The sequence below is a fragment of the Leucopleurus acutus genome (genome assembly GCF_964270905.1).
Source record: "Leucopleurus acutus genome assembly, chromosome: 2".
Taxonomy (NCBI): Eukaryota; Metazoa; Chordata; class Mammalia; order Artiodactyla; family Delphinidae; genus Leucopleurus; species Leucopleurus acutus.
The window spans coordinates 168,370,577-168,866,168 of record NC_139143.1 but is presented as its reverse complement, the minus strand read 5'-3'; the positions used below and the strand labels follow the sequence as shown (position 1 = coordinate 168,866,168).

General features: G+C 49.9%; 9 protein-coding genes and 2 pseudogenes across 22 annotated transcripts; 5 read left to right on the top strand and 6 right to left on the bottom strand.

Moving 5' to 3' along the window:
- Window positions 1–22,371: 22,371 nt before the first annotated feature.
- LOC309974959 (methylosome protein WDR77-like) lies at window positions 22,372–485,292 on the bottom strand (annotated as a pseudogene). Its single transcript has 2 exons — window positions 484,769–485,292; window positions 22,372–23,367 (listed from the first exon to the last, which is right to left on the bottom strand). The product of its transcript is annotated as a methylosome protein WDR77-like (transcript).
- On the top strand, window positions 32,248–49,478 carry SERINC2 (serine incorporator 2). Of its 2 annotated transcripts, none has more exons than XM_082833317.1 (10): window positions 32,248–32,305; window positions 39,211–39,372; window positions 40,086–40,276; window positions 40,735–40,814; window positions 41,195–41,332; window positions 42,884–43,053; window positions 44,724–44,814; window positions 45,111–45,252; window positions 47,509–47,724; window positions 48,893–49,478. In XM_082833317.1, exons 1-10 carry the CDS (start codon window positions 32,267–32,269, stop codon window positions 49,026–49,028), a joined length of 1,365 nt encoding a protein of 454 aa, XP_082689443.1. In that variant the 5' UTR covers window positions 32,248–32,266; the 3' UTR covers window positions 49,029–49,478. The 2 variants fall into 2 exon arrangements, with proteins under 2 accessions (XP_082689443.1, XP_082689444.1); XM_082833318.1 differs by lacking the exon at window positions 32,248–32,305 and adding an exon at window positions 37,058–37,133.
- Window positions 57,087–57,692, top strand: LOC309958266 (voltage-dependent calcium channel gamma-like subunit; the record flags this gene model as incomplete). The annotated part of the gene is made up of 1 exon (XM_082834012.1): window positions 57,087–57,692. One exon carries the CDS (start codon window positions 57,087–57,089, stop codon window positions 57,690–57,692), a length of 606 nt encoding a protein of 201 aa, XP_082690138.1.
- Window positions 76,298–117,826, top strand: LOC309958265 (antizyme inhibitor 2-like; annotated as a pseudogene). The gene is made up of 9 exons: window positions 76,298–76,359; window positions 76,565–76,625; window positions 81,287–81,460; window positions 110,747–110,919; window positions 111,526–111,659; window positions 112,693–112,857; window positions 113,359–113,506; window positions 116,614–116,713; window positions 117,572–117,826. The product of its transcript is annotated as an antizyme inhibitor 2-like (transcript).
- Window positions 145,716–155,601, top strand: TINAGL1 (tubulointerstitial nephritis antigen like 1). Of its 2 annotated transcripts, XM_082832832.1 has the most exons (12): window positions 145,716–145,774; window positions 146,300–146,611; window positions 147,545–147,608; window positions 151,303–151,395; window positions 151,613–151,727; window positions 152,995–153,118; window positions 153,207–153,357; window positions 153,486–153,675; window positions 153,786–153,831; window positions 154,105–154,228; window positions 154,981–155,026; window positions 155,133–155,601. In XM_082832832.1, exons 2-12 carry the CDS (start codon window positions 146,308–146,310, stop codon window positions 155,271–155,273), a joined length of 1,398 nt encoding a protein of 465 aa, XP_082688958.1. In that variant the 5' UTR covers window positions 145,716–145,774; window positions 146,300–146,307; the 3' UTR covers window positions 155,274–155,601. The 2 variants fall into 2 exon arrangements, with proteins under 2 accessions (XP_082688958.1, XP_082688959.1); XM_082832833.1 differs by lacking the exon at window positions 146,300–146,611 and having other exon boundaries at window positions 145,725–145,774.
- Window positions 195,770–203,472, top strand: HCRTR1 (hypocretin receptor 1; the record flags this gene model as incomplete). The annotated part of the gene is made up of 7 exons (XM_082834830.1): window positions 195,770–195,968; window positions 196,148–196,326; window positions 197,504–197,747; window positions 198,144–198,259; window positions 200,126–200,352; window positions 201,466–201,587; window positions 203,282–203,472. 7 exons carry the CDS (start codon window positions 195,770–195,772, stop codon window positions 203,470–203,472), a joined length of 1,278 nt encoding a protein of 425 aa, XP_082690956.1.
- On the bottom strand, window positions 206,246–223,294 carry PEF1 (penta-EF-hand domain containing 1). 2 transcript variants are annotated; one of them, XM_082834001.1, is made up of 5 exons: window positions 223,232–223,294; window positions 214,313–214,631; window positions 209,724–209,879; window positions 209,100–209,243; window positions 206,246–207,387 (listed from the first exon to the last, which is right to left on the bottom strand). In XM_082834001.1, the coding sequence occupies exons 1-5, from the start codon at window positions 223,253–223,255 to the stop codon at window positions 207,158–207,160; spliced, it is 873 nt and encodes a 290-aa protein (XP_082690127.1). In that variant the 5' UTR covers window positions 223,256–223,294; the 3' UTR covers window positions 206,246–207,157. The 2 variants fall into 2 exon arrangements, with proteins under 2 accessions (XP_082690127.1, XP_082690126.1); XM_082834000.1 differs by lacking the exon at window positions 209,100–209,243 and having other exon boundaries at window positions 223,232–223,257.
- On the bottom strand, window positions 230,085–279,174 carry COL16A1 (collagen type XVI alpha 1 chain; the record flags this gene model as incomplete). The annotated part of the gene is made up of 70 exons (XM_082862223.1): window positions 230,085–230,416; window positions 231,148–231,225; window positions 231,405–231,581; window positions 232,336–232,402; window positions 232,766–232,954; window positions 233,830–233,874; window positions 234,454–234,489; window positions 235,994–236,083; window positions 236,441–236,491; window positions 238,529–238,582; window positions 238,995–239,048; window positions 239,366–239,410; window positions 239,617–239,661; window positions 240,323–240,376; window positions 240,584–240,655; window positions 243,045–243,107; window positions 243,462–243,497; window positions 243,787–243,840; window positions 243,951–243,995; window positions 245,520–245,573; window positions 246,128–246,181; window positions 246,756–246,809; window positions 248,537–248,581; window positions 249,455–249,499; window positions 250,274–250,360; window positions 250,441–250,482; window positions 250,568–250,684; window positions 252,799–252,831; window positions 253,055–253,108; window positions 256,730–256,783; window positions 256,916–256,963; window positions 257,145–257,204; window positions 257,906–257,932; window positions 258,024–258,077; window positions 260,181–260,249; window positions 260,798–260,851; window positions 260,937–260,972; window positions 261,279–261,320; window positions 261,538–261,591; window positions 261,699–261,821; window positions 262,138–262,245; window positions 262,471–262,506; window positions 263,287–263,418; window positions 263,717–263,761; window positions 263,884–263,919; window positions 265,754–265,798; window positions 266,162–266,272; window positions 266,348–266,383; window positions 267,054–267,164; window positions 267,668–267,703; window positions 267,845–267,889; window positions 268,510–268,548; window positions 268,727–268,822; window positions 268,907–268,951; window positions 269,307–269,369; window positions 269,743–269,778; window positions 269,875–269,919; window positions 270,021–270,062; window positions 270,332–270,394; window positions 271,492–271,518; window positions 272,512–272,547; window positions 273,095–273,121; window positions 273,422–273,475; window positions 274,284–274,409; window positions 274,589–274,669; window positions 275,288–275,554; window positions 275,865–275,988; window positions 276,865–276,982; window positions 277,090–277,164; window positions 279,102–279,174. 70 exons carry the CDS (start codon window positions 279,172–279,174, stop codon window positions 230,214–230,216), a joined length of 4,842 nt encoding a protein of 1,613 aa, XP_082718349.1. The 3' UTR covers window positions 230,085–230,213.
- Window positions 302,905–335,606, bottom strand: ADGRB2 (adhesion G protein-coupled receptor B2; the record flags this gene model as incomplete). 9 transcript variants are annotated; one of them, XM_082834220.1, is made up of 31 exons in its annotated part: window positions 302,905–303,090; window positions 303,503–303,559; window positions 303,659–303,757; window positions 304,021–304,056; window positions 306,406–307,025; window positions 307,648–307,687; window positions 308,030–308,125; window positions 308,444–308,615; window positions 310,707–310,805; window positions 311,108–311,193; window positions 311,324–311,390; window positions 311,766–311,835; window positions 312,011–312,161; window positions 312,851–312,953; window positions 313,070–313,173; window positions 313,632–313,758; window positions 314,034–314,077; window positions 314,268–314,373; window positions 314,740–315,070; window positions 315,398–315,506; window positions 315,584–315,652; window positions 315,826–316,020; window positions 316,810–316,916; window positions 317,076–317,177; window positions 317,252–317,419; window positions 317,502–317,666; window positions 318,283–318,447; window positions 319,662–319,826; window positions 320,081–320,164; window positions 331,010–331,814; window positions 335,517–335,606. In XM_082834220.1, 31 exons carry the CDS (start codon window positions 335,604–335,606, stop codon window positions 302,905–302,907), a joined length of 4,818 nt encoding a protein of 1,605 aa, XP_082690346.1. The 9 variants fall into 9 exon arrangements, with proteins under 9 accessions (XP_082690346.1, XP_082690353.1, XP_082690354.1 ...); XM_082834227.1 differs by lacking the exon at window positions 335,517–335,606 and having other exon boundaries at window positions 303,659–303,754; window positions 331,010–331,808; XM_082834228.1 differs by lacking the exons at window positions 310,707–310,805; window positions 335,517–335,606 and having other exon boundaries at window positions 303,659–303,754; window positions 331,010–331,808.
- On the bottom strand, window positions 364,651–393,797 carry SPOCD1 (SPOC domain containing 1; the record flags this gene model as incomplete). The annotated part of the gene is made up of 15 exons (XM_082832421.1): window positions 364,651–365,318; window positions 366,233–366,419; window positions 366,716–366,805; window positions 367,327–367,462; window positions 367,780–367,930; window positions 368,160–368,292; window positions 370,180–370,305; window positions 371,957–372,073; window positions 372,180–372,339; window positions 373,652–373,742; window positions 374,064–374,124; window positions 374,279–374,320; window positions 374,780–374,956; window positions 375,970–376,011; window positions 392,637–393,797. 15 exons carry the CDS (start codon window positions 393,795–393,797, stop codon window positions 364,651–364,653), a joined length of 3,342 nt encoding a protein of 1,113 aa, XP_082688547.1.
- Window positions 457,708–484,822, bottom strand: PTP4A2 (protein tyrosine phosphatase 4A2). The gene is made up of 6 exons (XM_082833323.1): window positions 484,696–484,822; window positions 468,639–469,334; window positions 466,464–466,556; window positions 462,883–463,013; window positions 461,520–461,594; window positions 457,708–460,273 (listed from the first exon to the last, which is right to left on the bottom strand). Exons 2-6 carry the CDS (start codon window positions 468,732–468,734, stop codon window positions 460,165–460,167), a joined length of 504 nt encoding a protein of 167 aa, XP_082689449.1. The 5' UTR covers window positions 468,735–469,334; window positions 484,696–484,822; the 3' UTR covers window positions 457,708–460,164.
- Window positions 485,293–495,592: the final 10,300 nt, after the last annotated feature.

Genomic DNA, 495,592 nt, shown 5'->3' with positions numbered 1-495,592 from the left:
AAAGGAAACTTTTGGGCTGATGCCCACGCCGGGAAAGCTCTGGCCGACTCTTCGCGGCGCAAGCATCTCGGTCTTCATTTTACAGGTGACGTGTCCAGGGCTCAGAGGGGGAGTGACAAGGTCGCAGGAAATAAGGCGTGAGTTGAAGTCCAGATGGCGAGCCTGGTCTAGCCGGCCCCAGACCCTGCGCTCTGCCGCCACTCCCCACTGCCCGGTGGAGGGGAGAGTCACCGCGGGCAGCGAGTGCCCTCCGCCTGCTCCGGGCAAAAGCGTGACCCTTCCCGTCGCGCCGCGCCGCGCCTGCTCCTCACGTGCTCGCCCCTGCCTACGGAATGTCTCCCGCGCTAGCCTTTCCCTCCTGCGGTCCAACTACCCCTCCACCGTGCCACTGCGCCAGGCTTTTCTGACCTCTACGCACAGCTCCGAGCGTTTGCTCCGGTCGGCCGTTCCCTCCTCACCCGCCTTCAGAAATTCTGTCCTTCCAGGCAGCTCTTCAAAGCTCAAGGACAGCTCCCCGTTCTGCCTGACTGCTGCGGCCCCCACCTGCTGCCCTTCTCTGACCTCTGCACACTGGCAGGCAACCGGCACTTTCAGAGACCGGCAGTCACCTACCTTGTTTGACACTACAGTTTCCAAAGCACTTTTAATAACAATCAGATCCACCTTGTATTGCTGTTTATTGCATGCTGAGGGCTTTCAGTGCATTGTCTTATTGAACTTTTAAAACAAAGTCCCTGAAGCAGGTGTTATTATTATCCTTTTTACAGATGAGCATAGTTGAAGCTTAGAGGAACCCATTCATTTCTTAATCCAGCAGTTATTAAAGCACTTACTTTGTGCCAGGCCCTGGGCTAGGCTCTGGAAAGACAGCCACGAACAAGACACACGCTCATGAAGGAAGACACAAAACATAATGGAGTGGTGCCCAGCTGAACTCGGGCCCGCAGAGGTCCTCACAGAGGGGCCCAGAAGGGGCCCGCCAGCTCTGCCACACGTGTATCAATACAGAGTGGTGGGCTGCCTCCCTGTACCTCTGTTTCTCCATGTGGAAGTAGAGAACATCTGCTCCCTTCCCCTAACTTTCTGGGAAGAAGGCCAGGGAGGAAGAGCCCTCTCTTTCCCAAGGTCTTGGCTCTTTTGGACAGGTCCACTTGCCAGAAGACCAAGGGGGCTTATTTCTGCCAAAGCTGCAGGACAGGCCTCAGGGCTGGGCACAGAGCCCTAATGACCTCACTGCCGGAGCAGGTACAGGGGGAGGAGGGGGATGGGATAGTTTCTAACTCAAGGGCACAACCTTTAGACACAGGGCCTCCTCCTCTCTCAAACACTGAGTGGCTGGAGAGCCAGGGACCAGAGCTCTCTCCCTACATGGTCTTTATAAAGCAGTGCTGGAGAGCTGGGGCTGGGCTAACAGCTGCTGGCAGATAGATGTGGGTTCCAGTTCTGATTCCAGTGGGTACTAGCCGTGGCTGTGGGCAGCTCACTTAAACCACTCTGAGTCTCAGTTTCATCTCGAAAATGGAGGAAATGACAATATTTACCGTATAGAGGTGTTGGGAGATCAAATGAGATAATGCATTTAAAATGCTGTACAGTGGTTAAGAATCCGCCTGCCAATGCAGGGGACACAATGTTCAAGCCCTGGTCCAGGAAGATCCCACGTGCCGCGGGGCAACTAAGCCTGTGCGCCACAACTGCTGAGCCTGCGCTCTAGAGCCTGCAAGCCACAACTACTGAGTCCGCATGCTACAGCTATTGAAGCCCCTGCACCTAGAGCCTGTGCTCCGCAACAAGAGAAGCCACCGCAATGAGAAGCCTCACACCGCGACAAAGAGAGTAGCCCCTGCTCGCCGCAACTAGAGAAAGCCCGCATGCAGCAATGAAGACCCAATGCAGCCAAAAATAAATACAATAAATAAATTAAAAAAAAATTTTTTTAATGCTGGGCAAGGTAGATTGAATAAATATTTGCTTGCTGCTGCTGCTGTTATTATCTCCATGGATAGTGCAGGGCTCCTAAGACCTGGTATCAGCTCTGCCCCTCACCTGCTGGGCCACCCAAGGCAGATTGCTTTGCTTCTCTAATCAGCTTTCTTATTTCTAAGACAGGATTAGAAACTGCTGTGGCTGTGAGGAAGTGGTATAGAGATCTTCAGGGCGGGCTGAGGGGGACGCTGCCAGAAAGTCCTTTTGCTTCCTCTCTTGGGCCCTGCCTAAGTTGAGCAGCATGGTGCTTTGAGGAACTCTAGACAACCCCCAGACCCACTATTCTCGCTGCCCTAACCCCATCTCCCCACCGCGCTCAGACCTGGCTCATCAAAGTTGATGCCTAGCCTCACCCTATCTCCTTTCCACGTGACTTTTATCCTTATCCCTTCTAGGTATTTGCAGTCTTTTCCTCATCCCTCTGATTACCTGCACCCTCCCTGCCCTTTTATGCTCACTACATTTGGGGAAAGAGGGGCAAGAGGAAGGAATGTGAGCCCTGTCCCTTTTCCTGCCCCCCTTTCTTGCCCTTGGTAGATCCAGATGTGGATTTAACATCTAGCAAGCAGCAAGACCAGTCCCTGCCAAGAACAGTATCGCCCCAGCCCTCACCCTATAGTGATGTCACTGTACTATGTTTCCACGGCAACCACAGGCTGGAAAGATAGAGGAGAGACGAGTAACCAGGAGAGAGCCAATGAGATGGGCTGGCAGCACCGGATGATCCATGGGGCCATGGGGAGGCAGGGAGAGGGAGGCCTACTCAGCATCTTCAGCTGTTCCCTGGACCTCCCTGCCATCTGGACGCCTCCACTAGGGGATGTGCTGCGGGAGCAGGGGAGGTATGAGAGATAGAGGCCAAAGAAACTGAGCTTGGAGGTCCACTGACCCAGGGGCTTGGAAACCTCCCTTTACCCCTTCAGGGGCTAAGTCTGTGGATGCTGACCCCCCTCACCCCACTCCCAATACCTGCAACTGGGAGTTTTTCTCTTTGGTTAGTTATGAGGGCGGGGCTCTCTGTCTCTGCCTGCCTGGGAAATCAAGTCTTAGACAGCCCTTCTCGCCACACCCTCCCCCCTCCCTTGGTGCATGTTCTATTCAGAAGCAGTATCTTTGGAAAGAGGCCTGGTTCTAAATCCCAAGCCGGGCTTCCCTGGTGGCCAGTGGTTAAGAATCCACCTTCCAATGCAGGGGACGCAGGTTCCATCCCTGGTTGGGGAACTAGGATCCCACATGCGGTGGGGCAACTAAGCCCATGCCCAGCAACTAGAGAGCCCGCACGCTCTGGAGCTCATGCGCCACAACTAGAGAGAAGCCCGCGTGCCTCAACGAAGATCCCGTGTGCCGCAACTGAGACCCGACACAGGCAAAACTCAATCAATCAATCAATCCCAAGCCTGCCACTTACTAGCTAGAGACCCAGAGCAAGTGCCTTCCCCCTTCTGAGTCTCCTTTCCTCCCAAATGGAGGTAGGCCATCTACTTCTCCGAGTTGTCATGAGGATTGAAAGACATAACATGTGGAAAGCCTAACACACACTAACACTCAATGAATGGTGACTCCCTTCTCCCTTCTGGGTCCCCTCCCCAGGGCAGTTGACCCAGCAGTGCCCAAGAATGAGCCAAGGCCCTTTGAGACCCTGAACCAATAGAAGAGGATCCAAATATATCTCCTCCTCACTGACGTCACTGAGTGCCTTCAGATGCTGCAGAGAAGTTTCCTCATCTCTCCCTTTCTCTTCAAATAAATTGAGCATTCCTATGCCCAGCACTGTGCTGGGCTCAGTGGAGACCCACTGAGAGAACAGGAGAGACACAGCCCTGCGCCCCCTGAGCTCACAGTGTGCGGGGATCGCAGCCACAGTGGGTGGAATGGAGTGTTCTGTCACTAGGAAATCGCTTCCTCGTTCCCCCAGAGTTCTAGATACTGTGGGTCTGAGAGAACAAATGATGGCAAAAGATAGAGGCTTACTCAACACCCGTTTGCTTCTGCGAAACGGCTGCCTGTGGCAGAATGCTCCCTGGGAGGAGAACAGTGGCTCCCCTTACAGGGAGGCGTGTGGGGTGGGGTGGGTGAGGGCAGTTCCTAGCGAAGGGCAGTCACCCCTCCTTCCCAGAAACCGGCTATGTGCCCTGTTGCTGGCGGAATCAAGCCCGAACTCTTCAGCCTTGTCTCATCTGTTTCGTTAGACCAACTTATTACTGAAATCCTGCTCCAGGAAGAGTGCCTGGCAGACAGTAGGCATGAATGAATGACTACTGAATATTGAAGGAGTGAATGAGCATATTGAATGTGCAAATGAATGAGTGAGTGAGTGAGTGAATCTATCTATACCTCCGCAGCTTTAGGGGCTCTGGAGTGAGACTCACTTGGGTTGCAGTCCTGCCCCCGTTACTTACCTCCTAGCTGTGTGACCTCAGGCAAATCATGATCTCTCTGGGTCTCCATTTCTCCATCTGAGAAAAACACAACACAGTCCCCACCCAGCCGACCTCCCAAGGACTCTGGGAAGATAAAGAAGCAGGGTGAGTTTGGGAATGCAGCACAAAGGTTAATTGTCTCTCTTCTCAGCCTACTTCCCTGGCTGCCCCCGACCCTCAGTGCAAGACCCACACCCCTTTCGCCACAGCCTCACGGCCCCCGTGCTCTGGCCCCCACCTGCCTCTCCAAGCTCTCTACGCTGCAGCCACTCTGCCCTTTTTGTGCCTTGAAGGGGTGCCGTGTTTCTCGCTTGCTGTCTGCCTAGAATATTCTTCCTTCCCCGGCCCTACTCTTTTAATTAACTCCTGTTCACTTTTCAGCTTTCAAGCTTAGCTCTCCCTTCCAACAGGAAGCCCTGAATCTCCCTGTCGTAACACTTGTCCTGTTTTCATGGGGTCCATTAGTTTCAGAGTCTGTCTTCCTATTACACAAGAAACCCTGTGAGGGCTCCCCGCTGTGCCCACAGGGCCTGGTGCAGGGCTGGGCATGGATTTGTAGAGGCGACAAATAGTCTCTCTCAGCAAAGAAAGCCACTTGTCCTCATCAGTGTTCTCTCTGTTTGAAAAGTACCCTCCCCCGCCCCTGCCCTTGTCTACTGCTCTCAACTTTCTTCCTGCCAAAGTATCCCATCTCCTGTCCTCTTTCTCATTCCATCCCTGAGGGCCGTTTTCCGGTGTAGAGTGGGGACCCAAGTACTCTCAGGGGAGAATCGCCCTCTGGGCACGTAGGTGTAGCCTGAGTCTCTTTGGGGACAGGGCGGTTCCCAGGAAATAATCAGACCAGATCCCAGACTTGGGGCTGCCCCTGGCTCCTTCCCCAAACTACTCCTCTATCAAATGAAAAATTTGCCTCTGAAAAATTACAGATGATATTGGAATTAAGTAAGGTATAATTAGAAAGGTAAACCTGTGCTTACAAAACAGCACCTCATACCACCCTGAGTTCTGGGTCACGTTCATGTGCCATGTGATCTGGCACCAGATGGTTCAATGATCACTCCCTCGAGTACACTTCATTCAGGACTAGCTTGCCTAGGACTCTGGAAAGTTTCAGGTAGCTCGGAGGCTCAATGAACCTTGTTGGTGTGGACACGTGACCGCTTGTGTATCCTTAGGTGAGGAGAGCTGGCAAACCATGGCAGGGGGCCTGGCAGGGAGCTGGTGTTGGTCTGAAGCGTCTGGGGCCAGGCGTGTTCCAGGAAGCAGACACAGAGCCAAGGCTGTCAGCCTGGCTTGGGCTCTTTTAGGGGCCTGGGATCTTGGTGTTGGCGGGTGTCAGTGGGGGGTAGCATCCCCAGGCTCTGTAGTAAACAGAGACACTAGATAGGAAAAGGAGAGAGTCATTTGCAGGAAGGACTGGGTTGGCTGGGGGACAGCCAGGACTGGAGTCCATGGTGAGAGATTTCCCCTTCTAGGCTTCAGTGGTGGCAAGACCAAGAATTAGAAGGCTGGGATCAGACAGAATCAGCAGGGATGTCGGATGAGCAAGGTTGTCTTCCCCGCAATGGGGTCGTCCAGTGCAGGGGTCAGATGAGCCCAGGGTGGCATCAGGAACCAAGGGCTGGCTCTTCATGTCACCTTCTCCATGTGATGAACCAGTGTATGAGCTGTCGGGGGCAGGGGGCTTGATATGGAAAGACCCCTGGCAGGCAGTTGAGAGAGATGATACCAGCTGTGTGAACTTGGCCAGTCCATCTCTGTTCCGGGGTTGTTGGAAGGGACACACAAGATTGTGGGTGTTGAGAATCTTTGTATGCTATAAAGTGTGGTGCAGAAAATGATTGCTAAGATCGATGCAGCCCTTACCAAGTGCCAAGTGCTGGACTTCACAGTTTTCTGTCTTTCAACTCTTATAATCCTAACAATAACCCAGTGATGCAGGTCCTACTGTCCCCACCACCCGTTTACACGTGAGAGTGAAGACTCGGACCCGGGCAGACTGGCTCTAGAGTTTGTATGGCTTAAGCACCATTCTACATTACCTTTCCCCATGACCATCTTTGCCCTGTCTTGTTCTGCGACCTTGGGCCAGCCTCTTCCCTTCAATGTCCCCAACTCCATGTTGGGGGTTGGGCCAGATGAGCTCTTTAATCCTTCAAGCTTTGGCAGTTGGTGGTTCTCGAAGGGAACTTCCAAGTGGGGAAGAGGGTGAGGTGGGGCGAGAGCGAGGAGAGGACAACTTTTTCCAGCATCTCTGCCCCAACCCAGCCCCTCCTTAGTGGGTAGATTGGCAGGCTCCCCTTTGCCCTACAATTATGGGGCCAAGGGAGCAGGTGATGCTTAGCACCAGCCTGAAATACCCACTGGTCACTGGGGGTCACTGAAATCTGAGTGCCAGGACACCCGACAACAGGCGGTCAGGGCCTAGAGGGTAGCAGGGCCACAGCCTGCTGGAGCCACACCTCTTCGTTCCTACCCACCCACCCTGGGCTCCCGTCTCCTCACTCAGGGTCAGTTTATCTGGGCACCAGGCCTGCTCTGGGCCCTGAGATAGGGCTATTTCTAGATGTTCTCCTTGTCTGCTTTGCCTGGGCCTTCAGCCAGCTCAGGTCACCCACATAGACCCCACACACACACGCACGCGCGCGCGCACACACACACACACACACACACACACACACACACACAGTGTCCTTTTCTCTCTCTCACTCACCGCCACTGACTTGGTGCCTGGCCCTGTGCAGGGTACTGACAACCAACAGATATCTCACATTTGACTCTCACTCTTTTGAGAGATGGGAGAAGTGGATGCATCTACAGATGATAATACAAAACAGCTATCACTGTCCCAGGGGGCTGTACACAGACCGTGGGAGACCAGAGGAGGGAGCTGCTCATTCTGCCAGGAGGGTCAGGGAAGGCTTCATATAGAAGATACCCTTTGGGCAGAGTCTTGAAGAACACATCTGCTGTGTGTGGGGAGAGGAATTGGGAAGGCAGAGGAAGAGGGGATAGTTAAGCAAAGATGAGATTTTCCTGCTGATTCATCTGGGAGGAGGGCAGAGGATAGAAGTGGCAAGTGATGAGATTGGGAGTATAGTTTAGGGCCAGACACGAAAAGGCCTTGTCCATCACGGAGGAGGTGGCCTTTCTTCTGAAGGAATGGGGAGCCACGGAAGGTTTGGGGCAGGGCAGCACCATGATGTGACTTGTATTAAGGGAAGAGTTTTCTGGCTCTCGTGGAGGCTGGACCGGAGACTGGTTAGGAGGCTGTGGCAGCTGTCCCAGTCTGCTCACCCACGCCTGCAGCCAGCAGGAAGGGGAAAAGGGGAGGTGACACACCTCTCCTAATGAAAGGCATGACCTGGCAGGTGCACACGTCTCCTCTCTCGGCCAGAAATTAGCCACACATCCACATGCAAGCGAGTCTGGGAAACATGGTCATTATTCTGGACTGCCCGTTGGTCTAGAAAAAGGAGAGTATGGATATCAGGGGACCAGGGGTCTCTGACACAGTGGTTACAAGCCTCTCTCTGAAATCAGACTTCCTGAGTTCAAGTCCTGCCTTACCACTTACCAGCCGTGTGGGCAGGTTACGTGCCCTCTCTGTGCCTCATTCACCTCACCTGAGGGTACAATGAGCTAACACACCAAGTGCTAGAGTGGAGCCTGGTACATAGCGACGCCCAGAACTGCCTTTGGCTTCTGAGAGTAGGGGTTGTTTTGGGGACACGTGCTGCCTGAGTCCCCTGGCAGAACTGAGGCACCCATGGGGGCTTATGTATGGCTAGGGCACCCAGGATTATTTAGCCCCTTCCCTTAAACCCCATGGTTTAGCTGAGGCAGAGAATGCTGGGAGCAGGGCATGGGGGTCCTGGGAAAAGAAAGGTCAATTTTGGAGGGAATTCGAGAATACGTGGCCCAAGGAAAAATACCCCTGGACCCAGGAGCTTCGGAGGCATCCCAGCCCAGAACCCCTTCCACTCTCAGGAGAGCAGATCTCCCAGGACCAGGAGGTGGTTAGTTTTGAGTCAGGGGCCCTTGAAGCAGGGCTCAAGGGATCAGACTCATAGCTGCTGTGTGACCCCAGGCCTCCAGCCATTATTGCCCCTCTCCTGACCTGGGTCTTCCCATTTGGACGCTGGGGATCACTTATTCCTACCTTCCTGCCGTGTGACTGTGAAGATTAGAAGTCAGTCCTGGCTCTGGAATTGGTTGCACCTGCAAGGCTGAGCACCTGGAGGGATGGGTTGCTGCGGACGACAGTGCGCCCCCTCCTGGGAAGGCGGAGCATTGCAGTTCCGTCCTGCTGTGCCACCGACCTCCCTCGTTTGGCCTGTGCTCCCTTTCCCAGGCTGTGAAACAGGGTGAGATAAGTGCTGATGTGACAGGGAGAGGAGAAGAGCCTAGAAAGATTGCGGTGGGAGGGAGGAGTGGGGAGAAGATATAGCAACTGCAGGAAAAAGGCAGAGGGGTAAGATTGAGGGCTCGTGGGCAGGGACAAGAAGCTTAGCGTGAGTGGAGAGGTGTTTAGAGTTAGCTTTGGAGGGACCCGTTCTCCCCATATTCAGGCCCAGATGTGGAGCTTGCTGAGGGCAGGCACTGTGCCTCATTCATCCTTCTGTCCCCTTCCAGGACACCGCATAGGCCCCCACCAAAAACAGGTCAGCTATCAGAGCTCATTGGTTGACTCACGCCCCACCCCAAGTCTTCGTGAAGCCCCCTTCCCTCCAACCAGACTCCGCTTCGGGGAAGATCTGAAAGGCAGCCCTGGGGGGAAAGAGGTGCCCTGGGAGACAGGAGACTGGGTCCCAGGCAAGGAGCCCTTGTTGCCTTGCTCTGTGACCTGGGACAAACCACATGCCCTCTGGGCCAGTCTTCCCATCTGAATAGCACGAGGGGGCACTGTGGTTTGAGAGCCATTGTACACCAGAGAATCCCGTCTTCACACGAATTCTTAGGCGGAAGTCCAGGAGAGGAAACAAGCAAAGGGGAGCTGCACTGCTGAAGCCAGGAAGGGGCCTGGAATCTACTTGTGTGCTCCAGGGGGCCAGCAAGGCCAGTGTGAAGAGTGCCAGGATGGACACTTGGATCTCTGGGCCTGGCAGGCCTGCCTGTTCTTTCTGCAGCCTGGGGGTGGGGGCGGGGTTGGTGGTGGGCAGATGGGTATCTAAGCAGCTTTGGCGAAGAGCAGGCAGAGCCCTCCCCCGGGTTGCCCTTCGATCACTGGGAACTGGCCCTGCCCACCCACAGTAGTTCCCTCTGGGGTCCCTGGGCTGGAGGGAGGGACCCCAGAGAGAGCCCTCAGATTCCAGGGCCTCTGGGTGCTTAACAGGGTTTGGAGTCCTGAGTAGGCGGATGAGGAGAGGGGAAATGAAGGGGGACGGCAAGATTTGGTGTCAGGAGGCTCCTGCCAGCAGGTTAAGTGGCCTGGAGCAGCCACTGCCCCTCTCTGGGTCCCAGTTTCCCTGTCTGTACAATGAGGGATGAATGCAGTGATATCTTCAAACCCTTTGTCACTTGTGACTGGAGGAAAGATGGGGGTGGGGCTGGAGATTGTGCTGTCATGCTGAGTTTCCCAAGAGAGATGGAATCCTGCTTGGAATTCAGAGGCAGTGATGGTGGGCGTGGCATCAGAGGCATGGAGGGGGTGAGGTGGGCTGGCAGGAAGACTGACCCTGAGCCTGGGCTCTGCCACTAAGTTGTTGTGTGTGTTGTCCCCTCTCAGGGCCACGCTTTCCCCATCTGTCTAAGGGGACCAGGTGCTCCCAGATCCAGGATTCAGTGACTTTCTGGAGTCAGACTGGGACAGGGGTCTGGGCAGGCCCAGGGCCACTGTTCCATTTTGCAGAGCTGGGAGTGGCTGTCATCAGCCGTGGGAACCTGAGAGTCAGGTAGGATGCAAGTGCCGAAAGGAACTTAGGGGTCATAACACCCAACAGAAGGGCAGCCAGTTGCCCAAGGTCCCAGAATGGGTTGGGGGCAGAGCCAGGCCCAGAACCAGGACTCCTGACTGCCCGTTTCCTCTTCTCCTCACAAGAAGCCCTGATTGTGAGGTACAGAAGCAATCCAGGAAGGGGGGGAGACTGACTCCTCCCTGATCCCTGGGGTCAGGGAGGACAGAGGTGACACATGTGGACATTGTGGCGCCCAGTGTTAAGCCCAGCTAGCATGGCTTCCTCTCCTCTCTCCCTGGGGCTGGTGATCTGGGAGGTTTCCATTGCCCTTCCCGACTTCCTGCAGGGCGAGGGGTGCAGTGGGGCATTGGGATTTTGCAGAGACAGAGGGGTCCTGATTGGGGGGGGAGGTGAGGCTGGGCTGGGGGGGTGCAGGGAAGAACTGAAGACAGAGGCTATTCCCCATGTCTGGGGTGGGGTCGGGTACTGCCTTGTAATTTCTGGAATTCCCGCAAAGACCAGCATTCTACTCCCAGAGGAAAGACATCCCAGGCATGTCTTTTCCCAGAGGAAAAGACATCCCAGGCATGCACAGGCTGGGACCTGGGACCCAGGACCCTTTGCTGCAGCGCTTGCACTTGTACAAACGTCTCCTGGAGCAACAAAATACAAAGAAACAAATAACAGTGTACATGCTTGCAGTTGGGGCAAATTATGAACAGCAAGATACAAAAAGACCAAAAACTCAACAGCTACTTCTGAGGTGTCAGGAGCAAAAGCAGGGCGCTGTGCGTGACCCCTGCACACAGCACCACCAAGGGGGTGGGGAGACCACCCAAGCCCCACTCTGGTCTGACCCATGAACCCCCCCCATACCCTCACCCCGCTTAAAGGACCAGCTCCTTCCCCCCCAACCCCACACCCCCCACCCCCAGGGAGCAAGGGAACCTGTTACTTGTTTTCTCTCCCACTTTTTTAAAAATTAATTAATTAATTAACTTTTGGCTGCATTGGGTGTTTGTTGCGGTGCGCGGGCTTCTCATTGCGGAGGCTTCTCTTGTTGCGGAGCATGGGCTCTAGGCGCGTGGGCTTCAGTAGTTGTGGCTTGCAGGCTCTAGAGTGCAGGCTTCAGTAGTTGTGGCTCTTTGGCTTAGTTGCTCCGCGGCATGTGGGATCTTCCCGGACCAGGGCTCAAACCTGTGTCCCCTGCGTTGGCAGGTGGATCCTTAACCACTACGCCACCAGGGATGTCCCTTTGCTCCCTCTTGCTGCAGCATGAGTCCCAATAAAGCCTTGCCTGAATTTCTCTTATCTCTGGCCTCTTATCAATTTCTATTGATGAAACAGTCCAGGAACCTGGGTCAGTAACACAACTGCATGTGACCTCACATACACACCCAGACACTTACTCACATATTCCCGCCCCTTGACTGGTGACATAATTGGTGGGGCCCAGTGCAAAGTGGGCCCCTTGTTTAAAAATTATTAAGAATTTCAAGGTGATGACAGCAAGCATTAAACCAAGAGTGAGGCCCTTGTGAGAGCAGGGAAGCTGACCGCACCCCTAGACCCACCACCACCGAGGCACACGCTCCCTTCCCTCCAGAAACACACAACTAACTACACCAGCCCCTGGCTTCCTGGAGCCTCACACCCAGCCAGAGCCCCTCTCAGCTGGGCAGGTCCAGCTGCCCCTCATCTGGGGTGCGAGATCTCTCCCTCTTACTCAACAAAACTGCCCCCTTACACACACCACCCTGCCTGCTGGCTTGGGGGTGAATGATAGAGGAGAGGGCGATGCCAATTCCTCCACCCATTATGTGTGCCAGCCTGCAGGGACGCAGCTGACAGTGAAATGCCAATAATAATATACCTAACACTTGTTGAACATTTACCATGTGCTAGGCACTTCTAACACTTTATAAATATTAACTCATTTAATCCTCACAACTTTATGAGAGGTATTGTAAGTTATCGCCACTTTACAGATAAGGAAACTGAGGCACAGAAAAGTTGAGTCACCTGTCAGATCACACAGCTAGTAAGGGAACTGGGATTTGAACCCAGGCTGTCTGCTCCAGAGAGCCTTCTCTGTCGGTTGTTGCCATGGTGCTGGACCAGGAATGTATCAGGCACTGTGGACCCACATCTCTCAGGGCCTCTTGTGAAATGAAGAAAAAAGGTGATTATGATGCAGCTTCACCTTGACTGGGATCCAGGGACAACCCCGGGAGCCCCAGGATGGTCACCAGACCGCAGAAACACAGAAGACTGTCTTTATTACAGTCTTAATATTTAGAAGATATATGAGCTAGAGACATATTCATTTTTTATCTTTTCAGAAACAAAAATGTCATATATGTAATGAAGGCATTTTCACTGACAACTGAGTACATGGTTGGATCATGGACAGTCCACATGGTGGCCCGTTATCTAGAAGACTTTCTCACGAACTGGAATGAAGGGAAACCTGCCCTGCCAGCAAGTCCTGTTCATCCAACTGGCCTCCTTTAATATCATAGACCAGACTTCCCTGGTGGTGCAGTGGTTAAGAATCTGCCTGCCAATGCAGGGGACATGGGTTCGATCCCTGGTCCGGGAAGATCCCACATGCCACGGAGCAACTAAGCCCGCGAGCCACAACTACTGATCCTGCTCTCTAGAGCCCGCAAGCCACAACTACTGAAGCCCGCATGCCACAACTAGGAGCCTGTGTGCCACAACTACCGAAGCCCACGCACCTAGAGCCTGTGCTCCACAGCAAGAGAAGACTCTGCAATGAGAAGCCCGCGCACCGCAATGAAGACCCAATGCAGCCATAAATAAATAAATAAATAAAATTTTTAAAATGTTAAAAAAAAAAAATCTTAGACCTTCGGGAGAGTCTGCCCAGTGCATGCCCACCCTCCTTCTCTCAAAGTTGCCCCTCCCCACTCGATGTGATCCTTGAGGCCCGGTCTGAATCCTTGGTCCCGCTCCACCACACCCCTGGCCATGACTGATTGGTCCAGGAATGTCTACCTGCTCCAAGCCGGCCAATCAGATCTTTTGTCTGGGGATGGTGGCTCTGCCTGTCAACCCACTGCGGCTGGTCTCTGACCTAAGAGCAGGTAAACTTGTTGACTGTAAACCAGCTGCCTTCACCTTCACTGCTGTTTACACAAAAGAAAAGAAGGAAGCTGTGTACAGGGGAAGGGAAGAATGAAGTAGTGACGAAGGGATATGTGGGGGGAGAGGGGAGCTGGCCCTCCCGCTGATGGCCACAATTGCTCTTCCTCCCCAGCATGCATCCCTAGGATAACTCCTGCTGTCATGTCAGTTAGCCTGAGAAATTGCTGTTCCTTGCAGTCCAATAACCTTATTTAAGTTTAAACTGGAAAACGGCAAAGAAAAGTACCACAAAGCCCCTGAATGTGTTGGTTTTATTGTCGTTGTTGAAAATGACAGATCCCAAAGCCACAGAGCTATCTGTGTCCTGGGAATGTCCCCAATGGAAGCACGAGGTCATCTGTCTCTTTGTTTGGAAAATGCTTCCCACAGTGGAGAGGGCTTCCCCAAGACGAAATGACACCGAGTTCCCTTACCAAGTTTATGATTAATCTCTCTATCCGAAATTTTCTTCCCTTCCTTGTCCGCTCTGACCTCAATCCTGTGCTAACTGAACACTCATCAACCAGAGACAGATGACTAAACTTGCTGCTGTCAGTAACATCATTAATGTACTAAAATTGCTACTGTAAGATATCATCATCAATGTACAAATTCAGATTGTTTCTCCAGAAACACCTGGCTTCTCCAGAAACATCTGGTTGTTAGCCAGATGAGCTTACAGACCCCCACCCCACGCCCACCCCAGCCATGGACTACCTGGCCAGATAATCGTAACCCAGAGACATCCTGACTTCTGAAACTATAACTAATGAAGAGATGTCACAGTGCCGTCACTAGGCGATGATTAATCCCAGCCTCTTTGTTCTTCCCCTTTAAAAAAAACCCCGTAACTCAGAGACCAAGTTGGGGCGGCTCTGAGGTTTATCTCCCACTCCCTTGCTTGACATCCTGCAATAAACCCTTACTTTGCTGCCAACTCCCGCTGTCAGAGTTTATTCTTCTGCACTGCTGGCACACGAGCCCTTTGCCTGGTTTCAGAAATGTGCTTTGCAAAGGACTTTATCAAACTTGGGCTGTCCAATGCTGTGCCAGCAAATATACACTATATACATATGTACATATATGTTTATTATAAATTTTACTGATAAAGTGGATGTGTAGAACACAATTTACAAATAACTGCACAATGGAGGAACTCTTGATTGTAGATTCCACATAGTCAATTGATTCTCCAGAAGGCTTTTGTTAATTTTTGCTGAACTCTTGCATGTCTAGTCAACCTATGGCTGCAATTCAATCCAAATTTGAAATGGAGTTGCAGTCCAGTCTGCTGTACTAACGCTTTTCCCCGTAAATTTATTGTCATTAAATCTGATATCTGATCTACTGTTACACTACTCACTCTCCCATAAATATATTCATTAAACGGAAACCTCTTTCAGCTTCAGCACTTTAGTTTACACTGTTAATATTTCATCCATCACTTTCTTTAACCCAGAAAGTCAACAAAACAGCAAATCAAGGCCCGATTTGTGACTTTTGCCAATTCCCACCTTGGCCGACTTCAAGTTACCAACGTGATATCACAAAGCAGAGGTGGGGAGAGGTGTGTGGAAGCACATCATTCATTATCGCCAAAGTTCTCCTATTCAGTTACAATAGATGCAGATAACCTCGAGAGAATAGAGAATAATAAAATGTAGTAAAATCAGTAGGAAGTCGTGAGTTTTGAGTATTATCTTTATTTTAATATTTCCTTTTTTAATTGAAATACAGTTGATTTACAAAGTTGTGTTAATTTCTGCTGTACAGCAAAGTGATTCAGTTATACATATATATACATTCTTTGTCATATTCTTTTCCATGATGATGTATACCAGGATATTGAATATAGTTCCCTATGCTATCCAGTAGGACCTTGTTGTTTATCCATGATTTAATATCTCTTAATTGTAAATTTATACAATTTAATTTTTAATAATGACTGTTCAACAACCTGAAATTGCAAAATTCCCCAAACTGTAGCAACTGGCTCCTGAAAGCTGGTGTGAGCCAGCTCTGGCGCACTGCTGGATTTGTCTCCATCCAAACGCACCCTATGGGACACTGTCAACAGAAGAGGCCCCGTGACTGGAGAGTCTGTGGTGAAGCCGTTTGCCGTGGGAAAGTTTGACCTGGTTTGTGCCTTGGAGCAGAGGAGGAAACTTGAAACAATGACTCTGTCAAATTCAAGGACACATCAACGCAGCCAGTTTGGCAGGGCCATTTTGATTCCTTCATATCAAAACATGAGATTTCTTTTTTTAATTACTAAGGGCTCAACAGACATCCTTGACCCTTGACCTCAGCCCCTCTCTGCCCCCCACTCTGTGTCTGAGACTCACCCCACTTATCACAGTCTGTGGATGCCTGTTTTCAACCCAGGCACCCAGAGGAGAAGCCCTTTTTGTTTGTGAGATTTTTCAGTCTCCATCACAACTTGCTTGTCCCTCTTTCCCAGGGAAAAGCGGAACTTTCACTAAGATTGCTATCTTTGCGTAGCCAATGTGACAGGAAAAATGGTTTAATTTTAGAAGAATTCAGTACCTGTTTTACTCATCCTCACCTTTCGAAACCCTACTCACATGTCACCTCCCTTCTGATATTACATTTTCCAGCATTGCTATGACGTGTCCATAATCCAATTGTACTTGTTCAGACGAGAGTGTGAATGTTTGTTTACTGATCAGTGCCCTTGACTAGGCTGTGAATTTTTCCTCAAGGGCAAGGGTTGTGTCTGTCTTGTATGCTATTGTGTGGCCAGTGGCCAGTACAGGAGCTGGCACTGAGGATTTTCTCACTAAATATGTCAAGTTAAAACACCTGAATAGGGCTTCCCTGGTGGCACAGTGGTTGAGAGTCCGCCTGCTGATGCAGGGGACACGGGTTCGTGCCCCGGTCCGGGAAGATCCCACATGCCGCGGAGCGGCTGGGCCCGTGAGCCATGGCCGCTGAGCCTGCGCGTCCGGAGCCTGTGCTCCGCAACGGGAGAGGCCACAACAGTGAGAGGCCCACGTACTGCAAAAAAACCCCAAAAAAACCACCTGAATATATATTCAATGCTATGGGGCCTCCTATAAGCCCCTATAAGCTGGGAGGTCACACTGTGGTTTGGGGGTCATTCTGGTAGGTCCCCCTTTGGGGTCTGGCTGCAACATGCAGGGCCCTCTCAGGGCCCGTGATGTCTCTGCTCTCACCACTGTCTCCATCCTTTCTCCTGTTCCAGCCTGGGGAGGGCTTTAGTCTGCTTAAGAGTTTCTCTTGCATGGGAAGCAGGAGAGTAGGAAAAGGGCAAAATATTAGGCGAACACAAACAGATCAATACATATTTCTGGAGTGGCTTTTGTGTACCAAGCACTGTTCTAGGCCCTGGGGTTGCAGCTATGAGCAAGCAGACAGTTTCTTCTCTCAAGGGGAGCTGGGGTGGGCAGACAGTGATGGTCACAAGGGCTACCCTTTATGGAGCCTTACTATGTGCCTGTGTCATCTCATTTACTCCTTCCAACAACATAATGACATGTGTTACTATTATCCCCATTTTATAGGTGAGGAAATAGAGGCACAGAGAGGTTCAGTAACTTGCACCAGCTAGTAGATAATCGGGGTAGGATTCTGAGCCAGGCAGTCTGAAAATTAAAGAAGGTCATGGGGTAGAGAAGGGCTGGCCGTGCATCCAGCTGGGGAGGACACTTCTAGCGTTCCTGAGTGAGGAGGTGGTGTTTGAGCTGAGGGCCGCCTGATGATAAGAGGCAGACATGCCTGGATCTGGGGAATGAACATTCCAGGCAGAGAGAAGTGCAAAGGCTCTGATGTGAGAATGAACTTGACTTAACAAGGGCTGGAAGGAAAGCCACTGTGGCTGGGAGGTCAGGAGTAAAGGAGAAAAAGTAGCACAGGGTGAGGGGCGAAGTAGACGGACCCAGATTGACAACGTTAAACTCCTTGGAGCAGGGAGGTTGCAGACATCTGGGCTGCTTCCCTTGCGCTGGGCAGGGCCAAGCCCTATGCCCATAAGCTCCAAGAGGTCATTATCTCCTGCCCCTGGAGGCAGCTGGGGCACCCATGCCTGGGGCCTATTCTAACCTCTCTTTGGTCCTGGGACCCTGAGGACTATCCAGCTGCCAAGGGGAAGGGGGCCAAGGGTGGGCTGGGGTGGAGGCCCTGGGGCCCAGGGAAGACATTTGCAGGAGGCAGGAGGTGCTGACCCCTGGGTCAGAGACCTGAGGTCTGTCCCAATGGTGGCAAAGGCATTTTGATTGGAGTCATTAAGATCACTCAGCCTTGATGGCCTGGACTTGAGCCAAGCTGTCCTCATTGGCTCCCCTTGACTTCCTGGACTGACCTCTCCCACCACCCAATGACACGAGAGACCCCTCTGGGGGCACTAATCGACACCCCCTCTTCTGGATTCCAGGGCTTTCTCCCTGCCCCCAGTCAGGGAAAGAGCTCCTTTTGGAGACCAGCCATTGCCTCTGCCCCCCACACGCACTTTCCCCCGCATCCTGGGGGTTCAGCTGAGGCCAGTGCAACCACATTTCCCAGGGCCTCCTGGTCCTTCCTGCCCACGGGGATTTTCACCCATGTCCCCTCTACTGGGAATGTTCTTTCAACTTCTGTTTACACTGAAAATTCCTCCTACCTTATTCCTCAAGGTATAACAGGTGAATTTCTTCCTCCCTTCCTTCCTTCCTGTGTTCCTTTCCTCCCTCCCTCCCTCCCTTCCTTCCCATCATTCATTCATTTTATTTTTTATTTTTTTAAATAAATTTATTTTTATTTATTTATTTTTGGCTGCGATGGATCTTCGTTGCTGCATGCGGGCTTTCTCTAGTTGCGGCGAGTGGGGGCTACTCTTCATTGTGGTGCGCGGGCTTCTCACTGCGGCGGTTTCTCTTGTTGCGGAGCATGGGCTCTAGGTGCACGGGCTTCAGTAGTTGCAGCACACAGGCTCAGTAGTTGTGGCTCGTGGGCTTAGTTGCTCTGCGGCATGTGGGATCTTCCCGGACGAGGGATCGAACCCGTGTCCCCTGCATTAGCAGGCAGATTCTCAACCACTGCACCACCAGGGAAGCCCTCATTCATTCATTTTATTCATACATTTTAGGCATTCATTTATTCAGCTTCCACCAGGCACTGGGGGCACAGAGGGGGTAGGACAGATTCTGAGGTCAAGGAGTGTATTAACCTGTGTGAGAGGCAGAAGGTAAACAAGCAGGACAGGTTACATACATAATGGACGGGTCCCAGTGCAGAATAAAAATGTGAGACCCGTTGTTAAAAACTCATTAAGAATTTCAAAACGGTGACAGCAGAGCATTAAACCAATCAAAGGGTGCTTCCTAACTAGGGAGCCCTTCTGCAGAGTTCTTGTCCTCAGGAAGCTGGTCCCGTGAACAAACGATTCCATCAGACATGTGGTGGCGAGCCTGGGAGTCATCCAGGGGGAGGGGATGTCCACAAATTGCCAAAAGCGGAAGGAGAGAGATGGAAGGACTCTTTTTGGAAACTGCATGTTGTCTGGACGTGAAAAGGGGCCAGAGGAGCAGGCAGGGTCCGATGTAAGGGAGTGGGTCTTTATTCTGTGGGCAGTGCAGAGCCACCCACAGTTCTAAACAAGGGTGTGATCAGATTCTTCTTCTGAAAAGATTATTCTGGGACCAAATAAGAAATACAAATAAAAATATATGAAAAATATAAATAATAATACATATAAATGATACAAAAAATAAATGTGAAAAAATTTCCACTTCACTAGTAATCAAACAAATTGAAAGTAATGTTTTTAACTTTTTTTTTTTTTTTTTTTTTGCCACGCTGTGTAGCTTGCGGGATCTTAGTTCCCCAACCGGGGATCAAACCCGTGCCCCCTGCAGTGGGAGTGCAGAGTCTTAACCACTGGACCACCAGGGAAGTCCCAAAAGTAATTTTTTTTTATTATCAAAAAGTGTTGTTTACAATATCAAAACTTTGGAAATGACTTTAACCCACATAGATCAGGCTGGTGCCCTTGTCCTCACAGCTCCCGAGAGGTCTGTTGGGGTTCTCTGGGGCACATGATTGACATGGGAGACATTTCAAGGGGGTCGACTTTATTTGATGATAAGTAATTTCAAACCTAATTTTTGTGTTCAAACAAACATGACAATCACACCACATGGCCACAATAAAAAATATAGACAATGACAAGTGTTGACAAGGATGTGAAGCAGTTGGAACTCACACCCATCGCTGATGGGAATGGAAAAGGGTGCAGCCGCTTTGGAAGGCAGTTTGGCAGTTTTCAAAATGCTCAACAGAGTTACCATATGACCCAGCAATTCAACTCCCAGGTATGTACTCAAGAGAAATAAAAACATATGTCCACACAAAAACTTGTTTATCAATGTTCATAGCAGCATTATTTGTAATAGCCCCAAAGTGGAAGCAATATAAATGTCTGTCAGCTGATGAACAAATAGAATCTTTTAAAAATGCTTTATTCGTATAATGTAATGTTTTTTGACAATAAAAGAGAATGAAGTGCTGATACATGCTATGATACGGATGAACCTTAAAAACATTATGTTAAGTGAAAGAAGACTGTTACAAAAGGCCACATAATTCCGTTATTTGAAATGTCCAGAACAGATAAATTTATAGAGACAGAAAGTAGATCAGTAGTTGTCAGGGGCTGTGGGGAGAGAGGAATGGGAAGTGACTGCTTAACGGGTACAATATTTCTTTTTGGGGTGCTGAAAATGTTCTGGAATTAGATAGTGGTGGTGATCACACAACCTTGTGATTGTTCTAAAACCCAGTGAAATGTACACTTTGAAACAAATGGATTTTATGGTATGTGGAATATATTTCAATAAAGCTGTTTTTTTTTTTTTTTTGAGAAGAAATCATGAAAATAGTCGAGCAAAGAATTAGGGTGACCAGCTGTCCCAGTTTGCCCAAGACTAAAATCAGAAAAGTCCCAGGCAAAACAGGGTAAGTTGGTCACTCTGCATAGAATGCAAACTTTACATTTATTTGAATGATCAAATGTGAGAATTTAAAGAACTTTCCTGGTTATATGAGAGGTAAAGCAAGGGGAAAGCTTAAGGAGCAATGACCTAAATGTCCAACAACAGGAGGTAGTTAAATTCATTCATTCATTCATTCATTCCCCACTAGAATGTAAGCTCCACAGGGGCAAGGGTTTTTGTCTGTTTTATTCACTGCTGTACTCTGAGGGCCTAGGACTCTGCCTGGCACACAGTCCATGAATGTTTGGTGAGGAGAGCTGTATGCTAGGTGCCAGAGGTGCATTAGTTCCTCCTGTCCTAGGGCTTAAACTGCCTCGTGGCTAGTTTAATAAGCAGACAAACAAGACACTAGTGAACAGATGAGGGAATAAGATAATTTCAGATAGTGATATATGTCATGAAGAAAATAAAGTGATCGAGTGGATTACTTTAGGCTGAGTGGTCCCAGGAGCCTTGCTAAGAAGGTGACTTCTGAGGAGGGGGACACCCACTGACAGAGCCACTCTCAATGGTGTTAAGAAAACATCTTTTTTTCCTTTTTTTTAAACAATGAATCAACTTCTTATTTCACTGACCGATACTTCTGATTCTCTATCTGATGCCGCATTTAAAATCTTCAGAGTCCCCCAAAACAGCATTCAGTCTTCTTATATCCAGAGACAGGGGCCCAGAGGCAAAAAAGCTCAGGCCCCAGGCTGTTTTCAGGTGGGACAATGGCAGACATTCCTATGCAAGCCTGTGTCAGTTTTTAACTGAAATGCCATTAAGCTCTCCATCCTGAAACTTTTTTCTATGACGTCTGTGGCAGAAATACACTCATCTCTCATATACATAACTCCATGGGGGTGTGGGGTGGGCATTACACAGGTGCCAGCCAGACTTCTTATTCAGCCAGAAACTGGACTTCTGGCTCAGTTTAATAGCAAGGAGATGAGCAAAACTGTGGTGAGTGTGCTGGCTCTCCCTCAAGGTGAGCTGGGCTGGATGTGAACAGAAGCACATGATAAAGGTGAATTAAGCTCTATAAAAAAACTAAGTTGCTCCTATCTCTATGAGCAGTCTATGAGCTGCTTCCAAGAATCCAGGGATGCCCACATCCCATATACCTCATCCAGACAAGGCCAATTCCTCACGCACAGCTACATGGGAAGCATAAAAACCTTTTGTTGGACTTCCCTGGTGGTCCAGTGGTTGAGACTCCTCACTTCCAATGCAGGGGTCGTGGGTTTGATCCCTGGACGGGGAACTAAGATCCCACATGCTGCAGGGCATGGCCAAATAACCCCCCAAAACAAAATCTCTCAAATAACGTCTTGCTTTAAAAAAAATCTTCTGTACAGCTGAACCAGTTTGCAAGGCAGAAATAGAGACACAGATGTAGAGAACAAATGTATGGACACCAAGGGGGGAATACGGGGGTGAGGTGGGGTGGAGTGGTGGTGGTAGTGGTGGTGGGATGAACTGGGAGACTGGGATTCACATATATGCACTAATATGCATAAAATAGAGAACTAATAAGAATCTGCTGTATTAAAAACATAAAATTCAAAAAAAAAGGAAAAAAACCTTTTTCTTTAAAAAAAAAATCTTTTATTAACATTGTGGGGTGGGGATTGGGTCTAGGGAAAGATGTGGGATGGCTTTTTTATTCCCCCTGCCAGCAACAGCTATGTATCTACACACACACTCAGACACACATACATATCCACGTTCAAGGAAGTTTTTCTTCCCTGACTACAGGACCCCAGAATCCAGCCTGCCCCAGGCTGAGAGACAGTGCCTATTAACTGCACAGGTCTGACGTATCAACGCACTGTATAAGGCTCCTGTGTTGTCTCACAAACTGAGAGGGCAGGGGCAAAGGGAGTGGATACTCACGGGGGGTTTGCTTTTTGTCTGAAATCCAACCTACTTGGCAACACTCTTAGGACCAGGCTCTGGGAGAGGTTCTGTGGGCACGATATGGTGGGTGACCTGACGGTCCCAGCCCACTGGGGTAAGAAGGGAGTGATTTCGCAGGGACAGAGCAGTATCTCTCACAGTCTCTGTGGGCTCAGGTTCTACACCCCTCGGCAATGCCTGAGTCCAGCACAGCAAGTGAGCCGTCTTCACTGACAGAGGCCAGGAAGAGAGCGCTGTGTGGGGAGAACACCAGCCCAGTGACACACTGAGCACAGCTGAGCTGAGGGCATAGCTTGCACTCTTTGTGCCCACAGGGGAGACAGTCCATTCTCATCACCGAAGACAAAGACTTTACTCCGCTGAGGATGCCAAGGCTGGGAGGTAGGAAGGTAGTCAGAGGCACTGCAGCCCATCTGTGATGCTGGCTTGGGGCAGTGGATATCCCACAGTGAAATTCTACTGTCCTCAGTGCATGAAAGAAACACGGAGTCCTTGTGTAGAGAGGCAGCAACACAGGTGACCTGCCCAGAGTGAGCTCGGTATGAATTCAGAATCATCTACTGAACAAGGTCCCAAACCTTGATGCAGAAGTCTTTGCTACCACCAACCGCTTGTGCGCCAGAGCTTGGGACACTGCATACACGATGTCATCGTGCTCATACTTGCAGAACTTGCTGTCAATGAGTGTCTCATTCTCATCCAGCTCCCACAATTCAACAGCACCTGAATTGGAAGCCATTAGGATACCTCTGTCCCCTACCCAAGTGAGGTCAGCCACTCCAGCCTCCGTCTGGACTCCAGCGGAGCAGAAATCTTCCTTGCGGACAGCACAATGGTCCCTGAAAAGCCAGAGGGAGCCAGTCCAGCAGAGGCCACTCAAGCTGGAAACCGTTAGCAGGAATGCCCCGATACCACACCGCCTCCAACTGATGCCCCATACAGGTGGGCGCATTTGGGGGATGGTTCCACTCCCCGCTGCCAGGGGCACAAGTTGGGGGTGGGGTTTCCTTCCAAATCTCCATGGTTCCAACTCCAACCTGGCCCCAAACTGGACGCCCGCCAGAGATTCAGCTCTGCCAACCCCCACGTGGTCCCTCCTCAGGAAAACATCTTAATGGCCAGGAAAACGTTCATGGTGAAGTGGTACCCTTATGTTCATAGCAGCAGTAGCCAAGACATGGAAACAACCTAAATGTCCATCAACAGATGAATGAATAAAGAAGATGTGGTACATCTATACAATGCAATACTACTCAGCCATAAAAAGTATGAAACAATGCCATTTGCAGCAACATGGATTCAACTAGAGATTATCATACTAAGCAAAGGAGGTCAGAAAGAGAAAGACAAATACCATATGTTATCACTTATATGTGGAATCTAAAATATGGCACAAATGAACCTATCTATGAAACAGAAACAGACTCACAGACATAGAGGACAGACTTGTGGTTGCCAAGGGGGAGGGGGGTGGGGGAGGGATGGAATGGGAGTTTGGGACTAGCAGATGCAAACTATTATATATAGAATAGATACACAACAAGGTCCTACTGTACAGCACAGGGAACTATATTCAATATCCTTTGATAAACTATAATGGAAAAGAATATGAAAAAGAATGTATATATATGTATAACTGAATCACTGCTGTACAGCAGAAATTAACACAACATTGTAAATCAACTATAATTCAATAAAATAAATTTAAAAAAAAGAATAAGATATATTAAAGCACGTTGAAGGTGGGAAGTCACGGGTGATTTCTTTTTACTTTTTTAAAGCATTCTTGTATTTCCCCAATGCCCTGCCTGACACAAAAATCTGGGGGATTGGATCCTGGGGTGAACCAGACAAATGAGGTCCCTGCTCTCATGGAACAGGTATATTTTATAACTGGGAGAAACAAAACCCAGAATAAAGGAGTAACGTTATTTTTTTAAAAGATTGAAGAAATTGCACTGGCCAAAGAGCCAGCTGGAATCTGGAGTCCAGGTTAGGAGTTGGATGCGGCAGCTGTGCAGCCCGGGGTGAGAGCGGAGCTTGCTGGGGAAGGAACAGAAAGTCAGGGAGCACCTCTCAACAGTCATCCATTGTGTGCATGGGTGTAAGTCCTTTCCCCTCTCTCAGCCTCAGTTTCCCCATCTGTTAAATAAGAGGAGACACTAGAGGTGTTTCTTGTTTTTAAAAGATTTATTTATTTATTTATTTATTTATTTATGGCTCCGTTGGGTCTTCATTGCTGCACGCGGGCTTTCTTTTTAGTTGCGATGAGCAGGGGCTACACTTCGTTGGGGGTGCGCAGGCTTCTCATTGCTGTGGCTTCTCTTGTTGCGGAGCTCTAGGCGTGCGGGCTTCTGTAGTTTCGGCAAGCAGGCTCAGTAGTTGTGGCTCGTGGGCTCTAGAGCACGAGCTCAGTAGTTGTGGCGCACGGGCTTAGTTGCTATGCGGCATGTGGGGTCTTCCTGGACCAGGGCTCAAAGCCCTGTCCCCTGCATTGAAAGGCAGACTCTTAACCACTGCACCACCAGGGAAGTCCCTCCTTCCCTTTTAAGACTGAATAATATTCCACTGTATATATATATATATATATATATATATATATATATATATATATATATATACGTTAGGTAGTTGCGAGTTTCCTTCAGCTCCAACATTGCAGGATTCTCAATTCCAAGTGGCTGTCCACCCTGGGGCTGCTTGCTGCCTGGTGGGTTGGGGACCCTGGCTTCAAGCTGACTTTCCCTCCTGCTTGTGTCACCAGGCAGCCAGGGGAGGGCCCTGGGGGATGAAAGGCTTTGGCTAAATACCTGCCGCCTTCTCTCCGGAGCTTCAGGAGCCAGGTCAGGGCCTGGCGCAGGGCAGGGGAGGGGAGTTAATGATGGCCTGTCAGAGGCTTTGTCATCCAGATGAAACTGACCCTGCTCCCGGGCCCCTGCTCCCAGGCCGGCCTGATTACAGGGAGCCCTATTCTTCCCCTCCTCGGGGCCAGGCCTGGCCTCGAAGCAGCCTCTGCACGCCCAGCTGCTCTGGAGCAGCTGCAGAGATAGGCCCGCTGAGGAATCTGGGGTAGCAGCCGCCAAAATGCACTGGGTTTGGGGCCAGAACAACAGATACAACGCATGGTGAAGCCAGCAGGCTTATGCAGTGGTTCTCATCTAGGGGTGACTAGTAATAACAGCCACTGTTGCCTGAAGTTTTAATAGGTTCGTCATTCACCCAGCACTGGACATGAATTATTTCATTTAATCTCACACAGCCCTAGGAGGTTGGTACTGTTAACCCCATTTTACAGAGGAGCAAGCTGAGGCTTGGGGAGCCTTACACAGCTGGTAAGCAGCCCAGCCTTGTTCGGTGATGAAGCCTGATCTATTATCCCCTTTTTCTGCAATTGGGTGGAAATTTCTTTGGCGAGTTCCTTGGTGGAGGGCATATGAGGGGGCTGAGTGGATGGAGAGCTATTTGCCTTCCCTGCACCAACAAAGGGCAGCAGCTCTTGTAGCTGCTCGGGGTTCTGCTTCCAAACATGTGAAAGCCACTGCTGTAGTTCACCTCATTTGTTTTACAGGTGGAGAAACCGAGGCCCTGGGAGGGACAGGGAACTGTCCAGGTTCACTCCAACAGGGTCTATGGCAGAGCTGGGACTAGAACCTGAGTCCAGCCGCCCAGCCATGCTCTGTTTTTGGTGCCCACATGGCCTGCTGGATCTTGTATGTGACCCACACAGGCAGGAGGGCACTCTGGGGCCTCACCTGCTGGGTCTGCTGGGCCTGGACCCCCACCCTTCCTTACAGAAGGAGGGAGATGCAGAGGTGGCCGGCAGTGGTGCAGAGAATAGCATGCAGGCTGGAGCTCAGTTCTGATCCTGCTGCTACCTTGCTGTGTGGCCTGGGTAGCTCTGCTCTCTCCAGACCTCAGTTTCCCCTTCTGTACAATGGGGGTTGCTGACAGTTTGGACCAACAGGCACTGGGCAGGGGAGGAAGAGTGGTTAGTCAGGAGGAGAGGAAGGGAGGAGAGGAAGGGAGTGTATGGAGAGAAAGGGAGGAGCCACGGGGCCGCAGGACACCCTGCCTTGCCCTGCTGTCCTGGGGAAACACCCCAGGTTCTGCCGCCCACACTCCACTGCTGGCTAGGGGATGCCGCTTGGCCTGAGAGTGTCCAAGCCTTGGATGAGAGAGTTCTTGGTCCCCAAGACTGCCATGGGGCCGGTGGCTTCCCTTCCTCAGCCTGAATCCTCGCCCGGAGAACGGTGCTGGCCTCGTGAGGACTTAGAGGAGGCTGAGTTCCTGGGTGGGCACTCCAACGGGCGCCAGCCTCACCCAGCCGCGTGTGCTTGCGTCCCTACAGTGCGTGTATGTGCACACGCGCGCCTCACACAGCAGGGGCTCTCACAGGCCAGGGGGGCCCAAACCAGTTCTTATTTTTGAGACTCCCAGTAATTTAAAACTGAAGACATGCCGGAACAGTCTGGCCACAACTGTGGTGTGTTTAACATACTTTTATTTAATAAATGAACATCTTTAACATGCGCCCACACACACTCACAAATCCAATGCAATTGGGAGATTCATAAGATCATTGCAGGAATTATAAATGATATGAGTTCACAGTGCTGTGTGGTCTGGTGACGGGATATAGCTTAAAACTGTATGATGAGTGTCCTGTTCTTTCCATCTTGCGCGTGATTCCCTGGGACTAGACATGCAGCCTCCTTTGAGTGTACATTGTTTTCTAACATTTTATTATGAAATATGTCAAGCATCCAGGAAGGTTGAAACAATTGTACACTGAACACCCATATCCGTATCATCTGGAATCTATGAGGAACATCGTGCAATATTTGCTTTAACTCATATCCATCCCTTTTTCCATTCTTCCATCCAAATCCATCCTTTCATCTCTCTATCCCTCCACCCGTTCATCTGCTTTTTTTTTTTTTTTTTTTTTTTTCGGTACGCGGACCTCCCACTGCTGTGGCCTCTCCCGCTGTGGAGCACAGGCTCCGGACGCACAGGCTCAGAGGCCATGGCTCACGGGCCCAGCTGCTCCGCGGCACGCGGGATCTTCCCGGACCAGGGCACGAACACGCGTCCCCTGCATCGACAGGCGGACTCTCAACCACTGCGCCACCAGGGAAGCCCCGTTCATCTGTTTTTTGATGCATTTTTGAGGCTCACGAACGTGAGGACTCAGTCAAATGACACTCTTTTCCCTCCTCCTTCTCCCTGACAGTAACAGGCCTTGCTGCACTCACACTCACACTCACACACACACCCCCACCCCATGTAAAACCCTCATCGGCACACACCTCACATGCTTCACCCATGTTCTCCAATTCATGCATGTCCTCTCCTTACACATATTGACATGAATTCACATATGCAAACATCACACATAATCACCTGTGCACACACACACATAAAGACACACACACACACACACAGTGCCCACATGTGCATTTGTGGCAGACTTTTGATATCTGTAAAAGGAGCATCCAGAGACCTAGAATCCTCAGACCTGTGACCCTCGGGTAGCCCGTGCCAGGCCCTGGTTTACTCCTCCAGCCTTCGCTTCCGGCCAGTGTCAGGGGCTCCCCTGCAGCTCCCCGCCCCACATGTCTCACCTTTTCCACTTTTCCCACAGTCTTCTCCCTCACCTCCCAGCCACATCCCACAGAGAAAACCTCCCACAAAAGTTTCTTCTGGAGTGTTAACCACCTCTGGGTACAAAGCCCACCAGACTGCCGCTCCAGGAGGGCAGGGACAGTGTTGGCTTGTTCACACCACATCCCCGGCACATGGCACCCAGCGGGCCCTGTGGTCGGTTGAAAAAGGAACAAAAGCGGCAGAGCTTTGCATCCCCTGGGCAGCCTCAGGGGCATACGCGTCACACATGCTCACCGCCATGCACACACAACACATTCTGCATGCATCCGTGCTCACATGTACATCGTGTGTGTGTCTGCGTTCATGCACACACTTGTCTGCCTGTCTCCATAGTCTCCAGATGGAGTCAATTCCAGGACCTGAGTCCTTTCCTAAAGCCTTGGTCGCCTAAGACCACTGTGAGCACATCTGCTGGAGTGTGAGGTCCAGATATGGCCCCATGACCATGCGCTCCTGAGCTTGGCCCTGTGCATCTGCATGGCAGAGGTTAAGAGTACCAGCTCTGGGCTTCCCTGGTGGCGCAGTGGTTGAGAGTCTGCCTGCCGATGCAGGGGACACAGGCTCGTGCCCCGGTCCGCGAGGATCCCACATGCCGCGGAGCGGCTGGGCCCGTGAGCCATGGTCGCTGAGCCTGCGCGTCCGGAGCCTGTGCTCCGCAATGGGAGAGGCCAAAAATAGAGTACCAACTCTGAGAATTCCCTGGTGGTCCAGTGGTTAGGACTCCACGCTTCCACTGCCGGGGCCCTGGTTCAATCCCTGGTCGGGAAACTAAGATCCCGTAAGCCGCATGGCGTGGCCAAAAAAAAAAAAAGAGTACCAGCTCTGGAGTCCGACAAAACCTGGGTTCCATCCTTGCTCTGCTTGTAATCACTTTATATGTTTCACGTATGACTTACGTGAGTGCTACTTCTTGGAGCATGTATTTCCTTATCTGTTAAATGGGAAAATAGTTCCCATCTTAAAAGCATCTTACAGGAGATGCTCTTAGCAGGGTGCCTGGTGTGTTGTAAGCACTTAAAAATGGTTGCTGTGGATATCATTATTGTTGTTACTTCAGGCCTTTGCCTCAAACTCCCATGCACCCTTTGGGAGGGAGGGCAGCCTTGGTGGGGGGCTGTGTATGGGTGGATGGTGTCTCGTGAATGCCTCTCCCCAGAAGCTCCCCCAATCCCAAGCCCTTATTATCCCACATGCATATTCATAAGGGATAGCTCCAGCCCTGCTCTGTAAATGGGTCAGAAGAAGGAAGTGGAGGTCAGGTCAGAGAGTGAGGCTCAGGGGACAGGAAGCTCAAAGCCAGAGTGCATCTGAGTCCTCACGGACAGGAGGATGGTAAGAGGGATGGGCAAGGATGGGTGGGGGATACTGGGGGCCATGGGGGAGTTTGAGCAGGGGATTGTCCCCATATTACAGATTTGAAAACTGAGGCCCAATGAGATCAGATTAGAGAACCCTTGGGCCGAGTGGCCCAAGAAGCCAGGTCCTGCTTCCTTTGGGATCTGGAGAGTTGAGCATCTGTCTGGGCTGGGTGATGGGCACAGGGGGTTGGACCAATTGACCCCTGTAGGTTTCTCTCAATGGGTGTAGTTTACATGGCATTACATGGTTGGAAGAGCTGTGGTGATCCTGAATCCCAACCCTCCACTGAGGCTCCAAGAGGACGGGTGACTTGCCAGGATCACACAGCGGCTGACAGTAATCTTGCCTTTGGAGGTGTGAGAGATAGAATGATTCTGGTCCCTTGCAAGAGATTCAAGACTGGGAGAAAAGTGGGTGGGCTTGTCAGGATACCAGGGAATGAAGCTTCTTTATCCCCCTCCTCATTTCATCTCCTCACTACTCCCGTGAGACAGCTGGAGCAATAACGATTATCTCCATTTTACAGATGAGAAGCATGAGGCTGGAAGAGGAGGAAGCACCAGGAGAAGGCTACAGAGTGAGTTGTCTGCAGGGGGTCTGCCCCTCCATGCAGGGCGATGTGGGGATGTGAGAGCCCAGCTCGCCTCCATCTTGGGCGGGGTGAGGCCAGGACAAGGCAGCACATCACCCTGCTCTGGAAAACTTCAATCTAAAAAATCAGAGGGGGCTGTTTCTCTACACTTGCAGGTATATTAATCCCTCCCTCCTTTCAGATAATTGCCTGTTTCTTAGAATGCTTTCTGGATGCTTGGAACTGCTCTGTGAGGTTAAGTAAGATAACCACTCCCGTTTCAGGGTAAGAGAGAATTGTTCTCCAGGGCGGCAGAGGGTGTGAGAGGCAGTGACAGAACAAGAGTCTCAGCGAAGTCGTGGGTGTTTTCTACTGGACCAGTTCATGGAAAGGGACGGGTTGAGGGATGGAAAATTCGGCTCTTGGGGCAGCAGTGTCAAGAGGAACTGACCCTGGGGTGGGTGGCCGTGAGAAGGGCTCACTTCAGACTGCTAGGTGGCAGATTGAGGACACTGGCCTTGTGGTAAATGTTCAGGCATTCATTCATTCAGGAAGCATCCACTGCCTTAGTGTGCCAGGCCCTGTGCTGTGCCCAGGGCAGGGGAGGGACCAGCCAGAGGTGAAGCAGACAGTCCTTGGGTGGCTCAAAGTCTCCTGAGGGTCTCCGACTAGGACTGAAGACATCATTGGACAGAAAAGAGGCTGACTGGGTATTGTCACCTCTGCTTTCAAACAGAGGCAGTGAGATGTTGGGGACAGGCCTTGGGTTCTGAGATCAGGGCCAGATTTGGTGGTCTTCTAGCTCTTTTCTGCCCTTCTGAGCTGTGTGGCTTTGAGCAGCAATAATAACTAGCACAATAGTCATAGCTGATGTTTATTCAGTGCTCAGTTTACGTCTAGCACGTCACTTTACTTCTTTGAACCTGTTTCCTCATCTGTAAAATGGAATGGAGTAGGAGTTAGTCTACTTCTCAGGGTTACTATAGGGCTTGAATGGGACCATGTAGGTGAAAGAGTTTGGTATAAGCTTGAGCTGTGTGGTAACTTTAGTTATTTGTGGGGCTGTAAAGGGGCCCCGTGCTGTAGAAACACAGGGAAGCAGGAGGATATTTATTCCTAATGGAGCCAGGTTGTGGTTTTGGGGGAAGGGTGTTTCTCTTCACCAAAAAGATATGCGATTGTGAGCAAGGCTTTGAAGGGTAGAGAGGGGGATCAAGAGAAGGACTTTCCAGGGGGAGGGTATCCTGTGTGCAAAAGTGTGGAGGAGGGAAAGTGTAGGGTATGTTTGCGGAACAGTCCTGGTACAATGAATGGCTAAGCCTGGCGCCCCATGAATCACCAAGGATGCAGTCAGGTAGGATCTTTGGCCCCGGGGCCAGCTTTGAGGCAAGCAGATTTCCTTCCCTAACATTATCCCATCTACGGCTGAGTGAGGAGCGGGCCGGAGCGTGAACCGAGAGTGATTACAGAGCCCTGCTTCTGGGTCTCTCCCACCTACCTCTAGGGGACGGTCTGGCAGGAATGTGACCCACCCACCCCTTCTGACCTCCTTAGCTGGGGGTCAGGTTCGGGCATCCCTGGAGCGATGAGCCGGGTGGCTCTGGGGAGCATGTGGCCCAAGACAGGAGTCAGTAGAGCTTAAAGAACAGGTGGATGGAGGGGAGGACAGAGGAAAGAGGGGGAGGACAGACGAAAGTGTGCGAGGCGGGGTCTTAGGAGTAACAGGCACAGGGAGCTCACACTTGGCAAGCATCTCCTATGTGTTGTACCAGCCCTTTGAGGTAGGTATCCTCACTTTACAGATGGGGAAACTGAGGCTCAGAGAGGTGAAGTGACTTGCCCATTTCTTTGTCCAGTCATTCATCATTCAACGCTTATGTATTGGGCAGAGGCTCCGTGCCAAGCGCCGAGGAGTCAGGGGTGACCATCTCTTGGCTACTGTCCCCTGCGGTGGGGGTCCGGGGGAAGTGTTGTGAGGTCGCATTGCGACCTCGTCGGCACTCGAACCCAGGTCTCACTATTTCCAAACCATCACTTTGGATACGGACACAAGCCCCGTTGCACGGCTCGCGCGTCCGCTGGAATCCCCGGTACCTCCACTTTCCCTAGGGTCCCACCTGCCGCACCTGGCCCAGGTGAGTCCCGGGAGGTCCCGAGCGCCGCCGGAAGGCGGCGAGCGGTTCCGGCAGGTAGGGCGGGGCGGGGCCGGGGCGGGGCTGAGGGCGGGGCCAGCCCGCGACGCCAGGAGCCCGACCGGATTCCGCGCCCTTCTGCCCGCGCCCAGCGCCCCGCGCCGCCGCCGACATGGGGGCCTGTCTGGGCGCCTGCTCCCTGCTCAGCTGCGTGAGTCCCGCCCTCGGCGCCCGCCCCCGCCGCCTGCCCCTTCTTCGGCCTCGCACTTTTGTCCTGTCTTCTTCCTCCAAATAGTTTCTTCTTTTTCCTTCCTCCAAACTTGTCTTTCTGGGCCCGCATCCCGCCTCCTCGCCCCTCGGGTCGCCCCTCTCACCGACTTCCCCCGCCCCCATCCCGGGCCCGCGGGCGCCGGGGACAGCTGGTGTCCGGGGATCGGGTTACCGCGGGGGCGGGGGTGGGGCGCGCTCGGGCGGGGGAGGGGGTGTCCTGGGCGGGCGCCCCTCCAGGGAACTGGGGAGACTGAGGCCCAGAGCCCGGGGCGGCTGCGGCCCCAGCTGGCTCAGCTTGGAGTCGTCCTGGCAGTGCGCCTCTGGTCTCCCTCCCGGACGCTCTCTTTGTGTGGCCTGCCGGTCCCTGTCCCTCTCTGCCGTGTGTCCTTCTCTGTTTCTCTGGCAGTCTGTCAGTTGGTCTTTCTGTCCCTACCCGTCTGCCTCAGTTTGTCCATTTGTATGTGTCTGATATCTGTCCGTTCGTTTGCCCGACTGTCTTTGTCCGTCTGAAGCCTCTCCATCTGTCATTGTCTGTCTAGACGGCTCCGTGTCTGTCCGCCGGGGTCTGTCTGCCCGTTCAGTCTGTCAGTCTCTCTGTGTCTTGTCTCTGCTTCGTTCAGTCTGGCTCAGGCTAATTCCTGGGCACTTCCCCAATGAACCCCAGACGCTTGCCCTCTGGGCCCCAGAGCCGAAGTTGGGGGAGGGGAGGAGGCCTCCTTTGCTTTTCTAAGCCGGTCTTGAGTGAGGGGTGCGGGTTACTACCGCCATCGGCCCAGCTCTGGGTGGGAAAACCCGGAAACTGAGGGAGGTTGGGGTGTGTGGGGGAGGGATTACCTGGTCGTCTGCTCGGGGACCTGGGGAGCAGCCAGCAGAGGGGAGGAGCGTCCGCCAGACCCCGGCTGGGAGGCCCCTTCTCTTTTCTCCCTTCCCAGCCCCCTCTCCCTTCCCTCTTCCCTTCATTAAATCTGAGGTTCATTCAGGCAGCCCCCTCCCCCTCTGCCCCACACAAAAGATGAGCAGAGAGGCAGGCGGGGGAGTCTGGAGGCTGCTGAAATCCCAGTTTCCTTTGTCCCTGATTTGTGTGAGTGTGTTAGGATGGGGGTGTAGGAGTGGACAGCTGGGGGATCCAGAGATTTACTTTACAGCCATTTTTGGAGAATGATATCTGCACAGAGAGGCTACATAGTGGGTTCCTGGACTCTTGTCCTCCCTGGGCCTCTATTTCCCCATCTGTGAAGGGTGTGTGTGTGTGTGCGTGCGCACACACCTGCGGGAGGGGGAATCAAGAGCTGGTCCCTGAGATCCCTGCCTGCCCAGTGAAACCAAGGTTTGGGCTAGGGCTCTGGCCAGAAAGGGTTTGCTTCCTGATGGGGGAGGGAGAGTTTCCTTGGAGTTGACCAGAATTCCATCAGGCTGGGCTATCCTGGGGATGGGGGGAGTGTTGAAGGGAGACCTGCCATTTCTCTGTGCGTGTGTCTCCCTGTCTACCTCCCTCATAATGCTGTTGGGAAGATTTTAAAGTGCCCCGCCCTGTTAGAGTAAGTGCTCCAAATAGGAGGTATTGTTATTATCATCTTAAAAAGGTGGGTGGAGACTTCCCTCTGGAGCCAGTTGCTGGTCTCTGAGTCAGACTCCTACAATGCTGAGTCAGAAGGCACCTGACAGGCCTGCTCCAACCCCCAGTTTACCGATGAGGAGGCTGCAGCCCAGAGAGGTTAGCTGACTTGCCTAAGGTTGCACAGTGAAAGGAGGAGGAACTGCACAGTCAGGATTAAAATCTGATTGCTGGTCTAGGCTTCTGCCCACACCTTCCCTCCCTTCACATCCTGGATGCTGAGGGATAGGGTTGGCACAGAGTGGAATTGGCAGGTTCGCTTAGGAAGTATCTAATATCTGCAAGGGACCTGTCCCTCGGGGCAGGGGCCTCCCCTTGGCGTTCTGACCTCTGACATTTACTGAGTACTTACTGCATGCCAGGTGCTGTGCCGAGCCCTTCACCCCTGCCATCTCATTACGCACCCCACCCGCCAACCCCATGACATAGTTATCCTATTTTACAGATCATGATACGGACAATAGCTGCCGTTTACTGAGTGCTTACTGTAGGCCCAGAGCTCACAGCCCAGAGCTGTCCAGTGGTGGCCCAGGCCCAGTAGTGTAGTGAGCACTTTGTATATTCCCTTTCATTTAATCCTCACAACGACCCCAATGAAGCAGTGAATATTATCCCCATTTCACAGCTGAGGAAGCTGGATCAGAGAGGGAAGATGATTTCCCCACAGCCACACAGTATTAAGTGGTACAGTTGGGCACTACTGGATACCAATAACAACCTGTTTCAATGGACATTGCCCCACAGGAGTGAAGTTCTAAGGGCGGGTTGCCAGGCATCTTTAGAGGGAACATTTTGGCATACATGGGTCGGTGGGGAAGACTTTTGTCCCTCCTGCCATGACGCATTTGCGTCTGCCTCTTGGTCAGATGCAAATGCGTCACGGCAGGAAAGGGACAAAAGTCGCTCTCTTGGTCAGCGTTTGGACTGGGCTGAAGGTGAGTCCTGGCTGGGAGGAGATGAGATGGGCCCACTAGGGGTGGGAGTCGCCAGCCAAGCCAGCACATGGTGAGTTGGATGGTCAGCAGATATTTAAGGAGGACCTTCTACAGTCGAGGGAGTGTGAAAGGCCTTTGGCTCAGACCCATTGGTCTTGGTCCTGGCTTGGCCTCTTCTCAGCGGCGTGACTGAGGACCTCTCTCCTTGTCTGTAAAGTGGCGAGAACAACGGCACCTGCCTCTCAGCATGTCAGGAGGGTTCAGTGAGACTTAGTTAGCATGAAGCTGGCGTGCGGCGGCTGCTCTGTAAGCTCCCGCCAGTGGTAACGTGCTGGAGACCACTTTCGAGGAATGGGGAACCTGGTGAAACCCAGGGCTGTCTGATGGGCTTCAAGCCACCTCACTGCCCTGCCCAGAGGCCCATTTTATGGCTGAGGAAACTGAGTCCCACTTGTCTAAGGTCATACTGCCAGCTGGTGGCAGAGTCAAGACAGGGCCCTCTCCTCTTCACGCTGCGTGGGGGAAGGAAGTATGCTTTGAGTAGTCTTGGGCTGACCTCTTCTCTCCTGTGTTTGGTCTAGTGCTAGGGTGGCTCAGCCAGTTATGGGGTGCCATGGAACCTCGCAGACCCCGGGCTCCTGAGTTCTGAATTCTCCATTCTGAGAACCTGGCTGGTGCTGAGATTCCACCGCTCTTATTTCTGGTGCTTTTCCATTGCTGCCTTTCCCCTGAGTGCATTTGTGGAGGGGGTGTTGTAATCTGAGTGTGGGAACAGTTTGTAGTCTGCCTTGGCCTTTCACATTGCATCACAAGCATAGCCTGTGTTGCTGTCAGTCTAGTGGCTTTCATCTTTCCTGCCTCTATAACATTCCATGGAGTCAGTGGGCCACCGCTGTCCCCTGGTGTTGGGCAATGAGGTCATCTGCAGTTTCCTGATAGTCTAATAAGCTCATACAACCTAAAGCTTCGTGCCTGTTTTAGTTTTTTTCTGAATTTAAAATTTCTATTTTTTGATAATGAAAATCAACTTTATCGGGGTATAATTTATATTTAACTATATTTAGTTGTATATGCCCATTTAAGTGTTCCCAGCACATCTGCTCCATTCAGCAGAGAGATCCCTTTTAGGGATCACGATGTACCATGATGTACCACGATGTAATGATGGATATTTAGTTATTTTCAGCCTTCCCCTATTATTTTCCTCGTGGGAAGTGTCACAGTGGACTTCCCTGTGTACATGTGTGCGCACGTGTCTGCCTTTACTGCCGTGGGCTGGTATTTCTATAGGAAGAGGTTGTGGTAGGAGTGATCCCCAGAGGTGGAGTGGGGATCAGAATGTATGAACAACTCCAAGGAGGCTCCAGAAGCGGGGGGGGGGGGGCTGTGTGTATTGTTCTCTCCCTGACCTGGTCTCTCTGGCTACCAGCCAGGCCCTTGGAAATCCTGAGGTTTCAAGTATCAGGAATACCTGGATTCTGATCTCCAAAAACCGCAGTGAGTTGAAAGGCCAGGCTCTCTGACTGCAGTGTGCAGCTTTTCTTGTGTCTCAAATTGAAATGGTATCAAGCCAGAGCCGGACCCTGACCTGGGTACTTGGGCACTTGGTTCCTGAGATCATACCTGTTGGCCTCCCTTGGTTTTCTTGGGCACTGGAGGGATTGTTTTCATCGCTGGGCTGTTTTGAAATTTAATGAGTGCCATCAGTGACTTAGCAGGCCCTGGTGCAGACAGACTTGAACTTGAATCCCAGCTCCTTAGCTCACTTGCTGTGTGACCTTGGCCGCATCACCTCTCTGAGTCTCAGTTCCCCACTTGTAAATGGGAAGTTACAACACACTTCATAGTGTCCATGAGGCTTAATCTAGACAAAGCCCTTATCATAGTGTCTGGGACAAGTAACTCGTCATAAAGGGAAGCTATTACTGTTATTACTTGAATCTCAGCACTGCTGTTCGCTTGCTGTGTGACTTCTGGCAAGTTTCTTAATCTCTCTGATCTCAGAATGCTCTTTATGGTTTACAAAACACTTCTGGCATTTGCTTATCTCCTCACCGCCCCCGCCCTCCTCCAAGGTAGCTATGAACAGGAGTCAGGATTGGGGTGGGGTTTGCAAGATACAAACAAAAATTGCTGGATGATTTGGACCGTGAGGGAGAATTTCATTCGGCATTCACTTAGCAACTGTGCTGTTACTTGGCTGTGGGTGAGAGAGATGGGTAAGAAGGAGCATTCCCAGGGGCATTTCCAGTCTGGGGGAGAGGTGTGGGGGATACGGGAGGGCAGCTGCCCCTCAAGCAGAGTGTGCTCTACCCCTTGTGACCAGTCCAGAAAGCAGGGGGCGGGGCCTCAGAGGAGCAAGGGGCCCTTTTCAGCCTGCTATCCACAAAGCTGGTCACTCAGCATAAGGCTGTTCCTGTCCCTCCGGCTTTGAGAGGTGATGCCCAATGGCAATGGATGCCCATTGCTCGTGGGATGAACACGAGGATCCTGCACATGGCTGCCGGGCTCTGCCAGCCTGGCCGACCTCACCGCTCGCTTGCTTATGAAGCTTTGGCCATAGGGACTTCTTTCCATTCCTCCAACGCTCAGCTCCTGTCCGCCCCAGAGCTGCCTCAGGCTCCGTTCCCTCTGTCTGGAACACTCGTTCTTCCCCTTGGTCAGGAGAGTGAATCCTCATTGTTCAGCTCTCAGCTTAAGTGTCACTTCTTCCAGGAAGTAACCCACTACCCCCAATCTAAGCTAGGCCCCCGCCGGTCACTCTCATGGCAGCACGTATGTTTTCTTCTTCACACTCACCATGACGGGTGTAATGACTTGCTGAGTATCGTTCCTGCCCTTGGAAGCTCCAGGGTGGCAGAGCCTGTGTCTTTCTTGCGCTCCAGACTCTTAAATACCTGAATGAGGAGTCAGGGCTGTTTGGGGGAAGAGAAACAGTGAACCAGATGTATCTGGATGTGGGCCCACTTCCTCCAAGGCTGGGCTGGAGAACTGGCTTCCAAGGGATGAGTCTACAGCTACGAAAGGTGTGGCATCACCAGCCCCTAAGTGATTTCAGCCAGCCCTAGGGAGGGAGGGGCTGACAGAGGGCAGAGGAGCTGGAGACAGAAAGGGCTGGACGCCTCTGCGGTCCCAAACTGGGGCAGCCCCAGAGCGGGAAGCCACAGACACCCACCTTCTTCATTCCATTCATTCAACAGATGTCGATTTATCAGCGCTTGCTCTGTTTGAGGCCTTAACATACGTCTGGTATGATGCCAGACGCTTTACATTTGTTCAGCAGATAGTCACTGAGCTCCCGACGACGTGCCAGGCGCAGTTCCCACCCCTGGGAATACCATGGTGCACAAAACAGACACAACCCCTTGCCCTGGTGGGGCTTGCATGCTAGCAATGAGAGGCCAGCAACACGAGTAAACTGTGAAGCCAATCAGGCGGTAGTAAGTCCTACAGAGAAAAATAAAGCAGGGAAGGGACAAAGGGAGCCTGAATGAGTTACAATTTTTTTTGGTCGTGCTGCGAGGCTTGCGGGATCTTAGTTCCCCGACCAGGGATTGAACCCGGGCCGTCGGCAGTGAAAGCACGGAGTCCTAACCACTGGACCGCCAGGGAATTCCCAGGGAGTTACACTTTAAAATCCCTACAGGACTTCCCTGGCGGTCCAGTGGTTAAGACTCTGCGCTTCCACTGCAGGGGGTGCGGGTTAGATCCCTGGTCAGGAACTAAGATCCTGCGTGCTGCGCAGCGCTGCCAAAACAATAAAAATTAAAAAATAAAATAAAATCCCTACAGTATTTCATTCTTAGAACTGCTATGTGAGAAGCAGGTACTGTTAGGATTCCCATTATATGGAAGAGGAAACTGAGGTTCAGAGAGCTTGAGTGAGCTGTATAAGGGCACATAGCTAATCAGTGAAAGAGCTGGCCTTCCGGATTTTTTTTTTCCACTCTGCCTCCTCCTAAATAAGAAGCACTGTGACCCCAGCTCTCTCGCCGAAGCCACAGGAACACCTGAGATAGATCCAGGTTTGAATCTGGGTTCCGTTGCTTACTGGCTGTGTGTCCTTGTGGGACCCAGCCTCTTCCAGCCTTGGTTTCCTTGGCCTCTCCCTTGGGCTTGAAAGTTAGATGGGGTGACATCTGGGGAAGAGGTGTCCCTTTGTGGTGTGGCACAGGCAGTCTCTGCGTAGGTTTGGAGGTATTGAGTGGGCAGTGGGCAGTGGGTGGATGCTGCGTGCTTGGGCTGGGAAGGGGAGAGGAGACCGGAGAGTAAGGTGCCATCCTGGCCTCCCCGCAGGCGTCCTGCCTCTGCGGCTCTGCCCCCTGCATCCTGTGCAGCTGCTGCCCCTGCAGCCACAGCTCCACACTGAGCCGCCTCATCTTCACGGCCTTCCTCTTCCTGGGGGTGCTGGTGTCCGTCATCATGCTGAGTCCCAGTGTGGAGAGCCAGCTCTACAAGGTGAGCCACCTGCGGGACCTGGCCTCTGGCAAAGGCTCAGCTACCAGGGGGCCCGGGCTTGGGGGCCCAGCTGATCAAGAGGTGGGCAGGAATGCCAGCGCACCGATGATCCAAGCTTGACGATGGAGGGTCGTTTCTTCATATTGGGAGGAGGGTTTGAGCCTTATTGTTTCTCATAAGCCTTGGTCCCCTTGGGAAGTCTCATGAATCCTTATCGCCATCCCTGCCAGACACTGGCCCAGGGTCAGCTCTCCCCACTTTAATGCATGAGCCCAGTTTGAGGGTCCTAAGTCTTCCCTTCATCTCAGTGTTTCATAGCCAGTGGGATAGTTAGGCCAGAGGTTCTGACATACTAGTGTATACAGAGCATGAATTCCCTGGGAAGTGTGCCAGTCATGCAGAATCTCAGACCCTGCCTTAGAGACTCTAGTTCTGTAGGAGAGGGGAACCTCCGGGGATTCTGATGTAGCTGGTGGGCGGAGAGCACTTTGGGAAATCCTGCCCTGGACCGTGCCATGCCTTCTGTTTGTCCCTGGGGGGCTCACTCATAGGGCTTCAGCCGCAGAGGTGGGTGGGAATGGAGATGGGCCATGGGTGGAAGTGGGAGGCTCGCGTGGCCCTCCTGGGAGAGCCTCGTGCCTGGCGGCCTGGGCAGAGTCAGCCCGGGTTCTGGGTGGGGTGGGGTCTTCCAGCTGCTCTGTCTGTCTCCACAGCTGCCCTGGGTGTGTGAGGAGGTGGCCGGGTCCCCCGTCGTCCTGCAGGGCCACGTCGACTGTGGCTCCCTGCTCGGCCACCGTGCCGTCTACCGTATGTGCTTCGCTATGGCGGCCTTCTTCTTCCTCTTCTCCCTGCTCATGATCTGCATGCGCAGCAGCCGGGACCCCAGGGCTGCCATCCAGAATGGGTGAGGAGGGGTCCCACCTGCACCCTGGGCCCCTCCCGCTGTGGTTTTCCCTATCCTCGGCCTGTCTCCAGCAATCTCCAGACCCTAACCCTCCGACTCAGGGGCCGCTGAAGCCAGGAGGGCACAGCACAGAGGTCGGCTCATCTAGTAGTTCCCATTTCTCAGATGAGGAAGCAAAGCTCAGGAAAGGCAACAGCATCCCTAGGGCCACACACCAGTTTAGTGACACAGTTGGGGTTAGAGCCCGGGTGACCGTCCTCACCCATCATTGGTCCTTCCCTCTGCCCCTCGGGGCTTTTTCCAGGGCCAGGACAGATTTTCTGTGCCTGTCAGACCATCAGGAAGTCTCTCTCACCTCTCCCTGTACCTGCTCTTCAGGGTTGGGGTTCTGGGGGTCCAGCCTTCTTCTCTCCCCCTACTCAGCTTTCTTGTCTGTCCTCCCCCTTTCCCCACCATAGGTTTTGGTTCTTTAAATTCCTGGTTTTCGTGGGCATCACCGTGGGCGCCTTCTACATCCCTGACGGCTCCTTCTCCAACAGTAGGTGGCCCTGCTGGGGAGGGATGGGGGCTACCAAGGGTGAGCGTGCTGGCCCCCAGCACACAGACCCCAGACTACTGGCTGGGTCCTTGCCTCCCATCCAGGAGAACAGGACTCTGGTGCTTGGCCACATGGCCTTTGGGCAACTCGGGGTTGGGGGGACCCCCTTTGACCCCGACCCACACCCTGACACAAGGCATCTCTGTGCGTGGCCAGGGGCTCCTGAGGGCGGGGACTTTGCTGCTTCTCAGTGTCCCCAGTACAGGGTGTGGCACAAATGACTGTTGAATGTATAAAAGTGAGCGTGAGAAGAGACCCAGACCCAGGGGCTGCTGCGCCATGGCTGGACCCCCTTGCCTCCCTCCCCTCTGCCTGCCTAGTCTGGTTCTACTTTGGTGTCGTGGGCTCCTTCGTCTTCCTCCTCATCCAGCTGTTGCTGTTCATCGACTTTGCGCACTCCTGGAACCAGCGGTGGGTGAACAAGGCTGAGAAGAGCGACTCCCGCGCCTGGTATGCAGGTCAGTGCCACCCAATGGCCTCGTGAGGGGGCTGGGCTACCTGAGGAGTTGGGGCGGGGGGGTGGTCCCTGAAGCTGGACGACGGCCTGGAGGGCATCTCGAGCTGCCTCCTAAGGGCAGGAACTGAGCCGTCCGTGTCACGTGGAGGGAAGGGTGTGTGGCAGGGGCCCGCTGACCCGGGGTGGCTGAGGTGGGGTCAGATGAGAGCTGCACTGGAGAGTTCAGAGGGATCTGGTTGAGCCAGCCCTGCAGAGCGAGCCACGAATGACACCTGGTCATTGAAACCCCAGTGGCAGAACGGGTCCCTTTTCAGTTCTTCTGAATTGATCAAGAAGAAAGGCACTCTTCAGGGTTGATTTGATTTTCACACCTTCCTGATCACCAGGCATCTAGTTCACTTTTTGAGAGATTGTTCTCTATTCATTGTCTTTTTTTTTGGCTGTGTTGGGTCTTTGTTGCCGCACGCGGGCTTTCTCTAGTTGCGGCGAGTGGGGGCTACTCTTCATTGCAGTGTGTGGGCTTCTCATGGCGTGGCTTCTCTTGTTTTTGTTTTTGTTTTTTCTTTGCGGTACACGGGCCTCTCACTGTTGTGGCCTCTCCCGTTGCGGAGCACAGGCTCCGGACGCGCAGGCTCAGCGGCCATGGCTCACGGGCCCAGCCGCTCCGCGGCATGTGGGATCCTCCCGGACTGGGGCACGAACCCGTGTCCCCTGCATCAGCAGGCGGACCCTCAACCACTGCGCCACCAGGGAAGCCCGGCGTGGCTTCTCTTGTTGCGGAGCACAGGCTCTAGGCGCATGGGCTTCAGTAGTTTTGGCTCGTGGGCTCTAGAGCGCAGGCTCAGTAGTTGTGGCACACGGACTTAGTTGCTCCACAGCATGTGGGATCTTCCCGGACCAGGGATTGAACCCGTGTCCCCTACACTGGCAGGTGGATTCTTAACAACTGTGCCACCAGGGAAGTCCCCTCTATTCGTTGTCTTTATTTTTATGGTGACCTTTTTTACGGCAAGTGAATCATTTTAGTTCAGGGTGGGGCAGGAGCTCACAAAGCCTGGGTGAGGGACGGAAGTTTTTTTGTTTTTAATAAATTTATTTATTTTAAATCTTTTTGGCCGCGCTGGGTCTTCGTTGCTGCGCGCGGGCTTTGTCTAGTTGCGGTGAGTGGCGGCTGCTCTTCGTTGTGGTGCGCGGGCTTCTCACTGTGGTGGCTTCTCTTGTTGCGGAGCACGGGCTCTAGGCGCGCGGGCTTCAGTAGTTGTGGTGCACGGGCTCAGTAGTTGTGGCTCGCGGACTCTAGGGCGCAGGCTCATAGTTGTGGTGCACAGGCTTAGTTGCACGTGGGATCTTCCCGGACCAGGCCTCGGACTGTGTCCCCTGCATTAGCAGGTGGATTCTTAACCACTGCGCCACCAGGGAAGCCCCCAGGGACTGAAGTTTAGTAGACACTCCTTGGAGGAGGAAGTTGGGGCCTGAGACCCAGTGCACTGCTCGACAAGGGATGGGGGTCCTTGCACCTCTTGACCCACCTGCCGCTGCCCCTCCCTCCCAGGCCTCTTCTTCTTCACCCTCCTCTTCTACGCACTGTCAGTCGTGGCCGTGGCACTACTGTTCATCTACTACACCCAGCCTGGTGCCTGCTACGAGGGCAAGATCTTCATCAGCCTCAACCTCATTTTCTGTTTCTGCATATCCATAGTTGCTGTCCTGCCCAAGGTCCAGGTGAGCCTGCCTGTCTCTGCTCCTCGGTGTGTGGGACTTCTTGTAGGAACCTTGGGGTCCTGGGGCCAGGACTGTCAGTCACAGAGGCTTGGGCCAAGAGTGTGGGCTCCCAAGTCAGCCTCCCTGGGTCAGAGTCTTGACTCTCGCATTTATATGCTGGCTGTCTTTGGGAAAGTGCCTTAACCTCTCTGTGCCTCTTCCGTCTCAAATGTAAAATGGGAATAATAACACTATTTGGAGTTATTCTCAAGATCGAGACCATGTTTATAAACACTTAGAACAGTGCCTGGCATATCCATCAGACATTGGCTATTGTTATCATTATTTTGATGTCATCATTGTTTTCATGCAAATCAGGAGAACATTAGGAAGGGTCACCGAGTGATGATTCCTAGACACCTCAAGAAGTGGCGTTAGAAGGTGCAATTCCACAGTTTCTAATCCCAGACTATCTGGGATGATGGGTGGGAGCTCCCAGGGTAATCACTTGTTCTTCAGAAGGGAAGCCTTCTGAATCCAGTGGTATTTCACAGTTTGGGATATCAGCCCACCAGGTGTTTCAGAGGTAGCTTAGATAGTCTTTGGGGGTCCTTAGCAGAAAGGTTGGGAATCTCCCTTCTGGCCAGAGCTTCCATTTCCCAGTAAGAAAACGGAAGCCCAGAGAGGGTGATGCCTCTGTTCCAGGTCACACAGCAATCACTATTCATTCAGCAAATACCTCTTGAGCATCCGCTGTGTACCAGGCACTCTTCTAGATGTTGGGGATACAGCTGTGAGGAAGAGGAGGAATAATAATAGCTAACAGTTAATGACATCTGTCATGTTATTAGTCCTTGCACCATCATCATCCCCGCTTTCCAGATGAGGAAACAGAGGCTTAAAGGAGTAAAGAGACTTGCCTAAGGTCACACGGCTAGTAAGGGGTGGAGCTGGGATTTGAACCCAGGCAGACTGGCACCAGAGATGGTGCTCCTAATCATAGAGTTCAGATTCATATTTTCAAGCGTGTCTGTGTGGTGAGGAGTGGGGAAGAACAACCGACAGGAGACGAGGCCAGCTGAAGTAATTTTGGAGAATAAGTGCTATGTGGAAAATAAAAGAGGGTATGGGCTGAAAGGGAGGTGGGCAGGCAGGGCCGGGGTCTGCTGCAGGCAGGGTTTTCAGAGCCTTTTGCGGGGGTCCTGTTTGAGCTGAAGCCTGAATATAAAGACACTGCTGGTGCAGAGATGTGGGGGAGGAAGATGTCAGGGAGAGGGCAGGGCGAGTGCAAAGACCCTGAGGTTGGAGAGGATTTGGCAGGTTCCACGGACAGAGAGGTGGCCACCATGTTTGGGGAGTAGTCAGCAGGGAGGGCTGTCAGATGAAGATGCAGATGGGGTAAACGAAGGAGGGCTTTAATTCAGAGTGTGAAGAAGTGCTGCCCTTGAAGGATTCTCAGCTGGGGAACAAGTCGGGTAATCTGTTAAGAGAAAAAATTAGGACTCTACCTTTGGGTGGGCGAGGTGGCAGTGGGTGGCCCAGGTGGTATGTTTTCCCGAAGGGTGTGGGGTGGGATGGCCCTAGGGTGGTGGGGGTTTCTGAGGTCCCCCGGTCGGGCGTGGCTGGGCTGGGTGGGGGGGGGGGGTGTACCCAGGTTTGGCAGGAGTCACACTGTGGGCTGCCCTTGCCAGGATGCCCAGCCCAACTCGGGTCTGCTGCAGGCCTCGGTCATCACGCTCTACACCATGTTTGTCACCTGGTTGGCCTTATCCAACGTCCCCGGTGAGTAGAGGCCTGGGTTCCAGGTGGCCTGGTCTTCCTCCTGGGCTGGGGACCCTCAAAGATGACGGGGACATTCCCAGCCCATTCCAAGACTTAGTCCTTCGGGGAGGTGGGAGGACCCCATCTGTTCCTGGAGCTGTCTCTGTTGTTTTGTCTGCTGCGTGCTGTCGCCGGGACTTGAGTGGTTGGTTGTGTGTTTGTCTGTCCCTTGGCTGTCCATCTGAGCCCATCCTCTGGGCTCCCTGGCTACAGACCTGGCCTGCGTGGGCTGAGGGTGCCCATGCTCCCATCCCCAGACCGGAAATGCAACCCCACCCTGCTGACCCACTTGGACAATGGGACGGTCCTGGCAGGCCCCGAGGGCTACGAGACCCAGTGGTGGGACGCACCGAGCATCGTGGGTCTCATCGTCTTCATCCTGTGCACCCTCTTCATCAGGTAGGGTGGGGGGCTGGGTTCTGGGAAGGAATCATGATTGGGAGCCCTGAGGCACAAGTGACAGGAGGATGTGGGCGCTGGGACACCAAGCTGGAAGGCGCCCCCACAGGCAGCACACCCAGCCCCGGCACTGTGCTGGCGGGGAAACTGAGCCCCTCAGAGGGCACAGAGTGACTGGGCAGCGGAGGCGGGGCTGAACCCTGCCTCCTGGCCCAAGGCCTCTCCTGAGCCCGGGTTGCCATGTGCCCAGCTCAGCCGGGTACAGGCAGCTGTGGTGCCAGGGACGGAGCCTGGACTGGGGCCAGCGGGTCCAGGCTCCATCACTCACACCTGTGTGTGGCCGCTTCCCCTTTCCAAGCTTCAGCGTCCTTTTCAGTTAAAGGATGATGACCTCTAATGCCCGGGGTGGCTTGTGACCCCACAGTGTCCCTTGAGAAAAAGCAGCTCATTCTTAAGATCACATGTGCTCTTAAGAGCACATTCTTGAAGGGGTCTTAGCAAGTGCTTATCAGCGTGGACTTGAGCCTGGCACCCTGGGCAAGTCTCTCAACCTTTCTGTGCTTCAGTTTCCTTATCTGTAAAACAGGAATAAAAATACTACTTACTGCATTGGATTGTTGAAGTGTTATGAGGAGTTAATATGTACAAGGCGCTTAGAAAAGAACTTGGCAAGCAGTAGGTGCCAAATAAGTGTTTGCCATTAGTGCGAAGAACTATTAATATTTGCACAGCTGGGTGGCTGGGAGTGGCTGTTTTGTGTCACCAGACGGTAATATCAAGTATACTTATTGTTGACACTGGCAGACTCAGGTATTGCTTCCCTGCAGCCTGGCGTTTCTCCAGGTGCCACTTTGTGTGTCTGCACCTCCGCCCTGATCTTTTCTCCCCCAGTCACCCTTCCTGGGCAGCGCCCGTTTGCCTGTAAGCAGCACACCTGCTTCTAGGCTCCTGGGCTAGAACATTTTGAGGCTGTTTCACATTTCGTTTTGTTTTCACCTTTTTCAAAACATTTTCTCCTAGTGGAGTTGGGGCAGTTCACAAACACCTCTCTTCTTTGTCCTCTCCTTTGATTTCTTTTCCAACCCGGAAGGGCCCACGTCACCTCCATCTTACAGATGAGGAGACTGAGACTTGGTGAGGAGCAGCCACTTGTCCGAGGCCATGAGCGCACAGTGGCCGTGGTGCTGGAGCTCACTTCCCTACCCCCGAGCTCTATCCCTCCCCATCCCCAACGTGGGCGCAGAGCTGTGCTTCCTGATGCTTCTAATATACCTCCCTGGCCTTCAGTCACTGGGCTGCACCTTGGAGAGCCCACAGATCCCATCTGTTCTTAGCACAGTTCTTAAAACCCAGGAAGCAAGGAAGCATAAACAGCCACGAGGGCAGGGACCACGGATGATCGCTCTTGCCCCCAGCTGGATGGCCCAGATCTAGGCTCATGTGCACTAGATATCAGCACAGTATTTGGTGATTGGGGTAAACTGAAGCTCAGCAAAGGGTGATTTTTCAATTTGATGGAATGGGCTGGAATCCAGGCCTTTGTTCACTTTTTTCAGGATACAAGTTGGATCTTCAAAATTGTATATGTGTCTCAAACTATTAAATGTAGTTAAAAACATCAAGACCTCATTGTAGAAAAGCAATGACAGAAATCATTACTATTATTCTCTCTTTATTACAAACATAGAGAAAGGGGAGGCAGTGGGTAATACTACTTAGCTAAAATGAATGAAAGGTAAACAAATGTACCAGCAAATGAGCATTCTTATGAACATTTTTAATGAATGTAGTACCTGGTACGATCCTTTGCGGTACTAAGTTCTCAACACGTGTTTGTGGAGATGGCAAATAAACAACCAAAATAACAGGGGCCGCTTATCTGGTTTCTCCTCTGTGCCAGGCACAGTGCTGGGCCTTCAAACACCATTACTCCATTTAATCCTCCCAGCAACCCTATAAGGGAGGTACTGTTATCTCTGAATTTACAGACGAGGAATCAGAGGCTCAGAGAGGTTAAGTGTCTTGCCCAAGGTCACACAGGGAGTAGGGGTAGAGTTGAGAGTCAAGGCAGTTTGTTAACTCCAGGGCCCAGGGCCTAACCTCCAGGCCGCCGGCTCCCGAGGCTCTGGGACCCTGGTGCCCATGGTCATCATGGCCAATGCTGTGGTGCGTGAGGCCCCCTGGCACTGCCCACCCACCCACCTCAGTGGTGACGGCCTGACAGCCACACGCACATCCTCCCCTCGCCTCCCCCAGTCTGCGCTCCTCGGACCACCGGCAGGTAAACAGCCTGATGCAGACGGAGGAGTGCCCGCCTGTGCTGGAGGCCACGCAGCAGCAGCAGGTGGCGGACTGCGAGGGCCGGGCCTTCGACAACGAGCAGGACAGCGTCACCTACAGCTACTCCTTCTTCCACTTCTGCCTGGTGCTCGCCTCTCTGCATGTCATGATGACGCTCACCAACTGGTACAGGTATGTGGACGGAACCGCAATGTCCGCAGTGCGCGTGCCACTTCCCTTCCCCTCCAGCCCTGCACTGGAGTTTAAGACTTGGGCATGGAGGTGTCTCTCTAGGACCCTCCAGGGAGCCTGCCTCATCAGTGCCCCGGTTTCCCTGCCAGTGCCTAGTCCACGCAGTAGCTGGTACCTTCGCTAAGTGCTGAGAAGTGGGAATCACGGGAGGTGAGGCTGGGCTGTGCAGGGCAGACCAGGTTTACAGATCAGGGTGGTGATTTGGGTTATGGGGTCGGATTTGGGATTCATGGTTTGAGGGTTAGGAGTAGGGTGTGGGGTCAGAATCAAAGTCACAGGGTCAAGAATAGGAGTCCTGAAGTCGAGAGTTGGGATTGGGGCCATATAAAGTAACAAATTTGGTCATTTGGTTAAAATTGGGGTTACAAGTCCAGAAAGCCAGGATTGAAGTGACCAGGTCAAGGAGCTAAGATCAGAGTAACTAGGTTAGCGGCCAGAACTGGGGTCACAGGGCCAAGGGTCAAAACTGAGGTCAGAGATACCAGAACTGTGGTCATAGGGTCAAGGATAGGGTTATGGGATTGAAGGTCAGAGTCAACGTTAGAGGTCAGGACTAAAGTTAGGAGCTTCTGGGTCCCAAAGTCAGGGACCAGGAGTGCGGTCACGGAATTAGGATCACAAGGTTAGCGACCAGAATCAGGTCACAATATTATGCCTAGGACTTGGGTCAAGGTTGGAATTGAGGTCAGGGTCAGGTCTATGGTACAAGGCCATGAGCTCTATGTAGGGTCTTCAGGCCAAGTGTCAAAAATATCAAAGGGCTTCCCTGGTGGTGCAAGGTCAAGAGTCCGCCTGCCGATGCAGGGGACACGGGTTCACGCCCCGGTCCGGGAAGATCCCACATGCCGTGGGGCGGCTGGGCCCGTGAGCCATGGCCGCTGAGCCTGCGCGTCCGGAGCCTGTGCTCCACAGCGGGAGAGGCCACAACAGTGAGAGGCCCGCGTTTCGCAAAAAAATAAATAAATAAATAAAAATCAGAGATGGGGCTAGAGTTTACAGGGTAAGAGCCAGAGGTGAAGTCAGGGGTCGCAACTGGATCCTAAGGTCGGGGCCGGGACTGAGGTCACAGCGTCAGGGCCAGGCTCACTGGGATGATGGTGTGTTCCAGACCCGGTGAGACCCGGAAGATGATCAGCACGTGGACCGCCGTGTGGGTGAAGATCTGTGCCAGCTGGGCAGGGCTGCTTCTCTACCTGTGGACCCTGGTAGCCCCCCTCCTCCTGCCCAACCGTGATTTCAGCTGAGGCGGCTCCCTGCGGCCAGCCCACCTGGTGCTTCGGGGCTCAGTGACAGCAGGCTGAGCGCCCGCCACGCCTCCGGGACGTGCCTCTGAGCTGGGCCCCTCTGTTCTTAGTGCCTTCAGGGAGGAGGAGCATCAGGCCCCTCCCTCCCGCTGCCCCCCCACACCCACCATGGAGCTGCCTCCTCCTTCCCCTCACCCCCATTCGCCCACTCTTGCCCTCTTGGGAAAAAAGGGCCCCTTGTTCTAAGGCTCCCCAGGAGAGGATCCTGAAGGAGAGAAACACTGAGAGCTGCTCAGAAAGCAGGAGTGCTCACCGCGATGGGGTGCCCAGCACTGGGGCCCAGGTATTCCTGACCATGTACTCCAGGATACCCCGTCCCCTTCCTGGGCTCCGTGCCTTACTGAGTCTCTAAGACTCTGCCAATAAAGAAGCCGGTGTGTGTGCCTCCCATGTCTGTGCCCTTCCCCCTTGGCACGGGCCCCATCCCGTCTGGGCCCAGTGCAGGGGCTGGGAACAGAATGTCAGGGCAGAGGGGGCTGAAGGGCCAGACCATGAGGGGCCTTGAAGGTCAGACAGAGGGGCCCTGGCTCTGTCCTCTGGGCCATGGAGAGCCTGCGGGCTGGGGCTATAGAGGAAGGAGGGGCTTTGGCAAAAGGGAGCCTGGGGGTCAGAAAAGGGGGCCCTGGAGCAGTGTCCATATGCGGGTGATGAGGCCAGAGTCGGCGTGGAGAGAGGGCTCACGTGGGGAGGCTGAGAGGCTGGTCTTCAGGCCATCTTACCAGCGCCCATCCTGAGGTCCTGCCCACCTCTGACCTGCCTCTAGGGTCCTCCTGAAGAACTTGTCACCACCCTCCACTTCTCCCTGCTGTAGACGTTGGCCCCTGCTCTGGCCCCAGGGTGTGGTGGGGAAGAGTGTGTGCTCTGAAGTCAGCCAAGCTGCCTGGATCCGCTGAACTGCAAGAGTCATGGGGCTCCCGTGGGGCTCCGGGCAAGTCTTCCCCTCTGGGCCCTGGCTCCTCATTCAGCAGATGGAAAAACGCCACCTGTACCCAGGCTGCTGTGAGGCTCAGGTGAAACAGGTTACCCATTTCTGAAGGCGCACAGCGATGTGCGGGGGACGGACAGGCTCCTGGCTGGGGCCTCCTGAGCCTGGTCTTGACGTTGTGATGTCCATCCTCAGGTCATAACTGAAATCGAGGTGACTGGGGTTTGTTGGGGGCTGGGATGCAGTGGCCAGGGACGCAGCCCACTTCTAAGGAGCTTTAGGGTCATGGGGGCAGCACAGGTGCACGGGTGCACCAAGGAGGTGCCTGCCACAGCCCCTGTCAGGACAGTGGGAGTCGGCCAGATCGGGGGAGCGAAAACGCCCAAGGGACAGGACGCGGCATGTGAGCAAGAGAGCAGGGTGTTTGAGGACCAATGAGAAACGTAGGGTGGCTGCGGTGCAGAGGGCATGTAGGGGTCAGGAGGTGGTGAGCTTCGGAGAGTTGGGCTGGGCCTGAGTCACACAGGCCCTTGAGGGCCATGGTGAGGAGACCAGATACTGTCCTGATGGTAGAGGGGAGCCATGGAGGGTTTCTGAGCAGGGGAGAGGCCGTGAAGTTGTGAGCTGACCAGGGGGTGGTCCTGGAGGGTTTAGAGCAGAGTAGTGACGTGGTCAGATGGGTATTTTGGAAAAATTTTCCTGGATGAAGTGGAGGGTGTAGCAGCTAGAGGCAGGTACCAGGGCCCAGGGTGGAGTGGGTGGGGGCCTGGAGTTGGGCAGGGGCCGAGGAAGCCTTCTCTCACCTTGAGACAGATCTTGTGGATGCTTTTGTCCCCTGGTAGCTTTCAGCTGAAGGAGACCTCTCCACGGAGCAGCCGGAGCTTCCTCCCGGCAACACATGAGATTTCATTTCTCTCCTTGTTTCACTTTAGGGAGAAAAAGCCCACTTTGTGCTCCCGATAACCTTTTTCAAAGGTTTGTAGAAGTGGGCACTTTTATCCTGCTTTTGTATCCTTGTTGCTCTATAGTTTTTCAATTATTCATTCAACAAACATGTACTGAACATGATTTGTGCCAGGGTCTGGGCTGGGGCAGGCCTGGCAGGGAAGGAAGCCGGAACCAGACTGAAGAGCCTGAATGCTGGCTAAGGAGTTTCAGGTCCCAGTTTGGCTCTGAGAAGCCATCCCCCAGGCAGGGAGCTCTCCCTCTGTGTTTCCTCAGCCCCTGTTCTCTCTGGCAAGACAGTGGTCACACTCCTGTGCCTGGTGGTCGATGGGGGTATCAGGTGTCAGGCCTGACCCACTGCCCCCCCAGGGGCTAGGAAGCCCACTCAGCCTGCTTGCTGTATCCCCGTCATCCCCTGCTGCTCAGCATCATGGCTTCCACACATCCTCCCTCCCCCATCTTTCCTCCATCACCTCCTTCCTCTTTTCCTTCATATCCTCTTCTCTATCCCCTCTCTTCTCTCTCACTCTCCTTTGTCACCTCCCTTCCTTTGCCAGTCTGTGGGATAGGCTGTAGGACCCCAGCTCTTTTTGTCTGCCAGCGCTGATAGGCTGGGCTTCCCTGCTGGACTGCTAATGGGGAAGCGGCTGCCCTCATCCCCGGAGACCTGTGCTCTGTCCCTGGACACCTGCTGCCCGACACATGCTTCCCAACACCTGGGCCGTGGTCCCTGCAGCGATACCACCAGCAGCCTCAGCCCAGCCTGCTCTGGAGCAACTTTGGACAAAGTTGTAGAACAAATATCTGGGCAGAGTGGGTGCAAGACCTGCAGATCACATGGGGAAACAGGCAGTGTGGTGCGCTGGAAAGGGCTCTGGGCTCGGCTCCAGTTCTGTTTCCATGGCTGTCTCACCACTATCTCGTCACCTGAAGTTAGGCAACTCAGTTCCTCTCTCTGGGCCTCAATTGCAGCTTCCGTAAAATGACAATAGTAGCTGTTTTGTAAACCGTAAAACATGGTGCTTTCATGAGACAAACACTGTGGTTAACCAGCAGTCATTCCCAAGTCCCTTCTCCCTTTCCTGCCTCCTGTCACAAAGGCGGGAAAAGTCAACTGTCACTTTGCAGCTTCCCTGAGAGTTAGAAGTGGGTACCTGAAAACATTCTAGCTAAGTAGACCCAAGTGGGGATGCTAAGGAGCAATTCTAGAAAAGTTTCTGATTTTCTTTTACAAGGCACTACTCATTCCCCCTTTTCCTATTTTAACACAAATACGATGCCTGGAGCCACAGCAGCTATCTTGGGACAATGAGGCAAAGAGCCCGAGGATGAGAAACCAACATGGTGAGGATTGTGGTACAGAAAAATGGAAGGAGTCTAAGTCCCTGGTGCTCTTTTGAGCTGCTGCATCAATCCTACTGTACCTGACTCCAGACTTCTGTTATGTGAGGAAAACAAACACCAATAAATTTAAGCTCTTATTAGTTGGGCATTAAGTTCCTTGCAGCTGAATACATTTCTAAATGATATAACATGTGAGATGTTTAGTGATAATAAAAATAATAAACAGGAGAAACTTACCTCCATTCCTCAGGACTATGGGCTAGCAACAGTATAGCACCCCCCGTATATATGTGTATATTTATAAATAACTGTATATTGTATATGTTTATATATACATACATATATGTTTAGTAGCAGGAGAAATTGTGACAAGACAGTTTTTGTTTTTTTCCTGCCCCTGCCCTGGACTTCAGCCCTGCTCCCATGATCTGACTAACTTGGCACCTCTGCTTTACTCTTTCCCTCTTTCCCATGGACACTATTATACTTTGTGATATTGTGATCAAATATATATCTGGTCTTTGCCCATTTCTGGCACAGAGCTCCTAAAACCCTTGGAATTTCCTTAGTGATAAGAGTGAAAAAGTGGACAAGACAGTTTTTTGAGATATTAAATTTTCTCTCCTCTGCCAAACACATGGGAGAAGAAGGTTCTGGACCTCCTTGTCTTGGGGGAGGTCTGAGGAAGAGTGGGAAGCAGGAGAGAGAGGTTACTTGCAAAATATACTCCCCCTTCTGCCTTTGGTATCCAAAAGTCCAAGTCTGTTGAGCAGCTTCTGGGCAGTGGGGGAGGGAGGGGTGATGGGGGCAGCAGAGGCGCCTCCTGGACGGAGAGGAGAGAGCCCCAAAGGAACTTGATTAGGGATGGGGGTGGTTCTTCCCAGGCCCCAAAGAAGTTCTCCATGACTGGAAGAGGAGGCCAAGGGCTGTGAGTTCTATGAGCAAAGATGTTCTATGAGCAACTCCTGCTGAGTTGGGGGAGCCAGGCAGAGCGCGGGGAGCAGGTGAGACCTCAAAGGGTGGAAGCACAGTTCCCTGCCCTGCCCGAGCTGCCCCCCGCCCCATACCAGATCTTTCTTGCTCTGTCCACTGCCTCGCTGCTACCTGTAACCCCAGGACTTTTGCACTATCCAGGAGGGGTCATGTGTGTTGGGGAGGAAAATGAAAAATGGCTGAGGTTGAATTTCCCACCAGCCTGGCTGGATGGGGCTTTGCATAGAAAGAAAGTTGATATAAAACAAGTGAACAGGGCTTCCCTGGTGGTGCGGTGGTTAAGAATCCGCCTGCCAGTGCAGGGGACATGGGTTCGATCCCTGGTCCGGGAGGATCCCACATGCTGCGGAGTAACTCAGCCCGTGCGCCCCAACAATTGAGCCTGAGCTCTAGAGCCCGTGAGCCACAACTACTGAGTCTGCGAGCCACAACTACTGAGCCCGCGTGCCACAACTACCGAAGCCCATGCACCTAGAGCCCGTGCTCCGCAACAAGAGAAGCAACCACAATGAGAAGCCCGCGCACCGCAATGAAGAGTAGCTCCTGCTCGCTGCAACTAGAGAAAGCCCACGTGCAGCAATGAAGACCCAACGCTGCCAAAAAATAAAAAATGTAAAAATAAAACAGATATTCTGTTTCTTGCACACCTGTGAATTGAGCTTGATACCCCCTTTAAAATAGCTGTAGATATAGGCTGATTTATGGCAACCCTGTCCCCCCAAAAAACAGTACAGGAGTGTGAAAAGCATTCATCTATTTCATTTTTTCAAGCAGCAGCACAGGATTCTATTGAGTGAATATTCTATCATTAATTTAACTAATCCTCAGTTAACGGGCATCCACATTGTTTTCAGTGGTTTTTTTGTTTGTTTGCTTTTGTCTTTCCTACTACCAGCCGCTGTGTTTCTTCTGGCAGCTTGCTGAGCTGCAGGAAGAAGGTGGACTCCAGAGCCAAGATCCTCTAGGTTCTTATCTCAGTTTTGCCCATGAGCTACCCTCACCTCTCTAGGTCTCAGTTTCCCCATCTGCAGAATGGGGATTGTACTAGCACCCACCCCATGGGATGTTGCCGTGGTCAGTGAAATCACATCCGTAAAGGGCCTGGCACCATGCTCGGCTCACCGTAGGAGTCAAAGAAAGGGTGCCTCCTTCCTTTTGCTGGCTATCAGTCCTCAGGGACTGAGACAAAAGTCTAGGCCAAAAGATGAGGTCACCTTAGCCTTCCCTCTACCTCCAGAGACACCTGTCCTTTGCCTCTGGAGGAGGATGTGACAGGTGGCAGGAGGTAGGGAGAAAAATTATAACAGGAGCCAACATTTATTGAACAGTTCCTGTGCACCGAGCCTGGAGCAAGGAACTTCAACGCCAATAGCAAGTCTATTAGTGTACAGAGAAAGCAATTCATAAGAGAAAAAAAAGATGGAGACCTTGACTCCCCAGTCTTCTCTGATCCCCAGTCTAAATTAGCCTTCCCATTTCTCTTAGTTTTCTTAAAAACTCTACACTTCTCTGCATACATAGCCTTTATTACGGTGTGTGATTATGTATCTATTTGTGTGATGATCGCTGTATTGTCTGACTTCCCCTAAGGTCAAGGAGGGTGAGAACCTACTCTCGTTGTTTATCATTTCCCTGATGCCTAGAACAGAGCCTGATAAACAGAAAATGCTCAATAAGAGAAAGGTTAGTTGATTGACTGATCATCTGAATGAGTATTAGTTGATTCTGGAGTCGCCATGAGAAAGCCTAGGGGACAGAGAGTTTATAGCAGAGTAGGAAGGGCCAGAGCCCTGGGCTGAGGTCAAGAGGCCTGGGTTCTGGTACTGAATGTGCAGGGTCAGAGGAAAATTCCTAGGAATGGCTTTGAAGCTGAGACCAGCAAAATAGGTGGGAATTGGGTGGTTCAAAGAGCACAGGAAGACTGCCCAGGGCAGAGAACTGCATGGCAGCGGCTCTGCAGTAAGAGGACAGGACCATCGAGGAGCTGAGGAGCTCGAGCAGCATGGTAAGGGGTCAAGTGGTGGAGGTGGGGAGGTTCAGGCTCTGGAGTTCAGAGGTCGCAGACTGGTGACCGGAATGCATGTCTGGTTTGGCCCTTGTTCTATGTTTAAAACAACAAGAACCTCAACAAAGATTATGGTGCCTTGCTCTGGAGCGCACCTTCCGTCTACCTCAGCTTCCCCTGCCCCTCCTCAGCATCCCCCTGCTGCTTCATCTTTTTTTTAATAAATTTATTTATTTATTTATTTATTTTTGGCTGTGTTGGGTCTTTGTTGCTGCTCGTGGGCTTTCTCTAGTTGCAGCGAGCAGGGGCTATGCGGTGCGCGGGCTTCTCATTGTCGTGGCTTCTCTTGTTGTGGAGCACAGGCTCTAGGCACGCGGGCTTCAGTAGTTGTGGCATGTGGGCTCAGTAGTTGTGGCTAGCGGGCTCTGGAGCACAGGCTCAGTAGTTGTGGCGCACGGGCTTAGTTGCTCCGCGGTATGTGGGATCTTCCCGGACCAGGGCTCGAACCCGTGTCCCCTGCATTGGCAGGTGGATTCTTAACCACTGCGCCACCAGGGAAGTCCCTGCCTCATATTTTAAGTGAGCTGCCTGACCATGAAGACATCTGAGTTGCAGCCTGCTGCAGGGCCAGGTAGGCTGTGGACAGGGCACTGGGAAGGCCTGAGACCTGCCCACCCTCCTCTGAAATGCCTCTGGGGCTGAAGGCTTGGTCTGTCTTAGCTCTTCTCTGTTCTGTTTCCCAGAGGGTCCTGGGCTGGTGAGGTTCTGGCTTGTGAGGGTGGAAGGGCCCTTGTGGGGGGAAGGGGGTACCCTGTGCTGGTCAGATCCTGAGCTGGAGTCCAGAAGGTTTGGTTCCCATCCTGGCCCCTCCACTTGCTTCACCTCTCTGAGCCTCAGCTTCCTTGCCTGTGAAAGGGGTGATAAGAGTCCCTACCCCAGAGGCTTAGGGTAGTTGTTTGACTTTGACTGTGAGCAATTCAGGACAACCCACTCACTTATTCATTTGTTCAACATGCCAGTGTGTGAGAGTTTAGTCAACTGTACAGTTTAAAGACAACATAGGCCACAAGACCACCGTCACTTCTGACACCAATTGCAGGTTCAGGGGTTTCCAAAACTGCCCTTAAGTTTGATCATTCACTAGGAGAACTCACAGAACTCAGTGAAAGCTATTCTACTCACAGTTACAGTTTATTACAGGGAAATGACAGAGTCAAACCAGCCAAGAGAAGACAGGAATAGAGTGGAGTCTGGGGACACATCAGCTGCTGAGCTTCCGCTGTCCTGTCCACGTGAAGTCAGGGTGTGTTCATTTCCCTGCATCCATGAGCGACAATATGCACAGAGCACTGCCAAAAAGGGCAGCTCACCTGAGCCTCCGGCATTCAGAGTTTTGATTGGGCCTCCACTGGGTAGGCATGACTGATTGATTGATTGATTGATGACTGATTGGTCAATGGATACTGTGTGACCCAAAGCCCGCACCCTAAGTCATGCCGTTGGTCTTTCTGGTATGGCCAGCCCCCATCCTAAATCACATTGTTACTGAGCAGAGAGGTGTGAGGGAGCCGGGCAGGAGCACACGGCCAAGCCCCCGCACAGGATGACAGCCCTCGGTAGCGTGCAGAGGGCTGCAAGGTGTTTGTTTGAGAACTGACCCCTTCCCACCCCTCTCCTCAGGCGTGAGGCTCTGCAAAGGGAAGTCAGCACCCTGGCAGGACCACTGCCCTGTGGGTGAGCTTCCTTTAGTGGATACATCCCACCAGCTCGCCTCCTCATCTCCCGAATGGACGGTCCTTGCAGGCTTTGCCTGCAAGCCCAGAGGCTGCTGGTCCAAAGGAGGCCCCACTGGCCCTTCTTTGAATCCTTCATCCGGGCCCTCATCATCTTGTGTGCCCCTCTGTCTGTGGTCCTCTCCTCCATCTCCATCTGTGATGACCACTGGCTCCTGGCCGACAACTGCCTCTTCCGGCTGTGGCGCTTCTGCACGGCCTCCAACCAGACTGGGCTGCACTGTCTCCAAGACCTGAGTCAGGCCCATGTGCCCAGGCTGGCCTCAGGCATGGCTGTGGCCCACAGTGTGGCCACCTTGGCCGTGGAGGTTGCCATCTTGGTCCTGGAGCTCCTCATGGTGTCCCAGGTGTGTGAGGACCCCCATTCATGGCGCGAGTGGGCCCTGGGCTCCACCCTCTTCCTTGTCTCGTTCATCTTCTCCTTCAGGGGTCTCCTGAGCTTCCTGATCCTTCTCAGGAACCAGGTCACGCTCATCGGCCTCACCCTGATGTTCTGGGGCAAGTTCACGGCCTCCTTCCTCTTTTTCCTGAACGCCATCCACGGCATCACCCACTTCAACAGCATCACCCATCCGTGGGGCTTGCCTACAAAATTTTAGGCCCCCCTCTGAGAATACCGAATGCTGCCAGAAAGTGTGGCCAAGATGGCACTTTTCCAACGTGTGACATTAAAACTGCCACCTCTTAGCCTTTGGCTGGTTGGGCCAGTGGCCCAGGGGCCTTTGCAGCTGGTCCACCAACCCTGGGGTGCAGCTGGCTCCGTGCCACCAGCTGCAGTCCAGCTGCACCGGCTTAGCCAAGTTATTAGGACGTTGATTTTACAAGAAGAAACATATTTTTAAGAAAAATCACATTGTTACTATCTGGCTAGTCCCAGACCCCCCCAGGCAAACAAAGATTACCGTCCAGAAGGTGAGAGCAAAGGTCAGACCTCTTTTGGGCAAGGTTAAGTTTTATTTTTCCAGCTTCACTGAGGTATAATTGACACATAACATTGTGTCGGTTCAAGGTGCATGTGTCGATCTGACACATATATAAATTGTAAAATGATTACCACCATAGTATTAGCTACCACCTGCATCCCATCACATAGTTATCATTTCTTTTTCACGGTGAGAACACTTAAGATCTACTCTCTTAGTAACATTCAAGGATATGATACAGTATCATTAGCTATAATTACCAAGCTGTGTATTAGAGCCTCAAACTTGCTAATCTTATAACTGGGAGTTTGTACCCTTTGACCAATACCTCCCCACCCCCAGTCCCTGGTAACCACTAAATTCTCATTACATACAAGGTCAGCCTGGAAAAGAGACGTGACTTCTCCATCTTAGAAGACCCAAGAAGAGCCACCTTGCCTCTACGCACACTTATAGCCTGAGCAGCCTGGAGCCGGTAGGTTGACTTAGAATAAACAGAGCTAGCATTAGCTAGCACTTATTGAGGATTTCCTACATGCACGGGCTCAACCGTTTCCGTGCATTAACTCACCTAACCTTCCCACCTTTTCCACAAGGAAGAAGTATTCATGGCCTCATTTTATGTATGAGAAAACCAAGGCAAGGAGAGGTTTATAACTCACCCACCACACACAGCTGGTGAGGGGCTGAGTCTAGGATTTGGACACAGGTCTAGGTGACATCTAAGTCCACACTCTCTGCTACCTGCCTCCTATATTCTAAAATCACGGGGTTCGATTCAACTGTGAAAATTAATGAAAGAAGGGAAACCTCACTAAAATGGAGTGGGAAGCCAAAACGGGGAGCTCTCATAAGGGTATCACTCCATCAATACTGATTCCCAATGGGAAGAGACATACCTTGCATCTCCAGCAGGAAATGAACTACTTTACTACCTGCAGCAGGAGGAAGAAAGATTTTCTTCTCCACTGAAAACAGCTCGGCCAATGAGAGACTGACACAACTCAGCCAATGAAAAGCCACTATTCTTTGAACTCCCAGTTTCCTCCAATGGACACTTTGTTTATAACAGCCCCTCCCAACTTCCCCTTCTCTATAAAAGTTTCCTCTCCTTCCCTTTACCTGGCTTGCCCATGGTTTACCATAGTTGCAATTCTTTGCTGCTTCCCAATAAACCCATTTTGCTGGTAAAATAACTGTTTTGTTGTTTCAGATTAACAAAATATATTGAGTTCAAATTCTGGGCTCAGCCACTTACGGGCTGTGTGACGTTGGTCAGGTCAGGAATCCTCTCTGAGGCTCAGTGTCCTTATTGACAGCAGTTAGGATGCCCCCTCGGTGCCCCCTCCCTCCCTTTGGCCTCCTGACTCTGTCGGGATTATTGACCCGACTCGCCCACAAGGCTAGGGACTGCTGGAGGGAAGAATCGCAACCTATGTGTTCACACAGCTCCCACCGCCACCTGCCACACTGCCTGGCTCAGAGGAGGCGTCTGTAAATGTTTGCTGTTATTGAAGTACATTGGAGTGTGCCCCGGAAAGACCAGAAACGAATCCTGCTGAGCAGGGGGACGGCTGTGCAGCCAGGCATCCTCGTGGCTGGGCGCCCACCTGGGAACCTGGTCACACCTCAAGGGGAAAACACAGACCTTAACCCCCAGGGACCCGACTGGGTGTAGGCCAATGTCTCGACTTGCAGTGTGGCCTTAGGCGAGGATGTAACTCCTTTGGCTTTGCTTTTCCCATTAGTAAAATAAGGAAGTAGGACTAAACCATTGGACAGTTAAAGCCTGTTCTCCTACCTCGGCTGAAAGGCCCTCAGGAGCTCTGGTCCGGGTCCTCACAGAGGAAAGGTCAGTGATGGTCTTTTTGAGAATGCCTCCTTCTCTCTGGTCTTGATGGCCTGTTCCTCCTCCTACTGTGCCCCGTCACACACATGCACGCATGCATGCATGCACACAAGGCACACACGTGCATACACACGGTGATGCATACAATGGACTGTCACTCAATATCCATTCACCCCTCCTCTCTGGACCTGCCTTAGTGCAGGAACTAGAATGCTGAAAACACACTTACCAGACGCCCTTTCACTTAGAGTTAGAGTTCTGCGTGTGACTTAGCTTCAGCCAACTGGAGACACTTACATGACCTTTCGGAAGGTGGAAGCGAGTTTCCGCAGACAAGCATTGTCTGCAGATGTTTGTTTTTTTTCTGTGGCTACTTCCAGCATGTGGGCACCAGGTTCAGGTGGGGTGAGAGGTGGAGCTGGGCTGTGCAGATGCTGGTGGTGAGTCTGATGGCAGTGCCGATCCACTATGACAGGCAGTGGTGGCAGCCGGGGCTCCCTGATCCTGGTGGCTTCAGCAGGGGTGGGGAGGGTCTGGAGCCAGGGGCAGCTCTCTTGAAATAATCAGGTCTCCTGATTATTTATAATACATAACACTCTGTAACGGGTTCCTTTCTGTTTAGCTAGAACACTTACTTTCTGTTCTCTGCACCTAAATCCTTCAAGTCTTAGCTCAGCTGTCCTGACCCCCAAGCTAGACCGAGTCCTCTGTTAGGTGCTTCCCATTCTCCAGTTACACCTGATATCCGACCAATGTCTGTTCTCTCAGAGCCTGGACGAATTCAAATCCTCTCATCAGATATTTAAGGGGCATGTGTAGGCTCTGTTCTTGGTGCTGGAGATAACAGCCCTTCATAGTGTGAAAATTAATAAAGGAAAACTCACTGCAATGAAGTCCGGAGGCCAGAAGAGGAAGCTCTCAAAGTACCACTCCAGGTCAATTACAGACCCCAACAGAATAATATTCAACAGGGAAGAATCATCAATTACAGGCCCCAACAGGAAAAGATGCACCTTGCATCTCCTACAAGAAATCAACTACCCTAGCAACTCAGCCAATGAGAAACCATCATCACCCTGAACTCTCACTTTTATCCAATGGACTTCAGTTCAGAACAGCCCCTTCCAACTTCCTCCTTTATCTCTATAAGGTAAAGTTCCTTTCCTTTGTTTGTTGGACTTGCCCGTGGTTTTCCCTGTGGCTTGCTTGTCTGGACTTGCAATGCTCTGCTCTTCCCCAGTAAACCCACTTTTGCTGGTAAAATAGCTGACTGTTTTATTTTTAAAGTCAACAGTGTGACAGCACAAAGTAGGGACTCAGTAAATATTAAGGAAACACACAAACAGGTCAACAAATTAATAAATCAGGTAATTTCAGAGAATGAAAATAGAACAGAGTAAAGGAATGGATGGATAGTTGGAAAGCTATCTTTCCAACTATGTATACATTTCCTGAGCCAGGGTTAGGAAGGAGCTAGGGGAAGTCTCTTTGAGGGGGTGACATTTGAGCTGAGACCTGAAGGAGAAGAAGCCAGGCATAGGAGGGTCTGGGGAAGAGAATTCCAAGCAGGTGTAGAGGCCCTGAGGTTGGAAGGAGCTTGGAGTGTTTGAGGAACAGCCGTCAGGACAGTGTGGCTGGAGCAGAGTGATTTGGGGCGGTGGTGGAGCGGGGAGGGAAAACATAGGCTGAGTCACATCAGTTAGGGCCTTGGAGGCCATGCTAAGGAGTCGGATTTTATTCTGAGTACAGTGAGAGGCTGTCAGAGGCCCTGAAGCAGGGGCGTGATGTGACTGGTTTATGTTTTATTATTGGTTTTAGATTTTGGTATTTTAAAGGAACTAATTTTTTAAAAATTTTAAATTTATTTATCTTTGGCTGCGTTGGGTCTTCGTTGCTGTGCGTGGGCTTTCTCTCTAGTTGCAGCGAGCGGGAGCTACTCTTTGTCGTGGTGTGTGGGCTTCTCATTGTGGTGGCTTCTCTTGTTGCAGAGCACGGGCTCTAAGAGGCGCGTGGGCTTCAGTAGTTGTGGCACGCGGGCTCAGTAGTTGTGGCTCGCGTGCTCTAGAGCTCAGGCTCAGTAGTTGTGGCGCATGGGCTCAGTTGCTCCGTGGCATGTGGGATCTTCCCGGACCAGGGCTCAAACCCGTGTCCCCTGCATTGGCAGGTGGATTCTTAACCACTGTGCCATCAGGGAAGTCTCTGGTTTATGTTTTAAAAGACAGTATGATGTCAGGGGGTGGAAGAAGGTCAGAGTGGGATCAGGGTGACCATTTGGGAGGTGACCATAGTAGACAGGGAAGGAGGTGAATGACTAGTGGGACAGCCCAGGAGATGGTGCAGTGTGAGCTGAGCTGGGAAATTTTTTGGAGGTAAACCCAGCAGAAATTGCTGATGGGTTAGACATGGGGGTGTGAATAAAAGAGAAGAATCAAGGATGAGCCCTGGCTTTCGGCCTGAGCAACTGGGTGAATGTTATCTATTGCGACGTGGACAACTGGAGTTGGATTAGGACAGGAGAGATCATCAGATTTCTGTTTGGGATGTTAGAACGTCCAAGGGGAGCTACTGAGAGGCTGCATAGTTCAGGGGTTGAGAGCAAGGGCTCTGGAGCCAGACTGGCTGGGCTGGATTTCTGGCCTTTTAGTAACTGTATGGCCAAGTTACTTTAATCTACTTTAAACCAATGCCTTAATTTTATCATCTGTAAAGTGAGAATACTTATGGTACTCATTTCATAGGATTAATGAGGATGAAATGAGTGAAGTTATGTACAGTGCTTGGGACAAGTATGTACTATATGTATTGTTGCTGTGATTATGATGAGGCCAAGCCAGCAGTTAGATATAAGGGTCTCGAGCTTAGGAGAGACGCCAGGGCTGGAGCCATTCACTTATAAAAGATACATGTACAATTACTAGACTGGATGATTCTTCCTGGGGGAGAATACAGAAAAGTACATGGACATGCATGTTGTTGTATTCACCACTGTATCCCCAGTACCTCACACAGTCTGCATATAATAGGTGCTCAATGAACGTGTGTTGAGTGGGTACGTTTCCCTTGGCAGAAGGCTCCTCTAGTGGCCAGACTGACCATGTCTGACCATGTCTGTCTTCCAGATGGAGTCCCCACCACCCTTGGGCCCTTTCACTGCTATATTCCCAGAGCTCAGCACGGGGCCTGGCACAATAAGCCTTCCATAAGTACTAGTAGTAGTCGGAAGAGTAAAAGGATACCTACAGGTGTGCCTAGCTCAGGGGCGAACACAGAGTAGGCCTGACCTTGGAACCTGTGCATGAACGTGACTGTTGGCACTTGGCCGTGCCACCCCATTCTGTGTTCTCACTGGGTTCCTGGGCTCTAAGCTCAGGAACTAGATGTTCCAGACTCTTTTACTGGCAATATTATGGGTACAGTTCAGAGTGTCCTGAAGAAACGTGCTCACATGATATTTAGAAGGTGGAAGAGGGTAGAATCCATCTTTCCTTCTTTGGCAACCATGATAGATGTGTGGCCTTCTGCAGATGTAAGTTTTTACAGCAGCTGGATGACTCCATCCTCCGTCCCACTGCCAGTCTTCGGCCTCGGGACTGCAGGACAGCACTGACTGCAATGTGGGCCAGGACTTACTATAGTTTCTCGACTCCAGGTGGCAGCAACAACATTCTAACTCTTCATATCTAGCTACGCTGTGACTCTTGACCCCAGAAGCTGGTGGCATCTCCTGACTTTACTCCTGATACCTTCTTTGCAAACATCTAATTCCCTATGTTAAATTCCTTCCTGCTTGAAATGCCTAGAGTGGCTTTTGTTTTCTTGATGGAACTCTGGTCGATACAGCAACCTTCAGGGAGGGACAGGGTTGTGTTGCAGAAAGAGCTGGGACTCTGGAGCCAAGCAAGACTGGATTTTCATCCAGGCTTGTCCATTTTTTTAGCTGTGTAAGCTTGGGCAAGTCACTTTGTCATTCTTTGCCTCAGTTTCTCCTTCTCTAAAATGAATATATAATTAAGTAGTTAATCATCATCATTTATTAAGTATATAACATGAAATAAGCACTTTTCTAAATGCTTTGAATATATTAACTCATTGCATGTTCCTTAATAATCCCATGGTCAGATTTTAGATATTTAAAGCAAAATTTTAAAATTGAGGTAAATTAACAGGAAATTAACAATTTTAAGGTGTACCCTCCAGTGTCATTTCATACTTTCACAACGTTGCTCAAGCAACACCTTTATCTAGTTCCAGAATATTTTCATTTCCCCAAAAGGAAACCCCGTACCCATTAAGCAGTCACTCCTCATTCCCTCCTCCCCTCAGCCCTTGGCCACCACTAATCTGCTTTGTCTCTATGAATTTACCTCTTCTGGACATTGCGTATAAATGGAATATGCGACCTTTTGTGTCTGGCTTCTTTCTTAGCATAATTGTTGACGTTCACCCATGTTGTAGCAGGTATCAGTACTTCATTCCTTTTTACGGCTGAATGATATTCCAGTGTATGGATACACCACATTTTGTTTACGAATATTTGGGTCGTTTCCGCTTTTTAACTATTATGAGTAATGTTGCTATGAGCACTCATGTACAAGTGTTTGTTTGAATAGCTGTTTTCATATCTCTTGGGTATATACACACATAGAAGCAGGTGCTAAAATTGTGTTTGTGAATGTGTGGATGTCCCACCCTGATATGAGGCTACACCGTGCCACTGGCTGCCCAGAGAGAGAGGGCAGAACACCATGGCGTCCTGTGCCAACTCTCCTCCGGGCAGTAAGCCAGAATGTGCACTGGGTTGGTCTCTTCTCTGAGTTGAATCCCAAGATCTTAACTAGTGCCTGGAGACAGGCCAGCCTGAGCCATGACCTCATCTTATTGCACTGTTTAGGCTTTTCTGAGAACTCTTAAGATCACCCAGCACAGTCTGAGTGAGATGCCTCCACCCAGCTAAGAGTCTTTAGAACATTCTGTAACCAAGGCAGGACAACTGATCCACTCCCTAGTAGGTGCATAACGACTACAGGTGAATAAGGTGACTTTGGACACATTTCTTGAAATGGACACATTTCTTGAAATGGAGACTCAGTTTCCTCTCCTGTAAAATGGCAATAATAATGCCTTCTTCCTTCATTCACTCACTCACTCTTTTCATTCATTCATTCACCAACTATGTATTGTGCACCTATCCTGTGCCTGGCCTTGTTCCAGGCACTGGGGACACAATGGTCAGCAGCAGACATCGTGCCTACCATCCTGGGGCTGATAGTCCAATGGAGGAGATGGGTATAAACCCAATACCCACACAAACACATGTGAAGTTCTAAATGTGTCAAGGGCTATGATGGAAAGGTAGCCAGAGCTATGACCTTCCATAGCAAGAAGATTCAACCTGCCTGAAAAGGGATGGATGGCTTCACTGAGAAAGTGCTACTTGAGCTGATGTCTGAAGTAGGAGTGTAGTGGTATCATGCGATCTATATTTTTTTGGCCGCACCACGTGGCATGCGGGATCTTAGTTCCTCGACCAGGGATCGAACCTGGGCCCCCTGCAGTAGAAGCACAGAGTCCTAACCACTGGACCGTCAGGGAAGTCCTAGTATCACATGTTCTTAATTTACATTTCCCTGATGACCAGTGATGTTGGGCACTGTTTTATATGCTTACTGGACAGTTGAATACCCTTTTGTGTGTGTGCGTGTGTGTGTGTGTGTGAAGTGCTTGTTTAACTTATTTCCCCCAGCTTTATTGAGGTATGATTGGCAAAAGAAATTGTAATGTGTTTAAAGTATACATCTGATAAAGTATTGATTGATATACATATGGTACATTTGGTAATATATATCAGTACATTTGGTGAAGTGGTGATTTGATATACATATACACGATAAAACTATTCCCACAATTAAGTTTTTGAACACATTCATCACCTCATAGAGTTCCTTTTGGCAGGGGACGGGGGGATGAGAATGCTTAAGAGCTACTCTCTTAGCAAATTTCAAGTATATAAGACAGTATTATTAACCATAGTCACCATGCCACACATGCCATACATTAGTGTACATTAGATCCTCAGAACTTATTCAACTTATAACTGAAAGTTTGTTCTTTTTGACCAGTCATTCCTGATTTCTCCTCTCCCCCAACCCCTAACAATCACCATTGTAGACTGTTTTTATGAGTTTGACTGTTTTTTTTTTTAGATTTTATATGTCAGTAATATCGTACCACACAATATTTGTCTTTTTCTGTCTGGCTTATGATACTTAACACAGTGACATCCAATTTTATTCATGTTGTTACAGATAGCAAGATTTCCTTCTTTTTAAAGGCTGAATAATATTCCACTGTATATCTGTTGAACTCTATTGCCCATTTTTAAATTGGGTCATCTTGTAGATGCTTCTTGAGAAGTGCGTCCTTTTATTGACATACGTTTTGCAAATATATTTTGCAAATATCTTCACCAATCTCTGTCTTATCTTTTCACTCCCTTACTGTTGTCTTCTGATGAACAGTAGTTCTTAATTTTAATGGAATCCAATTTATTATTTTTTTCTTTTACGATGCTTATTTTGCCTCCCCCAAAGTCAGAAATATATTCTTTAATTTTTTCTTTTGGAAACTTTGTTGTGCTACTTTTCATAGTTAGGTCTATTCTCAAACTCATATGACCACTGCTGTTATTTGTCTTATCAACCCTTACTCTTCCTTCAGAATCTAGTTCCATCACTGGCTTTTCTTTGGAACACTGGGACCACCCTAGACTTCTTTAAAATGCAGTTATATCACTGAACACACTGTGTTTCAATCAGGATTCAGTTACATGCTGGCTAGTCTAAGCAGGAAGGAATTTTTCAAGGTGCTAAGTGGCTCACAGAATGATGGGGTGAGCTGAAGAAACAGGCTCCAGTTCGAATTTTCAAGAACAGCTCTCAGAACTCGACAATCAAGAGCACGGCTCTAATTAGAAAGATTAGGCTCCAGAATCACATCACTGCCACAGCTAAGAAGCTGCTAGTAAGGTACGAAGCCATGCCTGCTATAATCCTTGGTAGCAGAATGAATGAGTGTCCAGTCTTATTCTTAATGTCTACCAAGCAAGGGAAACCACATCGTGACTAACTGTGCTTCTGAAAAACCAAATGTCTCCCCAATTGTGCTGCTAGACGAAATGGCAAAAACAACGGGAAGATGGCCTCCATCTCGCTTCCATTTTCCTAAATCTGGCGTGAGTGAATCTGATTGCCCTTTACATAAATCCCCTGAGTCCTGGCTGCCAGGGGCCCTGGGAGAGCACACTGGAAGGAGGGTGCTGTCCCAGTGTATCCATCACACACAGTATTGTGATACGTGTGCTCTTTTCTGTCTTTCTTACTGGAAGGGATGTGTTCCAGGAGGGCAGGGTTCTATTAACCTTCGTGTATGCCCAGTGACTAGGTATAGTGTAGGGGCTGGTTAAATGTTTGTTGTATGAATTAATTAAATGTGTTTCTGCTTATTGCCTGTATGTCACTTAGGATACTTTTAGTTATAGCCAACTGAACAGCCAATTCAAATTTGTTAAAAAAAAATAAAGAGAGTCTATTCGTTCATGCAACTAAGAAAGGCAGAAGTAGATCTCACAGCAGGTGAGGCTTGATCAAGCTGCCCAACAATGTCACCAAGGGCCTAATTTCTTGTCATCTCACTGGTCTGACTTCTTTCTCCGATGTTGGTTTCATTTTCTGTCCTCGTGGGTTTTATTTTCTAGTGAAGATGAACAGATGGTTTTATTTTATTTTTATTTTTTTAAGATGTATTTATTTATTTTTGGCAGCATCGGGTCTTAGTTGTGGTGCATGGGCTTCTCTCTAGTTGTGACGTGTGGGTTTTCTCTCTCTAGTTGTGGAGTGCAGGCTCCAGGGCACGTGGGCTCTGTAGTTTGCAGCATGCGGGCTCTCTAGTTGAGGAACTCGAGCTCAGTAGTTTTGGCGTGCGGGCTTAGTTGCCCCACAGCATGTGGAATCTTAGTTCCCTGACCAGGGATCGAACCGCGCCCCCTGCATTGCAAGGCGGATTCTTTACCGCTGGACCACCAGGGAAGTCCCAGATGATTTTAAAATATGGACTATATAGTGTATTAAAAGCTGAGATATGCTCTGAAGAATAAATAAAAGAGGAATAAAATAATAAATAATGAATTAAACTTAAAAAAAAACAGGATTGGAGGGTGGGTCAGCCAGTGGTTCTTAACCTCTTCTGTGCCATGGGCCTCTGACAGTCTGGTGAAGCTTAAGGACTCCTCAGAATGTTTTAAATGCACAAAATAAAATATATAAGACTACAAAGGTAACCAATTATATTAAAATAATGAATAAACAAACTTATGATGGGGTAATATATGTATTTTTATAGATACTTAATATAATAAGATATTTTAAATACCAACAAGTCAAAGCTTTAATTTTATTTTAAAATGACACATCAACGTGAGACACTTACCCAGTTTTAATAAGAACATTAAACAGTGAGGTGAACTTTGACTTACCGCCTTCCACTTGTTGATCAACAAACTATGTAGGGAAAGGAGCCTGGAAAGCAATTAACATACCTGGGTCACTGGTATGAGACCACGAGACATAGCTGTTTGGTGACTGAACATCTACTAGGCACAGAGTTACCTGATATTGGCTGGCAATGCAGGAGCAGCAGATGAGAACATTTTGATCACATGTATTCAGCAGCAAGTTTAATAATTACGCTAATTTAGAAGTAATAATGAACGTAAAGGATATTTTGAGAGGTTTGCAACCACTGCAATGTAATATGAATATCTGTGATTTCCACTGGTGACAGACACAGATACTGATCATGTGACTGTGGTTTGCTACCTATATTTATAATGAAAGAAAATGATAAATTTCAGTGAGAGGCTGGTGAAAATTAAGATATAAGCACTTTCCTATATGGACATCCTGAATTCTATCTGTGGCCCCCAGGTCAAGCAGGTAAGTCATTCATTGCCACCCCACCCAGAGGTGAGATTAGTATTATCCAACTTCTAATGGTTGGAAAATTCTGATATGATAGGGAAGGTGGGGAATGGGTGCTGGGGAGGTCACAAAAGAGTGTCCACTGTATCTCTGTGGCTCTTTCATGAATGTGTTATATTCAGTCCTGGTTTCCACATCCTGGGAATCCCTCCTCAGTCTTAGACAAACCAGTAAGGTTAATTTCTCTACTCATCCAGCTTTCTCTGTAATCTGTGTGCTTCCATGAGTTCATGAATTTGGCTTCATTTACCTGAACTTCGACTTAACCCAGGAGCCGTTTTGCATGGGAGAGTGGGTTAGTATCCAGAAAACTGTCTTCACGCTCTGGTTCAATCCATTTGGGTTTTATTCTCTGGGTTTTATTCTCAGGGATTTGTAAGATCATTTCATCTGACCACACGCAACTCTCAGATAGGTCATGAAGGAGTGAGAAGGTCCTCTCTTCCTTATAGAATATAAAATCAGGACAGCCCTGAGCTGTCAGAGAGCAGATTCAGATGCTTCCTTGCACACTTCAATGTTAGCAGAGGACCTGTCCATGCTGGGACCAAATCTCTGAGGCAAAGACCTCAGTTTCTAGATCTGAGAAATGGAATGATTGGAGGAGATCAGATATTCTTAGCCTGCAAAAGATTTTGATAAGAGAAGAAAGGAATAATAACTTTCACTTGATTCTCAAAATGGTCTATGATCAAGAAAAGTTTAGATCCCTTGGGTTAGATGGTTTCTAAAAGGCCTCCTGGACATTCCATCAACACCATTGCTATCACTAAGGTGACCAGCTGTCCTGATTTGCCTGGGTCTGAGAGATTTCCTGGGATTCAGGACTTTTGGTGCTGAAAGCAGAACAGTCCTGGGCAAACTAGGGGATTGTTGGTTAACCTAAGCATCACCGTCACCACCACCACCATCATCAATAGTATCCCCATTAGTACCCCACCGCCACCATCATCATTACCATCCTCATCACAGTCACCCCCACTATTACCATCTCTACCATTACCACCGCCATCATCCTCATCACCACTGTCACTATCATCACCATCACAGTCATTCTCATCTGTAATTTACTGGACTCTTACTATGTGCAAAATGCTTTACATGCATGGTCTCATAAGTTCATTACAAAGCAGTAAGGTAAGAACTAAGTCTTAAGAATTCAGGCTTAGGAATGTGATAGTAATGAGCTCAAATCCCAGTTCTGTCACTTACCAGCTGCAAAACTTTGCAAGTCATTTACCCTCTTTGAGCATCATTTATTTTTCCATTCCTATTACTTTTCCTTCTCTCCTTGTTGTATATCTCTGTCTCTAGCACCGGATTTCAGGATGCTTGAGGGAAAGCAGTTTGTTTTATTCATTTTCTCTGTCATTCTACCTCACCCAAGAGACTGATACAGAATAAACATCTATAAATAACAATAATTGTTATAATGGTAGCTAATACATATATTTTTTTGAGCACTTACTTTGTGCTGGGCTCTTTTCTAAGCACTTTACATGTATTAACTCATTTCTGATTTAGTTTATTACATTATATATAAACAAAAAAAGATCAAAGAAAAATGGTGGGAAATGGAAATGCAAAATAATATGGTATGTTTTATAGTATAGAAATTAAATCTCCATAAAGCCACATGAGAAACAAAAATATAAGATAGTAGAAATAAATACATGTTTGTCATTAATCACAATAAATGCAAATGAATTTAATTAACCAGAGTTCTCTGATAAGATTTTTTTATAAAGACATGTCTATATACTATTTGCAAGGGTCACACCTAAAACACAGTGACACAAAAGAACAAAGTACAGGCATATCTCAGAGATATTGCAGGTTTGGTTCTAACTACTGCAATAAAGTGAATATGCAGTAAAAAAGACCTACACAAATTTTTGGTTTCCCAGTGCATTTGAAAGTTATGTCTATATTATACTGTAGTCTACCGTGTGCAATAGCATTATGTCTAAAAAACAGTGTTCATACCTTAATTTAAAATACTTTATTGTTAAAAAATGCTAACCATCAGTGACCAAATGCTGTTGGAAAATGGTGCCAATAGACTTGCTTGACTCGGGGTTGCCACAGACCTTCAATTTGTAAAAAAAACTGCAGTATCTGTGCAGCACAATAAAGCAAAGCAAAAGAAAATGAGGTATGCCTGTAAACTGGTGGAAAAGACATAATAGGCAGACACTAACCTAAAGAAAGCAGGTGTGTCAATATCGATACAAACGAGATAGATTTTAAGGCAAAAGTCTTTGTTAGGTATATAAGAGAATCATTTAATGATAAACAACTCACCAGGAAGTTATAATGAACCTAAAGCTCTATGGACCCAATAATGTAGCCTCAAATTATACTAAAGCAAAAATTAGCAGACTAGGAGAAATCTACAAATCTACAATTAAAATGGGATTTTTAGAGATGCTTTTCCAATAAATGATGTATGAGACAGTAAAAAAGTAAAAATAGAGAAATTGGAATAATAAATTCAACAACTAGTGGGGATAGAGGTTGGGAAATAGATTCCTTAAAAATTAGTCTTTAAGGCTAATGACATTTGTGTTGGTAAGACGTGGAGAAACAGAAACTCACATATTTCCAGCAAGAGTGTATATTGGAGCCATTATTTTGGTGGGAAATGTGGCAATATTGGGCAAGCTTGAAGATGAGAACAATGATTGAGCAATTCCATCAATAGATGTTTGCCCTAGAGAAACCTCACCCACATGCACAGGGAGACATGTACAAGGATGTTCATTGCAGCTCTGTCCATAATAGTAAAAAGTGCAAAAGATCTAATAAGCACTCTGTTAAGGATGGGTAAATAACCTGAGGTTTGTTCAGATAGTGGACTACCCTATAGTATTTGAAATAACTTAAGTAGAGCTACATAAACCAATAAGGATAACATAAAAACACACTGAAGACTGAAAAAAATCAAGTTGCAAAATGATATGGTATGACACAATTTATGTTCGTTTTTGTGAAATGCACAAAATAATACCCTATATTGTTGGTGGGTATATGCACATGCAGTAGAAGTACAAAAACATGCATGGTATTTTTTTTTAATTTATTATTTATTTATTTATTTACTTTTGGCTGCGTTGGGTCTTCGTTGCTGTGTGTGGGCTTTCTCTAGTTGTGGCGAGCAGGGGCTACTCTTCGTTGCGGTGCATGGACTTCTCATTGCAGTGGCTTCTCATTGCAGAGCACGGGCTCTAGGCGTGTGGGCTTCAGTAGTTGTGACACACAGGCTCAGTAGTTGTGGCACATGGGCTTAGTTGCTCCGAGGCATGTGGGATCTTCCCGGACTAGGGCTCGAACCCGTGTCCCCTGCATTGGCAGGCGGATTCTTAACCACTGTGCCATCAGTTTGAAGATTTCCCTGTGAGGGATAAGGAAGAGGAATGGGGTTCTGGCCACGAGACCACTAACCGTAGCTCTAACTCTAACCAGGACTGGGTCTCAAGCCTGGTGGGGTTCTGGGGAATCCCTCCTCATCCTTGTTGTGTATTAGTTAGACTCCAAGATGACCCTTGCTCTGCTGTCCGTCACGTGGGAATTTGGGCTTGTGATCTTGAGCAATTCCCAGTATCTCTCTGGGCCTCGATTTTCTCATCTGTGAAATGAGCTAAAGGTATTTTCCCTAGAGGTGGACTCAATCTTGACCTTCACATTGTCAGAGGCTTGTCATGGGGAAGAGAATTTAGACTGATTTGTACTGTGTGGTTTCAAAGAGCAGAGCTAGAAGCAAGAAGTGGGAGGTCGAAATAAACTGCTATCAGTCAGAGTTGCTGTTCAAGAACTGAAAGGGAGCGAGCGAGCTCTCTGTCTTCAGGAATGTGCAAATAAAGTCAGCTAGATGAACATGTGGAAAGGAAGTTGGAGAGGGAATTCCTGGTCTGGGAGGAGTGGCTGATGTCCCAGGGACTGCCCCCACCCCTCCAAGGTCCTCGCTGGCTGAAAGCTTCCGTGATTCTAAGTTTCTATGATTAAAAGCACCTGCCTACCTGCCAGGTAACTTTTATTTACCCCTATTTTGCCGATGGGGAAACTGAAGCTGAGAGAACACAAGTAACTGTTATAGGAAAGCCCCTACATGTGGCTTAAGATGCCCTGTCACTGTCACTGTCAAGTGACAATTTCCCTTCTGCAGGGGAAGCACATGGAATTAAAATCCTGTGAGTGGCTATTGCTGTTATGCATCTTTTGCAAGGGCTGCTGCACCTCTTCTGTGAAGTCAGTTGAAGATCTATGATGGAGAGAATTATGTGGTCTCAAGGCCCTTTGTTGGAGATGTCTTTCTGCTGGATAAGTATGCGGTGGTGAAACATTCGCCCTCAGCTCCCTCTGGTTTAGTCATCATGCTGGCTAAGTGCTCTGTTTGTGTCCACGCTGCCTTCCAAGGGCTTGCACATCAGTGTCCCAGTTCAGGGACATGGGGGATCTGCGATGTCACCACAGGCCTGAACTTCTACTCTGAGTGAAGCAGTGAAAGGGAGGAGGCCCTCTTCCCCCTCCCCCACCCAGTCACCTGGTTGCTGCAGCAGGGGTTTGGCTGTGGGTGGTGGGTAAGAACCTTTGTTGGCTTCTATGGCCATGTGGACTACACCAGCTCTGGGGATTGGATGCTATTAGGTGACTGAAGACCCCCACCTTCAGACAAGAATAAGAAAATGTGGGTAATAGTTTGCATTGTAATTAACCGGGACTAAAGCATTCCTTGTAGCTCATGACTTTTGGTTCACTGGAACCAAAAGCAAAGTATAGTCTGTACTGGATAAACCATCGCTCCCCATTCTCCAGTCCCTTCCATGCTGTCCCCATCTAGCCCTTGGTAGCCACTATTTTACTTGCTGTCTCTATGAACTTGACTAATCTGGGTACTTCCTATAAGTTGAATCGTACAATATTTGTCCTTTTGTGTCTGGCTTATTTCACTGAGCAGAATGTCTTCGAGGTTCATCCATGTGTCAGTGCTTTATTCCTTTTTACAGGTGAATAATATTCCACTGCACGGATATACCACATTTTGTTTATCCATTCATTTGTTGATGGACATATGCATTGATGGACTTTTAGCTATTGTGAATAATGCTGCTATGAGCATAGGCATACAAATGTCTGTTTGAGTCCTGCTTTCAATTTCTTTTTGGATATATACTTAGGAATTGCCAAATCATATGACAATTCTGTGTTTAAATTTTTTTAGGAACTGCCATAATTTTTTCACACAGTGGCTGCCCCATTTTACATCCCTGACAGCAATAGGCAAGGGTTCCAGTTTCTCCACATCCTCACCAACACTTTTTTATTTTTTTGGTAATAGCCATCCTAATGCATGTGAAGTGGTATCTCTTTGAATGGACCGGGTATTTAAACTATGAACAGGTACTTACCTTCCCTGAAAGTACAGTAAACTTGGCTGTGGCCAGAGGACGATTGCCATGGGCACCTGGATGGGGAGTAAGGAGACAGGCATAGTGAAACCCGTATCCTGGTTTTGGCCACCTGTTCAGTGGGTGGTTGGTCATGGAGGGATGGAAAACCAACGCTGCACCTTGAAATCCCCTGATTGGTCAAACTATTTGTTATTGAACACAAGTTCGTGTGCCTGATGCACAGCAAGGCTGAACAATACGGGAACAATGAAGTTTGGAGCAGAGAAAGGTTTATTGCAGGGCCATGCAAGGAGAACGGGTGGCTCATGCCCCCCCAAAACCTAAACTCCTTAAAGGGTTTCAGCAAAGCATTTTTAAAGGCCAGGTGAGGGAGGGGCATCCCAGGGTATGTGATCAGCTCATGCTCTGATTGGCTGATGGTGACCAATCCTTAGGCGCCAGAAGGTCTGGGAACTACGTGCTTGTGATCATCAAGTAGTTAATTTCTTCCATTTGGTGGTGGTTTTAGCATCTGAAAAACTCAGGAAATATGCATGAAATACTCTCTGGGTACTTCAGAGGGGAGCAACAACAGAGGATATGGGGGAGGGGTCCATCCCAGTAAGGCCCCATAGGGTCCTGCTCAGTTATGTATTTACAGAGAGTCCTCCACAAGCCAGTGCAAAAAGATGTTAGGTCTAAAATGAAGTGGGGGGGTTTGTTTTGTTTTTGTTTTTCTTTATTTGTTTTTTAGGTCTTGATTTGTCAAGAGAATTTTGAAAAATGCTGAAGATCTGGTCCATACCGTCCCTCATGTTACTATTCCCTATGTATCTAGTGCATAGAGACTATTTGTGACACTAGGTGTCCTTGTTCTCCACCTTCTCTGGGGTTCCCCACAGCTCTCCCTCTCCTGTTCTGACCAGTTCAGCTCCTCCCCTCACTTGCAGCTACAGAGGAAAAGCCCTGCCATTACCCATGTTCAAGCATGCTTACCACTCCCACAAGTGACTTATCAATGCATCTTTTCCAACTACTCCAATGTGAGTTCCATGAAGGAGGAGATGTTGGTTTGTTCACTGCTGTATCCTCAATGCCTACACTGTCCCAGGCCCATGGTAAGTGCTTGATAAATATTTATTGAATGAATTGATTAATATATGAATGAATGAACAATGCATTGTACATTTCTGAATAGTAATTCTGTAAATACCATGTTCTTAACCTTGTCACATTTCCGGTGGTATTTTAGTCCCCCTTAAAAATCAGCAGCTTCCTGACTGGTCAATCCCTGTGCAGCTCTGAGCACCTCCCACTGTCCTCTGTCAGCACAGTGAAGTCTTCGAAAGGAGGTGTGTATTGAGCTGGACAGTCTAGCTTAGGCTGCAGTAACAAACAACCTTCAAACCTCAGTACTTAAACAATAAGGTTGTTATTTCCTCCAACTATATATCCAGGAAGGGTTGGCTGGGGGCTCTGCTCTACACTGGCCTCACTCTGGGACCCAGGCTGATGGAGTAGCCACCATCTACTGATTGCTCATATAGAAGAAAAGACGACGATTCACACTGGCTCTTAAAGCTCCCTACTGGAAGTAAGGTATTGCTTTAGCGCACATTTCATTAGATGAAGCAAGTCTCACGGCCATACATAACTTCAAGGGATGGGAGGCTGTGCTAGACTGTATTATTGCCAAAATGTTTGCTGTCTCTCCCTGTTATCCTCTCCCCACTGACATCAGGCTTGGCCATGGGACTTGTTTTAGCTACTGATTTTTAGTAGAAATGTGCCATGAGGGTCTGCTCCTTCAGCCTGAATCCTGGAATGATGGAACAGAGCCAGAGCTGACCCACAATGGGAGCATAAGATGAGTGAGAAACAAATCTTTATAGTTATGAACTTGTATGATTTGGGCATGCTTTGTTATTGGGGCATAACTTAGCTTAAATGGATTGATTCAGTGGGGAAGTGTAATTTTACCAATTACAAGAGAATTGCGAATAGCCGATGGACAGCTCTAATGACTACCACCCAGAGCCATTTGAGTTGGACATCATTGGAGATGAACAGTAGCTTAGCAGGCTGGAGGGAAAGGGGTTCAGGCAGAAGGAAACTTCTGCAAAGGTTTGGAACAGAGAGGGATGTGATAAGTGGGCTGGGTGGGACTGGAGAGTCTTCTGAGGTTGGTTGTGTGATGGGAAGGGGGAGACTGGCAAGGACAGAAGAGGCCATTATATTCCCCCAAGACTGGCTGTTTGCCCTCGTCTCCATCAGACCCAGATCTGAGGTCATCCTTCGAGATGACTTCTATGAGTTCTGGAAGCCATTTTGTTGGGTGAGGTCCTGCTTCTCTCTGACCTTCAGGTTTCCATCTGTAAAACCAACATAATAATATTCACTTTGCAATGTTGTGACTATTCAGTGACTATTTTAACTAGTAGTGGAAGAAGCCTGGGATCTGGAATCATACAGACCCGTGTTTGAATCTGGCTCTGCCACTTACTGAGAACCTCAGGAATTTTTTGCTGTTGTTTTTTAAAAAAATTTTTAGGAATTTTTTTTTTTTTTTTTTTTGTGGTACACGGGCCTCTCACTGTTGTGGTCTCTCCCGTTGCGGAGCACAGGCTCCGGACGCGCAGGCTCAGCGACCATGTCTCACGGGTGCAGCCGCTCCGCGGCATGTGGGATCTTCCCGGACCGGGGCACGAACCCGTGTCCCCTGCATCGGCAGGCAGACTCTCAACCACCGCGCCACCAGGGAAGACCAGGAATTTTTTTTAAACATCTGTGAGCCTCTGATTTCTCGTCTGTAAAACAGAGATGGTACACAACACTGTAAATCAACTATACTCCAATAAAAATTAACTTTAAAAAATAGAGATGGTAATTAGTGCTTCATGGGGTTGTCATGAGAACTATAAGAAACAGTGAAACTATGCAATGCTTGGTAGGAGTTCCATAAATATTCATTAACCCAACTGCAGGGCTCATAGAAATGTTGGGTCTGACTTATCTTTCTTTGATTCTAGACTTGCTACAAACCAGATGGTTTTGATGCATTTAAGGCAAGAGAATGTGCGCGGCATGAAGCTTCATGGCCTTTAACAGCACAGTTAAAGAAAACCTGAGGTATCTTGGCATTTAACCACATGGCCATCCCAGGATCTAATAGGACCTAACCCCAGTTATTCACCAAGCTCGCACCCTGCATTTCAATCCCATTCCGAGTCCATAGGGTCAAACTATGAATGTTCCAGAAGAAATGTGCATATGATCAGGCAGGCTGTGCTGAGAGTCATGTACTCACCTGACCTCTGCACGAGCAAGTCCCAGCTCTCAGAGAAAGGTAGGGCTGTCAGAGCCATCTGCGGAGCACCTGCTTGTACTAAGCTGTGTACCAGCCGTTAGAGGCCAGGTCCTCAGATCCCAGTAATTTAAACCAACAGGGTTTAAGCTAAGATCTTTATTTGGTTGTCTCATTCAGTCCTCAAAATAGCCCTAGTGTCCTATCCTAATATTATTTCCATTTTTCAGATGAGGACATAGAGGATCAAAAAGGTAAAATAGGGCTTCCCTGGTGGCGCAGTGGTTGAGAGTCCGCCTGCCGAGGCAGGGGACGCGGGTTTGTGCCCCAGTCCGGGAGGATCCCGCATGCCGCGGAGCGGCTGGGCCCGTGGGCCGTGGCCGCTGAGGCTGCGCGTCCAGAGCCTGTGCTCCGCAGTGGGAGAAGCCACAGCAGTGAGAGGCCCGCGTACCGCAAAAAAAAAAAAAAAAAAAAAGGTAAAATAATTTGACCAGAGATGGAATTCAGATGAAGACCTTAAATTGTCTGATTACACTGCTTCTTGGGTTTTGCGGTTGAGAGACTCAAAACCTGAGAGGGCAGACTTACTCAAGTCACACAGCCCTGTTAGCTAATCTCCATGTCAGCACCATGTCACAGGTCTCCTGATTCCTAGAAAGAATGAGTTCTGAGTTTATGAATGTACATAATTTATAAATCAGATGCCATCAAATCTCAATGTTTACACTGTGATCTCTTTGGTCACATCCAAGCTTAAAACATCATCCTCCCTCCCAAAGATATGATACATAATTGACTATATTTTAATGTGTTTTATGGATTGTTTAAAAGCATATATTTGACACTTTAAATCATTTCATGTTTATATCGGTTAGAAGTGAGTTTCTAAATACATTTTATTTTCCAAATTGCTCACCTGCTGTCCAAACACCATTTATTCTATAAATTTTTTTTTGTTTTTTTCGATGATTGGTGATTTTTTTTTAAAGAATTTTTAAAAATTTTTTATTTATTTTTGGCAGCTTTGGGTCTTCGCTGCTGCACATGGGCTTTCTCTAGTTGCGGTGAGTGGGAGCTACTCTTTGTTGCAGTGCATGGGCTTCTCACTGCGGTGGCACCTCTTGTTGCAGAGCATGGGCTCTAGTAGTTGCAGCACACGGGCTCAGTAGTTTTGGCACGATGGCCCTGGAGTGGGCAGGCTTCAGTAGTTGTGGCACGCGGACTCTGTAGTTGTGCTGCACAGGTTTAGTTGCTCCACGGCATTTGGGATCTTCCCAGACCAGGGCTCGAACCCGTGTCCCCTGCATTGGCAGGCGGATTCTAACCACTGCACCACCAGGCAAGTCCCTGGTGATGTATTAAATTCTTTTGTTCTGAGCTTTGTTTCTGGCCTGTCCGTTCTGTCCCATTGATTTTTTCTCTTCTTGATCCTGAACAGGTTGTAGAAGCTGACAGACTTTGATATATATCCTAGATCTTAAGTGTCTTAGCTGTGACATCCTATATTTACTTATTCTACAAATATTCACTGAAGCAAATTCTGTGCCAAGTCTTATACTAGTGTGCATCACTGGAGACCCAGAAATGCAGAAGATGTGTTCCCTGTCTTCAAGCTATCATAATGTGGTGGGGACAATTCATAGGGACAGAAAGGCAGGCACAAATGCCAACAATAATAGTGAAGCACTTCATGTACATTATCTCACTTAATCCTCATCACTGCCACTTGAGGTCACTGCCCCTCATTTCGCAGAGGAGGGAACTGAGGCTCAGAGCTGTCAGGTAATTTGCCCACGGCCCCACAGTTAGTGAGTAGTAAGCCAGGGTGATTTCAAGCCCAGGAGATTAACACCTCTGCTATACCAGGTCACTTGGCACACAGGAGGAAAGGAAGAATACTGTCCAAGTCACGCAGCAGGTTATTTTCTGGGTAGAGACTCACTTCTTTGCCACCCAGACATAAGAGACTTGCCATCTCTGCCATCCTTGGGTCCTCCCCACCCTACCGCCCAGGCAGGGCTGGCAGAAGAGAAGAGTCACGGCAGGAGCCGGCTCCTTGATGGAACAGGCCAGGAGGCTCTGGTCACAGCACAGAGGTGGGGTGTAAGCCTGCGGGGAGTGTCAGCTGGCATTCCAGGGGCAAGGCAGCCCCAAAGTGGTGGCTTCAGCCTGAAAGGGCCAGCAGGTCACAGCGACCTCAGCAGCTCACATGTACAGGGAGGGTGCGGCCAGGGAGGAGGGACGTGACCGGACACTGAGTGACACAGACAGGCTCACTTTTCCATCTATCAGGGTGACTAAGACACTCTTTTTGCAACTCAGCAACCTCTTCCATCAAGGGCTAAGCTCCCCCAAGAAAGTCAGAAAGACTTGCAGGCTCTTTCTGCCTTGGCCACATACCTCCCCCAAGGGCATAAATTACAGAAATAGCCACTGGCATCAATGAGGAGGAGAGAAGAAGGGGAAAAAATAGACCATATCTCAAAACAGACTGATGGGGCTTCCCTGGTGGCACAGTGGTTGAGAGTCCGCCTGCCGATGCAGGGGACACAGGTTCGTGCCCCGGTCTGGGAAGATCTCACATGCCGCGGAACGGCTAGGCCCGTGAGCCATGGCCGCTGAGCCTGCGCGTCTGGAGCCTGTGCTCTGCAACGGGAGAGGCCACAACAGTGAGAGGCTCGCATACCGCAAAAAAGAAAAAAAAAAACAAAACAGACTGACGTTCAGGTCTCAGCTGAAGCCATTCATTCTTGGGATTGAGTCTCAACTGTGCTGCTTCCCAACGGTGAGAACTTGGGTGAGGTACACCTGCCCTCGGAGCCTCAGTGGCCACATCTGCGAAATGGGAATAATTTATACAGTACTTCTGCCCACACCACCCCCCACCCTCGGCACAGTGCCTGGCACATGGTAGTTGCTTAACGAGCACATGTTGCATGAGTTCCTACTTGTCTCCCTCTGGTTCAGTTGAGTGGGAGCTTCACGGGGCAGGGATTTGGGTTTGGACTGTTCACTGCTGTTTCCCCAGCACCCAAGCTAGAGCCTGGCACAGAGTAGGTGCTGGAGAAATCTTTGTTGAATGATTATAGAATAAGTAACCTAGAGCCTTCCCTGGCCCAACAGACTTCTCCTTCCTACTGAGGAGAGGGGCGTAAGTCGAAAGGGAGTAGAGAAAAGTGGTTAAAAGCAAAGCTCCCTGGACTTGGGAGACCTGGGCTCAGATTCTGTCTTTGTCATGTACTTGCTGTGTGACCTTGAGCCAGTGACTTCCTATTTCTTTTTTTTATTTTTTAAATTTTATTTATTTTTAGCTTTAGTGGGTCTTCGTTGCTGCGCTTGGGCTTTCTCTAGTTGTGGTGAGGGGGGCTACTCTTTGTTGGGGTGCGCGGGCTCCTCATTGCGGTGGCTTCTCTTGTTGCGGAGCACAGGCTCTAGGCACGTAGGCTCAGTAGTTGTGGCGCATGGGCTTAGTTGCTCCGAAGCATGTGGGATCTTCTTGGACCAGAGATCGAACCCATGTCCCTTGCACCGGTAGGAGGATTCTTAACCACTGCGCCACCCGGGAAGTCCCTGACTTCCTCTTTCTGAGCCTTCATTTCTCCATCTTTAAGATGGGACTTAAGAGTTATTGTGAGGATTAGCTGAGATAACCCACTTCCCAGGCTTCCCTCCCTCTTTCCCTGTCCTGGCAGGACTGCCAAGACCGCTTCACGGTGGCTGACCTGGGCGTACTGGCCAGCTGCCATCGGGCCTTCCGCCAGGCCCTGCCGCGGGTCTCACCCTTCTGTGCGGTGAAGTGCAACAGTAGCCCCTGGGTGCTGCGTGTCCTGGCCACCCTGGGCACCAGCTTTGACTGTGCCAGCCAGGTGGGTCTGGGGCTGCTAAGGGTCAGACTGGATCAGCCAGGTAGGGGTTGAATCCCACTGAGCTGCGGGTCATGCATAAGCTTCCCCTTGTCCGGTTGAGCACTTTATGTGCCAAGCGCTGTGTGAAGGGCCTCATACGGATTTCTGTCCTTGATCCTCCCAACAGCTCGACGAGGTGGCCAGGGGTATCCCCCCTTCATTTAAGGAGGAAACGGACTTAGGTGAATGACTGAGCCTGACCCAAAGGCTGTGCTCTTTCCTTACACTGGGGAGTAGAACATTCTGGAGATTTCTTAGCAGAAAGGGATTCACGGTGTTGAGACAGGTTAGAGCAGGAACTCAATTGGCGGGAATGATATCCCTGGAGATGGGGATTTTTGTGTGTGTGTGTGTGGTACACAGGCCTTTGACTGTTGTGGCCTCTCCCATTGCGGACCACAGGCTCCAGATGCGCAGGCTCAGCGGCCATGGCTCACAGGCCCAGCCGCTCCGCGGCATGTGGGATCTTCCTGGACCAGGGCACGAACCCGTGTCCCCTGCATCAGCAGGCGGATTCTCAACCACTGCGCCACCAGGGAAGCCCAAGATGGGGATATTTTACTAAGCCTCCCTCCTTCCCTTTCTGAGGATCCCTCAGCTAAGCAGGATTAAATGCACCAGCTGCCTACAGGCAGCCACCCTGATTTCTTCTCCCATGGGACCAGAGTTTATTGGAAAGGGGTTGGTTCTGAGCTAGAACTATCAGCATCTGGAACAGTGCCTGGCACATTGCAGGGACTCAGTCACGGGCACCTCATGGTCCCATCCAGGGGGAGCAAAGGAGTGGGTCACCAGTTGGGCTCTTGGCCATGCCAGGTGGAGCTGGAGCAGGTGCTGGGCCTGGGCATGGCCCCCTCGTGCATCATCTATGCCTACCCCTGCAGGGCTGTCCCCCACATCGAGTGCGCCGCTTGCCATGGGGTGAAGCTCCTGGTCTTTGACATCGAGAAGAAACTCACTGAGGTGGCCCAGGACCACCCGGGGCCAGGTGTGACCGGCAGGGGTGTGCAGGCAGCTGGGGTGACAGTCAGGGGGCTGGGGACAAAGGCAACATAATGAGCAAATTACCCAACACAGTATTTACCCAACAAACATTGGTCTAAGACAAATGAAGAGGTGGACCTGCAAGTCCCAGCCTGGTTTAAGGGGGTCTGGCCGCTGGTGGTACGTGGGAGCTCTATTGCATTTGGACTGAGACAGCCCAGGTTCAAATCCCAGCTCGGTCATTTACCTGATATATGTACTGGGCAAGTCTCTGAACACTTCTAACACTTGGCTCCTTCATTTTCAAAATGGAGGCGTGTTGCCTGGCACACAGTAGGTGTACTATACCGACGCTGTATCTGTTTTCTACACTCCCTTCCCTGGGTGGAACTGAGGAAGAGGTAAATGTGTACACATGTGTGCTCTTGGGCTGGTGATGGAGGTGGAGACTCGGTGGTATTGGACACCCTACTGGATCTGGGGGCCCGCTGGGCCTGGAAAGAGGGTGGGAAGCAGTGGTCTAGGCCCCCTGGCATCTCAGCTGAGTGCCCTTTCCTTGCCCTCCCCATTCACTGTGTCCCTTGCCCAGGCTGGTCCTCCAGCTGCAGACCAAAGACAACCAGAGCACCGCCCCCCGAGCGCCAAGTTTGGGGCCAGCCTGGAGGTGTGTGGGCACCTGCCCATGTCTGCCAGAGACCTGGGGTTGGCGGTAGCGGGAGTCGGGTGAGGGAGGTTGAAGACTCCAGAGCTGGGGGCGGGAGCCCTGGGGTCTAGTCCTGCCCTTGGCAAGCTGCAGCCCCTCTCTGGGCTTGTGGGACCCCATCTGTCAAAAGAGGAAGGATGGGATATGAAGTTTACTTAGGTCCTCCTGCTCCAAGGCACTGGGGTTTGGGTTCTGATCATGAAATGTCCCTGAGAGGAAGAGGAAACCAGGTGGCTGTGCCGCCGCTGGGGTGTGGGTGCGGGTGTGTGTCACGTGGACCCCCGGGTCTGGAGGTGAGGGCCCCCCATGGTGCCTTCATCCGTAGGTCAGCCCGAGTGTGCAGGTGTCTGTGAGCTCACAGCTGGGCCGGCACAGTCAGGGATGTTTCCAGGTGTTGGTTTCTGCATTTGGCCCCGGTGGCTCTGTGTCTTATATATGCCAGTGCATCTCTCTCTGTGATTATCCACGGTCTTTGTGGCTTTATGGTTCAGAATATATGAGACCATAGGTTTCTGCACACATTTCCCCTGAGTTACACGCACGGACCGTGCTCAGCTTCCACATGGGATCCGACTGCCAGACACCCTAGAGCTACATGCAGGCCGACGCTGACTGCCGGCACATGCTCGAGATGGGCTGCAGGGTTGGGCAAGACATGAGCCTCCTGGCTATTAAAGGGAGCTTCCCAGACTGAAGGGTTTGGGGCCCGAGTTTGAGGAGGTGAGCTGGCGAGGGCCCTGTGGCTGGTACCTGTGCTCAGGGAGATCTCAGGGTGTGCCCGGGCATGTGCATGAGTGTGGGTGCCTGTGTACACGTACATGTGTTTGTGTGTCCACCTCTCTTTGGGCCTCTGCGTGTACCAGGTGTGCATGTGTGGTTTGGTTCCGTCCAAAAGCAGACCCTGAGACAAAAACTTGGGTGCTAGTAGTTTCTTCGGGAGGAATCAATGAGGAAATCAGGAGAGTGAGATGGAAGGGAGGCAAGTCAAAAAAAGAAACGGTCAAGCTGGTTACCACCGTGGGCATCTGGACCAGCCCCGCTGGGGATCATCTGCGGAACCAGAATCATCCACCAGAGGACAGGGAGCTGGGGCCTTTGTCCATCAACTCCTGAAGTTGTGGGCAAGGGATGGTAATTCCCCCACACCCAAGCTGGTTTCTGGTGAAGCTGGAGAAAATCGTCAGGGAGAGAAGAAGGTGTAGGTATGTGTATATGTGTGTTTGTGTGTGTACATGTTTCCCTGTGTCCGTGTGTAGAAATGTGTATATCTATTAAATAACTATTCTCAGTCTGTCCCATGATCCAGCAACCAGAACAATAATACCTGACCCAGTGGGGCCTCCGGGACCCTCCTCCAGATGAAGGTAGTTGTCCCTCCAAATAGGTTGACGCTCAGGCCATATTGTTTGTGAATATGTTGACTTTCACTCCCAGCCAATGAATGTCTTAGTGTGTGCACAAATTTGCTTGTGTATACATGTGTGTCTGCATGGGTGTGTGTGTAAGTGTTTCTGGGTGTCTCTGGACATGTGTCTTCGTGTGTGTACTTGTCCCTCCTCCCATCAAGCTCACATGCTGGAAACAGAGGTGCTCTAAGAGCAGAGGTTACAAACGAGACCTCTGGGCTTGTTTGGCTCCCACAATAGTTAAAAACTTTAGTTGCCAATATTCTTTGTTTTAAAATAGACGCATTTCACAAATGCCTGAATTCCTCTGGCCCTCTCAAAAATTTGAGAGAGCTGATGATATAGAAGTACAGTCCATCTTGGCAACAAGTAAATCAAATTTATGGCGCATGTCCAGTATCTAACGGATCTGTGGGACTGGGAGAGTAGCTGCCCTCTTTGCAGAGGCATTGACTCTCCAGTTTGTTGTAAGACTTAACTGGCCCATTTTCTCATTTATGTTACCTGCTCGGCCCCTTAGGTAACTGAGCTTTCAACCTCTGCTTTATAGCAATAATCGGAGCCAACAGCCTCATACTTTACAGATGAGGAACTGAGGTCTCATGTGTGGGCAGGCCCGACTCTGTCAGGCTGGGCAGTGGAGGGATAAGTCCCAGCCAGTGCACACACCCGTGCCCCTCCGAGTGCTCCGATAGCTTCCGGGTGAGCCGGTGAAGGGGAACAGACCAGACCTCGGTCTTTTCTGTCTTCCATCCCTTTCTTCGCTTCCCCTGTATCCCTGCAGGAACTCTGCCCCGATCTGCCCCTCTTCCCATGCACCCTCTACAGATATCTCCCCTGGACATATGGGGAGCAAAGCGTGGATTGGGGTAATGGGTGGCAGCCAGAGAAGCTAGAGGAGCCCAATGACCCCACTCAAACAAGGTTATCTCATGGACGCATCGCAGAACAGCAAATTCCCCATCTGCAAAGTATCTTGGTTCTGCCCAGTCAGACACTCAGGGGTATAAGTAGGCTCTGGGAAAATGTAAGTTAAATCAAGATGGAAGGCATTTCCATGAGTTTTCTTTGCTTGGGGAGGATGGGCAGGTCTGAGTATAGGACTCATGGGTCTCCAGGCCTAATCAGCCTCTAACAGACCCTAAACAAGAAGACCTTTGCTTTTTATTTTCCATAGTAAGAAGTCTCCATCACTTGAATCATGGGAAATTCTTTAAAAACAAAAAACACTAGGTTTTCATCCTCAAGAAAATACTGAAAATCCAGGAGAAGTGCTCCTATGTCCCTCAAGACCATCCCGTGCTCTCTCTCCTGTGACATAATAAGAAATAGATATTTGGTCTCTCTCCCTAGTTTTCTAGCACAGCTCCTAAAACCCCTGGAATCTCTGAAGAGATGTGTCTTTTTGTATGTTAACGCAATGGCCTCAGGATTTAATCAATCATGACTACATAATGAAGCCTCCAAAATCCCCTAACTGAAGGGGTTCAGAGAGCTTCCATAGGTGAACATGAGGTGCTGGGAGGTTGGTGCGCCTGGACAGGGCATAGAAGCTCTGTGCCCCTTTCCACATACCTTGCCCTGTGCACCTCTTCCTTCTGGCTGTTCCTGAGCTATACTCTTGTATAACAAACTGGTAATCTAGTAAATAAACTGTTTTCTTGAGTTCTGTGAGTTGTTAGCAAAATATAAAACCCAAGGAGGGAGTTGTGGGAACCTCTGATTTGTGGCCAGTGCGTCAGAAGCACAGGTGACAACCTGGACTTTTGATTGGCATCTGCAGTGGAGAGGACAGCCTTGTGGGACTGAGCCCTTAACCTGTGGGATCTGACGCTTTCTCCAGGTAGATCGTGACAGAATTGAGTTAGATTGTAGGACAGCCAGTTGGTGTCTGCAGAGAATTAGAAAATTACTTGGTGTTGATGCCGAAAGCTCAGCCTCTGTGCACCAAACTGAATCTCGGGAACAGAGTTTTGGGTGAAGTAGAAAAGAATAGCTTTATTGCTTTGCCAGGCAAAGAGGGACACAGTGGGCTTGTGCCTCTTAAAATTTTGTGTCCCAACCTGGGAGGATTTGGAGTTTTATAGCAGTAGTTCAAGGGTGGGGTTGCTGACAAGATTAGGGTGTGTGCAGGGCCTGCACTCCTTTATTTATTTATTTTTAATTAATTTTAATTAGAGTATAGTTGCTTTACAATGTTGTGTTGTTTCTGCTGTACAGCAAAATGAATCAGTTATACATATACATATATCCCCTATTTTGGGATTTCCTTCCCTTTTATGTCACCATAGTGCGTTAAGCAGAGTTCCCTGTACTATACAGTATGCTCTCATTAGTTATCTATTTTATACATAGTATCAATAGTGTATAAATGTCAATCCCAATCTCCCAATTCCTCCCACCTTTCCCCCTTTCCCCCTTGGTATCCATACATTTGTTCTCTACATCTGTGTCTCTATTTCTGTTTTGCAGATAAGATCATTTCATCTCATCTCAGGTGGTCGGGTCTCCTAATCTTTTTTTTTTTTTTTTTTTTTTTTGCGGTACGCGGGCCTCTCACTGTTGTGGCCTCTCCCGTTGCGGAGCACAGGCTCCGGACACGCAGGCTCAGCGGCCATGGCTCACGGGTCCAGCCGCTCCGCAGCATGTGGGATCTTCCCGGATCAGGGCACGAACCCGTGTCCCCTGCATCGGCAGGCGGACTCTCAACCACTGCGACACCAGGGAAGCCCGGGTCTCCTAATCTGGATGGGCTTCTCTGGTCCCTTTAATCTGGCCTCAGGTGGTTTCTTGACTGCTCCTCCTTTTATTAGCAACTGTTCAGAATCTGCGCTTTGGAACTCAGGGAAGGTCATGGAGGCTGGAGTCTTGCCTTCAAATAAGAAATGGGGGACCAAAAGGCTTCTGTGCCCAGGAGCCCCACGGGGTCCTGCTCGGTTTCAGTGTGGAGCAACCCCCATATATCTGGTTACAGAAGGGTTCTGTGAGTGTAGAGAGAAAAAGAGTGTGGCTTTCTTTCATCATCCCTCTTCAACTGGACCCCTGCAGCTCAGGGCTCAGCAGGAGCACCCCTGAACCCACTTCTCTAACTGCCTCTTCCAGGCTGCTCCAGGCTGTTCTGGTTTCCTGCCCTCAGTCACTCTGAGCCTCCCCCCACCATCCCAGAGTGCAGCTCAGATCACACCATGGTGCTTTACAGACCTTTTCTGAAAGTTTGATGATGAATGGAATTACTGTGTGGAGAAGAAAACATATTAGGTTTCTAGGCAAGGGGCTTGGTTTTTCTGGGCCTTAGTTTCCTCATCTATGAAATGAAGATAATGACAGTGCTTTCCTTATCAGATGGACATGAGGAATGAATGAAAACATGCACATAAAGCGTGGTGAGCTGGGACTTCCCTTGGTGGTGCAGTGATTAGGAATCTGCCTGCCAGTGCAGGGGACACGGGTTCGAGCCCTGGTCCGGGAAGATCCCACATGATGTGGAGCAACTAAGCCCGTGTGCCACAAGTACTGAGTCTGCGGAGCCCACATGCCACAACTACTGAAGCCCATGTGCCTAGGGCCCGTGTTCTGCAACAAGAGAAGCCACTGCAATGAGAAGCCCCCTCACCGCAACTAGAGAAAGCCCGCACGCAGCAACGAATACCCAACACAACCATAAATAATAAATAAATAAATTTATTTATTTAAAAAAAAAGCATGGTGAGAAGTCAATAAAATCACCTCATTACACGTGTATGTCATTGACAAGTACTTATTAAGCATCTATTGTGCGCTGGGCCTTGCTGAGTGATAAGACAGAGCAGTGACTGAGGCTCCCCTTTTCAAATTTATAGTCCATTTGAGAAGTGCATCAGTTGGGATCTTACAGGAAAACAGAAAGGACCCCAGGCATTTCAAACAGAGAGGGATTTAATTGAGGAAATTAGCTGAGAGAAGGTTGGAAGTGCAAAAAAAGGAAGATGTGTTACCCAGTGTCTTAATTCCCCCAGGAGTTGACCCAGGGACAAGGATTTGAGTGCATACAGTTAATTTGGGAGCTGCAGGGGACACTAGCAGGGTGGTGGGGAAGTGAGATAGGGAAAGGAAGGCAGCCAATAGGGGGCAAAACACATGGCTATCACAATGGGTGAGGAGTGTTCAATTCCACAGGCAACTCTGGGGTATAAAATACATGCCTGAGAGTCATCCCACATGAGGAGCAAGGGAGCTGCACTATTTAACCCCAACTCCCAAGAATCATTGTTTGAGGGCTTCTGGGCTCCTATCCGTCTCCCAGAGTAATGGAAATAAAAACAAAAATAAACAAATGGGACCTAATTAAACTCAAAACTTTTGCGCAGAAAAGGAAATCACAAACAAAACAAAAAGACTACCCACAGAATGGGAGAAAATACTCGCAAACGATATGACCGACAAGGTCTCCAAAATTTACAAACAGCTCATGCAGCTCAATATCCAAAAAACGAACCACCCATTATGAAAAAATGGGCAGAATAAACATTTCTCCAAAGAAGACATACAGATGGCCAAGAGGCACATGAAAAGATACTCAACATCACTAATTATTAGAGAAATGTAAATCAAAACTACAATGAGATATCACCTCACACCAGTCAGAATGGCCATCATCAAAAAATCTACAGACAGTAAATGCTGGAGAGGGTGTGGAGAAAAGGCAACCCTCCTACACTGTTGGTGGGAATGTAAATTGGTACAGCCACTGTGGAGAACAGTATGGAGGTTCCTTAAGAAACTAAAAATACAGCTACCATATGATCCAGCAATCCCACTCCTGGGCATATATCCACAGGAAAACATGGTTCGAAAGGATACATGCACCCCAACGTTCATCGCAGCACTGTTTACAATAGCCAAGGCACGGAAGCAACTTAAATGTCTGGCAACAGATGAATGGATAAAGAAGATGTGGTACATATATTCAGTGAAATATTACTCAGGCATAAAAAAGAATGAAATAATGCCATTTGCAGCAACATGGATGGACCTGGAAATTACCATATTCAATACTAAGTGAAGTAAGCCAGACAGAGAAAGACAAATATCATATGATATCCCTTATATGCGAAATCTAAAAAAAAATGATACAAATGAACTTATTTACAGAACAGAAACAGACTCACAGACTTTGAGAATGAACTTATGGTTACCAGGGGGGGAAGGGTCGGAGGAGGGATAGATGGGGAGGTTGGGATTGACATGTATACACTGCTATATTTAAAACAGATAACCAACAAGGACCTACCGTAAAAAAGTAAATAAATTAGTTAAAAAAACCCAAATGATACCAAAACAGAAGTATCGACCCCACATAAATCATTAGAAAATAAAATTGGTAGAAATAGATCATTACATTTGAGCGAAGGAGAAGCGTGAGAAGTACAGGGTGTGATGGGAGGTATAGGTAAAAACCAGGCTTAGTCGGCATGCTGAGAGAAGGTGTTGCTCTAATGCTGGTGAGAGATGAGGGTCACCTGGGTCAGGGTGGTGGTGAGGGATAGGATGTGTGTCAGAACAGCGTGGTGAGCAGAGTGGAGGAAGACCATCTGGTACGCCCTGTGGGGAGAGTCCTGTAGATTCAAGTTCCCACCACCCTCCTTCCCCACCCCAGGTTGTCCTTTGGCCTTTGCAGCCTCCAAGCCCTCCTTCCATGCCCCTCCCCATTCAGTTATCTGAACAGTATCAGTTCAGTTATCATATGTTTACAATCATCATCTCCCTGGTACATCACAACGATCCTATAAATATTATTATATTTTAAATAAATAAATTTATTTATTTATTTTGGCTGCGTTGGGTCTTCATTGCTGCGTGCAGGCTTTCTCTGGTTGAGGAGAGCAGGGGCTACTCTTCGTTGTGGTGCGCGGGCTTCTCATTGCAGTGGCTTCTCTTGCTGTGGCACAGGGGCTCTAGGCTCACAGGCTTCAGTAGTTGTGGCACGTGAGCTCAGTAGTTGTGGTGCATGGGCTGAGTTGCTCCGCGGCATGTGGGATCTTCCCAGAGCAGGGCTCGAACCCGTGTCCCCTGCATTGGCAGGCGGATTCTCAACCACTGTGCCACCAGGGAAGTCCCCTATAAATATTATTAATCTCCATGTATTAGAAGAGGAAACTGAGGCTCAGGAAGTTGGTGTCACTGCCCAAGATTTTTTGAGAAGATGATATTTGAGCTGAGACCTGAAAGATGAGAAGCGACTCTTGGGAAGGGCTGGAGAAAGCACTCGAGACAGAGGAGAGCCACTGCAAAGGCCCTGAGGTGTGGAGCGGTTTAGAATATTCTAGAAATAGGAAGGAGGTCTGTGAGGCTGGAGCTCATTTCTCAGACCAGGGCTACCTGGCATCTGACTCCTCTTCAGGAATCGCCTCTCTGATGGTGACTCTGACTTCTCTCTCCAGCTCTGGCCACACACTTGGTGACGGTCTGCACTCAGTCTCTCTGCAAGGGCCATCTCTCATTTCCCTGCCCTCCCTCAGACCTGGGGACCAGCGCTCTCACTGTAAAGCCTGAGGCTCCCGCCCCAATCCCTGGACTGGCCTCAAGGGGGCAGCAGTGTACAGAGAATGCCCAGGGTGAGGCTGCCAGCCCAGCCAAGGCCTCTTCCTCAAGGGCTCTGCTTCCCGCTGCTTCCAGACCAGAAGCAGATTTATCACAAAGTGAATGAAACTTAAACCTCAAAGTCCTTCACTCTGTTAAGCCACTTTCAAGGCCCAGGAATGGGCTCACAGCAATTTTGTACTAATAATTTTGCTTTTTTCCCCGTAAATCTTACAGAGGATCCCAATCTGTATAGCTTCAGATCCCACCAAACCTCTCAGGGCTCCAGGGGATTCAGGAGGAAAAATAAGGTCACTGGTCAACTGAAGTTGAGCCAGTGAGGGCCTGAGGGCTTCCTGGTGGGTTAGGACACTGGTCACAGCCAGTGCCTGCCAGCCAACATCAGCTTTCGACCTCTAGGCCCCCACCCTGAGGGTCCCTCACAACCCTGATGTGGCTCTGCTCCCAGTGGGTTCTTGGTCCTTAGCAAGCCGCTTTCCTGCCTGGGCCTTGGTTTCCACTTCAAAGTACAGCCAGAATGAAGACATGAATGAGAGAGGTGGCCACCTCAGCTCCTGACGGCCTCTCAGTTCCTGGTTCTGCCTTCCCTGGGGTCTCTGAGATGCCTCAATTTCCTGCTAAGAAATCCCCTTCGAGTGACTGAGTGTGAAGGTGATTTTCTTGTAACCCAAAGAACTAAGAAGGAGCAAAAGATCTGCTGTATCTTTTAGCAGCTTTTCCTGCTACAGAATGTACTGAACAGAGCCAATGTGGGTTAGGCTGCCCAGCACGCAGACACCGGGGCCATGTTGATTGCTCAGTGAGCGGCTCTTCTGAAACCAGGAGGAGGTTTGTCGACTGAAAAAAACAATGCACAACGTAAAAGTTGAGGGTTAGGTTTTATTTGGTGGACATTCCGAGGACTTCAGACCCCAGACACAGCATCTCAGATAACTCTGAGAAACTGTTCTGAAGAGGCAAGGCAGGGAGCCAGGAGATATAGGAGTTTTTGCTACAAAGACCAGGTAGTTGGAACATCAAAATATTACTGTTAATAAAAGAAAACCAGACATCTCAGGTTAAGGAAGTTAGAGCTTGTCTATACATGCGAAGAGGCAAGAGTCTGGGCTCCCTGAAGTCATTTGGTAGGCACCTCAGTTATCTGCCAGCATCCTGTGCTTTCTCATCCCCAGTCTCCTCGGGGTGCACTGTGGGGGGTGGCCGCAGTAGCTGACTGCTAGGTGGCGGGCATTCTTTGTTTCCATCCTGAGTTCCCTCAGGGCTCACCATTGGGGCAGGTGTAATGTGATGGCTGGGTGGCTGCAACATCCTTTGTTTACTGATATGGCAGGCAATATTTTAGTTCACAGGCTGAAGACAGTTGGAATGGTTGAAAGTATTTGCAAGCTTGGACTAATTTATTCCATTTTGATTTGGTTTGGGCCAGTCTGAGCTGGTTTTATCTGGTTAGACCCCATTTATTACAGGTTCATCAGGCAGAGGTGAGTCTTGGCCTGTTTGGACTAATTTTTGCCATTTGAGCTGACTTAGGCTGGTTTGATCCAGCTGCTCCTCCATCACATGGGCAAAAACTGTTCAAACTAAGAACCTTGGGGAAGGATGCAATTTGGCAACATCTATTTGCCAAAGCAATTTGGTAATAGTTATTAAAATTAAAACCACAGACATTTGTTGGCCTAGCGATACCACTCCTAGAATCTGTATCACAGAAATGAGAATGCAAGCATGGAAGGGTTTATGTACAAAACATTTTTGTTGGCAGCGTTGTTCCTGATAACAAAACTGGAAACAAAATTCATGTTCATCTAGGGAGGAAGAGTTAATAGCTAAATAAATTGTAGTACCTCCTTACCATGGAATAGAATGCAGCCATTAAAAACAATGAGTTAGGGCTTCCCTGGTGGCGCAGTGGTTGAGAGTCCGCCTGCCGATGTAGGGGACACGGGTTCGTCCCCTGGTCCAGGAAGATCCCACATGCCGCGGAGCAGCTGGGCCCGTGAGCCATGGCCGCTGAGCCTGTGCGTCCAGAGCCTGTGCTCCGCAACGGGAGAGGCCACAAGAGTGAGAGGCCCGCGTACCGCCAAAAAAAAAAAAAAAAAAAAAAGCAATGAGTTAGAGCTAGATCTATTGATTTGGAAGGATTTTCATGCTGTTTTGTGAGAATAGTAAGACACAGATAAATGTATATTTTTAATATAATTTTTATTTTTATTAGACAAAAGGCCAAAACTGTATATATATGAGCCTAAAAATACTGTGGAAGGATACATACCACTTGGTTAAAGTAAATTACCTGGGCGGGTGGGAGAGGAAGGAAGGAATGAAAAGAGGAGAGAGGGAGGGGGAAGGGGAACAAAAAGGCTGATTTTAAAAAGATGTTCATGATACAGAGTTCACACTGTTATTGTCCCAGCGATGGGATGTTAAGTATACGGGTTTGTTAGAGTCATAAACAGATGCATGTAAGGCTGGTCTGAAAACATTAAGGGTTTTCATTGGGGAAATGGACTTTCAAGTGGTTTTTACTTGCTTTTCTTTAACTTTCTGTATTATGTAAGTTGATCACCATAAGCAGGTACTATTTACATAAGCCAAAAAATAAAGAGCTATTTTTATTGTGGAAGAAAAAGGAAAAGAGATACCATAGTCTTCAAAGACTCTCTGCAAGGGTTTTTTATTTTTTTTGGCGGTACGCGGGCCTCTCACTGTTGTGGCCTCTCCCGTTGCGGAGCACAGGCTCCGGACGCGCAGGCGCAGCGGCCATGGCTCACGGGCCCAGCTGCTCCGCGGCATGTGGGATCCTCCCGGACCGGGGCACGAACCCGTGTCCCCTGCATCTCTGTTTCACAGCTGGGTGAGCAAGAGTTTGGAGGTCCAAGATCACACAACTGAAGGAGGTGGGGGGACTCAAGCCCAAGGTCCAACACTGAAGTCCAGGCCACACCCACTCTCTGCCTTCTGCCTCCCAATAATGTAAGTTCTGGAATCAGACAAACCAGTGCCATTCGCAGCTGTCACAGCAGGCCGGCCATCGCTGTCTCTGAGCAAGGACCTGCGTCATAATTTTGCCCAGTGAATTAACAGAACCACTGTGTCTCTCCATGGCCTGGATTCATGGCTGTGTCATAAAAGTGCTGGCAGCAGCCAGACTTCCTCCTTCCTGACCCTAGGCCCCGCCTGCCTGTGACCTGAGCCCCGTCAAGCTAAGTGGCCCTCGTGGGGAAGGTGTCTCCACAAACTGTTTCAGCCGGTTCCAGTCCAAACTGTTTCAAGACAGAGTGGTCTGGGCTTTACATCCTGTCTCCTCTGTGCTCACAGAGCTGATTTCATCTTGCTGTGTACAGGCGGAGCATGCAGGGGTCAGGCATCTGCTCTGTTCTTTCCAGAGTGTAAGCCAGGGATCCCTCCTGCTTCCTGATTTCTGAGGCAGCTCACGCTGTCTCTGAACACTCATTTCAGAGGCATCCGTTGACCTTCCCAAACAGGGAGTGAGCGACAGGGAGAAGGCAGCACAGCAAGGCCCTGCCCTTGGTCCTCTATGTGCATTGGCTCAGCAACCCTGAGAAGTGACATCTGTTAGTATCCACATTTGACAGAGAAGGAACAGAGGCACAGGAAGGTCAAGGACTTACCCAGAGCAGCCCCAGAGCCGGCTCAAACCTTAGGGGTCTGGCCGTAGGGTCCACGACCTTCACTACTACCGCTCTCCACAGTAGCTGTGGGACCATGGACAACTCATCTGAATTGTTGACCTTCAGTTTCCTCATCTATAAAGTAGAGATGAATACCCTGCCCTCCGCCGCCCAGTGAGTGTGTACATCCTTGACTCAGCACATAGACTTGGGTCTCCTTGACCCAGTCCCCTTCGTTCCTCTCCACCTGAACCTGCACCCCAGAGCCTGGCTCAGAGTTGGAATATCTCGTGTTTGCTGATATTGCAGTATGCAGGAACACATCCCAGAAAGGTAAGGACACAGAGGCACTAGCATCGGGCCTGGCTCCAAATGTGCATTGTATCCATGGTGTGTCTTGAATAAGTCATTTATTCCCTTAAACTCAATTTCTTCATCTACGAAATGGGGCATTAACCTCCCCTCTGCCACATTGGCTGTATTCATGAAAGTACAGTAAGTCCCCTACATATGAACGAGTTACGTTCTGAGAGTGCATTTGTAAGTCCAATTTGTTTGTAAGTCAAACAAAGTTAGTCTAACTACCCAACTAACACAATTGGCTATATAGTACTGTACTGTAATAGGTTTATAATACTTCTCACACAAATAATACATAAAAAACAAACACAAAAATTAAACGTTTTGGGGCTTCCCTGGTGGCGCAGTGGTTGAGAGTCCGCCTGCCGATGCAGGGGACACGGGTTCGTGCCCCGGTCCTGGAAGATCCCACATGCCGCGGAGCAGCTAGGCCCGTGAGCCATGGCCGCTGAGCCTGCGCGTCCCGAGCCTGTGCTCTGCAACAGGAGAGGCCACAACAGTGAGAGGCCCACGTACCGCAAAAAAACCACAAAAATAACAAAAACATTTTGGGACTTCCCTGGTGGCGCAGTGGTTAAGAATCCGCCTGTCAATGCAGGGGACACAGGATCAATCCCGGGTCCAGGAAGATCCCACATGCTGCAGAACAACTAAACCCGTGTGCCACAACTACTGATGCCGTGCACCTAGAACCCGTGCTCCACAACAAGAGAAGCCACCGCAATGAGAAGTCCGAACACCGCAACGAAGAGTAGCCCCCACTCACTGCAACTAGAGAAAGCCCACGCTTAGCAACGAAGAACCAACACAGCCAAAAATAAGTAAATAAATAAATTAATTTTAAAAAATAAACATTTTTAATCTTATAGTGCAGTACCTTGAAAAGTACAGTGGTACAGTACAACAGCTGGCATACAGGGGCTGGCATCGAGTGAACAGGCAAGAAGAGTTACTGACTGGAGGAGGGAGAGGAGGTGGGAGATGGTAGAGCTGAAGGATCGTCAGCAATAGGAGATGGAGGGCAAGCTGCAATTTCACTCACGCCTGACGCTGATGGCACAGGTTCTGGTTCCTTGCTGGATTCAATTCTATTTACCCTGTTGAAAAACGATCCAGTGATGTCTGGGTAGTAACTTTTTTTTCTTGTCATAGATGACACGGTAGCACTGGATTGCATTCTGAGCGGCTGCTGCAACCTTCGTGTACCATTCTACTTTCAGGCGCTGTGCCTCAAAAACTAACGGTGCCTCCTCAAATAAAGAAAATCCCCTTGCTATTTCCTGCGTCGTGAATCTCTTCGGTTCTTCAGTTACTTCTTCCTCTTGTTTCTCTTCATCCTTTCTCTGGGCCTCCAATTCCATCAGGTCTTCATTAGTAAGCTCCTTGAGTTGCACAGCAACAGTACTGTACAGTAAAGTACACAAAAGCACAACCACTTGTAGAGGATGCACGCACGCGACAATGTACGCCAGACACATGAACTAACTTATGTGATTGGACATGGGAATACATGTTCGAATCTTTGAAAGTTCGAAACTTGAAGGTTCGTATGCAGGAGATTGCTTGTACCTATTTGCTGCTTATTGACATATGTAGGAACATGCCCCAGAAAAGCCAGATCAGAAGTCCTGCTTCAGGTGGGGCTGGGCGGGCAGTCTCTGCTCCCATGGGGCATCCTCAGGCAGGAGTCAGTGTGGGATGATTCCTCAGGGATGACTCTCTGTCCAGCCTACCTGCAGAGTCACCCGGGGAACTGAGTCACGGCACCAGGGAACTCAAGGGCCTGCCCTCAGAGGTTCCTATTCTGCTGTCTGTCAGAGGAGCCCCAAATGTCACTCTGGACTGTGACACCTACTCTCTTTGTGACCTTGAGCAGGTTACATAACCTCCCAGGGAGGAAGGAAGAGGCCAGACCAACGGGAACTGGGGGTGTTTGGCCTAGGGGAGAGCTACCTTGGGTGACATGAGCCCTGTCTGCAGATGGCTGAAGGGTTGCCAGGAGAAGGGGTTTGTGAGGAGAATGTAGCTCTTCAAGACATTTATTTTTGTCTCAAAACTTTAACTTTTCAAAAATTTCATCTCTAAATGATGCCTGGCACAAACTCCCGAGCACACCTCCCCTCTTACTGGTTTTGCCCCCAGAGGCCATCACTTTGAACACTGTCAGGCATTTCTTCTGCTATTGACCTCAGTGTTTCCAGATAACGAGCTTATGATGCTATTTCATGATTTAATGAGTTAACTATCTATACTTATTTTTTTATGAGGTTCTTCTATATCTCCTCACTTCTCTTCAGTCTTCCCAATATATTTTATCACAATTTTATTTAAATCAGTTACCAACACTTACTTTATCCTGACTATACAAAATATTGTTTATCCTTTTTTTGCCTATTATTTCTAAAATTATTGGGTATACCTAGAGTTTCTTTTTGGGTTAAACAGATCAAATGGGATCTCAGTAGTCTGAACACCTACTTTTGTCCTGCAGAGCCCACGGTCAACTGACCACACCAAAGATCCCTGCAGACCTAACCATTCTGATCCCACTGGGGCCCTGCTGTCCACGATGGTAACCATGTTGCTGCCTCTGCGGCCAAGTGCTGTTACTTGGCCTGTACTATCCTCCAGGACCTCATCTCATCTTTCCCTTTGAAATAAGAAAGTCCATTTCAATGGCAGAATTTCCGTCCTTTATCTCTGGCTTAGAGAGTGATTTGCAAAGAAACTACTACTCTTTTGGCTGATGTGACTCTCAATGCATTTCTCAGTCCTTGGAGAAGTCATGTTCTCCTGAACCTCTACAGGAAACGTAGTTAAACGGTGGATGAGCTGCTTGGATGCTCTCCTTAAATCTCTGGATTCCTTCCTCTGTATGAAACCAGGGAATTTATGGCATTCGACCTCACTTACTGCAGGCCACCATGGAGTTCAGGTTTAGCTAATCAACCACTCCCGGAGGTTTGAGCGAGCACCTGGATGGTGACTGCAGGTAAGTGAACCATATGGATAAACTGATCTGATCTAAAGTTATGTTCCTCCCTTCTGTGTCTAACACCCTCAGCGTCCATTCCCACACAGATTCTACAGGTTTTTGTTAATGTAAATTGATTAAACCTTTAGATTATTTTGGTATGGCAGTGTTCCCCTCTAGGGTTTGACATTACTGGGGTACCCTTGGGGTGTGCTGTTAAAGAATTTGAAGCAATGAAGGGTGTGGGGGAGTGCATGAAGAGATTACTGTCACTTACAACCCTCCCGCAAGGTCATAACAGGGACCTTTAGAGAGTCAGAAACAGCCTCATCAGTGCCAGGAAAAGGGTTAACTGTGCTGACAAGGGAGGCTTGACGTATTCTGTGGGTTTGAAGCACTTTGAGACATCGAAAGCTCCACGTACGTCTTTATTACAGTTCTTACGATGCATGTTTTCTAAGTCAATCCTTCAACGTTCATATGTCACCAGAGGCCTGATATAGCTGTGAAAATGTGAATCTTAAGTGTACAGCTGAATGAATGTATATACACAATATATACATGAATATATATGTATGTGTATATGCATATATAAAAAGGTGAATATATATGCCAATGATCCCCAGCTTGTGAGGGTTCGACTTACAATTTTTTGACTTTATGGTGGTGTGAAAGTGGTACACATTCAGTAGAAACCATATTTCCGATTTTGAATTTTGATCTTTTCCTGGACTAGCATATTCGGTTCCATACTCCCTTGTGATGCTGAGCGTGGCAGCAACTGACCGCAGCTCCCTCCCACGAGGTCACCAGGATAAACAGCTGATACATTTACAACCATTCTGTACCCACACAACCATTCTGTTTTTCACTTTCAGTGCAGTTCTCAATACATTACATGAGGTATTCAACACTTTATTATAAAATAGGCTTTGTGCTAGATGGTTTTGCCCAACTGTAGGCTAAAGTCAGTGTTCTGAGCATGTTTAAGGTAGGATGGGCTAAGCTATGATGTTCAGTAGCTGAGTGTATTAGATGCATTTTCAACTTAAGATATTTTCAACTTCTAATGGGTTTATTGGGACATAACCCCATTGTTAGTAGGGGAGGATCTGTAAGTATATTCTGTATTACCACTGGTAGAACAAGATATAAGATATAGGACATTTCCAGGAACCCAGAAGGCTCTCTCACACTCCCTCCCTGCCAGTAGCCTCCTACCCAGAGGTAATGACTCTTCTGACTACTGTCAGAGTAGATTAATTTTACTTGTTTTTGAACTTCATATAAATAAAATCATGAAGTATGTATGTATTGTTATTTTGGGTCTGCCTTTTTTTTTTTTTTTTTTTGCTCTACATATGTCTGTGAGATTTACTCATGGTTTTACAATTAGCATTAGTTTGTTCTTTTTCATTGCTGTGTAGTATTCCATGAGATATATATGAATTTATTTGTCAGTTCTATGATTGATTGACTTTTAGATTGTAGCCAGTTTGGCGATATTATAACTTGATATGATTTTGTACACGTCTTTTGGTGGACATATTTCTGTTGAGTATTTCTTATTTCTTTTGAGTGTATACTCAGAAATGGAATTGCTGAGTCATAGGATGGGTGTATGTTTAACTTTAGTAGATGCGTGTGTGTGTGCGTGCACGCGCGCACATGAGGTAAGGCTATAAATTAACTGATGTTGTGAGATGGCAACTTGCATTCTCAAACTTTTATTTCCGTTATTGGCTCATTCGTCTCTTCAGCAGCAAGAGATGAGAGATTCTTTACAGTTTAGTCATAGAAAGTTCCTGATTCTCTGGCCATGTCTTGTGCCAATAAATTACGCCTCTGAGCTTGCCATATTATTTCCCTAAATTCTCTAGGACAGGCAGAAGTTACTCCACCCCAAATACTGGTATTCCTTCTGCCTTTTGTGCCATTTTATGGCGCTAGACATTTGGTCCTTAAAGCCTTACTTTCAATGGGAACTTCATTCCAACTGACAACAGGCAACAATTTAATTAACCACCGCTTCACCATCACACACCGTGGCGGTGGCTACAGTCACTTTTGTAATACTAGCCAGTCCTCATTGCCTTCAGATCAACCTGATAGAGCCCAGGTTCATGTTTTCACACATCCTCGCTGCAAGCGAACTTGGCAAAGTTGGTTTCTTGCTTCCACATTGGAGAGATGGGACTTCCAGGAGCAGTGTTCAGAGATGCCAGACATCCACAAGACACGACAAATATCCCCTATAGGGTCCATATTTAATTTTTAAGACAAAAAGTTTAAGGTCTCTGGTTTAGATGATCTCTAAGGCCCTTATCTTGCCAACATTATTATCATTATCATTAACTACAATTTAAGTACTTAACCAGTGTCATGAAGGCACTAAACTATGGGCTTTCCATGCATTATCTCATTTACTCTCCATGGTCCTATTAAGTAGATTTTATTATTATCCTGCCTCTCCCTGCCTTGGTTTCATCACCTATAAAATGGGGATAATAACTGTAACTACATCCGTAAGATTTTGTGAGTATTGAATGAGTTGATACCTGGCAGGGTGTGTGGTAGTAAGCACTCAATAAATAATTATATTATCTTCACCTCCCCCATCATCATCATCTCCATTGGGCACATTAAATTTGATGTGTTTAATCACTGAGTTATGCTGCCTTTTCATTCCCGGGAACAGAGACTCTGAGGTCAACAGAACTGGGTTCAAATTCCTGCTCTGTCTTACCAGCTGTATGACCCTGAGCAAATCTCTTCATCTTTTAGTCTAAATACAATGGGAATACTAAGTCCTCCTCTCTGGTCTCTGGTGGGGATAACAAAACTGGGGATAACTTGCGAAAAGGGAGCCTGTTTCCCCATCTTTCTGCTCTTGCCGGGACTGGCATAATCGTTGGATGTTGGTGAGTCATTCCAGCCATGCTTCAAAGAGACTCAGGACACAAGCCCGACCAGGCAGGCTGAGTGAGGTGGAGGTTCAGCTTGGAGAGGGGTCCTTGGTGCTGGGTGCTGTGTCAGTCATGATGTCTCTCTGATCAATCCTGCACTCATCCCCAAGCTAGGAGCCAACATATGGAACTTAGTCAAAGCCCCGGGGAAGACCTAGTGCTGACACATTCTGCTGTCTGTCATAGGAGCTCTGGGTAGACGGGCTGGTCCCCCAACTCACCATGTGATCTCTCAGCCTCTGTGTTACCTGTGGTGAATCTCTCTGGAACTTTGCTTCTGCACTGGGAAAACCATGGAGTTATACTAGATGGAAATCAGAGAAGGAGTTTTTGACCCAGAAAAGGAGAGACTCAGGGACATATTGATACAAATTTCAGGTCACTGAAGGGGTTCTGTGGGGGCCTGAAAGGGAGGAGGCAGGACCTAAAAGAGTCAACCAGGGGCTTCCCTGGCGGCGCAGTGGTTAAGAATCTGCCTGCCAATGCAGGGGACACGGGTTCGAGCCCTGGTCCGGGAAGATCCCACATGCCACAGAGCAACTAAGCCTGTGCACCACAACTACTGAGCCTGTGCTCTAGAGCCTGCGAGCCACAACTACTGAGCCTGTGTGCTGCAACTACTGAAGCCCGCGTGCCTAGAGCCCGTGCTCCACAACAAGAGAAGCCACCGCAATGAGGAGCCCGCGCACCACAATGAAGAGTAGCCCCCGCTCACTGCAACTAGAGAAAGCCTGCGTGCAGCAACGAAGACCCAACACAGCCAAAAATAAAAACTAAAATAAAATAAAATAAAAAAGAGTCAACCAGGAAGAGACAGAGTTTAAAGAGAGACCTCGTCATCAATCAGAGCTGTTCAAGAATAAGACTGGCTGCCTCAGGAAGTGGGGTGAGCTCCCTGTCCCTGGGGGGTACGCAAACAACCTAGTGGGATGATGACCTATTTAGGAAGTTGAAAAGAGGATTTATACCAAGAGACAGGGAGGTTCGACCACATATCTTTTCAGGTCTAAGATGTTTGGTTCAGAGATTCTGACAATCAAAGAGTGTGTGCATTTAAGAATCTACCTTGTAGGTGCTTCTTATCATACCCTTTCCATGGGTGAGAATCCTGACGCTTAGAGTAGATAAATCGCTTTCTAGGTTTCTAGATTTGATTCAAACTCAGACTGGCAGGTTTGCAAGATCTATGTTCTGTCTGTTTTACCCAGGGCTGGACTGGGAGCCACTTTGTAGGTTAGTAATATTGTGGTGTCTCTTTAAGTGAATATTCTTTTTTCTTTTTAATGGTGCTAATATCTGATTTTTCTTACTTTTTTAAAAATAGATCTTTATTGGGGTATAATTGCTTCACAATACTGTATTAGTTTCTGTTGTACAACAAAGTGAATCAGCCATATGCATACATATACCCCCATCTCCCCTCCCTCTTGATCCTCCATCCCACCCTCCCTATTCCACTCCTCTAAGTCATCACAAAGCTCAGAGCTGATACCCCTGTGCTATGCTGCTGCTTCCCACTACCTAACTATTCTACATTCGGTAGTGTATATATGTCGATGTTACTCTCACTTCACCCCAGCTTCTCCCTCCCCACCCCGTGTCCTCAAGTCCATTCTCTATGTCTACGTCTTTATTCCTGCCCTGCCACTAGGTTCATCAGTACCATTTTGTTTTAGATTCCATATGTGTGTTAGCATACAGTATTTGTTTTTCTCTTTCTGACTTACTTCACTCTGTAGGACAGACTCTAGGGCCATCTACCTCATTACAAATAACTCAATTTCGTTTCTTTTTATGGCTGAGTAATATTCCATTGTATATATGTGCCACATCTTCTTTATCCATTCATCTGTGATGGACATTTAGGTTGGTTCCATGTCCTGGCTATTGTAAATAGTGCTGCAATGAACATTGTGGTACATGTCTCTTTTTTTTTTTTTTTTTTGCGGTACGCAGGCCTCTCACTGTTGTGGCCTCTCCTGTTGCGGAGCACAGGCTCCAGATGCACAGGCTCAGAGGCCATGGCTCACCGGACTGGAGCACGAACCTGCGTCCCCTGCATTGGCAGGCGGACTCTCAACCACTGCGCCACCAGGGAAGCCCAACATGTCTCTTTTTGAATTATGGTTTTCTCAGGGTATATGCCCAGTAGTGGGATTGCTGGGTCATACAGTAGTTCTATTTTTAGTTCTTTAAGGAACCTCCATACTGTTCTCCATAGTGGCTGTATCAATTTACATTCCCACCAACAGTGCAGGAGCGTTCTTTTTTCACCACACCCTTTCCAGCATTTATTGTTTCTAGATGTTTTAATAATGGCCATTCTGACCAGTGTGAGGTGATACCTCATTGCAGTTTTGATTTGCATTTCTCTAATAATTAGTGATGTTGAGCATCTTTTCATGTGCCTCTTGGCCATCTGTATATCTTCTTTGGTGAAATGTCTATTTAGGTCTTCTGCCGATTTTTTAATTGAATTGTTTGTTTTTTTGATATTGAGCTCCATGAGCTGTTTATATATTTTGGAGATTAATCTCTTGTCCATTGTTTCATTTGCAAATATTTTCTCCTATTCCGAGGGTTGTCTTTTCATCTTGTTTATGGTTTCCTTTGCTGTGCAAAAGCTTTGAAGTTTCATTAGGTCCCATTTGTTTATTTTTGTTTTTGTTTCCATTACTCTAGGAGGTGGGTCAAAAATGATCTTGCTGTGGTTTATGTCAAAGAGTGTTTTTCCTGTGTTTTCCTCTAAGAGTTACAGTGTCTGGTCTTACATTTAGGTCTTTAATCCATTTGGAGTTTATCTTTGTGTATGTTGTTAGGGAGTATTCTAATTTCATTCTTTTACGTGTAGCTGTCCAGTTTTCCCAGCATTACTTATTGAAGAGGCTATCTTTTCTCCATTGTATGTTCTTGCCTCCTTTGTCAAAGATAAGGTGACCATATGTGCATGGGTTTATCTCTGGGCTTTCTATCCTGTACCATTGATCTATATTTCTGTTTTTGTGCCAGTACCATACTGTCTTGATTACTGTAGCTTTGTAGTATAGTTTGAAGTCAGGGAGCCTGATTTCTCCAGCTCCGTTTTTCTTTCTCAAGATTGCTTTGGCTATTCAAGGTCTTTTGTGTTTCCATACAAATTGTAAAATTTTTGTTCTAATTCTGTGAAGAATGCCATTGGTAGTTTGATAGGGATTACATTGAATCTGTAGATTGCTTTGGGTAGTATAGTCATTTTCACAGTATTGATTCTTCCAATCCAAGAACATGGTATGAATATTCTTTTTTAAAATATATTTTGAGATATTCACATACCACACATTTCACCCATTTAAAGTGTACAATTCTCTATTTTTTTTGGTATCTTCATGGTGTTGTGCAACCATTGCCACAATCTAATGTTTATATGTTTTTGTCACCCCAGAAAGAAATCCCGTATACATTAACAGTCTCTCCCCATATCTAAGAAACCATTGCCTGATCCAACATCATGAATATACTCCTATCTTGTCTTCTAAGAGTTTTATAGTTTTAGCTCTTATATTTGGGTCTTTCATCCACTTTGAGTTAACGTTTATGTACGGTATGAAGTAGCAGTCCACTTCATTCTTTTACATGTGGATACCCCATGGTTCCAGCATTAAATAAATGTTCCTTGAATATCTGTTTAACATTCATTCAGAGGAAGTTGTACAGAGAGAGGGTAGAAGTATGGGCTTGCTGGTAACAGGAGGCCCTGCTGGTGACCCCACCTCTCCCTTCTGTCTTAAGCAATTCAGCTCTGCCCAAACTTGCAGCCTTTCTTGCAAAGCAAAAGCCCTGCAGTTTACCACACCCACCCGCTCCTGAAGCCAGGGTGAGTGTCCCCTCACCCCGTGTGACCTACCAAAGTTTGACTTCCAATCTCTTACTGAGTTTTGGTGACATTCAGTTTTCTTCTCTGGCTTTTCTTCTCTCCCTTCATTTCCTGGGTGTTTTGGTGCCTCAGCAACTGAGCTGACCCACTCTTGAATTTAACCCTGAACAAATGATTCCCGTAAGCAAAAGAAAGCATGATTTGAACATGTGATGGAAGAGCGTTCCCAGCAAAGGGAACACACAAGCCAAGAAAGCAAGCACTGCAGCTCTGGAGAGAGAGCGCAGACATCACCAGGGTGGTGTATATAGCTGGCGAGGCTGGGAAATGGACAAGGAGCATCGCTCGGGATTGTGTATTTAGGGGGAAAGGGGGAGCTGGTTCAGAACTGAAAGGCTCTCCATCTGCAAGTGTCTAGCTCGCTCGAGATCAGGTCCGGATTTGAGATCGTCTTATTAGAAGGGTTCTTTGTATGCTGGATGCCACATTTTGCACCCTCCTCCCCATTTTCACATCTGTAATATCAGGCTAATACTTGGCTTGTATTATACATCAACTTTGAAGCCCAGCAAATTCCCACCTCCTTTCTTCCACCACTACATTCCTTTCTACTCCTGGGGTCCAAGCTTGTTCCCACCTCTGAGCCTTTGCACCAGCAGTTAGACACCTGGAATGCTCTGCCCAGTATTGGCCTGGCTGGCACCTTCTCACCCTCGAGGGCTCAGGTAAATGTCTCTACCTGTAAGGAGCCTCCAACCACCTGTGATCATCCTGGGTCTGCTTGCCCTCCTCCCCATCCATTCTCTGTCCCTCCCTGACTCTGTCCCATCTCCCAGGGGGACTGGCTTCCAGCAGGGGTCAGCCACTGGGGGGCACTGTCATGAGGCTGGGAGGCCACAGGAGAAACCAGGCTGTGTCTCCTCCACCTCTCTGTCCCAGGTAGCTTCCTAGGCAGTGGCTGTGTCTCCGTGGTTCCAACTTCCTCGAAGTGACCTCTGACTCCGGCTTGGGGAACATCACTTTTCCCTTTGCCCCTCCAGTCCAGGCATGGGAATAACTGCCTGCCAGGATCCAGGTTGCTTCACTGTTCCCTGTTTGGCCCTCAGCTGCTCCATCACCTGTGGAAACAATCCTCTGCATTAAATTGTCTCTGTTGTGAATAGCTGAAGTGGCTTTATTTTCCTGCTTAGACCCTAACTAACGTGTGTCCCCTCCAAGCTAACGTGTGTCCCCAACTGTCTTCTTGAGTTCAAGGGACACAGGGCCTTCCTCCTCAAGCTGCTGCAGGGGTAGGACTGAGGGCCCAGGTTCTGTATCCCTGAGATGCTCAGTACCTCCGCCACCCAGGTCTGGGCTGAGCAGCGGTCAAGAGAGGCCCAGGGACCACACAGGTGGGTCCAGCCTGAAGGAGGAGGGGCTGCCTGGGTTGGTGGAGGCAGTTGGGAGAGACAAGCAGGTGACAGAGTGAGCCCTGGCAGCCTGCATGGGAAGGTAGAGAGACAAGGAGACGAGGCGCCCAGGTGGTGGGTGGGAAGGGCGTGGGAGGAGGGGCATGCGGCCCAGCCCCATGGCCTGATGGGGTGTGATTGACTTTCCCATTTAGAGAGATTTTCAAAGAAATATTTAAACCCACAGAGAAAGGCAAGAATCTGCACATAAGCAGAGGCCAGTACATCCTCCAGGGCGGTGGACCCGGAATCAGATCCCACCCAGGATCTGCAGCGTGCGGAGGCGGCCTGAAGACCAAGTCCAGCACCAGCTCGCCAGGGGAGTTTTGGCCCTTTTCTCCTTCTGGCCTCTAAGCTTTCCCATGTACAGGATGGGAGAGGAGGTGGAGAAGGAGCCTAGGTCCCTTCTGGTTCTGACGGGGCTCTGCTGGTCACACATTAGCAGGAGTCTGAGCTTCACCCATGTACCTGTCACTGTGGGCAGAGCAGGGGTAGGAGAGTTACCATGGCTTGTGGGGGAACAGTTTCCGGCTGGGCTCCACTGCTTCGCGGGGATCTGGTCGGGGCCAGCTCCATCCATATGGATTTGCCTAGAGCCAAGAAGTTGGGGTCAGGCACATGGCCTCACGGGTCTCAGTGCGGGGCAAGGTGGCAGCTGTCCTCACCCCAGGCTGGCGACACCCCGCACGTTGGGTAGGCAACACACCAGGAGCGTCTTGTCCACCATTAATCCAGGTACTGAGCTCGTCCTGGTGCTGAGGTTGCAACCCCATGGGGGTCACCCATCCGTCACAGATTCGCTTTGTCCAGGTCCCACAAATGTGTAGCTGGCTCTGGGTAGAATTTGCCTCATAAGCTGTTGTGAAGACTCCATGACTGACCCACATAAAGTACTCAGCGTAATGCCTGACACTTATTTAGGGCTTAGTAATATTGGCCATTCTTGTTGCTATTATCATGATTACTGGTATATGCTGGCACCTGGCTAAACTCTTTTCACCTCATTTAATCCTCACGACCACCTGCTGGTTTATCCCCATCTTGAGGCCCCCAGAGGTGAGGTCATCTGCCCAAGAACTTACAGCATCTAAGAAGCAGTGCTAGAAGTCAGTTCCAGCGGGATCAGTCTGGGGTGAGAGTAGGTGGGGGTCTCTGTAAAAGCCTGGACTTTACTATCTTGTTTGGAATCACAGATGGGATTCATGAGGCTCTAGAAGTTAAGGGATTTGTCCTGGTCCTGCAGCAAGTTCTTCCCTCCAATCCAGGCTCTACCTGTTGCCCCTTCCTAGATGTTTAAGCTCCCAGAGCCTAAGGGGGATGGGGGGCAGGGGGCATTGACCCCTGGTGGGAGGGAAAAGGGTTGGAGGCCGCAAGTGAGCAGAAGGCCAGACAGGGCTGGCAGAAAAGAAGAGTCAGGGCAGGAGCTGGCTCCTTGCTGAGCTGCCTTCCTGGAACAGCAAGGAGGCTCTGGTCACAGCACAGAGGCGGGGTGTGAGCCTGCAGGAAGTGACGGCTGACATCCTAGAGGGTGGGCGGCCCCAAGGTGATGGCTTCAGCCTGGGAGGGACAAGGGGTCACAGAGACCTCAGCAGCCCACATGGAGAGGGAGGGCAGGCCCAGGGAGGAGGGACATGACTGGACACTGAGTGATACAGATAGGCTCACTTTTCCGTTTGGAAAAACTTCCAGCGAGGTATTTAAATGTGCCGCGGAGGGACAGCACCAGGAGAGACCAGCTCTTGCTCTGAGGCAGTGGAACCGGCCCGTGATTAGAGTCTGAGGTCCTGATTCTACCCCCTCCGGGTTTGCTGAGTCTTCCGGAGACCGCTGGGCCCCTCGGTGTTTCCATCTGTGAAGTGGGAAGGGTGGACGCCGGTTCCCAGGGTCCCTCTACTCTGATTGTCTCTGATGTTCACATATAATTGGAGTCTGACTTCACCTGTGATCCTGTCGTGTGGGTGACAAAGGAGGGTTAGTTCTCGGGGCCTGGGAGGTCTGGGCTGAGCAGGCAGGGCTGACCGAGATTTGGAAGGACAGCCTGGGGTGGTATTTGCCCTGGCCCCTGAGATCTGGGCTGAGTTCTGCTCTTCCCATGGGATTTACTGGAAGCCCAGTCGCCACAGATCCTGGCCGCCTGGGTTGTGGCTGGGGAAGCAGGTCACAATAGGCAGCAGGTGAGTCTGCGTGGGGCGTGGGGGGCATGGGTGCAGTCCCAGCTGCGGAAGCAGAGGGCCTCTGGCTGCAGGCCACCCTCACTTCGGTCTCAGGGAAGTGTGGCCAGCAGCAGGTCCAGTGGCTGCTCTAGGGAGCCCAGGTGCCAGGCCCAGCTCTGCCACTGAGCATTTGGTGACCTCGATCAAGTCCCTTCGTGTATCTGGGCCTCTCATCCCTGTGCGTAGAATGGGAACCTTGGACCTAGATCATCTCCTGGGCCCTGGCTCTGAGCCCTAAAATCTGAAGATCCTGGATTCTGCACTTATCTTTTCTGGCCTCAGTTTTCTCATCTGTGAATGGGAACACGTGTGTGGAGGAGCCCAGAAGAGGATGCCAACCCTCTCTTCTGTGCGCACAGCCTATGTATCTGGCTTGGTCCCCCACCAGGTCTCTGAAGCAGGCTGGACCAGGCCAGTGGCCCATTTTACAGATGGGAAAATTCACGAGGGCTCTGTGGAGCTCTTGTGGCTGAAGGGGAGGGCTGAGAAATTATGGCCTAGGAACTCTGGCTCTGGGGCCCTCAGGGAGCTGGGAGGAGGGAAGAGGCCCCATCCTCAGTGCAAGCCCTTTCCAGGATGTTGGAACTGCGCCTGGCTAAGGGCTTAGTTGGAGTGTCGGGGATGAGCACCCCCGTCGGGAACCCAAAGGAGAGTGAAGAAAGCCCTGGAAGCATGTGGCCAAAGGATCTCATCAATCTGGAGGCTGGGGAAACTGCCTGGCAGGTCCTAAAGATCAGGGAGCTCTCCGATTTGGTAGGGAGGGAGGGGGAGGGGAGGAAAGAGGAGGGAGCGAAAGGGGAGAGTAGGGAGGGAAGAGGGTGTCTCAGTCTCTACTTGGTGGGCAAGAAATAAGACTTTCTGTTTTACAGTTTTATGTCCGTCTCCTAGGTCTTATTCCAAGGCTGTGTTCTGCTGGGGGTGATGGAATATTTCTGTCCCCTTCTAGCTCTCTCCCCACCCCACCACTTGGAGTTTTACCCCGTGCCAAGCTGTCTGGTTGAGGGTTGGAGCTCTGATCTACAAAGATTGTTGCCCTCTTGTCCCTCTATTTTTTTTTTTTTTTTTTTTTTGCGGTACGCGGGCCTCTTACCGTTGTGGCCTCTCCCGTTGCGGAGCACAGGCTCTGGACGCGCAGGCTCAGCGGCCATGGCTCACGAGCCCAGCTGCTCCGCGGCACGTGGGATCTTCCCGGACCGGGGCACGAACCCGTGTCCCCTGCATCGGCAGGCGGACTCTCGACCACTGCGCCACCAGGGAAGCCCTGTGCCTCTATTTTAAGAGTTAGAAGGCCTGGCGTCAAATCCTGTCTTTGCCGTGTACTTGCTCTGTGACCTTGAGCCAGTGACTTCCTCTGTCTGAGCCTTTGTTTCCCGATCTCTGAAATGGCAACAGCAATAGTACTTACTGCATAGAGTTGTTCTGAGGATTAGATGAGATAACCCACTACCCAGCCTTCTCTTCCTCTTTCCCTGTGCTGGCAGGATCGCCAAGACCCCTTCATGGTGATTGACCTGGGCATGCTGGCCCGCCGCCATCAGGTCTTCCGCCAGGCCCTGCCTCGGGTCTCACCCTTCTATGTGGTGAAGTGCAACAGCAGCCCCTGGGTGCTGCGTGACCTGGCCACCCTGGGCACTGGCTTCGACTGTGCCAGCCAGGTGAGCCTGGGCCCAAGGCCAATTGTCTCATTCACGGACCTGACACTTCCTGGGAAAAAAAGGCCAGTTGCCAGGGGTCCTGGAGTGGGGACGGCAGCACCTTGAACATAATCCTCAATTGTTTGGGAAGGAATAAATGAATGAACTATGGGTGTGGTCAACATCCCACTGGTCCGCGTGACTAAGGCAGACAGCCTGAGCCAATGAGTGGAAGCACAAGCTTGAAGCCACAGAACCCGTTCCTGTCCTGGCACAGCCATTTCACCTGAGCCTCAGTTCCTTCCTCTTGAAAATGGCGCCAACTCTACTTTCCTTAGAAGAGTCTAGAAGCTTAAAGAGCACAATTTGTGCTCAGCGCACTGCATGGTAGGGGTTCAGTCAAGGGCAACCCCTTTTACTCATGCCCAGGCTTCCTGTCCCCAAAGAGTAAAGGGCAGTGAGGCAGCCCCCTACTCTGGCTGTTACCCATGCCAGGTGGAGCTGGAGCAGGGGCTGGGCCTGGGCGTGGCCCCCTCTCGTATCATCTATGCCAACCCCTGCAAGCCTGTCTCGCACATCGAGTACGCTGCCCGCCATGGGGTGCGGTTCCTGACCTTCAACAGTGAGGGGGAGCTAATCAAGGTGGCCCAGCACCACCCTGGGGCCAGGTGAGACCAGTGGAGGAGGGGCGGTGCAAACAGGTGGAGACAGGTAGAGCAAGGAACCTCAAGCCTGGGACCCCAACAGATGGAGTTGGGCTGCAGGAACCAGATGAAGGTGGTCCCATACGGTGACTGGCACAGACCCAAGCAGCAAAGTACAAGAATTTGGGTCAGTGGCCCGATGCCTTCCCTGGTACACATTGGTGCTAAATAAACGTTGCCTGTGTCTGCATAGACACTAGGCAGAGCCTAGCATTAGGCAGTCTGGCATAAGGCAACATCATGGAAAAGGCACGGAGTTGGGGAGACCAGGGCTCACATTTCAGTTTCAGTTGTCACATGCTGTGTGATCTTGGGAAAGTTATTTAACATCTCTGATCCTGTAACGTGGAGACCTATGGAAGGTGTATTTATAATTTTATCCTTTTCCTGCTTTTTCTTGCCTGGGCAGAAGTCTGTAAGTAGTGAGTGTGTTCACTCCTTGGGACTCCACGGCTGGACACTCCAGAGGAACTAGGCGGGGGTGGGTGGGAAGCTGGAGGGAGGTTGGGTCGGGGGCATCGGGGCTCATGTGCCTAAGAACCCCTGGCATCCTTTGCACCCCTTTCCCAGGCTGGTCCTCCGGCTGTGGACCCAGGACAGTGAGAGCATCTTGCCTTGAGCGCCAAGTTTGGGGCCAGCCTGGAGGTGTGTGAACATATGCTGAAGTCCGCCAGAGACCTGGGGTTGGCGGTGGTTGGAACCAGGTGCGCGCACTGGCTTTCCCTGCCTGGGAGGCAGGAGTCCTGGCTTCCACTGTCGATCTCCAGCTTATTGGACACCCTCCGGTCAGCTGAGGCCCCTCTGGACCTCGTGATGCTCCATCTGTGCTCAGTGAAGAACCTGGATCTTATCTGGGAATGGGAGGGGCAAAGGAGGCACAGGCCCTGGGTGCAAAATTTAAGGGGACGTTAAAACACTTAGTACTCTAGATAAATAACATTTTAATACAATATTTGAAAAAATAAAAAATAATGCAAAAAAAATTCATAATGAGGAAAATATCAAAATTTTAACTGAAGACAGGACTGGCATTTCTGATTTTTCCTTTTGCTTCAGGGTTCAATTACTATTACCAATCTTGTCTTTATTTACATTATTTATTTATTCATTTAATATTTATGTATGTGTGTATGTACGTATTTATTTTGGCTGCACCGGGTCTTTGCTGTGGCATGCGGGATCTTTGTTGCAGCATGCAGATCTTTAGCTGCAGCATGTGGGCTTCTTAGTTGCAGTATGCATGCAGGATCTAGTTCCCCGACCAGGGATCAATCCCGGGCCCCCTGCTTTGGGAGCACCGAGTCTTACCCACTGGACCGCCAGGGAAGTCCCTATTTACATTTTTAATGTTTTATTCATTAGTGATGTTTCTGAATCAATGTTGCTCTTTACAACGATCGCGTTAAATGTTCTTTATCTTGCTTCCCTAGTGTTGTGGCACCCCCTGGACTTTTGCACTGGCCTCACCCTACCCAGCTCTGATTGGTTCCTCAGCCCGCCCTGCCCTCCAGCATGGGGATTCGGGGTTCTGAGCACACTCCTTCCAAGGTGGAAGAGAAAGGGAGCCCCTGCAATGAGGCACTGGGAGGGGCCTGCTAAGAGAGGTGACCGCCACCCAAACGTGAGCGCCCCAACTCAAGGATGACCATGTGTCAGTGTTTCTGACCCTGTCTGTCTTCCTACTGACCCTTGCTTTTTCACATGTGTTTCTCTACATGTCACTCAACATGTGTTCAGCTTCCACGAGGGCTCAAGATGCCAGGCACCCCATAGCTTCACGCAGGCCATCACCAATGCCAGCGCGTGTTTGAGATGGGCTGCGGGGTCAGGCATGACATGAGTCTCCTGGACATCGGAGGGGGCTTCCCTGGAGAGGAGGGCTCTGACTCTAAGTTTGAGGAGGTGAGAGGGGAGTATGAGAGGGAGCCAGGTGTCCCAGTCTGGGTTTAGGGGACAGAGTGTGTGTGTTTGGGGAGCTCGTGGAACTGTGAGTCGTATGCGCGTATATAGCTGGGATTTGTCTGACTATACTTACACAGCCTGTGTGCATATATGAGCACGTGCATATCTGGCTCCGTGTCTTTCTTTAGACATGTTAGTTGCTATCCCCAGTTAAGCTACAGTCAGGTAGAAGTTTGCTATCCCTGAGACCCAGGGAACATTTCATCTTCACTGACTGTGTATTAATTTAAATGGTTCCAGATTCAGACATCTCAGGGTGCTATGTGCTATGTGCCCTTGGACAAGTTACTTCCCCACTCTGGGCCACAGTTTCTACCTGTTTCCTCCCTAGTAAAATGGCACACAGCTCCCACACAGCTGTCATGGGAATCAAGGGAGACGACGCAGGTAAAGCTCCCACAGAGGGACCGGCCACATTAGGCTCTGAGTCCACCCCTGCAGATGGTGGGAGTGATCAACACCGCCCTGGCCCAGGACTTTCCCTAGGGGAGAGGCGTCGAGGTCATCGCAGAGCCCGGCCGCTTCTACGCAGCATCTGTCTGCATGATCGCCGTCAACGTGATTGCCAGGAAGGCTGTGCTGGAGCCCGGTGGGTGGGCAGGGCACTATCCAGGCGTTCCCCGGCCCTCAGGGGAGAGGATGGGCAGGGAGTCTGGGCTCCAACCCTGGGCGGCTAATTAGCAGGAAACAAGCTTCAAACTGGGTCTAGGAATGAACCTGTTAGTATCACTATTTTGTTGTTCTGAAATAGACTGGGAGGTGAGAACCAAGACAAAGGGTCTTCATTATTCCTAAGTAGCCAATGGATTTATATTGTGTTTATGGGGGTAAAGTTACAAAACACAGCCCATGAGGTTCACAGACACCATCGTGCTGGTGTGTACCTTAAATTCATCCAGCAGGCATTTTCTAACAGGTGCAAATTCTTATACCAAAAATATAGTGAGTAAATACAAATTCTTACGACAAATATAAGAAGGCACTCTCGTTGTTGTCAGGCTTGAAGGTTAAGGGTGACATCTATAGGGTAACGGTAAACCTTTGACAATTGAGGTTAACCACCACAGGGGAGTTTTTTGATTGTTATTTTTGCAGCAGGAGTGGGGTGGGTTAGCTTTTCTCACAGTGAGCTAACCAGAAACTCCATTTCATGATGAGATGGAGAATAGATGTCTCCCGCTGGCTTAGTGCTTTTATTCTCTGTGGCTGTATGATAATGGACATGTAAATATTTATAACCTGCTTGAGTCTCCTCCTTTATCCTTTTTGACAAATGATCGGCCCACAGCTTTGTAATCCCTGAGGCACTTGTGTCAGCCGGTTGCCATTTCTTCACAAAATGTCTCATTAAAGATTATTGTGATAGGAAGCATTTGATTTCAAGCCATCATTTAACAAAAGTCTAAGTATTAGGGGCTTATAATTATTATTTTAAAAATTTATATCTTTATTATGGTACGGGGTAATTTGTGTGTGTGTGTGTGTGTGTGTGTTTTGGCCGACCCACATGGCATACGGGATCTTAGTTACCGGATCAGGGATTGAACCCGTGCCCCCTGCAGTGGAAGCGCGGAGTCTTAACCACTGATCCGCCAGGGAAGTCCCTAGGGGCCTGTTATTTTTATTTCCACAATAACAAGAGATGCCAATTATTAAGTATCTGTTATGTGTGAAAAACATATTTTCTCTCATTTCTGCTCCACAACCCTGTGAAATAATTTAGGGGCATTCCCATTTTACGGGTAGAGATAGTGAGGCTCAGAGAGAGGAAGTAACTTGTCTGAGGCAGCACAGCTAGCTAGTGGTGCAGCTGGACCTGGGTCTGTCTGATTCAAACACTGGTGCACTTGGATTTGTACTACATGCCAAGCAGAGTTGGGCTTTTGACCTTAGGGATGTCTTGACTACCTCTCGTGACCAACTAGTTTAGGGACAACTGGGGCTGTGGCTACAGGAGATGGGATCGGTGACGGCAGCTAAGAAAGCAGGGAGGGGATGGTGGGAAGTACACCGGGGAGGGGGCAGAAAAAACAATATTCAGAAAGATCGGGCATATAAATGCCCAAATGTTATGAAATGCTCCAAATGTTAAAAGAGATCAGCACAAAATCCTGAGTTTAGATTCAAGAAAGCAGTGTTCTAAGAACAGATGAAGAGTGGTTGTGAAGGAACCGGCTTGGTAGTAGGTCCTGTCCAAAGGATCTGGGGGTCATAGGTGACCACCAGCTCAGCATGCATCAGGAGTATGATGGAGCTGGAGAGAAAGCTGCCACACGCTTACTTCGGTAACATCAATAGAGGCAGAGTGTTTAGATGGAGGAGGTGACAATTGTGCTGTACCCTGTGCTTGTCAGAGTTGGGCACTGTTTTTGTTCTAATCAGGTTATGTAAGACATGGAAATAACTGTCATGAAGGAGAGGTTATTACTCACAAGTTTCCTCTGGAGAAACCAGAGGCATGGCAGGCTACACAGGGCCACAAGGGGAAGGACCGGAGTGGTTCAGCGGGCAGAAGGACAAAGGGGAAAGCCAGGCCAGAGCCTCTACTGTAGTTTTCAAGGATAGGAGTGGGTGAGGCAGGGTGAGCTGGATCGGCAGGTGTGGGACTGGCTAGTTTGAGCAATTTCAGCGGGTTGTGGGGGTAAGGACTGCCCTGGGGCCACTAGCCAGAGGTAGTGCCTCAAGTTCTGGGAGCTCCATCTAGGAGGCAGTTTGTGGTATGGACGCTGAATTGGTTGGCTTGCACAGGAAAGGCGCTCTTGTAAGGCAGTCGTTTGCTATCTCTAGGAATTAACCACCCCGGGGAGGAGCAGTCTCTCCAAGGTCAGCAAGGCCCCAGATGCCAAAGCATGGAGAACATGTAGTTTACACAGGCACCCCTTTGAGGAAGGAAACTGACAAATTAGCACATCACTGAGGAGCAACCATGATGGAATTAGGTCGTGAAGGGCCGTTTGCCCCCAGTTTTTTTTGTTTTGCTTTGTTTTGGTTTCTTTTGCGATATGCGGGCCTCTCACTGTTGTGGCCTCTCCCGTTGCGGAGCACAGGCTCCGGATGCGCAGGCTCAGTGGCCATGACTCACGGGCCCAACCGCTCCATGGCATGTGAGATCTTCCCAGACCGGGGCACGAACCCGTGTCCCCTGCATCGGCAGGTGGACTCTCAACCACTGCGCCACCAGGGAAGCCCTGCCCCCAGTTTTGACTCATGCAGCAGGGGCTCAGGGAACCTGGTCTAAGGTGAGGGCAGAGTACCTGAGACCTGTGGCCTGGGGACAAATCTCAGACCTGCCACAGTCTCCTGTGTGACTTCTGACGAGACTCAGTTTTCTCAACTGTAAACCAGGGCTCATTGTACCTACTCAGGGTGTAGTTACAGGTTAAATAGCTTAATACATGTAGAGAGCTTGGAACAATGCCTGGGCTATATCTCATGGTATGTTAGTTAGATTATTCTTATGAGGAGAGGAGGAAAAGGGGCAACACCCTGATGCGGGGAGCAGAGGGGCAGTGGGAGAGCAGAGGACAGGCCCCTACCGTGCATGGGTTCAGAGAAGGCTCCTGGAACAGGGAACAGAGGTTATTCAGCGCTGGTCAGAGGGTCAGGCCTCCCCCAAGGGTGCTGGGCTCAGGTGTTGAGGGTCAGCGGTGAGACCTGGCTGAGCACAGCTCCGTCCTGCCATCTGCCTGCTCTCAGGAGGCTACTGGAAGCTGCTGTTCTATCTCAACAACGGCCACTACGGCACATTCTGCATTTTCCCAGGGAGCCTGAACCCAGGATGCCCATTGTGGTGAAGGTAAGGAGAACTTTTTGTGGCTCTGGAACCTCCCAGCCTCTGAGACCCCCTAGTCCAGCCCTCTTTGGGCAGGGCTCCCTGCTGCCAGGGGGAGAGGCGAGAGATCTCAGATTATCGGTGGCTTGACAGATTGTCACACCTCGTGCATGTACCAAGATGTGTACGTGTGTCTGTGTGTATTGGCAGGTGCACTTCTGTGTGTGTGCCTTTCTCTGTGTGGGCCTGTCGATTTACACCTGTGCAGGAAGGGGGGTGTCCAGGTCCAGGGGTCTGTGGAGGGGTGTGTGTGCAGCTGTTTGGCTGTTTGTGTTTCCCTGTGCATTTCTCTGTGTCGCTATGTTTGTGGTTCCAGAGTCCTTGAATCTTGGAGATGCAGGAGACTTAGGAAGTAGAGATTCTCAAACTTTGCTTCACATTAGAATCATCTGGGAAACTTTCAAATACCCCTATGCCCAGACCATGCCACAGACCATTGATATCGGAACTTCTCATGGGTTGGGACCCTGACGTGATCCTCAGGCGTTTGCAGTGCAGCCAGGTTTGAGTCCCGGTATTTTGAGTGATCATTAAATAAAATCTTCCCACTTTATAAATGGGAAAACTGAGGTCCCATCTGTGTCTGCACTTGTGAACTGGCAGGGCAGGAGTGTGTCTCTAGAGCAGAAGCTCCATGAGGGCAGGGCCAAGAACAGTGCCTGGCACACAGGGACCACTCAGGAATTGGTCAGAGGGGGTGAATGACAGAGTCTTTGCTGGTACCTTCCCTCTGGTGCCCTGGGGGCATGCCCTGCAGGCTGGGGAGTGAAGGGGGGGTGTCTTCCTTCTCTGATCCCCCCCCCCGCCACCATGTCCCTGCAGGACCTCCGCCCCAAGCTGCGCCTCTTCTCTTGCACCCTCTACAGCCCCACGTGCAATGCCTTTGACAAGCTCTTCTTGAAGGAGGTGCAGCTGCCCGAGCTGGACGTGGGCGACTGGCTGGTCTTCCCCTCCATGGGCGCCTACATGTCCACCATGAGCTCCGCCTTCAGTGGCTTCCCTCTCCCCTCCCATCTGCTGCGCCACGGGACCCGAACTCAGGTGTCTGGAGGGAGGTGGAAAGGGGCTGGGCAGTGAGGGGCTCTCACCAGCATCTGAACTTGGCAAGGGGAGCTGGTGGCTGAGCTCTGGGGTCCCAGGCCCTGGAAATACCCTAGTCCCCCAACTGGCCCCAGCAAAGCCCAAGATGTCTGGCTGACCTTTGACACTGGCCTCTGCCTGTGGGGGTGACCCTGTTACAGCCTCTCCACAGGTAAGTCCAAGGTAGCCCACCTGGGCAGTTCTGACAGCCCTGATGCGTAGATGCCTTTGTGGGCAGAATCAGGCAGCCCTGTGTCCCCAGATGACCCTCAGCCCCTTGGCTAAGGTGCTCCCACCCCGCTCGGCTCTGACCATCTGCAGCTGCCCTCCGGGTTCCCTCCTCAGGTGTCCCTTCCCCACCAGCTCCAGGCTCCCTCACAGCCCCACCCCAGGATCCCCTCTGGGCCCAACCTAGGGTTTGCCTCCTTAGGTAGCAGAGGGGGCCCTAGAACACCCCTTTACTGGCACATTCCTTCCACAGGAGCCTGCTGGAGACTGCACTGTAGGCTGAGACAAGGCCAGGATGGAGGGGCTTCAGACACCTCGGTGCGCCCACGGGGGGATGCTTGGGGGCAGGGATCTGGGGTGAGGAGCAGCGTGGAGGAAACAGAGGTTTGGGTGCCTCTGAAATGATGGGCAACCTAAGGTTCAAAACTGTCTTCTGGGCTTCCCTGGTGGCGCAGTGGTTGAGAGTCCGCCTGCCGATGCGGGGGACACAAGTTCGTGCCCCGGTCCGGGGGAATCCCGCGTGCCACGGAGTGGCTGGGCCCGTGAGCCATGGCCGCCAGGCCTGCGCGTCCGGAGCCTGTGCTCCGCAACGAGAGAGGCCACAGCGGTGAGAGGCCCGCGTAACGCAAACAAACAAAAACCTGTCTTCTCCCTAAGTGGGCCTGAAGCCTAGGGTAGCTCTTCTGGGAGGCTGATCCTGCCCTGCCTGCTCCTAATCCGCTAGACCCTGGGGTGGGGCAGGGAGAGGAACCTGAGCTCTTACAAGAGTGCCCCCTGGAGGCCATGCCCTGGAATGTGAGGCAACCTGCATTGACCAGCACCTTGCGACGCTTTGGTCCTTCCTTTCCTCCAGTTAGTGACCCCTGCATTGTTCCAGAAAGGTTTACGTGAACCATAGGCACTCACCCTAGTGGAGAGAGCAGGGGCATTGGAGTCAGACAGGTCTGGAGGGGATCCAGGCTCCACCACATCCTGGCAGTGTGGTCAGAGCCTCAGTCTCCCCATCTGTGAAGTGAGGGTGAGATTAGCATTCTCCTGGCAGGGCTGTTGAGAGGATGAAGCCAGATAATGCAAATCCTCATTCAAGGTCAGTTCATGTTCACCTGCCTCTGGCTGCCCTGATCCTGGCCCTGGCCTGCTCAGAGGCCACCCCTGCCCCCACGTTCTGGCCATCCTCAGGGAGCATGCACACAGCATCTGGCCACACAGCTAATGTGCCATGTGGGTGCCTCAGACCTGACCTTGGCCTTAAGAAACGCCCAAGCTGGGAGGTTGGATGGACAAGGTGTGGATACAGCCAACTCCGAAGCGGGGCAGATGCTACTACATGTCCCCCGGGCACACTAAAACTTTAAAAACAACAGTATTTGGGGAGTTGTGAGCTCAGAAAGACAATGTATCCTACAGGGAAGGATGATGACAGAGGTAGGCGTTGGGACACATCGGGATGACCAGTCACCTTGCTGCAGCGAGGGAAGGGGAGAGAGGGCCCCAGAGGCCAAAGTCACCCACCTCCTGTGTCCTGTGTCCTTTTTTAAGCTTCGCCTGATAAGACAAGACATTCTCTGATCTCCAGCTTCTGCAAAGGGTCCTCCCCATCCACCAGAATCAGCCTTACCAACCTTGCTGCTGCCTCCCCAGCCCGGCCAAGACCAGAGGAATCTTCCGGCATCTTTGGGCTACAGAGATTTCCCCTCCAGACATCTGAGGAGAAGGGAAGGGTATCTGCACATGCCACCCAAAGAATCCAGAGGGTTCATGCAGCCTTTGGATTACGTGTTATCCATTTGTCTCCTCCAAGAGCCTGAAAACTGGGAGTGGAAACGTCTACCCTTACCTCCCCAGAGATACCTGGAAGTACAACTATGAGTGCGCTTTAGGGAAAAAATAAAGTCGTATTCAGTTGCAAGAGATGTTGGCGTGTTTTGTGTTTTGCCTTCTGGGTGCTGTACTGTGTGACTGTGGATATTCATCCATCCATCCACCCATCTGTCCATCAATCCACCCATCCATCCATCCACCCATCCATCCATCCATCCATCTATCCATCCATCCATCCATCCATCCATCTATCCACCCATACACCCATCCATCCATCCATCCATCTATCCGCCCATCCACCCATCCACCCATCCATCCATCCATCCATCTATCCATCCATCCATCCATCCATCCATCTATCCATCCATCTATCCATCCATCCATCCATAAAATAAAATGCGAGGGCCTAGGCTGTGTCTGGCACAGGTGACACGTGATGAACAAGATGGACAAAAATCCAAGTTCATGGAGCTAAACTTCCAGTTGGAAAAAGAGTATAAGCAAACACATAAATCAATGATAAAATGAAGTGGAAGCAATAAGTGCTGTGAAGAAAAATAAAGCAAGCAAGGGGACAGTGAGTGATGGAAGACAGTGCTACTTTAGGTAGAGGGGCCTGGGAGGCCTCTCTGAGGATGTAGCAGGTGAGCAGACACCTGAAGGGACCGTGTGGTTTTGCTGAGTTAGAGAGTTCCAGGCACTGGAAGCAGCAAGTCCAAAGCCAGGGATGGAGTGTTTCCCCAAAGGCAAGAAGCTGTGTGTGGGTGAGCAGAGTGAGTGAGGGAAGGTGTTGGGAAATGAGGCAGGAGGAGGGTCAGGGGCTGATCTTGTCAATTCTCAGATAAGTCAGGGATTGGACTTTCTTCTGAGGCGGGGTAAGGCGGGGAAGGGGGAGGGGGAGGCCCTGGCAAGTTTGAGCAGGTGAATGCGGTGAGAGGATGAAGAGAGAACTTGAGGGGTTCCTGCCCGTCCTGGGAAATGACGGTGGTCACAGTACAGGTGGTGAGAGGTGCCAGGTTCAGCACAGGCTGCAAAGGTCAAGTCGAGAGAATTTTTGAGGGGTCAGATGTGGGGTAAGAGGCAAAGAGAAGAGTCAAGGACAAATCCAGGGCTTTAGGCTGAAGCTGCCGGTACACAAAGGGAGATGCAGGGGAGGAGCAACAGGTTAGGAGGGGTTAAAATGGAGAGTTCAGTTTCGGAAAGGTCAGGTTTGAGACGCCTATTCAATCTCCAAATGGAGTCAGATACAAGCATTGGACTTCAGGGCAGAGGTCAGGACGGCAGATATGAACGTGGATGGGGCGTGGTCCACACTGGATGGACTTTACATTCCTGGGGCCGCCCAGCCCTGCCAGGAAGTGAGCATACAGAGAGAGGACACAAGGCACGGGAACTGAGAGGAGAAACATTCCAAGAAGGTGGGAGCCCTCGGCTGCGTCAAATACTGCCCAGAGGTGGGTGAGGTGAGGGCTGAGAACGGCATCGGGAAAACGGAGGTCATTGGTGATTTTAACCAGCGGGTTTCAAAGCCAAGGAAGGTTGGTGGAAGTGGAGTCCAGAGAGGATGGTGGAGAGGGTGGGGCGTGGTCACCTCTTCCGGGGAGTTAGTTGTGCGGTAAGGGGAACAGGAAACGGGAGGGTAGCTGGAAGAGGCGCCCCGTAGAGTCAAGGAGGGGTTTGTTTTAAGATGAGAGATATTATGGCTTGTTTGTAGGCTCACAGGGATGACCGACAGAGGGGAAGATAAGATGCAGAAGAGAGAAGCGACAGCGGCAGAGCAAAGTCCTCGGGTGGGTGGGAGGGGCTGGCGTCCTGGGGGCGGGGGCTGGGGGAAGGTGCGCCCAGATGGGAGCTCGTGCCGCACCTCCGCGGGGACAAGCAGGTCGCTGGGAGAACGCAGAGCTCTCTACTGATTGTTTCTTTCTTAGCGGAGTAAGAAGCAAGATCATAGTGGAGAGCAAGGAGGCAGGAGAGGGTCCTGGTGTTTTTAGGAGAGGGCCGAGTGGAAACGTCACAACGCGCGTGGAAGGGTGAATGGACCAATGAAATGGGTGGGATTGCCAGCACAGGTGCCCACTCGAGTTTTGTGGGGATCCATTTAGAATGAAGCCTGTCATCCGTTGTGTTTTGTCTTCAGCCACAGTGGGCACCTGTGCTACCGGTGCAGGTGCAGAATGGGGGGTGGGGTGGGGAGGGGGAGGGGTGAGCCAAGGGAGGTGGAGACAGCTTGGAGAATGAATGCTCCCGGGGGTCTCTGCAGGTCCAGGCTCCATACGCAGTCCTCAGAGCCTTCTCCTGAGAGCACATGCTGTCCTTCCACAGCCTTTACCTGCTGGAGACTCATAATGACCCAGTGAGCTTATAATGCCCCCACGTTAGAGAAGCAAACCCTGCGGTCGCCTAGCCAGTAAGTGGCAGAGCTGGGATTTGACTTTAAACGTAGTTCAGTCTTCTCCCTTTAGGGCAACAGGGGTATGCACACTGTGTTTAAGAAAGTCTTGCTTTCAGAGGCATATGAAAAGCTGCTCAACATCACTGTTAGAGAAATGCAAATAAAAACTACAATGAGGTATCACCTCACACCAGTTAGAATGGGCATCATCAGAAAATCTACAAACAACAAATGCTGGAGAGGGTGTGGAGAAAAGGGAACCCTCTTGCACTGCTGGTGGGTTGTAAATTGATACAGCCACTATGGAGATTCCTTAAAAAACTAAAACTAGTAATGCCAGATGACTCAGCAATCCCACTACTGGGCATATACCCAGAGAAAACCATAATTCAAAAAGACACATGCACCCCAGTATTCATTGCAGCACTATTTACAATAGCCAGGTTATGGAAGCAACCTAAATGTCCACTGACAGACGAGTGGATAGAGAAGATGTGGTACATATATACAATGGAGTATTACTCAGCCTTAAAAAGGAATGAAATTGGGTCATTAGTAGAGACATGGATGGACCTAGAGACTGTCATACAGAGTGAAGTAAGTCAGAAAGAGAAAAACAAATATCATATATTAACATATATATGTGTAATCTAGAAAAAGGGTACAGATGAACCGGCTTGCAAGGCAAAAATAGAGACCCAGATGTAGAGAACAAACGCATGGACACCAAGGGGGGAAAGTGGGGTGGGGGGAATGAATTGGGAGATTGGGATTGACATATATACACTAATATGTATAAAATGGATGACTAATAAAAGCCTTCTGTATAAAAAAAAAAGAGAGAGAGAGAAAAAGAAAGTCTTGCTTTCACCCAGATGGTGAAAAAAACCAAGCTTGGCTGTTGGGAGGTTGAACTTCAGGTGTTCCGCGCAGTGGCCCAGGCTTTGTCATGGTTCAACCATAGTGACTTGCTGCCACCCATTGGCCACTGTCAGTATTGCATCCAAGCAGAACCTGCATTGCATTTGCTCAGCTAAGGATTCAGTGTCTGGGTCCAAAAATGCCCTTGTTGGGGCTTCCCTGGTGGCGCAGTGGTTGAGAATCTGCCTTCCAATGCAGGGAACACGGGCTGAAGCCCTGGTCTTGCCGCGGAGCAACTAGGCCCATGAACCACAACTACTGAGCCTGCATGTCTGGAGCCTGTGCTCCGCAACAAGAGAGGCCACAAGAGCGGCCCCAGCTTGCTGCAACGAAGACCCAACACAGCCATAAATAAATAAATTAATTAATTAATTTTAAAAAAAGTGTCTTTAAAAAAATGCCCTGTTGAAAAGGGCTGTAGAGGAGTTCTCTTCCCCCTTTGACAAATGAGGAGAGAGAAGTCCAGAGAGATGACTTTAAAAAGCCATCTGCACCCACCTACTCCATCCACTCAGTTGCTCATTCATTCAATAAATATTCATTGAACACCTCTGTGCCAGGACACTGTTCTAGGCGCTGGGATTCAGCAGAGATCATTGCTGTTGTAGAGCTGACATTCCATGGGGGGGACAGGGAGGACAGGTACCAATCAGGTAAATAAACCAGGTAATGCTAGATTGTGATGGGTGATGTGAAGGAATTAGAGTGACTGGAGAGGGCTGTGAAAGGTGTGGGCAGGTTCCAGAATGGGTGGAGCCCACCAACACCCCAGCCCACGGCTGTCTCTGTAGAACGAGTAGAAGTGGGAGCAGAACTTTCTAGAAGGAGGGTCATGCCATTGACCGTCACTCAATCAGTCCACAGCCTTGATCAGCACCCATCTCACTCACACAGCTGACCACTCTCTCCTGGAAACTCTCTCTTCTCTTGGTTTGTATGATACCAACCTCTGGTGGTAGGAAAAGCTATGATTATTCTCCTGTGAAAATTAAAGCTTAACGATCAACATAGAGAAGTTTCCGGTTTGAAGGAAGCCACTGCCATGTCAAAAGCTAGAGCAGGAAATATTGGCATGTGGAGTCAAAGGTCAAGGTCGACATTTCTGGGCTCTGGGACAGGAGCATGTAGAGGAGAATTGGTGGAGATGTAATCAGTCTTGCTCGTAGCTGTTGCCATGTTGTAAGTGTGTTTGTGGATCTGTTTGCTGCTAATTTGTGAGCCATTCTTGGCAAAAAAAATATGAATATTTATAAGCTTATATATATAATATGAGTAAGCTTTACTCAAATCCTATGAGTGGTGTTCCAAGAAATAATACGTTTTGGAAGCAAAACAAGTCCCTAATTTGGTAATTTCACCATGTTACTCGAATACTACCCAATTATGTTAGCTGGTATTTTCCAGTGTTTGAATGTTTGCTCTAGGCTATAGTTCTCTGTAAAGCAAAATTGTTCATTACTAAAAAGAGGAAAGTGGGTTTCCCTGGTGGCACAGTGGTTGAGAGTCCGCCTGCCGATGCAGGGGGTACGGGTTCGTGCCCCGGTCCGGGAAGATCCCACGTGCTGCGGAGCAGCTGGGCCCGTGAGCCATGGCCGCTGAGCCTGCACGTCCGGAGCCTGTGCTCCGCAACATGAGAGGCCACAACAGCGAGAGGCCCGCGTACCGCAAAAAAAAAAAAAAAAAAGAGGAAAGTTATATGAAGTAACATGTACCTAATACCCAGCTTGAAGATGTGTTTGAACACACTCAGTTCAACCAGCATCAGTGCAAAATGAAATCAGTTCCTCCACACCAGAAATATTTATCATAAAAACAAAAGATCAAGGGCAATTAATACTTTGTGTTTTAAATTTTCATTTTAAGACTCTTTTAAGTAGTAAGCATTTATGATATCACTCAATTTTTTTAATGACTTTTATTTGGCATTTACGTTAAGTTAATGTTTCCCCTTTTTAATTTTAAAAAATATTTTATTTATTTTTGGCTGCACTGGGTCTTCGTTGCTGTGCGTGGGCTTTCTCTAGTTGCAGTGAGCAGGGGCTACTCTTCATTGTGGTGCGCGGGCTTCTCATTGCGGTGGCTTCTCTTGTTGCAGATCACGGGCTCTAGGCGTGCGAGCTCAGTAGTTGAAGCATGCAGGCCCTAAAGTGCGCAGGCTTCAGTAGTTGTGGTACGTGGGCTCAGTAGTTGTAGCGCAGGGGCTTAGTTGCTCCGCGGCACGTGGGATCTTCCTGGACCAGGGATCGAACCTGTGTTCCCTGCATTGGCAGACGGATTCTTAACCACTGCGCCACCAGGGAAGCCCCCTAATTTTTTTTTAATGATCAAGCATCTATACGAGGTAGAGGTCATTGTTACATGTTACTGAAATACAGTAGTCCCCCCTTATTCAAGGACAATATGTTACTAGACCCCCAGTGGATGCCTGAAATTGCGGAGAGTACTGAGCCCTGTACGTACTATGTTTTTCCCTATCCATACATACCTATGATAAAGTTTAATTTATAAAGTAGGCACAGTAGATTAACACCAACTAAATAGAACAATTATAATATACTGTAATGAAAGTTATGTGAATGTGGTCTCTCTCTTTCTCAAAATACCTTATTGCTCAAATTTCATGCCTTTTCCATCTTAACTAAGCGCTTATCTTGCACTGTGGCCGTAACTTTTGCACTTTGAGGTGTGACATTCAAACTAGTATGAATTTCTTTTTTCTTCTTCACCATTTCAGGGATAGAAAATTTATTCTTACCATAGATCTTAGCAACCTCAGCATTTTTTCATTCCCTATAAGTTTAGGACTTTCGCTTAAAGGAAGGACTTTACAGCTTCTGTTTGGCATATCTGAATTGCCAGTATCACTACTCTTGGGCTTTGTGGCCCTTATTAAGTAAGAATAAGGGTTATTTGAACACAAGCACCAAGATACTACAGTCAATCCGATAACTGATGGATACTGAATGACTCATGGGCAGGATTACACTGACGTTTCCTGTGGGATGGAGTGGGACAGCTAGAGATTTCATCACGCTACTCAGAATTGCGCTCAATTTAAAACTTATGAATTGTTTCTGGAATTTTCCATTTAATATTTTTGGACCATGGTTGACTGTGGGTAACTGAAACTGTGGGAAGCAAAACCATGGATATGTGGGGGTTGGGGGATTACTATATACCATCCTGTCATATACTGGCTCGCAATAATAATAAACCATGCATCTATAATCCTGATTTTTTAAACAGGAAACCTCTGAAATGTTTAGTATAACCCTCTTACAGAAAAATTTTCATTGTTTATTATTATGGTCAATCATTATTTTTCCAAAACCCATAAAGTGTTGGGGAAAATACAGAATAATGTATGATTTCAGGAATTCCTGAGAATTTCCTGGGATTCTGACATCTCATACCCAAATCCCAAAGAATATCTGTTGGGAATTTGGAAATGCTTTTTGAAGTTTTACCTCTGTAACATCTCTCGACTCTGCATCCCATCCCATCCCCAAGGCCGCTGCTCTGATCATCAGACCTTTGTCATCTCTTCCGACCTTGTGAGTCAGACTCCAGACTCCTCCAGCCCATCCTCCACACTGCAGAGGGATCTTTCTGAGGCAAAAACTCAGCCTGTCATTCGGCTGCGAAATCCATCCCTGGCCCCCCAATTCCTTCACCAGTGTTTTTCAAAATGCATCTTGGGACAGTGGTTACATAAAAACATCTGGCAGTTTCTAATAAGTGGTGGTTTAGGTAGCTTCATTCAGAGATTCAGAATCTCTGGGAGTTGAAGCCTAAAAATCTGCATCCACATCTTCTGAATGATTTCTTTAAATCCTTTTTATGGTGAAATACAACATGAATACAGAAGCCACATAAAACAAAGGTACAGATTAGTGAACCATAATTAGGCAAACTCCCCTATAACCACCACCCCTGTCTGAAGGCAAATCCTTGCCCCCCACCCCAGAAACTCTCCGCATGCCCCCTCCCTAATAACCCCTTCCCACCTCCACCCCCAAGAGCAACCAGCAGCCTTTCACTTTGCCTGTTTTTTGCCTATTTTAATGTCATTAAATTTTGTTTAATCCTTGGTTCTCTTTCCATCTTTTTTTTTTCCTTCTTGTGATTCATTTGCTAATGAAACCAGATCATTTGTCTTACAGAGTTTCCCACAGTCATTGCTAATTGCATCCCCATGGTGAAGGTAGCATATTCCTCTCTCTCTGAATTTCCTGTTAATTGGTAACTGGATCCAGAGACTTAATCAGATTCATATTTCTTTTTCTTTTTCTGACAAGCCTACTTTTATAGGTGATGTGTGTTCATCATCAGGGGCTCATGACTATGTTTTCACTTTCTCATCTTGTACATTTCCCACCCCAGATCTGAAATCAGCCCCGATATCTGGGGTAAATACCTAGGAGTAGAATTGTTAGTTCATATGCCAGAAAAATGTTTAACTTTCTAAGAAGCTGTTAGTCTTCTTGGGTGGTGTACTTATTTACACTCCCATCAACAATGTATGAAAGCTCTAGTTGCTCTAAATCCTCACCAGGATTTAGTATGTGAATCTTATTTTAGCCATTCTAGTGGTATGAAATGTTATTTCATTGTGGATTCAGTTTGGAGTTTCCTAACAACCAATGATGTCGAACACCTTTTCATGTGCTTATTGGCCATTTGTATATCTTCTTTTGTGAAACGTGTTCTGCGTATATATTCTATATGTGTCAATTGAGTCAAACTGGTTAACTACTTTGTCCGAATCGTCTATACCTTTACCGATTTTGTTTGTTTATTTGTTTGATTGAGTTTCTGGAAAAAGTGTGTTAAAATCTCCAGCTGTGGTGGTATGTTTGTCTATTTCTCTTTTAGTCTCAACAACTTTTGCTTTATGTATTTTTAAGCTGTGCTACTTGGTGCATACAAATTTAGAATTATAACATCTTCCCACTGAACTGGACTTTTATTGTTATAAAACATCTGTCTTTATTTCTAGTAATACTTTCTGTCTTAAGCTTATTTTATCTGGTATTATTATAGTGACACTAGTTTTTCTTTAAAGTAGTTTGAATGGTATACCTTTTTTCATCCTTTTGTTTCTGTGTATATATATATATATATATATATATTTTTTTTTTTTTTTTTTTTTTTTTTTTGCGGTACACGGGCCTCTCACTGCTGTGGCCTCCCCCACTGCAGAGCACAGGCTCTGGACGCACAGGCCCAGCGGCCATGACTCACGGGCCCAGCCACTCCGCGGCACGTGGGATCCTCCCGGACCGGGGCACGAACCCGCGCCCCCTGCATTGGCAGGCGGACCCCCAACCACTGCGCCACCAGGGAAGCCCTGTGTTTTTATATTTTTAAAGTGTTTCTTATAAATAAATATAATTGGGCTTTTAAGAAATCCATTTTAATGATATCTATCTTTTAGTCAGTTTGTTTAAACCATGTGTATTTAATGTAATTACTGATAGAGTTGGATTAAGGTCTACCATTTGCTATTTGTTTTTCTGTCTCATCTGTTCTTTGCTCATTTATTCACCCACTGTTTTCTTCTTTTGGATAATCAAGTCGTTTTTATTATTTCATTTTTTTTCCTTTATTAGGTTCTAGTTATACATTTTTATAAAATTCTTTCAGTAGTTACTATAGAGATTTAAATATGCATCTTGGACCTATTACTCTATGTCTTACTTCAAGCTGCTATAACAAAATACCATAAACTGATTGGCTTAAACAACAGAAATTTATTTCTCACAGTTTGGGTGGCTGGGAAGTCCAAAATCAGGGCACCAGCATGATTGGGTTCTGGTGAGAGTCCTCTTCCTGGTTTGCAGACAGCTGTCTTCTTGCTGTGTCCTAGCATGGCAGAGAGAGGAAGCAAGCTCTCTTGCCCGTCTTCTTCTTCTTTTTTTAATTAATTTATTTATTTAATTCATTTATTTTTCACTGCGTTGGGTCTTTGTTGCTGCACGCAGGCTTTCTCTCGTTGTGGTGAGCAGGGGCCACTCTTCGTTGCAGTGCACAGGCTTCTTATTGCAGTGGCTTCTCTTGTTGCGGAGCATGGGCTCTAGGCACACAGGCTTCAGTAGTTGTGGCTTGTGGGCTCTAGAGCGCAGGCTCAGTAGTTTTGGTGCACGGGCTTCATTGCTCTGCGGCATGTGGGAACTTCCTGGACCAGGGCTCAAACCCGTGTCCCCTCATTGGCAGGCGGATTCTTAACCACTGCACCACCAGGGAAGATTGCCCCTCTTCTTATAAGGGCACTAATCCCATGAGGACTCTATCCTCATAACCTAATTAATTCCTAAAGGCCCCATCTCCAAATACCATCACATTAGAGATTAGAGTTTCAGTGTATGAATCGGGAGGTGGGGTGGGGAGGGAGAGACACAAACATTCAGTCCATATCACAGTATTACAGACTCATTGCAGTATTAAATTAATATGTTTACCACTGTTTTAACAATGTAAGAACCTTACAACAGTTCAGCTCCTTTCACTCCCTTCCACCTTTTGTGCTATTATTCTTTATTTCTTTATTATATTTTACTTCTATATATGTTATAAACGCTACAAGACATTTCTATTATTGTTTTACTTGTCAATTTTATTTTTTAAGGGAACACTATTTATTTATTTATTTTTGGCTGTGTTGGGTCTTCGTTTCTGTGCGAGGGCTTTCTCCAGTTGCGGCGAGCGGGGGCCACTCTTCATCACGGTGCGCGGGCCTCTCACTGTCGCGGCCTCTCTTGTTGCGGAGCACAAGCTCCAGATGCGCAGGCTCAGTAGTTGTGGCTCATGGGCCTAGTTGCTCCGCGGCATGTGGGATCTTCCCAGACCAGGGCCTGAACCCGTGTCCCCTGCATTGGCAGACAGATTCTCAACCACTGCGCCACCAGGGAAGCCCATACGTGTCAATTTTTAATGTTTACCCACACATTTGTCCTTGCCAGTGCCCTGTATTACTTTCTGAAGGTCTGTGCTTTCATCTGGGATCATTTTACTTCAGCCTGAAGAATTTCCTTTAATGTTTCTTGTGGTATAGGTTGGCCAGCAATAGATTTTCTCAACTTTTCTTTGTACAAAAATGTCTTTGTTTCACCTTAATTCTTAAAAGATTGTCCCTCCTCTGTATAGAATTCTAGATTAGCAGGGTTGGGATTTTTTTGTTTTCATTTCTGACCTTTTAAAATGTCATTCCATTTTCTTCTGGATTTATAGTTTCTGTTGAAATGTAGGCATCAGTCTTATTACTGTTCCTTTAAAGATAATGTGTCTTCGTTTATCTAGTTGCTTTTAATATTTTCTCTTTGTCTCAGGTTTCAGCTGTTGACAATGATATGTCTAAGTGTGGTTTTCTTTAGTGAAACCTGTTTGGGTTTTACTAAGCTTCTTGAATTTGTGGGTTGATATCTTTCAACAGTTTTGGAAAATTATGTCATTTGAAGTAATCCTCAAATATTGCTTCTGTCCCAAACCTCTTTTCTCCCCTCCTGGGATTCTAATTACACAAATGTTAGCACTCATTATGCTCTGTTCCTGCTATATTTTTCTCTGTTTCAGCTTGGATATTTTCTGTTGAACTGTCTTCAAGTTTGCTAATCCTGTCTTTTGTCTTTCTGCTGTACCCTTTTGTTGTTGTTGTCATTATTGTTAAATATATCCAATAAGTCCTGGGACTTCCCTGGTGGTGCAGTGGTTAAGAATCCACCTGTCAGTGCAGGAGACATGGGTTCGACCCCTGGTCCAAGAAGATCCCACATGCCATGGAGCAACTAAGCCCTTGTGCCACAACTACTGAGCCTGTGCTCTAGAGCCCATGAGTCACAACTACTGAGCCCACACACCACAACTATGGAAGCCCGTGCACCTAGAGCCCATGCCCCGCAACAAGAGAAGCCACTGCAGTGAGAAGCCCGTGCACCGCAACGAAGAGCAGCCCCTCCTCACCACCACTAGAGAAAGCCCGCGCACAGAAACGAAGACCCAACACAGCCAAAAATAAATTAAAAAATAAAAATAGTGCTTCCCTGGTGGTGCAGTGGTTGAGGGCCCACCTGCCGATGCAGGAGACATGGGTTCGTGCCCCGGTCCGGGAAGATCCCACATGCCACGTAGTGGCTGGGCTCGTGAGCCATGGCCGCTGAGCCTGCATGTCCGGAGCCTGTGCTCCGCAACGGGAGAGGCCACGGCGGTGAGAGGCCCGTGTACCACACAAAAAAAATAAATTAAATTAAATTAAATAAATAAAGTTTCCAATCCCATAGCATTAAAAAATATATGTATATATATACATATATACATAATATATACCTCCAATAAGTTCTTGATTTCAGGTGTTGTATTTGCCAGTTTTAGAATATTTGATTATTTTAAAAAATTTATTCCACTTCTCTATTGACAATCTCTATTTTATATCTACCTTGTCAATCTTTTTTTCTTCTGTGTTCTTTAACATATTATCAGAGTTATTTTAAAGTTCTTGTCTGTTAACTCCAGCATGTAGATCATTGTGGTTCTGACACTATCTTCTATTTTTTTCTCTTGACTACCAGTCATGTTTTCCTGCCTCTTTGCATGTCTAGTAATCTCCAATACATGATATTGTTCAAATTGTAAATTATCCCAAAATGATGTGTGTAGTAGCATCTTACTGTGGTCTTAATTTGCATTTTTCTGATTACATGTAAGGTTGAGCACTTTTTCATATGTTTATCAATCATTTGGTTTTCCTCTTTTGTGGAGGGCCTGTTCAACTTATTATTTATTATTTATACAGTGGTCCCCTCTATTCCTAATAGTACTTCTTTTTTATTGAAGTATAGTTGATTTACGATGTTGTGTTAGTTTCAGGTGTACATCACAGTGATTCAGATATATTCTTTTTCAGATTCTTTTCCCTTATTTGTTATTAAAAATATTGAGTATAGTTCCCTGTGCTATACAGTAGGTCTTTGTTGGTTATCTATTTTATATATAATAGTGTATATATAATAGTGTGTATATGTTAATCCCAACCTCACTTTCTCCTTTGGTAACCATAAGCTTGTTTTCTATGTCTGTAGGTCTATTTCTGTCTTGTAAATAAGTTCATTTGTATTGTTTTTTTGATTCATATATAAGCTATATATATACCAGAAGTCATTAACAAATAAATATAAATAGCTTTTAAGCTATATCATATGATATTTGTCTTTCTCTGTCTGGCTTACTTCACTTAGTATGATAATCTCTAGGTCCATCCATGTTGCTGTAAATGGCATTATTTCATTCTTTTTTATGGCTGAGTAATGTTCCTTTGTATATATATACCACATCTTCTTTATCCATTCATCTGTCAATGGGCATTTATGTTGCTTCCATGTCTTGGCTATTGTAAATAGTGCTGCAATGAACATTGGGATGCATGTATCTTTTCAAATTATAGTCTTCTCTGGATATATGCCCAGGAGTGGAATTGCAGGATTATACTCTATTTTTAGTTTTTTAAGGAACTTCCATAGTGTTCTCCATAGTGACTGTACCAATTTACATTCCCACCAATAGTGTAGGGGGGTTCCTTTTTCTCCACATCCTCTCCAGCATTTATCATTTGTAGACTTTTTGATGATGGCCATTCTGACTGGTATGAGGTGATACCTCACTATAGTTTTGATTTGCATTTCTCTAATAATTAGCTAATGTTGACCTAATTATTAATTATCTTTTCATGTGCCTGTTGACCATCTGGATGTCTTCTTTGGAGAAATGTCTATTTCGGTCTTCTGCCCATTTTTTGCTTGGGTTGTTTTTTTTGATGTTGAGTTGTATCCTAATAGTACTTCTTGCCTTAAAGCCCACTCTGTCTGATGTTAATATGCATAGGTATTTGGTTAGTAACCTCACCCAGAGGGGACTTCCACTTCCTTTAACTGACTTGGGAATTATACTGTTTTTATTGTGTTAATGTTTATCCTAGAGGTTATAATCTACACACTTAACTTCTTCAAATGTAGAGTTAATCAACCCTCCCTCCAAAGAAGATTTTCACTTGCTTTTTCCAGGAGGCTGGAGGCACACAGTCTGGGGGCACGTCAATCTAAGTTCAAGACTTAAGTTTACAGACCATCCAACCGATATAAGCTGGGGCTGCAAGTCCATACTAGGGCTGGCTTCTGGAAGCATGGCTTCTGGGATTCCTGGCTTATTGTGGGGAAGGTTTTCTATATGATCATTCACTATGTACTCTAACTTTATCTGTGCCCCTTGCGCAGGGGAGTCGGCAAACCAACAGTTCCAATTGGCCAGAATCAGAAAAAATGACTTTCTTGCTTGGTTTATCTGTCAGACTTTCTGTTTCCTTCCATTTTGTTCTGGTAATTCTGTACCCTCTGGTTACACCAGTTTACCAGCGTTTTTAGTTGTTTTCAAAGGGAGAATTGATCTGAGTAACTTAGTCTGACATTACCAGAAAAGAGAAGTCTACCAGACCCCAGACTCCATTTGACAGAGATGGAAACTGTGGATCAGTGGGGTGTGGGGCCACTTTCCCAGGGTCTCAGAACCAGTAAGAAGGAGCACCAGCCTGCAGACTGAGGACTGTCCTACACCAAGTCTGGTGATCTCTCCACTCATTCCCTGGCAGTACCCTCTTTGAGACTTGGTTTCTCTATATATAATGAAGAAGTCAGAGTAGACGATCTTTGAAGGCCCACTGGGCTCAGAACAGAATTTCATAGTTTTTCAATCCTCTGAGACCCACCCAGCCTCCTCCCCAACCTTCAGTTCTGGATTGGCTCTTCTTAGATCCGACCCCTGAGGTTAGTCACAGATAATTCCCACATCAGCCACAAGGGGGCAGTGGTGTGCAGAGATCGCCCAGGTTCTGAGATGACGGCTGAGCCAAGGGCTTCTTCTTGGAGGTCTTTGCTTCTCACTGTCAGAGTAAAGGGGAAAATGATTTTGCCTGGGATCCAAAGCCCCCTGTCCCTTCTGCTTCATTTCATTTGACAAGCTCTGGCTGGTGCACGGAGATAAGTCATCCCCTGCCTCTACCCTTGAGGACTTCATGGTCCACTAAATCCTTCTCTCCAGGCTAGATTTCAGGCCGATTTTTCCACCTCCCTGTTTTTGCTCCTGCTGTTCTCCTTCCCCCATCGCTGCCATTCCTCCTCATTCTTAATGCTCAGCTCAGATGCCAACTCCTCCCTGGAGCCTCCTAAAACACTCCCATCATAATCCCCCTCTCCCCTCCCTGTGCTCACAGCCCTGGCTCTATATTTCAAATCCTGGTCTGGCCATGTCCTTGTCTCATTCCTCAGTGTCCCCCTCAGCTCTGGGCCCCCTGTGCCAGCCGAGGACACCATGAGTGCTGGAGGGAAGGAGGTGGAAGGTCTGCTGGATGGGATTTCTGGCAGAGCTGCAGTGGATTGGAGCCCAGCACTGAGAGGGCTCCACCGTGGAGGTTCATTTCTCTATCCCAAACCCCAAGCCTTTTTGGGATCCAGCTTTGCACTCACTGCTAAGGAAATGACAAGAAAAGCTTCTAGTTCCAAGAACCAGTGAATACATAATGAAATCATAAAAACAGCAGAAGAAAACATAGAAGGGTTTCTGATTAACTTTGGAGTTAGAAAGACCTTTCTATGACTCAAAACCAGAAGCCATTAACAAATAAGAAATATAAATGGCTTTTAAACTTTTGAAGAAATCCTCAGCCTTTTTTTTTTTTTTTTTTTTGCGGTACGCGGGCCTCTCACCGTTGTGGCCTCTCCCGTTGCGGAGCACAGGCTCCGGACGCACAGGCTCAGCGGCCATGGCTCACGGGCCCAGCCGCTCCGCGGCATGTGGGATCTTCCCGGACCGGGGCACGAACACGTGTCCCCTGCATCGGCAGGCGGACTCTCAATCACTGCGCCACCAGGGAAGCCCTGAAGAAATCCTCAGCCTTATTTGTAAGAAGATAACCACAGATTAAAAATACATTGAGGGCTTCCCTGGTGGCTTAAGGTTAAGAATCTGCCTGCCGATGCAGGGGACATGGGTTCGAGCCCTGGTCTGGGAAGATCCCACATGCCGCAGAGCAACTAAGCCCGTGTGCCACAACTCCTGAGTCTGCTCTCTAGAGCTCACGAGCCACAACTACTGAGCTGCGTGCCACAACTACTGAAGCCCAGGCGCCTAGAGCCCGTGCTCTAGAACAACAGAAGCCACCGCAATGAGAAGCCCACGCACCGCAACGAAGAGCAGCCTCCCTCGCCGCAACTAGAGAAAGCCCGCACAGCAACAAAGACCCAATGCAGCCAAAATAAATAGATAAGATAAAATAAATTTTAAAAAATTATTTTAAAAAAGCAATGTACTTAAAAAAAATACATTGAGATTCCATTTTCACCTATCAGATTGGCAGAAATCCAGAAGTTTGATACCGTTCTTTAGGTGACACTGTGGAAAAGCAGGCATGTTCAGCGTTGCTGGGGAAGGGGAGATCCCATGGGGGACCAGATGGCAATATCTATCCAATTTACAAATACCCCTGTGTTAGACTGGATTCTAAGGTGACCCTCCTTGGCTTTCAACTTTGTGTGATCCTTTGCACGTGGGCACAATCGGTAAAGATGATGAAAATAGGGGCTCAATGATTATGTTCCATTATATGGCAAAAGAGATTTTGCAGATGTAAATAAGGTCCCAAATCAGTGGATTTTAAGGAAGAGAGATTACCCTGAGGGGGCTGGACCTGATCAGCTGAGCCCGTTAAATACAGAGAATTTTCTCCAGCTGGTCTCAGGATAAGTCAGAGATTTGAAGCATGAGCAGGATTCATTGTGCCGTTTGGAGGAAGCCACATGGTAGAGTATGTAGGTGTCCTCCAGAAGCTGAGGGAGGCCCTCAGCTGATTGCCAGCAAGAAACCAGAGACCACAAGGAAGCCATTTCTACCAACAACGGGAGTGAGCTTGGAAATCGATTTTCCCCCTGGCACTCCAGATGAGGACTAAGCCTCACCAACACCTTGATTCCGTCCTGAGCAGAGAACCCAGCTACACCATGCAGGACTGACCTATAGACTCTCAGGGTGTTATTTTAAGCTGCTGAGTTTGTGATACTGTTATGCAGCCACAGAAAACAAACACAGTACCTTCAACCCAGCCATCCACTGCTGGGAGTTAATTCTGCGAGTATACCTTTAACATGTATTAAACAAAGTATGTACGTGATTATCTATGGCAGCATTATTGTAACACCAAAAAGAACAAGAAGAACTAGAAAGGACTCAAATGTCCAGCAATAGGGAATTGGTTAAATGAATCATTTCAATCTACAATAGAATATTAGGCAGTGATATAAAAGAACAAGAAGCTCTATTGGCTGATTAAAATCTCTAAGATGTGTGGCTAGTGGGAAAAGGTACGGCACAGTATATATAGTTTGTTATGTAAAAAGGGCGTTATGAACATTTATTCATTTTTGTACGTGCATAAAGCAACTCTGCAAGAAAACCTCAGATACTAATAAAAACTGGTGACCTGTAGGCAGTGGGGACAGGAGTCAGAATAGGGCAAATGAGGCACGTGCATCCGAGTGAGACTTTTTATTGTATGCTTTTTATACATTTTTTTGGAACAATGAGAATGTATTAATTAATGAAAAATCAAATTAAACTAATTGTTAAAAAAAAAAAAAGAGTCAATGGGGGAATTCCCTGGCTGCCCAGTGCTTAGGACTCCACACTCTCACTGCCGAGGGCCCAGGTTCAATCCCTGGTTGGGGAACTAAGATCCCACAAGATGGGTGATGCAGCCAAAAAAAATAAAAATAAAATGAGTCAATGGGGGCTTCCCTCGTGGTGCAGTGGTTGAGAGTCCGCCTGCCGATGCAGGGGACGCGGGTTCGTGTCCCGGTTCGGGAAGATCCCACATGCCGCGGAGCAGCTGGGCCTGTGAGCCATGGCCACTGAGCCTGTGAGTCCAGAGCCTGTGCTCTGCAACGGGAGAGGCCACAGCGGTGAGAGGCCCGCGTACCACAGAAAAAAAAAAAAAATGAGTCAATGGGCGCTACCTCCCTAGATTCTTTCTGGGCCTGAGCCTGCTCCCTGTTTTTCCCCCAGAAGTTGATCCTGGGGCATGGCACCCTTGACCTCTGGCATTCCATTCTCATTCTCCCTTCTGCCCTAGGGGAACTGGAGAGACGATTCAAATAGCTGTGTCTGAGCGCGTCATGTCTCTGGAACTCAGTTTTCCTGTCTGTGAAATGGGGATGATAATACCTCTGAGGACTGGTGGCAGATTAAATGAGATAATCCACGTCAAGTGACCCGCCTGTAGAAGGTGCTCCTGGCATTCGTGCTGGCTGGGATGGAAGCAAGGGCAGTCCTCGTGGAGGGAGTTTATTGAGCACATAGTAGGTGGACCACAAATGACAGTTTCCTCCATTTCCCTCTCACTCACTATGTGACCGTGGCCAACTCCTCCCTCTGTCTAGTCTCCATTCCTTCAGTTGCAAATGAGAAGTTTGGACTGAATGAGCTCTCCGTCTTGTGTATGAGTTTGGGGCCCTCGGTGACCATGGAGAGCTCTCTCTCATTTCAGATATGGGTTAGTGAGGCCCAGACGGAGCGACGACTTGTTCAATGTCACACAGCATGTCCGAGGCAGAGCCAGGACAGGGACTGAAGGCCTCTGACTCCCACCCAGGCCCTTGACCTCTCTCTGCCCAAGCTCATCTGTGCCCGAGCAGCTATGTCATCACATAGAGACTCTCCCCTGGACCTCTCCTTATCTCCCCAGCTTCTGGTTGTTACTACAGAAGGGCTGCTGCCCACCCAGCCTTGAGTTTAGAGGCTCCAGCTCCCCTGCAGGCCCTGAGCCCCAGCCAGGTGTCTCTCCCAGCCCCTCCTCAGCATCTGTCCCCTCCAGCAGGAGACACAGAGTGCCACAAATGCCCTGGAGAGAGCACCCCTGGGGAGGCATGGAGCCAGTAAAGGGCCAGGGCAGCGCCTGTGACCGCTGGAGTGAGCTGCTCCACAAAGGCCTCTAACTTTTGACCTGAGACTCCCAACCTCCTGAGGGTCTCCCGCCCCTCATCCTACTGCTCACTGAGCTACTGGCCTTGACCTCCCGAGGGTCTCCCGCCCCTCATCCTACTGCTCACTGAGCTACTGGCCTTGAGGGAGTTGCCTCCCCTCCCTGGGCCAAAGAGAGAGTGGCCTTGGGTTCTGACAACCTTCTAGATCTCCATGGACTCTGACTATACTTTTTGCCCCTGAGTTTCAGGAGATTCTTAGGGATCCTGGGTCAAGATATCCCATCTTCTGTCTAACTAACGTGAGGTTGGTTCCGAACATTTGAGGCTTGACCTAGGATAAGTAATTTGAGTGTTTCTTTCAGCAGATGTTGGTTGTGCTTCCGACAGGGAAATACGTCTTGGTCTCTCTTAGATGTGGACTTACTTCCATGGCCTCTGCCTATGCATCACTCTCACCCCTGGGAGATGTGTGGGGCTGTTTGTTACCGTCCAAACTGACACACACAGAGAACAGAGACCCTTCGCATGTGCAAACGCATGTACAGATTCTAGACCTGCTCTAATCCTATTTGACCGCCTTAATCTGGTTTTTGTAAGGTTGACCCAAGCGGTTTGAGCAGGTTTACATTAGTTTCAGCTAGGTTTTTTGTTTGTTTTTTTTTTTTTTAGTTTCAGCTAGTTTTAACTGGTTTGACTCACTGTGTGTAGGCGTAAGCACATCTGCAGCTATTTGACTATTCTGAGCTCATTTGTGGCTGTTGTGATTTGGGTTATTGTAATAATAGCAGACACTCATAGTGCACCTGTGATATGTCGGCACGGTCAGTTCCAAGGACTTTACGCTAAGTCATATAATTCTTACAACTACCCTGCAGGTGGGGACTGCTATTAGTGTCTTCATTTTACACGTGGATAAACTGAGGCACAGAGAGCTTCAGAAAACTGCCCCGGGATTCCTGGTCCCTGAAAAGTGGAGCCGGGATTTGAACCTACTCCATCTGGCTGCTAAGTCTGTGCTCTGGACCTTGATGTTAGGCTCTATCACTGCTGATGAGTCTTTGAACCACTTCTTGATAAGTCAATTCTGTCTGAGCCCGTTTGTTCTGCTTTTGCCAGTACGAGCTGCTTGGTGCTGGTTCTGTCTGCAAACAGACTTGAATTTGGCCCATTCTGATTGACCCACAGATCTCAGGCCTCACAGAGCCTAGAAAGGGAAGACCACTATATTAGTTTCTTGGGGCTGCTGGGACAAACGGCCACAGATTTGACTGCTTAAAATGGAAACGTGGGGCTTCCCTGGTGGCGCAGTGGTTGAGAGTCCACCTGCCGATGCAGGGGACACGGGTTCATGCCCCGGACCGGGAAGATCCCACATGCCGCGAAGCGGCTGGGCCCGTGAGCCGTGGCCGCTGAGCCTGCGCGTCCGGAGCCTGTGCTCCGCAACGGGAGAGGCCACCACAGTGAGAGGCCCGCGTACTGCAAAAAAAAAAAAAAGGAAATGTATTTTCTCACGGTCTGGAGGCCAGAAGTTCAAAACCAAGGTGTCAGCAGGGCCATTCTCTCTCTGGAGGCTCAAGGGGAGAATCTGCTTCTTGCCTCCTCCGGCTTTTGGTGGCTCCACGTGTTCCTTGGCTTGTGGCCGCATCACTCCAATCTCTGCATCCATGGTCACATGGCTTCCTCCTCTTCCTCTGTGTGTCTCTTATAAGGACATTTGTCAGTGGATTTAGCACACCTCCAACCGCCCCCCACCCCAGATATTCAGGATGATCTCATCTCAAGATCTTTATCTGCAAAGACTCTGTTTCCAAATAAGGTTACAGCCACAGGTTTTAGGAATTAGGACTTGGACATATCTTTTGGGGGGGCTCCATTCAACCTATTACAACCACGAGGGTCACATCACAGCATTTCCCCCTGAGAACCTAGCTCTTAAAAGTGACTCTTTCTATCAGATTGGGTTTTTACCCAACCTTTAGGGCTTTATTACTTTCTGCTTAGGGATTAAAAGGCAAAAGTGTTCAATGTGCTTGCAGCCACGGAAGAACCTCTTGTACTTTTCAAGACCCATTTATTAATATTCCTGGCCGGGAAAATCAGGAATTCCTGGAAACACCAAGCAAGGTGTGGAAATGTTTCTGTAAATAGGCACCGGAAGACAGAACCCACTTTCTAAGATGTTTGCTGATGATAACACCAAGCTTACTGTTCCCTGGGGAGCTCTCTGTAGTGAAAGTAATGCTGAATCGAAGGAGGGCAGATAATTAAGAGATGAGCGGGAGCCATTAATCCCCCCCAAAAATCTCCACACTCCTGGCCCAGGGTTGAAAGAAGCTAGTCATTTAGATAAAGATAGAGATGAAGAAATGGTGTCGTTACTCACCAAATAGACCTTGCAAGGAAGCAGCACTCGGGCCGCTTTGTACTCAACTGGCCCCAGCACCAATAAACAGAAATATAACAGAAAAAGGAAAGCTCTGTTTCTCTTTTCTGCATTTCCCCACTTGCACCCATAGCTGACGACCATGTACAGTACCGGCTGTGAGAGTCAACTTAGTCCTTGGACAGTTTTGGCATCTGCAGAGGCTTCAGGGAGTGGGCTCAAGGTCCTGCTCTGCCCCTACCAGCTGTGTGACCTTGGGCAAGCCAGAAAGTCTTTCTGAGTCTTGACTTTCCCATCTGCCCTGATTTCATAGGATTACCTGGGAAAAGGCCCACATTTAGCACTTGCCGTGTATGGCAGAAAACACACGAGCAAACAGACTGGCCGGCCAGGGTCATTCCAAATTCATGGTCAGCAACTTCGAATGGTCACTCCGCACTGCCGGAAATCCTACTCTGTTTCTTTAGTGGGCTTGACTGTGATAACTATTTCACATCTAATCCTTGATCCTCCGTCCCCTCCTCTTTTCCTGTCTCACTTTGGCTGCAACTTGCTTCCACTCCATTGGCAAAATAGAAACCATCTGAGGAGGTTCCCTCAGCTTTGCACGGCTGATTCTACAAATCCACCTCCTCTTCTGCCTCTCAGATGATTGTCCCTGCTCCTGTCAAACGCCAGCTCTCTCCTCCTGTGCTCCGGGTCCCCTCCCTCTTACTTTAGCAAGGATTTTGATCCTGGGAAATCCCCTCTCTCTGTATCATCAGTTCCTCCCCAGCTCCTTGCCATCAGCATAGAGATACGATGTTATAGTATCCATATTTGGACAAAACTCTCCCTTCACCCTCCTTATTTCCTTCCAGCCAAAGCCCCATTTCTCAGCTTCCCTTTGCATTAAAACGTTCTAAAAAGTTGCCAGTGGTTGTTCTCTCTGGTTCATCGGCTCCCATTTGCAGTCCCACCCCTGCCATTCAGCTTCCATCCTCATTCTTCCACTAAGACTGCTCCGTCAAGGCTGCCCCGAGGTCCTTGCTGCCACATCTAGTGGACACATCTCTGTCCTCGGCTTACTCGACCTTTCCGCAGCATTCCACACAGGCAGCTCCCCTCCTAGGTCTTGAAGCACTCTCTTCCCCTGGCTTCCTGACAGCTCTCTCACCTGGGCTCCCCCTTCCTCCCTGGCCAATCCTGCTCAGTCTCCTGTACCCTCTCCTCCTCTCTGCCCAGCTCCTGATATAGGAGTGTCCCCAGGCTCTGTCCTCCCGCTTTTCCAGTCTGAGCCCGAAACCAGCCTAGGTCACACAGTCTCTGTGCGTCCAGCTGGTCCCCAAGCCTGCCCAGACTCCAGGAAGGGGAACAGCAGAGAATTGGGGACCTTCCTCAACCCACCAGGTAGAAAACCGGAAGTCCTCCTCAATTCCTCCCCTCTCTCACCCATCACCTCTGACCCTCCAGCAAGTCCACAATAGGTCCCCAACAAGCCTGCTTCTCACGATCTCCACAGCCCCCAGCCTCATTCAGGCCTCAGCATCTCTAGCCTGGGTCACACCATCACCTTCTACCTGGGCCCCCTGATTCCACTCTTACACTGTAGTCATCTGTTCTCTACAGAGCAGGCAGAGTGGGTTTTTGCACGTGTGAATCAGATTATTTCACTGCCACGTTGAAATCTCTTTAGTGCTCAGAAGACAATTCAAGCTCCTAGTTACAGCCTGAGGGTCCTGCGTGATGGGCCACGCAGCCTACCTCCCAGCCTCAAGTTGCTCCTCTGCCCACCTCGTTCACTGTAGAGTGGCCACTCTGGGTTTCCTTCTGTGTCTCAAACAGACCGATTTGTGCCCGGCCTCTAGCTCATGCTGGCCCGGCTTCCTGGAACACCCTCTAGAAAGGGCTGCCTCCTTCTCATCCTTCAGCCTCAGCTCAAATGCCATCTCCTCTCTGAGACCCCCTTGACCATCACAGCACTCCAGGTTCCCACACCATGTGCACAGCTTCATAACACTCAGCATCTAGCACAGAGCCTGGCACATAGTAAATGCTCAATAAATACTTGTGGAATAAATAAGAAAAATCAAACAGGAAAGCATTCCACGGCTCAGTATAACAGACTTTCACATGGCCCCGAATCTCATCTCCCACAAGCTCCAGCACGCTACGGCAGCGCCGCATTTTGCCACACAGCCCTGCGGGCAGTGCTTTGATAACAACAGTCCAACAGGCCCCAGGAAGCCCGACATGTCACGACAGGGCCCAACACGGAAAACATTAGGCCCGGCCTGGATCTCAGACTCAGCTCCAGGTATCACTGCTCCAAGCTCTGAACGTGTCCAGCTGACCACAGGGGCCCACAAGGGACCCCCAGCCCTAGCTGTGGTGCCGACTGGGACCCAAACATCTGAGCCCCCATGCCTCAGGTGGTGGGTAGTCGGCCACAGACCTGGGTTGAGCACAGTACAATGGGTCTTTGTCTTCCCAGGAGGCCCTGCTCAGCCTCCAGAGGAGAGTGGTCCATTCTGAGCACCCAGAGCAGCTGGGGAAGGGGGAGGTGGGGGAGGGGTAGCACTGGACTCCCAGGGAGAGGAGAGGAGGCCCAGGTCTCTGTTCTGCTGTGCAACCTTAGGCATGTCACTGCCTCTTTTTAGCTTCGCCTCCCTTTTGTAGAAAGAAAAGAGCATCAAAGGGCCTCTAGGGAGCATCTGAGTACAGATGGGAAACCAAGGCCCAGAGAGAGGCAGTGTCTACCCAGGGTCACAAGTGAGGGAGGTCAGAGTCACTTCGGAGCCCCAGGCCACCTGCCTCCCAAGGAAGCCAAAGGGCTCAGAGGGTAAGGCCTGCTGCTATCTCCTCACCTGTTGCTCTGCCCTAGGCCCTTGGACAAGAATAAAGACAGAGAGTGAGTCACCAGGAAGGAGAGGGGCCATGGAAAAGGAAAGTGGGTTTCCAGCCCCTCCCCCAGAGCCCTGCCCTTTTCCTTTCCTCTTTGGCCAAGCAACCCAGTGAGTCACAAGATTCCACTGGGGCGGGCTCAGTGCCAAGCTCAGTAATGACGAGGGACCTCGGAGCCATGCTTTTGGCTCTGCTCTCTTTCCCTACTCTGTGTTCCTGTCTCCTTTGCATGGACAGACAGGCAGGCAAGGACAGGCAGATAGCTAAAACCCGTGAACAGACACGAACAGGCACCTACACAGACACACAGGCTCCTAGCAAGACAGACACCGAGTAGCTAGGCAGACACAGACAGGGACAGTCACACAGCTATACAGAGCGACACACAAGCCAACGAGCACACAAATACAGGCAAACAGCACACTGACGGGCAAGACAGACAAACCCATGACCACACAGAGGCAACATCCAGACAGATGTGCAGGCACGTAAGACAGGTAACAGAGAGAGAAGCAGACTCAGACACACTCCAGCAGAATCACCTCACAGACTCAGATCCACGTACAACACTGACGACATGGGTGGCCTGCAGGGGGTGGTTTGGGGCAAAGAACAGGCCAGATGCCCCTGGGCCAGCCCCAAGCTGCAGAACCACACTGAAACTGACTCACGAAAGTGGGTTCTCTGGGCATGAACTCTTCTGAAGGCAGCCTCCATCTCCTTCCCAATACGAGGGGCCCACCTTGCAGTAAGATGAACGGAGGTTAGACATGGAAAGGGCCTTCCCGACCAGGAGGGTGTTGAGACCTGCAGTGGGTGACTAAGGGTGATGGGGGAAAGGAGTGGAGTGGTGGTAGGTAGGGAGCCTGCATCCTGGCTGTGTGCCCTTGGGCAGCTCTGTCCTTCTCAGCCTCCAGTGTCTCATCTAGGTTCTGTCCTCCAGGGTCCCCGCAGGGAGCAGATGGCCAGCTCCTGTGAGTGTTCCCGCCAACGCTGGGGCTCCAGGACATTACTCCTCCATCCTCCGCACATGCACCCAGGGCAGGATTCCCTCGTTGACTCCCTGCCCAGTACCCCCTGGCAGGGGGTAACCCAGTCAACCCAGTCACAGATGCCCATTGTCCTGGTCCCTCCCCTCCCCCTGGGGCTGGCCAGCTGAGGATGCCCCAAGGCTGGGGGAGGGGTGCAGGGAGGTCAGAGAGAGGGCAAAGGGAATCCCCCGTACTTGAAACTTCCCTCACCTAGAGGCAGCTGTGAGGCTCAGGCCAGGGATGGGGGGATCGGTCCAGGTGGAGTCTCTTTCATCCTCCCGCTGTTAGAATCCTCTGGCCCGGACCCAAACTGTTGAAAGAGAGGGGACTGCGCGATGGGGAGGTAAGAGGTGATGGGCAGGCCTGGCGGGACAGAAGCCCCATTGTTTGGGGCCCAGGCCAGCCTGGGCAAAGGCAGGGTTTATAACCAGGGCAGGAAGGGGGGGCTCTGCAGGGGGCGCCAGCTGGCAGGGCTCTTCCTTTGGACCCTGGATGGGGGACAGGTGCCGAGCACGATGCCCCCTGGAGGGGTTGATAGAGGCAGCAGTGTTTGGCGAGGTGCCGGAACTGAGTGGGGAGGGCGGACGCAAAGAGGGGTCTCAGGGCAGGGAGGCAGCTCCCACCCCACACCCACCCCGCCCCCTCGGGAGGATGAGCAGCCCAAGGGTCCTAAATCATCCTCCTCCAGATTCCAGTCATTCCTGGGAACGGAGGCGGCTTGGGGCGGCTCCAAGCCCGGGGGGGCGGGGGGGGCCACTGTGAAGAGCGGTGTGCATGGCTGTCTTTATTACTGAGGGGTCACGGGGCGCTTAGAGATTTTTGCCGCCCACACTCTCCCCATCATTTCCCAAACTTAGGTCCCAAACTCGGAGCTCTGCTGCCCCCTATCTTCCCTTGTCCGCGCGAGCCCCTCAGCCCCACGGCGAAGCCCACTGGGCAGTTCTTTCCAGTGTCACACCACAGTTGTTTCTGCCTCGGTTGGAGTTCCGCCCCTAAGGGAACGGCTTCCACCGGAGACCCAACAAGGTCAGTCACGTGCTCACGGTCCCTCTCACTAGTCCCAATTTCGGAGTTACGGCGGGCCTATTCCAGGTGCAAAAGAGCCGGGGCCCCTCCCTCCCGCCGCCGGGGCCGGGGCGGCGCGCAGGGCGGGGCGGTACAAAAAGCGATCCCGCCCCGCGTTCCTCACTTGACTTTGAGTGTCCGGCGGTCGCAGGAGCGGGAAGGCGGAGGCGAGTAGGGCAGCCGGGCTCAGCCCACACCCCTCACCAGGTAGGGACGCTCCCCTGCTCAGAGGGGAGACGGTGTAGACAGAAGGAACAGAGAGCATGAGGGGCCAGGTGGAGGGACCAAGACAGGTGGCAGAGAGGGAGAGTGGAGGGGGGCAGAGGGTCACAGAGAGAGGGACACGTGAGGGCACAAAGTCAGGGACCCCCCTCAAGGACGGAGGCTGAGGGAAGCACAGGGATCCAGAACAGGAGGAGACCCCGGGTGCGAAGCATGGGCGTTGAGTGGGGAGCACCAAGGATGCCACCATCCCCACCTCCTGTCCTTGAAGGTGCCCCCGCAGGTCAGGGAGGGGCTCCATTTCTTGCCTAAGCCCCTTCCCCCGGTAAGCCAGGGCACGTAAACTGTGGCTCCTCGCCCCTGTCCTGCTTGGGGACACAGGAATCAGGTCCCTGCTGGAACCCCTTGGACTCACAGCCCCAGGAAGCTGGGAGATCAGTCCCTGGGGTGCCAGGGAATCTCTGTTGCCCACCACTTCTGACCCCTGAATTCTGCCCTCCCTGGGCCCAGGAGGCACCATGTGGCGATGTCCACTGGGGCTGCTGCTGCTGCTGGCTGGCGAGTTGGCCCTGGGTGCCCAGCGGGGTCGTGGGCGCCGGGAGCTAGCACCGGCTCTCCACCTGCGGGGCATCCGGGATGCGGGTGGCCGGTACTGCCAGGAGCAGGACCTGTGCTGCCGCGGCCGCGCCGATGACTGCGCCCTGCCCTACCTGGGTGCTACCTGTTACTGTGACCTCTTCTGCAACCGCACCGTCTCCGACTGCTGCCCTGACTTCTGGGACTTCTGCCTCGGCGTGCCACCCCCCTTTCCCCCCATCCAAGGTGGGCACCAGACGGCCAGGGGTGGGTCGCTTTGTCAAGCCCAAACTCAGCCAGGCTCAGGAGCAAGGCTGATGCATTGACATTTCCAGGGGGAGGCTTTGTAGAATCTGGGAAAGAGACCCTGCCCCTCTCTCTGCACTTCCAGGAAGTCCCCACTCTGGTCTAACTTGAATCTCTCCAGTAAGATGGAAAAAGAAGAGCCTCGGTCTGTGGGATTTTAAGTTGGCCCAGGAGAAGGACAGCCTCCTGCCCTTTCTCCCAGTCCTGCCTGTCTCCATATTCTGGACTTAGAAGGTGCTGGCCACACCTGCTGACTCACCCTCAAACTGATAAAGCACACAGGGGTTGGTCAGCGTCATCTTAACAATTCCTCTGCCTTTGCTCAGGATTCTCTACCCCTGAGATGGCTGGTCATACCTGGGAGGTGGGTTAAGTCTGTTCCTGCTCTCAGCTCTCACCACCATCCACTCGCCCTTATGCAAGAGGAGAGTCACTTGAATTCTTTCCCACAATTCCATGGCGCTGCGGGTGTGAGACTGCATACCTGGGTTGTCACCCCAAAGTGCTGTGTCATCTTAGGGGAGTCACTTACCTTCTCTGGGCTTTGGCTTCCCCATACCCCTCCCACTCCCCATCTCCAAACCCCTACTCATTTAAATGGCATAGGATCTAAGGAATGTTGTGGAGGGCATCCAAGAGAAGGAAGAGGGATCCGGGTCGGAGTCACTGAAGAACTTCCCAAGTAGCAGTTGGTGTGTGACGCTGTAGGAGATGTCTTAAGTTATAGCTTCGCTTTAGTTTCAGTGAGGGCGGGTGTGTGTGCGTGTGTGTGTTTGGGAGGGTTCGGGACACCTGACCTCTGAGGACCTGGCCATCTCAACCCGTTGTCTCTGGTCTTGGCTCCACGTCTCTGTCTGACTTTCCTCCCACCAGGATGCATGCACAGGGGTCGCATCTATCCAGTCCTGGGAACCTACTGGGACAACTGTAACCGCTGGTGAGTGTTGGGGGCTTGCCTTGTGGGCTTTGTGGAACAGACTTGATTCAAACCCTATCCCTGTCACTCACTTGCTGGGGGCAAGGCCTTTCCCTTTTCTGAGCCTCAGTTTCCTCATCTGTAACATGGGAATTTTTACACGGACCATGTCAACTTCTGTACCAGCATTCCAGCAGCAGTCCCCAGGAGCAGTCAACCACGTATGCCCAGCTCCAGGTGTAGCCCCTCCTGCCTGGGGCTAGGCTACCGCCCCTCCCAACCTTTCTCCCTGTCACGGGAGAGTCCAAGAAGGGGGCGCCAGGAAGGAAACCTCTGACTGCAGCATCCGTTGCCCTGGACCGGATGAGGGTCAGGGATGGCTGAGCTGGCAGCCAGCCAGACTGTAGCAGGGCCTTCCCTGGAATGTGGCCCCTCCTCCTCCCCCAACCCTCCCCACCATTCCCAGTAGGAGGATGAAGGGGTTGGGGGTGCCCCCCTACCCTAATCTGAGGCCTGAGATGGGAGGTGCGAAGCCTTGAATGCCTTAATGGAAATAATGGGGACCCTAAGACTTAGAGGAGGAGGCCCTGCACCCACTCCACCACATGCCCTGGGACTGAGAGGGCCCCAGGGAGGAGGAAACTTTTTGGAATGCATTACGCATAAGCTGTTTCCATTGCCTCACTGGTGTGAGGGGTGCCTGGGTCACAGTGAGAGTGGGGACTCGTGCATTTTAGCGTGTGTCTGGGTGACAGAGCATGTGTGTGTGTGCATGCTTTGAGCGTGTGTGACCTGTGTGTGTGTTTCAAAAGGTGGAGCATGCTTGCATGATTCTGCTGTTACTGATAGGATGCCTCTGGACATTGAGGGGTTAACACTCTCTCTCGGTCCCTTCCCTAGGGCCTGGCCACCCAGGCCCCCTCTGGAATGCTGGGACCTGCTGCCACCAGTCCTGCCTAGACCTGCTTGGACAGCCCTGGGGGGCAAAGAGGGAGGTGGCAGGAAAGGACTGACCAAGCCACTGCCCTCCCAGGCCAGTTCTGGCTGCGTTCCCTGCACTTGACACCTGAGGGAGGGTGTGGGCCAGTGTCTGTGGGCCTCCCAGGCTCTGTGAGCCCTCGAGGATGCTTTCGAGAGTCAGAGGGGGAAGGGAAGGACGAAAGCCTCCCTGAAAGTGCCCCCGCAGCTCCTGGGGCTGGAGATCCCAGCCATACTGGGTCCTCGTCCCCTTGAGGCTCCTTAAAAGGCAACAAGGGAGGCGGGAGCCTTGGGCGGGCTTGAAAGGATGCAGTTTAGCATCTTGTCATAGCAGAGTTAGGAGCTTGTAAAAGCACTATAGAACTCATAGAATCCAACTGTTCAGTCGACACCTGTTAGAGACCTACTATGTGCCAGGTGCTGTGCTGGGCCGAGGAGATGCAGCCAGAATGCGGCAGACAGTCCTCGTCCCTGCACTGGTGCCTCTAGTCTAATGGTGACACAAATAATAAACCTGTCATTACAACCCTACAGGTGTGATGGGGGGAAAAGAGGTTATTGGGGGACCCTAGTTTAGAGTGGGGTGGGGGCGAGGGAAGGCTACTCAGGAAGGGATATTTATGCAGATACCAGGGAGATGAGAGCATGAGTGGCCCAGGCCCAGAAGGAGGGAACATGGGGGGAAATGGCTTGTGGAACGGCCAGGAGGTGGGACCGAGCTCATTGCAGCTGGAGCTGTGAAATGGGGAGAGAGGCCCCGAGGAGGGGCAGGCCGCGTCCCGTGGGTCTCATGAGCTGTGCCAAGGATTTTGCATTTTGCTCTAAGTGTCGTGCATAGCTACTTGGGGAGCACACAGTCTGATCTGTGTTGTTCAAAGATCTCTCTGGCTTTAAGAGAGGGATGTGTGTATTGGGCGGAGGGAATCACAATGAAGCAGGGAGCCTGGTTAGGAAGCCACTGCTGGGGTGGGGGCGGGGTCCAGGTGAGAGGGGATAAGGGGCCAGAGTAGGGTGGTGGTGGGGGAGGGGTGAGAGGCAGGTGGATTCGGAGTCTTTCATGACCGGCTCATAAGGCAGGCTGGTGGTAGGTGGGTCTGGGTGAGGGGCAGGCGGTAGGGGAGACACCACGGACCACATGGAGTTCTGGCTTGAACAGTTGGGTAGGTAAGGTGCCGTTTTCTGAGTTGAGGATGTTAAGGGAGGAACAGGTTTGGGGGAAGATAGTTTGGCCATTCTGAGATGCCTTTCACACACCCAGAGGAGCTGTCAGGAGGCCAGCTGGATATGAGTCTGAAACTCAAGGGGGTGGGGAGTTGGGGTTCCTGTAATGAGAACAATCACGGAAGATAACAGTTCTTGAGCACATCACATGGTCCAGGCCCTGGGCTGAGTACTTTGCAAGCTTGCCTTTTAATCCCTGGAAGGTGGTACTATTATTATCCTCATTTTACAGACAACATTGAGGGAGAGTTTAAAATAACTTACCTAAGGTCACATGACTAGTCAGCTAGACTCTGAGCCCTGGATTCAATTCAGAATCCATGCTCTTAATCACTTCACTGTACTGCCCCATTCATTCATTCGTTCATTCCACAAATACCTATTGGGTGGCTACTATGTGCTAGGTTTTGTTTTTAGGCACTGAAGGTATCAAACAGTACCTGCCCTCAAGGACCTTAGATTCTGTGAAGAAACAGGTATAGACAATATAAATAACTGAAGATATAATACGTCAGATAGTGATGACAGGCTGAGGAGAAAAGAAAGCAGGGAAGCAGGGTAGGAAGGGTGGAGGATGCTGAGTTAGGGTGGCCAGGGCAGGCCGCCCTGAGAAGGTGACATTTGAATAAGGACTTAGAAGAAGTGAGAGGGGCCATGAGGATGTTGGAGGAAGAACCGTGCAAAGGCCCGGGGGCAGGAACACGGCTGGTGTCAACAGTCAGGACCAGCCTGGCTGGGACCTCAGGAATCAGGACGGGGACGAGGGGGTCAGAGAGGGGACAGGAGGACAGATCGTGTGGGGCCTTGTTGGCGCTGGAAGGACTTTGGCTCTTATTCTTGATGTGAAGCCAGTGGCAGGTTTTGGGCAGGGGAATGGCATGATATGATTTGGGTTTAACAGGATCGCTTGGGCAGCTGTGTTAAAAATATACCGAAGCGGGGGAGGGGGGCACAAGGCAGAATCGAGGAGAACAGTGAGGAGGCTACAGCAGAATCCAACTGAAAGGTGATTGGACCATGGTGGCTACGGAAAAGAATGAGACATGGTTTGGATTCTGGATGTGTTTTTAAGGTAGAGTCAACACGATTTGCCAATGAATCGGGTTAGCAAGTGAGAGAGGGTCCAGGGTGCCTCCCAGGCTTTGGCCTGCACTCCAGGAGAGGACGGAGTGCCATTTTCGAGGACTGTGGCAGGCGCAGGCCTGGGGGTAGGGGGAGAACAGGAATTTGGTTTGGGATGTGGTGAGTGTGACCTGTTAGACACCCAGGAGGTGATGTGGTGTAGCAGTAAGATCCTTGAATCTGGAGTTTAGGGAGAGATATGAGAAGCAGATATAAACTTGGGAATCATAAATTTGAAATTGACATTTAAAGCCACCAGGCTGGATGGGATCATCTGGCGGTCCTCTCATAGGTGCTGATGCAGAATTTCAGGCCCATGTTGACCTCTGAGGCCTCCTCCCTTCCAAGGATGCCCAGCACCACCTCACCTCTTCCTTTCCTCCTGTTCTTCCAGCACCTGCCAGGAGAAAGGGCAGTGGGAGTGTGACCAGGAGCCATGCCTGGTGGACGAAAACATGATCAAGGCCATCAACCAAGGCAACTATGGGTGAGAGGCCCTAAAAATGCCCCGAGTGGGCACACATGCACGTGCACACACATAGACACTTATGTTCTGCCCGAGATGCATGTCCTGCCAGGCACACCCACACTCAGATCTTATTCATGTGTACATTTAGCTGGTAGGCATCTCTCCTACCCACGTGCGCATACCTCCAGGACCCCCAGCCTTGGCCGGTCTGTGACCTCCATCCCCTCTCTTTCAGGTGGCGGGCTGGGAACCACAGTGCCTTCTGGGGCATGACCCTGGACGAGGGCATTCGCTACCGCCTGGGCACCATCCGCCCGTCTTCCTCCGTCACCAATATGAATGAGATTCATGTAAGTCCATCCCTGCCCACAATCCTGCCATCTCCTCTTGGCCTACCACCCCAGGGACCCTGGCACCCTGTGCCCTGCTTCTCCAAGGGCCTAGGCCTGTCCCCCACCAGTAGGCTGTGTGTCCCTGGACAAGGGACTCCCCTTCTCTGGGCCTTAGGTTTCTGCCTATAGCAAGATATGCTGCACTGCAAGAACTGATGCTCAGATTCTGAGTTTTGTGGTCCCAGCATCTGACCCTCCCTAGCTTCTCTGGCCTCTCCGGCTTGGGAAAAATGTCATTGGTCCCAGTATGGCTGGGTTAGGGCCCTAAGGGCCAGGAGGTCACCTTGGTATTTTGGGAAGGGAGGGGCAGACACTCCTCCAGCTATGGCCAGAGAGCAGCAATTCTCGGAAACGCCAGGGAGGAGGGGATTTCACCCTTCCCACCAGTGGGACCCTCCAGAGGGAGAAATGAGAACCAGACCCAGAACAGTCAAAGGGCGAGGAAGGGGGCTTGAGCGGGACACATGCCGGAGGCTCCTTCCATCAGTGGCCGGCAGGGAGGAGGCAGTGACTGGCCAGAGCGGCCCTCCCTGAAGAGGGAGCTCAGCTCAAGGCTGAGGTGACCAGACCCTGCCCCTGCCCTTACTCCCCTGGGCCTCCGGCTATTTTCTGCCTCCTGCTGTTTGCCTTGGCAGCCTGCCCAGTCACGGGACCTTACTGCTTCTTCCCTCCCCTGCCCTTTGGGGCCTGAAGCCCAAGGTCCTGGTGGGAAGAAGGATGTAGCAGATCAGAAGGTACAGAGGAGGAAAGAGGCGGGGGTTGAGGATGGAAAGTGGCCCGACCGCTTCCCTATTCCTGGCTTCAATTGCCTCACCTGTAAAACAGGACTAGTCACCCCCCACCTGACACTAGAGAGGCACTAAATGGTGCCTGGGTCTTCCTCTGGGTCACCGTGGAGGTTGCTGGACTCTCTCAGCAACAGAGGGCTCAAGATTAAACTGCAGAAGGCCCTGGACTTTTTTTTTTAACATCTTTATTGGAGTATAATTGTTTTACAGCGGTGTGTTAGTTTCTGCTGTATAACAAAGTGAGTCAGCTATGCATATACATACATCCCCATATCTCTTCCCCCTTGCGTCTCCCTCCCACCCTCCCTATCCCACCCCTTTAGGTGGTCACAAAGCACCGAGGCCCTGGACTCTTGGGAGACCTCCAATGCCTAGGGCCCCTGAGGGGAAGTCTGGGGCAGAGGCAGGAGGCAGACAGAGTGACCTTTTCCTTGCAGACAGTGCTGGGCCCAGGGGAGGTGCTGCCCAGAGCCTTCGAGGCCTCTGAGAAGTGGCCCAACCTGATCCACGACCCTCTTGACCAGGGCAACTGTGCAGGCTCCTGGGCCTTCTCCACGGCAGGTATGTTCAAGAGCAGGGGCTGGCCAGGTGGGAAAGGAGGGCAAAGGCCTGAGCCCCCTGACAGCCCCTCTACCTCCCCTCCCACCAGCCGTGGCATCTGATCGAGTCTCAATCCATTCTCTGGGGCACATGACACCTGTCCTGTCACCCCAGAACCTGCTGTCTTGTGACACGCACAACCAGCAGGGTTGCCGCGGTGGGCGACTTGACGGTGCCTGGTGGTTCCTGCGCCGTCGAGGGTGAGCAGCAAGGGGGTAGGGAAGAGGGCATGAGGCGGGGGTCTTAGGAAGGGAAAGCCTGCAGGAAGGGCCTGGGCCAGGCTGCCCCATGCCCACTCTGTCCCCGCTCCCTCCTGCTGCCCCTGCAGGGTTGTGTCTGACCACTGCTACCCGTTCTCGGGCCATGGGTGGGACGAGGCTGGCTCCGCACCCCGCTGCATGATGCACAGTCGGGCCATGGGTCGGGGCAAACGGCAGGCCACCGCCCGCTGCCCCAATAGCTATGTCCATGCCAATGACATCTACCAGGTCACTCCTGCCTACCGCCTCGGCTCCAACGTAAGTCTGCACTTGGGTGAGGGGGCAAAGGCAGGAGAGCTGGAAGGTTGGCCAAAGGCTTGAGCCTCGCGCCTGATGGATACTCTCCTCCCCACCCCCTCACCCTCCAGGAGAAGGAGATCATGAAGGAGCTGATGGAGAATGGCCCTGTCCAAGGTAAATGCCCGTCATCCTGCCCCCTGATTCCAGAAGCTTGTGCCTGCTTGACACTGGCCACAGAGGCACAGGTGGTCCGTACAGCATTGAGCAGCAAGTCCATTGGGGCCAGGAGTGGGAAAAACCATGTCCCTTCCCCAGGAGCAGCGCCTGGAGGGGGCACTTAGAGTCTTGGTACCAGAGGCCCCGGGGCCTGGGCATGCATCTCCAGGCTTGGGTATCAGTGCCTGTGCTGATGGGCTGAGCCAGCCCCATTTTGGCCTCTGCCCACAGCCCTCATGGAGGTGCATGAGGACTTCTTCCTGTACCGGAGCGGCATCTACAGCCATACACCCGTGAGCCTTGGGAGGCCGGAGCAATACCGCCATCATGGGACCCATTCGGTCAAGATCACAGGGTGAGGGGCTTGGTAGGCAGGGGGCTTGGGGGCAGCAGGGCTTGCACTGGGGCCTCTGAGTCTGCCTTGAGTCCTTACCACCTCTCTGCAAAGCTCCATTTCATAGGGGAGGAAACCGAGACTCAAAAAGAGGAGGTACTTGCCCTGGGTCATACCGACAGTTAGGGGCCTTTTAAGGTGTTCTAGAACTCTTCCTTCCTTACACACTGGGAAGACTAACTCCAAATGAAATACAAGGATTCAAGAGTTGCTCAACCTCTCCCCAGCTCAGCACCTGTCCCAGCTCTGCCTGACTCACTCCCCCAGCCCTCAGTTTCCCCAGCTGATATAAGAGGCAATGCTAGAGTCACTGATTTCAATAGTCCGACCAATGAAATGTACTTTGCACATACACACCGCCCCCTGCCCCCCATCCCCCACCAGGTGAGGAGGGAGGGCAGGCAGATGTATGAGGTCCCAGAGAACTGGTCGCTGGGATGTGGATCCCTGGAGGGTGGAGGCCCAGTTTCCCTCCTTTTCTGCTTCCCCCTCCAGCTGTCCCTTTGGGACCGTCCCCACACCGGGCACAGGTGCACAGAATTAGAGATGTGGAGACTGAGGGAGGTGCAGAGAGGGACAGAGAGCTGCGCAAGTCCTGAGGGTGCACCCAAGTCGCCAATGGCAACAGGGGCCTGGGCAGGGAAGGCCGCGGGGGCGGGAGCTCCTGAAAGCAGGTGAATCAGCGCCCTTCCCCCTCCGGCTCTGCCCCGCAGGTGGGGGGAGGAGACGCTGCCCGACGGAAGGACGCTCAAGTACTGGGTGAGTCCCTGCGCCGCGTGCCCTGCGGCCGCTGTCACCTTCCCCCGGCCTCCTGTCCTCTTCCCCCACTCCAATTCCCCTCCTCACGGCTCCTTCTCATTCCCAGACGGCGGCCAACTCGTGGGGCCCAGCCTGGGGAGAGAGGGGCCACTTCCGCATCGTGCGCGGCGCCAACGAGTGCGACATCGAGAGCTTCGTGCTGGGCGTCTGGGGCCGCGTGGGAATGGAGGACATGGGTCACCACTGAGGCCGCGGGCACCACGCCGGGAAGAGCCCTCTGTGGGGCAGCAGCCCCCGCCCGCCCGCCCGACGGAGCTCCGGGCCCCAGGGGCCTAATCCTCGCGCGCGAGGGTTCCGCTGACGCAGCGCCCGACTAGCGAGCCTCGGACAGGCGAGGCTGGCGGGGCCCCCAGACCTCCCAGCGGGGGCCGGGTAGGGCCTGGCCGGGAAGGAGCAAGACCACCGAAGCTAGGACACCCGCTTCTCCGGCCCCACCACTCCACCCCACCCTTGTACTCCTATTTCTCAAAGATATTTATTTTTCTTTTCACTGTTTTAAAATAAAAACAAAGTATTGATAACTATGTATCTTGGACTTCTGGACGTGGAGAGCCAGGCCAGAGTTTGGGTGGCATATGGTTAGACAGCAGAAAGGACTGCCTAAGGCCATGCTGGTTGGCGGGGGTGGGGGGTGGGGTGGACCAGAAATCTTAGCCTCAGTTCAGCCCTAATTGTCAGTGGCCCTGGACACTGACCCACTTGGAGGTGGGGCATGGATGGCATGGCTTTTGGCCCCTAGAGAGTCGTGGGCCCGTGGGAACCACTTCTCAGACGCTGAGTCAGCGCCGCCTGAGGCGGGGGAATCCAACCCACCAATCAGCAGAACTGGTGCCAGTGCCCAGCAGGCAAGGGGGGCACAGCCCCACAGAAGCTGGAGCCTCTGTCTCTGCAGATCAGCCTCTCCAAGCCACCCAGGCAAAGGGGACCCCCCCTGCTTCCCCTACCCCTAGGCCAGGCTGGGCCTGCCTCTCTGAGCCCTCTCCCTCCCCCACCTCCCCATGCTCCCAGTGCCTGGAGAATTAAGTCCAGGCCTCGGCCTGGCATTCAAGGCCATCAGGACCCACCCCACCAGCCTCCTCACCAGCTTCTTCACCCAGTGCCCAGGCGACTCCAGAGTCCTCACTGCTCGCTAATGTCCAGTACACACGCAGACCACTGGGCATTTGCACATGCCGCTCTCAGTCCAGATGCCCTTCCGTTCCACCCCCTCCCCTGTCCCACTGCTGTTTCAAAGCCAACTCCAGGGTTTCTTCAATCAGACAGTACTGGTGGAGAGTAACTGATGTGCCAGGTGCCGTGCAAGGGACCCATGAGTCCCCAAACCACCGCAACCCAACTTAGCATGGCTTAGACACCCCCTCCCTGAGCTCATCTGCATCTTGCCCTTTCACCAGTATTTCACGTATCCTTCTTATGCTGGAAGTTCCTTGAGGGCAGCGACTGGGTCTGGTTCATTGATGAGTCCTGGTACCCACACCTGTACACTGGATAAGGTGGTGGTACAGTTTGTGGAATGGTTGAATGAATATAACCCATTCTTTCCCCCCATTCCCTTCTCGACTCCCTCCTCAGCCCACCCCTCTAGGCACCGAGGTCAGTGTGAAGCCCTGCCTCTCCAGGAGCTCAGCAAGGCTGTGCCTGGTGATGGGGCCTCCCATGGCAGGAATCCTCCTTGCCCCCAGCCCCAGCTGAACAGGAAGGCAGGGGAGCCAGAGTCGCTGAGCAGAGGCAGCAGGGAGGTCTGTCCCCTGGCAGGCAGCCCCTCAGGGCCAGTCTTGTCGCCCGGGCTGCTTGGGCATCACCTGAAAGGAATGCGGGGTGACCGATAAGCCGCTGCCTTTGTTTCATTTCCTGTTTGCTAGGACGTCCCGAGCCGGCTCCCCTGGCTGGCCCGCCTGTCCCCAAGGAGCCAAGCCTGGCCCGGGGCCCTGGGGACAACGAAGGGAGGGGAGTCCTGAGCAGGGGTGACGGGGGCTGCCCAATTACTACCCCTTCTGCGGCTTTGGCTGCCAGACGCGCCCACTGTTCCCATCCCGCTGGAAAAACCCCGGTCCAGGGGCGCGGCTGGAATTTTCTACAAGGACCTTTGGCGGAAGCAATGGGGGTTGGGAAAGGGAGGGGAACAGGGGCGCGGCTGGGTCTCCAGGCTCTTAGCTCTGCCAGCCCTGCTGGGAGGCCTGACCCTATGGACCCAAGTGGGGTCGGCCCAGCTCTGTCCCTGTGCCAGGGGCCGCAGGCCCGCAAGGTCCGCCGTGGAGTGGGAGAGCGTGTGAATGGGGCTGGGGAGGGCTTAGCGGGTGCCTCGTCAGCCACCCCTGGTTCTCTCAATGAGAACCAACACTCAATAAACATGTTGTTGTAAAGGGAGAGGCAAACCAAGGACCTCCAACCACATTACTGCCCTTGAGTGGGTCCAGAAAGAAATCCTGACACCCCAGCACCCTGCTGTGTGTCCTGAGGCCAGTCCCTTGCTCTCTCAGAGCCAAGGGCATCCTTAGACAAACCTGAGTTTGAACGCCTACTCTGCTTGTTCCGCACTGGCTATGAAATCTTGACCTCTCAGAGCCTCTGTTTTTCTATCTTTAATGGGGATAATAATACCTCCTGGAGTTATTGGGAGGATTAAAAGAGACGAAGCATGCTAAGCGTTAGCACCACGCTTGGAGCTTATTAACGGCTCAATAAATGGTAACAGCTCCAGTCTTCTAAAGGTGGGGGTGGACTTGATAATGTAAATGTTTTTCATAATGAGCTAAGCATTTATTTAGTGCTTAACCACAGCCTCTGGCAACACGTTGTTCTGAGTGCTTTACATATATTATCTCATTTAATACTAAAAATAAGCCCCTATTTCCTTATTTTGCAGATAAGGAACAGAAGCATAGAAGAATCTGAACGTTGGTTGAGGCAGGATTAAACCCAGGCTGTCTGACTTCTCATACCCATCAGCTTTGTACTAATAGTGGTTGTTTCATCCAATGTCTTTTTCCAAGTCCTTTCCCTGTTTGACAAACTCTTATTCATCCTTCAAACCCCAGCTCAAATGTCTCTCCTCTGGAAAGCCTTTCCTGGTGTCCACCTTCTAGACCTCCAGGGACTCCAGCATACATCCCTGGCACAGACAATTTTTCCTCCCACAAAAGGTTGGGACAGGAGTTTTTTTCTTACTCTTGTCCTTTCTTATGCACCAAATGTTCTGCTTGGGCATTCATTCTGGTGTCCCATGGAGCTCTGCAGGGTCCCGAGGCACCTGACTTTCGTTTCCCCGAGAAGTGCTGAGTTACATCACTTCGCTAGTGCTGATACTTCACATCTTCCCGGCATCTTGCCAAACCCCATCCTTGCCAGGTGCCCATTAAGGGAAAGGAATCCGTGCTTACTGAGTCTGCAGTGGGCCAGGCCTTGGGCTGAGCGCTTCACACACTTTAGCTCATTTGATCCTACAGACAGCCCTGTGAAAAAGTGTATCTTTAGAAACCAATGCCAACAAGTGTGGTGACCCTGGGTATCTAAGGGAGGGGTGAACTTCCAGATTGTGAGCAGGGCTAGTGGACCCAGGCACAGCCAGAACTAGGGATCCAAACCCTGCCAGGACTCACTCACATACTCTGTCTCTCTCTCCCCTGCCTCTCCCTCTGTAGACTAACTCTGCCATGAGGTAGGACATTTGACCAATGACAACTCCTGAGCCTCTCACATTTTCACAGCCATCTTCTCAGTTTTGACTCAAAACAGAACAGAACAGGGAAGGCTTCCAATTGGCCCAGCTCTAATCAGGTGTCCACCTGTGGGCCAACCATCTATAGCCAAGGGACAGGATCATAGATGCCATGACTGCCCTGGCTGAACCAGTGTTTGGAGGAGAAGATCCTAAAGGGGAAGACGGCTGTTCCAGGGGAAAGGAGGGATGCTGACCAGATGATGGAAACAGTCCGTATAGCTAGGGACTACTGTTACCACCATTGGACAGATAAGGAGATAGAGGCTCAGGGAAGCATGGGATTGGTCAGGTCACTTAGCTGATAAGTGGTGCAGCTGGATACAGCCCACACTGCCTACCACTGAATTTGTAGATCAACCCAGAAAGATGACTTTGTGGGTCAGAGAATGAGATGTTCCTCCCCCAGCTTCTCCCTGATGACTCATTCCTGAAGGCTGGGAGATAACTCTTCTAGAATCCCACCCATTTTGTGAAAATTCTGTGGCTCTGACACTAACACCCGAGACAGTCTTCCCAAAGTAAAGCAAAGCTGAGTCTGAGCAGGTCTTCCAGGAGAGCATCCTGCTTCCTGCTCCAAGGGGAATAGCACGGTCCCCACCGTGGGATGTGATGAGATGCTTTAACAGGAGCTGTTTGTTTTGAGGGCAGAGGTATGAGGGAATGAATGGGTGCACACAGGCAGGGCCCAGAAGCACGGTCAACGTTGGCAGCAGCGCCCCCTGCTGGCTGAATCTGCACCGCACCCACCACAGCCCAGAGAAGCGAAGAGCAGGGACCTGGGAGACACCTGGAACTGAGCAGCTACCCGCATGCACATTTCACAGACTCCCTGGGTGAGTCCTCATAACTGCTCCATGAAACCTGGAGACCGGCCCAAGGAGACAAACAGAAAGGGGCAGAACTGGGAATGCATCTCATTCTGTTGGACTCCAGGGCCCCTCCACTCTGCACCTCTCACCCAGATGTTGTGCCCCAGCCTGGCCAGGAGAGGGCTTTGAGGTTCCTGTGGCTCTGTCACCTGTGGCTCTGTCCTCCACTCAGGCTCCCCTGTCTCCCCCCAGCACATACAACCTCCCTAGGAAAGCCTCTAATTCAGAGCCAGACAGACCCAGGCTCAAAGCCAGGCCCCACTGGACTCCCCGAAGCTCACCTTCCACTCTGAACCTCAGTTTCCTAGTCTGTAAAATGGGAACAGTTATCTCTGCCGTCTCTGTGTGGGAGCTGACCAAGACTGAACACTTCCCTAAGAATGAGGAAATGAGGGAAACAAGCTGGGCCCACGGAGAGTCAGACTGAAGAAACTGGTACCTAATGAATCAGAGCAGAGATGTACAGTCACCTTAAAGGGCCAGGCTGCCTCTGGGTCTTGCAGAAACTGACAGTCCTAGGTGAAAGTACTGACCCATCTAAAGTAATAAAGCACCCTCAGACAACGGTGAGTCCCCGTGATCCTGAGATACTGAGTTTGTCCAGGGAGAGGCTGCTCTGGCCATCAGACATGTGGCCAAGCTGAGTCTGTGTTACGATGGACAAGGTGGGTGTTATTGATGGGCTTTGAGTAGTTCCTTCCCCCGAGACAGGGTAGTGTTCTGGAGACCTGGATGCGGGGTCTTAGACTGGGGCCATTAACCCAGGGTCTCAGCCTCAAATGTCTTTGGGACTAGGCAGATACAAGGTGAGCCAGGAGTGTCAGAATAGGGAATAGCGGGGCCTGCGTCCAGCATGTATTGGAGCGTGCACGCTTGCCTAAAGGCACTCAGAATCAATGACTTTTAAACACATGATGCCAGCCTGCATCACTCAGGGTCCCAACAGGAAATGGCGTGTTCTAATGAAGAGAACTTGGGCAGAGTTTATTGTCAAAAGGAATAATGACAAAGTAGGGCATAGGGGAGTCGCAAGAGCTCTGAGGCTAGCAATAGCATAGCTTTCATTCCCCTAAGCCGCAGGGTCAAAGGGAGGGAGCGGTGACCAGGCTCTGATGGAGAGTTATGTAGAGCAAAGGTGACCTCATGGTGAAGGGGCAGGGGAATAAATACCTCAGCCTCACTCTTTCCCCTCCCTCTCCTCTCCTGCTGGCTCCTCATTTATCAAACCCCACAGGAACCGTGGCTGTGGACTTTCACATGGACAAAAAATAAAGTTCTATCTTATTTAAACCACTGTTTTTTAGAGTCTTTTGAAACAGCAATCTAGCCCTAACCAACACACATAAAAGGAAACATCTGCCAAGAAGATATAATGTCATGAACTTATAAGTATTTTGGTGGAACATATAAAGCAAATCTGTCAGAACCACAAGGAGAAAGGCAGGAATCTATAAACAAAGTGGGAACTTCTTTTTTTCAAAGTAGGAAATTCTAATCAAGCTTTCTTAAAACCAGTGGATCAAATAGCAAAACATTAGTAAAGATACAGAAGTTAGGACAATGTAATTAAGAACTTCATCTGCTAGATAAACATAAACTTTACACCTCCTTACACACAGAATAACCATTGTTTTCAAGTTCACATGGAACACTTATAAAAATACCACATATATGGCCATAAAGGAAGTCTAAAGTTTTTTTAAAGAATCAGTTTCATTGGGACTTCCCTGGTGGCGCAGTGGTTAAGAATCCGCCTGCCAATGCAGGGGACACGGGTTCGAGCCCTGGTCCGGGAAGATCCCACATGCCGTGGAGCAACTAAGCCCACGTGCCACAGCTACTGAGCCTGCGCTCTGGAGCCTGCAAGCCACAACTAATAAAGCCCATGCACCACAACGAAGAGTAGTCCCCGCTCACCGCAACTAGAGAAAGCCCGCACACAGCAATGAAGACCCAACGCAGCCAAATATAAATAATAAATAAAATAAATTAATTTCTAAAAAAAAGAATCAATATCATTCAGTCATGTTCTCTAGCCCCAATATGATAAAATTAGAAACCAACAATAAAATGTTGGCCAAGGAAATCCAATATGTTAAGTTAAAAACTCGTTTCTTGGGCTTCCCTGGTGGCGCAGTGGTTGAGAGTCCACCTGCCGATGCAGGGGACACGGGTTCGTGCCCCGGTCTGGGAAGATCCCACGTGCCGCAGAGCGGCTGGGCCCGTGGGCCATGGCCGCTGAGCCTGCACGTCCGGAGCCTGTGCTCTGCAACGGGAGAGGCCACAACAGTGAGAGGCCCGTGTACCGCAAAAAAAAAAAAAAAACCAGGAAAGATTGGGACTTCCCTGGTGGTGCAGTGGATAAGACTCCGTGCTCCCAATGCAGGGGGCCTGGGTTCGGTCCCTGGTCAGGGAAGTAGATCCCACATGCATGCTGCAACTAAGAGTTTGTATGCCACAACTAAGGAGCATGTGAACCGCAACTAAGGAGGCCGGGAGCTGCAACTAAGGAGGCTTGGAGCCGCAACTAAGGAAACCACATGCTGCAACTAAGGAGCCAGCACTCCACAACTAAGGAGCCTACCTGACACAACTAAGACCCGGTGCAACCAAATAAATAAATAAATATATTTTTTGAAAAAACAGGAAAGATTGGCAACAAATGAATTCAGCATCCAACTCAAGATTTTAGGAAGAGACTGTCAGAAAACCCAAAGAGAGTAGAAGAAAGGAAATAATAAAGCAGAAAATAATGATATGGAAAATAACAAAAAGTTGAACTAATTCTTTAAAAGTCAATAAAATAAATTATTAGCACAAAATACACAATATTGGGAACAAAAAGAAGGCTATGACCAGAGATGCAACCAAGGTTTTAAAAAAATCACTAAAAAACACATGAGGACCTAGTGTTCTGGCAAGATATCAGATTAAGAAAATATGAAAAACTCAGGAAGTAAACCCAGAAGGATGGAATAGTTTACAAGAAGTGGGAGCAAAAAACCAAAAAAAGATTAAATGTGGGAAATTCAAACAAGCATGGACTTTATAAAAAATAATTTTAAAGGCTGACTTGGGGGATAAAATAAACAAGGTAGACTAAAAACTGGAAAACAATCAAATTATAGGCAGGAAGCTATGATCAGAGTTCAAAAGCATTCTAAGTTCCTTGATTGTTCTAGAAGAATTGATTAACTTTAGACTTTATTAACTGAAGTATGCACGTTAAAATTTTAAGGATGACTAATGAAAGAAGAGAAATAGAATGTATTCTAAACCAGCAGAGAGGAAACAAAGGGAATGCAGACAGTCCAATCAGTTCACCTCCAGGCAGGAAATGACAAATGGAAGAAGCAAAGGTAGTCAGTTTCCAAGATGGCCCCAGTGATCACTGCCTCCTGGGACCCATACCCTCATGTTATCCCCTCCCATGATGTGTAGGCTGGACTTAGTGCCTAGTTTCTGTTCAACAGAATGTGGTAGAAGTGATGGTATGTCACTTCCAAGGAGGGCTGGCTTTCTGGGAGTACAGCCTGTGCTCTCACACAGGGTAACTTCCTCAGAAGGGCTCCATGCTCTGTTTAATGTTCTGCTCTCACTGATTTGAAATTCCTAACAATTTTTAAATAAGGGGCCTCCCAAATTTTGTAGCCAGTTTTGCTTCCAAGATCAGATTATAAAAAGGGTTACCAGATGTTATTCAGGAAGCCCAGTCAATTTTGAATAAGCATGAATGATTTTTTAGTATAAGTATGTCCCATACAAATGTTGAAATATGATCTGAAATTTAAATTTGACTGGGTATCCTGTGTTTTTATTGGCTAAATCTGGCAACCCTATTAGAAAGGAACGGTGGCTTCCAGTTTGGTTGCTCTTTCTCTGAGCTCTCTATCTCTCTCACCTTTCTCACATCACTCACCCTGGGGAAGACATGTATAAGTTACCCTATGGAGAAGCCCATGTGGTGAGGAACTGAAGACTCCAGCCTCCAGCCATGTGAGTGAACTTGGAAGCTGATCCTCAACAGACCCTTCTGATGGCTGCATCCCTGGCTGACAGCTTGACTGCAACCTCCCAGACAGCCTGAGCCAGAATCATCTAGCTACATGGTTCCCAGACTCCTGACCCCAAGAAACTGTGTAAGATAGTAAATGTTTGTTGTTTTGAGCTGCTCAGTTTTGGGGTAATTTGTTACAGAGCGATCAATAACAATTGATAATACTCATGGTAAATGGGAAACACAAAATAAGATATAGAAATAAAATCTTAAGTGCTGGCAATCACACTAAATGTAAATGAACTGATTTCATCATTGAGTAGATTATCAATGTGAATGAAAACACACAATTCAGCTACATGCTGTTCATGAGAGATACACTTAAAACAAAAATATGGAAATATTGAAAGCAAAGATATGAAAAAATATACCCCAGGTATAACAGACACAGTCTATTTTCTGACCAACAGCATGCCCCAAATCTTTTGCTCTTTGCTGTACAATCCTGATTTTTTTTTTTTAAGGCAGTAGGCAGAGATCTGTTGGTCCAGGAGGAGTGCCTTTACCCCAGGCCAGTTTATTTCTTTTTTTTTTCTTTTCAAAAGTTGAAGTAGGACTTCTCTGGTGGCACAGTGGTTAAGAATCCGCCTGCCAATGCAGGGGACACAGGTTTGAGCCCTGGTCCAGGAAGATCCCACATGCCGCGGAGCAACTAAGCCCATGTGCCACAACTACCGAGCCTGTGCTCTAGAACCTGTGAGCCACAAGTACTGAGCCCACGCACCACAGCTACTGAAACCCGTGCACCTATAGCCGGTGCTCTGCAACAAGAGAAGCCACTGTAATGAAAAGTCCACGCACCACAACATAGAGCAGCCCCCGCTTGCCACAACTAGAGAAAGTCTGCTCACAGCAACGAAGACCCAACGCAGCCAAAAATAAATAAATAAATAATTTTATTAAAAAAATTGAAGTATAGTTGATTTACATGTCATGTTAGTTTCAGGTGTACAGCACAGTGATTCAGATAAATATATATGTATATATATCTGAAATATATATATGTATATATATGTGTATATGTATATATATGTGTGTATGTGTGTGTATATATATATATACATACATACACACACACACACATATATGTATTCTTTCTCAGATTCTTTTCCTTTATAGGTTATTACAAAATATTGAGTATATTTCCCGGTGCTATACAGTACCCAGTTTATTTCTTGTAGTGCAAAAGTACCAGCTCCAAAAGATGTATCATGATTTGGTCTCAGCCAATTGTGGAATCTCATTTCTCTTGGTCAATGATTAGGGAAAATGTGCTCATGTGACCCAGTTCTGGGAAATGAGATGTATAAGGGAAATCTTCTGGGAAATGTTTCCTTCCTTTTCCCTTTCTCCTGCCTGATACATGGACACAATGTCTGAATGAGTAGCAGTCTTTTTGCCATCTTGACATAACGCATGTGAGCACAAAGGCTCACAAGCTAATGCTGATGAAGAAGAAACGCAGAGCCAGCCTGGGCACCTGATGGCATCACAGAGCAGCTAAAATAATGCCAACAGGAGTCTAACTCTGGAATTTTTGTTGTTTAAAGGAAATATACCCCACTTTGTTTCAGCCTTTGTAGTTGAGGTTTGTTATTTGCAGCTAAATGCATTCCTAACAGGCACATCAGATGAATAATAAGCCAAAGGAAACTGGTGTAGCTTTAGAAATAGCAGATGAAATGCACTTTAAGTCAAAAGGCATGATTTTGAGGATGAGAGGATCATTACATAATGGTCAACAAGTAAATGTTGCCAGGGAGATATAATTCTGAACTTCTTTGAATCTAACAGCATGGCCCTCAGATTATATTTTTCCTATGAAAGGACAGATAGTAAATATTTTAGACTTTTCAGGTAATACAGTCTCTATCTCAACTTATCTTCACAATAGTAGTAAGAAAGCAACCACAGATAACACATAAGCAAAAGAACATGGCTGTGCTCCAATAAAGCTTTATTTATAAGAACAAGGAGTGGGCCAAATTTGGTCCACATACCATAGTTTGATACAAAGCAAAACTTGAGACAATTTCAAAGAAAGATGAATGGATTCACAACCCTCCCAAGTATTTTATCTTTCCTTTCTCCATAGTTACTAAATCAAGCAGCCACAAGATTAATAGATATGCAGAAAATTTGAATAGCATAATTAAGAAGCTTGTTCAAACAATCAGAAAATTGACATTCTTCTCATACAATAAGGGAAATTTTATAACAATTGATCACATACTAAGTCATGAAGCAAGTCTGCCCACAGAGTGAAGAACTGATATTGTATAGGCCATCTTCTATGATTACAATAAAATGAAATGAGAAACCCATCACAAAAAGATAACCCTAAGTTTGAAAATTAAAATCATACCTCCAAATATTTAATAGGACAAAGAAAAAATACAAAATTAGGAATTGACTGACAATGAAAGCATTACATTTTGAAATTTGAATGCAGCTAAAGCAGTCCTTGAGGGGTATGCATATTCTTAAATACATTTATTAACGATTGCACATTAGTAAAGATTTCATATTAATGAGCTGAGCATCCAACTTAGGAAACTGGAAAAAAAACATAATAACATCCTCTCAAATAGCAGAAAATAGTGACAGACTCTGGGAGGGCTCACGCCAAGGAGTACTTCCCAGAACTTCTGCTGCCAGTGTCCTTGTTCCCACGGTGAACCAAAGCCCCCCACCCCACCCCGCCTCTGCAGGAGACCCTCCAAAACTAGCAGACATTAGGAAATCATTGGTCTCTAACTGTGACAAACATACTTCATGCATTTGTCACTGGTCTCTGGCATTTGAGAATGCTTCTGCTGAGAATGGTTACCACCTACATGTGCAGTTGCAGCTACAAATTCTGAGCAGTGAGAGAAAAACCTCCAGGGGAATATTATTGAGAATTTTACACAATGGCAATCTATCAGGAAAGGCCAGTCCACGTTAAGGAGAATGAAAACTGAGAAGAATTGTTGGAAGTCACTTCACAAAGGTAAATTGCTGTGAACAGAGGAGAGAATTTGAAACCAAGAGCTCCTAGAAAGAAGAACATTCTAAATATATGCACAGCCATCTCACCCTCAGGAGTCAATACTGAGTTTGAAGTGATTGAAGAATTAGCCTTTATGAATAGCCTGCATGGAATAACCACAGATTCTCCAGAGGGCAGACAGCAGAAGCAAGAAGAACTACAATCCTGCAGACTGTGGAACAAAAAACACATTCACAGAAAGATAGACAGGATGAAAAGGCAGAGGGCTATATATCAAATGAAGGAACAAGATAAAACCCCAGAAAAACAACTAAATGAAGTGGAGATAGGCAACCTTCCAGAAAAAGAATTCAGAATAATGATAGTGAAGGTGATCCAGGACCTCAGAAAAAGAATGGAGGCAAAGATTGAGAAGATGCAAGAAATGTTTAACAAAGACTTAGAAGAATTAAAGAACAAACAAACAGAGATGAACAATACAATAACTGAAATGAAAACTACACTAGAAGGAATCAATAGCAGAATAACTGAGGCAGAAGAACAGAAAAGTGACCTGGAAGACAGAATGGTGAAATTCACTGCTGCAGAACAGAATAAAGAAAAAAGAATGAAAAGAAATGAAGACAGCTTAAGAGACCTCTAGGACAACATTAAACGCAACAACATTCACATTATAGGGGTCCCAGAAGGAGAAGAGAGAGACAAAGGACCCGAGAAAATATTTGAAGAGATTATAGTCGAAAATTTCCCTAACATGAGAAAGGAAATAACCACCCAAGTCCAGGAAGCACAGTGAGTCCCATACAGGATAAACCCAAGGAGAAATACGCTAAGACAAATAGTAATCAAATTGGCAAAAATTAAAGACAAAGAAAAATTATTGAAAGCAGCAAGGGAAAAATGACAACATACAAGGGAACTTGCATAAGGTTAACAGCTGATTTCTCAGCAGAAACTCTACAAGCCAGAAGGGAGTGACATGATATACTTAAAGTGATGAAAGGGAAGAACCTACAACCAAGATTACTCTACCCAGCAAGGATCTCATTCAGATTCGATGGAGAAATCAAAAGATTTACAGACAAGCAAAATCTAAGAGAATTTAGCACCACCAAACCAGCTCTACAACAAATGCTAAAGGAACTTCTCTCAGTGGGAAACACAAGAGAAGAAAATAACCTACAAAAACAGACCCAAAACAATTAAGAAAATGGTCATAGGAACATACATGTTGATAATTACCTTAAACGTGAATGGATTAAATGCTCCAAACAAAAGACACAGGCTTGCTGAATGGATACAAAAACAAGACCCATATATATTCTGTCTACAAGAGACCCACTTCAGACCTAGGGACACATACAGACTGAAAGTGAGGGGATGGAAAAAGCTATAATATGCAAATGGAAATCAAAAGAAAGCTGGAGTAGCTATACTCATATCAGATAAAATAGATTTTAAAATAAAGAATGTTACAAGAGACAAGGAAGGACACTACATAATGATCGAGGGATCAATCCAAGAAGAAGATATAACAATTATAAATATATATGCACCCAACATAGGAGCACCTCAATACATAAGGCAACTGCTAACAGCTATAAAAGAGGAAATCGACAGCAACACAATAATAGTGGGGGACTTTAACACCTCACTTGCACCAATGGACAGATAATCCAAAATGAAAATAAGTAAGGAAACAGAAGCTTTAAATGACACAATAGACCAGATAGATTTAATTGATATTTATAGGACATTCCATCCAAAAAGAGCAGATTACACTTTCTTCTCAAGTGCGCACAGAACATTCTCCAAGATAGATCACATCTTGGGTCACAAATCAAACCTCAGTAAATTTAAGAAAATTGAAATCATATCAAGCAACTTTTCTGACCACAATGCTATGAGATTTGAAATGAATTACAGGGAAAAAAATGTAAAAAACACAAACACATGGAGGCTAAACAATACATTACTAAATAACCAAGAGATCACTGAAGAAATCAAAAAATACCTAGAGACAAATGACAATGAAAACACAACAATGCAAAACCTATGGGATGCAGCAAAAGCAGTTCTAAGAGGGAAGTTTATAGCTATACAATCCTACCTCAAGAAACAAGAAAAATCTCAAATAAACAATCTAACCTTACACCTAAAGGAACTAGAGAAAGAACAAAAAACAAAACCCAAAATTAGCAGAAGGAAAGAAATTATAAAGATCAGGGTAGAAATAAATGAAATAGAAACAAAGAAAACAATAGCAAAGATCAATAAAACTAAAAGCTTGTTCTTTGAAAAGATAAACAAAATTGATAAACCATTAGCCAGACTCATCAAGAAAAAGAGAGAGAGGACGCAAATCAATAAAATTAGAAATGAAAAAGGAGAAGTTACAGCAGACACCACAGAAATACAAAGCATCCTAAGAGACTACTACAAGCAACTTTATGCCAATAAAATGGACAACCTGGAAGAAATGGAAAAATTCTTAGAAAGGTATAACCTTCCAAGACTGAACCAGGAAGAAACAGAAAATATGAACAGACCAATCACAAGTAATGAAATTGAGACTGTGATTAAAACTCTTCCAACAAACAAAAGTCCAGGACCAGATGGCTTCACAGGTGAATTCTATCAAACATTTAGAGAAGAGCTAACACCCATCCTTCTCAAACTCTTCCAAAAAATTGCAGAGGAAGGAACACTCCCAAACTCGTTCTATGAGGCCACCATCACCCTGATACCAAAACCAGACAAAGATACTACAAAAAAAGAAAATTACAGACCAATATCACTGATGAATACAGATGCAAAAATCCTCAACAAAATACTAGCAAACAGGGCTTCCCTGGTGGCGCAGTGGTTGAGAGTCCGCCTGCCGATGCAGGGGACACGGGTTCGTGCCCCGGTTCGGGAAGATCCCACATGCCGCGGAGTGGCTGGGCCCGTGAGCCATGGCCGCTGAGCCTGCACGTCCGGAGCCTGTGCTCCGCAACGGGAGAGGCCACAGCAGTGAGAGCCCCGTGTACCGCAAAAAAAAAAAAAAAAAATACTAGCAAACAGAAACCAACAACATATTAAGAGAATCATACACCACGATCAAGTAGGATTTATCCAAGGGATGCAAGGATTCTTCAATATACGCAGATCAATCAATGTGATACACCATGTTTACAAATTGAAGAAGAAAAACCATATGATCATCTCAATATATGCAGAAAAAGCTTTTGACAAAATTCAACACCGATTTATGATAAAAACTCTCCAGAAAGTGGACACAGAAAGAACCTACCTCAACATAATAAAGGCCATATACGACAAACCCACAGCAAACATCATTCTCAATGGTGAAAAACTGAAAGCATTTCCTCTAAGATCAGGAACAAGACAAGGATGTCCACTCTCACCACTATTATTCAACATAATTTTGGAAGTCCTAGCCACGACAATCAGAGAAGAAAAAGAAATAAAAGGAATACAAATTGGAAAAGAAGAAGTAAAACTGTCACTGTTTGCAGATGACATGATACTATACATAGAGAATCCTAAAAATGCCACCAGAAAACTACTAGAGCTAATCAATGAATTTGGTAAAGTTGCAGGATACAAAATTAATGCACAGAAATCTCTTGCATTCCTATACACTACTGATGAAAAATCTGAAAGAGAAATTATGGAAACACTCCCATTTACCATTGCAACAAGAAGAATAAAAGACCTAGGAATAAACCTACGTAGGGAGACAAAAGACCTGTATGCAGAAAACTATAAGACACTGAGGAAAGAAATTAAAGATGATACCAACAGATGGAGAGATATACCATGTTCTTGGATTGGAAGAATCAATTCTGTGAAAATGACCATACTACCCAAAGCAATCTACAGATTCAATGCAATCCCTATCAAATTACCAATGGCATTTTTTATGGAACTAGAACAAATCATCGTAAATTTGTATGGAGATACAAAAGACCTCAAATAGCCAAAGGAGTCTTGAGGGAAAAAAACAGAGCTGGAGGAATCAGACTCCCTGACTTCAGACTATACTACAAAGCTACAGTAATCAAGACAATATGGTACTGGCACAAAAACAGAAACATGGATCAATGGAACAAGATAGAAAGCCCAGAGATAAACCCATGCACCTATGGTCAACTAATCTATGACAAAGGAGGCAAAAATATACAATGGAGAAAAGACAGTCTCTTCAATAAGTGGTGCTGGGAAAACTGGACAACTACATGTAAAAGAATGAAATTAGAACACTCCCTAACACCATACACAAAAATAAACTCAAAATGGATTCGAGACCTAAATGTAAGACTGGACACTATAAAACTCTTAGAGGAAAGCATAAGAAGAACACTCTTTGACATAAATCACAGCAATATCTTTTTTGATCCACCTCCTAGAGTAATGGAAATAAAAACAAAAATAAACAAATGGGACCTAATGAAACTTCAAAGCTTTTGCACAGCAAAGGAAACCATAAACAAGACAAAAAGACAACTCTCAAGATGGGAGAAAATATTTGCAAATGAATCAACAGACAAAGGATTAATCTCCAAAATATATAAACCGCTCATGCAGCTCAATATTAAAGAAACAAACAACCCAATCCAAAAATGGGCAGAAGACCTAAATAGACATTTCTCCAAAGAAGACATACAGATGGCCAAGAAGCACATGAAAAGCTTCTCAGTGTCACTAATTATTAGAGAAATGCAAATCAAAACTACAATGAGGTATCACCTCACACCAGTTAGAATGGGCATCATCAGAAAATCTACAAACAACAAATGCTGGAGAGGGTGTGGAGAAAAGGGAACCCTCTTGCACTGTTGGTGGGAATATAAATTGATACAGCCACTATGGAGAACAGTATGGAGGTTCCTTAAAAAACTAAAAATAGAATTACCATATGATCCAGCAATCCCACTACTGGGCATATACCCAGAGAAAACCATAATTCAAAAAGACACATGCACCCCAATGTTCATTGCAGCACTATTTACAATAGCCAGGTCATGGAAGCAACCTAAATGCCCATCGACATACGAATGGATAAAGAAGTTGTGGTACATATATACAGTGGAATATTACTCAGCCATAAAAAGGAATGAAATTGGGTCATTTGTTGAGACATGGATGGATCTAGAGACTGTCATACAGAGTGAAGTAAGTCAGAAAGAGAAAAACAAATATCGTATATTAATGCATGTATGTGGAACCTAGAAAAATGGTACAGATGAACTGGTTTGCAGGGCAGAAATTGAGACACAGATGTAGAGAACAAACATATGGACACCAAGGGGGTAGAGCTGCGTGGGGGTGGTGGTGGTGGTGTGCTGAATTGGGCGATTGGGATTGACATGTATACACTGATGAGTATAAAATTGATGACTAATAACCTGCAGTATAAAAAAACAAACAAACAAACAAACAAAACCAACTAATACTAAACTTTCTTTGGGTTATTTGTATGGAAATATGTTAATATAAATGTTTCAGACATTACATGAAATTTCTAAAAATCTTATATGTTCCAGTATAATGTTATAAGTCATAATTCCAGTTATTACTTTAAACTGTATATCTCAGAAATAACTAAATTTCCTTGTCAATTGCATTATTATGAACTTTCATCAAATCTTTAACCGTGGTCATTTTTAAGTCTTTTGTCATTTACAGACAGTTCTGGGTGTATTCTGATGCTTTTACAAATATGTTCCTATAAAAGGGTTCCATCTTCAAGGAATTCATGGTAAAGACTCTGACAAGTACAGGTTTCTGGTAACTGACTATACTGCTGAACTGAATGAGTAAGCATTTTCAGAACTCTAATGGAAAACTGACGAATTTATAAAAGTGCTAACAGGGCTTCCCTGGTGGCGCAGTGGTTGAGAGTCCGCCTGCCGATGCAGGGGACACGGGTTCGTGCCCCGGTCTGGGAAGATCCCACATGCCGTGGAGCGGCTGGGCCCATATGCCATGGCCGCTGAGCCTGCGCATCCGGAGCCTGTGCTCCGCAACGGGAGATGGCACAACAGTGAGAGGCCCACGTACCGCAAAAAAAAAAAAAAAGTGCTAACAAAAGATCAAGATGAAAAAAAAATTAATTACATGGGACTGAGTGAACTGATGAGGATGATTATAATTTTTGTGACTTTCTGTTTGAATAGTAATAAAAGAAGAAATCCCACAAGGACTCAGAGGCAAAAAATATACAAATCAATTTTCACTGCAATGTAAAGGAGCTGTTACGGTGGAGGATTACTGGACTGAATGTCAATATTATGACATAGTATGAGTGTGTTTCGTGTTTGGTAATTGCAATCATTGCTGCTATTGTTGTGGTCATCCATTTACAATGCTTGGTGTCAGTTTATTTATCTCTTGTAAAAATAAAATACAGTGTGTGTGTGTGTGGAAAAAAAGTGCTAAAAAAACAAATATAGCGTTGTCAATTATATCTCAATAAAAGAGCAAAGTAATAGTTATTAAAAAATAGCAGAAAATAGTAAAGATAAGAGAAAAATTGATAACAAGAACAGAAACAAAGAAACAATACAGATCAATAAAGCAAGAGTCTAATAAAATAGATACATTTCTAGCAAGACTGATTAAGAAAAAAGACAGAAGGCCCAAATAAATAATGAAAAGAGGGAATTAATTAGAGCAAGATTTTTTAAACCATAAGAAATAATTTTATGCAAATAAATTTGAAAATGTACATGTAATAGATATGTGTCTATAAAATATAGCATCAAAACTGACTTAAGAAAGGGAAATGAGAATAAATGACAACATTAAAGAAATAGTTGTTCAGATTGTTCTGTTTTTCAGCTTTTAAATCTCCCCTGGATGCGTAGTTATCATATCTTTTTCATTCTTTTTTTTTTTCTGCAGTACGCGGGCCTCTCACTGTTGTGGCCTCTCCCGTAGCAGAGCACAGGCTCCAGACACGCAGGCTCAGTGGCCATGGCACATGGGCCCAGCCACTCCGCGACATGTGGGATCTTCCCGGACCGGGGCACGAGCCCCTGTCCCCTGCATCGGCAGGCGGACTCAACCACTGAGCCACCAGGGAAGCCCTCGTTCTTCTTTTTTTAAATTTATTTTTAACTTTTTAAAATTTTATTTGAGTATAGTTGCTTTACAATGTTGTGTTAGTTTCTGCTGCACAGCAAAGTGAATCAGCTATACATATACATATGTTGATGAACATTTGGGTTGTTTCCAGAAATGTGTTTTTAAATTTCCAAACATGTGGGAATTGTTTATTGTTATCAATTCTTAACTTAATTGCATTTTGGTCAGAGAATATGGTGTGTATGACTGATTGTGGACAGTAAGATTTGCTTTATGGCTTGGTATGTGGTCAGTGTTTGTAACTGTTTCATGCGTGCTTGGGAAGAATAAGTGCTGGGTGCTGAGCTGCTTGGTGTCAATAAATCAAGCTTGTTACTTGTGTTGTTTAGACCTTCCATACCCTTACTAAATTTTTTCCAGTTAGAAATATCAGTCAATAATGGAGAAAGGTGTTTTGAACTATCCCACTTCAAACTGTGTATTGTTGACTTACTATTATTACGAACGTATTTGAGTCTCCACCATTTTACCATTTGCTTTCTATTTGTCTCACTTTTGCTCTGTTTTTTTCTTCTCCATTCTTATATTTTTAAGAGTAGACTGAATTTCTGTTTTCTGTATCTTTACTCCCGTTTAATGTTTCTGACACCATATTTTGCATCTTTTTGTTTCGCATATGCCTTAACTACTTATTGTAGATATAGATGGTTTTACTACTTTTGTCTTTTAACCTTCCTACTAGCTTTATTTTTTATTTGTTTTATTCTATTTTATTTTTTATTTTTGGCTGTGTTGGGTCTTTGTTGCTGTGTGCGGGCTTTCTCTAGTTATGGCGAGCAGGGGCTACTCATCCTTGCAGTGTGCGGGCTTCTTATGCGGTGGCTTCTCTTGTTGTGGAGCATGGGCTCTAGGTGTGTGGGCTTCAGTAGTTGTGGTGTGGAGGCTCTAGAGCACAGGGTCAGTAGTTGTGGTGCATGGGCTTAGTTGCTCCGCGGCATGTGGAGCTTCCTGGACCAGGGATTAACCTGTGTCCCCTCCTTTGATAGGCAGATTCGTAGCCACTGCACCACCAGGGAAGTCCCCCTACTAGCTTCAAAAATGGTTGATCTAGGGCTTCCCTGGTGGCGCAGTGGTTGAGAATCTGCCTGCCAATGCAGGGGATACAGGTTCGAGCCCTGGTCTGGGAAGATCCCACATGCCACGGAGCAACTGGGCCCGTGAGCCACAACTACTGAGCCTGTGCGTCTGGAGCCTGTGCTCCACAACAAGAGAGGCCGCGACAGTGAGAGGGCCTGTGCACCGCCATGAAGAGTGGCCCCCGCTTGCCACAAATAGAGAAAGCCCTCGCACAGAAACGAAGACCCAACACAGCCAAAAATAAATAAATAAATAAATTTATTTTTTTAAAAAATGGTTGATCTCCTACCTTTACTGTGTTTGCCTTTACCAATGAGATTTTTCCTTTTGTAATTTTCATATTTCTAATTGTAGTGTTTTCTTTTCCACTTAGAGAAGTCCCTTTAACATTTCTTGTAGAGCCGATTTCGTGGTGCTGAACTCTTTTAGCTTTTGCTTGTTTATAAAACTCTTTAACTCTCTTTCAAATCTGAATGAAAGACTTTCTGGGTAGACTATTCTTGCTGTAGTTTTTTTCCTTTCATCACTTTGAATATATCACATCACTCTCTCTGGCTGGCAAAGTTTCACTAAAAAGTCATCTGATAGCCTTATGGGTGTTCCTTGTACATAACTCATTGCTTTCCCTTTGCTGCTTTTGAGATTCTCTATCTTTAATTTTTGCCAATTTAATTACAATGTCTCTTGGTGTGGACCTCTTTAGGTTCACCTTGTGTGTGACTGACTCTCTGTGCTTCCTGGACTTGGATGTCTGTTTCCTTTCCCAAGTTAGGGAAGCTTTCAGCTATTATTTCTTCAGATAAATTCTCTGCCCCTTTCTCTCTCTCTTCTTTTTCTGGGACCCTTATCGTGCAAATGTTAGTATGCTTGATGTTGTCCCAGAGTTCTCTTAAACTAGCCTCATTTTTAGAACTTTTTTTTCCTTTTCTCCATTCAGTTTGGGTGATTCCCACTACTCTGTCTTCCAGTTTGTTGATCTGTTTCTCTGTATCATCTAATCTACTACTGATTCCTTCTAGTGTAGTTTTCATTTCAGTTATTGTATTCTTCAGCTCTGCTTGGTTCTTCTTTATATTTTCTAGCTCTTTGTTAAACTTCTCACAGTGTTCATCCATTCTTCTCCCGAGTTCATTGAGCAGCTCTGTGATCCTTACTTTGAACTCTCTTTTGGGTAGATTGCTTATCTCCCCTTTGCTTAGCTCTTCTGGGGATTTATCTTGTTCCTTCATTTGTAGCATATTCCTCTGTTGCCTCATTTTGCCTAATTCTCTATTTTTCTTTCTTTTCTTTTCCTCATTTTCTTTCTTTCTTTCTTTTTTTTTTTGGCCATGCTGTGCAGCATGTAGGATCTTATTTCCAGGGATCAAACCCACGCCCCCTGCAGTGGAAGTGCAGGGTCTTAACCACTGGGTCACCAGGGAAGTCACTCTATTTTTATTTCCATGTGTTAGGTAGGTCTATTACACTTCCTGATCTTGGAGAAATGCCTTCATGTAGGAGACATCTTATGTGGCTCAGCAGCACCCTCCCTCTGGTCACTCAAGCTATGTGCTCTAGTGGTGCCCCCTACGAGGGCTACATGGGCCCTTCTGTTGCGGTGGGACTGATGTAGGCACACTGGTAGGGGAGGCTGGTCCCTGGACCCGTTGGCTGTCAGGCTCTGCCTTGTGTGGAGGCTGCTGGCCCACTGGTGGGCAAGACTGGGTCCTGGTGCTAATGAGCTAGAGAGAGGATTCCAAAATGGTCCTTGCCAGCACCAGTGTCCTGGCAGTAAAACAAGCTCCCCACAATGACTGCTGCCAGTGTCTGTGTCCTCAGGGGGAGTCCCAGCTGCCTCCTGTCTCTCCGGGAGGGTCTCCAAGATCAACAAGTGGGTCTGATCCAGGCTCCTTTCAAATTCCTGCCTTTGTGCTGGGTCTTGAGCCCGTGAGATTTTGTGTGCACCCTTTAAGGGTAAAGTCTCTGTTTCCTATAGCCCTCTTGCTCTCTGGTACACAAGCCCTACTGGCCTTTAAAGCCAGATGTTCTGGGGGCTCGTCTTCCCAGTGGGAACACTGGGCAAGGGGGCCCGATCTTGAGCTTGGACCCCTTGCTCCTCGGGGACAACCTCTGCAATTGTGATTATCCTCCTGTTTGTGGGTCGCCTAACTGGGAGGTGTGGGTCTTGACTGTACCTCGTGTCCACCCCTCCTACAAGTCTCTCTGTGGTTCCTTTATATCTTTAGTTGTGGAAAATCTTTTCTGCTAGTCTTCAGGTTGTTCTCATCGACAGTTGCTCTGTACATAGTTGTAATTTTGGTGTGCCTGTGGCAGGAAGTGAGCTCAGGGTCTTTCTACTCCATCATCTTGGCCACAGCCTGAGTTTCTGTTTCCTTACTCCACTTTTCCTGTCTACTGGCTTGAAAATTAACTCTCATTCCTTTGAAATCATTGACTCTATTCTTAGAGTGCTTATTTTTAAAATTTTACATTGCACACGTAACAAAGCCTGAATTTAATATTCCAGCTCACTTTCCAAACAATACAAGAACCTTGGCATACTCTAACTGCAATGGCTGTCCCCTTCTACCTTGCAATCAAGTTTCGTTTCAGTCTGTCCTTTTTTTTTCAGCCCACAAATTTGCCATCATGCTCATTATATTATAAAACATTTCTTTAGATTTATCTACATGTTTATCATTTTCTTTTCTCAACAATCCTCTTTACATCTCAGGTTTGTCTTCTTCCATCATTTTTCTTCTTTCTAAAGTACATACTTCAGGGAATTCCCTGGTTGTCCAGTGGTTAGCGCTCGGCACTTTCACTGTCGTGCACCCAGGTTCACGCTCTGGTCAGGGAACTAAGATCCCACAAGCCATGCACCCCCAACCCCCACCCCGAGAAAAAGTACACACTTAGACATTCCTTTAATGTAGGTCTGTTGGTGGCGAATTTTTTTAATGTTTATTTTGAGATAATTGTACCTGGGAACTAGGGAGAGCCGCTGACCTGAAATAACTTTAACACACTTCCAGGGTCCCTGTTCAAGCTGGAATCTCAGACTCAGGTCTCCCCACTTGCTACTGGCCCCATCTGTGCTCCTGACTGTGGTGTTGAATAGGCATTCACCTTTACATATCACCCCTCCCTAAATGTGTACCCCTCATAGATGTGCGTTCAGGTCACAATTTTGTTTTGTTTCATCTCCTTAGGGATTTCACTTGCTGGGTTATAAAATAACAAGTTATTGGGTTTTGTTTGTTTGCTTGTTTGCAGCATCTGGTTCTTTTGGAGTAGGAAGGCCTTTCAGAGTACCTAGTCCACTGTACTGCCGGAAGTAGATGTCCTATTTTTTTTTTTTGAAGTATAATTACTTTACAACATTGTGTTAGTTTCTGCTGTACAACAAAGTGAATCAGCCATACGTATATATATATCCCCTCCCTCTTGAACCTCCCTCCCATTCCTCCATCCCTCCCATCTAGGTCATAACAGAGCACCAAGTTCAGCTCCCTGTGCTAAACCGCAGGTTCCCACTAGCTGTCTATTTTACACATGGTAGTGTATTTATGTCAAAGCTAATCTCCCAATTCATCCCACCCTCCCCTTCTCCCCCTATCCACACTTCTGTTCTCTACATCTGCATCTTTATTCCTGCCCTGGAAATAGGTTCGTCTGTACTATTTTTCTAGATTCCACATATATGCATTAATATACGATATTTGTTTTTCTCTTTCTGACTTACTTCACTCTGTATGACAGACTCTAGGTCCATCCACATCTTTACAAATGACCCAATTTCATTCCTTTTTATGGCTGAGTAGTATTCTATTGTATATATGCACCACATCTTCTTTATCCATTCATCTGTCAATGGACATTTAGGTTGTTTCCATGACCTGGCTAATGTAAATGGTGCTGCAATGAACATTGGGGTACATATGTGTTTTTGAATTATGGTTTTCTCAGGGTATATGCCCAGTAGTGGGATTGCTGGGTTGTATAGTAGTTCTATTTTTAGGTTTTTAAGGAACCTCCATACTGTTCTCCACAGTGGCTGTATCAATTTACATTCCCCCAACAGTGCAAGAGGGTTCCCTTTTCTCCACACTCTCTGCAGCATTTATCGTTTGTAGATTTTTTGATGATGGCCATTCCGATCAGTGTGAGGTGGTACCTCATTGTAGTTTTCATTTGCCTTTCTCTAATAATTAGTGATGTTGAGCATTTTTTCATGTGCCTCTTGACTATTTATATATCTTCTTTGGAAAAGTGTCTATTTAGGTCTTCTGCCCATGTTTTGATTGGATTGTTTGTTTTTTCAATATTGAACAGCATGAGCTGTTCATATATTTTGGAGATTAATCCTTTGTCCATTGAATCATTTACAAATATTTTCTCCCATTCTGAGGGCTGTCTTTTCATCTTGTTTATGGTTTCCTTTGCTGTGCAAAAGCTTTTAAGTTTAATTAGATCCCATTTCTTTATTTTTGTTTTTATTTTCATTACTCTAGGGGATGGGTCCAAAAAGATCTTGCTGTGATTTATGTCAAAGAGTGTTCTTCCTATGTTTTCCTCTAACAGTTTTATAGTGTCTGGTCTTACATTTAGGTCTTTAACCCATTTTGAGTTTATTTTTGTGTATGGTGTTAGGTAGTGTTCTGATTTCATTTTATACATGTAGCTGTCCAGTTTTCCCAGCACCACTTATTGAAGAGGTTAAATCTCCTGCATTCCTATACACTAACAACAAAAGATCAGAAAGAGAAATTACGGAAACAATCCCATTTACCATTGCACCAAAAAGAATAAAATACCTAGGAATAAACCTACCTAAGAAGGCAAAAGACGTGTACACAGAAAACTATAAAACACTGATGAAAGAAATCAAAGAAGACACAAACAGATGGAGAGATATACCATGTTCTTGGATTGGAAGAATCAATATTGTGAAAATGACTATACTACCCAAAGCAATCTACAGATTCAATGTAATCCCTATCAAACTACCAATGGCATTTTTCACAGAATTAGAACAAAAATTTTACAATTTGTATGGAAAAACAAAAACCGTGAATAGTGAAAGCAATCTTCAGAAAGAAAAACGGAGCTGGAGGAATCAGGCTCCCTGACTTCAGACTATACTACAAAGCTACCGTAACCAAGACAGTTTGGTACTGGCACAAAAACAGAAATATAGATCAGTGGTACAGGATAGAAAGCCCAGAGATAAACCCACGCACCTATGGTCACCTAATCTATGACAAAGGAGGCAAGAATATACAATGCCCTTCCCATTTGAGTTTTTATAATTTTGCTCTTCTTCTTTTATCCTTGAGAAGTTGATAGTATTGTTTTACTTATTTTTAAAACTCATATAAAGTTATCACATGGCACATATCATTCTGCCTTTTATGTTCAGTGTTACAGGTGAGATTTGTCCAAGTTAACACACAGCACCTCCCTTAGATTCAGGCCCTCCTCTAGGGGTTAAAGTGTCAAGGATCAACCAGGAGCCTTCCCTCGCCCTTCTAAACCACGTCTGGGTACCCAGGATCCTGGAATTCCCTTGCTCCAGGGGCCCAGAACCAGTTTCCAAGACCAGAGCAGTCATTTCGCTAGTTTTTCTCCTGAGGTTGACCATGAGGCCATGTACCCCCTAATCCTAAGGGGTGTCCAGGGTGGCTGTTTTTGGGGGGATGGGTTTGGTGGACAGAGTTTAGACAAATTGGCTGATGTGTGAGGTCCTTCACTGTGTGGGATGGAGCCAGAGTGAGAACAGAAGAGGCATGTGTCCTGAGCCTCCAGATTATTCTTGCCCTTGGCCTCATAAATATTAGCGGCAGGCCTGTCAATAAATACATATATAGATTTTTCAGTGCATTCATCTTTATCTTTTTTTTTAGCTCTAATATGATTTAGTTATGCACCATTCTACTGTTTTTAATTTTTCACTACACACAGCATTGTAATGAACATTCTTATTCTTGTCAAGAGTTAGAATTTATTTCCAGAAGTGAATTGCTAGGTTAGAGGGTATGCACATGTTGAACTTTACTAGATTTTGCCATATTGTTTTTCAAAGTGGTTAATAGTTAAACCCTCTTTAGCATTAACAGGAATGCCCATTGTTCCACATGCTCACCAACACAATATATTCAGCCTGAAAACGTTGCCAATCTTCACATTACCAATTTGAGATATAAAATTATATCACATTGTTGTTTTAATTTGTAGTCCAAAAATTTCAAGTAAGGTTATAAACATTTTATATATTTGTGTGGTTTGCCTCTTTATGTCCTTTACTCACTTTTCTTATGAGTTGTTTATAATCTTTTATTAATCTGTAGTTCTTTATATAACATGGATACTAATGCTTTGTTGTATGAACCACATATATCTATATATATACATCTTCTCCCAGCCATGAGTCTTAGCTTTTAATTTTGTTTATATTTTTACTATACAATACTTTGGAATTTGAATGTAGTCAAATTTATCTGAGGGTCAATCTGAGGGTCATTCTCCTCACCTTGTATTTTCTTGTTTATGCCTCTTGTAGCTTGAAATCTTTACATCATGACGTCTAGAAAAGATTTTCATTTAAAAGTTTAAAATTTTTGGGCTTGCCTAGTGGCACAGTGGTTGGGAGTCCGCCTGCCAATGCAGGGGACATGGGTTCGTGCCCCGGTCCGGGAGGATCCCACATGTCGCGGAGCGGCTGGGCCTGTGAGCCATGGCCGCTGAGCCTGCATGTCCGGAGCCTGTGCTCCGCAACGGGAGAGGCCACAACAGTGAGAGGCCCGCGTACAGCAAAAAAAAAAAAAAAAGAATCTGCCTGCCAGTGCAAGGGACACAGATTCGAGCCCTGGCCGGGGAAGATCCCACATGCTGCAGAGCAACTAAGCTTGTGCTCTACAACTACGGAGCCTGAGCTCTAGAGCCCGCAAGCCACAACTACTGAGCCCACGTGCCACAGCTACTGAAGCCCGCACGCCTAGAGCCCGTGCTCCGCAACAAGAGAAGCCACGACAATGAGAAGCCCGTCCACTGCAACGAAGAGTAGCCCCCGCTCACCGCACCTAGAGAAAGCCCACGCACAGCAACTAAGACCCAACACAGACAAAAATAAATAAATAAAAATTTTTAAAACATTTTTTTCATATTTAGTATCCCTCTGCATTGACTTTGGTAACCAGAATGATAGGAGGGTGCAAGTTTCTTTTTTTCCACGTGGAAAACCAAATTCTCACCATTTATTGGAGGGAACTGGTTTAAATATTATCTCTAACATATGTTGAACCTCCAGTCTTCATGGCTCTGCCTCTGAGCTCTCAATTCTGCCCCATTTATTTATTTGTACGTCATTCTGCCAATCTTTCCTTGTCTTAACTACTTTAGCTGTATAATAAGTCTTATTATCTGAGGGTCATTCTCCTCACCTTGCTCATTTTCTTCAAATTTGCCTTTGCTACTCTTGGCTGTTCTTTCATATGACTTCAGGTCATATGATTTCTGAATGCATTTTTTTCTGAAAACATTAATTTTTTTAAATAAATTCATTTATTTTGTTTATTTATTTTATTTTTGGCTGCATTGGGTCTTCGTTGCAGTGCGCGGGCTTCTCATTGCCGTGGCTTCTCTTGTTGTGGAGCACGGACTCAGTAGTTGGAGCTCGCGGGCTCTAGAGCACGGGCTCAGCAGTTATGGTGCGCGGGCTTAGCTGCTCCGCGCCATGTGGGATCTTCCCGGACCAGGGCTCCAACCCGTGTCCCCTGCACTAGCAAGCAGATTCTTAACCACTGTGCCACCAGGGAAGCCCCTGAAAACATTAATTTTAAAAACATTTTATTTAACCCTTTGAAACTGAAATTGATTTATAGATTAATTTGAGGAGAACTGACATGTTTACTGTTGAGTCTTTCCTTCTACAAGCAAGTTATACTCTCTATTGATCTATGTCTCTTGAATGACCACCAATCAAGCTTTCTAATTTTCTCCATAAAAATCTTGCACATCTCTTAGATTTATTCCTAATCACTTAAGAGTTTTATGTGCTTTTATGAATGGTATCTTTTATAAATAGCATTTTCTGTATGTTGCAAGTATTTAGAAATGAGATGGCAGAACTGCCAAGAATGTGAAGGGCCTGGGATTTCGCACTACTCAGACCCTTAGCTACCACTGTGTCCTGGATGCTGGCTGAAGACGTGAGACTCCTGGGTCAGAGACAAAGGACTTTGTTCCTTGTGGCTCAGCAAGCAGCATTAGCTTCATGTTTAAGTCAGTGGTTCTACTTGCCTTCGAAGTCCCACAAGGATGCAGCTCATGCAATGATTGCGTTTGCATAATTGCCGAGGACCCCTGAGTTGAGGGGACCCAAATGTCTGATCTTTGCTGCAGAGGGAGACATTATCTTCATTACACTGGACAGTAAGCAAATCTGCCTTCTGTTCCGGAAGGAGACACTTACTCTGTATTCCAAAGATGGTTGACATACAAACATTCTTCAAGAGATTGTCAAGAAAAAGACCAAACAAAGTGCCTCTGTTTGCAAGTCATCCAGGAATGCAACAGACACGTGGAAAATTGCCTCTCAATGTGAATTCTCTCAAGTGTTTTAAGAATTTGTCTGTAGGATCTCTTAGATTTTCTGGGTAGACAATCACATGACCTACAAATATATAATGACTATTTTGTTTCTTCCTTTTCAATGGTTTATACCATTTATTTACTGTTTCTTTTTCTTATTGCATAAGCTAAGAAATCCGGTACAGCTTTGAAGAGAAAGAGGGATAGTGAACATCCTTTTCAGGTTTCTGAATTTAAAGGGAATGCTTTTTAAGTTTTTATCATTAAGTGGTATGTTTCCTGCAGGTTTTAGAAAGATCCTTTATTATGCATCATGTTAAGGAGGTTCCCTCCTATTCCTAGTTTGCCAAGAATTTTAATAAATTGCTTAATTTTATCAAATGCTTTTTCTCCATCTGTTTTACATGATCATAGGATTTTTGTGTCTGTTAACCTGTTAATGCTGGGACTTAAAATGACAATTTTCAAATGTTGAAATATTCTTGCATCCCTGGAATAAACCCAACTTGGTCATTATGTTTTTTAAAATATATTGCTGTATTTAGTTTGATAATATTGTGCTTAGGGTATTTGCATCTATATCCATCATTGAGACAGACCTAAGACCTTTCTGTCTCAAACTGTCCTTGCCTGGGTTGAGTATCACAGTTCTTCTAGACACATAAAACGTAGTGGGTTGTTTTTTCTCTCTTTTTAAAAATTTTTTGAAGGAATTGGTATACGTTATGGACTCTCTGCTCTCTGAATATGTACCTGAGCCCAAGAAACTTGGCTGTCATAGTCACATGCCACTAAGAGTAAAAAGGAGAGAAAGAACTGAGACTCTGAGCCTATGACATGGGAAATTGGGGTCAAACCATCTATTCATCACGCAATGGCGGCTGTGACAAGGGTTCAGTTAGCAGATCCCTCAACTCACACCCTAAGCTGAGGCCTCCCACTTTACAGCATCAACAATAAAAGTGATCTTTTGTCTCCCATAATTACTCTTTTACTTTATTCCCCAGCATGTCAGAATCAGGCCAAGGAGGAGAAGAACTCTTTAAAGGAGCCCCACTTGGAGACCCAAAATGGCAGGTACACAGAGAAGGCTCAGACAATTGATTAGAAGGTAATCAACATGGTAATTAAAGAAATATTTCCTAAAGTATGGTACGTGCACCACTGCTGAGGATGATATTTAGTGGTAAATAAATAAACCTCTGTTATCTTTTTTTAATTTTAATTTTTATTTATTGAAGTATAGTTGATTTACAATGTTGTGTTAGTTTCTGGTATGCAGCAAAGTGATTCAGTTTATATATATACATATATATGTATATGTGTGTATATATATTCTTTTCCACTATGTAAACTTCTGTTATCTTAAGAGTTATGTGTTTATTTTCATATAGATTAGAAGATATAACTGTATATATAACAAGCAGTAAGAGATATAACTATAACATCACACTTGCAATTTTACAGGCATAGTGTAGAACTAGGAGAGTCAATTTAAAGAAAAATAATACTATAAGTAAATAATAATGCAGATAGTAAGAAGATATGGCAAAAAATGAGATGGTGGTATGTGAATAACCAAAGTCTGGAAAATATTCAAGTAAAGGCCTGTTTAGTAAATAAAGAGCCAGTGTCAGCTACCAGCTCTCCCCTGCAGATGCACTCACATCAGGAACATACAGGGAGAGTGACAGATTAAAAAGCGAGAGAGAAAGAAGACATACAGATGGCCAACAGGCACATGAAAGATGCTCAACACTGTTAATCATCAAAGAAATGCAAATTAAAAGCACAATGAGATATTACCTCACATCTTTTAGAATGGCTATCATCAAAAAGACCACAAATAACAAATGTTGGTGAGGATGTGGAGAAAACAGACCCCTTGTGCACTGTTGGTGGGAATGTAAATTGGTGCAGTCACTGTGGAAGACGGTATGGTGGTTTCTCAAAAAACTAAAAATAGAACTACCATGTGACCCAGCAATTCCACTCCTGGGTATAGATCTGAAAATAATGAAAACACTGATTTGAAAAGATACATGCACCCCAATGTTCATAGCAGCATTATTTATAATTGCCAAGATACGGAAGCAACCTAACTGCCTGTCAACATATGAATGGATAAAGAAGATGTGGTATATATATACAATGGAATATTACTCAGCCATAAAAAAGAATGAAATTTTTCCATTTGTAACAAAGTGAATGGATTTGAAGTGTATTATGCTTAGTGAAATAAGTCAGACAGAGTAAGACAAAAACAGTACAATATCACTTATATGTGGAATCTAAAAAATAAAACAAACTAGTGAATATAACAAAAAGAAACAGACTCACATATATAAAGAACAGACTAGTGGTTATCAGTGGGGAGAGGGGCAAGATAGGGGTAGGGGATTAAGTGGTACAAACTACTATGTATAAAATAAATAAGGTACAAAGATATATTGTACAACAGAGGGAACATAGCCAATATTTTATAATAACTATAAATGGAATATAACCTTTAAAAATTGTGAATCACTATGCTGTACACCTGTAACTTTTAATACTGTACATCGACTATATCTCAGTTTTTATTAAGTAAAAAGTTTTTTAAAAAGGAAAAAATGACCAGGGCTCCTATTCAGAGTATCATGGTCTAGAGTAAATCCCTTCTTATTTGGCCCAGGGTGGGAACCCCGTGTCTAATTTCCTATCTGCCTCCCTTCCACAAGCCCTAAAGTGAAGCCTGCTGGTTGACCTCCTCGTTCAGCAAGCATAGAACAAATTAAAGACATTTTCAGACACACAAAGTTTCAGAGAGTTTTTCTCCCAGGTACCCCTTTTTAAAATGTTATTTGAAGATATACTCCAGTAAAACAGAGACAAAACCCAAGAAAGAGAGAACTAATAGATTCATGAAAAAGTGGAATTAACCCAGGAGTGCAGCGAATAGAAATACCAGAGGTCCATAAAACCATCAGTCGAAATTAGAACAGGAAGTCAGAGGGTTTGGAGAAGAATGAACTTAAGAAGAAAATGGGCTTCATTCAACAAATAATGTAATTAAGAAGCTGGAAGATTTTAATGACCTGATTTAAAAGGCATATGTTTCTTTTCACAAGAAGAGAAGAGAAAAGCAGTTAAAAACTCCGGGAGAACAAAAAGTTGTGTAAGAAAGTCATGGCCCAAACGTGAAGCAAATTAAAATATAACATGACTTTGAGTATCTGAAGGAATGTAGAAAAATACATTTGAACTTGGAGCCTGGAGCATTTCTTCTTCAAGAGCATTTAAACCATAAGATTATAGCTCCTTCTGTATAGGTCCCAGGATGCTAGTTAGCTCTGCAGAGAATAATGTTTACATACTCATAATATTTTTTAAAGACACCTTATTGATTTTTCAATTCTTGAAGCTCAGAGATAGACAACACAAAAAAACAGAACATTTTAGTTATGGGTACAGGACCAGATGAAAATGTAATGGTTTAGCAAGAAGAGGGAGGAAAAGAGTAATCAAGGACATCTCATCTTACACAGCCAAGAGTCAAGAGATACCGCATAAAATTAAGAACACAAAAAAGATGAGCTGGAAAATGAGTAGCTATCCAAACTCTGGGGGGAAAGTACCTTTGCTAAACTTCTCGTCTTTCAAAGTAGGACACTGTTAACTCCTCAATAGCCACCTTCCCTCCTTCCTTTAGTCCTAGAACCCCTACATTTCAGCCGGACACAAGGCTACTCAGAGAAAAATTATATTCCTCAGCTTCCCTTGCAGCTACATGTGACCAGGTGACCAAATTCAGGCCAACTGGATGTAACAGAAGTGATAGTCCCCTCTACTAGCTGGAATACAGATGGGACTGGCCATCTCTGACCCAAACCAAGAGTTTTTCCATTAATAATACTAGCTAAGACTTATGTGTAGGCTTTGTGTCAGGCACTTTTCTAAGTGCTTTGAATGTATTAACTCATCTAACCTAATGAGGACGTGTATTTCCTATTGCTGCTGTAAAAATTACAGCAGTGTTGCTCTAGAGCCTACAAGCCACAACTACTGAGCCCACACACTGCAACTACTGAAGCCTGCACTCCTAGAGCTCATGCTCTGCAACAAGAGAAGCCACTGCAATGAGAAGCCCACACATCGCAATGAAGAGTAGCCCCCGCTCGCTGCAACTAGAGAAAGCCCGCGTGCAGCAACAAAGACCCGATGCAGCTAAAAACAAATTTTTTAAAAGTTAAAAAACAAACAAACAAAAGTATTAAAAAAAATTACAGCAGTGATTTAAAACAGAACTCTTATAGTTCTGGAGGTCAGAAGTCTAAAAGCAATGTGTCAGTTGGGCTCCTTCCATCTGGAGACTTAGGGAGGAATCCATTTCTTTGCCTTTTCAGCTCCGAGTGGCCACCTGCAATTCCTTGGTTCGTGATCCCTTCATCATATCACTACAGTCTCTTGCTTCCATCATTGCATCTCCTATTACTACCTTGATTTCCTGCCTTCCTCTTAGAAGGACCCTTGTGATTACATAGGGTCAACCCAGGCAACTCAGGATAATATCTCAAGATTGTTAACATAATCACTTCTGCAAAGCCCTTTTTTGCCATATAAGGTAACACTCACAGCTTCTACGGGTTAGGACGTAGACATCTTTGGGGGAATATTATTCTCCCTACCTTAGACTGGAACTATATTATCCCCATTTATCAGACAAAGAAATTCAAGCACAAAGTTTAATATGTCCACGGTCACACAGCTCATAAGCAGCAGACCCATGATTTAAACCCAGACAGTCTGGCACCAGAACCTGTGCTCAAAACTGGGATACTGGGCTTCCCTGGTGGCGCAGTGGTTGAGAGTCCGCCTGCCGATGCAGGGGACACGGGTTCGTGCCCCGGTCCGGGAAGATCCCATATGCCGCGGAGCGGCTGGGCCCGTGAACCATGGCCGCTGAGCCTGCGCGTCCGGAGCCTGTGCTCCGCAACGGGAGAAGCCACAACAGTGAGAGGCCCGCGTACCGCAAAAACAAACAAAAAAACTGGGATACTTTTCTGTCCTGGCAGGATTCTGGGTTTCTGATGATTGTAGGGTCACCTTGCCGGCCCTGGATAGGCTGCAGAGAAAAGTCAATGTCCATCTTTCTAAGGCACTGTCATTTGGGGAATCTTTGTTACAGTAGCTATATTCTTATACAGGAATCGATAGCTACTCTACATAATTAAAAATAATGATTTTATGTTATTCTGAGTGGTTTGAATCTTTTACAAGGAAGACATACTCTTTATTCATTTCAAATGTGTTTCAGTTGGAGGGTATAGCTGCCAATCAGCCCACATCATACCCTCACTCATACCTTTCAGGGACTCCACTGCCTCTGGGATGGAGTCCAAGCTCCTCAGCCTAGACTGAAAGCGAGCCCTTCACCCATCTTTCTGTTTCTCGTTGGTTCTCTTCCTGGGATCACCCTCAGGCCAAACCAGCGTTTACTGTGACCCCAGAACAGACCTTTGGCCATGCCCACCCCTCATGCTGCCCCCTCTGCCTGGAATCCTGCCCTTTTTTCCTCTCTCACTCCTGCCCAGCATGTCTCACTCAAAACCCACATGTGAACTCCTATTCATCCTTCAAGACCTAGCCCCTAGTTGCCTCTGGAACGTTTTTGCTTATCTTGGTTTTTCTGTGTCATGTTTAAGATTTTCCTCAAATGTCTGGTGATCCAGGTCATAGTTAATTTGCTCCCCACCCCCAGTCTGCACACACACACGTACACACACACACACACACTCACTCACTCACTCACACCCCTCCCAGGAAGATCAGGCATCTCCTTCTTTTGCTTCTCCTTGTATGTTCCTGTGTTGAAATAACCACACCAGCACACATTTCCTATGATCATTGTTTATTACTAATATTACTTATTATTTTAGGAAGTGGATCTTTTAACAGCCTCCAGCAGCAATACATGACTCAAAATAAAAACAATACCAAATAACGGGATAAGCGTAAGGATATCTGGCAAAGTCCTGATTCTTCCCATGAAGACCCCTCTGATTTTTAAAAATACTAAATTATTTTTAAAATATCATATGAATGAACGTGTAGTTGTCTGTCTTGCTGGTGCCTAGCACTTGCTGCTCTGCCCACCTGCCTGTTTGCAGTGAATCCTTACACAGCTCTATATGGTAAAGGTTCCTGTTGGTCTCATAACCAGTGAAATGAGGCACAGAGAGGTTGTATTATTTCCTATTGCTGCTGTAACAGATTACCACAAACTTAGTGGCCTAAAACAGCACAAATTTTTTTCTCTTATGCTTCTGGAGCTTAGAAGTCCAAAATGAGTCTTATGAGGCTAACGTCAAGGAATTGGAAGGGCTGCGTTCCTTCTGGAGGCTCTAGGAAAGACTCTGTTCCTCGCCTATTCCAGCTTCTAGAGGCTTGTGGACCCTTCCAGCATTGGCACCACTCTAACCTCTGCTTCTGTCATCACATCTTCTCTTCCTCGCCCTCTTGCCTCCTTCTTATAAGGACCTTGTGATTATATTGGGCCCACCTGCGTAACTCAGGATACTCTCTCTAACCAAAGATCTTTAACTTAGTCCCATCTGCAAAGCCTCTTTTGCCTTGTAACTTATCTATAGATTCTGGGGATTAGGACATGGATATCTTTGAGGGCCATGACCCAGCCCACCAGAGAAGTGAAGTGACTAGTCCAAGATGACACAGTAATAAGCGACAGAACCAGGACTCTAGCCCACGCTAACTCTTTCTGGCTCCAGAGCCTGTGCTCCAAACCTTCTTTCAACACTAGGCTTAACAGGCTGAGGGGTCTGTTTGTTTTTCCTTTGGGTCCACATGCACTATCTGTTTTTGGTCCCAGCCCCATCCTACCCCTGGCCCTGACTCTACAGGCTCCCACTCTAATGCATTTGATACCCACCCCCACCCAGGTTTACATGGGGTCTCCCCAGCCTAACCAGGAGGGACCCCAGCTCTGCAACCTACCCGCCACCAGTGCTTGTTGAGTGGGTGTATGAGTGAGTGAGCAGACAGAAGACTGCTGTCTCCAGCACCTTCCCTCTAGCTCCTGCCTCTGGCTTGAAGATGCTCCCTAGCTTGTGAAGCCGCCGAGGATGCCTGACCTCGGGACCTGGGCCCCTCATTCTCCTGGTGGATGTTGGTTCCCTTCCAGCCACTCAAACCCTGAAGGAGGGCCAGCCCTCCCCCAGACAAGGGGCACAAAAGCTGAGTGCCTGGCCTGGAGATGGAGGACATGAGGTCCCTCAGTCCATCCCGTGGGCACGGCACTTTGTCAGGAACTTCCAGAGGCCAGTACTGTTGGGCCCAAGGACCAAAACATCCCAGTTGCCTCAGTGGCTTGCCTGGACTCAGCCCTCAGAATCCCCCTTTCTGGGCTCACAGCCCAGTCACTGCTGGCCCACACCTCGCCCCACCCCACACTTCTGCTTGTTTTCTGATCTCTGTTCTTCTAAGAAGCACCTCTCTCCTGCCTGGGGTGTTCCCATCCCCATCCTGGGCCTGTAGCAGCCGTTAGCAAGTTGAAAACGCAATTACATTTTGATTATTCTAGTGCTGGCCAGACAGAGGTTACTGTAAGTCACAATGGAATTGGGAGGGAGGGGGAGGCAGCACCTGGGGCCAGTGCCTGGGCTGACACTTGAAGATGGATGTGACAGGGACCTGTAGCTCAGAGGCTCAGGATTAGATCAACAAGGCTGGAGCTGGCTGGTTCCAGGAAAGAGGTCGTGTGGTCTCGGTTGACCCTCAGCTCAGGCAAAGCAAGGGCTTCAGGCTGGCCCTCCCTGGGAGAAGGAGATGCCAGGCTGAGGGCCCAGCCTGGAGATGGAGGATATGAGGTCACTGGGGTCCCTCTCCTGGGCACAGATGCTTTGCCAGAAGCTCCCAGAGTCCAGTGCTGTTGAGCTCCCAAACCAAGCAACTGCAGCTTCTTGTGGGTCTCCAGGAGTATCACTGGCCCCCTTGGGACCCCAGGATTTTCTCTGAGCAGGCATACCAGGGTCTCTACCCCATGCCTGCAGAGGACAAACAACTGGCTTCTCCTACTCTCAGGCCGTGGCTAAGAGAGCCAGACTCAGGACCTGGGGACCCAGAGCCTCCTCCCTGGCCAGGGTCTGATAGGGGAGGAAAAAATATCTACTGCTTCAGGGTACAAGGAATCACTCAGGATCCTTTGTCCTGGGGAGCAGCCATCTCTGGGGTACCGAGGGATGAAAAGAGGGTTTGGCAAGTGGGAATCCTCTTAAGGGGAGACGGGACTGGCTCTGTGACATTGGGCTTTGCGGGGGTGGGGGCGGATTCTCCGCCTGACTCCGTCCCCACACAGACAGGTGCACCCCCATTATAATGACTTGGGGGCACCTGGGAAGCCGCTTGATCACTCCAACTCAGGGTGTCTGGGAGGCCTTGAATCATGGCACTCTGAGCTCTGGGCTGGGTTCTAAGCCTGGTCTGTGCTGAGCTCAGCTGGTACCCACCACCCACACAGGCACAGAGGGGTCTGTACCTTTCACACCGCCGGCTGCAGCTGTCATTTGACTGTCCGGCGCTATGTGCCTCCCCTCCCCGCGTGTGCCGCGGCCCCCTCCCAGCCCCTAGCAGACAGTCACAGCTCTAGATGGGGGGTAGTTCACGTGGGGGATTAGATGAGTCATCCCCGTGGGGGCAGACATACTGCGTTCCACGCACGCACGCTCGGTCGCAGAGCCATGGACGCAAAGGCACACCACACTCACATTCCCACACTCACAAGAGAACACACTGGGAGGCCAATGCTAGTCAAAGCCACAATCACACACCCAGACACACCGAGAGACAGACACCCCCCAACACACACACACACACACACACACACACACACACACATCCCTCATAGACACAAACACCAGTACACACAGAGACAAATCAAGACCCATACAGACATATCCCACCCAGGATGCCCCCCAGTCATCAGCCCAGAGCCTGTCCCTACCCACATGCAGGCTCAGGGACACAAACACACACACAGCAACACACTGGATTCCCCAGACACACAGTCACAGCCCTTACTTCTAAATACAGACACTAACTCCATCTCTCTCTCTCTCTCTCTCTCTCTCTCACACACACACACACACACACACACACACGTCCCCTGATCCTTTCCCTTACCTCTGCCAGCACCTAGGGCAGGCAGGACAGAGTGTTGTTACTGCAAGGATGCTCTGACCCATCACTCACTGCGCGGATGCCACCCAGGGACAGGGTTCTGCCCTAGGGCCAGCCTCAGTCCTTCCTCCTGCCCTGGACAGGTGAAGGAGGTCCCTGACCCATCCCCTGGGCTGCCCCAACTTCCCTCCCACACACTCTGTGCCTAATGGTGCATCTCTAGCTCCTTTGATAAAAGGCTTTTGCTGCAACAGGGAAGATGGAAGTTCCATCTCAGGAGTCACCTCCCAGGAGGGAAGGGGTGTGACTCTCCGAGGGTCAAAGGGGAGGGTGAATCTGATGTTTTAGGAAGGTCCCATCCTGAGACAGATAATAGCCAAGGTGATGGCTTGATGCTCAGAAGGTCACCCTTCACCGACTTGTGACTCCTGGAAGGGCCAACCTCCTCACCTTTGCCCCTGTTGTTTTCTTTGCCTTGAATCACTGGCTGCAGGCCTTCCTTCTCATTCTTTAGGTCTCTGGTGTGTTCCTGCTGTAGGAGGCCTGTCCTGACGCCCTGGTTGGATCAATCTGTCCTGTGCCCCCCAGCTCCTGGGCCCCCTGGCAGCTCTCCTCGCTCTATAGAGGACTTGCCTGTTTGTGAGCCCACCTGGCTCCAGCCAGCCTCCGTCTGGCGTGGGAGGAAGGTAGACCTGGAGAAGAGTGCAGCTTTGAGTCCCATCTCGGCCTCTGCTGTGTGACCTTGGGCAAGTCATTGAACCATGTGAGTCCAGGGTCCTTATCTGTGAAATGGGGATGGTAACAGCTGCCTCACTGGGTTGATGTGAAGATTAAATGAGATCATGCTCATGGTGGGGACTGTACAAATGGCAGCTGTATTATTCTAGCTCACTGCCTGGCACACAGCTTGGAAAATGTTAGTTGAATTCATCAGCCCTTCTGGTGCCCCCCCTTCCTGCCCCCTCCTACCGTCCCTGTCTTGGGAGGGGGGAAAGTAGGTATGAACAAAAAGGATTGGAGGGCAGATGGAATAGGAGGCTGGGAGAAGGGCGATCAGGGCCTTCTGGCATCGCTGGGAGCTAGCTGCTCCAGCAACAGCCGGAGCCTGGCTGGAGGCGGTGCAGTGACCCACCTGTGCCCTCATCCTCATCAGCTAGGTGAGGCAGCGGGAAGAGGTGGAGCTGGGATCCACCTCTACACTGTGGCTCTTCAAAGCTACCTGGGGCCCACCGGCACACAGTAGGTGCGTTCTGAAAGCAGAGTAGCCGGAGGCAGAAATGTTGAATGAATGCGAAAGGTATGAATGAACGGATGGAAACATGAATGGAGGTGGGATGGACGCTTGAAGTCTGGGGCGAGGAGGAACGAGCATCTCCCTCCCGGTCTCTGGGTTGGGAGACCTGCAGCCAAGACTGGCCCGGGGCTCCCTCCCCTCCCTGCCCCTCCCGCCCCGGCCTCCCCCCTCTCCGCGGCGCGCAGCCTGGCGGAGCCCGCGCCCAGCCACAGCCCGCGTCGGAGCCAGCGCTCGCGCCCAGCCGAGAGAGCCCAGGCAGCGCATCCTTGGGAGGGGGTTGCCCCGGCCCCCTCCCCTCCAACCCCAGTCCCCGGAGATCGGCCTTCGGGGCGGGGAGGCAAAGTCCCGGTGCAAGACCGGGGGACCAGCAGCCGAGGACGCCGGGGAACCGCAGCCAACAGGTGCGGGGCTTGGGGGACCCCCGGGCTCGGGGTGGGGGACTTCAGAGGACCCTCGGCGGGAGCCAAGAGTCTCGGGAGATAATCTGGGTGCTTGGAGGCTGGGTCCCCGGCATGCTCTGCCCTCCTCCCGGCAGGCAGGCTCCTAAAGAATGCTTCGCGCCCTCGCTCCCCGCACTGCAGCCCGCACAGCCCCAGAGATGCAGGGAGGTCCCGCTGAGGAAGCGGGTCCGCCGGCGCCCGCTGGGGGTGTGAAGGAGACCCCTCATGCTCCCCGGGGGGTCTCCAGGGATCGGCAACCCTCCTACATACGTCCGGGGTCCTCCCTTCTCAGCCGGGGAAAGGACGGGTCTGAGCGAGCGAGGAGGGGCGGGGTGCGAGGCCGGATTTATGAATGAAGAGGGCGGCCCGCACGCCGGTCCAGCGACCCCTGGCGGCCACCGGGGCGCATCGCGGCCACGGGATTCAAAGGGGGACTAGCGGGGGCTGGGGGCTGACGGGCCCAGCCCCTGTGCCTGGGGCTCTCCCCTCGCTTTCGGAGAGGTTGTCAGTTCCTCCCTGCACCTCTACCCACACTGTGTGTGTGTGTGTGTGTGTGTGTGTGTGTGTGTGTGTGTGTGCGCGCGCGCGCTTGTGCGTGCGTGCGTGCGTGTGTGCCCCCACCAGGGAGGGTCTGGCAGGTCTTGTGGGCAGGGCGTGGGTCTTCAAAAGCCTCCCTTGACCAGTTTTTCAACCAAAAATTCAGGCCTGTGAACTGACTCAGGAGAGAACATTTAAATCAGGATGGCTTCCCCTCTCCAATCTGTGGTGTTTGGTGGACTCAGACAGACCTGGAATAACAGCTTTGTGACCTTGAGCAAGGGGCTCAACCTCTCTGAGCTTCTATCTCCCCCTCTGCAAAGCAGGGCTCTTAATAGTCGCAACCGGCAATGACCGTGAAGCAGGCTTCCGGTGCCAGTTTCTGGGTAAAGCACTCGGCATTCATTAGAGCTCATTATTTCTCAGCGAGGCCCTGTGAGGCCGGCTCAGTTATTACTCCACGGGATAGATGGGGAAACCAAGGCTGAGAGGGGTGAGGTAAGTTACCCAACTGGCATGAAATTGGGAGGCAAGGCAGATCTGTCTTTCTCCATCGATTTCAGGCTCTCCATAACCCACGAGACTGTGAGAATTAAGAGGAAGCTCATCTGCAAGTTGCCTGGCACTCTCCCTAATGTTCCCTTTTCCTTCCTTCAGAAGGTTTCAGGCTGGGACCACAAACACCTGAGTGCAAGACTCTGGGTCCCCTGAGGGAAGTGGGCTAAGGCCTGGCCCAGGGGTGCCCCTCCCTTGGGGGAGCCTGGGATGTCCATCAGCTGTAGTGGCTCCTGAGCTCATGGAGCCCTCGGCCACCCCAGGGCCCCAGATGGGGGTCCCCAATGACAGCGGGGAACCATCCCCGGTGCCTCCAGACTACGAAGACGAGTTTCTCCGCTATCTGTGGCGTGACTATCTGTACCCGAAGCAGTACGAGTGGGTCCTCATCGCCGCCTACGTGGCTGTGTTCCTCGTGGCCCTGGTGGGCAACACGCTGGGTAGGTCTCTAGGTCTTCGGGCTTCCCCTGGGGACTGGGAGGGGTCCTGGGCCTTGCTTCTCTCCCCCTCCCCCAAGTCCCTACTGGGTACTGTGGGGGAAGGGTCTCACTGATGGGACCCAGCTAGACTGGGCGTGGCTCTGCCACCGGCCTCATCTCATCCTGCTCCCACCCCGCAGTCTGCCTGGCCGTGTGGCGGAACCACCACATGAGGACGGTCACCAACTACTTCATCGTCAACCTGTCCCTGGCCGACGTTCTGGTGACGGCCATCTGCCTGCCGGCTAGCTTGCTGGTAGACATTACTGAATCCTGGCTCTTCGGCCATGCCCTCTGCAAGGTCATCCCCTATCTACAGGTGAGCTTTGCCTGGGTGCCCCTCATGACCCCCCTGTCATACCAAGTACAAAAACCATGGCCTTGCGTAGGTCTCAGTAACCCTCAAACTTGCCTTTTAGACAGGACATGGCTCAGTACCTCGGCAGTGTCATGCTCTATTGTTAGCAAGGGCAGGCCGTCAGGCAGGACACTCAAGGACACAGACACAGACACAGCCCCATATACTCATACAGAGATACCCTCCAGGTCACACTCATAGACATTCACAGAGGCATGTTCGGACACATGTACAGTCACTTCCAGGTACACGGGCACACAGTGCAGGAGAGAGGCGCAAGCCCACCGTGACAGAGAATGGGCCTGTTCCTTGACCCCAACGGGGCAGCTTTGAGGTGGCGGGCTGGCAAGAGTCTCCTCCCCAGCCCTTCCGCTCCTGGCTGGGGCCTTCCCTCTCCCAGTGGTGGGTGTCAGGCTGTCCTGTACGGTTGTTGGGCCAGAAGGAGAGCTGGCCAGAGGGTTGCATCCCTCGACCCTCTCCCTGTACCCCAGAGGGCAGGGGGCACTCCTGGAGCCAGTGCCCCTGCGTCTCTGGCCTAGGTTCATCTCTGCCTCCCAGAATGAGGACTCTTTCCTCACAGCCTGGGGAAGGGATGGGATCCCAGGGCAGAGAGAAATGCCTCTTGGATTTCCCATTATTTGGAGGTTTCCCACTCAACCCATTAACTTTGGCAACCCTGAGAATAAAGACAGGCAGGTGAGGAAATCCACCTTAGGCAAGTTATTTAATCTTTCTTGCTTCAGTTTCCTTACCTACCTTGGGGGTAAGAGGACACACCTCAAGGGTTGTTCTGAGGATAACGAGAACAGTGTCCGGCATGTAGTTATTTCCTAAAGTGTAAATTATTATCCATAGTAGGGGAGCACCTACTATGTGCCCGGTCTCAAGCTGGACATTCTCCATCCATAATTTCATTTATTCTCACAAGAATCCTGCCAGGTGGATGATACATTCCCATTCTGCATACGAGGCTCAGAGGGGGTGAGTGATTTGCCCAAATCTACACAGGCAGTAAGTGGTGGAGTCAGGATTTGCACTGCACCTGGCTGCCTGGTATTTCTGGGCTGTGAGCTCCATCACTCACCCCATGTCTCTGGATGGCCCCCAAAAGGACTGACACTGTGTCCCCATGGGGCAGGCCGTGTCTGTGTCAGTGGCAGTGCTGACTCTCAGCTTCATCGCCCTGGACCGCTGGTATGCTATCTGCCACCCCCTGCTGTTCAAGAGCACTGCCCGGCGTGCCCGTGGCTCCATCCTGGGCATCTGGGCCGTGTCGCTGGCTGTCATGGTGCCCCAGGCCGCTGTCATGGAATGCAGCAGTGTGCTGCCCGAGCTAGCCAACCGCACCCGGCTCTTCTCTGTCTGTGATGAACGCTGGGCAGGTAACGGCGGGAGCCTTGGGCAGGTGTCCCTGAAGTGGGCACCTCCGGGGCACACACCCCCAGAGCAGACATCTATCAGGGCACTTTTGGGGTGGGCACCCAGGGGTGGGTATCTCTTGGGAGGATACCCTAGAGCAGGCATCTAGCAGGGATACCTCTGGTGTGGGTACCTTCTCTAGTGTAGACATCTGCCAGGGGTCCCTCCAGGATGGAGACCACTGGGCTGGGCAACTCCAGGGTCTCTCTGCCATGGCACCTGTACGGGGCCCAGCTGCTTACTTTGGCCCTAGTCAGGGCAGGGTGGTATTGCTAAGCAGGGCAGGGTGGTATTGCTAAGCAGGGCAGGCCGGGGCTTCCCAGACTGAGCCCAACCCCTGCATCTCTTGGCCCCTGCAGATGATCTCTATCCCAGGATCTACCACAGTTGCTTCTTCATTGTCACCTACCTGGCCCCACTAGGCCTCATGGCCATGGCCTATTTCCAGATCTTCCGCAAGCTCTGGGGCCGCCAGGTGAGGCCCACTCTGGTGTCACTGTGTGGGCTGGGAGGGGACAGGGGTACTGGTCTGAGGGAGTAGACAGCCCTCTGCCTTCAGAACATGCCATCCTGGCTGCAACCAGAGAGGCAAGGCCTAGGCATGCGTCAAACTCAAGGCCGAAAGTGCTAGTGCCGGCCCTGGAACCGAATAGTAACTGGCATCCTTCTAATATCAGTAGCTGCCAGTTACTGCACCAGGCACGCCCAGCTAGTCTTGCACCCCCTTCACCACCATCCGTTATCCCCTTTTTTTTCTTTTTAATAAATTTATTTATTTTATTTTTTTTGGCTGCGTTGGGTCTTTGTTGGTGCACGCGGGCTTTCTCTAGTTGCGGCGAGAGGGGGCTACTCTTTGTTGCGGTGCGCGGGCTTCTCATTGCGGTGGCTTCTCTTGCTGCAGAGCACGGACTCGAGGCGCGCGGGCTTCAGTAGTTGCAGCACGGGGGCTCAGTAGTTGTGGCTTGAGGGCTCTAGAGCGCAGGCTCAGTAGTTGTGGCACACGGGCTTAGTTGCTCTGTGGCACGTGCGGTCTTCCCGGACCAGGGCTCGAACCCGTGTCTCCTGCATTGGCAGGCGGATTCTAAACCACTGCGCCACCAGGGAAGTCCCTATCCCCACCTTAATATATGAGAAAACTGAGACCCAGAGAGGCAAAGCAACTTCTCCCAAATCCCTCACCAGCGAGTGGACGATCAGGGACTAAAACCCAGGTCTGTGGGGTTCCAATGCTCGGTTCAGTGCCACAACAACAATAACACCTCCGTGTTGCTGTCCAAATTAGGCACTTTGCTTGCAATGTCTTTACAACTATCTAACCAAAGAAGCAATATTACCCACTTTACAAATGTTGAGTAAGGGCAACCAATCTGCCACGGCTGATGAGTGGCAGAGCCTTTCTGGTTCCAGGGCCTTCCTTCTTTCCTCTATTACACACTGACCAACAGCAGGGGTTTTTTTTGGAGGGGGGCGGTTTGCCATGGGAGGGCATGCTCAGAGGCCCTTGGCACTAGCGGGGTGAGTCCTGGATCAGCGCCCGGGCAGGGAGAGGAGGCTGGCCGGAACACGAGCAGCCTCGCGCTCCACCAGCGCTCGCCATCTGCTCCTCACAATGCCCCGGTCCACAAGGCAGGAGTCGCTATCCTTATCCAACAGGAAAAGCAGGGCTCAGGAAAGAAAAGTGAGTTTACCAAGGTCACATAGCTCTTGAATGGCTGAGCTGGCCCTAGATCCCAAGTTTCCTGAACTCTAGCCCCATGCCCTTCTGTTGTGGGGTGATTCAGGTGTCCAGTGTGAGAGAGGCCTTGAGAATATCTGTGGCTGCTCCAGGTGCCTAGAACCACCATAGGCCTATCGGCACTGACCTAGGCTGGGACCTATGCTCTGAGGCCCAGGCCATTCCACGCTGTCCACCTGCACGCCCCTTGCTCAGGCCTCCCAGGGTCAGGCAAGGACCGGGGGAGGCACGAGTCATCCAACCACCCCCGTCGCCACAGATGCAGGTGGTGATTTAAGGAAGATGGGTGGGTAGCTGGAAGGATGTTCAGGCCCCAGGCTGTGACCTGGGGGCTTGTCAAGGGTCCCCTACTTCATCTACAACTAAGGGTGAATAATACCGTCCCAAGAGACATATTGTGGGTGGTCTCACGATGAGCTAATGGAACACGGAAGTCCACTCAAGTCCAGAGTGTTGGTCTTTATCATGAATATTAGGCTCCTTCCTGCTGCAAGGGTTTGTTCCCTTGCCCACCTCCCCCTGCCCCAGGGTCCAGCAGGCCCAGCGAAGCAGAACGACCCTCCCAAGGAGCTGTACCCACCGCTGCTGTCTGTGTGTGCTGGACAGATCCCCGGCACCACGTCGGCCCTGGTGAGGAACTGGAAGAGGCCCTCAGACCAGCTGGAGGACCAGGGGCAGGGCATGGGCGCAGAGCCCCCGCCTCGGGCCCGTGCCTTCCTGGCCGAGGTAAAGCAAATGCGAGCTCGGAGGAAGACGGCCAAGATGCTGATGGTGGTGCTGCTGGTCTTTGCCCTCTGCTACCTGCCCATCAGTGTCCTCAATGTCCTCAAGAGGTGAGAGCGCGTGGGGAGTGGTTGGGGGTGGGGAGAGGTGGTGGGGTCAGAGGAAGGAGCTCTCTCTGCTTCAGAGAAAGATCTGGCTCCACCGCTCACCCACTGTGTGACCTTGTGGGAGTAATTCTCTTCTTTGAGCCTCAATCTCCTCATCTGTAGAATGGGAATAACCGGCCTGCCTCCTGGGGCTCTCGTGAAAATTCTCTCGTCTGGCCACTCAATCATCAGGTTGTTAGGGCTGGGAACGGAGTGAACGAGTGCACGGGACAATGTCCTGCATTCGTGGAGGCGACATCTGACGGGAGAGAGAATGGACATGTACTACAATGTCAGCCAGTGATAACTGCTTTGAAGAAAAAATAGGGAAAGGGGATAGAGAATGACAGTGACAGAGGTTGGTGGGGTTAAAAATAAATGTTTTTTAGATGTAATGGTTAAAAACAAAAAAGCCTCTCTGAGGAAGTGACATCTGGCAGAGACTTGAAGGAAGGGAGCAACCACACCCACAGGGGTCTGGAAGAATAGCAAGTGAGAGGCCATGGGGTGGGGGTGGGGAGGGGGGCAGGGCAAGACCCTGGGCTCTTTGCCATGAGACAATCTCAGTGTGTTTGTGCTTGGTCACTTCCTGGCTGTGTGATCTTGGACATATCACTTTGCTTCTCTGAACCTCAGTTTCCCTATTTAAAAAATGGATGAGTCTATGACTCATCATGCTGCTACGGGGATGGATGATAAAGTGGAGGGGGAGCCCCAGGGGGTCACACGGCTGGTGACTGAGCAGAGGTACCCTGGTCCCTGTTCCTAGGCCCACTCTGGTCATACGTTCTGCACCCAAGAACCCCAAACTGTGGTCAGGACCCCAGACTCAGAGGCCCAGGAAAGGGCTACCTGGTGCACAGAAGGGGCAGTGGGACTCTTGTACTTTACAGCCATTCATGAGCTATGTGACCTTGGTCAACTCGCCTTCCTTTTCTGAGTTTTCCTGTCTGGTAGATGAGGACAGCAACTCCTGCCCAACACACACACACACACACACACACACACACACACACACACACACACACACACACACACACCTCTCCCATTTCTGAGTGTTCTGCCCCCTGGTCCTAGGGTGTTTGGGATGTTCCGCCAAGCCAGCGACCGAGAAGCCGTCTATGCCTGCTTCACCTTCTCCCACTGGCTGGTGTACGCCAACAGCGCCGCCAACCCCATCATCTACAACTTCCTCAGTGGTGAGTGGGCTGGGGACGCAGAGTAACTGAGGGTGGCAACAGTCCCCAGGACAATGGTCTCCCCATCTTCAACCCAGGCTGAATAAAGCATGCGGGGAAGAATACACCTGCTGCCTCCTGGGGATCAGGACCCTGCTCTGGGAACTCCCACTCAGGGAGAAGACTTGTCCCCGCCCAAGAGCCCTGGTCTGAGTGGGAGACAGGCCACACTCCCAATAGTGGCCAAAGAAGGTGACCAGCTCCAGGATCCAGTTTTGCAGATTATGCAGACCACTGAGTGGGGGGGAGCGCAGGGGCTGGGCCAGCTTACCCCCACCCCTGCGTGATGCACGCACAGCAGGACTGCCAATCAGCCAGTCTGGTCAACACAGGCTCCAGATGGAGCCCCTGCCTGAGAAGATGACTGCATAATCGAGGCATCAGGGGGAAGGGCGGGCCACCAGCGAGGCAGCCCAGGGCCGGGAAGCAGCTTCCCCGTGCCCAGCTAGACACGTGCTGGCAGAGTGGCCCGAATTTGGGGGGGCTACCCCTGAATCCACCTGCCTCCAGCACCAGCCCTCCCACCTCCCCTCTGCAAGTCCAGGCATCCCTGGTCCCCTGCCCCCCCCGCCCAGGCCTCCTCTGTCCACTGTCCCATAGCCCCCACCCCCTTCCACTACCTCCCGGTCTCAGGGTGGAAAGGCCCCACCCCGGGCCCCCGCCTGGGCTCAGCAGAGTGTGACTCACCAGACCTGACTCGGACCAGGCCTAGAGAACTGACCAGATGACTGCTCAAGCCTGGACAATCTTTGAGAAAAGGCTGAAAGGTTAAAGAAGGGGCTGGGGTCAATGCTGTAACCCTCACTGAAACTAAAGAATTACTCAACAGAGGCTAGCCGGGTGGTTTCCAGCTCAGAGGGGAGAACAGAAGAGACGAGCAACGGCAGAGGACACGTCAGGCAGACTTCCTGACGTGCATTTCTTCGTTTGGTCTACATTTACTGAGCGCCTGCTGTGTGCTCGGCCCTCTGCTGGGCACCGGCCAGGCTTGTGGGGCGATTGAAACATGGTTGTTCAGTTCCAGCACAATCTGTTGCCTGGTGTCCTCTGACTACAGATGGCTGTGGTGATCCCTCCTTCCCCACTGTTCCCTACCCTTTAAGCGAAGGCTTTGGAATTAGAACGCTGGTGACCTTGGGCAAGCCACTGCACCTCTGCGTGCCTCTGTGGAGTGAGGCTAGAGGACTCCAGGCCTTCAGGGTGCTGGGGTGAGCTGGGCGACAAACTCAGGTGCCCGGCACAGTGCCTTTGCAAGGGCTGCTGCCGCTGTATTTTCATCACCATGGGGCAGAGATGGGGAAAGCCTAGCCACAGATGGTGAGCCGTGAGCCCCTCCACCTGCCCGCCAACGAGGGCAGAGGTGACCTAAGCTCCCTGAGCCAGACAAAACGTTTTCAGCCAGGCCCAGAGCCAGAGCGCAGTCAAGGAATCAGATGAAAATTGCATTTCTCCTTGGGAACCTGCTCCAGGGCCTCTGTCCTCACTCTCCCTGGCAGTGACGAGGTCGCCTTGGGGCTCTCTCCTGCCCAGCTCTACCCTTCCCTCCCACCCCCTCACAGGCAGCTTGGCTGGAGCTGCGTGGGTGTCCCTGGGCCCAAGGCCCCTTCCTGCTGCTTCTGTCTCCTTATGGCTGTGTCTTCTGTCTCTCAACCAAGGCAAATTCCGGGAGCAGTTTAAGGCCGCCTTCTCCTGCTGCCTGCCTGGCCTGGGTCCCTGCGGCTCTCTGAAGGCCCCCAGCCCTCGCTCCTCTGCCAGCCACAAGTCCTTGTCCTTGCAGAGCCAGTGCTCTGTCTCCAAAGTCTCGGAGCACGTGGTGCTCACCAGTGTCACCACGGTGCTGCCCTGAGCGAGGGCCATCCTGGTGGCAAAAGGGGGTGCAACCTATCCCCTGCCTGGGCTGCTCCTCTGGCTACTGGGGGAGCTGCCCCCACTCCTCATGGAAAGACTGCTGGTTGCAGTGCGAGGCCGGGGCTCCTCGCCTCGTTTTCTGCCTGTTTAACTCTGGGCAGTGTCACTTCCCTTCTCTGAGCTGCGTCCCCTAAGCGGATTCATGTGAGGATTAAGCACGCTCAAGAAAGTGGAAAGCTCTCTGTAAACTGTAAAGTGTTAAGGACAAGATTAACGTTGTGTTCCTCTCACTTGGCTATACCGCACAGTACCATCCATCACTATCATCCTTCCAGAGCTTGGCCCTCCTCCCAAAGACCCCTCTCCTACCCAATCATAGGTCTTCCCTGGAGGCTGCTATAAGGGTCCCAGCAGGCATTTCCATCTGGTCCAGGGGCTCTAAAGCCCAGGCTGCACTTGGCAGCGCTCCTTGAGGCCCATGTGAACTAATCTGAGCCCAGCCCCTCCCCAGTGGGAACAGAGCCCCACCCTCACCAGGTGCCAAGTGCACACACCACAGACTGGACCCCGTTGGTTGTGCAGTGATAGAACACTCTCCATGAGGCCATTTGGTATGGAGGCCAGCAGCCTGAAGCAACTGTAATTAAAAGTCTGGCACTGAATGTTCCCTCTCCTTGTCATTGCACAAAATCTGTGCTTCTTAGGTTAGGAGTGAGAAGGTGGGGAGGCTGGGGGAGGAGAGAAGACAGTGCTGGAATGCAGCTATCTGCTGACCCCTCCCACCTCTCATCCCCTAACACACGGGATCCCAGATGGCTCCTGGGCAGGTCTCAGAGCACACGTGCTCCTGCCCCCTCACGTGGCTCCGATCCTCTGATGCCAGGACCTCGATCCTGGCCACATCTGTCTGCTCACGAGCCCAGCAGTCTATGGAAGGTAAGGGGGGTAGGGTGGGCAGACAGCAGGGTTAACAGACCAATTTACTGTTATCTTCACCTTCTTGGAAATCAGGGCTTGCATTTATTTTCTATGAACTCACAGATTAAAAAGAGAAAGCCAGAGACTGGGCTAGACGTGTTCCATCTGCCACCAAGATGATTAGAGGGCTGCCAGAGGCCCTGATCCTTGCTGCCAGAGCAGGAGGTGGGAAGCAGTCTGAAGGACTCTCTGCTGAGACGAGCGGGAGACATCTGGCAGAGGCCAGCTCGGCCATGCGCACCACTGGGTCTGCTTAACCTGATTAATGACCTCACCCGTCAAGAAGTGGGGCAAACCGCAAACCGCGGCTCCTGCCAGGGGCCCAGCCCAGGAATGCTTTAGCTCCCCTCCTCGTAGGCAGAGCAGGTGGAGGGAGTGGTCTGAGCATGTCATCCTGCTCTCCAGATGACTCGCCAGCCCAGCTCACGTGAACACTGCCACAGATGTGCAGCTGTTGCCAGAGGGTACAGGGTGTCCCGCCCATTCTCCACTCCCTTCCCGCTAGCCTTAGGATCCAAAGCTGTTTGTCAAGTTTGTAGCCAGGCTTGGAGGGGCAGTGTGTGGAATGAGGTGTGAGGGCTGACGCCCAAGCCCAGAACCAACCATGTCCACAAGGAAGAACCCAGGTCCTGGGTTCCTCAGCCCCAGCTGATCACAAAGGTGACAGAGTATGATTGACACTGTTCTAGACACAGGTTTCAGTAAACACTTGGCTCAGTGGGAAGAAACCACAAAAGCTTCCCCTAATGGCTGCAGTTCTACTCTGTTCTCTGCGGGTTGAACCCAGCACCATGGTGGGCCTCAGGCCTCTATTTTGGGGGACTCAGATGGACTCACAGGTGACCAGGATGCCATGGAATGAAGCTCAGTGAACAGCTTCTGGGGAGCCTGGGACTATCTGGCCTAGGGAAGGGAGGACCTGGGGGAATGTGGTGGCAGGTTCCAGATATCTAGAGGACTGGCATGCAGGAAGGGGTGGAGTATGTTCTCGGTGGCCCAAGAGAGAAAACCATAGCCAATGGGTAGTGTTTTCAAGGTGGTGGGATTTGGAATCCACATCAGGAAGAAGTCCCTACTAGTCCAGGAGGAAATGGGCTGCCTGGAAAGGCACTGAGTTGTCATTGGAGGTTGGCAAGCAGAGGCCAGATTCAAAGTGGGGTAATGGAAGGGGCTCTAGCTCTGCATGGGGGCTGGCCTCTGGGAACTGGATTCCACCTAACTCTAGGATTCTAGCACGACAGCAGCCCAGAGGAGAACCGGGGCTGAACTGCCTAAGCCTGACATAACCTGCCAGGCCTCACTGAGCTGCTTCCCCAACCAAGCAGGGAGGAGAGCCTGTTTTCTTATCTTCATCCCCCAAAACAAAAGGATTAGCTCACCATTACCCATCATAAGGTCCCCCAATCAAACCAAAACGTCTGGTGTCTTGGCTTCGGATTGAAATTTTGTCAGATCACTGTCGACGTTTGGTATAGACTGATTATCAAGCTGATGTGAAGATCCAGCTGGCAAGTACAGATGTCTGCACTTAATAAAAATGGGGAGAAAGTTATGACTGCGTAAATGCAGTTTGTCTGGAAGATTAAAACTAGGGTTTGAGATAATAAAAAGGCCAGGCTGTGGAAAGTCTGGGGTGGCTGCTTCTAGCCCAGAATGCCAGCCCTAAAGCTGTTATAAAACACACGGTCAGCTTCTTGGACTGAACCTGGCAAGGTTAGACTTAACCTGAAGTTAAGTTACACTTAACTTCAACCCAGTAAGTGAGAGCAGCCCTGTGGAGGCATGTCCCCCTGAGCTGTTTCTTTCTGCATGGCATGGTATATACTATGTACTTAAATATTCGTTGAACGAAAGAATAAATGAGTGACTGAATGGATAAGCATATGAACCTGTAACTGGGAAGGTGTGGTGGAAAATGTGGAACTCCAGAGTTTTATTCTTGTATTGAAGCTTACAGTTGCACCAAACTTTTGGCCCCAAATGAAAACAACCACAAATAAAAAAAAAAAAAAGCATTGGCAGTGGGAGGTAGCAACTTGTCCCCTGGGGACTGAAGCCAAGCAGAGGATGGCAGGCAAGTATGAGGGGTCCAAGCTGCAGAGGGGTAGCCTGGCCAAAGATGCCCAGAGAGCAGACTGCCCAAGCTCCCTGAACAGGCAGCTAGAAGTCAACACACACGGACTTGTGGGGGGTGGAATCCAAGCCGCTGGACCCATGGGCAAATCTCTCACCCTGGTCAGATTCCATTTTGGAGAAACTGGGTTCATCTGACAAGACAGCATGGGTGAGGGAACACAGGTGCTAATGGTTAAGAGGCTGATGAACACTTACCGCTGGCGTCAGGGCACAGAAGGAAAAGCTAGAGTCTGGAGTCAGCTGACTGGACACTAACTCCATTGCAATGACCAGCATCTCTGGCACCTGGCGCAAGGCTGTGCCATTTAAATACTCAGGGATGTAAAAGGACATTCAATTTCCGGTCCTCTCCTAGGTCAGGCCCCTACCTGTGTGGCCTCAGCCCAGGTCCCCACTACCTGGTGGCTATGACGCAGACTCCCAGCCCTCTTTGTGAACAATGCTGAATCAGGCAGGGGAGAATTCTTTTTCTAGGAAGGGCAGGAAATGAAGAGAGGCCCACATGCTTCTCCCACCCTAGGAGCCAGGAAAAGTCCCTTGGTGCACTCCCCACTTTACAGATGGGCTGGTCATAGCATCCGAGAAGCTGTCATGGTGACGAAGTCCTCGAAGCTGAGCCGAATGTTGCCCTGCACAGCTGTGTCCTTCTCCCGGAAGGCCTCGGTCAGCACCTGCAGCTGGGTGCACACCTGGATGAAGCGATCTAGCTGCATGGCAGGACTGGCAGAGCGCGGGCAGTAGCGGGAGATCAGGAGCTGGGTGAACTGGGGGCTCAGATTGTAGCCCATCTGGGACAGAGCTGGAGAGGAGGGGCACACAGAGCAGACACAAAAACCTGCCGTGAGCACCGCCATCAACCAGCTCCACGGAGTACAGGAGTTCAGGAACTTCAAGGGGACTGGCACCAAAGCAGAAACAGGACAGATGTCCCGAGGGGCTGTCCAAAACGGCAGGAGCACAACAGGGGCTCTGGATGCTCCCCTGGGCTGGAAGGCCCCCATCCCTCTTTCTCAAAGTCTCTGTTGTCTGTTCAATTAGGGGCCCGCAGGGTCCCAGAATGACACCAGTCTGTCCATGCTCATCTCTGACTCGTCTCTATTACAGACAGGAGCCTGAGCCCCCTCGGGTCACCCTGCCCCGAGCAGACACACATGAGAGGTGGCTCAGCGTGAGGCTATGAGGGCCTGCTCTGGAGCCGAGATTGCCCCTCTGCAAGTTGCTCATTAACCCTTGCTAATCCTCTGTCTTATCATCTCTAAAATTGGGATAATACTTACCTTGTAGGTTCTAGTAAGGATTAAAGGAGGTGATCGTGCAATGGATTTGGTGTAGTGCCTGGCACATAATAAGCACCCAGTAAGTGTTATTTGCTGAAAGTTATAAAATCATCACCATCTCCCCAGGCGAGGCTGCTGGGCAGTTCCAAGCCCACAGCCTCCACGCTGCTCCTCCTGTCCCTCCACCTGGGATGCTTCCTTCTTCCTCTCTGTATAATCTACCAGCTCAGGCTAAAGTCTCAGCTCCCCTTTTGCTATGTGGCCCTTGGGCAAGTCACCTAGACTAAGCCTCAGTTTTCTCACCTGTAAAAGGGTAATAATAAGAGATCCTTCATCTAAGCGTGGGGAATAAGAAGCAGTACCGATCACATGCAGAGAAAGAATGATGCAATATATGAAAAAAGCTTATTACAGTACCTGGCCCATAGCAAGCATTCAATAAATATTAGCTTTCCTGTGATAATATCACCCTTACAAATATCCATCACCGGACCATTACCTGACAACAGAGTAGGTACTCAGAACAGGTCACCTCCTTTCCCTTCCACCAGGGAGCTCCCCTTCCCCCTGCTCCCGCCCCCAGGCTCCTTAGTCGGATTGAAATCCATGGCCAGGGCGAGGGGCTGGGTTCTGCGGGGAGCCCTTTCTCCCTCTCAGGTGGCAAAGCTCCCCGTCCAGTTCTCATCCCCACACTAACCAACCATCCTCTGGAGTCAGAATTGGAACCAGACCTGGAGCTGTGGCCTCAGGTCATCTTACCCAACTGCAACTTTTAGAGTGGTCTGGGTCCCAAAGCTGGGAATGAAATTGCCTTCTAGTAGGGCTAGCAACAGAAGCCACCTTTCTGAGCCCCTCTACAGGGCTCTTTCCATTCTGCATGCTAGAAACTAGAGAGGAAAGAGCCACACGAGCCACATGGACCAGTCTCAAAGTGCCCTTGGCTGCTGAATTTCCATCCCCAAGGCTCCCTGACAGCTACGCCTGTCTCACCTAGTGCTGCCAGGAATCCCATCGCCAGAGAGTCCAGCCCCGATCGTTTCCCTGCCCTGGACTGGGCTCACGGCCCAGCCAGGTCACAGAAGGGGTGGGGAGAGGGCCTGTGCTGAGGGCAGCGTTTTGCAGTGCAGTTGGACACGTGGTAGCCAGAGGCTAGAGAGAACCCCTTGCTCTGTCTTAGGGGGTAAAGAGAAACATCCGGCTGTGCCTGTGCGCTGAGTCCCTGCCGGGCCCTCACCTTGCTGCAGCTCTGTGTAGCTAATGGAGCCCGAGCAGTCCCGGTCATACTGCTGGAAGAGGTTCTTCCACTGCTGGATGCACTTCCACAGGGCTGAGAAACCGCAGACATCAATGTGGCCTGACTTGGTCTTGTCAAACATGTCTTTGGTGGGGGAGGGAAAGAAGGCTTCAAGACTAAGGGCCAAGGGTCCTCAGATACCACTGAGGCTCCCTTCTCCCCAGGCTGGAGTAGGACACTCCACAGAACCACAGGCCTGAGGCCCAGATGCCGGTACCCAAGACGCACCCTCATCAAGTACGATACCAGCCTCCACCCCTGCCAGAACTGCATCTTCTCCGCAGGCTTGGCAGCCGACCCCCACCCTGCCATCTCCCACCAGGACAGGGAGTCCCATTCTGCAGAATGAGACACTGAGCTGGCCTATGATTCAGCAAGGTCTAAAACTTGAGAAAAGATCTAAGGAAAAGAGCTCTCTAAGGGATCTCACCTTGAACCCAGTTTCCTGTGAGAAATCCTCCCTGGCCAAAAGATTTCTCCTCAGAATGGCCTCCCACCCACCTACCGTCAGACAGGAGGTGGCTCTGCCCCAGCCGGAGCCCATGAGGAAGGGCTAGGACTCACTTATCATCATGAGGCATGTCTCGTCGTTGAACGAGGACCAGTTGGAGTTGACCAGGGCCTGCTTCAGCTCCTTGATGGAGATATAGCCACTGTGATCGGAGTCCACTGACTGGAACCAGGAGTAAGCCTCGGGATCCACATTGGGAGGGGTGCCACCTGCAGGAAGGGGTGCCAACCAGGGGAGTCAGACGCAGGCCTCAAGACCAATCCACAGAAATGCTGGGAAGGGTCAGCCTCAGTGCCCCCCAGCTACCTCAAAAGTCTCACAAATCTGCCTACCCACTCCCTGTCTTCCATCAAGACAACACCCTTACTCTAATGGAAGAGGACCTTTTGTGTAAACTCACGAGTATTTGTGGTTGATTTCTACTCCACAAATCCTTCAGGTTTTTCCTACAGTGCTCCAGCCACTTCTCTAGTTGATTTTAAGTTTCTAAGGAACAAGGACTTGTCCGGCAGATTAAGAATTCTCTGAAAAGGGGGATCATCTCTTCCCCAAAAATGTTTGCTGAGCACCTAACATGCACAGCCCAGAGACAAGCATTTTGAGAGTCAGGCAGCAGGGAGCTCTCTGGGGTGGGAACCGGGTCTGGTCCATCTCTGGCACCAGGAGAGCTGGTATATTCTATCAAGAGCTACCAGAATGTGGGTGGCCACAGAGCTCCACGTCTCTTCCCTCCCCATCACCTCCGATGCCTGTCCCCATCTCCAAACCTCCCTGCAGACATCTGTGACACGTCCTCACCCCACACACCCAAAGAGCTGCCTAGAGCTGCCAGTTCCATACACAGGTATCAACTCCTCCCTGTTCCTACTGCACCTGCCCTGATTCAGACACCTCTCACCTGACTGCGGAACAAACCCAAAATCCTAACCAAATCCTCATGACAGCGACTCTCCACCACTTAGCACTTGTTGCCGAGTAATCTTTGTAAAATTCCACTGTTCTCACCAATTTCCCCCCACCTCAACTCAAAACTCTTCAAAGGCTCCCCACTGTCTACAAAATAAAGTCCAGCATCCCTAAAACAGCATTCCAGTTTCCCCACAATGTGGTCTACCCCCATCTACCTGTCACTCTATCCCCACTCTGTCCCCCTCCGCCTCTGTTCCAGCCTAGGTGCAGTAAGACACTTGGTCCTACCCAGACCTTCACAGCTCCCTATGAAGCCTTTACTCACCTCACCAGGTTCTCTCTGTCTCATACCCTCTTCTCCCTCATCTCTTTGCATCCATTTCCCACCCACCCTTCAAAACCCAAATAAAATGCTGCTCCTTCTATAAAGCCTTTCCTCTTCTTCCATCCCTGGACAGGCCTCCTTCCTCTCTCCTTTGTACTCCTCTCTATGGCCCTGATCACTCCACTGTGTACATGTTTTTTCCTACTCTTTCCAGGTTACACTTGGAGCAACTTGAGGGCAAGATCCCAGCCTAACTCATCTCTGAATCCCCAGGGGCTAGCACAGAGCGGGACACAGAAAGGGGAGGTGCTCAATTCATGCTAGAATTGGCCTCCTGGTTCAAGTCCCAACTCTCCCATGTGCGGCCTTGGTTAAGTTATTGAAGTTCTCTGTGTTTCAGTTTTTTTTACCTGTGAAATGACAAGCACAACAGCATCTACTTCATAAGGTTATTATAAAGATATAATTAATAAATGAAAACCCTTAGATCAACACCTGGCACTGTCGAAGCACTTTATACCTGCTGATTATTAGCGTTGCTGTTGTGGTTCAAACGGCTTTGTGTGTCTGGGAGCTTTGTGTGTACGTCAGATGGAAGAAAGGATCATTCATTTGGAAAGACATGCAGGGTGGGCTGGGGGTGAGGGGAGAAGGTGACAGATGAAAGCAGAGAAGCACAGAAGACTGTCTTGGGAAAAAGCCAGAGTTACACAGTATTGGTAAACCTGCTGGGTTGACTGAGGGCTCCTTCACACATGTAAGTATCAGAGACAGCACAGAAACCACTGTCCAGTCCCCAAAGTAAGGCCAGAAGGATAAAGGTTTGCCTGACTGAGGGACTAGTCTGACCTCCTCGGATGGGAAATCCAGACAGGCCCCACCCTCCTTCCTAAAACAGCTGCTGTGCCATGGCGGAGAGGAGGTCACAGCCACAGGCTGGAGAGTCTCTGTAATATGTGGTCTGCGCAGTCAGCATAGAACAGCTCAGGCTCTGGAAGCAAAGAGAGCAAAGATCCTTACTAGCCTGTGTGGTTTAGAGGAATTGTTTCATTCTCTGAGTACTGATTCCCCCATTTCTAAAATAGACCTACTTCCCAGGGTTGCTGTGATGATTAAATGAGATAACAGCAAAATAAAGTTTTCACAGAGGGCCTGGAATGTGTGCAGTCACATTTTCGCGGAGGAAGGCCCTATTTAAACTGGGTCTGAAAGGATGATTAAGAGTTACGATGGGGAAAAGAAAAAGCATGTGGCAAAGGCACAGAGTGTGTTCAGACTACTCCAAGGGGTCTGGGGTTGATGCGAGAGAGGGTCTGGAAAGGCCCGTTGGGAATCGAGTGCCCTTAGGATCTTCCCTGTGGGCAATGAGGCACCTTTAAGGGTCAAACCTCTCTTGCAGAGCATGGTGTTCAACATTTAGACCCTGTATTCAGCAGCGTTAAGTTAGTGGGGCCTCCAGGTGACTCCACTGCAGGCGATATACGGATCATACTTTAAGAAGCACTGCTCCAGGGACTTCCCTGGTGGCCCAGTGGCTAAGACTCTGCGCTCCCAACGCAAGGGGCCCGGGTTTGATCCCTGGTCAGGGAACTAGATCCCGCACGCATGTCACAATTGAAAAAAAAGATCCTGCACGCTGCGACGAAGATACCCTGTGCCGCGACTTAAGACCTAGCACAGCCAAATAAATAAATATTAAAAAAAAAAAGAAAAAAGAAGCACTGCTCCAGGGGCTCACGGGCGGCACTGGAGAGGAGAGAGGAAGTTGCAGAGGGTGAGCAGTTAAGAGACTGAAGCACATTTCTCCTCTCCACTGCAGCCCCATTATCTCTGGCCTCAGGCCCTGGAGGGATAAGCCTCACAGCCAGGGGTTTCTTTCCCTGCAGTGACCTCATGTAGGCTCGGAAACAAAATTTTAAAAGGAGGAGGAAATCCACCAGGAAGCTTCTGAGCTGAAAGCAAACAGCCAGCAGCCCCAGCTCTGATAAGATAAATGCCACTGGCTCACAGTGTTTAGAACCCCCAAGGTCTGAGCCTCTTCCTCGGCCACCTGCTGGGTATGTATGCTAAGATGCTACAGCTTCCCAGCAGTACCATTCCCTGGAGGCCCTTCAGGTGCACCAGAATGGTTCCAGGCTGCCTCGCTGCTGGTGTGGTCTCCTGGGAACAAGCATTGCGAAGAGGCTGATTGAATGAGCCTGGGAGGACACAGGGGTCTGGGATCTCACCTTCCCCAACCCCCTGTCTGGAATCATTCAGAAATCTTCACTGAGCTTGAAGCCCCACCTAAGACTCTCTGCCTCCACTGAGCTGCCAAGCCCCCTCCCCAGCCCCCATTTGTCCAGTACCTCAGCTTTACAGTCTCTGCTCTTCATCCTTTCCCTATCTCATCCCATCATTCTCCTGCCTGCCTCGGCATCTTTCAGTGGTACGGCCCTTGCCATATCTGCTATCACATTAAATGCCACATACCTCGTTGCTGAGAATGCTCCAGAATGAGTCCTCTCACAGAACTGTTTACTAAGCCCCTCCCATTTGCCATACCCTGTGCCCAGTGTTTACCTGCAACTTCTCATTTAATCTTTATTAACAAACTTGTGAGGTAGTGACATTTACACATTTTACAGATGTGGACACTGAGGCTTAACGAGATGATGTCATTTGGTCAGGTCAGTAAGTGATCTGATCTCAAGAGCCCAAGCTTTCAACAACTATGCTATCTTACCTTTCTACATATAGCAGTCAGTCTCTCTTACACAGAAATGGGGTTTCTCCCCACGGTAGACTGTAGTATTATCTCCAATCATTTGCTAATCCACTCCCTCCCCTGCTTCCCTGCAAGAGCATGGTACATCCTCTCCACTGCCTGGCGGCCTGCAGAGCCCCTCCAGTGAGAGGAGTATCCATTCCCATCCTATTGATGTCAGGCTTGACCAGAGGATGTGGTTTGGCCAATAAACGTGAGTGGAAGAGGTATAAACTACTTCAAAGCAGAAGCTTTAGGGGACATCGTGCATTCCTGCTAGCTCTCTTACTCTTTTTGTCTGCCACAAAAACAGTATATCCCAAATAGGGGCTGCTCCTCCAGCCTGGATCCTGGAAAGAAAAGACACGTGGAGCAGAACTTCAGCAGCCAAGCCTGCAGCTGCCGACATGTAACCAAGAGTAAATAAGTGTGAGTAAGGAACAGAAATAAACATTTGCCACTGTAAGCCAGAGATTTAGGAGTTGTTACCACAGCAAAGCTAACTAACAGACTTCTCATTCTACTAATGCAAGCTAAGCTAGAGACAAGATGCTAAGGTGCCGGAGACCAGGCTGCCTACACATCCACAAGGAGGGCAAGGAAGGGCCCTGGATAACTCAGAACAAGGTCAGAGGCACTTGGAGTCCAAGGTCCCTACTTACCTGGAGGAGGTGTTCCCTGTCCATAAGGCCCGGGATGCTGGGCACCATAGGAATTTGGAGGTGGTGGTCCATAGGGGCCCCCTGGGGCCGCGCCACCATACGCTCCTCCTGGAGTTCCAGAAGGGAGCCCCCCAGGGTTGGGGTGTGCATAGGGCCCTCCACCAGCTGGTGGTCCGTAAGGCCCTCCAGGGGCAGGACCTCCTCCATATCCGCCACCAGGGGGTACCCCGCTAGCATACTGCCCTCCAGCATGGGGGAGTCCGGGGTAGTAGCTACCCGGAGGGGCTCCGGGTGCTTGTCCTCCAGCTCCTGGGCAGCCCTGCAAGAAGAGCAAGATATCAGTCAGAATGACAGGGCCAGAAACTAGCCACAGTATGGAACTTTACAGTTATAAGGCACTGCCACTGCCTTTCTTTCAACTGATCCTATGGGCTGAACTGGACTGGAATCATGACCCCATTGCTCAGATGGGGAACCTGAGGCTTCTGGAGGAGATACAACTTACCCAAGGTCACACTGCCACTGACCTGCAGAGGTAGGGCTGGAACCCTGCCCTCCTGGCTGCCCTTCCCTGCACACCAAGGGGCTCCACAAGGGCTGGTATCATGTCTGGTTTGCCACTTTATCCCTTTATCCCCAGCCCCCAGTGCAGAACAGATGCTCAATAAATATTTATTGTATGAATGAGTGGGCAAATTAATCAAACTGAATTCCAAATCCACCCCTGTGGTACCCCCATCTCTATCCGCAGAATTCACAGTGCAAATGTGATCTCCAGCCCATGCCCCTGACCCTCTTCAGTCACAAATGATGTATCTAGAGCACGGATTCATCCACAGCATGTCTTCCTTACCCTACTCTAGCTCATGATGCAAAACCATTTCCCCAGCCTCATTCATGGCTCTGTGAGACAGGTAGGCAAGACCCTATTCCTAAGGCAATATAGCCCATGGTTAAGAGTGAAAAAGACCAGTTCAAGCTTGCGGTCTGCCACTTACTAACTGGTCTAATGACTTACCCTCTCTAAGCCTAAATATCCTTGGCTCTAAGAGTGCCTGCCTACCTCCAGGTTAGCATGTGAATGAAATGAGGCCAGTCACGTAAAGGGCTCTGACACAGGCCCTCGCGCAAAGTAAGCACTCAATACCCAGTAACTATTAACAGTAGGACTCTTCTATGGAGGAGGAAACTCAAGTCCAGAAAAATCACACAACAACCGTGTGGAGGGGCTGGGGCCAGAATCCAGGTCTCCTGGCTGCTAAGCCCAGGCCATGTAAACAGTAGAGCATACATGGGAGCACTCCTCCCTCTCTTGTCCCTGTCCCCACGCCACTAGCCAGGGATCCCTGAGGCTCAGTGTTCGGCTCCATCTCCCTAAATGGCCTAGTGGACCACAGCCTCAACACATCTGCAGTGAGCTCAAGGGCAGAGAGAGCAACTGCGCCCGGCTCCGAGCATTGTGAGGATGGTACCATCTGGACACGTTTTAGATCAACCTGTAAGGCACACCAGTGGCCTAGCCAGTACGAGCCTGGGTTTCCTCTTTTAATTGCGTTTGATAGCTTCCAGGACAGTTACCCTCAAGGCTAAGGCCAAAGTCACACTTCATCTCAAGACAGTCTGCTTGCTCGGGGAGGAGAGGCTTCTTGAGGGAGGGCAGGAAGCACGCCCTTCCACCTTCCCCACTCAGCATCGTGGACGCTCTTCTGCCCTGGAAGCTGCCACAGCTCGTAGCAAGACTCCTTCACAGATGATGAACTCACAGGCAAATCTCAATTCAAAACTCTGCTCTCATCAGCTGAGCTCATGACCGTGGGTCAGTGGCCTGTTTCCTCACAAGTAAAATATAATAATCCCTTCCTCACTGAATTGTTCTGCAGGTTACAAGAAATGTATACAGCAGAATTTTGTTAGTTAAATTTTTAGCTAAAGAACCCCATCCGCCCCCCTTTTTTTTTGGCCATGCGGCTTGCAGGATGTTAGTTCCCCAACCAGGGACTGAACCCGGGCTATGGCAGTGAAAGCGCCGAATCCTAACTACTGGATCACCAGGGAATTCCCTAAAGAACCTTTTGATGAATAAAAATATTTAAAAACTGGCAATAGAAAGTTGCTCTGGTTGGAGGTGGGAGTCCCAGAGCCCTGACCACATAGGCCCCTCCCCTGCTAGGCTGTGAGTGAGCCCTGCAGAAACCTCCAGTGATTCAAAAGGCAGTTTGAAAACCATTAATACAAGAAACAGTTCTTACAACAGCGTCCAGCATAAATCGTAGCTCTACTGTTATATTAATTATTATTATTGCTATCAGCAAAGCCCTGGGCCAGGTAAACTCTTGGGGCGGGGGGTGTGTATAAAGGAGAGTGAAATGTTCAAAGGAGCTCAGTTAATAGGAGAGGCACTGAAACACACTCTGTAACATTTAACAAAACAGCATAAGGAAATAGGTGTTTAAAATGGACATATAAGCCATGTGGCATGGGACCACAAAGGAGAGTGAAACCGGGGAGGGTTTCCAGGAGAAAGCAGCATTTGGATTAGGACTTAAAGAATAAAGACTCCCAAGGCAGCTGGAGAGGTGTGACGGGAGAGGTGCCCAGAAGACCTCTTCAACCTAACCCCTTCAGTTTACAGACGGGAAACTAAGGCCAGGTGAGGGGAAGAGACTGGCTTAAGAAACACTGTGAGCTGAAGGCAGAGGCAGATCACTGCCCGTCCATATCCCAGTCCATTGACTCCCACCACCTCCTGCCAGGGTGCTCTTTCCTTAAGCGACAGGGCACAGGATTCCAGTGTAGGCTAGAAAAGGGGATGGGGACTCTGCAGAGTCTGGGCACACCCGAAGAACAGGCTGGACACCAAGCCAGGAAGTTGCTGCTCCACAAGAAGTCGTGTGAGCAAAGCCATCAACTGTTCCTGGCTTACGACACCTGAGGCACAGCCCTTCCCCCAGGAAACAACCCCATGACAACCAAGCTAGTGCTGCAGGCCGGTCTTCTGACCTTGGTCCTATCACAATCCAGGGGTCTGGTGCAGCCTGGCCGCAACTAAACCCTTTCCTTTCTGCCCTGCGTTAAAGCCCTTACGTGTACAGTTTACAAAGCACTTTCACATACATACAAATGCTACTGGCAAAATTCTGCCAACAATCCTCCAACAGAAAAAAGGAAGGTATTAGTAGGCCTATTTTCAGATGAAGAAACTGAGGTGCACAACTGTAAAAAGACTTCATTCATTCAGCAAGCATTTACAGAGCAACAATGTTGTATTAGGCTCTGTGCTAGGCCAGGGGACACGAAACTAAACAGGGCCTGGCCTTGAGGAGCCCCAGATAATTATGATACAATCTGATCAGTGTCATCAGAAAAATCTACTTAAATGCTATTAAGAAGGCATGGGCAGAGGAATTGTCTCTGTTTGTCAAATGATAAATGAGCAATCAAATTAACACATGTAGGCAGTGGGTCAAGGAAGGCTTCCTGGAAGAGGCAGGAGTAATACTGGAACTGGCACTGAAGGATACACAGGCATTCTCCAAAAGGAAGGCAGTAAAGGACATTCCAGACGGAAGAAGAAAGACAAACGCACAGACCTATGAGTGAGCATGGAGAAGTCAGGGAGTGGGCTAAAAAGCAGGGGGCTGCGGCAAGAACACAGAGTGAACTCAGAAAGGCAAGCTCTTTACATGCTCCTTGTCTTATCACCTGTCCTGCTGCATTTCAGTTAGCTGGTGCATCTTAGAGCAGTTTCTCTCTGTCACACAGCAGTGAGCTCCCCAGGGGCAGACAGTGGGCCTCATTCATCACGGTAGCCCAGGGTCCAGCACAGAGCCTGGCACCGGCAAGCCGCCATAAAAATGTGAACAAATGAATACCACTCAAAAGATTTGGAGCTTTATGCCGGAGGAAACAGAGCGCTACAGAAGGGTTTCCAACAGGGAAGAAACGTGATCGGGCCTTGTTTAGAGAACTAAGCAGCGTTGGGTGTAAAGGATGAACTAGTGGGGGAGACGGCAGCCCAGGTGCTGGACAGGCAGGGCTTGAACCAGACAGCAGACTCAGAGAGAATGGGATGGATTCTGAAGCTATTTCAGAGATAGACTAGACATGACTTGGCAACTAATTAGGTTAGAGAAGCGATGGAGGGGGCAGCGAAGAAAGGGAAGTGTTTAGAATGACTCAGGTTTCTAGCTTGCACCAGAGGAGGAAGAAAGTAAAACCACAAGAATCCAGGCTGGGGAAGAGGGTTCCCAGGGACACTGAGTTGTTAGTACATGTCTGAACCAGAAATGAAAACCAGAGTCCCTGATTCCATGTTCTTTTATACTACTCCATGCCATTTGCCAACCCTCTGAAGAGTTTTTCCAAGAGCATTTCATGCTGATAAACACAAGATTGTCAAAAAAAAAAAAAAAAAAAAAAAAGACAGGAAGAGTTCAGCAATCATGGTTTCCAAAACATTACAGAAAACTAACCCTAGGTCTTTACTGATTGCAAATAAACTACATTTGATAAATTTGGGTGGAGGGAAGGGGCAATTAACATTTTATTAAGGCTCTCACTGATCCTCAGTCCTATGAGGTAAGTGCTATGATCCCCATTTTACAGATGAGAAAATTAAGGTGCAGAGTTTAATCATGTGCCTGTAATGACGCAGCTAGAACTGGTAAGCTTCAAAACAGGGTCTGCGTGACTCCACCACTCTACCCTCTTCTGGGTGTTCACCAATAAATGAGTGTCTACCACATGCTAGTGCCAGAGACTGTCCTAAATATATGTGTCAGATATGATGGATTTCTACAGTGGAAGGGGTTGAAGGGGAAAGGGGTGGATTAGGTAATCTTTCAGAGGCTTCAAGCCCAGAAATTAGGGAGACTCAGAAGAATCTTATTCTGTTTTCACCCCCGCACCTAGACCCAATTCGAGAGCCACAGTACTGTAAGAGACCCCAAAGACCTCCCAGTCCAACCTCTCAGTAGATGATGGAATCTCTGCAGCACCATCTGGAATCTCTGTTTACATTCCCGCAAGTGGTGGGGAGCTCACCCCCTCCCAAATAACCCACTCAGAAAGTCTTACATTTTCTTTTGGCTCTGAGGGCTCATTCTTCTACCCCAAGACCCTTGTGAAGCCCAGAGGTGTCAAAGTTTGGTCCATGCTGAGTACTGAGGGGAAACACAAGCCTGTGTTTCAAACACAAGGCTGTGTTGCAAACACAAGCCCGTGCTCTGGAGCTAGCCCCCAGCCCGCTGGAGGAGGTTAGAGCCCATTCTAAGGGGTTAAACAATCACAAGACTACAGAAGGAGTGGTCTGGGCATTCACCAGCAGAACCTCTTAAAATATTTAAAGGCCAGAAATCTGCAGCCAATAAACAGCGAGCCAAGAACTGTCCCAAGACTTCAATTACCACCTCTGTGCAGACACTCCAAAATCTTTCTCTCCAGCTTCATCTCTCATGAGCTGCAGACCTCATATCCAACAACCTCCTGGACCTTCCAAATCTATTCCTCCTTCTGTGTTCCCACTGCAGTAAAGGGAAACCCTGATGCCCTCCTGGACACCTCCTCTTTCCTTTCCTCTGTCCCCTCAATTAGGCACCAAGTTTTCTCACTTCCACCTCCCAGCTCCATGTTCACCAGGTCACTGTTCTCTCACCTAGATTACTTCAACAGCTTTGAAACTGGTCTCCCTGCCTTGTCTCTCCTGCTTCAACACCCCCTGACAGTGCCCCACTGTCACAGCTCAAAGCACGAATGGGAGAAAACTCTTCAGGAGCTCCCCAACAACTCTCAGGATGAAGTCCACACTCCTCAGAAAGGCACATAATGCCCTTTAGGATCTGGTCCTTGCTTGCCTTTCTGGTCTTGTTACCCTTTCCCACGCTCCTCTTCACTACAACTAGACTGATCTCCTTAAATTCTTCCAAAATACTGGGCTCTCTTACTTGCTTCCTGGCCTTTGTGAATACTATTCCCTCCACTGGAATACCATGCCTTTCTTCACCCAGATAACTCCTACTGGAGATTCGGTTTTTGGCTTAAATGTCACCTCCTTTAACAAGACTTCCTTCCCTCAAGACTAAGTTAGGGGTCCCTCCTGTGCTAGCCTGACACTTACTCCCATTTAATACTCATCGCACAGATTCTACAATGTACGTGTCTGTATCACTCTTCCCCTTGGAGTATTTACTATATGCCAAAACACCATATCAAGCACTTTATGTGGATTATCTCATTTAATCTTTGCAGTAACCTTGAGGTAGGTACTCTTATCACCCCATTTTTTAAAAAGGGGGAAACCGAGCCTCAGACTTCTGCAAGAAATTTCTGCAAGGAAATGGCAGAGCAAGGATTTGAAGCCAAATCTGGCCTCAGAGACCAAGCTCTTAAGCACTGAAATCCATCAGGCTGGCTCCCCCACAGGACCAAAGGGTACTTGAGTTTTACTCCTCCAACACCCAGTCCATGCTTGAGGACCCTGGGGCAGGATGCAGCAGAAAATTACAGGAGTTTTGACTCCTAACAAGAGGCTGGAATCCTCCAGGGCTATGTACTGGGTGGAGGGGAGGCAGCACTGACTAAGCCTTTGGATGCTTTCAGACAACCCACTTCCTTTCTTGGAACACTGTGGACCAGAAGCTGGATAGGAGGAACGAAGAAGGTATGATGGGAGACAAGCATTTCTTCCTCTACTAGAGACACATTCCTCTCTGTGCTCCTTTTCAACATTTCACTGAGCATAAGCCCAGGCAGCACGGCATGATAACAGTGACCCCAGCAGCAAGAGCTATGCCACCACACTCTGGCACACACTAGGTATCAGCAATGCGCCAAGCTCCCTACAGGCTTTACCATATTTCATCCTCTTTTCAGCCCTATGAAGTACTATTCCTCCCCCTTTACAAGTGAAGAAACCGAGGCTCAGAGCCCTTAGATGATTTGTCCAAGGGTGTATAACTATTAAATAGAATTAGGATTCTAGCCCAGTTCTGTCTAACCTGGAAGTTCAGGCTCTTAATTTCCAAGTCACTGCTTCTAGGATGCATACAAATTGTCTCCAAAAGCTTATTAAAATGTAGATGCATGGGCCTTTCCTGGGTACAGAACAGGTCTGAGGTGGAACCCCAAAATGTGCTTTTTTAACAAGCTCCTAGGTGATTCTGATGTAGACCATCCACTGAGAAACAAAGTACTATGGCAATGTTTTCCCAAACTGTGTTCCTCAAGAATACCAGTGTCACCAACGTATGACCAGACTTATGTCATATAAGTGGGGTGGGGGGTTCCATAGTTAAGTAAGTTTAAGAAACACTTCATATTCTATCCCTCTCTGGCAAATTTACAATGTCTATTAACAAATTAAGAATTCTGAGATGGCCTGTGGTTAACAGGTTAACAAAACTCATTAAGCTGTATTTAACAGTGTATTTCCCAAACTTATTTAACCACAGAATACTCCTTTATTAGCAATACTTACTAACATTCACAAGCCTCAGCAAATGCAGCTGAGCTTGGGAAACACTGCTAGGTTATACTTCCTCCTAACCCCAGCCCAGGCTGGCCTCTCTCCTTCCTACCTCTGCTAAGTATGCAACGACAGAAACTCTAAGTTCTAGCATGGGCACTCCCTCACTTGCCATGTGTGACCTTGGGCAAGCCACTTAACCTCTTTGGGCTTATTCCTCAGCTATAAATTGGGGGAATAATCCCTGCTAGCCTGCTTACAGAGCCTTCATGATTGAGATAACGGATGTCCAAATACTGTGTGCAAAAACTGTACAGGGCTGCACTCCCTATGAGGGCTCTTGCCACATCTTCTGATATGTGATTACACTCAGCCCAGCGCTTAGCAATATCCCATGTGACCTTGTTTTCCAATTTTTCCTGCCTGGGTTTTATCTCCTAAATTAGTGTGATCTTAGGCAACTCAGGAGCCCTCTCTGAGCTAAAACGAAGGGACTCTTCTGAGGGCCCTTCCAGCACTGGCCTTCAAGGAATCTAGTAAAAATCAAAGTACTAAAAGGTAACACCTGTCACACTCTTCATAGTACCAAACGCTTTACAAGCATCACTCCATTACTCTTCATAACAGCTCTATGAAGTAGATCCTATTATTTGGCCCTATTTCACAGAGGAGGAAACTTCAGCTCAGAAAGGGCTCAATGGCTCAAAACTATTTAAGTGATGGAGCCAAGGTGTGAACCTTCCTCTGACTCCAGACTGCACTTCACTACTCTAACGCTCTTGTTAGCCAACAACGGATTCTGGCCACAGAATCGCCCTGCTGTGGTGTTCTTGCCTGGATCAAGATGGGCTGGCAAGTGGGGAAAAGGCATTTGCTGACAGCTCCGGGCTCTGCTGCCTAACTGCCTGGTGACTTCAAATAAATTCCATGTCTCCTTGGGTTTCGCTTTCCTGTGTGTGAAATGGAAGTGTTGGACTCAGTCAGTAGTCGAACAAGCTCGTTTGCGCAGCCTGCTAAACCCACAGGTTCTCCTGATTGTTCAGATGCAGTACGTCAAGGGTGTACTTTTATCAACTCCCCAAAAGATACCGACAGAACCAGTGCTCTAAACGTTCTGTTGGCGTTGATGACCCCGCCTGTGGCCCCAGCGGGATCCTGGGAAAATATGGGGCCCAGGCCAAGCCCAGTCTGACTCTGTGGGGTCCAAGAACCCCAAATCTCCCCGTGCACGACGTCAAAGGGGGCGCGACACGACCTCCCCAGACGTGCAGTCCTGCGTGACGTGAGCCAGGCGCGACCGACCATCCCTTTTCCCTTCTCTCCTGCGCGAAACCTCGTTGAAGCCAACCTCAGCGTGGGAAAGGCGCGGAGGAGGCGGGGAGAAAGAGAAGCAGGGGATCCCGGGCCTGGACTTGGCGAGGCACCCACTTGGATTCGCCCGCCCCTCACACACTCACCTGCCCGTAGGGGTAGCTGGCCATGGCGACTCTGACGTCTCACGTCGCCGTGGGGCGGGACTTTCCGTCTCAAACCCGCCTCCTCCTGGGCGTGGGGGCGGGGCCTATTCTGATTGGATGTCCGCAACTATCAATCCTAGGCGCATGGGTCGACGGAAGTGACGCTATAGGGCGGCGATTTGGTGCCTCCCAGAGACGCCGGAGAAGCTAAGGTTCCGGAGACGTTCTCAGAAATCTTCTTCGCTGTACTGGCGCACCTGTTCCTCTCTTTCCTGCCCTAGAATAGGCTCCAGGGCTGGTCGGGCCCGGGTATTTAGGGCGAAGCTTGGGTGGTGTGTTGCAGCGGTGGCCATGTTTTAACCTGGCAAATGGGACGCACGATAGTGGCGTAGTTGCTGTCGTCACTCAAAGTTTCCAGCTGAGGAAGGCCCAGGCGGTTACCGTGACGACGGGGAACAGATGGAGGCCTCCGGGGAAGGCTAGAGGCAAGGGCGAGAAGTTACTGTGTTCTAATGTCAGGCACCACGTGTCAGTTACCAGCTTTGGAGTGGGATCTATGGTGTTTGGACAGGAAAATTCCAAACCGTCAGAATGGGAGGGAAATTAGATCATCTAGGGCCCCTTCTTTCATAAATGGGGAAACTGAGGTCCAGAGAAGCAGTGACTTGCCCTAGTTCAGTATGGGTTAGGGGCAGAGTGTAACCTAGAACTGGGGTCAGTGAATGTCCCAGTTCTCATCAGGGAAGTCTTGAGGACTGGTGCCACAGTAAGTAAAATCCTGGTGACTAAGTGACCTCATAGTCATGTACTTGCCTGTTCATGGTTCAGGCTCTCCACTTGCTTGCATGCTCATTTAATTTGTTAGTTCTTACATGCGGGCACAGATTGTGTCAGGTTTTGCTTGTCATTATATCTCCGGGACCTGTATTTTTAAAAAATTAATTAATAGTGTTATGAGGTGCTTTCCATTCTGGCCCATCTAACCATCTCGCCAGTGTCACCTACAGATTGGCACTTGCCAACTACCTCTACAAGGATCAGATTAAGAGCTGCTGTAGCTGCTGACCTTCAACACCCCCTGAAAGGAGTTCAGAGTGGAGATCAGGAATGAGGCACTCTGTGCTCTGGGAAAAACTGGCAGAACGGGTTTTCAGATAGATATTTTCAGGAGACGATTTTATGAGCCCAATTCTTCATCTCCTCGTATCTAGAAAAGCAGGAAAATCCTCCATGGTGACATCTTCCCCTCATGACTAGCAGTAACCTTCTGCAAAAAATGTGCTTGACCGTGTGTACTCCCCCTTCACCAAAATCACATATATACTGATCTTCCCCCCAATCTCTTTGGAGCAGTTTTTCAGATCTATCTGAAATGCTGTCTCCTGGGCTGTAGTCCTCATTTTGCCCCGAATAAAACTTAACTCACAACTCTCAAGCTGTGCATTTTTTTCAGGCAACACCAGGCACTTTCCAGAATCACAGTGCTGATCATGCTGCTTGCCCACGGGAGAGCCTACAATGGCTCCTCTTCATCTCCACCTGCAAAATAAGGCCCAGCCCCTGCATTGTCACCCCAGGCCCTTCACAGTTCGGCGCAACCCTCACCTTTTCAACCCTCTCTTACAGGCCCTGTCTGTCTGCTGCTCTGTACTCCTGTGTGCGGTTCCGCCCTTCAGCCCCCTTGCTTTGGAATGGGGATCTTGATTTTACCACTTGCTAACTCTGTGGCCTTGGGCAAGTGATTTAACTTCTGAGTCTCAGTTTCCTCAGCTGGCAGAAACCAATATGTAAAGAGATCCGAAAAAATGAGCTTATGGCGCCTGTTCATGCCCAGACTGATGCTCAAGCCGCTCCTTTCCCGGAACGAGCGGCCCTCCCAAGTCCAGTCCTTCAAAGGCCAGTTCCAATCCCATCCTGCATCTAGCCGCCCCACATTCCCCGCAGCTCCAGAGTTAGCCACGCTCTCGCCTGCCTCCCAGTGCCCTTGGTACTGTCACTGTGCTACATTCTAGCCTGCCCGTACACGAGTGCTCTTTGATATGTTTCCCAAAACCTGCTCCTCTCCTTCATCTCCAAAAATCCACCCAGCCCCTCAGGCCAGAAACCTAGGATCATTCTTGTGTGGCCTCTGTTTCTCCACATACTCTCCTACTTCCCTGTGCTCTAGTTCAAAAATAGACCCATATCTGCTCTTTTCTCCAGGTTTGCACTGTCACCCTAGTCCAAGACACCGTCATCTGTGGCCTGGATCATGACCATAGCTTCCTGATCCACGTCCCTGCTTTCACTCTTTCCCCCACATTCTATTTTTCACAGGGCAGCCAGAACGATTGTCTTAAATATAAATCAGATAATGTCACTCCTGGACTTAAACTCCTTCAGAGGCTTCCAATAACTCATGAGAACATCTAAACTCATCCTTATGACCGTCATGGCCCTACATAACCAAGACCCTGCCTGCGTCTGCAGCCCCACTTCCTGCCACAGCAGTCCTCAGGTCACTCCAACCATGCTGGCCTGGTCTCCACCCCTGGAACGTACCAAGCTCATTCCCACCTCTAGATTTCGGATTAGCTCTTCCTTCTGTCTGGAATGCCCTTCCCTTGGCTCTTCACTGGCTAGCTTCTCCTTGCCATCCAGGTCTCAGTTCAAATATCCCCTCCTTGCGTGGGGGAGGGAGACATTCTTTGACACCACAAATACAGTAGCATTGCCCCTACACACATTCTAGTCATCTATGGTATCACTATGTCTCATTCTTTCATAACACTTGTCATTCCTTGAATTGTTCTCTTTAAAGTTTACATGTATATCGTAGGATTGTCCTTTTCTTATTCACTCCTCTATCCTCCATGCCTAGAACAGTGCCTGGCATGCGTTCAGTGACTATTATAGTTAGTAGTAGTAGTAGTATCTTGTATTGAATGCTTACTAGGTGCCAGACATTGTGCTAAGTACAGTGTGTTTCATTTTCACCACAGTCCTTTGACATAGATACTATCACCCATTTATAATGAGGAGCTGAGGTTGAGAGAGGCTAAGTGACTTCCAACTATCAGAAGGAAATGGAGAAGGCAGCATTTGAAGCCAGGTCCACAACCTTTTAACTACTCAGTACTTAGTAGTTGGTAGGTCTTATCTTCTTTACCTTTGTAAACCAGCCTCCCCCCACCCCCGCCCACATAGACAGTTCAAAAAACTGGTGGACTCGAACTGCAAAATCTCAGGAAGAAGCCCTGCGGTCTGGGTTGAAGGTCAAGGGAGAGAGAAGAGTGACACCTGGCTTGCAAACTGGAGCAGTGTGAGGCACGCTCATTTTACTCCACATATTAACCTGTTGAGTTCCCACCATTTGCCAGGCTCTGTTCTAGGGGCTGAGGATTAAGCTATGAGAATTTCACGCCCCAGCCCGGGGCTCTGCCCATCACAGGGCCCATACGAGGACATTCTATTGGATATCTGTGCTATTTGGGGGCAAGGGTATCCAAGTCTTCTCTCAGGCAGTCAGAGACCAGCCAAAGCCAAGTCCAGCGCTGTGCCTCGGAAGACCTGCAGCAGGACCAGGTGTGTTTATTTTGGAGAGGGCCGGGTAAAATGGAGATCAGGATCTTCCGAAGACTGAAAAACAATTAACTAATTTCCAAAACCTCAGCTACCTGAGGCAGACAGAGGTGGGTGGAGAAGCTCCTGTTTTTGTTTCAGCTTTAGCCAAAGGGGGAAACTTGGATTCCAGCCCTTTTTAGAGCACAGAGTACTTTCCTGAGTTCATGGAAGCCCCATGGTTGACCCATTAGAGGTGAGGCATAGCTTGGTCATGGAAGGACCATCCACCGGAAACTATGGCCACCCCTGGAGACACATCATTCCCTCCAGGCCTCCTGTCTCAGCCCCAAGCCCCAGTATTGCTTACTGAGAGGGAATACCAATACCCACTTAATTACTATGGAATTAATTCTCTTTGATTCTGACTAGATCCAGTTCCAAAATTTAAATTCCAGTTGCATGCCTTGGATCAGAGGGTGATTTGTAGCTTTCCACAGAACCAACAGAAAGATGAGAACAGCAGACAACTGGCCACACTCCCCTAACATAGGATCATATGGAGGCTGCACTGATACATTCTATTCCCCTAAACTATTCAGGACAACGACACAATGATCTAGTCTTACAGGGGGCTTAACGGACCACAGGTGAAGAGTCTAAATAGATTCTGTTGAGTTCTGGTGACAGGGAAAAAATATTATGACAGAAAAGAAGACAAATTCCAGAAGGCATCAAATTCAGGGATTTTTCTCTGCAGAATAAACACGCAGCAGCCTTTTCTCCATCTTACAGAGCAGAGGGTTTCTCAAATTAAGAATTCCCTGTTAGGCAAACCTGGCTCGACACAGCCTCACGTGAAACCCTTGCTTCCCACTGTCTCTCCCGCTTGCACTCCACATTCCAACCACATGCACTGTCTCTCATCACTCAGCGTGCTGTCCTCAGTCGTCTCTGGACCTTGACATGTGCTGTTCCCTCTGCCTACATAGATCTCTGTCTAGACGAGATTAGGTCTCTCAGCTCTGTGCTCCCCTGGCGCCCGGCACTGCCCCATCATCCCACGTTATTGTAACTGCTTGTTTAACTCTCTGCTCTCCACCTAGACACTGTGGAGGCGGGGATCCTGTCTGTCTAGTTTGCCTCTGAATCCCCAGAGCCTGGTACAGTTCCGAGCACAAAGCAGAAAGAGGAAATGGACTCATCAAGTTAGATATTGCCAATCTGAATGATCTGTGTGTTGCCTTCAAAGCCTGGAATAACTACACTAAGAAATGAAGACAGACGGGAAAGTGAGAGAGCTGCCTGAAAGGAGGGGAAGGGGTGCACCCCTCCTTCCTTTCTCTAAAAGCTTACCCAGCTCCTGAACTTACCAGCAAAATCCATGGATTTTTTTTTTTTTTTTTGCTGACCATGGTAACAGAGACTATAAAATTCAGCTTTCCATCTGGTTCTTCATGGTCCAAGAGGATACAGCAATTTCAAACTCCGGGGAGACAAACACTCAAATCATGAAAGCTTAAACCTAGCCTTCGCAGAGCCCCCTAAGAGTAGTATGAATTTGACTCCAGAAGAAAAGTGAAGAAAACATCATTTACTCTGTAAGGATCGGTTCCCTGGTGGTCCTCAGAGGGCTTGAGTTTGATGTTTCCTCATAGCGATTTTCCCCCTCTGGCCTTCAAAGCCAACCTGCTCAATTCAACAGCTGGTCCTTGCTTCCCTTTCTTTCTACTCACACCAACGTGCTTCTTATCACGAGGCCCATCATCGGTTAGTGCTTCACAGACTGGGTGGAAAGGAAGCTGGCCTTCCAATGGGAGCACTTTAACATCTGTCCTCGTCCGCTGTCCAAAACTGGCTGCTACTTCAATGCAAAGAGGATGAGTTTGCTTTTTAATGTTTTATGTTAGACTCAGGGTTAACTGAGAATTGCTGGTGAGAGATAAAATAAGAATTGGCTCCTTTAGAAACATCATGTGAGGCACTTGGCATGCTCAGGAGGCTGCCTGATTTCATTTCCCTGGCCATCGGCACACCTCTGCCCCTGGCAGGAAAAAAAATAGGGCAAAGGTTCTGAAAAGCTCTCGGTATTGGGGGCTCAATGGGAGAAGGGAATTTTCAAAACTGTGCTGGAAATGCCAGCTCAGGAGAGATTTTACGGCCAGTTTGAAGGCTTCAGGCAGTTTGGATAAGCATCTGGACTCTGGGTACATTTCTCAGCCTGCTCTGTGATCCCTTTGAAGTTTATCCAACTTGAATAAACCTTCCAGAAAGCTGGGGCCAGTAAAAAGCTTTCTTTGGAAGTCCCTCTGGATGTGCCCTGGTGATTTCTCACAGAGCAACCAGCCCCTCAGGACAAGAGATCTGAAAAGCAGAAAAGGAAGAAGCTTGAGATAGAATGCTTCTGCAATATCCAACTTGCTGTCTTTTTTTCTTTTCCTTCCTAGCCTTTTTACATATGGAGAAGGAGGCAGCAGATAGATCAGCGAAGTCCCAGTGGCCTTTGAGGACAATGAATTCAGATCTGATTGTGGCTTGCCCATGACCCCTTTGCACTGATGCAATCTGTTTCTGAAGGCCTAGACTAAGAGGTACAGGAAAAGCACCACACGAGCTAGATTAACAAAGAATAACAAAAGATGTCATGCGCCATCCAGGAGAGCTGGTGACAGGGCCATGCACTGGTACAGGCAGGAGTTTCCATGTCATTTCCTGGAGAAGCAGCAGTCCCTTGTTGCCTGGGCCAGGGGCTGCGACCTATCGTTCCTCCTGTTTGCACAGGCTTTCTAATCATGGAATTACTGGAGCAGCAAGAAGAGAACCATGCGTGCTTGGAGGTGCCGCCAGGCAGATGAAAGCACCTCAGCAGCAAGTGGCAGTTCCCAAGGTGCACCTGGATTGGCTTTGGGTCACACCCAAGAAGAGGTGGGTGGGGTACCAAACACTGGTTTCTTAAAGGGAAGCAAATAGGGAGGGGCCTTTATGAGCTGCAAGCAGGGTCTTCAAACCCACCTTTGGCTCACCCATGGGAAGAGGCTGAGCGATGCCCCGTCTCTGACTTGGAGAAGTGTGCCATGAAGGATAGGACACAAGGTCCAGAGGCCCAAAGTTTGACTCAGAAGTATCTGGAGAGGAGAGCAGAGCTGGGGGCCCCCTATACAGCAGCATCCCACAGCTTGACTGGTTGACCACAGACGATGAAGGAAATGCCCTCTTTTGACCAGAGGAGGATGTGACAAGAGAAAGATGACAGGGAGATGCAGCTGCAGCCCCAGAGAAACCCCACTGGAAGTGAGATTGCAGATAGTTTTGTTTCTTTGTTTATTGATAAAAAAATATTAATAGCAATTAAAAACCCAAAACATTCACAACCCATCCAGAATCCTATAAGTTTTAGCCATTTGTTCCCAATGGAGTCCTTCATCCGATGGAAATGGTGATTTCAGCCAAAAGGCCCCTTCATGTTTTTCATGGGTGGGTACTCTTGCTCCATTGGCATGGCCCCAAAGCAGTCAGAGGGGTTACAGTGGCCGGCCTTGCCCGGCGGGCCCATGGAGCCTGGGGCGCCAGGGATGCCAGGAATGCCTTGCTGGCCCATCGGCCCAGTTGCACCCATCTTGCCATATCCCGGAGGACCTTGAGGACCTAGGGAGGAAGGAGTCAGAGAAGGAAAATCAGGAAACCCAGATCACAAGAAAAGAAAACATAATAGTCATGGTAAATAATACCTTACATTTGATACATATTTCTCCAGTTACACAATATTTTCATGAAGACCTGATCTGATCCTTACATTAGTTTAACGATAACAATAATACTACTGGCTAGTCTTATTCAGAGTTTCCACGTGCCAGGCACAAGGCAAGTGCTTCTTCTGCATTATTCATTGAATCTTCACAACAGTTCCATGAGAAAGAAACTATTGTCTCATTCTGGAGACGAGGATACAGGCTCAAAGACGTCACCTACCTGGTAAGTGGTGAAGCTACACCTCAGAGCCAGGCTATGAAGCTTTAGCCATTTCTCTCTTAGGCTCGTCAAGGTCACAGAGCCAGTAAGAGGATGAGCAGGACCTGGACTTGCGTTCCCTGGCCCCACCACATGGAGCTCTCTTCCACTGTGTGGTGCTAGCCCAGGTTAGGACTTGCGGGCAGGCACTGGGTCTTCCACCGCATCCCCAACACCCGCCCCCCTCCCCGCGCACACTCTCACACACGCCCTCGTAGAGTATCTTACACGCAGCGGCATTACTCTAAATGATGGTTGGTAGGCCTGTGGTTACTTCAGGTTCTACATAACTATGTTATAGAAGGAACATAAAGAAAGGCGATCTCAACTGCTCCAGATTCATGGTCTCAAAGGCTGGCTTTTCCTACCTGGGGGGCCGGGGAGACCAACTTCTCCTGCAATGCCAACACCAGTGTCTCCCTTTTCACCTTTGGTACCAGGCAATCCTGGAACAAAAGAATAAAATAAGAGGCCCCATCCCTGAGTAGAACAATGACACACCCAGCAGGATTATTTGAAACACACGTATACACACAAATGGCATATTCACAACAGACCTCATGCAATGCTCGTGTTTGCCCCCAAGAGCTAGGTATGCACCTCAGTAACCGGACGGCAGACCTACCTCTCATCCCGGGCAAGCCCTGCCGACCTTCTCTGCCAATCTGACCAGGGAGCCCAGGTGATCCCGGGGCACCTGGCCGGCCCGGGGGACCATCCTTCCCTGGGGGCCCTGGTCGTCCCGGAGCTGCTGCCATCTCCATGGGAAACTGCATCCTGGAGGTGTAGTAAGCCATCCTCTCTGTAAGAAAGGTCAGGGACAGGTCACAGGGTGCCCCCCAGGGACTCAGAACGACTGCAGATGCTACAGACAGGCCCCCAGCATGGAATCCAAGACAGCCTTTCTTCAGAGGGATGTCGGAGCAAGGAACGTGTGGGTGGATCTCTTAAGTGGTCTCCTGTGCCCTAGCCCCACCTCGCTCCTCGCTCTCCACCGTGAGCTTCCTGAAGCACAGATCTGATTACAGCATCTCTCTTCTCCATTGGCCTTCCTGAGTTCACCACTGGCTTCAGAATAAAGTCCAGACTCCTTGCTTGGCATTCAAGGTCTGCTTCCCAAGCAAGATGTCTAGCCCCTTCCGGAAAGGTCCATGTTTTCCCCAGTCCCTAGCCTGTCAATGTTGGACAAACAAATGAACAGGAAAAAAAGCTTAAAATGAAACCACAGCAGCCTTCTTAGCGCTGCTGCTTGCCCCTTTATTTAGAGCTCACTCTATGCAGACTCATTTGATATCAATTTTCTCGTCTGTCTCCTCTGCTCCAGCGGGGGCTTGGGGAGGGCAGGAGGGAATCATTCTGTCTCTGAACAGAGCAGGTGGCAGGAAAGGCTGAAGCCTAATTGAACATATGCCTGTAAGTGCGAGAGCAAGGTAAGTAGGGGTGGGGGGGGGGGGAGGTGGATATTGAGCTCTAAGGAAAAGGAGGCCGGGGCAGGGTGGAGAAGCAGCTGGGAAGGGCGAGCAGCACCCACTGCCACCCAGCCAGCTGCCAATTACCGTCAAACATTTTAATGATCTCTTGTCTGATGAACCTCTTGATTTCATCATAATTCACCATGTCTCCCTGAGGAGAGAGAAGAAACCTGCCTCAGTGATACTTCCAAGCCTGGGGCTCATCTCCCCTGGGGATGGACTTCGTGGAAGTAGAGGATGGGGAGGGAGGCAAGGGTCCCAGGAGCCTCCCACAGATACTTAACCCCCTGTCCTAACCCCCTGAAGTGGTACAAAACATTTAGAGAGTCAGTGCATTTTTCTGGGGAAAGGGTCCCCAATCCCCTCAACTCGCCCACACAGTTAAGAACCACCCATAAGGGGGTCATGCTCCTTCCTGTAGAGTGTCAGCAAGAGCCTCTAAAATGGTCCACGCTCTACCCCGCAGGCCTGCTCTGTGGGCCAGTGCCCATGGCTGCCAGCCTCCCCGCCTTACCATGGAGCCAGGCACCCCGGGCAGACCAGGGCTCCCCGCAGGTCCCGGAGATCCAGGGTGGCCTCTCTCTCCTGCAGGACCCGGCGGCCCAGAAGGTCCCATGGAGCCACTCTTGCCAGGCCCGCCAGGCATGCCAGCTCTTCCCTTCTCCCCTGCCTGGCCCTTCTGCCCTGAAGGTCCCGGGTCACCCTGCAAGGACAGGAAGTCACAGTCCAGCATTGCCGAGTGCTGTCAAGTCTACCTCACGATGTCTCAGCAATCTGCTCCTGTCTTCAGCCCCCTACCTGGCCCCCGGCGTCTCCCTCTGGACTGTGCACAGGATCTTGACAGGTTGCCCCATGTCGCTGCCCCCAAAGCAGTCCTTCTAAAGGACAGTTTTCATGTTGTTACTCCCTGCTTAGAAATTCTGATGGCTCCCAGCTGCCCTCAGGATAAAGGTCTAATTCCTTGGCCAGGCATTCAAGGCCATTCATGAGGCGGTCCTGGCCACATCTTCTCCAGCCTCGTTGCACCTCCAGCCACACCTCACTGGTTGTAATTCTGACTCGGCCGTGTGTCTTAGTCCTCCCTGCCTGGACTGCCCCCCCCCCCCTCCGCGGTGCACTCCCCCTACTCAGCTGAAATGTCCCTGTTCTCTGTGCGGCCCCCCTGGCGCCCTACGCTGAGCTGACTGCTCCCTCCCTCTGATCCCACGGTGCTACGTCTCATCTTCCTCAGTAAAACCCGCCACGCTCCAGTGTAAGTGTGACTGAACTAAGTGGGCCCCTCTTGTTCAGGGACCTCTGTTTGCCCAAGGCTAGGACAGAGGGCCTGGCGGGTAAGCAAGGCCAAGCGGATGCTCGCAGAATGAAGGAATGAATGAATCAATCAATCAGGAGTGAATGAACCTTGGAACAGCCCCTCGTGAGAAGTTGTCAGAGACGAGGTTGCTCCAAGTTCTGCCCACATTTTTCCCTGCCCACTGGCCTTCCTGTGTCTCCTCTCCATGGCTAAATTCAGAGCTTAGAGTTGGGCTTAATCAACTCATGAGCTGCTCCTCTCAAACCCGGCCGGTGCCCACTCACCTTTGGACCAGGGGGTCCGTACATTCCCTGTTTTCCAGGGGGTCCCTAGAAGAAAGCAAAAGTCAGGGATCAAGTCTGGGCAGCATCTCCAAGCTGTCCAGGAAAGACAGGTGCCGTGAAAGGACCTCCCACAGTGTTAGGTCCCCAGGCCGTGTCCACTGGGCTCTGTGTGAGAAAGGATGTCAACCTCCCTGCCAACAAGAGCGGGGACATCTGGAAGGGAGACTCATGTTCCTGGGGTGTGGCCGTGTATGATCGTGTTGGTTGGGTCTCTTGTCACGGACAAAAAGAGGTGAGAAGTCAGAATGAAAGGGAGGGCCTGGCTAGAGCTGGTGCCCAAGAAATGTTTATTTGGAGTATTATTATGATTATTGGCTCTTTTTGACCAAGTATACGGTTAAAAAAAAAAAAAAAAGTGAAAAGCAAGGCTCACTCTCATCCTTTTCCCCTAGTCCCCAGTCCCTCTCCCCAGAAGAACAAGGGCACCGGATTCCTGTATATCTGTCCAGAGACAGTCTGTGCAAACAGGGAGCATTCACTGAATGAATGAAGAGGGGTCTGGGCGAAGCTAGGAGCAAGAAGCAGCATCCCCAAGAGAAAAGGAGGAGCCCAGCACAACGATACCTCTTTGCCAGCTTCACCATCTGCACCAGGTTCACCCTGGGGAGTAGAGAGCAATGGAGCTGTGGTGAGTGCCAAGCCAGCTGGGCATTTCATGCCTCACCTCGCCCACCAGGCATGGCCAGCCCCAGTTCCACCGAGGAGTCACGATCCTCCCCACCTCCCCCCGATGCTCCAGGCACAGGCTGTGGAAACTTAGACCCCACCCCACCCTCCAGCCTGCTCCCGGCCGCCCCACTGACTGAGCTCTATGGGGGAAGAGCAGACTGCACCTGCCCTGCTCTTTGCTTGAGATCCTGGCATCTCGCACATTCCCTGGCTCTGAGTGTATGTTCAGTGTTTGCTGAATGAAGGCGTGAACTCTGAATCTCTGGCCTTGATGAGGTCGCAGAGATCGGCCAGGGCAGCCTAGTGTCCGCTCCCTCCCCAAAACAGGAGAGGCTGCTTCCAGGGCCCTGCCCATTTCTAGTGGGATGCTGGGGAAGAGGAATCTGTGATTGCAAGGCAACTGACACATTCATCCGGGGACCCTGGAGGCTCCTGAGCCTGTAGGCAGGAGGGATGGAGGGTTGGTGGGACCTGCCTGCTCAGGGTCTGCAGCAGGAATCAGATGAGTTGGAGGCAAGACTCGGCCCGTCCGATTACTCCTGCATGGGCTAGAGTCATCCACCCCATTCCAGGGCACCAGCCCCAGGGGCATTGCTACTGCTCCCCAGAAGGAAGTCTGCTTGGGTGGAAAACACCCTGACCTGGGGACTAGGAGACATGGGTCCCTGCCTCAGTCCCCGGGGAGATTCTTCATCCCTGAGACTGGCAGTCAGTTCCACCTGATGTGGCCACCTGTCTGGAACCTTTGAAAGAGAAAGTGTCGCAGGGTGGCTCCGGACACAAGTTCTGGAGTCAGGCAGCCTCTTGCACTCACTAGCTGTGTGACTCCGGACAACCTACTTAACCTTGCTGAGCCCTGGTTTCCTCATCTGTAAAATGGGGACAATCCGACCTACTAAATAGGGTTGTGGTACAGATTAAATGACAAAATGTCAAGCACATTTGTAGGTCACCATTTGTAGGTCACCATTCAGCACTGTCACATTGTCAGTGACCAATATATCACAGCTCTTAGTATAAACTCTAGCTGAAACTAAGGAGTGGTTTCTGAGCTGTTGCAAGAGCTCCAGCAGTAGCGCAGCGTTTCTGTGCCTGACATTTACAGGTTTTCTGTGGTTACCAACAGACTTCCCTGGGGAGGGGGCGGGGGTGGAACAGGGGCCAGTCTCCCCTGTCCGACACCTAGTGGGGGGATCTGTACAGCGGTGCACGGCTGGAAGCAGCGGTCTGCTGTGTGGTCGGCCCAGTGCTGGCTTGTACAGCTTGTCCTTCTTTCTAAATAGGACGTGATCCTCAGGCACAATCTCCGAGCTGCCATCGTCTGTGCTAAATGCCTCCCCTTCCCTGGAGACCTCAGAAGTGCAGGGCTGCGTGCAACTGACAAAGCCCACTGGCCCTTTCCCCCCGGGCTGTGCCGCAAGATGTAGGGTCCTACCGGGGGGCCAGGGTGTCCAGGGGGACCAGGCTGGCCCGGAAGACCTGAAAGGCCCCTTTCTCCAGTGGATCCTCGGTCTCCTTTCGGGCCCTAGGGAAAGAGACGGGGACGGTGAGAGGGAAAAGTGAACCCCACGCAGCCAGAGGCAGACATTGTGCGCCAGGGGCCATGACCCCCACCCTAAGGCTGCACACGGGGAGGTGGCGCTGCCTGAACGTGGGGAAGGACCCTGGGATGGCCTCCAGGCTTCTCCAAAGGTCTTCACCACAGGCCAGTGAGGGAGATGTCTGGACGCAGGAGAGGCCGATGCCAGGGAAGGAGGGGGGCTGGGGACACGCTGCTCTCCAGCCCTCACCCCCCACCCCACCCGGCTCCCTCTGCGAGGAGCCTGCAGCAGAGCGGGGCCAAACTCCGGGGAGGGAGGGACAAGGGGAGCACGCCACTCACCACTGCAGAGATTCCAGCTGGGCCTGGCTGGCCTGGAGACCCCGGAGGCCCCTAAAGAGAGCCAGTCAGTGGGATGGAAAGAGGCTCCAGTAATAAGGCCCCGGAGGCAGCGAAGGACCAACAGCAAGAACACGCCCTAACCTTGTCATGACTGCTCCATTCTCTTCCCCGAACCCTCCTTCCTTCTGCTCTTGCACTTGACCTACGCCAGAGCTGAGGCCTGGGGGGCCCTGAACACACAAGACCCTCATGCCTGCCGCAGGCCGAGTGGTACCTCTGGGGCCCGCACGGAGGGGATGATCTGGGAGTCAGAGCCAGGTGCAGAGGGAGTAAGGTACATGCTACGTGGGCCTGGGTGTCTTCTGAGTACCCCCACACACCCCCTGCCGCCTTCCTTCTGTTCTCTGGGAAGAGCAGAGACCAGAAGCTTTCCTCTGCGCAGCCGGGGGGTGAGGGGCAAGGGCTCAGCACCGACTCCAGCGTCCTCACAGAGAAGCCCCAAGCTGCCTGGTCTCCTGCCGCTCACGTGCTGCTGGAGGGCGATGAGCCTGAAACACGCAGGAGGGCTCCCGCCTGCCCTATCTCTCCACATCCTGCCCCTGAGGCTCAGCTCAAATGTCACCGCCCTGGTGGTCAGAGCTACACTTTCTCTGAACCCCAGGGCACACAGGTCTCTCTCAGAGCACTTCCCTCCATGCTCCCAGATGGAAAATTCCAAAGGCACAGGCTCTGTTCTACTCATCTCAAGCCTCCTAAGGCAGGAATGTCCAGCACTGAGACTGGCACACAGCAGGGGGCTGGGCTGGATGGCCAGAGGTGGGAAGAGGAACCCTGCACACCCCCCAACCCCCCAGGGGGTCTCCGATGCGGACACAATTCAGAGTGTGTGACTCCTTCTTTCATCTGTAACGTGGAGGGGACCGGACTAGACCTGGGGTCCCCAATCCAAGGTCTCTGGACACCTTGAGATCCATAAAAATAGTGATGAGGACCCGAGAATTCCTTTTTTGGGGGTTCTGCACTATTCTTAACATTTCCAAGAGCCTTCTGGAAAGTGTACAGCCAGCCTCAACAGGGCTCTCTGGAACCCCGCCAGCTCGGCATGGTCACGCCGATCAAAGACGCCCACTGGCAGTCATCTGTGTTACAGATGAGTAAAGTAGACGGGAAAGCCATTATTGCTTAATAAACATCCTCTCCAAGTCACCCTTTCTCAGTAAATACACCACCCACTCACCCAGCTGCCCGAGCCGAACCGAACAGGAGTCGCCCTCGATTCCTCTCCTTCTCCGCCTCCTGCCCCCTCCCCATCCAGGTCACGAGCAAGTCCTCTATCTACCTCCAGACACTTGCGGGATCTGTCCACTGCCACCAGCTCCACCGCCATCATCCCTCAGCTGATATCTCTGATGTCATTTGCGCACCCAACCCCCTCCTGCCCATGCCCCCGAGGTCCTCCACCATCTGCATCAGGTCCTCTCCCAGCTCAGCTTTCCCGTTCCCACTCACACCCTCCTCGGACTCCACTCCCGCCACGCTGACTCTGAAGCTCCCCAAGCCCTCCCTGCCTCAGGCCCTTTGCAGCAGATGCACCCCTGCCGGGATGCTCTTCCACCAGACTGCTCGACAGCTGGCTCCTTCTTGTCATTCGGGCCCCTGCTCAAAGGCCACTTCTCCCATAAAGTCGCCTCCCAGGCCCTCTATGACAGCACATCACTGCCTGATCCTTCCGCGTTAATCTGTCTGTTGTGCCTGTGTGGAAGCTCTGGGATCAGGGGACCTTGTCTATCTCACCGTAGCCCAGGGCTTGGAACAGTGCCTGGTGTGGAGCAGGTGCTCAATAATTACTTGTTGAATAACTGAAAGATCTTTGTTTGATAAGCAAACTCGAATGTGCCCAGAATATCAGAAAATGGCCAAAAGCCGGGGAACCGCTGGATGGGTGAGCCCAGAGCCCCTTACTGCTCTACGTGGCTGGCACTGCTGCTGCGGTCAGTTCTTTCGGGTCATCACCAGCTTGCCCACCACCACCCAGCCCAACACAGTCTGAACTCTCACAGAGACAGAGACGAAAACAGAGTAACTCACAACGTGGCCAGGGGGGCCGGGTCTTCCCTGGGGTCCCATGGCACCAGGCTCACCCTGCAGGAGGGAGAAAGAGGAAGAAACAACACAGAAACAGACTTACACACACAGGCTGTGAGGCAGGAGAACGCTGAGCACAGCAGGTGGAACACCAATGGCCAGAAGAGCTGCGTTGAGTCCTGGCCTCTAGGCCTAAGCCTTCTGGGGACAGGGGACCAGCCCTGCCCGTGAGTATGGTTGGAGGGGGAAGGTAGAGCCCAGGCCTTTATGGGTTAATAACCCAATAGCCCCTAGGGAGAGGAAACCGGTTATAAACTTAAGAGGAGGAAGGCCAAGATGTGCAGTGTTGGGCAAAACCTCCCCCAGAAGGCAAGGAGAGGAGGCTGCCACTTCGCCAGCGGCCGCGTCCTGGACTCAGCAGGACCCAAGGGCTGTCTAAAGGCAGCATGCACAGACCCCGGGCCCTTACCTCTGCTCCGGGGCGGCCACTGCTGCCCGGGGGACCAGGCTTTCCACAGTCACCCTGGAGGAGAGAGGGGCAACTGAGGCTCACCAGACCGCCATTTGGCTCCCGCACCCCAAGCTGACCCCACATCAGAGGAGTCCTGCCACATGCCCCGGCTTCGGCCAGGGGCTCTCTGATGCCCTCGGGCTGGCAGATAGCAAAGCCCCAACCCAGTCTGCCAGGCACCGGTGGCCTCAGAAGGCCCGGATGCTGGGATGGCATCTTAGCCAAGGGTCAGGTGGCACTCCACTCCGGCCAGGCTGCCGCATCTGCTCGGGGTCAGACCTTGAGAAAAGCCGAGAAAACCTGGTTGGCAGAAGTCACCAGGCCCTTACCTTCAGTCCTGGGAGGCCGGGATGGCCCGGTTTTCCCTTGAAGCCCTGGAAGAAAAAGCAGGAGCTGCCACGTCCCTCACCTCAAGCAGAGGCCACTTCCCACTCCTCTTTCCTCAGGTTAAACAAGTCAAATCCATCCAAAGTCATAACATGTCCACAGGGGATGTGGATTTGAGCTGCCCCACCCATCAGGGCACCCGTCCAGCTTTGCAACCCCCCAGCTCCCAGCTCCTTCCTGCAGCTCAACTTACCGGGGGTCCCATGAGTCCGGGGGGGCCAGCAGGACCAGGGTCCCCCTAGGGAAAGAGACCAGGGGCACTGAGACAAGAGCTTTGTCCAGCTTGTACCCACCCATTCACCAGTCTCCCCCTTTCTCCAGCCCCTCCCCCAGCTCTCCCAGGATGGAGGGATTGTCACGTGGGGCACAGGGACGATTCCAAGCCGGGCTCAGCCTCTGACTGGCTGTGCACGCTGAGTGAATCCCCGTCCCTTTCTGAACCTCAGTTTTCCTTCTTTTGGGTACAGAAGCGGGTTGACCTTGATGCTCTGCCCTTTGCCATGGCCCCATCCTTTTCAGATGCCCCAGCAAAATCAGATCCAAGGAGCCAGGCCCACTCAAGTCCTTCCCTGTCTGCAGCCTATTCTTTCTGACATCCAGCCTAGTTTCTTCAGCTGATTGAGTTTCTGGGTATAAATTTACTCCCTTCACTGCCTGCCTTTGGTGAAACCCAGCTCATCCAACCTGGTTAAGGCAACTGGGAGAACAGAGAAATCGGGGACTCTGGTGCCATTAGAGAAGTGGGGTGCGGTGAGAGGCAGACCGAGGGAAGGTGGGGCACCTCCTGCAAGAGGTGTGGGGCAGTGGAATTCAATTCCCTTCATCAGGGTTCCCTTGACTTTGGCTCTTGGAGAAGGAGGTAGAAGGAAGGGGGTGCCCTCCTGGGCCCACCATCTCACCCTCACGCCAGGCTTGCCGTCCTTCCCATCTAGACCATCCAGACCGGCAGGTCCCTGGAAATGGGAAAAAGGCATTCCTGCACGCCTGTGCTGGAGCCCTAGGAGGTGGGAGGCCCAACCCAGCCCCTCCACCCTCTTCACCCCCTCCACCCCTCACCCAACTCCTACCCCTAAAACACACACACAGACACACACACATGCGTGCATGAGCACACACACATACACCCACACACCTGTCAGGCTAAGCGGGCACACGCTCACCTGAATCCCGGGAGATCCTGGTGGTCCAGGGGGACCAGGCAGGCCTGATGGACCTCGAATCCCTTCACTGCCCTGGAAATGAGCCCCCCAGCAAAGTCAGTGGGGCCTTGCCCCCCTCCCTCCCGCTGACACACACCAGCAGGACAAGAGACCCCGGCCACAGGGGCTGGTGACTACTGGAAGTCAGGACAGCTGGCTTCGAACCCCAGTTCGGTTCTGGCCTAACTGGCTGTATCCCACACACCACTCCCCCATGAAAGTCTGTCTTCATCTGCCAAGCATCCCCCTTTCTGCACTGCTCCACGAAGAAGAAACAGAGCCTTCTGGGTCCAGCGCCTTCCTCGGGGTTGACCAAGGACTGGCCTGGTGGGTGTTCAGTAATGTGGGCTGAAGTGAGGGCACACATTCAATTCACATTGATCCCAGCAAGGTGCCAACCACTATGTGGCCTCTGATTCCCCTAGATGGCAAAAGGGTGGGCCCTGCCCTCGAGGAGCTCACAGTCCAGCAAGAGTCACAGGCCCAGGACCATCAAGGGCCTTGCAACAGTCGATTTGCCTTGTGTGAGTAAGGGGCCCTGGGAGCTGGAGAGAGAGAGCAGCTCACTCTGGTCGGGGGCAGGGAAAGTGTCACCGAAGAGTTAGCAGGTGCTGGGCTCTGAAGGACGGCTGGGATTCGGGTAGGTTTAGGAGAAAAGGGCATGCCACAGAGGACTTCAGAGAAGGATAAAGATTTGGCGGTGTTCACATGCCTGGTCTAGCTGGGGTGTCTGGGGAGCCCGTGTGATGGGGGTGGGGGGCGGAGAGGAGACTGGACGAGGGCCCTGAAACCCTGTACTAGATTTTAACAAACAGACCGTTAGTTTTCAAACTGTACTTCCCAGGGCCTGAGGGTTCCTGGAGGAGCCTGGAGAGGCTGGGGGCACAGAGTGGAGGCCAAGGGGGTGGGACTCCAGGACCCCTACCCTCACCTTAGCCAGAGCAGCTCCACTTGCATCTGTTTTATAGACTGAGCATTCATATGAGATTTTGTGTGACAAAAAGCCTTGGGGACTACAAAATAAAGTCTGAAAACACCACTACGGGCACTGGGGAGCCACTGATGGTTCAAAGCAGGGGAATGATGAGAGCGAACGTGTGGATTTGAATGTTTATCAGAGAAGAGAGGGGGAGGCAGGTAGCTAAGTGGGGAGGCGGCAGCATTTCCCCAGTGGGGAGAGGGTGGGTGACCTGGAGCAGTGGCTGTGGGGGTCACCAAGGGGAAGGGAGCCAGCTAGAGACCCCACAGGGGGGTGGGGGTGGGGGGGGGAAGGGCTCTGGGTGGCACTGTCATGCCACCAGCTACCAGGAGGGGTCAGCACAGCCCCAGGAAATGGCAGCCCCACAGGGAGTCAGGACGGAGAACCGCTGGCCAGAGGCTTGGGAGTCTCTGCAAAGACCGGCCTAAGGAGAGCAAGCTGCACTGGGGCACAGAGGCAGCACGGAAGCCTCTGGCGGGGGCCGCCACTCAGGCGCCCCACAGAGAAGTGAAGGGAGGTGGCACCGCCACTGCCTCAACAATAGCTGATAGGTGCTGGCTCTGGGGTGGGGGGCGCAGCCAGGGGCTTGAGGGCTCTCCTGAGCTGGGAGGGAAGTCTCAGCCCCGCCACTGTCTGGCTGTGCACCCCTGGGATGCCCCCAGCCTCTCTAGGCTTCAGTGAGAACCTAGACCAAGGGGGCCCTTCTAGAAGTCCTTTCCAGCTTTCAGAGGAAAGAGGCTCCCCAAGAAGCTGCAGCTCTCCTGCCCCTCCCTGTACCCCAAGCTTAGAAGTCAGTTTGGGGCCTCATTACATTGCCCACCTGTCACATCTGGAGAGCCCAGAGGATGGGCTGAGACAAGGATGTCAGCCTCCAGAGCAAGGCAGAGCTAGTCCCAAAGTTTATCTATAGCCAAACCCAGGGCGGCCAGTGCGGGGGCTCCCCAACTGCTGCTCCTTCCCACCCTTGTCACCAGGTCACAGGCCACGCCTGCCCTCTCTGGCCCTTGGGGACACCCTGAGCATGGCCTCCCAGGAGGCCCATTCTTCTTTCCTGCTGTTGTCAGACCCAGAAGGCAAATGCCCAGACCACCTCCTGCTGAAGGGCCCAGGGGGCCCAGTCTCGGATGTGCTTCCCTCCTTCCCTCAACTCCTCGCCCTCCCCTGGAGGAGCTGCAGCTGGCCGGGGCTGGCCTGTCGCATCTAGTGGCCCACCTCTCACTACACCTCTCTGCCTCCTCCCCACCCACACTCTCCCATTGGGTGGGCATCCTGGGCCCAGCTGTCAGCCCTAGGGGCCCACTGGTCTGCCCCGGCCCTGTTGCCCTACAGCAGTTGCTGGGCTCATCCTGGAGGTCTCTTTGCCCCCCTTGATGTAACTGAATTAGTCCTTGAACTTCTGACGGCTCAGAGCTGTGACTGTGGCCAACTTGGGGTCCTGTTCACCTTCTCCGCTTGGGGGCCAGGTGGGCCAGGTGCTCCAGCTTTGCCTGGGAATCCAGGGGGACCCTAAATCAACAAAGAAGCAGGCAGGAATGAAAGCGGGGCTGGAAAGCAGCTCCCCTTCCTTCTTCCTCCTGGGTGTGCTTCACCACTGTTAATGTGATGCGTTTTGACTTCCCAGAAACACCACCCAGGAGCATTACATCTGGCTGGGCGGCTGGGCTGGGGCCCACCCAGGAGGCCCTGCTCTCCAGGTCCTGGCTCCTGGAATCAGGCCTGGCCCCCCAGGCCATTCCTTCGTTCTTCCCGCGCCTCTTTGCTCCCCTCCCTAGGCCCACCCTCAACCAGCCTGGCCTGGCCAGGCCTGCCCCTCGCAGATGGGATCACGTCGGACAGAGCTGGCTTTGTGTGTGCACTCACCGGTGGGCCTGGAAAGCCTGGCTGGCCTTGAAATCCCTAGGGGAAGAAAGCAAGGGACAGTTTGCTGTGCCACCCTCTCTCTCCTGCCTGGCTACCCACGTGGAAAGAATGACAGCGTGAGGCTGCCTCAAGTCATGGGCCTTGTCCTCCGCTCTGCCCCAAAGGGCCAGCAGGTGAGGCTCTGGGCACGAGGTGAGAGGTTACAACTCGAGGATGGTGGGGGGGGGGGTGGGAGGCTAGAGCTGGTCACTGTGCCCCCTCCCCCCCGTACATGAGGGTGACCATCAGGGGGAGGACAGCTAGATAGGGCCCTGCCACCACTCACCTGGTCACCTTTCTCACCCAAGTTCCCTTGGGGTCCTCGCTCTCCTCGGGGACCCTGTCACCACAGAGAACAATGCATCTAGAACCCAACCTTCCTGTCCCCAGACCCCAGGGCAGGATCAGGGATCCCCATGTCCACATCTCCCTGTCCCCTTCCCCACTCACTGCTGGGCCTGGGGGACCTGGGAGGCCTTCAGATCCTGGTGGGCCCTGGTGATACAAAGGAGAAGAATTGGTCACTCGGACTTGGGGAGGTGGGAGATCAGGGGATGGGGCAGGGAACGGGGCACAATGCAGAGGCAGGGATGTGGTGGGACGCCCCTCTAAGCTGCAGGATTCCTCCCCCTGCTCTGTTCAGGCTTCCCTTCCCTTGCCTGAGCTACTGAACCAGCCTCTTAACTAGTTCTGCCATCTCTTGGTTTGCTCTAATCCAGCCAGCAAGAGGCTGCCATCTCCTCTGCTTCAACACAGCTCTGATTATAATACTCTCTTGCTCCAACACCCTCCATGGGGCCCCTCTGCCAACTGAATGCTGGGTTTTGAGGCATCCTGTGATCTGATACCAACCACCCTTCCCTGCTTCATTTCCCTCCCCTTTCCTTATCTTCTGCCTGGCTTGGTCAGACTGCCGTTCCCTGAACACTATACAATCATACCACTGGGCATTTGCACAACTGTCCCCTCTACCTAGAATGCCCACCATCCCCCACCATTTCTAGGTCTCTTGAAACCCTACCAAATCATTCGATGGCTCGAATCTGTCCCTGAGGTACCCTCACGCACGGCTTCTCCCTCTGCGATTCCCCAGCACAGACAACCATGTGCTGGCCGTCTGTGCTCCCACACCCCCCCGCAGCTCCATTCAGGGCTCAGCTCAAATGCCACCCGCTCAGAGAGGCCTCCCTGACCCTCTGTCTAATGCTTCCCATTCATGGCTCCAGCTCCTTACCCGGCTTGATTTTCTCCACCGGTCCTATCTCTCATAATTTATATGTAGCTGTTTACTCATCTGTTATCTACCTGGCCCACTGGAACGTGAGCTCCCTGAGGACCAGGGGCTCAACTGCCTGTTTTATCCGCCAAGGCATCCTCAGAACAGAGCCTGGCACCCAGAAGGCCCACGAGAAAGATTCGTTATTGAACAAATGCACAACGGGGTTTGCTGCATCCCACCGGGGCCTCACCAGCATGTGCGAGGGGGAAGGTAAGACAAAGACTTGGGAGGTTGGTCACAGACTTGGGTTCAAGTCCAGGCTGGGCCCTAGTTCACTAACTAGCTGCAGGACCCTGGGTGAGCCACGTCACTTCGTGAGCCTCCGTGTCCCCATCTGATGACCGCCCCAGCTCCAGTGCTCAGTGTGGGGCTGGGGACAGGCCGGGTGGCAGAGTGGGGTCCAGAGTCCGGGGCCTGGCTCTCCGGCCTGTGGGCGTTGCGGGGGGGGGGGGGAGGAGGTCCCCTGCCTGCTGACTCTGGCCCCCTCCCCCCAGGCAGCCCCTCCGCCAGTCTCCACGAAATCTGCCGGGATTCTCCTCCTCGCAGCTTCCGCCCACGCAGCAACCAGCCGGCAGCGCTGACTGCTTGAGACGCAGCTGGAGCGACTCAGGGGGCCGGAGGGCCGGGGTCACGTCTCCCGTTCAGGGGCGGCTGGGAAGCTCTCCAGGCGGCAGAGAGACACCGGCCATTTGAAGCCCTTCCTCCCGCCCCCGCGGAGGGAGCTGCCTTCCCGCACTCACCGATTCTCCCTTCTCTCCCGGGGAACCCCCGTAGCCGCGCTCCCCCTTGATGCCCTGACAGGCAGCAAAGAGAGAGAGAATTAGCCCCGTGGTCCGCCCGCCAGGGGCACCGATGCGAGGGGTGGAGACTGCAGCTGGCACACACACTTAGACGCAGAAGGCGCCCCGGGCGAGGCTGGGGGGCCCCTAGGGGTGTGCTGCTCCCGGAGCGGAGCGGAGCGGGGGCGCCTCTGCGGCCTCCCACCGCCACTCAGTGGAACGGGGGTCACGTCCTCCTAACAGGCGCCTCCGCTGGATCTCCCCAACTCTCCCCCGCCCCTGGGGAGGCAGACCTCTGTCCTCTCCTAGTCTGGGAGGCTCCGGGTGCTCTGAGAGTCTGGCCCTTGATGTGCAGCGACTGTGGTGGGCCCCCCAAAGCGGAGAGGGAGGCCAAGCTCCACTACCAAGGGGGCTTATGGGGTGGGGGGTGCCCTGGACGGACAGCCTGGCAGAGACACCAGCTGAAATGCTCGGAAAGGAGGGAGCCCGCTGAGGATGCCCAAGCCTGGGCCGATCCCGATCACCACCCCACGGCTCGGGTACCCCCAGACCCGGCTCCCCTTACTCACAGGCAGTCCCGGGGGGCCCATGGCACCTGGGTAGCCAGGTTGCCCTGGAGGACCCTGCAAAGAAAGGGAGACATGATGGACCAGCTCCCCAACATTTCTGTCCCCATCCCTGGCTATGAGGGCTGCCAAGGCCCGACAGTCTGGAGCTGCCCCTCAGCAGGTGCCCCGGTTACAGCCTCCACCTTGGGCCATTTCCCCCAGACCCGGCTCCCTTCGGCTGTGATCACCACCACAGTCCTGGATGCTGATTGCTTGAGGCTGCTCCCTCCAGAGCAGTGCCTGTCACTTTCTAGCGGAGCTGAGCCAGAGGAGAAGGCCCAGGACAGGGAATGATGAAGACCCGGGTGGGGGCAGTGGAAGGGACATGCTGAACGCTGCAGGAGAAGGGAGGGAGAAAGCCCCCAGGGATGGAGGTGTTTGCCCCTTACAGGGAGTCAGGGCACATGGAGATCAACTTCCTTTGATCCTGAGGAATCCCCCGATACTGAGGGAATCAGGGCTGAGTGGCAAAGAGTTTCAAGAGAAGGAGTCCACCTCCCACCTTCCACGCAGCAGCCATCCCAGGGGGCCCAACCTCCGTCTCCCCAGGGCTCTTCATCTACCTCCATCCCCTGCTGCCTCCGCTTACCGGTTCCCCCTTCTCTCCTGTCAGGCCCCTGAGGCCTCGCTCTCCTTGAAGACCCTTGGAGAGAAAAATCATGAGAAACTGCAGGAGAGGGCAGTCTCCACTCAGCCCCTGACTCCTCCCTGCAGCCCCCCAGCCCTCTGTCCCCATTCTAGGCAAAGGTGGGGGGCTACTGGTGGCCCCCCTAGTGTCCCCAGCAAAGTGACCATAGGGGGTGTGCCCAGAAGGGTAACTATCAGAGGTGTAAATCCCCACATAAGGGTGCCTCTCAGAAGCCCCCCAAGACAGGCCACCACAGAGATGTGCCCGCCCAGTCGGGTGACTCTCAGGTGGGACTTCTCAGGTGGCTGCCATTGGTGTGCCCTACTGTGACCACTGTCTGGGGTGCACCTTTAGGAGGGTGACACATGTGCTCCCCCTGAGGGGCAACTGTCCAGAGAGGTGTCTCTAGAGTGATGCTCCCCATCAAAATGTATCCCCAGACTCCCAACACTTACCTCTCCAAGCCCCCGCCCCAGCCAAAAATCACATGCTTTTAGGGATGCTGGGGAGGGACACGGGAAGGCTCCCTCCAGAGCAGTCCCTGTCACTTTCTAGGTGGAAAGGGATATCCATCTCAATCAAAGCCAGAGCCCCCATCCCTCCTCACTCCTCGCCCTGGCCTTCGCGGATGCACTGCACCATTAAGGGGCCGTGTCTGCCCCTTCTCCCTCGTGCCCTCAAGAAACGGCACCCAAACCTTTCCACAACACAAGACAGATGGCTAGACGCACAGATGGCCCCTTCACCCAAGCAAGCAGAAACAGACAAGGTCCGGCCAGGATGAGGACGTGGGGGCAGATGGAGCTGTGACAAGGAGAGGCCTTGCTCCCTGAGCCTCCTTCACCAGGCCTGGGAGGAGAGGAGCCAGGCCCCAGGAACACGAACTCTGACAAACAGGAGGTTAGTTTCCATGGCCCAGGAGGGAGCAACAGTGAGGAAGAGGACGACGCAAACATACTTGTGGCGATGGTGAAGGCAGAGCAATTAACGACACCCGGCAGAAGGAGGTGGCCAAGACGCTGGGCACAGAGGGGCAGGGCCCCACGGCACCCAGAAGCCCGACCGCTGGCATCGCGCGCCCAGCCCCGGAGCAGACTGGGACCAGAGCCAAAGAAGAGGAGAGGAAGAGGAGGAAGTTTCCTCTAGGATGATGGGAAAAGTTGCAAGCGTGGCCGCCCTGAAATCCCTGGGGTGCCTCTGGACAGCCCTGCCAAGCAGCAGGGCAGCAAACCTGTGCCAGCCTGCAGTGTGAAGCCCTAAAGCTTTGGCATCTCTGCCGGGCTCTGGGCCAGGTGGCTGGCAGGGCCTCAAGAACTACTTTCAGCAAATCTTCAGTCAACACCAAAGGTGGGAGAAGCAGGAGGCAGAGTGAGAAGGCAGGGATAAAGAGGCCCCTAGAGGCACCAGCTTAAAATAAGAAGGTAAAATAGCTCTGGAGGATTTAGGGGGAGTGATGTGTGACTGTGGGAGAGAAAAAGGGAAACGGAAGGGGGGAGAAGAGAGAAGATGAGAGAGAGAAAGCAGAAGAGGGAGAGGGGGGAAACGAAAAGAAGTCAGAGACTGGGAGGCCGTCCAAGCTGCTGGGACCTCAGGGAACCTGTGTCGTTAGCTACCGAGCCTGAAGGGGGACAACGACAAACATGGAGGGGGGAGGCCAGGGCACGACAGGAAGGGAGACAAGCAAAAGCCACAGAGACCTGGCTGGCAGGGGAAGGGGAGGTCGAGCAGCGCTAGGTTCTTACAGGCAATCCGGGGGAGCCAACAGCACCAGGAAAACCTGGGGGGCCCTGGTGGGAGAAACAGGCAGGTCACAACTCAAAAGCACAGTAACCCTGGGCCACAGTCTGGGGCTGAGAGGTCACGGGAGAGGAAGTCATGGGAATATTTTCAAGGCAGCTGGAAAAGAGACTCATCCCAAGTCTTGGCCCAGAAGACATCTGCTCCTCGCCTCGGCTCCAGGAAGAATGGCTCTGCCATCCGTAGAGATGCGCAACAGCCCCCCAGAGTCAAACCACCTGCCCAAGTCTGCCCGAGTTCGAGTGACTCCTGGTGCCAGAGTGGAAGCCCATCATGCCTGTTACCTGACCTCCATGAGCCCCCAGGTGGGGGCTCCCTGGTTCTAAGAGGCTCCCACCAGCTATTTTTGTTTCCTCCAAAGAAAGCATTTGCAGTTCTTCCAGGCTTTCCTAGTCACTTCTATGTTCCTGCCATATCAACACCACAGAGGACTCCAGGGTACATGCTCCTGGTCTAGCCTTTGTAGGCTTGTCTTAGAGATGGCCCTACAGAGCGATAGAGGGCCGCTCCATCTCAGCCCCTGGCCCCTGTCTGAAGGTTGCCACACGCTTTCCTGGCTGCCCAGACCATGAGCCATGAATGCAAAACACAGCAGGAACGGGGCTGCAGAGACAAGGATGCGCCCTGAGGGCCTCCTCTAAGCAGGACCACAGGCAGAGCGGGGCGGAGCAGGTCGGTTCTGGGGATTCGGAGGTGGGAGGCCACAGTCCCCGCAGATGCTCTGACAAGGGAAAGGGGAGGGAAAGGAAGTTCCCTCTTTCTGTCCTGCCCAGCTTCCCGGAGCCAAGGCAGCAGAACGGTGTCTGGCTTTACAACCCCTCTGAGAGCCTCTCAAGCAGGCCAGGAAACCCACAGATACTTACAATAGGGCCTGGAGGACCCGGGGAGCCCCTCATGCCGGGCGGACCCTGCAAAGGAAGCCAGGGAATATGGATGAAGAGGCTCAGGCCCACAGCGCCCTGAGGTCTCCGCAGCCTTCCTCCCAGCCTGCCACAGACCAAGTCAACAGGCAGTGCTGTCAGAGCAGGATGTTAAAGCTGACGTTAAACCTTTCATTCGGTTCATTCAATCATCCAACAAACATTTATCGAGCAGCTATTACGCACTGGGCACTGGTCCAGGGGCTGAGGACACAATGACAAATGGAACATTGAAATCCCCACCTTGTGGCGCTTACATTCTAGGGAGAGGTGGACAGTAATGCATAGAACAGAGGCTGGCACACAGGCGGTGCTCAGTAGACACCTGCGGTGTGCTCCCAAATGAAGGGAATACAAAGGATGCCAGACAGTGCGGAGCGTGGGGCAGAGAGAGGGACCGGGCTTTGAGCACGGCTGTGGGAGTTCTATTTTAGAGAGGGTGGTCAGGGAGTGTCTCACTGAGAAGGCGATATGTGAGCAAAGGGCTGAAGGGGTGAAGGAGCGGGCCTTGGAGGAGAGCTGCAGGCTGAGGAAGCAGCAAGGCCAGGGGAGGAAGAGTGGCCCAGGGCCCAGAGCTGCGAGGAGGCCCGGGGCCAGGAGAGCAGGTGAGGCCAGAGCAGCGAGGGGCGCCGGTGACCTCAGGCCTCGGAGGGCCCGAGAAGGCTTCCGGCAGGAAGGAAACTGCCCTCGGGAACTGAGAGCCATTTAAGTGGAAACTCCAGCTGCCTCGGGGTCCAGCCCAGGCAAGGGCCCTGCTCTTACCTCTTCTCCTCTCTGGCCGGGCAGTCCTGGAGCACCGGGCAGGCCGGGGCTCCCTGCACAGCCCGCATCTCCCTCGCCGTTGTCTCCCTGGAGTGGGATGGACGGTGAGTGTGAGAAGCCCCATGGGGCTCGGGGCGGGGGTGAAGAGACGACGGAGGCCCACTCACCCGGGCCTCCTCAGCCCTCGGCCGCTCCCGCTCCGTGAAGCACTGCGGACGACAGCCAGAGGCCCGGTCAGCAGGGGCAGCCAGGAGCTCACCCTGCACCCAGGCCACCCCGAGCCCAGCCTCCTACCCGGGCGCAGCTGTCAAGGCCTGGCACGCCGGGGTTGCCCTGGTCTCCCTTCTCTCCACTTTCCAGGAGGGCGGCCGGGTGGGCCGTCTGCCCCTGGACACAGTCCCCGCAGATGCTCTGATGAGAAAAAGGGGGCGGTGGCGTGGGGCCCGGGTCGGAGAAGGCCAGGGTGGGCCGCATGGGGGATACCCACTCCGAACTCAGCCAGTGGCATCCTGCTGCCCGGCACCCACCCACTCTCTTCCTCCCCAGCCACATGTCTGCGGCAGCTCTGCTGTATCCTCAGGGGACCCGATCCCAACACTGGCTTTGAGTTTCCTCCAGGAAGAAGCTCCGGTAGGGCCAAGCCAACGCCACTTTCTAGACAGGCGTGTGGGAGGAGGCGGAGGGGCCCGCGGAGGGACCATCTGTCCCGGCTGTTCCTGCAACCTGCACCCAGTGTGAGGACACGCCACGAGGATTTAGACTGAAAAGGGCAGCTCCAAACACCAGCTTCTCTGCCCAAGGGAGCAAAGCAAACAGCTGCAGGAGGAGCCAGGCCCTTCGCAGACAGCCTCTGGGATGGGGCCTGCCCTGCACTTCCCAGGGGACCCCGGCTGTTACAGGCTCCCCAGTGGGCCGGGCCTGAAGTCTTCCTGACAAGAAAGTCCTCCTCTTACCTGGAGGCTTTAACCTCTTTGGGTCACAGACCTCTCTGAGAGTTTGATGGAAGCTGTGAGTCCGCTTCCCCTCAAAACAAAACCTACTAGTGAAAGCTAGACTACAATTTCAGAGGACTCGGGAGCCTGGCATCTATCCACGGCCTGGCGGGACGTCCATGGGCCCCTAGAGGAGACGCGGCTCCACCTCCACTGTTCGCTGCAAAGCTCAGTGATGATGGTTGTCATTTACTCAGCACCCACGGTGCCAGCGATGGTGGCAGGCCTTGCCCATTATCCCATTCAACCCTGACAGTGCAACGAGGCAGGCCGTCTTACAAGCACTCTGGAGATGAGAAAGCCGAGGCTCAAAGAGACAGCATGACTTGTCTAAGGTAAGTGGGGCCCTGGATTGGACCTTGGCCTGTCTGAGGGCCAAGGAAGCGCTCTGTCCACAGGCCCAGGCTTCCTCTGGGCTGTCGGTGCCCATCTGACCCCTTCTCCAGACCACACTCAGTTCCTGTGGGGGGCCCTCCGTGGAGCACTCGATCAAGAAGCCATCAGACGACAGGTTACACAGAGAAATGTCGAATCCTGCATTTGGAGTCGCATAATCACTTGCCCAGGGGCAGGACTTGGGGAACCCTGGCTTGCCAGAGGCCTAGGGCAGAAGAGCGGGGGGTTCACTGCCACAACCCTGCCGTGATCCAACCCGTAACTGCTGCCGGAAGGATAACCAGATCTCAGGCTGCTTCTGGAGATGACTGCTGTGCAGAGCAGGGGTGGGGCAGGCGGTCCCCATGCTCTGCCCTGACCAGGACCGCTGGGGTCGTGGGAACTCCAGGGCACTGACCAGCCAGTGCTAGAAGCGGGTGACCAGGACAGGGGCTCTGGAGGCCAAGGCGTGGGAGGGACCCCAAAGGATGCTGAGCTGGAGGAGGGAAGAGTCCTGATCTGGTCTCTAGAGGTAACTGGGCAAGGAAGGGCTGTGTCACCCGTGGTGCCCAGCGTGGGAGATCAGACCAGGCCACAGCCCTCGAGCGTGGTCTTAACGCTACTGATAGATCCTGGCACAGGCCGACTCTCCCTTCAGGCCCCAAGTCCCCTTTCTTGCCCCACTAGAATCACCTCTCAAATCCCTTCTCCTCCCTGGATTCTTTCTGGATTGAGCAGAGGACAGCCGGAGCCTTCTTCCAGGCCCCTACCCAGTCCTATCATAGAACATAACCTTCGCAAATCCCTGCCTGACTGCCCTCCAGGTGCACGTTCACCTTCCCTGCCCTGCCCCCATGTGACCTCACTGGCAACTGCTGAGGGCAGGTCTCTGAGTTCCCACTGCCCAGATCACCCCTGGCCACCTGGGTGCCTTCACAGGATCCCTTCAAACACTCGCTCAGCAAACACTGACTGGGGGTCTCTTCCAAGCCGGCCCCTGACTAGGCCCCCTCAGCCAGATGCCTGGTGTGCACGGTCCCCACAAACAGCCCCATCTGCGGTTCTCTGTGTGTGGTGCGACGCAGCTGAGCGCTTACTGCGACGATCCCCTTAGGGGAGCCCCTGCCGGTTCCTACGCCCTCCCTCTGACTCTCTTACCTTAAGGACGTGCTGTTCAATGGGCAAGGATCCCTGCAAGAGATAGACACGAGGGCTCAGAGGGCGAGTGGAAGGGGGACGGAGACTTATGGCACCTGGTGGAGCCTCGGGAAGCCACATGGCATCCAGGTTTCTCCCAGCCTCGGAAGACGGAGGGAAGAGGGACCCCCACAGCAGCTAAGGGCGCTAGCATGGCAAGCTCAGGCCTGGGAAGAGCAGGGGAGGCGCTGGACAGTGAGTCCAGGCCGGTACCTACCAGCTCTGCAGTCAGCCCAGGCTGTCCTGGCAAACCGTTGTTCCCAGGCACTCCCTGCAGCCAAGGAGAGACACGGGTGAGTGGACACCTCTCTCTAGCCCGCAGGCCACCCAGATTCTTTCTCACCATCACCACTGCCCCTCCCCCTCATCCTGAAGAGCTGAGAGCCCTGGCTGACATCTATTCTCAGCTCAAAAGTCTCCAGGGGCTTCCCTGGTGGCTCAGTGGTTGAGAGTCTGCCTGCCGATGCAGGGGACGCAGGTTCGTGCCCGGGTCCAGGAAGATCCCACATGCCGCGGAGCGGCTGGGCCCGTGAGCCATGGCCGCTGAGCCTGCGCGTCCGGAGCCTGTGCTCCGCAACGGGAGAGGCCACAACAGTGAGAGGCCCGCGTACCGCAAAAAAAAAAAAAAAAGTCTCCAGACTGTTTGTAGGGGGAGCTGAGGAGGCCCAGAGGTGTGACTCACCCCCACAAAACCAGTCCAAATGATTTCTTCCCCTGCATGTTAGGGCGGTGGGTCTTCTATATAGTAAATAACTATTATTTCTTTCTGTGCTAAGTACTTTTCCTATATTTTCTCATGTAATCACCACAGTTGTTTTGGTGAGGTAAGTGTTTATCTCCATCTTAAAAACAAGACGAAGAACTCAGAGAGGCAAGCAACTTGCTCAAGGTCACAGGGCGAGCAGGGCACAGAGGTGACATTCAGATTGAGGAGCACTGGCTTCAACCCCGCTCTTAACCACGATTTCTGCATCATTCCTCAAAAGACATTCCCCAGAACACGCATGCACACACAGGGTAGAGGCCTGGGAGTCATACCCATCTAGGTGCAAATTCTTACTAACTACCTGTACAACTTTTGTCACGTTACTTGCGGGGAGGTGGGGGGCGGGGAATCTCTGTGCCTCAGTTTCCTTTTCTGTAAAACAGTGGTAGTTTGTGCTGAGGCTTAAAGGAGATCACGGCTATAAGGAGCTTAGTACAGAGCATGGCACGAGGGATGCTCACGTTAAGTGTTTACCACCCAGACTCTGTTCCCCTTACAGACTCACAATGCACATCTGCATATTAAATGCTCCGTGGAGGCAGGGAGTACGTTCGGTTTTAAATCCCCAGTGCCCGACCTGGAGGAGGCTTGCATCCCATACATGCTGAGGGAACGCACTGCTGCTCACTCCGCACACGGGATTTCCCTGGCCCGCTCTGAGAGCTGGCCTCCCTTCAAGTCCCAGCTCCCAGCAATAGAACATGTTACCCTCCCTGGCAGCCCACCCGATTTCAGGCCAGGATCCACCAGGCCTGAGTTAGACCTGGAGTCGGTCTCCCCCGGCCCCTCCTGCACCTCCACGTGCAGTCACCCAGCCCTGGTCATTCCGAGTCCTCAATGAGTTAAGAAGGCAAAGTGCTTAGAACAGCCCCTGGCACAGGGGAAACACCGTGACCGTGTTAATTCTAATTATGCCCCTAAATTATCATTCACCCCCTGCCCCACTCTCCGTTGTCTGTGTTAGTTCAAGCCGGATACTTTGTGATTTTCTTTTCCTGCGCGCCCAGAACTATACCTCCCACTTGTTTTACTGTAGAAGTGAAGAGCTACCCGTGCACTGTCTACTAGCTATAGAGCCGCACACTTCTTAACGTCTGTAGGAGTGGATGGGGATTACTGGAGCTCTGGTTGCTGTCTATCTCTGAGCCCGTTCCTGCACCTGAAGAGAGGAGCTGCTGGGCCCTCCCTTCCTTGAAACACCCTGCCTGGCACGGGGCAGGTGTCTGCAAACAGCAGCCTCGGCTTGGTCTCCAGCACTGGTGCCAGAAGAGGACTCTGGTGCCTGGGACCAAACTCAGTGGCGGTCACTCTTTTCTGCCTCGTTCCCCCAACATGTCTTGGCAGGGTTCACGTGACATCTGCGTGCGCTTGTTAATGGGTCACTTTGAAATGACTCTCACACTTCTCCAGGCAAACCGCAAGCCCCCTGCAGCCTGATGCCTGTTTCCTGGCAGTGCAGCAGAAAGCCTGGACACTTGGTAAAGGTGTGGCTGGCCTGTGGGGGACACAGAGTTGGCTCTAATTCTGAGCTCTCAATGAGACAGAGAATTGGAATACTGACAGAGGCTCCCATCAGCAAAGGGGGCCCACCAGAGCAGATTCTCAGCCCAGGGTGAAAGGGGGTATATATAAAATCATCAGGGCAGGGGGGAGTAGTTTGTTAAAAGCTTCCATGCAGTTATGCTCTGCCTTTTCGGGTGAGACTCACTCTTCCAGGAGCTGGGAACCAGACACACAGAAGCTACTGTCTATGCCTCCTAGGGCCTCTGGGAAGTGTGGCCTGGCGTGCAAATCTTGGGGAGCCACCCTGCCAGGCAGTGGAGGGCAGAAGAAAGTGCCCTGCATGGGAAAGCCCCAGCCCAGCACTGCCAATTCATAGCTGATGACTTCAGACAAGATATTTCACCTCCCAGAAACTCAGCGTGCCCAGCTGTGACTTAGGGATCCACCGCCTTCCTATTGGAGTTGATGTAAGGCTCAAACAAATGCGGGAGAACGGATGTAAAATCGTAACAGTGGTTGTTGTCATAATGATGGCTAACGCCTTCCGAGCATTCACTATACGCCAGGCAAGGTTCTACACATTTAGCATGCATTCACTTGTTTAATACTCACAAAAGCCCCATGAGGTAGGTCCTGTAATTACAATATCTCCACTTAACAGACGAAGGAACTGAGACACAGAGAGGGTAAGTAACTTACCCAGCATCACAAAGCTAACACGTAGCAGAGCTGTGATTCAAAGTCAGGCTGCCTGGTCCTGGAACACACACTCTAATCATGATGCCACAAGGACCTCAACTCCTACTGCTCTCCCCTCACTCCCTGGCCTCCTTCCTGTTCTCCAAACACGGCAGGCATGTTCCCACCCCTGGGGCCTTCGTACCTGCTCCCACCCCTGGGGCCTTCGTACCTGCTCCCTTGTCTATCTGTCGGGAATACTCTCCTTTGCAGGCTCTCCCCTCATTTCCTTCAAGTCTTTTGATTTTTTCTTTTTTCCTTTTTTTCCTTTAAGTCTTGATTTAAACATCCCCTTCTTTTCAACACTTTTCTCAAATATCTTCCCTGGGCTCTCCCCATTTTCTATCCTCACTCCCTGCTATAACCTTCTTATCAGGACATATACTATATTTTATTTATTTCTCTTGCTTATCGCCTGTCTCTCTTACTAGAATGCAAGCTCCCAGAGGGCAGAGATTCCATTCTGTCCACTGCTGTATTGCCAGCACCTAAAACAGTGCCTGGAAAATGCTAGGTGTGCCAAAATTCCGTTGCATGAATGAATGTTGAACGCTGCTCCAAAATGGTGAGCTCTGCACCAGTGTCCAGGATTGTTAGCTGACCCAGGTTCTGGGTTCCTGACAGCTGACCAAGGCCCGAGCTTGACACAGGTGTCAGTGGGGTACCTGGGCTACAAGAACAGGGCATTCCTCAAAAAAGGTCTGGGAGTACACACAGCCTGCCCTCGGGGACCAGTGCGTCCTCCGTACCACTCTGGGAAGCGGGAGCACGAGGAGTGAGAAGTGACACATACAAGCGTTGGGGCAGGGGAGCGGCACACTTTGGGTCCAGCACAGAGCATGCGCCCTGTTGCCTTGACCCCCCTCTTCTCTTCTCCCTCTTTACCTGAAGCCCAGGCGTTCCAGGGGGGCCTGGTGGTCCGGGAATACCCGGAGGACCCTGAAGGAGAGAAGAAACCATCAGACCCAGAAGAAAGTTCTGCCCCATCGCTGGGGGTGCCGGCGTTAGGATGCGCAAGCCTCGAGGCGCGGGCGGACAAGAGGAGAGACGGAGGAGACAAGCGACACACACCTGCGGGCCCGGCTGCCAGGAGCTGCCCATCCAAAGTCCCGGAGCACCCTGGGTGGGAGTGGGGATCACAAAAGAAGGGGAGAGGCTATAGGCAACGTCCACACCAAGCACAGGGCTGCGTGGGGACGCAGTTGGCTGGGGCGCAGGGGCCTATGTGTCTTGGGCACAAGGCCGGAAGCCAGGCCTCACCCCCAGGCCGGGGGTGGGGAAGGCTCTCGGCACCACTTACCGGCATGCCAGAGAAGATGGGGTCCCCTCGGGAGGGGCAGGAGCACTCCCCTGGCTCACCCTGGAAAGAAAAGAGCCTTTGTCAGCAGGGGGTGAGGATGGAGGACCCTCTGGAAATCAACAGCTGGGAGGCAGGGCAGGCTCTAGAGATGGAGAGGGCAGGGTTTAAATCCAGGATCGGCCTCTTTTGACGGTACCCTTGGGCAATCTGTTCAACCTCTCTGAACCTCAGTCTCCTCATCTATAAAATGGGGATAATAATACCAAATGCATAGACTGTCATGAGGATGGAATGGATGAACGTATATAGAGTTCCTGCTATGTGCCAAGCACTCAGCCATCAACAGCTCTTGGTGTTACTGCATTTTTAGCGTAGTCATTGTCTGCTGCTGCGTAAGTATGCAGCCCCATTCCCCTTGGCCCAGCCTGGCTTCCATGCCCTTCTCTCCTGGTCCCTCATATCCCTGTCCTCTCACTAGTCCTTCTGAACTCAGTTCCTTCCCCTGTCCTCTAACTCAGCGTCCATCTGAAAATGTAGCTTCCTCCCATGGGGGCCTTGGAGCTCTCTAGGTCTCCTGGGATGCTGACCGAGCCCTGGGCCAGCAACGAGGGAGCCAGTGGGTGGCAAGGAGACCAGGATGACTCCTCAGCACCCATCCTTCAGTCCAGGGCTACAGCCAAGTGCAGAGGGCCCCCTGGATGGCAGAGCTCCAGGGGCTGCTAATTTCCCCAGAGTATTGGTCACAGGTCCCTGGGACTTACCTTTTCTCCCTGCGCTCCCTTTTCACCCTGCGGGGAAGAAACACAGGGGGATGAGTAGATAGGGGTGTGGAGAAAGAGCCAGCTGTGGCTTCCTGCTGCCCCTTGACACGGTACTCACCAGCATCCCTCTGGCTCCTGGAAGTCCAGTCTGTCCCTGCTGCCCAGCAGGCCCCTGAAGGGAGAGAGCCCAGGGTCAGTGGACGAGGCTGGACAGCAGCCAGCCATCTGGCCTGCCAGCAGGGGAGGGTGATAGGACAAACAGAAGCAGCGCCAGGCTCCCCTGGAACCCACATCCCAGTGCCCACGTCCTAGAGTAGGAGACTGAGGCCCAAGAGACAAGGCGAGGAGGAAGGAGGAAGAACACTGGCATTTCCCCAGCACTTTCTGGGTGTCAGGCACTGGGCCAAGCACCTGTCAGGGCACACTGGATGGAATCCCTACTCCCAGCCCTGCAGGATGGTATTGTTCCATTACACAGGTGAGGAAACAGAGGCTTAAAGACATTTTGTAATAGACCCAACAGCACAGCTGCACCCAGGTCTGTGCGGCCCAAAGTCCCTGCTCTGTCCTCTTACCCTTTAGTGTTTGACACAATTCTCTCCATCATAAAAGTTCTCTCAGTTGATTTAAGGAGGAGACAGGAATTTCAGCCCCGGTTTGTCAACAAGGAATTGAAGGCCCTGAGAGGCTGTCACTGGCCTAAGGTCACACAACGAGTGAGTGTGGCGCCAGAACTGGGAAACCTCCCGGATGGGATTCAACTTGAGGGAAGACGGTCTGGAGAAGTCAGCAGGGCTTTCTGATGGCTGCTGTCCTGCGGGACAGGCCACCTTCGCACGTGGGACTCAAAGCTCCCTGAGGACCAGGGCCGCCTTCACCTTCACCTCTGCCTTTACCGGGAGCTCCCTGGGACAGGCGGGGACACTGACTACCCAGCTGTGCTAGGCAACCACACGGACGGTGGGGACTTGGGCAAGGCTGCGGCCCCTCTAGGCTTCAGCGCACCCTCAGGAGGAATCCATCTGTGATTCCCAAACTGGGCCTGGAATTTCTCTAGGGATCCATAAAGACAGAAAAGATACAGTTCACGGGCTATTTTCAACATTACCAAAAGCCTAGGAAAAATTATACATTTGCCCACAACCTGGCATGGCACAGGCTGGCTGAAAGGTAGCATTTCTTTGATTTAGGCTAGAATTATGTCATCTTAAAAATTCTAGTGTGTTCATGTGGAGTCGAAGCTAGCTATTATACAGGTCTTTGATGAATAAAAATGAGGAAGTGCGTATATTATTACCTAATCTATGCAATTTGTTCAACAGACACATCTTTCAGAGCATGGGAATCACTGGTGGAACAGCAATAAAGGGAGGTCCTTGAGGGTAACACGGTTGAAAGTGTTGCTGGTCTAGATAGATCTGTGCGGGCTAGTACGGTAGCCAATAGCCACATGCGGCTACTTAAATTTAAAATAGTTAAAATTAAATCTAGGGCTTTCCTGGTGGCGCAGTGGTTGAGAGTCCGCCTGCCGGTGCAGGGGACATGGGTTCGTGCCCCGGTCCAGGAAGATCCCACATGCCGTGGAGCGGCTGAGCCCGTGAGCTATGGCCGCTGAGCCTGCGCGTCCGGAGCCTGTGCTCCGCAACGGGAGAGGCCACAACAGTGAGAGGCCCCTGTACCGCAAAAAAATAAAAAATAAAAAAAAATAAATCTAAAGTTTAGCTCTTCAGTCACACTAGCTACATTCTGAGCGCTCGACAGCCATGTGGGGCTGGCGGCCACATCTCAGGCAGGGCAGAGAGTTCTATTGGGCAGCACTGTTTTAGACGATCCCAAATGACTCCAAGGTTTGAAGTGCAGGGTGGCGGGCAGAACATATGGGCTTTGAGTCAGACAGACCTGGGTTCAAGTCCCGGCTCTGTCTCCTCACCCTCTGGCCTTCAGTTTTCTCATCTGTGAAATGGGGATAATCATAGCCATTCCCTTACGGGGCTGTTGTGAGGATTAAGTGAATCTCTGTTTGTTTAGAGCTTAGCACAGGGCCTCAGCACCGTCACTGCTCAAAAACTGGTGGTGTTCAATACTATCATTCTTCAGGGGCTCCCCCCATACAGGGCGATCTTCCTTCTCCCAGGCCGGGCCAGGCTGAGGCCTCTCTCCTCCCGTCCCCCATGTTGCTGGGATGGGCAGGGTCAGCCCCATGCCCTCTTCCTGGCAGCAACGCCCTTGGTCCAAGCAACATCCCCAGTGTGGAACGCGGGGGGCGGGCCCTTACCGGAGGCCCAGAGACACTGGCACCAGCAGGTCCCACAGGCCCAGTGGCTCCTTTCACCCCTGGAAATCCCTGTGGAAGAGAGGGTAGAAAGGTTGCAGGGCCAGAGTTTAAAGCTGGCTACAATCCAGCAGGTGAGACCAGGCCTTGGGCGGCCCTCTGACGAACATCCCTCAGCTCCCATGTCTCCTGTGCCCACTGCCAGGACATTCCGAAGTGTTATAAGTCTAGAGCCCAGGGCTTCCCTGGTGGCACAGTGGTTAAGAATCCGCCTGCCAATGCAGGGGACACGGGTTCGAACCCTGGTCTGGGAAGATCCCACATGCTGCGGAGCAACTAAGCCCATACGCCACAACTACTGAGCCTGTGCTCTAGAGCCCGTGTGCCACAGCTACTGAAGCCCATGTGCCTAGAGCCCGTGCTCCGCAACAAGAGAAGCCACTGCAATGAGAAGCCCGTGCACCGCAATGAAGAGTAGCCCCCGCTCACCGCAACTAGAGAAAGCCCATGTACAGCAACAAAAGACCCAACACAGCCTAAATAAATAAATAAATACATAATAAAATAAATAAATTAAAAAAAAAAAAAAAAGTCTAGAGCCCAAGCAGGCAGAGGCTCACCTTGGCACCCTTCTCTCCAGCAGGGCCAGGTGGCCCCCGAGGTCCCAGAAGCCCCTGCAGATGGAAGCACACTTAGTTACCTCTATCCTAGAGTGGCCCCTTCACCTGCCCATCTCCTCCAGGCCCGAGGCAGACGTACCTGAATGCCAGGCAAACCCTGGGCTCCAGGCTCCCCCTGCAAGTCAGAAAAGGCAGACTGGGCCACAGCTGCCCAAGCCAACCTGCCCCGCCGGCAGACCTGGTCTGGGGTGGGGTGTCGGCCAGCCCAAACTCAGGAGAGCTCCCCAAGGAGACTCTGAGGGTCAGAGAGGGGCAGGGGGTCAAAACCAAAGTCCCAACAGAAACAACCGCAGGCCAGGGCTGTGCCCTTGAGCGTCTGGAGGCAGGCAGAGCTCTGGGGTTTGGTGCGCAGGTGGGAGTGAGCAGCTGGCTAAGGGAAGTGCTGGGAGGCAAGCAAGCAAACGTAAGGCTGGAGACTCACCTGGGGCCCCTGGACTCCCACTCCTGGAGGCCCTGGCTCTCCCTGAAGAGGCAGAAGGACAAGCCTGCGCTTGAGATTCCCCACTCATCCTTCTCCCCTGTCCCAGCCCCTCCTCCTGGACCTCCTCCACCTCCGCCCCCTCCCTGCTCTGCAGCTGATCTCCATTCCCCTCTCCAGGCCCTCCGTCCCCAGGCGCATCTCCGCATCCACGCCCTCACCCACACAGAGCTGCAGCCCAGGCCCTCACACTCACACACACCTGTATGCCCTTCAGTCCTGGGGGTCCTTGAACTCCTGGTAGACCAGGCTGGCCCTAAAAGACACAGGTGAGCCATGGGTCCCCTCAGGGGAAAGGGGGCAGGAGGGAGAGAAGGAAAGCCCAGGGAGGGAAGGACAAGAGGGCAGGTAGCCAGAACTCACCGGTTTACCAGGCCGGCCCACGCCTTCCGGCCCCGGATCTCCCTTCAGGCCTGGCTTCCCAGGCGGTCCTGCCCTGTCGGTCAACGCCCCCTGCAGGCTGGGGCAGGCAGTGCAGCCATCACCCTGGTCAGAGAGGGGCACAGCCAGGAGCTCGTGAGCCAGGCCTGGCAGCCAAGCCGGGAGGAGACATCGGAAAGGGGATCCTTGTGCCCTTCTGAAAGCTCTGCCCCTCCACTGACCCCTCCTCAGCCTGGGATATCAAAATCGGCCCCTGACACGCCTAGCTCTCCTCCCTGCCTCGGAGAATAGCCGAGGCGCCTCCACCCAGTGATTCTGGTATCCCCTGAGGCTCACAGCCTGACCCCAAGTCCTTCCCCTCACTAGCTCTCAGCCTAATCTCTTTCTGCTCATGCAAAACACTGCGCCCTGCCTGACTGACCTTTTCTCCTTTTGGCCCTGAAGGGCCCCGAACCCCAGGCTCTCCCGACAGTCCCGGCCGCCCCATGGTGCCTGGTGTTCCAGGATCTCCGGGATTCCCAGCATCGCCCTGTAAAGAGTAGGGTTCAAAGAGGGCAGGGGTGATCCAGCTGGAGTAGGGTTCAAGGAGGGCAGGGCACGGTGCCCTCTTGGGACCTGCAGGCACCCAGAGCCCTTCACTGGGGCTGGGGGCTGGGCAGGGAGTGGAGAGTGGGCACGGGGCAATCAGGAATAGGAGGTGGGGAGGGCATCTGAGAGGAGGTGGTGCCCACCCGTGCCCACCAAATTATCTTACCTTCTGTCCCTTCAATCCATGCTCTCCAGCTTTGCCCTGAGGAGAAAGCACTTCCAGCACCCATTCACTTATACTAGACACCCTTAAGTGTCTGGCACTGTGTTAGACTCCAGCAATATACAATATACAAGACAGAACAAAATCTCTGCTCTCATTCTAGTGAAGCGATATTCAAGAGAAGAGACTTGCGCCAGGATCCCTGCTTGGGTGATCCTGGGCAAGTTACTTAACCTCTTTGTGCCTCGGTTTCTTTATCTGTCAAATGGGGACAATAAAAAGAGCACAGGCTTCTCCCTCGTAGGGTTCTTGTGAGGTTAGACAAGCTGATACAGCTGATATACGTGAAACAGTGCATGGCTCATGAAGTACGCTATGTCAGCATTCACTGCTACTAGTAAAGCAGTAACAATAATAATCGCCACAGTGGTAATTATCATTTCTTGAATGCCTATTGTGTGCTGCTAAGTTCTTCACACACATCGTTCCTAGGCTTTACAACAACACCGTGCATAGGAAACAGAGGCACAGAGAGGGGAAGTAACTGGCTCAAGCCAAAGGGCTAGTAAAAGGCAGATCTGGACTTCGAACCCAGGTCCACCTGGTTCCAGGTTGGTGGTCTTTCTGCACAGCCGGCCATGCTGTGTCCCAGGACGAAGGGCAGAGGCCTGTCAGGCCAGCTCCCTCTGGGGACAGAGGCACTGACCCCTCCACACACTCTCACCTACTCCCCACTGCACAGGGAGCCTAGAGACCCAGGCAGCCCCTGTCCCCCTTAAGCCCTGCCTGTATCCCACCTCCACAGGCCCCAGAACTCACCTGTTTTCCTGGCAGGCCAAAGCCGGGATGCCCAGGCTCCCCCTTCTTTCCGGGAGGCCCAGGCAAGGCCAGCACGTGGGTGTCCCCTTCCTGGTGCTTGGACAGGGCGCTGCATGACTCACAGGGCTCCCCCTGCCAAGCAAGGACACGGAGCTGGGGGACCCCAGGCAGGTTTGGAATCTGGGGCTGGGGACTGTAGCCCGGCCTGACGTAGCACCTGTGCTTGCCAAGGGATATCCCAGGAGACATTGTGGGAAAGCAGGTAAGAAACGAAGGTGGGGGCCAAGGCCTCGGGGTCCTGACATCATGCTAAGGAATCAGATGTTACCCTCAGGCAGTGGGGAGCCTCGGAGGGTTTGAAGTAGAGCGGGATACGCGTGTGTTTGGGAAGCTGGCACTGGCCGCGGCGCGGGGAACGTCTTCAACTTACCTTCTCCCCCTTGACGCCTGTGGGTCCCGCTGGCCCTGGAGGCCCCTGTGTGATAAGAAGCCGTGTGTGATGGCCAGCATCTGCCTGGGCCGTGCTGGGGCCTCTCATCTCCCCGCGTCCCACCTTGTCCATCTCCCCAGAGCTGTTGGCATCCAAAGCTCACTTACCAGACCGCCGGCTGGCCCTGCCTCCCCGAAATTACCCTGAGAGCAAAGCAGAGAACACAGGGTCAAAGTGAGGAGGCCACTCTAGGTCATTCCCAAACCCCAAACTACACAAATAACCCCTTGGGACCCCCAACTACCCCCCGCATTTCCTGGCTAGGGAAACTGAGACCCAGAGAGGGAAAGGGATTTCCCCAAGGTCCCCAGGGGAGTCTGTGGCCAGCCTGTTTCTGTCCCCAGCCTCACTCTGCAGAATCCCAGCCCCACCCTCAGCTCTGGCCCAGCACGCAAAGATCACGAATTCATTCATCCAACAGTCACTCGCTGGATGCCTGTACCCACTGTGCACTCAGCGAGGTGCCAGTAGGTAGCAGTGAACAGCACAGACAAACACACTTGTGGAGCTTACACCCTTGTAGGGACACCAAGAACTTTTAAATAATTGTAACTGAATAGCGATGAGTGCTGTGAAGGAAATAAACAGGGTGATGAGACAAAGCAGGCGGGGGAAGCCGTTTTAGACAGGATGGTCTGGGAAGTGTTAACCACAATTATTATCAGAAAGACGAGACAGAGGCCAACCAATGAAACAATAGGGGGAGGTAGAGAGGAAAAACGTTCTAGACAGTGGGAACCACAAGTACAAAATCTAAGAGGTGGGAACATTCTTGACATATTCCAGAAAGTAAGGAGGGCAGCACATCTAAGGCACAGGAAGTGGGGAGAGGAAAACCAGATGAACCTTCAAGGCAGGCAGGGCCAGGTGTCCAGGGTCTTGTTAGGCATAGAAGGCCTTCAGTACAAAGTCGAGTCATAGAAGTATTTTAAGCAAGGAAATAATGTAACCTGAGGGTTTTGTTTTGTTTTGTTCTGTTCTGTTCTGTTCTTTTTTTAACAAAGCTCCATTAGCTACTGGATGAAAAAGTTTAAGAGCTGCAGTGGCCACAGGCAGGCCAGCTGAGGGGCTGCTGCCACCATCCCAGTGAGAGACAACGGGACCCAGACGAAGTGGCGGTCGTGGAGGTGAGCAAAGCAGGTGGAGTTGAGAGAGGTGCTGTGGCAGAACTGTCAAATGGAGGAGATGATGTGGAGATGGGAGGAATCAAGGATGCTGCACCGTTTGGGGTTTGAGGAGGTTTGAGGAACTCGGTATATGCCATTTACAGAGATGGGGGGACCGGAAGAGGAAACAAGTGTGGGGCGGGGGCACAAAGCTCCTCTGAAAAATGACAGGCGCGATTTGCCTGGTAGAGCGGAGTCTGAACGTCCTACACTATTAGTTCAACGCTGTCATTTGTCTCCAATGCAACCACAAATACAAACGTTCACATGGCACTGAAATGGAGTAACCCAGCCGAGCAGGGAAGATGACCAACTCTGGAGCCACGTTCCCTGGACTCAAATCCCAGGTCTGCACCCAAACACCCATGGGACTTTGAGCAATTTACTTGGCCTTTCTGGACCTCTGTTTCCTCATCCATAAAATGGGAATAATGGAGTACCTACCCCATGAGGTTTTGGGAGGAGGAAACAAGTCAATACACCTACAAGCCCTTGGAATGCTGCTCGGCACAAAGTAAGTGGTAAAGAAGGGTTATTATTATTTTATTATAAGGTAGTCTTGAATGTACTTAATTGTTTTGGATTATCAGTAAATTAAAAATGCAACACTAAGGAACTTTCTTGGAGAACATGCGGGCTCTCAGAAATCAATTCTTTGACTCCAGTCTGCAAAACACTGATGAATTTCTTTCTCTGTGGATTTACAGTTTGATCTCTTGTCTATGTTGTCCCTATTCCCCGTCCAGGGACCCCCTCCCCTGCCTCCCGGCCAAGAAGGCCCTGGTGTTCCTGACGTCTAACCAGGTCTCACCTTCTCTCCTTTCAGCCCTGTTGGCCCTGGAGCCCCAACTTTCCCCTGAAAAACAATCAAGTCACAGTCACTGCATCCCCCCCCACTCCCATCCCTCCAAGACTCCATGGGTCCCAGTGTCCACCCAGAAAGAGAAAGGCCAGCTCAGAATTACAAATCCCACAACCCTGCAGGTAGCTGGACAACTACCTCTGTTATACAGATGGGCACTCAGAGGTTCTAAGAGGGAGTCCCGGGGCAGTGCAAGGGTGGAGGGAGACACCGGGCTACAGGCCTGGAGAACCTGCCTCAAGGCCTCCCTCCTGGTCTCTGCCTTGAGACCCAGAGCCTAAGCAGCCAGGGAGGCCACCAGTGTGGCAAAGATGGGCTGGCCTGGCCTGGCCTGGCTAGGAGGCAGCAGTCACTCACCGGAAGGCCAGGCAGACCGAGGCCAGGAGGGCCCACATCTCCTTTGGGCCCTACAGAGGGCCCAAGATGTTGGGCTGCTACGGCTGAGCTGCAGGACAAGCAGGACTCCCCCTGCGGAAGGAAGAAAAGGGATCAGAAAGGCTCCCAGTAGTCAGAAGGCGCCAGCCAGAGAACAGGGTCCCTCACCTTTTCTCCTTTGAGGCCTTGGATGCCAGGGTCACCCTGCAGGGAGAAAAGGTTTATGGGCTGAGAGACTGGGTATGTTGGGGCACCCCAAATTTCCTAGCCATATATGAGGACAGCAATGTCACACACCACAAACGCTTCAAACACCGAGGGGTCCCAGGGGATTCAAGGTCAGCACCCCAGAGCCGGGGCTCATCAACCCATGTGACAGATGGAGGAAATGAGGCCAGGCTAAGCTACCCCGCCAGAAGTGCCGGTACGTACCCGATCACCCTTTTGTCCACCAGCTCCCAGGCCCTGCTGACAAAAAGGGTCAGTGAGGGAGTGGGGTACAGAGTCCAGCCCAGGACCATAACCCAGCCCTGCCCCCTCCTTTCCTCCACCTCCAGCCAATACCCAATTCCAGGAGGAGGGCACAATCTCACTCACTATAAGGGTTGGCTCCACCCCAGCTTGCCCAAAAGGCATCTTAAGCTTTGGCTGGGAGAACCCTGGTTGGTTGCCATGGAGACCTGGGGTGGCCTTCTAGCCCAGCCCTAAACTCTATGGTTCAGCCCCCACCCCCATGGAGCTAAGAGCCTAGACTCTCTGCCCACACTGTCTCTATGGCCATGAGAAGTTTCCAGCCCCTCTGCCCAACACCTTTCCATGATTATGCCCCCTGGTTTTTTGGTGGAGTCCCACAAGGGCCACCCTGGGCACTCACCCTGGCTGGTGCAGGAACACCCGGTTCTCCCTTGGGCCCTGGCTTTCCAGGGAGCCCCACAAAGTTCTGGAACCCTTCAGGCAGCGCTGGGCACACTTCGCAGGGGTCACCCTAGCAGAAGGGAGAGAGCATGAATGGACAAGTTGGGGCTAAGACCCTGGGAAAGACAAGGAGCTCTAGGCATGGGGTGGGCCAGGGCCAAGTGGACAGCTGGAACACTGAGGGGGCTTTCCATTCAACCGACTCATTCATTCAGCTTACGATTCCTGGACATCAAAAACTACATCCTCAAAAGAAAAAAAAAAAAAAAAACTACATCCTCACAACAAGCCATAAGAAATCACTGTGTCCCATTTAGAAGTATGGCAACTTGGGCAAAGGGAAAAGCTCATTGACTTGCTGTGTTCGTGTGCGTGGTCGAGGTGGGACTTGAACCTGTCTGTGTAACTCCAAAGCCAGGCCCTTTAGTAATCACACGCACATCATAGCAACAAAGAAGGGGTGGGGGTCCCCCCAGGAGGGTCCCAGGCCCAGCGCCCTTGATGCTCAGTGTCACCTTCAGAGAGAGGCTTGCCCTCCCATCCCAACCTGGGGAAACCAAGCCTGGGACTCACCTTCTCTCCCTTCAGCCCTGGAACCCCTGGCTTCCCCTGTTGGAGAAGCAGTGAGCGTTAGTGCCACAGCAGAGAGGGCCCGAGGACCTAGCCCCTCTCTCTCTGGAGGACTTGGTAGACGAGGCCTGGGCATGGTGGGCAGCAGCTCCCCTCCCCCACCAGATTGGGGTCACTCACAGGTTTCCCGCCAGGACCTTCCTTTCCCGGCACTCCGGAGCTGCCCTGTGGTCAGAAGAAGGGTTAAGGGGGAGGCTTCTGGCCGTGACCTCAGCCCGTGCACCCCTTTGCCATCCAGTTCCCTCTCTGGACAGCAGGACAATCTTGCCAAATCTCCCATCTCCTCTCAGTCGGTTTTGTCAACAAACACTCCCTTCCTGTTGCCTGTCCTTCTCCATGTCTAACCCAAGTCCTTCTGGTTGCAAAGGAAGGGAGAACATGAGGCCTCTATGTGCCCCTTCCCCGATGCAGCACATTTGGAGGTGACACGGGTGACCCCAGAGGAACCACAGCAGCAAGACATTTCCAGGGCTTTCTGCTTGTCAAGGCGTAAGGCCCTAAAATGAGCTTGGGCCCTCCAATTAGGCCACTCCGGTCATTACCAGACTTAGGCCTGCCCGTCCCTGTGCCTGCAACCCAGGCCAAGGCTCCCACGTCAGCAAGCACTGGGATGGGGACACTGCCCACTGCGGGGCCCAGCCCCCAGCCCCTTCCCCAACATGCCGGCCACCTCCCTCCTCCCCGCTGCTGTCCCTGCTGCCCCGGCCACCCCGGCCCCATTCTCCTCTCTCCTCCCGCTAAGCAGGGAGCCTCCCGCATGTGCCCCTGCTCCTGCTTGCACTTACCTTGTCTCCCTTGGGGCCTGGAGGGCCACCTGGGTCCCCCTGAGGGCAGAAACAGGGTCAGGCAAGGGCTTCCCAGGGCCCTCACATTACAGTGAGATCCACTCTGGCCCTTTCCCCCAACCAGGCCCCCTGGGACCAAGCCTTACCTCCCCACCCCTGGCCAGGAGGGAGAAGGGTCTCTGAGGAAAAGAGGGCAGAAGGGGCAAGGGGTACTCACCGGGGTCCCAGGAAGTCCTATCCCAGCGGGCCCAGGGAGGCCAGGGGGCCCAGGCTCTCCCGCCAGCCCCTCAGGCCCAACAAAGCCAGGGTCTCCCTGGCACAGAAGGAAGGTGGGTATGAGAGAGCTACCGCCTCAGCCCCATCACCCACTCTTCACCCCTCAGACACCCACACTCACCTTCTGCCCTTTGGGCCCCATGACACAGATCTCTCCTGGCCGGCCCTGTGGGCAGGGGGAGGGTCTAAGAATGGCTGAGGCCTGGCACCTCCCAGGGACAGCAGCCCCACTGGGACGTGTAAATACCCAGCTGCCCACCCTCCCTGCCCTGTCCCAAAGCCTGACTTCACCCAGTGCCCCGAGGTCATTAGATGTTAATGTCAGGACATTGGAGGTCAGGGGCTCCTAGGCTGGGAGTCAGGATGCCCAGGGTCAGGCCCTTTTCTGCCCCCTCCCGGGGCACAGTTCTCCCCTCCCTGGGTCTCTGTTCTGTCTGAGCAGAAGCTTATAGTCCAGCATTTCAGGACCATGTGCTGAGGGGTGTGGGGATCGTGCTGAGGAAGGGTTCCAAGCAGCGTACATCTCGGCCTGGCTTTCCTGGCGAGCCCTTGATGCCTCCGTCTCCCTTGTCGCCTTTCTGGCCCTGAAGAAGGAAGAGGCAAAGTGACTGGCGCTGAGAGAAGGGGCTAGAAGAGCCAGGACTGCTGCATCTGGGGAGGGACAACTGCTCTCTAGATCCGTGGTCTCAGCCTCCCCAGAGATGAAATGGCTTCACAGGAGGGGAGACAACAGGAAGAACTGCCACCAGCCAGGCCACTTGCTCAGGGAGTCTGTGGCTTTTCTCCAGGTCTGGCAGGAATTTGGACAAGGCAGGAGTACTGGGAGGCTTCGGGAGTACTACCAGCTCTGGGCCCAATGACACCATCCCCTAGGATGACTTTGGACACCTCCCTCCTCCTGTCTGTAGGGTTCGCAGACCTCCCTGGCACCCACCCCTCAAAATCCTGGCCCATTACCTTCTGGCCTGTGGAGCCGGGGAGTCCTGAGGGTCCCTGAGATAAGGAGGGGACACAAAAGAGAGGTGAGGAAAGGAGGGGGAGGCTGGCCAGGACCCCGCTGCCCTGCCCTGTCTCTGGTCCCATACTCACCAAGGCTCCCGACACGCCCTTCTCTCCCTTTGGGCCTTCTGCACACTGAACAGGGAGATAAGGTGTTGAGAGGGGCCCAGGGTCATCCCTTCCTCAGGGGCTGACCCCATATTGGCCCTAAAGCAGGCCTTTCCTCCAGGCCTTACCTGAAGCGGGGCGTCCGGGGAGATTCGAACACAGTCATTGCCCTAGAGGTAGGGAGCAAGGGATCAGCCTCCTAGGGGAGCCATCCTAGACCTGTTTTGAGGAGGATGGGCCCAAGAATCCCATAGTCACAGGTGCCCCTAGAAGATACAGGTTTCCGCACACTAACCCCTAGAGAGACCCTGTCCCTCATCCCCTGTTTGGACCAGGCTGCAGGTTTCCATCTGAGATGATGGGATGATGGCTCACACTCCAGCCCAACCCCAGGGCACAGGTGGGAATGTTCTGCCGTGGACATGGCCGGGGCACTTACCCGGGCTCCCTTCTCTCCCTTGGGTCCTGATGGACCAGGCAGGCCCTGCTCACCTTTCTCTCTCTGTGGATGAGACCAAAGCAAGGGCTGGGACCAGAGGAGCACGTGAGAGCCTTGAAGAAGCTCTCCCCATCCTGGTCTTCTCCACGCATCCACCACACACGGGTGTGTAAGTGAGCACAGCCCTGCCCCAACCCCCCCCCCCACGCACACGGCATATGGATTCCATACGCACTCATCCGCCCGTGCCTCCCACCCCGAAAAACCATATCTGGCAAATCCGTAGTTTCAGGCAGAAGGTATCTCTTCTCCCACACTCCAACCCAAGCATGCTAGCTCACACACAGCACACCCAGGGGCACAGGGACACATGTGTGTGGACACACACATGTGCAGTGGAAGACACCCATGATGGTGAGTGTCAGGCTGCCCGAGTTCAAATCCTACCTCCACCGCTTACAAGCGTGTGTCTCAGGGCAAGTTATGTGAACTGTCTGAACCTCAGTTTCTTCATCAATAAAATGGGATTCATGTCAGCACCTACCTCAAGGGGCTGCGGTGAGGAAGAAATGTGACACTGCAGGTGAAGTGTGCACCACTTAGCACGCACACGGAGGTGGCTCCAAGAATGACATTATATACTCACAGGCACACAGGAGTGTGCAATCTCACATTTGCACATCACCCACAAGCTCTGTGATCCTGTCAGGCCCACAGGTATATGGGTTCACACCCCTGCACATGTGCAAACATGTATCCAGAAATGCACGTAGTCACACACACACACACACACAGACACACACACACAAAATCACACCAGTCACCCACGTGGGCACAGCTGGGCCTCGGTTTTCCCTGAAATAAAATGATAGTACCCACCCTGCAAGATGCCTGAGGGGGTTCAGGAAGGTCATGGTGCCAATGGGTGGCCCAGTGCCTGATGCACAGTAGGCCCTCAGAAAAGGGCAGTTCTTAACATCCTCACATCCACACAACCCCCACTCTCTCCAACACACACACACACACACATCTAATCACCCCACATACATGCAGGCTTGGGTAGCCCTGATATATACACACAGCCAAGGGGCTACATGCTGTGAGATGAACTAGCATCACTGAAGAGGGCAGAGGTGGCCTGTTCTCCATCTGGGACTCACCTGGGGGCCAGAGGGACCAATTGTGACCTGAGGGGACAGATGAGAGAGGATGCGATCATCTCAGGGAGGGAGAGGAAAACAGAGGCCCAGAGAGGGCAAGCAGTTTAGCCAGGGTCACACAGGGGTGGCTGAACCAACAGCCCGAACCCCAGCCCCTGCTCTGTCTCCCAGGCCAACCAGCATGCTGATTTTATTTCCCAAAGCTGTCAAACTTACGGAGGGGTTTGACCTACCTTCTCTAACCTGCCTGGCTTTGGCTAGCTCCACCCCGCAGTTGCTAGGATAACATGGCTGCTTGGTTGCCATGGTAACCCCTGCATATCTGGGAACCATCAGCTTTACTGGATTTGGTGGAGGACAGGACGGAAACAGGGGAGGTCAGCAGAGGGGGTACTTCCTGATGTCCCCCAAGGCCAGGGGCTTAGAGCCGAGGGGAGCGGGGGCTGTGCCCTTTGTGGATCAATGCAGAATGTCAACTCAGAATGTCAGGCTGTGGGAAAGTGGTGACTCATACTGCCCACGGAAGAGACGCAGTTGGGTACCAGCTGGGCTCGCACTGAGCCCCTTTCCCTTGTCCTTCTGGACCCCAGAGGGAGGATGGGCCAGGACCAGCTAGAGAGGGATAGGAGGGGAGGCCCTGAGCCAACACGTGGTTTGGGGGGCCATGCTGGGCTGTGCCACCCTGAGCCAGCCGTTCCCCTTCTCTGCCTCTAAGATGACATGGGAAGCCTTCCAAGGAGAGCAGGCCTGAGTCCTTGTGGGGAGGGCCAAGCTGGGGTCAGCACCCAAGGCTCTGATTCTGCCAGCCGCCACCCCGGCCCCATTCCACCCTGGAGGGGCCCTGGCTCGGTGGGACTGCGGGTGTGGGTCAAGCCCAGCTCTGGGGGGCGGGCAGGCAGAGAGTGTGAAAGTGCACAAAGACCCCCTTGTCCTGAACCAGGAAGCCGCCAAGCCAACCTCTAGGCCACGCCCACTCCCAGGCCCCGTCCATCCCACCCAGCACACTCTCTCTTCACTCACGTTGCTCTCCCGGGCACCATGGACACAGGGTGGGCACTGAAAGGGAAGAATGGGCCTGGAGGTCAGGTCTGCGAGCCCAGGACCAGCCCCCTCCACCCCACTGGCCCCCTTACACACACCAAGAGCATCACAGGTGTCTGCGTGGAGCTGAGGAGCATAAAGATGGAAACCCTGCCAAACAGGCCTCGCCCCTCAACTGCCACCGACCCAGAGCCAAGCCATTTCTCAGATGAGGAAACTGAAGCCCAGAGAGGAATAGCAGTGGGCCCTGGGTCACACAGCATGCTGGAGCAGAGTGAGGCCCAGAATCCAGGGTCCCATGGCCAAGGCCTGGGCTCTCTCCAAGATACCCGTGGCCATTTGCTGCCAACTCAGCAGGAGTGCCCAGGGCTGAACACCCCGCTCCTAAGGAGAAGCAGCAGGCAGGCAGGGTCCAGCATCAGGTCCCCAAGGAATGCTGGGAGCTGTGTGGTCATCCCACAACCCCATGCCCAGGCTCCAGGGCACCAAAGCCTTGTCCGAAGGGCTCATGCTGGCACCTTTCCAACCAAGCTCTTTTTGCCAGTCTAGATGGGAGGCTTACCTCATCCACTGCTGTCTCCTGGTGGACCTGGGAAGAGGGAGGGCATGAGAATGGGTGGGGAATGGAGGGGACAAAGCACTGCTTCCAACACCCCTACCCAAGAACCACCAGAAGTGGGTGCCCTAGATAGTGCCAGGTACTGTCTGTCTCACTCCCGTTCATCCTTCCTTCTCAGAGCTGGCACCTACAAATCCTAAGCTCTGTCCAGGAGAGTGGGGGCAGGTGGGAAGAGCATGGGCGGAGAGTCTCTTTCTCAAGGGGTTTACGGAGGGCAGGGAGGGCAGCCTGAGGCCACTGTGGGCTCCTCCGCCCACACACTGTCTCTACCTTTGTTTCGCTCTCTGCCTCCTGGCTGATTCTTCCCGTCAGCTGGGCGTCCACCTGAGCAGACAGAATAAGGGGGGAATCTTGAGGAGGGGGCAGTTCTGGGGCCCACACTAGACAGGGGCCCCCAGGCAGGGGCATGGACCCCTGGGATGCCTCAGCCTGACATCCGGCAGCTCCCAGGTCATCAAGAGCCTGCTCAGGCCCCTGGCACCCCCAACAGGCACCCCCCTTCCTTTTCACCACACCCACGTGATGTCGGAGAAAACAAGACCACGAATCAATGGGATCCTGTGTTCCTGCAGCCAAAAGCTGGGCAAGATGCCCGGCGGGCAGGGAGGCTGCCCTGCCGCGGTGTGGGGCTACGGGAGGCACTGGGCTTCCCTGCCGCCCCTGAAGAACCTAAAGCGGGCAGGGCAGCTGGCCATGGTGCTGGGCATGGAACCAGCCTGGCACTTGCCCGGGCTGAGCCCAGGACAATGAGTGAGCCCCAAGGCAAGCAGTGTGGCACCTGGCCTCTGACCCCAGATATCCCTGTCCTGGAGAAACTGCCTTTGGGTGCCAGCCTGGTCCTTCCCTCACTAGGGTCTGGGACGGTACCAGTGAGGGAGTGGGTAGTACCAGAGCTAGATGGGCACAACTCTCAATGCCAGCAGGCAGGCGGGCACAGGGTATTACAGTGAGCTGTCTCTCTGCCTACCAGAATCCAATAGGGGTGGGAAGCAAAGAAGCAGGGCTTCCAGTGCCCTCCCTGCCCTGGGGCACATGGTCAACTGACCCTGGGGGCAGGCCCCAGTCAGGTCAGGGGAGGGGCAGGCCCACTTGTGCCTGTCTATGCCCATGTCTGCCTGCCCTGCCTACCCACCTTGCTGTTTTGCGGCTCCTCCAGGCAGAAGCAGCGGGTGTAGACCTTGCCCTCAGTCTGTGGATTGATCTCGATGAGCTCATTGCTCTGGGTGTCCCGGCGGGCCTTGGAGGTCTCTGGGGGACACTGCCCAGTGTGGGGGAAGGGTTGGGGTCAGTACAGAAGGCAGACTCCCCCCCCCCACTTCACCCACTCATCATCCTAAGATCTCTAGGCATCACCTTCCTGGTCCTCCGTCTCCAGCACACTGTGTCCCTGGACAGTGCCCCAACCCCTCCCAGCTGTGCTGGGGCCAGGCCACTCACCCCTCCCGGCAAAATCTCACAGCAGCCCTCCTCCAGCACAAGATCCGAGTCACAGTAGATGTGTGCCTGCTGAAGGTCAAACTGCAGGGGACACACAAGTGTCACTTCATTCTAGCAAATAGCTCTGAGTCCTGGCCCCTAATGAGGCACAGAGATGGCTCCATCCCAGAGTTTGCCCTCAGAAGGTTTCCAGTCTGGCCTGGGAGACCATCAAGAATACAGCTGTCACAAAAAGCAAAACAAAACTATACACGAAAGAAAGAGGGAGAGGGGGGAGAAATGTTCACTTTGGCCCAGAGGAAGAGGGGAAGAGGAGATTTCATTCAAGCTGGGCCTTGAGGACCAGTAGATATTCAGCAGGTAGGTATACAAGGAAAAGCATTCCAGGCAGAGGTAACAGCATAGGCAAAGGCTGGTGGTGTGAAAGTATTAGGTGAGATGGATGTCTGGGATGGAATCAACCAGAGCAAAAGCTGCATGGAAAGATGGAACAGAAGATGCTGCTGCAGTCATTTATAGGGACCAGATCATGAAAGACCTTGAATGCCAGGTTAATACATTCAGGCTGCATCTGGAGGTCAATGGGGAACCATGAGGGGATTCTGAGCAAGGGAAAGCCCTGGTCAGATATAGGTTCCCAGGAGCTCACTCAGGCTTCCAGAAAGTAGGAGCAGAGTCCAAGCCTGACCTAGCACTCACCGAGACAGGTTTGCCCTGCTCAGCATCTAAGCCCAGAAAAACATGGCCCACAGGCTGCATGGGTCGCCAGGGCCCCAGAGGCCGGGAGGAGACTGATGTGCAGTCCACATGCACAGAGGCTACGCGTTCAGCCACGCTCAGCATCAGCTTGTGCCAACGCAGGTCAAAGAGCTGGGGCACTGAGAAGATGCAGGACACAAAGTCGCCATCTTGGCCCCGGGCCCGGAACTCCAGGCTCCGCTCTTGGCTGTTGACTTCCAGGGAAATCTGTGTGGAATTGGGAAAGGCAAGGACAGAGAATCAGAGCCCCCCAAGCCACAGCATGACAAAGGTAAGGGCTCTCAAGCTCATTTCACAGGAGGGGAAACTGAGGCCCAGAAAGGGACGAAAGCTGGCTGGGGTCACAGAGCAATACCTCCTAAGAGGATGGGATAGGTGGGGTGGGGGTGGCCTTGAGGGTGGGCACTGGGATGGAGCAGGGAGGCCCCAGAAATCACAAGCTGGGACAGAAGCTGGTATGGACTGGTACTGCTCGATGGCCAGGAGCAATGGGGGTGGAGCGGGGGGGCGGGCTCACCTGCGGGTACCCATTTCCATCGGTCACTTGAAACAAATACCACGTATTCTGGTGGGTGTGTTTCTTCAGCAGTAGTGTCAGCACCAGGGCAAACTCACTGGGGAGGCCCCGAGGGAATACACGTCTGGGGGTAGAGCAGGGAGGGTGCCTTGAGGCTCAGGTAAGAGACCACCTGCTGCCCACCCTGGGCCCTCAGGACTGTTGAACCTACACGAGACACGCACAGGCACACACCTCCAACTGCCACACACATACATATACACATCCATTCATTCTACAGATGTTTCTTGAGGGCCTACTATGTGCCAGTGGTGGGTCTGGCTGCGGGGGGTAACAGGGGTGAAAACACAGAGAAGAGGCCTGTCCTCAGGGAGCCTTCAAGTCTGACGGGGTGATGCGGGAGGTAAGGCCATAAACAAAAAATAGTGCAGATGACTGTTGCACTATTTCATTAGGATTGTGGTAAGTGCTTCCAAGGAATCCAGGATGCCTTGGGGAGAATAACCGGGCCTGGGGCAGGGAAAGAAATACTGAAAAACGATGAACAGGTTCAGCACGACTGGAGCAGCAAGAAAGAAAGGGAACATTTTGGAAGATGAGGCTGGAGAGGTAAACAGGGGCCAGACCACCCAGGGATTGTGGGAGTTTGGACTTCATACGTGTGGGTGCGCGCGCGCGCACACACACACACACACACACACACACACACAGTTCTTGAAGGTTCCCTCCTCCATCCTGGAGTCCTCATGGTGCCCACAGGATGCAGACTTTTCCTCACCCACTGCTAGCCAGAGTTGGGGAAAGGACACAGGGTGGGCCTGCCAGTCCCCTTCTCTCTGCACGCCCTGCAAGGCCCAGGAGTGGAGACCAGGCTGACTCCTGACAGGAAGCAGGATACAATGACCCACGGGTGCCCCTGAGCTTAGGCCCCACATGCAGAGTTGCTGGGAGTGTGGCTGAGGTCAGTACTGATTCCCAGCGGTCACACTGGGGCCTTTACCGCACGGGCTGGGTGACTGAGACCGCTCCCAGTCGCAGGATGAGAGGTCCCTTGGGGTTTCGGATCTTCTTAACGGCAGATATCTTCATGAGGCGGAGTCGGCGGATGAGATTGAAGCCTTTAGGGGAGACAGCAGATGACAAGCTCAGCTGGGCCGGTGAGTGGGGTACTGGCCACTCCAGGAAGATGGTGGAGGGGAGATGACAGGATGAGATGAGCACTCACCAGTCACGTTGGTCAATAAGTCGCTTCTGGGTTCCAACTTGAGTCCTTCTTGCTGTGAAGGTGGGCACCGCTCCCCTGGAAAAGAATTGGCAGTGGGGCATCTGGTGGGCTCAGGCTGAGGTGACTGCACAGCCGGGCTCTTGGGGAGCCTGGGACGGAGCAAGTTCATGTTCCCCACACAGCATCTCTACCCAGGCTCTGCCTTGGGGCTGTTTCACCTTTCGCCTTCTGACCCTGGCTACCCTGGGAGCCAATGCACAGATGGGAAGACTGAGGCCTGGCCCAAGGCTACTAAGTAAGTTCATAGCAGAGCAAGATCAGAATTCCTAGAACCCAAATCTCCCTAGGACCCCCAAGTCAGGGGCCAGGCCAGCAAGAGAATGAAAGAAACTCTGGGCAGGCCTACAGCTCAGATGGGGGTGGAGAGCTGTGTGTATACATGTGCCCCCTCCACAACATACACCCAAGTGGGAGACAGAGGAGCACTTCAGGGGCAAGGAAACGTCGGGTCCATGCACACTGTGTTATATACCAGTGTATGCACATGTCTGCACATGTGTGAGTTGTAGATGCCTGTGCCACCAGGGATGCCATGTGCTGCTGGTACACATGTTCTCAGCAATGGGTAGGGTTCCACTTTCCACAGCCAAAACAGACAAACAGGCCAGACACAAGTCTGAGTCAACAGATTGACTTTTCACCTGGATAACTACATTATGAAACTGTGAGAAAAGACTGAGGGCCTGAGTGGACCACAAGCTCAAGGAACCCACCAGAACCTTGGGGCTCCAGACAGGGTATATTAAGGGGGTAAAGGCTCATGCAGAAGGGGATAGCTTAGTCAGGTCTCCAAAACCCTTAAGGGACAGGTAGGCAGCCATGCGCCTGCCTCTTCTCTAGGGCTGATTGAGCAGAAGTAATGAGAGAGTGCTACAACAGGAGAGATGGAGGCTAGAATCAAAAAAAAAAACCTTTTAATCAATGCAGATGGGGTAGCTGGGACAAGCCGGTGGATACAGCTCCTAGAAGCTGGGCATTGGGATGCCTGGCGGGAAGAAGGAATCCTGGATTCCTAGGCCCAGTGACCCCCCTGGAATCTTTCTCCCCCAGGTTTGTCCAGAAAAACTATCACTGTCTTTAGCATCAGCAGCAGCAAAGGGTGACTCACTCCTTGGCAACGGGCCCAAATTCCTTACAGATGTTGAAATTATCTGCCCCAATCCCCAGGGGACCCGGTGAGGGAGAAGACAGTAAGGCATATATGCAAACATGCAAAAACACATATGTACACACACAACCCACAGACAGTCACATGTACCCCACTCACATCTGCATCTTGGTTTTTCTGCCTCTTTTGGCTGGATTTGGGGTTCTAGGAGTTCTATTTCTGCTCAGACACACAGCCAGAGGGCACCTAGCAGGGCAGGGCAAGTTGCCTGGTCAACTTCCTCTGGCTTTGGGCCCTGGAAAGCTACACTCTTTGTCCCATCCGGCGTCTGGGCCTTGAGGCGGCCCCTTTATCCAAGATCGCCGTGGAGGAGGAGGAGCACGTGGGCTGGAAGATGGATTCTCCACCAGGGCAAGGACTGGAGAGGCCGGGCCCGTTTGGGGATATGCAGCCTCCCTCTGCAGGGAGAGCTTGCTGCCGGCTCCTGCCCACCACGCCGGCCCCACCAGCAGCTGGGGCACAGGTTGGGTTTATGTATTAGGGTGGGTGGTTCTTCCCACACACAGAGACACAGGAGTAGGTACAGATGCACACAGCAACTCTGAGATGTAAACGCAGAGAGGCCCAGAGACACACAAATATGTAGACAGAAACACACATCCTCTCTAGCTCACCTCACACTGGCTCATGCGTGCAAACACCTCAGGCCACTCTGAACCCAGCCTCTGGACTCTCCTATAAATGCCCACGTGACCCAGGCCCGTGGTCACATATGTGCACAGGACCCCACACCTCAGAGAGGCAGCGGCAGGCCTATGGCACTCTGATCCTCACGTCATCTCACCTGTATCTGCCTCGTGGCTGCAGATAACACAGAGACTGAGCAGCCACAAGCCAGGAGCCCAAGATGCCCACATCCTGGTCCAGAGAAGTCGGCCGCAGCCACAGCACCTGAAAACCACAGAGAGCAGGAAGGTGGATTCCTGAGCTCCCAGAGCAGAATTCCACACGTGGGCAAGCAGCGACCGGCCCATGGGGCCCAGGCGCTGGTACTGGGGCTGCAGAAGGTCTAGCCAGGCGTCAGTCCCCCTCAGAGGCCCAACCACAGGCCTCGGGCTAGGATTTGGGCCGAGGTGATATTCAAAATATTTAACCACCGGTATGGCACGGACACCGACCAGCCAGAGCAGGATGCTGGCTGGAGCGCCGAAACCAGGTCCAGACGGCATCTGGCTGCGTCAGTGGACAGTTGCTGGATTGAGGAGAGATCTAGAGGGTCCTGGAAGGCCAGGTCACGCGGGGTAGTGAGGACGCTTGAGGCGGAGGCTATTTGCCAAGACACTTGGAAGTATTTCAGTATTTTATCAGCCTGTGCACTGTATTGGTATATGCTAGCCTGGCACCTGGCTAGCCGCGTCCAGCTCAGCCAGGCGGCCCTGTCTGGCACCCACAAGGTCAGGGGCTGACAGCTGGGCTGAGTCTCCTGGAAGGCATCACAGGGTTGATGAGCCAAGGAAGCCTCCCCCATGGGTGCAGTGGGCGGGAGGACAGGTCAACGGGCTCAGGACCTTGTTGCCAGCCTCCCCTGCTGGTGGACGCTCGTCTTTTAGTTTTATTAAACCCCGATGGATGGGCCCAGATAAACCCATGCGGGCTCAGCAAGCGGCCAGCAGAGCCATACATCATCCAGCCTCCCCCGAGACAGGCAGCTCGCTCACGCACACAGTCATGCATGTGTCAGCATGACACACACAGATACACGGGCACATATACACAGAGACATAGTTGTGCCCGTGTGTGCATACAGTCCTACCTGCACACAGGCATGGTCACAGAGACACATGTTCACGGTACACCTAGACACACCAGCTAGTACATATACACGTGCACACAGCGAGCCTATGACTACCCCTCCATAGGCCCTCCTGTCGGGAAGTTCTTATGCAAGTCTGACCTCATTCCCTCTAGCTGTAAAGGAATTCTGTTTCCCCTCCCTCTGCTCTGGACAGGGAATGAGAGCAGGAAGGACCCCTAGCCTCAATATATTTGGAGATAGGACCCCAATCTCCTTCCTCCTGGGGCAGAACTGCTCCCCCACCCTATTCATCCCCCATTCTGGTGGCATGCACATCCTATCTCTCAAACCCTATCCTGACCTCCCCCTCCTGCCAGTCAGTGGAAGGACTGGCAACTGTGAGAGGCATGTGAATGCACGTGAACGTCAATGTGTTCCCTGTCCCCTTCCTGCTCCTGACCTCTCGACTTCACTCCTCTAGCCCCATCCAGAGCAGGGGGCTCCAGGGATAAGAGAGAAGCTTCCAAGGAGATGACCCCATCCATATATGAAGGCACAGATCTGGGGGCAGGGAGAGTCAGAACTGCAATGGAGGTAGAGCTCATCCTGCTTTAAAGAAGGGGACTGAGGTCCAGAGAGGGGATGCCTCTTGCCCCAGGTCACACAGCAAGTGAGGGGCAGAAGGGACCCTTCAGTCCAGAGGCCCGGGGCAGCCCGCTCCGCCCCCACTTACCGTGGCTGGGGATCCCCGCCACCTCACTGTGTAATCCAGGCAGCCCAACGCAGCCAACCGCGGGAAGCAGGGCCTGGGTTCTTCAGACCCGCTGGAAGCTCCTCGATTACTTCTGGCCGGCCTCGGGTCCCCAGTTTCGCCTGTCCTGAGCTTTTGGGGCTGAATGCTGCCCCGCTCGCATGCCCGCTCGCCTGCCGGGGACTGCCGGCCACTCCGGGTGGGGGAAGAGGGGGAGGCACCAGGGGGCTGGGGACTTGCCAGGGCCGCTAATGGAACACAGCTGGACCCGCCCGCCAGGCAGGAGGAGGGAGGGAGGACCGGGAGGGGTCTCCAGCGGTGGCAGAGGCGGCAGGACGCAAGGCCCACTCCTGGCCTGGCGGCGCTCCCAAGCCCATCCCTCCCACTTGCCCCGCCAGGTAAGCGAGCGAGCAAGGCGGGACCCTGCGTGCCCGGAGTTGCCCTGCAAGGGGCTCTGGCGGCAGGCGGGTGGGCGGGGAGTCCGGCCCTTTAAGAGCTAGGCCTGGAGCTTGAAGGGCCTCCCCTGTGCCACCCCCTTCCCCTTCCCTCGCTCGGCCTCCAGAAGGGTGGCGGGGCTGGGGGGAGGGGAGGATGGAGACCCTCCTCCCCAGCTCCGCAGCACCCGTGACGTGGCTGCTACCCAAGCTTCCTTGGTCAGCTTTTTCCAGTTTCTGAGCCTAACGTTCCCAGTTAGTCTGTTCTCTGACCGTCTGAACTGGGGGGAGGGGGCCCCCTCCAGGAGTTGGGGTGTGTGTGCGCGCCTGGGTGGGTGCTCGCTCGCGAGCTAAATTAACCCCTTCTGCTCTGGACTCAATTCCAGACAAGTGGAACCCAGCGGGTCCCCTTATTCCTACTGACTCCGTGAACTTAGAAGGGCTCAAATCCCTGTCCTCCGCTCTAGCTTTGTGGTTTTGAACTTACTATTTAACTATGACTCCACTTTCTCGTCTGTAAGATGGGATAATGACTGCATATACCTCACATGATTGTGAGCAGGAAACAAGTTAGTCGTAAAAGTGCTTACTAACGGCACAAAAGAGGAGCTCAATAAATATTCACTGTTATTATCATTATTATTGTGAACGCTGGCAGCGGGCGAGGGGGTGAGACTGGACCAGCCCAGCGATGGAGAGGGTGTTGCTTTATACTCAGGAGCCAAGGAACGGAGAGGAATTGAGGTTGGATGAGAGATTGGACTTCTGAGGAGAAGGAAGCAGGTAATGTGTCCAGTTCTGTCCTGAGGCAGGGGGATGATCAAGGTGACCCTCCCAAGGGTCTCCCCTGGAGGCAGCAAACAAATTTCTGGGCCCCAAGGATGAGGAACTATGGAGAAGTAGGTTCAAGAGGCCCTTGAGTGGTAGGAATGCGTGTGGTGGGAGCACCTGGAGTGCCCTGATTGGGGGGGGGGGGGCTTCCTGGAGAAGCAACATGGTGGAGTCATAGCCCTGTGGCCCCATCTAACCAGAGGGGCGGCAGGCCTGGGGTTTCCCGCCTCTGGAGCCCGAGGCGCTGAGTCAGCGGAAACCCGCAACCACGGCCACGGGGACGCTGGCCACTGTGGTCCCTGCGCAGAACTGGCTCAGATGTGGCTATGACAGTGGTGGGGCCTGGGAAGCGCTGAGCTCAGCAGGCGGGAAGTGGAGGGGTGGGGCTTTCTGGGAGCTTTGGCCTGAGGAGTGGGCAGGCACCGGCTCCGCCTGCCCATACGTGCTGCGCCAGTGGCGGGCACTTGGGAATGAATAGACAACACCCATAGGTCAGGCTCTGTGCTAAGAACTTCACATAGGCTAGCTCCTTTCATCCTTGCAACAGCCCCAGAAGGAGAATTCTATGCTTACCCCCATTTTACAGATGGGGAAACCTGGAGCCCAGGAACAACTCAACTTGCCCAAGATCGCATGGTTAGTGGATGGTGGGGCAGGGGCCCATGCCAGCTAGGCTGGACCCACAGCACACGCTCTTAACCACTGTGCCATCCTGGGCAACTCCTATATCCTTCCTCCATTCATACCCCAGACCCTCCCGGGCAGGAGGGGACAGCTGGATGCAGTCTAGAAATGGGCCTATGCCCCTTCCTGCCCCTGACACATACGTGCACCCATCCAGAAGCGTGCAGTTAGATATGTTCTCTCACGACACGTGTATAGACTCCACGTGCATATGTAGACACTTAGGTTCACACAGACACATGCACACACTTGATACTCCTCCACGTAAACAGACACACAGAGACACATGTGTGAGCACAGATGAAGCCACAGAAATATATCCCTGGACGTACTCAAACACAGGTGCATAATTTTCAGAATGCATGCACTTCGCACTGCTTTTACTTAGATATGCACACATGAGACATATGCATGTACACACACACGTGTGTGCACAAACATACACATAGAAATACACACCTGTGCCCACAGGCATAATCTTCATATATGCAAACAGAGAAACCTGCAGACCTACAGCACGGACACGTGTGTGCACACAGACACAGGTGGCCACAGACTCAGCTCCCGCAGAAACCCCGACTCAGACACGTACACACCAAGGCACATCCACACACACGCAGGCAGAGATGCTGACACACTTACATGCATTCAGCCCCAGAAAGCCCTGCATGCCAGCAAGTAGGGTATCCCGTGGGGCTGGGCTCAGTGCCCTCACCCCAGATGGCATCGCCACGAGGTAATCAACGCTGCTAATTGCCACCAGCTGCCCCGGAGCCTGCCTGACGCTGCCGGGCGGGGCTCCCAGGCCTCCTGGGCCTGGAGTTGTGTGCCCAGATGTCGGCAGTGCCAAGGGTCCACCCACCCCATTGTTCCTGCTGGCCACTGGGGAATCCCCAGCTGGCAGGGGCAGCACCTGGCGCTGGCTAGAGTGAAGAGCCAAGACAGGGCCTGGTCCCAGGTCAAGCCCAGGAGCTCCCACCCGGCCAAGCAGAGGTGAGCTGAACCGCCACAGGCACACGTGCACACCTGGGCCCCGGCCTGTGGGCACACAGGTGCAAACACATACACACACAGGCGTATCACACTTAGCCAAAACAGACCTCCTGACTGTTGCCCACAGAGCTGCATCTCCCTGTCTTCCTCATTCTGATAAACACCACCATAGTTCATTCAGACGCTCAGGCAAACAACCTAGGAGTCACCCTTGGCCCCTTCCTTTCCCCTGCCATCCCTGCTCTCCTGTGGATTCTGCACCCAAAACGCAGCCCACATCCACCTACTTCTCCCCGGTCTCACCCAAGCCACCATCCTCTTTTGCCTGGACTATTGCAGGAGCCTCCCAACCCCCTACTTCCCACCCAGCAGCCAGCAAGACCTTTCCAAACCTGGATCCGCTGGCTTCACTCTCCTGCTTCAATCTTCCAGTTTTCATTTCACCTAGAAGAAACCCCCAAATCCTTCCCTTGACCTTACCAAGTCCTTCAGGATCTGGCCTCTGCCTTCCTGTCCAGCCACCTCACCCCCAGAAGCTGTGGTCCCACGGGCCTCCTTTCTCAGTCCTGAATTCACCAAGTTGGTTTTCTTCTCCGGGCTTTTGTACCAAGTCATCCCTCTGGAAGGATTTGTCCCTGATCTTTGCGAGGCTGGCTCTTTGACATCCAGGTCTCACCTCATAAGTCACCTCCTCAGAGTGGCCTTCCCTGACCACCAGGTCTCGAGGAGCCCTGAGTCACTCTCTAGCACGTGACTCTGTTTGAAATCTCTGCATAGCTCCGGCATTTGTTTGTGTACTGTCTTTCTTTACTAATAAGCAAGAGTCTCCAGGAAGGGCCTTGTCTGCTGGTACCCACTGCCCTGCAGAGAAGCCTGGCATCCCACAGGCAGCCAGTGGTGAATTAGCAGATGAACGCACACAAGCACTGTCTGGGCACTCGGACACGGACAGCCCCCACAGGGGCACAGACATGAATGTTCCTGTGGGCAGAGATACACACACATGCCCAGCTTCTGGGTCCCAGAGGAGAGACTGAGATCAGAGGACCAAGGTCTCCTCTGCCTCCTTGGGTTCCTCTGGGTGTCTCTGTCCCGTCTCTTTGTGACTCCGGCTTGTCTCTTGGGGTGTGCTCCAAGACAGAGAACACGATACACTCAAAGGGCAAATGTTGCCAGAACAAAGAGCTACAGCACTCCTGTCACTGTCACAGTGCGACCATTGCAATGTCCCAGAGCCCTCCCAAGCAGCGTGCCCTGTCCCTGTCCCATCCCATATAAGGAAAGACATTTGCCCCGTTTTTCTCCACTCAGCACGTTGAAAGTATACATACTCTGCCCAGTCAGCAGATGACTTAACAGGTTCCCTGGCTATAAAAACAGACAAGCAACCCATGCTCAGGGTCGACTTTCCCTGGCTACCAGGAAGTCGGCCCGCTGTTCTTGCAGCAACCCTCCTCTTTAATAAACTCTATCTTCTTTACATTCTGCCTTGTGTCTGGAAATTCTTTTCCGGCCCGCGCTCAGACCACGACATCTCTCTCACTGAATCTGGCCTGCTTTCTCTGCATCCGGTTCTCTAGCTCTCTTTCCTTCCTCTCTGTGACTCCGGCCCCCTCTCCAGCTCTCTCTCTTCTTTGTCTCTGTTTCTGTCTCTTCTGTTGCCCTCTGTTTTTGGATCTGCGTCTCTAACTCTGCATCTCCCTCTGTGTCTCGGGTCTGTTTCTCGCACTTTCTGCGTCTTTATGTCCTTATCTCCTATCTCTCTTTGTCTTGGAGCTTCCGTGTTCTCTGCTTCTCTTCACCCTGTCTCTTTCTCTCTGTCTCTCTCTGGCTGTGTCTCTTTTCTGGCTCTGTATGTCTAACTCTCTGACTGTGTCTCTCGTTCTCCCTCCTTCCCTCTCCTCGCTCTAAATCAGCCCTGCCACCATGTCTCCACGGCTCTCTGCATCCCCGGGGCAGGGGGACCCATGTTTCACCTCTGGTGGCAGCTTTATGGTCCCAGCAGGTGGGGCGGTGCTCCACTTGGCTGATGCCCTCCTCCCCCCGCAGGGCCATGGCGAGCTCCACACTGACACCCCCAGCCCTGGCAACTTTGGCCCTGGCAACAGCATTCTTAGATACCCAACAAGGGTGTCTTACTTCAGTAGCACATGACACCAGGCACCTGTTTGGAGCTTCTGGAGAGGTAAGCCCAGACTCTGATGGGCTTTGCAGTAGATGTGGCAATGGTCAGGCAGGTAGACACTGGGGGGAGGAGGCGGGAATGCTCCAGGCATCCTGGACCCCAGCTTGGTTGTCCCCAGCTCTGCCTACCTGTTCTGAGGGACCTGTGGAGAGGTGACAGGCACAAGAGCCCTGGATTCCAGACCTACCTCTACCCACTGTGTGCCCCTGGGCCCCAGCCTCCCCACCATATGAAGAGGTAAACCGTAGGATCCCGTGTTAACCCACCTGGTGTGTTAAAGCACCTCAAACCACCTTGACTGATTACCTCGGTAACTCTCAGCCAGGGCAATTTTGCTCCTCAGGAAACATTTGGCAATGTCTGGAGACATTCTGGGTCATCACAACTTGGTGGGGGGACACCTCCTAGCACCCAGAGGGTAGAGGCCAGGGGTGCTGCTAAACATTCATGTGCTAAAATGCACAGAAGAGTCTCGCACAATACAGAATTATCTGGTCCAAAATGCTCTCCCCTGAGGGGAAGATTCCGCTCCTCAGAATTCCCACGCTCTCTGACCTGCACTAAACTCTTAATCATCCTCTGACCAGGGGTGGGTGGGGGGGCTGTTAGAAGACAGTAGGGATTGATCCTGCCTCTGCCTTTAATAACAGCAGCTAACATTTACTGAGCCCTTTTGAAGTGCTGGCCGGCACCATACACAGAGAAACTCATTTTAGTCTCACAACAACGGCAGGAGGCCCAGGCACTGTTACAATCCCCATTCTAAGCCTGAGGAGACAGGCAGAGAGAACACGAGGAATCAGCTCAAGGTTACACAGCTGGCAAGGATGGAGCTAGATATGAACTGATCACTTCGGGACAGACCCACAGGGCAGAGTCCTCTCTGGAAAGGAGCCCACACAGCAGGGGCCTGGGCAAGTCCTTTTCCCTCTCTAGGCCGCCATTTTTTCATCTGTCAAATGAGATCTACTCTCTCATTTAACCCGGCAACAATTCTAGGAGGTGAGGCACTGTTACCACCACTTCACAGGCTAGAAAGGCAAAGATTCATGATTTAAGTCTCACGGTCATAGGGCTGGGAAGTGGTGGGACAGAGATTTCAACTCAGCTCTGCCTGACTCCAGGGCCCATGACCTTGGTCAGGACACCTGCCCCCTGCCCCTGCCCCCCCAATCAAGGTGCTATAAAGCAAGAGAGCAGAAGCTCTGGAGCTTAGAGGCCTTGGTAAACACAGACTGTTGGGCCCCACCCCCAGAATTTCTGATTCAGCAGAGTTTGCTTTTCAAATAAGTCCCCAGGCAAGGCTGGTGCTACCAGCCCAGGGATCACATTTGAGAACCCCTGCAATAGAGCATGGTGTTAGATCGCCTGTACCTGGGTTCAAATCCTGGCTCTGTAACTTGGTGGTATCACTTAACCTCTTCCTCGGAAAATCAGAACTACAGCAATATCTGTCACTTAGGGTTTGCTGAAAGGATTACGGGAGAGAATGGCTAAGAGAAAGGCGCACTCATGCTGCTGGCACCTAGCGAATCTGCTCGTAAATGCTCGCCAGCGTAACAATCCCCAACACAGGCAAGTCCCTCCTCCCCAGGAAGGGGGAGGACTGGAAGCTCCCAGGGGTGAAGGACTAAGCAAAGGCGTAAAACTTCCTTTTCTCCTATCTACCAGCCACCTCCCCAGGTCTGCACAGAGCGGGACACAGAGATGACATCTCAGAACAAACACAGCAGGGACAGTGGGATGTAGCCCACATCTACCAAGGCATCCCAAGTGTCCTTTGCCCCGTGGCACAAGGCCTGTGGAGAGGGGTGAGGGTGGAGCACAGGCAGCACTGAAGACCCCCAGATGGACCTGGCCCCTAGCCTTCCTCCAGGCCCTGCCCCATCCCCAATAATCCCTTTTGGGGCAAGAGTTGGCCACGCAAGGCCCTGGTAGGATAGTTTGTATACCCTTACCCAAGCAATCCTTTGGGTACCAACCAACTCAACTCACAGTCCTGTTGTGCTGTGCGACCTTTAGCCAATCACTAGGCCTCTCTAGGTCTTAGTTTCTTTACCTAAAAGTCAAACAAGAACTCAGCACAGTGGTTAACAGTGGCGGCTCCAGCCCCAGAAAAACTGGGTTCAAACCCCACTCCTGCCACTTACTAGCTGTGTGACTTTTGGCAAATCCCTTCATCTCTTAGAGACAGCTTCTGTTTCCTTGTTGGTAAAATGGAATTGTCCATGGCTCACAGAGATGCTGTGAGCGTTACCTGAGATGATCAATTTCAAGCGCTGAGCACAGTTCCTGGAGCTCAGTAGATGCCAGGTATTCCATACATGCGACGAGAGAGTGTAACCTTACCACCACTACAAACACAATCTGTTGGCTGCCTTCCCTTCCCACCTGTCCCTCACATGTTTAGCTTTGAGACTATCTTCACCTTCCTTCCCAATAGGGGCTGAGGAAGGCAGCTGGGAACAGTCTCCCAGAAGGGGTAGATCTGAGCAGAAGCTTGGAAGAGGGAGGGTACACCCCTCCCTGTAATCAATTATCAGCCTGCTAGACTGCAAGCCATAGAAAGCGCTGTTTTTGCTACCATTTTATCCCCAGAGCCTATGACAGAGACTAGGCACTTTATAAATACTGGCTGCAGGAATGAAAGAGGGCCCAGGACAAACTCCCTTCCGTGGAGCGCAGGCCAAGGAGTCTCCTGGGTGAGGCGTGGTGGGGAGAGGAGTCCCGGATTCTCTTTTTCATGCTCCTCAGACAGTTGGACGCATAAATTCTTTGAAACCTGGAATCTCTGGTAGAGAGAAACTCTGGCTGCTACCCAGCCCACCTCCTCCCAGCAGTGCCCGGGGCTGGGCTTGGGAGGCCTGACAACCTAGCTGGAAAGGGAGGCTGAGGGAGTGGGCAGGACAAGGGAAAATTCAGAGTGAAAACCGAACTTCTTCATCAAGGCAAAAAATAAAATCTAAGCTCAGAGAGGGTTTAATCCTGGCTCTGCTGCTTCCTGGTTTTGTTCTCTTCCTTCATCTCTCTGAACCCTTCGTTTCCATATCTGTAAAATGGGGTGATAATGATAACACCCACCCACATGGAATTGTTTGGAGGATTAAATGCGATAATGTATGAAACTAAGCTAAGTCCATAGTAAATGCTCAAAAATGTGCATTATTAATATTATTATTATTGGGGAGGGCGATATAATTCACCAGGGACTCTTGCCCTGCACCTCACACCCATGCTCATCCCCTTCCTATTTACAAAGCTGATTTCATGTAGCTTTGAAAGGTCAATGACATTTCCAACAGATATCAGACTTTTTTTTCCCCATTAAGTGGCCTAAATAACAAATAATATGTAAAGAAATAAAACCAACTTGAGTATTGTCAGCCTTGACCATTCAGAAAAGGCTAGACACTGGTGGTTGGAAGACAAAGGACAGGTGGTTGAAAGGTGGGGAGAAAAAGCCTGGGACTGGGGAGCTGGCTTCAGGGCCAGGGTCAACCTTGATGCACTGTTTGGCTTTAGGAGGGCCCCTGCCCTTTGCCAGCAAGGAAAAGTTGATCTTAGGGACTCTTGAGTCCCTTCCATTCCCCAAGTCTGAGGCTCTTAACCCTGTAATGACCCAAACATGCCTCCTCCTCAGAAAGGGGAACAGGGTGAGGTGAGCCAGACCCATGCAAAGCCAGGATGCTGCCCCTCCTCTCCCCGGCTCTGGCCCATGTGTTCCACATTCACCTAAGTGCCCCTGTGACCAGGCCCCAACCACCTTAGCTGAGCCCCAGGGGTACGGTGGGCAGGGCGAGTTCACCACACCCATTAATCCTCCTCTGTACATGCAGAAGGGGAAAAAGATAGGTGCCAGAGATGATAACTAACTTCCTAAGCTGGGACTGAACCCACGTGTAACACCCAACACGTCATTGCCGCTTGTTAAAAACTAACTTTTTGGCAAGGGCGCACCACCCAGCTTGCGGGATCTTAGTTCCCCGACCAGGAATGGAACCCAGCCGGGCAGTGAGAGCACCGAGTCCTAACCACTGGACCGCCAGGTAATTCCCGTAAAAAAGTAATTTTAATCATCAGGACGATCCTAAGTATTTATCATTATTCCCATTTCACAGGTGAACGGGTGTCATCCTCAACTTGAGCGCTTTGCAGTAAGGAAAAGAGCCCTAAGAAGTGGCTAGCTAAGAGTCGGAGCTGGGATTTGAATCCAGGGCTACCAACAGCACAATCTGCTGTGTGATAGGCCCCTTCCTCTCCCCTGGGCTCAGCTTTCTCATCTGTTGAATGGGGATGCTAACTCCGGAACCTCTAAGATCCACGTTGGGACTTTTTGCTGCTCCGAGCCCAGGTCCCCACCCAGAAGCCTAGAACATCTCCGTGGGCCTGGGCGGGAGAGAAGGGCAGGTGTAGACGTGACTGTCCCGCGGGCGGGTGGGGGATGGGGGGCTGCCGCCAGACACACAAAAACAACTAAATAAATCAGGCCCGGGAACTCCTAATCCTTCCCGGCTGTGTTTGCTGCCGCTCACCCAGCCCGGGCCGCCATCGCCCGGCCAGCTCCCGGGCCTGGGAGGGGGACGTGGCACAGCCAAGAGCGCAGAGTCGGGCCAACAGGATCAGAGCGATGCCAGGCCGTCAAGGCGGCCTAGGTTCCCGAGGTGGGGGGAAGGCCCTGCCGGCAGGGTGACTCAGGCCTCCCAGACCCCCTCCCGCGTAGGCACGTTCCCGCGCCTCAGTCTATTTTTAGAGCCGCCTCCAGGCCTGAGCGTTGAGGGGCAGGGAAGGGGTTGCTGGTGGGGATCAGGCGCCTGACCAGCTCCTCCAGCTCGGGACTTACGCCCCAGGACCTCCAGCTATTCTATCTAGAAAAGAACGGAAACACTTGGGGTGTGGGGAGAGGTGCAGGCCCAGAAAATGCATCCTCCTTTCCCCCGCCTGCTCCACAAGGCCTGGCAGTTCCAGGGAGCTGGGCGCGGCCTCTCAAGAAACGACCTCTGTTAAGTGGGGCCAAGAGCTTCCCGACGGCTGGTCTGTCTGGCTATTGGACTGAGGGCCAGAGCGGGCTGGGCTCCCGAGCGACCGCAGTGAATGGGGCGGGGCGGGGCGGGGCGCGGCGGGGGTGGGGAGTGCTGGGGTGAGGGGAGGATGCTTCCAGGTTCGGGAGATCCCCACCCCGCCATAGGCCACGCTCCTATCCCTCCTTGGGCCGCACCCACGGCCCCGGTGGCTTCCCTGACTCCGCCCTAGGTCCCGCCTCCTATCTGGCTCCGTCGGGAGCCAACCTGTATACGGTCCCAAAGGTCCAGGGAGGTCTAGATGCCGGGCGTCTAACAGCCTGGGACTGGAGCTGAGCCTGCCTTTGGGGGCCGGGTTAGAAGTGAAAGGAATGGGGGCCTCTCCCTCCCCCAGCGTGGGGTCGGGGAGAAGGAGAGCGTTGGGGGGGCAACAATGGCGCCATTGACGGGGAGGTCTCTAGGCTGGGGACGTATCTATCTGTGGGAGCCAGGCGGTTTTGGAGGCTGAAGTGGTGGAGGCAGCCCGGAGCACGGAAACACCCCTGTAATACGCGGGCACAGAGCTGCGCGCGGAGGGACCTGGACAGAGGTCTCTGGCCTGATGCCCCTACTACTGGGCCCTAGAGGCTGAGGCCACAGTCCTGGGGAGTGGGGGCAGCTGATGGCCCCAAATACAGCCGCTCTCCTATCGAGTTCAGGGACACGGGGTTTGGAAAGGCCCAAGTGGAGGCCCATCCCACTGGGGGTGAGGGGCAGAGGATGAGAGGCGGAGCCTGTCTCCCAGCACCAGCCCTCCATCTAGTGGGAAGTTTGGGAATCGCGCGATGCAGAGATGGGGTGGGGGGAGGGGTCCATTGCACCCCGAATCCTTCCTTCTTCTCCCTCGATGTTCTGCTGACACCTTCCCACCACCATCCTGCTCTGCCCCATCTCAGGGATTTGCCCCAGATAGTCATTGGAAGATCTGCCCTCCGCCCTTCCCCCCAAGTCCTGTCCCTTCTTCCTCATAATTATCTATGGATAATGCTTCTGTCCATTACTGCCACCACCAGGGGTCCAGGCAGCCACCATCCTTTGCCTGGATCCCTGCAGCTCCTACCAACTGCTTTCCCCTGCCTCAAATTTTACCCTCTGCCTATTCATTTTCCACTAATAGCCAATTAAATGTTTCTAGACCAGAAATCTGCTCGGGTCTCTTCTTTGATTAAAGTTTTTCAGTGGCTTCTCATGGTCAGATTAACTCCAAACCTTCGCTTGGGATTTAGGAGGTGTTCATCACCCAGCCCCACCTCCTTCAGTCCCAGCTATTCTCACAGGGCAATTGTCAGTTCCTCACACACCCCTGTTGGCTCTTACCTTGAGTCCTTCACACCTGCTGTTCCCTCTTCCTGGAACACTTTTCCTTGCTGTCTTCAGGACTCATATGGCAAAAACTTCCCTCCTTGAGAGGCTTTTCCCGACCTTCTGGCATGAGCTAGGTGCCCCTTATCTGAGCTCCCACAGGACCCGGTGCCCGGGTCTCTCATCACCTATCCACTTTTTGTGGCAGGATAATTTATTGAAATGTTAATTATTTTGCTCCCTTCCCAGTTCCAAGCTGGTATCCGAACCCTCTGATTTTTCTAGCCTCTGGAAACTTGTGCGGGGTTGAACATAACAGCTGCTTGAAGTCGGACGGCACATCCTGATTTTGAAAAAGCTAACCTTCTGGAAGTGACTGTGCTAGGTGTTCCCAAGGGGATGGGGAGAAGAGGGCAGCCAATGTGGGCAGAGAAAGGAGAGAGCGCAGCTAGCTGCAGAGGAGCCAGAAGTGGGGGGCATCTGAATGGTGGGGATCTGTGGCCGGCAGTCCCTCCCCTGACAGATGATGGGAGCTGGGGGACTGGTGGAGCACCTGGGGAGGCTGGAGCCCAAGCACTGAGGTACTAGCCTCAACGCTTCCGGGTGGCAGAGGAACAGCTGAGCTGCCGAACCTCGAGGGACCACATGGACTAGTACAATGGGCATCTATCTCTGTGTAACTAGTGCACCCGGAATCAGGACTCCATGCTTAGACCCTGGTGGGACAGCAGGTCCTTGCATGAGCCTACAGAGAAAGTGGCAGACGGCTCCGGGGATGGTTGAGATTGAATCTTCTGCCAACTTCTAGGCAAGGGCTAGAGTGAGAGTCAGATTGGAGCTGATTTAATGAGAATACAGAAATAGTGTGTTTCTTGAGTCTGTGTGCCAACAGTCCCACCTGCTCCACCTGTCTGTGTATCTCACTGCAGGACTGAGACTAGGTGTGCCTCATTCAGAATTGAATCCTTAGGACCCAGCATGGTGCCTGGCACATAGTAAGTATGCATTCAAAATGTATTTGCGGGACTTCCCTGGCAGTCCAGTGGTTAAGACTTCGCCTTCCAATGCAGGGGGTGCAGGTTCGATCCCTGGTCGGGGAGCTAAGATCCCACATGCCTCAGGGCCAATAAACCAAAACATAAAACAGAAGTCATATTATAACAAATTCAATAAAGACTTCAAAAATGGTCCACATTAAAAAGAAATCTTTTTAAAAAGAATGTATTTGTTGAATTCATTTATCCTCGGTTGCTACAGAAATCTTTCTAAAACCCAAGTCTGTTCCCGTGATTTGCTGGCAGCCCTCAGGATAAAATCCAAACCTCTACCGCAGCCCACAAGGCCCACTGTGATCAGAACCTGCCTCCCTCGCCGCCTCGTCTCTGCAGCCCATCCTCCTCGCACTCCCCGCCCCACCCAAGCCATATGATTTGCAATTTTCCAAACTTGCCAGGTTGTTTCATGCCTCCGCGCCTTTGCTTACATGGCACCCTCCGCTGGGAGTGCCCTTTCCCCTTTCTCTGCCTGCTGAGCTTTCAGTCTTTAAAGCTCAGGGCAAGTGTTGCCTTCTTTAAGTGGCCTTCCCAGACACCCTCCCCACAAAGACAGAGGAGACCCCTCCTGCTCTGGGGCCTATGGCTCACGTCCAGGTCTGGCTCCCTCTTCCCCAAGCCCCGTTTCCTGGACTGTGGGCTGCTCTAGTGTGATGAGTCCCCAGTGCCCAGAGCAGGGCCAGGTACACCATAGGTTCTCCATAAATCCTCCCTGTCCACTGAGCATTACACCTGACCCCGCATGGTCTCCTGATGTAACTTTGCAACCTCTCCCCTCTATGGGCCTCAGTTTTTCTCTCTGCACAATGTGGGGAGTGGAACTCAATGGTCTCTAATGGCCCTTCCTTCCCTCAGTTGGGCTTGGAAGTGATGGTGTGTAAAACATAAATCGCCTGTGTGCACTGCGTGCCAGCTAAGGGCAGAGCCTGCTCAGACACGCAGCTGCACATGGTAGCGCCCAGGGGCCACATGGAAGCCAACCCCTGCCTAGCTGTACGTGACACTCTCACACTCAAGTAGATGCGGCCTTCATCTCCAATCAACCACTGGCCCTGACGGTGAAAAACTCAGCAGCAGCTGGAGCTGCCAGTCTAGCAACAAGCTGATATTGATATGCAAGGAAGGAGTCTCCTGCAATATGCATGCCCTGAGGCTGGACACCACTGGGGCTCTCCCCTTCCCAGGCCTGTGTATGCAACACCCTCCCTCCACCCCCAGGTCTAGACGCAGATATGGTCGGTCTGTGGTGGGGCACCAAGGGCCAGAGCTTTAGCTCTACCTGCTTCCTGGATACCTGGGAACCTTAAATTCCACATTCATTCATTCATCCATTCAACATTAGCTATGAAGTTCATATCATATGTCAGGCAATGGTATGAATGTCAGTGACTATCACCCTTTTTCACCCTCAGAGGCTTACAGTCTAGTGGGGGAAACAGACAATACATAGGAAATAGGTGCTATAATTCCACATTGGGAGAAGTGGCACTATGGAAGGATTAGGATGATGTGATAGAAAACGGCCCAGAAGGGCAAGGGGTATGCAGGAGGTGGCATCAGAGCTTCAATCAAAAGATGAGCCAGCAAAGCAGATAACCAGGGAAGAGCCTTTCAGGGGGTAGGTATAGCATATGCAAAGGCCCTGGGGTGAGAGAAACCACGAAATGTGTTCGAGGAGCACAAAGGAGGCCATGTGGCTGGAGCTCCGTCGGAGTGATAGGCAGGGACATCAGGCCCTGCCTCTTGGGCCACCGTGAGGAAACTTAACTTTTATTCTAAGAGCAACGAGAGGTCCCTGGAAGGTTTTGGGCAGAAAAAACAAAATCCATCCCTTCCCCCTGCTTCCTTCCTCCTCGGTATCCTTCTTAGAAAGTATGTCTTCCTCATCTTTACCTTGTCAGTGCCCAGCTCAGGGCCTGGCACAATTTGGCATTGGACAATGTTTACTGAATAAATGAATGACCAAACCAGCCTCTTCTGGCTCAAGGCTTGACTGAGTGGCTCCGAGTGGGTCAGCTGGGCTGCTGAGGAATCTCTGGGCAGCTCAGGATGGGAGTCAGCTGGGCCAGACTAAGACTTAGATGTCCTAGTACTCCCCATACGTGATTCATAATAGAAACGATAGTAACCCATGAAGCATAATACTTACGTGTATGCAGAAATGAAAACAACTTCTTTTGGGATTTTTCAATTGCAAAACTGTGGATAAGTTCACTGAAGCAGCATTTCTTCCCGCGTGTGTGTGTGTGTTTGTGTGTGTGTGTGTGTGTGTGTGTGTGTGTGTGTGTACGTGTGTGTGTACGTGTGTTGCTGCCACCTTGCTGGTGCCCCAAGCTGGACTGCCTGTTGGGTCACCCAGGTGCTAGATGGCAGGCCTGGCCTGACTGTCCCCTTGGTGACATGGTCTTGGCTCTTCAGCTCAGGATAACGAGGAGCACCAAGGGTGCCACGGTGGCCCAGGCCTGACAGCGAGCAGCCTCAGCAGCGTTGCTGGCAGCTTCTCAAGGCTGTACCAGTGTGCAGCTGCTCAGTGTGAGAACTCTGGTAATACCCCCTTGGGCCACCAAGGCTTGCCCCTGCCCATCCCTGACCCTCTGAAACTGTAAAAAGTGATCCAAGCCCTAAGAAACTTCTCAGAAGAGGAATCTAAGGCTCAGAGAGGTTATTTAACTTTCCCAAGGCCTCTCAGCAAGTTGGGGATGGAGTTGTGGTTTGAGCACAAGCCTGGCCCCCAAAGCAGACTCCATTCCCTTCCTGGGGGTGGGTGGGCTGGGCTGGGGAAGAACACCAAAGGGCACAGCCTACCTGCCCGTATCTGGACCCAGAGAGCTGACAAGAACAAACAGTGGAGCTGGACCCTGCCCTCCCCTCGGCCTCTTTCGCTGCCCAGCTGAGCTCTAGGCCTCTAAGCTCAACTCTCCCCCAAGCCCCTCTCTGAGGTCTAGAGATGGACCCTCATCTAAGGTCCTTGTGTGGGTTCCACAGCATCACACGGGTGCAGCAGTGGGCACCCAGGAGGGGCTCTAGAAGCCTGAGCCGGCACAGCCCTCGGGTTCTGGGTCTTAGGATTTGCCCTCACTTTTCCCCCACGTTGGTATACTTCACGGTTTCTATCCTTCCCTCCATGGCAACCACACCTGCTCTGTGTATGGACCCTGCAAGGAGTTAGGCTCAGTCCCCGCCTGGGAGGAATGTGGACCTCCTGGCCTCCTCCTCACTGGAGAGAGGGCTCAGGAAACTCAAACAAAGCAGGTCGGTGATTCTCAGGGAGAATGGGAACCTGGGTGGCTAAGGGCAGCATCCCTACATGCAGGCCAGTTTTCCCAATCCGACCCAGGCTGAGCTCTGCCTCCACTGGGTTCCAGTACTGCCCCCCTCCACTCCATGGGTGGGAAGAGACAAATGAGCCTGAGGAAGTGGAGGAGGGGAGGTGGCAATCGATGGCATTAACATGGTGCCCAAATTAAATATTGACTTTTTTGGTTGACTCTGGGGATGACCGGATGGATGGCTGGGGCTGTGCCGTGCCACGGCAGGGGATGGGGACACACCAGCCTGAAGCAGGCCCCGTGGGGAGCTGAGACTGTGGGGATGGCTCACCCCTGCTCCTGCCTGGTCAGAAGGAGCAGGGACAAGCGCTGCAGAGAGCCCAGGGCACTGGATCTATACCTCCACCTTGTGTCTGGGAGCTCCCTATGGAGTCTAAAGTTCCCTCCTCCCAGAAGACCTTGGAGCCACGGTTTTGCTGAATGCCCACCCCTATCCTCCCCGACCCTCCTTCAAGGACCGTGGCTGGCCTGCAGCCCAGCAAACGAGCAGAATCAATCTCTGTGATGATATCCATCATCAGGTCTCAGGATCCTGCCTCCCAGGGTGGTAGGGCTGGTTATTTTTGGTCTGTCATTACGTAGGATCTTGGGGAGGGGGTAAGGATGGCCTCTCCATTCTTGGAAACATTCCATCATCCTCTCCAGCTAATTCACCTTCAGAGCCAACAGTGGCCCCTGACCTTTCTCTCCCTCTTTTCATAACTCCACTTCAAGAATTGTCTATCCTGTCTTAATTTCTTCACCTCCCACTCACTCTACAGCCTGCTCCAATACGGCTTCCTGCCATGCCAGTAACTCTCGTCCCGCCCTTCTCCTGAAATCTAGTCCTGTATGTCTAACCATCTACTTCCTACTTGAAATTCCCCCATGACTATCTCCGAGGCATTGCAAGGTTAACGTGTTCCAGGTGAAAGTCATGACTGTCCCCCGCCAAAGCTGGTCCTCTTCCTGGCCTCCAAATTCAATGGCATGGTCATCCACCCAGGTGTGTAAGACAGAAGCCCACAAGCCACCCTTGGCTTCTTCTGATACCGTCCATACCAGGGGCTGACAATTCCACCATTGCATACATAGAGACTCCATGCTCCCTCCGTAGCATCCCCCTAAGTTAAAGCTTCCTTTGTATGGATGGTCTCTTCACCGGTCTCTCTGCATCCATCTCACTCTTCAGTAACTGCCCCCCATCCACTGCCCATCCACCCAGAGCCATCCTATTAAATCTGATCGTGCCACCCGCTGCCCCACACCCTTCTTGACTTCCCACTAGTCTGAAATGCCAAAACCCTTACTGGAGTCTCCTCTGACCTGGACACTTAGCATGTGTTTTGAGGGCCTGAGAGGGCAGGGGTGTTCCTGGGGTGGGTGTTCTTGGAGGAGTGCAGGGAGGAATAATGGGGGGGTACTGGGGACTGGCTCTAAAAAGCCTCAACTCCTGGACCCAGGGCTGCCCGGGGGGTGGGCAAGAGGAAGCCTCAAGGGAAATAAGTCCAGAGAGACGGAAGTTGGCAGCAGCCTGCACACAGGTTCTCCCTCAGGCCACCTGGGTCACCTAGTTTCCTTTTAATTGGTGCATAGTGGAAGTGAATTAAACCCAGATGAGTTTAACGCGTCTGTCCAAGTGCCATTCCTAACCTGTCTCCCTTCTCCCAGGGGTGGGGCTGCAGGTGGGAAAAAGGAAGACAGGCTGTGGGGGTGATGTAGGGGTGAGGGGGGGTGCGCCCTTCCCCCAGCCCTGCTGAGGTCGACCTGACACCAGTGCACAGGTCTCCTCGGGACTTCCTCCTACTTCCCCAACACCCCCTCCCCGCCCGCTTGTGTCCCCTGAATACCCAGATTCCAGGAACACGGACTTAGGGCCTCCTTGGTGCTGGCGCTGTGCTGGGAACCTGCTTTACATCACCTCCATGAACGCTCCCATGACCCAGTGAAGCAGGTAGTACTCCTACCTCCTTTTCAGAGGTCATTGAATTGATTTGCCCAAGGTCACTGCGTTTGTTGTGTCTAGAGCTATGCTGTCCAATTTGATAGCCACTAGCCACATGTGGTTACCGAGTCCTCAGCATGTAGCTCTTCTGAATTGAGATGTGCTGGACATGTAATGCACACACTGGATTTCAGAGACAGTACGGAACAAGAATGTTAAGTATCTCATCCATAATCATCTATATTCATTATGTGTTAAAATGATAGTATTTTTGATATAGTGGGTTAAATATGTTATTAAAATGAATTTCATCTTTTCCTTTTAAAAATAGCTACTGGACTTCCCTGGTGGTGCAGTGGTTAAGAATCCGCCTACCAATGCAGGGGACACAGGTTCGATCCCTCGTCTGGGAAGATCCCACGTGTCGCGGAGCAACTAAGCCTGCGTGCCACAACTACTGAGCCTGCGCTCTGGAGCCCGGGAGCCACAACTACTGAGCCCACGTGCCACAACTACTGAAGCCCACGCGCCTAGAGCCTGGGCTCCGCAACAAGAGAAGCCACCACAATGAGAAGCCTGTGCACCTCAACGAAGAGTAGCCCCTGCTCTCTGCAACTAGAGAAAGCCCGCGTGCAGCAACGAAGACCCAAAGCAGCCAAAAATAAATGGATAATTTTTAAAAATAGCTACTGGAAAGTTTTAAATTACATATGTAATTTGCATTATATTTTTGTTGGACATTCCCCAGGGTATGGTCTTATGAAAGTAGGGGTGCTCTGCTCACCCGTGACCTTGCCACAGCCTGCAAGGCACGGAAAGGCTGCAGGTGAGCTTGGGTGAGCTTCTAGGTCTGTCTCCTTATTGCTTGGGAGGGCAGCGTCCCATTCAGCACCCTGGACAGCACCCAGGGCTGCCTTCCCACCCGGGGTCCTAATATATATAGCACAGAGGCCCAGGAAGGAAAAACTGTGGGAGGGGTGGATACCACCTGCAAAACCCTCCCCAGGAATAATCTCATGTCATGTTCTAGATACCCAGTGAGGAAGGCTGGGTAAGGATTATCGGTATCCCCATTTTGCAGATGAGAAAACCAATGTTCCGAGAGATGTGTGCATTCCATCTGTTCACTCGGTAAAGAGCCACTGAGGCCTGCTCCACATGGAGCCCTCGGCTGAGTGCACAAACCCAAACCAGGCTGACATAGATGAGAGCCATTCTGTGCAAGCAGTGTGAGAGTGAAAGTGTGTGCCGGGGCCCTGGAAGCCCAGCGAGTGCTGACTGCTGAGGCGGGGAGCTCAGGGGCAGTTTCACAGAGGGGGGCCACGGGGGCTAGATCTGGAAGGCTGAAGGGGAAGTTGCCAGTGTGAGCAGGCGAACGTTCCAGGCAGAAGGAATGGCATGTGCGAAAGCATGGAGGTGAGAGAGATGGGCCAGGAGAGGTAGGCAAGGGCCACATCACTAAGGGCCTTGCATTCTAGGCAATTTCTAGGGTCCTTGGAAGCCTTCTGAGCAGGGAGGGCAGTGACCTGGCCAGATGTGCATTTTGGAAAGATCACCCCAGAGCTAGGTAGCGACTGGAGGCAGAGAGAATAAGGAGGACAATGAGATGAGAAATTCAAGTCTAGGAAAGACATGACAGGTTGTTAGATATTAGCCCAAACAAAGGACAATCAGGACTACAGATAAGGAAACCCAAGTCAGACAGGGCCCAGTGACCTGTCCAAAGAGACGCAGCAAGTCAGTGCCTAGGGAGTGGGGACTGATGGGCAGAGAGGAGCACAGCCCTCGACACAGGAAAGCTCTGCCCCTGACCATGGACGTGGTGAGTCTCAAAGCCCTCAGGAGCCTCTGCTGCAGCTGTGGTTACTCACCCTCCTCCTCAAACCAGATGCAAAGCAAGAAACTACAAGCAGGGAGGGGAAGGCACATTGCAGCTCATCCCGAGAGATCCTTGTGGTGGCCAGTGGAGCCCAGGGCTGGGAAGTGGGGAGGCAGAAGCACAGGAGAGGCACCCAGAAGGCTTTAGGTGATGCCTCTTAGAAAAAGGCCAGGATGTGGCGTGGGATCTGCTGGCAAAAGGTCAGGGACCGGGGCTTTGTTTGTGTGAGCCTACTGCCCCCTTCTGGGAATAGGACCTCCCCTTTTGGAGACCTACTCCCCCTCCCCCTCCCCTGAGGTTCCCAAGGGGGCTGCCAATCACAGTGCCCCACTCCCTGGCTGGGGCCAATCAGAGCCCTTCCTTGGGGGTTTTCTGATTGGAATTCAAGAGAAAGTTTTTTTCCCTCTGGGGGCAGAGTTGAGTGATAGGGGCTGCAAGAAGGAAGCCTGGGGGGCCCAGGGGGGTGAGGAAGCTTGCCTGAAAGAATGGAGCTGACGTAGAGAGCAGCTGGAAGGGATGAGATCTGGCCACACCCTGACCCTGGCCTTCATCTCCCAAGGCTAGCCACCCACCCACCACCTACCACTCCCTTCCTGCAGCTTGCAGCTCCTAAGCGAACGAAGTCCCCTTTTGCCTAAGCTGGCTGGTACTGGGGACTCTGCCACCTCCGGCCTCAAGTTGCAATATAGCCACTAACAAGCCGTGGAAGTTTGGGAAAGTCATGCCTCTCTCTGAGCCTTGATTTCCTCATCTGTAAAATGGGGGAGTCACAATACCTACCTCGAAGACTCAAGTGAGACGGTGCCTGAGTGATCGCTTTGTACCCATAAGTGCTGGGGCTGCCCAAGGGGAGGGCGGGGGTCTGCTCCCTCCTCTGACCGGGCCGCAGCTGGCAGGATTCAGAGAAGACTTAGGGAGCCGGTACCACCATGACACCCACTCCTCCAGCCCCTCCAGGAGGCCGTTAGCTGTGACAGCCACCCCCACCCCAGCAGCCAGTCCCTTCTTCCTTCTCCCCCATCCAGGCTCCTATAGCACCTAACCCCTCCCTCTGACATGTCCACCTCCAGAGTCAGTCAGCTCTCCAGGGGCCTGCATCTGTGTCTCAGAGTCTCTGGGGAGGGGCCCAGAGGTGCCCATGCTGCTAAATGACCAGGCCGGCAGCTGCACCTGTGGCCTCTGCTCCCGTGGCTGCCTGACCACAGAAGAGCCGTGGCAACATGTCTCCACACTGATTCTACCCTTCTTTGCCTGGATTCCTAGGAACTGAGAAGGGTTCACTCACTCAGGCTTATACAGACTACGCCCTAGAAACTGCCCTCTGGCCCCAAGCCACCCCGGTCCCTCCACCCCACACCCACGCTGAGCCCTGGAACCTGAGCTCTCCCGCTGCTCCTCTGCAGCCGTGAAGGTCAGGTCCCTGGAAGCTGAGCTCCAGCTTCCAGTCCTACCAGGACGGTACTGATAAAGGTGAAGTCCCAGCCCTGTCTCTGACTGTGGCCTTGAGCAAGTCACTTCCCATCTCCGGCCTCATTTTCTTATCCACAAAATGGGCCACCTAAAACTTTCCTGCAAGGTTGCTGTGACGGGTCCAGGCCGAGGGTGTGGAACTCCTAGCACAGAGCACAGCAGGAGACCAGGTGCCTTAGACAACAGGTAATACTAAAAGAGCTACTTCTGTGCCAGGCACTCACTCGCCAGAGCTAACTTTACATATGTTAATCTGTTTCATCCTCGTAACAACCCTATGAGGTAGGTATTGTCACCATCCCCATTTCACAGATGGGGAACCTGAGGTCACTAAGCTCTGCCTGGCCTCTGGGCCCCAGTGAAAGGCAGCCATGACCATCACAGCCAATGGGGAAGTCCTACTTCAAGGGGCTCCACCCTACATTCCCAATCTGCCTCCCTCAGGCCCCAACAGGGGAAGGGTTGTGTCCAGGGTCACCCAGGGAGTCAGGGGCAAGGATGGAGTCAGAGCCTAGGCCACCCCCTCCCAGTTGGAGTCAGCCTGACCCCATCACAATTTGACAAGACCAAGTGAGGCGAACCAAAGAGATGGAAGAACAAAGTTGGGGTCCCAGGGCTGGGCCTTCCCCTGGGGAAAGCAAATAGCTCAGCAGCAAAATCCACAGAGTGAAGTTTATTCCCAAGAAAGTTCCCTCCCCCCTCCCCAGCCCGGGACAGGGACAGACAGCCTGGGGGTGAAGATGGGGCTCCAGGGGCTGAGGGGCCTCTGAGAAACAAGGAAGGGCCCTGGTCCCCCGGCCACGCCGTGTCTGGCTCCCCCAGCCCAGCTGAGTCCACTGTGCCTCCCTGCCCAGCCCTCGGGAGAGGGGAGGGGGCGCTGGCTCCTGGGTAGTTCCAAAGTGGAGTGTGAAAATAGAGAGATATATAATATTTATACGCAGTGGGCAGTCCGGAGTGGCACTCACACCTCTGTCTGGAAGTCGCCATCCGGTGGTTCTGTGGGCTCCCAGGCTGCTGCCCGGTGCAGGGCCAGCCGTTCTCGGGGCTTGGGGGGCAGCGAGCCCAGCGTCATAGACTTAAAGGTGCTCCAGCTCTGATGTCGCCGCTGTTGGGACAAGCCGGGACGCTCCCCTGGACTGGGCTTCTCCTGTGCGGGGGAGAGGGAAGGGCCCGTGGAGATGGGCCAATACCCTCACCCACTGTACAGAGAACCAACTGAGAAGGCCCGGGGAGGGCCAGTGATGCCCAAAGTTACCGAGCAATCGGGTGCCAAAGTGGGGTTCAAATCCAGACCCGCCTGGCTCCAGAGTGGGGTTCCTCATCCCTGTGCTCAGAGTGGCCCCCTGAGACCATGACTCCTGCTGCCCACCCTCCTCAAGATCCTGATGGAGCTCCCACCAATACCCCCCATCTCCTAAAAACCCCAGACTGTTGCTTATGCCATGGGCAGGCCCTTGGTGAGGCAAGCTGAGGCTGCCCACACCGGGGAGGAGGGCAGGGAGGGAATGAGTACCTCGCGGCCCACCTCACCCCACCCCACCCCAGCCTGGGGCACTTACGCTGGACACGCTCCGTTCGGCTGCCCCACCTGAGGACACACTCCACCGCTTCTCCCTCTGCAACGGGGGCCACGGGTCAGGGTCTGACCCCAGGGGCCACTGTGCCAGGTTGGGCCCCGAGCTCCAGGCAGGGGCAGTCACAAGAGGAGGCCTCACCTTGGCCGTGGACTGGCTGCGGTAGCGGTCGAAAGTGTGGAATTTCTGGTTGAGCTCATGGTAGAGTTCCGAGTGCCGTTTCCGGGTGTGCATCACCTTCTGGGAGCCACAGGGCGTCAGGGCAGGTGCTCCCCACGGGACGCTCAGCAACCTGGGTCCCCACATCCCTGCCTGCTGCCGGCCCCTCCGGGACAAGGCCTGGCTCTTTCTTCACCCCAGAGCTACGGGCTTGGGCAGTTGAGGGACTGTCATGGGGTCAGGCTCTGCACTGGGGGTTGGGCTAATTGTAGGAAGGGACCCTCCAGGGACAAACCGCCCCCCACAATCCCAAACCCAACACACACATACACTGTAGCACTTACCTCAAAGTCCAGGTCTGAATACCGTAACTTCTTTCGCTGGGAAGGAGCAACAAGGAAGCAGTGAAAGAGAAAAAAACTTTTTACCCTGTGCAGGGGGTTGAGAGTGAGGAAATCTGCTCCCCCCAGGGTCTGCCCACTGTACCTTCCCCCAGCCCAGGCTCAGGAGCTAGGAACCCTTGAAAGGACAGCCCTAGAGGTTGTGGAAATGGGCTTAGGGCCTGGGAGACGAGGCTCCAAGGCGCGACCCCACCACAGGACTGCCAGGGGCACACACAGGCTGGCACACGCGTAGACATGCACCTGCACGTGGACCAGATGTCACAGCGCAGACTTCCAACACGGCAGGACACAGATCCCCACATGGGATCACAGAGCAGACCCTCCTTCCTCTGTGTCCTGGATTCCACCCCTCTGTCCTGCCCCATCTTGCCCCATCCTCTCTGCCACCAACGGGCTCCTCTCTCCCTGGAAACCTCCACTTGTCCTGCAAATACAGGACGCAGGGTTACAGAAACCTTCCTTTCACCGCACTTTGCCCCTTTTCCTGCCAAACTTGGCCCTGCCTCCTTGGCCTCCCTCCCTCATGCCTCTCCCGGCTCTCACTTGCCCAAGACCACCTTCAAGGCCCCAGTGGCCTACGCAGCATTTGGTGCCACTCAAGAAGGAGGCCTTAGAGTCTCAGAATGTTGGCACAGGAGCGCTCACGAGGCCAAGTCCGACCTTCTCAGGTCACACTGGGGAAACTGAGGTCCAGGGTGAAGGACTTGCCCCACAGTCCTCAAGGACGCCTCTAAAACCGCCATCTAGATCTCCCCAGTCCCAGGCCTGCAGACACGCCCCCTCTCCTGGTCCTTCCACCTCCCTGCCTGCTCTTTCTTCGCCATCCACCCTGGCGTCTCCAACTCTCAGCCCCCGCACTCTGCCCTGCACTCTTCCCTGCCCTTCACCACACACACACACACACACACACACACACACACACACGTGTCCTCCCCGTTCCCAGCCACACTGCACTTTCTGGAGGCAGCGGGACTCCTCTCCCTGCTCCCCGATGCCCGCGGGCAAGGCACACACGGCTGCACCCAAGAGAATAAACTCTAAATCCCCCCGCCCCCAACACACTCCTCCGCCCCTCACAGTTGCCCACACCAGAATTCTGCACGTCATCCTTGACCCCTCAAGACTCCGCCGTGTTTCCTGCTACCTCCCACACAAGGAGCCCAGGGCCGGCCCCTCCTCAGGGGCCCAAGCACGGACAGGTGTCCCCAGAACAAAACCTGCCACCATGCTGAGCGCTCCCTTCCCCAGTTCCCGTGTCAAGTTTTCTTTGTGACGCCTTCCTGTTTCTGCCATCTGCGGCAAGCGCAGGCACCAAATGTTCAAGAAACATTTTGGGAGAAAAACTAAACTTGCAAACCTTCTAGCTGCTAACTTCGTTTTCTCGTGGGGAGGATGGGGAGCCGGTTTCTGGGGCCGAACATGAACAGCCAGTGGTGCCTGAGCCGTGATTCCTGACCCTGTCCTCATCCACACCCTCCTCATCCCTCCAACGAAAGTTCTAGAGTTTTCTACAGGGGGCCACTACCAACTGCTTGTGGCCAGTGATTCCCTGCAGGGAGCAGGCCTGAGGAGGTCAGAGAGAAGGTGGGGCAGCCACAGAAAACACACAGGCAGGGCAAGAGAGGGGCTGACATTTTCTCAGGAAGAGAGGGGCAATTACCACAGGCCTACGGGCAGTGCCTGAGGCTGACTTCAGGAATGCTTCCAGTAGCAATCCCCAATCATCTAGCACTTTCTACCTGCTCCACACAGAGATACATGTTTTATATCAATTAGTCCTCGCAACAACTCTACCAGGAGGCTGCTCCTGTGTTATCCCCACTTTACAAATGGGGAGACTGAGGCTCAGAGAGATTAAGGCGAAGAGAGATTCCGTGAGCCTCAGGGGAAGATTATGCTCGAAATCTCGCTGCTGATCAGCAGCGTCCAGATCTGAACTTGGGGACTCGGAGACCCAGGCTCTCATCCCCTATGACGTGGCTTCCCTAGCAATAGAGCACCGGGCCTGAGCCACAGGCCCCTTAAAGGAGGGCCCATCCTAACTGGTCACCCCAAAACAGGCACTAAAGCAAGTGTGAACACCTTCGAGAAGTGCACCCTCAGCGCGTGGCGTCCAAGCCCATTTGAGGAGCTCAGAGGAGCCAGGATTCCCCTGGAGCCGCCATGGGCACAAACGGAGGAGAAACGCACAGCAGATATACTCCCCAGGACTTTGTATGAGGAGGCTGCCGGCTGTCCCTTCCCGGCTGCTGCCAGACATAGTCACAGGCACCCGGGGTCAGGCCTCCCACCCCCACCCGCCGCCCATGCCCAGCAGCCCCTCACCTCCAGGGAGCCCAGCTTCATGGTGGAGCCAGGCACGGTGCGGGGCATGGTCCGGCTGCGCTCCCCCGGCTCGGGCACTTGGCGGGCGCTGGGTGTCGGCGGTGGCGGTTGGAAGGTCATCCCGTAGGGGTTCTGTAGCGACCCGTAGGCAGGGCCCAGCCCCAGGCCCGAGTGGTCCACAGACAGGAAGCTGGGGTAGCCTTCGGCATGGCCCAGTGCCTTGGCAGCCCGCCGGGGGGTGCCCTCGGGCCGGGACCGCGGGGCGTCCTCGCCACCTCCGCCCCCGCCGCCGGGCTGCAAGCTCAGAGTCCTCCGGGGCAGCACCATGTAGTCCCCGTCGGAGCCCGGCTCGGCAGGCTGCAGCCACGTGAGGTCCAGCTGCCGCAGGCCACCCTCCCCACACATGTACACGGGGTTGGCCTCCTGGGGGGGCGGTGGCTCCCCCAGCCCTGGTGAGGCTGCCATGGGCACCAGGAGATTGCCAGGCAGCGGTGAGAAGCTGAGGCTGCCCTCGGGACCCACGAGGCAGGACTTGGGCTCCTCGTCCTCGTCCAGGGACAGGCGGGACAGTGTGCCCGTGATGGTGGACGGGTTACAAGTGTTGACCTCCTTGAAAAGCACTGGGGGCAGGAGTGGAGGGAGGTAAGTCCGGGGGAGGAGGAGCCCCCAGATGCCCTTGCCCACGCTGAGCTTGGACAGTGGGGGAAACTGAGTCCTGGCGTGATGGCTGGGTGGTTAACACAGGGGTTAAGAAGGTGTCTATCCCAGAGGCCCACAGCCAGAGAGGGCGAGGAACGAAGCCAAGGCCCAGCTCCCACAGTGCCCGGGTGCGGGTCCTGACCTCTGACCCGACAGCCCCAAGGCCGTCAAAAGAGACTTGCTCCTCCCCGCTCCCTGGGCAGCTCCTCCCCAGGAGACGGAACTTGAAGGAGGTTCCGGTAAGAATCACGGACATGACACTTTGTGCGGAGCACCCGGCTAGGCACTTGATGTCCCCCAGTTCACGTAAGGCTCCCAGCCACCCTGGGAGGACACATTTCTCTCCGTTGTAGGTGTGTAAGCTGTTTGCCCAGAGTCATACAGTGAGTGGTGTTCACAGCCTTGAATCCAACTCAGGGTTGTCTGACTCAAAAGCTGGACCCCGCAGCCAGACCCCTGTCAGGGCCTTCCTTGGTGCGGCTGGGGGCCCTCCCTTCCTGCCCCTCTCTGGGGCCATGCTCGGCTCTGCCCTGGCACACTCACCTGTCTGACAAGCCAGGTCCACATCTTTTTCAAAGTCTGACTATAGGCAGAGAGGGAGAGAGCAGACAGGCAGAGAGAGGATCCATGTATGGGGGGGGGGCGGGGAACGCAGGCCCCTCCCTACCCGCCCAGAGGGTCTGCCTCTGCTGGGCACACTGCCCAAAAGAGCAGAGGGGCCCCAGGCGTGGTCTCCTCCAGCCGCACCTGACAGCGGGAAGACTGAAGGGGGGAAGGACTTGCCCAAGGCCACCCAGCTGTCAGCGGCTGAGCCTGAATCAAACCCAGTCTCTGTTCCCTCCCCGCCACAGATGAGGCAAGTGAGGGGTCTAGGGCAGGGGGCACTGGGAACCCACCTGTGCCCTGCCCGGGCCTCCTCACTCACCAGGATCTGCAGCTGCCCGTTCTTACACGAGTCGGGGGAGTCTTCGCTCTCGTCGGCCCGGCACACGCCCATCTGGCATTTCACCACGTCCTGCACCTGGGGGCAGCAGGTGCCTGCTGGACCTGAGGCTGCCACAGGGCCCCCGGCCACGGCTGGCTGTGCCTCCCACCCCAGGCACCCGGGCGGGTGTGGAAGGAAAGAAGCGCATCCAGCCTAGGGGAGGGGGAAAAGGAGCCCCAGGGGGCCGAGGCCAAGGCCAAGGCTGCCCAAGCTATCAGCGCGCACACCAAGGGCTGCCCAGCTGGGGACCTGGTCGGGCCTCAATCTTCCCCATCTGCACCCATCTGCACCGTGGGGAGAAGCGAGAGACTGGCATGGTGTGGGGAGGACAGGGGCAGGAGAGGCCCAGCACACCTCTCGGCGCAGAAAGCAGTGCACAGCCGTGATGACAAAGCCCTGCGCGGAGTTGAAGACAGCAAAGAGGGCCTGGAAGAGGACGGAGCGGCGGTCTGTCATGGCCAGGACGGCGGACATCCAGGTGAGCGCCAGCAGGGGCAGCACCACGCAGGAGCTCCAGAGCGAGGCCCTGAGGACAAGGCAGAGGGTCCGTCAGGGCGACACTCCAGGGGACAGGCTGGGCTGAGCCTGGGCCTGCACTCAGCCTGGGGCCCTTAAGCTGCCCAAGACTGGCAGGGCCCCAAATGCCAAGACCTCAGTAATGTCCCCAAGCAGGGGGGCTGAGGAGCCGGAGGCAGAGAAACAGAACGAAGACCAAGAGCAGAAAACTGGGGGACAAGGAGAGGGAGAGAGACAGACACACAGACACAATGGGACTGAGCCAGAGGCAGCATCAGCGGACAGAGACAAAGAAGGTGGAAAGAAACAGTGGGAGAGAAAAGGAGGAGGGAGACAGATACAGACGCTGTGAGTTTCAGCCACAATTCGCACAGAATCACAGGCCTGGGCCACATCCCCAGAGAGTCTGGGAGGGGAGGAGAGGAAGAGGGACAAAGAGAGACGACAGACATGGTGAGAGAGTGGATGAGACGGGCAGAGACACACAGGAAGGTTAAATCGGCAGAGAGGACGGCGGACATCACAGAGCACAAATCTTTGGGGAGAAGACGGGAGGAGGGCGGGGGGGACCAGGGCAGCAGAGGCTCCTCCCCTTCAGCTTCCCAAGGAGGAGGTGCCAGGCTCCCAGGGCCTGCTCAGAGCTGGGCAGAAAGATCATAGCTGGGGCTGGGGGTCAAAGCCAGGGTCAGGGCCAAACCCACACATCCCCGACCTCCTTGACAAGGGAGGGCAGAGAAAAAAGGCAGAGGGGCCCGGGCATCCGGGCACCAGTGCCAGCCCGCCCCCATCAGCAACAGCCCACGAGCGCACAGTAGGGCAGCCTTGCCCTACTGGGCCAGGTGCCACACCCTGCCCACTCTGCCTCATGAACACCGCCAGTGGGAGAGTCAGGCAGGGGTGGGCACAGCTCTGGTCAAGGCAGAGAGATGGGCAGGTGGCCAAGACCTGCCCTAGGAAGAGCGGTCCAGGGCTGTTCAGCCCGGCAGGGGGCGGGCACAGTGGTCTCCACAGGCCCCGGGGGCAGAGCCAAGACTAAAGAGAGGACCTAATCACAGCCACGAGGGCTACCGCTGATTAACCACCAATTCTCTGGCAGGCCCTACACCAAATACTTTTCATACATTAATCACACTGTGACCAAAACAACTCCAGTAAACAGGCATGGGGATTATTATCCCAATTTACAGATGAGGAAACTGGAGTGTGCCCAGCTGGGCAGACAGAAACAGAGCCGGGATGCAAACCCCAAGGGGCACCTCCGAAGCCCAAGCTTTTAACCACTAGTTCTGAGAGCCTGGGTCAGAGAGGCAGAGGGGAGCCCGAGCGAAAGGGAGCCTTCTGCTACACAGAGGTTCCCAGAGATGGTGCCAGCCGCCTCCAGAGGCACTGAGCTCCCTGATCCCGGAGGTGTGCAAGACAGAGCTGGGCCCCCACTGCTCAGGGAGGGTCAGCTGGATTTCTGGCCCTGAGTGGGAGGTGGGGCCTGAAGCCCTGAAGTTCATTCATTCATTCTACTCTTGTGCGGCTGGGATTTTAAGAGTCTCCGCAGCCCGAGGACAGCTCAGTGAAATAATCCCCTCCCTCCAAGATTCTCTGTCCTCCAACTGACTGTAGGATTCAGTGCCTCTGAAATTCTAAGTCTCAGATTCTATGACAGATGATAAGACTCTATGATTCATTCATTCGAACATTCTTAGCTTCTGATTGTCTTATTCTAAGATTCTACCGTTCTAATTCTAAAGTTCTATGGGCTCAAAAATTCTAAGGGTGGAAGATTCTATGAGCCTCTGTAGGTTGGGGCTATAAGGAGGAGTGTGTGTCTGTGCCTGGATAAAATGTAAACCGGGGTTGGGTGGGGGGCAGGGGCAGGGAGCAAGGGGTGGGCACGGGAATACGGCATTTTCTGGAAAGCACAGACGTTCATTCCCGTGGCCTCTTTGCCATCATAATGTCGAGCCCTTGAGAGTGCATGGCAGTTGGCGGGGCAGGGCAAGCTTTCCAGGGCACTGGGCTGATACCCCTCCTCCCCCCACCATGGGCACTGCCCCCCCTTCTTTCGCCCCCACCCACCCACCCCCTTTCCCACGGGGGCACAACTAACATGGCGTTCCTGGCCGAGGCTGAGCTGAGCAGGGGGCTGGGGACCGCTCCACACGCTGAGCAGGGGAGGAGCAGGCTGGCCCAGGGGCACCGCTCCGACCTCGGGGGCGGCACAGACATGGGAGAAGGGGGAGACACACAGGAAGTGGGAAGAGATGGGGCAGTGTGAGCCCCGAGTGGGGTGGGAAGGGGAGGGCAGATGAGAGAGAGAGAGGTGGGTTAGGGTGGGCGAGGGGCTGCAGCTGAGCACACCGGGTGCCCACCTTGCCTGCACCCTTGATGCCCCAAGGACGGGGAGCCCCGGTCGCATCGTCAAGCCCTGAGTCTCCAGGAGTGGCTGTGGCCCACCCTCCCTGCAGCACTTCCCACAAGGCCAAGTCCCAGCGGCCCCCCTCCCCTTACCCGGCCCTCTGCTTCTTGGACTTGTCTGAGATGCCGTCCCGAGCCATGAGCTTGTTGAAGACGATGATTCCGATGAGCATGTTCACCTGGGGGCCCGGTGGAGTGGGGTAGGGGGAGACAGGATCACCAGATGCCCTCCTGGCAGGGAAATCCCCAGGTGGAGGAGGCGGACCCCCTTGGGCCATGCCCCTCCCAGGACGCCGCAGGGGCACATACCAGGACAATGACGGCTGCTGGGCCCACGAAGGCATAGAGCAGACCACCCTCCAGAGAGAGCCAGCAGCTGGGGAGGGGGAAAGAGGGGGTATCAGACAACCAGCGGGCCCGCCCCCACGCTCAACCACCATCCCTCAGGGCTCCCTGAGCTGCCAGGTCACGTTACGCGTGGGGCAGGGACCCAGACAGGGTGAGAGGGAGCCACTGACTGTTGCTGAGCCCCTCTAACAAGGGTCCTGGGGCCACCAAGGCTGATCCCTGACCTAAATGGTTCTGAGAGTATCCAATCCCCGCACAGCCTTTTATAGTCAGGGAAACAGGCTGAGACGGGAGAATCTGCCCAAAGTCCCACAGCAGGAGTGGGCCAGGATCACAGCCCAAGAAGTCTGAAGCCCTATCAGGTCCACTGACTCCCGCTTCCCACCCCGGGAGGCCCACGTACTAGCTGGATGTACCGTATCCTTTGGTGCGAGTAAAGCCGACCGACACGGCCACCACCAGGGCAGGCAGACCTGGGGGAGCGGGGGAGCCAGAGTGAGATGGCCGCCCGTCCTCAGGGTCCTTCACCCTCCCAGACCCCCAGCCCAGCTGACCCGTGTGCCCAGAGAGCAGGGCCGGGGCCGGTAGCTCTCTTGCTGCCCCTGCCCCCAAGGCCCAGTGACAGGGTCCAGCACGAGCCCTGCTCACCCCAGCCCAGGCAAAGGAAGCGCTTGCGGACGAGGCGGGTGCGCATCCGTCCGATGACAGCCAGGTAGGACTGCCAGGCCTCAGTGAGCACCCAGCAAAAGGACGAGAGGAAGAAGAAGTGCAGGAAGGCGGCTGTCATGGTGCACACGCCCTGCAGGGAGAAGGAGAGGGAGGGAGTGGCCCTGAGCAGCCGCCAGGGTGGGAGGCACTGGGCTTCCCACGTCCGCTGCTGGGCGCTGCCACGGCCGCCCACCTGAGCTCCGCCTCCCACAGAACCCTGCCAGGCACCCCCGTCTTCCTGCACCCACACACAGCACGACACAGGCCCGGTGACACGCACACGGCACTCGGCATCCAGGAGGCGGGCGGGCAGGCTGCCCACGCACAGACGGGGCTGGCAGGGAGGGGGACAAACAGGAGTGCCTGCCACGTCATGGCCGGGTGGGCCCCACGTCTGGCACCAGCAGGGCTGGCGCTGTGCAGAGAGGGCCGAGGGGGCATAAGGGACAGCCAACACAGATCAGACGCGGGCACGTGGCACAGGAGGCTCCGCTGGGGCTCCCACATGCCCGCAGACACGCCCAACACACGTGCGCACAGGCACTCAGCTCACGTACACGTTCACAGATGTACACAGACATCCCTCACTGGAGTACACACACCCCCTCTCCAGCTCCCTCATGTACGCTCACACACACTATCTCCCACACACACCCTCACCCAACACCCAGCTCGAGTGTCTACACACATCCGGCACTTAGTTTCATACACACGAGCACATGCGCTATCCCCCCTTCGCCCCACTCTCACACCCCGGCCCCCCTGTGAGCCTGCACCTGCCTTGCTCAGCACCCGCGACTGGCCCACGAGGATCAGGATGTTGGATGCCAGGATGGACAGGCAGAAATTCAGCAGGATGATGGAGCGTTCTGATTTTATAAACCTGGTGGGGCACAGTGGGCAGAGACAGGGGAGCTAGCCGCCCTGCCCAACCCCAGGTGGCCGGCCACCTCCAGCCCCACCCCCTCATCCCCCCAACCCCCCCACCGTCCCACCTACCTCCAGAAGGCGGCATAGATGGCAAGGAGGGTGAGCAGTGCCATGCAGGACACAGCACAGCCGATCACAAGGGGGACCGAGGGGGAGCCTGCCAGCTCCAGGGTCTGGGGCAGAGGGGCAGACCGTCAGATGGGTCACTGGGAGAGGGCAGCTACAGGGGTCCCATCGCCCTCCCCACCTCCTGTCTAGGACAGACTGGCACCTGCACCTGTGTCACACCCACACACATAAGGGGACTCACCACTGCCTCCACACATGCACAGAGCAGATCCAGTCACGTACGTGGACGTGTATTTATGCTGTCACCCGCACTCTTCCACACACAACCAGACACACGTGTGTGTGTATACACATGCAATCACCCACCGCCACACACCCCTGGGCACGTGGCATCTCTGTGAGCACCATCCCAGGGGCACAGACTTCCACGTGCAATCCCACAAGTACACCCACGCAAACGCCACATGGGATCACCCAGATCCCCGCCAGCACTGTCACAGACGGCCGCTGGCACCCAGGAGCCTCTCCTCCGGCCCAGCCCAGGCACTTCCCTCCCACTCACCAGGTCCTTGGGCGGCTGGGCCAGCACAGCAAAGGTGGACAGGTGCTGGCACTGGCAGCGGGTGTGGGCTGCCTGGGTCTCCAGGGTCTGGCAGCTCTCAGTGTCCCAGTCCCCTGAGCTGGCATCTCTTGGGTGGAGGGAGAGGTGGAATGAGCCCCAGCCCAGCTCCACGGCCCCACCCCCAGTGCTGGCCACTGCCCAAGGACAGGTGAAACCCAGAGCAAGGCCACATCCAAAAGGCAGGCAGGCAGGCAGCGGGAGCCACAGGGTTTGCCCTTGATCCCTTAGGCCAAGGATGGTGCCAAGGCGCCCTCCCTCTGGCCTTCCAGGCAGGACAGCCCCTCCTGAGGGAGGAGTCCCAGGGCTGCAGCCTTCCCCACACAGAGCCCCTGCCCAACTCACGCTCTGGAGTAGTCCCAGCTGGCACAGTGGGGATCCGTGGTGCCCTGCGGAGCAGAAGACCTAAGTGCAGCGTGGGTGGGAAGCCCACCCATGACCACCCCCATCCTGCCATGGCAGGCCCCACACAGGTCAGCGGTTCAGCCTGCCATCAGGGCAGACCACCTCCCCATCAGACAGGCCTTTGACTGCCCTGGCTGGGGCATACCCAGGGTCCCCGCCCAGGGCCCCACTCACGTTGATGATATAGGAGAGCTCCACGGTGATGAGGGGCTCAGCTAGTGGCTGGGTGGGGGGCCTCACAGTCACTGTCATCACCCTGGATGTGACGGCCAGCGGGGGCCTGGGGGACAGATGCTGAGGTCAGCTCCTGCCAGCAGGTGCCCACACCCAGTCAGGAACCCGGAAGGTGCTTTGGATCGAGGGCAGGAGGCTACCATGGTGCCAAGGCCAGGGGAAGGCCTAGAGGTCAGCGGGGCCCAGGACTTTGGGTGAGGTCTAGAGCTCAGTCCAGCACCCCCTGCACCCCCTCTGAAGCCTCTGGGAGCTGCACGGATGTCTTGGAGAAGCACCTGTGTCCAGAGCCAGGCGAGGGGTCCCTGAGGCTGCAAATGGATCTCTCTGTGGCCAGCATGGGCTCAGCCCTCCTTCCCTTCCCTGGGTCTCCCTGGACCCGCAGCAGTGCCATCCACCCCTCCCAGGGACTCACCTGGGGGGCGGCAGGATGAGGCCGAGGGTGCGGTAGAGCACAGCACCAATCACGAAGTAGGAGGACGACTCCTCAGGGTCTGCTGGGAGGAGGCGCTGGTGGGAGTGGCCCGGGCCAGGCGGCACGGTTCCTGGGCCTCTCCCCCTGCCAAGGCTGCCTGCTGTCCCGGATGCAGCCGGCTTCCCTGGGGAGGAGAGGCTGAGCACCTCCTTGGGTAGGAAGAGGCGGTCCTCTGAGTACCGCACCCAGTCCTTCATGCCCCGGCGGCCGCGCATGGGGAACGTGATGTCGCTGGACACAGCCGAGACGGGCTCTCGCTGAATGCTGATCACTGCAGAGGACAGACAGAGACAGAAACAGAGGGGAAGGTCACAGGGGAAGAGATGAATGTGGGGGAGACAGACAGCAGGAAGGCAGATGCAGACACCAAGGTTGGTACAAACAAAGAGGCAGGGAACACGTATACAGAGAAACAACAAAGAGACGGAGCATGGGAAGAAACGTGGAAACAGAGATACAAATAAGGGGTTAAATGAGGGAAAGGCAGGGCCCAGACAAAGAGAGGAAGACAGGAAAAGCCCTCAGAAACCATCCCTCCCCCAGGGCGTCCTGGGTTTGGCCACATCCAGCACCCTCTCCCCTGCCTGCCTCCTCGTACCCAGGTTATCTGTGACAATCAGAGAGCTCTGGAAGGCCTTGAGAGCATCGCCCACCAGGTGAATGAAGTCCTCCACGACCCGGAGCAGATGCACAGAGCCAGGGGCCACCTGGGGACAGACAGGGCGTGAGGGACCAAGGCAGGGGTGGGCCATGGGGGCACAAGCCTGGAAGCCCAGCCGCTCACCTGCTGAGCGTCATCCCACTTGTCCTTGTTCTCTGCGTCCACCATGAAGCTCACCACCTGGAAGAAGCGCTGGGGAGAGAGCAGTGGGTGTTGGGAGGTCCCAGCCCCAGGGAGAGGAGCTTCCCCGCCACAGCCACACCTGCCATGCCCCCACAGACTCTGCTATAGGGGCCCGGCCTCCCCCTTCAATCTAGGGCTTCTGAACCTTCAGCCCTCCTTCCTCCTGACAGGGTAGAGGGTACCTGCACGTCATCAGCCGAGGGCACATAGGTGGCTCGCTTGAAGGTGTCAGTGACATTCCTCAGAATGTCCACGGAGAAGAGCAGGTCCCCACTGTAGTAGGTGCGCCGGGCCAGCAGCTCCTGCAGGCTCCGCACCACTTGTGACATGCCCTCGCCCGCCAGCATGCGCTGCCCCTTGGCCAGGTGCTCCCGAAGCTGCCAGTGACAGGTAGGCTGCTGTCACCAGAGTGTCAAGAGCTGGGACCCGCCCCTGGCCCATCCCACTCCAGTCCACCCACCACTTGCATCCAGAGGGGAAGGGTCAGATAGAGATGCTCAAAGAGATCATGGGGAGACAGGGTCTAAGAAAGAGACCCATAAAGAGAGAGAACCCCCAAAGTTATGTAAAGACTGAAATAGGAACAGCAAAAGAAAGAAGGAGCTCGGATATACATATAAAAGACGATAAGCACAGCTGAGGGACAAGGCACCTCCCTAATCCAAAGAGGCCATCACACGCTGGAGTGTAATTCGCTCTCTCTCTCTCTCAAATACGAGCTCCAAGCACAAGCACAACAAATACCAGTTACAGTCAGACGAGTACACACAGGCCACGCTCGCTAACAACATTCTTACCCTATGGCAGGCCCTGGGCTGGGCACTGGGGACATAAAAATAATTTCAACTTTGTCCCTGCCTTCAAGGAGCTCCCAGTCTCACAGGACACAGACATTGTGATGAGCACTCGTAACACCTGATGACTGAGAAGCTCAGGGGGCTGTAGGAGCACAGGGGGAGGCACTGGGGATAAGGGAAGACATCTGAGAATCAGGCCTTGAGGGATGAGTAGGAGTTTGTCAGACAAGGAGAGGCACAGCCAGGCAGAAGTGGGCACATCGTATGTACGCCAAGGCACATGGGCACGAGCAAGAATCCAGCTCCCTCCACGCCCACCAGAGTCTGGGACAGATCCTGTGTCGCCCCAGCCCAGCAGGGTGCACTCACCGACAGATACAGGTAGCGGTACTCGTGGGAGATGCAGCGGGCAAAGCTGGGCAGCCCCCAGTAGGCCACGCCCTGGGCACTGAGGAGACAGCGGCGGCTGGCAGACCCTGTAGGGGGACAGGACAGAGGGTTGGGTGTGGGGGCCGAGCTCTCACCCACTTCACTCCACACCTCAGGATGGAGGCTCAAAGAGGCTGGGGGCCCGGAAGGGAGCGGCAAGAATGGCGGGTGTGGGAGGCGTGCAGGGAGAGCCACCCGCCCCTCACCTGAGGCGTTGGGGGGGCACTTGTTGTAGATGATCTCTCCAGCAGCCGCCTTCTTCCACATCATCAGCATCACGTACTCGTCCCTGCACATCTCATGGAAGGCTGTTGGTACAGCAGAGGGGCTCAGCCAGGCCCAGGCACTTGCCCGCAAAGCCCCAGGGTCCAGCGGGCAATACCTGGACACCTCTTCTCACTGCAGGGCTTCACCTCCTCTCCGGTGCCCTCGCAGGGGTATCCCTGAGAGCCTGTGGCCTGGCACATACGGAAACGGCGCTGCCAGCCTGTGTCACATGTCTTGGAGCACAGGCTCCACGCGTTCCACGGCCCCCACTTGCCGTCTGTGGCTGCAGAGATGGGGGGCGTGAGTGGCCCCAGGCACCCCCTGGGCCAGGGCCACCACCTGCCGCCCCTGTGCCACGCACTCACCCGGGCACTCAAGGTTGCCGCACTCCCGGGTGTCAGTGAGGGCCCCGGTACACGTGGCCCAGGCTGGGCCCGCCACGCTGCACTTCCGGCTGCGCTGCTGGGTCCCATTGGCACAGGACATGGAGCACGGGCCCCAGGGACCCCATTCTAGCCACTGGCCTTCCACTGCATGGGGAGACACAAGCAGGGTTGGCTGTTGAGCAAGGGTGTGGGGATGCGTCAGGGCAGAGCACCGCAGGGAGATGGCATTCAGATTTGAATAAGGCCAGACCCACTGGAGAGGGGTAGAGGAAGGGGGGCTGGAGGGAGCTGGTGGTGCCTGGGCCTGGGCCTGGGCCTGGGCCTGCCTGCCTGCCACCAGCTCCAGGAACACAGGACTCCTCTCCACTCAGCACTGAGGCGATAGCTCTCTTCTGGCTAGGGAAACGGGCCCCGGGCCACCTTCTGATCTTTGCCCACATGTAAGCCCAGCTTTGTGTCCCCTCACAGCCCAGCTGGCCATGAGCACCAAAGTGCTATGAACAACAAGGGTAGTCCAGGGCTCAGGGGAAGGGGCACTGGCGAGCACCCCCTTTAGATGGAATCACAGGGTGCCAACTCCAAGTAGGCTGGGCCAGGTCACCTCCCACGCTGGCAGGTAGACTTTGCCAGTCTCCCCATGCTTGGTCAAAGTTCACTGGGGTTCCCCCAGGGGCAGGGCACTGGACCTGACTTCCTCCCCTTTCCCGACCCCCACCCCGGCTGGGCAGCGCCCGCCTGAAAGCCCACGGGTGCTACTGACCCGGGCAGGCGGCCATACTGCAGAGCTTAGTCTGCAGCTCGGGACCCTCGCAGGCCTTGCCGCCGTGCTGGGGGGGCACGCAGGTCCGCATCCGGCTCCGGGACCCCCGCCCGCAGCTGCGGGAGCACAGGCTCCAGGACCCCCACTCCTCCCACACGCCGTGCACTGCAAGGAAGCACGTGGCCGGTGGCTGGGCGGCACTTTGGCCCCGCCCACTGCCCACCCGCCCACCAATCAGGAGCTCCGGCAGCTCTGCCACCGCTCCTCATTGGCTCTTCCCCGGGCCCCAGGAATCCGCCCTTTGGGGGTGGGGGGATGTGGAAGACACAGACTTCTAGTCCCAACTCACACAGGACACTGCCTGTGGACACCCGGACAGGGAGACTAGAATCAACCCAGGAGGGGAGCCAGGGGTCCTCCTCTCCTGGGGGCACAGTAAAGCCCAGGAAAGGGCTCAATATCTACCCCACCTTACCCCATCCCCATCCCTCCCCACCCCAGATCCAGAGCAAGAATCCAGCATGGCAGGCCTGGGGCAAGAGAATGCCCCTCCCCACCCCAAGCGCAGGGACACACAAATAGACACGACCCTCTACGTGGACACTGACACAAAAAGCTCACATTGGAACACGGCTTTGCCCCACCCCTTTGCAAGCTCCTGGCACACCCCCACTTGCCAAGACCCCTTCCCAGGTAGCCCTACTTTAAGTTCCCAGCCAGGAGCTGATCTGGCCTAGGCACCACTTTGCTCCCTCAGGCGCAAGGGGCAGGACCCGCTGAAGCTGCTGAGCCCCTCCTGACCGACAGGCTGTCCCCACAGGCACATGCACATTCTCAACAACTCCATGCTGAACTGAGGAAGGCTTCAGGGTCTAGGGGAGGCTCCCTGGGGAGTGGGATAGGGAGTCAGGAGGGAGGGGATGGTCAGAGAGAGCTTCATTTTTTTTTTTTTAAGTGGCATTTCTTTTAGATCTTGAAGGACAAGCTAAGCTGAATTTTAATAGCCAAGGTAGAGGTGGAGGGGATAGGATGAGAATAGGCAAGTGCAGGGCGGTGGGAAAGTGCAAGAGGTGCTGGTGTGGCCAGAGCACAGGGAACACGGAAGGCGGTGAGGGTAAAGAGACAAGCCTTGATTACCAGGACGTAGGCATCAGGGGAGTGATGTGCCCAGAACCAAGCCTGCTGGTGCGGGCCCTGGTCTGATTCATCTGTGTCCCCGATGCCCTGTGTGGGGTTGGGCACGGTGCGGGGGGTGGGGGGACAGTCAAGTTTGCTGAATGAAAGGAAGAGGCAGCCAACCATCTTTGGAAGATGAACTTGCCCAAGTCCCAGGCAGGACCCGACCCTGCAGGCAGACTGGGCGGGGAGGACGGGCATACCTGGGCAGGTGGCTGAATTGTTGCAGGGCCGGGTCTCCCGCAGGGGCCCGCTGCACAGGGTCCCATAGGGGGAGGACACGCAGGAGCGGGTCCGCACCTGCAGGCCCTGCCCACACGTCAGGGAACACACGCTCCACGGGGACCACTCCTCAGCCGCTGGGTCGCCTACGAGAGAGGGACAGGGTCGGCGGCAGGGGGCATCTCCCAAGCACTCAGTCTCATAGGAATCCTCCTACCCTGACCCCAAGTGACAGGCTCTTCAGGAGGCAATCCAGCCCTGCCCACAGGCCTCGCATGGCAGAGAGACACGACTGAGCTCCACGACATAGACACAGACAGGCACACACCAAGCACACATGCCACCAGACGCCACAGAGTCGGGCCCCCGCCACAGAGGAAGGGAGGCGGGCCCGAGTTACCTGTCTGCGCCATGTACAGCCCAGGCTCATCTGCAGACCTCGGCCACTGGGTTTTCACCTTCGGTTCCTCTTCTGGCTCCTCACCTGGAACACGGAGGTGGTGGCAGGGGCTCAGCAGAGGCCAGCTCAGTCCCGCCAGGGTGGCACAGAGAGGGCAGCCTTGCTCGCCCTCAGCCAGAGGGTCTGGAACCAACTGCAGGCGACGCTGAAAGGGCATCACGTCCTGCCCCCTGCCCCACCAACACCATTTTACAGATGAGGAAACTGAGGCTCAGAAGGCCACGCAGGGCTCGCCTACAGCCTCACGACTGTCTTTTCCTCCCGCCTCAGCCAAACTGGGGGAGACTGGAGAGGGGCGGCCGCTCATATTACTGAGCTCTGGGAGGCTTCTGTGCCAAGTGCTGTCCCTACCTAGCTCCTTAACCCTCCCCTGGGAAGTAGGGACCATCACCTCCGTTTAAAGATGAGAAAACTGAGGCCGAGAGAGGGGAAGTGACTTGTCCAAGGTCACACAGCTTGGAAAGCCTCAAGTCCAGTCTCTTTCCCTTCACAGGGCTGACCCTAAGGCAGACAACAGCCAAGGTGAGCAGTTGTGACCACTCCGTAAGCTTGCCTCCGGGACACGATTCATGCCAAGCCAGGGGCTGGGCCTGGGGCCCAGATTCTGCTCCCCAAGCAGCACTGGACTGTGACCTGGAGGCACAGGTCAGAACGCCACTCCTCTGAGACCTAAGGGCCTGGGGCAGGCGCCTCCATCCAGCAGACCCTACTCCCCCCGCCCTGTGGCCAGCGAGCAGCAGGCTCTCTGGGATCTGCTGCTGTTGCCTCGGCCCCACCTCACCCGGCTCTTGGCTGCCCGATTTCTGTGTCTGGTCTAGGCCTTGGAAGCACTGCCAGCCCTGGAGGAGAGGCTGGGAGCTCCCATTCTCCAAAGCCAGGCCCTCCTGCTCAGACGTGAGCTCATCAGGCCCTCTCCCACAGGCTGGGTAGCAGGGATGGTGGCAGACATGAGTACGGGGGAGAAAGACCCAGCTCACGTAGAGGCTGCTGGGCAGGTGGGATCGAAACAGCATTTTGGGACAGGGCTCAGCCTACGCTGTCCCCAGACTAGTAGGTATTTCTCTCCCCTACTCCCAGGCCCTCTCCTATTTCTGAACACCAGATCAGCACCGAACAGGCACTCTGTGTCGGAAGGAACCCAAGAAGGCTGTACTCTTCCTGCCCTCTGCCGCCCAGTCCAGGCTCTGCGTCTGAGAGAAAGCTCTTCCTCACCAGGCATGAAGAGTGGCCACTCTGAGCAAACCTGCTGTCCACAGGGCCCTGAGCTGCCACTCAGCCCAGCCTCTGGTCTCATCCACTCCCGGGCCCTTCCCTCCACTTCAGCCACCAGTCCCAGGACCTGGTCTTCATCATCCCCGAAACCGCTCCACCATCTCTGAAACCTGCATCTCCCCACCCCACAGGACACCTTCAGAGTCAGGCAACCCTGGTCCCAACTGGGGCGTGGACACTGACCAGCTGTGTGACCGTGGGCAAGTGTCTTTGCCTCTCTGACCCTGTTTTCTGACCTCTGTAGAACGATACTCAGAATACTCCCTACCCTGAGGGCTGACCTCAGGACTTCCTGACAGGAGATCACGAAGCCCTCAGCACCCTGCTTGGACACGGGGCGTGCTCAGACGGCAGCAACCATCTGGTTTATTTTCACCATCTTCCCTTCCCTCAGCACCTCCACCCCTTCAGCACCCTCACGTGCCACCGCCCCTCAGCCCCCTGGGCCTCCTCCCTCTGAACAGCGTCTGCCATGGCTCCTGGCCTCACTTTGGGCCCCGCCTCTATCAAGACCACAGAGAAGGTGCTGGAACCATGCCTGGCAGCTCCCGAATCCCCTCACCCAGCCTTTCCACCACACCCGCTCAGCCACTCCCCAGCCCTGGAGACTGTGACAAACCGCCTTCTCCACGCCCACCCCCAGGCTGCTAAAGAAATCTATAGCTGTGCCAACTGCCGCGACGGATTCAGGGATGCACGTCCGATGGCCAAGCAGGGCTCCCTGCCTTCCCCGTCCCCCGCCTCGGCGGGCTGACCTCTCTGCTCAAGCCCATCTCCGCCCACTCCCTCTCTGCAACAAGCTCCTTTACAGAGAAAGCAGAAGCTATGACACGGGAGCCCCCCCACCCCGACTTCTTGCCTCACCCCTCCAACTCCCAACTTTCCTGAAGGCCTTCTCTTCACAAAGACCAGCCCCTCATCCCAGTGCTGCCTTCTATTCCTCCCGCCTACCTTCTCCGGAGGGCTCTACCCATCATCCCCTCTCATCAGCATTTCGTCAGCATCCTCCTCGCAGCCTGGGAACAGATCTAGGCCCTTTCTGTTCTCAGAGGGGCCCTCCTCTGACCCTCCTGCCTTCTCTGGCTACTGCCCTCGGCTCCTCTTCACCATCAATGAGTGGTCCACAGATGGCACTCCAGTTTCTCACCTGCCACTCACGTCCTGGCTCAGATGTCACCTTGCCTGGTAAATCCACTGCAGTCTGGCTTCTGACCACATCTTCTGCTGAAACCGTTCTTGACAGAGTCATCAGTGCCCTCCTTGTTGCTAAATCCTATGGGCTTTGCAGGCCTCGTCCTGCCCCAGCCCTTGGCAGCGTTTCGCCCTGCTGACTCTCCAGCCCTGAAACACTCCCCTCCCTGACTCGCCTGGCTTCCTGCTACCTCTGCCCTGCCTCTTTGGCCGGTCTGTTTTCCTGCTGCTTCCCACGTCTGGCATCCACACTTTGTCCTGTTTTCACAGGACAACACCACCCCCCACCAGGCTTCATTAACCCCCTCTGAATGGCTGCTCCGAAGTCGTTGCGCCACCCACCGAACCTGTGCTTCACTCCTGTATAGCTTCCTGCCTCCTGGACAGGTCGCCTGATGCGGGGGGAGGGCCCTCAAACTCAGCGTGTGCACAATAGGATCATCATCTCCTCTCAAACCTCTCAAACCCACTTGTTCCCCACCTTCACCTGGAAAACTCCTACTTGACCTTCAAAACCCACCTCAAATGACCTCTTATAGGCAAAGTCTTCCTTATCCCTCACTCCCCTGCAGAGTTGGCTGCCCCCTCTTCTACGTGCCCACTCATCACAGATGATTCCATCTGCTGACTGTCTGAATTACCCCCCATCCGAGAGCCCTTTGAAGAAAGGCTGTGTGAGCCATCTCCCTGACCACATGAACACCAGTACAGAATCCGGCCCAGAGAAACAGCAGTAAACACCAATGAACATGTTGCTCCTAGCTTCCCCCACCCCATGGGGGTCATTGGAAATGGTCGTTTGTCATCTTGAGTACCAGCTCTGACCTGCAGCCCGCCACCTAGACCACCCCAAGCTTGACATCCATTTATTAATAAGCGCTCTGGAGATGCCATTTGACCTGTTGCAAATCCAGCTCCTTTTTGGCGTCTTGGCCATTACTGTTGTGGGTGGCAACCCCTCCCATCCCTGGCCTGGCATCCAGTAAGCCCATCAAATGCGGCCACGTGAGAGACCAGCCTGACTTGCTTGTCGTGGACTCACACTGCTTCCTCTGGTGCCCCCGTCCTCTACTGACCACTCACCACCCGCTTGCTGGCCAGCCCCACCATTTAACCAGAGTGGTGGTTTCTAGAATCCACTCCATTTGAAAATCAGAACATGTCCCAGGTCCAGCTGTTGAGCCCCTCTCCTAGCCTCCTGGGCTGGACCAGAGAGGGGAAGGGACACGCCCAAGGCCACACAGCCGGGGCCTGTACTGACTGCCCTCCCCTCCCCACCCCCACCCCACCCCCCCTCTGAGGAAAGCCAGTTCTCCCTGCGGGGGAAGAAGACAGATAAGACCAGAGGTGTCAGCCACTGAAACAAACGTTTATTCAGCATACACCACGTGCAGGCCCCTGCCAGCTCCGGGCCCAGACCAGGGCAGGTGTGAGAGGAAGATGGGCCAAGAGGACAAGGAGGGGTCCAGGAAGGGGTGTGAGCATCCCCAGACCTCCTGAGCGTCCCACTCAGTGGGCGCCGTGAGCTGACTGGACCAGGGACTCTGATGCTCCCAGCCCCACCACCCGTCAGCTTTCCCACCTGGCTGCTTGCTGCCTGGGACCCGCTTCCCCGCTCAACCCTGAATGAACTCTCAACTGTTCTGTTCTGTTCTGAATAACCCTGCAGGAGATAATTTACTACACACCTCCTATGTGCCAGTCACCGCATGCTCTACGTTACCTCATTTAATCCTCATTAGGGCAGGTTCTCCCATTTTACTAATGAGGTACTAATGAGGCTCTAAGGTCCCATCCTGGAGAGAGGCTGATGTGGGATTCGAACTCTAGCCTGCCTGATTCCAGAGGCCACTTTACGCTGAACTGCGCTGGCTCTGACAAAATGCAACTCAACTTGGACCTCCTCAGAGACGGCTTCCCTGATTCCCATGGGACCCCGAGTTACTCCCCCGCCTCCCCACAGCCCCCCCGCATACTTGCCTCTATTCTCTTGTTTTCACACCTCTTCCTAATTGTTCCTTTGAGCATCTATGCCCCGCCTCTGCCAGGCGAGACTGATTCTCCCTTGTAGGCTCCAAAGTGGTCCTCTGGAAGCCCAGCCCCACACGCTTGCCTGCTGAGAAACCTTCAGTGGCTCCCCACTGCTACCACCACAGTAAACCTCCGAGCCTGGCATGCTCTGGTCCCTGCTGATGTGTCCAGTCCTGTTTTCCCCTCCCCACCAGGCAGCCAAACTGTGAGGCCCTGTGGGTCAGTGGGAAGGATGTAGATTTGGGAGCCAGACAAATGCAGGTCTGATCCCCAAGTCTGCATAGTCTTGCTGTGTGCCGTTGGACAAGTCGCCTCACCTCTCTGAGCTTAGAATTTTCCAACTGAGAATAGAGGTGACACTTCCTAATTCATCATGAGAATTAAATGATGAGAGATATGGGTCACCGGGAGCATAACAAACTCTCAATGAAAGGAGCTGCCACTCCCTTCTTGTTATCCCTTGAACATGCAAATGCTTTCCTCCTTCCACTCATCTGTTAATGGTGTTCCCTCCTCTTGGAACGCCCTTCCTCTACCTCAATCTGTCAAAATCTTCTAGATTTCAAATGCCACCTCCTCCAGGAAGCCTCCCTAGGATGATTACACAGAGGTCTGGGTGTGCAGGTCCCTTCTTCTGCTATAGCTGTGAGTATCCTGTGCTAATCCCTCTCCTGGACCCTGAGGGAGGGTTTCAATCTCCCTTGACCTCTTGCACAGACGGCCCAGCTCTGAGCTGCCAGACACAAGACAGGCATTCAGCAAACACCAAATATCCCTGAGGGTTCCTCCACCCCAACCACACAGGACCACTCTGGTCTCACCCCTGACACTGGCAGGCAGGGTGGGCAAAGGCACTTTGCCATCTGAGCAGGACTGCACACACCTGCTACCCTGCCCCCCAAACTCCACATAGTCCAGCCCCCTCAGCCTCCTTTGTCATGAATGTGTTAAAAACAACCATGATAATCACCACTTCCATGGGGAGAGAGCAGTGCAATTTACAAAGCAGTCCTCCCTCCCCAGGGTCTCTGCATCCTCCCTGAGGCTGGCCCAAGAGCCCCAAGTAGGCACCAACTGATCCCCCTGAAACACCATTCTGTCATGTCCCTCCATGGCTCCCCAGCCCCAGCAGAACATCAGGACCCCAGGGGGGCCAGGGCAGAGGAAGGTGGCTCTTGTAAATTCTAGACTCTACTTGTGCAGTCCCATGCAACTGGGTACACCCAGCCAGAATGCCAGTCCCCTTCCAATGACTTCCTCCCCAGGCTGCTGGCCTATCTGCCCAGCCTCCCAACAGAGCTAGCTGGGTCCCTGCCACCTCCCCCGCATAGCCAGGAGCTCCTTGAGAGCAGGGACCGCGTCCCACTCATCCTTCTTCCCCCACGCTGCCCAACTTCCTGCTGCCTTAAAGCCCTCGGCCAACAGGGTGAGGTCCCAGTGTCTGGGTGCAGCAGTCAGAGCCTTGGCCCCATCTCCCACCACTGGGGCTACCGTCTGGTAAAGGCTGGTCTACCACAGCCCCCTGTCCCCAGCACATTCACACGCCACGCCCTGGCACGGGCTGCTTCCTTCACCTTGAAAGCCCTTCCCCTTGCACCGGGAAATGACTTGGGGAGGCTCACAGATGCGCCATAAAATAACACTGGGTCATGGACTGAGGAAGTGATCCCCTTTCCAGGTCTCATTTTAGTAGAGTGACTATTTGCCAATCTGCCTGGGATAGTCTGGTTTAGGCCTATCACCCTGATGGAATTAATAGTACCCCTCCCCCCATTTATAACCTCGGAAATGTGCCGGCTCAGATGATAAATTATAAGGCCAGCTCACTTTTAATCCTTCCAAGTGCATGAGAAAGAAGGTCTCCGGGCAGTCCGAGACTTTAACACATCCCCAGTACGTGCTAATTTCTCTTTCTAACAGATTGAGAGGAGGGATGAGCGTCTAGCTGGAATTTGTTGTTTCTCTGGTTATCTCCTATTTCAGATACGTGATACTCTTTTTCCATTGAGGATATGAAATTTCTTTTTAAGGTATTAAATTTCAAAAGCGATTCGATTTAAAGAAAAAAATTCACAGGCTAGTGAATTCCTATTCACTCCTCAAAACCCAACTCAGAATCACCTTCTTTAGACCAACTTCCCACCCCTTTGTGGTTTAGTCCCTCACTCTTCCTCCTCCCTTGACACCCAGCACATACATTCATACCTATTACACTAAGTTATGACAACACACAGCTACTTACCAGGGGTTTACCGTGTGCCAGGCACTGGGCTGAGCACTGACCCAAATTCTCTTGCTTAATCCTCACCATTGCTCTTTAGAATAACTCCACTAACCCCATTTTATAGGTGATGATATAGGGACGAGGAAACATGCCCGTCGCCACACAGCTAGTCAGTGGTGGGGTCAGGGGTTGAACCTGGGGCTGGGTGACCTCAGCCTGTGGCCCTGACCACCACTGTACACTAGTGGCCACTCTCCCCCACCAGAGGGCAGAAGGTGTGACTGCTTCACCTCGGATCTCATTCACTCAGAGCCACTTCAAGGCCTGGTGTAAACTCCATTCTGATAAAGAAATGAAGACGTGTGTGATGGATGGGCTGGGACTCAGTCCCCTTTGAGATGTCTGGGGGTGGGGGGTGGGGTGGTCTGTGCCCCACTCCCCATCCCATGATGGAGCACACAGATTTCTGGCAGCAGAGATCTGGGCTGGAAGGATCCTCTAGGTATCGTACCACATGTGCTAGGTCTTCCCCCACCCCACTCTGAGAGAGGCCCTGCCTCCCCAATGTCTGCACCCCAAACAGGTAAGGTAGGGCCTCTCTTCCTGCCACCAGACCATGGTCAAGGAGAAAGCCAATCGAGGACTGGGTCAGGCAGGTGAGAGGCAGCTTCCTAGAGGAGACAGGGCTTGAGTTGTGCTTGGAAGGATGGGGCAAAGGATAACCCAGGGCAAAGGGCATTCCAGGTGAGGGAAACAGCCCAAGCAAAGGCAGGGAAGCCAGAAAGCAGGGGGTTCTGGGGCCAGTAGGAGCCCCAGTTGAAAGGGTGGGAGAGAACCAGAAGGAAAGCAGGTGGCAGGTGGGTCAGGGGCGGGACTGGAATGCCAGGCTGAGGAGTCTGGGCCACGTTGGGGAGTCCCTGGGGGCTGAATCAGGGAAGTGACACACAGAGAACGGGGGGTCCTGAGGCCCCAAGGGGGTAGCGCCTTGTCCAAGTCACACAGCAGCAGTGGCAGAGGGGGGATCTGAACCCATTCTTGCCTCCCAGGCCTGACACTCAGGGGACCGCAGGGTCACCTGGTGCCCATGCCTCTGGAATGGAGCCTGGATGATGGAGATGGTGGGCTAGTAGCCACCAGCCAAGGGTGGGACAGTGCCCCTGGGGGGAGGCAGGCAGTGTGGCAGAGGAGGGAGGGGTCTGCAAGAGTGAAGGACACTTTCTCCCAGATGTCACCCCGCACAGCCACATCTCAGGATTGGAGGGTCAGCAGGCAGGAACTGCAGGTTGGCGACCGGCTCCCTGTAGCTGGGCTCTGGAGCTGGTACCAATTCTACCACCTGCCTTCCGGCCCCGGCCTCGGCCAGCCTCCGTGCCCGTCCTCCGTGGAGCTCCTTCCTGCCTTCCTTCCCTTTCTTCCTCTCCCCCCACTTAACAGATTGCGGCAGCAAGATGGCACAAATTTATGGCTCAACTCACCAAAAATAACAAGAGATTTATCAAAGGCAGTTTGCGTGAAATTAACAGGCGTCTGTACCCTCTTGTCAAACGCACTCAGCTCTGAGGCGGGCCCAGGCCCTCCGCTCCCAGCCTCATGGCTCTTCCAGTACCAACCCAGCTCCACCCCGCTTGGCCTTGCGTTGATCCTACCTGGGACGCCCCAGAGAAGCCGAGCACAGCTCCCCTACCCCAGTGCCTGGCAGAGGGGCTGGGATGAGGATCTCACCTGTTCACCACCATCCCACCAATCTTGTCCTCAAGCTGGCAGCTCCATGTGCCAGCCAGTTCTCCTGCAGCTGGTACGTGTCCAACTGGCCCAGTGGGAAGGAGGTGAAGGGAAGCATGGAGGCGAGGCCAAGGGCTTGGCCAAGGTGGTGCTGCCACCACGCACAGAGTGCTCCAGGCCCTATGATGCCACTGGCCCTCAGATGCCCCCTGCTGCATGGAACAAACTGAGTCGTGTGCCCATCATCTCTTGCCCCAGAGAGGATGGGCAGAAGGTAAGAGGTGGCAAAGAGGAAGAATCTCTTGCCTGCCAAGGGAGAGGAAGGGGCCGTGCCAGCCCAACTCTGGGCACCAGTGTGCCCTGTGAGCCAACGGCTGACGCCACTTCCCCACCACCCCTGCCCCCCACAACTCCCTACAAGAGCCCTCCCTGCAGGCCATCCCATGGAGCAGCCTGGCAATATGCCAAGCAGGACAAGGGGCACGAGCTGGGAGCCCAGGGCTCCCTACTCAGAGAAGATACCAGGCTTCATGCCCAGGGACAACCAGGATCTAATCTCCACCCATACTCAGTCCCAGAGGCCTCTGCAGAGGCTCTGATGATGGTGGGAACGATGGTGCCCTTCCCATCACGAGCCCACTCTGACCCCTAAAGACACCCCGGCTACCAACCAACTCCCGCTTCCGACTTCAGCCAAGCCCAGCTGGCTGCTCCTGGCTCTGTGCTCCACCTGGCAGCCTGCCCAGATGGTGCCCGCCCAGGAGGGCAGAGCCTCACTCCATCCACTGTGGACCACTGGGCTGATGGACCGCAGAGAAAACCAGACAAAAGAACCCGCCCTCTGCCGAGCACAATGGGGGAGGCCCCCACAGAGTGACAGGCAGTGGCGGCCAGGCAGGAACAGCCATAAACCTCCTGATATACGCCTGGCGCTCTCCGCCGATGTTCCACAAAGAAGCAAAATTCAATTTCTTCCTGCAGGCACTAAATCCCAGGCCAGCCTCCAGGGCCCGTAGCCTGCCCAGGGCCTGGCTGTCACTCGGATGGCTTCATCGACTGCTGTGAGAGGCCAAGCTGGCCTAGGGGAGAGGCCAGAACAAGGCCACTGAGCACTTGCCATGGATGGGTGTGATGCCAGATGTCTCATGAGGGAGGCTGAGAAGCCTCTTCCCCAAAGCCTTGGGAGAGGCTACTGTCATGATAAACACCTCCTCTAATTAAACCAGGGCTATCTCCCCGTTTTACAGACAAAACAACTGATGCCAGAAAAAAGGATCTACTCAACGTAACAAAGACAGTTCCCAACTTTCGGGTTCTGTCTCCAAAGCAGGCATGGGAACAGATCATCCCCCTCCAGTACTCCTAGCAGCCTTCACACGCCCGTGTCCTTGCAAAAGCTCTCAGCCAGATCCAGGTGCCCCTCTGACCCATCCCTGCGTGACAACCTCACAATGGTAGGCGAGCACCTGTTATCCCAAATGGGGAAACTGAGGCCCAGAGGGGCGGGAACTCCCTGTTAGTACCAGAGCTGGAAACCAGATCCCAAATCTGCCTCCCTCCCAGCCCGACGTCCTGGGCCCCCTGGCCAGTCCCTGGCCCAGCCCTGTTCAGCAGACACTTAGGACCCGGCCAAGGATCTTGGGGCCTCGAAGCTGCAGGAAGGAGGGTCGGCAGAAGGTGGCCGTGGCTGAGGGAGCTGGGTGGGAGCAGAAGCAGGCAGGACTCAAGGGCTTGAAGAGCTTTTGCCCAGTCAGCAGGAAGCTCTAGCAGCTGGCGGCCTTGGTCCCATAAGGCATGGGCCCAGAGCGGGGGAGACAGGGGACGCTGGGAGCTGAGCCAGGCCAGCCCTCCAAGGCAGCCTTGAAGCTCAGGCCTCTTCACCCAGGCACATTCTTCTGTGCCTTCCTCTGCCCTGACCCTGGGGCCACAGCCAAAAACCACTGACCCATGTGGGCAGGAAGACGTCCCTGCGCCCTGCCTACGCCAGCCTCTAGGCACACTTGTCAACTTGCAGCGCCAGCACCTGCTGCCGTCATTCCCAGCTTTGGGCCTGTATATACGCTGCTCCCTCTGCCTGGAATGCCCTCCACTCCTTTAGCTTGGCTTGCTTCCACTTGTCCTTCTGATCTCTGTTCCTGTATCGCTTCCTTCAGGAAGCCTTCCCTGACTGCCCAGGTAGGGGGTCCCTCCCGGGGTTTATCACACTGCATTGTCTATGGGGGTCTATGCCCCCATTCATCCACCCAGACTGCAAACTCTTCAAGAGGGAGGTCTGACCCCAATCCACTTTGGTGACCCCAACACCGGGACAAGGCTGGACCCAGTGGAGACACTGGTGAACAACCACATGAATGGCCCAGTATCCGCCAAGATGGGCACCATCAGCCCTCCAGACACACCCACCTCACCTGGGCCCTGCTCAGACTCACCATATCTCATCTCTGTGGTGAACAGGTCATTGCTGCTCCCCGAATGCAAATCGGCCTCGGCAGGTGGGGCTGGGCCCCCAGGCACCAGAGCATTGGACAGGGTGTGGGCAGCAGAAGGACCCGGAGGCGTGGTGGTAGCGGGGCTGGCCCCTGTCTCACCAGGGCAGCTGCAGCCCGGCTGGGCAAAGCCACAGGCCCTGCCAGCCGCACGGCCGCACTCCTCGCTCCAGCGACACAGGACGCCGCAGGTGAACTGGCTGGAGTTATTGTTGTTGATGAGCAAGACCTCGACGAAGCGGAAGGCCAGGGCTGCGGGCGCCAGCAGGCGCGGGGCCTCCGAGGGCTCGGCTGACAGGCAGAGCTGCACGAAGTTCTTGTCGAAGTGCAGGAAGGTGAAGGGGCCCGAACCGCCGCACAGCTCCAACCCCGCGGCCGCCTCCTCCTCCTCTGGCCGCCCCAACTCCGCCCGGGCCTCCGCCTCGTCGGGGCTGGGCCGCAGGCAGGTAAAGTTGACCAGGTAGTGGTCCAGGGGCAGCAGGCGGGGGGCAAAGTGGGCGCACACCTGCTCCTGGCGGTTGAAGCGCAGGTAGAGGGAGTACTTGGTCGGGTCCGGGTTCTCCAGGGTCCAGGAGCAGCCCGAGGCGATGGTAGGAAAGAGGTCCTGCAGTGAGAAGGCCCCGTAGAGCACGCCCGAGGCCAGGGCAGAGCAGGCGCTGGGGGCGGGGTCGAAGGCGGCGGCCAGGCGCAGGGACAGAATCACAGATAGTAAGAGGGGACAGGCTGGGGTCATCCTATGTCCCTTGCCCTGTGGAGAGAGACAGTGGTCAGTGGCCCCGGGCGCAGCCAGCATGGGCTCTGAATCTCCTGTGGCTAGCTGCAGGTCGTGGGCCTTGTGGTGAAGACTATGTTCTTTTAAGTCACCCAGGTCCACTTATGTGATCTTAGACAAGGGACTTGACCTCTCTGAGCCCCTTACTTGAGAAATGAAGGCCCTCAGGAGAGCGTCTGCGATCTCGTAAACCCTTAAGAAACATGAGTTGTGACTATTATTCCGTGGTTCCTCCATCGGTCCCATCAACCACCAGCATCTCGGCCTGACGTTCAGATCCGGCCCCGGCCCCACCACGCAACGTGTACCCTCCAGAGCTGCTGCTCTCAGCCGCAATGTGTCGTGATCAGCTGTGAGGCGTGGCACACATAATCCAGAGGTAATTGTCGAAGTAGCGATGTTTGACAACGATTTGCTTTTTTATAAATCACAGCAATTCAAGGTTATTCCCAGAACAATGTCATTCTCACTCACTTGCTTTACTGAGTGGGAGAGAAAGGGGAGGAGTTACCGCTGGTGTGCTGGGGACTGAGCACAGCCTGAGCCATGCCCATGGGAGGGCATCGCAAGTGTGAACGTCATGACTATCGCTGCTGTGGATTTCCCGCTGGAAACAAGGGGGAGAGGCATCTGCAAAATGGGTGCAGTTGTTCCCCTCTAACCCCTCTTCCCCTCCCACCATGGTGTTATCCTCCAAGGCCTGGCGCAGGGCCTGCTACCCCCGGGGAGGCCACCAAGCCATTTCCCTCCTCTTAGCTCCCACAGCCCTTTCCTGAAAGTTTGCGTCACCCAATCATGACCACTAGCCCTTGCTATGTCGCCAGGGCTAGCTCACTCATCTCATGAGTCTTCAAGCTCCTAGGAGTGGAGACCAGCGTCCGTTGATTTCTAACTGCCCCCAAAGCACTAAGCTGAGCTCCCAGCAGCTGTGCATGTACTCCAGGTGTGGAAGGGCAACGAGGACCCAAGTTGACAGACACACAAAGCAGTCACGCCAGAGTGGACAAGGGATGGGGGTGAGGGGGGCGCTGCAGGTGCCTCGCACCTACCAGGCCAGGGCAGAGCCACTGCCCACAGCCTCCACCCCAGCTGTCCAGGTAGCGGAGGGTAGTGCCCAGGCTCAGCCCCGCTTCCAGCCCTGCCCCCAGGTGGGGTCCACGCTCCCTCCCTCCTCCACGCCCAAAGCATAGCTCACAGCACTGGATGGGCCCCCAGAGCCTGGTTGTTCCGCATTAGAGGAGAAAAGATGAGGCTCTGAGAAGGGAGGCAATCTGCTCAAGATCACCTCAGAGAAGCCAGGCTGGGACTGGAGTCCAGGACCTGAGGCCCCAGCCCGGGCTCTCCGGCATCCACCCATAGCTTCCTGCTCTGTCCCCTTCTCTGCTCCTCACGCTCTGGGAACTGAATCCCAAACATAGGATAATTCACAGGGTGTGGCTAGATTGTGCCAGGACACAGCTGCTCCCCAGGGACAGGTTTTCCCATGGCTGTTCAGGAGTCTAAAGGGTGGTCAGAGGTGGGGGGTGGGGGGTGGGTGGGAAAGGAATGAGAATCCCAGAATTCCAATTCCTGTGCAGCATCCAGGGAACTCCTCGCTGGCTCAGATCCCACGTGCTGCCACTCGGAGCCAGGCCCAAGCCCCAAGCGCAAACGCACATTTGCCCCTCCTGGGCCACAGCGGGGTGGGGAGGCAGGCTCTGGGCAGGCGCATTTACAAGGAAGGAGCCACACCACCCTCCTCCAAAGACCTGCCTGGAGTTTTTCAGCAGAAGCCAGTATAGGCTGTGTCTCCTCTGACCCGCACAGAGCTGGAAAAGGGACCAGACCCCTGGCCTTCCCACCCCACATCATGACGGTGCCGGACCGTTCAGCCTGCCCAGCCTGCTGCAGCACCAGCAGAGCCAGCGGCTCATGATGAGTGACATCCGATCCCCCCGCTGCCCCCAATTATTTCTAAGCAGGCTGCAAAATTCAGGCCATGGCTGTAGCTCAGTGGAGGCAAGGTGGGGCCTCATTATAACTGGCCTTGTCTCCCCCACTTAGAGCAGGGCAGGGAATCTCCACGCACAAACACACCGACACCCCTGTGCCCTGCAGACATGCACACAAAAGCATGGATGCAGACACGTGTGTAGCCAGGCATTCTGCCTGTGAAGAGATACACATGCACACAGACATGCACAGAGATCAGAGTAAACCACAGATGAGTGAACTCAATGCACACAAGGTGCGCACACTCACACGTACAAGGCTGTCAAGAGCCAGACACTCATACACACGTGCAGAGATGCAAATATACTCTCTAGTGTGAACACACGGGTATTTGGGTGTTTGAAGCTCAGCATGTGACAGCTAAGCATCAGGCAGGATCTGATCTGCTGCTCCTTCCTTGGTGCTCCTGAAACTGAGGGCTCGGGCCCCCAGCCCCATCTCCTGGGCCTCCCCTGCTCCCTAGTCCATAGCTCCAACCCATCAAGAAGCACTAGGTGCCTATCCCTCAGAGCCACAGCCTGGCTTCTCCAGAACTGAGCCACCCCCAAACCCTGCCCAAGCCCCGTCCTCCACTCAGTCTCCTTCAGACACCTCCCCTCACATCAGTTCTGGAATTACACCCTGGGTGTATGTGACTCTCACTGTTCCTGCTGTGACATAAGACCTTCTAGGGGCCCCTTTTTTATATCAGTCTCCATCCACAAAATAAGGCAAGGAGCCCAATTCCAAGCTGAGTCAGAGACCGCCTCCCCTGGGAAGGGACCTAGAAGGATCCTGGCCTCACAGGCAGCTCAGGTGGTTATGAGCCATGATTAGCCTCCCTGAGCCTGAGTTTCCCCCTCTGTGGAGTAGAGACATGATCCCTGCCCTCAGGACTGTATAAACCTTCTCATTCAGCCTCCTGGTGAGTTCCTAGCACAGAGCCTGCCCCGGGAAGAGCGCTCACACCATCCTTTCCCCTTCCCCCTCCCTCTTCTCAGAACCTCACAGTCTCTCCTGTTTCCTGCTGAAGTTGAGGTCGGTACCTCTGAAGGCTCTTTGGGTTAAACCTCAGAGTTGCTTTGCCACCTGCAAGCCCAGGAACACCACAGACCCTTCCACGCACAGAGCTAGACAGGAGGGGTGTGGAGGTCACCTCCGAGCAAGAACTTCCTGGGTCAGGAGGCTGATGGAAAGGATAATCAGTAGGCCACCTCCCTCAGGACCTCTCTGGGAAGAGATGGGTGAGGAGCTCAATCTCAGTCTCAGGATCCCCCTCCTCCAGCCACAGCCCCCCTTCACCGCATGCCCCCCTGCGCCCTTCAAACCTGAGAATCCCACCCTCTCTCCAAACACATTCATGCCCCTTTCCTCCCAGATCCCACAGGCCTGGGCTTCCCTTCTGCACCAGTGAGGGATTCCGAGGCTTTCCAGCAGCTGGAAGGGCCAAAACAAGACTGGGGTGGGAGGAGGCATAGGACGTAGTGCGGCGGGGAGGGGCACCTCAGGGCAAGGGCTGGGTCTCCGGGATCCCTGGGATCGACCCCTAGCCTCCCGCTAGCTGAGAGCAGGGGCGCCGCGCGGCGGGAGCCGGGAGCCCCGGCCGCGGGCGGGGGAGGGGCGGTGGGTGGGGGAGGGGGCGCGTCGGTGCGCACATCCGTCGCGTTTATCCACCTGGCAGCCCCAATTCGCCTGCCCGTCACTCACCCTCCGCCTCCCGGGCGCTCGCAGCGCGGCGGAGCCCAGACCGACACGCGGGCGGGGACCCCCGGGCCTCGAGGTCCCCTGCCCTTGCATCGGCCGGGGACGGGGTCCTCAAGCACCCCTCTCCCGGAGCTCTGCCACCCAGAAAGGCACACACCCTCCATCCAGCCTTGGTAGCTGGTGGGCCGGACCGAGGGGAGGGGGCGAACCTCCCCAGTGCAGCCCCTCCCTCTCCGGCTGGCAGAGTGTCTCTCCGTCTGGCGAGGGGGGCAGGGGCCTCCGACACACCACTAGGATGCGGGCCCCCAGCCCCCCGCGAGGAGGGGGGGGCGGTGCCGTGCGCGCGGGCGGCGGGGGAGGGGTCGGTGACTCAGCCGCCCTCCGCCCGCCTCCCCGGAACTTTGCAGCAGCTGGAGCCGCCGTTGCTACAGGAACCGAAAGCTTTTGTTCCCCAATGTCAGGGCTGCCCCGGCAGGCGGGAGGCTGGGAGGCTACCACTCCCCGGTGAGACCCAGGCCCAGCCACACTGCCCAGAGGGCTTCCAGGCCAGCAGAACGTCACGAATTCGAGGCTCCTCTCTCCCCCTTGCCCGCCAAAGCCAGGTTTCTTCAAACTCTTGGGGCCCTCTGGCCAGGTCGCGGCCTAACTCTGACCCGGAGCGCTAACTGCCCTGGAAAGTTCCTGCTGGCATCTCTCCTCATGGGGGTAGGTAGAGGTTCTTCTGTGCCCCATGTGCTCCTCTGTGACTGATTTCCCACGTGGGCTGCTCCCCCCCAAGAAGCAGCCTACCTTTGGGGACCTTGACTTGGTTCCTCCACTTCCCCAGCTTCTACACTTGAACCATTCCCTCAGAGGCCTTGGCCTTTCACTCATGCCCCTCTGATCCCGGAGGAATCTAGTGGGGTGTTGAAGGATGGGTGAGGGAGCGGGGAGACTAACGGTCACAGGCTCCCTGGACCCATTCTGGACCTGAAGCTATTCTCTGGCTTTATTATCTTGGAGGTTGGAGCGATGTCACTAGAACTTGTTCTGCATTTCTACTCTGGGATTAGGAGTGGAGTGGAGAGGGGCCTGACCTTGGCCTTGAAGAGAAACAGCCCAACACACCTATCATTGTTGAGCATTACTGGGTGCCAGACACTCTATACAAACAACCTAATATCATTTCTCCCAGCAACTATATGAGGCAGTTATCACTGACCCATTTTATGGAGGGCCAGTTGAGGCTCAGAAAGGTTATATAGCTCGCCTAGGTCACACAGCTTTTGAACCCAGGTCATCCAACAAAAAGCTGAGTTCCTAACTACTCAGCTCCATTACCTGGGGGTTAGGGGGGAGGGAAGAGGGCAGAGACTAGCTGGGACCTCACTCTGGGTTACAGAAATGCCTACTGCACACACCCACCCCAGGCTGGACCTCTTTCCTTCTGAAGAGTGATGGGGGAGGGAGAGAGAAAAGAGGAGGAGAAGGAGAAGAGAAGGCAGAGAAGGGAAGAAGAGGGGGGAAATCTGTCAATCTTGGTCCAGAGAAGACCCTCCCTCATGCCCCCCCTCCCCCACAAACCAGGGCATGCCCTGCAGAGTCCATACTGACCCTCACCCCTGTGGCAGCTCATGGGATGCTCCCCAGGTCCCTGCTCTGTCTCAGGGCCAAGTGGACTCCCCCACTTCCTAATCCATGCCCAAGCCAGACAGAGCCCACCTTTGCCCCACCACCTAGTGGGTACTGCCATGGGGTAGACAGATAGAGGCTTCCTGGGGACACCTGCCCAAGCCCAACCAGAGCACCTCAAATCCAGGGGCCAGTCCTGCTGGTCTGTGCCCTGAATTGCTGCTGGGATAAGCTCTCCACCGCACCCCACACCTCATCCCCAGAGCATAAGGCCAGACAACCAGGGCTGTTCCGGCACGGCTAGCAAGACAGGGCACCGGGCCTCGCCCACCAGCCTCCTCTCCCCAGGGACTTCCCAGCGCCCCGCAGCCACCGCTGCTGCTCGGGCTGCGGAAATCTAGGGTTGCCCGCGGGAGGAAAAGGGGAAGGTGGGTCCAGGGCTGCGGGCAGGGGGCGCCAGAGGACGCCCAGGGGCCCGGCCGGCAGCTGGCGAGGCGGGCAGGCGGGCAGCATCTCTTGGCCCGGGAGCCCCTCCCCCCGAGGGCACCAGACCCTTCGCCAGCTCTGCACTGGCCGTGGCGCGGAGGACTTCCCTCGGACCGAGCTGACTGCGGGAGTGGCCGCCAACTTCACGGCCTACAACCCGCCCTCCCCCACCCCCGCATCATGCCAGCCCCCGGGGCTGCGGGAGGGTGCGTTTGGTGCCCAGCTCTATGCCCTGGGGGTGGGAGGAGAGGGATGGGGAATGGACAGAGATACTCAGACCAAAGATGGACAAGGGAGGCAGGGATGCGAGGCCAGTCGAGTTCCCAGGCTGGAGAGGAGGGGGCTCAGAGCAGACATGGGGAGCACGGCCCCAAGTCCAGGCTGAGGGGGAGGGGACTTGCAGCAGAGACTGACGAGGGATAGCGGGACTCCGGGTAGATATGGGGGAGGGGGCGATCAGGACAGAAATAAGAGGGGAAGCATGGTTGGGTTACTGACGCTGGGAAAGGCAGTAACTATAGGCAGGCATGGATGGGGACAGGAAGGACTCTGTGCAGAGATAAAGTGGAGGGGAGGAGCAGGGTCCGGCTCCAGACGAGGAGGGGAATTAAGGGGGGAGACACAGGCGAGCTGCAGGTTGGAGACAGGGGCTCTAATCAAGGGTGGGGGGTGCACCCCTGGATCCAGGCTTAGATAGGGAGAGATTCGAGACAGCGATGGGGGTAGGTGTGGGTAAGGACTGGCGGCGGGGGCGAGGGGTTTTGGCAGAGATGGGTAAGGAGGAGGGGGACAGAAAAGGGACTCACCAGAGATGAAGGGGACCTCGGCCCCAGGCTTGTTAGTTCCCAGAGAGACGAGAGTGGGTAAATAGATGCTGAACGAACTCAGTTGGGGCGGGGGAGAATTCAGCAGAGGTGGGTTGGGGGAGCGTCCCCAGTCCGGGCCGGTGCGGAAATCGGGACCGCGACAGGAGGGCTCGGTGCGGGGCCGGGTCGGGGTCTGGGGCCGAGCACTCACCTGGACGCCGTCAGAAGCAGGAGCGGGGGCCGGCGCTGGCGGAGGCGGCCACGGGGCGCAAGTTTGCCATCCCTAAGGCGGGGGCTTGGCGGGGCGCGGGGCAGCTCGCTGCAGCCGCGCGGAGGGCCGAGGCTCCCGCTCCGCGGAGCGGCGGGTGCAGAAAAGGCGCCGCGGAGCAGCGCGGGGCGGGCGGGCGCCGGGCCGGGCGAGGGCTCCTGCCGCCGCCTCCTCGCCACGCCGCCCCCCACCCCCTGCTCCCCACTCCCCCGCCCAGAGCACCGCCCGCGCTGCGCGCCGCCTCCTATTCGCGGGCGGCGGCCGCAGCCCCGGGCTCTGCAAACCGGCGCCGCATCCTCCTCCGTCTTCGAGAGCCGGTGCCGCTGCCGCCGCCGAACCAGGTTCCTCCGGCCGCTTCGGCCGGTTCCCGCAGCGCGCGCGGGGCCGAGTGACGGCCGAGATGGGACGCGGCGCCTGCGCCGGCCGGGCCCGGGAGGAGGCGCGCGCCGGGCCGGGCGCGAGGAGCCGCCGGAGAAGGGGCGGGGGGGGTGGGGGCGACGCGCGCCGCCTCCTGTTAAAGGGGGAACAGCTCCAGCCGAGCCAAGCGCACCCTCCTCCTCCCCGCCCTGGGCCCCAGGCGCCGGCGCGGGAGAAGCCCCGGGTAAGACCCCGCCCCGCCCTCGGCCTCCTGGACCGCAGGCTGAGGCGATCCGCGACACCCCTCCAGCGATATCCCAGGCGTAAGGCATCTCGCGCAGCCAGAGTCTCGGGGCCCTGAGGGCTGAAACATTTGCACCCCTCCCCCATGTGCACTGCAAATTGCATATCCCTGTGCATGCAGGTGCCAGTCGTGTGAGCTGAACTTTGCATATGCTTATGCATACAGGTGCCCTAGGCGTGCACTGCAATGTTGCCTGACTGTGCATGCAACTGCCTCACACATGCACAGTCCTTTAACTTGTGTTCAGGTCCTGAATGCATGTTGCTTGTTCCTGTGGGTAGGGATGCTATATATGTGCAAGCTTCACATGTGCTGAATGCTGTGCGTCACTTGTATGTAGGAACCACATATGTACACTGCAGTGTGGTATGTTTGGTGCATACTCTGGTGTCAGCTCGGCAATGTTGCATGTCCCTAGGCACGGGTATGCTACACGTGTGCAGCGTGTTACATGTTTTCCTGAGCGCCTGTCTATTCCCTCAAGTGCCTTTCCCTGTGCCAGGGGCGCCCCCATGTTGCATATGTTTGTGTAGAGGCAGCAGAAACCTACAGACCCGCCCCCTCCCCATCCCGGCAGTGCGCCCAGGAACAGTTGGGTGGGGCCAGAGCCCACATGGTAAAGGCGGTACTCAGGGAGATGCCCATGGCTCAGGACCCTGGTCCGGTGGTTTGTGGCCTGGGCAGGTTGCCACCGGGAAGGTGGGCAGACCAGGGACACACCACTTCCGCCAAAGACAAGTAGGTTAATCCCACGGCTCTGGTCAGAGGAGTAGCCAGCAGGGGGCAGCTTTGCAATGAGGGTGGGACGGTTTCAGGGACTCTACTTTTTGAAGGTTCTCTGGCCAGGAGGGGGCCAAACCTAGAGAGCAAGGAAGTCCCCAGTCCACCCAATCCCAACCCCACCTCTCCACTGAAGCCCCTTGAGTTGTGCCTCCCGGGAGATGGAGCAGGATAAGACCACCTCTCCCCAGGGGCAGTACCAGAGAAAAAGCCCCCATTCCCTCCCTCCGTCTCTCACCTCTCCAGCAGTCTCAGTGACATTTGTTGTGAGTGATTGTGAGAGATTACCCACTTTAATGGAAGGAGGTAATAAGGAGTGATGAAAGAGTCTCACCCATCACCTTCAGGGAATTTATGAGGCTGGATGAGGCAGGGAGGAGGGCTGGCACTTTTCCTTTCCCAGCAGGAGCCCAAGGAGGCCTGTGCCTTGGGCCGAGCACTGGCAGGCAGGGCTCCTGGGTTCTTGCTGGGCACCCTCAGGCACACGCCGGGTCTCTGGGTTCGGAGGTTCAGCTGCTGCTGGGAAAGCCAAGCCGGGCGAGCCTTGCCATCTGCATTGTGTGTTGAGAGCCACCCCAAGGGCAGTGGGAGATCCCAGGCCTCCTTACTTGGGCGCTGGGAGGGGCAGTGGGGTTGCTGGGGTTGAGGTCCTAAGGAGGTGGGCAAAGGTGAGGAGAGTGGTCAGGACATGGGATACCCACAAGGATGTAAGGACAGGCCCTCAGAAGTCTCCAGGACCCTGTCCTTCACAGCTCCAGCCCCTTCCACTCCTACAGGGAGCCTGCCTTCCTCTGTATGAATATTCATGACATTAGCATACTAGAGACCCAGAGCCCAGAGAAACCCGGGCAGGTCTCTTGCAGATGTGATGCAGCTGGATCCCTGAGGCTTTCCCCCTCCCCTCAGGATCCAGCTGGGTTCAGGGTAATGGGAGGGCTGGCTCCGGAGAGACAGCAGGGTTTTGTCTGTTTCTCTGTGCCTTGGAAGCCCTCAGAGTTCTCGACCCCATTCTTTCAGCCACAAAAACGTATGCCCTAGGAAAGACAGGTGGTCAGACAGAGTGAGGGACTGACAGAGATGGTACCCCATACCTGGGGGCTCATCGGGGCAGGGTGGGGAGATCAGTAAGGCAGGAGGGGCTGTGGGAGCTGGCTGGAGGGAGCTGGACCTCCCAGGGGTTGTGCAGGAGCAGGCTAGATTCGGTCAAACCTCTGGAAGGCTCTCCCCCGAGGGGCCTCCCTGCACTGGGGCTTCCCCACCTCCTTTCCCATGAGCCCCTGCCCTTCTAGACTCACTCTGGTGATAATGCCGCCTGAGAGGACTTGGAGTAATTACAAATCGTTTCCATATTCAAATCCAGGTGGTTGAAGAGAAATTACTTTTCTGACAGCCCTGGCAGGGGGTGGAAAGAGCAAGTCGTAGCCCCAAGAGGGCCTCCAGGGAGCCTGGGGCAAAACCTGGGCAAGGTAAGGGGCACCGGCCAGAGCCTGAGCACAGAGAGCTTGCGCAGAGTGAAGAAACAGCTCCCAGCAGCTCCCCACCACACAGACTGGACAAGGACAATGACTCCAGCTCTTTATCCCCATTGGGGCCCCTTCCGGGACCTCTGAGGGGATGGCGGGGACCAGTCCCACAAGGGCAACTAGAAGTCAGGCTGTCCGCTTGCTCTCATGCTGCCGTGCCAGGGCACCTCGAGAAAATCCCTTCAGCTTCCTGAGCCGGTTTCCGTATCTGCGAAGTGGTATAAACGATCTCACCTGCACTCCAGTAAGATAAAGATACGGATTAGCAAGAGTTATGCCCCTGAATAGGGCCTTTTAAAAATAATTGTTTGATTACCAATTAATTTGTATTTTTGTTAACAGTAACCACCACCAGTAGCCCAGTCGGGAGGCAGCCCAGCCCTTAGTGGGGCAGCGCAGGAGAAGATGGCGGGTCGAGGAGGGGAGCAACCCCAGCCTCACCCGCCTGGCCTCAGCTCTGCCTCTCGATGGGCCAGCCACCGCTATGCTTCATTGCCCTTTAAACAGATGAGAAAATCTTCTTCCCTTCGCAATGATTTGTTTGGCCCAGAGCCTGGGCAGGTTTCCTCCCAGCCGGTGGGACCTAGGAGCACCCCTCCCTCAGCCCCTGCCCTCCATTGCCACCCAGCCAGGCACCTACAGCAACCCAAAGCTCTGGGTACCAAGGTCTCCTTCCAGACCCCCACCCCCACTGCAGACACCTATCAGGAGATCATAACATGGCCCCAAAGACACCCAAATCCATGTGACCGTCTTCTACCAGGGTCTGCCCCAGAGCTCAGTGCTCTGGCTGCCAGGGCGGGGAATACTGGAAAAGATGGACTGGTGGGCCCTCTCTGCCTGCAGGAAGTCCTGCGTGTCTAGCTTCCTGCTGCAGATGCCGAATGGGTTAGGAGCCTGGGGCAGCCCAGGCTGGATGTTTGTCATTTTCCTGGTGCTATAAATTAGGGAGAAAAGGGAGGATTAGTTGCTTCCTAGCTAAATCTTCCCAGAAGGTCAATGCCTGGTTTGTGTACAGCCCTCAGGGCAGTGCCTGCATTCTCCGGCCCCTAGCCCCTGGGGCAGAGGATAGAGAACTTTAGGGTCCTGGGTGATTCTTACATACATGTCTTATACTGGAGGATGTGCACAAGACACCTGGAGGGTGTGCACAAGAAGATGCCTGCACTCATTCATTCAACAAATATCTATTAAACGTTGACTATGTTCTAGGCATCAGGATACAGACCGTCAGCAAGTTCCATTGCTTCTACCTCCCAGAATATCCCAAGTCTATTCACTCTTCACATCCCCACTGCCAACACCAGGATCCAAGCCACCGACATCTGGTGCCCGAACTCTCCCTTATTTAATCTCCGGGTTCCCACTTCTACTTCTCCATCCCAACCCATTCTTTGGAGCCCACTGAGCCATCTTTTTAACATGTAAATTGGAGCACCCCTTCTTAAGGCCTCCAATGGCTTCCCACTGCATTTAACACCATGACCTTCCAGGCCCTGCATGACCAGGCCCTTACCAACCTCTCCAGGGCCATTACCCCACCCACACTATGCTCAAGTAGCACAGGTCTCCTTGCTGTTCTTGTAAAACTCCAAACCCTCCTCCTCCCAGCACTTTGCATGGCTGACTCCTTCTCAGCGGGAAGATCTCAGTTCCAATATCGCCTCCTCCTGCAGGCCTCCCTGATGACACTTCTAAAGCAGCTTCCGCCCTCCCCGCCCTGACCTGCACCGCTCCAGTCGCTCCACCCCATTGCCTTGTTGTATTTTCTTCCTAGCACACATTACTCTGAAAATATGTTGTCTATTTACACCCATGTCATCTGTTTCCCCCACTGGACCATGAGTTCTGTAAAGGCAAGGACCTTGTCCATCCATCCACCATTGGATCCCCTGGCACAAAGCACAATGCCAAGTACATGGTAGGTGCTCAGCAAATGTTGAGGGAGTGAATGGTGAAAGGACAAGCATAGACCCTGCCCTCAGAGAGCTTCCAGTCTGCAATCTTCGATCAATGTTTGTCCAATAAAATTGTGTTTTACAGTTTCCCACGTGATGAACTGGAAAGAGTTCAGGCCCTGGGATCACACAGATCTGGACTCCTGCTTCTGTTCCTCACTGGTTGTGTGACCTTGGACAAGTCACTTATGCTCTCCAAGCCTCAGTTTTCTCTTCTGTAAAATGGAAGTAATGATCCCAACCTAACAGAGCTGATGTGAGTCACATGAGACGATAAAGATGAAGTGCTTCACGCAGTGTCAGACACAGGGAGGTGTCGTCTGCATGAATGTGGGCCCCTTTCAGACTTACTCGGGGCTGCAGGCTGTTCTCTGTTCTGGGGGTCATGGAGATGACTCAGAATGGGGCCCTGACCTTGAGGCCTTCCCAGTGCCCCCTTCCTGAGCCCCATACCAGCTGGAGTTCTCATCTGCTGAGATCATTGCAGCGAAGGAGGCAGCGGGAGCCAAGGTGTGACCAGGACAGTGTGCGCACGTGACCGCTGCAGAGAAACTGAATCCGGATCCACTTCTCTGCAGCACTTCCTCTCCTTATTTGGAAGCCCCTCTTCCTTTTCTGCCATCCTTGTCTGTGTAAACACACACAAACATACACACAGATGCATATACAGACAAACATATCCACACACTTTACACAGTTGCTGTCCCACAGACATATACACTTGACTGGGGTACGCAGGTATATAATTAACCAACACACCCAACCCCAGGACACGATCCCCTCCATTTTTCTGGTGCAGCAGGGACCTGTCTGGCTTATCTATCAGTCCTGTCACCTCCTGCTCTAGACTGAGGTCAGAGACAATCCCTCCCAGTTGACAGGAGGCAGCCCAAGCACTCCCCTTGTTAAATTCTCCCACACTCCCCGCTGCTGCAGGCCTTAGAGGCTAGGAGCCCTGGCAACGACTCGGGGTCGGGTGGGGGGGGGGGATCCCTTGGGGAGGGCCTGGGACACTCGGCAGGCACGGGGCACACTGGCAGTCAGGGGGTCAATGTGTTCCCATCGTCTGAGATGCCCCAGGTTCTCTCCCTGCCCCCAGGTGGGCTCCGTGTCACCTGGATCCTGCTGAACTGGGCTTGTGTCAAGTCGGACCCCACAAGCATAGCAGGCAGGGTGGGGGTGACCTAGAGGTCTAGAGGGACCAGCTCATCCTGCAAAGCCCTTCTGTGGGCCTGACACTGTGCCGGCTGTTTTTAACTTATTGTCACAATTAGCCCCTGGAACGACCCTTTAAGTTGGTAGGGTCACTCCCATTTCAAAGATGAAGAAACTGTGGCTTAGAGAGAGGCAGAGATAGAACCCATGCCTCCCCTCATTCAGTAAGGCCCTGCCTGAATCCTGCCTCATCCTTAGCCTCCTTGCTACCCCCCAGAGGACAGACCAAATGCCAACTGTGGAAAATAATTTATTTCAGGATTAGAGCTGATCTTCCAGAGAAGACCAGCTCCCTCAGGGTGAGAGATCTGAGAGGGGTGTGACTCCCAGGGCCTCTTCCCTGAAGGGAGAGGCTGAAGCAGGACACCTAGATCTGGGGGAGACAACCAGAGTTGCTGAAGGTGTTGGGAAGGACATGGCACAGGCCTGCTGACACCTACACACTTGCCTGGCAAGTAGAACCGCCATTGCCGCAGGCACCACCGCATGGGGACTCACCCCAGGAGGACATCCCTCATGCTCAAGCATACAGCACCTCGTGCTGGCAGGTGAGCAGCTGGGCCTACCTCACTGCCAACCCTGGCGACTCTGACCTCTGGGGTCTCAGGCTTGGAGGTGAGGCCTGTGGCTGAGGCAGGGGTTGGGGGTCAGGGGAGGAGGGGAAAGAAGGCTCCTGAGTGCTGTGGTTGGAAGGGAGAGGCCCTGGGATGCATCACTGAGCCAGCGTTCCGCATGTCAGAGTGGGAGTGAGCGGGGCTGAGCTCGGGTACACGTGTGGGTGGTTGTATGCGTCAATGCGTGGGGGGAGAGTCTCTGTGTGTATACGGTATGCCTGCCTGCAGGTTCTGTGTGTGTCTGCCTAGGCCTTGTACGTCAGAAGCCGGGGCCTGGCTCCGGGGATCTCTGCTCTGTGTGTGTGTGTGTGTGTGTGTCTTTGCGTGCAGGGTGTGTGGTGTATTTGTGCACTGATTTTTCTGTTTGGGTGTATGTGTGGTGTGGAACGCATACTTGTGTGTGACACTGGGATCTGTGCACACCCTCAGTGTCTGGGTGAATGTGCCGGGTGTTGACAGGGCAGTGTTTGGTGGTGTTGGAGTTTGTGTGGAACCAGAGGGTGTGATGTTTTTGTTTAGTGTGTGCTCGAGCCTGTCTGGGGGGCGGGGGGAGAAAGTGCTTTCAGGCCTGTGCGTGTCTGTGTGTCAGTGTTTGGTACGTGCCAGCCTGTGGTGTGTGTTCCTGCATGCACTTGGAGCTGTGGGCAGGCCTCCAATTCCCCAGGGGGCCTGTGTGTGTGATACTATTTGGTGTGTGTCTGTGGGCGGTTGTGGGCCTGGGTGTTTTATATATATGTATATGCCTAGATAAGGGATGTGCATTAGTGTGTTGCGTGTGTCTGCTGATCTGTACTCATGACATGGTTATTTTTGTCATTGGGGATTTTTTGAACTAATTCTTGCCAGGAAGTCCCCTGGGGACACACGGCACTCCCAGCCTGAGACCTTGGCGATGCTCCCCACTCCCAACCAACTTGGTGAGCTCTGCGCCTGCCTTTTGGAGGCAGGGCCCTCCTGAGGCTACCCAGAAACTGCCGGCCACCGGGGCAAGGTCACATAGCTGGAGGAACACGGCCTCCCCGCACCCCTCCGCTCACAAAAGGCACTCCCGCTGAGGCTGCCGCGCACCCCGCGCCCCGCCCAGGTCTCCCCTGAAATGAATTTTCATTTCCGCTTGGGGTGGGCGGCGGTAAGGCGTCCGGGGCCCTCCGTGGAGGCCGGGGTGCCGGCCGCAGGGTCGCAAAGCCGAGGAAGGCAGCGCGGATTTGAATTTCAAAGGCAGCTGGGGCCCAAGTGCGTCTGCGTTGTGCGGTTGTGTGTGCGGCACTGGTGTGTCCGCTCACGCGCCTGCGTGTGTGGCGTGTGTCTGGGTGGACGTGCTTTATGACTGGGTCTCTGCGGGGACGGGGCGAGCCCGGCGTGGGCTGCGAGCCAGTAACTGGGAGCACGGGTGTCAGGGTCTCCATCACTGCGTGAACATCCACGGGAGCGTGTCGCGCGTCTGTGCGCGCTGTGGGCAAACGTTTGCCTCTGCGAGCCTGTGTTTCCAGGACGAGTCCGCTCGAGCGTGTCTGTGTCTGTGTGTGTCCGTGTTCCCGGTCCTGCGTATGTCTGCGAGTGTGCCAGTGCATCTGGGTGCTAGCTGCCTATGTCACTGAGGGTGTGTCGGTGTGTCTGCGCTCACGTGTGGACGAGCGTTTGCCCCAGTGAGCCTAGGGCGCGGGTATTTGTAGGAAGGAGTCTGAGTGTGTCTGTCCGTGTGTGTCCGCGCCCAGCCCCTGCACAAAGCTGCGATCGTGTCCCTGCATTTGTGCACTTATGTGTCTGTATCATAGTGCCTCCGCCGGCGTTGGCGCCCACGAGTGTCGGTGTGTCTGTGCAAGGGTGCAGGAGTGGGTGTCCGTGAGCGTGCGCTGGGGGCACAGCGCTCTGGGGAGCAGGCCCGACGCTCACAGCCGCCCGTGCCCCCAGGGCTGTGTGTCCTCTACACCGCCACTGGGCCTCTCTGGGCACCCGCGGGAGGCTGAGGGAACGGCCCTCTCCTCACAGGGACCCCGGGCCGCCAGCCCCGGGCACGCCCCGGCCCTCTCCCTCCCCCAACCCCGGCCTCCCGGCTCGCCGACCCACGCGGCGCTCAATGGGCTCTCGGAGGCAATGGCCAGGGAGGATGAGCCTTTAGCCCGAAGGGCGGAGCGGCGCCTGTTTCATGCTCGCGCTCTTCTGAGGCCCTGGGGGGAGCTCATCCGTCTTGGGCAATGGGCTTGCGCGGCTCTGAGATCTTCGCCAACATGTGGCTGCACTGAGATTCAAGCTAGAGCGCAGGAAGGTCCACCAGGGTACCAAGGCGGTGCCGACTCCTAACAAGCACATGCGCACACGAGCCCTAACTCAGATGCGTCTGGGCACATCCCTAAGCACGCCTAACACAGCCAGGCGTGTGAGACAGGCCCCTGACACCGGGTTCAGAGGGCAGGTCCACGGATGCACACCCAGAGACCGGCAAGTGTGTGTGCACATTTCACTCACTTGAACAGCCTCAACTCTCCCTGGGTTTTGGACCCTGTGGGGTGAAGAGCACTGTGGCTCAGAAGTGCTAGAGAAGCGCGGCAGCCTGAATCACTCCACGTTCCCTTTACTCTGTCAGGCCCTAGTTTGGGCCCTGACAGGGAGGGTTCACTCTGCATCCTATCTCCCAGAAGCTGGGGGGAGGGGCACAAAGACCCCAAATCCAGTTATTCCTGGTCATTCCAATAATGTGTGGTCCCATAGCCAGAGGCAGACGAGAGCCAGTTGCTAACTCCTCCTGGGGGCCCTCCAGAGGCCTTACTAGGGACAGGGAGGTGACATCAGGATGCCCAAAGGACAAGAGGAACTAGGGATGAGAAGATGATTTCAGGTCCTCCTTCCCTGACAGATGGGGAGCATTTTGAGGAGGGGAGGGGCCAACCCCTCCCAGTAAGCCTCAACGAGGGGCCTGGCGCCAAGGGGCTGCTCCAGAAACACTAGGGACAGAATGAAGAAAAGAAATAAATGAGTCAGAGAAAGCAGAGGACCACCTGAGGGCTGAGGGAGCCCTACACAAAGGCAGAAATAGTATATCCAGGCTCTGTACTTGTGTGTGTGTGTGTGTGTGTGTGTGTGTGTGTGTGTGTGTGTGTACGCAGTTGTTTGGGGGAGGATGTGTGAAGCTGGAGATTAAGCTGGAAATATATCACTGAGGGTCTTGTAAGCTAAACTAGAGGTAGACTTTATTCTGAAAGCAAGAGATCTATGAAGAGCGTTGGACAGGAAACAATCATAGTCAAGTTTGTTTAAGGAAGGACACAGGGCAACTGGAAGGTGGATCTGAGGAGTCAGGATTGGAGAAGGCAACTGGTTAGAGGCTCATTCGATCATTCATTCATTCATTCAACAAATATTTAGTGAGAGCTTACTAAAAATGTCTGGCACTGAGCGAGTGACAAGGATACAACCTAGGATCTCAAGGAACTTCTAGAACCTGACAACCACATAACTGCTGTGGTTATGTGGAGTTTACCTTCCAGTGGGGGAGGGGAGCCAGACACAAAAGCATAAATACATGGCATGTGAGTGTTGCTACGTACAAGGAAGGACAGTGCTGGGTAAGGAGGCAGGAGAAGTAGAGGAGAATGGGGGTGATTTGGGGTAAGGTGGTCAGGGAAGGTGTCTCTGGGAAGGTGACATCCAAGCAGAAGGAGGTGAGGGATATTTGGAGGAAGAGCTGTCCAAATAGGGGGAACTGCAAGTGCAAAGGCCCTAAGGGGGAGTGTGCTATTTACTCAGATGGGGAAGGATTTGTGGGAAGTCGATATTTTCTATTTTGGACACACAGCATTGAGGCGCCTTCAGGACATCCAGGGATGGTGACCAAGAAACAGGAGAGATTTGGGTAAAGATAGGGATTAGAGAGAATGGAACCTTGGGAGCTAATGCAGTAGGAGAGATTAAGGATACACTGCAGGGAGGAGAATGGAGAGCAACCTGAGGCGTGAGAGTCAATTTTGGAGAGACCGGCTGCTAGGGGTAGAGAGTGGGCGTGGGGACAAGGTGACTAAAATGGCATCCCCAGAATGGTCCTGGGTACTAGCTGCCCCTCCTCCCAGTCCTGCCTGGGCCCACAGCCTCTCCTCTCTTGCCAAATTACCCTGCTGCCTGGGAGAGACCCAGGGAAACAAGCTGGGCTGTTGACAGGAGCCCCTTTCGACATGACCTCCTGTGGTCCCCTGGGTTCCGTCTGCCCCATCCTGGCCATCAGACCCAGCCTGTCCACCTTTAGTGCTTCCTTCCTCTCCCTTTAGGCTGAATCCTCAAGCAACTCTGCAGCCCTCTCAGATGGTATTGGTCCTGGGGAGTAGGGGAGCCTGGACTGAGAGTCTGGGGGGCCACAGACGCAGTCTTGGGTGGCTCCCGAGCCTCAGTTTTCCCTTAGAGACCCTCCAGCCCTAACATGATTAGAATCTCCGAGGCTCTTGCATCACATTTCAGATGGTTTCAGTGGTGTGCCGGTACTGTTTAACTGGCTCTGGGTAGGGAGTAGGGAGGTGTAGCCTTGATTTGTAGCATTTGTCAATTTCCATGGTGTAAAGCCTCCCGTGATGGTCAATTTCAACTACTAACATGAAGTCAACTGGTTGGCAGAAGTCCTAAACATTTACAATGGACTCTCATAAGCTGGACGAGCTGGCTCCGGCACCTTTGCCAGACCCTTTCCAGAGAGATGGAAGAGGCAAAAAGCCTGGGGTGGGGCATGGGGGTGTGTGTGGTATCTGCCGGCAAGTGAGGAGGGAGAAAAGCTGGGCTTTCTAGCCTCCCCATCTTCCTCTCCACACCGAAGTCATTCCTCAGGGAGAGGCTCAGAGCCTCTTGTCTGCCCCCATTGCTCCTCCAACTTTAACCATTTGACATCCTTCCTAGGCTTTCTTCCTACTGCATTTCCTACTCAGAAGGGGTCTGGTACCCACGACCTCCCCCACTTTGCCCTCCTCCCTCTCAGAGGGGCACCTTTACCTGGAAACAGAGGCCAGACAGCCACAGGCCATGTCATAAGGACCCGTAGTCAGGCCACAGCTGTGGTCACTGTAGACAGGTGACCCAGATATCTGGTCCAGCTCTGCCACCAGCTCCCAGGACGTTCCTCCCTCTACCTGTCCTCAGTTTCCCCATCTGAAAGATAGGTAGCAAGTGCGGGCCTCTCCAAAGGCTCTTTCAACTGTGAGATTCTGCAGTCTCTACCTTTCCTTGTCTCAGCCCTGACGGCAGCTCAGGGCCTCCTCTCTCAGACACATTTCCCCAGCCTCCTAGACCCTCCCTGCTCCAGTGGCCCCCCACTGCCTCTGGCTCCCCAGGCTCCCCGATAAGGGGCCCAACTAATTATATTAGAATTTCATGTCAATTAGCAAACAATTACACGGGAAAATTGGTGCCTAATTTGGAGCAATAACAGCAGTTCCATTGGGCATCTCCACTGGCCAAGGCGAGGTAGCTGCAGACAAGACTGCTCAGCAGGCCTGGCCCCATCAGAGCCCCTGCAGGGTGGGAGCTGGCTCTTAGCCCTGACCTGAGCCCAAGACTACAGCTCTCCTTTAAGGATCTTTCTTTGAACAACTTTGTGCTGATGACATGGTCTGCCCAGGCCTTTGCTAAGTGACGGTTATAGAGGAAAGGAGGGAAAGTGGGCAGTGGGGACAGAGGGGAGCTGAGGCAGACAGGGCCTCCTTCACTGAGGAGGTGGGGAGGGTTTGCGGAGGCCGGGAGGAGGGGAGACATGGGGCGGGGGGTGGGGGGGACACTAATTAACATGAGCAAAGGCTTGGATGCTGGAGTGGGTGATGTGAGCTCATGACTAATGGAGTAACCAGTTGGGCCAGAGCACAGTGGGTGGGAGGAGCTGAGGCCACAGAGGTAGGTAGGGTCAGACTGGGAATGCCATTCCAGGGGATTGAAACATTCTCCTGGAGGCCTAGGGAGCCACTGGGGGCTCAGGGGAGGAGGAGGAGACTGTGCTGAGACTCATCTTGGCTTCCTGACCTTGGACCACCAGCAACTACCCATCTCACCCACAGCTGCTGTGGGGTCCCATCTGATCTCCCCTCTTAACATCTCTGGAACCCACTGCCTTTGTTCAGGACCACAGACATGTGACAGTAGCTATTAGTCTTGGCCCTCAGCCTCTGACAGTATTTTCCCCAAGAGATCACCCTGAAGAACAAATTCAACCATATTCCTCCTTTGCTTAAACCCCCACTGGCTCCCCAGTGCTCTCGGGATAAAGTTCAAACTCCTTGCCTCAGCATTCACTGCCTTTTACCATCTGACCCCTGTAGACCCCCCAGCTTTCCCTTTCTTCCTGCCTCCACATCCACCCCATGTCCCAGGATCTAGACCCCATTTTCCGATCGTACCAGCCTCTCTCTCACCTCCCAGGCTCTGACCGTGCCGTTCCTTCTGCCTGGACTTCTCAGTGAATCTTTCCAGGCCCCCTGCTCTACCTCCCAGATTCCTCCAGAAAGCATCAGTTCTTCTCTCCTTTGGGCTCCCTTTGTAACCTCCTTCTGTGACACCGTAAACTCTGTTTCAGAGCTGTTAGCACCAGCGTCTGCTTGTCCCGCTGGACTCAGAGCTGCTCATGGGCAGGGCCTGGAGCTGATTTACTCCGTGTCTCCTTCCTCAGCACCAAAAGTGAACAAATGAAGAAGACAAAGGGACGGGAGAAAAACATTTTCCCCTGAGGGTGGTAGGGAAGCTGAGGCAGGGCCCCAGAGAAATATTGATGAATCTGGTGGTGCTTCACTTAGAAAGGAAAGCTGGGTCGGCTTTCAGCCCTCTGTCTGCTAGAGCCAAGCCCTGCCCCCATCCCTCCATCCTTACAAAGCCTGGAGTACCTCACTTCAGTCCACTCTTACCCAGGTGTTTTCACCTCTGCTTTCAACATATGAGATAAAGAAGCCAAGGATACCCACCCCTAAAAAGGCAGTTCTCAGGAGGGCAATGGCACAGTAAACTGAATTGCAGCATGAAGGACTGTGGGCAGACTCAAGGAGGAACTTCCTGACCATCAGGGCTCAACCCCTAAAGTGATCCCTAAAGGAATGACAAAGGGAAAGGGGCGGGGGGCCTTGGCCCATCCAAGGGAGACCAAACAGACGCCAGGGATGGATACGCAGACCTTCCTGGAGGGGGATACCTGGCTGACTTTTCTGAGAGCTTGGTTCTCACTTTGGGAGGTTGCCACTCCATCTCAAGGCCCATCATTCACATTAATTACTGAGAAAAAGCTGATTTCTCCTCATTTCCAGACCTCAAATGACAGTATCATTAGGCTGGTAATGTTCAGAGAAATTGTGTGTGTCTGTCTTGGAACGTTTCCTGAGCCAGAATGGGTGAGGGTGCCCCCAGTGAGGGCTTGTCTCTAAGACACTCCATGTGGCAGAGGGCCGATCTCAGAAAGAGATGCTGTGTCACCAGGGCAGAGGTGCTCTCCCTCTCTGGTGATGGTGATTAAACCATACCAGGCAATGGTGTGGGTAACAGCTCACAACACAGAAACCCTGCCAGATGTGAACAGAGCCAGCAATTCCCCTCTGGGACTTACACAAGGACACAAACGTCCTTGAGTCAGCTGAACTTGAACTCAGGCCTGACGGTTGCCACAGGCCTTCCCAGTCTTACCTGGACTCTGTGCTCTGAGCTCCCTGCCCACCTCTGGACCAAGAGGCATGTGGGCACCATCTTGTCTCTGGGAAGGGGGAGTTGGCCATTGCCACACATTCCTTCCTCCCTCGGCCCCGTGTACATAAACATGAGCAGACCTCAGACAATACCTCACAGCCCTTTATATGCCTCTTCACACTCTTCATCGTGTTTAACCCTCACTCAGACCCACTTATCATATGTGGAAACTGAGGCCCAGAGAGGTGAAGTCATTTGCCCAAATTCAATCCTCCGAGCTAAAGCTTGACTCCAGGTCTTCCCAACGTCAAAGTTCAGGCTGAAGACAGAGTCTTCAGTGAATTCCATCCAGTACACTGGGAACACCTCCTCTGTCCCTGCTCCTGATACAGAGAATTGGACCCAAACAGGCTCTGCCCTCAAGAGGTGAGGTTGGTGAGGGAGAGGCAGGATGTAAAAATATAATTATAGCTCACTGTGATCTGTGCATGACACAAAAGAGGAGATACAAAAGCTTTATCCTTACCGGTAATCAAAGACATGCAAATTAAAACAATATGATGTAGTTTTACCTATTGAAATGAATAGTTGTTTTTAAAGATAGCACCAGTGTTGATGAGAACTGAAATCTGGGGCGCTCTCAGCCTCCACTGATGGAAGGGTAAAGGCCATCGGGCTGTGGTGTCAGGAGCTTTTAAAACAGACAGACCCCTTGGTGCTCTTAATCTACTTTTAGGAACTCAATCCAAGAAGTAACCAAAGATGTTGGAAAAGAACCACGCATAAGGATGCTTATTGCCTTATAACTGTGAAAAGTCACAACCACCATAAATGTCTAGCAATAGAGGGTTAGTTAAATAACTTATGATATATCCATATATAAGAATATTATACAAACATTAAAAGTCATGTTCTTGAAGAATTTTTAATAACCTGGGGAAAAGCTCATTATATAATGATGAGTGGAAACAAAGCAGGAAAAGAAACTGTACAGATAGGATGTTCTTAATTTTATAACGAAAATATTCAATCAATTCATTTAAAGAAAGTCTGGAAGGAAATAAACAGAGAGTTAAATCTGAAGAGAGGATTATCGGTGATTTTTTTTGTTTCAATTAATACTTTTTTGTTTCTTCTAAATCTTCTACAAAATTTTTGGGGAAAAGTCATTAGAAATATGTGCAGTGTGTGTGCAGGGGAGGAAGGGGGCAGCCCAGGATGTCATGAGAACACAGAGGCTCCTAACCCAGCCTGGGCAGTCAGGGAAGGCTTCCTGCTGGAGGTGATGCCTATGCTGAGTCTCGGAATGTGAAAGTTTATCCAAAGGAGGGAGGATTGGCTAGTATAAATGGTAAGTATAATTTTGGATATCTGGGTAATTTCTAAGAAAGATAGGATGCTCAAACATTGGTCATGAGGTATAGTCTATATCTAGCTTTGCTGCTTCTTTTTTTTTTTTTTGCGGTACGCGCGCCTCTCACTGTTGTGGCCTCTCCCATTGCGGAGCACAGGCTCCAGACGCGCAGGCTCCAGACGCGCAGGCTCAGCGGCCATGGCTCACGGACCCAGCCGCTCCGTGGCATGTGGGATCTTCCCAGACCGGGGCACGAACCCGTGTCCCCTGCATCGGCAGGCGGACTCTCAACCACTGCGCCACCAGGGAAGCCCCGCTTCTTATTTTTATATGCTGTGAAGTAGTTAGATCTTTGTGTCAGTCAAACTGCCACTTAAGAAGGTATAAAAGGGATGTGGGGGTTATTTCATGTGTTTTTATAAACTCTTTTGGTTTGTGTGAAATTGTGATTTATAATAAGAAATATATATTTTGTCTGCCTCTTGAAAAAAAAAAAAGGAGGGAGGATTGGTCCCCGGCTAGGAAACATTATGTGCAAAAGCACAGAGGAAAGAGAGATCCTTACCTCTTCTGGCAACTCTTAGTAGCTGTGTAGCTGAGTGAAGGGGCAACAGGTAAACCCAGTCAGTGAGCAGAGACCTAGACCGGGTTGAGGAGCTAGCGCTTTGCTGTGAGAATAAAGTGGACGGTCCTCTGCAGGGGCTGTAACATAACAAGATCCAAGTTGTGTTTTAGAAAGATCGTTGTTGTGGCCACAGAATGGGGCATGGGAGACAGGATGAGGCCAGGAACTGGGGAGAGCCATTAAGAGTCTGTTGCACCATCTGGGTGAGAGAGGGGGTTGGCCTGGGCTGGGCGGTGGTGACAGAGAGGAAGAGAGGAGGGGCAGGCTGGGGCAGTGATCATGAGGAGATTTGACAGGACTCGGTGATTAATTGGAGAGGGGAGGCAGGGTGGGGGAGGGGAGACTCTGCCTCTGACCGTGACCGTAGCGCGCACATGCAGGCACTCAGATTTAGATCGCACGATTTCAGGAGGGGCTTTCTCCCCCATTCTCCCAAAGGGGCAGATTTGGGGCTTAGTCAATATTCGGCTGCAGACCCTGGAAGAAGCTGACCTTGGCCCAGTCGCCACCTGACCTCTGGCTCATGCCGGGCACCCCTGTGCCCCTGTGTGTGCCCAGCCTGCTGCGCCAGAACATGGGGGTGGGCAGGGTTAAGGGGAAGCCCGCATGGAGGGGGGCCGTGGGCGGGGTCAGGCACAGAAAGGCCAAGGCTAGGCCTTCCCTCATGACTCAGATACACACGGCCACACACATGGACCAGGATCCACAGAGAGAGGGCACAGTCGTCCACAGGGACTCTGAGAGTCACAGACAGCACAGGCAGAGATGCACAGAGGCACAGCCTGATGTAGGCTGTCAGATGCGGGTCCTGTCGCACACACAGCCGCATATCCACAGTCAGACAGCCTCCGACACGGTCAGCCCCAGACAGGGCTCACGCTCAGGCCACTGTGCTCAGCTGGAGCCCCCAAGGGCCTCCAGGCTATTCCACCCCCAGCCCTACCACCCCACCTCCCTCCCCAGGAGGATGGGACAGAGGGGCCAGCAGAGGGGACTGGCACAGAGACCAGCAGCCAAACGGGGCAGCCGGGAGGGAGGCCTCTGAGAAGGGGTTGCCAAGGCAACAGGCTCCTGCAGAACCAACCAGGAGCTTAGATTCTTGACTCTTATTTTTAGAAGTTGGGCCTGGGCTGGTTGGACCAGCCAGCGGGCCAGGTTCCCCCAGGCAGCGCCTGATGGTATAGACACCAGCCTCAACCCTGTCTCCGGGGGTTCAGGTGGGCAGTGCTCCTGCTGAGACTTCCACACACACCCAGCCTCCTTCCCAGGGACATGCCCTGGGCAGGATCTTCTACTTCCTTCTGTCTTCATGCAGACCCAGGCTCCTTCTACCGGCACTAGCATCTAACCTCCAGGCCCCAGGAATGGGGACATAGCCTGCCCTCCTACCACAGCCTGTTGATGTCTCTGGCTTAATTTCTGGTGTGCTGGGGAAAGAAAGGGTGGGGAGCTTGGCCAGATTTGTGTGGTGGTGTGTGTGACACCTGTGTCTGAATAGTGCGTATGTGTGTACATCTTAAGGGTGACTCTTGCACTCAACTCTGCATGCCTGTGTGTGTGTGTGTGTGTGTGTGTGTGTGTGTGAATTCTCTCTTCTGCAGGGGCAAGACAGAGTTCTCCCTCTCTCTCAGCCCCACTCACCGCCCCCCCCAACCTCCACCCCTGCCTGGATGTCTTAAGAGTGGGGAGAGGGCAGAGACCTCAGATGGAAAGGTCGTGGGGGGCCTGGGCCCTGGTGTCCCCTCTTGTCCAGACCCTCTCTGTGTCTGAGCAGATAGCTCCTGAGGGGGGTGAAAGAGTGGCGTCAAGGATGGGAGGGACCAGACACATCCAGGTGGACAGAGACTGGATGAGGGGAGCTCGGGGAAGCTCCAGTGAGCTGACTTCATGGCGACTCCTCCAGCTGCTGGGGATTTCTCTGTTAATCTGGGACTGCTCCGTTTGCATCTCATTTGCCTATATTTGCATAACAAGGACCTGGCTGGCACCAGAGATTGAAATTCCTAGCCTGGGTAATTATGTGAAAAAGCCTCTGGAGACCAGCAGGAATCCTGGGGCCAGGGAAACAGAGGCAGGGAGCTGGATGTGTTGGTGTTACTGGTACCCATTCAATCCCAGAAGCCTCCACTCCTTCCCTAATCCCTGCTGCAGGAGGGGTGGGGATGTCAGTGAGAATGGGATGGGAGGGGCAACAAGACTGAGAATCAAGTCATCCTTGGGAGCCCCCGACGCCCAGATGGAGCTGGGCACAGAGCATTCCCATGGGGGGGACGGCCTGAATTTGGTCAGGGCAGGGTTGGGAGTGGGGATGGAGAAGTAAAAATTTAGCAACCTGTGCCCATCCCACCAGCCCCCTGCCCCCCTCAGCCCCCATCAGTCCGTTAAGAGCTGACTCTAACCAGAGAGCCTGGGATCGTATGCTGGATCTGCCATTTACTAGCTCCAATATTTTCAGACCTGGGCAACCAAGGCTCTTGCCCTGGACCCCCCACTTTAGAGGACCCCACTTTGGCCCTCTTCTGCATGGGGTGAAGAATTTGAAGGTCCATAGTGCCACAGGGCTGTGCCCACCTGGAGCTCCAGCCCCCTTCTAAACTATACTCCGACCCAGGATCCTGGAATTCCCTCCCCAAACAGCCCTAAACTGGCCGCCAGGGCCTGGTGGCCTCTTCCCACGTCCTTTCTCCTCAAGCTTGAAGGATGGCAGAAGGACAGCTCTTTGCCAGGAGTGTGGCAAGCAGGGTCTCGAGTGTCGGGGCATTAACAGGCATGCACACAAGGCCCCTCGTGCAGCCACAGGGAGCCCAGGGATGGGAGAGAAGGGAACCGGGTAGAGGGCTAGAGGTCTCCTTTTGTACTCTGCCCTAGGCTCTTCAAACAGTTGGGGTGGCTCTGACAAGCTGTTTGACCTTGGGCAAGTTACTTAACCTCCCTGTGCCCCTAAGTGGGGTTAATAATAGTAACTGCTTCATAGAGTTGTAATGAGGATGAACTGAGTTAATTCATGTAAAGCACTTAGAACGGTGCCTGGCACAGAGTAAGAGCCTGTAAGTGTTAGCCATTATTATCTATTATCCTGGGACTTGGCTTTTTTTCCTTCCAGCTGCAGAAGAAACACCTTTTTTTCACTTTTAGAGACTGAAGAAGAAGTAGGGGATGGGGGATACCCTTTCCACTCTTTCCCCTTCTCCCTCAGAGCCCAGACCCACCTTTTCTCCCTTCCCAGCAATTGCATCCCCAGGCCAGGAGGCCAGGAGGCCAGGAGGGCAGCCAGGTTGTTAGCCTGAAAGTAATGATTTGTTTAACATCCTTATTGGTTGAATGAGTGAGTGAACAAATGAACAAGTGAGAAACAAAGACTGAATGAATAAAAGTCAAACAGAAGGCTCGACTGACTGACAAAAGGAGAGACTGACAGGCAGATGTTTTGGCTTTGGGGGCCCTCAGATCTGTTTCCTGTCTGCTTTCATTATATGGTGGGAGGCCGAGGGGGAGTGAGGGGCCTCACCAGGCGATCTGCAAGGTCAGCCCTGGCTTTGGCGAGTGGCTCATGCCTTGGGAGGGGGTGCCACTGACGGGCTGCTAAAGGGGGAGCGCCAGACACTGCCTGTGTCTGGGTCCTTTTGTGTCCTGTGGAGGTCTGCATCTGTGTGGGTGGCTGTGTAAATCCCTGTAAATGTGTGTCTCTGCTCAGAAGCTCCTCCCTGCCCAACAGCGAGAGGCCCTGGGGCAGGCCGCATCTGGGTCTCCGGCGGGGGATGGGGGATGTTGGTGAGCCTCATTACCCCCTTATTTACACCATGCCCCCCTCTGGCAGAGCCAGGCCTCAATGTGCCCGCCTGTCAGCCGGCGGGTTAGCAGTGAGGGAGAATTCTCCTGGGGCCTGGAGGCCTCCGCCGTCTGGCCAGACTAGTGTTGGGGGAAGTGGGGGGACCTGTCTCAGGACGACCCTCTGGGCCCTCGGGCTTGGCACTAGGCTCATCTCAGAGAGGGATGGGAGTGTGGGCACGTGGGAGTGCAGGTGTGTGTGGGCATCGCTGCGTGGGAGCCCGTGTGTGTGATTTTGTGTGTGAGGTGAGACTGTGCGTGGGCAGATAGGTCTGGGTGTGACTGTGAGTAGAATTTTATGTGTTTATATTCATGACTGTCTATGTGTGTGTGTCTGCATGACTGTATCCTTGTGGTCTGGGGTTTCTGTGTATGATGGCGTATGTCCCAGGCTGGGAGCTAAGTGCATGAGTCTTGGGTCTGGGGGTTTTCCATGGGAAGCTCCAAGGTGGAGGCTGGAGTGAGAAGGGCCCGGTGGGGACTGGAGCTGTGGCCTTGAGAGGACGGTGAGCATTCTCAGTGAACTCCTGACTTGGCTTTCAACCAGGAAAAATTAACCTCCAAGTCCATTGCTTTAGAAACTGTTCTCATTTCTCTCCTCCTACCTGGGTGAGGCCCAATGGTGCTGAGTCCCACTAGAGGGGCTGGAAGTCCCTGTGAGGAAAACCAAGGAGTCCTAGAGGATGTTTGACAGTCTCTGAGCCTCGATCCCTGGAGGTAGACCCTGGGGTCAGCAGAAGTCGCAGGTTCCCCGGGGAAGCATCCCATAGAGAATTCCCTCATCTGTCCCAGCACAGAGACAGGACACACAAAAAGCCACTTTGAGGTACTGTCACACAGTTACCCAGACCTGGGCACTGACATAGCATCACACATGAACTGGAAACCCACGTGTGTAGTCACAGATATGCTGCACACAAGCACATGTACCCGTTCCCATGCACACATCACGACACGCAGACACTCATACAGGCACTCAGATGTATAGACACATGCATGCTTACACACAGGAACATGCCCATACATCGGTAAAACACACTCTTGCCAGGACATACATGCTTAGACTTACATGCACACAGACATGCTTGCGTACATGTTCACAAATATTCTGTCCCTTCCTACCCGCACTCCAGTACTCTCAAACCAATGCCCAGCTGCAGCTCTCACCCACTATGCACGACCCTTTGCAAGGTGGGCATCAAAGGAGGACAGATGCCAAATGCATCTGGGACCCTAGGAGTATGGAGCCGTGTGTCTATATATCCAAATCGTGTATGTGAGTGTCACTGTGTGTCTGGTTGTCTGTGTGGCTCTGTCTAAAACAGGGAAGTGTCTGTTTATGACACTGTGGGTATTTTCCTGTGTATGTCGGTGTGTATTTCCGAATGACCAATGTGTAGCTCTGTGTTGTGTGAATGTGAGTGTGGGTGACAGTACAGGACGTGTGTATCTGTGTGACTGCACTTTGTGGACTATCTCTGTGAGCATGTCTGTCTATGTATGACTACATTTGTGTATATGCACATTTCCCATGTATATATGACTCTGTGGTCCTGAATCCACAGGCTGGCTGGCCTGACTCCCTCCCTGCAGAGGCTGCAGCCTGGGGCGGGGCCAGGAGAGACTGCACTGAATCCGTCAGCCATTGACAGTCGTATTTACAGAGCCCCGAGTAGGATGTAATTGCTTCTATTAATCTTTCTCCGGTTGTTAATTGCTCACTTATCGGGTTGTGTATTATGCCGACTGTTGCTCTTAATTCGCCTCCATAGCTGCAGGTGTTTGCTGCCTTATTAACTGTTAATCGGCGCGGCTAGAGATGGAGACTTAATTGGCCCCCAGAGCGGGACACAAGCAGGCCAACTGGGCACTGCCAGGCTCTCAGCCTGTCCCTAGAATCCTTACCTGTGGAGCACAGGTGGCTACGAGGGAAGGAAGTGGCTCACTGCCATCCGCCGGCAGACAGTAGTCCTGCATGGTGTCAGAGTGACAACGGCAGGGTATGGCCCCCAGGTAATTCTACCTCCTCCAGGAAGCCAACCAACCAATCGGAATCCAGCTTCTATACTCCCTCTTCATCACCAATAACCTTCCTCTACCCAGGATAGGAGCCAATCTCATTTATTTTAATTATCTGAACCTAACTGAGAACTAAGAGACCAACACAGAGTGGAACTGATTCTCCTCCTTTAACACCTGCTCTGCCTCCCCTCTGACCCTAGCAGTCAAGGCTGTTAAGGTTACAGAGACACCAGCAAAAATGAGGGAGAGGAGGAGCTTCTGCCAGAGCAGGAAGGTAAAGTTAGACCCAGGCAGGACTTCCCAGCTTTTGAAGAGGCTATCTGGAACAATTAGAGTCCAAGTAAGAACAAGAACTTCCAGGATATCTACTGCTCCATCCCAGCCACGCTCAAGGGGTAAGGTACCTCGCAGCCTCTGCCCCAACAGAAAACTCACTTCCTCCATGGCACTGCTACAGAGCTGCAGCAGTGAGAGGGTTCTCCATACTGAGCCCTCCACCCCAAATCACAGCAGAGGAGTCCCAGTTGTCCACAATGGGGACCCTGAGGACCAGAAAGGGCAAAGGAGTGGCCCCAGGGTCCCCCAGTCCTCTCTGGTAAAGGCTCAGATATATGGCTCTTCAAGCAAAGTTTCTGACCTTAGCCTCCTGCTGGACCCTGCTCCATCCCAGACATCTCAGTCCTGGAGAGTACTTTCTCGATCACCTTAGCTCTGGTTCTTAAGTCTCTCAACCTCCCTGCTGCCGTTTTGAGACAGAAATGCAAGGTTTCTGGAAACAGTTGGCCGCTGAGACAAGGGTGTAAAGGTGTGTGTGGTAGTGGTGGTGATGGTGGGGTGGTGTCCGTGTTTCTCACCAACCTGGCCTCCAGCATCCAAGAAAGACAAACAGGCAAACTAATAGTCCTCATCCTGTGCCTCGAACCCAGTCTGCCCTGACATCTGGAAGTTCTTCCGGGTGTTTAGTTGTCATGACATGAGCTGCAAAGAAGTCAGTTTGCTTTGGCTGGGGCCTGAGAGGAGCTGGGCTCCATGGAGGGAGGCAGAGAGCTACCACTAAGTGGATACTGTATGCCAAGAGCAGCAAGAAATGCATATAAAAGTGGCATCCCATTGAACCCTCACATAACTTGATGAGTTAGGGATTAGTATCCCTATCCACAGAGAAGGAAACTGAGCCGTAGAGAGGACAACAAAACTTGCCCAAGGCCACACAGACAAGAAAGGGCATAACTGGGATTCCAACCAGGCCTGGCATTGCCCGGTGGGACTGGGTCTTTGGTCAAGGATACGTGGATTCATCCAAACAGCTCTATGAGGTGACTGCGGGGCCCGGGAACCGGTGGTCACTATTACAGTTCACCCGCCCACCCCAAATCTGGGAACATTAATAAGCAAAAACACTCACGCATGCGCAGCCCACGTGCCCATCAGGCGGGATGAGAGAGAAGCAAACGGAACTGTCCAGGGATAGTTGCCCAAACAAGTTCCGGCTCCGCCTCTATGTTAATGACATGCAGATATATGTAAATTTACACACGCAACCGCTCAAACCTTTGGGAGCAATGGGGTGACACTGGAGCGGTTGCTATGGAAACCCAAAAGCGACCCTCCCTCTCCCTACCGCACTAGCAAACGCGTAGACACGTGCACAAAGACCCAGGGTTCCTCGCTCCAGAGCCCAATGGATAACGGAGTCTCGGAGGGTATGACCGGAAGGACCCTCCGAGACGGCGTCCTGCCCAGGGGAAGGTGAAGCCCGCAGAAAGTCGCGGGGAGAGCAGCGTCGACGGCCGCCTTCCATTAAAACCTAGGGAAGCTTAGCGGGCTCTTCGGGTCCCCTGATACGCCTACTCCGGCCCAGCAACGTGAGCCCCGCCCAGCGTTGCTTAGCAACCCGAGCCCAGCAACCTCCGGTCACGCCCCCTAGCAACAGCTCGCCTAATCCGCGCTCCTGGCCTCCTCTGCCAAAAGAAAGGCAAGAGGCTTGCGGACTAGCGCCAAAAGGTGGGTGGAGATCATGCTGTCCAGCCCCCATCCTCGAAGCAGGTTGAGGATTTCGGGGTTCACCTATAGCCTTCTCTGCGGGGCGAGGTGCCAGAGGGCCGCACGATCACTCCCATCTACAGAGGGGAAAACTGACGCTCCGAAAGGAAGTCCCAGCCCAGATTACGGAGCTTTTTTTCCCCTGAGTGCTCGGGAAGGCAGCAAACGGTCTCCCGTCTCCCTGGGAGGAAGTCCTGGGCTTGGAGGGAGAGGGCGCATAGCCGTCCCCCAACTGCCCTGTGTTAAGAAAATGACCCAAGTTGCTGCCGACTTGAGTCAAGCCGCAGGTTGCAGGGTAATTTGAGTAATTTGCATATAGCACTGAGGCCCTCACAAGGCCCTCGGAGCTTCCCCCCACCCGCGGTTCACCTGCCCAGTCCCCCCTCCTTGTCCCACCCCCGGCACCCCACCCCACACACACACACACACACACACACGCGCCCAATCCCTACGGCTAAATTCCCACACTTCGCCCCGCCTCCAGCTTGGCCTCCAGTCCTGCCAGCCCCGACCTCCATCCCAAGGCCTAGGGCCCCCTCTGCTGTCGGCCGCGGGTAGGGCAGCAGCACAGCTCATGGGGCAGAGAAGTGGGACTCCCCCAACTATTGCCCCATCTTTCCCAGCCCAGGGCGAGGCTGGTACATGGGTAGACTTCAGAGAAGGGGTGGGAAGAGATACACCTCTTCAGGCCGGGGCAGGGGTGAACGGTGGGGTCCTGCCACAAGTTCTGTCCTCCAAGCCAGGCCCTGCTTCTGGACCCTGGGTTAGGTAGTGAGGAGACAGTTAAGTTCCCATGGCAATGCCTAGACTCAGCTCTCCGGAGGTACACACACACGGAGAGCCCTTCCAATTGTAGCTGCTGTTAAGAGCTCACTCCAGGCCCCAGGCAAAGCAGCACCATCCTGCCCTGTAACACCAGCCTCCAACCCCATCCTGAATGTCCACCCCCACCCACCAGGCCAAGGCCCTTGGCTTTCTCCAGTATCAGTCCCCAGGAGCTGGCAAGAGGAACAGAGAGGAGACATCCTATTTGGACCTCCCAACTTCCTCAACAGAGACCCACACAGACATATGGTCACAGGCATGCGCACACACAGCGACCCTCAGATACACACAGAGACGCGTAGGGATTACGGCGGTAACCCCCAACTCTCCAAAGGAAAAAGTCTTGGTAACTGAAAAATTTTAAATCCATTGCAACTTGCTCTCCTTTTCCTCTCTAACAATCTCTAAGTGTCTATGCCCCTTCAAAAGCCTCGTTTTTCTCTCTCCCCCCAACCTAGCGCTGCCTTCTCTCCCATCACTTCTTCCACCCAGTTCAAAATACTTGCAAAATGCTTCCAGAGCCCACCATGGCAACAGCTGAACCCTGGCACACAGTGATGGTTAAGGACCTCAGACAAGCAGCTGACAAGGCTGCCCCCTCCATCCCTAACACTTTAGCTCTGCTATATCTGTGCACAGAAACTCCCAGACACACCCACGTCAACCCACACGTGGCCAGGCCCAGGGTCCCTCCTGTCCAGCCAGCAGATGCAGTCTCAACTTTGCCAAATTCTTTATTAAACCAAAAATTAACACCAAGCAAACTGCAGAACAGGAAATTCAAACAGCTAACCATCCCCTTCCTCTGCCCCTGTTGCTCTTTCTGGAGCACCTCAGGGTTCAGCACTGGTTAGGGAATTAAAGCCCCTCTTTTGGTGGGTAATGAGGGTCAGGTCTCTGCAGGAAGGGGACGCTCAGAGCCGGCTCCATCTGTAGACCCCAAAGAGGAGTCAAGGGATGGGCCAGGGGGCTCTGGAGCTGCAGGGGACTGGCAGAGGAGGCCAAGAATCCCAGCGGCTGCAGGAGGCTGGGCGGGAGGTCGGGGAAGTTGCTCCTGGCCTAGGGACCTCAGTGAGGCTTGGAACTGCTGGCTCATGGCCACCAGGGATTTGAGATGCTGAAGCAGGGCTTGGCGGGGACAGGAAGCCCGGTGGAGGTGCTGGTCATGGCCAGCTGGTGAAGCTGAATAGGGATGCCAGGACTGGTGCCAGCCTGGGTTTGGACGCCGTTGCCCTCGCCCAGGACCCTGCCAGGTCTCAGGCTCTCCCCACAGTCTCCCCCTGCCTCTGGCAGGCCTCTGCCAAGCACAGATTCCCCTTGGGGCCAGGCTGCCTTTGCCCTGGCCCTGCTGCAGGGCACCCACCGGGGGAGGGGATCCCTTCAGGGCCACGTCTGGCCCTGTGGCCTCTGGCTGGTGGCATCTCATCTCCGCTTTTCTGTTGAAGGAGAGCATTTTGCGAACCTTCCCCCACAAGGGGCTGAACTCTGCTGTGGCCAGAAGCCCTGCCTTGGGGAGCAGCACAGCCAGCAACAGGCTTGCGTGAGTGGCTTCCAGGCCTGGAGAAAGAGGAGGAAAGAGACCAAAGGCTTGGACGGAGAGAACTCACAGCCCCCAGAAGCTGCATTCTGGCTGTGGCAAGAGGTCTGGAGGTTAGACCCCAAGAAGAGCTTTCCAGTAGTGAGATGAGGCCCATGAGATGCTAGGAAAGTTAAGTAGGAGGGTGTAAGATTTGCTCTCACAGTGTGTGAAAGGGTTCACCTGGCTGAGACTGGGGCATGGATGGTTTAATCTCAAGGCTGTATGATTCATTCTACCACACTGTCCCCAGGACAGGCAGCCCAGAAAGATCAAACACTACTCAGCAACAGGTACAGTCTTCCCCTTGATACCCCCTCCAGCCCCCTCCCATGCTTTCCTGGATCCACACCCTGGAGGCTATCCAGGCACAAAAGCCAAGCTTGGCCCAGGATAGCTGTGGTGAAAACATCTCTCTTTCCTCTTTTATTTAGGTCCTAATTTCAGCCAGTTGGTGGTTCCTGCCTCTTCTGCTATGCTGGGGTCAAATGTGACTGGTGAGTTTCTCATCAAGGTGCCTGATTGGAGAGACTGTATGTGTGGTGGTTAGCAGGCCAGTTTCTGCTACTGACTGGCTGTGACTCTGGACACTTGCTTTCTCCCTACCTCAGTTTCCTCATCTATGAAGTGAAAAAATTAACAGCACCATCCTGAAGGGGTTATTTTGAGGACTAACTGAATTAATATAAGTGAAGCTTTCAGAATGGTGTCTGGCACATAGTAAACAATATACAAGTCTGAGCTCTTCTTGTTTTTGTTCTCACGTTTGCCCATCTCAGAAGTTCCCTTCTGAGATGTGCCTGCCTCCATGGAGACAGGGGTGACTGTGTCTACAACGCCTGTCTGGTCACCAAGTGAGGGGAGACAGGGCCTGGGATGGGCATTGGGCACTCACCTGGGCCTCCAAGAGGGCGCAGCCTGGAGGGCAGGGGCTGGAAGGCAGGCAGGGGCAGCAGGACCACCCCCACCTGTTCCACAGCTGCCAGGCCGTGGCACTGCTTGTTGTTGAGGTAGGAATAAAGCAGGTGGCAATTTTGGGTGTCCCGAGAGCCCTGTGGGCACAGTCTGACCACGCAGACGTCCTGAGGTTGCAGGAAGAAGAGCAGGTTTAGGAACAGTCATTCTCTGCTCCTGTGAACACCCCTGGTCTCATCTGAACCTCTGAGAACCCTGTGAGGAAGGGTAGCCCCATTTTCCAGAGGTGGAAACAGAGGGACTTGCCCAGGGTCACACAGTGAGTCTGCAGTCACAGTGGGAACTGGACCCGGATAAACCAGGCCTTAAACCAGGCCTCTGCTCCAGAGCTGGAGTGAAAGAGAGCTCAGGGCTGGGGATATGGTGCTAGGAGGAGAGGTGGTGCCCAAGGGTGGGTGGTTACCTTGGCCTCGGCTGGGCAGATGCTGGCCAGAAAGTCCCAGACAGCACTGGGGGGGATGCAGCCTGCAGAGCGGATCACCTGGGGCAGGGCCTGGGGACAGGTAGGAGGCCAGTCAGCCTCCCAGCTTCCCGCCCACTTTAGGCAGACTCAATACTGGCTACCCGGAAGCCACAACCTGTGGCCAAGAGGATTGACAGGCAGTATATCAGGAGCCCCAGTGGCTGCTGGAAAGCCCTAACTACCCCTGGAGGCCTACAGCCTGTCCTGGCCAATCTCCTCCACTTCTCAGGAGCCCCTCACTCCCTCCTCTAGCCCCCTACCCTGATCATTCACTCACTCAACAATAACTCCTAAAACGCTACTCTGGGCCAGGATGCACCAGACTCTTTTCCTGGGCCCCTCCTGCTTTATGCCTTGGTATAAGGAGTCCTTTGCCCATGTGTCTCTGCATGAGTGGGGCTGCATCTAGCCTAGCACAGGGCCAAGCACAGAGAGGGAGCCAATGACTTGTTTCAGAAGGAGTGAGTGGGTGAATGAATGAACGGGGGTGTGTGTAGCTGACTGGGCTGGTCAGTGTGCAAGGGAGTCTTCGGCGAGCTGGGCAGGAATACCCGGATGAGACAAAAGCTGTGCCCCGAGACCAGCTGGGCCTTGACCCGGAACTGCTTAATGGAGAACATGTCCAGAGACCCCTCCCAGGGCGGCTGGCTGGGCAGGGCTTTTGTGGACCCAGCAGGCATCTGGAGCCTAGAGGGAGGGACAGAGAGAACAGGGCCAGATGAACAGGTCACCAGGGCTTCCCCAGCAGCTCCTTAGTTTTCAGAGAAGGTCCTGTGTCTCCACTGTGGGTGCTGGAACACTGGTCCAAACATGGCCTTATGTGGTAGAGACCAGTAGGCAGGGATGATTAGTTCCATTGCACAGATGGGGAAACCGAGGCCCACACAAGAGGCAGGATTTGCCTAAGGCCATATAGAAAAACCCAGCCTGTGTCTGCTGCCCCAGCAGGTAGCCTCCCCCACCCACCCTGCCAGTTGCCCACCTCCTTGCCCACTGCCCCATACCTGTCCTTGGGCTCCATGGGAGGCTTCTCCTTGGTTTGGGGCATCTCTGGAGAGGACATAGGGACCAGGCTTGGGGCTCTCTGGAAAGCATCATCCCCCATCCTCCTGGTGGCTATGAAGGAGGCTGGCCGCTCATACAAGGGCTTCCAGTCTGCAAAGAGCAGAGGCAGGAGCTGAAAAGGGGGCCGGCAGCTAGGCTGAAGCCAGCCCAGGGCATTAGAAACGGAGTTTGAACCAGGTCCTTTTTGAGGTGACCTGGAACACAGGTACCCCCGCCCCACCACCTTCTCCCCAAGCCATGAATCCCTGTTGCCGCTGAACCCCACACTCAGCCCCAGCCTACCCACCACCCCTGTGCCCCTCCTGTGTCTCCCTCCCACCCATGCAGATGCGGCAGCTGGGGTCTAGGAAGTGGCGCTTGTGCTGCTCTGTGGTGTCCTCGTGCTGCTCCGTGGTGCCCCTCGACGTGGCAGGCAGGGCCAGTGGGCCGCAGTCTATGGACACCATGGGTTCCTGGGAGGCAAAGGAGGAGAGAGGGGTGGGCTGAAAAGGCGGCTGGGGAGGTGAGCAGCCCTCCATGAGTAGGGGGCCCTCAGGGCTGTGGTTTTATTTTTCTAAATAATATATTCTTTAATTACAAAGGTATCGTGAACTTGTTACAGAAAATTTAGAAAATATAGAAAATTTGAAAATTAAAAAAAAAAAATCCCCCCTTGTCCCACCACTTAGAAACAACCGTTGATACTCCGGGTGTTCCTTTATAATAGTTTATCTATACACAGAGTTTCGGGGGTCCTTTTGTGGTTCATGTGTCCATGAAGCACAGCAAAGGTATCTGCCGTGTTACACTGTCCCTGTAGACATTGCACTGATGGGGTGGGCTGGAGTGTACGCATCACCTCTGCTGCTAGACAATCAGGTCGTTCCCAGGCTTTCACTGTAACAAATAACACTGAGGACATCCTTATGCTGAAAGTATTTTCCTAAACTTTCAATTATCTCCTTAGGACGAGTTCTCAGAAGCAGACGACAGAACTGGGGAGAATGAACGTTTTTAAGAACCTTGAAGCCCAATGCCAAATCACCCTTTTTTCCTCATAATAGAAACAGCTTTAAACACACAACAAACATTGATTGCTTCTGGAAGATTTGAAAAGATCTTGAAACTCTCACTCTTGCCTTAAAACCACCTCCAGAGCAGTGACAAGGCACAGGCTTTGGAGTCAGAGAGCCTGGGTTCCAGTCTCCCCCACTGCCAACTAAGTGACCTTGGGCAAACGGTTTCAGGTGCCTCACCCAGGAAACTGGCATCACCCATCTCGTAGGTTATATCGTGAGGTTTGAATGAGGCGTTGTTGGTAAAAGTGGCACATAGTAGGTGTTCAGTCGGAGGAAATGTTGCTATTCTGTGTTATCTTCCCCTCCCCTACTCTGCCGCCCCGCTCTCTCTTCCCTCTCTCTCTGGCTCCTCCCCCTATATTTACATTCAATTTACTCAGGGAATACAGGTTGGTTTGGGTTGGGGAGCAGCCACGCCCTCTTAGGGCTCCTCTCCGCACAGCCAGGAGGTCTGCTTGTTGACCTGGATACTGGTGAGGGAGAGCAGGGATTTTTGTCGGTCAAGGTCACTGCCATTTCCCCAGCGAACGACCGTGGCTCAAGGGACCCTGCGCTCCCCCATCCCAGACACACAGCTGATTAGACCGGGGTGAACATTTGACCCACAGGACGCCCAACCAAAGCCGGAGCAGCCTTCTCCTGAGAGCGACTGAAGTGAGCCAAGGGGGCGCTCTGATTGGCTGCAGGAGGCTGAGGGGATGGGTTCACTGATTCGAGGGCTGCTGAGCCATCCTGTTGAGCCATGTGCAAGGAGGAGGGGCCAAGGGGGAGGAAGAAGCAGGATGGACAGGGGGATGGGGCAGATCCCCCACAAAGAAAAGGACACTCTGCACAGGCTGCTCTGGACTCCAGGTGGTGCCCTGCCGGCGCATCCCTAAGTCCTTCTGCTGAATAAAGTCTCTGCTCCTTACATCCGAAAAGTCCCTGCCTCAAACAGCGTGTCCCTCCTGCTTCCCAACCTGGGATCTGGTCGGAATGCCTGAGGTTGGGGGGAACTGCGGAGACAGGACTCACTACTACTCACACGAGGTGCCTTGGGGTTAGGCCAAAAGGAGGGGCAGCAGCGCTGCGAAGGTGCGGACAGGCCCGGTGCCGGCGTTTGTCTCACCCCGTGCTCACCCAGACAGACCCTGTGCGGCCACCGTCATTCCCCTATCTACGATGAAGACCGTGGGCCTCAGCGTAGTCAGATGACTTGCCCAAGGCCACACAGCTGGTGAGGTGAGGGGTGGGATCCGAGGGCACAGGCCCTGCCTGGCACCACGTCAGGCTCCCACTTACCACCAGATCCTCCAGGGTCAGCGTCTGGTCCATGTCCCGCAGGATCTCGACTTCCCCCTTGTGGGTCAGTTTGGAGGCCGGGAGGCTGCACGGCTCCTTCTGCAGCTGCTCAATGATCTCCAGGCTCTGAGGGGCGGAGCAGCCCCAGCTCAGGCAGGGTTGGAGGACTTTGGCCACCAAGAGTCCAAGTGCTCCCTTGAAGCCCCTCTGCTGTGGCCCCCCTTCCGTGCCAGCCCTTTCCCTTCCTCCACGTCTCTGCTTCTGCCAGTCCCTCACCTGGAGACCCCCCACCATCCGCCTTACTTCTCCATTTTCCACTCATTCACCCTCCAACTCAAACCTGGCCTCCCCCAGGAAGCCTTCTTGAACTTCGCCTTCTCGCACGAGTCAAATCTGCCCGACTGTATCCCACCCACCCTCTGCCCTGGGAAGAGTGTGGGGTAGTCGAAAGAGCACGGGCGCTAGAGCACCAGCTGTCATTAATAAAGGCCCACAAGATGGTGTGGCCCTGGGCAAGCCCTTCATTGCTCTAAGCCTTAGTTGATCTGTTCTCTAGAAATGAAATTAAGAGCATCATATTAAACAGCTTATGTTGAGTGTTTAGCCTGGAGCCTGGCTCACAGTAAATGCTACTTGTGATTCTTATTGCTGATCAGTGTCATCCTACCTGAAACGATTCCTGAAAGCCTGTCTCTTCCTTTCTAACAACCCCGGGAGGACAGAAGCCCTGTCCTCCCAGCAGGGTTGGCTTTGCGGGCATCGGCTCCATGCAGTAGCCCAGGGCCCTGTGCCTAGAAGGGCCCCATGCTAAATACTGCCATCATCTTGAAATTCTTTTTTTTTTTTTTCTTGGCCACGCTGCCCGCATGCGAGATTTTAGTTCCCCGACCAGGAATCGAACAAGTGCCCCCTGCAGTGGAAGCACAGAGTCTTAACCACTGGGAAGTCCCTGAAATTCTTAATCGTTGAACAAAGCACCCGCATTTTCATTCTGCACTGGCTCCACAATTTACATAGCTGGTCCTGGTTGCCCACAGTGCCCGGACAGAAGCTCAGAGTGGACAGATGCTCCTAATGGATTCCAGATATTAATTCTAACCAGCCCAGTGTCTGTCAGAATAAGGGCCTTATTGCCCTAGCCCATACCATAGGCCCTGCTCCCTCGGTCAGTCCCTTTCTCACTGGGGCACCAACAAACATTATGCAAGCATCTCCTGAAGCTGGCTCAGTGCCCACACCTCCCCTGCCCCTGTGCAGTTCCCCCTGGATGTATGGGGGGGTATCTGTGAACTGCTGGAGGCTGTGGGGTTCCTCACTCAGCCTGGGGCACTAGGAAGACTTCCAGCCTTTTCTGGAACTTCTGGGGCTGGACTGGAGCAGGGTCATCACACTGGGTCTGTGCCCCATGGATGGCGGATGACAATCCTGGGTTCCAGACTCTGGGCCAACATCCCCAGTCCCCCCACCGCCCAGCCCAGCTCCATAGAAAAGCAAGTGGAAGACAACACCCCCGGGGGTGTCACCTCTCTACTGAGCTCTCCATCTCCAATCCCCTTCATTTCTGCCTCTTTTCCCTTCTTTTTTGGTGGGGAGAGTCTCTCTGACTCTCTCCCTGTCTGCCCGATCTTTCTGTTCCCTCGTTTCTGTTTCTGTCTGTCCTGTGCTCCCGTCTCATCACCTTCCTCCTCACTCTTTGTCTCTGTCTCTCCCGCTCCATCCTCGGGCCTCCCCCTCCCCAAACCCCTTCTCCATGTCCTGACTTGACCCAACAGCTCACCCTCTTTTCCTCCTGGTCCCGCCAGCGGGCCAGCTCTTGGGGGGCCAGCTGGACCGAGCTCATCCGCACCAGGCCGTGGGGGCTGACGTCTCCGTGAACCACTTTGAGGAACAGGTCCTGCAGGGGCAGGGGCTGCACCACACCGCTTGGAGAGCCCCACCCAACATCCTGCCAGGGCTTCCCACTCTGAGGGGGACCCAGCCCAGCCCGGAGCCCCACTCACCGGGTTCCTGGGGTCCCGCAGGTTGAACAGCAGGCTGCGGTACTTGTTCTTGTAGCGGCCGTCGGTGGCTTGTGTCAGGTCGAAGAGGGCTGCCTCGATGCCGGCAGCGATGCCCTCCACGGCCTCCTCACTCAGCACCAGGTCTGGGCGCTCCTGAAGGCTGTGGGGCACAAGGGCAGGGCCAGGGCACCGAGCCCGAGAGGGAGACATGGGTGGAGAGCAGGGTCTGGGCCAACTCTGGTTTCTATTCTGAACATTTTCCTATATGAACCCATCTATTCTCCCCCCAACTCCGTGAAGAAGAGGTATTATCATTCTCCATTTACAGATGGGGTGACTGAGGCTCACAGAGGATAAGGGGCTTGCCTGAGGCCACACGATGAGTAGAAAAGTAAGATCGGATTGCTCAGCCCCTGCTCTATCCCTGGCCAGTAAACCGGGGTGTGGAGGGAGGGGAGGAAGCCTGGTGGGGGGAGGGTAAGGCATTGGTCAGGGGAGGGGATGGAGCCCTGGCCCTGGATGTAACCCTGAATCTGCTACTGACTTGCTGTGTGACCTTTGCAAAACCCTGTCCTCTCTGGGCCTTGGTCTCACCATTAGTAAAATGACACTTCTGTGCTCAGATCTCTGAGATAGTCCCAACACAGAGTCTCACTGCATTTGCTGTGGGCGACATCCACGAGGACCTGAGCAGAGTCTCACAGCATTTGCTGTGGGCGACATCCACGAGGACCTGAGCAGAGTCTCACAGCATTTGCTGTGGGCGACATCCACGAGGACCTGAGCAGAGTCTCACAGCATTTGCTGTGGGCGACATCCACGAGGACCTGAGCAGAGTCTCACAGCATTTGCTGTGGGCGACATCCACGAGGACCTGAGCAGAGTCTCACAGCATTTGCTGTGGGCGACATCCACGAGGACCTGAGCAGAGTCTCACAGCATTTGCTGTGGGCGACATCCACGAGGACCTGAGCAGAGTCTCACAGCATTTGCTGTGGGCGACATCCACGAGGACCTGAGCAGAGTCTCACAGCATTTGCTGTGGGCGACATCCACGAGGACCTGAGCAGAGTCTCACAGCATTTGCTGTGGGCGACATCCACGAGGACCTGAGCAGAGTCTCACAGCATTTGCTGTGGGCGACATCCACGAGGACCTGAGCAGAGTCTCACAGCATTTGCTGTGGGCGACATCCACGAGGACCTGAGCAGAGTCTCACAGCATTTGCTGTGGGCGACATCCACGAGGACCTGAGCAGACACTAAGAGCTGCAGCGGCTTAACGAGAAAGCACAACCATGAAGCCAGAGAGACTCAGGTTCAAACGTGTGGGCAAATGACCTCACAGGATAAAGTGGGGTTAGTCGTACACACAGAAGCCCTTAGAACACGGCACAGCTCTGGGAGGTGGTGTGTGTGAAGGCAGCCCTTCAGGATGTCCTGGATGTCAGGGAACGCGGAACAAGGCCTTACCGACTCCACAGCGCCTCCCGCATGGCACGGACCACGGTGCCCCGTACCCCAATATCCAGGGGTAGCTTCTCCTGTTGGGGCTGAAGCTGAGCTGTGGGGAAACAGAGTCTCTGGCGCCCAGTGGATGCTCAGGGGCAAGGGGAGGGGGTGACTCAATGCTGAGGGGCTTAGGCGGCAAGGCAAGGGTCCCACCCTTAGAGACCCAGGGCATCTAGGATGTCTGTCTGGGAGCCGAGTCCAGGCAGCCAGCGGTCCCCACCCCATTGGGGAAGGACTACAGGCTGATTGCGGGTGGGAGAGGAGAGGAGTCTTAGCAGGGGCTGGGGCCCAGAGCTGGGTGGGAGCCCCCTGCGTGCTCAGCAGTCCCTAGAAGACAGACGGCTGCTGAGGGGCACCCTCCACGGCCCCTCACCTGAGTCCTCTCCCCGCGCCTGCTCACCAGGCTCCTCCTCTTCAGCCTCCACTGGGCCACACTGTAGGGGAGGGGTGAGGACCCGAGGCCTTGTCCCCGGGTGCAGCCTCCCAGCCCCAGGGGGACCCTGCTTCCCCAGTCACCTCCCCAGTCCCACATTCCCCCTACCCGTGCTCCAGGGGGGGATGCCGCGTGGCCAGGGCAGAAGCACTCACCCCCGGACACTCTGCACCAGCCTCCTGAACGGGAACCCCCTCCTGCAACAGAATGAGCATGTGGAGAAGAAGGTGGAGCCCCTGGGCAGAAAGGAATGACTCCTCGGATGGTGGAAGGGGTCAGAGAGGCCACCAGAGCCCCATGCTGTCCCCCCGAGGGAGGTGGCTAGAGGATCTTGGGATGGCAGGACATGAGGGGTGGCCAGGAACAAAGGTCAACAACTGCTCTGTCCCCAAATGCATGGAGGCCCAGCCCCTCCCTTCCTCCTCTGCTCCGGTCAAGCTCCTGAACTCTGCAGTGCAGAAGGAATGCACAGACCACCGCCCGGGGGCGGCCAGCCAGCAGAGGTCTAACTCTGCCTCTGGCTTTTACATTCTGTGTGACCATGTGCAAGTCACGGCGTCTCTCGGGGCTGCAGCACCATCTCTGTGAATCAGGTGTGCATGTGCCTCTCCCAACAGGATGAAGAGACCTGCCAGTGTAAAGAACATCTTCTGTACCTGGCACCCCGTGGGGCCCCGGGCCATGGGCCTTTCCTTCAATCTGGGCCTCTGGACAGGTGAGGCTGAGTTGACCTCCATCATGTCCTCCAGAACCTCCAGCTTCGGAGGCAGGAGCCCCCCTGCCTGGCCGTAGCCGATGGCCCCCAGGAGGTGGATCACTGCCCCAGAACCAACCTGCCAGGGGAGAAGAGCCCTTCAGAGCACTAACCTCACCTGCAATTGTTTACTGTCCTCGCTCTTCCCCGCTGAACTGTAAGCTCCATGAACTGTAAGCTCCATGAGGACAGGGAGCATGTACGTCTTAGCCCCCATTGTATTCCTAATGCCCAGAAAAGGTTGGCACAGAGGAGGCTCTATAAATGTTTGCTGACTGCCTGGCCTCCATCCCAGGAGAGAAGCCTGTCTTCATTCCCATCCTCTCGGCTTCCCCTCTCACTCCCAGCCACGTTCAGAGTTACCTGGACCCTGTACTGAGACCCTTCTCACCCTTCTGACCAGAGATACATCTTACCAGGGAGCCATATCCTGTTCTGAGCCCACCTTCTCTTCCTCAAAGCTCTGTCATGCCCCTTTTCCAGGGTCACTGACTTGCCTTTTGCCCTGAAACAGCCACGTGGCGAACACGTCCAACACCCCCTCTGAAAGCCTGCTGATCACCCCTCTATTGCCCCTGAGAGGAAGCCCTTCATGACCATTTCAAGATGCAGAGTGGTTCTGGGTCTTCTAATGAGCTATAGAATCTCTCCTGCTCCCCTTTTTGCATTGGCTGCCAGGAAGCATAGTATTAACTTTAAGCCTAGACGTTGTACCTTTCCAGGATTGGGGGGTGGGGTGTTGTAACAAGATTTCCCCTTCTCCTCCCCCTTTTCTTGCTTTCTTTAGACTTTAACCCATTTGAGTGTGTTTTGATTCTTTTAATTTATTACAAACCACAGGGAATTGTTTTGAAAGTAGATGGGTCTAAAAAGTAATCCTTGAATGAATGATCATGAATGGTCAGGTTCCAAGGTTTGGGGGAAAACAGAGGTCTGAGATTCACGTCATAGGAAGTGGGGAGTACTAGGAAGCTCCGGAGGAGGGCAGGCTGGGGCAGAGGGCTGGGATCGTCTCTGGGGAGGACCCCTCCCACCCCACCACACCTCAGGAGAGAGAGAAAAAACAGCAGTAATAAAAAGGAAAAAACCTACGTAATACACATGCTTCACCCCATGGGCCATTTTCATTGCCTCCTCGGAGAGAAAGAAGAAACAGACATTAGAATTCAGAGGACCCAGTGACCCCACTGCAGGGAATTCACAAGAAAATACACACAAAGGTGAAAGATGTACATTCAGTGTTCACTGGGTTGGCATTTATAACAACAACAAAAAAATTGGGTACAATCCAGTGTCCATCAAAAGGGTAATGGTTAATAAATGGGTACATATCATACTACGGATTCTAAGTGGCCATTAAAAAGAGTGAGTAGTAATAAAAAACTACCATTCATCAAGGGCTTATAAAGGAGCTGACCCTGGAAGAAGCATGTCATACATGATCTTATTAAGGTCTCAGAACAACACTATGAACTATGTACTATTTCCATCCCCATTTTACAGATGAGGAAACTGAGGCTCAGAGAGGCTCTGAAAAGTCCCATAGCTACTAAGTGACAGAGCTAGGATTAGAACCTAGTTCTGTCTGACTCCGAAGCCCAGGCATTTAACTGCTGGGCTATGTGGAGAGCACTGAGAGATACGGTAAGGTTCATGGAAAGATGTCAAGCTGTATTGTTTGGAGAAAAAGAAAGAAATAGGTTATGGAGCAGTATGTGTTGCATAAACCCATTTATGTAAATATATATTTATAGATGCATAATAGAAGTTATCTCTGGGGAATGAAATTCCAGGGGGATTTTCACTTTCTACTTGTAGACACTTGGGTATTTATGTTACTCAGAATGAGCATGTGTCTCTTTTATAAGCACAAACATACTTTTTAAATTAAAAGACAAGTTCAGAACAATGTGTGTAGTGTGCTACCATTTGCTTTAAAAAGAGAAAGATTTTTTCATTGTATTTGCTTGAATCTGCAAGAAATATCTCTGGAAGTATCCACAAGAACTTGATATCAGAGGCTTCCAATAGGAAAGGGACTGGGAGTTGGAAGGGAGACTTTTCACTTTTTTTTTTTTTTTTTAACCATGGGAATGAATCAGCCTTTCAAAAAAGTAAATTGAGATGGGGGGGAGGGGGTGGCAGAGAGAAAACAAGGGACATCTGGGAAGGAAAACAGGAAAGAGATTAAGAATAGTCCTTCACAGTTTAAAACCTTTTGACTGGCCCCTGTTCTCAGGGGTCCACATACCAGTGTTATGAGGTTCCCAAACAATAGGCAGCAGAATCAGACCAGCAAAGGCTTTAGATACTGGACTTATCAGACAAGAATACAACATATGTATGTATGATATGTTTAAAGAAATAAAAGGCAATGTCGAACATATGAGTGAAGGGCAAAAATATGTATTAAAAATATTATATATATATATAATCTGAAGGGCAGATTTGGTTGGGCACAAAACACGACTTCTGGAAATAAAATATGATAATAACTATTAAAATTTAAAAGTCAATATATAGGTTTAATAGCATATTAGACACAGCTGAAATAAGCTAGTGAACTAGAAAATAGACTTAAAGAAATTATACAAAATATTTACAACACAGAGACCGTGAAACACAATCAAAGAGACACAAAGGCTAGAGCAAAAGGACTAATATCACTCTGGAACTAAAGTTCCAGAAAGAGAGAGGAGAGAATTGAGCAGAGGGAGTATTTGAAGATAGACAGCTAAGAATTTTCTAGACTTGATACAGGATGACAATTTACAAATTCAAAAAGCTCAGTGAATTTCAAAAAGTTTAAGTGAAAGTAAATCCACACCTAGACACATCATAGTGAAACTGCTCCATACCAATGATAAGGAGATCCTGGGCTTCCCTGGTGGAGCAGTGGTTAAGAATCCGCCTGCCAATGCAGGGGATACTGGTTCGAGCCCTGGTCCGGGAAGATCCCACATGCCACGGAGCAACTAAGCCCGTGTCCACAACTACTGAGCCTGCCCTCTACAGCCCGCGAGCCTCAACTACTGAAGCCCACGAGCCACAACTACTGAAGCCCGCACACCTAGAGCCCATGCTCCACAACAAGAGAAGCCACTGCAATGAGAAGCCCGCGCACTGCAACGAAGAGTAGCCCCTGCTCACCGCAACTAGAGAAAGCCCGCGTGCAGCAATGAAGACCCAACACAGCCAAAAATAATAAATAAAATAAATATATTTTTTTAAAAAAGGAGATCCTAAAAGCATTGAGAGGGGGAAAAAAATCTAACACTTTAATAGCACTGAAAATGTGCTACCACTGTTCTGAATGCTTTCCTTGTTAGTTCACTTAATCCTCATCACAACCCTGCGAGTTAGGTACTGGTACCATTATTGCCCCCATTTTACAGAAGAGGAAATTGAGGCACAGAGAGGTTAATCAGCTTGCCCAGTGTCATACAGCTAGTAAACCAAAGATCTAAGATTTAAATCCTGGCAGTCTGATTCCAGAGGCCACACCTTTAACCGCTAACGCTATAATGCCTGCCTCTCACAAAAAGACATTCTACCTACAAAGGAATGGTAGTTAGACTAACAGCTAACTTGTCAATAGTAATATGGAAGCAAAACATAGTAGAATAATATTTTCAATATGCTTAAGGAAAATATCAATTGTGCACCCACACAAAATATTTTTTGAGAATGAAGATAAAATAAAGATATTATAACTTATTTAGAAAACAGAAACAGACATAGAAAATAAAGTTACGGTTACCAAAGGGGATAGCGGGGGTGGGGAAGGATAAATTAGGAGTTGGGGATTTACATATACCCACTACTACATATAAAATAGATAAACAGTAAGGACCTACTGGGTAACTCAGGGAACTATATTCAGTATCTTGTAATAACCTATAATGGAAAAGAAACTGAAAAAGAACAGATTCAGTGAACTGAGTCACTTTGCTGTACACCTGAAATATTGTAAATTATACTTCAATTTTAAAAATGGTTTAAAATAAAAAATAAAGATATCATAGAGAAAACCAAGAGAGTTATTGTTTTTCTTGATAATTTTATTTTTCTCAATAAACAAAATGTTAAAGGATGAACTTGAGGCAGAAGGAAGGAAAAATGATTCCAGATATAAAAGCTGAGATGTAGAGAGGAATTCTGAGCAAAGAAAATGATAACTATGTTGTTAAATCTAAACGAACACTGATTATATGAAACTATAATATTTGTGTAATTTGTGGGATTAAAAAAATAACTTAGGACCAACTTACTAGATAACAGCAGCACATAAATTGGGAAGGTGCATGCTTGGAACTAAAGCATTCCCAGATCATCGTATTACTTCAGAGGAAGATAAAGACAGTAACTTCCTTTATACTTTGATAGGTCAGGTATTTGTGTTAACATTTCTACAACAGCCACCAAAAGAATACAAACAGGGCATAGAGGGATAAAAAGGAATAAGAAAAAGTAATCAATCTAAAAGGAGGTAATAAAAGGGAGAAAGTGTATAAGAAAATGCAAGATATATGCAAAGCACAAAATAAGACAGTAGGAATAGAGTCAAATCATAACTACAACAAATGTAAATGGACTAATATTTCAGATTAATGCAAAAATTATCAGAACTTTAAAGAAAGGAAATCCAATTATAAGACACTTATAAAACCTATTTATGAAACACAACAATGCAAAAAAGTTAAGAGAAAAAAATGAAGTAATATGTGAGTGGGCAAATACTAACCAAAATAAAGTTTTGTAGCTACACTAGTCTCAGACAAAACGAACTTTAAGGCAAAAAATAATTAGAGGCAAAGACCTCATTACATAAAGATTAGCAATTTCACCAGAAAGCTATAACAACTCTAAATGTATAAGCGTCTAATAACATAATCTCAAAAAACATAAAGTAAAAATTGACAAAGCTATGAGGAAAAAGACAAAACCACCACTATAGCATGAAATTTTAATGTATTTCTCTAACTATTGCTAAATCTAGCTGACAAAATAATCAGTAAGGATAAAAAAGATTGAATGAAAACAATGAAGAAGCTTAATCTGTGTACATATATAGAACACTGTTCTTAATATACACATTCTTTTCAAGTATACATGTAACATACATGAAAATTAAGCACAACCTGAGCCATAAAGCAAATCTCAACAAATTTCAAAAGACTAGTATTTTTTAGACCAACACTGCGCAATTAATTACAAATGTCAGCCATAGGTGTATTTTTAAGTTTTCTAGCCACATTAAAAAAGGTAAAAAGAAACAAGCGAAATTAATTTTATATTTTACTTAACTCAAAACATCCAAAATATTATCATTTTAACTTGTAATCAATAAAAAACATTATTAATGAAATTTTAATTTCTTTTTTTCAGTGACTAAGTCACTGAAATCCTGTATGTATTTTACACTTACAGTACATCTCAATTTGGACTGGCCAGCTTTCTTTTTTTTTTTGCCGTGCCACGCAGCATGTGGGATCTTAGTTCCCAGGGATTGAACCCACGCCCCCTGCATTGGAAGCACGGCATCTTAACCACTGGACCACCAGGGAAGTCCCCTGGCCAACTTTCAAGTACTCAGTAGACACAAGTGTATAGTGGCTACCACATCGGATGACTCAGATAAAGATCACTTTCTCAGACCATAATATGATTAAGTTAAAAAGCAATAACAAACAGAAAAACATAGAGAAAGAAAGTAAAGAAAGAAACTCATATGAATGGAAATTAAGAAATACACTTCTAAATAACACATAGGCCAGGGACTTCCCTGGTGATCCAGTGGTAAAGAATCCACCTTCCAATGCAGGGAACGTGGGTTTGATCCTTGGTTGGGGAACTAAGATCCCACAGCCGAGGGGCAACTAAGCCCATGTGCCACAACTACTGAGCTTGTGCACCTCAACTAGGGAGAAGCCCATGTGCCACAAGGAAAGATCCCGCATGCCTCAATGAAGATCCCGTGTGCCAAAACTAAGACCCAATGCAGCCAAAAAATAAATAAAATAAATAAATATAAAATAAATAAATAGCACATAGGCCAAAGGAAAAATTGTAATAGAAGTTATGAAATACTGAGAATTGAATGATAATAAGAAAGACATATATTAGAGTGTGTGGATGGAACTAACATCATCATTAGAGGTTCCTTTAGAACTTTAAATGACTATTAGAAAGGAAAAAGATAGAAAATTAATGAACTAAGCATCATTCTTAAAATATTATAAAAATAAGAGAATAAATGGAAAGAAAGATGATACTGAAAACAAACATATAATGGAGAGGATCCACAAAACCAAAAATCAGGTCTTTGAAAAGACTAAAAAAAAAAAAACAATTCTCTGCCTAAGGAAAAGAGGGAAAGGACAACAAGACAATATTTAGAATGAGTAATCATGAGTATACAGATATTAAAAAGATAAGAGGCTATTGTGAAATACTTTATGCCAATATGCAAGTAGATCTGAAAACTCAGATTAAATGGATACAATTCTAGAAAAATGTAACTTACCAAAATTGACTCAAGGAAAAAATTTTTTAAACTGAATAAACCTATAAGCATAGAATTAATTGAATCAGTAGGGAAGGAATCATCTTCCCTAAAGAAAACACCAGTCGAGACTTCTTTTTTTTAACCAGTGATGCTACCGAAATGTTCAAAGAACAAATAATTCCAACTTCATACAAATTACTGCAGCAAATGGAAAAAGGGAAAACGCTATACTATGAGGCTGCAAAACTGAATACCAAAACCTCACAAGGACACTATAAGAATAAATCATTTCAGGCCAGTTAACTCATCAACAGAAATACAAAATTTCCAAAACAAATATTATCAGCATGAATTCAGAAAACATAAAAAAGATATAACATGATCAATTTGGGGTTTATTCCAGAAATGCAAGATTGACTTAATATTTTAAAAACACAACTCATTAAATTAACATTAGTAAGAGAATAAAAATCATATTATATCAAAAAATGCAGAAAATATACTTCTTAAAATGTACTGTCCATTCAGAATAACAAGCAAATCAGGAATAGAAGGGAGCTTCCTTAACTTGATAAAGTATCTATATAAAAACACAGAAAACATCACACTCATGGTGAAATGATGACCACATTCCCTTTGAAATCCAGAACAAGACAAAGTTCCCTGTTACCCTATTACTACTTCTATTCAATATTATACTAAAGGTCTTAGCTAGCACAGTAAGGAAAGGGGGTGGGGGAGATGTAAGAATTGGAAAGGAAATAACAAAACTCTCATTATTTGCAGGTTATATGACTACCTACATAGAAAGCAAAAAAAAATCCTAATAGGTAAATTATATAAATTAATAAAAGATTTCTGCAAAATCAATTGCATGTTATATACCATCAATAGTTAGAAACAGCAATTTTTAAAAGTTACCATTTTATAATACATAAAAACATAAAGAAATAAAATCAGACAGTATGTGCTTTCTGATAGAAAGACCACACCACTACCTAAAAAGTAGTTGGCCCCCAAACTTTGAATCCAAATCTAATCAAAGCTCCAGGTTTAACCACCAGTTCACAGAAAATACAGAAGACAGAGGAACAGGTTGCACTATAACCACAGCGATGCAATAAGCTACGGGAAAAACAACCTAGTTTCTTCAAAAATGACTGCAAGAAAAACAAGATTGGAAACAGACCTATACGTTAAAAGAGGCTTACAAGGAATATCAACCAACTGCAACATGTAGATTTTACTTAGATCCTGACTTTAAAAAGACAAAGTATAAAAATAAATTATCATCTTTATGAACCTATTGGAAATTTGGATATTAAACAAATATTTGATATTAAGGAATTATGGTCAACCTTTAGAGAAAATAATGCGTGGTTGCTAGAGTTGGGTGATGAGTACAGGAGATTTCATTCCAGGCGCCGGTAATTTTTTTCTGTGAAGAGCCAGAGAGAAAATATTTTAGGCTTGCTGGCTATACAGTCTCCATTGCAATCACTCAACTCTGCCACTGAGGTAGGAAATCAGCCATGGACAATTTGTTAACAAATAGTTGTGCCTGTGCTCCGATAAAACTTTATTTACTAAACCAGCTGAGGTGACCAAAGCGTGGGTGATAACTTGCCAACTCCTGCTTAAAATTCAATCTACTTTTACATATATTTGAAATTTTCCATAACAAAATATTATATATAGATACCGTATTTAGGAATAAATCTGAAAAAGATATGCAAGACTTTTATATGCAAGAACGTATAAAACTTTATTGAAAAACAATAAAGATGATCAAAATAAATGGAGGAATATACTATGTTCATGGATTGGAAGACTCAATATTGTAAAAATGTTAGTTCTGCTTTAAATGATTTACAGGTACAGTATATTTCCCATTAAGATCTCAACAGGTTTTTTCAAGTGTGGAAATTGACAAGCTGATTATAATATTTATGTGAAGGAGGAAAAAAAGTAAGAGTAAAGATCCTCCTGAAAATAACAAAATTGGGAGACTTTTCTTGCTAGTTATCAAGAAGTATTAATAATTATTATAATTATACATTATAATTAATTATTATAATTAATTATTAATTATAATTAATATAAAATATATGCATAAGGAAAGAAATTTTAAACAAGATGAGCATAGGGAGAACAAAACCAATCCCACATATATGGAGACTTGATTTATGACAGGGCTGGCATCGCATATAACTGGAGAAGGACAGAATTTTCAGTAAATGGTGTTGAAACAATTGGGTATCCATATAAAAAAGTGATATACCCCATATCACTTACAAAATCAATTCCAGGCAAATTATAGACCTAAGTGTGAAAGGAAACACAACACTACATAGAAGAACATCTTCATGACCTTGAGATAGGAAAGAGATTCCTTAAAAAGATTATACCTATTAGGATACCTATAAATTAGGATACATTAAAATTAAGAATTTCTCCAGCAATTCTACCTCTTTTTAATTCCAATTCAATTCAACTTCCACTTCTGGGTATAGACACAAAAGAACTGAAAGCAGGAACTTGAATATTTGTATACCAATGTTCACAGCAGCATTATTTACAATGGCTAAAAGGTTGGAAATAACCTAAATGCCCATCAACAGATGAATGGATAAACAATATGTGGTAAAGGCATATTGTAAAGGAATATTATTCAGCCTTAAAAAGGAATGAAATTCTGACACATGCTACAACATGAACCTTGGAGACATTATGCTAAGTGAAATAAGTCAGTCACAAAAGGACAAATATTGTACAATTTCAATTATATGAGGTACCAAGAATAGTCAAATTCATAGAAACAGAAAGTAGAATAGTGGTTATCAAAGGCTGGGGGAAGGGGAGAATGGGGAGTTATTGCTTAATGGGTACAGAATTTCAATTTGGGAAGATGAAAAAGTTCTGGAGATGGATGGTGGTGATGACTGCACAACAACGTGAATGTACTTAATGTCACTGAACTGTACACTTAAACATGGTTTAAAAGGTATATTTTATGTGATGTATATTTTACCGCAATAAAACAATTTTTAATAATTAAGAATTTCTACCCATCAACAGACACCATAAGGAAAGCAAAATATGAACCACACTTTGGGAGAATATATTTGCAAAACATATAGCTGACAACGGAAGAGTATCAAGAATACATAACGAACTCCTACAGATCAGTAAGGAAAAGTTAAAACCAAAAATTTTTTTTGGCAAGACTTAACCAGAAATGACCAGAATGCATGCAAAGATTCTTCTTAGTAATAGGGAAATGAAAATTAAAACGACATTGAGACACCATAGCATATCCCTATTTTGGCAAAAATTGAAGTCTGATAATATCAAGTGTTTGTAAAGATGTGGAGCTACTGGAATTTTGCACTGCTGGTGGGAGTACAAACTATTTTCAGCCATTTTAGAAAACATCTGGCACTGTTTAAGTTGAATATGTGTATACCCTATAACCCAGCAATTCCACTCCCAGGAATATTCCATGGAGCCACTCTTGCCCACATGTACCAAGAAACATACAAAACTGTTCATCATAGCAGCACCATATGTAATAGCAAAAAACTGCAAACAACCCAAATGTCCACGTGGAGTCAAGGAATAAATAAATTGTGGTATATTCGTGCAATAGGATACTTACTGCCAATACTTAGGATATGTGTGAACTTGGGAAAGTTACTTAACCTCTCTGTGCCTCAGTTTTCTCATCAGTAAAATGGGGATAATACAAGTATCAACCTCATAGTGTTAATGCAAGGATCATTATCATTATTCAAGGCTCTTAGAACAGCACCTGGGACTCAGCAAGCTCTCTCTATAAACTCTGATGTTAAGTTTCCTTGGCTCCTGCCCCTGAGAGAGTCCCTCGCGGTACCTGACCAGACTTCAGTCTCTCCATTTCCCTTTAAGCAATTGTGTCCTCGATGATCTTTCCCACCTTCCTTCTCCCCTCTTGACCCCACCCCACCTACAGCTCTGCTCCTGCAATGCTCCAAGCTGCTCCCTGTCTCTGTACTTTTGCATGTGCTCTGCGCTCTTCCTAGTATGCCCTTCCTACCTTCTCTGCCTGCTGCACACCCACTTCCTTTGCCCAGATCCAGTTCCCACAGCCCCCTCCTGTGCCCTACCCTACCTCCAAGCCCTCCCACACACCCCTCCCTAGGGAAGACTCAATTGCTCTCTGGGTATCCAGAATCTGCTAGGTGTCAATCTGAATCTCAACTCTGGTTACTTGTTTGTCTCCCCACACTGGACTTTGAGATCCTGGAGGAGCACTCCCTGTTTGCTGAACAAATAAAGCCCCATAAAAATCTAAATCCCTTAGCCAGGCCTTTAGCATCCTGGCTCAGTGCACAGAGTGGAACTGAACAGGCCTGGATTCAAATCCTGACTCCACTGCTTACTTACTGCACGACCTTGAGTGAGTCACTTAGCTTCTCGGAATCCCAGTTTTCTTAATCAGCAAAACAAGGGTATTAACACTGACTTTTCATGCTATTGTGAGGATTAAACATGAGATGATGACCTATGTGAAGCTCCTGGTATACAGTAAGCACTTAAAGAGCTATTCTTAGGCTGTCCATCTGCTGGAGACATGCTCCTCCCTCTCACAACTCCTGATGCTTCGTAGCTGCAGACGGAGTACCTGACTGTGGGAGCCTAGGTGGGGCCGGAGGAGCTGTGTGCCTCCCGAGCTGTGACAGGCAGAACAGGGGACACTGCCAGAGCTGCCCTCCCCATGTCCCCGCTATCCCATCCGCTGAGTGGCTCCAGACCTAACTGACCCCCGTGGGGATCAAACAGAGAAGAAAATGGCGCTTCAACCAACTTCCCCACCCCCCCTCTAAGAGTCTCTATCTCACACCGAAAGAATACAACACAGCCAGCCTCTCATACCAGATTCCCAGCAGTTCTGGGGCCCAGCTGATTCCCACATTTCATAGAGGAGGCAACAAGATTCAGAGAAGAGACATCTCTCGTCTAAAGTCACTCCGTTGTAAGAAGCAAAGCCTGACCTTGAACCTGTCTATCTGCCCCTGACACGAGCCAAGCTGCCTCCAGGAGAAGGTGCCAGGGCCCTCAAAGGGGATGCAGATCAGCTGGGCACTATGCCCATGCTTGCCCACGCCCCACTCAGCCCTGTCCTCAACCACCTGCCCGTCCCTGTCACAGCCCAGCCTCAATTCTTCTCCTTCAGCTGGCACCAGTTGCCGTGGCAACAGGTTGTTTGGGAAGCTGTGGAATGATGGGGCTGTGCCGCAGAGTCAACGGTGGGGCCTGGAGGAGAGAGCAGCTGTGGGCTGCTTCCAGTCAAGGTGGGCAGGAACCTGGCTCCACCACCAAGCTCAAATACCCTCTCAAAACACTGCAGACCCAGGAATTCCAATTCTGGCATCTGGCCCAAATAAATAATCTGAAATGGGGAGAAGCCAGATGCACAGGAGTGTTCACCCCAGCAGTCCTTAAAGCAGGACAAAATTGTATACATCAATAACAGGTAACATTTTTTAGTTTCTTCTTGTACCAGGCACTATGCTAAATACTGAACACACATATGTGTCATCTCGTTTGCTCCTCACACCGCCCTATGAGGTAAGTACTTTTAATACCCCCATTTTGCAGATGAGGAAATTATACTCAGAAAGGTGAGGCCGCTTGCCTAGGTCACATTCAGAGAGTGGCAAAGCCAGGACTGAATGCCTGTCTGTCAGCCTCTGAGCTTTGTGCTCTTAACTTACATGACAGTGGTCGGAAATGAGAAGAGGAAGACCCAGCCCATCCTCTGGTCCTGGCAGTGCCTGTAGACCGCTATGATGCAGGGTTCAGGGAAAGCACAGATTTGCAAAATTGTATGTACCAACTGGGAAACACCTTCGAATACTAAAGCACTTGAAAATTAAAGTGTAAGTCCCAGAACAATGAGGCATGGCATGAACCTACTTATATATAAAAAGGTGCCTTCAACATACAGATGTTCATATATGTATAGAAGTTATAAAAAGGAGACTGGAAGGATGCTAACCATTAACAGCAGACAAAGGGCAATTGGGCCGGGAGGTATTAAACAGGATTTCCTCACTCTGTGTTAACAAATTCATTGTAAAACAATTTTTTTAATACCTAAAAAATCAAGTTATAAATTGTGACATGGGGCTTCCCTGGTGGCACAGTAGTTAAGAATCTGCCTGCCAATGCAAGGGACATGGCTTCAAGCCCTGGCTCGAGAAGATCCCACATGCTGTGGAGCAACTAAGCCTGTGCACCACAACTACTGATCCCACGTGCCACAACAACTGAAGCCAGCACATATAGAGCCCGTGCTCCGCAACGAGAGAAGCCACGAAAATGAGAAGCCTGTGCACCACAATGAAGAGTAGCCCCTGCTCACCACAACTAGAGAAAGCCCACGCACAGCAACGAAGACCCAACACAGCCAAAAATAAAAACAAATAAATTAATTAATTAAAAAAATAAATTGTGACATGCATGATCCCCTTTCTAGGCAAAGAAAAGACTTAAATGCATAGGAAAAAAATGGAAGAAAGGACATATATCAAAATGTCAACAGGATGGAACAGGATAGAAAGCCCAGAGATAAACCCACACACATATGGTCACCTTATTTTATTTTTTAAATATTTATTTATTTATCTGGCTGTGCTGGGTCTTAGTTGCAGCACTCGGAATCTTTGTTTCTGTGTGTAAGATCTTTGTTGCGGCATGTGGGATTTTTAGTTGTGGCATGCAAACTCTCAGTTGCAGCACGTGGGATCTAGTCCCCTGACCAGGGATCGAACCCGGGCCCCCTGCATTGTGAGCATGGAGGCTTAGCCACTGGACCACGAGGCAAGTCCCAGGTCACCTTATTTTTGATAAAGGAGTCAAGAATATACAATGGAGAAAAGACAGCCTCTTCAATAAGTGGTGCTGGGAAAACTGGACAGCTACATATAAAAGAATGAAATTAGAACACTCCCTAACACCATACACAAAAATAAACTCAAAATGGATTAAAGACCTCAATGTAAGGCCAGACACTACAAAACTCTTAGAGGAAAACACAGGCAGAACATTCCATGACATAAATCACAGCAAGATCCTTTTTGACCCACCTCCTAGAGAAATGGAAATAAAAACAAAAATAAACAAATGGGACCTAATGAAACTTAAAAGCTTCTGCACAGCAAAGGAAACTATAAACAAGACGAAAAGACAACCCTCAGAATGGGAGAAAATATTTGCAAGTGAAGCAACTGACAAAGGATTAATCTCAAAATTTACAAGCAGCTCATGCAGCTCAATATCAAAAAAACAAACAACCCAATCCAAAAATGGGCAGAAGACCTAAATAGACATTTCTCCGAAGAAGAAATACAGATTGCCAATAAACACATGAAAAGATGCTCAACATCATCAATCATTAGAGAAATGCAAATCAAAACTACAATGAGATATCATCTCATACCAGTCAGAATGGCCATCATCAAAAAATCTACAAACAGTAAATGCTGGGGAGGGTGTGGAGAAAAGGGAACCCTCTTGCACTGTTGGTGGGAATGTAAATTGATACAGCCACTATGGAACACAGTATGGAGGTTCCTTAAAAAGCTAAAAATAGAACTACCATACGACCCAGCAATCCCACTACTGGGCATATACCCTGAGAAAACCATAATTCAAAAAGAGTCATGTACCACAATGTTCACTGCAGCTCTATTTACAATAGCCAGGACATGGAAGCAACCTAAGTGTCCATCGACAGATGAATGGATAAAGAAGATGTGACACATATCTACAGTGGAATATTACTCAGCCATAAAAAGAAACGAGGGCTTCCCTGGTGGCGCAGTGGTTGAGAGTCCGCCTGCCGATGCAGGGGATACAGGTTTGTGCCCTGGTCCGGGAGGATCCCGCATGCTGCGGGGCGGCTGGGCCCGTGGGCCGTGGCCGCTGAGCCTGCACGTCCGGAGCCTGTGTTCCGTGGCGGGAGAGGCCACAATGGTGAGAGGCCCGCGTACCACAAAAAAAAAAAAAAAAAAAAAAAAAAGAAACGAAATTGAGTTATTTTTAGTGAGGTGGATGGACCTCGAGGCTGTCATACAGCGTGAAGTAAGTCAGAAAGAGAAAAACAAATACCATATGCTAACATATATATGGAATCTAAAAAAAAACGTTCTGAAGAACCTAGGGGCAGGACAGGAATAAAGACACAGACATAGAGAATGGACTTGAATGAGGACACAGGGAGGGGGAAGGATAGGTTGGGACAAAGTGAGAGAGTGGCATGGACATATATACACTACCAAGCGTAAAATAGATAGCTAGTGGGAAGCAGCCGCATAGCACAGGGAGATCAGCTCGGTGCTTTGTGACCACCTAGAGGGGTGGGGCAGGGAGGGTGGGAGGGAGACGCAAGAGGGAGGGGATATGGGGATGTATGTATATGTATAGCTGATTCACTTTCTTATAAAGCAGAAACTAACACACCACTGTAAGCAATTATACTCCAATAAAGATGTTAAAAAAAAGAATATTAACTGTATCTTATAACTTAACATAGACTAGGTTCTAATAGAATTTTGACATTATTAATAAAACGTGTTGCAATTACAAAAAAAATGTTAACAGGAGATAGCTGTGAATGTTGGCATTATGGGGATTTTTATTTCTTCCTTATATTCTACGATAAACACATATTAGTTTTTTTTATTAAAAATTAATGTTTTTGAGTGATGTTTGCAAAGACAATGTAATAGCACTTCTAATGTAATTATAGTACCAAATAGTGGTAAATCACACAGGCAGCTCATTGGTTCCTATCCCAGTTCTACTAATTTGTTGTTTGGTCTTGACATAGTCACTTTACCTGTCTGAGCCTCAGTGCCCACAACATTAAAATGGGTATACATCATTAGCATCTACCTCGTATGGTTGTTAGGAAGATGGAAGATAAAGAGCTCGGGAATATACCCAGCTCGTGGTAGACAGGCCAGCTGCTATTACTGCTGTGATGCTAGCGGGGAATGTGCACAAGCAAGCAGCCCAGCAAGCTCTCCAGACAGACTGCCTGGGTCTGCATCCTGGCTCTGTCATTTACCAGCTGTGGGACCTTGGGCCTATAACCTTACCTCTCTGGGCTTCAGGTGAAGACTAAACCAAAAGCACTTAGCACAGAATACATATTCAATCAATGTGATAAAAATTTAACTATGTGACTACTATATATAAAATAGATAACCAACAAGGACCTACTGTATAGCACACGGAACTAACTATACTCAATATTTTGTAATAACCTATAAGGGGAAAGAATCTGAAAAACAATATATATACATATATATGTGTATATATATATGTGTATATATATCACTGAATTGCTATGCTGTACACTTGAAACTAACATGATATTGTAAATCAAATACTTAAATAAAAATTCAACTATGTGAGAAATATACATCAAACACAGGTAATGCCATCTTCTGCCTTTGGTGTACAAACATGTTAGCTATGATTATTTATAAAATGACCAATATTACTATCAGTAAAAGAACAATGGAAAGGGAAGCAGTGAATACAGGGAACACAGCCAGGCACTGACTCCCTTGCTGTGTGAGCTTAGAGAAGTTTGATAACTTCTCTGAGCCTCAGTTTCCCCATCTGGAAATACAGGGCTAATGCCTGTCTCATAAGGCTATTATAACACTCAAGGAAAAGCAAATTTAACATAAATGGATTTACCTTGTGCCTTATGCTAGGCACGTTAGTTTACACCATCATCTCATTTAACCCTCAAAACCAGGGGTCCTCATCCCCCGGCCACAGACAGGTATTGGTCTGTGGCCTGTTAGGAACCAGGCTGAACAGCAGAAGGTGAACTGCGGCTCAGTGAGCGAAGCTTCATCTGTATTTACAGCCGCTCCCCATTGCTCGCATTACCGCCTGAGCTCCGCCTTCTGTCAGATCAGCGGTGGCATTAGATTCTCATAGGAGCATGAGCCCTACTGTGAACTGCGCATGCGAGGGATCTAGGTTGCGCGCTCCTTATGAGAATCTAATGCCTGATTATCTGAGGTGGAGCTGAGGCAGTGATGCTAGCACTGGGGAGCGGCTACAAACACAGATTATCATTAGCAGAGAGGTTTGACTGCACAGAGACCATAACAAATCAGTTTCTTGCAGACTCATATCAAAACCCTATCAGTGAGTGGCAAGTGAAAATAAGCTAAGGGCTCCCACTGACTCTGCATTATGGTGAGTTGTATAATTATTTCATTATATATTACAATGTAATAATAGAAATGAAGTACACAATAAATGTAATGCACTTGAATTATCCCGAAAACATCCCCTGACCCCGGTCCATGGAAAAATTGTCTTCCATGTAACTGGTCCCTGGTGCCAGAAAGGTTAGGGACTGCTGCTCAAAACAACCCCATTGGGGCACAGTGGTTAAGAATCCGCCTGCCAATGCAGGGGACATGGGTTCCAGCCCTAGTCTGGGAAGATCCCACATGCCACGGAGCAACTAAGCCCGTGCGCCACAACTGCTGAGCCTGCGCTCTAGAGCCCGTGAGCCACAGCTACTGAGCCCCCGTGCTGCAACTAATGAAGCCCACGCGTCTAGAGCCTGTGCTCCGCAACAAGAGAAGCCACCGCAATGAGAAGCCCACTCACCTCAACGAAGAGTAGCCCCCGCACCACAGGTAGAGAAAGCCCACGCGGAGCAACAAAGACCCAACACAGCCAAAAAATAATAATAAAATAAATTTAGGGCTTCCCTAGTGGCGCAGTGGTTGAGAGTCCACCTGCTGATGCAGGGGACACGGGTTCATGCCCTAGTCTGGGAAGATCCCACATGCTGCAGAGAGGCTGGGCCCGTGAGCCATGGCCGCTGAGCCTGCGCGTCCGGAGCATGTGCTCCGCAACGGGAGAGGCCACAACAGTGAGAGGCCCATGTACAGCAAAAAAAAATAATAATATAAATAAATTAATTAATTAAAAAAAATAAAATAAAGTATAGGATGTGGATGTGTGTAGGTTATATGCAAATACTATGAAAAAAACCCATTAAATTGGAATTAGTATTCCCTTTTTACAGATGAGGAAACAGGTTAAAAACTATTCCAGGGTCACTCAATAAGGAAGTGGGCAGAGATAGGATTTCAATCCAGGACTCACTGACTCCAAAAGATAATGATGCCCTTCCTATCTCAACCTTTCAGACTCAACCTACCAGTTTGGGGCAGTCTCCTGGGCTGGATTCTTCTGCCTGGTCCTGGCTGGAGTCGTCTGGGCATCTGTCAGTGCCCTGGTCCTGGGCATGGGGCACCGGGCTCCTTCTCAACTGTTTAGCACACTTGGATCTTCTCTGCCCCATGCATGGGCCTGAGCTAGCCTTGCTGGCTACAGGCTGCAGGGCAGCAGCGAGTCCCTGTCCTGGCATCCCCCCAGACACTGGCTGAGCCTTGACCTCCAACTCCTCCTGGTTGTGTGAGGTGGCAGGGCCATCACCACCGCCAGGCCCCACGATGTGTCTGGCTTCTTGCTGCTCTGTGGAAGCCTTTCCGGACACTCCCAGGCACAGTACAGGGCTCTGTGGAGGATCCCGGGCAGCTGGATGAAGGGACTCGCCTCCACTGGGCAGTGGGGACCTGACAGGGTCACAGGGGCTGCCTGGCTGGGTCCCGCCCTCTGCAGTGGGCAAATATTCAAACTTCTCAATCCCTGAGGCACAGCTCATCCAACTTCCACCTGTATCTCCAGGCCCACACCCAGTGTCCTTGCAAGAGAGAGGACTGCAAGGGCCTCCCAAGGACTCCACGTCAGCACCTTGGGGGGAGTCTCCCACAGACTGGGGCTTGTCCCCACCAGGGCTCTGACCAAGCCACAAGAAGTCATCAGCTCCCTCATCCTCTGAGGGGGCCTCAGACCTCCTGCTTTTCTGTCTTGTTCCCACGGACACACTACAAAGATTCCTGGGCCAGCTTCCAGCTAAGATGTCGTGCATTGTAACCTGGAGCCTCTTGGAGGCCTGAGCCCTCCTGTGGGCAGGCACTGTGGGCAGCTGGATGTGGAGCCTGGGGCCGGGCACCGAATCCTGGCTCTCTCCCATAGCTTGCAGCCCCAGGACCACCAGGTGGGCCTTGGCCTCCAGGCTAGTCCCAGGAGCACCCACTACCTGGGAGCTGGCACCTTGCTGAGCCTCTTCCCTGAGGACCCTCTTCCTGCTGCCCACCCAAACTGGGGCCCCAGAGCTCTCTCCTGGCAGGTCTGGTGCCAGGCCTACCATGGAGCTGGTTTCTTCCATATCCTCCTGGAAAAGCCCACAGCTGTTGTGGAGACTGAGAACGGGGTCCTCTGTGCTGGAACCTTCTGCAGCTGCCTCCTGAGACATGTCTGCCCACCGACAGGGGCCCAAAGAAGAAAGCAGGCCCTGTGAGGAGACAGAAAGGGACTTCATCTCGGAAGGTCTGACCCGCCAGCCCACTCAGGACACCAGGCCAGTGGGAACCTGGGAGGCTGCCTCCCTTACAGGTGGCACCTCCAGGTACCACTGATGTAAGCACCCCAGGTGAGGGAGGGGAGGCCTGTCTCCAAGCAGGGTTGAGCTACGGCCACCTTTAAGGTCTTCCCCTCTCTGGGAGTTCACACTTTTGCTTAAACGGGCCATAATAACAGCAGTTATCATTTACTAATAAGTTACTTCTGTGCATTATTTCATTTCATGCTGGCAGCCACAGGTGAGGAAAGTGAAATTCAGTGACTCGCCCAAGGACACGCGCAGATAAGAAATGGAAGAGCCGGGATTCTCTCCCCAACAGAAAGCCCAGCCCTTAAACCACTCTGAACCAAGCAGACACGTAATGACGTTAATTCCCATAATTCCTGACCGACCCCGCCTCACATCGGGCCGGGTCTGACAGACACTCCAGTTGGGTTCCCAGGCCTGACCCGGCAGTCCCCCACCGACCTACACGCTCTCACCTGGGGTCTCTGGGTTCCACCTCTCGGGGTTCCAACCCCAACTGTAAAGGGCCTGAGAACACGTGAGGCGGGCAGCCCTGAGGGAGGGATAGGGGCGGAGTCTGTTGGTACGCAAAGGGCGGTACCCCAGGCGTGCTGGCGTCCGTATCCGGCAGAGGACGCTCTCCCCCACCGAGGGCTTCCCGGAGGAGGTGCCTGGTGACAAAGGACCTTGAATGCCTACTTGCCTGCCTGCTTGCCTGCCTGCTTGAGAGTTTAAACTCGTTCATAAGGCGATGGGGAGTTACTGAAACCTGAACCTGAACCTCTAGAGGAGTGTCAGAATCAGATCTAGATTTTTATTTTAATTATTTATTTTAATTATTGTTATTTATTTTAATTATTGTTATCTCAAGTATAATTCATATAGATGAGAATGCACACCCGATGCAATGCCCAACAGAGAGATTAGAAATAAAAAGCTAAAAATGTCGTCTCACTCCCCAACTCTTGGGAGCAACCTTCCTTCCTTCCTTCCTTTCTTTCTTTCTTTCTCTTTTTAAAAAATTCATATAACTATGAATAATATACTCATGCCTCTATTACTTGGTTTATTAATGTTAACAGTATCTATTGACTACCTGCTGTGTGATTTCATTAATCAACCTTTCCCCCTTTCTCCTCCCAGTTTTTGTTTTTATATTTATCTTTTTTTTTTATTCCATTGGTTGCCGTTACAGTCTTCTCTCTGTATGGGGGATTCGGTTCCCCAGCCCCCAGGCGCACCAAAATTCCCGAATGCTCAAGTCACTTATATCAAATGGCACAGCATTTGTATATAACGCATGTAGCTCTTCCCAAATACTTTGTCATCTCTAGATTATTTATAATACCTCATGTAAATGCTGTGTAAATATTTTGCATGTGCCCAGCAAATTCAAGTTTTGCTTTTGGGGACTTTCTTGAAAATTTTTAAAAAATATTTTCCATCTGAGGTTGGTTGAATCCAGATCTGGAACCAGAACATATGGAGGGTCAACTGTATCCGTTTAAATAATAGTCTTAAATGTCTGTTTCTTCTTTAGATTGTATCTCTTGACTCTCCCGTGTGAAATGAATAATTTCCCCTTGATTTCCCCTCCCCCCTCTGCCTTCCTCCATCAACTCAACCTTAACTTTTGCTTTAAGGTTGTTAGCATGTACACTCTCTCTTGTAAACATAATTCAGTTTGCCATACTTTGCCTGTATGTATTTCTTAACATTGAAAACCAAATGACATTTATAACATTATGACTATGTAAATACTTTCATTTCAGAACCAGGGATTTGATAGACCTCACTGAGAGGGAGATGGAATTCCCCAGCACTGAACCTGTGACATGTGAGGCTGAGAAGCTTCCAGGTCAATGAATTACTACACCCAGTTAGAATGAATACATTTAGATATATGTAGATTAACATGGATGTATCTCAAAGACATAATGTTGAATTAAAAAAGCAAATGTTAGTGAGGGAAACTGAGTGCTGGGTATACGGAAACTCTCTATACTAATCTTCAATATTTTTCTTTAAATCTAAAACTCTTCTAGAAAATAAATTTTAATTAAAAAAAAAAGGAAGTTGTAGCGTGATCCATATTGAAAACTCTCACGATATGGCTGCCAGGGTCACAAATGAGGTAAGAGTTGAGATTGATGTCACCAATGACCACAATTACTGCTCTAAAGAAAAAAATTGGGGGAGTGAGATGACCTCCCACTATGGAATGTCCTGGCCATGATAGCAGAGACGTGGACCAGGACTCCTAAGACCAAGTGGACTGTTATTCTGGTCCATTCAGATAATGGATGTCTCCCACCACTGGGCAAAGAAAGGGGGAATGAAGGTACCACGTGGCATAGAGGATAAAAGGACAATGATGGCTAATACAAATAGTGCTACTTCAAGCCAGGGACTGGTCTAAATCCTTAACCTATATTAATCCTATGTTTATCTCTTTTAATTTACCTATATTAATTCTTACACCAAGTCTAAGAGGTAAATACTGTTATTATCCCTATTTCATTTTTTAAAATGTATTTATTTTATTTTTGTCTGCGTTGGGTCTTTGTTGCTGCGCACGGGCTTTCTCTAGTTGCAGCGAGCGGTGGCTACTCTTCATTGCGGTGCGCGGGCTTCTCATTGCGGTGGCTGCTCTTGTTGCGGAGCACGGGCTCTAGGCGCGCGGGCTTCAGTAGTTGTGGTTTGCGGGTTCTAGAGCGCAGGCTCAGTAGTGGCGCATGGGCTTAGTTGCTCCGCGGCATGTGGGATCTTCCCGGACCAGGGCTCGAACCCGTGTCCCCTGCATTGGCAGGCCGATTCGTAACCACTGCGCCACCAGGTAAGTCCCTAGGTTTTCTACTCCTTATAACATTTGGTGAAATTCATTGGAAAATTATATGGTGCCATTTGGTGAATGAGACATTTTACTACTACGTTGATTTATTAAATGACTATTGGTTTGTTCAGTTCTATTTGCTTTTGAAACAATTTTAGCAATTTATATTTTCCTAAAATTTGTCCATTTTTTCAAGGTTTTCAAATGTAATGGCACAAAGTTGTCCATAGTATTCCATGATTCAAAAGATCTCTGTTGTATCAGAGTTATATTCCCCTTTTCATTCCTAATAATGTTTATTTGGGCTTGTTCTCTTTCTCTCTCTCTTGATCAGTCTTTCTAGGGTGTTTTTCAAAGAATTAGACTTTTGTTTTGTTTGTTATCTGTTTTTTTTTGTTGTTGTTGTCATTATATATATACATATATATATGTATGTGTGTGTGTGTGTATATATATATATATATATATATATATATATATATATATATATATATATATATATATATATATGCCGCACCACACAGCTTGTGGGATCTTAGTTCCCCAACCAGGGATTGAACCTGGGCCCCAGCAGTGAAAGTGCCAAGTCCTAACCACTGGACCGCCAGGGAATTTCCATTGTTATTATATTTTCTACTTCCTTATCTTCTGCTCTTTCTTTCATTACTCGATTTCTTCAACTTCCTTTGGTTTACTATTGTTCTTTTAATTCCTTCTTAACCTGAACCTTCAGCTCATTTTAAAAACTATTTTTATTCATAATTAATTCATTTAATGCTATACATTCTTCTCCAAGTACTTCTTTAGCTGCATCCTACAAGCCCTCATAGGTAATGGTGATGCTTTTATCATCATTCAGCTATAAGTATTTTATAATTTGTTATAATTTACTCTCTTATTCATGGATAATTTAGAAGTTTATGTGTGCATTTAGGGTTCAAATAAATGAAAAAATTAAAGCTACCTGTTATTATTGAAAATAAATGTAATTTTACTGCATTGTGATGAGAGAAAACGGTATATAATGTTGACTTTGAGAAATGTTTAAGATTTCCTTTGTGAGCCATTAATATTTGTTGTGTGCTTCAACTACTGAGCCCAAGTGCCACAACTACTGAAGCCCACACGCCTAGAGCCTGTGCTCCGAAGCAAGAGAAGCCACCACAATGAGAAGCCCACACACCTAAACAAAGGCCCAATGCAACCAAAAATAAACAAATAAATAAAAATAAAATAAATTTTAAAAATATTTGTGTGCTTGAAATAATGTAAATTCTCAGTTTAATGGTGTAAGCTTTTCTTGCCTCTTTATATATTAAAGGTTTATAACCACATTTTCAAATCCATAGTAATCTATAGTAATGTGAATCTGTAGAAATCAGCATTCAGTGCACAAAACAGAAACCACTCCAGGTATTTTAAGCAAAATGAGCATTAAGTTTTTACAGAGTCATTGGAAGGGCTGTAGGAGTGCACATGAGGTTGGGTCTCTGCGATGCTATCTATTGCTAGAACCACGTTTATGGTACACGGTTGTAACAAGCCAAAGAGTGGGACACCAGCACTGCCAACACAGACACTGCTTCCTAACATTCACAAAACCAGAGGCCAGTCATTGACACAGAAAAACTCGATGGCTCTAGGATTGTGCTTGTAAGCGATAACAGCCTCTCATCCACCTTCTAGATCTTGCACTGTGGCACCAAGTGGTGGAAACTAATCCACATCTGGAACACTAGCTGTAAGAGACTCTGGGAAACAGTTTTTAGCTTTCCATCCTCTGCACACTAGGGTGTGGGAATAGATGCCGAGTGGGTCCTTCCACATTTTCCTCTATAATATATTAATTTTTCATCTACTTGATCTATCAATTTCTGAGAGGTGTGTTTTTAAATCTCACACCATTATTGTGGACTTGTCAATTTCTCCCTTTACTTCAGTACATTCCTGCTGTATATACCTCAAAACACTTTTTATAGTGCATACAAATTCATAAATAATATTAAATCTTTTTAGTACATTATAACTTTCATCAGTGCCAAATGTTCTTTCTTCTTATTAATGTTATTTTGCTTTAATTCCGTTTTTCTGATATTAATATGAATACATTTCTGCCTTTCAGTCAGTATTTACCTGGTGTAATTTTTCTATTATTTTCAACCTTTACGTGTAGTTTTGCTTTTCACTATTCGTCTTGTAAACGGCATATAGTTAGGCTTTAGAAATCCAATCAGAGCCTCTTGTCTCCCATTAGTGTGTTTTACCTATTCACATGATTGGGACGACTGATATATTAGGTCTTATTTCTACCATTGCTCTTTATGCTTTCTTATCACGAATTCTCTGCTTTCTTTTTATTCCTTTTGCCTTCTTTAGGACTTGTCAAATTATACTTACCCCCTTTATTTTCCTCCACCAGATTGGAAATTATATTTTCCTATTTCTAATCTTTAACAGTTACCCTTAAATTTATAACATATGAACTTTCATTTATACTTATCCAAGAAAGTCTACATTGACATTTTTGTTCTTCTCCCGAGTAAGACAATTTCCTTTAACATGATTTCACCCCTCCTAAAACATCTCCATTTCTTTGCTATTTTAATTTCACCCTTTTTCCCCTTTCTTTTAAGACGTATAAAATTATTCTTTAACTTTTTTACAGTCAATACTTACTTCAATTTATCACCAGGATTTACTTTTTTTTTTTTCCCCTCTCAGATGCTTCTTGCATTGAACCCATAGAAGTGAAACTAGAGATGGAGTAACCACATGGGAGGATGCAGACAGGATGCAGGCGTCAGATGGTTTCTTTAGAAAATATCTATTGAACATTTGCCATGGGTCAGGACTTTCTGTATATTATCTCATTTAATATTCTCATCAGCACTATAAGGCATCATTATTCACTTTTTACAGAAGAGGAAAGCTGAGGTTCAAGTAGGTGAAGTAACTTCCCTAGGATCATGCACGATCTGAAGAGAAGTAGAGCTGGTAGTTCAACCTCAAGTCCAACGCCAAGGAAAGAGTATTTTGGTTTCCATGAGGTTTTTTTTCCTCCTGCTAATAAGTCATTTCTCTTGGAATAATTTTAGGCTCCCAGAAAAGTTACAAACATAATATAATACATAATTAGTTTTATCATAGTCATTGGGTATATAGTACAGAGTCTCATCACTGGCCCATACAAGGCCTCCCTTAAATTGCTTATGAATTTATGTATTTATTTTAATAATATAAAACAATCCATGGAGCCACTGCCCAATATGAAAAATAAAACACTGATAAGAACTTGCATCTACAATCTGGTCCTCCACACTTCAATCCACCCAAAGTGAATTTGAATCCTGTGTTCAGTGTTTTCCTGATTTCTTTTTTATGTAGTTTTATCAAATCTATATCTATTTCCCAAAAGTTTTTTTTTCTAGTATTCAATTTTTATAAAAAGGGTACCAGTTGAGTGTGATATTTGGCGATATACTTTTATTTTAATTAACTAATTAACTTATTTATTTATTTTTGGCTGGGTTGGGTCTTCGTTGCCATGCGCGGGCTTTCTCTAGTTGCGGTGAGTGGGGGCTGTTCTTCGTTGTGGTGCTCGGGCTTCTCAATGTGGTGGCTTCTCTTTGTTGTGGAGCATGGGCTCTAGGCGCATGGGCTTCAGTAGTTGTGGCATGCAGGCTCAGTAGTTGTGGCTCTTGGGCTCTAGAGCTCAGGCTCAGTAGTTGTGGCGCACGGGCTTAGTTGCTCCGTGGCATGTGGGATCTTCCCTGACCAGGGTCCTGCATTTGCAGGCAGATTCTTAACCACTGTGTCACCAAGGAAGTCCCCCTGGTGATATACTTTTTTTTTTTTTTTTTGCGGTACGCGGGCCTCTCACTGCTGTGGCCTCTCCCGTCGCGGAGCACAGGCTCCGGATGCGCAGGCTCAGCGGCCATGGCTCACAGGCCCAGCCACTCTGTGGCATGTGGGATCCTCCCGGACTGGGGCACGAACCTGTGTCCCCTGCATCGGCAGGCGGACTCTCAACCACTGTGCCACCAGGGAAGCCCTGGTGATATACTTTTATCACTCAAAATTATGTTGCTAAATTCCATGCAGACTGTTGCACTTAACCTTACTGCATTCATTTTGACTGCTGTATAATACTCCATTGTATGTTATTCGAGAATTTCTGTGTCTGTTCTCCTGCCAGTGCTTTTGTGCCAACAGAAACATTCTTGTATCTCCTGATGTACCTGGTAAGATTATCTCTTGAATATGGAGCTGGGAGTGGAATTGCTGGGTCACAGTTGTCTTAGTTTGGGTCCCCTAAAGCAGAGCCTGAGACAAAAGGGATGCTGATAATTTATTTGAGGAGTCATGCCAGGAAGCAGGAGAGAGTGAGACAGGGAAGGAGGAAAATACAACATAAGGGAGAAATATTGAGGTGACTGCCGGGGGCTGGTTCCCAGAATCGTGGGCCTGAAGGATGGACAGCAGGGGCATTTATCTGCAGGCTCCTGAGCCCCATTGATCAAGGGATGCCCCCAGGATGCTAACTTCCCTACGTTTCTAGGCTATGCTTGTGCATGGGCTGAGTGCTGCCACCCCCAGCCACCCAGTGGAGAAAACCCTGGGCAGAAAACAGAAAAATGTGTACCTATGCTGTGTGGGGAGCTGTCAGCACACGTGAGTCCTGAGCTGGGCGGAGGGGGTTTACAGCTGTGGCTTAAAGGTGAACTAAGGGGATGTGACACTGGCACCAGAGGTGACTACTAGATAGGATGGGTGAATGTTGGAGTTTACACCCTAATGCCCGACTGTGTTCCTAAGTAGTTGTGCCAACTTACAGTCCCACCACCAACGTGGGAGAAACCCAATGACTCTGCATCCTAACAGTGCCGTTTTCTCGCTTCTTAATGACCACTTTCTTTTTCTTTTTTTTTCTTTTCTTTTATTTTATTGAAGTATAGTTGATTTGCAATGTTGTGTTTATTTCTGCTGTACAGCAAAGTGACTCAGTTATACATATATATACATTCTTTTTCATATTCTTTTCCATTATATTTTATCACGGGATATTGGATATAGTTCCCTGTGCTATACCGTAGAACCTGTTGTTTATCCATTCTATATATAATAGTTTGCATCTGCTAGTCCCAAACTCCCAATCCATCCCTCCCCCAACCCCCTCCCCCTTGGCAACCACAAGTCTGTTCTCTATGTCTGTGAGTCTGTTTCTGTTTCATAGATAAGTTCATTTGGGTTAATGACCACTTTCTAATTCTTAGTAGCCTGCCTCTCTCTTTCTCTTTCTCTCTCTCTCTCTCTCTCTTTCTTCTTTCTATTTTTTTGGGGGGTCATATATTTCCTTTACATTTTTAAGGAAAAACAAATCTTTTATTTTTTCAAGGAGTAGTTTATCTGTTGAGAGTGTCAATTGCCTGGGACGTCGCCGGTGGTCCAGTGGGTAAGACTCTGTGCTCCCAAAGCAAGGGGCCCGGGTTCGATCCCTGGTCGAGGAACTAGATCCCGCATGCATGCTGCAACTAAGACCCGGCGCAGCCCAAAATAAATAATAATTTTTAAAAATGAGAGTGTCAATTGCTACAGAAGAACCTGGAAATATAAAGACTAAGAAAAGGCCCAGCGTATCACTTGTATGTGGAATTGAAAGTATGACACAAATGAACTTATTTATGAAACAGAAACAGACTCCCACACACATAGAAAACAAACTTATGGTTACCAAAGGGGAAAGGGGGTGGGGGAGGGATAAATTAGGAGTTTGGGATTAGCAGATATAAACTACTATATATAAAATAAACAACAGGGCCCTACTGTATAGCACAGGGAACTATATTCAATATCCTGTAATAAACCATAATAGGGAAAAGAAAAAAAAGAAAGAAAGGGCCCATCGTGAAGCCCGTTGGGTATTGGTGACTCCAGCAGGAGTGGCTGTGCTGGGTGTGTGGGGAAGGGGTGAGGGTTGAGTTGATCAAAACTCAGAGGGATAAGGGGTGGGGTGACAGAGGAAACCAAGCAGGCAGTTTGATAGCAAAAGGAAGGAGAGGATTGCAAGGTCAAGGGGAGAGGATTTCCAGAAAAGGGAGCATTGAGTTTACGGCCAAGTGAGAAGGAAGCAGGGAAGAGGGGATGATGGAGATGAAGGAGCAAGGGGCTGCCTCAGTGTTTAGAGCACGTGGGCAGTACAGCAGTACAGCTCTCTCCTCATGCACAAAGAGCACTGACTTAGGAGCCAGCTAGATGTAGGTTCAAATCCCAGGGCTGCCATTAGTGAGAGGGCGGCAATGCACCTGGCAGAGTGACGTGAGGAGCACCTAGACCAGTAACTACTCAACACTTGGTGGTTCTTTCCCTCCCTCCCCGCTCCCAAAGCGTCTGAAGCCCGGTCTAGATTGGCAGGCTGGGAGGTGACACTTGGCTGGGTGGCTGCAGGACCGGAAATTCCATGCGTCGGAGGAAGGGAAGGGGATGGGGAGAGCTGAGGCCTGGAGCCCAGATGGGAAGAAACAAAGGGGCTCCTGAGAATCAGGGAGAGACAGGGTGCTGATGGAGGAGGCCGAGGTGCTGCTCGTATGGCAGAGAAGTTGCCACTGATTGAGGGCTCCGGGGCTGGGCCTTCCTGGCTGGGCATCAGCCGAGTGAGTAGATGTGGAGTCCTGACACAAAGGGCCTAGTCCTCCCTGTCCAAGCCTCTAGCCAGGGACCCTGGGTTCCTGCCCCACCTGGTCCTCCTCCTACATCCCCCTCCCAGTGTCCTGGGGCCCATCCACTGAGTCCTCCCAGCCAGAAACCTGGAAGTCAGACTCACCTGTCATCAGCCGTGAGGTCTATCAATTCCACCTCTCCCTCTGCTTTTCCCAGCAGTTCCCAGGGTTGGGGGCCTTCCTGGGGCACCAGGCAGCTCTCATCTGGCAGGATTCCCTCCAGTCAATTACTCAACGGGCTGGGCCTTGGCTCTGCTCTTTCCCTCTGGCTACCACACTGGATTCCACTATGGATTTATCTAGGGGGAAGCTCAGTCTTCACCCCCTGAGATGAGCTGATTTTTGTAAATTGGCTTCTCCAGCTGCTGGGGAGGGCCAGAGAGGACAAAGTTCATTTTCCATGGATGCCTTTGTGCACTTTCTTCCACCTGGCTTCACAAGCTGTGGAACCCAGGGAATGAAGGGACTGACCTGGACCACACTGAGCAGCCAGGAGGCGAGCCCCTGGAGGGAGAACAGAAGTCACTGGGAGCTAAGCTTCCCCGGAGGCACCCCCTGCACGGCCAGCACCGGGCCAACTCCTGCCAGCCAGCAACAGCACTACTGCTGTGCACTGCACGCCCCAGCCCCAGAGATCTTCAGCGGAAGGCAGTGGGGCTGCTCGCTCATAGGTCACAGCGCTGTCCCCTCCACCGAGGCCAGCCTGGACGGGCCTCTGGCTCAACATCGCTCCGCCTCCCAGGTTCTCGGATTTGCTGAAGGACATGTTCCAGGTTGTTGACTCATGAACTGGAAAACCAGAAGCAGACCCTCTGGGCCCCAGGCAAGAGGTTCCGGAACACAAGGATGCAGCCCCTCATCCTGAGGCTTGGTCTCGTCTGAAGGTGGAGATACGCCACTGTATCTCAGGACTCTGCTGAGGCTGCCAGCTGCCTGGACCCCAGCCCCAGGGACCTCCGCTAGGCACTTTTGCTCCTCTGACTCAAGGTCATGCCACTGGACACTGTGAACTATGTAGCCAGGGATCCCAGTCAAGGTTGCTGGGCACTGCTGGGCCTCTGACAGAGCCCTCCCAAGATGCTGCTTGAGCCTGGCTCCCCCTCTAAGACCTGGGCCATGGTTGAAGGGACTGGATTTCCTGGGCCTCTGAGCTCCTAGCAGCTGAGGCGATCAATGGCCAGATGCTCCAGGGTTCCTGATCCCCATCCCACGGGGTCGTGGACAGACGCAGTCAGCAGTAACCCCGGGCTGTGGCCGCTGCAGGTGGGCATGCCTGGTTTTTTTTGTTTTTTTTTTTTTTGCGGTACGCGGGCCTCTCACTGTTGTGGCCTCTCCCGCTGCGGAGCACAGGCTCCGGACGCGCAGGCTCAGTGGCCATGGCCCACGGGCCCAGCCGCTCCGCGGCATGTGGGATCCTCCCGGACCGGGACACGAACCCGCGTTCCCCTGCACCGGCAGGCGGACTCTCAACCACTGCGCCACCAGGGAAGCCCTCATGCCTGTTTTTATGCAAAGCTGCTGGCACCCTGCCCAAGATTGCTGATGGACACACGTCGTATCAACATGACTGCTTAGCACTGTCGACCTTGATCACCTGGCTGAGGTTGCGTTTGCCAGGTTTCTCCACTGAAAAAGTTATTCTGTGTCCCCCTCCCCCCACCATTGTACTCAGGAAGGCGGTCACTGTGTGTAGCACACACTTAAGCAGTGGGGCGTTATTCTCCACCTCCCTGAGGGCGGAGCGGCTACATAAATTATTTGGAAATCCACATGGGGCATTTGTCTCTTCTTAACACATTTATTTACATCATTTGTTCAATCATTTATTTGTATCAGCAAGGATCCATGGATATTTATTGTACACTTTGGGTTGTAATCCAATGCTACTTTATTTCTTTTGTCAGTCAAACTGGTCCAGCTTTGGTCACCGGGAGCTCTTTCAATTGGCTCCTATGTCCCTTTGACATTTGATGTACCCCCATTATTGTATGTGTGTCAGGGGACGGGTATATTTCCTATCTCCTTGGAGACCTTTTTTTTTTTTTTTTAAACATCTTTATTGGGGTATAATTGCTTTACAATGGTGTGTTAGTTTCTGCTTTATAACAAAGTGAATCATCCTTGGAGACTTTTGATGTCAGATATCAGATGAAGCTGAGACTCAGACTGACCCATCCCCCTTCACTCACCCCTGCCCCTTGCTACTGGGCTTCCACATTCCCAGCCCTGGCTGCACCTCTGACCATGGGGGACCTCGAAGCTGCTGGACACACCTGAACTTTGGACCCTGCCCTTTCCTCCCTCCCCAGCCACTGCCCTGCAGAAACAATGCCCTTTCCCCTGGTTGAGTCTGTCTGCCAGTTCCGGCCCCAGAAAACTTTGTAACCGTAGTGACGTAACTGCTGTCCTCAGTGTGTGTGAATAAACTTATTTAAAGAACAAAACAAAATAAAAATTCTGCCTCTATGATCTTTGCAACCTACCTTATCTTCTTCATTCCTGGACTTTAGATAAATGTCCTTTTGCCTAAAACTGTTTTTATTACTCACCCTCCCATCTGGTCAGGGTAGCATCAAGGTCTCTGCAATCAACCAGACTCGGATTCCAATCTTCGTGGCCCCGGGCAGTTACTTGACCTCTCAATACCTCGGTTTTCTCATCTGTAAAAGAGAAATAATAATAGCCTCCAAAGAGCTACCATTGAATGAGCCCCCCAAAGTATATTAGGTGATAACTTATGAGATGCACCTAATACTCCTAACACACATAGTAGATGCTCAATAAATGGAAGCTATTACCGCTATTAGTAGTGGGAGTAGTCCCAGTCTCTCCCTCAAATCCATCCTCTACTTCTAAAGCTCATACAAGACAATATCATTTTTCCACTCACAATCTTTCCAGAATCCAGAATCCAGAACCCCCTGGGATTCAAGATCTTACAGAATCTTGCCCTGCTCTAGGCCTTGGCCTCATCTTCCTTCTCAACCCAAATCTCACTGGACTATTCACTGTTCCCCAAAGAGGCCTTGCACTTCACACTTCCCTGCCTTTGCCTGTGCTGTTCCCTCTGCCAGGCTTTCTTATCTGGAGACTCCCAGGTTGGAAAGAGCATGGACTTCGAGTCCCACAAACCTGGGTGTAATCTGCATTTGGACACTGACTCTGCAGCTTATCAGCCATGTGACCTCAAGCGAATTCTCTAACCTCTTCAAGCCTCATTTTCCTTACTCATAAAATGATGATGATAATAGTAGTCATTTCATAGGAATGTTGTGAAGATTTCAGTAGATAATCCATGTGGAGCATGTCGCATAATGCCCGGCACACAGAAAATACTTAATAAATAGTCCTTGTCTTTCTTCTTACTAATATCAGGCAGCCAGAAGTTGCCTGCTCTGCCGGGCTCTGTTTATTGATGGATTCAAGGCTAAAAATAGAACTGCAGCCTTGGGGAGTAGGTCCTTCTGGAGCCAGGAATTGATGCCCTTGGTATGGTGGATGGGGAAGGAGCCAGCTTCTCCCTCTGGGGGCTGCTCAGAGAAACACAAATCTTACTGCCTCTGGCCTTTCTCCGTTATTCCCAGGGCAGGCATGTAGAGGCTGGACCAGCCCAGGCTGACGAGCTCTCCTAGCAGAGCGCTCTGCAATCCCACGAGCTGGCTGCTAACTCCAGAGCTGACATTCACTGGCTCTGTGACCTTGGGGTGGCAACTTTCCCTCTCTGAGGATCATTATTACTCCTAGCCCAGGAAACTGACAATGGTAATAACAAACAGATTACATGCACAGGGGCATTGAAGCCAAGGACCAGCTCTAGGACTTTGGGTAATGACTCCCCTCTCTGAGCTTCGGTTTCCGTATCTCTGAAATACTCACAGTAGTTCAGACCCTACAAGGCTGTCATGAGGGTCTAGAGAGGCCATGGCCAGCAGTCGCTGACAGCAGTGGAACCTGATGGGAACCTGAGTTATCTAATGGCGCATCTTCCTACCTGAGGGTGTAAGGAGCTGAGACAGAAATTCTGTAGCTATTGATCCACCAGCTTTGGAAAATGCAAAGAAATGCATCCAGCAGAAAAACACCTCATGTCTTTTGCTGCTAACAGGCAGGCCCTGCCAGTGGATAGACCACTTGTGTGCAATCGACTTCCCTTGCTGTCAGTTCAGTGCTCTGGGTGAGTTGTCTTGTCTCCCAGAACGAGATGCTGAGTTAACTAAAGCAGACCCTGAATTGCGGGCAGGAGTCCCCATTTTCCCTTCTGCAGTAGTAGTCTTAACAGTGAGGTCAAGGGCAAACAGCTGGCTTCCAGGGGCACTGAGCCCTCCTTCCCCACAAAGACACAGACATGGGGGGCTCAGATGGCCCACAACCTCCAGGTCACACAACCTGGGTTGCTTCTCCCCTTCTTCCCTTCCTGTGACAGGCCCTGTCAGGCTGTAGCCCTCCCTTATTTCTGACCATGAGATGGATACAGAATTGCATGACAGTAACATTAACAAAAATACACAATCCCATCGCCTTGCATTCCTCAGGGCAGGAAGATAGTACAGCAGTCGCTGCAAGAGATCAAGAGCCTGGGACCCGGGCGCCACATGCAAAGGCTTCCTTCCCAGCCACCTGCAAATGGTGCACCTGACAAGGGGAGAGGAAATCGTGTTCTTCTACCTGAAAGATGGAAGACTAGATGGTCACCTGAGGCCAGCAAGCCCTGTAGGACTGAACCCACTAGGCAGGGGGTGCTGATCCAGCGGCATCTAGGAGGAGATGCTGGCTCTGGATTCTCACTCTCCTGGGTTCGGATCTCGACTCCACCACTGGGGAACCCTGGGAAAAACCCCTGGTTTCCCTGGTGTGCATATTTATTTGTTTGTCGACATATTCACAGTATTCTTGCTTGCAGACAGTGGAGTCCACTCTGGCCAGTTTAAGTAGAAAGAGAATTTACTTAGGGATGTTAGGCTCATTGGATGATGGAGAACTGAGCTCTAGATGCAGCTCGGGAGCATCTCCAAGAAGCACATTGCAGAACTTGGACTGATGGGGGAGCTGCTGCTGTCACAGACCCCGGAACCAGTACTGCCTTGGCCACCACCCAGGCCAGCAAAAGGTGTGCCCCACATGTAGCTGTTCCCACACATAGCCATCTCCTGGTTGGTGGTCTCAGGGGGTGAGCGTGACTGGAGGAAAGTAGGTCACACATCTGCACGCTTCAAGGAGGGCTGACTTCTGCTTTGGGAAGGAGAAACTCAAGATATAAGGGCTCATCAACAGATAGAAAGGAATTTTTTAAACTGTTAAGCAGTGATGAATGAGAAATGTTCAGTACATCTTTCTTGTCTGTTTCCCCCACCTTGAGTGAAAGCTCCATGGGGCAGGTATCTTGAATGTCCTATTCACCTCTGGATCCCTAGCACCTAACATGGAGCCTGTGATGAATACACAGATAAATAAAATGTGGATAATGAAAGAACCACCTGTACTTTGAGGCTACTGGCCAAATCACAGTCTCTCAGGGGGGTCACAGCTTCATGCCTTTGGAAAAGCTGCTCCTTCTTTATGGCATGCCCGTTCCTCCACAGCCCCTTGCCTGAGGGTGAAGTTGTCTTCATCTTTCATTTCTCCGTTTCGACACCTCCTCCTGGAGGCCTTCCTTGATGTACAGCTCCATCCCTACCACTGCTGTCCTCACCACCATCACCACTCTGGGGATGCCCTGGGGAGCTGGTTTAGTCTGGTGGTTAGGAAGGCAAGCTCTACAGCCTGACTGGCTGATTTCAAATACTGGCTTCAGCTCTTACTAGCTGTTGGAGCTTGGATAAGTCTTGTAATCATTCTGAGGGTCGTTCTCCTCATCTATCAAATGGGGATAATAACAGTATTTAAGTCACAGAGTTGTTGTGCGGCTTAAATGACAGAGTGTATGCAAATTCTTAGAAGGGGGCCTGGCGCAGAGAAAGAGCTCAGTCCACTGCTGGTGCTGGTGCAACCCTTACTGTTCTGGCACTTACTGGGGCAACATCGTGACTGTGTTCATGTCTGTATCGCCAACTTGAGACCTTCTGGAAATCAGGAGATGGGGTGTCCTTTACTCCCTCTCCCCACCTCTCCATGTGCCTCTTCTACACATGGTGTTTGTTGGTTAAACAATGAACTCAACCAAGGAAATCACAAACACAAAGACTGATAGATGAAACACTTAGTTTGTCTATTAAGAAAACAACTAAAATTAAACTGTCCCCAGGGAGTGGGGAAAATGACAAATCGTTAATGTCTATATTATGTAAAGATTTCATACACAGCAATAAAAAATATCTGAGTTGCTAAGAGAAGTCCAGACAAAGGTCACGAGCAGGCAAGTCAGGTGAGGAAATAGCAGGAGTAAGTAAACGTGGAAGAATATTCAACCTTTAGTAGGAGAAATACAAATGAGATACCAATGAAAGCAACAATAATATAGAATACAGAATTCGATACGGAATTACTTACAACACTGAAAAATGTCCAATAGCAGAAGAATGGCTACATAAATGATGACACATAGATTCAGTGGCTCGTCCACTATGAAATAATCATGAAAATGTTGAAACAAGTGCTTAGGATACAGTAAGTGTACAAGCAGACTGCAAAATTAAATTTAAAGCATGATCACAAGTGCAAAATGTTCATCTGGACTTGATGAAGGCTTGGCAGAAGCTTTCTGAAAATTTCAAGAAAATGAAAACAGTTGCCTTGATTTAAAAAAAAAAGAAGCTTTGCTAAGTATCCACCATACACCAGACACTATGCCAAACGGCTTCCACATATGTGATCTCACTTACTTCCACAACTGTCCCCAAATCCCCATGAGGTAGAAACTGTTCCCCTTTACAGGTTAGGCAACTAAGGCAGAGAGAGGGGGGTAACAGGCTGCCCGAGGTGGTATAGCCAGGAATCGGCAAAGAGGGCTGCCAAGCCTGGTGTGCTGGACTCCAAGCCCAGGCCTCTTTCCAGCACATCAGATGTGTAAGATGGATGGGGTCCAGTGGCTTTTCTTTCTTTTTAAACATTGCCTTTAGTGCTGTTTAAAGGTCCTTTGTGCAATCAAAACACAATTAAAAGAACAACCGAAGCTGTCTCAGGAAGGCAGCTTAGCCCTGTTCCCTCCGGAGAGTTCTGTGGACCAGTGCCCCACCCCGCCACTGGCCGACGCCCTAACAATACCAGGAAACAACCCTGCTGAATCTTCTGTCCCTCTTCGTTGGATTAAACACTCCTGGGGAGGCGCCTGGCCTTTCTTCACAAAGACCCTCCTTCCATCCCTGGGAGTCCCAGGAACTCTGGCTACCCCTGCAATGAGGATCCCAGTACTATTGTCAGGATTTCAAAAGGCCAAATGGCAATTGTGCTTTCACCCTGAACAAAGCCTCGTGGGCTACTGAAGTGCCCGGTTTCACTGCTTGGATGGAATTAGAGCAGCATGGGGGGAAAGATCACGATGTGTCCTGACTGTGCACCAGGAGGAAAGGTAATGAGCACTGGAGCATTTGACAGGGTTGTGGAACCCCAGCTGGGAAGTCAGGGAGAGCTCCTTGGGGAGGTGACTCTCTCAGCTGAGATCCGGAGGATGTGTAGGAGTCAGCCAGGTAAAGAGCAGAAGGAAGGGGGAGAAGGATGAGTGAAAGCCCTGAGGCAGGAAAGATCTTGGGCTTCCAAGGAAATGACAGCGTGCACTGTGGACAGAGTGGAGGGCAATGAAAACGAGACCAGAGAGGTCAACAGAGGCCGATCCCGCAGCGCTCACAGACTGGACGGGCAGCCACCTAGAGGAGAGAAGTGGAAGTATTCATGATGCAGTTGGAACGTCTTATTTGAAAATGATAAAGTTGGTCCTTCCCCACTTCTCTTCCCAGAAAGCAACACAAAGGGGGGAAAAGATGCAAAGGCCATCTTTGAGGAAACCAGGAGAGATCTGACAATGGAATCACAATTCGGTGGAAAAGCAGGTAACAGCAGGGCAGGTCGGAAAGGGGCTCAGGAGGAAGCAGAGAATTCATCTTTCAGAGTGAGATGGTGAGGGGCACGCCACCAGGGAAATGGAATGGATGGGGTGGGTAGAGGCCCGTGTCAGGAGCTTCCCTGGACCTGCTTGGGTTTCGTGAAACAGAGGAGTTGAGGCTGAATTAAGAATCACACAGACAAATGAGGTTTGGGGGAGGGGAGGGACTCTAAATGGCGAAACGCCCTATCATGATCAGCAACCAGGTAAAGGCTCAAAGAACTCATGCACACTCCTGAGTCACAAGAATAACTCCTGCTATCCTGAAACAGCTCTGGCCCCTCCCCAGCATAAACCTCTTGCAAACAGCTGGTCCAGGGAAAACTTGCACCACTCAAATATTAGTAATCAACAATGAACCATCTCAAGTGGGGTACACAGATACAAGAAACAAAAGCAAGAGGACAAGAGCAAGCAAAGGCATCAAATGAAGAACCAAATAAACAAAAACCAAAGAACGTTCAGCAGAATAAAACCAAACCAAAACAAAAATCCTCTATGAAGCATTTATTTCTACAAAACAAGAGTACAGAGAAGAAATCTAAGAGCCCATGGAAATAACAGCAAGATGACGAAAGGAAATAAAACAAGCTGTCAGGGTTCAGGGAAATTACAGTGTCACAGAAATGAAAGCCAAGGTGAAAGCAGCACGAAAGAAACAGACCTGCTGAAACACAATAAGGGACAGAGGGGAGAGAAACAAGGAGAGCGAGGAAAATGAACTGAAAAGGTTTTTTTTCTTTTTAATTTAACTGATGAAAGAAAATGACAAAGAGAAACCGTATGTACCTAACGGAAGAAGTAAACCAAAATAATGGCATCAAACAATGATTACAAGATATAATTCAAGAAAATGTTTTAGGGAAAAAAAAAAGAGAGACATTAAAAAGTAAATGAGACCCAGGGAAACAGACTTGAAATGATCCATACCAAATATATTCTAATAAAGTGATGAGATTTCAAAGTTCAGAAAGAATCTTTTGGGCAACTCCATGAAAGGGGACAGGTCACTTACAAGGCAGGGACACCAGGCTGGCCTCTGACTTCTTCGTGACGGCATCCAGCATTAGGATTCAATAGAGCACCACCTACAATGTCAGCCAAGGAGAGAAAGTGTGACTCAAGAATTTTATTTTCAGCCAAACTGTTGATCCACTCTAAAGGCAGAAGACAACATTTTTGAACACATGTGGGAGTTCGGAGGCTGAGGCCTAGATTTGTTGGAAGAATGGGACTTTTTTTTTCCTTTTGGTGACCTGGAGTCTTAGGGTTCATTTATGTGTTTGTTCAACAGACACTTACAGACCCTTGTATGTGTTGGGGCCTGTGCCCCAGACTGTAAAAGAGTCTTATACCAAATGCTAGAGAGGGTAGGAGGAAAGCATCCTTGGAGAGGTGAGCTGGCCTTTGAAAGATGAGTGGGAGTACATGAAAGGAAGGGTATCCCAGGCAAAAGGAAGAGCATTATGCAAAGGCAGGCAGGCATAAAGGCACAGGACAAATATTATAATTCAGGATACCATCAAGGGTGTGTTCTATAATGTACAGACATTTGGAATGAGAAGAGTGGGTGAACCCTGAAGACATAGGATTGGGAAAGGGTAAGAGGCCTTGAATGCTGGGTTTTTGTTTTTGTTTTTTAATGCTTAAACTTTACCCCATAGGTAATGTGGAGTCCTGGAATGGTTGAAGCATGAAAACCATTGTTTAGTTGCAAGAAGAAAAGGATCAGAGGTTCTGTGAGGACTCAGATTTTACCATTCCCACATTTTCTTAAGCTAGCATTCATCTCGGATGGCGCACATTCTAACCATTCTTTTTTTTTTTTTTTTTTTTTTTGCGTTACACGGGCCTCTCACTGTTGTGGCCTCTCCCGTTGCGGAGCACAGGCTCTGGACGTGCAGGCTCAGCGGCCATGGCTCACGGGCCCAGCTTCTCCGCGGCATGTGGGATCTTCCCGGACCTGGGCACAAACCCGTGTCCCCTGCATCGGCAGTCGGACTCTCAACCACTGCGCCACCAGGGAAGCCCCTAACCATTCTTTTGAAAGTCAGGAACAAGGCAACGTTGCCCACTATTACTGTTTTTGTTCTATGTTGTATTGAAAGTTCCAGCCAGCACAGAAAGAAGAAAAAAAAAGTAAAAACTTAAGGATTACTGTGAACATCTAAATATTGTTCATTGCTGAGTCAAGGAGTGAGCTTGTATATTTCCTTACTTCTGCATCTTTATGTTTTTCCTGGCATTTTAAATTATCTTTCCTTTGTTCTTGCCTTTATTATTGAGAATTTTCCCAACAACTCAGTCAGGTCAGTAATCTTATCCGCATTTTACAGAGGGTGAAGGAGGGGTTGACAAAGTCCACAGCCGATACACGGTGGAGCTGAGGTCTTACCTATCTTGATGGGATGACTCTCAACTCCTAGGCTGGCTGTACTCAAAGAAGGAATACATAATGGGGAGATGGTGGTGTAGTGAGGGTGTGACTCAGTCATTTGATCTTCACCAAGTTCACGAAGAGGAGGATGGTTGCAGGAAATCCCAAAGGGCACCTAATCAGTGAAGACTCTGTAAAAAGATGGATGGAAGGCCAGCTACTCTGGCCAATATTCAACTCCCCAAAGGAGACAAACAACCTCTCTCCAGCCTCAGGACTTTTGCACATGCTGTCCTCTTGCCTAGAATGCTCTCTGCTCTTCATGCGCCTGGCACCTCCTCATGCTTCAGGTCACCACTTCATTCCCCTCCTCAGAGAGCTTCCCCAGTTACTCTTCATCTTTACTTCCCTGGATCGCTCAAGGCTTTGTTGCCAAGTGAGGCTCCCTCCTCCCTGAGGGAGGCTGTTTCTTGGAGGCTTCCTAGGCCTCATGCAAAAATGCCCTGGGCTGTCCACCTCACCAGGTCATCAGATTGGTCCATTCCTGTAGGGGTCCCAGTCTGGGTGCCGGGAGACGCCATCCCAAGCCCCTGCAGAAATACAGGAAGTAAAGCACTTGGACAATTCCACGTTATTTGGCGCCTGAAAGTAGAGAGCTTTTTTTTTTTGGCTGCGCTGCACAGCTTGTGGGATCTCAGTTTCCTGACCAGGGATTGAACCCGGGCCATGGCAGTGAAAGCGCTGAATCCTGACCACTAGACCACCAGAGAACTCCTGTAGAGAACTTCTTTTTGAGCACAAATGAGAACCCCTCAGGGACTTCCTCATCTCCTTCTCGCTAAACCTCACATCGAATCATCAACTTATTCAATAAATTTCTTCAGTGCCTCCCATGTGCCAGGCCCAGGCTAAGCACTGACTCTACACACAGGGCAGGTCACTCACTGCACAAGGGCACCCAGTATGGGACAAGTGGGGGCTGAGCTGCAGCGCATGAACCAGTCACCAAGTTGGGGGCTCACAGAGCTGTGTCTGTTCAGAAGGATGCCTTGTTTGAACTCCCTGGAAAGCACCGTATGGGCTAGCAGCAGCCCTGCACATTGATGAATTAAACCCATATGGACCCTGCCCGTGTGGAGTTACAGTCCGGTGGGAGACAGACAATTAATTAAACAACTAAATATATAATTAGAATTCACCCTTATTTTGCTCGTGAGGACACTGAGCTTCTGAGAAGCTAAACAACTGGCCCAAGGCCACACAGCTAGTGAGTGACAGAGTCAGGGTTCAGACTCAGGTCTCCTGGCTCCAAAGCCACAATTTGCTCTGCAGAGTGAAAGAGGCTTTTTAACTACATCAGCATTAATGTTGAGCTTCGGTCCCGACCTCCAGCACCTCCGTTTCTCCCTCTGACCCCTTTGATGACAAACTCAGGTTTCTCTGCTGCCTATTGCAGAGGCTTTTGGTGAAATGACTCATGCAATTCTTCCTGTCTCATGTGTCTTTTGGACGCTGTCATTCATCTCAGGGGCTGGGCTGGGGACAGACCTGAGTGACAGCCCTGTGCTACACTCATGATTCCAGTCACAGTGGCAACTAAAGCCACTATATATCTAGGAATAAGCTGATGTGAGTAAAATTATAAAACTTTACTGAAGGACATAAAAGGAGATCTGAATAAATGGAGAGACACACCACGTTCCTGGATGGAAAGCCTCGGTATTATAAAGATGTCACTTCTCCCCTAAGTAACCTATAAATTTCATGTGATTTCAATCAAAATATCGAAGGTATTTTTAAAATAAATTTATTTATTTATTTTTGGCTGCATTGGGTCTTCTTTGCTGCATGTGGGCTTTCTCTAGTTGCAGCGAGCAGGGGCTACTCTTCGTTGCGGTGGCTTCTCTCGTTGCAGAGCACGGGCTCTAGGCGCGCGGGCTACGGTAGTTGTGGCTTGCAGGCTCTAGAGCGCAGGCTCAGTAGTTGTGGCGCACGGGCTTAGTTGCTCCGCGGCATGTGGGATCTTCCCGGTCCAGGACTCGAACCCATGCCCCCTGCATTGGCAGGCGGATTCTTAACCACTGCACCACCAGGGAAGCCCTGGAAGGTATTTTTTTTATGGAAGTTGACAAGCTGATTCTCAAGTTATACTAGAAGAAAAGATACGTAGAAAACACACACAAGTAGAAATCAATTTTAGAATTTTTTATTATAGTAAAATACACATAACATAAAATTTACCATTTTAACCATTTTAAAGTATATAGTTCAGTGGCGTTAAGTACAGTCACATTGTTATGCGACCGTCACCACCATCCATCTCCAGACTATTTTATCACCCCAAACTGAAACTCTGTACCTATTAAACAGTAACTCACCATCCCTCCCTTTCCCCACAAGAAAAAAAATTTAATGAATAAAATTAGGGGACAACTGCCAATCCAGAAATAAAAATACTTATAAAACAAGAGAAATTATATTATCTATCTATCATAAGTCTAGCATTTCAAATCCACAAGGGAAATATAGACTGTTTAATCAATGGCATGAGGACAAATGACTGTCCAATTTGAAAAATATAAAATTTGAACTCTACCTCACACCAGACGCACCTACAAAGTACCTTTGATTTAAAGAACTAAATGTTAAAAACCTCATAAACCATTAGAAGAAAAGTGGGACAGGTGAATAGATTTGACTACATAGAAACATTTCACTTCTGAATGACAGGAGACTATAGGAGCAAAGTTAAAAGACATGTAACAGACTGGGAAACAAACCTGCCATAGACATGGAGGAAGGCAACACAAGCACAGCTCAAAGCAACTATTTCGCTTTTATTTTCCCCACTTCCTCAGCCTATCAGAGGTTCCACTTTACCTCCAGGAGAATTAGTGCTTTTATAGCTGGAATGTAAAGAGAGGGAAACAGCCAACGTTCAGATGTCATTGTTTTTTTAACTTCCCAGATAGTCTGCTGAAGCTCACATCAGAAACCACACTTTTGAAAGGCAGAGCCTTTGATTTTCAAGAGGCTGCTTTTGCCGAGAGAAGAAAATGCTATTGAGAATCGAAAGGGAAGGTCCTGAAGGAAGCAGGAGAAAGAGTTTATGCCTTAACTATAGACTGAAAAGAGAACAGAGAAGACCCACACCATGTGCCACCCGGGAAGTAAATGGGGTCACCGGGCTGGGAGAGGGAAAAGGATCAGGATGAGGCATGACCTTGGAAGAGGTCAGGGGGGCTTGGGATGAGGGAACTGGACCTGTGGGACCACAAGGAAGGGAAGGGAGTCAGTGCCCAGAGACTGCTGAGCCCTCTCCATCAATCACCGCTACCAGGGGGCTTTATGGGCACTGGACCGTCACCAGTAGATGCTCTGTAGGCACCAGGGGCCACCTTGGCTGAAGACCCACATTAGCCATTGGCTCTTCGTTTTTGAGCCCACGTGAGAACCTGCCAAGACGCTTACAGACCACGGTGGTGCCCCTCCCCACATCCCACTGGCCCAGTGACTCCTGGCAGCTAGGGGGCTGGTTCTGTGCACCTTGCCCGCACCCTGACCCCACTTCAAACGCACCTTGTGGCTTCCCTGGGCTTTTCTGCCTCGGCCTTCTCTTTAGCTGGGGAAGGGCTCTCAGCCTTCCAGCAGGCATAGTTTGGAAATGTAGGAAGCTGACGTCCCTGGAGCTACCTTCCACCGTGGGGGACGGGAGTCCTGGATAAACGCCTCAGCTTCTGGCCTTAAGAGGCACAACTCCAAGGCCTCCTCCTCACTGGTCCTCAGAGGGGCTCCAGTGGGATTCGGCCCATTGCCCCCAGTGGTAACCAGCTCAGAGAACAGCATGTTGAAGAAATCATTTGTCCTGTAGGATGTCCCCCATTCTGGGTTTGTCCACCTGCTTCTGTGTGTATCATTCACCTCATCCCTCCATCCCCAGGATTTCCTGTCACTAGAAGTCAACTCTTCCGGCAAGGCATCAGAGCAGCTGGCATTGGTGCCTGGCCAGCTCCTCTTGGCCAATCCTGGAGGCCACTTGCAGACGGGCTGTACCAAAGCCCTTCATTTTTTTTTTCTTTTTCTTTTCTTTTTTTTTTTTTTTGGCCGCACCACGCTGCCTGCAGGATCTTAGTTCCCCAACAAGGGATCGAACCAGTGCCCCCTGCAGTGGAGGCCCAGAGTCCCCCAGAGCCCTTCTGAGTCTTGCATCCTGAGGGCATTCTCTGGTCCTGAGAGGAGCCGGGGTATTAATACCCCAGAAGCAATCTTTGACCAGAGCAGGGTGGGGGCGGGTAGCTCAACACTTCCAGCTTCCTTGCCTCTCAGAGGAGGTTTCTAACATATGTCCTGCACAGCATTTCAGAGGGTGCCCAGAAGAACTGGGTCCCAGCTGTCTGAGTGGTATCCCACTCATTAATTCATTTTTATTGGGTTTCTACCTTCCCTGCCTCACCTCCCCACTCCCTTAAAGGTACTTCCTCTGATCATCTCCCAAATAAACTATCTGAACCCAAATCCTCTTCCTAGGGTCTGCTTTTCTGAGAGAATCCAAGCACAGGCAGACACTTGAGAGGCGGGGCTGTCACATGACACCACATCAGGAGACACACATAGCGGTGCTAAGATTAACCAGTGAGCTCAGGCGGTGACAGCCTGACCCTTCCATGATAAAACTCCCCAACAACTTTTCATATAATAATTTCATCCGTTGGTGATTATTGCCTGACCCATTATTTTATTAGGGGCTGTAAAAAAGATGATTTTCTAATCCTATCAATCCTTCCACATTTATTAGCTGGAATTTTTTATAAGGAACTTTCTCTCATAAACTCGGGCTTTTCGGTTGAGATGAAATAGTAGAAGAACGACAGGATAAAGTCTTCATTCTTTCCTTTTCATTGCTAATCCTCAGGATGAGGAATTATGCCCTAGTTACCTTCAATGGTATTTAATGATATTTGGTTGATTTGCGGCTTTCTTTCTCTGAGCATCAATATGGACAAATGTGTGCTTATATATTCAGTGTGTTTCAAGCATTATCAGTCACTGTTCTTTCTGCTATTCAAATTCTCCCATCTTTAACCAGTGGGTGTCTCTTCTTTTTGGCTTCTATATTTCCTTTGGACGTGATCCCATTACTCTTTGACAATGTCCTTGCTTTCTGACCCAACAAGATGTCCCAGGCTCACGTTGTCTATTTCCTGCCCCAGACCTGGAATTAGCCAGTCCTCCAAGGAGCCGTGGTTCATGGTAGCTGGAAAAGACATCTGGGCACTAGGTCTGCTCATTGATGGTGGGTTATCACTGCGTCCAAATTTTTCAGTGAACAGAACTGGGAAGTACATACTTTTGAACAGAAAAATAAAAGGATTATGAGTTTCTGCTAATATTTCCAATTCACATGTAACATTCAAGGCTTTTACTTAACTTCTTTGGTCTTATCCTCATATCTCTTTTCCCAGACACTGAAGATCTTGGATTCCAGTATTAACTTCATTACTGATTTGCATTATCATGTGATCTATATAAAATAGTTTCAAAAATAATGCCAATATTTTTACTAACAATACGACTTCCAAATGAAGTGTTAAGATTTCTTTGCGGTTCTTTTGTCCCTGAAAAATGTTTCTTTAAAGATGTCCAGCTAGGGCTTCCCTGGTAGCGCAGTTGTTAAGAATCCGCCTGCCGGGCTTCCCTGGTGGCGCAGTGGTTGAGAGTCTGCCTGCCGATGCAGGGGACACGGGAGATCCCACATGCCACGGAGCAGCTGGGCCCGTGAGCCATGGCCGCTGAGCCTGCGCGTCCAGAGCCTGTGCTCCGCAACGGGAGAGGTCACAACAGTGAGAGGCCCGCGTACCGCAAAAAAAAAAAAAAAAAAAAGAATCCGCCTGCCGGTGCAGGGGACATGGGTTCGACCCCTGGTCCAGGAAGATCCCACATGCCGCGGAGCAGCTAAGCCTGCGTGCCGCACAACTACGGAAGCCTGCACGCCTAGAGCCCATGCTCCACAACAAGGGAAGCCACCACAACGAGAAGCCCATGCACCGCAACAAAGAGCAGCCCCCGCTCGCTGCAACCAGAGAAGAGCCTGCGCGCAGCAACGAAGACCCAATGCAGCCAAAAACAAATAAATAAATGAATAAAATAAATTTATTTTTTTAAAAATTTAAAAAAAACCAAAAGATGTCCAGCTTTACAACAAATGCTAAAGAAACTTCTCTAGGTGGGAAACACCAGGGAAGAAAAAGACCCACAAAAACAAACCCAAAACAACTAAGAAAATGGTAATAGGAACATACATATCAATAATAACCTTGAATGTAAATGGATTAAATGCCCCAAGCAAAAGACAAAGACTGGTTAATGGATACAAAAACAAGACCCATACATATGCTGTCTACTAGAGACCCATTTCAGACCTAGGGGCACATACAGACTGAAAGTGAAGGGATGGAAAAAGATATTCCATGCAAATGGAAATCAAAAGAAAGCTGGAATAGCAATACTCGTATCAGATAAAATAGACTTTAAAATAAAGACTGTTACAAGAGATAAGGAAGGACACTACATAATGATCAAGGGATCAATCAAAGAAGAAGACATAACAATTATAAATATTTATGCACCCCACACAGGAGCACCTCAATACATAAGGCAAATGCTAACAACCATGAAAGGGGAAATCGACAGTAACACAATAATAGTGGGGGACTTTAACACCCCACTTACACCAATGGACAAATCATCCAAACAGAAAATAAATGAGGAAACACAAGCTTTAAATGACACAATAGACCAGATAGATTTAATTGATATTTATAACATTCCACCCGAAAGTGGCATAATACAAATTCTTCTCAAGTGCACATGGAATATTCTCCAGGATAGATAACATCTTAGGTCATACATCAAGCCTCAGTAAATTTAAGAAAATTGAAATTGTATCAAGCATCTTTTCTGACCACAACACTATGAGACTGGAAATCAATCACAGGGGAAAAAAACCTGTAAAAATCACAAATACATGGAGGCTAAATAGTGTGCTACTAAATAACCAAGAGATCACTGTAGAAATCAAAGAAGAAATAAAAAAATACATAGAAGCAAATGACAATGAAAACACAACAACCCAAAACCTATGGGACACAGCAAAAGCAGTTCTAAGAGGGAAGTTTATAGCAATTCAATCTCACCTAAAGAAACAAGAAAAATCTCAAATAAACAATCTAACCCTACACTTAAAGCAACTAGAGAAAGAAAATCCAAAGAAAATCCAAAGTCAGTAGAAGGAAAGAAACCATAAAGATCAGAGCAGAAATAAATGAAATAGAAACAAAGAAAACAATAGCAAAGATCAATAAAACTAAAAGCTTATTCTTTGAGAAGATAAACAAAATTGATAAACCCTTAGCCTGACTCATCAAGAAAAAAAGGGAGAGAACACAAATCAATAAAATTAGAAATGAAAAAGGAGAAATCACAACTCACCCTGCAGAAATACAAATGATTATAAAAGACTACTACAAACAACTATATGCCAATAAAATGGACAAGTACGAAGAAATGGACAAATTCTTGGAAAGGTACAATTTTCCAAGACTGAACCAGGAAGAATTAGAATATACAAACAGACCTACCAAAAGTAATGAAGTTGAAACTGTAATTAAAAATCTTCCAACAAACAAAAGTCCAGGATCCGATGGCTTCACGGGCAAATTCTATCAAACATTTAGAGAAGAGATAACACGATCCTTCTCAAACTCTTCCAAAAATTTGCAGATGGAGAAACACTCCCAAATTCATTCTACAAAGCTACCACCACCCTGATACCAAAACCAGACAAAGATATCACAAAAAAAGAAAATTATAGACCAATATCACTGATGAACATAGATGTAAAAGTCCTGAACAAAATACTACCAAACAGAATCCAACAACATATTAAAAGGATCATACACCATGATCAAGTGGGATTTATCCCAGGGATGCAAGGATTCTTCAATATACACAAATCAATCAATGTGATACACCATATTAACAAATTAAGGAATAAAAACCATATGATCATCTCAGTAGATGCAGAAAAAGCTTTTGACAAAATTCAACACCCATTTATGATAAAAACTCTCCAGAAAATGGGCATAGAGTGAACCTACCTCAACATAATAAAGGCCATAAATGACAAACCCACAGCAAGCATCAAGGTGAAAAACTGAAAGCATTTCCACTAAGATCAGGAACAAGACAAGGATGTCCACTCTAGCCACTCTTATTCAACATAGTTTCGGAAGTCCTAGCCATGGCAATCAAAGAAGAAAAAGAAATAAAAGAAATACAAATTGGAAAAGAAGAAGTAAAACTGTCATTGTTTGCCAATGACATGATACTATACATAGAAAATCCTAAAGATGCCACCAGAAAACTACTAGAACTAATTAATGAATTTGGTAAGGTTGCAGGATACAAAATTAATGCACAGAAATCCCTGGCATTCTTATACACTAAAAATGAAAAATCACAAAGAGAAATTAAAGAAACAATCTCATTTACCATCACAACAAAAAGAATAAAATACCTAGGAATAAACCTACTTAAGGAGGTGAAAGACTTGTACTCAGAAAACCATAAAACACTGGTGAAAGAAATCAAAGATGATATAAAATAGATGGAGAAATATACCATGTTCTTGAATTGGAAGAATCAATGTTGTGAAAATGACTACATTACCCAAAGCAATTACAAATTCAATGGAATCCCTATCAAACTACCAATGGCATTCTTCACAGAATTAAAACAAAAAATTTTACAATTCGTATGGAAACACAAAAGACTCCGAATAACCAAAGCAATCTTGAGAAAGAAAAATGGAGCTGGAGGAATGAGGCTCCCCAACTTCAAAGTATACTACAAAGCTACAGTAATCAAGACAGTATGGTACTGGCACAAAAACAGAAATATAGATCAATGGTACAGGATAGAAAGCCCAGAGATAAACCCACGCACATATGGTCACATAATTTACAACAAAGGAGGCAAGAACATACAATGGAGAAAAGAAGGCCTCTTCAATAAATGGGCACCACTACATGTAACTGGACAGCTACATGTAAAAGAATGAAATTAGAACACTACATAATGCCATACACAAAAATAAACTGCAAATGGATTAAAGACCTAAATGTAAGACCAGACACTATAAAAACTCTTAGAGGAAAGCATAGGAAAAACACTCTTTGACATAAACCACAGCAAGATTTTTTTTGACCCACCTCCTAGAGTAATGGAAATAAAAACAAAAATAAACAAATGGGACCTAATTAAACTTCAAAGCTTTCACAGCAAAGAAAACCATAAATAAGATGAAAAGACAACCCTCAGAATGGGAGAAAATATTTGCAAATGAAACAACAGACAAAGGATTAACTCCAAAATATATAAACAGCTCATGGAGCTCAATATCAAAAAAACAAACAATTCAGTTAAAAAATGGGTGGAAGACCTAAATAGACATTTCACCAAAGAAGACATACAGATGGCCAAGAGGCACATGAGAAGATGCTCAACATCACTAATTATTAGAGAAATGCAAATTAAAGCTACAATGAGAGGCTTCCCTAGTGGCACAGTGGTTAAGAATCCGCCTGCCAATGCAGGGGACACAGGTTCGAGCCCTGGTCCGGGAAGATCCCACATGCTGTGGAGCAACTAAGCCAGTGTGCCACAACTTCTGAGTCTGCGCTCTAGAGCCCATGAGCCACAACTACTGAGCCCGTGTGCCACAACTACTGAAGCCCACACGCCTAGAACCTGTGCTCCACAATAAGAGAAGCCACCACAATGAGAAGCCCAGGCACCGCAACAAAGAGTACCCCTGCTCGCCACAACTAGAGAAAGCCCACGTGCAGCAACGAAGATCCAACACAGCCAAAATTAAATAAATAAATTTATAAAACAAACAAACAAAAAACTACAATGAGGTATCACCACCTCACACCAGTCAGAAAGGCCATTATCAAAAAATCTAGAAACAGTAACTGCTGGAAAGGATGTGGTGAAAAAGGAACCCTCTTGCACTGTTGGTGGGAATGTAAATTGATACAACCACTATGAAGAACAGTATGTAGGTTCCTTAAAAAACTAAAAATAGAACTACCATATGACCCAGCAATCCCACTATTGAGCATATACCCTGAGAAAACCATAATTCAAAAACAGACATGTACCACAATGTTCACGGCAGCACTATTTACAATAGCCAGGACATGGAACCAACCTAAATGTCCATCAGCAGATGAATAGATAAAGAAGATGTGGTACATATATACAATGGAATATTAGCCATAAAAAGAAACTAAATTGAGTTATTTGTAGTGAGGTAGATGGACCTAGAGTCTGTCATACAGAGTGAAGTAAGTCAGAAAGAGAAAATCAAATACCGTATACTAACACATATATATGGAATCTGAAAAAAAGAAAAGGTACTGATGAACTTAGTGGCAGGGCAGGAATAAAGACGTAGACATAGAGAATAGACTTGAGCACACGGTCGGGGAGGGGGAAGCTGGGGCGAAGTGAGAGTAGCCTCGACATATATATACTACCGAATGTAAAATAGTTAGTGGGAAGCAGCAGCAAAGCACAGGGAGATCAGCTAGGTGATTTGCGGTGACTTAGAGACGTGGGATAGGGAGGGTGGAGGGAGGCTCAAGAGGGAGGGGAGATGGGGCTATATGTATGCATATGGCTGATTCACTTTGTTGTACAACAGAAACTAACACAGTATTGTGAAGAAATTATACTCCAATAAAGATCTATTAAAAAAAAAGATGTAGTGGATATTCTGTGCTGTAAAGCCACTTGAAACAATCATTTTTACTGACTGGTTATATCACTAACTTGATACACATTCAAGGTTCTTCATTTCAGATTGTTTTCAAATTCTAGAGATTGCTTTTTACTCCTCTCTTTCTGATTTAACGTTATTTTTGAATGTGTAAAATATTTATCTGATTCCAAAGTCAAAACCACATAATAGTCTATGTGTGGAAATTTTCCTTTCTATTGCTGTCCCTCTACCCTGTCCTTTCCCACATAAGGTATCATTTTCATTTTTATTATTTTGGTTTATTCTTCTGTTTCTTTTTGCAAATATAAACAATTTGTATACATATTTATATCCCTTTCTTCCCCATTGTTACACAGAAGATAGAATCCTAGATATTCCGTTCTACACCTTGTGTTTTTTGCTTAACAATATATCTGGAGATCACTCCATTGCAGTGACCTTCCACGTTTCTTTTTACAGCTGGAGAGTATTCCACTGTGTGAATGGACCACAGCTGATTCAGCCAGTCTTAGTGATGGGCATTTGGATTGGTTCCAACCTTTTGTTATCTCAGATAATGCCACAATGAATAAACTTGCGCGTAAATCATTGCAGCATTTTTTTTCCCAGCATATTTTTAGGTCAGAATACTGGAAGTGGGATTTCTGGGACAAAGGGTAATTGTATAAGCAATCGTGTATTTTTAAAAAGTATTTTCAAGTTCCCCACCCAAAGAGTTGTACTGTTTCACATTCTCCCTAATAACCATTTTTCGGTCATTCATTCAATAAATACATATTGAAACACAGAACAAGATAAACTGGTCCTTGCACCCAGGAGCTTTCAGCCTAGTAGGTAAGAGAGAGTAAACAGATGATCGCACCAATAATCATTCCTGATGTGTATTAAGAAGAAGTATCAATTCTGTAAGAGTTTATAACAAGATGCTCTAACCTGATTTGCAGGGTCAGGAAGACTTCCCTGGGGAATAACGTCTAAGCTGAAATCTGATGAACAAGTAAGAATTAGCCAGGAAAAGTGGATGGAAGAGAATACCTGAGTAAAGAGGAAATAAAAACAGAAATTATAATAATAAAATTAAGGAAAAGAGAAAACTTTATAGCAAAACATATGGGGTATAATGATCTTTATTCAGAAGAGAATTTATAACTTCAAATTATTTTACTGTTAAAAAAATGCTGAAAGCAAATGAACTGAATACGCAACCTAAGACCTAGAGAAATAACAAAATGAAGAAAGGTAGAAGAAGATTAATAAAAATAAAATAAGAAATTAAGGAAGTAGAAAAGAAAGAAATAAAAAGTGGTTAAGGGACTTCCCTGGTGGTTCAGTGGGTAAGAATCCACCTGCCAATGCAGGGGACACGGGTTCGAGCCCTGGTCTGGGGAGATCCCACATGCCACGAAGCAACTAAGCCAGTGGACCACAACTACTGAGCCCACGTGCCATAACTACTGAGCCCGCATGCCTAGAGCCCGTGCTCTGCAACAAGAGAAGCCCCCACAATGAGAAGCCCACACACCGCCATGAAGAGTGGCCCCCACTCGCCAAAACTAGAGAAAGCCTGCATGCAGCAATGAAGACCCAATGCGGCCAAAAATTTTAAAAATAAATAAATAAATTTATATATTTAAAAAAAGCAGTTAAAAGGATAAATTAAAGTTGGTTCTTTGAAAACATTTTTTTAAAGTACAAAACCACTAGCAAGCCTAATTAAGTATAAAAACATATATATAGATATATAGATATATAGATATATAGATACAGAAGTAGCTAAAGGAATTAAAAGATAACAAGATAACACCATGGCAACAAATGTGTAAACCCACAAGAAGATGATAATCTATCAAAACAAATTACCAAAATTGTCTCAAGTAGAAGTAGAAAAGCTGAACAGACCAATAATCAAAGAAAAGATTTTAAAGATTATTGAAGAACTACCATTAAAACATGGCATAGGGGACTTCCCTGGTGTTCCAGTGGGTGAGACTCCGTGCTCCCAATGCAGGGGGCCCGGGCTCGATCCCTGGTTGGGGAATTAGACCCCACATGGATGCCGCAACTAAGAAGCCCACACGCATGCTGTCACTAAAGATCTCGTGTGCCGCAACTAAGACCCTGCACAGCCTAAATAAATAAATAAATATTAAAAACCAAAAAGCATGGCATAGGTCTCTCTGTCTCCCTCCCTCCCTCACTTTCTCTTTCTCTCTCCGTCTCTCTACGTTTATTTGTATGTTGGCTCCATGCCCTCATGCCACACAGTCTCTATATGAGCAGAAAGAGATCCACTGGCATCCTCAGGGGCAACCTCACTGACAGCCTACACCTCATTCCCTTGTGAAACATAAGAAAGAGTAACTTGGGCTTCCCTTGTGGCCCAGTGGTTAAGAACCCGCCTGCCAATGCAGGGGACACGGGTTCGAGCCTTGGTCTGGGAAGATCCCACATGCCACAGAGCAACTACGCCTGTGCGACAAACTACTGAGCCTGCACTCTACAGCCTACATGCCACAACTACTGAGCCCGCGAGACACAACTACTAAAGCCCGCGTGCCTAGAGCCCATGCTCCGCAACAAGAGAAGCCACCGCAACGAGAAGCCTGCGCAACGAAGAGTAGCCCCTGCTCACCGCAACTAGAGAAAGCCTGCACACAGCAACGAAGACCCAACGCAGCCAAAAATAAATAAATAATTTTTTTTTAAAAGAAAGAATACCTTAACGTCTTGTTAATTATAATAGTAATAATAATAACAACAATAATAAAAACTCCCAGCTGATTGCTTCAGTAACAGGGTCAATCAATCATAGGATTGGGCTGGGCTGGGCCATGCTTCACCCCTCCATGGCTTAATGGTTTGGGCACCATGACTGATAACTCCACCCAGATCACATGGAGTTGGGAGGAGTTACCCAGGGAAGTAAAACCAGTGGAGGATCACAGTCCACAGTAGGCACTCTAGCACTTTCAGACAATGAAAAGCGGAAGGAACAAGTAGTGTGTGCAATAAATTGGAGTATGGCATGATGAATGGTGACTGTGAGCCAGACAAAGCCATATAATATAGCTAAAATTTAACTGGCTGTCATCTCAAATATCATCCACTCGACATTTGACAAACAATTATGGAGTGCCTACCTTGCTCCAGGCACTGTTTTAGGTACTGGAGAATCAGTAGGGAACAGAAGATACAGAGTATCCAAGAATATCTGTCTTCATGGAGCTTATGTTCGGTGCCTAGAGTTGTGTGACCATAAGAACATGACAGAATGAGCGATCTCATCAAGTTCAAAGGTCTTTACTGTAAAACAGAAAATCATGTTTACACATCTTAAGAGAAAAAAAAAGCAAAATTCAGTCCCAACCTGAGTGGGAGTGCACTTTTTTTGGGGGGGTGGGGGGGCACACCAGTGAAAGCATGGAGTCCTAACCACTGGACCACCAGGGAATTCCCAGGAGTGCCCTCTTCTCTGAGTAAAAAGAATTAGATAATATAAGTAACTTGAATCCAGGGAGTAGCCTACATGGAATTTCCCATTTCTTAAGTTTCAAAGAGGTGGTTTAGGGTAGTTTTTAGGCACGTGGATTTGTCCGTTCAAGTCCTACTCCACCACTCATTGGCTGGGTGACCTGGGACAAATCCCTTATATTCTCTGTGCCTCAGCTTCCTCATCTATAAAATGCAAATTAAAATTTTACTTCTCTAATGGAATTGTTCATATAAAACTATTTACTGAGGAGTGCCTACCAAATGTCAGGCATCATTCTGGGCATTTAGTAGACATTGGGGAACAAAACAAAGATCTTGGCCTCTAGCAGGGCAAACAGTGAGCACAATCAGTAAGTAAGCTATATGTCTTTTTGGAGATGACAAATGCTGTGGGAACAAAAGCAGAGCAGGGTAAGAGGCAGCAAGGGCTGGGCGGGCAGGTTGCTGTATTAATAAGGTGCTTGGAGTTGGCCTCGTGGAAATGGTGAGATTTGAGTGAGGACCTGAAGGAGATGAAGGAATGAGTGGAAGCAGGTGTTGGGGGAAAGCGCTTTCCAGGCCCAGGAAACAGCTGGTGTGAAGCCCATATGGTGGTGGCATGAGCGTGCTTGGGATGCAGGAGAAACAACCAGAGGCCAGTGTGGCTTGAGCTGAGTAGGCGAAAAGAAGCAGGACAAGGAACCGGACCACGGAGGGCCCTAGAGGCCATTGCAAGTACTTTGCCTTTTACTCTGAATGACATGGGGAGCCACTGAAGGTTTTGAGCAGAGGACTGACATTATCCAATTCACATTTTAAAGGATCCCTCTAGTACTATGTGGAGAACAGAATGTGAGTGGACAAGGTAGCAGCAGGGAGACCAACTAGGAAGCTATTGCAGCAATCCAAGCGAAAGACCATGGTTCAGACAAGGGTGATGGCAGTGGAGGTGGTAAGCAATGGCCAAATTCTGGGTATATTTTGAAGGCAGAACCAACGAATTTCCCGTTTGGAATATGGGATGTGAGAGACAGAGAGGAATCCATGGTTTTTGATCTGAGCAACTGGAAGGAGCCTCATCAGCTGAGGTGGGGGGAACTTTGGGTGGAACAGGCTTTGGGAATGGGAGGAAGATCAGGAATTCAGTTTTGAACATGTTCAGTTTGAGATGTCTCTTAGACATCCAAGTACAGATGTTGAGTAAGTAGGTGGTTGGATACGTGAGCATGGAGTTGAAAAGAGCTCTGGGTGGACAATATAATTTGGGAAACATAGGCGTGTAAATAAATATACTGAGGACCATGGACCTGGATAGGCACACCAAGGGAATGAAAGTACACAGGAAAGAGTGGAGCAGCAAAGCCCAAGACTGGGGCGTCCAACGAGAGAGAAGAGAAAAGAGGAAGAATCACAAAGGAGACAGAGAGCAGTGAGGAAGGAGGAAAACCCAGAGGGAGGGAGGTCCTGGAAGTGGTGTCTCCAGGAAGAGAGGGTGATCAGCTGTGTCAGTTGCTGCTGATGGGTCAGGCAAGATGAGCAAAGGCAGTTTTGGTGAAGCGCTGGGAGAGGAGGACTCATTGGAGCAGGTTTAGAGGAGACGAGGGGAGAGGAATGGAGAGCAAGGACAAGAACACTTTCGAGGATTTTGGCCGCAAAAGTGAGGTTTTTTTAAATGGCTTGATAGCTGGCAGGGAAAATATGGTTAAAAAAAACAAGGTTTATTTCATCTTTATAAGGTGGGAGAAATCACAGTATGTCTGTTGCTGATGGGAATAATCCAGCGAATCATTGTGAGACAGGTCACTGGCTGAGACTGAGATGGGGAGGAGGTGTTGGGAGGTTGGAAAGAATGTATGAAATTGTCACTTGAAAGCATGTGAGAGTGAAGGATTCATTGCCATATAGTGTGACTGCCAGGCAGCCTTCAGGGCCCACTTGAAGTTTGTGGTCAAGAATTGTGAGAATTAAACGAGCTAATACATAATATATGAAAAGCACTTAGAACAGGATGTGGCACACAGAAAATGCTATGTAAGCATTAGCTATTATTATTTAAAATTAAGTGTAGAAAGGTCTAAGAGAACTAAAACCATAGCATTAATAATGCTGTGATAAGAAGAAATCTATTCATATTTGGTATTTTACGTATTTGTAATGTTTAAGAGTATCTGGTCTATTAGAATGACAATTAACTGTGTAACTCTAACATAAATGTGTAATGGAGTAATTGATTAAGACGTATGGTTGTCAGTAGAAATCTTACTAATGTAATGCACGACACTGGAATACCTAAGTGAGTTTTAGGCTCACCATATTTATTAGTTTAATTTTCTAGATTGATAAGAATTATTTTGCACTTAGGAAGGTTTTGTTTGTTAAGTGAGAAAATTTAAATACTTTAAAAAAAGTCAAATCTATTTAAATTTATCAGTGCAGTTTTACAGTGGTGAAGGTGTTTAATTAACTGAGCTTGTAAATGGGACCAAACATCATTCAGTCTCCTTAAAACTTATTCTTAAAATGTATTAGGCTTATAAGTAGAATAATAAGATTTATAAGCCTAAGAACCAAAGTTTGTGAATTTGTCATTTTAATAAACTGACTCCATTTTTTTTTTTTTTTTTTTTGCGGTACGCAGGCCTCTCACTTTTGTGGCCTCTCCCGTTGCGGAGCACAGGCTCCGGACGCGCAGGCCCAGCGGCCGTGGCTCACGGGCCCAGCCGCTCCGCGGTATGTGGGATCTTCCCAGACCGGGGCACGAACCTGCGTCCCCTTCATCGGCAGGCGGACTCTCAACCATTGCGCCACCAGGGAAGCCCAACTGACTCCATTTTTAAAACCAAAAATAAACCTTCTTAATAGTCTTCTCTGCAGACAAAAATCATCCTCAAGGGCACCAAAGAATAGCATCAACAAATTCCAGGGACAGCTGCTTCTTGTGGGAGGAGCGATCAGAGCCCAAGACAAAATACCTTGCTGGCGAAGGTCCTGTAGGGGGCTGGGCGCCATGAGTGGGCACAGGGTGGAGAAGGAAGGGAAGGGGGGTGGGAGGACTGGAAGGAGAAAGAAGATGCTCACCCAGCTAGGGTGGGAGTTGAGAGTGAAGGGCTGAATCTTCAAGGCAACTGGGAGGTGTGAGCAAGAGAAGGCCACTTCAGGTATGAGATTTCTTCATCGAACCCCTTTTACATTATTCAGGACACATCAGTAAAAATGGCAATTGACTCAACAGTCTTCGTTTGAATGCAATCCCGGGCGACGATGGACCTACATGTAGGGCCCTGGTTTTGGAGAATCTGGGGTCTCCAGGCAGAAGGCTGACTGTTGCAATGGTCCCTGCAGCTCCTTGCTGGCAAGGGGTGCTGAATTTGGAAGGCATGTGGGATGTGGGTACCAGAGAGGGGGTGCTGCTATGAGCAGAGATAGTTTCTGAGGGTTTTCCTCAGCTCGGCCGGAGTCATCCTTGGGACAGTTCTTCTCCCTTGAACCAGGGCCTGATTCCTGGTTCATCAAATAGCCTTCTGGGTTTTGTTTTGTTCCATTCTGTTTTCCAACTCTTGTCTGTTTAGTATTTACCATGTACCAGGCATTGTCCTCAGTTCTATACGCAATCATCTTGTTAAATTCTCTTAAGAACTCAGGGGTGGGGAGTGGGGGGAAGGATGCCCAAGGTCACCTGACTAGTTAGCCTAGCCCTCCAGCCCAAACTCTTATCCACCATGCTACATTGTCTTTCATTGATATGGTTTGCCTCTCAGAGACCTTGACACCAGGCTTAATGATGGCAAGTCTGAACCTCAGTCTCCTCAGGTATCACACGGGAATAATACAGCCTACAAATCAGGCAGTTTTGTCAATTAATAGGGACAACTGTACCAGGCCAGAGAGAAAGAAGGAAATATTCCTGGTTTTCTTTACAAAAACCCTGTGCTCTAAACTTAAGGACACTGCAGAAAAGGAGCAGAATAGACCAACTTCACTTACACATATTGATGCAACACTTCTGAATAAAATTGTGGCAGAATGAGAAATGTGATGTTTCTTGTGTAACTGAGTTTATAGATTGAGTTTATACTCTTTTAAAAATATTAGCAAAGAGGACCTAATAGTATATTAGGATAGAAATATGCCATGATCAACAGGTATTTACTATAGGAATGTTAAGATAGTTCAATATTAATAAGTCTATTAATATAATTTATTCTAGAAAATAGACTAAAATATTGGTTTAAAAGAAAAATATATCATGACTTCTTTTGGGTATTCTTTTTTTTTTTTTTTTTTTTTTTTTGCTGTACGTGGGCCTCTCACTGTTGTGGCCTCTCCCATTGTGGAGCACAGGCTCCGGACGCACAGGCTCAGCGGCCATGGCTCACGGGCCCAGCCGCTCTGCGGCATGTGGGATCCTCCCACACCAGGGCACGAACCCGTGTCCCCTGCATCGGCAGATGGACTCTCAACCACTGTGCCACCAGGGAAGCCCTCCAGGTATTCTTTACAAAAATAAAAAGATCAATATTAGAAAATCTATTAATATAATTTAGCTTATTAATAAGTAGAAAAAGAAAATGATATATTATTAAAAGATAATGAAAATGCATTTGATAAATTTTATATCCATAACTATTTTAAGTCTTAGTAAAATGGAAATGATACCTTGAAATGATTATTTTTTTAAATGTCTCAAACCAACTTTAAGCATCGTGCTTCCCAATGAAACTCTAGAAATAATTCCATTAGGTAAAGAAAAATCAAAGATCCCTACCACAACTCTTAATTAACAGAGTTCTGAAAGTCCTAGTCAATTTGATTAGGGAAACACATGAAAAGAGGTATAAATATTAAAAAGGAGGAGGAAAAATAATCATTATTTAAAGTTAATATGATTATATATCTGGAAATCCGCCCAAAATCCATTAAAAATATTGAGTCCAGCCTAGAGAGCCACAACTACTGAGCCCGCGTGCTTAGAGCCCGTGCTCCGCACAAGAGAAGCCACCGCAATGAGAAGCCCGTGCACCGCAATGAAGAGTAGCCCCCGCTCACCACAACTAGAGAAAGCCCGCACGAAGCAATGAAGACCCAATGTAGCCAAAAATAAATAAATTTTAAAAAAAATTGAGTCCAGCCTAGAGAGTATCATACTTAGAGAAGTCAGAAAGAGAAAGACAAATGCCATATGATATCACTTACATGTGGAATCTAAACTACGATTCAAATGAACATATCTACGAAACAAAAGCAGACTCACAGATATAGAGAACAGACTTGTGGTTGCCAAGGTAGAAGGGGGTTAGGATTGGGAGTTTGGGATTAGCAGATGCAAACTATTATATATAGGATGGATAAGCAACAAGGTCCTACTGTATAGCGAGGGGAACAATATTCAATATCCTGTGATAAACCATAATGGAAAAGAATATGAATAAGAATATACATATGTATAACTGAAACACTTCGCTATACAGCAGAAATTAACACAAAACAACATAGTAAATCAACTATACGTCAATAAAATTTTAAAAAAACTACACTTCAATAAAATAAATTTTAAAAAACTATTGAGTCCAGCAACATGGCCAATTACAAAACAAATATACAAGAATCAACAGCATTCCCATCAAACAATAAAAAGCAGTTAGAAATTATAATAGGGAAGAGTTCCATTCATAATATCAGTAAAGATAGAAAATAGCCAGAAATAAACCTTCAGAAAACAACTAGACATAAACTTTACCGGGGAAAAAGTCTATTGAGGGGCATGGAAGAGAACTTGGAAACCTCTACCTTGTCTTTTTTTTTTTTTTTTTTAGCTGCATTGGGTCTCTGTTGTTGCGTGCAGGCTTTCTCTAGTTGTGGCGAGCAGGGGCTACTCTTCGTTGCGGTGCGCGGGCTTCTCCTTGCAGTGGCTTCTCTTGTTGCGGAGCACGGGCTCTAGGTGCACAGGCTTCAGTAGTTGTGGCACGCGTCTACCTTGTCTTAAATAGAAACACAAGGTTTAAAATCCACCTATTTTTCTCAAATTAATGTAAAAATTCACACATTCCAACTCAAAATCCCCAAATGCCTTATCTTAGAATTTAACAAAACAGTTCTAAAGGTAATTTGAAGAATAAAGCTATAATAATATTCAGGAGTTTCCCTGGTGGCGCATTGGTTAAGAATCCACCTGCCAATGCAGGGGACATAGGTTTGAGCCCTGGTCCGGGAAGATCCCACATGCTGCGGAGCAACTAAGCCCGTGAGCCACAACTACTGAGCCTGCGCTCTAGAGCCCACAAGCCACAACTACTGAGCCCGCGAGCCACAACTACTGAAGCCCGCGCGCCTAGAGCCCGTGCTCCGCAACAAGAGAAGCCACCGCAATGAGAAGCCCATGCACCGCAATGAAGAGTAGTCCCCGCTCACCGCAACTAAACAAAGCCCGTGCACAGCAATGAAGACCCAACGCAGCCAAAAATAAATAAATAAATTTTAAATAATAATGATATTCAGGAAAAGTCTGAAAAGTAAGAGACACTTTTGCCCATCCATTAAAATATTACAACGTTTTAGAAATTAAAAAAATATGGCACTGGCACAGAGGTTTTAAAACGTGCCTGGGATTTTGTATTAATTGGGTATGGTAAGGTGACAGACGCAAACACAGCTGCCTTTGAAAGAAGAGTTTGCTATTTACAGTTCCTAAGAGGAACGGGCATGCCCTGCCATGCTGGGCCAGGGAAGGAAACAATCAGTGTAGGTCAGGAGGAAGGAGGAAGGGGAAACCACCAGCCAGAGGTTTACTGCGATTTTCACAGGAAGAAATGGGTGAGGCAGGGTAAACCGCTAAACAGGTTTAGGATTGAATAGTTTGAATAATTTCAGCAGCTCTGAGAGTGGTCCCTAGTTGTGTGTTGCCCTGGGGTGATTTAGGGCAGCGGAATGTTGGCCTGGTGTTTGAGAGGGAGATAGAGAAGGTGGTTGGATCAATAGCTATGGGTTTGGGATTGGCTGCCTTGTATATGCATACTTGGAGACAACTTGTTTACCATCTCTAGGAATTAGCTAGCCCTGGGAGGGGCAGTCTCTTCAGGATTAGTAAGACCCCAAGATGTCAAAGCATCCTGAAATACAGAAGAAAAGTTTTTTAAATGATTAGTACAACACAGCGGACAAATGACAATGAAACAGAATAGAAAGATGAGACCAAAGTGCGTAAAAGAATTTGATATGAGGGACTTCCCTGGTGGTCCAGTGGTTAGGACTCTGCGCTTCCACTGCAGGGGGCATGGGTTTGATCCCCGGTCAAGGAGCTAAGATCCTGCGTGCCTCGCAGCCAAAAAAAAAAAAAAAAGGAAAGAAAAAATTGATATGACAAAGATGGTTTTCTAAATCAATGAGAGTTTGTTCAATAAGTAGTGCTGGAACAATCTCCTAACCACTTGAGAAAAAGTTGTTAGAATACTATCTCATAAAATAAACGTGAGATGGCTTAAAAAATCTAAATGAAATGATAATGTGCTAGCAACATGGGCAGGTGATTATTTTTTATAACTTGGGGTGGGGGGAACTTTGCCAGTCAAAATTACAGGGTAAGTATGCCCCCACACAGTATTTGGGACATACTTAAAAAGTATTTCTTGTTTATCTGGAATTCATGTTTAACGGGGCATCCCGTATTTTTATTTGTTGAGTTTAGCAACCTGGGGAGAGGAGACTTTTCTCAGGAAAACAACCAATCAACTGCACTGACAATCAAATAAGTGAAAATAAAAATAATGAGAAGGAAGTTTTACCTTATCAGGTAAGTGAAGAGTAGAAAATGGTCAAATCCAGTATTGGTGAAGGTGCGGGGAAATAGGCAGGGCCACTCTAGCCAGCACTTTTACTCTTGCTTCCTTAGTGGTTCCAAACCCACAGACACTTGGCACTTGGCATCTGCTTCCTCCATCCCTCAACCCATTGTAGCCCAACTTCTGCCACTGTCACGCCATTAAACTGCTCTTGCTCGTCTGGAAAGCTGAACAGGCATGTCTCAGTTTGTCTTATTCAACTCCTTTGACACTGTTCACCACCTTCTCCTTCTTGAAGCACCCTCTTCCCTTGGCTTCCATGGCCCCTCATACCCCTGGTTTTCCACTTATTTTCCCATCCCTCCTTCCCAGTCATCTTTCTCTGTCCATCTCTTCAGTGTTGGCACGTCTTCTGTTTCTCTAGCAGGTCCTCTTGCCTCACGGTCTCCAGGAGCAGAGCAAGGACTCTCCCACTCACATCTGTCTTCAGAGCTCCAGACCTACAAATCCAACTGTTTGCTAGCCTTTGATGTTCCACAGGGCACCTCAAACTCAAATGACCAAAAGGAAAAACATCATCTTCACCCCCAATCTTCCCCATCGCAGAAAAAGCCACCACCACCTAACCAATAGTTGAAACCAGAAACCTGGATGTCATTGTTAACTGCCTTCTCTCCTCTCCTGCTCTACCCACATCCAGACCATCACCAAAACCGCCATGTAAACTTAAACCACTTAAACTTCTCTCATATCCATCTACTAATTGTCATTTCCTCTGCCACCGCATCACCCAAACCAACTTCAGCTCCTCCCTCCATCTCCCTCACCTCCTACGACCCAACAGAAAAGCAGGCAAAGTGTGAGAACCAGACATTTGCAAAAGAAATTCAAATGACCAACAAACATGAGAAAGTGATCAACATTGTGAGCCATTAAAAATACATCCAGGGCTTCCCTGGTGGCGCAGTGGTTGAGAGTCCGCCTACAGATGCAGGGGACACAGGTTCGTGCCCCAGTCCGGGAAGATCCCACATGCCGCGGAGCGGCTGGGCCCGTGAGCCATGGCCGCTGAGCCTGCGCGTCCGGAGCCTGTGCTCCACAATGGGAGAAGCCACAACAGTGAGAGGCCCATGTACCACAAAAAAAATACATCCAACTTAAAAATTAATAAGAAAAAAGTGAGACGCTCTTTTTGCCTTACAAAATCAGCAAAGGTAAGGAAAATGATAATACATTGTACTAATGAAGATCTGGAGAAATGGGAGATTCTCAGATTGGTATAAACCCTTTTGGAGAACAATTTTCAGTATGGTCAAAATCCGAAATAAGCAGAAACCGTAACCCAGAAATTCCTCTTCTAGGAATTTATCCTAAGGAAATTATTAGGTGTGATATGTGTGGACCATAAAGTTCATTACAGCCCTGTCTGTAAGAGCTAATACCCACTGAGCACTTACTCTGGGCATTTTCTCATTTAATCCGTACAACGATCAACCCTAGGAGGCTGGGAGTATTGACCTCCTTACTTACACAGATGAGAAAACTGAGAATAAAATGAATAACTTTCCTCAGGACAGTTGTAAGTATCAGGGCTCAAACACAAGCCTAAAAGCCCACACTCTGCTATTTCCTCAACGTGAAGGCCTTGACCTATGGAGGGAGCAGGTTCAGGAGAAATATCTTCTGCGTACCTCCTGCTTGGGTGGGTCAGTGGGGAGGGGTAGTGCATCACGTGGCAGAAGGGACATATATGGAACCACGAGGGCAGGTCCAGAGTCTACATAGAGGCCTGGAGGCAGTCATCAAGTTGTGGGGAGGATGCCTAGGGCTCTTGTACTTGCATGGAAAATATGTTTTTACTTAGCTGGCTTGGGGAAGGTGATGGATATTATAGAGAAGTGTTTCAGTTAGGAATTGGTCAGGTAGTAGGTAAGCCAGCTAACAGTGGCTTAAGCAAGTCAAGGGATTTTATTTTGTCTCCAGTGTCCTTATGGTGGCTTCTTCTGTCTCCTGCTCTGTCATTCTGCTGCTCTGTCATCACAGCTACAGTAAGGAAGAATGAGGAATGGGTTTGGAAAACACAACTAGCAGAGTCTTCCAAGGGGGCAGGGGGTGGGTGCGTGGGGGGTGGAGATGAAGTCATCAAGCCATGCCTTGTCACCACCACTATGGAGCTTTGATTTAAAAAAACAAAAAGTCTAAGAGCTTTCAAAGTCAGCTGGTGAGAGGAGACACTGAGGGAGGCTTTGGAGAAACCCTGTATCTTCAAAGCTCCCCTCCATTTCTGTATCTACTGGATAAGCAGTCCTAAATTTGACTCTTGGCTCCCTGAGAGTATATGATATAGCCTTAGCAGGTGCGTTGGCCTTGTCTGGATGGGCCGAGGCACTAGGCAGGGTTCTCCAAGAGCCTTCCATGGGGGCGGGGGGGGGGGGGCCTCAGCTGGAGGACAGCTGATACCACTTGGAGACAATAGTTTACTAATTAGTTTGTAGAACCTCGTACTGGTAAACTGGCTCTACAATTTTTTTTTTTATTTAAAACACCACCATGATTTATAGCATTCTCCGATTGCCAGTGTGTAAGTACTTCCACTCTGACCAATTTCAAGCTACCATGGTATGACAATCAACTTACAGAGTTCCTGAATATTTAACAATCAACTCTTGGGAGGCTATACATGCCAACTCTAGTACATCACTCCTGTGAGCCCTTCTGCGGGGACCCCCAGAAATAACTGCGGGGACCTTTGAGGAAAGACTGAGGATTTGCCATCACATGAACGGGACTGAAGTCATTACAGGTTGAATATGAAAAGGCAATCAGGCAATTAAACCCAACTTTGTAGTAACAAGCTGATGAGGTTAGATACTTGGGCTATATTTGCATTAAAATATTTTAATATGCATTCTCATTATAACATAGACAACTGTGCAGATCCATTTATTCAGCAGATATTTATTGAAAACCTCCTCCCTGCCAGGGACTATTTGAGACACGAGGGACGAATACAATGAATAAAATAAAGTTATTGTCCTCCTTGAGTTTATACTCTAGTGCATATGACATAAGGTCAGGAAGTTATCATTGTTAGGAAGAAAATTAAAGCAGAGTAGAGGATAGAGAATGAGAGAATTTTATTTTAGGGAGTTCAGGGAAACCCTCGCTGATGAGTTAACATTTGAGCAGAGGTGGGAATGAAGTGAGGGAGGGAGGCGGGCTCCCTCTGGGGGGAACACTCCAGGCAGAAACAGGAGCACCTGGGAGGATCCTGAGATAGAAGCAAACTGGGCATGAGTGAGGAACAGCAGGAGTCCAGTGTGGCTGGAGCTCAGTGAACAAGGAGGAGTGTGGTAGGAAATGAAGTGAGAGAGGTAGGGAGAAGCTACATCATGGACGCTATGCACAGAGTTTGCATTTGATGCTAAATGTGATGGGAAGACATCGGAGGGTTCTGAGCAGAAAATAACAGTATCTCCTTTGCATTATAAAAGGATGTTGTGTCAACATCATGTGGGTGGTAAGAGAGGAAGCAGAGAGACCAATTAGGAAGCTATTGCTACAGTTTGGGTGAGAGATGACAGTAGTTTAAGCTAAGGTAGTAGAAGTGGAGGAAGTAAGAAGTGGTTAGATTATAATACAGTTTACAGGACTTAACGGGAAATCAAGATATGAGATGAAGTAAAAAGAAGATGAGTCTTAGATAAGCTCAATATCTTTGTGGTCTCTGCCCAAATTCTTGGGATTGGTAGGGAAGAGCAGGTGGAAAGAACTAAGAGTTCAGTGGAATGATGATATGTCTTTATTTTGTCTTCATTCCTGAAGGATATTTTTGCTGGGTGTAGAATTTTGAATTGACATTTGTTTTCTTCCAACATGTTAGGCATTGAGGAGAAAACCAACCATAAAGGTGACATTTTCAGACAAACAAAACTGAAACAGTTTGCCACTAGAAGATCAAATACACTAAAGACATTCTAAATGTTTTGTTACAGGCAGACAAAAAATGATCCCAAGTAAAACGTCTAAATGAATATTGACTGTAAATAATGGTAAGATTATCTTGAGGTTTAAAAAATAAATATTTCATTTGAAAGGCAAAGATTGCCAGAGTAGATAATAAAAATCCAACTATATATTGTCTATAAGAAATATACCTAAAGAATAAATATACAAAAAAGGTTGACAGTGGAAAGGTAGAAAAAGCATGTTATACAAATACTAAACAAAAGAAAGCTGACATGGCTAGATTCGTTACAGAATAAAATAGACTTTAAAGCCCAAAACATCTCATAATGGAGAGGGGTAGTCATTTCATAATGATAAAAATCCAATTTACCAGGAAGATATAACAATTCTAAATTTGTATGAACCTAACAACATGCTTTTTAAAAGGTATAAGCAGGGCGAAGCAGGTTCTGTACTGAGACGAGCAGTTCCCCAACTGTGTAGTGGACAAAGAATCACCTCTTAGTGGCTGCTGCTCCCAGGGATGTGTACTCAACGAAGCCATGGGCCTGGACCCACGGAGCACCTGCGTTGTTTGGCAAAGAAGCACAAGACTCCAGGTTGGATTGGCAACCTCTAAGCCTCAGCTGGAAAGAAAGCTTTGTGGGCCCAGTGTGCTTCTCTTGGGGCTGAGCCGACAACAGGCAAACCTGCAGGTCGAGAGCACGTGACATCAGATAGTGCTGGGCCTACTCCCTTACAGAGATGACCCAGATCTCAGACCTCCTGGACATTCCCCAGGGAAGACTTGGTATTTAGGTTTCAAAAGGGTTATATGAGGGACCTTCCAGGCCCCTTGCCCACAAATCCCTCCCACTCTGTGGCTGCAGGAAAGGGAATTTAAGGAGCCCTATTTCAGGAGTTGGGACACAGTGCAATTTAAAGGAAAGAGGATGGGCTGTAGTACCAGGCAGAGCTCCATTCAAATCCCAGTGTTGTCAGTCACTTGCTGGATGATGCTGACAAATAACCTTTGTGAACTGCAGTTTCCTCACCTATAAAACAGAGATTATAACTGTATTACTTTATAGCATTCTTGTGAGGATTAAATTAAATAATGCTTGTGAAGAGTTTAGCATGGAACCTGGTACATAGGAAAAAAGTTGTACCATTATTATTATATTTGCCACAAGTTTGCTTATAATAACAACAACAACAAAAAAATGGAAACAACTTAAATGTCGATCAATGGGGAGTTGGTTAAATAAAGATGTTACTTCCATATATACAGGTGGTGTCTGTGAAGCCCTTTAAAATTACAATGCAGATCTATACTTGTTAATGTGGAAAACTGTTCATGTTATTTATTATTTTGTAGGGAAAAAAACAGGATTTTATATCAGTATATATAATATGACCTGATTTTATGTTTAAATGAAGTTTGTATAAAGGTATATAGATGTATGTATAATTATATGTATAAGTGCTTAGAAAAATGTTTGGAATGAGATATACCAAACCATAAACACTGGTTATTACTGCAGGGTGAGTACACGGGTACATTCCTTTTCTTTCTGCTTATCTGCATTTTAATTGTTTTAATAATGACCATGTGTGATGTGTGTAATAAAAAGAATAATAAAGGAAAAGATAAAAATTTGTGGTCCAGAACAAGAAAGGACTCCAAATGAGGTCGGCCCAACATAAAGCAGAGTAAAAAAAGGAATGAAGGGGTTTTTTTGTTTGTTTATTTTTTGCAGTACGCGGGCCTCTCACTGTTGTGTCCTCTCCCGTTGCGGAGCACAGGCTCCGGATGCGCAGGCTCAGCGGCCATGGCTCACGGGCCCAGCCGCTCCGCGGCATGTGGAATCTTCCCATACCGGGGCACGAACCCGTGTCCCCTGCATCAGCAGGCGGACTCTCAACCACTGCGCCACCAGGGACGCCTGAAGGGGGGTTTATTTTAAAGGAAAAGGAAGCTTCATCCAGCTTTTAAAAATTGTGGTAAAATACTTATATGTGGAATCTAAAATATGAAACAGAATCAGAGATATAGAGAACAGACTGGTGGTTGCCAAGGGGGAGGGGTGTGGGGGAGGGATGGAGTGGGAAGTTGGGGTTAGCAGATGTAAGCTTTTATTTATAGAATGAATAAACAACAAGGTCCTACTGTATAGCACAGGGAACTATATTCAATATCCTGTGATAAACCACAATGGAAAAGAATATTTTAAAAAGAATGTATATATATGTATAACTGAATCACTCTGCGATACAGCAGAAATTAACGCAACATTGTAAATCAACTATACTTCAATTAAAAAAATATTGACTGAAAAAAAGAGTTCAGGTAGAAAAGATAGTACACAGAATGGGAGAAGGTATTTGCAAATCATGTATCTGATAAGGGACTTGTAGAATATATAAGGAACTCTACAACTCAATAATAAAAAGACAAATGATCCAATTTTTAAAAATAAATAAAATTGTGATAAAATATACACAACATAGAGTTTACCGTTTTAACCATTTTTAAGCGTACAGGTAAGTGGCATTCAGTACATTCACACTGTGTGCAGCTATCACCACCACCTTCCATCTCCAGAACTTTCATCTTCCCAAACTCAAACTCTATACCCATTAAATCTGCCCATCCCCACTCCAACCAACCCTTGGCAACCTCCACTTTACTTTCCGTCTCCATGAATTTGACTACTCGAGGCACCTCATATAAGGAGAATCCTATATTATTTGTCCTTTTGTGTCTGGCTTATTTCACTTAGAATAATGTCTTCAAGGTTCATCCATGTTGCGGCATGTGTCAGAATGTCCTTCTTTTTTCGGGCCAAATAATATTCCATTGTATGTCTACACCACATTTTGTTCATCCATTCACCCACTGATGGACATTTGGCTTGTTTTCACCTTTTGGAGACTGTGAATAGTGCTACTGTGGACATCGGTGTTTATCCGGCTTTTTAATGGAAGGCCTCCCTTCATCAGTCGTCTGTGTCTGGCCTCTCTCCAACTGCCAATCAGGTTGAGATTCACCTAGCATTTCACAGGCAGCTACTGAGATCCAGGAACTAGGCTAAGCGCTTTTAATCCATTGTTTATGAAAATCCCCCCAAAAAAACCCTGTAAGTGAAGTAAGCACAATTATCCCAATTTTACAGATGAGGCTACTCAAGCTCAAGAAGTCAAGTAAGATGCCCAAGGCCACTGTAACAGAGACGCAGGATGGGCTAGATTATGCTATAGTAACAAATGATCTCAAGATCTCAGAGACAGGTGGTTTCTTCTCTGACAAATAATTATTTCTCACTCATGTTACATGTCATCACAGGTCAGCTTGTCCCTACTCTGTATTATTGTCACTCCAGGCTGAAGGAACAGCCCCTCTCAGGGACATTGCTGGATTCATGGTAGAGAGAAAAGAAAAAGATAGCAGACCACAAGCTAGCTGAAAACATCTGCTTAGAAGTGACACGGCCATTGACACCCACGTTTTATTGACCAAATCAAATCTTATGGCCACTCCTGAATTCAATAGGGCAGAGATGTAGTATAACCCTCCCCCAGGATGGACAGTGAATGGTTTAAACAGAAATGTAATCTACTGCAGCTCCACAGCTGGGGATGCTCCTGGAGCTGAAAGAAATGACAGTAAATCCGCGTCCCAGAAGTGTTCTATCTCCAGAGGACTGACCCACATCAACCCAACGCAAGGGAGACTATAGACAAACAGGAGGTCAAGACGTTTGTCTACAGTGAGAATTGCAAAGGCCACAGGGATCGGACACGTGGGTCCTTTGCAAACAGTGTCTTTCCCGGAGGGAGCGCTCCTGAGGATCCTGCTGTAACCAGGAGGCTGTTGGTGACCCTGCAGTCAGCACTGCAGAGTAACAGGTAGGGCTGGAGGCTCCTGTGGTAAAACACAAGACAGGTCCAGCCCCCCTAATTCCCTGAAATACTGCCATCTTTTTACTTTCATGTAGAAAAAGTCAGTCAGTGTGTGCCTGGCACTGTGCTAGCAAAAATTCCCCCAGGACCTCCTTGGAGCCCTGTAAGTGGAGATTATTCAGCCTGTTTAACAGGGGGAAATGGGAGCAAGATGGACAGGGATATATATACATCAATACACACATTTTATATGGGTACATTATATCATATATTATATGTAATGATCTTGCCTGCCTACATTTTATATATATACAAAATATATATGTTATACATAATATATTATATATGTGTGTGTGTGTGTATAGTAGGCAGACAAGATGAGAGAAAGGTCAAAAATGGGCAGAAAAAAATCCAAAAATGGGCAGAAGATCTAAGTAGACATTTCTCCAAAGAAGACATACAGATGGCCAAGAAGCACATGAAAAGCTTCTCAGCATCACTAATTATCAGAGAAATGCAAATCAAAACTACAATGAGGTATCACCTCACACCCGTTACAATGGGCATCATCAGAAAATCTACAAACAACAAATGCTGGAGAGGGTGTGGAGAAAAGGGAACCCTCTTGCACTGTTGGTGGGAATGTAAATTGATACAGCCACTATGGAGAACAGTACAGAGATTCCTTAAAAAACTAGAAATAGAATTACCATATGATCCAGCAATCCCACTACTGGGCATATACCCAGAGAAAACCATAATTCAAAAAGACACATGCACCCCAATGTTCAGTACAGCACTATTTACAATAGCCAGGTCATGGAAGCAACCTAAATGCCCAACGACAGATGAATGGATAAAGAAGATGTGGTACATACATACAATGGAATATTATTCAGCCACAAAAAGGAACGAAATTGGGTCATTTTTTGAGACATGGATGGATCTAGAGACTCATACAGAGTGAAGTAAATCAGAAAGAGAAAAACATGTATATTAATGCGTATATGTGGAACCTAGAAAAATGGTACAGATAAACTGGTTTGCAGGGCAGAAATTGAGACACAGATGTAGAGAACAAACGTATGGACACCAAAGGGGGAAAGCCGTGGGGGGGTGGGGGGGTGGTGGTGTGATGAATTGGGAGATTGGGATTGACATGTATACACTGATGTGTATAAAATTGATGACTAATAAGAACCTGCTGTATAAAAAAAAGGGTTTTTTCCTAGTGATGTAATTATGTATATTTAGATTTTTAAAAATTATTTTCTGATCTGTATTGAGCACACATCAGTCTATAATTGGGAAACACTTACTGAAAATTAAAACAATTCTAAAACAAATTAGTGGGCTGAAGAATTGCAACAGTTATGGGAATTCACCCTTCCTGGATTTTCTACCCAAACCCCATCACAGCAGTCCTTTTTTGGGTGCCTGCTGTCTGCCCAGATGGCAGGTGTTGCGTCTACAGTGAAAAACAAGATGCAGACACGTCCTCACAGAGCTCCCAAGGTGGGAAAGACAATGAATGTGTGGTTTCCATCAAGCGTTATGGAGGCTGGATAAGTGAGGGTGGCGAAGAGCTTTTCCCCAAATGCCCAGTGACCAAGAGGTTGGTCCTCCAGACAGAGTGTTTCAGAGCAAGGGTTTTAGACCTGAATTCAAACTTCTAGTTTCATTACCTTAGCTCTGTGAGACCCCCACTCCCACCCCAGGCAATAATGAAACCTCTCGGCTTCAGTTTTGCTCTCTGTAAAATGGGTCATTGTAAGATTAACTGAGATAATGCATGTAAAATCCTGAGCTCGGTGCCTGGCCCACAGGGAGCTGCTGATTTTTTTTTTTTTTAATTGTGTTGGGTCTTCGTTGCTGCGCGTGGGCTTTCTCTAGTTGCGGTGAGTGGGGACTACTCTTCGTTGTGGTGCGCGGGCTTCTCATTGCGGTGGCTTCTCTTGTTGCAGAGTACGGGCTCTAGGCACGCAGGCTTCAGTAGTTGCGGCACTTGGGCTCAGTAGTTGTGGCTCACAGGCTCTAGAGCGTAGGTTCAGTAGTTGTGGTGCACGGGCTTAGTTGCTTCGCGGCATGTGGGATCTTCCTGGACCAGGGCTTGAACCTGTGTCCCCTGCATTGGCAGGAGGATTCTTAACCACTGCGCCACCAGGGAAGCCCAAGTCGCTGATACTTAAGACATTTGACCCAGGACTCCCAAATCCAAGTTTGTTGCTCTTCTCAGCCCATTGCACTGCCTCTAACTAGGAGCAAGGCGTAATTCCTCAGTCACAATGGTGCTCCCTGCAGTGTGGTAGGGACTTTATGTCCCTGCAAAATAATGACTGGCAAGAAACTGTTGTCTCTAAGAAGACAGAACTGGGAGGCAGGGGTGGGGAGACTGCATAGCCTTCTGAAACGTTTGAAAAAATCATTTTCTTGTTCATGAATTCTTCTCAGGCTTAAAAATATGGGAATGAAATTATTTTAATAATTTGAATTAATGAACTCTTTAGTGACTCCTTCAGTGGAAAGCTCTTTTCCCTCCGCAGAACTCGGTTCTCCTCAAAGCTGAGTCTGAGGACCACCTTTATGGGAACCTGTGCTCCCCCCGCCCCCTCCACTGGTTCCAATGAATCAGAATTTCTGGGGCAGTGGAGGAGGGAGAAGCCAGCTTAGCCTCACTTTTAATTAGCTCCCCTGGTAATTCTCCAAGACACCAAAGTTAAAGAACCACTTCTTTATGAACCCTTTGGCATATCAAGTGCTTAGAAATGTCACTTTCCCCTCAGTCTGCTTTCACTGAGATGATATCACAGTCCAGCAGGCCAAGAGAATCCACCTGTAACTTTGACATTATTTACTGTGCAAACTAAAATTATTCACCCTGTCATCCGCTGTCATACCAACATCAGTGGTCAAATGCTGCCTCAACAGGTTAAATCAGCATAATGGTATTCTATGTAAATATATTTTTTAAAAAATGAGCAGGCTCTTTCCACTATATTGCAGACAAGCTCTAAGATGTGTAAAGTGAAAAAAATCAAAGTGTACAACGATGTGCTTAGCCTGCTAGCACTGTATAAAAGTGCTACACACACAAGATATACACATATGTACTGGTATATGCAAATTTTAGTGTATGCAAATCTCTGGAAGGAAAAACAAGGAACTGGGGTGGGAGGAGTTGTGGTTGCCTCCAGGAAGAGGAAGTGGAGATATGGGTAAGAGAAAGACTTTTCACAGTGCTGTGTACCTACCCTAGCTCTTGAATTTTAAACCATCTGAATGCATTCCTTTTTCAGAAATAAACTCAAATGTGAAAGCATGCTGCCCGCGTGACGCTGTCTCTAAGCTGCTCTACATGCATAAGCCTCATTCTCAGCTCATCCCTATGGCTCCCTGTTCTTCAGACTGTCTTTTCATCTAAGGCTCTCCTTCCATGGAGTCAATCACCGACCTTGTCCATCCGCAGACATATTTTGACCAGACTGTTAAGCCAGACAACTCCACTGGCACTTAACATTCCAGTCCGGAGGCAGCACACTTGCAAAAGATTTCATGATTTTAGATTCTGGCAAGAGGCAAGAGGTCAGTGTGCTTATGTAAGCCAGCATCGCTTCTCCATCGAGACGTGCTCAGGAAGATAAGGTGCCCCTCAGCCTGCCACTGCACCACGGCTCACATAGGACCAGAGGCAGCCTTGAGACCCTTGAGAGGGAGGGAACTGAGTCCCCATCCTGATGAGGGGCCTTGACCAATCCTAAATTGATTAGTTTCAGCCAAAAAATGAAACATATTATTAAGAATAACACAAGGGAGGGAATTCCCTGGCGGTCCATTTGTTAGCACTCTGCGCTTCCACTGCTGGGGGCCCGGGTTCGATCCCTGGTTGGGGAGCTAAGATCCGCAAGACGCGTGGCCAAAAAAATAAAATTAAAAATTAAAAAATTAAAAAAAATTAAAATGCTGTTAATGGACACTTCGCAAATGCATCCAAGTTTAAGAAAAAAAAAAAGAATAACGTAAGGGTAACAGGATCCAGCCATTCCACTCCTAGGTATTTGTCCAAGAGAAAAAGAAATATTATGTCCATATGAAGATCTGTACAGGAATGTTCATAGCAACTTTATTTGTAGTAATCCCAAACTGGCAACGACCCAAATATCCAACGAATTGTGGCATATCAATCCAACGGAATACTACTCAGCAATAAAAATGAATTAACTACTGATACTTGCAACAACATGGATGAATCTAAAAAAAAATTGCTGAATGAAAAAAGCCAGACCAAAAAGGAGTGCATGATTTCATTTATAAAAATCTCTAGAAAATGCAGGCTGATCTATAGTGACACAAAGCAGATTAGTGGTTGCTCGGGTTGGGGTAAAGGGGGATGAGAGGGAAGGATTACGAAGAAGCAGGAGGAAACTTTCAGGGGTGATGGAGGTGTTCACTATCTTGATTATAGTGATGGTTTCACGGGTGTATACATATGTCAAAACTTATCAAATTACACACTTTAAATATGTGCAGCTTATTGTATATAAAACCTCAGCAAAACTGTTTTTTACAAAAAGAATCATGGAATATCATGTGGAACTCAAGTTCCAGAGGTTATGCTTTTTGGGTTGAAGGAAATGTTCTATATCTTGATTGTGGTGGTAATTACACGACTGTACACAGCATTAAAGTTCATCAAATTGCATACTTAAAATCAGTGATTTTTGCTGCATGTAAATTACGCCTCAATGAAATTGATTTTTACAAACAGGACATACACGTGGGCACATCCACACACACACAGAGACCAGGTTAGCAACTGGACCCCAGGGACATCTGATGCCCACCAGCCACCGCTGCAAATATACTCTCTTCATCTTTCTCTCTCTCTTTTCTCTGACTCTCCATATGCCTACATCATTCTTCTCTCTCTCCAGTTCTTTGGCCTGAAAGGCAGAACATTCAGCAGCCAGTACTCTCTGAGCTTTATATTCTAAGGCCCAGGTATCAAAAAAACAAAAACAAAAAGGAACTTCTCTCTGAGTCAAGTTGCAAAATTCATGGAGAAGGATTCTGATTGGTCCGTTCTGAGTTGTGTGTTAGGCCTTTGTTCACTTATTCAAAAATTACTGATCAGGGCTTCCCTGGTGGCGCAGTGGTTGAGAGTCCACCTGCCGATGCAGGGGACACGGGTTTGTGCCCCGGTCCGGGAAGATCCCACATGCCGCGGAGCAGCTGGGCCCGTGAGCCGTGGCCGCTGAGCCTGCGCGTCCGGAGCCTGTGCTCCACAACGGGAGAGGCCACAACAGTGAGAGGCCCGCGTACCGCAAAAAAAAAAAAAAAAATTATTGATCAGCACTTGCAGACACTGTGCTAGGCCCCAGGATCCCTCAGAGAATGAGACTAATGAAGTCTCTGCCCAGTGGAGCTTACAATCTAGTGAGGAGGCAGGCAATAAACGACCCAACAAATAAACACTCCCACTTCAAATCGTGGTAAGTGCTTCAAAGAGCAAAACTGAGAGAAAGGGGATAGAGAGTGATGGGGCACGGGGTTATCTTAGATAAGGGGGCCAAGGATGGTTTCTAAGGTGGTGATATTTGAATAGACATGAAGGATAAGGGGTCAGCTCTCCAAAGATCTGGCAGAAGAGAAGTTAGAGGGAACAGCATGTGTAAAGACCCTGGGGCAGGTCTGTGAGGCCAGGTGGCTGGAGCATAGTCAGGATAATGGAAGGAGATGAGGCCAGACCATGTAGGGCCTTGCAGCTCAGGGAGAGGAAGTTGCATTTTATTCCCAGTGTCTTGGGAAGCCTCTGGGGCAGTTGAAGCAGAGGACTGGCTTGATGTGATTTTTGTTCAAAAGCTCCTTTGGCTGCTATGAGAATAGGTTGTAGCAGGGCACCAGTAGAAGGCACATATTGAAGGCACACCAGCAGGACTTGCTAACGGGTTGGGTGTTAGGGAAGGAGGGAGAAGGTTAGGGAAAAAAGATGGTGTATAGGCAAAGAAAAGAATAATGCAGATAAACGTGGCCGAGGTGGAATCCTGCTTACTAGCAAGACATCTCCCACCGTGATCACATGGCTGAAGGTGTGGATGGGGTGAACAAGCAGTCAAAGTAATACATGTCTATTTTAAATTCCCTCTCTAAGCCCCAGTAAACCGGTCTGGAAAAGGAGATGGTTGGAATAGCTTCAGTGGTTCTCAGTGAGGAAATACCCATTACAGAATGATGACGTTTAGAGGAAGGGGCCAGGGGTTCTAGACATCTGGAAAATTTAGGATATCCCACATAATACAGAATGGTCCCGTGATCCACTTATAAATGCCCCACTGCACATTTATAAAGATGAAAAACCTATAAAAATATCTGAGCCTAGAATCTATATCCATTTTACATACAAGCATGGTTTTTAAAAATACTTCCCAGGAGTGCAACTCAAATGAAAATCAAGGGATTTGATCTGTATAGAGAATTGCTTTTGAAAGAGCTTGTCACCAATAGCAATGCTCATAGTTTTTGAAGTGCAACACATAGCCATCAGTCTACATTTATAGCCGTGGCCTCCAGGGTGATTCTACATGTAGATGCAAACATCTATTGCAGTCACTTCTAGGGTAATCACGCCTAAGTATTTAAAAATTTTAAATACATTTTATTGTGCATTACTTTCTTTTTTTTTTATGGGTAGGAAATTGTAATCCTAAGAATATATATAGGGCTTCCCTGGTGGCGCAGTAGTTAAGAATCTGCCTGCCAATGCAGGGGACACGGGTTTGAGCTCTGGCCCAGGAAGATCCTAAATGCCACAGAGCAACTAAGCCCATGCACCACAACAAGTGGTGCTGAGCCTGTGCTGTAGAGCCCGTGAGCCGCAACTACTGAGCCCGCGTGCCACAACTACTGAAGCCCGTGTGCCTAGAGCCCATGCTCCACAACAAGAGAAGCCACTGCAATGAGAAGCCCATGCACCACAACGAAGAGCAGTCCCCTCGGGCTTCCCTGGTGGCGCAGTGGTTGAGAGTCCGCCTGCCGATGAAGGGGATACGGGTTCGTGCCCCCGTCCGGGAGGATCCCACGTGCCACGGAGCGGCTGGGCCCATGAGCCATGGCCACTGGGCCTGTGCGTCTGGAGCCTGTGCTCCGCAACGGGAGAGACCACAGCAGGGAGAGGCTCGCGTACCGTAGAAAAAAAAAAAAAAGAAATTAATGGAGGGCTTCACTGGTGGCACAGTGGTTAAGAATCTGCCTGCAAATGCAGGGGACACAGGTCCGCGCCCTGGTCCGGGAAGATCCCACATGCCGCGGAGCAACTAAGCCTGTGCACCACAACTACTGAGCCTGCGCTCTAGAGCCTGTGAGCTGCAACTACTGAGCCCACGTGCCACAACTGCTGAAGCCCGCGCGCCTAGAGCCCGTGCTCTGCAACAGGAGAGGCCACCACAATGAGAAACCCGCGCACCGCAAGGAAGAGCGGCCCCCTCTCGCGGCAACTAGAGAAAGCCCGTGCACAGCAATGAAGACCCAATGCAACCAAAAATAAAAATAAATAAGTAAATAAATTTTAAAAAAAGAAATTAATGGAGAAAATGTTAGGAATGCATATTAAACTTAAAAGTGCATCCTGTCTGTAGCCATTACATTGTAAGCAGCACCAAAAAAATTGAAGAAATAGTCCTCCAGCATTCAGAAACTATTTTCCAATTCCACAAAGAAGTCACATCATTGATGAATGAGTGAAGTTCTAACATAAGTCTTCACTGTTCTACTTTTGTGTCTTTAACAAAAGGGAAAATATCGACCATCATTTATGGTAGGTTTGTCAATTGCAACCATAGTTTGGCTAGGATATAACAGTTTGGCAAAAATCAACAAAAGCATTCTGTGAGAATTAATTGGCTGTATGGAATTTACAATAAAGAGTAATGCATATTTTATTACTTTAAAATTGTACGTTACACATCCTTTATACAGTAAAATGTATAGTAAACATATGTGTATATGTATATATGTACATGTGTAGATATACACACATGTACACACAATTGATTTCCCCCAGACATTGTTTAACCTCCTGACTACATCAGAGGCAACAGTCTCACTCCTATGGGAATGGGCCATTGGATTTAAGGCAGTAAAGGCCTTCGATGCCGAGTGGCTGGAGGAGGCACTGAATCTGCCAAGGACGAGAGAATGACAAGGGTGGGCCTTCAAGGTCCAAGGAACTCCATGCATTGAGTGATGGGGAGAGCAGCAGAGGAGAGCAACAATGAGGGGTAGTGGTTGTAACAGCTTGAAGATAACTGTCTCAAGCTGGTATTACCCAAGGGCAGAAGAACAATGGTCTGGACATGGCCACAGAGAGCCGACCCCTCATCTCCCACTGGCCTTTGTAGTACATGGGTCATGGGAGAATGAGCAGTTTTTGTTCCTTGAAGTTGCAGAGAAGACAGTGCCCTCAGGGGACAACTTGGTTTCAGTTAATAGTAACAGCTTCCACTTACTGAATGCAAGGGGAGTATAGCGCAGTGATATAATCAGGGTTTCTGAGTTAGACATTTCAGGTTAGAATTCTAGCTCTGCCACTTACTAAATGTGTGATACTGGGCAAGGTACTTACCCTTTCTGAGCTTCCATGTCCTAATCTGTAAAATGAAGGTAATATTATCTACCACTCAATAGATAATACACTTAAAACACTAAGCACAGTGCCTGGCACATGGTAAACTTTCAATAAATGTAAATACTATTTTGGCTTTGTAAGTGGAAAAGGAAGATACATAATTATATAAATACAATTATACATGGGGGTAAGGAGGGGAAAAGACATACCATATAATAATGGTTGTCCCTGGATGTCAGGACAATGAGGTTTTTTTTCTTCACATCCTCTGTATTTCCCAAAACGTCTAAAACAAGACAATTTTGACTTTCATTTTTTTTAAAAATATTTTTTAAAGCAAGGAGTGTGCATAGGAAGAAAAATCATTAAAAAAAAAAGAAGACGACGACCAGTGTTATCTCAGGGCATGAGAAAATAAAAGTCTTCTGCAGGATACGCAGGCCTAGCATCTGGGCAAATTATTGCAAAGCGCAGAAAAAAACACTTGCAGGGTTTAGTATTTCCAAGTCATCCTTTTTCACCACTAAAAAAAATTGATAAGTTCAAAGGCTGTCTCCTCTTCTCTATTTTCTGTCTCATCCTGTGATTTTTAGATTTCAAGAGGATTTGCAGTAATGAATAAAGGTGCTATAAATTAATCTAAACATGATTCAAATCTCTAATTTATGTATTCATTAAAATTTTACCTGTTATCAATCTTAGGGTTCCAGGTGTTAATGGCAACTCTAAGTGAAAGTCAAATATAATCATTTGCATAAAAGCATTAGAAGATGATTGGTATTTTCATGCAGCTGTGATCTATTCTGCACTTCTAGAGCTGAAAAAAAATGTTTCACGAAAAACATTTACCTATGCTAATCCTCATGAAATTGCAGAACATCCTCCAGTTTTCCATGTACTCAGTTACGTTTATAGCATTTTCATTACTGGAGTCACATTTCATATTTCCGGATTTTAAAAGGCATTACAATTGTGCACGCTTGAAAATTACGCTGATTTCCACGCCATTCCTTGAATATCTGTGTTCTGTTCTGACAGGAAGATAGAGATTAACTCTACTTGTGTTAACAAATTCCTGTTTGTGTGTCTTAGCATGATTTGGGGAATATATTCCAATTTCAAGGGGCCTAAACTTGAGGTGTCCTAAAAAATAAGTCACAGGGCTTAAGCAGAAAAGAGTTTTCAGAAAAGTGATTTATCTATGCTGAATAAAAGCTGTAGCACTGCCAGCTCAGATCCAGTTATAATTGCTAAAGCATGTCCAGGCTGGTTATCTAATGGCTCTGCAAGAATTTAGGCCACGCATTAATGCACTGAAGATAAAATCAATTTGAAAATTTCTTAAATCAAATACCAATCCTGGAGTAATACTCTCTGTGCAGGAGAATCAGCCAACAGTAATAGGAAGCCAATTATAAACTATAAACCACTCTGCTCAAATGTCCTGGTTTGTTAGTGGTGGGGCCCATTACACACAGTTTGCACAAGTTGAAGCCAGTGGCTAGACAGAACTGCTGTACACAGACACATGTGCTCCTCTCTCCCCCGCCCCCAACATTTAACATAAAGATGCAGCTCAATTAATAGGTACTGAGTACAAAAACCCACAGCAACATGCTGAACATAAACATCTCGCCGTTCTACTCTAGCAGTACAGTCAAGCAGTTAGCAAAGAGCAGAAGCCTATGAAGATTAAATGAGATAATGCAAGTGAAATTCTGAGTCCAGTCATACTCAGCAGAAATTGGCTAGTAATATCTCCTTGTGCCTCCAACTTCCTGACTGCCCCAACACCAAATTAGCAAAGGAGACAGAGGCCCCAACACTAAAAACACCTCTCCTGGCCTATTGCAAGCCATCAACCTACTACACATAAATGGTCTCTCAGCTTCTACTCTCTTCAATACATTCTCATTCATTCAACTGTTATTTATTGCATGCATAGTATAAATCAGCCACTGAGTTTACGTAAAAGGTATGGTCTCTAATTTAAGGATTTCTTGAATAAGCTTTTTAAGCATAGATCTGACCGTGCACTTCTTTGTTTACCAACCTCCAGAGGCTCCCCATTGCCCAGAATAGATTGCCAACTCAAGACTGATTCAGAATGAACTTAGTGATGCCTGGACATGGACACTTTGAATAAACCACATAGTTGAGTCTGATGTTTCCTCCTGATTAAAAACAGTAAATAAACTTTCAAATTTCTTGTTATGATATGCAATACCCTCTACGATATGACTCCCATCTTCCCAGCCTCCCAAAATCCACACAATTTGGCCTCTGCCTGAATTTCACCTTCATGGGACCTCCCTGGCGGTCCAGTGGTTAAAACTCCACGCTTCCACTGCAGGGGGAGAGGGTTCGCTCCCTAGTAGAACTAAGATCCCGCGTGCTGCGCGGCTCAGCCAAAATATAGATTTCACCTACACTGCTTGGAAAGTACTTCCACTGCCTTCACATAGCATTTGCACATAGTAGCCTCCTTCACCTTCCTCAGAGATCTTCCCTGACCATCCCACCTAACTCCACACATAACCCCAGTCACTAGCCCCTTACCTATTTTACTTTCTTCCTAGCTTCACAGTACGAACCACTATCTGAAAGTGTATTACTTATGTGTACCTATTTATTCTCTATCTTCTCCACTAGAATTTAAACCCTGTAAGGGCAACATCTGTCTTATTTGCCACCATATCCTAAGTGCTTAGAATACTGTGTAGTATGTGGCAGGTGCTCAAATACCAAGTAAATCATCACTCTTCCTATAGGTGCTATAATCACAGCACTTAACATGATATTTGTATAATCCCTTCTAGTCAAGGCCCTACTGGTTATTAAGAAACTGATTCAGGGGCTTCCCTGGTGGCGCAGTGGTTAAGAATCCACCTGCCAACGCAGGGGACACAGATTCGAGCCCTGGTCTGGGAAGATCCCACATGCCACAGAGCAACCAAGCCCATGTGCCACAACTACTGAGCCCGTGTGCCACAACTACTGAAGCCCACGTGCCTAGAGCCCGTGCTCCGCAACGAGAAGCCATCCAATGAGAAGCCCGCGCACCACAACGAAGAGTAGCCCCCGTTCTCCTCAACTAGAGAACGCCAGCGAGCAGCAATGAAGACCCAACTCAGCCAAAAATAAATTTTAAAAAGTGACTCAAAGTACTTCTAACAAAGATGTGATGGTAGAAGCCTGTGGAATTTCCTTGTTTCTATTTTCTAAGGTTTTTTTTTTTTAAAGTCTTAAGCGGAGAGTGAGGATGAGAAAGAGGTTAAAATGTAAGAGTGTTCAAGGGGACAAAAAGAGTAAATGGGATAGAGAAACACAGTAGGATTGTCAGATGGTACTAAGGTCTACTTGAGATCATGACTTTAAACACAGAAATTGGGCTTCCCTGCTAGCGCAGTGGTTGAGAGTCCGCCTGCCAATGCAGGGGACACGGGTTCGTGCCCCAGTCCGGGAAGATCCCACATGCCCCGTAGCGGCCAGGCCCGTGAGCCATGGCCGCTGAGCCTGCGCGTCCGGAGCCACAACAGGAGAGGCCACAACAGTGAGAGGCCCACGTACCGCAAAAAAAAAAAAAAAGAAACACAGAAACTGTTCCAGCAAGTTCAGTTGCGTAAGTGCAGAGAAGGCGGCATACTGAACTTAACCTAAAATGGAGTTCAACCAGACAAGTATAATGAAGCAACAGTTGGGGCAAAGCAATTTACTATGTAGCCAATAGTAACTCTAACACTGGACCACAGAATCTAAGCTGCATAATGAAGGACATGAGGTGAGAGTATCAGTGAATTATAAGTCACATAGTTCTGTAACCACTCACTCTGTTTAAGTCTACATATCTGGCTCCTCTTCTGGACTGAGGTCCTTCCTCCAAAGTGGGATCTGTGTCTTACCTTTTCATTCTTCGTACCTCACCACATGAATGTGTTATCTGGATGATGTTTTACCCATGGCTTAAAGGGAAATTTCCCACCCCCAAATCTGATATATAAACTTCCTCCTTTCTCACTGTTCTTCAGAGTGTTCAAGTAAAGTTTCAGTGCTTCATCAAAACCCTATGGTGGGCTTCCCTGGTGGCGCAGTGGTTGGGAGTCCGCCTGCCGATGCAGGGGACACGGGTTCGTGCCCCGGCCCGGGAAAATCCCACGTGCCACAGAGCGGCTGGGCCCGTGAGCCATGGCTGCTGAGCCTGCGCTCCGCGACAGGAGAGGCCACAACAGTGAAAGGCCCACGTACCGCAAAAAAAAAAACAAAAAAACCTATGGTAGGACTTTCCTGGTGGCACAGTGGTTAAGAATCCAACTGCCAATGCAGGGGACACGGGTTTGAGCCCTGGTCCGAGAAGATCCCACATGCCGCGGAGCAACTAAGCCTGTGTGCCACAACTACTGAGCCTGTGCTCTAGAACCCATGAGCCACAACTACTGAACCTGCGCTCTAGAACCCACGAGCCGCAACTACTAAGCCCGCCCACCGCAACTACTGAAGCCCACATGCCTAGAACCCCTGCTCCGCAATGAGAAGCCACTGCAACAAGAAGCCCCCGCACCGCAATGAAGAGTAGCCCCCGCTCGCCGCAACTAGAGAAAGCCCGTGCACAGCAACAAAGACCCAACACAGCTGTAAATAAATAAATAAATAACCCTATGGTATAGGACTTCCGTGGTGGCACAGTGGTTAAGAATCCGCCTGCCAATGCAGGGGACACAGATTCGAGCCCTGGTCTGGGAAGATCCCATGTGCTGCAGAGCAACTAAGACCATGTGCCACAACTACTGAGCCTGCACTCTAGAGCCCGCGTGCCACAACTACCAAAGCCTGCACACCTAGAGCCCGTGCTCTGCAACAAGAGAAGACACTGCAATGAGAAGCCCACGCACCGCAACAAAGAGCAGACCCTGCTCGACACAACTAGAGAAAGCCCGCGCGCAGCAACGAAGACCCAACGCAGCCAAAAATAAAATAATTAAAAAAAAAAAAAAACCTATGGTATAAACACATCCTTTGAAAAGAGACAAGATGCTGAATTCCTGCAGTGTTGTGTCCAAGAACTGAACCAGAAAATGAACCAGATGTATCCCAACTACTGTTAAGTCTGCCCTTACTGAACACCTGGGAGGCATGAAATCTTCGAACTTCCCAACCTCTAATTATTTCACCTCCGAAGTAATTATTAGCGGGATCCAAAAGAGGCCTTGAGAATACCAAGTTTTCTAAGGAGACAACTCAACCTGAGGGTGGAGAACAAATGCACAGACAAAGAGCATGTAAAATATGTTTTATTGTTCTTTAAAAGGGCTCAGGGTTTGGTTTTAAATCAGGCTGCACACCTTTCATCAGTCTGACATCTCCCTCACCATGTCAAACTGGCTTCAGCTAGCAATACTTCATTAAATCCAAAAGAAAAAAAATGTTTAATTTTGAAGAAAATCCAGTTCTGAGAACAATTAACATTAGTCTGTAATTTAAAACAAAATGAGGGCTAATGTTTCATGTTGTTTTATATACCCTTCTCCTCATACAGAACCAGGAATGTAATTTTCCCAACTCAGGCAGGCACTGTTACTGGTGGATACTGCTCTCTCTCTCGCTCTCTCGCTCTCTCTCGCGCGCTCTCTCTCTCTCTCTCTCTCTCTCTCTCTCACACACACACACACACACACACACACACTCTCACACGCTCACTCTCCCTTTCTCTCTCTCTCCCCCTCCCTCCTTCCCTCCCTCCAAACAACAAAACTCAGCATGTCAAAGGAAAAAGGTTTGTTCTGGTATTGATCAAAACCCTTGGAGTCAACTGTCTATCTGAGCTTAGAGGGTATGCTGTTTTGATCTTGAGCCTATGTTAAAGGAATCTACTGTCAGGTTCTGAAATAAAGAATTTTGGATAGTACCATCATTTTTCACTTTAAAATCCTAGAAACAATTTCAAAAAGCATTATTTTGTTTTGTTTTCTGGGATGGGGGAGAAGAGAATCTACAGATTTTTATTTATTTAAAAATCAAAACAACTCGGCATAGGAAATAGGCAGTTCACATAGCCAGCCAACATCTGAGGTATCATCAGTGTGAAACAAGGTCCTGGTCCATTCCTACTGGCCTAGCTGATCCTAACAAAATGGGAAGTTTATGGCTCTGCACAGCAAATTCCAACAGGACAAGATGACCGTAAGACTTTATTCAAATCCTTAGAAGCAGAGCACTATTAATTATGTAATATTCAGCTGGAGAGTGCAAGAGCCCCTGATGGTATCCTCCAACTTGCTTTGTCAGTGCAGCCTGGTCACAACTGCAAAGGAGCAGCAAAACAGCTTTTCTAGATCAATACATTGAACCCAGCAAAGAATCTGCAGAAATGATACTACACCACTGCACTAGCCACACAGTCCCTTTGCTACACAATGAGCTGCTCTATGTCTCTCTTCTACCCTATTATGGCCTGTGGACACATACTCACTAGGCATCGTTGGTTTTGAACCAGCAAAAAAATTTTTTTTTAATCTCACAAAGAACCTAGTAAGAAAATAACAAGGCAATCAGTGGTTAAACTGAACTGTACATATAGGGGGCAGTTTGGGAAATACCCATTACAGGCATTTCTCAAGTCTAAAATATTGTGTCTTTGCTGCTACTCCTTTGACTGTTCCTGAAAATTCAGAGTACAAATAAGTCCTAAAATAAAAACTTTACACTAACAGCATTCTCTGACATCATTAGACAGAAAATCAGAGTAATGCTACAGCCCACAATTCTACAAGGTGTAGAAAGTGTGCTAATGCTCTGCCTGGACATATCTTTAGTGACGGCCTGGAGTACTCCCCTTCCGAAAACAACAATCTCTGGGACATCCACTTAGCTTCATTGGTTGGAAAAGAGATGAATTCGACTCTCAGCTAAGTTCTTTGAGAGACTCCTCTTAAAATGCCATTTCCCCACAAATTTATCAAAACAAAAAAGGCTCCTGGCTACTTTGCCTAATGTTGAATAGGGTTTTCAAGAAAAGAAACTAACATGAATACCCCATCATCAGTAAAGACTAAAAAACACCTGGATCATATACTATATACGCCACTGCCTTTTTTTTCTTTTTTTTGGTGTTTTTTTGTTTTGTTTTTTTTCCTAAAAGTGCCCAGGTGGGCTTAAGGCTGCCAGACTGCACACACATCTACAGCAACATGGGCTTCTCCTATTTCACCTACAACTTGTATCAGGGGAAAAAAGAGGGATAGAAGAAAGTGAGAAGAAGGGAAAAATACACCGTGCCTCCCCCCCCCCCCAAGAAAGAAAGAAATCCACAAAAGGGAGATCTATGTGCCAAGCATAATGGAAGAGTGTGCTCCCCAAACAGATGGTTCTGCAGAGGCTAATGTTCTGCTGGTTTTCCTTAGAGACCTATTTTGAGAAAGTTTAAAAAGACAGGAGATTTTGAAATAATTCAATCCTGGCAGAAATTCAAACTCCAACACTAGGAGCAAAATCATCCTTCACTAAATTAATCCTTTTTTTTCTTTCTCTTTTTCTTTTCTTAAACATTTTATTCACGTTATAGAGGGATATATTCTTGTTTGTTTGTTTTTTTCCAATCATTAGGAGAGTGGCTGAGGAGTACTGAATCCATCACTACTTTGATGACACAGTTAAGATTCCAGATTCACATTTCCAGGTACCAAGAGTTCCCTCTAAATGCCACGATCAAGTCAGCCTTCGTATACATTTCTTTCTACTGAACGCAGCAATGCCCATTGGTATCTCTGAAGCGTAATCGCATCTTAGGTCGGTATTTCTCCAGGTAAAGCAGCTGTTTGGAATTGAATGCTCCCCTTCTTTTTCTGAAAATACAAGAATGGCACACTTTATCATGTAAAAAAAGAGCTGCCTGATTCACTGAAAAGTGTATTTATGGCCTATGGCCTTTCTAACTCTACACAGCTGAAAACCAGCATATTTCCCATACAACATCACTTCTTAAGTGAAAGGGCTGAACTGAAACATGAACTTTCTGTGTGCCTTCCTAAAAGAAGAAATAGACAAATTTTCTTTGCTAACTCTCATTAGAGTCTATTAATCGTTTAATAAAGATCAGAATGGTTAATCCAGAGACATCTGACTATACTCTTCCCAATTAATATATTCTTCATATTAGAAATGGCAGCAAGTATTTAGGATAAATGAGGAAGTATTTATATGAAGCAGCAGACACAGATGGCATTCCTTGAAACATGTTATCTTCCTAGAGCTACCATACATTTCATGCCCTTTGTCACAAAGTCATTTTTTTATTTCTTTCTTTCTCTTTTCTTTTTAAGAAAAGGTTAGAAAGGGAAAGGGCAAGACAATAACTGCCAAAGAATTCTGGACAAAAAAATAGCATGGCCTGTTATTCCAGACTGCTGTCAAGATTCTGTCTGGGCACTACCATCCTGATTCTGTGACTGAACAGGTCACTTAAGAATCCTAGGTGATTAACTGCTCCTCTATAGTTTCTTCCTTTCCTCTTTGTCACAGAGAGTTACATTTGGAAGGCATTTTGGACAGCCATTAAAAGAGGCACCACATCACTGAGACTCAGCTACCTAGCTATTCATTTTAAAGACTCCTAGATGTTCAAGTCATATACTGGACATATTCCACAATGCCCAAATTTGCCACCTAAATTAGAAAATCTTTAAATCTGGGAGCCAGTAGTGTTATTGTGAGTCTCTTTATCACTTGCCATTTTTGATATCTTCAAATAATATTTTAAGCCAAAGACAGCAAATTACCCTGTACTATGAATGGGTACTTTTTATAATTTCTTTCTCTTGTATGATTTTGCTTTGTGTGTTTTTTTAAAATTAATTAGTTATTTATTTATTTGGCTGTGCCGGGTCTTAGTTGTGGCACGCAGGATCTTTGCTGAGGCATGCAGGATCTTTAGTTGAGGCATGAGAACTCTTAGTTATGGCAATGTGGGATCTAGTTCCCTGACCAGGGATCAAACCCGGGCCCCCTGCATTGGGAGCTCAGAGTCTTAGCCACTGGACCACCAGGGAAGTCCTGCTTTATGTGTTTCTGAACATAAAGCTTCATACTCACTGTCTTATAAACTGAACTGCATCTTCGTACTTCATTCCACATTCAATCAAAGCAAGTGCGACCAGCACAGGTGCCCTGCAGAGATAAACTCATTTGTAAATAACCACAGGTCTTTGGAATTAAAGGATTTTTTAAAACCCAGGATTACTTATTACCAAAATTATGTAAAGCTTGAGCTTTCATTGTTCCTGTACACTAAAATATCTGATATTTTTCTACATAGTAAAAATATCTAAATCATTACAGGTTCTATGGTATTTTCTATTTTCAGTAAAGTACAAAATTCTAAACCTTTATTACAAGATCTTTACTCTTTAAAACATCATCACATTATATCTCAAATTTTCACATCATTTTATGTCACCAAAAATCCACTGATCTTTAACCATTATCATAGTAAATGACCAAATGGATTATCTTGAGTGTCTCAGAATTTTTGTTACAAATCAATTTTAATATCATCTCTTCATCAAATACTAAAGAGGTGCTAGACTTCCTCAACAAAATCCTTTCCATGAGCTGGGAGAGTGGCAGAGAATTCGTAATTAGGAGTTGCTTTCTATATATATATTAATATAACAAAGGAAATGATGTTTTTAATAAGCCCATTATAAGGCACTAACTTTGGACTGACTACCTAACTAGGATAGCTATTAGTTTAAAAAACTGCCCTAAATCAGGATAAGGACTAGAGACGTCTGACCCTGAAGAAGAACTGTACAACACTAAACTGCAAAAGAGGAAAACAGCGAACGAAAGGGTTGAGCAGAGGTAACAGCCTGAGTCACCACCACCTTGAGGCAACAGCAGCTTGCATTAATGTTTGGAGTCAAAGTGCACATTATAAATTGACATTTAATCTACTGTTGATGAGTGTTGCAACACCATTCCATGCAGTGCTCAAGGAAAAAGATTTTAAAATCAAAGTCAACTTTCATTCTCCATACATTTCCTTTCAAGAATTTAAGGTTCAACCATCTGCTCTTCATCTATTAACTTCCATTCATCTCAATCTAAAATTAATCATGTACAAATTCTTCAAATCTAAAATTATTTTAACTTTGTTGCCCATTTCAAACACCTAAAACTTTGATTACTGGAAATGGAGAAACTGAATTAAGACTGTATTTTTGGCTCAAAGATAATTACATTAAACCAGTTCCAAAACAACTTATGAACCACCACCCACTAAACCCAGACTCAGACAATGAAACATAAGAAGTTATTCTGAGAAATCATTACACCAGCTTTTGCTCTCGTTTCCTTTCCTTTCAGGCAACTTAATATTTAGCGTAATAAATGCAGTTTCTATCAAAGTGAAATTTTTGATAATGAATTCACAGACAAAAGGGGAAGAACTTACCTTCCCAGTCCTGCAACACAATGCACTGCAACACAGCAACCTGGCTCTTCACGAAATTTGGTTTTTAGTAGGTTTAGCCAATCGTCAACTATCTGATTAGGGGGTGGCGCTCCATCGTCAAAAGGCCAATCCTGGGAGGAAAAGGTCTTTTACATTAAATTGATATTTTCTCCAGAATTAACATCCTAATGCACAACAGCTGCATACACAGGGCAGGCCTAATTGCACTAACTGTTCTACATGTACCGATTTTTTTTTTAATAAATGTATGTATGTATGTATGTATTGCTGCATTGGGTCTTTGTTGCTGCGTGCGGGCTCTCTCTAGGTGCGGCAAGCGGGAGCTACTCTTTGTTGCAGTGCGTGGGCTTCTCGTTGCCGTGGCCTCCCCCGTTGCAGTGCATGGGCTCTAGGCTCACGGGCTTAAGTAGCTGTGGTGCGCAGGCTCAGTAGTTGTGGCACACGGGCTTAGTTGCTCCACGGCATGTGGGATCTTCCCAGACCAGGGCTCGAATCTGTGTCCCCTGCACTGGCAGGCAGATTCTCAACCACTGTACCACCAGGGAAGCCCCATGTACCTATACTTAACCACACAATTCTGATCACTTCTGAAAAATGATCCAAGATCAAAATTCAAGTGTGCCAACTCAGCCTTCTCAATGAAGCATACATAACCAGCAACATAAGCATCAAACTTTTTCTTTGGAAGTATGTCTTATCACAAGAGTGATAAGAGGTTAGCATTCTTCAAATATTTTATCTGAATAGAACAGTAATTAGACATAATAGAGAAAACTAAAATTAAAACCAAGACAAAGTAAGAGAGGACACACCACCTGTCAATAAGATTTAGAAGTCCATTTTGGCAAAGTATACCAACTGGTATCTCATTGGTCTCTACGAATATAAATATTTTTGAGGATTATCCCCAAATAGCTCTAAGTTATGATGTCTTTTCTTTAAAGACTCTGATAAGTAATTTCCAACAGATCATAATAGAAACATACTACTATCTTTGTGCTTACATATGTATTTTTTTTAAAGTCAAGCAGCAAATATTTTTAAAGCTCAGCCTAAATTATACACACCCCATTTTACAAGTATAGTGCCACATGATATGATCCTGAGGAAATGAAAACCATTTTCTCAAGTATTCCCTTCTCTTTTTATATTCATTGATTTGGGTTGTTTTTCAATTAAGACCAACCCCATGTGCATTCACAATACAGGCAGGGATTTATCTTCCTTGTTACCTCACACAAGGTCCTGAGAAACCAACACAAGTCATTTTGAAGAAAGGGGGGAAGGGACATTCACATATTGCATCATACCCTCTGTCCCATCTAACTTCAAGGACAGAAATGCAAAGACACTGGGAATTTTTTTTTTTTAACAATACTATTCTAATGAGACTGGATAAGGACACTTTAAAATATTAGAGAAGGAAAAAGGGAAAAGTGACAGAGCACTAAATTGATTGTGCACTCATTACTGGCACCACTAGAACACTTCATGGAGCCCATTAGCCATGACAGCACATTATGTTTGTCAACTACACCCCATAATTAAAGGGCTGTCAATGTTATCATTATAAATGTCACTACAAAGTTTAACTGTAAATAGCAGTAAAACTAGTAAGTACCTTAGTCAAGAGCTTACTTCCTCTAAGACTCCCTAAAATGCATCTAGTTAAGAAATAATAATATGAAACATGCTTTACTTACTCATACAAGCAGTTTCTATCCAAAAAAATCACTAAAGCAGTAATTTAGAAGCATCTGAACTTCAAACTGACATGGCTGAAACCACCGTTAGTCTTTTCCAATGTGCTTCTGATTTACAAGAACATTGGTCAAAGGGTTGAAAGGTCTCACTTTGGGAATATCCTCTTATAAGGTGTTCCAAACCCTCTTCACCTAGCAAAAGTAAATTAGCAATCCAACTTAAACTAAAATTTCTGCCTAGGCATTAGGGAGAAGGGAGGGATGAATAAGTGGAGCACAGAAGATTTCTAGGGTCATGAAACGACTCTGTATGATACTATAGTGCTGGATACATGTCATTATGTATTAGTCAAAACCCCTAGAACATACAAGAGCAAACTCTAATGTAAATTATAGACTTTGGGTGATGATGATGTATCAGTGTAGGTTCATCAGTTGTAACAAGTGTACCACTCTGGCGGGGGATGTTGATTATGGGGAAGCTATGCATGGGTAGGGTCAGGGCATATATGGGAAATCTCTGTACCTTCTGTTCAGTTGTGCTGTGAACCTAAAATTGCTCTAAAAAATAAAGTTTATTTTAAAAATTTAAAAAAAAATTCTGCCTAGGAAAAAAAAGAAATTCCAAGCTTAATTCTAAATACCCTTGGTTTTTTTCCAGCTTTAGTTAGACCTTTAATTTTATCTGATCACAGCTCTTTAAAACAAAACAAAAGCCTAGATTTAAAGGCCTGGAATAAATCCCAGATCTACCACTATCTTCTACAAACTACTTCAAGTTCTTTAGTTCATTTCTATTTCATAAAGGTGTTTACCAACATTACTGATTCAAACAGACTACGGTCAATCTGCAGTTCATTTTCTCACCCTGCCAACTGTCAAGACAAACTGATTTCTCATCTACTCTCTAAAGAACATACAATACAGGAAAAGGAACTTGTATTTGGTTTAATTTCAGAACTTAAAATTCTGTTTTTATTTTTTTAAACACAGGGCTACATTTTATACACGTTTATACTTATCCCCAGTGATTTCCAGCCAGGGGATCTTAACGTCATTTAGAAATAGGAATGCAAGCAAAGTATTATTACCATGCCATACTATTAAAATACATTTTAAAAAACATTATGTTTGGCTATTTGATTTTTGTGTTTTCACCAATGTGGAAGTGAGGAAACTTTATGTATCAGATGTGAGACAACTGCCTTACCAACAGGACATTTATTTTCTTTGCATCAACTGCCTTCTCAACTACTAACCAATGCAGTGAAGACTACAGAACTAACTCTCAATAAAAAATAGGCACATAGGGGCTTCCCTGGTGGCGCAGTGGTTGAGAGTCCGCCTGCCAATGCAGGGGACACGGGTTCGTGCCCCAGTCCAGGAAGATCCCACATGCCGTGGAGCGGCTGGGCCCGTGAGCCATGGCTGCTGAGCCTGCGCGTCCGGAGCCTGTGCCCCGCAATGGGAGAGGCCACAGCAGTGAGAGGCCCACGTACCACAAAAAAAAAAAAAAAAGAATGTCTGATGGAAACTACTTTCAGTTAGATTCAAACCAGTAGCCTTGAAACAAAAGCTAAATGTCACATTAATTTCCTAGAGAAAAAAAATGAAATTTCCATTTTCTTGAAATAAGTGTGCACTAAATTTTGCCTTTTTTGTTGAAAATACTCTGCATCTGTGGACTTCAAGGGCATAAATGAACAAAACTGCCAATCCAAAGGAATTTTAACAGATTGCTATGATTACTGTATCTCCTGTAAGTTTAAAAAACAAACTATGAGTGCCAAGTTTTAAAAATATCTATGTCTGAAAGTGAAAAATTTGTAGTGAAAAATTAAAACACTACACACTCACTAGAACGTGGATTCCTTCTTTTTCAACTGGTGCTTTATCATATGTAGCATCACAAACTCGAACCAAAGTTGTCACTCCATACTTCTTAAGTTCCTTTAAAGAAAAACAAATATAAGGAAACTTGTTTTTAGAATCTGCAATGAAAGCTTTAAAAATATACTCTTATAAACTGAAACGAGACCTCATTCTCAAAGATCAAAATCATTCTCGTTGTAACAACATATACAATAGACATTCTTGCATTCAAAGTGGAAGCATCAATAAGGCCCACCTTTGTAAGGGGCAATTTGGTAGCATTAATGCAAAAACTTTAAAAACACACACACACTTTGACCTAGAAATTCTACTTCTGGGAATTTATACTAAAGAAATAATTAAAGATATACACAAAGATTTAGGTACCAGCATGTTTAGCACAGGTTGTTTGGGATGGTATAAAGACAGAAACATTAATGGTCCAAAAACAGGTGAATGGTTAAAAAAGTATAGCACATCCATACAGAATACTATGACAGCTATAAAAATAATACTAAGGAGGTTGGGGGAAATTTTTCTAAAATACACAGTGTGATCCTATCTATATGTATATTTATAAATATATACATAAATACAGAAAAAACATCTAGACACCAGGTATTAACAGTATTTTTAAATTGTCTTTTGCTTATCTGTAACTTCTCATTTTTATGTACTAAGTACATATTGCTTTTTATAATTTAAAGAAACAAAAGCAATTTTGAAATTAAGATTAAATAGTGGTATTATACTACAAAGTCAAGTAACACACAATTACAGCCAGAAGTCTTGCTCCTTTAGAAGTTTTCCTACAGTAATGCCTAATCCAGTCACTAACTAACTTCAAGAGGTCACCGACATCTTTTTATAGCTGCAGGAGTCTATGACCAAGGAATCCACAGGCTGAAAATAGTATCATGTAATTCAGCCAGGCTTAAAGGTGACTGAACAACCTGAGGGCATACCGGCCTGGAATTAACTTGTACACTGTGTACACAAAGTTAAGAAGCTCAGAGAATTAAAAATATAAATAAGCAGAACAGTGATATCCTACAAGAAGTGTCCATCATCTGGTTATCTAAAGAGAAAGTTATTTTAATTGCTAAAGGACTTTATTATTCACAGAAACGCCTTCTCATAAAACAGACTCAGGAAAGTTGTTAATGTTATATAATGAGTCAGAAATTTTTAAAAATTTCAAAATACAAATAAAATCCCATTAAAGTGAACTCCACAGTAGCTGTTCATTGAAAGTTTCCAGTAGAAATTTTTTATGGTAAATATTTGTGACCTTCAGCAAGTCAAAACCTCTTCTGAACTCAGTTTTGCCATTTGTAAAGTGAGAGAGGTAGATTTAGAATCCCTAGGAGTTCATCTAGCTCTCTAAGTCTACTCCACAAATACATCAACAGAAATCATTGAGACTGAACAATCTGAGAATGATTAAAAAGCTTACATTCAAATGCCTGTTGAATAAAGTACAAAATGTTTCTCTACTACTACCAATAGAAAAAATGCAGGATCTGACATAAAAATGCTACCTATAATACCTTTCCTTCCCCTAAATTTCTAGACCCTTGAATAATGTGGTTCCTACTGCTAAGTAGTTCTAGGGTAGCTTTTCATCAAAAGTGGTTAGGGCATTTTAGGAAGAAATGGGTTTTAGTGTCAGAGATAGTTCTACCACATACTGTGTGCCTTCAGGCAAATTACTAAACCACTCTGAACCTCAGTTTCCTCATCTGTAAGGGAAATAATGGTACCTATACCTCATAGGGTTATTGTGAGGAGTAAATGATATAATGCATAAAACTGCTTATTGTAATGCTGGGTACGTACTAAGTATTCAATAAATGTTAATTAGCTTTATTATTGAAACTGTAACAAAAGAACTGCTAATAATGTTCAAAGGAAAAAACACAGTACTAGACAATCTCTAAGATCTCCTCAAATTCCATAAATGTTCTTTTAAAAATCTGTTTTAACTAATTCAACTCAATTCAAACAAAGACTGGTAAGATCCACAGGATCAGTATCATCCATACTCCAATCACAGAAATAAATGGCTTTGTGGTATAAGATTTCTTTAGAGTGGTGTTAATTTTTTACAGGATTTTACCTATAAATCAATCCAAAACGTAGACCATGCTACAATCTTACCTCTGTGAACTTGTTGAGGGTAGCGTTGGTAGGGTTGTGGGTTATCAGAAAACGCATGTTCTCATAGGAGATCTCCACAGGGGCTGGACGGTTCATTATGGCAAATAAAAAGTGTGAGCGTGCGTGTGTGAGTGTGATGGGGAAAATGAAAAAAAAAATCAATAAATCTTGAAATGTTTCACAGCAGAAAACATTAAAAAGACCACTAAAATGCCTATTATCGATCAGTGTTTTCTCTATTCAACTTGTTTATTCTTTAAGAAGCTTCTCCCTTCAAGATAAGCAGAAGTATTTAGAATCCACTTGAATCCAAATTCAATTTGGGCCTCAATGTCTGCTGATGGATACCTTCGGACTCCAAAAAAATCCAACTACATACGAAACTTAAGCAGCCTTTACTACATTTAGGCACTAGTGAGACAAGTTAAAAGAGTAGGTCGCTTTTCACTTTTGTTTACTTGATGCTTAATTTTACTGGAGTCATTAAAAGATATATGCTTGCAATAAAAAAAAAAAAAAAAAGCCAACTATTTCTGAGGCCAGTCTCGGTGTCCAGAGTCTTCAAGGCAATGTTAATTATGGCACATAGAACCTCCAAGCTCACTTGTCAGCGGAAACGCTGTGCTGAGCCTGGCAGAAGTCTGCCCTCACGCTCAGAATCGCCATAAATGTGCAACGTATATTCCAACGAAAAACCTGGAGGAGACAATCATAAAGAAAATGAACTGGAGGTTGACAGCAAACACAATGCCCAAAAGTCAAGAATACCTTCTTTATGAGCCCAAAGACATCTGAAATGGCGCCACTTCTAAACTACTGCCATCTACCAAGAATAGGATAGAAGTACATACCAAGAGTATTAAAAGTCAGAGATTTAAGTTAAGTATGTCTTGGGACTTCCCTGGCTATCCAGTGGTTAAGACTCCGAGCTCTCAATGCAGGGGGCCTGGGTTCCATCCCTGGTCAGGGAACTAGATCCCACAAGCATGCTGCAACTAAGAGTGTGCATGCCACGACTAAGGAGCCCTCAAGCCACAGCTAAGGAGCCTGCCTGCCACAACGAAGGAGCCCATGTGCCGCAACGAAGGAGACTGCCTGCCACAACTAAGACCCAGCGCAACCCAATAAACAAATAAAATAAAATAAATACTAAAAAAAATAAATAAAAGACACCGTGCTCCCACTGCCGGGGGGGCAGGTTTGATCCCTGGTAAGGAAATTAAGATCCCACATGCCGCATGGTGCAGCCAAAAAAAAAGTTAAATATGTCTTCCTTTTTTCAAAACGAGGCTCAATAAAGTTCTATACTAATAAGATTATTTCTAACTCGTCATTTTAAAATGAATTTTTAAAATCATTTTAAATCATTTTTAAATGATTAAAAGATACTTAAAACTTCACTCCATGGACTCTTTTATAAAGTTCACATCAAATGATCTCCTTATTTGTCTGCTTTGATGTTAACTATCTTTGGTTAAAATTATATCTGTAAATGAAGGCTATTTACCAAAATTCCACTTTGAGGATTTAATTCTTTCAATCCAAAATATATGCATTGGCCCCATTTATGATATCAGTTCATAAAGTTCATATGATACCAGTTACCTTCTTTTCCTCACAACTCTAAGTAGTTTTTAACTACCTATGATGAATTAGGAAAGAGGATCAGAAAAGTGACTTGTCTAAGGTGAATTAATTAGCTAGGCCCAAATTCAGACTCTTCTGAAAAGTCCTGTATTTTTTCCCAAGGTACCACAATTCCAGCAGACTCAGCTAATATATAAATCCCATTCTCTCATTTCTAGTCCAATTTATCTTTTTATTATTTCTCACATCACTACCTCAAGAGTACAAAAGCATCCAAAGGTTAATGATTCACACAGCAGTCTCCTGCCCAAATATTATTCCTACCAAAACAAGGCAAGAAGAGAAGTGGCAGAATTTTTGAAACACAGTAATCTGTATAGCTGGCTCAGTCAGAGTGTCAACATAATCATAAGTTCCTCTGGAAATAGGGACGAGGTCTAAGTTCTTCTGCTTGCCTCTTCCCTAAGCCACCAATAAATGCTTATTTAGAACTCTAAAAAAGATGACTGTAACCAGACAAATGAAAGATAATGACTACAGAGGCACCTGCAGGAAGAAACTGCAAGAGGTAAGAACAAACCTAAGCCTCAAACTTTCAAGCCTAATCTTCTATCTTCAAGTCTTCTTTTTATGATATTCTTAATGGCATTTAATTTGTAAATTATATACTTCTGATTATATTACCATAGACACAAGCTCAAAACTAAAACATTCCTAAAATATAAGAGACACAAGAAATTCAAAATGGCATTGTAAGAACTTCAATACCTCAGCATAATGAGTTATCCACTACAGTAAACACACAAAACTTCTACATTCAAACTAACAAAAACATAATACACACCATCACCCTTCCTAACTCATAATCTAACTCATAATTCTAACTGTAACCCTAAAACGCAGCCACTTTAGATCACACATTTCACAGAGTACTCCTTGTACAGTCAAGGAATTTTAAAGCTGGCAGAAACTTAAGAGATCAAATACACTGACCTTTAAAAAGAAAAGTTGCTGTTTGGGATCCAGAGAGATTACAAAGACTTAAGACCACACTGCTAATTAGCAGCAGATCAAGGACAAGAACCCAGGTCTTATTTTCCCTCCAATTTTGACTAATGGAGGTATCCACATATTTTTCAAGTCATAATCTTATTCATGACAGTGTAACTTTTCTTCAAATATTTGGTTGGATGTTCATTTGCAACTCTGTGACCTTATAATAAGGGGAGAAAAGACTATTAAAATAACTACTCAAAGAACAATGGTTTGCGTGCAATGCAGAGCAAAACACAAGTAAATTCTAACCTGTTTGAATCCCTTCGGTTTAATGCTGTTATGGCAGCTAATATGTGTGTCAGCTGAGAAAGGCACTGAAAGACCAGCATTGTAGTGACAGCCAGGCTTAAAAGGTTACAGCTCTAGCATTAAGTTTTCTACCCAGTCATCAGTGTTTGTCTTCTCAGAAAACAGAACAACCTTTATCCCATCTTATTCCTCCAAGCTCAGTTTGGAAGGACCACTCCCAGGGATAAGGATAACTTATTATTAAATTTTCAATTCCTTTTTTTTTTTTGGCTGCACAGCTTACAGTATCTTAGTTCCCTGACCACGGATCGAACACAGACCCCGGCAGTGAAAGCACAGAGTCCTAACCACTGGACCACCAGGGAATTCCCAGATTTTCAATTCTTAATACCATACTGAGATCTCCAGCAAAGGAATTTCTGCCAAATGAAACACTATGTTCTATCAGTGTTAACAGATGCATGATAAAAGCAAGCTTCTGTTCCTTCCCCCTCCCCCAGGAGTTCAACTATACATTAACAGTTAAATGTTCTTGCACCTGTCAATTCAGATAAACTAATGTTAGTTTCTGTGACACCCATAAGAATGCAAAGCAAACAGTCTGTATAAAAAAATCATAAACAACCTACCACAGCTGGAAAGTACTCAACAGTTACAGAGCCATACATTTTAGCATAAACTCAGCACCTGTATACCTTACTGGAAAACTTTTTTCTGAAGTTTTCTCTCTGGCATTGATTCTGCTCTACCTACTCAAGTAAAAATTGATTTTTACTTTAATTTACCAGATGATGGAAGAGGCTGGTTTACTTGACACATAACAGTGATCAAATTCAAATACGCATCCAAATATTCTCTCCACCCTTTATCTTTTATAGAATCTAACTTTTAAAATGTTGAATTTGGGAATTTCCATTTCCTAGGCAACATTTCCATTTTTAACAAAAGAATATGACTTCACTGAAGAATTAGAAAACGATGGTCTGTGACAGAGAAATCCTTTTAAATTAAAGAGGGAAGAGGAAAAGATAAAGAAGAATAAAGAAAGGGGGCTGGAAGAAGAACAAGCAAGCAGAGGTCTACCAAGCTAAGACAGTGCACTGCCAGTAAGACTAAGTCAATAACACAACAGAGACTACTTAAAACTCTGAAGAGGGGTATGTTACAAGTTTAAATATCCACTGTCAATGCTCAACTGCTAACATCTACCTAGATGAGAACCAAAAGCCAAAATGCATGGAATAATACAATACCCATCACTTAATCATGGCACAATGTTAAAACGGAAAACAATGGAGAGGTTAAAAAGAATAAAACACCTATATAAACTGATATGGGAAGATGGCTAAGAGATACTAGTAAGTGAAAAAAGCAAGGTACATGATAATATAAACAGTATATATAGAAATATTTGTGAGTACTTAGTATGTTTTCACTCAGGCCAGGAGCATGATTTACAATATATACCTTCTAAACAGTTACTGTTTTTTTCCCATGTACACTTATTACCTTAATTTCTTTTAATCTTTTTTTTTTTTTTTTGGCTGCACCATGTGGCATGCAGGATCTTAGTTCCCCGACCAGGGATCGAACCCATACCCCCGGCATTGGAAATGCAGAGTCTTAACCACTGGACAGCCAGAGAAGTCCCCTTAATTTTTAATTCTAGGGTGATAAAGAACCTACAATGATTTACAATTTAATTACATCTTTAACAGTGCTATAACCACTGGATTACAAAGAGCCTCAAAAGGGCTAGTCCTTCTGTCCCTGGCAAGCCTGTACCTACACATTTCCAGAAAGACAGCTTTCTTCTTTGTTAAAGATACTAAATTATGGAGTAAAATTCAGATCTTGCTTTGGCAACTGTAATTCTAAGTTCAAATATAAATATAGAGAATTCAAGGGCATGAACGAACTTTACAAAATCAGCCCCATTTAATGTAACCCACACTTACTGGGCATCCTTTTAAAAATCCTGTCAAGCCACTCACAACAAGCTTTCCACTGAAATCACTTCTATTTACAAATTAAAGTGATGATGCAAAAACCCTCTAATTTGATAGGTTATGCCAGTATTCACCAAATTAAAAACAGTACATTATAAGTAAATGTACAAAAGAACTCTAGATCTTAGAAAATAAAATCTAAAAGCAAAGGTCTGAGGAACAAGTATACATTTACTGTTTACTTTTCTTGCCAGAAATTCTACAGGAAGTCATGCAAATTTGAGTCAGCGTGGTTTCTACAAGCAGACAACATGAAAGCATAATATGGTATACAAGACTAACACCTTGCAACAATTTTTTCCTAAGACAAATTAATTTCACCTCATTGAAGACACCTGCATTTCCCTTAAGTATGAATAATCTGTCAACAGTAAAGAATTCATTCTCAAGAAGGACTAGACACTGCAATTTGGCCAGTTAAGAATGTATAAATGCAAATATTTATTGGATACATAATATATACCATATATTCTTATATGGGCAGCAAGAGCAGTAAACAAACAAAAATTCCTGTCAGGATGGACCTTATATTTTAGCAGGAAGAAAAAGACAAATAAAACATGCAACTGCTATGGAGAAAAATGCAAAGCAGGGGAATCTGCAGTGTCAGAAGGGAGAGGGGATTCCACTTTTAAATAAGGCTAGCAGGAAACGCCTCAATGAAAAAAGTGACCTTTTATCCTAGTCCTGGGGTTTTGAGCCAAATAGATATTTGAGGAAGCATTCTAGGCAGAGGGATTAGCTCTTGCAAAGGTTATGAGGTGGGGCCATGCTTGGAGTGTTCTAGGAACAGCAAGGGGGCCAGTGCTACTGGAGCAGATAAGGCAAGGGAATGAATAGGGTCAGAGAAATAAAAAGAGAGGCTTATAGGCCAACAGAAGTATTTGGCTTTTACTCAGAGAAAAATAAGAGGTTTCAAGCAAGAGTGACAACCAATGTTTAAAAGGATCACTCTAGATGCTATATGGAGACAGATTATGAGTAGTAAGGGTGGAAGCAGGGAGATCCGGTAGGAACTTGATGCTATAATCTAGGAAACAGATAATGGTAGCTTGGGCCAAAGCAGTAGCAGTAGAGAGGATATGAATCAGTTTCAAGATGTACCTTGAGGTGGAACGCAAAAAGATTTGTCCACAGACTGGATATGGGGTCTGTGGGGAAAAAAAAGTCAAGGCCCTGAGTAACTGTTAATAACTCACAGAAGGCTGACCGAATATTCACAGACTATTCAGACAACAGACCATAAAATCTTCACAACCATCAAGAAAGAAAAGCAAGGAAATTCCTCTTTAAAGTACTACTGTATCTACTGCATTTTGACCATTTGAGATTAAGACTTGTAAACTAAAGAAAACTCAACATTGCTAATTAAACACTCATCTTCTGGGGCTTCTCTGGTGGCGCAGTGGTTGAGAATCTGCCTGCTAATGCTGGGGACATGGGTTCGAGCCTTGGTCTGGGAAGATCCCACATGCCACGGAGCAACTAGGCCCGTGAGCCACAACTACTGAGCCTGCGCGTCTGGAGCCTGTGCTCCTCAACAACAGAGGCCGCGATAGTCAGAGGCCCGCGCACCACGATGAAGACTGGCCCCCGCTTGCCACAACTAGAGAAAGCCCTCGCACAGAAACGAAGACCCAACACAGCCAAAAATAAATAAATAAATAAATTTATTTTTTAAAAAAAGAAAAAAAAAAAGAGTCCGCCTGCCAATGCAGGGGACACGGGTTCAAGCCGGGAAGATCCCACATGCCGCGGAGCAACTAAGCCCGTGCACCACAACTGCTGAGCCTGCGATCTAGAGCCCGTGAGCCACAACTACTGAGCCAATGTGCCACAACTGCTGAAGCCCGTGCGCCTAGAGCCCCTGCTCCACAACGAGAAGCCACCGCAATGAGAAGCCCCCGCACCACAACGAAGAGTAGCCTCCGCTCGCCACAACTAGAGAATATCGACAGGCAGCAACGAAGACCCAAGGCAGCCATAAATAAATAAATAAATAAATAAATTTTTAAAAAAACAAAAAGCCATTCATCTTCTGGGTGGGGGACTGGGCGAAGCAGGTGAAGGGGATTGAAAGGTACAAACTTCCCATTATAAAATAAGTCATAGGGATGTAATATACAGCATAAGGTATATAGTTGATAATATTGTAATAAGTTTTTACAGTGACAGATGGTTACTAGAGTTATAGACATGATCATTTCACAATGTACTTAAATGCCTAATCACTATGTTGTACACCTGAAACTAACATACTGCACCAACTAAATTTCAATTAAAAAAAAAAACCTCATCTCCTGGTTAACTGATCTCAAATTGGAAATTTTTACTTTCATACCTACTCCCAACTCATCAGAGCCCTGTCGAAATAAGAGCTCTACTCTCTGTACTACTTATCTTTGTTCATCCTCTCTATTGTTGCATTTATCAAACTAAAAGTGAATACACCTGGCTCCTTGAACTTAGACCATTCAAATTAATGTTAGTTCTCGTCCCCTACTGACTACAGTCCCGGGGAATTGATAAGGAAAGAGGTATCATTAAATTCTACAGAAATTATGATCCAAAATATCTGTAAACAAGCTAAAAATAGCAACACACTTCTTACTGCTAAAAAAAGTTTCAGAGTTACTCCCTTGGTTATTCCCACTTTTCTACTTCCTCATTTAAGGAGGGAACTTGAGAATCAAGTTCCAGTACACAAATCAATAATCAGTTCTATAAAAAGAAAGCATGACCTTGATAGTGCGAAAATATCTGAACACTTCAGAACCAGCAGGACATACATGGCCTGCCACTCAGAAAGGAAAGGAAAGCAATTAACCAACAGATCACACCTGCTTCTGAGAACAGTGACAGTTATTTTCTGAAGTCCCGTGGGCTCTGTTCCCACTCAAATGAAAAGGGAGTGGTTTTCAAATTTGTATGTACCCTGGCAATTAGAAGTAGTTGTCATTTTCTGGTAATTCCTACCTCTACAAATAACTGTAAGACAAAAATTGCATTAAATATTTTCACGCCATACTTCAAAATATTTACTTTTCAATTTTGTACTCCATTGTTCCTCTAAAGATTAGCAACTCTCCAGCTGAAACTCTTTGTCCAAATGTTATTTTTCCTTTCAGAAATAAAATTTAAATGAAGATAACAGCACTATGGCCAATTTTCACTTTTTCTAAAAAAATTATTTCAATACCAGTAAAAACATTAAAAATCCTAACACCATTCTAGTATGGAACATTATATTATTGTTTTCAGTGAATCTTTTAAAAATTAAGTTAAATAGCTCTATTAAATTGATTCTATTCATTCATATTTCCATTTCCAAGGAAAGGTATCATCAGGACTACCCTCTCCACGTGCTTTTTGTTTAAAGACTTCAGTTTATGTACATTTCAAGACTCCCAAGCCTCTTTATTATAAAGTTTAAGCACCTTCTTTTCCTAAAAAACTGTGGTAACCTCCTTCATACTATAGAGAACTATCTCAAATTCAGCTGCATTCCCATAAAATTAAATCCTAATATTTGTTTTCTTCTTTCCCTCCATCCTTCTTTCTTTAATCTCAAAAGGATAAATAATTTTCCTGGAGAACAATTTAAGTCTCAATCATTTTACTTTAGTTTCCAACATCACTATACATACACTAACTCAAGAACCACTGAATTATTTCATTAATAAGGAAATGTATTTGAGATTCTGAATTTCAATTGTAATAAAGCAAACTCAGTAGTAAAAATCCAAAAGGACACCCGAATTCACCCTGTCAAAACCACTTTGAAATGTTTTCTGAGCTATATCAGGACAGTTAGAATGACTGTAACAGCTGCAAGTTCCCTGAGGTTGCAAAATAGATACTTGGGAAAAGGTTATTTGAATCACCTTTCAAAATAACCTACAGCACAGGAGCAGCATGCAAAGCAAAAACTTCCAGGCTATTGTTAGCATTATTTAAAATGTATGTTTCAGAACTTAGCAGTTTATGGGTCAGCTTAACTCTTTCATTTCCCCATTTTGTCTAACATATTGAGCATATTTAAAGGTCCTGTTCAAGTATCCACCACCAAAAGAGGGGAAGGAAGCTCTCTATGTACAGGATATGGAATAAAAACATTCCAAATTACACCTTGTCAGCATAAATTCTTTTGTTTGAGCCCCAGAAATTTTTCTGCTGTTAGGGCATTTTGGTCCAAGTTTCCCCTAAGTAAGTTACACTTCACTTCCTCTCCTAAACTTGTTTCTTAAAAATCACATTATACTTCACAGCCATCTCTCTGTGCACTGAGTATTAGTACAAGATAAACAGACAAGAACCCAAATAATTCAATTTGGAGCTGCTGGTGGCCTTTTCAAATATGCTGTCTACCCACTAACTGAATTGCCCAGTAATGACTTGATGTTTATTCTCATAAAATACAACATTCAAAAGTCTTTAGAAACCATACAGTGAAAGTAGTTGTTTCACATTACATATGAATGTGAAGTAAAAATGGTGAAACACCTCTATAATTCCATGTCAAGGGGTGATTATTCTTTGGTCACCAGCTTAGTTCAACATGGATTCACTTTCCTTCTCTTCTCACTTAAAGAATGCAAAATTTAGGGGCTTCCCTGGTGGCGCAGTGGTTGAGAATCTGCCTGCCAACGCAGGGGACACGGGTTCAAGCCCTGGTCTGGAAAGATCCCACATGCCGCGGAGCAACTAGGTCCGTGAGCCACAACTACTGAGCCTGCACGTCTGGAGCCTGTGCTCCGCAACAAGAGACACCGCCATAGTGAGAGGCCCGCGCACCGCGATGAAGACTGGCCCCTGCTTGCCGCAACCAGAGAAAGCCCTCGCACAGAAACGAAGACCCAACACAGCAATAAATAAATAAATAAGTGAGGGAAAAAAGAATACAAACTTTAATCTTTCATGTCCTCTTCCTCAAAATGCTTACTGAGATGCAGGACAATATACCAGCTCTGAATGATACTAAAACCCAGCCCATCTAATCTTAAAACAAGCATTTGTGGAGCTCTCTTTGCATACCATATAATCACCATCCAGGATCAAGAACCTAAAAGAATCAATATGGGTGAAAAATATTTGATGATGAGCATTAAAATTTCATTATTAATGCTACATACTTTGAAGACACAAAATAAGCATGAGTAGAATGGAGTAGGATTAATTAAGACTTCTGAGGAAAGGTAAAATTTTTATGACAAGACTGATAGAAATAGAGACAGGCCATGGTAGCATGACTCGAGAAAGGAGCTAAGTCTTCGGTTAGATAGCTCTGAGGAGGCCTTGACCATGCTGAGAATTTTAGACCAATTCAAATGCAATAAAAGCTCTTAGGAATTTTAAAAGTAGAGTAGTAGTAACTCTTTGCTCACTGAGAGAAAACAAGTATTGCCATATTGGTGAGCATCTTCTGATCTACTGAGCTACTCCATAATTACCAGCAAGCTTCACAAAAATAGCCTCTCAGCTTACTAAAACCTACCTGATTGCTGAATTCTTTTTCCTAGTAAATAGATACAAGTTTAACTAAATTCTGCTTGGTGATGACCTCCAAATGAATATCTCATCTCACCTGAAAAACAATTCAGAGTTTAGGCTATGACTTAAATTTGATGTGCTCTTCATCCAGAAAGATCTAAATTATTTGAATAATTTAAACCAATCACCAAAAGGAAACTTGTTTGTAACCACACATGCAGAATGAAGAATGTCACTACAATCTATTGTTTCTCCATCATATCCTTCTCAATTTGCTGACAAATCCTGCTGATGACTCATATCCTTCTGTACCAACCAGTCACTCTGTTCCCTCATGACAGGCTTTTCACCAATAATGGAAAGAAGGAAACACACCAATTTGTTTTGCTATTAAAAATAGTAAATATCAACATATGTATATAAATCCAATCTACAAAGACTGTGGTGGTACAACCTAGTGAATCTCAAAACGAAAAGACTAGAAAAAGGCAGACTTGATTGTGAATTTGAATTCTTGTCAAACAATACATTAGTTAAGAGCCAACATTTTTGACCACTGCGGAAATAAAAATATAAAGTAATTTATCTGATCTGCTAAAGCAAATATATCATGTGCGCATTTTATGCCAAAAGAATTAACATTTTCTGAGAAGAATGAAATTTCAACCCAAAAATACATGAAAGGAATTAAATTCTCTAAAAGGAAAGAGGATTCTAACGGTCAAAATATTTTTTCAAAACAGGCTCAACTAGCAAAGAAAGGGTCACAGAAAAGCTTAATCTAAAAATTCTCTACAGTTTAAAAAAGAATGTTGTAAAATGTAAATTTATATTTAAATGATGAAATTTAGTTTCTAGATCACTTAAAATGGAGTGGATGCTGTGTTACAATCCGCAGGTAAGAAATCAGTGTAGGCAAACAAAAAACATTTGTATTCAAATCACGTAAAAACTGTTGGTATAATCTGTCAACCCCTTGTAGCCATTTTTCTGGCAGAGTTTATGCCCTGTAAGTCTATACTGATTGATCGGGGAAAACCACCTCAACATGTGCAGGAGAAAGGTTATTTTCTCATCTGGGTCCTAGTAACTCCACAGGGTAACTGTGGAAAGTGGACAGAGCCTGCAGTACTGTGCAGCTTCTCTCATGGAGGTGTCAGAGTAGTGACAGTTTCTGGTTTAGCCTAGACCCCTACAACTCCATGGAGCAAAAGATTCAGATACAATATCCACTTGAGCTCTACGCCAAGCAATCCTGTAAGGTTTCAAGTCTCAACAGAGTGGCCAGGAAGTCAAAGGAGCTAGAGAATGTGGTTCAGTCAGTACAATGAAGAATAACCAGAGAAAGCTATCAGACACCTCTGTATATATATACTAGTTCTGAAGTTGAAAATGGATAGAAGACTCTTCTAATACTCCAGATTAGCAGATTCAAATCACCATTTCCCAAGTAATTTTAATCGGTGGCATCCACTGTTCATTTAACAAACGCAAGATACAAAATTATTCAAACTGTAACATCAAGGACTCTTGCTTTACAAACTTCGAGAATAATCATCAGTTTCTATATAACCCAACTAGTATCTTGAAAAAAATCTCAAAGCAGCAACATCCCCCAAAGAGCAAAAAAAGTAACTGAGGTATCCTTTAAAAAAAAAAAAAGAAAGAAAACTAACTAAAAACTAAATTTCAAGCAAAAAAAAGGCGATTTCTTTAACATCTACTAATTCCTACATAATCCCCTGTAAAATGACTACAGTTAACTGGGGAGGAAAAAAAAATGGCTAGAGACTTAAGTACTTTAAGCCCCAAAGGGAAAAAATTTTTTTAATCCACTGCCATCTATTTACTGATACTCTTTAACTAGGATTCAGCAACTGATCTCTAAACCAATTTTCTTATCTGTAAAATTGGAAGAATGCCACTTACTCACTCCCAGGGTTATTATGAATTTAAAATGATATGATTCGTGATTTAGCACACAGAAGATTCTTAAGACGGTAATGTTGAATCCTAAAGCATAATGTTGGACTTCATAAGTACTCCAAGACCTCAAAATCTCTAACTACTACCCTAATTCAATAAACATAACTAAGTCTTCTATGTTAAAACTATGGGTCCTGATTTCCAGTTGCTCAAAATTTGTAAAGATCACCAACTTCTACAAGTAGTATAGCTAATGAGATATCACTTAAAGAAATCAACCTAACTTAGGCTTCCCTCTAACTTGTTTCACTCTTCCAAGAGCAACAGCTAAAAATTTATGTACTGCTCATCTGCATCTTATTTGTAAATGCTTTTTCTAGAGGCTTCACTGATTACCAATCCGACATTCCAACAAAAAAGGAACAGTACAGTCAAACCCTATAAAATAAATCTCCATTCAATTTCAACTTTGGGTCTCAAAACCATAAAGTGTTCTGTAACTACCTCATATAGAAATGCCATCTTTAAAAGACAAAGTGAATAAAAAGTTGCATCTTAAGAAAAATAAATGTTTTTCCTTGTTCACACAAATGTCTTTTCAAGTAAAACATAAATATGGGGCTTTCAGACTTTTTAAGAAACTACGTGCAAAAACATTCAAACATTTACTCTTCCCTAGTGCCACCAAAGTTCAATGATGTTGTAAATGGTTTCTGCCTATAAATTTGGTTCGTTCAAATTAAATATCACTTGCCTGACTCATGGAGGGAGTGGTCTGACTTCTGCTGTTCTGAGTCAGAATATACCAGGTTCAGCAGTTCTAAAAAATTTTTCATTTATATAGGTGGTCTAAAATGCTAGTAGCCTTTTCCAGCTACTAAATATAAGAAACTGTTGCATTAGTAGAAGTCTTAGTGATAATAATACTTTGAGTCTGTAGTTCAATTTATAATTAACAAAGTGCTTTCATATATATTTTCTCACTTGATCTTCAAAATCTCCTGAGGTAAAAATCCCACAAAGCTGAAGAGAAAGACTTTCACAAAGAAGTGACAACTTCTGGTTGACTCTTATCCCCATTAATACACTCTTCTTCTTTCCCCCAAAATAAAAAAAAAAAACATTTAAAAGGCTGCTGGGTTTCTTTAATCAGACTTTCCTCTCCCAGACATATCCCAGGTGCCTCATAAGACTCTTGTCTCAAAGCACCCTAAGGCCCCAAGAGAGTTCCAAGGCAGAATCTCCACCCACATAAAAGCCTAGCCTAACTTAGGCCCCAAAGAGCCTCAAGTCAGCATCTCCTAAATGATCTCCTTGCCTCCAGCCATTCAGTCTTCTGAATTACCTTCAACATCTCTCATCTGTACAAGCTGCTAGGTCACTGTGTGGATGAGAAACCTCAAAGAGAGACAACCTAGCGAGGGTAGTTGACGGTATAGTGGAAAAATCAAAGACTTTGGAGTCAGACTGACCTGGGTTTTTAATCCAGCTGGGACAAGTTACTTCACCTCTTTGAGTCTCTATATCTTCTCATCTCATCACTGTAAGTCAATGAGGGCTCATCACTGTATCCCTAACGTCTGGCAAATAGAAACCACTCAACGTGTGCCAAATGAATGCAAATGAGGACACCTACCACCTTTTAATAGTAGCTGTGAGAACTGAATAGAGTATAAAAACACCTGGTACATAGGAGGAACTTAATACTAATTAATCTGGTCCCCCACCAAACAGTATCAATACTATTTACTGTTTCTGAAAGCAGAGAGCATGCTAGTGATGCAGAAAAGGACACTGTAAGAAAAATATAATTTCTGACTTCTAATTACACACCAATGTTTTTGCTTGTAATTCTATCGCGTCTAGTACCAAAAGGACCACGCTACTCTTTGCTTGCATTGAAAAAACTCCCAACTTCTAAGAGACTTCCCACCATTACAGTATAAAATCCGTATCAAGGTACTCTTCATCAAGAACCTCTACTTTGGGCTTCCCTGGTGGCGCAGTGGTTAAGAATCCGCCTCCCAATGCAGGGACCATAAGTTCGAGCCCTGGTCTAGGAAGATTCCACACGCCTCAGAGCAACTAAGTCCATGCACCACAACTACTGAGCCTGCGCTCTAGAGCCCACGAGCCACAACTACTGAGCCCGCGTGCTGCAACTACTGAAGCCCACGCACCTAGAGCCCATGCTGCACAACAAGAGAAACCACTGCAATGAGAAGCCCACGCACCACAACAAAGAGTAGCCCACACCCCGCAACTAGAGAAAAGCCCGCGTGCAGCAACGAAGAATGCAGCCAAAAATAAATAAATGTATTAAAAAAAATAATGTGTCATTCTGAAGCCTTAATTTCCTTTTGCACCTTGAATAAGGCATAATTTCACTCACTTCCTGTCTGAAACTACTCTGTAATACAGAGGAAGGGAGCCAGTAACCACCATATTTAATCCAGCAATGGCTACAGTTTGGTGACTCCATAAAGACAAGCATTTGCTGAATGCCTACAATGATGCTAGAACTGCTAGATACTTTATACATTTCTTGAAAAATTCCAGAAAATAATAAGCTAGCCTATGGTTCTTCTTTATCATCAACATATTACACCATTATTATTATCATTATTACTACTTCTTAAAATCTTCTCTCCAGAAGGGTAGGAAAGAGATAAAACCTAAAAAACATTTCTTAAATTTACCTAACAATAGAATACCTCTCACCTGAAAAACTAGCAATACTTTACAAGAGTCTGTGCAATACACAAATTTGTTTTAGTTAGCTCTCAGAACCCCAGACTAGGGTGGGATGCCAATCATATGCTTGAAAAATTTGGAAATTCATGTCCATGTCATGAAATATGGGGGGGGTCACAGAGCCAGAAGATGGTAGTGCCACTGGAACAGACTTCTGTACCCTCTCCTCATACTTGAACCCAAGGACCCAGGGACAAGATGCTCCAGGAAAGAACTCCCTAACCCAGGACACCCGGGTTCACTATGGCCGTAGAGAACAATCAGGGAGAGCCTCCAGGAAGCCGGCTCACAGACTGAACAGTCGCAGGCACACACACCTCCACACTCCCTCATCTGCCGTTCACCTTCTCCCCAACCTCTCTCACTCTGCACTCAGGTTCTCCCCCCCACCACTCTACCTCGGGCACGAGAAACTCTCCCTCCCCCACTTACTCTCCGCATTTACCCCACTCTCCCATGCACACTCCTACTCCCCACACTCACTCGTTCCCACACGCTCCCCCTCACTCTCCCCTACACTCGGCCACACTCGCTCTCCTCCCACCCTCCTGACACTGTCCCCCCTACCGCCCCCCACTCTCACTCCCCCTCACTCTCCTCTACACACACACACACACACACACAGACTGCCCCCAACTCCCCCATCCACACTTTCTCCCCCCACGCTCTCTCTCCCCCCACATGCACACTAGCCCTGTCCCCAACTTACACTCTCGCCCTCACGCACGCACATCGCCCCCCCCACTCAACATTCTTGCACACAACACTAGTCCCTCCCCCTCCCACACGCGCGATCCCCCCACCCTGCTCACCCACCCTCGCTCTCCACGCTTCCCGGCGGCGCTCCCCCCGCCCCCGGCCCCGGCCCGGCCCTCCTTCCGGGGACGTGTCTCGGGCCTGCACTAATGGCTGCGGCGCCTCCCGCCCTCCCCTGCCCAGAGGCCCCGGGAGCCAGAGCGGGGGCCGCCCGGGAGCAGCGCACTCACGCTGGCGAGCTGGGGACTGGGCATTGAAGTCCGGCGGCGGCGGGAGCGAGGAGGCGCCTCTCTCCTCAGTCACCTCGGCGGCGGCGGCGGCGGCGGTAGCGGTGGCGGCGACGGCTCCCCCCCAGCCTCGGCGCGCGACACCCGGCCCGGCCCGGCGGCGGCGGCGCGTGTCCACGAGTCCGTCTTGCTGCTGCTGCTGCTGCTGCGGCCGCCGCTGCGTCTCCGGCTGCCGCCGCTGTCCCCGCTGCCGCCGCTGCCCTGTGGCGTCGCCTCGCGCCGTGCCCGGCCGCCGCTGCCGCTCCAGCCGCTACCGGACGGACGACGGTTACAGCCCGGCCGATAGCGCCGCCGCCACCACCGCTGCGCGCGCAGCCGGAACCAGCTCCCGCCGCCGCCCCTCAGGGGGCGCTGCGGGGCGCGGCGCGCGCGCCCTCCGGCCCGCCCCCCGCGCCCGCTGACTGGCTGGCGGGCCGGCTCGGGGCGGTGGGGCCCGCCCACCTGCCCCGCGGGACGCTGACCCACTGCCCTCGGCGCCTCCCCCGCTCCTCCTCGTGGTTCGTTCCGCTCAGCACTCCTGGCTGCGGAAGGCGCGTCCATGTGACCGGGGAGGGCGGGGGGGCAGAACCTGGCCTGGGTGTCCTTCACCCACGCCGCGGCCCGCCCATCCGCACCTGGACTGGGCCAGAGCCCGAGGCCGCGGGGTGACCCTCAAGGTCGAAGGGCCTTTTCCCGCGGCCGGGCCGTGAGGCCTGAGGCCAGATCCTGATGGGACAAGGCGGCGACCGAGCCCTTTGCTCGGGGATTTCCAGCCCAGAAGTGAGAACCCGGGCAGCTCAGTTCTTGGCTGCCCTTTCCCGAGGCCCCAGATAAATGGCGTGTGCGTCTGCAATAGCGAAGGATATTTCTGTGTCCCCCTACCCTTACTCCCCGACCGCGCGCCACACACACACACACACCCAGACCTAGGAACAGCGAGCAGCAGATCAAAATTCAAACTTCCGGGATGTAGTATCTTGGGCAAGTTATTTCCTCTCTCTGCGTATTTTCAACTATTAAATGGAAATAGTTATCCGCTACCTCATGGGGCCGTTTTCATTACGTATGAAAAATTCCTGATAAAAAGGAGACCCTGAATTTAACGACAGGGATTATCCAAGAGATCTCAGTGTTCTCTCTTGTATTTAGAAGGTGGCCAGAAATTCTTGCTTTGTCAGACCATGCGTTCTGAGTTTTGGTTTGGAAAATGTGGTCACAGGTGAGTTGGGAGATTGGTCTGGGCCACTGCCAGATGGCAGCAGGAAAGACACTAGGGGCTGGCTTGAGAGGAAGGAGGGAGGCTTACCCATGAGAGTTGGAGGAGGGGGGCAGGGACTCTGTCCTCCCTCGCCACTCTGGGAAGCCTCACCTGCTCAGACTTGGCACCTATCTAGAAGGGACTCCTGCCCCTTGGGCTGCCTTTCACCTGCCCCCCAGCACCACCACACACACGTTCGCTTGGCCCTGTGGGGAGAAGCAATGGTCAGTAGTCATCATTAAGCCTTCCCCACAAGGTAGACCTGGAGCTTTGCTCCTGACCAGAAGGCCTCCATTAGAGCTTAGCCGTGAAAAGAAAGGTCTTATGACTCAGCCACATCACGCCACAGCACAGAACCCAGGATGTTCACCTCTAGCAGGTGGCCCGGGAGGAGGTAGTTATTCCAGGGCAAGGCTGGGTGGCAGAGCTGTGTAGGAGCTGAGAGGCCTTGAAGCAAGAGGGGCTGCAGATCAGAATCAAGGCCCTTTGGGTGAGGAGCACAGGCTCAGCTGCTGCTCTTACGTTCTACCTGCCTCCAGCAGGCAGCGTTTTCCACTTCCTCGAAGCACAGGCTTGAGACAGAGAACTACCTGCTCTGCAAAACTTTGGTTGAGTCTCCTGGTTATTGATTCGTCTGCTAAAGTTTCAAAACACCTTATGCAATCACCTATCATAGCATGTATCACGTGTATTATAAATGCCTATTTCACGTTCTCCCCTATTTAGACTGTCTTACTTGGGGCAGTGTAGTAGATTGTTGAGAAATGGATTTAGCCCAGCCCTAAAATGTCAGTAAATAGTATAATAACAACATGGGACTTCACTGGCAGTCCAGTGGTTAGGAGTCCGTGCTTTCACTGCAGGGGCCACAGGTTCGATCCCTGGTTGGGGAACTAAGATCCCACATGACCTGCGGCATGGCTGAAAACACACACACACACAACATAAGGATAACAAAAATAGCTATCATAACAGGTACCATTTATTAAGCATCTATTCTAAGCCCTGGGCAGATGTTTTTAAATATATTATCAAGTTTATGCTTCAAAATAACCCTGTGAGGAAGTTGTTACCATCCTCATTTTAAGAGGGTTGGAGGGAACTTCCTGGCAGTCCAGTGGTTAGGACTCTGTGCCTTCACTGCCAAGGGCCTGGGTTCAATCCCTGGTCAGGAACTAAGATCCTGCAAGCTGCATGGTGCGGCCAAAATCATTAAAATAAAAGGGACTGGAGGCTCAGAGAGACGAAGTGACAGAAGCAGGATTCAGCCCAGGTGTCTGCCTCTGAAGCCCACATAAGCATGAGGTTAGTCTCCGACTCCAATCAATAACTGGTGTACATCATAGTAAGCTGGAATCCCTTCTGAGATATTGGAAACGCCCCCCTCTGGGAGCAGAAGCCCTGAGACCATGGCACCACTAACTCCCCGCACTCCTAGGACAGCAGGGAAATGCTCTAACCCCTGACGTGAATGACCTCATCCAAATGGTTTCCCAGGGAAAACTGCACACCTCAAACAGATCAGGAACTGGGCTGCCGGCACCTTATTACAGCGTGAACCACCCTTGGCAGTGAGTTTTACACATAAGTGCCCTGAGTTTATCCAGCGCCTTTGCTGAAGCATTCCAAGTGACATTAGCTTATTAATCCTTCCAGCGCCCCTGTGAGGCAAAGCTGGCGGCCTTCTTGACTGGTTTTATGGAGCATTAGCTCCTTGAGAGCGGGAGCTGTGTGGGCCTGCCACACACAGGGGTTAGAGAAAGAAGTAACGGTGGTGTGGCAAAGAAACCGAGACCCTCAGGGAAATGGTTTTAGACAGAAGTGGGGACACAACCAAGGTGCCTTGTTGCTACCCTGGGACCCTAGACTGTTTCATCAGGCATCCTTGCATTGCCATTATATTGTTGTGTAACTTCGGGAAGTTATTTCATCTAGTCTTAATTTTTCTATCCGTAAGATGGAAAAGGAAACAGTACTTACCTCATGACATAGTTTTGAGCATTACAGGAGTTAGTGTACATAACTCAGGTAGCACCATACAGGACACATAGTAAGTGTTCAATAAATGTTAGCTATTATTACAATTATTAGAACAGTACTTGGCACTGTGGAATGAGTAAATGGAATGAGCTTTGCTACTACTGGCTCTACAGAGTTTATTTCAAAACTGCAGGCTCGGGCTTCCCTGGTGGCGCAGTGGTTGAGAGTCCGCCTGCCGATGCAGCGGACACAGGTTCGTACCCCGGTCCAGGAAGATCCCACATGCCGCTGAGCGGTAGGCCCGTGAGCCATGGCTGCTGCGCCTGCGCATCTGGAGCCTGTGCTCCGCAACGGGAGAGGCCACGGCAGTGAGAGGCCCGCGTACGGCAAAAAAAAAAAAAAAAAAACAAAAAACTGCAGGCTCTTGTTATCACTGTTAGCTTTGTGACCTTGGACAGACGGCTTAACTTCAGGACTGAACCTCTATCCTCATCTGTGAAATGGGGTAGCTCTGAAATGAAGATTTTTAAATTTAAAAAAAAAAGGATTTATTTATTTATTAAATCTTATTTATTTTTGGCTGCGTTGGGTCTTCGTTGCTGTGCGTGGGCTTTCTCTAGTTGCAGAGAGCGCGGGCTACTTTTCGTTGCAGTGCGCGGGCTTCTCATTGCGGTGGCTTCTCTTGCTGTGGATTACTCATTGTAGTGGCTTCTCTTGTGGAGCATGGGCTCTAGGCACACGGGCTTCAGTAGTTGCAGCACTCAGGCTCAGTAGTTGTGGCTTGCAGGCTCTAGAGCACAGGCTCAGTAGTTGTGGTGCACCGGCTTAGTTTCTCCGTGGCATGTGGGATCTTCCTGGACCTGGGCTTGAACCTGTGTCCCCTGCATTGGCAGGCGGATTCTTAACCACTGCGCCACCAGGGAAGTTCCTGAAATGAAGATGTTGAACGTGTTTTGTAAACTGTCAAGCACTACACGGACATTAACTGTGGTTTTGTACTGTGACTCTACAGGAACCCCAGCTCTGCCCCTCAAATTCCCAACTTCTAAAGTTGCCTGGTGGGGCTTCCCTGGTGGCACAGTGGTTAAGAGTCTGCCTGCCAATGCAGGGGACACGGGTTCGAGCCCTGGGCCGGGAAGATCCCACATGCCGCGGAGCCACTAAGCCTGTGCACCACAACTACTGAGCCTGCGCTCTAGAGCCCACGAGCCACAACTACTGAGACCGCATGCCACAACTACTGAAGCCCACGTGCCTACAGCCCATGCTCCACAACAAGAGAAGCCACTGCAAATAAGAAGCCCCTGTACCTTAACGAAACTTGCCGCAACTAGAGAAAAGCCCGCGCGCAGCAACAAAGACCCAACGCAGCCAAATAAATAAATAAATTTATTAAAGTTGCCTAGTGTGTAATATGGCGGTGATGATCACATCTATCTCAGGGGGTTGTTGTGAAAAAAATAAATCATAAAAGACAATATATTTAAACTACGCAGCACGGTAGGAGGTAGTCCATACATGTTACTTCCCTACCCCCTAATAAGTGTTGCCTTTCAAAGTCCTAAAGTAAAGGAAGCTGCAGGGTGTGATGGGAAATCTATGGAACTGATAGAGCTGGGATTATTCCTGGCTCTGCCACTTTTTGACCTTGGGCAAGTTACCTAACCTCTCTGAGCTTTCCGATTTCCTAGCTAACGCGAGATAAGGTATGCCTACGCTGCAAAGTTTTAGGAAGAAAAGACAGAGCCAGGGCTTGCCCAATAAATGGGAGCTACTGACAAATGCACAGGCAGGCCTGTGAACTACTCTATATGCAAAGGACCCAGTTGGCAACAACGACCAAAATTCCCCAACCCGAAACCAAACGGGGTCATGAGCTGCAAAATGAGCGATCTGGGCTCCAGAAAGTTCAGCTGACCCTGGGAGGTTCCCGCCCAGCACTGCTTAGCTTGTCTGGACCCTGGCATTGGACCGGTCAGGAGAAGGCCAAGAGAGGACTCAACCCCCCCAAAGTGATAACCGGGGAGGGGGAGGCAGGGGGAGGAAGGAATGTACTGATTCACCGCCCCACCCATCCCCTGCCTCTAATCTCTCTTCCGGAATTTTACAGCCCTCTTTACAGGGGCGGAGGCCGAGGGGGCAGGGCGCCGGTCATTAAGGGCTGCAGGAACCTTCCACCCCCCCACCCCCCACCCCCGCCCCCGTGCTTGTCAATCAGCTTCTGCGGGAAGCCCCGGGGAGTTGTGCAGACCCCTGCAGTTTGCCCTAGGCGGCAGCCTCCAAAAGAAGAGCCTGGATGCGTGCTGCCTGGGGAAGCCCAGCGGGGAGGGAGAGGAGCTGTAAATTCCGGGAGACGTCAAGGCTTGCTTCGCGGGTGGGTCCGCGGGTCAGGAGTTCCCTCCTCTGGTGCCGGTAGGAGCTGGAAAACTGCTGCTGAATCAAGCCTGGGCCTGGGTGCACTGGAAGGCCGCGGCCTCCTTCTGGATCCTTCCCTCGGCCAATCAGCTATTAGGATACCCCTCTCCACCGCTGTCAGGTGTTACTGGATTTCAGCCAGAGATGCAAAAGGAAAACGACTTAAGGAACTGACAAAGAGCGAGCGAGCGAGCGAGCGAGAAAAGTTTAGAAACATGGTGCAACTCCTTATTTTATCTTACTAAAGATGGGGCAACTGAGGCCCCCAGAGGGCGGGGATCAGCTCAAGGCGGTGCTGAGAAACAGCAGCGGACTCCAGGCCAGTACTTTAACCTCTGGCGCTGCCCTGACTACTCCTTTCAGTTCACAGCTTTCCCTGACACCTCGAGACTTAGTTTCCCCGTTTGACAGTTGGAAAATACCAAAGAATTTATTAATAAGTGAAACAAGCGCTGTTGGAAGTGAAGCACCGAACTTCCCTACACAATGAACAAAATGATTAGGAGGTAATGATGCTCAGAGCTAACACTTATTGAGCACTTACTGTGTGCTAGGCACTGTTGTTGTAAGCCCTTTATAGCTATTAACGAGTTTAATTTCACAACAATCCTAGGAGGCGGAAATTATTATACCCATTTTACATACGGGGAAACTGAGGTGAATAACAGAGAAGACACTTGACCAAGGTCACCCAGCTAGTATGTGATAGAGGCAGGATTTGAACCCAGAGAGTATTTGTCCTGACCCTCACACCCTCAACCTCTATGCAGTCTGCTTCCCGAATGAGAATGTGGTTATGATCTACCTACCTTACAGGTGTTGGTTTAACCGTGTAAGCTCTTTTCATTATGGCAACTTCTTTTGGAGTGACATAGATTATCTGCTTGTGTATAAATGTTTAATATATGCTCTCTGACCGTGATAATGTTTCTACACACTGAGACTTCAAAGCACCAGGTTAAATGGGGCAATCAAGGTCACATTGTGAAATCGAGGGGATTCCTTCGCTGATGGTGCACAGTTGTCTTAATTCTGTCAGGTGCTATGGCCAGAATCCTGACTTTTCCCCCCCACAGTGGCTCCCTGCCCTGCTACCCTCAACATATCCCCTACCCTATCCTCAACTTGTGTACACATAAACTACACAATTGAAGGTTTCTTTCTTGGCTTAAAGCCAAAATGATAGTTCTTCTTTTGTTAAAATGCAAACATCACAAGAGTGAAAAGCTGGGCCTTTCCAGCCATTTTCATGTAATGAGAATGAGATTTATCAACTCCTCCCTAAAAATGAATTTCTGTAGGAGAGAGCAGAAGGACTACAAATTCACCGGAATTAATGTGTGAAAGAACTTCGGAAGTCATCTAGTGTAGCCTCTCCTTTCATAGGCCCAGATAAAGAAAAGGAGTTTCCCAGGCCACTCAGAGATATTGAGGGCCTGAGGAGGGTGGGAGGACCCATTGTGGGGAAGGGAACAGAAGGGCAGGCAAAAGGACAAAAGATTAGGTTAGCCTCAATGTCAGCAGCTTTTCCTTCTAGTTGTGTTCTAACCCTCAGCCCCAGCCTTAAAAATTATATGTGCATTTTATAGTATATAAATTATACTTTAATAAGACTGTTAAGGGAATTCCCTGGCGGTCCAGCGTTTAGGAGTTAGTGCTTTCACTGCCGGGGCCCGGGTTCGATCCCTAGTCAGGGAACTAAGATCCCCCAGGCCACATGGTGTGGCCAAAAATAATAATTACGCTGTTAAAAACTAAGACATGCTTCCTATAAAAAAATTTTTTAATTACAGAGATGAATGCTTAATAAAGTAAAAGTCCCCCATAATCATACCCAAAGAAAGAACCACTATTAACAATTTGTATTATATTGTTCCTCCCAATTTTTCTCTGTACATTCATATTTTTTCTGTGTATTCATATATGCATACACATGTGTACGTGTTTATAATAGAGTTGGGATTGTTTCTCTTAACAATATGTCTTGGATGGTTTTCCATGTCAATACATTTAGATCTACCTCATTCTTTTAAAGGCTGTGTACATAGTATGGCTGATCTGTAATTTATTTAACAGATTCCCTAATGATAGATACTTGGATTGTTTCCTTTTTTTGCTAATACAAGCAGTACTACAATCGACATTTCTGCACATACATTTTTTAGCCCTTTTAGAGGAATTCTGTAGGATAAATTCCCAGAGAAACTGTTCCTTTTAAAGCAACATGCCTCCTAGATTATCATTTTCATCTTATTCCAAATACCCTGACATAAAAGCCTGACCCTGATCAAAATCACACAAAGTGCTCAGGCTATAGTACACATTAAATAATGTGTTATTTTCATGATTATTATTACTATTATTTCATGATATCATTAGTCTGGTGGGTAGAAGTTCATTCCTTCAGTTAACAATTATTGATGAGCTTCTGCCGGGTGATGGGCCAGAGGGTCCAGCAGTAAACAGATGTAGACCCTGCCCTCAGGAAGGTGACAGTCTAGTTGTTGATGGATGTATCAACCAGTGATTACAACACTGTGAGATAAATGCTGCAAAAGTGGTAGCTGTAAGGGAGATAAGGGAGCATACATGAGGGACAATAACCAACCTGAAGAAGGGCAGGCAAGAGAGGGGAGATCAAAGAGAAGTGACAGCTTGAATTATCCAAAGAGGGAAGGTAATGAGCGCCCCAGCCGTCAGAGGTATCTGAGCAGAGGCCAAGACACCATCTCCAAGAACTACTGGTAGGAACAGTAAACTAAATCAGTGGTTTCTCAAATGTCCACACTCAGACTGGTGCTAGCGGATGGGGATAGCAGAAGATTAAGGATAAAAAGGTAAATTTCCTATGCTAAATCTATTCAGTTTAAGGGACAGGTTTTCATTCTGAAAGTATACCCTTCCTATCTTTTTTGGTATTAAAATGTCCTTCCTTTCATGAAGCAGTGGTTGTAGTAAATGATAGTTGTTTTTCTTTAATGTCTTTGTTTGGCCAAACTAAAAGCCAACAACCATGCCTGGATTTTCCTCCTTACTTTTTAAACTTCTGGGACCTCTGAGCCAGGTGACTTCTAAGGCTCTTTCCATCCTTGTGATTATAAGATTCTCTGCTCAACAGTGATCATGACCTGAAGCTAAATTAAGTTTTCACTCTGTGAGCCAAATCTTCTTCAACAGACCCAGGGTAAAAAAAAAAAAAGAAAAACATAAGTACGTGAGTAAGTAAAAGAAAGAAAAAAATTTGGTACTCTCTTAAACACTTTTATTTTTTGGTTCCCAAACCACATCAGAGTACCTCAAGTTTCCATATAGACTTGCTCTCTTGCTCCCAGAAAATGCAGCACTGAAGAAGAGAAACCACAGAAGTAACAGATAGAAGTGATATGGGAAAAATCAATTTGGTGCAGTTTTCACAAACCTTTAAAATAGAGCAATTTAAGTGATGATGGGGTTTCATGACCAGCAGCAGCAGAGCCTCTGACGGGACTGCTGGTGTTTTTCTAGCGTTTCTCTGAGCAGGTGGGGAAGGGATTTTTTTTCCTCCCCTTTCACTTAGAAGAAAATGGAAGCAATGAAAAGCAAAAGTCTCCTGTAAGTTTACATCAAGAGGAACAAATGAAATGCAGCTCCCCTGTAGCCAGAAGCAGTAAACCCTCAGACAGGCACTAGGCAGTACTTCCCTGCAGAAACTGAGTATTCGCCAGCACACCTGGCTCTGCTGTTACCATGGCAACTCCTCACCTTTACATTCCTTGACTTGGGGGTTGAGACTGGTTCAGGGCATATTTGAGTTTTCATGTTTCTCCTTGGCTTCTAGAAAAGGAAAGGGGAGGAGAGGGAAAGGATTCAAATCAGCTGACCTCCTGCCTTGGCTATTTGCTTTGCAGCTTGTGTAACTAGGCCTCACTGGTGAGAGGGGCCTGCAGCAGGGCGAGGGAGCCCAAAAGGCCTAGGTTCAAATCCCAGCTCCTCAACTCAATCCATTTATTCATTCCAACAAGCCCTCCTCTGGGCCAGGCACTAGCAGTACAGAGAGATGACTGAATAGCCAGGGTTGGCCGTCAGAGAGCTGGCAGTCCAGAGGGAAAGCTGGGTCAGCAGCCACAAGCGAGTGTGACAAGTGACTTCACAGAGGCAGGTGTCGATTCTATCACTGCCCAGAGAGGTGACCTTGCAGGGAGGGGAGAAACAATATGTGACTCATACTGCATTGAAGAGGACTCTTAGCAGCACTCTAGCAAGAGTTCCTTCCTCTTGGGCCCAAAGAATTCAGCATGAGAGCCTCAAATTAAGGGTGACAAGAGTTGAGATTTGCACTGTGACCTCAGGCATGTCAACTCACTTTCCTGAACCTCAGTTTCCCCATCTATAAACCAAAGCTAATAATAACTACCCTACTCCTGTTGAGAAAAATTACATTCATTAATATAGAATGATGAATCAAAGAACAGATAGACTTGGATCCAAACCCTGACTCTTCAATGATCAACTGAGAGATAATTCTGGACTTTAACCCCTCTGAGTCTCACTTTCCTCACCTGTAAAAGAATCATCATAATCATGTAACTCATAAGTGTTGCTAGAATTAGATGGGATAACACAGGTGAACTACATAGCACCAGCACACAATAAAGTGCTAGTTACTTCTTATTACAGAATCTCCTGATCTAGTGCCTGATGTGTCCCTAAGTCAGATGGTATTGTTATTATTGTCACATGGCACCTGGTAGGCACTCTGTAAATGTTACTTTCCCAGCCTCTTCGGACCCTCTCCTCCAATGACTCACCTTTGCATCATCTCCAGCTTTCAAATCTGTTGGCTGTTTCTTTCCCAAGCCAAGGAGAGTGCAATTTAATCTGCATCCCTCCCCAGCATCCCCTTCTTCACCTTGGCCTGAGCCTCTCTCCTGGGCTGGGCCTGGCCCCAAGGAGCTCCTCTGGAGACTGAGGTGGGGGAAAAGGCAGGGAGTGCGTCAGCCCTGATGCAATCGCAGGCTCATTGCTTGGCCCACTTCCTCCTCTTTGGGTGTTTACTGGAGCCTGGATTCCACAGGAACCCTTGGAAGAGTGCACTGATGGGGGGGGCGGGCAGCACACAAAATTGTGCCTGCTTTGGGGACAGTTTAGGGAGAAAGAGATACCATGCCCGCCTGGGCCTCACGCGCCCTGGGCTCATGGACACGAGAAAGAGATACCAGGTGTCAAGTC

Excerpts from the sequence above, each read along its gene's own strand:
- SERINC2 (XM_082833317.1), top strand. The coding sequence starts at position 32,267 with ATGGGGGCCTGTCTGGGCGCCTGCTCCCTGCTCAGCTGC. Across the intron at positions 40,277-40,734 it reads AGGGCTGCCATCCAGAATGG|GTTTTGGTTCTTTAAATTCC; the intron begins GTGAGGAGGGGT and ends TCCCCACCATAG. Across the intron at positions 45,253-47,508 it reads CTGTGCACCCTCTTCATCAG|TCTGCGCTCCTCGGACCACC; the intron begins GTAGGGTGGGGG and ends CGCCTCCCCCAG.
- TINAGL1 (XM_082832832.1), top strand. The coding sequence starts at position 146,308 with ATGTGGCGATGTCCACTGGGGCTGCTGCTGCTGCTGGCTGGCGAGTTG. Across the intron at positions 153,358-153,485 it reads TGGTTCCTGCGCCGTCGAGG|GGTTGTGTCTGACCACTGCT; the intron begins GTGAGCAGCAAG and ends CTGCCCCTGCAG. Across the intron at positions 153,832-154,104 it reads GGAGAATGGCCCTGTCCAAG|CCCTCATGGAGGTGCATGAG; the intron begins GTAAATGCCCGT and ends CTCTGCCCACAG.
- PEF1 (XM_082834001.1), bottom strand. The coding sequence starts at position 223,255 with ATGGCCAGCTACCCCTACGGGCAG. Across the intron at positions 209,244-209,723 it reads GACATGCCTCATGATGATAA|ACATGTTTGACAAGACCAAG; the intron begins GTGAGTCCTAGC and ends CCCCCACCAAAG. Across the intron at positions 207,388-209,099 it reads CTACACAGAGCTGCAGCAAG|CTCTGTCCCAGATGGGCTAC; the intron begins GTGAGGGCCCGG and ends CCTCCTCTCCAG.
- PTP4A2 (XM_082833323.1), bottom strand. The coding sequence starts at position 468,734 with ATGAACCGTCCAGCCCCTGTGGAGATCTCCTATGAGAACATGCGTTTT. Across the intron at positions 466,557-468,638 it reads CCCTCAACAAGTTCACAGAG|GAACTTAAGAAGTATGGAGT; the intron begins GTAAGATTGTAG and ends TTTTCTTTAAAG. Across the intron at positions 460,274-461,519 it reads GCAGTTCAGTTTATAAGACA|AAAAAGAAGGGGAGCATTCA; the intron begins GTGAGTATGAAG and ends TTGTATTTTCAG.